Source organism: Camelus dromedarius, chromosome 12 (genome assembly GCF_036321535.1).
Source record: "Camelus dromedarius isolate mCamDro1 chromosome 12, mCamDro1.pat, whole genome shotgun sequence".
NCBI lineage: Eukaryota > Metazoa > Chordata > Mammalia > Artiodactyla > Camelidae > Camelus > Camelus dromedarius.
Window position 1 is genome coordinate 51,270,667 of NC_087447.1, and position 413,731 is coordinate 51,684,397.

At 37.4% G+C, this 413,731-nt stretch overlaps 8 protein-coding genes across 12 annotated transcripts; 3 read left to right on the forward strand and 5 right to left on the reverse strand.

Moving 5' to 3' along the window:
* Nucleotides 1-74,695: 74,695 nt before the first annotated feature.
* AQP11 (aquaporin 11) lies at nucleotides 74,696-90,560 on the forward strand. Its single transcript, XM_010990022.3, has 3 exons — nucleotides 74,696-75,664; nucleotides 83,158-83,274; nucleotides 86,544-90,560. The coding sequence occupies exons 1-3, from the start codon at nucleotides 75,046-75,048 to the stop codon at nucleotides 86,621-86,623; spliced, it is 816 nt and encodes a 271-aa protein (XP_010988324.1). The 5' UTR covers nucleotides 74,696-75,045; the 3' UTR covers nucleotides 86,624-90,560.
* Nucleotides 90,561-95,575: 5,015 nt separating this feature from the next.
* Nucleotides 95,576-113,020, reverse strand: CLNS1A (chloride nucleotide-sensitive channel 1A). The gene is made up of 7 exons (XM_010990034.3): nucleotides 112,805-113,020; nucleotides 107,536-107,672; nucleotides 104,348-104,449; nucleotides 103,581-103,688; nucleotides 102,332-102,505; nucleotides 98,834-98,923; nucleotides 95,576-96,329 (listed from the first exon to the last, which is right to left on the reverse strand). Exons 1-6 carry the CDS (start codon nucleotides 112,927-112,929, stop codon nucleotides 98,856-98,858), a joined length of 714 nt encoding a protein of 237 aa, XP_010988336.2. The 5' UTR covers nucleotides 112,930-113,020; the 3' UTR covers nucleotides 95,576-96,329; nucleotides 98,834-98,855.
* Nucleotides 113,021-120,266: 7,246 nt separating this feature from the next.
* RSF1 (remodeling and spacing factor 1) lies at nucleotides 120,267-244,860 on the reverse strand. Of its 2 annotated transcripts, none has more exons than XM_064492742.1 (16): nucleotides 244,455-244,860; nucleotides 206,002-206,093; nucleotides 172,223-172,315; nucleotides 170,779-170,984; nucleotides 158,822-158,976; nucleotides 153,196-154,961; nucleotides 151,232-151,438; nucleotides 147,303-147,407; nucleotides 146,129-146,208; nucleotides 140,919-140,973; nucleotides 139,903-140,012; nucleotides 136,157-136,224; nucleotides 134,676-134,883; nucleotides 132,844-133,064; nucleotides 130,665-130,814; nucleotides 120,267-127,896 (listed from the first exon to the last, which is right to left on the reverse strand). In XM_064492742.1, the coding sequence occupies exons 1-16, from the start codon at nucleotides 244,639-244,641 to the stop codon at nucleotides 127,325-127,327; spliced, it is 4,275 nt and encodes a 1,424-aa protein (XP_064348812.1). In that variant the 5' UTR covers nucleotides 244,642-244,860; the 3' UTR covers nucleotides 120,267-127,324. The 2 variants fall into 2 exon arrangements, with proteins under 2 accessions (XP_064348812.1, XP_010988348.3); XM_010990046.3 differs by having other exon boundaries at nucleotides 130,665-130,853; nucleotides 244,455-244,859.
* A 207-nt stretch (nucleotides 244,861-245,067) lies between these two features.
* On the forward strand, nucleotides 245,068-271,562 carry AAMDC (adipogenesis associated Mth938 domain containing). Its single transcript, XM_010990053.3, has 4 exons — nucleotides 245,068-245,176; nucleotides 252,506-252,655; nucleotides 269,313-269,408; nucleotides 271,388-271,562. The coding sequence occupies exons 2-4, from the start codon at nucleotides 252,524-252,526 to the stop codon at nucleotides 271,526-271,528; spliced, it is 369 nt and encodes a 122-aa protein (XP_010988355.1). The 5' UTR covers nucleotides 245,068-245,176; nucleotides 252,506-252,523; the 3' UTR covers nucleotides 271,529-271,562.
* Nucleotides 269,937-356,318, reverse strand: INTS4 (integrator complex subunit 4). 3 transcript variants are annotated; one of them, XM_010990059.3, is made up of 23 exons: nucleotides 356,156-356,308; nucleotides 352,494-352,688; nucleotides 349,175-349,292; nucleotides 343,410-343,516; nucleotides 332,991-333,176; nucleotides 332,313-332,363; nucleotides 329,112-329,200; nucleotides 328,015-328,135; nucleotides 323,012-323,083; nucleotides 321,021-321,195; nucleotides 316,279-316,484; nucleotides 308,081-308,223; nucleotides 305,682-305,797; nucleotides 302,748-302,881; nucleotides 301,567-301,724; nucleotides 292,537-292,630; nucleotides 290,099-290,179; nucleotides 288,126-288,256; nucleotides 285,596-285,655; nucleotides 283,800-283,959; nucleotides 283,434-283,577; nucleotides 281,249-281,369; nucleotides 269,937-277,123 (listed from the first exon to the last, which is right to left on the reverse strand). In XM_010990059.3, the coding sequence occupies exons 1-23, from the start codon at nucleotides 356,207-356,209 to the stop codon at nucleotides 276,945-276,947; spliced, it is 2,895 nt and encodes a 964-aa protein (XP_010988361.2). In that variant the 5' UTR covers nucleotides 356,210-356,308; the 3' UTR covers nucleotides 269,937-276,944. The 3 variants fall into 3 exon arrangements, with proteins under 3 accessions (XP_010988361.2, XP_064348814.1, XP_064348813.1); XM_064492744.1 differs by lacking the exon at nucleotides 356,156-356,308 and adding an exon at nucleotides 354,103-354,120; XM_064492743.1 differs by lacking the exon at nucleotides 269,937-277,123 and adding an exon at nucleotides 277,147-281,087 and having other exon boundaries at nucleotides 356,156-356,318.
* Nucleotides 356,319-358,666: 2,348 nt separating this feature from the next.
* Nucleotides 358,667-370,660, reverse strand: KCTD14 (potassium channel tetramerization domain containing 14). Its single transcript, XM_031460426.2, has 2 exons — nucleotides 370,547-370,660; nucleotides 358,667-365,552 (listed from the first exon to the last, which is right to left on the reverse strand). Exons 1-2 carry the CDS (start codon nucleotides 370,613-370,615, stop codon nucleotides 364,890-364,892), a joined length of 732 nt encoding a protein of 243 aa, XP_031316286.1. The 5' UTR covers nucleotides 370,616-370,660; the 3' UTR covers nucleotides 358,667-364,889.
* Nucleotides 370,661-395,392: 24,732 nt separating this feature from the next.
* THRSP (thyroid hormone responsive) lies at nucleotides 395,393-400,171 on the forward strand. Of its 2 annotated transcripts, none has more exons than XM_010990079.3 (2): nucleotides 395,393-396,242; nucleotides 398,630-400,171. In XM_010990079.3, the coding sequence occupies exon 1, from the start codon at nucleotides 395,754-395,756 to the stop codon at nucleotides 396,222-396,224; it is 471 nt and encodes a 156-aa protein (XP_010988381.1). In that variant the 5' UTR covers nucleotides 395,393-395,753; the 3' UTR covers nucleotides 396,225-396,242; nucleotides 398,630-400,171. The 2 variants fall into 2 exon arrangements, with proteins under 2 accessions (XP_010988381.1, XP_010988387.1); XM_010990085.3 differs by lacking the exon at nucleotides 398,630-400,171 and adding an exon at nucleotides 398,042-398,463 and having other exon boundaries at nucleotides 395,394-396,242.
* Nucleotides 400,172-400,206: 35 nt separating this feature from the next.
* NDUFC2 (NADH:ubiquinone oxidoreductase subunit C2) lies at nucleotides 400,207-407,425 on the reverse strand. Its single transcript, XM_031460429.2, has 3 exons — nucleotides 407,105-407,425; nucleotides 402,165-402,308; nucleotides 400,207-400,389 (listed from the first exon to the last, which is right to left on the reverse strand). The coding sequence occupies exons 1-3, from the start codon at nucleotides 407,271-407,273 to the stop codon at nucleotides 400,340-400,342; spliced, it is 363 nt and encodes a 120-aa protein (XP_031316289.1). The 5' UTR covers nucleotides 407,274-407,425; the 3' UTR covers nucleotides 400,207-400,339.
* Nucleotides 407,426-413,731: the final 6,306 nt, after the last annotated feature.

The window sequence follows — 413,731 nt, forward strand, 5'->3', positions numbered from 1 at the left end:
AACGTGTTTCCCAATGGAATGCTTGCATACTCCACCGGTACCTCAAATTCCACATGCCCAAAACTGAAACAACACGAGAGACTAAGGGTTTGGAATCAGATTACTTTGCGTCAAATCCCAGCTGTACAAATGTTAGTGATAGGTCCGTAACATTTCTAAGCCACAATTTCTCCCTAAGTAGTACCTGTATACCCTTAACTTGATCTCTCTAACATAAGGATAGTAAGTACAATTTAGCATGTATTATGCCCTTTGGAATGTTGGTTATTCCTATTACCATTTTACCCCAAACTTGCGTCTCTTGTTACTTCCTGGTCTTTGAATGGACCACCATCAAGCAGTCCACTAAGCCAGAAACGTGACTATAGCCCCCATTCTTCCTCTCACCACACTTAGCTAATGGGTCACCAGTTCAAGCCCTTGCCCTTCTCTTCACTCACTACCATCAACTAGACAACTGGAGCAGCTTTCAGCCTCTCCAGGTTCAACCCATTCATTCTTCCTGGTAACCAGAGTTGCCTTTTAAAACTACAAATCTGATGCCTTCCCCTGATTAAATACTCTGAAACACTACTGTTGCTTTAAGGATGAAATCCAAATTTTTTAACTTGACCCTGTACAACCTTGGTGACTTTCTAACTTCGTCTCACATGGTATATCTTTTGTTCCAGCCACACTGAAATGCTACTTAATGTTCTTTGAACACATGTTTCTTCATGTCTCTGAGCCCTTCTCTCTTTATCTCACTGGCCAACATCTATTCATTCTACAAAGCCCAACGCAAACGTCCTGTTCATTTGTTCATTCAACTAATACTTTTTAAATTTCCATGTGCCTTCACAATGCTGTAATCTTACATTACTTCCATGCCTTTTATGGCATGTAGCACATAGTGTAGCAACTGTATTTGTGTGTTTGATGCCCTGAGCTCCTTGAGAGCAAGTCATATTCCTACCCATGCTATCCGTATCCCCGGCATCTAGAATAGTGCCTGACACACAGTAAGAATCGGTGTTATAAAAATGTATTTAATAAATGCTCGTGTAATGCTTATCATGTGCCAGATACTGTTCTAAGCACTATCTCTTCTAAGTATCTAACAACCCTTTGAGATAGACTCCTGTTCCCCCTCCCATTTTATTGGTAAGGAAACGGAGGTGCAGAGGGGTTAAGTAACTTAACCCAAGATCATAACCCAGTAAATTAATTCTAATCTAAACTGTTATTGCATGGTCTCGGTAGTGGGTAGAATAATGGCTCCCTAAAAATGTTCACATCCTAATCCTCAGAACCAATGAATATGTTACTTTCCATGACAAAAGGAACTTTGCAGGTGTAATTAAATTAAAGATCTTGAGATAGGTAGGTTATTCTGGATTATACAGGTGGATTCAGTGTAATTACATGGATCCTTAAACAGAAAAGGAAGCAGAAGAGTGAGGAAGAGGTAAATTAGATTACAGATGTCAGGTGTGATTAATGTGAAAAGCACTCCACCCACCTTTTGAAGACAGAGGAAGAGAGCTACCAGCTAAGGAATAAAAACAACTCCAAAAGCTGGAAAAGGCAAGAAAACAGATTGTTCCTTGGAGTCTCCAGAAAGGAACAGAGCCATTCTGACACCTTAAATGTGTGTTGTATCAAGCCACTACATTTACATCTGTGATAGTGACAGCAGCAATAGGAAACTAATACAGTCTCAAATCAAGGATGACTGCTCTATGCTAACAAGTAGGAGGAGTTACTTGCTAGAGGTGCAAGGTTCATAGTTGCATCCACCCAAATGTCTCCATCCCAGGCCTCAGGGTCCCACTCCCTACCTGCAGGAACCCTGGCTTTAGCATGAGAGAATAGTCAAGGGATCTCTGACACCCCAACTATTACATTCTGGGCCTGATTTTCAGTATATTCTGTCCTCCAGTGCAGGAAAAGAGGGTTTTAAAAAAGTCTTCCATGGAGGTCTTCTGCATCTCATACATGTCCTAAATTGATATGTGGATGACCTGAGCCTGAAATTTTTTGTCTTCAGGGCTTTTAAGATAGTTAACAAAATCCAGCCAATTCCATGAATTCTAATTAACATTACCCTCATGCCAGTATATTCAAGTGCTAGAGCATGCATTCTCATTGAGGACGATATCCTCTTCCCATTCCCCCAAGAAAGTGAAAATTTGTTCTTAGGTGGGCAGAAAACATCTTAGATTTTACAGTGGTTTGTGGCCTCCAAAGCTCAACCCTGTTTGACAAAATCTTATTCCTTAGTGTTTCATTTCTCTGGCTAGGGACAATTTATTGACTTATAATTTGTATATAACATTGTATTCATTTTGGGTGTACAACAAAATGATTTGATACATATATATACTGCAAAGTGACTGCCACCATAAGTTCAGTTAACATCCATCTGTATAGTTACAATTTTTGTCTCTTGTGATGAGAATTTTTTAAGTATTTTATTTATTTTTATTTATTATTGCATTATTTCATTATTTTTTGGCCAGAGAGGAGGTAACTAGATTTATTTGTTTTCAGTGGAGGTACTGGGGATTGAATGCAGGACCTCATGCATGCTAAGCATGTGCCCTATCCACTTGAGCTATACCTTCCCCCCGATGAGAACTTTTAAGTCTACTCTCTTAGCAACTTTCAAATATACAAAAACAATATAGTCACTATGCTGTATATTATATCCCCAGGATTTATTTGTCTTATAACTTGTACCTTTGGACCACCTTCACCTCTTTTGCCCACCTCCCCACCCAAGATACATTAAATTAATTTTTCTCTTAGAGGGGGCAGTATTTTTTTAAATAGTTAAGAATCCCTGTGCTAGAGCTACTACACAATCTGATGTACCCCTTATTCTTGTACTTCCAGTCTTCCACACGTGAAGACCTTAGCTGTTGTGACAGCACAGCATATCAGGGGCTATCACTGTTCAACTTACCACCAATAGAGTCCTTGTCGCCATTGTTCAGTGAGTGATTTGGTTCCAGAATCCCATCCTGAGGGTGTACACCTAGGGTCACTCCTGGTACCAAACACCAAGTTTAGGTTTCCCACAAAGCAGAGCCTGAGATAAATACTTGGGTTCAGGTAGTTTATTTGGGAGGTGATCCTAGGAAACAGAAACGAGACAAGGGAAAGGTGTTCTGTTCTGGGAGGCATTCTGTTATTGAGCGTCTCACTTCTGCCAGAACCTCAGAGAAACATACAGAATGCCTCCCAGAACAGAACACCTGAAAGATGAGAGCTTTTATCCACTGGTTTGCATCCTTCACTGGATGACAGTTGTCCCCAGGGCTGTTGATTCCCATGGACCTAGTGGCTTTGCTTGCAGGTCTACAGATGTCAGAGGAGGTCCTGAGGCAGAATAAGGAAAGATGTGAAGTGTATACTGGAGGTGACACACTAGCACCAAGAGGAGAGTTGGAACTGTTTACTGCAACTTCATCTGAAATCAGAAGTGGGCTAAAGGAATGTGACAAGTACCAAAGCTATCTGCCACAGACTAAGCAGATTTCTTTTATAGTTTCACATTATAAAACCAACTTTAGCAGATAATGCCAAACCAATGTTCCAAAATAATTGAACCAATTCACACTCCCACCAGCAATGTACTAGAGTTCCAGTTGTTCCACATCACCACTGATACTTGCTATTATCGGCCTTTATTATTTTAATCATTCAGGTGGGTATGTTGGATTATCTCCTTATTATGTTAATCTGCATTCCTTTGACTACTAATGAGGTTGAAAACCTGTTCAGAAGTTTGTTGGTCATTTGGATATCCTCTTTTGTAAAGTGTCTGTTCAGAACTTTTGCTCAAGTTTTTAAGATCAACTTTATTGAGATAAATTACATGGAGTAAAAATACACCTATTTTAAGTATTTATTTTAGCTTGATGAGTTATGACAAACGTATATCCCTTGTAACCACTACTACACCCCTTCTGACCCAGCAAGTTCCCTTGTGCCCTTTTACTCTCAATCCTCTACCTACACCCACCCCCCCCAAAATCAATGACCTGCTTACTGTCACTATAAATTAATTTTGCCTGTTCTAGAATTTCATGTAAATGGAACCGTATGTACTTCTTTGTGCCTGTTTTCTCTCATGCAGCATAATGTTTTTGAGATCATCCATGTTGTTCATGTGTCAGTCAGTACTTCTTTTTAATTGCTGAGTAGTATTCCATTGTATGTACATACTACCATTAGTTTATCCATTTAACTGTTGATAGACATTTCAAGTTTTTAGCTATTGTGAATATAGCTACTATGATCATTCATGCACAAGTCTTTGTGTGGATATATTTTTTCATTTCTCTTGGGTGTGAAATGGACAGGTTGTACGGTAAATGCATATTTAACTCTGTAAGAATTGCTAAACCATCTTCCAAAATGGAATGAAAGTTTGGGAAGGCAGAAGTGAGGCAGAGATCATCTTCCTGCTACTTTGGCTACTGCTTTGCTGGGGAGAACAGTTATGGAGACTTTGGGTTTTTCTGTAACAGTATCTTGGTGGCCAGTCACTAACTTTGTGAGTGTCTAAAGGTATTTGTCAGAGCAGCAGCAGCAGCAGCCGCCGCCGCCGCAGCAGCAGCAGCAGAAGCAGCCCCAGCAGCAGCAGCAGCAGCAGCCCCAGCAGCAGCAGCCCCAGCCCCAGCAGCAGCAGCAGCAGCCGCAGCAGCAGCAGCAGCAGCCTGACCCTTCAGTTGCAGCTATGTTGTGTATTCCTAAACATCAGTATTTCCATTGGTAGGCTTTATACAAGAGGTGGCAGTTCCACTGGCAAGTCAGTTTGGCAGTGTTGTTCTGAGAGTTATTCCTGGAGGTCCAGCCTACAACTCACTCCTCCTAAATTTGCAACAATCTTGTAAGTACCTCATTCCTCTTTAAATCTTTTTCCATTTACAATAGCTAAAGTGATTTCTGTTTCCTGCACCTGAAGCTTAACTGATATATTAGTCTTTGCTTGGGCTAGTTTAGAAGTTTAGAAGGCTTCCTGTTCATTGCAGCCAAGTGATCTCGGTCTAAGATACCAATGGGGGCATTAAGAGTTGATGATAGTTGACAAGGGGTGGGAAACTAAGGAGTCCAGAGATACAGGGCGAGGGCTAATTCATTCAACCAACACATTTCACTCATCGTTTACTCTATGTCAGGGCCTGGAAATAGAGATGGATCAAGAACACCCCTGCCCTCAAAGAGCTCAAAAGCTAGTTGGGGAAACAAACACATATATGAATAAATCATAGTACAATATGTTATGAACTGTAAAGGAATTAGTTAAATTCAGTGAGACCCCAGAGAAGACAGCAATAATTCTACCTACCCGGGGGTATTAAGAAATGGCATTTGAGCTGGATCTTACAGGATAAGTGAGTTTAAAAAGAAGGAAGAGAAAAAAGACCTACCACTCACAAGCCTTGTTGAACCCAGCCCAGAGTGAGTCAGTCACTTTGAATTCATCGTTCCATATAACCCTCTTTTTTATAAATAAGGAAGCTGTGACTCAAAGAGGTTAATAATGTGACAATGTCACACAATTTCATACAATAGGAAACAATCCACAGGATCCACTGTAGACAGTGTAAGCATAAAAATATTTATTTCAGGGTATGAAATCACATGAAGGATCACTGGGAATTCTAAAGATAAAAACTTCAGGCTGAGCTTTCAGGAGTGACCCCTAAGTCCTACTGGTGGGAGCCACCAAGGGAACTGCAGCCCTCCCACAATTAGGAAGCCTCTCTCAAGGCTGCTGACTCCAGAACCCTGCCATCTTCTGCAGTTCTTACCAGCACAAATGGTTACATTCTGCACTGCCCCTCGCCCCACTAACTCAGTTCCAAACTCAGGTCTTGCAAGAGTATATCTGACTTGTGGACCCTCACTGGAAACAAGTCTGGGAAATGTGATTTGGTTTTCCAGGCTCCAGTACAGGAAGACATACCAAAAGGCAGTTGCACTGGATGTTAAGTAACACCGTACAACACTTCTGCCACATTCAGTTTGATGGGCTTAAGAACATTGATTAAAAAACACTAAAATGATTGATAATGCCAATTGTATGGACACTCTCATACACTAGTGGTGGAAGTCTAAACTGATATACACTTATTGGAAAGTACTTTGACAGCATCTACTAATATTAAAAGCATATTTCCACTATGACCCAGCAATACCACTTTTACGAGTCTATTCTATCAAGAAAAAAAAATAGCACAAATGCATGAAGTTCAACAATGTTTACTGCAGTCCTGTGGCTACACAAATCTGGAAGCAGACTAATGTCCATCCATAGGTGACTAATTAAATAAACAAATGATACGCCTATATAGCAGAATACTATGCAGGTGTTAAAAGGAAGTAAGTGGATCTCTATGTACTGTCCTAAAAAGATGTCTTTCATATGTTGTTGAGCACAAACAAAACAAAACACAAGTTGCAAGTTTGTATAATATGATCTCATTTTTTGTTTTTTAAAATGGAGGCAAATATGTCAACATAAATATACGAAAATTTGTTGAGAGTGCTTATTTCTTGGGAACTGGAAGGATGAAGATAGCAGGACTTTTGTAGACTTTATATAATTTTTTAAAGCTGGGGATTATAGGTAAGATTTGCTTTTCTTGGTTGTGATTTTCAGTATTTTACTTATACATGTATGTGTGTGTATCTGTGTGTTTTGAACTTTTTTTAAAGGATAATCTAATAAATTTTAAATTTTTTATTGAAGTATAGTTGATATATAATACTATGTTAGTTTCAAGGGTATTACATAGTGATCTGACAATCAAATACATTACAAAATGATCTCCACAACAAGTCTAGTAACCACCTGCCACAATACAAAATTACTACAGTATTACTGACTGTAGTCCCCATGGTGTATATTACATCCCCATGACTTATTTATTTTATAACTGGAAGTTTGTATCTCTTAATCCCCTTCACTTATTTCACTGCACTTCCCCACCTCTAGCAACCACCAGTTTGCTCTCTGTATCTATGTCTGCTTCTGTTTTGTTTTGTTTGTTCATTTGTTTTGTTTTTTAGATTCTACATATAAGTGAGATCATACAATGTTTTTAGATTCTACATATAAGTGAGATCATACAATAGGTCTTTGTCTGACCTATTTCATTTAGTTTAATACCCTCTAGGTCCATTCATATTGTCATAAATGGCAAGATTTCATTCTTTTTTATGGCTGAGTAATATTGCATTGTATGTATATACCACATCTTCTTTATCCATTCATCTATCAATGGAAACTTCCTAGAAATAAAAATAAAAACTGAAGTGGGTGGCTCTCCAGTAGGTAAGGTAGAAGGTCCATGCTGAGATCCAAATCTGCAGGACCAGTCAGAGCTGATGTACCTCGACCCTGCCCCGCTGGGTGGAGGACCAAGACCAAGGTGGGATGCCTTTGAGATGCGTGAATATCTGCAAGTTCATGGAGGGGAAGGTGTGGCCAGGTCCTATCTCTCCATAGAGATGAGTCTGCCACGAGAGCCTACTGTGGGCTGAGCATGGTAATAGGTACTAGGGTTATAAATATAATCCTTGTTGTGAAAATGTTTACTGTCCAAAGAACAATAATAGCAATGAAAATTTATATCTGAAATCATAATTTTTACATAGATCTGTATAGTCCTTAACAACTTACAAAAACACTTTTCTTCTTTTTACTTGATTCTCTCAACAGCCCTGTGAGGAAGCCAGGGCAAGAGTCATGTTCGCATTTTACAGATTAGGAAACTGAGCCCCAGAAGAGAAAGTGCGTATAAAAACAGCATTTTACCAACCACTTCATAACTATTAATTAGTTCACTAGGGACAAAGCTGGGCCTAGGAGAAGGGCCCGGGGAGAGCAGTACAGGGCTCGGGCATTGTGTGGGGGGAGTTCCTATGATGCGTTCAGCTGCTTGATCCAAGAATTCCATGTAACTCAACAACATGAAGGGGGCCAGTGTGTTCTATTCCAAAGGACAAGGCTGTTCAGTACATCAGTATGAGAAGAATGAAAGGATGTCTACCTTGCTATGCCCTCTGACACTTAGTCCTACTGTCCTGTGTCATTTTGCATTTTTTGACTTTGAACTAGTGTTCACATTGTTGTATTTAAGTGTTTTGTTTTGCTTTTCACTCGAATATTTATCTCTATGATGGCAAGAATACTTAATCCTTTGGTGTCTTCTAAGACTATGTCTCTTTTATTTTTTTTAACTGCCACCTTCAGTAAGACTACAACTTATGTATACAGTGGAAACAAGTCTTATACAACAGTGCTTATCCTTAATCTGTGCAATGTACCTTGATATTTTCTATTGTATTCTATATAATTTCACTTTTTACTAGTCTCTTAAAAGCAATCCAGGATTGGATCCTAGAACAGAAAAAACATATTAGTGAAAAAACAGGAGAAAGCCAAATAAAATCTATAGTTTAGTTAATAATCTTGTGCCAATATTAATCTCTTGGTTTTGACAAATGTACCAGGTTATGTAAGATGTTAACATTAGAGGAAGCATGGGTGAAAATAGGTAGGAACTTTCTGAGGTATCTTTGCAACTTATCTGTAAATCTGAAGTTATTCCAAAAGAAAAAGTTTTTAAAAAAAAACAACCAAATGCAGGGTGTAGGAGATGGTGAAATGCGTGAAGGGGGTCAAAAGGTACAAACTTTCAGTCATAAAATAAATAAATCATGAGGATGTAATGTACAGCATGGCAACTATGGTTAATAACACTGTATTGTATATTTGAAAATTGCTAAGAGAGTAAATCTTAAAAATCCTCAACACAAGAAAAAAAATGTGTAGCTATGTATGGGGACGGATGTTAATTAGACTTATTGTGGTGATCATTTCACAATATATACAAATATTAAACCATGATGTTGTACACCTGAAACCAATACAATGCTATATATCAATAATACCTCAATAACAAATGAATAATTAAATAAGTAACCTACATAAACATGAAAAAAAAAGTTCTAGCCTTGATGATTTAAACTGATTTCATGAAACACTACTCAGGGGTTGCAGTTCACACTGACAGTTGCAGGTGTTGGCTCTCGTTTTGGATAATGCTGATGGGAACAGTCGTGCTGATGCATGAAAGCCCAGGATGGCTCTTTCTCTACTTCTCATCCCTCCCATGAGCCATAGCCGACCTCTCTCCGAGCCCTTGGCCATTTCTGTCTTGTCTTCTGCTCATTTTTATCTATATGGCCTGTCTTTGAAGGGCTCTTCTTGCCTGAATCATCGTAGACCTTTAAAGGGATACATGATATATATGTGTTAAGTAAATGTCGGAAGGAATGGCTGTTTTAACACCCTTGCCTGTTAATTTTTCTGCCTCTTCAAATTGTAAGAAATTTTGGACTATACATAGAAATCTAATATAAAGGCTTTTCTAAAAGTCTTAGGTGAAATAAAAATTTTCAAACTTGGCAGACAGTCTTCCTTGATAAAAGCCTTCGCGATCATCTTTGGGACTTTCAATAACAAAAGAACAACTCCTATGAAAAAGGTTTAAAATTTTTTTAAACTTAAAACTTTTATTATTATTTTATTTCATAAGTGACACTCATTCACTACTGGAAAAAAATTTAAAAATGGATGAAAATAAAAAATCTAAAAGGTCACCTATAATCCTACCATAAATAACTATTATTAAAATTTTAATACATAACCCTTTTCATTATCTACACACACTTAAATAAATAAAACTATTTTAAAATAAATGGTCATATTATTCATACAATTTTAGAGGTGTCTTTCCTGAGGCTGTTCCCTCATCCTGCAATGCATTTCCTCCTCTTGGTCATCACCTGAATATGTCCTGCTCATCTTTCTAGACTCAACACATGATCCCCACTCTGGAAACCTTTTCTGCCCTTTCTGCCTTCCTCTACCCTAGATAGATTAGGTACTACCTTGGCTTTCCAATGAGTCTTTAGTTACCTTTTTATTACACTTTGTGTCTTAATTAGTTGTTTACATGTCTGTCTGTCTCAACAGTCAGGGAGCTCCTCAATAGCAGGGATAATGGCCACAGCAGGTTTTGTTGAATGGTATAGGGATGGATGGAGGGATGGAGGAACAGTGCACAGTGAGAGACACGTGACTTTTCATCTGCTGTGAAGAACATCCTTAGCCTTTTAGCCCTGCAGCCTCAGCCTCAGCTACGTTGCCATGGAAGAGTGACTGGGAGAGGGAATAAGGACGATGCCATCGCCTCATTACTGGAGGCTACAAAGATAACTCAAATGCCGGTCATCTCCACAAGGAAATTTTCCAAGTCCCATCAAAGTTTTGTGCCAAGTCCTGGACTCTGGCCCCTCATTCATGGGAGAGGCAGCAGACTGGCCCAACTATTCTGAAAACTAAGCATCAGGGGACCCAATTTTCAGCCTGTTATGTGATAAACTTGCTATGCATGGCTTTGCACATGCTACTCCCCTGCCATGGGTCTTGTTTCCTCACTTTACAATACAAGGATTAGAATGGGTGGTCTCTCATTCTCCTTTCAGCACTCACCTTCTGTGGTCTCATGATTTACTCACCATTGATCTCACTCAGAGAAGACATGGGACAGAGTTCATAGGCAGTGAACATTAACCACCTTACCTAAACTGGGCTCACTGCCACTATCTCACCAGAAGCCCTTGGGCAAATCTTACGTCCCAGGGCCTCAGTTTCCTCATCTAGAATGGAAAGATTGGGCCAGGTTTTACACGATGAATTCACACCCAGGGGACTATAAATGCAACCTATACCAGCTCCCTAATACAAAGAGAGTATTCTACTTAAAGGTGAGCATTCAGAGTCTCTGAAACTATACTAAGGCTGCATTAGTTGATGTTCTTTGCTCAATGTATTCTCAGAGGCCACCATTTTGCACTGAAATGTTTTAGTTTTTACAAAAATCACTCTGACTTTGGGCAAAGCAGTTCCCAAACTCATTCCATAGGTTACTACCAGATCACAGTGATTTTCAGAGATGCCAAAAAATAAGAAAACTATTAACATCAATACTGCAACTGCTGCTAAATTCTCAATTGCTTCAGAACTTTTCACCTTTACTCATAAAATGACACAGTTTAGAGTTATCTAATGGTTGGAACTCACTATAAATATTACTGTACCATCAAGCTTGAACCTAATTTTCCATTAGAAAAACACTATAGCTATTGCATTAGTTATAGTGGAATTATTAGCCACCAATATGAAATTTCAGTAATGAGCAAAAGTTTGGGAAAGCATTTTTCCCATAACAAAGGGTTAATATATATACATATAAAGAACAGGGAGAAGACAGGAAGGAAATGCATAAAAACATTAATAATATATGAAAAGTTGCTCAATATCATTAGCCATTAGGGAAATACAAGTTAAAACCATTATGAAATATCACTACATACTTGTTAGAATGTAAAATACTAAAAAGACCAAGCCACATGTTAGCAAGAATTTAGAAGAACTGAAATCTCATATACTACAAATTGTAATGTAAAATGTACACTAGATTGGAGAATGGTTTCTTAAAAGACAGTTTGGAAGTGTCTTAAAAAGTTAAATATATCATATACTTACAATATGATCTAGTCATTCCAATTCAAGATATTTGCTAAAGAGAAAATATATGAAAGCTATACATCCATAGAAAGTCTCATACATGAACATTCATAGCAGCTTTATTTGTAACAGCCAAACACTAAAGATAAACTTTTGGGAGTGATGTGTATCTTGGTTGGGGCAATGGCTCCATGTGTGTATGTATATGTATGTCAAAACTTATCCAATTGTACAAATTCTCATCAATGAGTGAATGGATGAACAATGGATAAATACTGAGGTATAGCCATACAGTGGGATACTAGTCAGCAATAAAAAGGAATGAACAATTTACGAATCTCAACATAATTATGCTGAGTGAAAGAAGCCAGACAAAAAAGAATACATAGTGTATGATTCCACTGATAAAAAAAATTCTAGAAAATGTGAACTAATCTGCAGTGACAGAAAGGAGGTCAGTTGTTGCCTGGGGATGGGAAAGTGGGAGGGAGAGATCACAAAGGGCACTGAGCAGCTTCAAGGTGGTGAAACAGAAGAATGCAGAGCTCATCCTCTCCCACAAAATACATCTACATGTGGAACAGTTCTCACAGAATACCTACTGACCTCTGGCAGAAGATCTCATACAAGTGGAAAGGAATGAAAATCATCACGAAATCAGATAAACAAGGTCTTAATGCCTATAATGAAAAAGAATATGAAAAGGAATATATATATGTATAACTGAATCATTATGCTGTACATGAGAAATTAACACAACATTGTAAACCGACTATACTTCAATAAAAGAAATTTCTAGTTAATTTAAGAAAAAACAAAGGGCACTGAAAACTTTGGGAGTGATGGATATGTTTATAGTCCTGATTATGACAATGGCTTCACCTATATATACATATATATATGCCAACACTTATCAAATTGTACACTTTATGTAAGTCTATTTAAAATAAACTATGTATTAATAAAATTATAAAAAACATATGATTATAAATATCAATGCATAAGCATATTATACATTATATTTATTATGTATGTATATCAACATCAATACATATATAAATAAAAATATAATAATAAATATAATAAAATATTAAATAGGCTTATTTAAACTAAACTGAAGTTTATTTTATTATTAACCCTGGTTTAAAAACAAAAGACAGAGGGAATAAGAGCTCAACCATTCTCAGTGCTTATCTGTGAGGAAAATACAATAATGCAATTTACATATTCTTGCAGAGGGGCTGCTCCATGGGACAACTCACACATTGACTTATGAAACAGGAGTATTCATCAAAACAGCCAGGTAAATGGGAATGTTAATTTATGTTAGCTGATACGGTCCTGAGTCTATACTGCTGCCTAAGACATTAAGTTGATATATACTGGCACCACACACACACACGCATGCATGCATGCACACACAGCACTGGGCTTTCAGGCATTTTTGTCTTCTACAGACAAAAGAGACACATCCTGGTTAATGTATCTTGCCCCCTTGACTTTTTCTTGCACTTGCTTTGCAAATCCACCGCTCTGCATCAACCAACACTTCCAGTCTCTGTTTCTACACCTGGGTCTGAGAGTGACTGGAAAACCATTAAACACACCTATATTAGATAAGCAAGCTCTGACCATAAATGAGTGAAAGAAGTTTGTTCATTTAGAAAAACTAGTTGTAATCAGTTCATAAAAGTGAAAACCTGTGAACAGAGATTCATATAGCAATGTGAATGTAGGTAACTCAGATTACATACATCTGGGGACCCTCCTCCTCTGAAAGGTTGAGATAAAATTGGCTTGGACTCCTCTCCAACTCTGTATCTTGTGCAAATCCAAAACCCACTCAAGATTGCAGTTCTTTTCTAGTGACCTTCTGTTACCATAATCACCTGGCCTCTGGGCTCCTGGCTCCACATCCTTCCCTCTGTTCTGTGTGCATGGATCCAAATCAAACCTATTTTGTTTCAACCCCAACTGTTCCAACATCCTCTGGTGTGCTGCAATTCTAACACTAAGCACAGAGGTATTGTCAGATTCCACAGCTTTAAAGGCAGGGTCCCCAACAAGACTTCCCCCACTTCAGACACCAGTAGCAAATGGGGTCCCTGGTCACCCATACTTCTGACTATAACTGGCTACAAAACCAAGGGGTTCCTAGAGCCCTCCTCAGGTTCTATAACTCACTAGACTGACAAAAAACTGAAGACAGCACTATGCTTACAACTACAAAGGATACAAATCAGCCCAGCCAACTGAAGAGACACAGAGCAAGGTCAGGGAGAGTCCTGAATACAGATGGAATGAGGGCACCTCATCTTCCCAACATGTATTTACCAACCAGGAGCTCCACTGACTTTTGCTGTCCAAAGTTTTATTGCAATTTCCTTGATTAAATCATGGACCATGTGCATGAACTCAATCTCCAATCTGTCTCACTTCCCTGGAGGTTGAGCTGGCTCCAGATCCCAACCTTCTAATCAGTGGCTGGTCTTTCTGGTGACCAGTCTCTGTCCTGAAGCTAGGTAGGGTCCCACCATGAGTCCTCTTATTAGCATAAACTCAGGAGTGATCCAAGGGACTCATGAATAAAAAAGGCACTTTTGTTTCTCAGGAAACTCCAAAGGTTTTAGAAGCTTCATGCCAGAAACCCTGCAAATTACTTTTGGAACTTCTCAATGACTTGAGCAGGGCTGACCCCATCCTATTACAGTGATCCAAACAAGTGACTAAACACAGATAATCCCTGCATTCCATCTCCCTGGCCAGACTGCTACTTGGGGACAGGCTTGTGGGAACTCTCAGTGAGTGAAGGACGCTTGCCCCTGGGGTCACTGAGCTGACAGAAAGGTCAGCCTAGCATTGCTAGTGCCCATCTTTGCCACTACAAGTGAAGAGCCTGCTTCAGAGTGAATCAAGACAAAGGAAAACATAATCAAGAGATGGTGAGAGAACTAACGTGGATGCCGAAGGCTGAGTCCCTGAATCCAACCATGTCTAACTAGATAGCTGGGTTTTTCCCTTAAACCAGATTGAGCTAAATTTCTGTCATTTGCAGTTGCAAGAGCGCTGACCAATACCTTCTTTCTTCCTGCTCCTTTTCACAAGGAATAAACCACATTCCTCTCTTTGCTTCTCCAAAGCAGCTTCCCCTTGTCTAAGCTGGGCATCTGCTGACATCTGTGCCTGCAGGGCATTTCAAAGACTTTTCAGAAAGACAGCTTCCTCCATATGACATAGATTGCTGCCAACCATTATGAAAACCTTTTTCACTTTGTAACAAAAATATTTATATAATTGAGACTGTACTGTATGTACCATTTCTTATCTGCTTTTTTCAAATTTCAATCGACAAATATTTTTAAAACTGTATGCTAGTCATATACTAGGCAACTAGCATTCTATGTTAAGAATTTTCCCATGTCATTGAAAAGATTTTACAAATGTCATTTATTATTTTTAACCAGCACAAAATATACAAGCATATATACTTTTTTTTTTTTTTAAGATTTCATTCTTTTAGAGCAGTTTTAGGTTCACAGCAAAATGGAGGGAAAGGTACAGAGATTTCTCATATACTCCCTGTCCTCTTACAGATAGTTTTTAAACTAAACCTTATTATAGAACATTTAGCTTGTTTCCAAGTTTTATGAATAATGAAAGACACATAATGCCATTTAAATCTCTCATCATTTCCTTAGTATAGATTCTCAGAAGTAGAACTTCTGTGAAAACTTCATGCTTTACCCCCCATAAAAAATGCAGAAAAAAATTGACCAATCACTGCTGTAGTAGAGCATCTGACCCCACAGAGCCTGGAGAGATCTGGCCTAAAGTGCCTTCAGATAGCACAAGAATCATGCTGCTCGAGAGCTTCCTGTTTCCTCTGAGTGCCCCTCCTCAGCTGTCCTTAAGAGGCTAGGGACTGACCAACAGCCTCCAACCTCTACCATGCAGCAGGCAGCCTATCAACCCAAGATACCTCTGGCAGCCTAGTGCACATATCTGCTTGTAGGAAATGTTTGAAAAAAATGGTGTTCAGGGCAAGCCTGAAAGGGAATAGATGCCAAAACATGATTAGTTGGGCTAATCAGGATCCAGTTTTCATTTTAAAGTCTTTTTTCCCCTACTTTTCTTTATTCTCCTTAATAAGCATGTGTGATTTATAATGAAAAAAATAATTTATTGGAGAAAACAACAATAAAATGAGTTTTTCAAATTCAGTATGAGACTGGAGGTAATCTTCTGGTTCCTGGAAAAGCAGCTGTGAGCTATCTGGCTTGGCAATGCTTCCTACAAATCACTGGCTGACTCAGAAAAATACATATGCACTTTAGTCACCCAAAGGACAGGCTGATTCCCCTGGGGCCACCACAAAGGGGAATTGATGACTGTCTTCCAGACCTAGAAGATGGCTCCAAACTGCAACATGTGAAAATAAGGGGTGGGTCTAACACCAGATAGTGGGAGACTCTGAAACAAAGATTTTTGACTTATTGCCAGAACTTCCTAGCAGTCAGAGTAGCCCAAAGATAAAACCAGCTGTTCCAGGAGGTGATGACCTCCCCATCCTGTGAAGTGTTAAAGCACACGCTGGAGGCCAGTTGTCCTGGGTGGTGTGGCAGGGATCCAAGTGCAAGACAGGACAGTGGTTCTCAATCTTCTTGGTCTCAGGACTCTTTTACACTCTTAAAAATTACTGAGGATCCCAAAGAGCACTGTTTATACAAGTTCTATCTATCAATATGTACTATATTAGAAATTAAAACTGAGAAAAATCTAAACACTAACTTATTTTAAGATAACCTTAGTAATTCCTTTGCACGTTAACATAAAGGACAGATTTCTATGGAAAATAGCTATATTTACTCAAACAAAAAATTAGCAAGAAGAGAAGCATTGCTTATTCTCTTACCTCTTTACTATCTTGATTAATAGAACACATCTGGATGCTTATATCTACTTCTCCACTTAATCCGTTGCAGTGTGTGCTTTGGGCTTTAGTATAATGAAGAAAATACATCCTCCTATATGTAATTGGAAAAGGGAGGTTTTAACTGCTTTTTCAGAGAAGTATGGATATTTTCCTTTGATGTTACACCCAACATTTGTCTAGTGTGAGTTTCTTCAAGGTTGGTTGCAATGTGGAACCACATCAATGAACCTTTCATGCTCTGTACACTTAAGTGATGATGAGACTGACAGAAGCAAATAACATCTTGGTATTATTATGAAAATAGTTTTGACTTCAGAGACATCCTGAAGGAGTCCTAGGGACCTCTATGGGTTCCTGGGTCATATTTGAGAATTGCTGAAGTAGGGACTTGAAATAGGAGACTGTTGAGCTGTTTATTCATTGCATACCCATGCACTGAGCACCTGTATTAAGCACATGGGATTCAACTATAACAGAGATACAGACCCAGTGCCCAAAGAGATCACAATTGAACCATAAAAAAGAAAAAACTCTTACTGAGTGCTTGCCATTTTCCAAGTTATATATCAAGTATTTTACATACATTACTTCAAAAAACTTTTATAAAGTTACCTATTTTTTCAGATGAAGAAACTGAAACTTAGAGAAGTTATATACCTTACACCAGGTCACACAGCCTGGTAAAGCCAGGATTTAGAGTCAAAATTAGAACAATTAGGTTAAGTTCCTTCTCTTTATATTTAAAAAAGTTTCTTTCATGGTAAAATATAAATAACTTAGAATTTACCATTTAAACCATTTTTAAGTGTACAGTTTAATGATATGAAGCACATTCACAGTAGTTATCTTTTAGTATCTGTCAGGATTGGTTCCAGGAACCCCTTCCCCAGGATACGAAAATCAAATCCCTTATATAAAATGGCATTATATTCACATACAACCTATGCACATAGTCCCCTATGCTTTAAATCACCTCTAAATTACTTATAATACCTAGTACAATGTAAATGCCATGTATATAGTTGTAAGTACAATGTAAATGCTATGTAAATAGTTGCTGGGGTCGACATATTTATGGTTTGCTTTTTGGAACTTTCTGGAATTTTTTTTCCAAATACTTTCTATCCACAGTTGATTGAATCCATGGATGCAGAATCCATGGATGTGAAACACACAGATACAGAGGGCAACTGTATTATACGAACATCATCTCTATCCATCTCCAGAACTTCTTCCATCATCCCAAACAAAAACTCTGTACCCATCTCCCTTTCCCTTAGCACCTGGTAACTAGTATTCTACCTTGTCTCTGAATTTGCCTATTCTAGGTACTTCACATAAATGGAATCACACAACATTTGCCTTTTGGTGTCTGGCTTATTATACGTAGCATAATGTTTTCAAGGTTCCTCCACAAAGTACTTCATTTTCTTTTAAGGTTGAATAATATCCTATTGTATGTGTATATCATATCACATTTTGCTTATTCATTCATCTGTTGATTCAAGATGCTTCTCAGTACATCTTAAATAAACAATTACAATGCTCTGTGATAGAGGTAAGTATAGGTTCTAAAAGGGAGTGACAGAGGAGAAGCAAAAATACAGCTTGGGCTGGGGCAGTCAGAAACTGGTGCCTGAGCAGAGGTTTGAAGGATGGTTGGGAGACATCCAGGAAAAAGGTAGGAAAGGGAGGAACCAAGGCCTGGAGGCATAAGAAAGAGAACTACAGCCAGCCACACGGGGCTGAGTCAGGTGTGTGTGGAAGAGGGGCAAGAAGTGAGGCTAAAAAGGCAATAGTATTGATGTCACAGGCTGGGTGCTGTGCAAAGCCTCTTAGATGTTTTAACTTATTTAAACATTACAGCAACCCTATGAGAGGAAACCAGCACTTCTTAAGTATATACCAAGTGCCAAGCACTGTTCTTAGTGCCTTGTGTGCAATGACAAATTTAATCCCCATAACAACTCTATGAGGTCAGTACTATCCCCATTCCCACTGGATAGATGGGAAAGTAAGGCATGGAAAGGATTTTTTAAAATTGCCCAGGGTTACACTAGTAAACTGGGATGTGAACTCAGGTTTCAGCAGCTATGCTCATGACCTGACAGCTGAGAACATGAAAACAAAGTAAGGAATTTAGACTTTCATCTGGCAGTGCCACTGGACAAGTTTAGGCAGAAAGCAACTTGTTCTGATTTGCACTGTATAGTCATTGTAGTGGCCGTATGGATAGTGACAGGCTGGAAGAAGCCTGGAGGCAGAGAGACCAGTTAGTAAGCCAGATGAGAAAGAATAACAACAGGGCAGGGCAGTGAAAATACAGAAAGGAGAGGGCTTTGAGAGGCATTCAGGACACAGAATAGTCAGCCTATGGTGTTTTATTGAAGAGGGGTCAAGTTTGACTCTGAGTTTCTGAGAGGATGACAGTGCAATCACAGAGATGGGGGATGCAAGGGAAGACAGGCTGGGGTTTGGGAGAATCAAGGGGCGAAGATAATGAGATCATTTGGGACATACTGAGTCTTCGTACACACAGGGAGAGTGACCTGGCCACATAAGCTCCACAAAGGCAAAGGACCTTGCTGTTTCATTCACTGACATGGCCTAGTGCCAAAAACAGCACTTGGCATAAGATGACACCCAGTAAAGACAACACAGTAAATAGTTGTTGAATGAATACGAGTTTTGAGTTAGAAGAGCAAAAAGCTGTGACTTGGAAATTAGGAAACTGTGTTGGGAGCTGGAGCTACAGAGAGTGTCAATAGCACATAGAGAGAGGAGAGTTATAAGGACAGAATTCTGGGGACATAACACTTACAAGACAGGCAGAAAAGCTAACCGAACCCTAGAGAGACTGAGGAGTGGCCAGAAAGAGGGAGAAACTAGCCAAGGGCAGGTTGTCAAAGGCATCTCAGATTTCTAAGGTAAAAGAGACTCTGCAGCTCTGTGTTGTTTAAGCTTGGTGCATAAGAGCAACCGAGTTTTGAACAGTGCTCTCCAGTGTATAAAACATACCTTCTCAGATTCTTCTTTTTCTTTTAATTTCAACCCAATATACCTTTTATGAAATTTTTTATTGAGGTAAAAAGTACTTTTATTATAAGGTACAATCATCTTAAGTGTAATGCATTTTTGCATCTGTAGGCATCTGTGCAACCCCTATCCAGATCACATCCAGCTCACAAGACAGAAACACTCCAGCACTCAAATGTTTCCTCCATACCCCTTCTCAGTCACCACTACCCTCCCCAACAGAGATAAGCATTCTGCCTTCTATAATCTTCCATCAGTTCTTGAACTTCTATCAGTTCTTAAATTTCGTATAAATGGAATAACACAGTATGCATTATTTTGTGTCTAGCTTCTTTCACTCAATTTAATAACAGTGAGATTCATCTGTAATGTTTTGAGTTTCAGTGGTTTGTTCTTAGGTATTTCCAAAACCATAATTATCCTTGAGGGTAAAAATATCTACCTCTAAAGGCTGCTATGGGAATTCACTGTGACCATGTCTAGTAGCCACCCTACAAAATGAATGTTTATTGACTACCTGGCTTAGGTTCAATATTAAAACAATTTAATCCTCATAGTGGAATCATTATTCCCTTTTCACAGAATTTAGTGGTATTTTGGAAGGAGTGAGGAATAAAAGAATGGTATGCTGCTAAACCAGTTTTCTGGAGGGAAAAACCCCTGACTTGGAGAATCTAAACAGACATTCTTCCAAAGAAAACAGACAGATGGCCAATAGGTACATGAAAAGATGTTCAACATCACTAATTATCAGGGAAACTTAAATCAAAACCATAATAAGATATCACCTCACACCTGTTAGAATGGTCTATTATCAAAAAGACAAGAAATAACAAGTGATGGGAGAAGATGTGGAGAAAAGGGAACCCTTATGCACTGCTGAAGGGAAAGTAAATTGGTGCAGCCACTATGAAAAACAGTGTGGAATTTCCTCAAAAAATTAAAAACAGAATTACCATATCATCCAGCAATTCCACTTTCAGGTATATATCTGAAGAAAACAAAAACATTAATTCAGAAAGATACATGTGCTCCCATGCTCACTGCAGCATTATTTACAACAGCCAAGATATGAAAGTACCCTAAATGTCCATCAACAGACGAACGGATTAAGAAGATGTGGTACATATGTGATGGAGTACTACTCAGCCATAAAAAAGGAAAAAATCTTGCCATTTTTGACAACACAGATGGACCTTCAGGATATCCTAAGTGGAATAAGTCAGACAGAGAAGAACAAATACTACATGATTCCAATTGGAATCTAAAAACCAAAACACATAAAAGAAAACAACATTCATAGATACAGAGAACAGATTAGTGGTTAACAGAGGTGAAGGGGGTTACAGGGGTGGAAAAAAATGAATAAAAGCAGTTAACTGTATGGTGACAGACAGTAATTAGACTTATTTTGGTGATCACTTTGTAGTATATATAAATACTGAATTAAAATGTTTTACACCTGAAACTTATATAATGTTACATACCAATTATACCACAATAAAAAAAAAAACAACTTTAAACCACCTAAAAAATATCACTGATTTGTAGTGTTTGCTGATTTTGTGGTATAATACTCTCATTGTGGCTGGTATCAAACTACCAAAGGTTTAACAATTAGCCTGCAAAATTCCTGGAAATTTAACAATTGGCTTTCCAACACTGATATGAGCCAGTTCCAGCACACCACTGAGTGATCTTCAGACTCTGAAGCTCAGTCTGGCTAAGATTCTTACTCAAGGTCTCACATCTGGAAAGGCCAGCCTTTTAAGACCAGCATTTTCTGACCCTAATTCTTTGTGCTTTTTCTCCCTATATAAGGGATCCTTTTAAAATGAGCTGGCATATACTGATAGGCCTGAGTCTTACTGATGGGGCTCAAAGTGCCCCCAAAGTTCATAATTGTCTAAACTTTCCTTTCTAGTAGTCACCTACTAAGTGAATTATCAACTAATAAAACATTATATTCAGAAACCACAATTGGGCTGCTACTAGAATTTATTAAAGATTAATTCTAAATTCACTATTCCACTAAGAAGTCTGGCTGCCAGGTCAATCCTCACAGTCCCAATTTGCCTTCTACTGTTCATTTTCTCACCCAGATAGATGGAATGCACTTAATTTGGGGAATGGACTGTCTGTTGTCAGAGTATTAAATCCTCATACTAGCATGGTCTTTGGTTTGTTGTGATTTTCAATTGCTGATGATCTTTCTCTTTAATTTAAAATTACTGTTAGTTTTACTTCCCCTTCTTTGTTAGTTAAGGTTGTTAAGTGTTATAGAACATGCAGTGGCACATGTTTACACCAGCAGCATTTTTGTTCTATAATTTTCTAATAACTAGACTTTAAGATATGCATACATGTGGTTCAGTTATGACTCATTCATACCCCTACTGCTGAAGCTGATCTAAGTATTATCTCTCTAAATTTTATTTTTGCACTCACACTTCTGTGGTGATGTGTGGCTGCCTCTGAAGTGGTGCTGCTTAAACAACTTGCAACATGCTCTCAATACAAGTGCATTTAAATTACTGGGTTATTATTAATTTACAAGGTATTGTTTATAATATAAAATGATTTGAAAGTACATGTTCCCTCATACGGAAATAATAAATGTAAATCCAATTATACACATGCCTGTATTCTTATATGTGGGATCAAGAGACTTGGGGAAGTTTATTGAGATTTAGAAACAATTTCCACACACCATACCAGAAGGTAACATGACACAGGTGAAGACACAGGTTTTGGAATCAAAATGATTTGAACAAATTCTAGATGTGTGACCTAGGGTGAAACATTTCTCTCTGTCTCAGTTTTCTTATATTTAAATGAAGCAAATGCCAACTATCACAGAAAGATATTTTAAAGAATAAATGCATAAAAACAGGCTCATAGACCAATGGAACAGAACCAAGCACCCAGAAATAAACCCATGCATGTATGGTCAACTAATATTTGACAAGAGAGCCAAGAATATTAAATGGGGAAAGGATAGTCTTTACAATAAATGGTGCTGGAGAAACTGGTTATTCACATGTAAAGAATGAAATTGGACCTCTATCTTCACATCATTGACAAAAATTAACTAGAAATGGATTAAAAACATAAATTAAAAAAAAGAAAAGAAAGAAAAAATTTTGGGGGGTGGGTACAGTTCAGTGGTAGAGTGCATGCCTAGCATTCATGAGGTCCTGGGTTCAATCCCCAGTACCTCCATTAAAAAGGAGGCAGGGGGGAGAAAACTTAAATGTTTAAGACCTTAAACCGTAAAACTGCTAGGAAAAAAAACATGTGTACAAAGCTCCTTGGCATAGGTCTTGAGAACAATTTTTTGGATATAACACTAAAAGCACACAATCAACAAAAACAAGAACAAAGTGGAACTAAAAAGCTTCTGCAGTAAAAGAAATGATCAACAAAATAAAAAGGCAACCAGTGAAATGAGAGAAAACATTTGCAAACCATATATCAGACAAAGGTTTAATATATAAAATATATAAGGAAATCATATAACTCAACAGTAAAAAGACCCATAATTTGATTTAAAATGGGCAGAGATCTGAACATTTTTCCAGAGAAGACACACAGATGGCCAACAGGTATATGAAAACGTGCTCAACATCACTAATCATCAGGGAAATGCAAATCAAAACCACAATGAGATATCACCTCACACCTGTTAGAATGGTCTATTATCAAAAAGACAAGAAATAACAAGTGATGGGAGAAGATGTGGAGAAAAGGGAACCCTTATGCACTGTTGGTGGGAAATGTAAACTGGTAAAGCCACTACGGAAAGCAGCATGGAGGTTCCTCAAAAAATTAAAACTAGAACCTTTGTATGATCCAGCGATCCTACTTCTGGTGATATACCTGAGGAAACAAAGTCACTATCTTGAAGCGATATCTGCACCTTAATGTTCATTGCACCATTATTTACAATAGCCAAGACATGGAAATAACCTGAGCGTCTGTCAATAGATGAATGGATAAAGTGTTTATATATATATAAATTCAACCATAAAAAGAAAGAAATTCTGCCATTTGCAACATGATGGACCTTGAAGGTATATGCTAAGTGAGATAAGTCAGACAGAGAAAGACAAATACTGCAGGATCCAACTTATATGTGGAATCTTTAAAAAAAAGCCAAAGTCATAGAGACAGAGTAGAATGGTGGTTTCCAGGGGCTTAGGGTGGGGAGGAAATGAGGAGATGTTGGTCAAAGGGTAAAAAATAAATTTTTTAAAAAATTAAATGAGATGATCAGATGCCCAAAACAAAGTAAGTGGCGTCTATTATTATTTTTCCCTACATGGCTTCTTATCAAGTAAAATCATGGACTTCCTTTCCCTATTGCTTCTCTAAGATTTTACCAGATATACAAATATTGTATTAGCATATTGACAATACAATCTGTCATGCAACCAAGATATATCTTTTCTAGAAAATCTGAGAATTCATTCTATTTTAATAACTGGACACTCTTATGGACTCAAATTATTTTCTTACCCCAAATCCAGAACTTAAAGATCCCACTTTTTTTCAGATGGAAGATGCATCATACACTACAAATAATTGGCAGAGAGTTAACTCTCCAAAGGAGTATGTTTGAAGAGAAAGTCGTAGCTTCAGAAAAAAAAAAAAAAGATTGAGAATTGGATATAAGAAATGATGTTGAATAGGAAGAGAATAACTTTGTTGAGCACTGTAATATGGTGATTGAGAGTGAGGATCATGGAGAGAAAAGTGGTGGTTACCAGGGGTTGGGATGGGAGTAACGGGAAAATATTGCTCAAAGGGTACAAAGTTCTAGAGATAAAATTAACAAGTTTGAGGATCTAATGCACAGCATGGTGATTATAGCTAATAATACTATTTCATACACTTGAATGTTGCTAAGAGAGTGGATCTCAAATGTTCTCACCAGAAAAAAGAAATGGTATGTGACTAGAAGGAGGTGGTAGTTAATACTATGGTGGTAATCATTTTACAATTTATAAATGTATCAAATCAACATGTTTTATACTTTAAACTTATACAATGTTATATATCAGTTATATTTCAATAAAGCTGGGGGGAAATTTTTTTTCTTTTTAAAGAGTGAGGGTCATACTGCCAAATAACCTGGGTTAGAGTCCAGATCTGTAAAATCTAGCCTTGTCTATGCCTGTTTCATCATCTAGAAAATGGTGATAGTAATATTTAATAATAATAATACCTAAAACAGTTGACATGAAGACTAAATAATTTAATACATGTAAAGCTCACAGAAATGCCCAGAATATAATAAAAATCCAGTGAATGTTAGTTATTACTATTATCCCTCAGGTCTGTTCTAGGTGCTAGGGCACAATGAGGTATAAGATAGACAAGGTTATTGCATTAAAGAACATACCTTCTAGGCAAGGGGTGTGCCAGATTTGTTTGTTCCCCAAATCCACTTTCCACACTTCTCCACCCTGCTCTGTGCCTCCAGAGCTGACTAAAAGACCACATCAATGGGCTCTCTTGTCTTCTGGTTCTGTCTCCCTTCTTGCCTATATCCCTGTATCAAAACTACAAAACCACAACCACAATTCTGTCAGGCAGTCCACTCTGGGTTCAGGCGACGAAACCCCCTTCTCCCTTTCAAGCTTGTGGGTAGTAATGCTTACCCCTATTATTAGGACAAGATACTGCACTATCCCTTTTTGGTTTCCTAAAACCTCACCCACATTTGTCCTCAAATTATCCAATCTGAATGTGTCTTTTGTGCAAGGATCCAGACCAATACAAGGAAAGACAGACAATAGGTAAACAAACAAATAAACAAGATAAGTTTAAATCAAAACAAAGTGAGGTAATATGATAATAGAAAAATTTTAATTATGTTTAATTATGGTAAATATACATGACATAAAATTTACCACCTTAACCGTTTTTAAGTGTCCAATTCAGTATTAAGTACCTTCACTCTGTTGTGCATCTAATCTCCAAAACTTTTTTCATCTTGCAAAACTGAAACTCTATACCCATTACACAGTAACTCCCTTCAGCCCCTGGAAACCATGATCCTACTTTCTCTATGAATTTGACTGCTCTAAGTACATCATATAAGCAGAATCATACAGTATTTGTCTTTTTGTGACTGGCTTATTTCACTGAGCATAATATCTTCAAGGTTCGTCAATGTAGCATGTGTCAGGATTTCCTTCATTTTTAAGGCTGAAAAATATTCCCTTATATGTATATACCACTTTTTGTTTATCAATTTATTCATAAATGGACACTGGGTTACTTCACATTTTAGCTATAGTGAATAATACTTCCATGAACTTGGTTGTACAAATATCTTTTCAAGACCCTGCTTTTAGTTCTTTAGGGTATACACCCAAAAGTGGAATTGCTGGATCATATGGTAACTCTATTTTTAGTTTTTTGAGTAATCTCCATACTTTTTTTCCTTAGTGGCTACACCATATTACATGTCCACCAACAGTGCACAAGGATTCCAAGACTACTTATTTCTTAATATATATTAAAAATTATAGTACACACTACTAATTTCCAAAAAGTAGTAAAGTGAGGGGAGTGGGCAAAATGGGTAGAGGGGGTTAAAAGGGACAAACTTTCAGTTTTAAAATAAATAAGTCACAGGGAGGTAGAAGACAGCATGGTGACTATAGTTAATAACACTGTATTGCATATTTGAAAGTTGCTAAGAGAGTAAACCTTAAAAGTCTTCATCACAAGAAAAAAATTGTTACTAGGTATGGTGACAGATGTCAACTAAACCTATGGTGATGATCATCTTGCAATATATACAAATACCAACTCATATGTTATACACTTGAAACTAACATAATGTTATAGTCAGTTATATCTCAATTTAAAAAAAGAGAGTAAAGGATAAATAAGAAGACATTGTTAGTTTCTTGAAGATTCTTCAGAGGTAAACTAGACACAGGCACATGTTTTCAATTTTGGAGTCATTAGCATATAGACAGTATTCAAAACCATGAGACTGGATAAGCTCCCCTAAGAAGAAAATGTTAATTAAGTGCTTACTATGTGGGGCACTGTTCTAAGTGCTTTACAAGTATTATCTCATGTAGTCCTTATAATAACCCTACAACATAATTATTATCTTAACCCTCATTTTAGAGTAATTTACCTAAAGTCCAGCAGTTTTTAAGTGCTGGAGCTATGCTTGGAACCAAAGCAATCTGACTTCAATGCCTGCATTTGATTTGCTGTGAAGCTTACGGAGCTGAAGCTTCATGGCTCCTCACTTGCACAGGCCCCTTCCTAGAGTAGGAGAGCTGAAGCAATGTGGTTGCTTCATCACATACTTTTGAAATTTTGCAAAGGCAAAATAGTTTCATCACTATTAGACCACTTTTCCTTTCCACTGCAACTATTCATCTTGTAGAGTACTGGTAGAATGGCCATAGACATTTTCGAGATTCTAAGGAGAAGATGAGGATATCTTTAGTTTGGACTTAAGTGGATATATTTATGTGGCTCATAGTCACTTTCATGTATACATTTTTTCTTTATATATACATTTAATTTTTTCTTTATATATACATTTAATTGAAGTATAATCAGTTTACAATGTTGTGTGAATTTCTGGTGTACAGCATAATGTTTCAGTCATACATATACACATATATTTGTTTTCACATTCTTTTCCATTATAGGTTACTACAACATATTGAATATAGATCCCTGTGCTATCCAGAAGAAATTTGTTGTTTATCTATTTTATATACAGTAGTTAGTATCTGTAAATCTCAAACTCCCAAACTTTCACGTATAATTATTATCAACATTCTGGCGTAGAAATGGCTTCCAAAGAGAATTCTACTATCCACTGTACCAACAGTACCAGCATTGCGACATGGTGGTGCAGTCATCAATACTCATCAATATTCAATATGAATGCATCTTACCGTGCCCAGCACAGCAAGTATGTGGCGGGGTGGAGGAGAAACAAGGGCTGCTGATGAGGATCCTGAGGTTAGTCTATGGAAAATTCTTTCAATCATCAGATGTATAAAATTAGAAGAGGATTTAGTTCTCATTGACAGCTAATCAAAATAGAAGTTCTCTCATGTCAGGACTATACTCATCATATATATATTTTTTCTTTTTTGACTGAAGATGTGTAAAATAGAATTCATTAAAATTTTTGTTTGTAGAGCACATAACTGCAAATAGCAAATGAGTCTATGGTATCTTCTGACTCAAGATATGTGCCATTTTTCCACACCAATTTTCCTACAACTGGGTGTCTAACAATTCAATTCAATCCTGACACTAAGTCACAGAGTTAGCACTGACCCCACAAGACTGCTTCCACTTCAGAAGCCAGCCACAAACAGGGTGCCCAGGCTACCCACACGTTCTCCCAGCAGACTACAAATGTGGGGGTTCCCACAATACCCTTCTCAGGTTTGATAATTCACTAGAATGACTCATAGAATTCAGAAAAGTGCTATACTTACTATTATAGTTAATTATACAGGATACAAATGAAGATGAGGAGGGACATAGTTTGAGGTCTAGAAGGGTCCTGAGCATAATAAGAGCCTCTGTGCCCAGGGAGTCAGAGTTTGCCACCCTCTGGAAACACAGCTGTGTTCACCAACTCAGCAGCTCTCTGAATCTTGTAGTTCAAGACTTTTAATAACCCAATCTCCAGTCCCTACCACATTCCAGGACGTCAGAGGGTAAGGATGAAAGTGACTATGAAAGTATTTGCTCTTTCTGGTACCAGCCCCTATTCTGAAGCTATTTAGGGGCCCCATTCTGAGTCATCTCATTACTATAAACTCACCTGTGGTTGAAAGGGGCTTCTAATAAACAGCAAAAGACAATCCCATCACTCAGGACAGTCAAACGATTTTAGAAGCTCTGTGCCAGGAACTGGTGACAAAGAACAAATACATACTATACCACAGTCTGTATGAAGTTGCATACACATCCAATCAGGACTCTTAATTTTTTACTTATTTTATTAAAACTTCAAAAATTTTTTTTCCAAATTTCAGTTAAAATGATAAGTTAGAGGTTCATCAACCTTTTGAATAAACTTTCTCCAATTTTGCGTTCAAGTTTCCCTTCCAAGTTTTAAAACTATATTTTAGAATTCTGAAATGTTTCCATAAATACATTGCAAGATTTGAACAACTTTATAATGGGTAGACTTTCTCATTATACTTTGACTCTTTAAAGAAAAATCCACATTAGTATGTGTGCTGAAACTACCCGGTCTACAAACAACACACACAGAATCAACTGCTATAATTCAAACCATTTAATTAGTATTCTCATAGAAGGCAGAGCATCTACAAAATAAAAACAGGATGTTATGAAAAAGCAGGAAAAATCTGGGAAATTAAAAATACAAATGCTAAAATTTTTAACAGAAGGATTGGAAGATGGAAATCTCCCACAAAATAGAAAAAGAAAAACCCCGCATAAAAGGTAAGACAAAAATAGGAAGTCTAACATTGGACTAACTGGAGATTCAGAGAGAGAACAGAAATGCGAGGACATAATCGACAGAGAACTAACAGAAAAACACTTGGAGCTGAAGGACATCAGTCTTCAAGTGAGAAAGTTCACAAAAATCTAGGATGATGAAGGACTCAAAGTCCACATTCAGATAGATTGTTGTGAAACAGTAGGACCGCAAGGGAAAAGAGGGGGAAAGCAGGTCACCTGCAACAAATGGCATCAGACTGGCATACGATCTGTCATGAGAAATACTAGATGCCAGAAGACTGTCAACAATACCTTCCAAATTCTGAGGGAATCTGACTTTACAACTGTACAATTTAAATTGAAAACAGAAAATCACCAAGAATAAAATAATGCCCATGTGTCTACTATTCAAAATAAAAATGTTACATTAAAAAAAAGAAATTAAAATAAACAAATAATTGTGTTAACATTTTTTTTCATTTTTGCTTCAGAAAATAAGTAAAAAATAGAGTACTCTATACTCCAAAGCAACTATTCTCATGAACTGGGTATGTATCTCCTAGTCTATGTTTTCACACTTTCACTACCTATATATGTAGCTATAAACAATAGATAGTAAAGGTCATGTATTTGAAAAGTATAAGAATTGAAATCTTATAGTATAAATCCTTCTGCAGATTGCTTGTCATCTTCTCTGTTCTATCTGCAAGCTATGTAGGGGGCACTCACTACCAAGGGCATATCCAGGCTTTGTGGGGTCTGAAACTTAGACAATTGAGGGGGACTTTTTTAGTAAAAAGAATATTAAATTACAAATAAAAAACTATATGTGAAAGTAAATTTTTATTTAGAGTGAGAAAAGAAATTACAACTTTTAAAAAGCTCTATATACGTTTTTCCCTACAGCTTCTAGCTACTTATTTTTTGATAAGCTCTTCATAGGACAGTGATTTTGTAATGTCATTTCCAATAGAGAGAAAAGATAATTCAATCTTATCTCTGTAGTTGATCAAAATTCACTTTTTTGTAGTTGACAGTTTGTAAGTTTTCTTTCTGCCCCACACATCATTATTGGTAAGGTCACATAAATTATCAGGATTATTGTCGACTGTGGGAAAGCCTCTATTTTGCACGCTTACTTTTTCTTTTTCATAGCAACCTATTCTTACTTTGTGGATGCACGATCTCCTGTGAGGATACTAACTATATGATTCTTTTAAATTTGTTTGTTTGGTTTTTTGGTTGGTTCCCCTGAGCCATCTCTGCCTCCTCCAGTATTATTATTTCATCTGCTGGTTTATTTTGTCCTTTATGTCTAGTCATCTTTGATTGTTTATAGATGCTTGAGAATGAGGAGAGAGGAGAGCTTCCTCTGACTTCTGTGTGAGAGGGTGGTTGGGAGGCTGAAAGCTTTGTTTCATAATGAGCAGGCAGAGAACCAGCCATTATATTTGGAAAGCCTAACAGCCAGACACAGAGGATAGTCCTAATTCATTCTGTTTCTTTAGAATAAATCACTCACTTTCTTCCAAGGTTTGAGGGAGGATCCTGGCACCCAGACCCTCTGCACAGTGTTGGGATGGGATTAAGGTTTCAGCTCTATAGCTCACTTCTGTCATAAGGGCAGTGGTGGCAAAAACACTGAGAGCACAACATGAACAACCTCCATAACTACTTGCTCCTAAGCTCATCTATTTGAAGAGATCTATCTTGCCATTTTCCTTTCAGCATGTGAAGGTAAATATCAGTGAGAGCTACACCTCTGGAAATTTGCTCGAGGGCTGGTCAGTGCCCTGGGCCTCAAGGCCCTTCCTCCTCCATATGCTCACAGCTTAGAAAACACTTCTCATCGTTCATCTTACAAAAGTGTGTGAGCAAGGCGCAAAGACTTGACAAATACCAATGCCATATTTTTAATTTTTAAAAACTGGGTCAGTCACAGATCTGAATAGCACCAAAACACAGCTGCTTTCAAGTTTTTTTTTCCCCCTGACAACAAGGTCTAATTATAAGCTGCAAGAACAACTAAATCAGAAGTGTGCATGTGATTACAATATGAGCATCAACTTTGGCAGATGAATTTTGCATTGACTATATGGGTCCCAGTTCAGAGCCTCCAATTTGACTTTGAAACACAGAGTCCTAAATCCATAGAGTTTGCAATTTGCAACATGCATAACAAGGTGGGGTGTTCCACCATCATCCCAACACAGAGGCCAGGTCAAACTGGTTCTGTCCAGTCTCACTTTGACAAGGGTGTAAGGTTATTCCTTCAGGATTTTATAACCCCTCCAGGACTTTATAACCCCTCCAGGAGGCCATATCCCCTCACCTTATGTTTTGGGGCTGACAAGAGTCAATGTTGCTAATATGTGAAAGGTCAGATGGAGAAGGAAAGCTTGCCAAGACCTCCAGGGCAAAAGAACTCATTCCAACAAATCAGATGCTCAGGGACAGCCCAATTCTGCAGGTAGAACATGGTCCACTCCAGGCAGCAGCACGAAGGACAGCTGATCACCGAAGCGGTTCCCACATCATGGTTCCTTCTCCCTCCAACCCTTCCTAACCACCTCCACCCATTTCAGGTTTCTCCACCTCTTCCTCTTCTGTGGTCCATGCTGAGGGCCACCCCCACTTTCTTCTCCTCCTACTCTGGCCTGTGGTCATTTATCTGGTCTCAGCAGGAAAAGCTGCAAGGTTGCCAACCAAACCTTATGTGTGGAGCAGTATTTCTAGCCTTTGTAGGTGGTGATTCATGTCTATCAGACAGGCCAGGAGCAGAACTAACAGGTTTGATACCTCAGTGGTACTGGTAGGGCATGGTTAGGGAAGGGAAGACTGCATCTTCTTTTTTTTTAAAGATTCCCTGCTTTAATAAACTTTCTAAATTAATTGACCAACTTCTAGTTCAGACAAAGGCCTCCTACTATACTATAACTAGCCACAGTTCACGGAGCACTGGTGAGTATCCATACTGTCTTACTTGCTTTTCATTATTTCTATTCCTTTCATCATTCGTGCAAGGTAGGCACTTGTATCTGCATGTTATAAATAAACTGAGGCTCCCAGAGGCTGATTACCTCACTCAGGACAACCTTGCAAGTTAAATAATGGATTAAGAATTTGAGTATTAGTCATTCCCACTGGCAGACTAAGAAGAGACTGTGTGTAGGGTCAGACAGACGGGCTATCACGACTAGAGTCTGTGATAGTAACACAAAGAAAGCGTTGAAGAAAGGCCTGCCTGCAATTCCTTGGCTCATAGGTTAGCTGTGTGCCCATCACATTCCTACTTACTCATATTTTCACCTACTAGAAACTAACATTTATTAGGTAGTAACTATACACCAAGTACTGTGCTGGACACTTGACACTTCATCTCATCTGCTTCTTATTACCTTCTATGAAATGAGAATCATTACCCCTGCTCTCCTGATGAGGAAATTGATACTCAGAGTTATTATGTAACTTTCCTGGGGTCAAAGAGCCATGATTTGAACCCAACCTGGAGAAATTCCAGAGCCTGCTCCATGTGGCCTCCATGATTTGCAATCTGGTCCTCCTGAAGCCATTCCAATGACTCCTTTAGGCTTCAGGACAAATCATTTAGTGACTATATATAAGAAAGATGTAGCTGGAAAGATTCTGTGCTGATGCAATCCAGGCCCTCAGGATGAGTTATTAAAATGCTGAGAACTTAGATGACATAATGGTGCCAGTGTCTGAAAACATCTAGAAGAGTTTCCATTTACATTTGTGAAAATCTGCTTCCCCTCACCACTGGCAAGTGCAGCCAAAAGCAGGCAGTCAGTCTGTGCCAGGCTTTGGCTTCTGGAGGCAGGGACTATCTCGTTCATCTGTTTCCATAGCCCCCAGCGTAAGAACAAGCACACTGTAATTTTTGCGGTTTGTTGAGTACTTACCACAGGCCAGATAACCTCATTTAATTTCTAAGACAATGCTGCAAGGTGAATATTATTATCTCCATCTCACAGATACAGACTCTAAGGCTCAGAGAGATTAAGCAACCTGCCATGAGTCCCAGAACCAGTAACATTCAGACTACCTAAGCAGGCTTCCCAGAGGAGATCAATCTGAAGGATGAGTTTGAAGGAGGAAAACATGAGAAAAAGTCTTCTAATTAGCAGCTGCAGGCCCAGTCAGAGAGACACAAAAGAGCATGGTCTTGCTCATACCTAATTCAATAGCAATCAAGGTTTTCCAAAACGTTCAATTCAGTTTTCATAGAAATGATAGCTCAATCTCTCTTTACACTCATATTTCATAGGTTTACAATTTAATTAAATTATACCATGTGTGCCTGGCAAAAACTGGTTAGCAAACATTAACTCCTGGCAAGCATCTAACTCAAGAGGTGCTGAGTTATTTAACTTCTTCATGCCACATTTTTCTCACCTGTAAAATGGCGCTGTTATAAGAATTTGATAAATTACATAAAAAGCTAAAAAAGATAAAAAGCTTGGCAAGCATTCGATAAATGTTTGGGTGCAGGAACACAGAATTACGTCTTCTTTGACAAGTTTTCCAGAAGGAATGGAAAGCACTGGTTAATTCCTTAATCCCATGAGTTGGTTACATGGAGGTACTTTAAGAGCTTCTCCTGCATTGGGGTGGTTTTATCAGATAAAAACGCCTGTTAGGGATAATAGAAAATCTCCCCCACCTCCAAATACTGCCTTCCCTTCCCTGGTTTTCTAATTAAATGTGCACTGTGTCCTAAGGAAACCTGACACATACCTTATCTAAGAGCCTTGTTGTCCACAGGTCTGGTCTGAAGGCAGGAAACAGAACAAAAGAAAGTCGCTCCTTCTTCAACATTTGAATGGCTGCCACAAAAATAAATAACATCCTTTTTATTCTCCCAAAGGGACACTTACTTACAATGAGTTTCTTAATCTCTCCCCTACTACAGCAGATATATTTTCAAAAGTATCAGGTTGCAAAGCAGATACAAATTCCAAGACCTCTGCTGTGAATAAAATGTGCCACACTCTGGTGATAGAGGACTCCCACTGTTGGCTCCATTTCCCAGTCACCAGCTGCCAGTCATGAGCATCTCAGACAGGCTGCACCTCTAGGAGAAAAGCTGGAAGGTAAGGTCCTTGAGAGAAATATGAAAGAAAGAGCCAAGGCTTTGGAAGCAGACAAGATTGGATACAAATTCGTGCTCTGCCACTTGCTAGCTGTGTGAACTGGGCAAGTCACTTAACCTCTCCGAGCCTCAGTTCCTTCAACTATACAAGAAATAATCTTTGCTACATTAAATCCTCAAAAATATTTAGTATGTTAAAGCAGGAATGTACCTAGCACAGGGCTGGGCACACAGTAAGCAGTCAGTGAATGGCCATTATTATTGATTATTCTCCAGGATAACTCCAACATTGACCTTTCATATAATGAAGCTCTAGAATATGGTGGTTAATAGCCAAGCTAGCTGGGTTTTAATCCCAGATCTTCTACTTCTGAACTGGGTAAACTGTGGCAGTTCCATTAACTTTTCTGTGCCTCATTTTCCCTATTCTAAAATGGAAAAAGTAAGACTTAAACGTAAGACAAGATACAATAAACCTCCTAGAAGAAAACATAGGCAAAACATTATCTGACATACATTTCAAAAATTTTCTCCTAGAAGAAATAAAAGCAAGAATAAACAAATGGGACCTAATGAAACTTACAAGCTTCTGCACAGCAAAGGAAACCAGAAGTAAAACAAGAAGAAAACCTACGGAATGGGAGAAAATCTTTGCAAGTGAAACCGACAAAGGCTTGATCTCCAGAATATATAAGCAGCTCATACGACTCAATAAGAAAAAAATAAACAACCCAATCCAAAAATGGGCAGAAGACCTAAACAAGCAATTCTCCAAGGAAGACATACAAATGATCAAAAAGCACATGAAAAAATGCTCAATATCACTAATTATCAGAGAAATGCAAGTCAAAACTACAATGAGGTGTCACCTCACACCAGCCAGAATGGCCGTCATTCAAAAATCCACAAATGACAAATGCTGGAGAGGCTGTGGGGAAAGGGGAACCCTCCTACACTGCTGGTGGGAATGCAGTATGGTGTAGCCACTATGGAAAACAGTGTGGAGATTCCTCAAAAGACTAGGAATAGACTTACCATATGACCCAGGAATCCCACTCCTGAGCTTGTATCCAGAAGGAAATCTACTTCAGGATGACACCTGCACCCCAATGTTCATAGCAGCACTATTTACAATAGCCAAAACATGGAAACAGCCTAAATGTCCATCAACAGGTGACTGGATAAAGAAGAGGTGGTATATTTATACAATGGAATACTACTCAGCCATAAAAACCGACAACATAATGCCATTTGCAGCAACATGGATGCTCCTGGAGACTGTCATTCTAAGTGAAGTAAACCAGAAAGAGAAAGAAAAATACCATATGAGATCACTCATATGTGGAATCTAAAAAACAAAAACAAACAAACAAACAAAAACAAAGCGTAAATACAGGACAGAAATAGACTCACAGACAGAGAATACAGACTTGTGGTTGCCAGGGGGGTGGAGGGTGGGAAGGGATAGACTGGGATTTCAAAATTGTAGAATAGATATACAAGATTACACTGTATAGCACAGGGAAATATACACAAAATGTTATGATAACTCACAGAGAAAAAAATGTGACAATGAGTGTGTATATGTCCATGAATGACTGAAAAATTGTGCGGAACACTGGAATTTGACACAACATTGTAAAATGATTATAAATCAATAAAAAATAAATAAATAAATAAAATGGAAAAAGTAAAGAACCTATCTCAAAGAGTTGTAGTAAGAATTAAATAAGTCAGCACATGTCAAATGTTTAGAATAGTGCTTGGAACATATTAAGCACTATGTAAGCATCACCTGTTAGTATTGTATCATAACTGCCTCTAACGGTAGACACACTGAAACAAGGATTATCTTTCTTTCTTCTATCTCCAGGGTGTCAAAGTGACTGCAACAGCTTAATAAATGTTAATGGAATGAATGAAGCAATTCACATGCCATGCTAATCAAGACTTTCCCTGGAAATGCACTAACCCAATTCAAACTAACTAAGGAAGAGAAAAAGGCAATTTATTGTTGCTTATATTTAAATTATCCAGGGGTTACTGTTGTTTCGAGCACACTTAGAACCAAAGGCTCAAGTAAGGAGGGCTTTCTTTTCAACTGTCTCCAGTGCTTCTGTTTTGTTGGCTCTCTCCATGTGAAGGGCACTGTAGCCACCAGCAACCCAAGCTGCACAGCCAGCCATTTTATCATCTCAATGCTTTTTCTTCAAAAGACCTGGGTGAAAAATTATGGGTGTATTTTAATGTCGGTGAAAAATTATGGGTATATTTTAAGCTATGTATTAAAGTCTGTGGTCAAAGAAGTGGGGTAATCCGATTGGCTAGGTCTGTTCATCCCATGCAGAAGAATCTGTCCATGCAAACAGATTTCCTCAAAGTAAAAAATATTCTAAGGAGAAGGGGAAATGGATGCTGGGCAGGCAAAAACACCAGTTGCCCTGACATAGGCCAAAAAATGGCTGTCCTCATTAGTCCTTAACCATTCCAGGCAATAAGAATCTGCTCAGTTTTAATAGGTCTTTAAAGAAAAATATGTTAATCTTTATAAGTAATTATTTGCAGATTTCAGCCTCCTCACATGAGACTCTTCCTCAAATCCAATCTAACCTAAATTCCTTTTGTTTCTATTCAAGGTATGTTTCTTTTTATTTGTCTTCTTCTTTGTAGAAATTAAAAAATACAGCTAGGCAAGGACTTTTCTCTATAATCCAGTCTGAAGATGTTTTGAGTAGGAATTATTTTGTAACTGAGCAGGACCCTGTGGAGCCCTCCTGGGACAGCCCCTCCCGTGCCTTCTGCCTGCCACTTGTCTGTAGAAAAACTTTAGCTTCCTAGGTCTTCCCCAAATTCCAAAGAATAAATTTAACCAGAGAGGTGAGAAAATACAGAAAGAAAGGAAAACAGTCAATCAAGACAAAACAATAATAGTTTAGCCATTAAACAAAGTCAAGGAACTTCAGTTCCTCCCCAAGGGCTATAGATAATATTCTGAGCCATATTGTTTGAGCTGTTTTGCAGATACTGAAACCCCCAGGAGGTGGAAGAAGGTAACTGTATGCTGCCCGTAAGCAAATTGACCCAGACTGTTGGAACCAGAAGGTTGATGATGTTGCTCTCAATTACCTCACCACCAACCAATCAGAAGAATGTCCATGAGCTGATCACACACCTCACAGACCCCTCTCTCATCCTGTCTTTAAAAATCTTTCCCTGAAAGCCATCAGAGAGTTCAGGACTTTTAAAGCACTAGCTGCCTGGTTTCCTTGCTTGATGCCCTGCAATAAATTCTGCACTTTCCTTCACCAAAACCCAGTGTCAGTAGGTTGGCTTCACTGTGCAAGGGCAAGCCGACCAAGTTTGGTTCCGTAACAACTTCATCAATACGGTGATACCTGGAGTAGTACAGCAAGAAGAGTCCGGAGGGAAACAAAACTGTGATCAATTAGTGTGATCTGCCTGCCCCGGGTTCTGGAATGGAGAGTGGTCACACACTTAGCTGCATTCACATCCTTGATTTTTTTAATCCTTCATCTGAAAAAAAAAAAAAAAGAAAGAAAGAAAGAGTCTTCTTTCACCCAGCACCCTTACTCAAACAGGGCAGGCAAGGAGGAACTGTCAGGAGAAGTGGGATAAGGGTAACATGCTTGTTAAATTCTTCCAAGTTCCCCTTTAAATCTTGAGATCCACTGACAGGACCAAAAATTATTCCTCAGTGAATCAGCAAGGACACTGAGTGTGATTAGCAGTTTTTGGATGCAAAAGAACATTGCAAACCACTCTACCCTGCTTGAATGTGCTGAGGTGCCACCCCAGGTGTTAGCAAAAAAGAGATGTGTGAGAGAAAGAACTGTTACACCCACCAACAGCCCTTCCTTCCACCACGATCACATCATCCAAGGTGTGATCACTGACACTGGAGGTGCTTTTACTGCATAGTGTGAACTGACAAATAAAAAACAGCAAGTTAGTCTCTTTTGCAAAACCTTTTTCTATTTATTTGTTCCATTGGCATTCAAGAGCTAGGCTGAATTGTCATCCAGAAGATTTCTATTTTGCCTTTCTGTGAAAGTATTTTAAAGCAAACCCCAGAACTCATGTTATTTCTTCTCTATATACTTCATTTTGCATCTCTAAAATACGAGTACTTTCTTATATAACCACATTGCCAGTAACACACCTAACAAAAGTAGTAACTCCTTGATACCACCCCAATCTTAGGACATTTTCAAAATTCCCTAATATCTAAAGAAATATATATTTTTTACAGTTGGCTCATTAGCATCAGGATCCAGGTGAAGTCCATGCATTGCATTTGGTGGCTATGTCTTTTGAGTCTTTTAAAATTCTAGAACAGTCTCTCCCCACCTTGCCCCAGCTTGTTTTTCATATTATTGACTTCTTGATGAAACTAGTTTAATTGTTGTATAGACTGTCCTATATTCTGGATGTATCCATTTATGTCCTTCTGGCATGACTTAAACTTCAGCCTCTACCTCCGCTAACCTTCATGTAAACTAGAGGTTAGTTCCAAAAGGTTTGTTAGATTCAGGTTCTGTTTTCCATAAGAGGGCATCTCAAGAAGCACATATTGTCTGATGGTCCCGCTCTTAGTGAAGTTAAGATTGATCAGCAGATTCAGATGGTGTCAGCTAGATTTCCTCACTGCAAAGTTCTCCATAAGCTGTTTTGTCTAGGGAAGGCCCAAGATGGCCAAGTGGGAAGACCCTGAGCTCACCTCCTCCCATAGGCATACCAAAACTGCAACTATTTACAGAGCAATTGTTGATGAGAACTACTTGAAGACTAGAAGAAAAGATCTTCTACAATTAAAGATATAAAGAAGGAACCACAATGAGACAGGTAGAGGGGATGGAATCACAGTATACTCAAGCTCCACACCCCAGGTAGGCAACCCACAAATGGGAGGTTAACTACAACTGCAGAGAATGGGTCTGAGCCTCCGCCCAAGGATCCTGCAACAAAAAGACAGGACCCCAGAACATTTGGCTTTGAAGGCCAGAGAGGCTTACTTTCAGGAGAGCCAGAGGGCTGTAGGAAATGGAGACTCTGCTCTTAAAGGGTGTGCACAAAACTTCACATGCTGCAAAATGCAGAGACTCTACCCCCAGCAGGCCAGCTGCGTGGTTAGCTGCTTGGCCTAGGAAATCCCAAGACCAAGTGGTAGGCAGGTCCAGGTCCTGAGGTGATAAACTAGAGGGAAGACTCCAAAATGGCACTTGCCAGCACTGGTGGCCTCATGATAGAATGAGCTCCCAAAAAAGTGATGGAAGGGAAAAACCTACAACCTCTACACTATCTGGCAAGGCTATCATTCAGATTTCAAGGAGAGATCAAGAGCTTTACAGATAAGCAAGAGCTAAGAGTCAGCACCACAGAACCAGCTGTAAAGTTCTCCATAAGCCGTTTATCTGATGTTTTCATTCTTTATCGATCTTTGCCTTAATCAGTTATATCATTAGGATTGGAAAATGGTGATGTTTCTAATTCTGTCATTCTATCCACAATTATTAGCTGGGAACTGTCTGAAAAGAAGAATTTTTCCTCACTAATTAGGGGTATTTGGTCACCCTGAAATGCAGATTGAATTGGAAAAGCAGGGAAACAGTTACTTATTTCCCTTAAATTCCCAATTTTCAGAACAAGGTGTGTTACCTATTTACCATTAATGTTATCCAATGACTTTGTTAATTTTTTGTTAGGACACTCCTTCATCCCACCTATCCACGCACTCATTAGGTTTTTAAATATGTATTTTAATCAAATTCCATCACTACTTTTTTGCATACTTAATATATCTCATCTTTGGCCAACTGGAGCCCCTTCATGTTGGCACTTGAGTCCTTTTGATTAAACCCACCCATCTTTGATAACATCATAGGTTTTGGTTCAGCAAGTTGTACAAGCCTTTTCTTGTACACATATTGCCCCAGACTTGAAATCAGCCATCCATGATCCTAGTGCCTTTAAAAGGGGAATGTCATTTAGAGACCACAGTCTGGGCACTAGAGGCTGTCCATTGCCCTTGGGGGTTTAATTCTTCTAAGCCTTTCTGAAAAGTACAGAAATAGGACATAATTTTGAAAAGAAAAAAAATCATAAGCATATACTGATATTTCTAATTCAAATTAATATTAAGATGTACTTACATTAATGCCTTTAATTTTATATTTCTCTTCTCTTACAGTGAAAATCTTGGCTCCAACATTAACATAATTATTACTTAATGGTATATACATATATATATATGGTGTATATATATATATATATACACCACTATATAAAAAACTAGTTTCAAATTACTAAAGTAAATATTAGTTTCAAAATACTAATATAAAGACTTCTACTAGCAATATAACTATTGAATGAAGTGATCTCTTTGCAGCTCTCTTCACCCTTAAATATTCCACTATGTATGTACAGCAAATGTACCATGTTGGAGAATCACTTGAAATCCCTGTCTTCTCTGTGCAGCAACATTAACTCAATATACAGTTAGATTCATTGTTTTCACTTGCCCTAAGAGCAAAAGTGGCAATTTCTGTGCCTGAACTATATATATATACATATATATATATGTATATATATATATCTCCACCCTTTCTTATAGAAAGGATAGCTACTATATATATTTTTCTCCACTTTGCTTTTTTCACTTATATATTCTAGAGATCATTCCTTCTCCTTCATTCAGGTGCATGAATGCATGTATTGATGTACCAAGATTTTTATTCAACCAAACCTCATTACAAAACATCTGGATAGTTTCCAATCTTCTGCTATTAAAAATAATACCTCCACGAATAACCTTTTGAGTATGTCATTTCATATTTTATCCTAGTCCATATTTTAATTAGTAGGTATAAAGCCACCCTATCTATAAGAGACCACTCCATGCCACACCTAGCCCAAGTTATTCAGTCTGGTGGACATTTGTCCTGGTCTTTGGGTACTTAGGGTCTGTGGTCTAACAAAAATAACTGGGTCCCTAGGGGCCCAGGAGCTCTTTTGCAGGAAACCCCTTTGAAAACACTCTGTCATAAGCAGTAGAGAATGTTTTCCCAACTGCTAGAGAAGAAGAAGAAAGACAGATGCTGGTGGTGGGGAGTAGGTCAGCAGTGGCCCAGCAGAGCTCTTGGGGTCAACAGAGCAGAAGGATGGTGAGGCCAACAGACAGAATGGAGAGACTAAATGTCACCCTCACTCCGAAGGCTTCTCAACTGAATAATTGGGGCATGAGATCTTGAGGAAAAAAAAACCAATTTCTAGATAATCAAGTAGATGGGTCTACCAATGATCACAGCAGCACTATTTATAATAGCCAAGACATGGAAACAACCTAAATTTCCATCAACAGAGGACTGGATAAAGAAGATGTGATATATATAGACAATGGAATACTACTCAGCCATAAAAAGAATAAAATAATGCCATTTGCAGCAACATGGAAGGACCTGGAGATCATCATTCTAAGTGAAGTAAGTCAAAAAGAGAAAGAAAAATACCGTATGATACCACTCATATGTGGGATAGAAAAAAAGAAAAAAGAAGACACTAATGAACTCATTTACAAAGCAGAAACAGACTCATAGACATAGTAAATAATCTTATGGTTACCAGGGGGGAAAGGGGGTGAGAAAGGATAAATTGGGAATTTGAGATTTACAAATATTAATTAGTATATATAAAATAGATAAACAACAAGTTTCTTCTGTATAACACAGAGAACCATATTCAATATCTTGTAGTAACCTATAATGAAAACAAACATGTATGTACACATATGACTGAAACATTGTGCTGTATGCTAGAAATTGACACAACATTATAAACGGACTATACATCAATGAAAAAAAAAGAGATGGGATCTAAAGAAAAGGATTTGGGGTCATCTTGTGAATGGAACCATCTGGACCCGGAGACAGACTAGACCAGGCCACATGTTTTAAAGCTACAAACTCATTGTCTCTCACTGATGGCAACTATTTCTGCTCTGCTCCTACCCAGTTTATCATTTGTCCTTCCATTTTGTGTTTGTTAACCAGAAGTTTTAACTTAGCATATTATCAATTCTATTGATAATCTTTTTTTGTGATATCTTCCATTGCTTTTCTCTTTAGATAACATTTTCCCTTTCCAAAAATATGTCCAATATTATATATTACTTTAGTCTTTTATGGCTTTATTTACTTACATTTAACTCCTTATTCCAACCAGAATTCAATTTGGTATATAGTGTGATCACCACTTGTCTCAACGCTTAGATAAAGCTGACAGGCTAAAAACAACAAGGCAACATTAGACGTGCTTCACAAATTAAAACAATGTTTTGCAATAATGAAATGTAATTTTTTACCTTAAAATTTACCAAAGGTTTTTAAAAAAACCTACTAAAGGTGAGCATGAAGGAAAATGGCACCCTTCAAGTGCTATTTTCAACTTACCTATTCTGTTTAAGAGCCTATAGTTAAATAAATAGCAAACAAGGAAAGAAAAAGGAAATGAAAAAGAGGAAACCTATTGTTTAAAGGAAACTTATATAACCTAATACAAATGTGGACCTTCTTTAAATCATGATTCACATAAGCTAACTTAAAAAAAAAGTGAGACAATTGGAAATTAAATACTGACTGTATATTTGATGACAGTGAAGAATAATTTTTTATTTTGTTAGGTATAATTGTGGATATTTTTTAAACAAGTTCTTCTCTTTTAGAGATACATACAAAAAGATCTGATGTCTTGGACTTATTTTAAAATAACACAGTGGTGAGGGAGAGGATAGGATATAAACGAGACAGGATTGGCTGTGAGTTGTTAATTGTTCAAGTTGGGTGATGGGTACATGAGGGTTTATCATACTGTCCTTTCTATTTTCACATACATTAATATTTGGATTTTTTCCATAATAAAATATGAAAAAAATGGGGCTAAAAAAATATAGTGTCAATGACATGGCAAGGAGAATTATTAAATATTTCCAGTTAGGTAATGAAGCTCCCGTTTCTCAGAATGGCACATCTGGGCCAGATAACGGCTTCACCTAAACTGACTGCACCTTACCAGTGTCCATGGAATTTCAAACAGCAAATCTTTTCTGAGAGCCTTCTGTATGTCACGTCCAATGAGAGAGAGAGGTCCTTCCACTGTGAGGCAGAAAGAGAAACACAAAGTATCAGTTACAGAAAGAGCATAATGAATCACTGCTCCCATAAAAAGTCCCTAGAGATTCATCTAAAATAAACATATCACTTGTATAATTTTTAAAATACACTTTTATTAAGAAAAGAATAAAACAATCAGACCATGTCACGTTGCTGTTTAAAACGATCCATGAATTTTCTAATTATCATCAGGACAAAGCTTCTTAGCCAGACTTACCTCACACCCGCCCCTACCTCCTTTCCCTACCCCATTTCCTGCTCATCCCCACACACTTTAAACTTTATCATAGGAAAGAACTTGCAGTTCCCAGAACACTACCTTATGGAGTTTATGTTCTCCTGGGGAAGTTTCATTCATTCATTCATCCATCAACAGCACTCACTGATCCCCTCATCTGGCCCAGCCCTACGCCATGGTCTGTCTCATCAGTACCACCACTGCCTTTCTCTCCCATCAGTCCATTCTTCCAGCCTCATCCTACTTGTCATCTTCTCTGAGAAACTTTCTTTGAACCACTCAAGCTGAACAAGGTGCCCCTCTTCTGCACTCTCTATAAATGGGGGGCAGCAGGGGAGGAATGGGGACATGCCTAATTTCTCCCAGTAGACTCTGAGGGCAGGGATAAAACCCTGTTTAGGCACAGTGTGTGGCTTAATGCCTGAGTCATATTAGATCAATAAATGCTTGTTGAATAAATGAGTGAGTGAATGAATGAATGAAGCTTCCCCACCAGCATGTAAACACACAAAGGCAAGGATTTTTGTTGTTTTGTTCTGCTTTAACCTTAGCACCTAAGACAGTACCTGGCATATTAAATATATAGCGAAATAATTAAAGTTATCTGTTCAAGGGAAACAAACAAGGAGATGTACGTTAAGGCTCACATGCAAACTGACCATTTGCTGTGGTCGATCTATTTGTGGATTTGTGGATTAGCAGACGATGTATCCAGGACTAAAAAGGAATTAAAGACAAAAAGTGTTTGGGAGGTCAAATGCAATGATATGTTTTCCATATTTTATTGATCTGGGAACCCAGATTTAAAACCTATCTTTAAGTCCAAGAAAGACCAGGAAATTTATTTATTTAGTTGTTTTTATGTGCATTGTTTTAGAAGTCACCAGACAAAATGTTGGTTTTACTTCCCCTAATAAAAAGGCCACATTTTGGGGACTTTAGTAGATTTTCTATGTGCCATATTGCCTGTGGATCTAGAGAAATACATGCAGCAATGGGGTAGCACATTTTCTCCAATAGCTGGAACAGCCAGAGCCCAAGGAAAGCCATACATCATGAATGACATCACCCTTACTGATCTAACTTCTAAAAGACAATGGAATAATTTTCTCTTGCCCAGACCTTACTACAGTGCTTTGGACCAGCAACTCCACAGCGTGATGATGGGAGGGAAGCATGGACAAAGGACGATTGTTGACCTCCCACAGCAGAAGGATGGCTTACAAAGCGATCTTTTCTTAGGAGTTCTGCCTAGGACTGTTGTACACCACGTGGCAGGTGCTCTTACATAAGTCAGGCCAAATTGGATTCCACTTGCATTTCTTTTCTTTTTGAAACCATCCTTCTCTGGAGTTGTCCACTCCAAAAGTCACCAGAACAACAGAAGGGAAAAGTGAGATCCTGACTCCCCAGGGATGCGGCAGAATTTCCTTCCCCTTTCTTTACTCATCCACCTTTCCACGGCTGCCATCCACCAGGACCTCTTTTGAGAGGAGGTTTTATTTCCCCGATTTCTTTCAGGATCCTGCCTCAAATAATTGTCACTGGCTTTTTACAAAGAAAACTAGGACTCCCATTTATTTTATCTAATTCAACCCTGGCAACAGCACGCAGTGCATGATCCTCTAACAGGAACACTAGCAGAATGGAGCCTGACTGTTTTCCATGAGGCTGATTTTTGCTAATCAAACACATTTATTCTCTGAAACACCTTCAGTGCCTGTTGAGAAATAAGTGGTCCAGAAAGGCAGTATCTCCCAATATGTAACTTTAAAATGTATAGAAAATAGGTAACATTAAGGTCTTCACATGAAAACAATTCAACAACTTGCAGAGGGGCAGTAGGACCATTTTGTAGTAGTACCCAGATATAAACTACACACACCCTTCCACCTAAAACTTCTGTTGTAGGATTCTATTTCACAGACATACTCACACCTGGGAGCAAAGGCATATGAATGGCATTACTTACTGAATCACATGTAAGAGCCATATGAACTGACAAAAAGAGACGCGCTATATATTGTGATGAGATAAAAGTAAATTGCCAAACAATATGTAATATAAGATTCCATTTTTGTTAAAAAAAAAAAAAATAACCCACACTATATGTGTGTAGATGCATATACCTATATAAACATTCAGAGATATAAAGAAAAAGTCCGGAAAGATACCAACGCTAAACTGTTAACAGTAGATCCTTCCTCTAGAGAGTAAAATTGGGGGAATTTCATTTTTCACTTTATAAATATTAGCATTATTTAAATTTATTTAAAAAAACTATAAGGGAAATAACTGGATTAAAATAAGGTAGCTAACATTTACAGAGTATTTGTTCTGTGCTGGGTATGTGATGGACACTTTGTATAGCACCTCACTTATTCTGTAAACCTTCTGCAGTAGATAATATTATCTCTGTTCACAGGTGAGAAAACAGATTCTGAGAAGTGAGTAATTTGCCCAAGGTAATAGGATTAGTAAGTAGCGGAGCTGGAATTCAAACCCAGAATTTCCTAACTTCAAGGCCCAAGATCTTCCCATGGGTCCCAACAATGCCATCCCCTGTGACATAGTCTTGGCTCAGTAGATGGCCTTACTAACACTGCCACATGGCTGCTGGAATGCTAGGATTATTCTTTAAAACTTTTTATTATGGAAATTTTCAAACATACACAAAAGGGGAAGGAACACTATAATGAATTCATGTAACTGTTATCATTGAGTCAACAATTATTAATATTCTGCATCACTGTTTCATTTACCTCAAGTCCCACTTTTAGGAGGCATTTTAATGCAAATGTAATACATCATATCATTTCACCATAAGCATTTCGATCTCTAAAAATAAGGACTCAAAAAAAAAAAAAGCCATAATAGTGTGCTATAAATCAACTATACTTCAATAACTAATATAAAGTAAAATAAAATAAACTTTAGGAAAAAAAACTTAATGGTGTGATAAATACCATTATCACACATAATACAGTTAACACCAATTCCTTAATATCAATACCCAATCCATGTAAATTTCCCTAGATTGTTTCAAAAATATCTTTTTTTATTTATTCAAATTTTTGTCTCCTTGAATTCTAATTGTCCCCCTCCTTATTTCTTCATACTACTTATTTATTGAAGAAATTGAGTCATTTGTCTTATAGAATTCCCCATCTTCCTGACTTGATTTCTCATACCCCAGTGGGGTCATTTAACAGGCTTCTCTTTCCTTTATATTTCTCACAACATGGTGGTTAGAGGCTTGTTAAACTCAGGTTCAGTTCTTTTGGTGAGATTATTTCTCAAGTGGTGATATGATTTCCTACTGCATCTTATCAGGAGGCATTAATGTCCAACTGTCCCATTTTTAATAAATGCTAAGGGTAAACAGGGGGCTCAGGGGTTGCCAGCCTGATACATCTGTTATGAAGTTCCTCACCAACATTTTACCTAATGGTTTTAGCAGCCATTGATGATTTTTTGCCTAGATCCATTATTTCATTATGAGCTTAGATTCATTTAAAATCCTATAAGACTTAGGTATTTTTAAAAACCACCCTAAGATCGCAATACTGTATCTTAGCTTTGAAGCAAGGTATCCAAAAAATCTCCTTTTATCTATTATCTATCATACTTTTGTTTGTTTGTTTGTTTTTGGATTTTTGTTTACAAGAGTAATTGAGTTTTTAGCCTTATTTTCCTAAGACCATCAGTATTCCACAACCCTCTATGCCCCATGTAGGACCATTTTGCTACTTAGATTGACATTTTTACTAACCAGTTATTTGGAATTTTTATCTATGCTTCAATTCCCAAATAATTCATTAAAAGTAAGAAGAAAAAGAAAAGATCTCCTGTTTCTCTATGATAAATGCCACAGTAAGCCAGTTAAACATCTCAATCATTTTCAATTTCACACCCAGGGTAACTACCTTTCACATTACAAAAGGCTGTTAATTTTAGTGATTTTAAGTCTGTTCTTATTCATTCTACATTCATTGTGGTGTCTTTCCTGAGCCCAGTTTTGAGGCTAAAGAGAAGGCCCAGGCCCTGCCTTCCAAAGACTCACAATCATCTACATTGATAAAATAAATGTCTAGAAAGTTCCTGGGGTATAGGAAAGAGGCACCCCAGACTCTGAAATCAGGGAAAGCTTCTCAAAGGAGATCTTTAACTGAGTTTTGAAGGACAAATGGAAAGTAACTAGGGGAAGGGCATTCCAGAAAAAGAAAAGCCATACAAAGGCACAGAGGCAGGAAAGAATGGGCCCTTTCAGAGCACTGCACATGGTCTTGTATGGCTGGAGAGCAAGTTTTATGAGGAGGGGTAGCTGTGGTGAAGCAGCAGCAGGGCAGGACGGGAAGAGCCTTGTCTGCCATGCTGAAGAATAAGGAAGTCCCTGACGGACTGTACACAGAAGGGTGACAGAGTCTGATTGCTGCTGTATGTTTTTTCCCTCGGTAGATTTTTTTTTTCTTTTTTCTCTCTAGAGGTGAAAATCACATAACATAAAATTAATCATTTAAAATGAACAACTCAGTTGTCTTTAGCACATTCACAGTGCCATATAACCGCTACCTTTACTAGTTCTGAAACATTTTCATCTCCCCAAAAAGAAACCCGTACCCATTAAGCAGTCAGTCCTCATTTCCCCCTTCCTCCAGCCCTTGGCAACCACCAGTCAGCTTTCTACCTCTGTGGACTTACCTATTCCCTCAGTACATTTTTATTTCTAAAAGTTATAAGGAATATGGATTCACTACAGAAGAATCAAAATACAGGTAAGCAAAAGAGGAAGATAAATATTGCTCATAATCTTAGCATCATAAGTAACTTCTGAATGCTATGTATCCTTCTAAACAGTTTTCTCTGAGTTTCCTCACCCCATATACTTTACAGGGTCCTGCAACCTTCTGAAGTCTTGCTAATCTTTGAGATACAAAAGAAATCTGTTCAAATCTCTGTCCTGTGAACAGAATGAAACCCAAGTCCCTACCTGTACCTCTGAGGGTTCTTGGGGGTTTTGTGGAGGTAGGGGTGGGGATATGTTTCTTTTGATTACCACTAGCTCTGATTTTCTGCCTTGATCTCCACTGCCCATTACACCTCCTGGGCACATTGTTCCTTCTCCATTTCCCCAATCCCTCCTCTCCCCAAAATATGACCTAAACAAGGTGGTGTGTAGGCAAAATTTTAGGAAAGATTTGCAAGAGAAGATGACTTATTCTGAAGCACAGCTCAGAGAATGACTTGAAACTGAATATTAGAGAGCAGTTTTTTTAAGACTTCATTGGTCATTCTAATCACTGGAAAATTCTCATTGCCCATCCCTCCAAGTGGCCCTATAGTAGCACCAGCTACCCAGCTTCTCTCCCTGAGAAGACAATGAATATTTTTCATTTTCCAAATTCAATTCCCTCTAGTTTTAAACTCCAAAGCAATCATTTCCAATTCCCATTCTCTTTTGCACAAGGTAACTCAATGCCCCTTTTGCTTTACTCCAAACCATAAAGAGATGTTACGCTGTTAAATCAATAGTCCCTCCCTATCAGAACGCTAATGTCAGCTTGTCAAACTAACAACTTCTTTTCCCCTACTGGCTACATTTCCATTATTGTTTTGTTATTTTAAATATCTTTCCCTAAATATCCTCTGACATCTTTTGGAATGAATGGCTGCATACATCTCCTGTTTTGGAACACTTAGGTTATTTACAATTCTTTATTATTATAAACAGTACCATGTTATATATTGAGGAAATATATATATATATATATACACACACACACACATATATATATAATCTCCTTAATTATTTCTTTGCTATACATTCCTAGTAGTAGCATTCCTAAACTAGACAGTAAATCCTGTCTTATGGCTTTTATGGCTACTAGAAGGACTATGTAAGTTTATATACCCAATAAGGCTTGAAAGTGCTTGAATCTTCAAACTGTTGTTAATAGTGCATATATTTATCCTTATTTTTTTTCTTTATGGTTTAAATTTGCATTTCTTGTCTAATAGGGAAGTTGAACTTTCATGCTTATTGACCATTTGAGGTTTTTTTCTCATGTAAAATACCTTTCCTGGTCAGTTGTGTATCTTCATTTTTCTTTTAGTGATGATTTGAAGTTCTTTGTTAAGGATATAAACAGTTGGTTAAGGATACTCTCTTCCAAAGTCATTTGTCTTTTAACTTTGTTTCCAGTGAATTTTGCTATATAAAAGTCTTATATTTTTATATAGCCACATCTATCATCCTTTATGCTTTCAGCTTTTAGTTTCATGTTTAGAAAGTCATTCCTTACTCCAAAGTTTTGTAAGTATTCAGGTGTGTTTTCTTTTACTAACATTAAAATTTTTGGAATTTATCTTCTGGAATTTATCTCAGCGTACTGTGTAAGCTTGCATTTGTTTTAACGGTTAGATAATTACCTTAATACTTTCTCCACAGATATGAGCACTAGCTTATTATATACCAAATTCTTACACGTACCTGGATATATTTGTGAACTTTCTATTTTTTACCTAGAACTTTATTTTAATTACTATATCTTGCTGGCTTATTTTAATATCCTATAGGAAAAGGTCTTTTCAGTACTATTCTTCCTAAAGATGTGCCTGACCTTCCTCATTTGTTCATTTTTCTAAACAAACTTTAAAGCAGATTTCACATTCTAAAAAAAATTTCCCAGGTATTTTTATGGGGGTTTTGTTAAAACTGTTAGGCTTAACTTGAGAAAAATTAATACCTTTATAATATTAAATCTTCCAATATATTAATGTAGAATGTCTCTCCCTTTATTCAAATCTCCTTTTAGATTTCTTGGTAAAGTTTTGTAGATTTGCATATTTATCATTAAGTTTATCACTAGAGGCTTTAATTTTTTTATTGCCATAATATATGGGTTATTTTTTCATTATCTTCTTAACTAATTATTATTGATACATGAGGAAGCTATTAATTTTTAAATATTTCTGTCATAATTGCCAATCTTTCTGATGTCTCTCATTAGTTCTAATAGTTTTTTAAGTAATGTTATAGCCTCAAATAATGATAATTTTGTCTCTTCTTATCAAATATTTATACTTCCATCATTTTTTTCTCATTATTGTATTGATTAGCACTTACAGAAAATTTTAATAATGGTAATGACACTCAAATTATTAACTTTCAAAGAATGATTCCAATGTAGTGTTTTATTGCTAAGTATAATACTGGCTGTTGGTTTAAGATCAATATTCCTTAATACAGTAACATATTAATTAAGTTTTTTTTTAGGGGGGGTGGTAATTGGGTTTATTCATTTATTTTTACCGGAGGTACTGGGGATTGAACCCAGGACCTCATGAATGCTAAGCAGCTTCTCAAGCACTGAGCTATACCATCCCCCCTTAATTAAGATTTTCTTAAATCAAAAATGTGTGCTGATTTTTATCAAAATATTTTGGCATTCTGTTAAAATGATTATATGATTTATCTCCTTTAATACACTGATGTAATAAATTATATAAAAAGGTACTCTGAACTTTTCTTATATCTGTAGGGTAACCCTGTTTGGTCATGGTGATTTGTCTTTTAAAGTTATAACTACAGGTTTAGTTTGAAAACTGGATTGAAAGGAAGCAAGGTCAAAGGCAGAGAGAACAGTTAGGAAGAAATAAAACAATGGCAGTGGAAACAGATGAGGTCTGGATCTAAAAGCTATTTAGGATGAAAGATCAAGAGTGACTCATTGGATATGAAATTCGAAGGAAAGAAAGGAATTCAGGAGAACCACCAGGTTCTTGGTTTGGTGACACTTACCAAGACAGGGCTACAGAAGGAAAAGCAGATTTGGTGGGGATTGGAGGAGAGGGTAGAGGATGAGCTCAATTCGGGAACTATTAAGTTTGATGTCCTGAGCCGGACACCCAGGTAGAGACAGGTGAGCCATCACATGGATCTGGAGCAGAGAGGTTTGGTCTGCAGATATTGATTTGGTAATTATCATAGAAGACAGCTAAGTATGGAGAGTGAGAATACAAGAAGAAGGTTGAAAATGGAACCACAAAGACTATCTAATTTTAAGAGAAGGAAGAAGGAAGATGTCTCTAAGAAGACATAGCCAGAGAAGTAGGAACAGAACTTATTCTATTAACCAGGAATACAAGAGGAGGATAGAATATCAGGGAGACAGTGGTCAACAGTGTCAAGTGGAGCAAAGCTTTCCAGTAAGATCAGGGCTAGAAAGTATCTTCAGGACTTGCCAAGCCCTCACTTGAGACCTCCACCAAAGCAACTGCAGGAGAAAGGTGAGGGTGAAATCTGATTGTGCTGTATATGGTGCACAACCTCACTCCCTTTGACTACTTTCTTTTTTCCAAAGGCACCACTCACCTCCTGGACTGCTGCTGCCTCTGCTAAATTCCCTGGAGTCAGAACTGAAGCTCCAGACCTGCATGGCCTGCATGCCCTCCCATCTTCACTGGTTTGCTCCTCCACTCTCAGGACACAAAATGCCATGCCACAGAGCCGCAATGCCACCACAGGGCGTGAAATCTTGCTTCTGGAGCTGGTGTCAATGGACCAGATGACGCATACAGAAGTCACACAGTAAAAGTACAGGAGCGTTATCTCATGGGTCAAACCTTGACAAATGGGAAACAGGAGACAGGAGAGAGGTAGACAGATGCACTTTTCTCGTTTTCCCCTTTCATAGACTCTTTCAAGGTTATGATTCCTACCTATAGCCATGACAGAGAAGCACTGTAGCTCAAAGATCTACTTGATAAATCACCTGGTGTTTCTCATCATGGCTTGCTAGAAGCAGTGCCAGCATGGTAACACATCGTGCTGCATTGGTTGATTTGCTTTTTCTTCACTTTTACCTTTCTAAATTTGTACCTACCTCCCCCTCCAAAAAATAATCAGCTCTTTAATCTTGATCCCAGGCTCTATGATCTAGAGAATTTGGGTTAAGACACAGTTGCTAAATCGGTAAATTAAATAGGAGAAAAGACTATTTAATCAACTCTCCATTTGGGATACTTGAGTCAATAGGATCTTTAGAGCATGTGTTCTATTTTATGAGATTTCAACACGATGAAATGAGAAAGGGAATAAAAATGAGGGCACTGTAACAACATGAATAACAATTAGATTTGAGAAAGGCAGAGCCAGACCAGGTAGGAAACTGTCCAATGAGAAGATGAAAAGGATATTAAACATTAGTATTAGAGCAGCTGTTGAGCTCATATATTTCCCCAGGTCAGGCCATCCAAAGAACACAGCAATCTGGTTTTACCTACAGGTGATCTTCCACAAAACATCTATTTACTTTGCTACAACAGAGCCAGCCTTTAACCCAATTCAACTCAACAAATAACTACTGATCCCTGTCCTGTGGCAGGCAGTGTCCTGGGCTTTATGGAAGTATGGGAGTTGCTGGGGGAGGCTTCTCAGATGAATAAGACCCAGATGTATATTGAATATGATATAATCTCAGAGACAGAAATATGACAAAGTACACAAAGAGTATTAATATATAAAGTCACATAAGATTTTCAAAGTACAAATTTTATTTGTGCCAAATAAAGATACAAATTAAATTCTAAGAAGGTCAAAGCAAGGAAAAATTGTTAGTGGGAAATAATCAGGAAAAATTTCGTTGATAGAGGCAATACACTTGTTAAACGTAAGTTTAATAGTTGGCTATGGGGGAAGGATAGGCAGATTATAAGAGTAAAACCAAATTCACAGAGGCAGGAAATAGCTGAGTTTAACTGTAGAATGACAGACCTTGACAGTTTTGAGGGACAGATCCAAGAACTCTGAGAACCCCCACGTAGTCATAGACCACTATATCATATATTTTCCCCATTTCCATTATGTATGCATAAAATGTAGCTACAAAACCATCAAGTGACTGGAAGGATGGACCATCAGCTGGGCTCACACATCACCTAAGTGACCTGCTTCATGTCCATATCCTAGTGCATAAGATCCAAATTTAGGTCTCAGCACAATGATACATGACTGCCTTTTACTCAGTCACAGTCAAACCTCTGCATGTTAAATCCATAAATATCAGCCCACTGAAGTTCCATTTGGCTGAAGTGTTGAGCATGAATCAGCCCAGAGAAGAATTCTGCTTGTTTTAAGATAAAAAGAAACACTTGATAAAGCATGTTTGCACGATCATGTCTAAAGTTTTGTCTTTTTCTCTCCTATCTAAACTCCTAGCTAAAACCAAGAGAAAAATTCATCTGCAGATCAAGAAGGAGAACTGGACAGGCCCAGCCCTTAACCAGGCCTTGCAGACCTCTGGGGACCATCAGTAAAGTGGCCCATAGTAGCTTCCCCATCCGTCCTGGGTCTGGGAATGCTGCCAAGTACAAACAAGCCTTAGAGATAATCAAGACCCTAAAGTATTGGCTGGAAAAAATTCTACCTTTGATCACATCTCAGTTTCTCTCTCCAGATGGCCCTGACAGCCTTTAAGATAAAGAAAAGGAGACTGCAGGAAGAAATAGAATTAAAATTGCACATATGCATTTGCACGCACATACACACACAAACCAAAAACAACCAGTAGTCTCCACTGCTTGACGTGCTGCTAGAAGTAGTAGGCACTGAAAGAACAAGAAGCAGCAGTTAGCAAGAAGAACCTGAGTCCACAAAGCAAAGCCCCAAAGAGTAACCAGCCAAGTAAGGCTATACTTTTTTTTTTTTTTTTTTTTTTTCAGAAGCTCCTACAGAGGGCTTCGGGCAGCAGGAGCATGGATTAGAGCGCTAAGGATTTGAAAAGAAAGAAACAACAATTAAACTCAGGGCTGCTCTCCTGTGATACCAATATTGCAAATCTGATATTGATTAAAAAAAAAATCTCTAAAAGCAAAAAGAAAATGTCCTGCTTACTAGAAAAATATTTTCCTGTCCTCTGGAGTGTGTAACACATTGAATAATAGATACTACAAAAAAGAGTTAGAGCCATGTTTAAGCAGACTGTTTAAATACTGAATTAAAGAGAGAACATTTCTTCTCAGTAATCCCTGCACATCATTTCTAAAGGCCCTAAAATATACTGAAAACTCATAGACTATTAGATAGCTATTAAATGTGATCATTAGGAAAACTACATAGAAACATGGGTAAATAAATGATCCCTAAATAAGGTTGAATGAGAAAAATCAAAATATAAAGCAGCTGGAATTATAATAATGGCCTACATTCATTAAGGATTAAAATTGTAAAATATATATACATATGGGTATGAATTAGAATGGAAATAGTTGTATTAGGATATGAGACTTGGAGTGATCTTTATTTTCTTAAAAATTTTCTTTGATATTATCATAGCAATTTATCAATTAAAATAGATATTGTCAAAGAGCTAATCCTAGAGGAAAAACGAACTGATGAATACCCAAATTATAGCTATTGATTTTCATATGCTTTGTCATGTGTCCAAGTTTACAATGGAAAAGCACTGGGAGGAAATTTGACTTCCACAGAAAACAACAAAGAAATCACTCTCAAAACTTGAAATTTAAAAAAAACAACAGAGAAAATGAGGGGTTTGGGTTTGAAAGCTTGAAAAGAAAACTTAATTTAAAGCAGTGTTCACTTCTGACACATGACTTGAAGGGACCATGATGTCCCTTCAGCTGTCCTAGGGATTTCCATGTGACACCCACAGTGCGGCAGGGAGCTCTGTATCCAGGGTCCAGCTATGCTGTGTACTAGCTACGAGTCTTTGGTCAAGTTATTTAGGTTCCCTAAGCCTCAGCTTCTTCCTTTTTAAAATGGAGATATAGATAACTCACTTTATAAGATGGTGGTAAGACTTAACATAGAGCAAGTAAAACAAGCACCCAACACCTTGCCTAGTAGGCAGTCCAGGTTCAGTAAATGCTAGTTCCACTTACCTCTCCATTCCCTACTCAGAAATCCACCATACAAAAGTGGACCTACCTGTCCACTTTTGACCCAGTCATCAGGTCATTAATAACACCATTTGCCTACTAGGAGACTCAGTGTCTGGCTCCCAATAAAGACATGTTCAATGGCTGGCTGGATGGATGGAGGGATCGATGGCTTAATCTCCATCTTCAGATTCCTAGAGGAAGAGATATTGGGTTTGTTCTATCTAGTTCTAAAGAATACAACTGGAACCAGAAAGCACAGTAGTACTCCCTCTTTATTTTGGGGGGAGACAAAAATATGTTTGGCTAAGAAAGGATCTGGCTATTGGAGAGGAGCCCTTGAGAAAACCAGAGTGAAATGGAGGCTTCTCTGAGCAAGACACATCCTCTCCAGATCTCTGGATTCTGCTGTAAAGAGTCACCCACTTCAACCCTGGGTCTGAGAGGACAGCACTTTGCCAGAGGTGTGTTGTTCACTTCTTTCCTTCCTGGATGCTCTAAGAGCAGACAGAGCTTAGGCCAGAAGGGAAGCACTGAGGGCAGGACAGGCCAGAGCAGCGGGGTGCCCGCTGGTGCCAGCAACATCCTAGACTAACCAATCTTGCAGGAAGAGCCCGCCTCAGCCGAAGCAGGCCTCTCCCATGCCCAGGCCCAGATGCACTGCATAGACGGTTTTCACTTAGTTTCTTTGCACTAAAAGCTAGAAGGAGGCAGAGATTCACATAAAACCAAGAGGCACATTCCTGTACAGCTGTCCAAACACAGAAGAGGCTGCCTGAGAAACAGTGGGCTCCTCCTCACAGTCCTGGGGCTGGGAGGAACGCTGCTTTGATTGTTGTTATGCTGGAGAGGGAGTTCTAGCTTAAGGCTGATGCTTAAGATGAGAAAAACTTCTAGCAGCCTGAGATTCGGACTTCATCTGAGACTCATGCTCTCAAAATTAGGCTTTGTACTGACACCTAGGGGCTTCCTTGTAATTATTACTACAAATCTGCGTCCAAGGAGAGATCTATTCCTTCTCAGTTCAAATTTTCAACTCCACTTGGGCTTATTCTCCAAATATTCCCAGGGGAGGAGTTTCAGAAAAGACTAAATATTACGATCTTGCAACATCATCATATCTTGAAGCAGCTGCAAGACCAGGACAGAAACATAGTTAAAGGAAGGTTCTTCTTTGTCCCAGCCCCAAGGAGAAGGAAACGGGTCATACACATGATAAAATAAGTTACCATGTGATGTGGACCCTGCTAAATAAATAGCTAATGTGGGCGATTAGTGCCATGAAAGTTGAGTAAATAAAAAGATCATTGTGGTCCAGGGTGGAAAGGCTTTTGGGGAGGGTGTGAAAACTAGAGCTGGTTCTTAAGGGAGAAGTAAGCCAGGAAGGTAAGGGTGGGGTGAGAACACATGGCCATGAGTGTAGCCAAAGAGCCTGGGCTTTGGAGTCCAACAGACCTGCATCAAATTCTGGCTTCTCCTCACCAGCCATGACTTCAGCTAGTCTCGTAAAGTCTCTGAATGTCAGCTTCTTTCTCTTACAATGGGGATACTCATGACTTCCCTGAAAGTTCGTTGTAGAGATTAGAGATAACGTGTAATTTGGCTTGTTTGGTTTTGGCACATAATAAGCACTCCAAGGGCAGCTTGGATTGCTGTGGATTTGACACAGGGGTGGACCTGCCGTGTCCAGGGAATATAATGTGAGACAATTTGACTGGGGTGGAGTGTGTGTGTGGAAACATAGGAAGTGAGCCTGAGGCAGTGTTGTGTGCCAGAGAGTACCCAGGACCAGGTGTCAGGAGACCTCAGTTTGACTTCTTGATCTCATTTCACCAGACAAATCACTCCCACTTTCTCTGGGCCTCTCTTTCCCATCTATGAAGTGAGGATGTTAGTCTAGAGAAGTATTTCTCTCTCTGGATGCATACTGGAATCATTTAGAGTACTTTAAAAAATTCTAATGACTATGCTAAATCAGGATTTCTGGGGCTGCGACTTCAGGCAGCAGACTTAAAAAAAAAAAAAAACAGGCTTATTGAAGTATAATTGATATTCCAAAAAAGGCACATATTTAATGTATTCAATTTGAAGAGTTTGGATAGATGCATATACCCATGATATTATCACCACAATAATGGTGATAAACATATACATCACCTCCTAAAATTTCCTTGTGTCCTATTGTTTTGTGTGTGCATGGTAAGAATGTTTAACATGAGATCAACCCTCCTAACATTTTAAAATGCCCCAAACCGTGCTGTTAACTATAGGCACTAAGTTGTACAACAGATCTCTAAAATTTATTCATTTAGCATAACAAACTTTTACCCACTGACCAGCAACTCCCCATTTCCTACTCCCTGCAGACCCTGGCGACCACCATTCTATTCTCTGCTTCTATGAGTTTGACTATTTTAGATACCTCACATAAGGGGAATCATACAGTGATTGTCCTTATAAGACTAGCTTGTTTCACTTAGCATAATGTCCTCCATGTTTATCCATGTTGTTACAAATGGTAGGCCTTTCCTTTTTTAAGGCTGAATAATATTCCATTGTATGTGTACATCACTTTTTCTTTGCCCATTCATCTGTTGATAAACTTCTGGGTTGTTTTCATATCTTGGCTACTGTGACTAATGCTGTAATGAACATGGGAGTGCAAATATCTTTCGAGATCTTGGTTTTAATTTTTTTGGATATATAATCCAGAAGTTGAATTGCTGGATAAAATGGCAGCTTTATTTTTAACTTTTTGAGAACTCTCCAAAGTATTTTTCATAATAGCTGAATCATTTTACATTCCCAGCAACAGTGTACAAGGGTTGCAGTTTCTCCACATTCCCACCAACACTTATCTTTTGTTTGTTTTTTAATAGCCATCTTAATACATGTAAGGTGATAACTCATTGTGGTTTTGATTTGCATTTCCCTGATGGTTAGTCATGTTGAGTACCTTTTCATATACCTGATGGCCACATATATGTCTTCTTTGAAGAAATATCTTTTCAAGTCTTTTGCCCAGTTTTAAATTGAGTTATTTATTTATTTATTTATTTGCTATCAACTTGTAGCACTTTCTTGTGCATTTGGTATACTAACCCCTTCTCAGATAAATGGTTTGCAAATATTTTCTCATGTTCCCTAGATTGCCTTTTCACTCTTATGATTGTTCTCTTTACCATGAAGAAGCTTTTAAATCTGATGTAGTCCCTACTTTCTCATATCATGCATAAAAATAAATTCAAAATTGTTTAAAAACTTAAATATAATACTTGAAACCATAAAACTTGTAGAAGAAAACATAGGAAGTACTCTCTGTGACACCACTCTTAGTAATGTCTTTTTGGATATGTCTCCTCAGGGAAGGGAAGCAAAAATAAACAAATGGGATTACATCAAAAGAAAAAGCTTTTGCACAGCCAAGGAAACTATGAGTAAAACAAAAGGTGGTTTACTGAATGGGAAAACATGTCTGCAAATGACTTATTTGGTAAGGAAGTAATATCCAAAATATGCAAAAAACTCATACCACTCAACATCAAAAACACAAACAACCTGATTAAAAAAAATGGACCTAGGACCTGAATAGGTATTTTTCCAAATAACATACAGAAATGGCCAAAAGATATGTGAAAACATCTCTCCTCAGAGAAATGCAAATCAAAACCATGATGAAATATCACCTCATACCTGCCAGAATGGCAATGTCTATTATCAAAAAGACAACAAATAATAAGTGTTGGTGAAGATGTGGAGAAAAGGGAATGCTGTGCCTGTTGGTGGGAATGTAAATTTGTGTAGCCACTCTGGAAAACAGTATGGAGATTCTCCAAAAAACTAAAAATTTACTACCAAGTAATCCAGGAATTCCACCCCTGGCATTTATCCAAAGAAAAAGAAAACACTATTTGGAAAAAATATATGCACCTGTATGTTCACTGCAACATTATTTACAATAGCCAAGATATGAAAGCAAATCTAAGTGCCCATCAAGAGATGAATGGATAAAGATGTGGTACATACATACAATGGAAAACTACTTAGCCATAAAAAATAATGAAATCTTACCATTTGTGACATCATAGATGGACCTAGAAGGTATTATGCTGAATGAAATAAGTCAGAGCAAGACAAATGCTGTACAAGTTCACTTATATGTAGAATCTAAAAAACAAAACAAATGAACAAACAATAAAACAGAAACAGAGTCATAGATACAAAAAAGGAACAGGTTATTGCCAAAAGGGAGGAGGGAGAGGAAAGGAAAGAAATAGGTGAGGAAAATTAAGAGGTACAACTTCCACTTGCAAAATAAATGAGTCAAGAGTATGAAATGTACAGTGTGCAGAATATAGTCAATAATTATGTAATATCTTTGTATGGTGACAGATTGTAACTCGATTTATTATGGTGATCATTTTGAAATGGACAGAAATATCAAATCACTATATTGTGTGCCAGAAACTAACATGATGTTGTAGTTCAACTATACTTCAAAAACAAACAAACAAACTCATGGAAAAAGAGATCAGATATGTGGTAACCAGAGGCAAGGGGTGGCAAGAGGAGAACTGGATGAAGGTGGTCAAAAGGTCCAAATTTCCAGTTATAAGAAAGGTCCAAATTTCCAGTCATAAGTAAATAGATACTAAGGATGTAATGTATAACATGATTAACATAATTAACAGTGCTGTATGTTAGACATCAAAGTTATTAAGACAGTAAATTCTAAGAGTTCTCATCACAAAGTAAAGATATATTTGTGTTTTTCTTTCATTTTGAAACTATATGAGATGATGGATATTCACTAAACTTACTGTGGTAATCATTTCAAGATGTATGTAAATCAAATCATTATGCTGTAAATCTTAAACATATATAGTGCTATATGTTAATTATATCAATGAAATGAAAAAAATAAAAAGAAATTGAAGGCAACACAAACAAATGGAAAGATATACTGTGCTCATGGATTGGAAGAATTAATATTGTTAAAATGACCATACTCCCTATAGCATTCCACAGATTCAATGCAATCCCTATCAAAATACCAATGATATTTCTCACAGAACTAGAACAAAGAGTTCTAAAATTTGTATGGAAACACAAAAGACTCTGAATAACCAAAATAGAAAGAACAAAGCTGGAGGTGTCACACTCCCTGATTTCAAACTATATTAAAGCTACAGTAATCAAAATAGTATGGTACTGGCACAAAAACAGATGCATAAATCAATGGAACAGAATAGAGAGCCCAGAAATGAACACACACTTATATGGTCAATTAATCTACAGCAAAGGAGGCAAGAATACACAATACGGAAAAGACAGCCTCTTTAATAAATGGTGTTGGAAAAACAGCTGCATGCAAAAGAATCAAATTGGACTACTTTCTCATACCACACACAAAAATTAACCCAAAATGGATTAAAGACTTAAATTTAATACCTGAAATAATAAAACTCCTAGAAGAAAACATAGGTAGTATGTTCTTGAAATTGATCTTAGAAATATTTTTTGGCTAGGTCTCCTCAGGGAAAGGGAACAAAAGAAAAAATTAACAAATGAGACTACTTAAAAGCTTTTGCATAGCAAAAGAAACTATCAACAAAACCAAAAGGCAAACTATTGAATGGGAGAAGACATTTGCAAATGATATATCTGACAAGAGAGTAATATCCAAAATATACAAATAACTCATACAACTCAACACCAAAAAAGCAAACAACCTGATTTAAAATAGGGACATGGGACCTGAATAGAATTTCACCAAAGAAGATACTCCATATCACAAATCATCAGGGAAATGCAAATCAAAACAACACTGAAATATCACCTCACACTTGTCAAAATGGCAATTATCAAAAAAAAAAAAAAAAAACAACAAATAACAAGTGTTGGTGAAGATGTGGAGAAACAGGAATACTTGTGCACTGTTGGTGAGAATGTAAATCAGTGTAACCACTATGGAAAACAGTATGGAGATTCCTCAAAGAATTAAAAGCAGAACTACCATATGATCCAGCAATCCCACTTCTGGGTATTTATCCAAAGAATACAGAAATACTAACTTGAAAAGATATATGCACTCATATGTTCATTACTGCATAATTTAAAGTAGCCAAGTATGGAAGCAACCTAAGTGTCTGATGATGGATAAGTGAATAAAGAGAATATGGTATGTATATGTGATGGAATATTACTCAGCCACAAAAAAGAATGGAATCTTACCATTTTTGACAACACAGATGGACCTAGAGAGTATTATGCTAAGTGAAATAAGTCAGACAGAGAAAAACAAATACTCTATGATTTTAATTATATGTGGAATATAAAAACCAAAACAAAGGGGAACCATAAATAAAACAAAAAGACAACCAACAGAATGGGAGAAAATATTTGCAAATGTGACTGACAAAGCTTTAATTTCCAGAACATATAAACAGCTCGTACAACTTACTAACAAAAAACCAAATAACCCAATCCAAAAATGGGCAGAAGATCTAAACAAGCAATTCTCCAATGAAGACATACAAATGGCTAATAGGCACATAAAAAATACTCAATATGGCTAATTATTAGACAAACACAAATCAAAACTACAATGAGGTATCACCTCACACTAGACAGAATGGCAATCATTCAAAAGTCCACAAACAATAAATGCTGGAGAGGGTGTGGAGAACAGGGAACCCTCCTACAATGCTGGTGGGAATGTAGTTTGGTGCAGCCATTATGGAAAACAGTATGGAGATTCTTCAAAAACTGAAAATAGATTTACCATATGATCCAGCAATCCCACTCCTGGCCATATATCCAGAGGAAACTCTAATTCCAAAAGATATAGGCACCCCCTCCTCCTCCAATGTTCATAGCACCACTACACACAACAGCCAAGACATGGAATGTCTATCAACAGATGACTGGATAAAGAAGTTGTGGTATACTTATACAATGGAATACTATTCAGCCATAAAAAAGAATAAAATAATGCCATTTGCAGCAACATGGATGGACCTGGAGACTGTCATTCTAAGTGAAGTAACCCAGAAAGAGAAAGAAAAATACCATATGATATCACTCATATGTGGAATCTAAAAAAATTTAAAAAACAAAAAGGAAAAAGAGGACACCAACGAAGTCATCTACAAAACAGAAACAGACTCTCAGACATAGTAAGCAATTTTATGGTTACCAGGGTGAAAGGGGGTAGGAAGGGATAAACTTGGGAATTTGAGATTTGCAAAGGGTAACCAGTATATACATATAAATAGATAAAAACAAATTTCTTCTGTATAGCATAGGCAACTATATTCAATATCTTGTAATAACCTTTACTGAAAAAGCATATGAAAAACAATATATGACGTATATCCATGACTGGAACACTGTGCTGTACACCAGAAATTGACACATTGTAACTGACTATACTTCCAATTTTTAAAAATTAAAAAACAAAACAAAACAAAAACAAATGAGTAAACATAACACAATAGATACAGATTCACAGATACAGAGAAAAAAACAGGTGGTTGCCAGAGGAGAAGGAGGTAGGGAGACAGCGAAAGAGGTGAAGGAGATTAAGATTACAAAATGAAGTATGAGGATGAAATGTACATTGTGGGGAATATAATCAATAATTATGTATTGTCTTTGTACGGTGACAGATTGTAACTAGACTTATCATGATGGTCATTTTGTAATGTATAGAAATATGAGGGGGAGGGTATGCTTTTGTTTTTTTTAGCATGCACAAGGGCCTCAATCCCCAGTACCTCCATTAAAAACTAAATCAATAAACAAGCCTAATTATCCCCCCAAAAAATAAACAAAAGAAAAAATGTTTTTAATTTTAAAAATAAGAAAAAAAGAAATGCTTTTAAAAAAAGAAATATGAAATTACTCCATTGCATGCCAGGAACTAACATAGTAATGTAGTTCAATCATACTTCAAAAACAAACAAATGAGGGGAGGATATAGCTCAGTGGTAGAACGTACGCTTAGCATGCACTAGGTTCAATTCCCAGTACCTTCATTAAATTAAATAAACGTAATTACCTCCCTCCACCAAAAACAAACAAACTCTTAGAAAAAGGTCAGACTTGTGGTTACCCAATGTGGGGGGTGAGGGGAAGGGAAACTGGATGAAAGTGGTCAAAAGGTCTAAACTTCCAGTTATGGGATAAATACTAGGTATGTAATGTACAACATGAGTCATGTAATTAACACTGCTGTATGTTGTACATGAGAGTGGTTAAGAGAGTAAATCCTAAGAATTCTCATCACAAGGAAAAACTATTTTTTTTCTTTTATTTTGTATCCAAATGAGATGATGGATGTTCACTAAGTTTATTGTGGTAATCGTTTCATGATGTATGGAAGTCAAATCATTAAACTTAAACTTATACAGTCAATTATATCCCAATAAAACTAGAAGAAAAAACATTTTTAATTATGTGCAATTATAGATAAATGTATTATAGCCATGTAGCAATGATTGTATTAGGGTAATGCTGGTTCTGTGATAGATAGATAGATAGGAAGGAAGGAAGGAAGGAAGGAAGGAAGGAAGGAAGGAAGGAAGAGAGGAAGGAAGGAAGAAAGAAAGAAAATTATATAATGGCTACTATTTACTGAATGGTAAGTGTCAGGTACTTCACCAAAAGCTCATTATGTGCTATTTAATACAATGAATCTAAGGTGTAGGAATTTTACAGATGAAGAAATAAGTTTAGAAAGATGTTCGAAAAAAAAAAAAAAGAAAGAAAGATTTAACATTTGTCCAATACCATGTAGCTAAGGGTCAGAACTAGAATTTTACCACAGATCTCTCTAATATCCCAGTGGAAACGACCACCACATTCTACCATTTCGCATAACTCCCACACAGCATTGGAAATGGTTCCTTTTATCCTGCTTACTTGGAGGCAAACGTCAAGATCCCAGTGCCTATGAATGGCTGTATTTCTGGGAACGTGAGGGCTTTTACTCTATTTGTTGACAACTATTTCTGGTTAAGATGGGTCAGTTTCAAAATATGTACTATAACTGATATATTACTTTTTATTCAATATTTTTATATGAAACAGCTGGCCATGGAAGCAGGCGTCGCCCTCAAACCGATGAGTAAGATGTTGCCATCTTGTGGCCTATTTTGTAAGGCCAGGTGTGTAATCCAACAGTGAGGGGAGCCCAGCGGACAAAATTCTAACCATGCTGACGACTTTGCAACCTTCTGTCTTCCTATCGGTAACATCATCGTCTTTCTCCAAATGTAGTATTAGGAAAAAATCGACACAGCAGCATAAGAAAATAATAAGAACTGAAGACAAAATAATAAAGTTATCCTCTCCTACCATATACTAGTATCGTATCACTTTTTATCAAGTTAAATTTCTGGATCTGAAATTTCCTTATCTATAAAATCAGGACAATAACACACATCTTGTAGTATTGCTTTAAAACAAAAGTAAAATATAAATGTAAAGAACCTGGCAGATTGTGGCCATGTGACAAATATTAGTTCCTTAGTCCCTTCCCCTCTTTCCTAATCCTTCTACCTTTCTTTGATCTCTAAGCCGTTCCCACTTAAGATAGCCTAGTCTTTGGTTTTCTATTCACTTTCCTAAGTATTTTCCCCATTGCTCTTTGTTTCTGCCGCCACCCTATTCCCACCCCCTCACACACACAGAAGTGTCCATTTGTTGACCCTTACCTGGATAAGGTAAGGCCTGGTAAGCCTCTCTATGTTACCCAGATATGGCTAACCATCCCTCCTCTTGAGCATTTGTGCTGTCATGGGTACTGCAACGCAAAACACCCCCAACTGGGTTTCACTGAGCAGTTTTCCCATTACTAACAGCATTTTACAATTCTGAATCTGGTACCCTCAGATTCTGCTTATCCCTTGTCTCTGACTCTTTGATTCCAACCCTGGGAGACTTGACATACACACCTCAACTCCCTCCTGACCTCACTACCCACCACTCTCCTACTTACGCACTCTGCTCTGCCCACTGGCCTCCTCCCTTTTGCTGTCTCTTTGGTTGAAAGGCTGTCCCAGATAGTCACATGGTTTGATTCCCTACTTCTACAAATTTCTGCTCAAATATCACCTTATCAGAGAAGACTTTAAAATAGCACAAACACACAAAATCCCAGTAACTTTCCATCCCCCTTACCCTGCTTTGTTTTAATTTACAGCACCTCTTACCACCCATCATATTGGAACTGCACTAGATCAAAACTGAGTGAGTTGTTACCTCCTTAAAGTGTTCTTCTGTGGGTGGCCAAGGTTCACTGAGTGGGGCACTGTGTCCTCAGTAATGGATTATTCCTGGAAACATTAATTATTATGTATGTAGCTGGTGATAACACATGTAAGATAAAGCTAAAGAAACTAGTTTTTCATTCTTGCTGCTGTCACTTCTAAGCATTTAGTCTATTTTCCCCTCCATTTATCTTAGAATTTCTGCTGCTTCTGGTTTCATCCTATTTTGGTGCTTATCATTCAGGGTAGAAATTCTAAACCCAGAGGTCATGCAAGGGCTACAAAGGATCCATGAACACCTTGAAATTACTGGCCAGCTTTTGGGGGTATGTTTGTTTTCTGGGGCAAGTGTCTACAACACTGATCAAATTCAAAGGATCTATGACTCTCCCTCCCAAAAAGATAAAAAAAAAACAGTCTTAGGAATGTTTGCACAATATTCTCCTAACTTAATATGCATATTTAATCATTCTTTAACATTAACAATAGCCAAACACCTAGAGCAAAGGGATAGTATTTATTCATTGTTAGCACACCAGCTGGCACCTAGTTAGATGTATTGAGTATTCTCAGTAAATACTCCTTGAATGAATGAAGACTCCATGGTGATAAGAGCCTATTAATTAGTCATTCTGTCCATAATCTTGATTGAGCAAGACTTATTCTGGGGGAGGGTGTGTCTTGATAGATCCAGTTAGATTCTGTTCACCATCTAGAGATAAGGGAAGAATTAATCCTACTGAAAAACACAAATCTCAACTTTTAACATAGAAGAGCCAGTCACATACTGTTAAGAGAAGCTGAGTAAAGATGAAACAGCTAGATGAGCATCAGAAAGGGAACAGAAAAAGGAAAGGTGGAGTGAAATTTAGGAAGAGGTAGCTCCTAAAACTAGAATTCAAAGAGTTGATAATCCTGGCAAGAATCAGGTTTGTCCAGTTAAATCCAATACTAGAAATTTAGGCATGTGTTCAAACCACCAGTCCCAACGTTAGAGGAAAACGGAAGTTGAAAAACCAGTTGACCGAGGTTTGTATTTCTAATAGATTAGGTACAATGAAAGGGATTTCTGTATCTGTGTACTTAGTTTTAAGCTTTATTTAAAAAAAAAATACACTCTGACTCAGGTCATTAAATTGCATTTACTGTGTGTGTGTGTTTTATAGATTTTTATATCTTGCATTTTATATGTAACAGATTTTAAAGAGATCTATAGGTACCATAGTAATAAGTACCCTCATTTGTAGACACCTGTTTTCCAGGAAATGGCACCCTTCACGGTAAATAAAGGGCTGCAACAACAGCTACAAACAGTAATCCTCTGGCCCTGCTTCCATTCATCCTGCCAGACTCCCTTATTTCCTCCCAAATTGTTTTGTGAATCTCCAAATGTACCTGCAGAGCACTTGTCTTCACCACCATTTCCTTCCAAATTGCTCTAGTTCTTGTTCTCTGTAGAAACCCCACCGCTTCTATCCAGGCTTAAAGGGCAGATCGGCCTCTGGTACCTGCCCAGTGCTCTCTGCCGTTGCTAGTGCCCACAGGTGCCTACCCTAGGGCTATTGCTGAGGACGTCACCTTCTCTTACCATTGCCAAAATCACCAGAGCCAACTCCAGGCTGTGCTGAAACTTCCTGGTGGTCCAATTTTGCTAAAAAATAATTAAAAGCAACTTCTATTTTGTGTGTGTGATATTACTTTATTTACTATTTTTAATAAACTCTTTACTTAAAATATAGATTTTAAAAAACAAAAAAAATAGATTTATGGAAAAATTACAAATATAGTACAGAGCATTCCTATATACTCCAAACCCAGTTTTCTCTATTATTAACATCTTACACTAGTATGGAACATTTGTCATAACTAATGAACCAATATTAATGTTAGTATTAGCTAAAGTCTGTATTTTATTCATATTTCCTTAATTTGTACCTAACATCCTTTAGCTGTTCCAAGATCCCTTCCAAGCTACTACATTACATTTGGTCATCATATGTCCTAAGACTCCTCTTGGCTATGACAGTTTCTCAGACTCCCCTTATTTTTTATGACCTTGACAGTTTTGAGGAGTATACTAGTCAGGCATTTTGTAGAATGTCCTTCAGTTGGGATCTGTGTTGTTTTCCCCATGATTAGATTGGGGTTATATATTTTGGGAAAGAAAATCACAGAAGTAAAGTGCCATTCTTATTACATCACCTCAAGGGTACATACTATCAACATAACATCACTTGATCATCTGGCTAAGGTAGTGATTGTCAGGGTTCTCCACTGCAAATTTACTCTTACCTGTCCTCCCCCTCTCCTTGTCTGCCAAACTATTGTTTGAAAGGAACTCAACATGCACAACCAGCACTTAACAAGTAAGGAGCTGTGTCCAAACTCCTTGAAGGCAGAGTATCTACATAAATTGTCTGCAATTCTTCTACACTGGAGAATTTTATATACTCCCCCATTTGTTTACTTATTCAATTATTTGTGTGTATTATAATGGCTTTATGGAAATTTAATTTATACTTTGAGTTATAATCCAGTACTACTTTATTTTATTGCTTCAATGGTCTAACTTTGGCCAGCTCTTTCAGTTGGCTACTGTGTCCCTTTGACATAACTCCATTTTTTGTCTTTCAGGACTCTCTTACTTCCTGGCACTATAAAATGCTGCAGGCTCACCTTGTACATTTCCTGCCCCAGTCCTTGAATCAGCCATTTCTTCAAGTAGTCCTGGTTCCTTTTATTGGAGTACAGTGTTAGAAACCAAGATCTGGGCACTAGGTGCACTCATTGCTTTTGGGCTAATCTACCTTCCTGACTGACAGAGTAAGGAAATATATGTGTGTATACCAACCCACATACATACACATATCTACAAGTATTTCTGTATGTAACTATCTATGTATTAAGCTACACATGAGTTCATACTGATATCTCCAACTCTAGTTCATTACCACATGGATCTTTCTACCCTCCTCCCCTTGATTATCTGTAAACTACTACTCTAGCAATGAGAAACCTGACTCCCACAATCTGCCCTTCATTTACTTAATTGTTCAATTCCAGTATATACAGAGAGAGAATTCAAAATTGTTACTGCATATCCCATGGGTACACAACTTTTTCAACTAGAGTACAGTGTGATGTAGAATTTCTTTTGCATTTAATTTCACAGACTCCACTCATTTCCAAAGTTACTTAGAACAGTACCTTTTCTCCCATCCCCTTCAGTGAGGTTGTTTTATACATTTATAATATAGTTAAATTATTTTGTCCCATTCTTTATTTCATCTTGGAACCCTTTGATCCCCTAAATTATTTTTAAATTTTGCATATTAAGGTTCCATGGGTTTTGACAAATGCATAGTATTATATATCCATCATTACAGTATTATATCAAATGGTTTCATCACTGTAAAATATCCTCTGTGCTTTATTTTTCAACTCTCTTCCCCCACTGAATCCCTACTGATCCCTACTAATCTATTTTCTGTCTCTCTAGTTTTGCCTTTTCTAGAATGTCCTACAAAAAGAATCATATAGTTTATAGCCTTTCAGGCTTTATTCTTTCATTTAGCAATATACATTCAAGATACATCCATGTCTTTGCTTAGTTTGATAGCTTATCTCTTTAAAAAATTTTTTTTAATTGTAGTAGAATACATATAACATAAAATTTACCATCTTAGCCATTTTAAGTATACAGTTTAATGGTATTAAGTATATTCATACTGTTGTGCAATCCACCATCCATCTCCAGAACTCTCTTGTAAAACTGAAACTCTACACCTGTTAAACATTAACTCCCCCTTCCTCCTTCCCCTAGTCCCTGGCAAACACCATTCTGTTTTCCGTCTCTATGAATTTGACTACTTTAGGTCCTTCATATAAGTAGAATCATACAGTATTTTTATTTTTGTGACTAGCGTATTTCATTTAATGTAATATCCTCAAGTTTCATTCAACTTGTAACATGTCAGAATTCCCTTCTTTTAAGGCTGAATAATACTCCATTGTATGTTTATACCACATTTTGCTTATCCATTCATGTGTCAATGGACACCTGGGTTGCTTCTACCTTTTGGCTATTATGAATAGCTGATCCCTTTTTGTCACTGAACAGTATTTCACTGTTCAGGTGTTTCTATGTAGGTTGACTTCTTTTTTTTTTTTTTCAATTACAGCTCTTTTACCATATGACAGAGGCATGAATCCATCGAGGCTGAGCTGGAGGCTGACCTAAATGACAGAAGTCAGGACTTCAGGACTCCATATGTAGCTCCTGGAACATCTTAGGAAAGAAGCCATCCTAAGAGAGAGCTGGGTCCCTAAGCCCGGTTCAAGGATGTGAGCCATTGTCAGAAGGGAGAAGAAACGGTGAAAAAATCATCAACAGGTCTCTGTTGTTTAGATCAGCCTCCAGCTCAGCCTCCATGGATTCATGCCTCTGTCATAACATAAAGAGCTACACAATTAATGGACACTGAAAAATGGAAGACTGGAAGACTGGTAAATTTACAAAATCTTTGATCAATCTTAGTATCACCAAAAGTGGAACAATTATACATTATATACCTCAAGTACACAGCAACACTTATGAAGTATTCTGCCTTAAAAAATAGAAAAGAAAAATAAGAAACTAAATTTAATCAAAGATTTAAATGTAGCTACCAGTTTAAAGGAAATGCAAGAGATAGAAGAACAAGTTAAATGACACCGCGTAGAAGCTATCAGCTAAATCCAGAACGTGGGACATTTTACAGAACAAGTAACTTGGTTTCTCCAATAAATCAACAACATACATTTTCTAAATGGGGGGTGCAGAGATTGTTATAAACTAAAGAAAACTAAGAGGCACAATAATTTTTAAAACATGGATTTTGTTTGGATCTTTGGGTTTTTTGTTTGTTTGTTTCGAGGAGAGTAATTAGGTTTATCTTATATATTTATTTATTTTATTTTAATGGAGGTACTGCGGACTGAACCCAGGACTTCATGCATGCTAAGCATGCACTCTACCACCAACTTACACCTCCCCCTGCCCCCCCACCCCAGATCTTAAACCAATTACCAAAAGATTTTTTTTAGCCAATTGGAGAAATCTGAATTTGGACTGGGTATTAAATGATACTTAGGAATTACTGTTAATTTGTTTTATGTGATAATGACATGGTGGTTATTTTTTCTTTAGTATCTATATTAATTAGGGACACAGACTGATGTGTTTATGGGTAAAATGATGTTTCAGTCAGATTTTAGCAGAAAATAATAGCATAATCAAATCAAGTAATTTAAAGAGAATTTAATAAAAGGACCCTTTTTGAAGATGTAGGAAGAGTGTAGGGAATCTAGAAGGGCTAACACAGTACCCCTGGACTAGTAACAACTGTTACCACTTCGAGGCCTAGGGTGAGGAAAAGGTTTGGTCATCAGAACCTAGACAGGGAACTCTGGGAAGAGAAGTTGTGACATTTGGTTGACACCTGGCTGCAACAAACCCTCAGAAAGAGAGCCAGAAAAATAGTACCTCAGAGTATTAAGCTCCTCCATTCCTCCAATCACCTGGTGATGCTCTCCACTGCCAGAACCCAACTACATGCTATTGGGTAAGGGAGTTCTTTACCTGCATTCTATACAGGTAAGCCTCAGGGAATCCGAGCAGGGATGAGAGGTAGAGAAAGAGTGGACTGGGAGAGGGAAACAGGAGATACCCAGCAAAAACGACAAGATATGTAGAATTTGCTTTAAAATACTCCAGCCTCTTTCCCACCAAAACTTTGGAGAATAAATTAAACAAAACTGGCGAAGTATCAATAATCATTGAAGAGTTGAGTGAAAACTACCTAGGAATTCACTATACTATTCCCTCTACTTTGTGTATGTTAGGAAATTTCCATAACTGAGAGTTTAAAAAAATGGTTTAGTCCCTTAAGCATGAACTGGAATATCATTTAATTATTTAATGTAAATCATATTCCTTGTAGTAGTAGAAATTCTTGTATCCTCTATCCAAGGCCTCTCTTTTCGGGTATTAAAAAACATGGGAAGGGGGGGAGGGTAGAGCTCAAGTGGTAGAGTGCACAAGGTCCTGGGTTTGATCCCCAGTACCTCCTCTAAAAAAATAATAAATAAACCTAATTACCTACCCCCCCAAAAAGAAACATGGGAAGTCATATTAGTAAATAGCACAGAATCAGAGCAGAAGGAGAAGGATATTCTAGAGGGCTTTTTCAAATAAGCCAACTTCTGTAAAAATCTATTCTTAGCCATATAGTCCAAAATAGTCCAAATTTAAAGTATTGGCGGTGCCTTACAATAATTTTAACTTGCCGGCATTCTTCTTCTTCCACCATATTAGACGATATCTTCTCTAATTTTGGGGGGAGGGGAGTTAATTAGTTTTATTTATTTTTTAACAGAGGTACTGGGGATTGAACCCAGGACCTCGTGCATGCTAAGCATGCACTCTACCACTGCACTATACACTCCCCTGCTCTTCTCTAATTTTTTTAATCCTCTCTGGGCTTATGTAAAGGGAGGCTAATAATATCCAATGTTTGGTACAAAATAGTGCTCAATAAATATCACATATTATTATAATATTGTGTTATTAATGTCTGTTGCTCAACAAATTTTTTTAAACTAAAACTAGAAATAACAGATAGACTACTTTTGACAGTGTATCACTGAGGTAGGAGCAAAAAGACCTCACAAAAATTTAATTGATTATACATGATAAAGCACTAGAGACAAGTACCTTCTATTTTAGGATCCATCCACTGCTATCTTAAGACCTCTCTAGAGTTATGTTTTGGGTTTCCTCTCCACATAGGAAGCAGTGTATGTAATAAGAAGACATAACTGTTTCATATTATCATATTTAAATAATTCATGCCAAAGATTATAGAGACAGTCACATTATAAATTTAGGACTTCATTTCTAAGAATCACCACTCAGAATAATACCTAATTTATGATGGTTACACAACTTTGTAAATTTAATAAAACCACTAAATTGCACTCTTCAAAAGGTGAATTTTATGGTAGATGGATTATATTTCAATTTAAAAACATTTATAATAGCTCTTTACAAAGCACTTCATCTGTATCATCTTATTCAATCTTCACAACAAAACCCTAAGTTAGTTATTTACTATATGATTATGATGAGGAAACTGAAGCTCAGAGAAGTTTAATGATTTCCTCAAGATCTCATAGTGAGAAAATGCAGAGTAAGATGCAAACCCTCATTTTCAAGTGCTAAATCCAGTGTTTTCAACAAACCTAGTATTACGTACCTCCTGCCTCTCAGAAACAGGATATCTCTGTAATGGCTAGAAGCTTAGTAGTTAAAATGGGGCCAAACTTGCAGGGGAAGCCAGACTCTTCTAAATCTTCCCAACCTACCTAAGAGTCATTCTTCTTCATGAAGACACTGGTCTTGGAAGTGGAATTTTGTAAGCTGGGTTTGCAAGATGCAGCTCTGACACCCATACCAACAAACATTTATGCTGAAGAAATGGGATGGATTTCTTGTTTCTGAAAAGAGATTAATTTATGTAATATGAAACAATCACAAGTAATTAATTGGGTTTATTTTGGTTTTGTTCTTTAATTGAAACAATGTCCAAAGTCCTTTTAATGACAATGTATATTATGTCATTAAAATTCCTAATCCAAGTCCAAAGACTAGTTTTTTGCATGGTGCTTGCTAGTAGAAGTGAATTATCAGTAGATCAGTAAACAAAATATATTCACATTAACTAATCCTCAAGTGACTTCTAGTAAAAGTGAATGATGAAAGAGTTACTCACAGGATTGATTTAAAAGCAACCTCCTTCAACAGAAGTGACTAAAAAGTAGTTTTAATTTACTCTAAATTCTTTTCTGATCAGGCACCAACACAGGAGAGAGGAAAGAACTTCATTTTTCTACATGGTTTCTGTGTTTTCTGAAAGAAATTATTTTTTTAATTCAGAGAATGTCTATTGGCACCACAGAAAACTTGGGAATTCTAAAGCGAACTTTCATTACTTGTAAAAGGAGAGGAAAGCTGGGGAGAATGAGCAAGAGTATCTTCCAAGTGCTCTACCATTTGAAGCTCGGACTAAACCTCTCCTCTCATTTTGTTCCTGCCTCCCTTCTCGCCAGCCCTGAGAAACGTGGACAGTGGTCAGCAAAGCCCGGTGGAGGCAGGACTGAGGCAGGAGAGCGCTGAGGCATCTGGACCCCTCTCCCCAAAATAAACCATGGCACCTATTCCATTAGCACAAAACCACGCTAGGTGAGGAATCCCAGTCTCTCCCAGCCGCACCCACTGGGCCGCCCCAGGTGGGCGAGCTGTTGGGAGTAGGGTGTGGTGGCAAGACCTGCTCTTTCAACATTAAGCTAGCACTTACTCAATACTTCCTGTCTGCTAGGCTCCGCGCTAAGTGCCTTTCATGCTTTTTAAAACTAATCGATGAGGAAACCCGTAATTCTATGAGGCAAACGTTACAGGCAAGTGAAGAAAACTAAGGCTGAAGGAGACACAGTTGCATGCCCTTCTTCAAACAGTTAAAACCCTGGTTCCCTCTGAAGTCTGTCTACTGCCGCTAAACCACCCCACCCCGCCCCACCCCTCGGCCTCTACGCAGCACCTCCATTTCCCGTCTTCTCAGCCGCCCCGTAAGTTAAAAACGAGGTGGTTGGCCGAGATGGTCTTTAGGGGTCTTTCTAGCTTGGCGCCTTCACAGTTTTAGGAGCGGGGAGGGACAGCCCTCAAAGTTCTTGCTTCAAAGCACCTGTCAAAGCGCAGCTGGGCGCGCGCCTTCCTGCTTTGCGCTAGGGGAACTTGCGCCCCACCACGCCGGAGGTCCCGGGATCCCAAGTCAAGCCTCTCGCAAAGGCGCACGGGCCGCCGAGCGCATGCGCAATGGCATCCGGGCGCGCAGCGTCCCTCCATTCCCTGCCCCACCCGGGCCTGCTTCCAGTCCGAGGGAAGCGGCGAGGGTGTGTGCCTCCCTGCCCGGTTCCGGCTGACCGTTGGCCCCTCAGCCGGCGCCCTCACAGAGCTTTCCTAGCCGTCCCTCGCCTCCCCTCCTCCGCGACTCTGGTAACACCACCATAGCGCCGAGCCGGGGAGGAGGGGAGGAGCCCTTCAGCGTGACGCCCCCGGGGCCTCAGGCTAGTCTGGACTCGGCCCGCCCCGAGGGGCGTGAGGAAGGGGCGGGGCTGCGGACTTCGGACTCTAGCCCGTACGCCTCCTCCTGCCGAGACAGAGCAGGCAGCCTAGTCTAGCGGTGAGCGAGCCATGACGGCGCTATGGGGGCCCTGGCCCGAGATGCAGGACACCTGCACCTCGCTGGGGCTGATGCTGTTGATCGTGCTGTTCGTGGGACTGGCCCGCGTGGTCACCCGGCAGCAACTGAACAGGCCCACGGTCCACGCCTTCATCTTGGAGTTTCTGGCCACCTTCCAGCTCTGCTTCTGCACCCATGAGCTGCAACTGCTGAGCGAGCAGGAACCCCTGCACCCCACCTGGCCGCTGACGCTAATCTACTTCTTCTCGTTGGTGCATGGACTGACTCTGGTGGGCACCTCCAGCAACCCGTGCGGCGTGATGATGCAGATGATGCTGGGGGGAATGTCCGCCGAGACCGGCGCGCTGAGGCTGTTGGCTCAGGTGATCGGTGCCCTGTGCAGCAGGCACTGCATAAGCGCCCTGTGGAACCTGGGGCTGACCAAGTATCACGTCAGTGAGAGGAGCTTCGCTTGTAGGAATCCCATCCAAGTCGACCTGCCCAAAGCGGTAGTCATAGAGGCCGTCTGCTCCTTTATCTTCCACAGCGCTTTGGTGCACTTCCAGGAGGTCCGAACCAAGCTTCGTATCCACCTGCTGTCAGCACTCATCACCTTTTTGGTCTATGCAGGTTTGTTATTCCCACAAAACACTTGGCACGTCCGGAGCCTCTATGACTTGAGGCTCTAAGTTCTTTGCCAAGATACATTTCAACGTACCCCCCTACGCCTGTGTGATGTCAGTATTGCTATCTCCATTGTTCTAATCGTTTCGCAGCCCGTTCTTTATCGATAGGGTAGAAATACAGATCCTCCATTCAGTGTTTTTGAGCCCCTAGAAAAAGCCACTTCTGTGCTGAAACTGAGATCATGTGAGATACTGTCAAAGTTTCAGATATCCTACAAAGGGATAGTTTTAATGGTGGAGAGGAAAGATAACATCGGTTACTTCCTGCCAACTTGGTATAGATCCTTTCTGACACCCTCACTGAAAAATGATCCTGGGTTTTAAAAGTTCCTTCCAATTAAAAGAAAAAAAAGCGCCTTCCAGTTTAAAGCACAAGCTACTTGACTGGTTTAGTAGGAAGAGTGGGCAGTAGAATTTCTATGTTCTATTTCTTAGTTCTTCTTCTACGAAATTACTTAAAATCATTTATTTCCTTAGTAATCCATGTTGAGTTATAAATGAACTTTTATGGCCTATCAAGAAAGATGTGTTTTGAAATTAAAACTTGCTTGAAATTAAAGATGCTTTTTAAAAACAAATAACTCTTGAGAAATCTGTTGATTTCTTATAAATATTTTGTTTACCTAGACAGACCTTCAGATGCAGTAATCTGGATATTCTAATGAGACAAGGAAATCCAAAAAACAAAAGTTTAATTATGAGATGTGTCATTTTAAATGACTATAACAAAATATTTTCATTGGGACTGAATCTGAATTATAAAATGTTTTGGAAATAGGAATATAATAAAAGTAAATTGGTACTAAGAGTCTATCTTCTGCCCACTGAAAGTGAAACTATAAGTAGAAGCAAACCTTAAGACAAGGACTTGTAAAACATATGCTTAACTTCCTAGGTAAAAATGAAAGAGTATCCAATCCATTTTCCCTTCTTTAGATCTAGTACCATTCTTCTTGTAGATGCAGATGGAAATAAATTGTATAGGAGAGAAGGAAGGATATGCATATTTGAGGGGTTGGTGAATAGTTGCTAAGGTTTTGGCTAAAGCAGAAACATCCCCCATATATGAATAGAATCATCCCTAGCAAAAAGTTATGCCACGGTTTAGCTCTGTGCTTATATAATTAAAAGCAGTAAACATTTATAAGATGTTTTAAATTAATGTTATACACAGTTCCTTCTCCCTCTCTTGATTCTAAAGTTGGTATTCTTCCTGCTTTTGTACTTTAATAATGCATTTGTGATTTCATAAATACTACTGTATATAATATTAACCAATACCTATTTTATAAGTGACAAAGATTTTGAGAGAAGAGAAACAAGGTAACATTTGAAGTTATACATAAATATAGGGAGAGTTATTGGGAAAAAAAACCATACAATAATCAATTTAAGGTATCCAAAAACACTGCTCTTTTTCTTCCCCTCACATTATAGACACTGACATTGCTGAAATGAGGGTATTAATCGATGGGGGAGGAGAAGAGAGTGGAGGGATCACTAGAGCAGTGATTCTCAACATTTTCTCTGCACTACAATCACCTGGGGAGCATTTTAAACATACCCATATCTGGGCGCAGAGATTAAGATTTAATTCCTGTGGGAAGGGGCCTAGGCAATGATATATTTTAAAGTTTTCCAGGTGATCCCAATATGAAACCATGACTGTGAACCACTGCTCCAGTCTAGACTTTGCTGGCCAGTTCAGTAGCCACTCTTCACATGTGGTTATTTGGTTACAAATCAGCTAACATTAAATACTCAGTTCCTCAGTCACTGTAGCCACATTTCAAGTACTCAGTAGCCAACTGTGGCTAGTGGGTCCAGTAATGGACAGCACTGGAGACTGTTTGCAGGGACAGGACCTAACAGACAATTGTCAATTACTAGTGTTACAGAAATTGATAATCTTTTATGATCTTCCTTTTCTGCCACTGTAAGGGAGATAAGAATATTCATTGGGCAACATGCCACGCATGCAGGGAATTTATATGAGTTATCTTAGTTAATCCTTACAACAACCCACTGATGAATACATTATTCCCACTTTAAGTGAAGTAAGCGGGCTCAGGAAAGTGAAATGACTTGTCCAAGGTCACACAGCTAGAATCCGCTGGAACCATGGTTCTAACTGACACTAAAGCTCATGCTTATTTCATTATCAGCATTTCTAGAGCATGCTTCTCAAAAGTAACAAAACTATATACAATTGAGTACTGTTCAGCAATTAAAAGGAAGTTCTGATACATGCTATGTCACGGATGAACCTTAAAAATATGTGAAGCAAAATAAGCCAAACTCAAAGGGACAAATGTTACAGGACTCCACCTATATGAAGTATCCAGAATAGGCATATTCATAGAGTCAGAAAGTAGAATAGAGGTTATCATGGACTGGGTGGCAGGGAGGAATTGTTTAATAGATACAGAGATTCTGTTTGACGTTTTAGAATAGTGGTGACAGTTGAACATTATGAATATAACTAAAGCCACTGAATATACACTTTAAAATGGTTAAAATGGCATATTTTATGTTATATATATATATATATTTACCATAATTTTTTAAAATTCTAAGTTTTAAAAGGATTCTTTTGCCAAATAAATTTGGCAAACACTGGATTAAACAGATTTTCTAATTTAAGACTTCTTGGAGCCTTTACTGTTCTACTGTTTATTATAAAACTCCAAGAGAAGGATGTGGAACACAGTTTTTCGAACTTATAGAATCTCTTTGTCTAGGAGTGTGTAGCAGAAGAGAACATACTTCGGGAAGTGCTGCACTAAGCCATGTCACTCCCCATTATTTTTTATGGATATAAGTCATAAATTTAGAACAGAGTTTTCTAAAATAGAATGAAGTTTTGGGACTAGTTGAGTTTGTGTCTTATCAGGCAGAGGTGAGGATTTGTAGGAAGGAGGTAAGAAAGGCAGGGGAAGTCAGGAAGCTAAGTCAGGCATTGTTACAAATTACTTTGATGTGTCCTTTTTTTCAACTTCGAAGATACTATTAGTACTGGTTGGGAAAAGCTGCATGCCTGGATATTTCTTTAATCACTTGCACTTTGAGGACACCCAGAAGTCACTAATATAGGTCACATCAAAGTAACTGATTTTGTGTTTTAAGATTACAGGACATAACTGTCCAGCAGTGTAGCCATGGGTTCCTTGGATAGCCAGTGATCAAGTGTACTTATTGATTTAGTACCCTGCACTTTGATGTGCAGATGGAGGCCACTGATGTCATTACCACTTACCATGTATTTATTGGCTTCCCAAATAAAGTGGAAAAAAAAAAAAGCTTTGTGATTTATTAACGTATTAAAGATATAAAACTATTAATGCAAATTTCAAGCAAATCTTCCTTAATTTAGGTTTTGGGAGAATTTGGTTCAATGAGCAGGACAAAGAACTGCATTCATTTTTTAATTAATTAGATATTGAGGGGGAAATCTGTTATTTTACACATCTAAGTAGATTGTTTTTATTACTATACCCTGTTCATTTACTTTTTATTATTTTTAATTATATACTTGTTTAGTAAAGGAATGCCTGGTCTTCCTTCACCAGACAGTAAGCTTTATAAGTATACAGACTAAAATTGTTCTACTCATTATAATGTTTAACCAGGATTTAGCATGGTGTCACCTGTTAACAGTAAACACTCAGTATTTTTAGAATGAGTGAATAATTAGCAAATACCTATTCACTTAAAAAATCACACATAAAGAAATAATACATATCTGGGTATTCATATTTTATGTCTAAGAGCTTTCAAAATAAGTCTAATAAATTGAAGTAACTGTATTTTTACTTCATTTCATTACTCCATTCAGGAGTTTCTGATTTACTTCTAAGTCACAAAGAATTTGGGTAAGATTACTTGTCAAAGGAGAAGGGAACTAAGCCCTTTATGTATGTTCACATTTTTTTTGTTTTTGTTTTTGTTTTGTTTTGTTTTATCATGCCAGTATAATACAGTGGTTAAGAACACAGGCTTGGAGTTGAATGGTACCCTTAGGAGAGATAATTTAGGCCTCAGTTTCCTCATCTTTAAAATGGAGAATAATACTACCCATTTCTTCAAACTATTATGAAGAATAATGTATTCCAAGTTCTTAGCATAGTACCTGGCACAAATATTCTGGTCACTGGAAAGGCCTAGCTTCCACTATAAATTAGTTAATTGACATTCTAGCTTTTACAGGAGTCTTACATGATTTTAACTAGTGTCATTCTATCGAGAGAATTTGATTCCCTTTAAGAGTATTGAGAAACATTAGCACATAGAATTGCCAGATTTGAGATTCACTCTTTGACTATGGTAATTTCATCAAGTTCACACTGTCCTCTAAGACTCTTGGCAACCAGACAGCTGGATATCCCTGTTGGTACCTCTTCTTTAACATGTTATTATGTCTTCTCCACTCCAGATATCAGTAAATAGTAATTTATGTTTCAAAGCAACTTTCTATTATTCTGTGCCTGATTGATGATTCTTACTTTTTAAATCATTCATATTTAATTACACAATGCGTAAATGTGGTTTGTTTTTTAAATTGAAACACTACCAGTAAAACTAAAAGTACCTTTCGACTGCCATCCTCCATGCCTGTCCCCTCTCCTTCCCTGCCTTCTCTTCCCACCAGGGTAGTCCTCTCTGTGTGCATGTGTGTGTCCTTGCAAACTCTTTTTATGTGCATTTATTATACATATAGATAGGCCCATATAGAAGCTACTATTTTATATGTGTTCATGTTAGCATGAAAGGTATTATACCATTCTTTCTGCAGTTTGCTTTTTTTAGTGGTGGTGGTTCAGTGATATATTTTGGAGATCTACCTGTGTTTTAGCAGAGATTTCTCATTATTCTAATACTGAACAGTATTCCAAATTAATAATAAACTTTTTTCTTTATGAGTAGATATTTCTTATGAGTAGACATTTAAGTTCTTCCCAGTTCACTGTTACTATAGATAAACAACCTGTGTGTGTCTACTAGTATACAAGTACCAGTAGTTCTTCAGGACAGTAGTTTTCAACAGGGGACAGTTTTGCCCCCCAGGGGATGTTTGACAATGTCTGGAGACTTTTTTGGTTGTTATATGGGGGGAGATGGTTGTGAACTGGCAACTAGTAGGTAAAGGCTAGAGATGCTGCTGAAAACAACACCCAACAAAGAATTACCCAGTCTAAAACATCAAAGCCAATGCCCCATGTTTTGGGCCTTTGTTGACACAGAACTCGTTCCTGATACAGATTTCTGTATCAGTTAACTCTTACTTGAAATAACAATAATTTATCATTTTTCATGATCCTGTGGGTTAGATAGGAAACTCCTCTGAGATTATATAGCTGGACAGTTGGTAGGTCTGGAAGAGCGAAGGTAACCTCACTCATGTGTCCAGCAGTTGGTACCAACAGCCATCTAAGATGCCTCTCATCCTCCAGCAGCCTAGACCAGCCCACTTACATAGTCAGGACATTGTTTCAAGAGAGCAAAATTGGAAGCCAGTGATGGCTTTATTAAGTCCTGAACCTAGAATTCACTGTGTCACTCCTCACATTCAGAATTCACATAGCATCACTTCTGCTGCATTCTGTTTATCAATGCAAGTTGCAAAGCCAACCCATATTCAAGACAGGGGAACAGACCTTACCTCTTGGTAGGAAGACAGCTTCCATCAAATCGCACGGAGCAGAATTGGTGATGGGAGGATTAGAAGGTAAAGAGGGTGAAGTAGTTGAGTTCTAGAATGGTGTAAAACTGACTTAGCGTTCTTAGGCCTAATGGAAATACCAAAGACCTAATGAGAATACTGAAGCAAATTAATTATGAGTGTAATGGCTTAGTCTATTTTTATTCATAAATGTCTAAAAAAAACCTCACAGGTCACTTATTATCAGTGTGTATTAAATTATATTTTACTGTAAAGATCTGTATGAGTCCTACCTCTTGTCCATGGTATCTAGTATCTCAATATCTAGAACTCAATAATTTTTTTGTGGAATTGAGCTGAAATGACCACATGCCAACCAAACAATTTTGTTGGCTCTTGGCAGTTGCAAGTTTAACATGCCAGGATTTGACTCGTCACGAGTGGTTCTAAAGGTCCATGATGTGATGTCATTTCTAAGTGCTAAGGCATGAATATGAATCATGCTGAGAGGCTGGTATGCCAGAAAAGACTCTTAGCCATAGAGTGAACTCAGCTCATGGCTCAGCATCTTCATCTCAACACAGATCCAGTGTCTGCAGTTTATCATGTGTGAAATGTCATTAGTGAAGTCTTATGAAAGGGTCACTTAATTTCCAGTTTTACTTCACTGCATTTTATGAAGACAATTTACATGCTGTAGTGGCATATGTCCATATAAAATTGTGAAGATCTCCAGATCTATCTCTGTGGCTAAGTCAGAGGCAGATGTGTGTGCCCAAGCTTCCATATGTAAGAACCACCAGAAACGCCTCTCTCAGGAGTACTCTCAGGGTGTGTTCTCAAAAGCTGAGCCACGGCTCTGGTGAGTACCACTGGATAGGCAGTCCAGCCTCCTTTGCCTTTCCTTACTTGCTGTGTAGCCACAACTGTAAATTCCTGGGCCCCATCTCAGAGATATCCTGGGTGCACGGCTGGACCATAAATCCCACGTAGTAAGTCAACTAATCAGAATTTGTGCTTATCTATCTTGACTACTGAGTCACGTCTTTTATTATTATATTAAAACAATTTATAACCACTCTATTGAGATAAAATTCACATACCATTCACAGTCACTTCTTCAGGGCTCTGTTGACAAGTAAAAATGGAGTCCACGATCATGCTTTGGTCCATTTTACTTTTTGTTTTCAACACAAAAGGTTGCTTCTGCCCAAGAGGATCCTAGGGTATTGTGTCCATTTTAATTGTATTTTCATTTTATTTTTATTATTATTCATTCATTTAAATTGATGAATGTTAAGAAAGGCAGCCAAATCTCCGTATAAAACTGTAGGATCAGGTTAACTTTCAATGTGCATTTTAGAATATACTATAGGAAAAGCATTGTATTAAAACTCTTAATGTCCTTTGTCCTTCCCACCCCTTATTTCTACACCTGGCATATTATAATCTATAATCTATTTTTATACTCTTTAATATGCCAGGTGATTCTGCAAAGAAAGGTTATGGAATAAGGATACTTAAATATCTAAAACAAAATAGTCACATTTAGTATTTCCAGTTATAAGAAAATGTTAAGATATACGGTTTGGTATCATTCTTTTTTAAATATTTTATTTATTTATTGTATTATTTTATTATTTTTGGGGGGGATTGCTTATTCCTTTTTAATGGAGGTACTAGGGATTGAACCCAGGACCTCCTGCATGCTAAGAATGTGTTCTACCACTTGAGCTATACCCTCCCGCTGGTATCATTCTGCTTAAAATATATTACAGGAGGAAGTCTAACAGGAGCTGTATTTAATCCAGCTTTGGCACTTTCACTACATTTCAAGTGCTTTGATGAAGACTTCCTTCAATTTTTTATTGTATATTGGCTGGCTCCTTCTTTAGGTAAGCATATTTTTATTTAATATGATTTAAAGATTAGAATATTTTAAAATATAATGTGGTATGTCACTGTAACATATCAATTTCCAAAGTCAGAGTACGAACAAAAAAGAAAATGAAAAAGCTGTGAAATGTTAATGCCTGAAATAACATTTTACTTTGTGCAGTATCCTTTAAAACTGCTTTTATCCTCAAAGAAACAAGATTACCTAGTTAAGGATAGTCAGTTTGAGGTATGATATCATTTTAACAAGCCCTCAGATACAAGGGCAAAAAAGTGAAGAGTGATTACTTCCATTAAAAAATAATCTTTTTTTTTGCTAAAGGAATTTGATTTTACAAGTTTGTGTGTTCCAGATAAAATACTATTTAGTTCATTTGACTCATTTTGCAGAAAGGCATCTCATGAAACAATGTAGAACTGTAATAATGTAGTTTTAAATTTTTCCATAAATTGCATTCCTGTTATTTCTATCTGGGTCAGCTACATAAAACTCCTCTTTTCATATAGGTCAAACACCACAAAAGTATAAAATAACTATAGTCATGATATTCATTTCTTTATATAAGTTATCAGGGTTTGTTTAGTCATATGTCAAGCCTGAATATAATTCATAAGTATAAATGGATGAGGATGGCTGGCCTTCTATTAGTGCATCCTTTTTATCCAGTTAGCCATTTTGTTTCTTAATGCTCATTTCTGTCAAAAAAAAAGGGGGGGGAGGGCGGGGGCAGAACATACAGAAGGGAATATTGGCATAACAGGTTTCAATAGCCATCACACTTTACTCCTCCCATTTCATCCTGTATCTCACATTTAGTGTCTGTTATGCTCAGTAATATCTATAGGCCTAAACATGAAGATTATCAGAGAAAACCTGTATTTTTAAAATGCTAATAATGGAAGCTTTTTTTCAGTTCTATAGATTACTAGTGTTTTCCAATAACTTTAAAGATAAATTTTCTCTATTCTTGATTTTTAAGAAGTTAAAAAGATCGCTGAAGTCCGTGAAGAAGTTAAAAAGGTCACTAATTAGACAGGTCTACTGAGAATTTTTACATAGACACTTCTCTTAATATGTCTTATTTGAAGTGAACACATATTATTAACATTACACATTTTTTAATGTGCTCCAACTATAATTTTAAAAGTAGGCCCATGATACTAAGGAATTATGTCATTCATTACTTGAAAGAACACTAAAACGTAAGCCTTTCCAAAATAATTTTAAAAGAAAAAAAATCAGAAGTAATTGACATTCTCTGTAAAAGGACCATGATTTTTTTTAAAAACACTCGATAACTTTTTCCTAGAAGAACATATTGGAAAAAAGTCTCATAACAGATAAAGAAGGAACAATCATTTCTGCCCCTTTAGGAAATGTTAGTGCAGTGCAAACAGGATGGCAACAGTACTTGTTGCCATTACCAAAACATTTAAAATAACCACTTACTCAAAAAACAATCCAACACCCCAACAACAAAAAAAAATATACTTTTATTTCTTTGCTTCCTATTCAAGGGATCTTTTAAAAATGGAACTGGGATCAAATTTTTTTGTGATTATGTGTGGCTCTAGTTAGCTTGTTGAAAATACGCATGCAAAAATTCTTTCTCTGTTGGTTTAAGAATCTCCTAGTTTTTTCTAAATAGACCCAAAGAAAATTTCTCTTGTAGGTTTTCATTTAAAGAGGCATGTCCCTATACTTCTTTAAGAGGTTTATGAATGAGAAGCAATACAGGAATGTTTCAACAGATGTGGATAGAAGACGTGACTAAATGGCAGCTTTTAGAATACCGAATTCCAGCTTGCCATTGACTTTTGTCGTAAATTTAAATTACATTCCATTGGGGAAAAATGGCCTGAAATGAAATAAGGTCACTATTAAACCCTAAGAAGGATGGGGAAAATGAATTATATTTTAACAAGAGTCATTCAGAGAGCTAAGGGATGAGGAGTCAAAGCAAAGAAATGTAAAGTAACGTCACAGAGTGAGACCAAGGAGAGTAATCCCAAGATACCCATCTTCCCTCTCTTCTTGACCAAGCAGGGAACAAACTATTTTTAGAAGCCATGCAGAGATAATTATAAATCCTCTAAGGGCCCCTGCCATCTCCCCCAAATTAATAAATGTTAGAAATGTGACTGTAAGAATGTATATAGAATTCTTTGCTTATACATTTCATACAAGGAAAATTAGCAAATTCTATTTGCTTCTATGAAACGGTAACTCTAGTTTTTAGAAAAAGTTTTAAACGTAATGTCTTAGTTTCTAGTTCTGACTTTATAAAGGTCAAATTTTGTGGATTGCTTAACATAGATTGTTTCTGACTTTTCTTTCATCTAAAGCCTTTGGTTACAAAACGACTCATCTTTCAAAAATATGTTAAGCTATCCAAAAGCTCATCAAACCTTATGGTTTCTTCTTGTTAGCCAACAGCAGTAAACTATCAAATGTGCATGTGACAAAAACTCATTCCTAATCTGAGTTTAAACTGATTCAGAGCCTTAGCCTACATACTTTAAGATAATAACTACTGCAGACTTCCCCTTTAAGACAGTGGTTTGAGCCATGTGGTTAAGTCTTCTCTGTCCCTATGTCCCACTGAAAAAATTAACCAGTAGCTACATGATAGATTTGTCTGGTGTGACCTCAAAAATGATTTACCAATATGTGATTTTTCAAACATATTTATTTTAACATTTAAAAATTCAACTGAAATTTTAGATATTTTGCTTACTACAGTTCTCAGAGCTACTAATGGTTGAGATTGCTGGAAAAAATTAGAAAGGAGAAAGTAATCTAACATATTTTTATTTGAGCATTCCAAGTAAAAACTCAAGAGTGCTTTCAGTTGCTTTATTCTCCTGGTACATCCCTGGGGCATGGAGGGATACGGCTGCCATTTTAGAAATGAGCAAGTGGAGACCCAAGGCCAGTTTCTCACCCAGCAAGTCACTAAATGGAGCCAGAACTAGAATTCTAGATCTTTCTATTTTACTTATCCTTTGAGTTCATTGTTTAGATTCAACCGGTTTTCCACATATATACTGCTTTTAAGGATTCATGGTTAAAGAAAAATAATGTGAGAATATTAGATTTTAAAATGTCTTCATGCTTCGTGTAGAACTGATGTAGCGAATTCTTTTAAACATAGCTCTACAAATCTCTAGGTATATAGTTGTATATAACCCAAATTATAACCACCAAGTGGTTATTAACTTCCTTAGAGATTGTTTTGTTCTTATTTTACTGTATTTTGTCTTTCAGGTATATTGTTGATGATTTTGATGTTCAGCTTTTTCCTTCCATGGCTGCATAACAACTATACAATTAATAAAAAGGAGTAATTACTCTAGAAGACTCAGACTAAGTTACAGGACAGTCAAGCTGGATGTGATTAAGATTTCATTACCTCATATTTCAGCATACCGGCTGCACTGGATTCGTCAATGTTATCTTCCTTTGAGGAAGCTGCCTTAGAGTTTCCAGTGCTGGGACTTCAAAAAAAATTTACTGTGAAAACGAGGAATCCTGTGTTTCTGAGTTAAGACTTGTTCTTTTAAGTGTGTATTAAATGCTGCTAGAAAAGACTTACTACACTAAATATAAATCTCAAGTGATAATTGTTAATTTTGATGACAAAGAAACTGAATACAGGGTCAGAAAGAAAGGGAAGGTAATAGTAGGACCAAGAAAGAGTGTGTTATCAAGTGTTAACATCAATGAACAAGATTTTTCACCAGAGTACAACCAGTCATGCTTGCAGAACTGGGGACAGGATACTTTTCAGCCACTACCTCACACACTGATATCATCAGCAGCAGCATCTTTCAATAGGAAAGTTGCTTTTAGAAGTAGATTGTATATCTACTCATACTCAAGGGGTTTCCTAAATTTTAAATATATTCTAATCTATTTTCTCTAAATAGACAATCTCACTAGCTTTAGGCAAGTTGTCATTATTTAATAGAATGTAATAAAACAAAGCACCCATACAAAGTCGAAGTGGAAGCCTTTCACATTCTCATTTTACCGTATCAGCTACCTCATGAAGTAGGTAGGGTATGTATTTTTAATTTCCATTTTACAGATAAGGAAACTAAGGTGTACCTCCCTGCCCAAGGTCAGATACAGCCAAACACCATCTTTAGAATTCTACTTCAGTACAAAAAATGTTCTCAGTCATCATTAAGACTAAAGGAAAACTGAAGATTTTGAAGAAACACTAAATACTTTATGTTAAAGTCTGTTTAGGAATTAACTAGCTTTTTTTTTTTTTCAGGCTTAAAGAACCTTCAGTTTTTTGTTTTCATTTTTTTAATTGTACAAGGTCTACTTTTCATTAAAAGTTCAGGTCATAAAAAGTTAAGTTTATTTCTTTTCAATTCTAATTAAATAGAAAAATTGAATTGAAAAAAAAATGGGACAAGATAAGATCTGAGTAATAACTAAGCAACAGATACACTGCCAGGTAATTTAAGTTCTGCCTGGTGATCAGCTTGTGGCTAGTCACTCTCTTTACACCTACAGGCTGAGCTAGACTGCTGCAGGCTACCCAGCAAGGCAGCCAGTTTGATGGTCATGACAACTCATGCACTTACAAATACATACCTGTGGTAGTTCCTATTTTTAAAAGCAAAGTTCATAAAATTGCAACAATGGCTAAATGCAGTCTCTGACATGTTTTGTTTGGCCTGCACAGTAATTTTTTTTAAGATAACAAGCTAGTATTGTTAAGTCTTTTTCACACAAAAATCCAGTTTCAGCCTTTCTCAGAAAAAAAAAAAAAAAATCTAAAGATCTGTCAATACTAGGCCTGAATTCTGCCATGACAACCACACAAAATGATTAGTCCCCTTAAGTGGTCTCTTTGCCACTCCCTATGTCTTCCAGACATGAAGCTGAGTTTCCCTTACTGTTTCACTTCATGGCTGTTTTTCTTACAGGTTTTTTTTTTTTTTAATTCATGTCTCTGTTATCATGAGACTGTGGTTTAAGAACAAGGAGCAGTTGCAGGGAGGGTATAGCATAGTGGTAGAGCGCATGCTTAGCATGCATGAGGTCCTGAGGTTCAATCCCCAGCACCTCCTCTAAAAATAAGTAAACCGAATTACCTCTCCCACAAATAAAATGATTAAATAATACAATAATAAATAAAATATTAGGGAAAAAAGAACAATGAGCAGTGATTTGTGTAAATACTCAGCCCTCAAACTTCACTTGTCAGAATTAGAAGTTGTGACTTCCGATGACGCTGCTTTCCCCGCAGCCCTCTCAAGTGGTAGCTTAGTCTCTACCTCATCTCTTGACACCACTGGGCCTGGAGGTAGAATAGGTTCTTTTCCTCATCTGTTCTCCACTCCCTCCATTAAAAACGTCATCAGACCATGCCTGGGCACTTCTTACTGCAGTTATCCACCGTGCAGTCCCCTCAATTCCCTCCTGATCCTTTAGGAACTTCATTCCTGTCTCAATCTCACTCTCTACAATACTATACCAGTTATATTTGTTAGTGATTTCAAAACTTAGAGATGATCCTTCCAGTGTCCTGGTCTCCCAGTTCATTGGCTAAACTTGAAAGGCTCTTCAATAACTTTCCTTCTCTTCTGCCTCAGCTACAACTTGGGACATAACCTTGAGCTTGTCATTACCAGTAACTCAAACTCTTCTCTAATCTCAAACACCCATTCCCCAACCACTAACTCCTCTCTCTAGCTCACTCACTCAGTATCCCATCTCCAATGATCATTTGAACCGCCAGAGGGAACTTCTGTCCATTGATACCAACATCTTTTCACATCCGTCTCCCCTTTCACTTACTCTTTTCTCGTTAAGCAGCTTAAATTACACTCTTACAACTCCCTTGTTCCTCTATCTCATCACACTCACATGGCTTAACCACAATTTGAGTAAATCCAAATGTCTACTTATTCCATGCCTGCACCCAAACGTGAAACAGAAGAAAAATTGGAGACAGCAGGACAGTTCTTTCAAAGATGTTGCTGTAAACAAAGAAAATATGGGTGGTAGCTGAAGGGGGAAATTGGGTTAAGAAAGATTTTTTGTTTAAGGTGGGAAAGATACTGGCATGTTTATATGCTGAAAGGTACGATGTAGTAGAGAAAATGATGTAGGAGAGGAAGAGATTTCCCAGGTCTGTATATTTTTAATAGGTTATTGAAGATAGAATTAAGTGCACAACTGAAGAGATTGGCCTTAGCTAGAAGCACAGACAGAGCATTCACAGTAACAGGAGAAAAGGTAAGAATACATGTGCACAAGAAGAGTTAGGTAAGCAGATGTGATGTTGGGAGACTAAAGACGTTTTCAATTTTCCTCTTCCCATTTTTCTCTTGAAGTATTCTAGTCAGGCCTCAACTCCACCATTCCACTGAAATTCTTGCCAAAGCATCAGTGACTTTCATGTTGTCAAATCAAGTTCTCATACTTCTTACCTATTAACAGCATTTGATATAATTTATTGCTTCCTCCTCCTGAATCACTTCACTTCCAGAAAATCATTGCCTTCTTATTAGTTCTTTCTCCTTTCCACAAATTAAATGATAGCTTCCCAGGGGTCAGTACTCTGAGCTTCCTATTTCTTACTCTCTTGGCAATTTTATCCATTCTTGTGGCTTTATAGCGACTATAACCTAGTAACTGCCAAATTTATACCTCCACCTTGTACAACTGTCCTGAACTCCAGACTCATATCCATCTGTATATTTAACATCTATATTTGATTGTTTAATACAGAACTCTAGTTGATATATGCAGCCCTAGTTAATTCAAATCGCATGGTTTATCCATTCTATTCATGGCATTTGTAGTTATTCACTATTAAATCAATGCTCTGATAAAATTCTTGTGCATGTCTTCTTGTATGCATGTGTTTTTCTAGGGAGTAGGTGTTCATACTTCTCATTATGGCCTAACAGCATAAAATAAATATTTGTGGGTCCTGATGGGAAACGTACTTATTGTGGGTATAATGGAATGTATGAAAGCTACTGTGACAGAGAAACACATGCATGCACATAAGACATGCATAAGAACATCTGCAGCAGCATGGCTTCAATAATGAGTAGCTGGAACCTTAAATGCCCAGGAAGAGAATGGATGAACTGTGCTATAAAGCTGCCCGTATCATCTTGGGTAAAACTTTTAAAGTGCTGAGCTGAAAAGCAGCAGAAGGATTTAAGAAATAAAAGTTAAAAAATAAGAACCCAGTACTATGTTTACAGGATACATACATATGTAGCAAAAAAAAAAAAAAAAAACCCACATACACAGTTACGATAAATACCAAAATTTGGGACAGTGGTTACCTCTGAAGAGGAGGAAAGGGACTGGGATCTGGGATCTACAAAGGGAACCTCAAATGTATTTGTACAATTTTATTTCTTAGTTGCATGTGAATATATGGGTACGTGTTACATTAGTCTTTTTTTTAAATTGAAGTATAGCTGAGTTACAATATATTATTTTCAGGTATACAGTATTTCTGCAGATTATTCTCTATTATACGTTATTACAAGATAATGGCTATAATTCCCTGTGCTATACAGTATATCCTTGTTGCTTATCTACTTTATACATAGTAGTTTGTATCTGTTAATCTCATACCCCTAATTCGTCTCTCTCCTCTTCCCACACCACTTTGGTAACCACACATCAATCAATCAATCTGTATTTTTTTTTCTATTTTGCGCATACATTCATTTGTATTATATCTTAGATTCCACATATAAGCGATATACAGTATGTGTCTTCCTCTGACTTCACTAAGCATAGTATACTCTAGGTTACATTAGTCTTTTTAATATGTCAAAAATATTGCAGAACACAAATTATTTATAAAATTAGGTAGCAGTAATCAACTTTTCCTGTACCTGCAGAGTTCTGCATTTAAACAATGAATGATAATTAGAAATTAAACTGTAAACTATAGTATACAGCCCAGATCACTATTCCTCAGGTAAAACAAAATGACCACACAGCGGATGTGTTAGTTTTCTAGTTACCTCCATAACAAAGTACCATAATCTAGGTGGTTTAGAATAACAGAAATTTATTCTCTTACAGTTCTGGAGGCCAGAAGTCCAAGATCAAAGTATCAGCCAGGCCATGATCCCTCTAAAGGCACTAGGAAAGGGTATGCTCGGGACCTCTCTCCTAGCTCTGGTAGCCTCAGGAGTTCCTCTAATTGTATATACATCATTACAGTCCTCCATCTTCACATGGCTTTCCCTCTGCCCATGTCTGTCTCTGTGTCCAGATTCTCCCTTCTGATAAGGACACCAGTAATATTGGATTAGGGCCCATCCTGATGACTTCATCTTAACTTGATTACCTCTGTAAAGACCATATTTTCAAATAAGGTCACATTCTAAGATGCTGGGGGTCAGGACCTCAACATTATGTATTTGGTGGGGACACAATTCAACCCATTAACAGGGGAAAAACTCAAGTCTCCCTCCTATCCTCATCCCCTACTTCTCTCAAAACAACTTTCTTATGTATCATGTGTAGGCACATGATAAACATAATCCCCACCGTAACCTCCAGCCCCTTTTCTCCTATATAAATATCTACATCTTGGTTTTTTTTTTTTCATTTAATGTATCTAGGTGCTTAATTCAGTATTGGTATGTAAGGTTCTTCTCAGTTCTTTTGAAGCAGATAGTTTTCCACTGCACAGGCATACTGTAAATAATTGACACAGGCTTAATTATAAACACTGAGGTTGTTTTAGTCTTTCACAAATAAATTTGCAATTAATATCCTTGAGCTTATGACTTTTCCTAATGTGTAATTTTATAAGATAAATTCCTTTAAGTGAAGTCTCTGGGTCAAAGAACACGTATGTCTTTAATTTTGACAAATAGTGTCCCTCAATTTTTACAAAAATCTCTTCTTAATTATATACAACCCCAATTTATTTAAGGTTTCTGTTTGTTTGTTTGTTTGTTTTTTAACAAGTTTGTTTGTTTGTTTTTAAGATTTGGATTTGCAGCAGACAGCTGTAAATTTTTGCAAGCCAGCATCCAAGCATCCTTTCTATCTGGGGTAATCCACCACTGTGAGAATCTGGGCAGGGGCAGTGCCTTCCCACTACAGAAGCTGAAAGGGTCAGATACTCCTGTCTTCTGGCAACACACACAGTGTCAACCAGGACTCTGTGGTGACTCAAAGACACAGAAGCAATTAAATCAGTCTAACACCCAGAGGAAACACAACATCTTATATAAAACAATTCTACTTCCTAACCTTTTTCTGAGCCTGATTTATTTCAGCTTTCCTGTCCATTTTGTGAACTACCAGAAAGCCTTCTAATATTTTTTTCTTCTTAAATTAGCTACATTTGGATTTATTTATAACCAGAGTTTAGGCCGGTAATTCTAGTCATACTTTTATGAACATAAATTGCTACACTATCTTCATATTTGCATTACATACTGTAAAGGCTTAGACTTCTTTATTTTGGGTAATATACATTTGCTTTTCTTCATAATTCTGTCAGCTATTTAATGCTACTATCGATATGCCTGATCCAACCACCCCTTTCTCCTTTCCCAACCTGTGGTAAATGCCTACAAACTAGATGCTTAAGCAAATTGGACCTGTTTGTAGAGCAAGAGTAGAGACCTGCAGTGAAGGCCTGAAGGTGTTATGAGAAAAATGCATAATTTCATCACATCTGTTTTAATTGCTCAGTGGATTTTTAAGTATCAGGCATCTCAGATGTATTCTAAAGTGAGTTAACATTACATTTGTAGCTGCTTCTTTCTGTATGGAAAGAATTAACTACTATTGGTAATAGTTAAATTTACTGAGTCATCCTCTAGGCACTATTATTAGTGATTCATATAATCTTCAAAATAATCCAAAAATAAAATCCAAAGAATTAGGCTGTATACACTTTTATTTAGCCGCCTTATTCCCAGGTTATATATTTCTATTTTTATCTTCTTAAAATTATGTTAAAAACAAAAATTCTCACTAAGTTCACTGGTCTCCCAAAAGATTTTCCTGATTTCTCATCTGAAATTATGAAGGCCCCTACATTAGATATTGGTTTTATTTATGAATATATGAGCAGAGCAAGATGCTAGTGAAAATATTTTTCAGTTAGAGATTCTCTGTCAAGGGATGGCAGTAATTCAATTAGAATCCTCATGAGGGATTTTCTTAGAATTACTATATATTAGCCACAGAAGGTGGGTACCAGATGCAGAGTCATCCAGTCTAGAAAGACTTTAAAAATATGATTTCCATGAGAATTAGCTATGTAGTGATTTTATCTGAAATCCTGAAGATAATTCAAATTTGATCTAAATATCTAAAATCTCTTTGAATAATGAGTAATCACACTTGTCTTCTAAAAGTAAAAGGCTACATACTATCATCATCTGTGCATAATCTCTCATCTTTAACAATACTGGCAAAGATCCTAACAAGATCTCAAAATGCATAATCAAAGAATTAAACAAGCTTATTTGAACAGTATCAATATCTGACAAAGTGACCTGAGGGAGAAGGAAACCCACTGGGATATTTTAATGAATACATTTTTTAAACAACAGAATCTAGAACAGATGACCACTAACCTTAGTCTTTAAGGATATTTTTAGATGCCTCATATTATGAAGGGAAAAATGTGTCTTTTCTTTAAATTTTCTCTACATTAAGAAACAGGAAACAAAATTCCAGCAACCCTAAAATTAAGCTCAAATAGAATCAAGAAATGTTGGCTTGCTGATCATTATGAATTTCATTTTTAAAAAGTCTGACCTGGGGGGAGGGGACAGCTCAAGTGGTAGAGTGCATACTTAGCACACACAGGTCCTGGGTTCAATCCCCAGTACTTCCCCCAAATGTAAATAAATAAATAGACTTAATTACCTCCCCCTACACCCCTACCAAAAAAGTAAAAAAAAAAAAAAAAAAAGTCTGACCCGATCTTTTTTCTCACTTTCTTTTGCTCAAAGCTATGGGTACAATCGCCTAGTATTACAGAATGTTACAGCTGAATCTTTTAAAGACATTTAGACTTTTAAAGTCTAATCATTTCATTTTACAGAAATGAGGAAATAGGTCCAGAGAGGCTAAATACCTTGTCTGCCAAGTCAGAACTAGATGCATGGTCTCCTGCATCTTAGCCAATTGCATTATCCACAGTACCAGGCTGACCACAGAAGTGCCTACAGGAAGCAGTACACAGAGTCTTCTCAACACTTTGTTGACGTGTTATCAAAGCACTTTATGCTTGCTTCACTGAAAGGCATGATTTCAAATATGTAAGCATGACTTTAAAAAAGGATTCAAATAGAACTTCTAAGGTTAGCCCATGAAAATACCTGAACTGCTTTCTGAAAAATGGATAAATGTCTAGGATAGAATTATGAGCGCTACTGAGATTGGTAGCAGAGAAATTTGGGAACTTCCTGTGCTATTCATTGAAATTTTAACATTAAAAACCCTGCAGTAAAAAGAAAGTTTGCTTTCTTTCAGCTGCTGGTAGATGGTAAAACTATGGTATTTGGGAGTATAGGCTTAAAAATCACAGTTCACGACCTATATGACCTTAAGCATTACTTTACTCTCTGTAACTCAGTTTCCTCATCACTAAAGTGGGATCAGAAAAGCACCTAAACGTCAGAAGGAGTAAAGAATATCATACACATAATGCTTGTAAAGGACTCAAGACAGTGGCTGGTACAGAGAAGGTCTCAGTAAATTTCAGTAAATTTCCAAGTGGCCCTTTTACTTGCTTGTTGTAACAAATTCAGTATTTCTGAGACTCTGGTCAGAAAAAGGATTAGCAAAAAGTTTACTTTTCAGTCTACCATGCAAGATGAAGGAAACCAAGTAAAACTGCTAAAAAAGAACACTAGGCTTAGTGGTGACAAACTAGTTTAGTCACCAATTAGCCAAGTAATTCTGAATAGCTTTTCTAACCTTATTTTTAAGGTCATAAAAGTCCAAGTATCAACCTGTAATTACAAATCAGCCTTAGAAATACCCAGGTGTCTCTACTGAAGACAGAGAGTTGTAAAGTATGCTATGAAAAATCACTACTAATCCAGTGGAAGAAGTAGAAATCCTTCTGAAATGTTGAGTCTCTGTCCTACTACTTATCTGCCGGAAGCTCCAACTATACATTTTCTTACTTACTTAATGTTCACATTCTCAACAAAAATCAAACAAAAATACAACAAAAAAGATTCTCATTTTTTGCCAGCATTAATTTTTTACAAAACACTTATTAATGGTTTTAGTCAAGAATGAGAGCACAATAATATAAAAAACCTAGATTTATTTGTTAAGCTGCTATAAAGACAAAACAATTATCTGAAGTACTTCGAGGACTTCATCCCAATCTCACTTGTTCGTTTACAGAAAGTGACCTAAGAGGCTGGAAATTAAAGGATGTAACCTAAGAGGTTATAACAGAACAGACTGGTGAAACATGGCTGAAAGGAGCAAAGGCTAGGCAGAAGCACTTGTGTTAGTGGTAGTATGTGTGGTGGGATGCTCCTGAAGAGGCTTCGCAGAGTTAATTAATCTGGGTCCCCAATTAGTAAAAAGACCCTTATCCCTGTGGACACTGAGCAGAGGCCAGGATTTCTCTGAGATCTCTGTGTCTTTCTTTTTTAAGGAGTAAGGGCATCCCTAGGTTCTAAGGTGTGTATCCTAGATTCTGCCTCTCTTTCCCACGCAGTCTGCCTAAACCTTAAGCGCCAGTGCATTTCCATTACGCAGTCCTGCTAGGTTATGAGGATGCATACAGTAAAAGCCTACTCAGAAGGTACACCTAGATACAAAGTTCTGGGGGTAAATAATAAACTACAAAATATCCTTGGTTAAATTAATTCACCTTTGTTAATAAAGGTTATAGTTCTTCTGCTGGTAACAACTTGTTGTCTCAGTATAGTCTGTCTCAAGAAAGAACTGGTTCAGGTAAGTTTTGGAGAAGGAAAAAGACTTTCATCAACACCCACTCCACAGTGGAAGAGGCACCAAGTTCTCTCCTACAGTAATGAGCAGAATCTGAAAAACAAAAGGTTCACCATGTTTATAATAATAGCTATTATTTACTGAATTCCTAGTCAAAAGTGCCAGTGGACTCACATATATTGTATCTCAGTCTTTGCAACGATCCTGCCGGGTCATTACTCTCATCCTCATTTTTCAGATGAGGAAACCAAGGATTAGAGAAGTTACACATCTTGTCCAAAAGCACAGAGCTAGTATGTGGCAGAGTTGTGATTCTATCATTCACGTGCCGTCCCCTTCATCCTATCTCATGCATTGAGAGGTACTAGTTCCATTATCCTGAAATTTTTAATAGTTGCATACATACTCTAATTATTCCTTGTTCATTCCTCAAAGGCAAATACAATTTTAAATTATTAAAAATTTACAAACATTGTTTGGAATTCAGGTCAATATTATCCAGATGAAGAACTGGTATAAACTTTATGAATAAAATTTCTCTTCACTGCAGCTGTAGCATAAAATTATAAGAAAACAAGTCATCAGCTCATTAGAAAGTTTGTGGCTATTTTATGGTTATTTCACCATAAAATTACATTACAACAAATCCTAAGAATTCTTGCCAAGAAACTGCTGTAACATCTCATTTGTGTAACCATTAGTGACACATCAAATGAGTTTCTCATAATCCTTATTAGTAAAGTAGTTGGTATTCTCTGAATAGTCTGTTTTCAAGAAGAAATATGTTAAAGCCAGAAGATCAAAAAATCTGTTTTCCAGTCTCATAGAAGTTACTAAATAAGTATTACTGAACTGAAAAAACCAATATGAGGGGGGTAGGTATAGCTCAAGTGGTAGAATGCATGCTTAGCATGCACAAGGTCCCGGGTTCAATCCCGAGTATCTTCTCTAAAAATAATAAAGCAAGCAAGCAAGCTAATTACCTAGCCCCACCATAAAAAAAAAAAAAAAAAAAAGAACCAAAAAATAAAGTTCTTAAAAAAAAAAAAAAAAAAAAAAAACCAATATGCTATAAAAAAGGTGACAGATAAGAACCTGGGAAATAAGGGAACAAGATGAGAGTTGGTACTGAAAGATTTCCCATGAAGCAGAGTAGTCAAGTACTGACATCTGAACTGTGAGATCTGAAGATTAAAGTTAACAAAGCTCCTGCAATATTAACATACAATTTTAGCTCACTGCAGAAGAGACATTGCTGATTTCAGACTATATGGCTACCAATGACAGAAGTAAATGTTACGGAAATAAATATTTAAAGAAAGAGATGTAAATCACAGAACTCTAAGATTATTTTCTAATAGTTCCACTGGCAGCACCTGAGAGGAAAGAAGAGATTCATTATCACAATTCATGATTAGTGTAAGAAAGTGACATTATATTCACAATGGCAATAATTTGGAAGGTAAATGGAACTTGAAATAACAAGAGATCTCACAGCCTAACTGGATGCCTGATAATGGCTCAAGAGTAAAGGCAAAATATATAAATCTTGCCATGATATTACTTACACTTTAAATAAAATAAAGGACCTGGGTATAAGTACTATCTTAAAGAATGGAAACAGCTAGTATTCAAGAAAATGCTGTCAGGTCAGTGGTAGGAGGTCACTGTAAATAGGAAAGTGGGACAAAAGCACAGAGTGTAAATGTAAAAATCTTAGTTTTTAAAGGAAGAATTGCTAATGACTAATCCTAGCTCTGTATGATATAAACTAGCTACATGACCTTCAGTTATTATCTACCATATAGCTGAAATACTCAACCTGGCAAAGGCCAATTTATTTCTCAGAATAGCATGTAACAAACTTCAGGCAAAGCCCATGAGAATGTGTCAGAGGAGAGAAAATTGGCAGTGAAATCTTATGTCAATCAAGAAAAGCAGGTATGAAGCAACTTGGGAAATCACAGCTTTTACGTAGCCGTACATGGACTTGTCATGGTTTGAACACTCAGGTGCCTGAGACCTAGGTCCTCCATTATCTTCAGAAGGAGGGAAACCAATCAAGATTATGATTCAAGGCTTACCCTCAGATTAGAATTACTTCTACTTCTTCCCTAAATTGAACAGCAGTGAGTTGCAGCAAATCTCTGCTTTGTGTTTTGATGAGTATGTTAAGGTTTCAAACATCGTAAGTGGGGAAGTGGGGAAAGGTGACTCAAGAGCAGAGCACAACATGACCTCAGGCCCTGTTGCTTCCACCTGAGCCACCCAAGGAGATTTCTGTTTCTGAACAAAGGGCTAATGTCATTCTTCTATTCACTGAAGATGGGTATATCTTATTCTTCCAGGTACTCTCAATGCCTAGCCTAGTACAGTGCCTGGCATGTAGTAAATGCTCAGTAAATGTTAACCAGAATGTCACCATGTCTGCAAATCTTGATTTCTTAGGGGAAAAAACTACGTAATTTTCAGTAATTTCACAAATGGATAACTTTTTTCCAAACTGATAATTTTATAGAGTTCTCCTAATTATGAAAATAAAAATTATTTCATGTGATTTTCACGTTCAGTGACAAGGAAGAAAACAAACTACTCACCCCAAAGCAGCAGCAAACATTTTCAGTGATCAACATCCGCATCCTCAAACTGTCCTGCAACTGTTGGTGTAGTATCTACCTCCATTCCATCTGAAGACAAAATTAACTGTTGAGCAACAGTCTACTAGGCACTTCAAATAGGTAAAGACCCAAATTACATTTTGGCCAGAAGGAAGCTAGTGCCCTCTGCCGGTAAGAGGTGTTATTTCTTTCTCTTTTGAAAATTAAAGTACCAAGGAACAAATTGAGAAAGAAAAAAGCCACCTGTGGATTTACGCCAAGTTAAAACTAGTCTATATATTTAAGACTTACTTTGTAATTCTCAACCTCAACACTGAAAGAACACCAAGCAGGAATTTTCAAGCGCAGTAAGCATCAACTGTTCACTCTTCACAGAACTGTGCAAGGTGTTTACTGTGCAAATTTTTTTTGAAGGTAAAAAGTCCTATCCTCATAAGCTTACAACATAATTCAGGAGAAAAAACAAAATAAGTAGAGTGAGGTTCTTGCTCATCTCTATTTTTACCTCATTTTTTAAAAAGGGAGAGAGGGCGGACAAGGAAAAAAAGCCCTCTGTAAAGCGTTTTCTACAGCTGCGTTCTCCACTTCCTCACCTCCCATTCACCCAGCTCTTTAGTCCACCACAAACTGGCTTCTGCCTGCAGCCCCTAGGCACCCATCACCAGGACATCCAGCAGGGTATACAAATCTAACATTTATCTAAAATTAACTCATTATTCATCTTTCCACATACAAAATGCTTCCCTTGCCAAACAATCTTGCAAAAGGATACCTCTTACCTTCCCAACCCAGAAACCCCTACCTACCATGTCTTTAACTTCTGTTGCTTCTCTTAAATATTTCTCAAATCTGTTCAGTCTTTTGACACTGACTGCCACTACTCAATTTAAGCCACTATCTCTCACCTAATTTAAAACATAAGCTACTTAACAGGGTTTCTCTTCTTGCCTTCAGTATTTCCCTCTGTAATTAACTTTTCTTATCATAGTCAGAGTCATCTTTTGAAACACTAATCAAACTAAAATTCTTCAACAGCTTCCCACTGACCTAAGTGTAAAGGTGAAATTCTTTAACACAGCTTTCAAGTTCCTGTGAGATACAGCCCAGTTCACTACTCCACCTTTATCTGGTGCTACAGTAACTACCCTTCACACTGGGAGTCCAGACATAATGAAGTTTCAGTTCCCCAAAGCTGCATGGTCTCTTGAACTTTTGCACATGTCTGATCCCTCTACCTGCTTCTCTCCCCAACCTGTATGCAGTCCCCCTTCACCCTGTTCACTTTTATGCATCTTTAGATTTTGGCTTAGATGTCACTTACTCCATGAAGCTTGAACCTCTCCCTGACTACCCAAGCTGGGTGACAGGCCGAGCTTCCAAGATCACAGTTTCTCGAGCTTCTCCTATATCTCAATGCTGTATCACAATGTCCTGTAACTACCTAATTAATTCATTTTTCTCTCCACTAGCATGCCACTGATATAACCTCATCTTCTTGAGCACTCCTTTAGTCTCTGTACCTGGCACAGTAGCTCAATAAACACCTCTTACACAAATAAACACATGCACTAATTATGTATCAAAACATCATGTTGCACACTTTGAATATATACAATTTTTATTTTAAAAATAAATTTAAAAAATAAACAGGTCAAACTAATTTAATAAATGGCAGAGAGAGTGATATGGGTATCCAGGACTTTAGAAGATGGGGAATGGTAAAGGCTGAAAAAGTTTTATATGTAGGCAAATCTCAATACGCTAATGAGGCTTAGGAATACAAGTCCAAAAATCTCACTTTAGCAAAGTGTTTGTGACCTTAAAATCAGTTGCTATAAAGGAATTTTACAATTAAAAACAATGACAACAACAAAAACCCTTCAGTGATAAAAGATTTTTCAAAGTCCAAAGGTACTCTTCAGTCAATGTCTGTAATAAAAAAGGTAACATCTTGAATTCTTTCAGCTAAGAGTTTGGTAGGGAACTACAAGTCATCTAAAGCCTATGTTAGAGCTCACCATCTAGGACTTAAAATGGAGAGAAGACATAAGGAATAACTGCATGACCCAAAGCCTGATTTTTTGCAAATTAAATATCCCATAACTTCAGGACCCCCAGGTCAACATGCTATGTGTATAGTGATACTGATCACAGCAGTTTGATAGAAACTTATATGAACCAACAAAAGAAATTACAAACATTCCGCATCACTAAAAATTAGAAGTATTAAGACTCTGTAGCAACATAAAACACTAATGTATATTGAATACATATAAGATGCAAGAAATGCTCATAACAGTGCCTGGCAGATTATTTTTGCATATTAGCTGATTTAAGCTTCTTGCCACTTATTAGCTATTTGACCTCAAGCAAGTTATGTGACCTTTCTGTGCCTCAGTTTCTTTATCTGTAAAATGGGGATCATAAACAGCATCTACTAGAGGGTTCTTAGAAGGAGTAAATGAGTAAATACATCTAAATCAGGACCTGGTACATACAAGAATTATTTAAATGTTTTATTGAGGGCAGCAGGAACATGATCAGAGGTAAGTGGAGCAGAGACAGAGTTGTCTCTTCAGAATGAAAAGTTAGAACTTTATACAGTGAGTACCAGACAATCACTGAGGGGATATCCTTATATAGGAATGACACAGAGTGTTCTCAAAAGATTAATACCGCACAGTGAGCTGGAGAAGGGATGACTGTGGCAAAAAACTTACTATTGTAAATCCAGTGTGAGAAGGGCCTAGGTTTAGAAGACAGCAGTAGTTATAGGAAGAAGATCTGAAAAGTCATTTAAGAGAAAAATGCAGACCTCAGTATTGGACTGGATAAGGGAAAAATGGTAAAGGCTGAGTCAAAAGAATACTTCAAGATTCTAATTGAAATAGGATACTGAGAAAAAGAGAACCAGTCTTATAGGCAAAGTATTTACAAAGCTTACAAATATGAGACAAATGAAACAAAAGTTAAACCTACTTATTTAAAGTCCAGACGTCTGTCACAAAAAGAGAACCCAAGTTTCTTGAATGCTGCATAGCCCTTTAAATCGACTATCCTAGTTTTGCATATAATCATGTAGGAATTCATTTAAAAAATAAAAACAGCAGCATCAATGTGTGCACATACACATAAGCAAACAAACAAAAAGACTGGAAAGATATGCAGAAAATTAATAGATGTCTCTCAGTTAGAATTATACCTGATTCTTCATCTCTTGTCTGTACCCAATTAAGAAATTTTTTTTGATTGTGAACAAAGACTATTTTTATAGTTACGGCAAAAAGTTAAAAAAAAAATCACATGAGAATTTCCATTCTTTATAACTCTACACTTGCTTCCTACACTATAAAGAGTTAACTCTTGAGACTTTCCTGTCTTAGATATTCCAAAAGAACCTGTATGTCCCTCTCCAGAACTTTCCTTGTTGCCCAAGTGACCATCTGACTATTCACACCGAAAAAAATGGATACTCACCTTCATAATCTCTTACTGAATCTTCTGTCCGTACTCCAGCCATGTTATACTGGCTGCTCACAGACTGAGAAAGCATTCCTTCCAATCTCTCCAATGTTGCTTGGCCTTCTGGTGTTAAATGGGACAATCCTTCTTCATAGGTGTAAAATGTAGGAATGTCCCCCTGCCCTTGTTCTAAATAAATAAAAAGCTTTTAAGTTATTATAAAACAATTTTTTAAAAAGAAAGATAATCAATAATGCATTTACTGCAGTACAGTGAAAAAAAGGCTTCAATGAAAACACTCAACATTCATTTAACATATATTTATCAGCCATCTGCTAAAGACAGATATATAAAAATGTTTCTACTCTCTAGGACGAGAAGGGATTCCAAGAGAGAATGAGCCAGTAAACAAGAATTCCCAAAGAATTAAATGTCCAGGGACTAGAAGGAAAAGTGGGTGTTCCTAAGGTCAGGGAGTCTTATATTATTCCAAGGTGTGAATTATACACTTTTTTTCCTTATTAAAATACATACTCCTTCTAAAAAATCAGAAATTCTGGAAAATACAAACAGAACTTAAAAAATTAAAATTACCCAAAAATCTCAGCAAAGATGAGCATGTATTTAGATATATGGAGAATCCCAGAAATGAGAGTGTCTCAGGCCAGAAAGTAGGTACACATGGAGGAAAAGGTTTTGGAGACCCAACCTGGTATGTACTGTATAAACTGGTCAGCGGGAAAAAGAAAAGAGAATAGCAGGCACATCAGGTTACAAGACTATAGCAAGCTAGTGACTGTATTCTGCTCTGGGGAGGTAAAGGGAAAAGTTCTTAGATAAATGAAGCAGGGTTCTGAGAAAAAGAAATTACTTTGGAAATGAGGTGTTTGATGGAATATGTTAAAAGATGCAGACGATACAGGTTCCAATAAGTGGTGAGAAGCGATTTGTTTTCCAGGAGCAGCTGCACCAACTTAAAAGATTCTCCTGACTATCCACTTTCCTATTATCATTTTCTTTCCTTCCATTTATCTCTACCCATTTTCTCTCCTCAGTAATCTCTCTTTTTTTGCCCTCAAACTTGGAAAGTCCATTAATTTTTCCAATTTGGCTTAGACACAAATTGTGCCATTCACTTTCATTTAAAAACATAGCTAATATGGGTACTTACAGATATAAAGAACTATAATCCCATCCCCTTATATAAACAGATGCTTAAAATGAAAGACACATACACACACTGTAAAAAATCCACTTCACTAACCATGTGCTTCCACATCATATTCTTCTCCATCGTAATCATCTGAATCTTCATCCTCAGGATCTGGATGCAAAGCCTGGCATTCACACATTGCAGTGAACATTGCCTCCACTGAACAAGGGAAGTAAGCTGTAATTAATTTTCTTTCTGGACAATGTACAATAAAAGTTTAATAAAATAACCATCAGTACAAATTAATTTAATGAGTAGACAAGAGGTATACTAAGGTCACAATATTTACAAAACCTGCCAAATTCAAAGGAAAATCAATCTTGAAAAGTGCTTGATCACAATGGACAAGTCATAAAACAGTAAGAGTTCATTTCAAAATACTGAGATTTCTTCATGCCTGGTTGGATTTTCTCATTAAAAGTGTCAGAGTCCTGGTCAGACTGTTGGCATCAGGGTGAAGCCTCTCAGCTCACAGGGCTTTTTTGAGCTATCCTGGCATCCTCCACTTTGGAACTGCCATGAGTCCTCTCTCCTCTATCCAGTGACATTCACAGTCAACAGCACCAAGTTCCTAACAATAACCAGATTCCTCCATTCACAAAACACACCAAGCAACATAGTGTCTACTGTACTCTCACTTCATTCACAATCTTTTATTAATAGATATCTGGTCCTCAACCATATTAGAGATGTTAAAATGAAGAAAAAGCAATAGAAAAGAGGTAATGAGGGTAAAGGTAAGTGTGTGTGTGGATGGGGGATGGAGGGGGAACACTTAGAACATAAAGGGAAAAGAATCAACTCTATATAACACTCACATGCTGATTTATCACTAGGCACAAATCTAAATTCAGCAATAGGTTCAACATCATCATCACTGTCTTCCTCTTCTTCATCAGCAACAGATTCTTTTGATTCTTCTAGAAAGGGAATAAAAAAATAACTTTTTAATGATGTTGTTTATTTGTTTTTAAAAATAAAAGCCTAAAAGTTTTTCTTAAAGGATGCTACTGACATCTAAATACTGCAATTTATACTTCTTTCACCTTGAAACAAAGGGTTTGGCAGCAGTTTGTAAACCACTGATATGATTCACTACCAACAATTTACAAACTAGAAAACTAAGGCCCATAAAAGTTAAAAGACTGAAAAGATACATAAAACTGTTAGCAAGAAAAAATATAAATGTTCAATAAAGAGAACTAGCTGGTGGAAGTGGAAACTGCTAAAACCACTCGGAGATTTGTATATCCTATTATCTAGCAACTCCTCATCTAAATACATTTAATGTACACAAGCAGTTTGTACGTGAATGTTTACTGAAGAGCTATATGTACTATAGAAAACATTAAAAACAAATGTTGACAAAAAATAGATGTAACCTTGTTATACTTTTATAGATATACAGATAGCAGTTAAAAATGAACAAATGTGATTTATATGTATCAAAATGAATAGATTTTAAAACATAATTGAGTGAAAAAGCTACTTGCAGTATGTGTGTATATATATATATATATAATACCACTTACATCAAAATTTTAAACACAAAACAAAACTATTATATTGCTTAAATTGCTCAGTAAAAACCTAAAAGAACAGACAGGAAGGACACACACCATCTTTAGTATAATGTTTAACTCCAGAGACAGAGTAGGCATGAAATGGGGAGGGGATCAAAAAAGATCTCCACAGTATTGATATAGTTTTATTTCCTTAAAAGACTACAGTCACTATGAAAAAAATATTAGAATTTACACTAAGTATTGAGTGATGAAACTTTATTAGTCTGCACTTTTCAATTTCTTTTATTACTTCATAAAAATTCAAAAAAAAAAAACCCAAGTCAACAAAATCCTTAAACAGACCCCCCAAAACATCAAAGTATGTTCAAAATCAATCATCTTAAAAATAGAAAATTGTGTTTAGCATATTAAAGTAACCATTTTTAAAAAAATGTTAATTCTCCATACAGATGAAGATAGCATGGAAAGGTATTTTTATATACTACTGTTGAAAGTGTAAACTGATCTAAACCTTCTGGAAAGCAATTTGACAATGTATGTTAAGAGCTTTAAAAATGTTTACCTTTTATATAGCAATTCTACTCATAGGAATCAGTTATAAGAGGGTATCCACTAAATCTTTTTTTAATTTTTATTTTTATAAATCATACAAGTTCACCGCAGAATAATGAAAAATACAGATAAGCAAAAAAGGAAAAAATTTTCAATGGCCATTAGCAGTTTTAAATAACAGATTTAATAGGACTTTCTCTGTTCTATTTCTAATGTTATTGTAAGGTTAGATGGAATATACATGTCCTCTGTAAAACAGCAAAATACAAAAATACTGGAGAGTTCTAAATAATTCTAAGTAGTTGACCACATTATGGTACTACCAAATTTTTTCAATGTTTAAAAAAAGTGGTATTATACTGTAATTATCACTGCAAAACTGAATGAACATCACTTTTCACATTATAAAAGTAATTCATGCTGGTATAAAAATAAGTAAAAAAGACCAGACGGATTCATAGGAAATAGTCCCTACCACTCTAGTCCTCTCCTTAGAAATAACCACTATCAACAGTTAATTCAACAGTTTGTTTTCTATCTGCAGGAATCCACCTTAAGGCAATAAATAGAAATGTAATTTACTATTTTTACACCAGTATTTGGAATTGACTGACAAGGGTATCTCTAAAATTTGCATTTCTATTAATGAATGAATGTTTTAAACTAAACACAACACATAAACTGTTGGTTATACAATCAGACTTACACTTACTTAGATGGAAAGTGAGCTTTGTGCCCAAGGCCTCCTCCTTTGGAAGCCTTACAACAAAACAAGGTTAACAGCTTTTACTTTTCCTTATCCTCTCTCAAGCTTCACTAGATTTTTATCTATCTTTGGACCCTTCCCAATGGCAAGAGCTCTAAATCTTAGAACAAAGATATTTCCAGACAGCTGATTCAGTCATTACCACTTAATGAGGCAGGGTTTGCCAAAAGCCCTAAAAATTACTAAATGACTAGTGTCACATTGAATGTAAGTGTTCATCTTATATCTAAAACCATATTAAAATCCCAAATTCAAGGAGCAATAGCTCAACAGGAAACTCATGGGATTGTCTCTTATGTTATTTCAAAGAAAAGCAACCCACTATTTTAAAAGCAAAAATTTACTAAAGATGTGAATGTCCTTTCAACGCAAAGTTCTGCATTTCTACAAAGATGAACATATTAAAATAACACAATATAGTACATAAGCTTATTTTAGTTTTATCTACAAAAAATCAAGCACAAGTTTTTATTTTGTGCCTAATTTGTTTCTCATTCAGAATTCTTACAACCCATGGGGACAGCCTAAAAAATGGATCTTTTAGCTTTCTTACTCCTCTCATCAACTTTACTAGATTTTTATGAATCTTTGTAGTTTCCTCCAACAGCAAAACCAGAGAATCTAGGTTTCTCAACCTTGGCACTAATGACATTTGGGCTGGTTAATTTGTTGTGGGCACCTGTCCTGTGCATTGTAAAATGTTTAGTAGCAACCCTGGCCTCCACCTAGATGCCAGGAACCCTCTTTCCCACCTCCAGTCATGGCAATTAAAATGCCACCACCCAAGGTTCTGGGGGAAGGCAACATGTCCCCCACTGAGAACCATTTTATAACAAAACAGGTTCTATACTAAACTCTAGAAGTATACTGATCCAAGCCTCGAACGGTGCTAAACATGAATGCCTTTACAAAGAGAAAGAATAAACAGTTAAACTCAAGAGGGAAAATCAAAATTTAATTCCACAGTAACTAAATAATTCTAAGTGCAAGTATATAGAAAATAAAAGGCAGTGTCCAAATAATGTTACTGTGCTGAAATTTTCCTTAAGAAAGTATTAACCAAAATAAGTCAATGGCTTAAATATTATATTGCTCAAAGACTGCTTCTTGAAATATAATATGACACAGAAGGAAGCTCAAGATTAAATTATACCATACATACCTCCAAATTTGGCATTCACCATAACATACAAATGCTCTCGTGGATAGGCATTTAGGTCCCTGGACACCGCATGCAAACTAATGGTGGGGTATTCCAGTGAGAACCCTAATCCAGAGCCATCTAACCAAGACAGGCGGCTGAAAAAAATGTTTTAAGTAGATTACTTTAAGAAATCACATTCTAATTTAATATCCTAAAGTTTATCACTTTTATACATGTGAATAAATTCATGCATACTGTTTAGATTCCTAAATGAGATTCCTAAAATGAGAAAACTCAGCAGCAAGGAACTGAATTTCTTTAAGACCAATTCTGTTTTCCTCTAGCTAAATATTCAACTAGATTTGAAATGCAATTTTTCTTAAGTCAGATGTGTGCTTCTCTGCCTTTTTACGCTTGTTCTCATTTGAAATGTCTTCAGGACCTTCTTTGCTTTTTGCAAATTCTCCTCATCGGGTTAAGTCCCAGCTCCTCCACGAGCCCTCCCTCCAATTACTCAAGTCCATAATGATCTCTTCTCTTTCTAAACTGCACTTATGCTCCGTAATAAACCATTTAGCACTTTATGGTAACAAATCTTACATGTACTGACAGAATATGAACTACTTGACAAAAACTGTTAATATTCCTTTATTTAACGTCCTTCAAAACCACTAGCAGAGTGCTCAGCATGTAAGTATGCAATAAGTACCCATGAATCACTCATTTCTCCACTTAGTCCTACATTAAATGCCATACAGATGAAATGGCTGTAATCATACCACAAGTTGGAAAATAATCACACTGAAAGACAAGACTTTATGAACCCTTTCATTTATTCTGCAGCTTTACGAGAAAGCCACAAATAAGTAAGGTCAAGTTTTCCCTCAGAAGTGGTCAAATGCAAATATTTTATTGGTATAGCAAAGGAAACATCACGAAAATCAGTATGTTGAGTTCTGAGTAAGGGATGGCTTTTTTTTTTTTTTTTTTTTTTTTTTTGGTAATACTTCACCCATTTGGAATTGCACTAACTACTAGGAAAAAATGTAAAAAAAAAAAGATCCTTAAGAAACCACAAAAAATGTTAATGCAATAAAAGTTAATGCAATATAGTGGTTGCACAGTGCTGGAGGGAAATAGAAAGCGACTGCTAATGGGTGTCGGTTTCTTCTGTGGGGGAGTGAAGAGAATATTCTAAAATTGATCATGCCGATGACTGCACAACTCTGTAAATAGACTAAAAATCATTGACTTTACACTTTAAATAGGTGAACTGCATGCTATGTAAATTATCTCAATAAAGCTGTTATTTTTAAAAGAAGTTAATGCAATAAAACCCCCATTCTACTTTCTATACCACTGTAACAAGCCTGGCTGCCTGGTCTCTAACCAAGCAAAAACAAATACAATAGTAGAACCTAGGACCACCTTGTGCAGGGATGACAGTGAAGTAGTCTTAGACCGTTCATATCTAATGTGAGGCGAGGCTGAACTTTACACCTCAGTCCCCATAAAGGAAATCAATGTCTAACAGCACAATACAACTGTGTAACACATGACCCTCACTTATCAAAAGCAAAGGCAGAATTAGATTGTAGTAAAAATTGTCCAAGTCGGTAAATACACTAAAACGTAAGGAGTCATACACTTAAAAAAAGCAAAAGCAAGAAAATATGCAGTCATTTAGAAAGATTTCCATTCAACATGCTTATTAAGAAAAGAAACCTGGGAAGCTTAAAGTGACAAATCCTAAGAAGCTTAAAGTGGTAAAAGGTCTAGGAATGATTTTCCAAAATGACTCATCCCATTGGGTCCAAAGAAATCGATTTTACTATTGTAATTAGAGGGTGTGTGCTGTGCGTGCCTTTGCTGTCCACTGCTTTCCTCTTAACAGGGAGATGAAACAGTGCTCAGGTATCACATAAGTAATGCCAGTGCCTTACTAAAACTGCATTATTTTAAGCAAAGAAACTCCTTTTTCTCACCCCTCAAAATCCTCTGGCATTATTACAGTTCAGAAAAGAGTACTCCAAATTTGGGTGTCCAAAATGATTTCAAACACTCAGAGCCATAAAACTTTAATGACTCAACTAGGAGATGCAAAAATTGAAACATAAACACAGACTCAGTACCTATCAAATTATGGCTTTCACTTTAAAAAGCACACAATAACTGCTCAGTAGTTCCTTACTGCTAGCAGAACACGAATGCTACCTCACTACAGCATTTCCTATGGAGCACTCATAATCTTATACATGAACATGGATTCTGTACTCTACAGAAGAAAGTTCCTCTTAAAAGCAACATTACTCTGATGATTAAATTCTAGTTTTATTTATTCTCTTTTCATATATTCTGGAAGAAAAGCCCTTCAAAACCAAACCGTCTAATTAATTATACCCAGTTCCAAATAAACCATGAGTCACAAAAGGGAAAAACAAGAATCAGAAAGCCAGTAGAGATGCAGAGGAATGTTTTGCTAACTTCCAATGCTTTTGCACAAGTACCACTAGTGTGCTTTATTCCTGGTATAGGGTAAAAAAACAGGACAGGAAGGTAAGAGATGCCTTGAATTTGGGTTGGTTTAATTGTTTAGTCTAAAATTAATTTTGAAATAAGATATAAAAAAGCATTACTTATAAGTTTGTTACCTATTTTTAATTTACCTATTTTATTTCTGCTTCAATGATCTATTTTGAATGATTCGTGCCTCTGTCCCCTTCCTTATTTGGATAAAAAGGCAACTTCCTATGAAAACTAAACTTTGAAGTTCTAAATCTCTCAATACACATCTGAGAAACCACCTAAAACCAAATCAGATCCTGTCTCTCTTTGCCTAAAATCCTGAAACAGTTTCCCCAAAACCTTTGGGCTATAAACCAAGCTTGTGAACATGGCTCTCTCCTTCTCCAGCTTTATTATGTTTCCACTCTTCCCCTTGTCCCTTAGATGAAGAACTGCTGGATGGTGTGTGTACACATCATACCCTTGCACACACAATACTGTTTCTCACCCTTGTTTCTGAGCATCCTGTTTCTTCAAATCAGAACATTTCCTCTTAGCCTCATCTCATTTAAACCTGGCTGGGTTTTTTTGTTAGTTTGTTTGTTTTTGGTGTGGGGGGTTAAGTTTACTTACTTGTTTATTTTTAGAGGAGGTACTGGGGATTGAACCTAGGATCTTGCATATGCTAAGCATGTGCTCTACCCTCCTCCCCTCACCTGGCTGTTAATTCTCACTTGTCACATCCTTAGGAAGCTTTCCCAGCTTAAGACCTTGATTCTACAAAGACCTGGAAATGCTAGGTGGGAAAGAACAGAAAGGGGAAAGAGACCAAGGAGGTAAGGCTAACAATGAGTGAAGAGTGATGAACAAAGGTGTCCAAGGTACTGGCAATATTCTATTCTTAACCTGGAGGCGTTACGCGGATGTTAGTTTAATGTAAAGCATAGGTACATATAATTAACCCCCCAAAAATTAGGTACACAATTTATATTCTTTTTTGTATGTATACATTACAAAAATATTTTCTTAAGGAAGATGAAAGATTTGTTAGTGAAAAGTTGAAAAAAAGAAATTTTTTTAAACAGAAAAAGTGCTTCAAAAAAGTTTGTACTTCCTCAGTGTGGTAAATGTATTGTGGCTATATAAGAGGATATCCTTATTTTTAGGACTTTTGCTAGTATTTACTGGTGAAGTAAAATGTCAGAAAGCTCAGAAAAGAGAAAGATAAATGTGGCAAATGTTAACGAATGAATCTTTGTGAAGAGGCTATGGGTATTAATTAACACTTGAAACTTTTCTTTAGGTTTGAAATTTTTCAAAATGAAAAAACAAGTACAGAACCTTCTCAAAACAGTAGTTCTATTATAGAAGGGGCAACATACAGAGAAGCCATGGGGACAAAAGGGATTGTGTAAGGGCTAGAAATACATGGGTTCCACTTTTCACCCCTTAAAAGAAATTGCTCTCCCAAGGTCACTAAAGATCTCCTTGTCGGTACCTAACAGGTGCTTTTCAGATCTGATTTTATTTAACTGCTCCTCCCTCTTTTCTCAAATCTCTTCTTCCATAGCCTACCTCTTAATGTAGATGTGTCCCCAAGGTTCTATCCTTGGTCTTCTTCCCTTCTGCGCTATCAAACCCATCCATTTTTAATACCACTCTCCCAAAAAACACGCTCACATGTACAACTAATCCACACATATCCAGACCAAACTAACTATATGCACGTTGCCACAAACTTGCTTTTCCACCCGTCCTATCTCAGTGACTGGCCAAAAGCCTAAGCTTTGCTCAATGACTAGACTTCCCTTTAAACCAAAGGTTCTTTTTTTGTGCCCTCTGTGGTAGGCAGAATTTTGGCCCCTATGACTTTCATATCCCCTGATGTCAAGTCTACCAATGTATTATGTTACATAACAAAACAGACTGTGCGTAATTAAGATTATTTATCAGTTAACAATAAAATAGGGAAATCATCCTGGATTATCTATGTGGGTCTAATATAATCAGGTGAGCGCTAAGAAGCTGAGAATTTTCTCTGGCTGTAGACCAAAGTGATGCAGCAGAAGTCAGGTGTGAAGGGCAGAAAGGATTTTCAATGTGTCACTGTTGGCTTGAAAATGAATGGAACCATATGTCATGGAAACAGGGACCTCAGCTCTACAACCTCAATTTTTAAAACATGTCTGTCTGACTGAAAGTACAAAGTGCTCCGGATGGCCAAACAAATGGGCAATTCCTTTCAACAACGGAAATGAGAGTCAGGTCCCCCTGGATATAATCCCAGAGTGCACAGGGTTGAGGGTGTTCCTCTCCCTACCCACATTTACAGAAGAAAATCTATACTCCCTAACCAAACTTTAAATATCCTCTAGAGTCTACCTGAAACCTATATATCCTGCCCAGGGCAACACCTCCGGCACCTGTTCATTGGAGAAGATAGGCACATCCATAACGCTAACTCTGGGCCTAGAAACTCAAAACCTTAGGAGACCTTGCGTAAAGAGCAACACTCGCATCAGACCTCCAATAAACAGGCGGGTGAAAAGCACACCCAATGAGGAGAACTCCGTCTGAAGAAAGAGAAAAGAAAGCGCCTGAGAGAACCCTGGAACAATCGAGTCTTCCTCCCAGAAGAGGCACCCCCAGGCAGCGCGGAGCACGCGCTCCCCCGCCCAGCAGCCCCCAAGGTCGCGGCCTCGCCCCCGCTCCTCCGCATCCCCCGCACCTGCAGGAGGAAGGCGGCACGCAGGAGGCCACCACAGGGGAACAAGGACCCTACCTCTCAGCGATGTAAAGCGTGCCTGTGCCGAGGCTCTTCCCGTTCAGCACAGCCTCGGTGTCTGGCTGCTGCTGCCGGAGCCCCTCAGCCGACCCTGGCGGCGGGAAACTCTTGAGGAAGCTCATTGCAGGAGGGAGCGCGGAGACACAGGCCGGAACCAGCTGAAGCACAGCAAGCCGCGCTCGCCGCGCTTGCCGCGCCGCGCCCCGGAAGTGGTAGCAACTACCCCGGAAGAGCAACTTAGTCTGCCCCCGGAATTGGAGCGCCATCACCATAGAGACGGGACGTTCTAGGGCAAGCTCTCGGAGGCCTGAGAGAACGTGTTTGTCACGTGACTCCCTTTCTCCTCTCCCTCCGATTTCTGAGGCTCCAGGCTTGGAATAACGGAGCGTTCTTCCCGACATCCTGCTTCAGGGTCATTACAGCAACCCTGTGAGAAAGTAAGCACAAGAAATAATAAATTCCTTTTCCTACAAATGGGGAAACGGAGCCGTGAGACAGGGAGTCCCTTGTCTCAGGATGCACGGGAAATAGAGACCACACTGATTTACAGGTCGGAGGTTTCCTAACTGGGTTTCGCTCTTTTCACCAGCGCCCACCTCATCCCGGCCTGTTCAAGTCTAAACTTAACAGCCACGCCTCAGACTTAAGTCTAGGTCCTGACACCGTCCTAGTGCACGAACAACGTATTCCCCCGGTCTCAGGCAAACGAGCGCAAGAGGTAATTAACTTTGAGTGAAGAGCTGGATATGTCAGTGAGCAGAAGGGGCACTGAAGGGAAAATAATTAATCACCAAATTTGGAATTCTTTATTTCTTCGTTAGGCACTGAAGAGCGAAGTATTTAGAGCAATAAAAACTTTAAAAATAATCGTTAGAGTAGCCATAGATAACCGGGTGTTATGTGCCAGGCACTGTTCTAGGCACTTTACCCTTGTTATTCATTTCTTCTTTATGACAATTATATGGCGAAGTTATTACTGATCCAGTTTTACAGATGAGAGGCTTATGGCATTAAACTCAAAAAGAAGAATTAAGCCATGAGAGACCTACTAGTGGAATCCAAGTCAGCTTTTGGGCACCACTTTTCTTGCCTGTAAAATGAGTAATCATACCTGCACTGTAGGATTGTTGAGACTGGACAAGGAACATGTGGAGTAGTTCTACTTCTATCTTCTGAATAGTTAAGAGGAGGGTTAGACAGAATCAGAGGAGGCATTTAAGCAAATGTAAAAGCAAACTGAGGCTTATCACCAAGAACCTAAAGAAGGCAAGATTTATTTCTTCTGCTTCTTATCCCTATAAGTAACAAGTGGTAGGCAGTTAATACATCTCACATTTGTATAGTATTCTACTTTGGAGGGGGTGTAATTAGGTTTATTTAATTATTAATGGAAGTACTGGAGATTGAACCAAGACCCTCGTGCATGCTAAACTTGCACTGTACCACTGACCTATAACCTCCCCCTGTATAGTGTTTTACTTTTTAAAAGAATGCTTTTCTTACCCATTTTCTCCATTAATCTTTACAGTAATTCTGTAATGTAGGCAGGGTGGCTGTTACTATGCCCGCTTTACAGATAAGAAAACTGAAGATCAGAGAAATTAAGTGATTTGCTGCAGGCTACATTACTAGTACTCAGCTAGAAATTAAATCCCTGCCTTTTACTGCCAAGTTCAGTGTTTTCACTATAAACTACCACCTTTAGAACTAGTAGACAAAGGATTATAAAGATATTCCTGCCTTTGGTAATAGAATTAGGCTTCTTATAAATCCATTCTTACTAGATCATGCTCTTGCTCTGCACTCTTAAGGCCACACCCTGAGGATGAGAGATGGAGTTGAAAGGAGAACAAGTGGAGAGGATGTACCAGGAATAAATTGATCATGAGATCCGAAGGCTTCCTTACTGACACACTTGACATACGGTGGCTGTCATATGGGACCTGTGTGGGAACTATCAGCTGGAACACCTTTACATAGCATCTGAGTGTGGCCTGAGCTTCCTCACAGTATGGTGTCTGGGTTTAGTTGAGTACGAACATCTCACAAAAGAGAATGATAGAAGTTGCACAGCCTCTTCTAACCTAGCCGTGGAAGTTAGAGTGTAGCCACAAGTAGGATGTGCTGATTTTTCATCTTATTGTTATTTGTTAATGAACTTTGTAGTACTATATGCCTTGAAATGCCTGCAGCCCTGGCTGGCACCTTGACTGCAGGTCTGGGAGAGACTTTGAGGCAGAGGCACCTGGCTAAACAGTGCCCAGATTCGTGACCCACAGAAACTGTGAGATAGTAGTTGTTGTTTTAAGTCATTAAGTTTTGGGATAAACACAGCAACAGGAAACTAATACATTAAGTAAAGAGAAGAGAGGGAAAGAACCTTGAACAGTATTAGTCACTGTGCTTCTCCTTCTACACTTGCCTTGGCCAGCTTGTCCATGCTCATGGTTTGAATTACCCTGTACAGATGATTCCCAAATCTATATCCGTCCCAGAACTCTTCTATGAAATATAAACTTTTACATCCTGCAGCCTGCTACACATCTCCACTTGGGATTCCACAGGCACCTCTTATGCAACCTATCATAAATTCAACTTATAACTATGGACTTTGCCCACTTCAGGCCATGTCATCTCTTAATTAAACTAAGCCTCCAAACTGGCCTTGGTTTGGTGAATCGAGAGACCTCATAGTCTTTAGGGAAAGAGACCCATTGTTTTAGGGATGACAAGGGATATTACAGTAAGTCTGCAGGCTGATGGCAGTGATTTAGGTGAGAGAAAAAGATGGAAGACATAGAACTCAGTAGGTTAAGGGTCTAACTTCATTCTTTTGCATGTGGATATCTAGTTATCCCAGCACTATTTTTGAAAAGATTGTATTTCCCCATCAAATGGCCTTGGCAGCCTTGTGAAAAGCATTTGACCATATATGTGAGGGTTTATTTCTGGACTCGGTATTTTATTCCACTGGTCTATATGTCTGATTTTATGCCACATGTCTTTTTACTACACTGTTCTGATTATTGTAGCTTTGTAGTAAGTTTTGAAACCAAAAGGTGTGAGTCCTCCAACTTTTGTCCTTTTAAGATTGTTTAGGCTATTCAGGATCCCTTGAGATTTCATATGAGTTTTAGGATTAACTTTTTTATTTCTGCCAAAAATACACCTTAGTGTATAGTATTGACATTTTAACAATAAATCTTTCAATCCATGAACTTGGGATGTCTTACTGTTTTTGTCTTCTTTAATTACTTTCAGCAACATTTTGTAGTTTTCTGTGTACAGGTCTTTCACCTGTTTGGTTAAGTTTATTCCTAAATAAAAAAAAATAGTTGCATTTCTATACACTAGCAATGAACAACCTAAAAACGAAATTAAGAAAACAATTACACTTATAATACCATCAAAATGTATAAAATACATAGAAATATATTTAACAAAAAAACTACATAGAAAGCTACAAAATATTGTTGAAAAAATTAAAGACCTAAAATAAAAGGAAAGATATCTCATGTTCATTGATTAAAAGACAATTGTTAAGAAGCCAATATTCCCTCAAAAACCTGCAGATTAAATGTAATCCCTATCAAAATTCCAATTGCTTTTTTGACAGAAATTGGCATACTAAACCTAAAATTCACATGAAAATTCATCGTAACTAGAATAGTCAAAATAATCTTAAAAAAAACAAAAGAGCCAAATTGGAGGACTAACTTTCTGATTTCAAAACTTATCACAAAGTTACAATAATCAAGACTGTGTAGTACTGGAATAAGAATAAACACATAGATCAGCAGAATCAAGAGTCCAGATGTAAACTCATACATTTTTGATCAAATGCATTTTGACAAGGATTCCAATATAATTCAATGGGGCAAAGAATAGTCTTTTCAGTAAATGGTGCTGATACAACTGGATAGCCACAAGCAAGAGAATGAATTTTGATTTTTACCTCACATCATATATAAAAATTCAGACTGAATCAAAGATCTAAACTTAAGAGAAAAACTTATAAAACTCTTAGATGAAAATATAAAACATAAATCTTTGTAACATTGCATTAGGCAACAGTTTCTTAGATAAGACATCTAAAGCATGAGCAAACAAAAATAAAGAAAAGTTGGATGTCATCAAAATTAAAAACCTTTGTGTGTCACAGGACACCATCAAGAAAGTAAAAAAAATAACCTGCAGAATCGGAGAAAATATGTGCAAATCATGTATTTGGTAAGGGTCTCATATCCAGAATATATAAAGAACATTTAAAACTCAACAATTAAAAGACAAATAACCCAACTTAAAACTGGGCAAGGGATTTAAATAGATGTTTTTGAAAAGAAGATATACTACTGGTCAATATGCACATGAAAAGATGTTCAACATCATTAATCAGCAGGGAAATGCAAATCAAAACCACAGTAAGAAAACTCTTCACAGTCCACTAGGATAGTGATAGTTACAATAAAAAAGGCTAACAATAAGTGTTACTGATGTGGAGAAATTGGAAACTTCATGCATTGCTAGTGGGAATGTAAAAAGATGCTGATGCTGTGTAAAACAGTTCAGCAGTTCCTTAAAACTTGAAACACAGAGTTACCATGTGATTTAGGAATTCCATTCCTAGGTATGTCCTTAAGAGAATTGAAAACCTATGTCCACACAAAAATTTGTACACAAAAGTTTATTATTCATAATAGCCCAAGAGTGGGGGCAATCCGAATATCTATCAGCTGATGAATGGATAAACAAGATGTTGTATATCCATAGAGTAGAATATTATTCATCCATAAAAGGGAATGATTTATGCTAAAACATGGGTGAGATCATGAAAACATGCTAAATAAAAGAAGCCAGACACAAAAGGCCATATATTGTATGATTCCATTTATATGAAATGCTCAGAACAGGCAAATCCTTACAGACAGAAAGTAGATTAGTGGTTGCCAAGGACTCGGGAGAGGGGAGGGATGGTAAGTGACTACTAATAATATGCGGTTATTTTGGGAGGTGATGACAACCTTGTGAATATACTAAGGACCATTGAATTGCACACTTAAAGATGGTGACTTTTATAGCATGTGAATTACATCTCAATCTAAGAACTAAGAAGAAAGATTGTAAAATAAAATTTACAAGTACTTTTATTTTGGAAACCAGTACGTAAGCACATCCAGATTATTAGAAGTAGCTGTGTCACAGAGAGGACAGTCATCCTAAAGACTGTTTCCTAACCTTCTCTTCCCTTCTGAGATGCCTTTTCTGGTTGTGGGTCCCTGCCTTTCATCCTTGCCTCTTTGGCACTGTCCTGATTCTGCCTGTAGTATCTCTCAGTAAATTCCAGCACAGCCTCCTTGATCAGTCTGAATCTGAAGCCAGCGTTTTGATTTCCTAGAATTGAATTAGCTTGCTTCTCTTTGATGTTGGTAAGCCCTAGTTACCCTCAAAATTCATCCTTACTTTTTTTTTTTTTAAAGCTAGACTTAAAATACAAAAAATCAACTTTCATTGTTCAAACTAGAGACAGCACATATTCTAATCAGGTTCTATCCTTGTTGGTAAGTCTTTTCTCTAATTTTTGGGCTCCAAATGTTAAAAGTAAGAGTTATCTGGTTGCATGAGTTTATGCTGCAATTACTGGTATCCCACCAGCAAGCAATAATGCCAAAGAGAAAAGAAAATGGACATTTCAACAGAAAAACACGAAACAAGTGCGGAGAAAAGGGAGGACCATTTCCCCTATTGTAAGTTTCAGTTTTCTGTAACAGTTGTTCTTAATGATGGAGTTCAAGTATGCTGCCAAGAAGCCTGCTAGTTTCCTAGAGTTTCTCCTAGGAACGTCTGACATTTCAGTGAGAATTTTCAAATATAGTTTAACATGGCTATGATGTATTTATTTGAAAGACTGGTGGGCAAGTAAGAAATAATTGGGAGGCAGATTGAATGGGAGACAGGATGATACTTGTCTTCCATGATAGGGAGAACTTTATATAGAGAGTATAAAGGGATGGAGATCAGAGAAAAATCACTAGATGGGAAGACCCAAAGGAGGCAGCAGGAAAGGGCCAGATCAAGGACATAGGCAGAGCGGATGTGGCAAAAACAGAGTCATGTCTCTTCCTTGGAGGCTGGAGAGAAGAACAGATGCTTGAGTGTGAATAAAGTGACTCTGAAATGAGCAATAGGAACAATAAGGTAGCGATAGGTGGCCTACACCATGAACTAGTAAGTTCCTAGTTAACTTTGCTTTTGGGATATGACTTTATGTGCAAAACTAATGTTGCAAACATCAAGTCACATTTCCTTAGTGTTCTTCCTCTTTTTCATTTTAGACTTTTAGGATCATAAAGAGCTCATGCAAAGTGATTAAAGAATCCCAATGACACAAGCATTCATCTCACCCAACATTTAATTTAGTTTCAGTAGAGTATTTTCATTACTTTTTATAATTCTATCACTACTAAATGATCACAGTATAGTGAACCAATTGGCAGTTTTTGAAAGAAAGTAACTATTTTACATCCTCTGGTCTCAATCTGAAAGGGATGTGGGCTGACAGTCATGTTCTGGACCCCACTCGCAGCTCCAGAAAAGCCTCCTTTGAACTCTCTCAAGGCTGCCATAGCACTGTCACCCTTAGCTTCTAAAACAGCATCTCACCTCCCTTTGACCAATTCTGTTTAAGTGAACATTTCAAATAAATCACTAAGAAGCATTGTAGCTGGTCATTTCTTGCCAGCATGGATCAGTTTTCACTCCATTAAGTGAAATTCTGATCACCAAAGTTCTTTACCTAAGTGGTTTATTGATATTTTAAATCAGAATTGCATATAGTGATGAACTAGTTTGTTGGGGAAAAAAATGACTTCTCGATGAATCCTACTGTATTCCAAGAGTAAGGAAAATCTATCAAATCAACATTTGTAGATGAGAATTATATTCAGGATTGAAAGGGCCCCTTAAAAGTCATCTGGTCTCACCCCTTTTTAAATTTGTTGATTATACTCCTGCCAAATGGCAGTTCCATCTACACCCAAACATCCCCTAGTGGTGAGAATTCACACCTACGGTTATTATTAGAGAATTCTGTAAAAAAGAATTTCCATAGAATAAAAGGAAAGCTTTTGCCTTATGGCTTCTGCCCTCTGGTCTAGTTCTGTGCTCCCACAGGGTGACACAGAACAAGTCCAAGGCCTCTTTAATATGTCAATTCTCCAGAGGCCAAAGATAGACCTCAAGAATAGCTTTCTAATATCTGTAATTCACATCCATGGCAAACAGCCTTAAAAATTATTTTTGGGGAAAGTGACGCACTTGCAAATCTACTTTCTAGGTAGTATCTATTTCTGGGGTGGTAAAAATTTTCAACTTTCATCAGCTGTCATAGAAAATTCTTAACTTTCTGTGTGCCACAGAGTTGAAAATAAACTAAGTTTGCAAACACATCATGCTAAATACATCAGATTATTTAATTTTTTTATTATGACAATTGACATATATTACGTGAAAGAAATGACATAAGTATTATAATAAAACATTTTGAAAGAAAAAAGTTACACAGTTAGGCCAACAGCCATAAAACAGCTTTAGGCCGGTCTTATAACACCAAGAGTTCTGATCAGACTGTAGTGAGACACTGAACATTTCATTAACAAAAATATTGGCACGAGCCACAACATATTTTGGTCATCACTCACAAGGAATATTTTATTTAAACAACTATGCACTGCAATTCTAACACACTAGGTGTTCATACACTGCAGTTAACCCCTGAAGCTTTAAACTACCAGGAATTCCCATATTTTTTATGCACAAAATTTACTTTGTGCACTATTGGAATCACATTTCCAGTTTTCAAATCTCTTCCCCCCCCTCACACATGCGGTACATTATATGTGGCAGAGAGCATGCCAGCTTCTCCTGTTTGACTAACATCACATTCCTTATTACCTCGAGTTTTATGCTAATCTTGGAGCTTCTGCTTTAGCTCTCATCTCCTAGAAACAAAATAAAGCATTCTGAGAACCTATTCCAGGAATAATTTTTTCTATGCATAGGAAAATAAAGCATTTCATATAAGCATGTATGAAAATCCAAGAGGCATTCTGATCAAACACTCCCTGGATCCCAGCCTACTATTACTGTAAAATTAAAATGAAAGTCTAACATATACCATCTACAAATTCTTACCTGGAATTTGTACTCTTTGCCTGGAAATTCGTGATTCCCAGGCTTCACCTCTGAATGGATGAGGACAGAAAGAAACTGACATCCCACATTAACTGACAATAGATAAAGGTAACTTAGGTACAAGTTATGAATTTACTTCTTTACAAGAATATACTTGTGCTACAAAGGTAAGAAATTAGAATGTAAATTATCAGATAACAGAAAGTACTGGCATTTAAACAAAGGTGTCAGTATAACATGGTAAAATGTGCTATGTAAAGAGACTGCTAGAACAGGCGACTCTACAAGACTGCAAAATACTTTTTATCAATTAAGAAGGGAATTGGAATTTGAATCAGAAATCCCTTCCTGCCATGCCTCCAGCAAATAATCCTGTGGAATTAAGTCTACTGAATGAAGTCTACAAGAACCAAACTGAACAATTCTAGCTTTTCCTTCTTTTATAGATTAAAAAGAAACTAAGCTTTGTCCCACCCCAGCCCCTATCCTAGCACACAACACTCCCTTCAGGGGTATACAAAACCTCCTAGCAGGTTTGGGCAAGCTACAATGCAGATCAAGAAACTACTTTGATAAGAGAACAAAAACCAGACCAATACTGAGAATACCCTAGTTAGGCATCGTGAAAATCACACTCTAAGAATATGCTGCTAACTGCCAAATTTAGGCTATTATAGCTGTTCCAAAGTCGAAAATCCATTTACACTAATTTAATTAGATCTGTGTGTGTATGTGTGCCTACATGTTTGTATATACGTGTTGTGTGTGTGTGTTTGTGTGTGTATGTGTGTGTAATTTTCATGCAATGATCTTAAAGCTCTGGAGACAGGGTGGTTAGCCTAATTTCAAGGCTTCTCCATATAGCAGTATTGACATGCACCAACTCTGTTAAGGGGCAGGAGAATGAAAAAGACCATGGCACAAAATTTTTAACAATTTTAGGTTTAATTACATAATGCACCTGTAGATGTTCTAGCATAAACACAATTGTAAAAATCTACATCCTATTTTAGGGTACTTTTCCACCTCCCATCCCTTAAAAGCTGTACAGTTATAAAAAATGTGACTCTCAAGCAAAATAAACTTTTTTTTTTGCAACATACAAAATAAGTTAAATGATTCAGAAGGTCTTGAGCCATTAAGTTTCCCAATGACTGTGTTCTGGCCATCCATAAGCATAACATGCAGCTAGCTCCTGGTCTATGATCAGAACTCAATAAATACAGGTCAAACAAACCCCAAACACTTAAATTAGATTTCTTTAGAAACTGATGAAAGTCAAGAAAATATATAGTTAGGGTTAACAATTCCATTCTTAACTTACATCATCCAGTGGCAAAATGAACAAGGCAGATCACTCAGTCCTTAGTGCATTTTCTAGCTTGTACCGGTTTGGCAAAAAACACAAATGTAGTTCCTTTAAAAATGTCTTTTCTCATAATGTCTAAGGAGCTTAATTAATAGATTTCTACTTGTCTAATAACTTGTTATGCCCTCTCATATAACTTATGCATAGGATAGACACCTTAGTTATTAAAATAAAAATCTTTATTAACTGAAATCACTACAGTGTGCCAGAATTGGGTTTGCAGCATTTCCCAGAGCGAAATGGTATAAATATAAAATGAGAAAAAAATTGAGCTTATGTGACCAAATTGAAAAAAATTCACTATGGAATCATATTCTAACCAATTTCTGAGAGGGTTTATATGAATAAAAAAAGCAATGTTCAGTGTACCTTTTAGAGTAGTTACATACTGAGCACACTGCATTTTGGCTTATGACTGCTTGCTTGCTAGGGAGTGACTATCTTCAATATGTGTCACATAGTTAATTAGCAATTCTTGGCACTCAAAAATGTTAATGATAATTTAAGAGTGAAGTATTTTGAAAACAAATTATTAAGTATACACATAACACGATAACTCAGTTTAAATACACTGATAGCAAAGGGTCTTGTCTTTCAGGACTGGTATAAAAACAATGTAAATCAGCAGTTAGCTTGCCACTTTCAAGGTAGGTTTAAAGGTACACATAGGGTACCTTTGTGTGGATAAAATAAGAATGGATTTTATTCTAAGTTAAGTTTAATAACAGATATTAAGCAGAGGACTAGGTAGATACAGAAGGTATACAGTCTTGGCATTCTTGCTTCTTGGGAGAACCAGAAAATATATTTTTAGGATGTCAAACCAAGAAGAGGAACTTCACTATTTTTCTCTAGGCTTTCTGTAATTAAATAATGTTCATAATTTCTTATCAGTTACAATTATGTCTTTCTTTTTTATAATGTCAAATGATAATTTCAAAGGGTTCATTTTTATTTCTTCTAACATCTAAAGTATGTATATATATATTAATTTTTGTATATATACATACACATATATGTTCATTCCATCTAAAAAAAGATCAGGGTCTTTAAAAAGTTGTACTCTATCTGTGAGGAAATGCTATGAATCAGGTACCTGCTCCACTGTGTTGGTGAAGGGCAGAGTTCATAACTTTTTCTGAATATCAAACTTGTAGCTTCATTAGGTTCCTTTCAATTGTACAGTAGAACAAACTAGTGAATGGTTAACATCTCTTGTCCCCACAAACATAAGCTAAAAAGGCATTCCTTGTAACAAAGGAAATTCCATCAATCCCACGTAAAAATAGCTAACATTTCCACACCATTTTAAACTCTAAGTAAGTAAATGCCTGTATTTTTCTTAATATATATGTTCTTTGCCCAAATGCATGTTACAGGATGGCTTCTATCAACTGAAAAGTAAAAATTGGAGTTTGTAATATCTTGTTAAAATTAATTTGTTTAAAAATCTTTCAATGTCTTAGAATTTGAAGTCCTTGGTTCTTTGGTAGGTTGTTTTAAAAAATTATCAGTAGAAATAAATTTATTCTAAATGAAATTCCTATTTATTCTCGAAATCTGCAACCTTGACCAACTGGAAAAAGATATGCCGAGGAAAACCAACCTCAATATATCAACTATATTCTTGAAAATATCTCTGCCATCATTTCCTAGAAATGTGCCAACAACAGAAAACATTTACACGAAACACTATTTCATTAGCACAAATATACAAAACCAAAATGTGTATTTTCAGTTTGAGTTCTTTTCACGTATCTTAATTCAAAGTTTCTGCTTTGTGAAAATTTGGCTAGTCTTCAAACCTTTACAGAAACTGCAAACTAAATATTTTGAGTACTAAACTACATCTCCCCTTAATACATCTGCTATAGACTGTGGTGTTGGATATTGGGAATCCAATTTGTATTTCCAAAAAGGGGATTTAAAGTATTAAAGGGCTCTGTTATATAGCAGGTACAGTGAGCCTGAATCCAAGGTGAGTGCTCTAACAGCTAGGATCTGTGTTCTGAACTCTAGATGAATCGCTGCTTTCCTATACTCTGTCCAGTTCCTAGTGACTGAATTATGTCTTTGGATAAAGAACATTCACTTTTCCCTAATTTTTGTTCCTTTTCAACTTCTTCAAAGCATGATCAGAATTAGTATTTCAGCAAACACAAACTCTTTCAGGGACTGAATCTAAACAGCAAGCAGTAGAGCTGCTTTGGAACTGTTTTATCAGCCATAATTAATCTATCTGCATAATAATAATTTATTAAGTATCAGGTGCTTGGACTGCACTCTTTGTAGATGAAACATAGTTAACTGGTTTAATGACAATGTAAAAGAATGAGAGGGGAGACACTATCAAGTTCATACTCACAGTTCAAGTTTGGTAAATAACAGGCAGCAAAAGTGGTATCATAACCCATGTCAGTGGGACATTTGCTAAATGGAATATTCAGTCTTTACTGTGATAAAAATTACCTTTTGTTCTCTATAGCGGAAGGGTAAAAAGAACTCCTTATTTCACATTAGGCATCCTGTAAAAGAAATAATCTATCGATTTAATATTTCTTGTCACTTACTTAACTGAAGAGAAGTAATACACTGAAGCAGAAGCTGGTGTGTCCAGAGGTAGAGACAGGGTACATGGGTGTTTCTACATGGTAGTGGCTTTACCCAGTTGCAGGACTAAAATGGTAGAGGGAGACTGGGGCAGGATAGGCCACCCGCACATTCTAACCACTTACCTTGCATTATTAATAGAATCCTTCTATAGCCTGCCTGTTTTAGATACTTAGAAAGGCTAACATTCCAAATTCTTTCAAATAAATGAAAGAAACCTAGCCAGAAAGCAGGCCTGGCAAATGAATGTGGCTCCTTACATAGCCCTGCTTACTGTCTGTGAATATAAGCCCTTCCCCTCCCTTCCAGTGGAACATTGTCTCAAAATAAAAATCACAACTTGCTTGGAACCGCATGCTATTGGTGCATCCTCTTTTTAGGCTGCTTTCATTATTTTATTTTTTTATACAGATACATATACATTGCTAGAATCAAAGCAAAAATATTAATGGGCAGGTACTACAGAACTAAAGTGAAACAAAACAAAACAAACAAGAACCAACAGCTGAAAAACAACAGCTATAAACTTTCAAGGCAAAAGATAAGATTTAAGGGCAACACCTGTTGAGGAAGGAAAAGAGGAGTATAAAGTTTCTGGAGAGGTATTTATAATGCAAGTCTAATGCCAGCTTTTTAATAATAAAAAAGAGAAGTGCTTTACTATACACTGACTAGCACATACAATGCTTAATTTGGAAAGGAAAATTAATGAAGTTCCTTGGGCCAGCAGCAGATATGGTGTGTCCATTGCCGGCAACAGACACAACACTGGAACAGAAAACCCAATCCCAGGGCAAAAGTATTCACAGAAGTAACGGCTGAAGGTTTCAGAATTTGACAGGCAAGGTTTAATCACAAGTGCTACACTTTATACAATGTTATTTATGGCTCTGCCTGAAATTTTACAGCTGTAACAGAAACTAAATAAGACAAAGTTCATATTTTAGTGTCAATTACATGTTAGATATTTAGTTAGTTACAAACCCCTTTTTCTTGAAACAAAGGGTTAATCTTCAAAGTGTTGAGATGTTTGAAATGGATGTCATGCCTATTAAGTATATTGGTGGTTTTCAATCAACTCTATGTTGGTCATGTGACTATTAATGAATTTTAATAGAAGTCTAATGGCCAAAGGCCAAAACTACATTCAAACCCTGCTAATATATCCAGGCAGATAGGAAATTCCAGCACACACACATACACACACACATACACACACACACATGCTAAAACTCAAACTGAAAACCTCCCAAAGGAACTGCTTTGTTTGTAGACTTCAATTTGAAGTAGATACTAAGGGCAAGAATAGACCAGTTAAAATTCACCTGAAAATCCTTTCCCCTTCTTCAAATGTGCTAAAATACCGCTGTCAGCTTCACATCCATCTCTTCACATGTTTTGTACAGATGTACTTCTTTTTAAATGGTATTTCAGATATTTAAATATTAAGTGGCCAGAAGACAAGAGTTACACTATCTGCAAAGTTTATAGTCCACCTGGGCCTTAAGAAAGACCACACTCATTTCACGAATAACTCTCCATGATAACATATTAAATAAAGGCCACCTCATCACCACTGCATAAAGCTGTTTTAAAAAATTTGTTGCTAGCACAATCTGGTTGTCAAAGCTTCATTATACATTTTACTCTACAAATGCTTTTCAGATGATTTTCTTTTTTTAAAACAAGAAACTCTGCTATAACAGAAACTTAGGTTAGAGTTTTTTATGATGGAATTTTCTTGGTCTCTTCTTTATTAAGTGTGGTTATCTCCAGTAGTAAACAAGTTGATTTCATAAATGCTGTTACTAAATGACTTATGTATGATGTTATCTACAGTTCTCAATATGCAACAATACAGACTTGAACTTTTAAACAGTCTGTTAATCATCATCTATGCCATGAATGTTTAAATATAATATATATTTAATATGAAAAAGCTAAAGCACAAGTGCTTTCTCCCACCCCTAATTCTGTTTTGGGCCCTCACAGATTCGGAATGCATTCTTATCCACCCTTTCCACAAAGTCAGGAGAGCTCAGGAAATATAAAGTCAAAAATATACAAATCTTTGTTGTTATAATAAGATTTTTTTTTTCCCATGAATGAAATTACCAAGGACCATGAACTTGGAAAAAGAAAATCAAAAGGAATTTACAGCAATTATTTATCTTCAAAGTTCAAAACTGGTCACTTCACAGAAAGACTTCAGGGTTTGTTGAAATTTTTCTTCTAAAAAGTCATTCTGTAGTGGAGTTTTCTAGGAAAAATAAAACAGCTTTTAATAACTGGCCCGCTGGTGTGAGAGCTACCGTGGAATAAATTAGCACAAAAATGGAAAAAAAGTCTTACAACTGTTCACTGTTACAGACATAATCAACAAGGTCAGTCACTCTCAAAAGCTCATCCTCCTCCTCTTCTGGTGCCCCTGCCTCCTGCCCACCGCTTGTCCCATTGGGGGCCAGGCTTGCACTGGCTGTGCTGTTGTCCTTGGGGGTCTGAGGCTTCTCAGTCGGCTTGCCAATCAAGTTCTCAATAGCTTTGCCAGGACTCTGTCCATTGGTGGAAGGTAAGTCCACTAAGCTATAGTCCAAGGGGCTCCCCACCTTGCCTACATTTTCAAAGTCTTCTTCCTCATCACTGTCTATCCGATAGGGCTTCTTCGTGCTCTCCTGTACTGAAGGCAGGACCCTGGGCTGGCTGTCATGGGCAGGCTGATCTGCATCTCCATGAGCATTGTCACAACTCTCCTCTTCATCTGTCTCGATCCGGTGTAGCCGTTTTCGGGATGGTTTACCTTCCTCTTCCTCCTCCTCATCTGCTTCTGAATACTCATCTGTGCTTCGACCCCGCTTTCGAACTGACCGCTTTGATTCTTTAGCTAGCTCATCATCTTCAGAGTTCTTGGACATATAGCTCTCTAGAATAAACAGCACATTTAAGCCATTGGCACAGTTAACCACTGACAGATTTAAGTAATTCTCCTTTTCCTCCCATATTCACCCCATGTCCTGCTTTCAGACTTGCTTGTATATACATATTTTCCTTCAATGACTGGCCTGATTTCTCTCTCCTCTCAGTCCCACAACAATGCCCAATATGATTCACAGTGTACTTCACCTACGATTTTAAGAAAGAGCAGAATCTTGAATTAAATGATTATAGGATGGTCACAAACTAAGACACTCCTTCCCTTTAGCTCTCAAATTAGACAGTCGTGCAGACATACTGATAAGGAAAGATTCAAACTGGGCACCCAACTCCAGATATGTGAAATACTGCACTAACTCTCACCCCGTATTGTTAAATGACCTTGGTAGTCCTTAAATGTCTCCTCTTCTTTGTCTATACTTACATCTAGGTGATCTCACCTAGTCTCATGGTTTTGCATACCACCTGCATGCTGATGACTCTCTCATTTGTTTTAGGCAACCAATCTCTAAGTTCCAGACTCATGTATCAAACTGTCTACTCAACATCTATGCCTGGATTTCTAAAGAGGTAACTCAACCCCAATGAGCTCCTAAACTTCCTACTGAAACCTGTGCTGTTCTGGTCTCTACCAGCTTAGCTACTGGCAACTCTCTTCTTCCAACTGCTCAGTCATCCCTGATTCCCTTCTTTCTTTCTTTTTTTAAAAAATTGTTTTAAATTTTGCTTCCCTTAACAGAGGCCCTGGGAATTGAATCCAGGACCTTGTGAATGCCAAACACATCCTCTATCACTCAGCTATACAGCCCACCCCTGTGATTCCCTTCTTTCTCACATCTAACCCGGCAGTAAATCCTTTGGGTCTACCTTCAAAATATATCCATAATTTGACTGCTTTTCACTCCTCTTCTGCTACTGCTCTAGTCTCACCATCATTGCTCACCTCGCCTATTCCAATAGCCTCCCAACTAGTCTCCTAGACTCTCTCCCTGTCCGCTTCAAGTTACTCATTACACAGCTCCCATAGCAAATAAAACATGTCAGATCATATCATTCAAAATCCTTCAAATATTTCTCATCTCACACAGAATAAAATCCAAAGTCTATTCAATGGCCTACTGCACTACCCAATATGGTAGCTACTAATCCCGTGTGGTTATGTTAAATTTAAATTAACTAAAATTAAATAAAAATTAAAAATTCTGTTCCTGTCACACTAGCCATATTTCAAGTGCTCAACAGTCATATGCAGGTAGCCACTTTATTGAACAGCACAGATAGAGAACATTTCCATCACTGCAGAAGTTCAGCTGGACAACGCTGCTCCTCATCAGAGGCTGGACATTTCTTTTGGTAAAGGGCGGGCCCTGCAGTCTCTGTTATAACTACTCAACTCCGTGTGAAAGCAGCCCAGATAATATGTAAAATAGTGGGTGTGGCTGTGTTCCAATAAAACTCGATTCACAAAATCCTTATTTACACAAACAGCTTGCTGACAACCGCTCTACATGACCCGGCCCTGTTGACCTTTCCACTTCATCCTGTACTATTCTTCCCCTCACTCATTCCCCTCCAACGACCCTGGTTTCCCTTCTGTCCCCTGAACATGTCAGGCACAAACTTTCCTCAAGGCCTTCACATGTGTTGTTCCATCTGCCTGTATCCATCCTTCTTTCAGATAAATGTATGATGTACTCAACACTTTTTTTTCAGGTCTTTACTCAAATGTTGTCTTCTTAGTAAGACATTCCTTTGGTACCCTACCTGAAATTCCAACTACTCTCTCAACCCTCCTTTCTACTTTATTTTTCTCCACAACTTTTATCTCCACCTAAAATATCAGATATTCTACTTATCATGTTTATTATCTCTCTTCCCCAAACTAAAGTAAGAGTTACATGAGGGAGTTATATGTTTTTGGCTATTTTGCTCAATGTTCTATTTCCAGTGCCTAGGACAGTGACAAGTTCAGTAAGTATTTGTTTTTAATAGGTGAATTAACAAATTTATGTCTGTCTTTAATGACACATGAAGAGAAATACAAATTCAACCAGATGCTCACCTCCCGTCTTTAGCCTCCCACATCCAAACATTTTTTTCCCCTTTCTCTCCTGGCTTGGGCTCAAACTTAATTGACAAGGATCTATGAATGCAAATAATCTTCAAAACAGGTCATAAACAATGGAGAATTAAATATATAAAAAAGAAAGAGGGGAAGGTGAGGGTTAGAATCATTTAAAATGAAATTGGAAAGAATTCTGGAATAACTACAAAGACTAAATGAATATCACAAATTCACACTTTAGAGCTTTTCCTGCACTTCTGGTTTGGGACACAGTTAAAGCTATTAGGAAATAAAACAGTTAACCAACAGAAGCTCACTGTCAAGGTGGAGAGAGACAATAGGCACCTTTGGTATGAAACTGTTCGGCTATTCAAGGCACAGGACATTATTTCAAAATGAGGCCACCAATAACAAGAAAGTGAAAGAAATCTTGTTCAGATCACAACTTTCTGACATTATTCTAGTTTCAATGAAGAATTATTACAATGAAGACCTTAAAAATTAGTATCTTCTCAAGTATCAGTTATTTAAACTGTAATAGTGATCAGGCATAAAATAATGAGTTTTATCTCAAAGATATTATGGTTATTAAATTCCTAAGAAATGGTACAGAATCACAATCTGGAGCTCACTTTACAACTTCCACTTTTGCCTTGTCCAAACTTCTACTCAATTGGAGAGCTAGTCCTTACCTTCACTCTCTGAGCTGGAAAGCCTACGTTTGTGAACTCGTCTGATTTCTTTACCACGCCGTAAGCTCTTCTGGGAACCATCACTTTCTGAATCTTCTTTGTAGTTAATTTGTCTTTTCTGGTTCCTCCTTGACCGCCTTCGTCGAGTTTCTACAAAATCATCACTAAAATCATCACTAAAGTCACTTTCTGTTAAAAAAAAAAAAAAAGGGTGAGGGGAGGAAAAAGAAGTCAAGTACAAATTTTAATTCCACTAAATAGAAATGTAGTTAACCTAGATTAAAAAAATGTAAAGCTACTAAGCAGAGTTCAATCATAATAACTTTTAAGTGAATAGTAACTTTCATAAATCTTTAATTGTTCAATAATATGAGTAAATCTGGGGCTTTAATGCCAAACCTCACAATGCATCCTGTTAGCAGTCAATCCCCAAGATTAAAAGATGTTTAACATAATCCTTTATCTCATTCAACCTAGAGCTCCCCAGTCGGCTGCATGGCTGCCACCACTGCTCTTCCTGGGAAGAGCCTCATGATAATCTGCTGTTCTGCCTCATGATAATCTGCTGCTCTATGTACGTGGCTGTTCGGTTATGGTCATCGCTTCACAATGTACCACAGAGGTTAAACTCTCTAACCACAGAAATTTGATGAACCTGTTTCAGATAAGTATAGAACTGGAGTTGTATTTTTGGCTTTTTTCCATATGGAATTAAAATCTGCTCATTGTGGCACACAGGGCTACTGTAACTCTCGAAGTGCTGCTAACAGTGCTGTTCTTGTCATGTCATCTCCGATCAATAAACCAGAGTCAGACTATGGCATTGTGTCAGAGCAGCTTTTCAGGAGTGCTGACAAATTCTAATGAATCATCATATCCTACTTTGTTTTCTAGTGGATTTCAAGTATTACAAAACAGCTAGCCAAAAGTTTATGGGGGTTCCCACTGGCCAAATATGGGACAAATTGAGTCTAACTGAAATAAGAATCCGTAAGTCCATACTGATACAAAGAAATAAATACACAGATAGGGGAGAAGAGAAAGTGCTTCCTCACAGAACACCATGTAATAAGTGTAAGTATAAAAGGAATGATGGAGTTAGAACATCATCAATGAATGCTAAAACTAGTGGGAGAAACATCCGATAAGGAATAGGATATTTACAGTCTCAAAATAACTTCCCACGAATTACTTATTAATTACAAAGGGAAAATAAGAAGGAGAGACCTAGAGGACATACATTAGCTCTGGGATATTCCTGCCAAAAACCTCAATCTAATAACCATAAGGAAAAAGAAAAACCCAAATTGAGGTACATTTTTACAAAATAAGGAGTATGTATTCTTCAAAAATGCTAAGGTCAAAAAAGACAAAGTTTGAGGAATATTCCAGATTAAAGGAGACTAAAGAGACATGAATAAATGCAATGTGTAATCCTAAACTGGATGCTGGACTAGGGAAAATAATTATATGAAAGATAAAATTGGGATACCTGATGAAATTTGAATGTATACTGCTGATTAGATAGTAGTATTTTTTCAGTGTTAAAATTTCTGATTTTGATATTGGACTATGGTTATGTAAGAAAATGTCCTTGTTCTTAGGAAATAATCACTGATGAAGGGGCATGATGTCTCTACTTACTCAAAAGGTTTAGGAAAAAAGCTAAATAAACAAAGCAAAAAAACTCTGTAAGCCTGGCCTGAGTTAAGGATGTAATACTCCTCAGCAAGACGACAGCTGCCTGCCTGCCAGTTCCACGGAGCACCGGTATCTGTGCCTCTCACTACTGATTTCGTTACAGTAACATCAACCACTGCTAATTTATGAAAACTAACAAATCACTGATCGTGATAGAAATAACTGGTGACATCTGAGAAAAATGTTCTCAGCTTATTAAGAATGATTCCCAAAAAACACTGTGAAGGTAAAATCTAGGCATGGAAACACCTGGCATCAAAAGGATTCATCACAATCCTTAATGAACTTGGTATGAAGTTAACATATCCATTTACATATCTTACATGAAAGATTTAGTCGGTGGTGAACTGTAAGAATAGAACTCAATATTTTTATCAGAAAGCTTGTATTACAACTGAATGGAAATTTAAGAAATCTTAACTCCGGAAATCATAAAAATTTATTGACTTGGTGAGATGTGGACACAAATTATTTTTACCAGAGTCTCTACTATTCTCCTCAGACTCCTCCTCTTCGTCATCATCAGAGTACTTTTTCTTTGGGGTCTTTCTCCGCAAACGCCTGCTCTGCCTCATCGGCCGGGAGGGATGTCGCCTTAGTCTCCGGCTACAGAAATCAGTGTCGCTGTCATCATTAGATGGCGGGTCTTCTTCACTTTCATCTGGGTTCTCATCGGATACAACAAACTCATCTTGAGATCTGTCCAAGAGAAACCAGATGAATTATAATAGTACACTTAAAACCATAAACCCATGTTTGAGTTCTGAGTTCAATTTTGAACAAGTCCAGTGAATCATTACACAATGTCTGATGTAAAATATCTAAATAATTGTATCAATTTCCCTGTTAATAAAATGAAGAGATGTTTTGCTACCTATCCTTTTTTAAGAAGTTATGAAGATGAACTGATGTTTATTTTTGTATATAAATTGCTTTGGCCTCTTGAGATATTCCCCATGTACTTTAAATTCAACATGCCCCAACGCAAACTCATTATTTCCTAACCTACCTCTCTTCTTTTCCCTAAGCTGGTATTTGGTACCAACACCGATCCAGTAACTCAAAGGAGAAACTTGGTATTTATCCTGATTTCTCTCTCTCTTTCTCACATCTGATCAATTACTAATTCCTCCTAAGTCTACTTCTTACAGACAATGTCTCAAACCCGTCCCTCTTCTCTGTTCAGGCTCTCATCTCCCATCTCAACTACTACAGCAATTCCTTGAAGTCTCTCTAATCTCTAGACTCATTTCCCCTCAACATATCCTCCCAATGAATGCCAGGATGAACCCTTCTGAAACATAAAACTCCTATTAGTCTGGTGTTTAAAAACCCTTTAGTGGGTTTTCATCATCTTCAGGATAGAGTCCAAATTCCTATGCATGACAAACAAAACACTCCATCATCTGGTTCCTTTTTATGTCCTGGCCACATCTCCAGCAGGGCACTCTCTGCTTTCTCCTCCATTCTTGCTATCGTGACACACCAGGAGTTTCCTAAATATCCCATAATATTTTTATGCCTTGCTGCCTTGGATACATGACTTTTCAGCTTAGAATACTTTCTTTCCTCATACTGCTTCTAATCCCAAATTCATCAATCTGTTCAATTCATTCTTCAAATTGCAGATCAAGCTTTATTTCCACTCTGAGGCTTTCCTTGACCTTCCTAGATTGATCTGACTCTCCTCCATACAGACTTTTTTTTTAAATTTATATGTACTTATTTATATATATTTAAAAGTTAGTATGTATTTATTTATACATACTCTGACTTATGCTTTACCTGTATTTTAGTAGCAATAATGCAGAATGATTTTTTGTGGTTTAAATGTTTCCTCCATTAACAATGTGAGAGGAGAAACTCTGCAGTATTGTTTCGATAGCTGCTCTGCAGGGAAGACTTTTCTGATCATCCATACTGAATTACCTGCCCCAACGCAAACCCCCTGTGGTCACCAGAGAACAGTTTCTAGTTACTTGTTCTTCTCCATTTTTCATATTTGACTGGGAACCTCTCATGGTCATGGTGGCAGAAGGGGGCACAGAGGGCACAGAGGTACACAACAAATGAATGCTCAATTACAGTTCATGAAATTTAAATACAATCTTGAATATTAAATAAACAACCTACTTTGTTTTAATCTAAAAAGAACAAAAATCAGCATCCTTGAATCTGTTTTAATATCTGGACAATAAAGAGATTGCCTATGTGCAATCACAAGAGCCCCATCACAGCAGGGCCAAGCTTCTCTACCAGCCCTGTTCAAGCCTGGATCTAGGGAACAGGTTCTACTGACAGACCACATACCCATCACTGATCTTGAATTCATCCTCACTCTCTTCTTCATCCAGGTTACTGTCACTGTCCAGGTCATTTAGTCGCCGGCGTTTCTTCCGGCGAGCAGCAGCTGCCCTCTGGGGTCGTTTATTTTCTTTCCTCTCTTCATCCAAAATAGTAGAGATGTCTTTTCCACGGTGGCCTGTAATGGTGGAGATATCTTTTCCTCGGCCAACACCTGAGTTTAGGGGCAGGAGGGTGGGGGTGACGGAAAGAGAGGGAAGGAGAGAGAAAGACAACTGTGTATTTATTAAAAGCTTCCCTTTAATATTTACATATTGTACTTAATCATGCTTAATAGCTTTTCTTTGGATTTCTTCATTTTCTTCCTACAAATATGCAATTTTCTCACAACTTTAGCTGACAGAGTTCCCAAGTAGAGGTTTACCCTACTAAATAGAAGTTCACTGTGAGGAGAACTTCTTTTAAAAAATATTTTAATACAATTCACATACCATGATATTCACCCTTCTAAAGTATATAATTCAGAGGTTTTTAGTATAGTCACAAAGTTGTGCAACCGTCACCACCAATTCCAGAGCCCTTTCATCACCCCAAAAAGGAACCTCATACCTATTAGCAGTCACTCAAGAATCTCTTCTTGAAAGCTGTCTTTTGGAGACGGCTTTAGAAAGAGGCCAATCCATTTTTTTTTTTTTAAACTATGTTTGCAGGATAGAAAAAGTGAGAATTCAGCAGTAAAGATGTAAATAAGGCATACATGTCTGGAAAAGCTAGTGACCTCTTCAGTTCCACTACAATAGCCTACTTATTACGAATCCTTTCTAGAGCTTTCGTAATAACTACACAGAAATCACAATGCTCCACACTGCAGCACTGGTAATTGCCCACACAGCTCTTTAATTAAATTACCTTCAAATTCTATTTTAATGTTGCCTGTTAGAGACTATGAAATTAATAAATGATTTTTAAAAGGTTAACTGAAAACAATCATTTATATTCTGATCATCCATAATTTTTGAGACTTTGTAGCAGTAGTAATCTAAAAATGGAAAGACAAAAGCAAAGTTTCACTCAGTTTTCTGTTTGGAAACAGAAGTAAATTTGAAGGAGGGGGTAATTTGACTGATTGATTGATTATTTAATAGAGGTGCTGGGGAATGAACCCAGGACTCTGTGCATGCTAAGCATGCACTCTACGACTGAGCTGTACCCTCCCAACCCGCCTCAGAAGTACATTTTTTAATCTGAAGAGGAACATTTATGTTTTATATCAGATCATAAAACAAACTACTTTTTAAAAAATTAGTAAGATCTCAGTCTACACACTGACACTGTGTCCACAGATGATTTTGAATTTCAGCCATTTAAGATCAGTAGTGACTGTGATACATACCAAGGGGAATATGAAAATATGCTTGCTCACTGCTCTAACCAGGGCACTTTAGTTGACATACTGACCAAGTTGAAGAAGAATGATAAACACATACCTCCTCCATCAGCCTCTTTGATATCATCTTCTATAGCTTCATCAATTGCTTCATCAAACTCATCAAATCTAAAATATATACAACAATCACATTAGAGCCTGTCCTGGCATAAGGGTTAGGAGATTTGTCTCTGAAGTAAAAAGGGCCTGAATGTGAAACTTCTCTACTGCTTTGGAGCTGTGGGGCTTGGGCCACATCACCTGGCTCCTTATAACCTCAATTTCTTTGGTAAGATAGGGTTTTGTAAGTCAGTATCTAAGTTGTTGTTTTTCATTTTCAAAGATCATCTATACCGGGCATCAGGAAACATTTTTGTAAAGGGCCAGACAGTAAATACTCTAGGCTTTGCAAACTGTACAGTCTCTTGTAACTACCCAGCTCTGCCACTGTGGTGCCAAGTCAGCCAGACAATATAATGAATGAACTCAGCTGTGTTCCACGGTAACTGTATTTAAAAGACACTGTGGTTTGAATTTCATGTAATTTTCTCCTTCTGGTTCTTTTTTTCAACCACTTATAAATGTAAAAACCACTCCTAGGTCACATGCTATACATAAACTGGCAGTGAGTTGGACTGGCCCACAGGCCATAGTTTGCCAACCCCTGATTACACAAATCACAGGACAAAGTAAGCTGAACAAAATTAGTGTTCTAGAATAGAAATAATACTAAGTGTGAGGAATATATTATTATTATTAGAGATTATATTATTACTACTGAAACTCACACAGATGGCCAGAATTATAGAAGTAGGTAAACGTACTTTTTCTTACAAGAGATATTTCCTCCAACTTAACAGAAAAGATCAAGACTCGATAATCCCTAAGATTTCTTCACTTACAAAAGTCCTTTCACTTTAGGACTGAGGTAATCAAAGGATAACCTCAAAGTGACTTGTGGAAGACAATGCTAAATATGGTAATTACTAGCTACATGTGGGTATTTATATTTAAATTAATTAAAATGAAAAATTCTGTTCCTCACTAGCCATATTTCAGGTGCTCAACAGTGACACATGGCTACTGACTCCCATACTGGACAGCAAAGAAACAGAACATTTTCATAACCAGTAAATTCTATTGGATGGATAGCGTTAGCAGGGCATAAAGAAATGAATCACACAACACATTTTATGGCAAAGAACACAGTTTATAGTAAATTCTTATACTACTGTTATATAATTTTAAGGCTAAAGGGATCATCTGGGTTAGTCCACCATCATAGGTGTGGCAACCAAGACCCAGGGCAATGGACTGACCACTCAAATCAGTGGCATGGTGAGGACTATAATCTTAAGTCTTCTGGTCCCCAATACAATGCTCTTTCTAGTCAACTCTGATGTCATCCTCTTTTAGGTGCAGTAAGAAAGTGATAAACAATTATTAAATGATAGTAATGATAAAATCTTGGGGGAGTTGGTCCTTTTTCTGTGTTGATACTTTATTAAGTGCTTTACACTTTATACTCGTAACAGTTCTGCTGCACCCCACCTACAAAGTGAACTCTAGGTGTATTTAGAGCTTAAATCTGAACAATCAAACTTTAAAAAAATTAGAGAAAGCATATGAAGGATCCCATGAAATTTCTTTAAAAAGTACTAAGAAGCAGAAGGAATTAATGAAAAGTGACGAGAGACATACAAATGCCCAACAAGCATATGAAAAGATACTCAACATCATCAGCCATCAAGGAAATGCAAATCAAAACCATAAGACATCACCTCACATCTGCTAGGATGGCCACCATGAAAAAGACAAAAGCAAACAAGTGTTGGCAAGGATGTGGAGAACCCAGCAACTCTGTACCACTGTTGGTGGGAATGCAAAATGGTGCAGCTGTCAGGGACAAAGTATGGAGGTTCCTCGAAAAAACCCAAAATACAACTACCGTATGATCCAGTAATCCCACTTCTGGGTATATATCCAAGATGAAATGCTAATAAAACAAATCTCTGCTTCCTTTAATAACCACAATTACATCAGGATTGAAAGACAATGCAGTTCTATAATCCTTGTTCTGATAATGTAAATTTGTTCCAACATGACTGATATTTAGGAAGTAATTCAAGCATAACATGCATTTCATACTTGCTCATATTTAATTCCATTTGTGAGAAATACTAGGTAAATGTAGAAAACTACACTTAGCTGCTTAGGAATATTCAAAATGCAGAATGAACACACCTTATAAACATCTACTGGCTCCTAAGCCCATCTCATGTGTGTTATTAGCCATAGCCTTCTGCATCTGGTGTTATTATCTTTCTGGCTGATTTCAAATAGGCCCCCTTTTACCACTACACAATAAATTACAAAATGCAACTATTCTCACAAACACTTCTACAGACAAACTCCAGGGCTGTTTTCAACATAAAATGTCCTATTTATTGTAGTATTGATGTTATTTCTTTTAACGTGTCAAATAGTACCACCATTCTGATTAGATTCTTTTTTTTTTTAAACATGTGACTAATGAAGTTTTTGAATATGTGGCCGTAACTCCCTATTCCCCATAATCCCTATGGTTTTTATTATGTGACTTTGTACAGCATGGCAATTTTTAGGAATACATTCATTGTGTTAGAGTAGAATTAACACTTAGACTTCCTGTCAGTAGGTTTTGACTTCATTAGTTATAATGCTTTTATATAAAATGGTACTTTTCCTTTTTCAAGGATTTTTTTTCTTCTTAAAGAATAAAATGGACACCATTCCTACATGTATTAAGGATTTTCCTCTTACTGATCCTGCTGCATTTTATAAAATTTTAACAGTAACAACAGCAAACTACATAAGGGGAACTCTTCCCTGATCACTGATGAAAGTTTATAAATAGGAAGCAAGCTCAGTCTTATAAAATCAACTTTGTTTTTCATCTCCACTTATTCAAGTTAAAAGATTTTGAAGTTGTCTAACAATGGTCTAAAATAATTAAAATATCAATTATTTATTATTTGAGTGAGACAGGCTGATTTAGTGGAAAGAACACTAGACTAGCAAACAATCAGAAGATAAGGTTAGAGTCTAGGTTTAATTACTAACAGAGTGACCATGGAAGAATTTTTCTCTCTCTCTGGCATTTCTGGTGGCAGACGGTACTGTATTTATATTTATTGATTCTTTCAGTAGGCAATGATGAAGCACTATGCTAGCTGTCAAGAACAGAGGGATGCATAACACAGATATGGTACTTACCTTCATGGTAACAGTACAGTGGGGGAGAGAAATATTAATCAAATAATTAAAATCACAATCATTACAACTGTGGTAAGTACTTTCAAGAGAAGAACTCGTTGCTATGAGGGGATATAACAGAGTGATCTGATCAAGAGAAGGTTGTTAACAATGTAAAAAATGGGAGAGAAATTCTAGGCAGAAGAAACAGCATGTGCAAAGGGACTGAAAGAAGACAGTGTGGCTACGCTAGGAGTAAGGGAAAATGTGGATGAGATGGAGCTGAAAAGCTGAGTACAGGGCAGGCTATGCAGTGCCAGTGGGCCTTCTTAAAAGCACACGTCCTTGCTCCAAGAAACTGGGCAAAGTATGTTAAACAGAAGAGGATAACATGAAGAAATTTACATTTGGGAAGGATGAGGCTGGCTGCTCTACAATTCTAAAGAAGGTAAATAAGAAATATATGTACAACTTCTAATAATCACTGTGATGGAAAAGAATATACATCAGAGTTAGCTTGTTTTAAAAACATTTTCCACTCTTTTATTGTAGCCATTTCTACAGATTCCATACCTATAACTTATACATTTCCGTGTTCTTGTTGACCTTCTTTCAAGTAAGTTTGCTTTGGATTTTTTGGAATCTTTTTTCTTTTCTTCATGATCTTCAGAAAAATCTGGCTCCTGGTTTAAAAATATGATAATAAATATACAGGTTTTTACTCATAACAGAACAAAGTTCCTTGGCTTTCTAATGTCCGCCTAGGTAGTACATGTAAATGGTTTAAAAAAGTGAGAAGATCCCCCTCAAACTGAATAAACAGGGCAACACTAAGTACAGAGATTAAAAAGAATACTGGTAATCGAAGGATGAAACACTCTGTATTAACTTACGCTTCTGTGAGTTTATAATTACCCCCTTTAAAAACAATCACAATGAAGTTTATCCACTGATAATATGCTGAGTAAATGAAATAATGGATTTAGAGGAAGAAAGTGGCAGGAGGCTGGAAAAAATAACTAATCAAGACAGGCTATTTCAGTGTGTGATTTAAATAGGCCTGAATGAAACTATGTATAAAACTAAGAAAATTTCAAGTGGAAATCATGTTACATATACTTTCACTCATGATATAGATTTCTTAATTACAAATTAGACTAATAAATGCAAAACAATGACACCTCTTCAAAGAAACCAAGCTGTAAGAACACAAATTGAAGTTTCTGATAACCCCAGAAGCAGGGAATTAAAAAACAAATCTCTCTGAACTATTCTTTAATCACTTTACATAAACAGCACATAAAGAAGCTAAAAACAAATTACCCAACTTAGGGTAAAAACACAAAAGAACATAAACCTCATAGGGGTGAGCTATAAACTTGGTTCAGATGTGGTATTACATTTTGGGGCTATCTGCATACACATAACTTTAATCATGGGGGATTAGGGTAACTTCTTTAAGGTACTAAGTTTTCATTTTTAATCAAACAGGTACACTATACACTTAAAATAACTTACATAAAATGAGTTAAATTTTAGAACAATTTTGGCAGTCTCTTCTTTAAAAACACAACAAACCAGAAACTTACTTGTGGAGGAATGATGTTTTCAATGCTGATACCCACATACACCAAGCGTTCTTTCCTTTAAGTGAAAAACAAGCACATAAAGAAATGAGATTTACTGAAAGTAAAATTGTTACAAAAACATTACTAACACAGATAATACTAAAATTATGATTTCATGGTAACAGCAGAGCCTAGATCACAGACATGTTAGTTATTATCTATAAAATTTATAGTATTGGTATCAGTTGGTGGCAGGCACACAACTTCCCTAAGATATGAAAATTGCAGCTTTAGAAGTGACTTATACCAGTGAAATAAAACCTGTAAGTGAATTAGGAAAAGAAATACGATGAAAAGAGTCATGCTGCAAGTCACTGACAAAGCGATTAGATGGAAAGCCAACTCTGGGTAACTTAGATCTTTGTTATGCTGAAAGTTCTTCTAATACTGTGTGTGAATGACTCTGAGACCATTCACTTCTTGTTTGCAGAAAAAAAAAAACAGCAATGCAGCCATTCAGCTCTGCACTCTAGGATGCTTACAACAAAGATAATCTTCAGAGCCAGTTAATAATTCTCCAGGAAATGTGGATTTATGAGCACTAATGACATCTCCAGAGTTTCATTTCAAAGAAACAAACCTTTGCTGATTTTAATTCAACAAATTTTATACAACAGCAGCTTTCTCTGGTTCTCCCAAAGTTAATTTAATTCACCAAGGACAGCTGAGCTCTTATATACATGCCAGTGTATGTTCAACTGAACAGAAATAATAACCACCACTCCTCCCTTTATTTGTGATGCCCCACACAGGACATTAATGACCAAGGTGAATGGTCCTATAGAATACAGCCTTAACCGCTTTAAAAACCTGGGGCCCTGCTAAGAATAATCTAATGGTCTTTTCAGAGAAGGGTTATGACGCTGTCAAGTAAAAGCTGGTGTGTAAGAAAATGGCAGTTATTTAAATCAAAACCTGATTAAAAAATGGTACAGTTAATGAACTACAAACTAGGAAAGGCAAGAACAGTACCAGTGGTAATTAACAAGGAAGGCTTCATGGATAAGTCAGAACTTGAGCTCTTTGTTATTAAATATGTTTGACATGTCTCTCTTTACCTTCACCAAGTTTACTGTGATATCAGTTTCCTTTTTTACCTCAAAATCTTTCACTTGACCATTACTTCTCTTCTCAGCTCAGCTCAAAAAATAGTCATGTTTCATATTAGGTCATAATTTTTGTCAGGCTTGGAAATCCAAAGGTAAATAAGACATGGTTCTTGCCCTCACAATTATTTAACAACTGACTGTAGCCTATTATGAACAAGTATAATGTAGACATGAAAATGGAATAGATTTTGTCTGAAAAGCTGGGAAATTTGGGAAGGCTTTAAATAGGTGGTGATATCTGAGTAAGATCTTGAAAGTAAGTATGATCCCTCATCAAAGCATTCTCTTGCTCAGTAATCTTATGGAAAGTCACATCTTCCATTCCATCTCATTACTTAGCTCAATGATCATACTGGGCCCAGACCTTATTATTACCAACAACCACATCCCTTCTAAAATTTCTATTTCAAGGATCCTATTCTCTGACTTCTACTTCCAGCTCACTCCCTCTGGTACACTTACTTTAACAATTCTCTGACTCCAGTGGGACCTCTACCCACTGACCCTACCCTCTTTTCACTGTCCGTCACTCCCTTCATGTCCTTACTTTCCCCCTTACCTGGCTTAGACTCTATGGGCCATCATTATTAAATACTCCTTTGCATACACTCTCAAATTCCTTGTCTCCTTCTCTCCATCCTCTGTTATATTCCAACCCTGATTAAATCCAACTCTGCTAACAAAGCACTAGTAATAGTACTCTGGAAGTACAGTACAAGTCCTGGAAGGGGTGTTTATAAATTAAATGTTGAATGGACCTCTGAATCATCGGATTTCACAGAGCATCACAGTTCTAGCTCTATAGATAGTTGCTGGCTAATTTACAATTATTCACTGACACATCCTTCTTTTCCACCATACCAGAGCCCACCCACATATTATATACTTCATGTTGATTATAGTGCCTGGCATAAAGTAGGTGCTCAATAAATGTTCATTAAATCTTGAATAAATGCACAAACAAAGGGGAAAATGATAAGCAAGCCTCTAAATTGCTAGGATGAGTGAGGGCCAGAAAAATTATTTTACAGATTTAAAACAGGATAAATAAAAATGCTCATTTTTAAAGAGATGAAGTCATCTGGAATTTACAGTAAATATTTACTTTAGAAACATACACCTATATTAGGAGTCATAAATAAATGAAACCTTTGTTAACCAGATATAGGAGAGAATTAACAAGCAACAGTAACAATTAAGTTAACTGGCCTTGTCCCAGAATGGTCTCTCATATAGGATTTAGTGTGTGATCTAAACCTATAATTACAGATGTCTTCTTTTTAACTTTTTAATTTTTAAAAACTGAAGTCAGCTACAGTGTGCCAATTTCTGGTGTACATCACCATGTCCCAGTCATGCATACACACACACATATATTTGTTCTCATATTACAGATGTCCTCCTAAAGGAAGACATTTAGTAAAGAGGATTATGCCAAGCAGAGAAGAGAAAGTGAATGAACTAGTATATGGGAGACTAATAGTGTAAACAAATGTTGTGGCACATTTTAACATAAATTTCTGAAATTTAAAGCATTTCTTAATTGCAGCAGCATATCCTACAGTGTGTGAAGCAAGAGTAAAATAAATGTTCACCAACTTTTCCACATATAAAAGGTATAAGCATCATAAGCCTCCAAAGAACAAACAGATAGGGGGCAGGGGGTGGGAAGGTACAGACTGGGAGTTCAAAATTTGTAGATACTGACAGGCATATGCAGAACAGATAAACAAGACTATACTGTATAGCACAGGGAAATATATACAAGATCTTGTGATAGCTCACAGTGAAAAAGAATGTGACAATGAATATATGTATGTTCATATATAACTGAAAAATTGTGCTCTACACTGGAATCTAACATGACATTGTAAAATGACTATAACTCAATAAAAAATGTTTAAAAAATTTAAAAAAATAAAGGAGAACAATATTGAAGGACTGACACGACCCCCCGCCCCTCAAAAAAAGAAAGAACAAACAGATATAATGTGAGTTGAAGACAAATTCTTAGTGGTTTACATTCTTGGCATTTAGAAAAATCCATTTTCTTCCAAGACTTTAAAGGATAAGCCTATTAGCTGTCTACACTGCTAAGTCAGATCAGCTTCAGAACATAAGAAAAACTACTCATTTCCCAGAAGCGCAGCAAAATTTCATGAAAACTGAGTCTAATTTTTAATTATGATTTAATTTAAAGTATCTTTAGTTAGATCTTTTCCAGCATCAAAAAATAACACAGGAGCAATTCACACATCAAAATAGTCTAATAATTATACACAGGGCTATTAGAGTTCTTAAATATAAAGGTATTTAGACAGCTAATTAAAGAAAAACCCAAAGTACTACTTTTATCTCCTAGTGAACTTTAGAGATAAACTCTGCCTTTAAACTAAGCAGTATCCATTATAAGCCAGAGAGAGCTCAAGCTGAGTAATAATGGATGAACAGGACCCAGAGGCTGAACCCATTTTTAAGGCTCACCTTTGCACAGAGTAAAGGGTGTGGATCATGGTATGAGTTGACTGCCTTAAGATGAACTAAATTTTGGGGGGAAATACTATGTGACAGCAGGCAAATGCTAAAAGTAGGAGCAAATGAAGACAAATCAGGGGATATTGCTTGGATTTTTTTCATACTATGTACACGCAGGCATTAAGTCCTGTTGATTAAACCTCTGAAAACTCTCCCCAACCTCTCCTCTTTACTATCATGATGACTGCCCTAGTTCAGGCATCACTGGATTTCATGGATGCTATTCCAATAGCCTCAATTCTAATTTCTTCTTCTTACTTTTACCAGTTAATTTTTCCTGAAATAAAAGTCTGACTATGCATATCCCTCCTTTGATGGCTCCCCCACTGCCTCTAGAGAATAATTAAAATCTCCTAGCCAGTTATGCAAAGCTGTTCACAATTCTGCCTCAGTTTACTTCTATAGCTTCATCCCCCACCACTCTTCTACTCTCACATTTACACTGTCTTTGCTCGCATTGTGCTCTTTGCCTGAAAAATCCTTTTTCTGCATGTCCACATATATAACCCCTAGTTAGCTTCCAAGGACCTCTCTGATAAGCCCAACCCCTAGGAGAACCAAAGTGCTCCTCCACAACGTTCTTGTAACGCTCTGGATACACCTTCATTTGCCTGCTTTACTGAATTACTGGTTCACTCGTCTGCATTCTCTGGTAGAAGGTGAGCTCCAGTTAAGTGAGAGCTTTGCCTTACTCATCTTTTCTCTTTAGTTTGGAACACAGGAGGAATGAATGAATATTTAGTAATAATAGACCAAAGAGGTACATATAAATAAACACAAATTTACTGCCTTGATTTTGAGCCCCCCTTTAAAGATTAGGCTCAACGCCAATCTTACCTCATCCAAGAAGCCTTCTCCAACTGCTTTATACCACAATGCAGTGGCATATTGAAAAGGGAGGCATCTCTTATAGTCAGTAGGACACAGTTTAGCATTTAAATGCTCTTTATTTCACCAGTGTTAACTCTGCCCCCCCAAAGAGAGCACATGAGTAACTAAACCACAGACCAGTTCTTACAGTTTTCTTGTACTCACTACATACTTAGTTAGGTACATATCCTCCACAATACTTAGGCCAATATTTATTCAGAGTAGGGTTCTGATAAATATTTTAGATCAGGGGTTGGCAAACATTTCCTGTAAAAGGACAGATAGTAAATTAAGCTTGCGTCGTAAGGTCTTTGTTGCAACTACTGAACTCTGCTGCTGTAGAGCAAAAGCAGCCACAGAAAACATAGAAACAAATAAGCCTCGCTACATTCCAACTAAACTTTTTTTACAGATAGTGAAATAAAAATATATCATTTTCATGTGCCATGAAATGATTTTTGCTTTTACTGTTTTCTAATCATTTAAAAACCTAAAAAAGCCCATTCTTAGCTGGCAATACAGAAACAAGAAGTGAGTCAGATCTGGCCCACAGGTCAGTTTGCCAATCCCTGCTTTAGACAGACCATTAAATCTATACCGGAAGACAATTCTGATGTCACAGTCCCAAGTAAAACAATAACACACATATCACAATACCTGCGTTCAGCACGCTCCTTCTTCTTTAAGGCAACATCCAAATCCTGCAATTGTTCCTCTAATTTTTCACATAGTAGTTTCTGAAAAAGTGTAACAGATGAGTGTCATTTTTAACACCTTTCCACAATCATTGTCACTTGCCTTTTAGCTGGTAGATAAGGTGCTATGAGAGCTGATAAGGGTTCTTGTATTTAAATGTTCTTGTATTTAATTAAAGAAGTGCCTCAGCATCCACTGAATTGAAGATGAGGAGAGGTATCTTTGAAATAACACACATGTTAAAGAAACTTACATCTTTGCCAAGGAACACATGCTGTGCCTATCTTGCTGACAGTAATCAATGTTTAAAATAGCATTTGGTTCAATGCATATACATGACAGTGATTAAAGTTTTTTTTAAAATCCCAAGACATTTTTAAGGAAGAAGGTTACACATACAAGAAAAATATAATGGTGCCAATCACTATTTTTAAAAAAGAGAATGGAAAAAAATTTATAAAACCATGCCACATGGTTACTGGGTCAGAACAGAGCGGAAGAATGTAACTGCTAAAGTAATGCAAAGCCAAAGAACTCCATTTCACTAAGACATGCAATAAAGGCTATCATTTTTAAAGTGAAATGAGACTGGGTCTGTGAGAGAAAGAACCCCTTGGGTGCAAAAAAAAATCCTGTTCTTCAGGTTTCAAAAGAAATCCACCTGATACAAGATATGAGAGAAATAGAATTCATGTTTCTATTCAGAGTACCATCATAATGGTGCATAACAATACCATCTACAAAACTGACAAGAAGGTAGGCAGAAATGAAAAAGAAGATGAAAGAAAGGATAGACAACAGGAAGAAACTTATTTCTTCCCTTGTATATTATCTTAATTTGGGATTCACTGTGCCTTCAATAAATGTGAGAAAAAAAATAAACCACAGATTATAATTTTACAAAAACCAGAGGTCCTCTGAGAATTGTTTTAGGAAAAAATAAAGGGAAGATCTAAAAGGTAATAATAAAAGGTAGTTTTTTCAACAGTCTCTAATTTCACAGAAATTTAAGAAAGAGATAAACAGTATTTACAAATTGTTTTGAAGATTAAAAATATTCGGTGGCTGTCAAAAAAAATTATTGCTTTGGATATAAAATCAAAGACTGGAAAAACAGAACTGTGCTGGGTCGTACATGTTGGCAAGGGGGGCAGAACCATTCTCCATCTGGGATGATCATCAGAGGAGGGCGAAGGCAGGCAGTGTGGTACCCACTGTCACAGGAGTCACATAGAAGAATCTGAAATAAACCACAGATTAATGTCAACCTAACTCAATGGCTAATATTCAATGACAAGTTAAAATAAAGACATTTCTATATTTGTCAGTATACTACATTCTATCTGCATGAAGCATAATAATAAACAAGCTGTGATAATTAGGGATCTAACTTGTCATTTAAAAACATTTTTAAAAACAAAAAAAAAAAAACCTAAGAAAGTGTTAAGCTACAAAGTTTAGTGAAAAATAAGTTTTTTCTGAACTAGAGTTTCAATCCTTTTTTAGTGTGCCACAAGGACTATGACAATATATTCTTGATAACAGAGTTTTATAGTTCAAGTATCATAAACTTCCCTACCACACAAAGAATTTTAAAAATACAAGTAATTTCCAAGTTAAGTAGCATTTCCATTACCTACCTGTAAGAAATATTCATGGTTCCTTTCATCATGTAAATTCAAATACGGAAGGGACTGAGGTATGAGAGGAATGGAACTATACTCAGGACAATATAAAAGCAACCAATAATTAGTCCTGAGTTGACTATTTGCTGATTAAGTTTAAGATGACCAATTCTCTAAAACTTAAAATGGTGCACTCATGAATTAAACTAAAAAAACAAAACAAACAAAAACTTTATTTCAAAATAATTTTAAGAAATTAACACATTATAAACTAATTTCAATCTAAAAAAGGGAGGAAGGAAGAATAGTTTTAGATTTATAAAAGAGTTGCAAAAATAAAATTCTTTGAGTTATATATAAAACTATTATTTAATTTATTGTTCAAATTGTTCTAGCCATTGATATGCTAGGAGTTTACAGGTTGGCCCCTGTGTCCTTAGGACTCAACTGCATGGTTTTATTTTTTTTGAAAAGCACTTCCTACTTTCTGGCAATAGCAGATATTCCAAGGTACATCTTACATGCTCCCTGATTAAGCCTCAGATCAGCCATTTTTCTCAGAAGCACTGGTTCCTTTATTGGAGATTGGTATTTAGAAACCCTAATCTAGATGCTAAGTGCTCACTGCTACTGGGTATCCCTGCTTCTAAGCTCTCATGGGGCCAGGAAATGCATGTATGTACAGCAACCCATGTATATACATACTATATTAAAGTAAGCATGAGTTCATACTAATAACTCTACCTCTAATCCAGCACCACAGGTTTCATTTTAGCCTTCGGTCTTATTTGTAACTTCTTTTTTGACAGTGAGAAGGTTGGCTCCTATCATTTATTTATATGTAGGTTTATTTGCATATAGCTATACAGTTTCTGAATTGCTAACGTACCATGAGGAGAGTTGAGGGTGGGAGGCAGAATGTGCACACACGTGCAGTGATTTAAAAGTGGAAAACTCCCTTCTCCATACGATGCATCAACATTTGCTACCAATACTCAGAAATCAATACTAAGTTATATTAATATAATACTCCAGCCACGTGACTGATTGATTACACAGCCATATGTGGACTAACCTGGGCAGCAGCTGATTCTATTTATCCCATTGTTTCTGATAAAACATAATCTGAATTTCAAGTAACAAACTTAAAAGTAAACTTTTAGAACTCAATTTACTTCTAAAATGATGAGTATCTCTATTCTTCATTAAAGGTTAAATGCCATTAAAATAAATACTACTACATGAGATTTCCAAGCTTCAGGCAATGATCCACTTAGCATCTGGAAAATCCCACAGAGTTCTATACTCATCTATCAATTTATTGCTTTTCTGCTGTAAGCTCAATGAGAACAAGGACCACAACTAATTCGGTATCATTTCCCTACCACTTAAGACGTACCAGTTGCTTGACATTTTGATTTGACAATTATTAAATATCTGGAATAAGATGTTCAATATATTTGGGATTTTCAGCTTCCAATGCAATCCTTTGGCACGTAACCAGTAATGGGATTTTCAGAGCAGTTATTATGATAATCAAACAAACTAATTCAACAAGATACATGCATCCCAGTGTTCACAGCAACACTATTTACAATAGCCAAGACGTGGAAGGAAACTAAATGTCCATCGACGGTTAACTGGATAAAGAACACACAAACATTAACACAATGGAATACTACTCAGTTATAAAACAGAATGAAATAATGCCATTTTCAGCAACATGGGTGGACCTAGAGATTATCATACTAAGTGAAGTAAGCCAAAAGGCAAATATCATATGATATCACTTATATGTGGAATCTAAAAGAATGACAAAAATGAATTTATTTACAAAACAGAAACAGATTCACAGACTAAGAAAACAAACTTACGGTTACCGGGGGTTGGGGGAAGGAGAAGGAATAAACTGGGAGTTTTGGATTTACAGATACTATTATATATAAAATGGATAAACAACAAGGTCCTACTTTTTAGCACAGGGAACTATATTCAGTATCTTGTAATAACCTATAAAGAAAAAGAATATGAAAAAGAATATATATATACGTGTGTGTATAATGGAATCACCATGCTGTACATCAGAGACCAACACAACACTGTAAATCAACTATACTTCAATTAACAACCACCACCACCACCACCAAACGAAAATCCTACGTGCATTCCAAGGAAGATACAACTTTCTCCACCTCCTGGACGTCATTTCTGCTCACCTCATTTTATTTCTATTTCTTCACACCGCTTTGTCACTGATACGCATTTCTGCCTCAGTCAAAATGCACAGCTTAATAAAGTATTAGGGAACAGTAGGGAAAAAACACAAGTGTTGATTTTTACTTGATTTAGAGGGCAGAAAAGACCAGTATCTCAAATCTCTTTGCTTTCTCTACACAAAAATCTTCACCTAACTTTTACAGCTTGATGATCCTAAAAATGCTTAGAAGGGTCTTCTCAGTGTAATTCTGACATCTATTCTCGAAGCTAAAGTCATTCTCTGGTTCTAAGTTATATGTTTTACTTGAATTCTCTGAAACTACTGGGACATGATAAACTTCACTAATGAATTTACTTTCCACTAATGATTTTAACACTTAGGAAGAAAACTGCAAATAAACCACAAACAGCTTTAACCCAGCACACAACAGATGTCAGGAACTGTGCTAGGCAACTTTACATAACTTGCTTCTGTTCTACACAACTCTACATATGTGGGAGCATCTTTCTTCATGTCTCTTTCTACTTAATAGGTAGAGCTTGTCTTTAAAGTCAAACTTATTCAAAAGAACAGATAGTTGCAGAGAATTGGGCATAACAAGAGTATTTCTTTAATAGGTTCTTTAGAAAGCACTTACAAACTGCAAAAATACATATACAGGTTAGGAACTGGTTTCCCTGATTTAGGCCATCTTTGAAGAACTTACTTCCTAGATAAGAAAGTCTCATGCAAATCTGTCACTATTCATAGAGTATATCTGGCCTATAATTTATCCTCTTAATTTTTTTTCTAAACTGCCCATCTTAGCCCTACTAGGCTACTCCTTGACTTACATGTTTTAATAGAAAGGCAACAAGGCCTTCAGGCTTTAACTTATTTAAAGCTGCCACTTCAGAAATATCATTATAAAGTAACTTAAAAGGGAAGAAGAAAAATTGCTAAAAAGGTACAGAATAAAAATATTTGAATAAATTAACTGATTTCTGAGAAGAGATTAGGAGCGTATGCTTAAGTAGAGGAAATGTCAATATAAAAACCAGGTTGAATGAAAGCAAGATCCTAATCCTCCCTAGAACTGGGCTGTTATTTGAGAAATAGAAATAAAGGTTATTTTGCACACATAAAATGGAAATTAAGATCGAACCCAAAAGAGTTAGGCTGTGTCAGGCAACCAAAGTATGCCTGTAATACAAACACGGTTCATTTAGCTCAGGTACATACTAGCTCAGGGTGGTTTGGAAGGCCACATTTTTTGCATGGTTCATCATCATCTGCTAAGATGACTTCTTCACTTTCCTTTTCTTCTTCCTCTTCTGAAGCTGCAGATGATTTTTCAATGTCAGACCCTTCACTTTCATCATTGCTGGAATATTTCCACCTGCCACGTGTTCGAGAACCAGTCCATCGAACTTTGCCTTTGGGTTTTACCTTGTAAAAAATATAAAGTAGGATAATTTAATATAGTAAGAATATTTAAAAAACAGTTCTGATTACATGTCCCTTGTAGAATATTTAGTGAATATACAAAGAAGAAAAGGAAAATAGCTTTATCAACAGATCTTCCAACTATCAAATTTTAGCATGTATTTCCCTTATTTCTATTTTTAAAAAATTTTGGGGAGAACTATAATGAACATTCTGTCTTATATTTTCCCTAGTCATAATAACATATTCTCCTAACATCATGTAAATACATATATGTATAATATGCCATCACATAGCTGTATTTATCTAGTCCACTACTAGACGGACATTTAGGTAGTTTTCCATTTTTTCACTTTCATAAACAACGTATCCTTGCAATTATAAACTTTCACATACACCTCTGTGGTTAGGATAAATTCCTCGAAGAGGATTCTGGGTCAAAGGTCATGTACTTTGTAAAGGCTCTATAACAGAGCACTGACTATATTCTCACATACCATTATCTAAAATTTTTAATTCTGATATTAGAGGTGAATTAAAAAATTTTAATGGGTCAGAAATGCATATTAAAATCCTGACAAACTTAAAAAATATGTCATTCAGAGAATAAGTTTATAATGCTGTGAAATGCTTTTTACTGCTTGGCTTCACTATATTTTAATTCATATTTCAGTTTCCTCCTATAGTGTAAGTTCCTATCAAAGACCAAAATAATTCTAACAACAGAAGGGGAAATTTTTTTAAAACAAGAATTTAAAAATTCAGTATTTCAGGGAATTGTAATGATCAGTTACAATGAAGAACAAGCCGATCACATAAATGAACAAAACAGAACTAGCACTTTTAGTTATACAAACTCCTACAGGCTAGCCCAAGACTTGTACAGATTTTGCTTAAAATAAGAGTCACAGGGGAAAAAAATTCTGGCTTCTAAGACTACTGATTAAAATGGGGGAACACAGGAATTCTCAAACACTGGTAATGAAAGGGCACATTAACGGGGCCTTCTTTGGAGTGGCAATAGCTATCAAAACTTAAAACACACATGCCTTTGACCCAGCAATTCCAATTCTAGGAGTCTATTCTAAAGAAATACTCACTCAAGTCCAAAAGGATCTTCAATGCAGCATTGCCTGTAATAGTGAAAAATTGGAAATAACCTAAATGTCAATCAATAAGGGAGTGGTTAAATAAACTGAGGTACATCCATATTATGCAATACTATGTGGCCATCAATAACTAAAAAGTAGACTATATCTACTGATATGGAAAGAGTTCAGACACATAATGTTAAGTGAAAAACTCCTAGAAAAATGAATTTATTTGACTCTATTTTCTAAGTGAATAGGTAAATATTTATGAACATACACAAGAACGTATAGAAAAAGGACTGGAAAGAGGTGCACCACAAACTGTTAATAGCGTTTATGAGGAGTTCTCATTTTTGAATCCTACAAGTTAGGTCTTTTTTTTCCCGCCAAGTTAGGCATTACTTAAATAGTTTTCAAAGAGAATATATTCTTATACTGCCTATAATAGAGAAGAAACTTAAAAGATGATTAAGATATAAAGTTTGAAATTTAATGTCTGGGAATAACCACTGAGAAAAGACACCTTATATATAGGAAGAAAGGCTTTTTTGTTGTTGTTGCCTTTAGTTATCTTTGAATGACTTGTTTTAGCCAAAAGCAAAGAGCTACAAACACTTAGAGCTAAATATTTCTAACAGAAATTAAAACGCAGAGTAGGAGAAATTTTACCTTGGTTACTTTAGAATTTGTATCCTTATCTGTTTTTTTCAAATTTTCTTTTTTGTCTGTTTTTTGCAAAGCTGCTGACTCTTCTTCCACTTCATCTTCTCCTTCCCCTCTTTTTTTATCAGCTTTTTGATCTCTGATTTCAGCCACTTTCGCTGTGGGTCTAGATATTCTTGGAGACCTCCTTAAAGTACGACCTACATTTGTTTTCTCTTCTTCCTTTTCTGTCTTCTCTTGCTTGGTTTCCTGCTCTAGAATTTTGGGAGGAGAATCTGGCTTCTTCTTCCGACTGGATATCCTAATTGTTAATTTGATGCCCTCCTTCTGCCTTTCAGAGGTTATCTCTGTGTTTTCCGAGGCAGTGGTGTCTTCTTCAGGAATCAACTTATATTTAAATTTACTTTTTTGTATAGAACCCTTTGTCTCAGAAGGATCATCTGTGCCAGAGGTCTGAGCATTGTTCAGATTATATGTATCTACCTTTGTGGACTCAGAATCCTCTTTTAGAATTTCTGGGTCTATTTTCTCCAGGGACTGACCTTCAGTGGAACTTGTGCTCTGACACTCTACCACTTCTTTTTCTGAGGCTCGTTTCTCACAGGGGCCAGTCATGTTAGATGATGGAGAAGCTTCAGCTGCTTCAGGAGACCCTGCCTGTACTGATTCTACAGTACTCTTTGGACCCTCCTCTGGTATCGGACTCAATCTCTGTGTGTCCTTATCAAGAAAAGTCTTTTTGGACTTCTCTAACTTGTCAAGACATTCTAGGACTGGTGGGCGCTTATCTTTCTTACTTTTGGGAGACTTCTCATCAATTTTCATGGTACAGGATTCAGTGGTAGATAAGGTAGTTTTAAAAGAGAGGTCCTTTGCTATTTCAGAAGTCGAAAGAGACATTTCCATTTCTGGAGGACCAGTTTCCTCTATGTGTCCTTTTTGACTCTGGGTCTCTAAGACTGATACTGAACGATCTACATCTTTCCCTAAAGGGACCACTTCCTTCTCAATATCACCTACCTTCATACTTGTTATTACAGAATTTAAGGACTCTGCTCCATTTCCCTCCATGATGACACTTCTGTCCTTTGAGGGGCTACAGCTATCTTCCTTTGTATCATAAAACTTTGTCTCCATTTGTTCTGTCTTAAAATTTGGAGTTACCTTTTCATCACTAACTTCTCCATTTACCAGCTGTTTCCCTTCGTGACCCAAAGTAGTGATTGTACAGATCCTTTTACAAGTCTCTTCCTCTTGCTTTATTTCATCTTTCAAAAATTCTTTTGTTGGAGTGACTGATTTACACAAAGGTCCTTTGATTGGACTGTCAAAATCATCACTCAGTTTAATTTCTCGTTTTTTCAGTGGTATCTTGGCCTGCTGGTCATTTTTAAGCTTCTCGGTTTCTTCAGTAGACTTCTCAGTAATTTCCTGAGAAGATTTAACATTGCCACCACAATCGAGCCTCTCAGGCTCTAGCTTCTCTGCGCTACCTCTGATATCTTTAGGATCTGCTCTACAGTCCTTCATTTCAGCTTTTACAGGTTTGACATTTTCCTTGAAGGAGTCACTTTCTTCTTTGATAAGCTTTTTTTCCTCACTTTCTGGCAAAGGTTTTTCTAGCTTCACTATGACTGGCAGTTTTACAAGTTCCTTTTCATCTTCTTTTTCTATTTTCACAGTAGTCTCTCCTAGAGCATTGGGTGTAGAACAGTTTTCTGAATCTAATGGCTGCTCTTCACTCTTCATCTTTTCATTTTCCTTCTGTTCTTCTAAAAAATTAGATAAAGTTTATATGAATCTAAGCATTCAAGATTACGAAATACATAAGGCTGAACATAAAATACATTTCCATTTGAAGTTTCTCTTTTAAAAGAGGTCGCTTTTGTCACTGGACACTTGACAATAAAAGATAAAATTGGACAGTAAAGAAAATTACCAAACTCTGAAGTATAACTTCTAGATATTAAAAAAATGTTATTTAGAAAGATTCAGGTTTCTGCTTTAAACTTTAGCTTCAGTGTTCTTAATGAAATGCAAATAATTATACAGCTCAACTAATTTATTCAAGCTCAAGAAATGGCTCAAAAATATGAAAAGAAGAATAGTACATAAAACATTTCCAAAAGACCATATTTGTTTTAAAAACTGACAACTGTTATTCCTTGCAAATCACTGAGCACTTCATTCCCCTGAGGTAACTTGAGCATGGCAGTGGGAAAATGTTTTATGTTTTATTCAGATTATAAAAGTAACAAGACTCCATACAGAAAATGAAAAAAGGGGAAAAATGCCCATAATTCTAATACCTGGAGGCAATCACTATTAATATTTTAGGTTACTTCCTTCTAGTCTTATATGTATTTCTGACAAAGATGGGATCATGTTGCCCCATTTTTTTCACTGAAACACTAGCACTTTCTTATATTAAACACCTTTACAGAAATTGGACTTAATTATAGAACACTCCTCAATGCACTTAATTAAAATTTACTTTATCAAAATGCCATTATTGAATACTTCAGAAGTTAATATTTACAAAGAAACTATTTAGCTTTATTTGCCAACTCCTCTTTTACCTTATTTGCTAGGTATTCCCAACTTTTTGGAGTACCTAATAGTGCAAATTTAAATAAATAACAAAAGATATATTTAGTAAATACCATAGTCTTTGGTATTACACAGAATGCATATATGCTTTAAACTTGTGCTCAGGAATCTGAGCAGTGTTTTCAGAATTCATTAAGTACTAATTTTACCTACGTTTTCCTCACCCCATCCTAGCAACCGAAAAACCTCAATTTTAAACAAAGTTTTATAAGATAGGAATTTAAAAAAATTTTTTTGAACAGATTCTTGCCAAGTTCATAAACCAGACAGAGTTTTATGTATTTCATGGGAATAAAATGGAATGGACAGAAGTGAGATGAACCAGGACATAGTTTATAAAATTAGAACTCAATATTTTTTTAAGAAGTAAATATATTTTTATTACAAACCACCATTTATTTTGTTTGATCATACTGCAAGTAAAAAATTCATCTCACTTGCTTTAAGTGATCTCATCGGCTGCAGCATGGCGAACAGATGAAAGAGGACCAAGGACAGAAATGAGAACAGTAAGATTATTTTGAGAGAATAAATGATGAAAGCTCTTCAAGGTCATCTCATTTTATTCAGATTAAAACCCAACATTCTCAATAAACTACAAAGCCCTTTACAATCTCCACACCCCTTTCCCCATCTCCTGAAGCCTTACCTCTCTGACCTCATTTCCTTCAGTGTTCAAAACTGGTCATTCATTCTGCTTCAGCTACATTGCTCACCTTGCTCTTTCTATAAAAAGGGGACCAGCAAACTAATTCTGTAAAGGGTCAGATAGTAAATATTTTAGGTTTTGCAGCCAGACTGTCTCTCTATCTTTATAGTGTGACAGTTGTTAAGGACAATGACATACTCAACGAATGAATAAAATTTCATTAAGAAAATAGTGGCAGGCCATATTAAGCCTGCAGGCCCTAGACCGACACATTAAGTAGGCATGCTCCCACCTCAGGGTCTTGCATTAACTAATGCTTACGACACTTTGTTCCTCATGTATCTGCATGGTTTGCTCTCTCAAGTCCTTAAGTTTTATTCAAATATCACCTTTTCAGTGACTCCTTTTCTAGTTCCCTGATCTAAAATTATATCCTCTCTCTTTCCCCAAATTATTTTACCTCCATTGCTCCTTACCATCATCTCATAGACCATATATTTTATTCACTAATCTTTATTGTTTATCTCCCCATAGTACTATGTTAGTTCCAAGAAGGCCAAAATTTGATTGGTTTTGTTCAGTTTTACTCCTAGTATCAAAAACAGTGCATGATATACAACATGTACTCAACAGGTATTTGTTGACTGAAATTTCAGAATGAATGAAATATTAGAGGTGAAATATCACCCATGTCTAAAAAAGGAATATTTCCTTGCAATTAAAACTTTTCTTGGCAAAGAAATTTCACCATTTTGAAGATGCTAACAGACTTCAGTTTCTAAAAGGGGCTCAAAATATTGAAATCATCATTTGATAGTATCAACATGCATCTAATGGAAATATAATAGGAGCTGCCTACACTAAAACATCAGTACTATCATTTTACTGCACGCTAAAGGGATACACATTGGTGCCAATTCTTTTTTAACCTATTTAAAAATTACATGGTAGATATTTGACAGATATCAAGCATTTACTATGTACTCAGTATTATAAGTAATCTGTAGATGACCTCAATAAGGCATACAGGAGGATGTCTGCATAGGTTATATGCAAATACTATTATTCTATTTTCTGTAAGGGACTTGACAATCCTTAGATTTTGGTATCAGCAGGGGTCCTGGGACCAATCCCCCAGAGATACCAAAGGATGACTGTATCTGTTTCCAAGGTTAGGAGAAGACTGCCTTTATAACCTCAATGCTCAAAGTGCTGTCCTCCGACCAGCAGCATCAGCATCTACTAGGTTCTTGTTAAAATGGAGAATCGGGTAAATCACCAGGTAAACAGCATGCATATTAAAATTCGAGAAGCACAGCTCTAGATTACTCTAGTTAAAGAGCATAGGCTTTACAAGGATCAGAGTTCAAATCTAGACTCTGATACTTTATACGACTTCAGGCAAGTTTATAAACTTCTCAATTCCCTCATCTGTAAAATTGGAATAATAATAGCAGTTACCTCAAAGAGCTGCTATGAGGATTAAATAAAAATGTAAAAAATGGTATGGCGGACCCTCAGAAACTTAAAAACAGAACTACCATCTGATCCAGTAATTCTGTTTCAAGTATTTACCTGAAAGTAGTGAAAGCAGTGACTGGAACAGATTATTTGTTCACCCACATTCATAGCAACATTATTCTCAACAGAGAAAAGGCAGGAGAAACCCAAGCATCGAGCGACAGATGAATGGATAAAATGTGGTATAAACATACAATGGAATATTAATCAGCCTTTAAAAGGAAAAATTCTGATACATGCTACAGTATGGATGAACACTGAAGACATGCTCTGTGAAATAAGCTGTTCACAAAAGGACAAATATTGTATGATTCTTCTCTGCTATAAGGTTCCTAGAGTTAGTTAAATTCATAGAGACAGCAAGTAGAATGATGGATGCCAGGGGCTAAGGGCAGGGGGAAATGGGGAGTTAGTGTTAATGGGTACAGAGTTTCAGTGTAGGAAGATAAGTCTGCAGATGAACAGTGGTGATGGTTGCACAACAACGTGAATGGACTTAATGTCACAGAGTTGTACACTTAAAAATGGTTAAAACGATAAAATTGTGTTGTGTATTTTACCACAATAATAATAAAAAAGTTCAGTATCTTTGTATTCTTAAATCAGTAAGATATTTTGATGATATGAAAATTTTTATTTTAATTTTTTAAATGTTCAATATAAAAGACCAAAGTACCTAATGGTTTTTTGCTTCTTCCCCCCCCCCCCACTAAATAAAAGAAAAATCTACCTCCTTTTACAGGAAGGTTTCAAATTTTTCAAACTGAGGGAATTTCAATTCATATAGTTTGGAAGATGAGTAGAAAAGAGAAGAAATTACGAAACAAAGCAAAACAAAACACACAAAAAAACCTTGTTTAGTTGTTTCTTCCTCCTTTTTAGTCTCCTCATCCTCTAAGCTGGGACTTTCCCGGGAAGAGGTGTCCTGTTGGCTAGAGTTTTTCAAAAGTACAGGATCGATTTGTGCTTTCAGGAGCGCAAGAGTCTCAGCCAACTCATTTCGATTTCTAAACAAGAGAAAAAATAAGACAGCATAGAAATCTTTCTTCTGTTCAAGAGATTTCAGAATAGTACCTATTAGAAATTAAAATTTTAAAAAGAAAAACACATTAAGAACATCCAAAACACTAGTATAGCTAACCCTAATTAACTTTGAATTTTAAAATTAAGCATTAGAAATGAATATGTGTTAAAATATACTATTCCCCAAAGAGGAATTTCAGACTATTCTCTCTGTTGACTAGAAAAACAATGCATATCTCTTTGGCTAAAAAGAATGGAAGGAGCAAAATTAAACAAAAATCGAAGTTTGATAATTTTTTAAAGTACTATGCAATCTCTCAGGAGTACAAAATCAATGTAAAATTTTAAGTTTTTTTTTTTTTAAACAAAAGTTCTTGATTCATTTGGAAATAAGAACTCTTTTCCACCTACAGAGATTAACATTTGATGTTGCTATAAAATTATGATCCAGGTCTTTCTAAGTAATTATGGCAAAAAGTCAGCTCAATGACACAGTTTAAAAACCCAAGGTTTTAGGTTATAGATGCTCTTTGTCAATTAGAGTTTACAACTACAGGAAGGAAATTCAATTTAAATAAAAAATAGAAGAAAACCCCAAATAAATAAGATTGTAATATATAAATTCTCAACTTTTACTACCAAATTCAGAGGTGTAGTATGGTCAATTTAAATGCCACTTAAAAACAAGAAAACTAATTTAAATATTTTTCCTGCTCACATAAGCAGTGTGTAACAGTGAAAATAAAAAGGAAACCCTGAGAGGGAGGGTATAGCCCAAGTGGTAGAGTGCATGCTTAGCATGCACGAGGTCCTGGGTTCAATTCCCGGCACCTCCTCCAAACACAAATAAATAAACCCATTACCCACCCCTCATCAAAAAAAAAAAGAAAGAAAGAAAGAAAGAAAACCCTGCACTAAGAGTTGGGGAAATAGCTCCAGGCCTACTACCAAGTTAATTAATCTGCACCTCTGATCTTCCATCTGTGTCCTCAAAGCACTGTGTATGTACCTCTAATTCTACACAGTCAGTATTAAGATGAAATTACTTGCTGTCATGCCGCACGTCCTTTATCCTCCTATACATTTCCACCTACAACCTAGTTAAATTAAACTCTACCACTTGAGAGCAAGAACATTGCCATATGAAGTAGGTTCTAAAAAATGTTAAATGAATCAACAGAATCCCTGTTCCTAAACTAAATGGCTATGTGCCCTGGAAAGATCATTCATCTTCAGTAGGCATGAATTTCCTTATCTTTAAAAGACTGTATTCTCTCAAGTATTATTAAATTGCCCTCCTAAGGAAAACAGTAAAATTGCCACTGATGGACATCTTTCAGAAATTAAAATGACAACCATTTTGTCATTGTGTTTGGGAATGAATACACAGGTTTATACATATTATAAATATTGTGCACAGGAATGAACGCATGTTTATACATACCATAGCTATCACATGAGCATACACAATAAGGTGAATAGTTTTAGAATTTTAATTACATAATAGTAGATGGTCAGATTAGATACTCTTTCAAAATAATGTCTGATACTACTTTTACTTTACAAAAAAGGAAAATTAAAACCAAGAAATATTAAATAAATTAATTTTGGGCAAAGTTCCTACATCCTAACTTCATTATACCAACTACTTCTAACCTAAGGCTCTATCGACCTAATGTTACTATTCTCATACTTCACTGAGAATTCCAAATGTAGTAAGTGCTTCAACCTTTGTTGTTATTTTTTGAGGTCATGCTGAGAACTGAAAACTATATTGAAGTTTCTCACAATACTTATTTTTAAAACTTCTAAACATTAGAAGAGGGCCAATACTGCTAGAAAAATTCATGTCAATTATTGCCACTACTCTAAGCAACAAAAGAATTTAGCAGAAAAATCTATTAAAGAAGAACTCCCTTAAAGAAAAACAGAAAACTACTCATCATTGGATTTCTCCTGTTTTGATCTAACAATTAAGTTGGGTATGCTAAATAATTTTTTAAAACCCTAAATTGGAGCTTGAGGGAATTTTTATAAATATACACATATTCAAATTACATTCAAATTTCTTACCACTTTCTACAGGAACTTTTTAAGTACTCTATGGACTCTAACAACAGTTCAGATGTTTTGCCCTCCCTCCATTGTCTTCTTTTCTTTAAAACATTTCCTCACTCAGGCATATTAAATCAGAAATATTCCTCCAAAATACCATGCTCTCTTATGAACTTGGGTGTTTGCATTTCTGTTCTCTTCAGCCCAGAATGTGCTTCGAATGGCTAACTTCAATTATTATTTCAAAGACAAGCACAGAATAGATAAATGTGGTATATCAATACAAGGGAATATTATCTAGCCATAAAAAGGAATATAGTACTGGTTCTTACTACATAGATGAACCTTGAAAACATGCTATCTGGAAGAAGCCAGTCACAATGGCCACATGTTGCAAGATTCTACATATATAAAATGTCTGGATTAGGCAAGTTATAGAAACATAAAGTAGACTGGCGGTTGCCATTAGCTAGGGAAAGGCAGAATGGTGAGAAATTACTAACGTATAGGGTACAGGGTTTCTTTGTGAGGTGAGGAAAATGCCTTTGAGTTAAACAATGATGATGGCCACACAATACTGAATATACTAAAAAACCATTGAACTATGTATTTTTTTAAATGATGGTGGCTTAGATGAGAATACAGCCATGAAGGGGATGACGGATGGTCCGACACTGGATACATTTTGCATAGAGAGCTAACTGGACGTGCTGATAGAATGGTTGTGAAGTCAGAGAAAAAGGAATGTCACTGATGTGCCTCCAAGTTGGATGCAGGCAACCGAAGGCATGTGGTTGGTTTCAACTGAGATGGGACAAACATATTGAAGTGGAAAGGTTAGAAGCTCAAGTTTTGGGCAGATTGACTGATTCTGACTTTAAACTCTTGTGTTTTCCTATCTGTACCTAAAGTTAATCTAGACTTTGGTGAAACAGAACATATCATGCTCATTATTATAATGTGGAATATGATTTTTCTTAGTCTAAGGGATGTTCAAATTTAGAATTATTGATAGGGATAAACCTTTCAGAAGCAATTGGGCTGACAGACCAATTCAATTGAAAAAAAAAAAAAACACAACAGACAAAATAAAAACAAACAAAAAAAGCCAAGCATAAGCATCATCTTCTGCCAAGTATGGGTTAGGTATATGGTTCCTCCACAGGACACTGTGGTGATCTCTACCACAGATTACATTGATAACACTGCATTATCATTTACAATTTCTCTATATCTCTCACAATATGGAGGGCTCAGAAATGGCATCATGTCTTTAAACCTCCAGAGCACAGCACAGTGTGAATATAGCAAGTCTTTAGCAAATGTCTATAATGTATGATCCCAAGGCTCACCAGTAATATTCCATCTTTTTCATATAATTCCAAATTACTAAGTGGACAAAAAAGGAAAATAATTGAGCATGATAGTATTTCTTATGTGGGCCAAGAAACTGAAGGGAGGTATTAATGAGTAATAGTAAGAGCAGCAGTAGTAATTGCACTACTCCAAAAACTTTACATGAATTAGTTCATATAATTCCAATATAACCTGATTAAATAGGTACTATTATTACCCTCATTTTATAGATGAAGAAAGTGAGAACATACAGAGAGGTACAGTAATTTGCCTATGATTAGCCAGTACATATTAAAGGCAGAACTGAATTATAGACAGTCTGACTTCAGAGACCACCTTCTCAATCATTGTTTCATTAGCAGCATATTAGAAATGCAGCAGCAGCAAGACACTAGAAATGTCTTGACAGAGTTTCTAATTATGGGTATTTAAAAACTGTAGTTTAGAATTCAGCTTTTTGAAAATGAGTGTCAAACCACTATCAACACTTAAAATATTTTTATTGAAGTATAACTTACATACTTTGAAATGAACAGATGTTAAGTGTTCAGTTAATCAGTTTTGACAAATTCATACACCTGTATAATCCACCCTCTATGAGAATAAAGAATATTACTATCACCACAGAAAACTCCCTCATGCCCTGTCCTACTCAGTCCTTCTCCACCAAAAGCAAGAAGGAATCAGTTTTGAACACTGTAACCATAGATCAGTTAAGTTAATTCCAGAACTTACAATAAATGGAAAAAAACACTATGTATATTTTGGCTTCTTTCATCCACATAATGTTTTTGAGACAAATCTATAAAGTTGCATCATAGGCCATTTCTTTTTATTGCTTAGACCATACGTGAGGGCTAATATGAACAAAGATGCTATGAACATTATTACACAAGGCGTTTTGTAGACATGTGTTTTCATTCCTCTAAGATAATACCTAGGAACGAAGTTGCTGGGCTATATAGTGTAACAGTTTAAAGTTCGAAGAAATGGGCAAAGTGTTTCCCAAAGTGGTTACTCCCACCAGCAAAGTGTTAAAGAGTTCCAGTTGGTCCACAGCCTTGCTAACATTTGGTATTGTAAATCATTTTCATTTTAGTCATTCTAGCGGAGGTAAAGTAGTATCTCATTATGGTTTAAATTGGGAATTCTCTGATGAAGAGTCAAACACTCTTTCATGTGAATATGGGCCTTATGTATGTATTCTTTATCAATTAACTGTATGACAGTCTGCGTAAAACTATCTTCCTTAGCAGACCTGGTATAAAAGCACTTTTAGGAATCCCTTTCTGATCCTGAAGAATCACCTAATGGAGTCTGGTCTAAGACTTGCTAAAGTTCACTCATCATTAATAACCAAACAACTACCATTTCGTGGTATACATTTTTTCTGCTTATCTTTTACATTCCTAAAGAAATCTGCTTGACATAGCCCCTAAAATAAATTAATATCACTTATGTTATTTGATCAAATAGAAAAAATATTTTTCTCTACTTTCATCTCTTTCATTGAGGTCTAACATAGCAATGAAATAACTATAACAAATACTATTCTTTTATGGCAATTGTGTTCTGAATATTAATTGAAACAAGTGGGACACTGGTTAGAGCGTAAGCATTTTTGGTCTTGAAACATCCCACAATACTCGTTTAAGCCATACATAACTGCAGGTTTTGTAGCTTAAAATGTTCATACGTTGGTAATTTCATATGGTTCAATGAAATTTAACTACCTTTTACTATCTTGTAAGTAACTTACTAAGTCTTGCTGCTTCAACTTAAAACATAATTCTTTATACATCATTCAACTACTTCCTATCTATCTATCTCAACATCATTCAACTACTTCCTATCTATTTATCTCATATATATATTTATACTATGAATATTACAACAAATGGAAATGGAAATAGCTATTTAACAGAAGTTTTAGGACTGTGGTGATATCATGGCATTAAATTTTTAAAAAAAACTTAATTTTTAAAGAGACATTTTAGGGTCTCAGCAAAATTAAGAGGAATGTATAGAGATTTCCTGTATATGTCCTTCCACTATGCAGCTTCCCTCATTATCAACATGCCTTACTAAAGTAGTATGTTTGTTACAATTGATGAACCTACCTTGACATATAATTACCACCCAGAGTACATACTTCACATTAGGGTTCACTCTTAGTGTGGTACACTCCATGGGTTGGAATAAATATATACCAACAGGCTTCTATCATTATAATAGAGTCATACAAAGTAGTTTTATTGCTCTAAAAATCGTATGCTTCACTGATTCATCCCTTCCTCCCTCCCACCTAAACCCTGACAACCATTGTTCTTTTTACTTTCTCTAGTTTTGCCTTTTTCAGAATGTCATATACTTGAAATCATAGTTAATTTCAGATTGCCTTCTTTCCCTTATTAACATGATTTAAATTTCCTCCATGTCTTATTATGGCTTGATAGCTCATTTGTTTTAGAAAATATTCCATCATCTGGATATACCACAGTTTATCCATTCACCCAATGAAAGACATCTTGGCTGCTTTCAAGCTTTAGTAAGTATGAATAAGACTGCTATCAACATTCATGTGCAGGTTTCTGTATAGACGTAAGTCTTCAACAGCTTCAGGCAAATTCCAAGGAGTATGATTGGTGGATCATACGGTAATGTTTAATCTTGTAAGAAGCTACCAAACTGTCTTCCAAAGTGTCTGTGCCACTTTGCACTCCCACCAGCAATGGATCGAAGTTCCTATTACTCCACAGCTTCACCAGCATTTCGAGGTGTCAATGTCAATTAGCTTTTAGCCATTCTAACAAGTTTCAAGGAATACTGTGCTGTTTTAATTTACATTTCCCTGATGACACATGATGTGGTGTATCTTTTCATGTGCTTACTCACTCATGTCTGTTAAGGTTTTTGACTCATTTTAAAATAAGGTTGTTTGTTTTCTTACCTGTTGAGCTTTAAGAGTTTCTTTTTATATGTTGAATAAGCCTCTACCAGATATGGCTTTTGTAAATGTTTTCTCCTATTCTGCGGCTTCTCTTTAAATTTGGCTGACATTATCTTTCACAGAGCAGAAAATTTTAATTTTAATGAAGTCCAGCATATTAATTCTTTCTTTAATGGACTGTGCCTTTGGTACTGTATCAAAAAGTTATTGCCAAACCTGAGGTCTTCTAGATTTTCTTCTATGTTATCTTCTTTGATTTTGCAGTTTTGTGTTTTACATGTAGGCCTGTGATTCATTTTGAGTTAATTTTTATAAACGGGGTAAAGGTCTGTGTCTATTTTTTTTTTTTTGCATGTTGATGTGCAGTTGTTCCAGCACTATCTTTCCTCCACTGCCTTGGCTTTGCTCTTTTGTCAAAGATCAGTTGACTGTATGTGTGTGGGTCTATTTCAGGACTCCCTATTCTGTCTCATTGATCTACTTGTCTATTCTCTTGCCAGTTTCACACTGTCTTAATTACTGTAGCTCTATAGTAAGCCATGGACTCAGGTAGTGTCAGTTCTTCAACTTTGTTCTTTTTCAACAATGTGTTGGCTATTTTGTTTTTTGCCACAACATATACATTTTGGGGTCAGTTTGTTGATATTCACAAAATAGCTTGCTGGGATTTTGACTGGAATTGCATTGAACCTACATATTAAATTGAGAAGAACTGACATCTTGACAATATTAAGTATTCCTGCCCATGAACATGGAATATCTCTCCATCTCTAATTTTTCTTTGATTTCTTTCATCAGAGTTCTCTCTCTTTTTTTTTTATATCATTTTCTTCATATAGATTTGTCTATATTTTCTTAGACTTACACCTAAGTAGTTTTAGGGGAGCTAATGTAAATGGTACTGTTTTTAATTTCATATTCCACCTGTTCACTGATAGCATGTAAGAAAATGACTGACATTTGTATATTAATCTTTTATCCTGCAACCCTGTTATAGTCACATATTAGTTCTAGGAGTTTTTTTGGTTGATTCAGATTGTCTAGATAGAAGATTGTATCATTTGCAAACAAAGAGTTTTATTTCTTCCTTCCCAATCTATGTATCTCTTATTTCCTTTTCTTGTCTTATTGTATTAGCTACAACTTCAGTATGATGTTGAAAAGGAATGGTAAAAGGAGATATCCTGGACTTGTTCCTGATCGTAGCGGGAAAACTGCAAGTTTCTCCCCATTAAATACGATGTTAGGTATAGGATTTTGGTTGATGTTCCTTCAAGTTAAGGAAGTTTCCTTCTCTTCCTAGTTAGCTGAGAGGTTTTATTTTTAATTATAAAAAGGGTATTGGATTTTATCGATTTTTTTCATCTACTGACATGATCATGTAGTATTTTCTTCTTTAGCTTGCTGATGTGTAAAAAGTGATTTTCGAATACTGAACCAGCCTTGTATGCCCAGAATAAATCCTACTTAGTCCTGGTGTATTATTCTTTTTATACATTGTTGGATTTAATTTGCTAATATTTTTTGAGAATTTCTGCATTTATGTTTATGAGAAATACTGGTCTATAATTTTTTTTCCTGTAATGTCTTTGTCTAATTTTGATACTATGGTAATACTGGCCTCATAGGAATTATTCTCTCTTCTTCTACCTTCCGAAAAAGAGTGAAGAGAAATGGTATAATTTCTTCCTTAAATGTTTGGTAGAATTTACTACTGAACCCATCTGGGCCTGATGCTCCCCATTTTAGAAGGTTAATTTTTGATCCAATTTCTTTAAAAGAGAGAGACTTGTTCGTACTGTCTATTTCTTCTGTTGTAAGTTTTAGCAGACTGTGTCTTTCATTTTCTTAGCTTGGCTAGAAGCTTATACATTTTACTGATCTGTTCAAAGAACCATCCTTTGCTTTGTATACTTTCAATGCTATAAATTTCCCTTTAGGCACTGTTTTAACTGCAAATTAACAACTGCAAATTTTGATAAGTTGCATATTCATTTTCATTTACTTCAAAATATTTTAAAATTTCCTTGAGATTTCTTTTTTGACCTATGTGTTATTTAAAAGTATACTGTTTAATCTACAATTATCTGGGGATTTTACAGTTATCTTTGTTATTGATTTTTAGTTTAACTTCATTGTGGACTAAGAACATACACTTTATGTTTCCAGGTATTCAATTTCCAGAAGATCAAATATGTAAAATCCTCTCTATTTTGGTGGATTCCCACTTTCAGAAAAAAATATTCCTTTTGATTTTTACACTGCAAAGTTCAGTGACATTTATAAATTTACCAATCACTAAGAAGGCTGACTTATGGCTTAAAAAAAAAATCCAGAATTCTAAAGAGGAGATCATTTTTGTTACATAATCTTCTTTTAAAAGTTAGGCAGAAACATGTTTCCAACACTAAAAGTTTCCAAGAAAATAAGTTTTATTTTAAAGAAATACTTTTAAACAAGAAAAGCAGCCGTTTCATTTTACTAGTTAAAAAAATATATTCAGCAGTAAACAAAAACACCCAAGTGTAATCTATTAAATGAAAAGTCAAAATTCTATTTGCTCTACTTGCTCTTACCTACCTCAGCTTCTAAAGGTATTTCTTGCTAAAAAAGATTACTGCCTCCTTAAAAACTCTACTTAACACAAATCTGCAAGTTTAGAAAATGTTTCTGACAATATCTATCAGTCTTAAGACAATTATTTATTTCTCTGCAGTATAAAAAAGCAATGTTCTCAGTTCTGTAAGCTCAGTTCTACTTCCCCCGTAATTTGTATCCACGGATGCTAACTCAGTGGGTAACTTAGAAAGAAACACTCTTATATAAATTCATCCTTTAAATGTATAAAAATGGTTATACTTCCTTAAATTTCTGCTAGATCAAATATTTTGTTCATTCAGTATATTCTTTGCAGTTCTCCCTATAAAGAACTTACTATATTCATATTTTTCTTAAAGTCTGACATCCAAATCTAAATACTGTACTCCAGGAAGGATCTCATCTAGGCCAAGTGAGACAATGCCCTACATTATTTTGGGTACCCAATATACTTTAATGACAACTGAGATCTCAATTTGGGGGGAGAGGAAAGAATAACAACACAATATTTGTCACATGCAACCTTCACAAAAATGTGAGACCTATATGGAAAAAATAGTTAACTACATTTGTCAAAAGTAGTACTACTATGTCAAGTTAAAGATAACTGAAATGTCACGTCACAGAACATGTTACTTATAAGAAGCATAAGGATACTAAATTGAAAATCTGTTGAAACTATGGTACTTCCTCAGAAAATACATGTGTTACACACAACTAAGGGACTCCTTGGGTCCTGAAGCTCACCTAGAGATCCCAGAGCTATACTATTCACTACCATACACCCCACAGCTCAGCACAGTACCTATTACACAAGGAAGTATGTAATGCAAATCTATTAGTTTAATGAAATAAGGACACTTAATGTGACAATCAGGTGTTTAGAATTTGGGTTTAATTACCTGAAATCAGAACCAATAAACCCAATGTTTCATTAATGATCCCAAATATCACTACATATTTGGGAAAAGCTGCCTGGCAAATCTGTGGATAGGAACATACATATTCACAGATGTTCTCTGAAAAGACAGAAAATAACCTGGCATCAACTCTCTAAAGAAATTTGTACTTGTTAATATGAGAATACTGTGCTTAAGTATTTTATATAATCATTTGCTTCTGAACATATGATTTTATGTTTATCATAAACAGAGTTTTATACACAGAAACAAGATTTTTTTTAAAAGGCAGAAGCACAGGAAATAAAACTTGGAAGAATAGTCAATGATGAGAAGGGGTAAAAGTAACATCAATGGAATTCTGTCCTTTTCTCTTTCTGCTGATAAATATTTCTTTTACGAAGACACTAAGTTTCTATCTTTGGGATTAGAAATGTTATAAAAAAAAGCAAATAGTTAAAAAACCTGGGAGAAAAGGAACAAATTTTTATCAAGCATGTACTATGGTCCTCTGTATGATTTCTCTTGCAGTCCTCAGAACAACTTTACAAGAGAAGTACTATCATCCTCATTTTAGCAAAGAATATCAGAGAAAACAAGTAATCTGCCTACAAATAGTAAGCAAAGGATCCCAGATTCAAATAGTTATTAACTCTAAAATCTATGCTCTTTCTTTCACTTTGGGGTATAATCTACTTAACAGTGTACATTAGAAGTTTTTTAAGAGTATTATCACTGATCAATAGAACAATCATAATAATTATTTTCTGCCATACTTTCTTCATCTACAAAGCAGGAGAGAGTATGTCTTAAACAACTACAACCACAAAACAAAGAAGTGGTGGTAAAACATGAACAGAACCTCATTCAATGTATGTATTCACAGGGAGAGATGATGAGTATATTTTATTTCAGGACTACTTTGTTTATCTTCATTTAGTAAATGAACTACATGGAAAACCATATTATATTACAACTAAAGGATGCTTATAAAACAATCTTCCATGAGCTCATTCAATGTTTATTCTTAGGGAATGAAAGTTGAGCTTCCTTGACCCAAACAAGATATTCTAAATTCCTACAGATTATCTCTTCAAAACATTAATAAATGACCACTAAAAAAAATCTAAAATTCAAAATGAGCAAAAACAAAGATGAATTAAAGTAAAGAGTTTTTCTTAAGCCAGTGGTTATATATCCATTCGTTCTCCCTACTCTAGTTATAGATCCCATTATTTTCAAAATTAATATAAATTGCAGGAATTAAGGAAATAAATCTAAATAATTAATTTGCAAAAATAGAAAACTAAGACACAAATAATCTGAATAACAGTTCCAGAGTCACTTATCAATTAAAAAAAGTTTTATTTCAACGTTTTACATTAAATATTTCTGTTCAAATACATTTATCAATACAAATATAAGAAAACAAGATTTTCCAAAAAAGACTAGGGGAAAAAAGCACAATGTTCCTCAGATTTCTTCAGAACCTCAGTGAAGAAATGTATTCATAGGAAAAATCTGAAATATATTGAACTATCAGATGAATCAGCCAGATTAATTAGGAATAAACAGATAGTGTCTAATAGAAAACTATAGTTAAATAAAAATTAAATAATGCTTTTCTTATATCTCTTTCTAATGATGAGTTTCTCTGTGTGTATCACTCATGCATTATTATTTTTCAGATCCAGCTTTCCAAAGTACAAGGTATATGTTCTGATATGGATAATATTGCTAAATATATTTATCTGACAAATAATTGGGTGCCTACTATGGGTATTGTGCTGGGTATCAGCGTAGGTCCTATAAATTCCCCAACCCCACAAAAATAAAAGGATCACCAAGCCTCAGAGATTGTATTTAGTAGAGAAGTGATCAAAGTAAGAAACATGCAAATAAACATTAAAAATTCCAATAAAAGATACCTGACAATGCATTTCCATGAAGAGCCATCTTGATCATCTTGTTCTTCTATGTACATTCTGACATTGTGATCTTGATCCAACTGGTACCAGTACATGAGGCCGTCTTTGTCTCGGCCAATAGGCTGGAGACGCATGGTATCAGCATCCTCCTCATTGATAATATTCTTGAATTTGAGATTGTCATCAAACTGACATTCGCAGAGGTACTGTAAAATAATAAAAACATAGCTTAAAACACGCCCTGAATGTTTCTCCATCACAATGAATGTGACATGTTCAACCATGTAACTGATTCAGGGACAGAAGGAGAAAGAACACATGTGGTTTAACCATCTATCCATCTTTTACTTTCCTCCCCACCTTTTATGCAACTTATTTACAATAACCAATTTTAAAAGATAAACTTTGAAGTTAACATTTAATTTTACGATTACATAAATTTACAGGTTTAACATAACCAATGATACAAAAATAAATTTATATTTCAAAAGCACTGAGTCTATTTGTATTAAAGTCTCCCAAATTGCCTCATTGTACAAAATTTTCAATGATCTTTTTCTCTTAAAGCTTTTAGATGAAATTTATTCTTCAAATGGCTATCTGTTTTTGAAATCTTGAGACAAAAGCAGTTTTTAAGGAAGGCAGTCTCACTGATAACTGCTTCTGGAAAATTCTCTTAAAAAAGATACTCACATGACTAAGTTGGAAGAACTGAGTAACATTTTGTTAATCATTTTTGTATCTGACTAGGGTATAAAGTCAGATTTCTTCCCTGAACCTCTCTACCCAGTAGATAATACATGAAGTTTCAACCATAGCCTCTTCACCTTTGCCTGTTGTTTCTAGCCTGGTAGATTCTTTTCTATATAAAGGTATTTTTCCCTTCATTATGCTGACTCTCTTGCTAATAATTAGGGTCAACACCCTGAAGTGGGCAGGGAGAGACAGGGAAACTCAGAACTTGAAAATAAATTAAGTCTACTTTGAGATGACCTAAATATTTTAATTAAGCAGGTCAGGTTATGTGAGACTTTGATTAAAAACATAATGGCATGTCTCTAGTTATCTGGAAAACTAATGATCAAATTACTAATTTAGTAAATCAGTAAAAGATTAACCACAGTTTACAGTATTTGTTAGAAATGATTGTGAAGGCTGCAAGCAATGAATAAAATTAATTTGGTGTAATTGTTTCCCATTCTACTATTGTCCCTACAAGCAAGTTCAATAACCTAGATACACTTATGTATTGAAAAACAACCCAAAACAGTAATTTAAAGAACAGTTTTGCCATCAAAACAGAAAAACAAAACAAAAAAGACAAAGAAAATCTATTGTTCTTTTCTACTAACAATAAAAATTTCTACTTTCCAATTCCCAACCAGAAGGAATCAAAAGTGAAATTTTTAATTAAAACAGCTGTAAAAATAATAAATTTTTTTACCTTTAAGAGTGCTAGCTTGCATTCAACACTCATTTCAAGATAGCCTTTCTTCTCCATCTCCCATGCCCAGGTGCTATTAAACTCTTGACATATCTGTCAGAGAAAGTTAAAGTCTTAATATTTACCAGCATATTTTTAATCAAGTAACTCTCCAACTCAATATCCTCCTAATTAGGGGTAAAGGTTCCACGGCTTAGCATTTGAGACCTTTTATAATATGGCATTAACTTAAATTTCTATGCTTCTCTCCCTAAAAACATTTCAGGCAAACTAGAGATACTTTAGCAGGCTGAGGAAAAAAGATCTGGGTAACCACTCTACTCAATAATGAAGGTCAAAAAGAGGGTGGTGGCCCAATTCCTGGGAATCCCCACCTGCTCCCCAAAGTAGGTAGAATAATCCTCCCACTTGCTGGCATATAAAAAAATTAACAACTCCATACCTTGAAGTTGCTCTCTCTTTTGCCTTCTCAGAGGGCCTATACTCTGTCTGGAGTGTGCATCTACTTTTACTTTAACCACTCCCCTTCCCCCATGCCTCGTGGCTTCTCTGGCCTTCTGAGATGGCCTACCCACTGTCTATGGAGTGTGCATCTCTCTGAATAAATCTGCTTTTACTCAACTATGGCTCACTCTTGAATTCTTTCCTGTGTGAAGCCAAGGACCTTCACTTGGCAGGGTTGCCTCCCAGGGACTCAACAGAGACCTGGGACACGGCCCTCCTCATGCCCCACGTTCATTTTTTTTCCTGTATTATAAGGATCCACACTTTGGTGGGCTTCCCAATTTAGGGCTCCCTCCATTCACTAACAGAAGCTGGCTAGACTTGGCCCATGGGCCATAATTTGCCTAGAGGACCAGAAACTGGTTGTGTTTATCAGAGACTTTCTATGATAGTTATTCTTGGGCCCTTAAAGCAAGGAGATCCTTAGAAGATTGGTAATTCATTGATTCTAACCAAGCAGCCTTATATAATTATAATTTAGTTTTGCATGCAATTCCTCTTTAGAGAATGTCCCAATAACCAAAACATTCATATTTATCACCATAAATTATAATCCCATAATACTGGTTTTATGTTTGATTCTCTTTAAATCTGATTAATGACAGGCTATGTCTTTTTGCGTCCCCCTGCATGGTTCCTAAGGTCAGCCTTTCTGATATATACACAAAATTAATGTTCTGTGCCTGCAAGGCTGAATGTCATTTAGGTTGGGAGTGAGACAGGATGGAAGAGGGCAGGGCAGAGCCATTCAAGGAATGACAGCAGTTAACACCAAAATGGTGGAAGATTCAACTCCCAGCTGGCTAGTAGACCCTGAGCTTCAGTATATGTTCATTGTAACATTAGCATGATAAGTAACATGCCTGCAGGTGCCATGACAGTCCCAAGCTAACCACAAAAGAGGAGGCTGTAGCCCTATTCCTGGGAATCCCAACCCTTCCCCAGGGTAGCTGGAATGGTCTCACCTGTAGGCCTGTGAAGCTACTGAGCCCATAAAAACTGGCAACAAGGCGTCTCTCACTCTCTCCTCTTTGGAGACGGCCTGCACTCCTGCACTCTGTCTAAGAAGTGTGTATCTACTTTAATCTGAGCACCAAATCCCCACACCTTGTGGCCTTTCTCTTGTCTTCTGAAACAGCCTACACTCTATGCAGAATGTATCTTTCTAAACAAATCTGCCTTTACTCAACTGTGGCTCGCTCTTGGATTCTTTCCTGTGCAAAGCCAAGGACCCACACTTCGCAGGGCATGTCCCAGGGGCTCAACTGAGGTGTGGGACATGGCCCTCCTCATGCCCTACACCAGATTTTCCTGCATCAGGAGGACTCTTGGCTACCTGCCTGCTGCCATTTCAATAATCCCTGTCTCTTCTTCCTAACTTCTACACACAGGAAAACAAGGTTGAATGTGGAAAATGTTGGGGGAGTGCATTTAAAAGTTTAAATCAACTCAATATTTATAAGAAAGGTGGTTTCACATGCCTAAACAGCAAATACATGGAATTTACCTCAGTGAGATCATTAACCTATTAATCTTAGACTCACAGACAATGAAAGTAGCAATAATCCTCTTTTCGGCAAGTCAGAATATGAGATATTAAAAAGGAAGGAGGGTGGAGAAGAACTGTGAAAACTTACCATGAACATCCAAATGCCTGCACTAAAAGACTAGAACAAACTCTAGCATGGCTTTTGTCAGTCTAAGGGCATGTCCCTGGGACAAGCCTACTCCCCTACCACCTGCCCCCTTGCTGTCTAGAAAACTCAAGTTTGCCAAAAGACTTTGTTCCAGCCAATACCTAATCTACATCCCTGACCTCCCATTCCCATTTATTTTTAAAACAAACAAACAAAAAACCCCTTACAATTGTAAATCTTTTTTCTGTCCCTTTGAGATGTATATGTACCTCCTGCAAAACAGGAGTGTCCTTCTCAAGGACCTGAAAGCCATCTCTTTTACATGTAATCATCACGCCTCCCAGATTGTGGGAGGATAGAAGTCTAATAACTTCCATAGTTAGCAGGCACAGAAGGCCTAATCAAGTTGACTATGACCAACTCTCATACCTGCTTTTTGTAATGTTTCATTTCCCTAACACTGCTCAATCCCCATCCCCCCCCAATACTCTCCCCCAACTCCTCCATTGTCCCTTTAAAACATCAGTCACCTCTGGGCAAATTAAAATGGAGCTCAAGCTCCATCGACTACCACAGCAGTTACTAAATAAAATCTGTCTTTAACTTTAAAATCTGTGCTTCAACTACCATCTGGCTTTGTCTGTCTTTGATGGGGGAGTCCCTGAATATCACTTAGATGGAAATCTTTACTCTAAAACAGAGAAATGTGAATTTTTAAAAAATTCATTTATCCAGTGACTCTACAGATTCATTTATGCAGGGATTCCACAGTACCTGTTCTATGGCAGGAACTAGTCAAGGAGCTGGAATACCATGAAGAAAGCAAATGACCTACCATCATGGAGCTTATAGTCTAGGAGGTAGTCAAACAGGTAAAAATAAGAAAATCAAGTGAAGACAAAGGCTCTGTTGAAAATAAAACAGCACTGTGATAGAGAAAAGTTTGAGTGCTACTCTGGATTGGGTGCTCAGGAGAAGCTTCATTAAAAGGTTGACATTTGACATAAAGTTGAGACATAACTGATAAAACAGAAATCAGCCACAAGAAGACGTGCAGTAGGAATGTTCCAGGCAGAAAAACAAGCCAGCACAAAGGCCTTACGATGCGGCATATTATAAAAACAGAAAACAGATCAGTGTAAATAAAGTAGGATAAGGGAGAAAGTAGCAGAAGATGAAGAGGTAATAACCAACGGCCAAATTATGTAGGCCAGAGTAAGAAATTAAGATTTAATTTCAAATATGATGGGAGGATTTTAAATGGCGGAATAACTAGATCTGATTTACATTTCAAAGATGGTTGCCGTGTGGAAAATAAATTGCAGAGAGGAAAGAATGGAAACTAAGAAATCAAATTTATGGCAAGAGATGATGATGACATGCAGGGACTATGGTGGTAGTAGTGGGAACAAAAATAAATAGCTGTATTTTGGAGGTAGAATCAAGACTTTTGAAAGAACAGATGTGAAAGGAAGAAAAAAGGTGGAAAGAAAGACTAAAGGTGACATCTAAGTTCCTTGGTTTGAACAAATCGAAGGAGAAAAGTTCTTCCAATGGAAGTATAAAGGAATACTCGAGATAAGGAAGATCTGTTTTGTACCTAATGAGTTTGAGGTATGTATTAGACATCTAAGAAATGTCTTGGTCAAAGTTAGTCCCTGAGCTGAATCTTGAAGCTTTTGAATCCTGATTCAGAGTGTGAAGGAAAAGCCGGGCTGGTCCAACAAGATAACTCACAAGTCTAGGAATATGAAGGAGAGGCTGGGCTGGGCTAACAAGATAACTCACAAATCTAAGTATCGGAATACTGATCTGAGTTCTGCTGGACTAACTCGTAAAACTAAGTTAATTAGTGTTGGTTTGCTGTTCATGTTTTTTGCTAGCCAGCTAGACTTTCAAAGAGATATATCTGGCTTTGGAATGTTGGTTTGCTGCCTTCCCGCCTCCACTTTTGTGATAATGATGCTGCTAAAGCTGTTCCATGCCTATTGGCCGAATACCCCAAGCTTGTACTTTACCCTATAAAACCTCATGCGCATGTCTTGGAGGTGCTCAGAGCTTCGGAGCAGAAGCCCCTCTGAGCCTGCCGGCGTAATACATCTGAGTACTCCAACCCTCCGAGTGGCGCTTATTTCTTGGTTGGCCTGTCGTTTCCGTAACAAGAGATCATTCCACTGGATCATATGCAGTCTTAAACTTTTTCAAATCTGAGTCAGGAAGAATTTTGTGGCTGATCTCTGAGAGGTCAAGGGCTATATCTACTCATCTTCGTATGCCTAGCTTGTGACAAAGTATAAGACACACAGCAGGTACAAAACAAATTATCTGATGAATAAATAAAAGATACAAAAATAGTATTTCTAGCCTAATTTTAAAAATTATTATTTTAAGTTAACCACCAATAATGTCTGTAGCCAACACAACACATCTTAAAAGAACATTACGGGGGGAGGGCATAATTCAGTCATATAGTATAGTACATAGCTAGCATGCATGAGGTCCTGGGTTCAAGTCCCAGTACCTCCATTTAAACAAACAAACAAACAAACAAACCTAGTTACCTACCCCAAGGGAAAAAGTGGTAATAAGATTTTTAAAATAAAGGAAAAAAGAAGAACATTACAAATTCTTACTAGAATAGTAACAGCTAACATTTATTGCGTATTTACCACATGCCAAAGTACTATACTCATCGCTTTAAAACATTAACTCAATTCATTCTGACAAGCCTTAGGTGGGTATGCTATTAACTTCAGGAGGTTAATGTGTTAGCCAAGAAATGAGAGAAAAAGGAATTAGTACCTCTAGTGATTTATGGTGAAATCAGTATATATTTAAGACACCAACTAAGCTATGGACAAAGGCTACACTGAGAATTCCAAATTATCTAGCTCCATTATTTACATGCAAATTACACCTTACAAAGTCTCCCAGACCTAATATTTAAATATGTCCAACTGTTTCATATATAGTATTCTTTCTGAAGGATTAAACCAAACAGTTACGGAGCACATTAAGTACTGGGAAGAAAAGATGAATTAACAGACAGTCTCTGCTCTAACAAGTTCAGAATTCAGAGAGACAGTCATGTAAACAATTACAGGGGGGAGAAAGCAGTCATTGAGTCATCTACAAACTGAGTAATTGATATATCTATGAACTACAATGAAAATACAGAGGAGAGAAACCCTAATTCAGCCAATGTTGAAGGGAGATCACAGAAGTTATTATTCAAGTTGTGACACTTAGCTAGGACCTAAAGGATAAATGAGGTTTTACCAGACAAGGAGGTAAATAAAGAGCATTTCAAGAATCAGAACAGAACATGAAAACCAATGGAGATGTGAGTATGATGGTATATTCTGTCAACATGAAGGCGAAAAGAGGAGCTCTTTATGCTGAATCCCTAGAGACTGAAATCATGAGTGCAGGGGGTTGGGAGTGGGCAGGCAAGGCTGGGAAAGTAGGCCATGGCTTGTAAATATGAGAACTCAACAAGCATTCAAAAGTACTGATTAAAAATAGTTCTGTTGCACTGTGCAAGACAGACAGGAGGATAGATTCTGAGGTCAAGGAGACCCACTGAAGCCTGTTTTGCAATAATTCAAGGGAAAGGTAATGAAGCTTGAACTAAGCTTGGCAGAAGATACTCAAGAGAGGGCAGATTCCGATTGCTCGTGCACATAACTTACAAAAGCAGTAACAAGCTTTATGTTTAATATATGGTTTTACTATTTACAATGGAATTTTCACATATATTATTTCACTTGGTGTGGATGTTCTCCATCCACCATCCAGTGAAACTAAGGTTTTTGAAAGCATAAACAAAGTCTGACTCATCTTTCTATTTCCTATAGGAAATAACAAGTACAGGGCCTTGCTGATAGTGGACACTCAATATTTACTGTATCAATGTTCTTTGGTACAACTACTGAGTTAACTATTATGACAAGCTATCTGGGAACACTGTCTATAAGAATGCATTAAGAGTTATATAGAATGGTGGGGGAGGATATAGATCAGTAGTAGAATGCATGCTTAGCAAGCACAAGGTCCTAGGTTCAATCCCCACTACCTCTGTTAAAAAAATAAAAATAGACAGTTATATACAGAAAATATTTCAATGGCAAGATTTCTCAAGCAACATAGTTTTGAAAATTAAAAGAATACCAAAACCCCAACAACTGACCCGAGCACAGGCATGTATTAATTAATTAGTTCATTTCACACACACTTTATCAGGACTTTCTTGTATGCCAGACACCGTCCTTGACACTACAATTCCTGCTAAAAGAGCTCTTAGTGGGAAAGGCAGCTGGAATCTCAGTTAACCTATACATTTTTACTTATGTCAAAAACGTAAGAAGCTACTCTCAAAAGTAGCCTATTCTGAAGTTCTACTTAAGGAAAAGGTGCCTTGCAAGTATCTGACATAAGTTCAACAAGAAAAATAAAATCTCTATCATAGCAATTTTCTAGTCATAGGTAAGAGTAACCATATACCTGAAATATACCTAAATGGAAAGAGTAATTAGTAAGTACCTCTTTCTAAGAAATCTACTTTATATTGGTAATTTAAATAGAAAGGGAAATAAGGCTTTAGTATCAAATAGATTGAGATTCAAATGCAGGCTCTAACAGCAGGGTCATCTTGTTGAGGTCAATCACCTTTCTGAATTTCAGGATCTTCATTCGTAAAATGGAGGTTTTCGCTGCTAATAAAAGAGATGAGATAAGGAAGATGCCTATCAGATACTCTCTGTGCCATAGCTAACTTAATATAAATGGAAACCTGAAAATAGTTCTAAAAAGTCACCGCCAGAACCAATTGGAACACAAGTAGAAAATACAAGGAATTAAGAGCTGCTAGGCTAAGAAGGAGGTATGTGTTCTTCAAGTTATACATAAATATTGTTTCATGACACTTTCGTTTCAGATATATAAAAAAGTCTAAGATTTAAATAAAATTGTTAGTGATGAATTTGTTTTAATTTTCCATTATTACTTTCTAGGTAATTAACCCTATATTATACCAAATGGCTTGCTTTGTTGTACTCTGTATCCAATATGATAGTGAATACAATGGTTACTGCCAGATCTAGAGAAAATTCCCTGACTGTTGGATTTAAAAAAATTTTATTGTGGATTTATATCTATAGACACAGGTTTATATATAAATAAACATAAAATTTGCCATTTTAACCATTAAGTAAATAATTCAGTGGCATTAATCACATTCACAGTGTTGTAAACCTATTACCACTTTTTTATTTTCGTAAGTTTTTGTTTCTTGTTTTTTTTTCAGTCCAAACAGAAACTCTTTAACCTTTAAGCAGTAACTCCCCATTCTTCTCCCACCCTGCAGCACCTGGTAACCTCTAATCTACTTTCTGTCTCTATGAATTTGCCTATTCTAGATAGTTCATATAAGTGGAATCATCCAGTATTTGTCTGGCTCCTTTTACCTTGCATAATGTTTTCAAGGATGGCCCATGTTGTAGCACATACAAAAAACTTTCCTTTTAGGGATGAAAAATATTCCATTGTATAAATATATCATATTTTGTTTATCTATTCATCTACTGATGAACACTTGTGTAGTTTCAACCTTTTGGTTATTATGAATTATGCTGTAATAAACATTGGCATACAAGTATCTGTTTGAGTCTGTTCTCAATTCTTTTGACTACATAGCTAGGAGTAGAATTGATGGGTCATATGGCAATTCTAAATTTAGCTTTTTGAGGAAATGCCAAACTGTTTTCCACAACAGCTGTACCATTTTGTATTCCCATCAGAGTTTCACTATTTCCACAACCTCACCAATACTTACTACTGTCCTTTTTTTTTTTTTAAGTCATCCTAGTAGGATAAAGTGATATCTCACTCTGGTTCTGATTTGCATTTCCCCAATGAGTTAAAGATGTTGAGCATCTCTTCATGTGCTAATTATAAATCTTTGTATATCTTTGGAGAAATGTCTACTCAAATCTTTTGCTCATTTTTAAACTGGGTTGGTCTTTTTGTTGAGTTTTAGGAGTCCCTTATACAGTTGAGGTATCAAGTTTTTATGTCATATAATTTGCAAATATTTTCTTCCATTCTGAAGGTTATCTTTTCACTTTCTTTATAATGCCATTTGATGCACAAGTTTTTAATTTACGTATTTTTTTTCATGTTGCTCACATGCTTTTGGTGTCAGATCTACTGCTAATTCTAAAGTCATAAAGATTCATCTCTATGTTTTATTCTATGAGGTTTATAGTTTCAACTTTTATTTACGTTGTTAATCCCTTTTGACTTAATTTTTGCATATGGTTTCGCATAGGGTGTCTACTGCATTTTGCAAGTTGTTAAATCTCAACAAATATCTATTTCATACTATAGGCAATAGTCAAAAGAAGTTTCAAAAATACTACAGTAAGTGTTTGAGGGGAGGGAAATAGCTCAGTGGTAGAGTGCATACTTAGAATGCACAAGGTTTTGGGTTCAATCCCCAGCACTTCTCTTAAAAAAAGGTCACAATAAGTTCTCAATAAATCTTATATACGCCATTCTTCTCTCATTTTCAGCTCAGACAAGAATCAAGACACATACACATCATTAACATAATTATATTTTTAATGGATTCCTGAAGCTTTTTATACTTAGGAAACTGTAGAATTTATTTTTACTCCCCAGGTTTATCTCCTTAGTAGCTAAAGCAATAAGAAATAACTTTAAATGGCTATTTTTATGTAACTTCTTTCAAAACACACTGATATTGGGGGGGAGGGTATCGCTCAGTGGTAGAGTGCGTGCCTAGCATGCTTGCGGTCCTGGGTTCAATCCCCAGTACCGCCATTAAAATAATAATAAATAAATAAACCTGATTCTCCCCCAAATAAAAACCACACTGATACTAGAGTTACATGTATGCTTACATGTATGGCTATGAAGAAACAGTACTCCTGAGCATATAACTGAGAAGTTTTGACAAACACAAGTATGTACACTTGGAAAAAAAAAAACCTGTAGAGAAGCGGGTTTCTGAAATCTACTCAAGGGCACTCTTGCCACAGGAGATCTCCCAGCCATAATTAAGGCATTACTATTTCCTTCTATCTGGAAAAGCCTTCAGGTGTATTATCATCATAAAACATTCACTGGATCACCTAAAGTTCAGTAGAAAAGTCAAGAAAATGCATCCCAACATTTCTACAACCACAAATACAAAAATTCGGCCCAAGTTGCTGTCAGTTTCCAAAGGAATGCCAGCCACAGAAAAGAAAAAAAGTAAAATTTCTGTCATTTCTCTGATAATTTATTATTAACATTTAAACATTTCCTGAGTTTCAACTATTTGATAAATACTATGTTGACAGCATTCACATATAATCCCATGATCAAAAAAGAGGATTAAAGAATTTAAGTAACTAAACTGGCACACCTAGTATTTAGCAGAGTTCAGGTTTTTTTCCATTAGAAATCCAGTGCTCTTTCTACACCACCACATGCAATTCATTTATAAGGGTAAATTACGGCTGCTTACACATTACTACAGGTAAATAGTACTCTTTAAGGAACATTTTACAAAGTTAAAAGTACGTGAAAATGCTTCCCAATATATAAAATATTAAGTATTCATTCTGTGGCATCAGACAACCTATGTTCAAGCCCTGCTTCAGCACCTACTATTGATGTGACCTTGGGAGTTATTTAATTCTCCATGATCTGGGTTGTATTGTACATTAAATGATAATGTATGTAAAATAGCATAGGATCCAGAATATAGTAAGTTCTCAAATATTAGCTCTTACTATTATTATTACATAAGTTTTGGAGCAACTGAAACCTTCATAAACTGCTGATGGAAAAGTTTAAAACAGTACAAGCAGCTATGGAAAACAGCTTGGCAGTTCCTCAAAAAATTACCATATGACCCAGTAATTACACTCCTACATATATACAGAAGACAAATGAAAATATATAGCCAAACAAAAACCTGTATACCAACAGTCATAGCAGCATTATTGCTAATAGCCAAAAAGTGAAAAAAATCTAAATATTATCAATTGATGATGGATAACTAAAATGTAGTATTGTCCCTACAGTAGGACAGTGTTTGGCTATAAAAAGGAATGGAATACTGATACATGTTATAATACCTTGAAATCATTACGGTAAGTGAAAGAAGTCAAACACAAAAGGCCACATATTTTACGAGTTCATTTATAAGAAATGTTCAGAAAAGGCAAATCCATAGAGGCAGAAAGTAGGTTGGTGGCTGCCTGGGGATTTGGACAGGGAGGGGTTGTGACTGGGACTGATTGCTAATGGCTACAGTTTCTTTTTGGGGTGATGGAAATGCTCTGGAATTAGATAGTGGCTATGGTTGTACGACATAGTGAATATACTAAAATTCAATTAATACATTTTAATACAGCAAATTTTATGTTGTATGAATTATATCTCAATTAAAAAAGAGAAATTAGTATTAATAAGGCAAATAAAAATGAAAGATAACCATCTTAGTTTACTTTTGAAAAATAAACACAGCAATAGAGAAGTATCTAACCCTTGTCAAAATATGTCCAAAGTAACAAACGACAAAAGATGAGCCCTTTGACTTGCTAACAGATGACAAGCATTCTAAAGAGTAAAAGCAATGGGCCACACTGATATTGCCATTTAGATTAAGGGGAACTAGTGCCAAACTTATTCACTTTCCAAAGAGTTTTAAACTTGTTACTAGGGGCCAAGGGAGAGAGAGAGTACCCTTTATCTTCCTTTTACTTAAAAAAAAAATTATTTTTTAAGCTTTTTTTTTTTGGAGTGGGCGGGATAATTAGGTTTAACTTTTTTTTTTTTAATGGAGGTACTGGGGATTGAACCCAGGACCTCATGCATACTAAGCATGCACTCTACCACTGTGCTATACCCTCCCCACTTCCTTTTACTTCTGAGGGATGAATGAGGTCATTTTCCGTTGAGTGGTGGAGAAACAACCCTAAAGAGATACATTATTTTCTACTGAATGTCATTATACAAGTATTTAGCACCAGAAAATACTCTTTGCTTATTCTAAGAAGCGTATTTACTTCTGTATTTTAACATTTCTTAAAATAAAGAGCATTTTAAAATCAATGAATATATTCAGTGTGATAGTATTTTTTTTGTTGTTTGAAAAACTATCTCTAAATCATTGGTATGGCATGCTAGGAAGAAATCACAAAATCAAAGAAAACCGTAATAATAAATTACCATCTGTCTCCTAGAAGTAATTCTGAGGTTAAAGGAAATCAATTCGTTTAAAGAATAATTTATTAAAAACTAGCTTTCTCGTTATTTTTCAATGCATTTATATTGTTGCCTTAGGGCAGTAGGCAGGGCAGTAGGAAAACAGGCAGATTTGTTGAAGGCAGATATCTGTTTATTGACATGGCAGTACTCAGTGCCCAAGGTAAGGTGTCTGAAATTGTTCACATGTTATCTAAAGTCATTAACAACCACAGGAAATAATGGAATTTCATGGAAGCATGAGAGTTAACTGGCAGAGAAATTCGTGACTCATCAAACTAAAGGAATGTGAAGCTCAATAAAGCCAAGGCCTACCCAACTAAACAAGGAGTTATTAACAGGTCTTTGCAGAACTGATAGTTTAAATTTCCACTCATTGGGGTTTTTTATTTGTACAAGGGTAATTCCACCTTAAAATTAGAGGCTCCGGATCAAGACGGCAGAATAGAAGGACAGGGAGCTCATTTCCTCCCACAAATACATCAAAAATACATCTACAAATGAAACAATTCTCACCGAATACCTGCTGAATACTGGAAGAAGAGCTCATACAACCAAAGATTTAAAAAAGATCAGCACGTTGTAACCGGGTAAGACTAAAGAAAGAAAAAAAAAGGAATCGGGATGGGACCTGCGCCCCTGGGAAAGGTTCCCTCACCCTGGGAACCCCTTTCAAAGGCAGAGATCAGCTGGGACAGAAAAGGAGCTCCACAGGCTTAGAGGTAAGTGCAGGAAGCAGACTGTGGCAAGGAGGACAGAGAAAGACCCGCACAGAGGGTCCTGGCCACATCCCTGCATTCCCCAGCCGGAGACAGGTGTCGACTGGTGTGTGCTGGATGGCTGCTGAAACCTGAGCTTTAGTGGACAGATCCAGGGAAAGTACTGGGGTTGGCTGTGCAGAGACAGCCTGAAGGGGCTGAAGTGTGGTCCTAGCCACAACCAGAGGTATGTACAGGAAGGAGTCTGGGTCCGCGCCACTGAAGCTTCACTTCACAGTTCACTTGCACAGGAAGGAAGCAGCCTCATTCTCCATGGCCTCATACAGGGTGCAGCCCCAACTCTACGAGCTCTGGGAGTGTTCAAGAACCCGAGGGTTACCCACATAGGCAGGCAGAGCTGAAATGCGAGCCCATCCACAGGGGTCACGTGACTTGGGAAGCACAGCTGAAATATGAGCAGTGTCTCAGAGGCTATTTGATCTGCAGATTTCAGCCACTGCCAGCGGCTCAGTGCCTGCAGGATATCCGAGCAGATTATTGGTGCTCCTGTGGCTGGGACAGGTCCTGAGGGTTTTGTGAGCACATGCATGCAGAGGTGGGGCCAGGATCTGGGCTGATTCCTTAGCCCCCACAGCGGGTCCAGGTGCACGACTATGGTGTTCCTGGTGTATAGCACCTGAGGGACACATGGGCTCATTGCCTGCATTTCCTTGGTTAATGTGGGGCCAAGGGCAGTGCAAACAACAGTTTACTTTGTGAACCCACACAATGGGTGACAAGCAACACAACAGAGCATACAGTTTCTTTTTGGGGTGATGGAAATGTTCTGGAATTAGACAGTGGTTATGGTTGTACAACATACTGAATAAACTAAAATAGCTCCTGCAGAGGAATGAATACTCAGTGGCTCCTCTCCCAGCAGAAACACTATTTCTGTCTACCTCACACTGCAGTTCAAACATGGATCTGGTGACATCTACCCAAACAAACAGCAGCAGACCCTGCTCCTGAAAGGACTATAACTACCACAGAACAAAGAGGAGACCCCACTCAACATCCAGTGCAGGCTCTGGTCACTACAACAGAAAACACACCCTTATCAAGGCCAACACACACCGAGGAAAGACTTAGCAGATATCCATTCTAAAAACAGCCCTCTCAATGAAAATATTAGACTCACACAGGTTACACAAGTACACTCCCACGTAAAAACAACCCTTCAAGAACACAGGAGGTAACTGTTTCTCCTAAACTCAGAGTCAGAGAAATGAAAGTAAAATGAAGCAGAGGAATCACTCTGAAGATCAAGAGAATTCCCTGGAAAGAACAAGCAATCAAACAGACCTCTCCAGTCTACTAGAACCCAAGTTCAAAAAGGAAGTAATAAAAATACTGAAGGAATTAAGAAAGTTTATTGATAGAAATGCAGATTATTGTAAAAAGGAACTAGAAACTATAAAAAGGAGTAAATTAAAATTTAAAAACTCATTTGCCAAAACAAAAGATGAGGTAAAGGCAATAAACAGCAAACTGGATTATGCAGAAGAATGAATAAGTTATCTGGGAGATAGAATAATGGAAATCACGAAGGAAGGAAGGAAAAGGAAGGAAGGATCTACACAAGATCTATGGGATAATATAAAGCACCCTAATCTACATATAATAAGGATCCTAGAAGAAGAGAAAAGGGGATTGGAAATGTATTTAAAGAAATTATGGCTGAAAACTTTCCAACCCTAAAAAAGGAAAGATATCTAGGTACAGAAAGCACAGAGGTCTCTAACAAGATGAACAGACCCATACCAAGACATATTATAATTAAAATGGCAAAAGTTAAATATAAAGAGAGGATTCTAAAGGCAGCAAGAGAAAAACAAAGAGTTAATTACAAGGGAACCCCCATAAAGGTTACCAGCCGATGAGAGAAATACTGCAGACCAGGAGGGATTGGCAAGATATAGCCAAAGTCCTGAAAGGGAAAACCTGCAATCTAGGATACTCTATCCAGCAAGATTATCATTTAGAATACAAGGAGAGAGAAAGAATTTTTCCAACAAGCAGAACTGAAAGAATACCACAATACTAAATCTATCCTAAAATACTGAAAGGTCTTCCCTATATAGAAAAGAAGCAAGAATCTATAGGAAAGAGAACCACAACTGGAAAGTAAATCACTTAAATAAGCCAGTACACAGATTAAAAAAAAATCAAATAAAAATTTTGGTGAAAGTGATGATAACTACAATGAACACCAAAAGAGTAAGTATGAAGAGACCCACTTTAGGTATAGACTGAACACATATAGATTGAAAGTGAAGGGATGGAAAAAGATTTTTCATGCAAATGGAAATGAAAAAGTGGGGTAGTGATACTCCTATTAGACAAAATAGACTTTAAAACAAAGGTCATAAAAAAGATGGAGATCACTGTATAATGATAAAATGATCTATACAAGAAAAGGATGTTACACTCATCAACATATATGCATCCAATACAGAAACACCAAAATACATAAAACAAATAATAACAAACATAAAGGGATAAATTGATGGAAATACAATAATTGTATATTTTAACACCCCATTAACATCAATGGACAGATCTTCCAGACAGAAAATCAATAAGGAATTAGAAATCCTAAATGACACAATGGAACAGTTTGACTTAATTGATATTTTCAGGACATTACATTAAAAAAAAAAACCCCGATAACCATTCTTTTCACGTGCACATGGAATATTCTCTAGGATAAACTACATATTAGGACACAAAACAAGTCTCAATAAATATATGAGGACAAATTATTTCAAGCATCTTTTCTGATCACAACGGCATTAAACTAGAAACCACAGGAAGAGAAATAGAAAATGAATGATTACATGGAGACTAAACAACATGCCTCTAAAAAAATCAAAGGGTCACTGAAGAAGTTAAGCAGGAAATTAAAAAATATATTGATACCTATGACAATGAGAATAACCATACAAAATCTGTAAGATGCAGCAAAAGCAGTCCTTAAAGGGAAGTTCATGGTAAAATAGGACTTCCTCAAAAAACAAGAAAAATTGCAAACACTCAACCTACTACCTAAAAGAATTAGAAAAAGAAGAACAAACAAAACCTAATGTCCTCAGAGATTAAAATAACAATAGAAAAAACCCCAATAAAACCAAGAGGTGGTTCTTTGAAAGGGTAAACAAAATCTACAAACCTCTGGCTCGAGAAGAAAGGAGAGAGGACCCAAATAAACAAATTAGGAAATGAAAGAGGAGAAATAACAACCGATACCATAGGTGAAAAAAAAACCAAACCCCATAAGAGAATACCATGAACAATCATATGTCAACAAACTGGACAATCTAGAAGAAATGGACAGGTTTCTAGAAACACACAGCCCACCAAAACTGAACCAAGAAATGGATAATCTGAACAGACCAATCACTAGAAGTAAAGTAGAGAGGAATCTGTAATTAAAAAAAGGTAGGTAGGTAGGTAGGTAGGTAGGTAGGTAGGTAGGTAGGAAGGAAGGAAGGAAGGAAGGAAGGAAGGAAGGAAGGAAGGAAGGAAAGAAAGAAAGAAAGAAAGAAAGAAAGAAAGAAAGAAAGAAAGAAAGAAAGAAAGAAAGAAAGAAAGAAAGAAAGAAAGAAAGAAAGAAAGAAAGAAAGAAAGAAAGAAAGAAAGAAAGAAAGAAAGAAAGAAAGAAAGAAAGAAAGAAAGAAAGAAAAAGAAAGAAAGAAAGAAAGAAAAGAAAAGAAAAGAAAAGAAGAAAGGAAGGAAGGAAGAAAGAAAAGAAAGAAAGAAAGGAAGGAAGGAAGAAAGGAAGGAAGGAAGGAAGAAAGAAAAGAAAAGAAAGAAAGAAAGGAAGGAAGGAAGAAAGAAAGGAAGGAAGGAAGGAAGGGAGGGAGGAAGGGAGGAAGGGAGGGAGGAAGGAAGGAAGAAAGAAAGAGAAAGAAAGAAAAAAGAGAAGAGAAGAGAAGAGAAGAGAAGAGGGAAAAGAAAAGAAAAGAAAAGAAAAGAAAAGAAAAGAAAAGAAAAGAAAAGAGAAAACTCCCTGCAAACAAAAGTTTAGGACCAAATGGCTTCACTGGGAAACTTAACCAAACACACAAAGAATTCATACCAATCCTTCTCAAAAGCTTCCAAGAGATTGAAAAGGAGGGAACACACCTAAAATCATTCACCATTACCCTGATACCAAAAACAGACAAAGACAACACCAAAAAAGAAAACTACAGCTAATATTTTGATAAAAATAGATGCAAAAACTCTCAAACAAAATATTAGCAAACTGAATCCAATAACAAATAAGAAAGATCATAGATCATGATAAAGCTGGATTCATCCCAGGGTCACAAGAATGGTTCAACATATGCAAACCAATCAAGACATATATTCTGAGGAATATAAAATATTAATAAATGAAATGGAAGATGATTCAAAGAAACAGAAAGATATCCCACACACTTGGATAGAAAGAATTCATCTTATTAAAATGGCCACAGTACCCAAAGCAATCTATGCATTTAATGTAATCCCTATCAAATTAGCCAGGACATTTTTCACATAACTAGTACAAATAATCCCAAAATTTATATGGAACCATAGAAGGCCCCAAATTGCCAAAGCAATCTTGAGGAAGAAGAACAAAGCTGGAGGCACAACCTTCTCAGTCTTCAGATAATACTACAAAGCTACATACTACATTCTACAAAATGCATGGTACTGACACAAAATCTGACATATAGATCAATGGAAAAGAATAGAGAGCCCAGAAACAAACCCACAGACCTATGGTCAATTAATCTTTGACAAAAGAGGCAAGAAAGTACAATGGAGAAATAAGTCTCTTTAGCAAGTGGTGTTAGGAAAGCTGGACAGTTGCATGTAAATCAATGAAGTTAGAACACACCCTCACACTGTACACAAAAACAAATTCAAAATGGTTTAAAGGCCTAAATATAAGACATGACACCATAAAACCCTTAGAAGTGAACACAGGCAAAACATTCTGTGACATAAATTGGAACAATGTTCTCCTAGGTCAGTTTCCTAAGGCAATACAAATAAAAGCAAAAATAAACAAATGGGACCTCACCAAACTTACAAGCTTTTGCACAGCAAACCATGAATAAAATGAAAAGGCAAGCTAGAAAACTGGAGAAAATATTCGCAAATGATGCAACAGACAACAGCTTAACTTCCAAAAATACAAATAGCTCATACAATTAGAAAAAAACAATCCAATCAAAAAATGGGCAGAAAGACCTAAATAGACATTTCTCCAAAGATACACAAATGGCCAAAAGGCACATGAAAAGATGCTCAACATCAGTAATTACCACAGCAATGCAAATCAAAACTACAGTGAGGTATCATCTCACATTGGCCAGAATGGCCATCATTTAATTTTGTTTGTTTGTTTGTTTTGGTGGGGGAGGTAATTGTTGTTCTTTTAATGGAGGTACCGAGGATTGAATCCAGGACCTCATGCATGCTAAGCACACACTCTACCTCTGAGCTATATCTGCCCCTCAGAATGGCCATCATTTAAAAGTCTACAAATAACAAATGTCGACGAGGGTATGGAGAAGAGGGAACCCTCCTATACTGTTGTTGGGAATGTAAACTGGTGCATCCACAATGAAAAACAGTATAGAGGTTCCTTAAAAAACTAAAAATAGACTTGTCATATGATCCAGTAATTCCACTCCTGGGCATATTTCTGGAGAAAACTCTAACTGGAAAAGATACATGCATCCCAATGTTCATAGCAGCACTATTTACAATAACCAAGACATGGAAGCAACCTTAATATCCATTGACAGATGACTGGATAAAGAAGTTGTGGTACACACACACACACACACACACACACACACACACAATGGAATACTATTCATCCACTTAAAAAAGATGAAATAATGCCATTTGTAGCAACATAGATGGACCTAGAGATTATCATATTAAGTCAGCCACAGAAAGACAAGTATCATATGATATCACTTATATGTGGAATCTAAAAAAATGGTACAATGAACTCATTTACAAAACAGAAATAGACTCACAGACATAGAAAATAAATTTATGGTTACCAAAGGGGGCGGGGGTGGCATGGAGGGAGGGGAATAAATTAGGAGTTCACAATTAACATATACACACTATTATATATAAAAGATAACCAACAAGGGCCTATTGTATAGCACAGGGAACTATATTCAGTATCTTGTAGTAACTTATAATGGAAAAGAATCTGAAAAAGCATACATACATATATACATATATAACTGAATCACTTTGCTGTACATCTGAAACACAACACTGTAAATCAACTATACTTCAGTTAAAAAGTAAATTAAAAATTATGCAATAATGCCATTTGCAGCAAAATGACCTAGAGATTATCATACTAAGTGAAGTCAGAAAAAGAAAGACAAATACGATGATATCACTTCTATGTGGAATGTAAAATATGACACTAACTTATTTACCAAAAAGAAGCAGACTCACAGACATAGAAAACAAACTCATGGTTACCAACGGGAAAAGGGACAGGGGAGGGTAAATTAGGTGTTTGGGATTAGCAGACACAAACTACTATATATAAAATAAACAAGGTCCTACTGTATAGCACAGGGAACTATATTCAATATCACATAATAAACCATAATAGGAAAGAGTAAGAAAGATGTATGTGTGTATGTGTGTGTGTAATTAACTGAATAACTCTGCTTTATACCAGAAACTAACACAACATTGTAAATCAATTACAGTTCAATAAAAATTTTTTCTTAAAATGTAAAAAAAATCACCAGCTAGATTTTCGGGTTCCTTTACATCCTAGATGATACTGGAAAATATATGTAAGTAAGTGCAAGATAGAGCAGAACAATGAATGACCTTCCTGAGTTGAGCTGCTAGACCACTCTCTTTCCTTCTCTATCGTTTACCAAGACTTAATAGATTCTACCTTCCAAAGAGCTCTCACATCCACTCTCTTCTTTCCATACATACTGCCAAAACCTTAATTTAGGCCTCTTTATCGTTCCATTGGATTACACCTTTCTTTCACATAATCCATAGGCCTCCACTCACTGCCATTCTTTCTAGGTACTTAATGTTACAGTGAGGCTAAGCTATTAGTAATTTCCTTACAAGTGTCTGCTCATTCTGCAGGTCTCAGACCAACTGTTTTAGGTTGACAGTAACAAGAGGTCACAAACAGATGCCCATGCTGACTGATCTGTAGTAGCAGTGTAGTCTGCTAAATCTAGGCTTCGCAGGAAAAGCTGAGACTGATGTCTGCTATAAGCCAAGGAACAAGGCCTAACAGATGCTGGATATTTGCTCTGGATTTAAACAGAATTTTATATTAATTATTTTTCACTGACTTCAAGAGAAAAAGAAAAAGCTCTCTGTAATACATATACACAACGGTGCCACTAACAGAGATAAAAGATCAAGAGCCATGTTAGAAGGAAGATAAAAATTCCATCAGAAAACTAGCTAATGTAACCAATGAATGGAATTAAGAAGTAGGTGGAGAGTTAAGCTTATTAGCAGCCAAGTGAAATAACACTGAAACTGTTTAAGTGATTCATTCATTTAATACTGATGCATAAAAAAATGGGGAAAAAAGCATTCAAGATGATTACAATCTACACAAAGACAAATAGGAGTAGCAATATTACTGGTATTTCAAAGCACTGAATTTACAAAGCCCTAGGTTTGAATGCTGGCTCTGCCATTTCTACCAATGTGAGACTGGTCCAGTTATTTAGTTTCTCAAAAATCAATTTTTGTGTGCATAAAGTTAAGACTAATGCCTATTTCAAAAGTGAGCTCTATAAGGAAAGTATTAAACACAATGCCTGGTATATAGTGAACATTCAATATAAAAACCATACAAAACCGTAGTTTCTATAGTGGAGTTACATAGAAATTCACAAAGGATCATCTTCCTGAGAGGACGGCCTCAGGAAGAAAGCTAATACTTGAGGTGAGATCTAAAGGATAAATGTTCACCAGGAAAATAATTTGGTGGGAAGGCACTGTAGGCAGAAGAGACAGTATATGCAAAAACTCTGAGGAATGAAAGAAAACATGTTCTGTGAATGACACAGAATATGAGTCAAGTAGTACCGTACACAGTAGAGAATGCCATTAGATGTGGCTGAAGTGGCTAAAGCCTTAAGAGCACTGAATGCTATGTCAGAGTTCAGATTTTTAAGTGAAAGAGAAACACTAAATAACTCTTAAAGTTACTTTTTGTATGTTACTTTTAAATCTTTGTCTTCAAAAGGTCACTCCTGTCCCAGTGAGAAGGTACAAGAAGGGTGCAAGACTAAAAGCTTCCGAGCCTAGTTTCCTGACCAATCAGAAGGTGAAGGTTCAGGCGAGAAATGATAAAGGCCCATATCAGGCCATGGCAATAGGGGTGAACAGAAGACAAATCTGACAAACAAATAGGAGGAAAAACCAACAGAACCTGGCTATTGTTTGGATACGAGGAAGAGAAGGGCTTTAGGACAATGCCAGAATCATGGCTTGGGTTCACAATGTTGGTGGTAATGTGAATACATCATGGATTCAGATATGTATAAGAGGACTGAGGAAAGAAGAAAATTAATTTGGCTTTTGACATGCTGAGTTTAATTTGCTTATGAGATGCCAGTTCAGTAGGCAGTCAGTTGTATATTAAGGGAGACATCTGTAATCTGGTGTAAAAGCTACAGCTAGAGCTTTGGGAGTCAACATTTGTAAAACTTTTTCTAGTAATAAACTCTCAAGGAAACTTTCTGCTTAGACTCCATACAAATACATTTGTTCAATCACCCAATGTGCTTGGAACTGGGAAAATGTTGGTCAAAAGGGAGACATAGTTCCAATCTGCTTATGAACCAGTAGACAACTAATATGAGAGATGATTAAAAACAGACAAAAGCAGTTCTATAGCTGGTACAGATGTATTCTTTGCTCACCCTTGTCCTTTTTATCCACCCAGCAGACGAACATAAAGTAGCTTTCTGGTATTTTCATTTCATAAAGGACAAAACTAAGAGAAATAGACAGTTATCGAGTTTTCTAGATCAGTTGTCAAACTTTTTCTATAGAGTCGATAGTAATTTAGGCTTTGTGGGCCATCTGGTACTGACTACTCAACTTGCCATTGTAGCATGAAAGCAGCCACAGATCATATATAAACAAATAGATGCAGCTCTATTCAAATACAACTTTATTTATAAAAATAGGCAGCTAGCTGGATTTGGCTGTAGTGCGCCAACTCCTTCTCTAGACTGTAACAGCACTCTTAACAATGCAGAGAGAAGAATGGCTAGAGAAGAAAAAAATTCCTAATACAGCAATGTATTTTACCTAATACAGAGTAAACCTTATGCTTTGATTTTTAAACTACATTTTTAGAAAAGCTGTAACTATTAACTTTATATAAAGAGGTTACCATCAAATATTTATCAATTATACCCAGTATCCATACTATTATCACTCCTGGTGATTTATGAAGAAACTAATATATGTAAATAACTATAATGTTCTTTTTTAAAACAACTTAAGGATTTCTTTCCTATTGCCATCAAGAGAATTTCATTGTTTTTAGGGCTAAAAAGTCAGAAAGACCTGGATTAGTAACCTGGCTTTGTGTTCTTTGCACAGTTATTTAATCATAATTCATTTATTCATTCGACAAACAATTATTATTAACCACCTACGTGTCAAGCACTATGCTAGGCATGATGTATATTAAGGGTCAGCAAACTTTTTCTGTAAAGGGCCTGACAATAAATATTTAGGCTTTGCAGACCAAGAGGCTAAATCAAGGATATTACACAGGCACTTACAAATGAAAGGAAAAACATTTCCACAATACTTTTTATGAAATTTAAACTATAGTAATATGTTATATATGATATACTCTGTAATATAATATGTTATGTGTAATATATAATAATTGAGTACAATTTTTTGTAATATAGGTGTTCTAATGAGAAGAATGAAATTATCTGGGGGGTAGATAATAGTTCGCTTAATTGTAATTCAAAGTAAGTACCCCCTTTTTCAATAAATTTATTGCAAATGTTCTTTGTAAAAAGGTATTCTTGGCTCACAAGCCTTATAAAAATAGACAGGGGGCCATAACTTGAGAACTTCTGATGTATATAACAGTGAATAAGACACACAGTGCTTAGCTCTCATGACTTTTGGTGAAGGACAGAGATTTTCAGAAAGGCAATTACAGTTTCTTCACCTATAAAATCAGGATTATCAATATGCAGATTTATCCTGCAGGGTCAGGGTGAGAATTCACATAAGCATACAGAAGGTACTTTCTCCTCCTTTCTTTAAAAAGACTGCTAAGGTTATATTAAGGACATAACAATGTGAAGACTAAAGTAGCATAGGTACCCAACTAACAGAACACAGCTTTGATTCCCTACAGTCATTAGGGAAAAGATACTTTCATGCTGAGCATATCTTGATTTATCCTCCGGTTTCATATAAAGTTATCTATTTTTACCTTCAGAATTTAATAACAACCAACCATCCCAGTAAATACTTTAAGAGTTTTTGTGGTGTGGTCACTTCTATTAACTAAATTATCTTAATATTATCTTTTATATACCTTAAAAATTAGGTAATAATGTAAGCTTCAATAGTATCATCAACGTTATATTATCTTCAGTAATACTTTTCTTCTTGAAGCCAATATGTCAGACACCAGTTGAGGGCATTTCACACATTATTTCATTAAATTCTTACAATTCTGCAAGATAAATGTTAGTTTCTCCATTTAATAAGACTGTCTTTTCCCAGTTTTATAGACCAATCAGCTTATATTCAGACAAGTGAGAAAGTTTCCTAACATCAACAATGCTGAGAAGCCAAGAATGGAGCCCAGGTTTTCTAACACTTTTTCCAGCTAACCCACCTCATTTAACACCAATAAGTAAATCTGTTTGATGTTTAGCATCAGGTCAGGTTTGGAGTACATAACTAAATGCACTAATCTGAGAATTTCACAATTCTACTAATGGCTTTTACAGGAAAAGAGCACATTTTTGATGAAAATGAAAGAGGCAAAAAAACTTTCCAAGGAATTTTTTAAAATTTCCAATCATTGGTGAGTTTTCTCATCAAATTATAAATCCTTCATTCATAGCATAAATCCATATTAGATTTCTATTGATGCATAATAAAATATCACAATCTTAGCATCTTAAAATAACACCTATTTATTATCTAATAATTTCTATGGGTCAGAAGTCCTGAATAGTACAGTTTGGGTTCTCTGCTTAGTCTCAATAAGCTGGTATCAAGGTGTTAGCAGGGCTGCATTACTTTCTGGGGATTCGGTGGGGGGGGGGGGGGGAAGCACCACTCCAAGCTCATTCAGGTTGTTGGCAGAATTCATTTCCTCCTCATGCTTTCTACGTAACCTTCCACCTGACAAAAGTGTGCTGAGTCCTCACATTTTATCTCTGACTTCTGTCTACCTCTTTTGCTTGTAAGAGCTCGTGTAATTTACACTGGGCCCATTTGGATAATTCAGGGTAATTACCCTATCTTAAGGTCAATAGATCAATAATACAATCCCACCCATAAAGCTCCCTTTGCCATGTAACATATTAAAGAATGTAACACCAAAGAGCGAAGGCCATAAGGGTCAAACTTTTGCCTACAATATAACCCATATCTGCTCTTCTAAATGCCTTCCATAAAAAAATCACTGAGTGACCACTTTTCTAAGTATGCTTTCATGTCCAACACTTCCTACCTTTGGTCTACTTATATCTTTCATATTATTTTCCGAAGTATCACTCTTTAGAAAGAAGGAAAGCAATCAAAGCTTATCTATTTTTAATCAGTCATAATCTTTACCAAAACACTGAAAAGATGAGAAAATTTTGATTATATCTGCATGCCCCATAAGACTTCATTCCTGATACCTGTACTTAAAGCATTTATATTCTCCTTGGCATTTTATTTATTTGCGTGCCTACTTTACTTTTCTTCCTTTACTACACTCCAGACTCAAGAACATCAGTGTCTCATACATCCCACACTGTACCTTACTGAGTCCCTTACAGAGTAGGCCATCAAAAACTGTTGACTGAACAGATGGGTGAAAATCTGCTAGCTTTAACACCTGTAGACTCTTAGTGAACCACATTTATGGTTAGAGCCTATGTTTAAACAAATTATTTTAAGGAATCTTCCAGCTTGTCTATTAGATTATTCTGTCCTGTGTGCTAATCATGAAACGTACAGGGGTCAAAGAGAAGAGCCAGCAAAAGAAAAGAATGCACAACTGGGGCTGCAGAGGGTGGCAGGAATAAATTTGGAATTTAAGATTAACAGAAACACACTTTATACATAAAATAGATAAACAACAAGGACCTACTATATAGCACAGAGAACTTGATTCAATATCTTGCAATAATCTATAATGGAAAAGACTCTGAAAAAGAATACATAAAACATGTATAATTGAATCACTTTGATGTATACCTGAAACACTGTAAATTAACTATGCTTCAATTTAAAAAAAAATCCAACCTTGGCATAACTGACAGCATTCCTCTAAGCAAACAAAAAAGGAAGCACTACTGGAGGCAGGATGAAATCAAGAAAAATCTGAGCGAGGTTATAAGAGGTTCAACTGTGGAAGACAAAAATTTTTAGTAAAGAAAAACTAAACAATGTCCACTGGATTTGACCACACAACAAGGCTCATTTCAACAAGGCTTGTTTTTGGCGGCACAGTGGGGGCAGAAACCAGATGGGGAAGATTCAGTAGAAGCGAAAATTGAATACAGCGTATGTGGGCAATTCTTAAGAAGTTTGACTATGATATATAATGAAGCTATAATTGTGGTTCAATACTACTATTTTTAAACAAAACGCTACTCAAAAGTTTTCGAAGTGGCATTCTATGTTTTAAAAGATTTCAAAAAACTAGCATGGAAGTAGATATTATTACCACAAAAATCATGATAGAGTGGAATTTCATATATTATGTTAGAATCTAAGCTATCCCATCAATTGGGAAAGCACAAGAAAAGAAAAATTATAGCATGGTTTCTCCTAATACTGTTATTTTGGAGCTAAACACTTACTGAAAGCTAGGCAATAACATGAGTAAATGGGGTAATTTTCTCCGCCAACAGAGTTTTAAGATACATTCAAAATAAAATAAATCTTTCATTTACTTGAGAAATTCAAGCAAATTATTGGTGAAACTGGCAATTTGCATTTCCATAACTTTTACTTTCTAAAGTGCTTTCACAACTATCATTACTACCTGATGATTCCCAATATTGAGATTTGGGGCGTTCTTCTTTCTCAGCATTCTTTTATACTCTAATTGAAAGGAAGTACTAAGACACAGAAATGTAAAACTTATTTACCCAGCAGAGCTAGAACTCTTTGATTCTTAATGCAACAGTTTTTAACGTTAGTCTAGAAATCAATACAATCAGATTCCACAATAATTTGCAAAAGCATACGATACCATAACCAAAGTTTTGATGATCTTCAAGCCAATGGTAATACCTTAAGTGTTTGCATTAAGTTGACAAACATACCAGTGACTAAGTAGATGAGTGTACTTGATGATCAGTAAGACACAGATGTTATATAGTCTATAACAGCTAATCGCTTAGTATTGCAAAATAAAACTAATTGACTTTTAGGTAAAATGTATGAAAGTGCTCTATAAATTAAGAGACTATATATATATGTCCACTATTATAATTAAAATCTGAAATATTTGCCCCAAAATGATAATGTTAGGACAGATTTTACATTTCACGATAAGTACTATCCAGCTGAAGTTAGTAAAAATGTGAAAGGAACTAATAAAATAGAAAAGAATTAATTCTGAGCAGCAGGAATATGGGCATTATATTATTCTTCATTTTTATCTATGCACTTTACATTTTTTTAAATCTTGAAAATAAAGAGAGACTGTGGGAAACTTTTTTCTAACCTCTTTTCTTTGGGAATACCACAAAGTCCTCCAAGCTGAGGAAATCCAAGAGCCGTATCTGACTCTCACATGACTACAAGTTAGTCCAAGGAGGCATGTGAGACATAATTATATGCAGTGTAATAGCTGTCAACTTTAGCTTTTCTAACTTAGACCTTAGGGCCAGGGCCACCTAAATTAGGAACAATGGTATTCTTTAAGATAAATGTTTTAAAGTTTTGCTGGCATCAAAGAAAACTGAAAGTATTCTTAGAAGAACCTAAAATAATTGATATCTGATAAAAGTGTGCATTTAACACGCTTGAGTACCTACCATGAGCAAGGCATACATAGTATTAGATGAAAACACTGGAAAACATGCATACCCCTCTGATCCCAGAGAACTTGCATTTTAGTGTGGAGATGTGTGGAGTGGGAGCAGGGGAACAGGGGAGGAGGCACAGGTACATGCACATATACATACATGGCTTCTACGAGGAAGCTTTCATTCATTCATCTAATTATTGATTCAACAAATACTGACTGAGCAACTGAGCAAAAGCTATGAGTTAGGCACTGACTCAGGTGCTAAAAATGTAATAGAGATTGACAAAAATCCCTACCCTCACTGAGATTTGACTCTTGTGGAGGAGACAGACTTAAAAAAATAAACTTGAGATTTTTCATTCTATGAACAAGATAAAACAAGGTGATATATTAAGAGAAAGGTGGAAGACTGAAGGGCAAGGCCTACTTTAGTCATATACAAAGAATCAAGAAGCCAGAACAGTGTGACCATTCTGGAAACCAAAAGTTGTTCTATATAGTAGAATACAGTATATATTAGTACTATACTAGAGGTATACATACAGGTAATATACTAGATGTGAAGTCCAGAACAACCAGTAGGTCTGAACAGATAGTACCATTTACCAAGTCAAGAAACAATAAACTGTAGACTATAAAAACAAAAAATGACAACTCCCCAAATTATAAGAGTAACAGATCTATCCAAGTTCTGGTTCTCTTTTGTTAACTTGTATACATGGCCAGTAATAAGTATGTCTCTTTGGGTCTTACTATCTTCATCTGTTAAATGAGCAACTCAGAGAGGTCAAGATTTACTTTGGGAAATGAAATTCCCAAAGCTCATTAGCTTGGAAATTAAAAGGAATCAAGAATGATATTTAGATTTTTGGTTTGAGAAAATAGGTGGTGTTGATGCTATTTAACCAAAGGTATCAGTCAGGATAGTGGGGTTATGCTGCAGTAACAAATGACCTTCAAATCTCAATGGCAGTAACTGGCAAACTCTGGCCCACAGCCAGAGTTTGTTTTTGTAAATAAAATTTTACTGGAATATAGCCAGATCAATTCATTTAGAAACTGGAGTTGTGACAGAGAATATAAAGACTGCAAGCCTAAAATATTTACTACCTGACCCTTTAAGAAATAGTTTGCTGGACACACTTTTGGGAAGAAGATTAAAGAGCCATGTAACAATCACTTTTCCTTGCATTTCATGACCAAAGCCAAATCATATAGCTGTACCTCAATTCACCAACAGGGGAATGTATACTCTTCCCAAAGGAAAGGGAACCAAATATTTTGCAGTTGTCTCCACAAATCTTGCTACCTTGTCCCATTTTCCTGAGCTTGTGGCCCCTCAAGAGTTGACATTTTCTAACCTCTTTTACCAAGAAGTATTATGTTCTTCCCAATGGAATAACCAAAGTTACATATGCAACTTCTTCCTCATTTATTAAAAGAAAATTGCTTGCCCTGGACTTTATTTCTCCTTTCTGAAGCTGAAGTACACTGTACAACAGAGAAAAGTAAAACGTCCTAGGGTGGAACAATAAAATAAAAGGAACCTGGATCCCTGAATAACCTCACAAAACACAGTTGCCCCTAGAGTCCCGGCCAGATTGTTGTGATAAAGAAATAAAGTTATTGCTTATTAAAACAATGATATTTTGGAATCATTTTGTTACAGAAGTATAGTCTCTACCGTAATACAGATTCACTTTATTTTTTGAGTAAAGATGTTCAATATGTAATTGAGTATACTGGCCTTGGAACTAAGAAGATTCAGGAGGAAAATATGACACATCAGCATATGGGGTTTAAAGTCATGGGAACAAACAAGATCACCCAGGAAGAGTATATAAAATGACACTAGGGGAGGGTCTGGAATAAAGCTCTGTAGTACAAAAACCTTCAGGAGCTTAGACAAAAAGAAAAATCTGGCAAAGGAGACTACTATGGATAGAAAGAAAACCAGGAAAGTATTGATAGAAAGAAGCCAAAAGAGAAGTGTTTCAAGAGAAGAACTAGAGAAATTAAGGAGATATGGAATAAACAGTATGACTTGAATTTAATAATAAGGACACTGTTCAAACCTTTGAACTGTAAAAGAAATTTTACTGGAATGTAATTATTCAGAGAAGGAAAATCTCAATGGACTTAGGAGTGAATGAGAGGTAAAGAAACAGAATAGCAAAAAAGAAAATTATTTCAAGATGTCTGGCTATCAAAGTAACATAGATAGCTTCTAGGTGGCCCATAATGATCTTCACTTCCTGGTATTCACTGCCCTTACATGACTCCCTTCCTCTTGTTCCTCCAACCCATCGTCCTTAGTTTATGAGCCAAGTCTAGTGATTTCATTCTAACAAACAGAATATGGCAAAAGTGACAGTACATTTCCAAGATCTGGCTACAAAAAAACCATGACTTCTGTCTCAGGCACTTTCTCACTCACTGGTTCTGCTGCATTGCTTTAAGCTGTCCTATGGAGAAGTCCAGACAAGGAACTGAATCCTGTCAACGGCAATATGATTAGGACTGGAAGTGGATCCTTCCACAGTTGAGTCCTCACATGAAACTGCAAGCCAGGCTGACAGCTTGACTACATATAGCCTAATGACAGATGCTAAGCAAGATTCCTAACACACAAAAATTGTGGAATAAGAAGTTGCCACTGAAGCAATAGGTAACTAATACAAAGGGGAAGAGCAGATGGTTGGCAGCTAAAAGGAAATAGAAGGGTTAAGGGATAGTTTAAGTTCTTTAATAATATAATAAAGACTTTAGCATATCAAAAAGATAAGGCAAAAATATACATTTATACATAAGAGTGTATGTGTATAAACTTATAGGGCAGCAAAAGTCTGAAAAATCAGAAAAAAGGACAGTAAATGTAAACATATAAGCAAATCTCAATAAATATCTAAGTAGAAAAGTTATTTTTTAATGTTGAAGAGGGACCTAATATATGCTAAGTTAGGCCATAAAACAAGTATAACAAAATTAATGGATCAAAATTATGCAATGTATGTTCTCCTACATGATGAAATGAGATTAGAAATCAATAACAGGAAAAAAATTGGGAAAAATTCACAAACATGTGGAAACAACATAGTACTAAATAACTAATGGGTCAAAAAAGAAATCACAAGGGAAAAGAAAAAATATTTTGAGATTAATGAAAACCAAATACAACATACCAATTTATGACATGAAGTTAAGTAGGGATTAGACAGAATAGCTGAAAATACCTATATTGAAAAAGAGGAATATCTCAAATTAATAACCTAAGCTTCCACATTAAGAAGAACAAATTAACACAAAGCAAGTGGAAGGAAGAAAATAATCAAATAAAGAAATAATAGAGAATTCAATTAAACTAAAAGTTGGTTCTTAAAAAGATACATAAAATTTACAAACCTCTAATGAGAATGACCAGAAAAAAATGAGAACACTACATCAGTAAAATGAGGAAAGAAAGAGGGGACATTACTACTGACTTGACATAAGTAAAAAGAATTATAAGTGAATACTATGAACAACCACATGCCGATAAACTAGGTAAGCTAATAAAATGGGCAATTTCCTAGAAAGGCACAAACTGTTGAAATTGACTCAAGAAGAAATACAAATCTGAATAAACCTATGACAAAGAGATTGAGTAAACAAACAAAAAAATTTTCAACAAAGAGCCCAAGCCCACATGGCTTCACTGCTAAATCCTAATATAATACCTCACAAACACTTGCTAAAAAATAAAAGCAGAGGAAACACTTTCTTAGCTCATTGCATGAGGCCAGAATTTCCCAAGTACCAAAATCAGACAAACATATCTCACGGAAAAAAAAATCCAACAGACTAATATCCTTTATGAGCATAAATTCTCAAAAAAAAATTAACAAACCAAATCTAGCAACATATAAAAAGGATTATGGACTATGACCAAGTGGGACTGACTGCAAGAATGTTAAGGTTTCAACATACGAAAACTAATCAATATAACACACCACATAGAATAAAGGACAAAATTCACGCGGTTATCTCAATAGATGCAGAAAAAAACTGATAAAAATCCAACAGCTTTCATGATAAAAAATACTCAACAAACTAGGAAAAGAATTTCCTCAACCTGGTATTGGACACCATACTAAACATGGTATCATGAATAACATCATACTAAAAGTTAAAAAGGTGAAAACTTTCCCACCTAGGATCATGAACACAACAAGGCTGCCTACTCTCACCATTTCTATTCAACAGTGTACCAGAGGTTGCAGTAGAGCAATTATACAAGAAAAATAAATAAAAGGCATCCAGACTGAAAAGGGGGGAAGCAAACCTGTTTATGCTTGCAGGTGACATATAATCTTGTATACAGAAAATCTTAAGAATTCACAAAAAAGCTATTTGAGCTAATAAATGAGTTCAGCAAAGTTGCAAGATACAAGATTAATACACAAAAATTAGTTATATTTCTTTTTTAAAAATAGAGATATTGGGGATTGAACCCAGGATCTTGCACATGCTAAGTACGCACTCTACCACTGAAATATACCTTCCCCCCAATTAGTTGTATTTCTACACACTAGAAAGATCTAGTCTAGATTCACTGATTTCACACAGTGAATGATCTGAAAATGAAAACAATTCCAGTTACAATACCATCAAAAACAGCAAAATACTAAGAAATAAACTGAATAAAAGTATAAGACCTGGAGTCAGAAATTCACAAAACATTTTTGAAAGGAATTAAAAGACCTAATTATTTTAAGAGACATCCTGTTTTCACGGATCAGAAAACTTACTTTTGTTAAGAAGTGAATTCTCTGTAAATTTATCTACAGATTATATACTATCCCTATCCACATCCTAACTGGCATTTTTGCAGATATTGACAAGCTGATCCTCAAACTCATAACGAAATGAGAGTGATGAAGCATGGCCAAAACAATCTTGGAAAAGGTGAACAATTTCAAAATTTACCACAAAGCTATGGTAATAAAGACAATGTTGTACTAGCATAAATAACAACATGTATGTCAACAGACCAAAAACATCAGAAATAAACCCTCGTATTTATGGTCAACTGACTTTCTATAAGAATGTCAAGGCAATCTAGTGGGGAAAAGAACAATGTTTTCAGCAAATGGTAATGGAACAAATGGATATCTATGTACAAAAGAATGGAGATGGACTCTCACCTGAGAGCATATATAAAAATTAACTTTAAATGGGTTATAGATCTAAATATAAGAGCTATGACTATAAAAAAAAACTCTTAGGACAAAATATAGGAATAAATCTTCACAACCTTGAGTTGGGCAATGATTTCTTATATATGACAGACACCAAAGCACTAGTCACAAAAGAAAAAAACTAATTGGACTTAATCAAAACTAAAACTTCCAAGCATCAAAAGACATCAAATAGAAACTGAAAATACAACATATACAATGGCAGAAAATGTATGCAAATCATATGTCTGGTAAGGGTCCAGTATCCAGAAGACATAAAGAACTCCTAAAACTCAAAACCAAAAAGACAAACAACCATTTGAAAAATGGACAAGGACATGAATAGACATTCTTTCAAAGAAGATATACACAAAGGTGAACAAGCACATGAAAAGAATGCTCCACATCATTTAGTCATAAGGGAAATGCAAATCAAAACTACGAGATAACACATCATCCCCACTAGGATGGCTAAAATTAATCAATAAATCAACCAATAATATGTAAAAAATTTGGAACCCTCATACATTCCTAATGGAAATGTAAAATGGTGCAACTGCTTTGGAAAATAGTCTGGCAGTTCTACAAAAAGTAAGTTAAGCACAGAATCACCATATGACCCAGCAATTCCTCCCTAGATATATAAAATTAAACCACATGTCTACCCAAAACCTGTACACGAATGTTCACAGCAGTACTATTCATAATAGCTAAAAGGTGGAAACAAGCCAAATATCATAAACTGATAAATGGATAAATAAGATGTAGTATTATCCATACAATGAAATGTTATTCAGGCATAAAAAGGAGTAAGTTCTGATACATGCTACAACATGGATGAACCTTGAAAATATTATGCTAAGTGAAAGAAGGCAGACACAAAGGCTACAAATTGTATGATTCTATTTATATGAAAAACTCAAAATAGGCAAATCTTTAGAGTCAGAAAACAGATTAGTGGTTGTTAAGGACTGGGGGAAGAGGGAAGTAATCGCTAATGGGTATTGGGTTTCTTTTTGGGGTGATGAAGATGTTCTGGTTTTGATACAGATGATTGTTGCACCTTGTGCATATACTAAAAAACACTGAATTGTGTACTTCCAGAGGGCAAATTTTATGTTATATGAATATATCTCCACTCAAAAAAGCTGAGCTAGAACCTGTGGTTATGACCATAAAACTGAAGGGGTTTACAAAATCATCTCATCCCATTTCTCACATTTTATGAAAAAAGTGAGATTCAAGGGGGTAAAAGCAGATTATCCATGGACTCAAAATCTGTTAACAGTAGAGCTGAGATTAGTATACAAGATATTTCCACCTCAGTTCTTAGGACATATGAAAAATAAACAAACCCACTTTAATAAACAGATTTACAAGCGACTATACTCTTTAAAATATTATGTTAAAGCTAGTGTCCTAAAATTCCACTACCTTTTTTTAAGGTCCAGACCTTGATTCTTAATCATTAATAAATATTGTGTTAAAGTCAAAACAGCAACTTCACTGGTATTTTAGAAAGTACTTTAAATAGTTAAAAATCAAGGCTTTCAGAAAATCCTACAGCATCAGATTTTTGAAATGCTGAGCCAACTTTCCAGGGCTTTAAACTTGTATAAAAATATTGAAATATCTCACATTGAGTTTTTCAAAAGTTAAGAAACTCCTACCATTGAGAGTTAACTTTAGAAGCCTTCCATACTCACCTAAAGGTCTTTGGACATTTTACCTTTTAAGTAAAAGACAAATTCTGGCTCTGTCTCATGCATACTATGTGATCTCAAGGAAAAATGACAATTTGCTTGGCCCTTATCTGTATCTTAATTGATTTGATCAGGATGATTTTAAAGATCAAATGAGAGAAGATAAGTCCTGAGCACAGTAATAGGCACAAAATATACATAACACCTCTGAAATCCAACTTTAGGATTCTAGACTATTGCTTGAAAGCTACAAAAGAGAATCATGTATCAATAGTAATCATACGGATATGAGTCATATTTTGCAACTTTTAGGAGACCATTTTAAAAGTTAAGGCATCTTATGAAATATAACATCAATTTATGCTAGATAAAGAATATTTCAGTAAAAGAGAAAGTGATTTACAAATATTTACCTTGATCAAATATTTTTCCCATCTGTCTGCTGTAACAGATTTGCCAATCTTCCTCATCAACTTCAAATGGAGCTCCACCAATTCTTTTGGTACTTAAAAGGAAGAAAAAATACTGTTAGCCAGCAAAATAAAACATCTGTAAATATTTACGATTATAGAAAAAGAACTTTCCCCAATGCTGAATACTTTTTCAAAATAGATGTTGATTTAGTTATTTTTTAGACCTCTGAATCAGAAAAGAATAAACTAAGGCAAGAAATAACTGAAAACCACTTTCTTGAAAATGAGAAGGAATATTCATGTTTTCTTTCAAAACATCATCAAATAAGAGTGAACTCTAATGTAAACTTTGTACTTCTGGCTGATAATGATGTGTCAATGTAGGTTCATCAATTGTAACAAATGCACCACAGTGGTGTGGGATGTGGATAGTAAGCAAGATTGTGCATGTGTAGGGGAAGAGGATATTTGTGAACTCTCTATACTTTGTGCTCAATTTTTCTGTGAATCTAAAACTAATCTAAAAAATAAAGTCCATTTAAAAAACACCATCAAGTAAAGGCACTTAATTATACAACTAAAATTTCTACTCTACGTTTCTCTTAATACATATCTAGTTTCTCTATTGAGATTGCAGACCAAGACACGGATTCACAGAATTAGAAAGGAATCAAGGAATAAGATTTCAAGTTGACAGATATCTCAGAAACAGGCTGACGGTTTTCAACTGTTGCAGAAAACAGCTTGTCTGATCTATCCATTATCTAATATGCTGAATTTCTCTTTAGTATCCCTATAAGTCTTTGCTTGACAACCTTCAGGGACAGAAAATTTACTTAACCTACCAAAATTCTAATTACTAGAAAGTTACCCTTACACAAAGCAAAAAATCTGCCTCCTTACACCTTCCTCCTCTAGTTCTTCCTCTTACTCTCTAGTTTCAAAGAAAATACTTTCAATTCCTCTTTTATTGGAACCTTCAAATATCTGAAGATTGTTTTATCTTCTCTCAGATTTTCTCTCCCAACTGTAAACAACCAGAATTCCTCCAAATATCCCTTGAGCAAGATCTGATTATGTGGTATAATTTTATTAATTAGACCTGAGGGAAATAAAGGACACACACATTTAGCATTTTCTAAATAACAAATATTGCTAGTAACCTAAAAGAAATTACAGGTATACTATCTAAAAAGTTTCCATAATCAAATACATTAGGAAAATGCTGGATCAAAAAAAAAAATTGTTTTTACCGCAGAGCTTCTTGAAGACTTAACTGATTAGTCTTACATGCACTACAAGTATCCAAGACAGGGAAATCATCTGCAGCATTCCCTAATGTATTTGATCGTGGAATCTTTTTTTGTGAAACACACAATATCTTGGAGTATACAAGCGCTCTGAATTACAGGTTAGGAAGTAATGTACTAATATTTTTCAGTCATTCTTCCAGACTCTCTATTCTCCACTAAAGCTACTCTTAACTTGAAATGACCTTGACATATAAAAATATTTTCTCATTCAACAAATTTCTATGGGTCCACTATTAGTAAGCAAGAAATAGTATCTCCCTTTAATGAGCCTCCTTAAAGAAGTCTTCTCAGAGGGGTAGATGGTGGGTGAGCTGAAGGTAAGCAAGAAAAGCACAGGAGGGGTGGCAAGTAAATAAGACAATTAAACTAAGCCAAAACCACAACGTATGGGATTGAGGGTGGAACAGAAAAAAACTGGGGAAAGACACTGCTTACAAAAGTAACAGCAGATGCAAAAGGCTGAAAAACAAAGTAAGCATGGAACTGGAAGCACCCAGAAAAAGGGTGTGAAAATGAAGAATCTCATAAGGTCAAGCTACAACGTTTACATTTTATTTAAAAAGTTTAAGCAAGAGAGTGCTCTATAATTTAGAAAGATCTCAAAAATTGAACTGTAGGAAAACAGATTGCTTTCATTTGTTTATTTGTTTTAGGAGGTTAGAGTGCAGGGTACAGATTAGATACAAATTCAGGAAAATATCAATCCAGAAGGATGGGAAAAACCTGAAGTAAGGCAGAGGTAGTACCAAGAAAAGTGGGCAGATTTGAGAAATGTTTGGGAAACAAATAATAAAACTTATGGACTGACTGTGCAAACTGAAAGAGTCAAGAAAAACCAAGGCACTGGCTTACACAACTGAGTAGATGCCAATGACAATACATCAGGAAGAAAAAGAGCTGGGCTCAATTCTCAGTTCTATCACTTAAGGCAAGGAGACCATGATTCTGGTCTAGTTCTCTCAACACTGACTTTGAAATTCCTCATAGCTGCATTGGCTCTCTTACAGTTTAAAAAATGCAAAATATTACACAAAGCTAAAACACCATTATTTTTATTTCTGTCATGATATCTGGGGAACCAAGGTCAGTTTCAATTTCTCCTTTTCCCCTTTTCCCCCAAACACAGTAGTTTTGTTGATTCTGCCTTCCTACATCTCAAACCTGCTCCTGATTCCCCCCAATTTCTCTAGAATATCACTGTTATCTTCTCATTTCAGTAAAACAGGTATAGATAGTTTCCTGTAACTGTAACCAAACCAATCTTTCTAAAAATACTGCTTTCGTTTCACTTCCCTGTTCCTAAATATCTTTTATGGCTCCTAAATACCTATATAAACTCACCCATATTTCTCACCCTAGTCTCAGAGTCCCAATACTCAATCTCAACCTAACTCTCCAATCCTCTCTTACTTCTGCACCAGAATCCTTGATTTAAATCATTCTGGCCTGTTAACTGAGTATACCCCGTTCCCTACCTATCGGGCTTTATTCAAGCCCTCCAGCTTACTGTTTTCCATCACTCAAATAATAGCCATCTTTCAATGTCTGGCCAGTAGGAGTCCCAAAGTCTCTGAGATAGCTTTCTAATGTTTCTAACATCCTTGTCCTTGGAATGCCCATGGTATTCATGTTATCTGTATCATTCATTTAACAGTTGGGAAAAAAACTTGGCACTCATTTTTTATGCATATCCTCCATATCACAGATAAATGAAATCACAAAAATTTTGATACAATTGGTACTACTTTTAAAAATCCAAGAGGACAAAAATAAATATATGCAATAATTATGCTTTTCATCCCACTTTGCAAAAGCAGTCGTCGTTCATTTAGGCATGTAGAAACGGACTATATGTTACTTGATTTCCTTATTAGAGCCTTTGCTCTTGCACAGCACCGTCCAAAAGAATATAAAAAGAACCACAAAATTTCAAACTCTCTAGCAGATCATTCACAAAAGTAAAAAAAGGTCAAAATCAATTTTAACAACATATTTTATTTAACACTACATATCCCAGTGTTATTTCAACATATAATCGGCATTTAAAATTTTAGATTTTTACATTTTTACTTGCTATTTTTCTTATTCTATTTTAAAACTGAAATATAATTGACATCACATAATATTAGCCTCGGGTGTACAACATAGTGATTTAATATTGTATACACTGCAAAACGATCATAGTAAGTCTAGTTAACATCCATCACCAAACGGTTACAATTTTTTATGAGAACTTTTAAGATCTACTCTCTTAGCAACTTGCAAATATGCAGTACAGTATTATTAACTGTAGTCACCATGCTGTGTATTACATCCTCATGACTTTTTATTTTATAAGTGGAGTTTGTACCTTTTGCCCCCTTTCATCTATTTTACACTTTTTGGGGGGTACTTAGTATTCAAAACATATTTTACACTTACAGTACATCTCAATTCACACTAGCTGAATTTCAAGTGTTCAAGGACCATGTATGGCTAGTGGCTACTGTATTGGATCACACAAGCTAGCATATTTAAAACTAAAATTTATAACCCATAATTTACTAACAATTTACTTAATTTTTTTTGGTAATACAATTGACATGTAACATTGTATTAGTTTCAGGTGTACAACACAATGATATGATATTAGTATATACTGCAAATGGTCACCACAGTTAAGTCTAGTTAATATCCAATTTACTTATATTTTTTGTTACAAATAGAATTGACAGGCTAATAGCCTTACAGATACTTGTAGCTCTTAATATTTTGTCCATCAATAAGAAATAGGCAAAAACGTCAATAGGAAAATTAATGAAAAAATTACATTTCCCACACTTTGTATTCTCTAAAATAGTGCGTATTCAATAGACCATTTTATGATGATGGAAATATTCTATATCTGCACTTAGCAAAATAGCAGCCATTAGCTACACGTGACTAGCACTTGATGTGTGGCTAATAAAACCGAGGAACTAAACTTTTAATTTTGCTTATTTTTAATTAATTTAAATAGCTACATGTGGGAAAGGGCTATGGTTTAGAGCAGTGCAGTTGTAAATTATCAGTCAAATTTTTAAAACACATGATCATTTTCTAAAACATGCACTGACAATCTGTAAATTCACTTATTTATCACTTGGAACATTTCCTAAATCTCATTTCCAGAACATTAGGTAATTGCTAACTTCCTTCTAAGAATTATCTATTAACCAACTACATGCCATTCTGAAAAATGTAGGTTTTGTCCCAAGTGAACCAAGATCTCTACCTTTTCACATAATAGATTTGATACATAACCTTTAACAGACCTGTTTCTTTCACAAGGCCTCAGGAAGGTGAAAGATTCTGAAGCAGAAGAAAAGGTCAGGCACTGTGTGAATTCATGCAGGGTCTGCTGAGATGATGCAGGTACAAAGACTGTATACCCCAAACTATATAGCGAAGACTATATACCCCAGACTATATTACCGATCCAATCACCCAAAGATGTTCTACAGTTTGACATTTTCCTAGGCATCTGTCCAGCACCAAGCCTTAAGAATGCTGCTACTTAATTCTAGTTTTGTTACTTATAATTTGCTTTTTTAATGGTAGAAATTTACAGCAGCTCATAATAACTAAATGACATAATTTTTCTCATTTTTCAATAGTTTTTTACTTATACTTCCTCTATGCTTATAAACAAAGATACACTTAGACTCACAAAACAGTTGATTTTATGTAGGCCACTGATAAAAGAACATTGATTTCAGATGCAGTGATTGAAACATAAGCTTACAATAAGCTTTTACTTACTGCCCAGTTTTTAAAACTCTGGGGAGCACAGTTTTAGCTATAATGACACTGGTTCCACAGTCCACTTGATCCTTGAAATAGCTATTATATATTTATGTACCTTACCTTCAAAGAGTTCATTTAATCAATCATCCTAAAGTTTTCTAAAAAGGAAAAAAAAAAAAAAGGTTCAAGACTGTAAACTGTAATTTAGGCCACTATCTGAAAAGCTATAGTTTAAAATGCCAGGTAAGTATAATATAAATCACTAAGCTCAGATTATTACCATTAAGAAAAAAGTAACTCAGAATAGCTGTTGTGTAGGCAGGTCCATTTGGGTTTTGACTTTCCTTTAGAATCATATTGCTGTTCCCATATAGGTAGAGAAACACACCGAACATGGCTCAGTTTATTTCAGAACCAAAACTGTGAGCACATCTCTGCTACAAAGAAAGTAATCAGTGTACTATAAACATCAGCATGACTGGAGGCTGTGATAACCAGCATTCAGCACTCCTTCCTGAAGGAGAAGGTAAATGTTTGTAGAGAGGAAAGGCCTCTAAGTAAGACGATGTGAGCTACTTTCAAGAGGGTTACTCAAGTTTCCTTGTACGTACTTAACAGTGTCCAGCAGAGGGAATCTGAGGTACTTGAGGCAACAACTTCCAATACCACATGCCTCCAACTCTAATCAGATGATCCTATTTCCCTACTCTCTTTTCTTTCTACTCAATTTAGTAATCATTGGAGGGATATTAGGGGGATGGGTAGGGAAGGATAGAGAGAAAAGCTCAAAACAAATTAAAAAAAAAAAAAGAAAGAAATAGTGATATCACAGTAGCTAAGGAAGAGGAGTGATTTTCCCTCAACATTTTTTTTTCTCCAATAATTTCAAATCTAAGGAAAAGATGAAGACTAGCACATCCTTCACCTAAATGAACCAACTGCTAACATTTTAGGTAAACATTTTTACATAGGGTAAAACCAGGGTCAAAAGGCTGTCTAATAAGGAAAAGACCACAAAGAAGCAGCCAAACAAGCCAAGGAAGGGAAGGACATGCCAGGCAGAAGGAAATACCTGTAGAGAAGTCCTGAGGCAGCTAAAAGCTTCCAGTGTGGCAGGAAAAAGAAAGTGGTGAAAGATGCTGCTGAGGAGGTGGGCAAAGGTCAAACCTTATAAAGCCACGTGGACTATTTAAAGAGTTTCCATTTTATTTTATGTGTAATGAGAAATCAAGGGAGGAATTTGGGAAAGTTTCCTGCTCTAAGTTTTTTAAAGATCATCCTGTGTCTAGGATCTGCTTCATAATAATCTAAGCGGCAGGGGGCAGATAGGAGTTATAGACCAAACAAAATTATGAAACTGCACTGTATCTGGGTGATGAGCGCTTGAAACCACTATACAACTTTCTAATTTTGTGTAAGTTTTACATTTTCATAATTTAAACAGTTACAGGGGCCGTGGAGATCTCCTTGGCTGCTCTCTGAGAAATGAACTGGAGGGAGGGAAACACGACTAATTAGGAGGCTAGTCATACATCAGGCAAGAGATAATGATGGTTCAGACTAATGTGGCAGTAGAGATGCAGAGAAGTATGCACAAGGAAAATTGTAAAATCTAAAACATTTCAAAATTTCTAAAGAATTTTCTAACAAGCATCTTTGCCAATCTTTGAAGTAACTATTATATATCTATCTTGCATGATTTCTGTTTGCTCATTTTTAAAAGCAGAAACTATGGCTTTTCATTTGATTACATCATGGTTTAGAAAGGCAACATATACACATCGACACTTAATAGTAAAGTCAAATAAATTATGTGTATCATAACTTATTTCTCATATTCCTCATCATTTCAAATGTTCACATTGCACTTAAAAGCCTGCACTTAATATTGCAACTAAGTATTTTTTAAAATTGTGATTTGTATATAATGAAAAGCACTAGAAAAAATCAGGAGAAAGAGGTGCAAACCTCAATTTTCTCATCCATAAAAGGAGTTGTACAAGATGATCTAAAGTCCTCCAGCTCTAATACTCGATGCCCATGTCTAAATAACAAACACAGCAGCAGTCAGTCATGGGATTTAGAATTTTTGAACTGAAAGCATACTGATAAACTAGAAAACTTAGCAACTAAGATGTGATGTGAAATGTCCAAGATCAAAGAGAGACCAAGCAAGATTCCAGAACTCTGGCCTTCCAATCCAAGGCTCTACCTAATGTTTCTTAAAGTATCAAATGGATGAACAGTTCAGAAGACCTAACTTAAGAACCAAGCCACCGTTTCTGCACAGCTACATATCTGGGTTTTGATCCCAGGTTGCTCCTGACTTTGCACTCTGAGGCATTATCCATTTCTAAAGCTAAATAGTTGCTGTGACAACAGAAAGACTATTAATACTCCTCCCGATCCATTCTTTCTTTTTTCAACAGCTTTACTGAGATGTAATTTACATACACACACTTCATCCATTTAAAGTATACAAATCGATGGGTTTTATATTACATGATTATTTTTTAAACCGTGGTAAAATATAAATAACATAAAATTTGTCATTTTAACCATTTTTAGTGTACATTTCAGTGGTATTAATTACATTCCAATGTCGTGCAACCATCATTGCTATTTTCCAATCTATTTTTATTTTAAACAGTCACTTCACTTCCAAATTGCTCTCTGGAAAATCTAAAATGATAAAAGCAAAGTCCACTACAGTATATATTCTCAAAGAAGACAATACTGCCCTCAAGGGAGCAAAAACTGGTCCTTGAAGAGGACAAAAAAATCTCAGATAATGGTTTATGGTTCTTGACAACTTAACTCTGACAAAATCTTATTCCTTAGTATTTAATTTCTCTTGCTAGAGAGAAATTAAAATTAAATTAAAATTTTCTCTTGGGGGTGTGATCATGAAAAAAAAGGTTGAGAAACACTGTGCTTTAGAATTCAAAAGCGAGCATTGTTAGTCAAAATGTAAAGCACTACCTTAAAAAATACTCAACCTGCAAAAGATCTTGCATTCCACTGAAACCCAAGCCAAGTTGTAAATCACCTTGCTACCCTACAAGAACTAATTTTATCCATAACGTTAAACAAAATAATGGATAAAATGTCACAATTTTAATATTTAAATATAGCAGAAAATCAAGCACCCCAGCTAAAAAATTGTTTTAAGTTACACCAAATGCGGAGAATTAACAGAGAATAAGAACTAAGTATAAATAGGAAAAGAAAAAAGAAAGAAAAGATAGGCTCTTTGACATCATATAGTCTTAATTATCTTTACAGTCTCACTTTGTAATTATCTATCACCTATCTCCTCTTCTTCCTCTCTCCCATTCTTAGACCTAAACTAGATGAAGAGCCAGAACCATCTGCTTTTATCATTGCTGTCTACCCAGCAGAGTTCCTGGTTCACTCATATTTGATAAACTATAACAGGGATAAGAAAATAAAGGAGAAGGAAACCAACAAGAGAGAGGGAATGAGGAAATTTTAAAAGTTCTGCAGACAGCCAAAAAAAAAAGAGTCCTTTTAAGGTGTGAAAGCAAAAATTATCTGAACAGTATGCAGACAAATGATGAGGAAGATGAGATGAAAAAGACAGCAAAAGTGGCTTTAGATTTTAGTTTATTGTGTGAGCCATCTGGTGATATCAATAGCCCAAGACAACTTATTTGCAGGGTTTTATTTCTCTTTTTCTCTCCCTTTTGAAGGGAGGGATGGAAGGTGAATGCTCCCATAGGCATTTGTATACAGGAGTAAATAATGAAGTCTACACATAACTAAAGAAATACCTATATGGTGATCTCCTAACACCAGACCTCTATAAAGTGCCAGACTTCTCTATTTTCATCGTATATGTTTCATAGTATTTAAAAACTTATAAGCACACTAGAAGATGCCTTTATGATTCAACACCATGATTTCAGGTGTTATAAAATCAGTTTGATGTTTTTTTAAAGACAATTCTTCAAATCTGTGAACTTAAATTAAAAGAACTCCGTTTCTTTATAAAATGTAGGTTGTCTTTACTCCTTGCTTACAAGTGATTGGTTCATACTTTTCTTTCAACCCACATTCACATCACAAGCAGAGACAACTAGATGAGTAACATACTATGTCATGTTATGGTTTCCCGAAATCTTGGCAGAAAGGATAAAAAAATGGGTTTGTTGTAATTTCTACATTTATTTCAATAAATGAGAAAATGTATGTGAAAACATTTTATAGACTATAAAGCAATATACAAACCAAAGTTACTGTTATTCACCACCAGATGGTGATCATGTCTTACTTAAAGCAAATGCTGACATCTTATTTGGGGGCCAGCTGCTGAATGCTAACACTGATCAATAAGCAAACCAGTTTGTCTAAACAAAATATTCGTGATTTTTAAGCATGTTCTATTGAAACATCAGCAAAACATCAGCAATTGCACAAGCAATAAAAAACATGTTCTGCCTCAAGACTTCAAAGGAATTGATACGAACATTTGATAACTCTTGAATTTAAGGAAAAAGACAACAGGATATGTGTTTCTGTCAGTCTTATATGGGTTATGTAACCATTTATCCATTCATATCACCTCGACCCATCTCAATGTGTTCTTTTAAAGCAAATTCCAGATATCACAGTTTCATACATAAATATTTCACTGTGTATCTCCAAAGGATAAGGACTCTTAAAATAAGTGTAATGCCATTATACCACCTAAAATTAGTAATTCTTTAATGTCACAGAATTGCCAATTAAACAATTTTAAAACACCTTCAATTAATCAATAAATAAAATTGCATTTTACTTTTACTTCTGTAGCAGATGATGGCAGCATCTCATCTTTATCCCCTCAACACTTATATTCCAATACAGGCCAACCTGTAAGCATGTCCAAGTCTTTACATGACGGTTTCTTCTGACTACAGGGCAGGGGAGTTAACCATTCCTGGGAGCATCCCTAAGCCAGTAACTGACAGAAGCTCCTTCACCCCTTTGCAGGAATAAATCTGAGATATGATCTATGCTATCTTTCAGCTCAAATGAAGGATTCAGTCCCAGTTGCCTATAAAGTAACTTACTTAAAAACACAACCTGTATTGGCTTTTTCCCCCTCCCGATCTCACTTCCCCTGCCCTTGTCAGTGTTTCCTGGCATCGATTTCCAAATAAACTATTTACACTTACATTTTCGTCTCAAGGTCTGCTGCCCGGGGAATCCAACATAAGACAACCCCTTAACTTTGAAGGAAAGCTATGGACATCATAAGAAAATGTAAACATAAAAATTTCTGCAAATATGTTCAATGAGTTTAGAGATGGGGGAGGGTATAGCTCAGCAGTAGAGTGTGTGCTTAGCATGCGTGAGTTCCTGGGTTCAATCCCCAGTACCTCTGTAAAAATATATATATATATATAAATAAACCTAATTATGGACCCCTCCCACAAATAAATATAATAAACTGTACAAAAAACAAATCTTTTTTTGAGTTTAGACACAACCCAAAAGACATAGATATATTCCAGTTTAAAGAACCCTTCTTCATACAGGTTCAAAATAGCTGGTATCTTAATTATGCGTTTGAAACTGTTCCATTGAGATTGTTCAGTTATGTTGAAATACTAATATCTCCACCCCTCATTCTTCATTGTTGGCAAGGAAGCATCACTATCTCAATATGGGTTCTTACATGTATAAAATCTAATCCAACAAAAGTACAGCAACTGTTGGCTTAAGTGTCTACACTTTAAAGAAAAACAAATGTTCCTAGAAGAAGTTTACTAAGACTGGGTCCCTTGGAAAGCCAGAAAAATGTGAAATTTACAATTATTCTCTCATTTATATATGACTTTCAATGGATTTTTAAAAATTTAATTTAATTTAATTTTAAGTTTTTTGGCAGAGGGGAAGTAATTAAGTTTTATTAATTTTATTTTTAGAGGACGTACTGGGGACTGAACCTAGGACCTTGTACTTGCTAAGCATGTAGTCTGCCACTTGAGCTAACCCTCTCCTTCTCAATGGATTTTTTTAACTGCCGCCAGCCTGAAACAATTCAATTAAGAGTAAGGGACTTGTGGAGATTTCTTCTGAAAATGAACTTGGGGCTATCATCCTAGTAGTATGATAAAGTTCCCTCAAGCTAACACATACTCCTCCCCTACCCTTTTACAAAGAGTTCTATGCACTCAGTTTCCATTTTCTTACCTGTCCCATTTGCTCCAAATCCATCATTATCTGATTTTTATTAGTTAAATTAAATGGATGCTTTAGTCTTTGTTTAATTTGGCAGCAAATGACACGAGTGACCACATCTTCCTTCCTGAAACCTGGCCATCCTGTGACATCGTTTTTTTTATTTCTCCTCTTATTTCTTTGCCCTGTTTTGGATTCATTTGCAGATCCACTTCTGCCCTTTCCTTGAAAATTGGTTCTATTTTAGAATATCACTTCTTCTGAACCTAAGTTATTTTATCCATCCCTTTGCTTCAATTTAAGTACACTGTCTCACTGTGCTGGTTACAGATATGCTCAAGTAAGAGAAAACATTAATAAGGGGTCACTGTTTTCTAACAGAAACTCTAGACTAACGAGTTACTAGTTTTGGTTTAATGGCTCAACAAATCCACCATACTGAACTTCGTGGAATTCCCAAACATTCCCTGCTGTTTCTAGCTTCCTGACCTTACCATATGCAATTCCCTCTATCATCAACCCAGCTCTCTTCACCTTCAGAGCTGTTCGGTTGTTGCTCTTTAAGAAACCATTCTCTTATCCATTCTCTAATTATTCTTTTACCTCATTGGGATTAAGTGCCCCTGCTGAAAGTCCCAAAATGATTCTACTTATGCCTCACACTTTATCATAAATGTCTGTTTGATCACCTCTATCCCACGTTAAACAGGCTTGTATCTTCAGCACCTAGGACAGTGCCTAGCACACATAAACTCAATAGACTAGTTCAATGAACAGATGATGTGGACTTTAAAAAAAAGCTTATTCATAAACATGAACGTATCGTAATCCAAGTAACTGACTGATTAGCAAAGGAATAAATGATAATAAACATTTGTTGCTCATACTTAAAGAAGCAGACAGAAAAACAGGTAACAAGTACATAAAAACCACTACAGCAAACATGTAAAACAGAATGTCCATTTTGGCAATGTGCATTTATGCCAACTAATCAGCTATACCCATGCTACCAATTTATAAAGGGCCAACCATAAATTGGCCTTTATGAATAAGTTTCCTAATATGACAAGAGAACAAACTAAGATAAGCAAAAAAATCAACCAAAAAACAAAAAACAAATGACTAAATAAATGGTTCTCTTCTGACCTCATTACTAGTCCACCCTACTCCCAGCCTCAGGCAACCACTGATCTGCTTTCTGTCACTACAGATTTGTCTTTTCCAGAGTTCCATAAAAATGGAATCGTACAGTTGGTGCTCATTTTCTCTGGCTTTTTTTTGCTCAGCACAGTATTTTTGAAATTCACTCATGTTTTGCATATATCAGAAGCCCACTCCTTTTTAACATAAGTAGTGTCCCACTGTATGACTATATTTGTTTATCCAATTATCTGATAAATGTTCAGGTTATTTCTAATTTGGGGCTATTATAAGCAAAATATCTATAAACATTTGTGCACAAGTCTTTGTACGGGCATACATTTTTACTTCACTTAGGTAGATTAGAACAGTGGGAAGTAAATGAGCTGTACAGTAGATGTAAGTTTAACTTAATAAGAAATCCCCAAAAGTTTTGCCAAAGTAGTTGCACCATTTAATCTTTTCACCATAACTGTTTGAGTTCCAGCTGATTCACATCCTCACCAACATCTGAGGTATTGTCAGTCATTCTAAAAGAACATATATTCTGCCTTGTTGGGTAGTATTCTAGAAGCATCAATAATATCCAGTATGTTGACAATATTGTTCACATCTTCTATACTCTGATTTTCTGTCTAGTTGCACTATCAGGATTACGGGGAGAGGAGTGTTTTAAGTTTCCAATTATAACTTCAGATTGTATATGTGTTTTTCAGTTCTGTCAAATTTTTGCTTCACATAATTTGAAGCTGTTATTGGGAGAAAAGACAGTATCAGAATTACTGTATCTTCCAGATAAGTTAACTCTTGTCCCATTATATTCCTTGTCCTGAAGTCTCCATTTTCTGATATTAGTATAGGTGTTCCAGCTTTCATATGATTAGTATATCATTTTCTATCCTTTTTGTAGCATACAGTTGGGTCTTGCTGTTTTAAACATTCTGACAACCTCTGTCTTTTATTTAATTTTAATTAATTGTAACTTAAATACCACAGGTGGCTAGTGGTGACCAGACTGGAGAGAGCAGGTTTACGCCAAGTGTTACCAAACTACAACAGCCCAGAGGGCAAATGAAACCTGTCACGAGTTTTTGTACAGCCCATGAAATAAGAATGGTTTTACCTTGGGGGTGTGTAAGTTAAGAGTTGGTGGTTTAAAAAAAAATTCAAGGAAAAACAGTATTTTGTAACACATGACAATTACAAGAAATTCAAATTTCAGTGTCTATATAAATAAAGTTTTAATGGAACACAGTCTTACTTATTCATTTATGTAATGTCTATGTTTACTTTCATTCACACTACACTGGCGAAACTGAACAGTTTCAACAGATACTGTACTGACCACGAAGTTTAAAATACTCTTTAATATTTGGCTTTTTAAAGAAATGTACAAAACCCTGATAAAAACCATTTATATTTAATGTAATTATTGGTATAACTGAATTTAAATCTAAAAATCCTACCATTTATCGTCTATCCCAACATTTCTTTGTTCCCTTCTTCTGTTTTGTCTTCTTTTGGATTAAGTGGGCAAAATTTAGCATTTCATTTCATACCTACTATTAGCAACTTAAGCAGACTTCCTTGTTTTAATATTTAGTGGTTGCTCTAGGTTTTACAACGTGATTCTTTAAATCAACACAATGTACCATCAAATGCTTTTCTCTCTCATCATACAAAACGTGAACACGTCTTACCCTTACAGCACCAAAGTAATGCCATTTCCTGGCTCTCATCCTTAATACTATGGTTGTCATATATTTTACTTCTATATACGTTGTAAGACTTACAATATATTATGACTTTGGCTTTAAACAATTACCTTTTAAAAAGATGTTTAAAATTAAGGAAAATGTTATTTTATATTGACATATTCATCATTTCTTGCACTGATCTACTCCTTGTCTACACCTAACCTTTCATCCGACATTTACCCTCCATCTGAAGCTGTTTCGTATAGTATATGTCAAATAGCTAGCAACAAATTCTTGGATTTTGTCTGAAAAGGTTTTTACTTCACCCCGTTTCAAAGGATATTTTCTTGAATACGTAATTTTTTCATTCAGTATATTTTAAATGTTTCAATATCTCCTAATTTGCATAGATTCTGAACAAGAAAAACAAACTGTTTCTCTGTATATAATATGTCTTTTTCTTTAGTTCAGTTCAAAATATTCTCTGGTTTTTAGGAATTGATTATGTGTAGGTATTTTTATGTGTGTCTGCCCTGCTTTGAATCTGTTGAGATTATTGGTCCCTGTGAGTTTATAATTCTAATCAAATTAGGAAACTTTTTTCTGTTGAAGTATAGTTGATTTAGAATGTTGGGTTAGTTTCCATTGAACATCAAAGTGATTCAGTTATATATGTATCTTGTGTACTGTATCTTTTTGAATTAGAGTTTTCTCTGGATATGTGCCCAGGAATGGGATTACTGGATCGTAGGTAACTCTATTAATAGTTTTTTAAAGAACCTCCATACTGTTCTCCACATTGGCTGCACCAATTTACATTCCCACCAACATTGTAGGAGGGTTCTTTTTCCCACACATTCTCTCCAGTATTTCTTACTTGTAGACTTTTTCACAACGGCCATTCGGACTGCTGTGAGGTGATACCTCACTGTAGTTTCGATTTGCATTTCTCTAATAATTAGTGATGTTGAGCATCTTTTCATGTGCCTTTCTTCTTTGGAGAAATGTCAATTTAGATCTTCTGCCCGTCTTTGCATTGTGTTGTTTTGTTTTTGTTTTCTGTTATTGAGTTGCATGAGCTATTTGTATATTTTGGAAATTTATTCCTTGCCAGTTTAATTGTTTGCAAATATTTCCCATTTTGTAGGTGGTTTTCTCGTTTTGTTTATAATTTCTTTGCTATGCAAAAGCTTTTAAGTTTAATTCGGTTGTTTTTTTTTTTTCTATTACTCCAAGAGACAGATCCAAAAAGTATTGCTGTTATTTATGTCAAACGTGTTCTATGTTTTCCTCTAAGAGTTTTATAGTATCCAGTCTTACATTTAAGCCTTTAATCCATCTGGAGTATATTTTGGTATACAGTGTTAGAGAATGTTCTGATTTCATTCCTTTACATGTAGCTGTCCAGTTTTCCCAGCACCATTTATTGAAAAGACTGTCTTTTCTCCATTGTATATTCTTGCCTCCTTTGTCATAGATTAATTGGCCATAAATGCATGGATTTCTTTCTGGGCTTTCTATCCTGTTCCGCTAATCTATATGTCTGTTTTTGTTCCAGTAACATGCTGTTTTGATTACTGTGGCTTTGTAATATCGTCTGAAGTCAGGGGACATGAAACCTCCAACTCAAAAATTCTTCTTTCTTAAGATTGCTTTGGCTATTCAAGGTCTTTTGTGTTTCCACACAAATTTCAAAAATGCCATTGTTAATTTGACTGGGACTGCACTGAATCAGTAGACTGACTTGGGCAGTTTGGTTATTTTACCAATATTGATTCTTCTAATCCAAGGACATGGTATATTTTTCAAACTGTTTTTGATATCTTCAAATTCTTTCATCAGTTACTTATAACAGTCTTCAGAGTACAGTCTTTTACTTCCTTAGGTACATTTATTCCTAGGTAGTTCATTCTTTTTGTCGTGATAGTAAATGGATTTCTTTCCTTAATTTCTCTCTCTGGTATTTCATTGTTAGCGTACAGAAATGCAACAGATTTTTGTGTATTAATTTTATATTCTGCAACTTTACCAAATCCACTGAGCTCTAGTAGTTTTCTGATCACTTCTTTAGGATTTCTATGTATCTTGGCATCTGCAAACAGTCGCAGTTTTACTACTTCTTTTCCAATTTGGATTCCATTTATTTATTTATTTATTTATTTATTTATTTATTTATTTATTTATTTATTTATTTATTTATTTATTTATTTATTTTCTAATGTATGGAGGTACTGGGGATTGAACCCAGGACCTCGTACATCCTAAGCATGCACCATTGAGCTATACCTACCCCTGGATTCCTTTTATTTCTGTTTCTTCTATAATTGTTGTGGCTAGGACTAACAAAAACATGTTGAATAAAGTAGTAAGAGTGGGCAACCTTGCCTTGTTCTTGATCTTAAAGAAAATGCTTTCAGCTTTCCATTGAGGTATGTTCCCTCTATGCCTACTTCCTGGAGAGTTTTTTATCATAAATGGATGTTAAATTTTATCAAAACCTTTTTCTCCATCTACTGAGATGATCACAAGGTTCTGATTCTTCAACTCGTTCATGTTGTGTATCAATCACACTGATTTGCAGATACTGAAAAATCCTTGCATCTCTGGGATAAATCCCACTTGATTATGGTGTACGATCCTTTTAACGGACTGTTGGGAGTTGATTTGCTAGTATTTTGTTGAGGATTTTTTCCACCTGTATTCATAAGTGATATTGGCCTGTAATTATCTTTTTTGTGCTATCTTTGTCTGGTTTTGGTATTGCCAGGGTTATGGTGGCCTCCTAGAATGAATTCAGAAGTGTTTCTTCCTCTGCAAATTTTTGCAATAGTTTGAGAAGAATAGCTGTTAACTCTTCTCTAAATGTTTGGTAGAACTCACCTGTGAAGCCATCTGGTCCTGGACTTTTGTTTGGGAATTTTTAAATTACAGATTCAATTTTATTACTGGTAATTGGTCTGTTCATATTTTCTAGCTCTTTCTGGTACAGTCTTGGAAGACTGAACCTTTCTAAGAACTTGTCCATTTCTTCTAGGATGTCCATTTGACTGCTGTATAGTTTCTTATGGTCCTTTGTATTTCTCTGGTGTTGGCTGTAATTTCTCATTTTCCATTTCTGATTTTACTGATTTAGGCCATCTCCCTTTTTTTCTTGATGAGTTTGGCTAAAGGCTTTATTTATCTTTTCAAAAAATCAGCTTTTAGATTCACTGATCTTTTCTATTGTTTTTCTAGTCTCTATAGCATTTTTGCTCTTGTGATTTCTTTCCTTCTACTAACTGTGGGTTTTGTTTATTCTTCTTTCTGTAGTTGCTTTAGGTGTAAAGTTAGGTTGTTTGAGATTTTTCTTATTTCTTGAGGTAAGCTTGTATAGCTAGCTTTAAACTTCACTCTTAGAACTGGTTTTGCTGTGTCCTATGGATTGTGGATCATCATGCTTTCATTTTCATTTGTCTCTAGGTATTTTTAAATTTCCTCTTTGATTTCTTCAGTGATCCACTGTTTAGTAGCATATTGTTTAGTCTCCACATGTTTCTGTTCCTTTGCAGTTTTTTTCTCTTGTAGTTGACTTCTAATTTCATAATGTTGTGGTCAAAAAAGATGCTTGATCTGATTTCAATTTTCTTAAATTTACGGAGGCTTGCTTTGTGGCCGAGCAGGTGATCTCTCCTGAAGAATGTTCCATGTACACTTGGAAAGAATGTGAACTCCACTGCTTTCGAATGGAAGGCTCCATAAAAATCAATTAAGTCCATTTGGACTAATGTATCATTTAAGGCTGTGTTTCCTGTCTGGATTATCTGTCCACGGATGTAAGTGAGGTTTTAAAGTCCCCCATTATTACAGTGCTGTCAATTTCTCCTTTTATGTCTATTAACATTTGTCTTACACATTGAGGTGTTCCTATGTTGGGTGCATATATACTTACAATTATTATGTTTTTCTTGGACTGATTCCTCGATAATTATGTGGTGTCCTTCTTTGTCTCTTGTAAGTCTTTATTTTAAAATCTCTTGTCTAAATGTAAGTATTGCTACTCTAGATTTCTTTTGTTTTCCAGTTGTGTGGAGTAACCTTTTCCATCCTCTCACTTTCAGTCTGTATGCCTCTAGATCTGAAGGAGGTCTCTTGTAGACAGCAGATATATGGACCTTGTTTTTGTATCCATTCAGCCAGTCCATGTCTTTTGGTTGGAGCATTTAATGCATTTACAGCTAAGGTAATTATCAATATGGATGTTCTTACTGTCATTTTCTTAATCGTTTTGGACTTTTTTGTTTGTTTTTTCATTTTTAATAGACTTTATTCTTTTAGAGCAGTTTTTGGTTCACAGTAGAATTGAGCAGAAAATACACAGAGTTCACACATAGCACTCCCCACACACACATATATAATCTACCTTCAACATCCCTCATCAGTGTGGCATATTTGGTACAATCGATGAACCAACATGGGCACATTATTATCAACCAAACTCCATAGTTTACACTAGTATTCACTCTTGATGTTGTACATTCTGTGGGTTTTGACAAATGCATAATGACACATAGCCACCACTATAGTATCATACAGAATAATTTCATCGCCCTAAGAATCCCTTCTGTTCCATCTATTCATTCCTCCTTCCCTCCCTCTCCTCAAACCCCTGGAAACCACAATCTTTTTATTGTTTCTGTAGCTGTGCCTCTTCCAGATGTCATTTGGTTGGAATCATAGTTTGTAGCCTTTTCAGACTGGCTTCTTTCATTTAGTAATATGTCTTTTGAGTTTCTTTCATATCTTTCATGGCCTGAAAAATCTTTTTCTTTTTTTTTTTACTGCACATGTATTTTAATATCTACATATATGTACTGTTGATTGTTTCTAAGAACATTTAGAGCTTTAGCTTTTTAAACTTACATAGTTATCAAAGGAATAAAGCCAACCACAAAATAAGAATTAATTCAAAAAGATATATACATCCTGCTATTAACAGCATAGAGAATGAAGATGCAGCATATATATAAATATGCAATGGAATACAACTCACCCATAAAAAAGGATATTTTGCTATTTGCGGCCCTTCATTCACTTTTTTTTTTCACTTCAAAAATGAGAATTTTATAACTGGCAGAGACATTTCCATTACATCAAAAACAACAAAATACCAAGAAATAGGCAACCAAGGAAGTTACCTATTCTCCAAAAACTGAAATGACACAAAGAAATGGAAAGATTTCTTGTGCTCTTGGATTGGAAGAACCAACACTATCAAAATGGCCACAGTACACAAAGCAATCCACAGATACAACACAACCCTCATCAAAATACTCACAACATTCCTCACAGAACTAGGACAAACAATTCCAAAATTTATAAGAAATCACAAAAGACCCTGAACAGCCAAAGAAATCTTCTGTAGGTCTCTCTTTTTTTCTCTCCCTTTCTTTTTGTTCTCTTTTCTTTTCTCTCTGTTCTCTTTTGATGACTCGAGAAGGTTCTTTAACATTTGTTATAAACCTTGTTTGGTGGTGCTGAAATCTTTTAGCTTTTGTTTATCTGTGAAGCTTCTGATTTCTCCATCAAGTCTGAATGAGAGCCTTGCTGGATAGAGTATTCTTGGTTGTAAGTTTTCCCCTTTCATCACTTTAAATATATCGAGCCACTCCCTTCTGGCCTGTAGTTTCTGCTAAAAAATCAGCTGATAACCTTACGGGAGTTCCCTCGTATGTTATATATATGTTGCTTTTATCTTGCTAATTTCAATATTTTCTCCTTATCCTTAATTGTTGTCATTTTGATGACTATGTGCCTTGGTGTGGTACTCTACAATTCCTGGACTTGGGTAACTGTTTCCTTTCTCAAGTTGGGGAATTTTTCAGTGATTATCTCTCCAAAAATTTTCTCAGGTCCTTTCTCTTTTTCTTCTCTTTCTGGGACCCTATAATGTGAATATTAGTGCCTTCATGTTGTCCCATAGTTCTCTTAAACTATCCTTATTCTTTTCATTCCTTTTTTTTTTTTCTGTTCTGCAGTAATGATTTCCACTAATCTGTCTTCAAGCTCACTGATCCATTCTGCCTCATTTAGTCTATTCCTGGTTCCTTCTAGTGTATTGTTCATTTCAGTGACCTTATTCTTCAACTCTGTTTTTGGTGTTCTTTATATTTTCCAACTCTTTGCTAATAACTTTGCACTGTGCATCTATATTCCTCTTGAGTTCTCTGAATACCTTGGCCATCATTACTCTCAACTCTTTCTCAGATAAACTGCCTATCTCCTCATCACTTATTTCTTCTTCTGGGATTTTATCTTGTGCCTTGGCCTGGAAGATATCCTTTTGCCACCTCATTATCGTCTATCTTTCTGTGTTTGTGGATTCCTTCTACAGGCTTTGGGATTACTGTTATCTTATTTCTAGTATCTGCCCTGGTGGATGAGGCTGAACTAGAGGCTTACACAGGTTTCCTGGCAGGAGGAGCCGGTGCCTGCCCACTGCTGGTGAAGCTTGGCCTGGATCTCTGGTGGGTAGGGCTGTGTCTAGAGGCCTTTGTGGCTTAGGAAGTCTGCTGATGGGTGCGGCTGTGTCCCCACCCTGTATGTTGTTTGGCCTGAGGCTTCCCTACAGGCTGTTGGGTGGGGCTAGGTCTTGGTGCTAATGATCCAATCAAGATGTCAGCCTCCAGGAAAGCTCATGTAGGTTAGCACTCCCAGAATGTCCGCCACCAGCTTTTATGTCCCCGGAGTGAGTTGCAGCCATCACCCCCATCCCCAGGATACCCTCCAAATCCAGTAGGCAGGTCTATCTCAGGTTCCTATGAAATCACCACCTCTGCCCTTGGACCTGGTGCATGTGTGAGTTTCCGTGAATGCTTCCCAAGTGAATGAAGTCTCCGTTTCCCCTAGTCCTGTGAGGCTCCCAGAGCCAAGTCTACCTGGCCTTCAAAACCAGATGTCGTTTGAGGTCTCCTTCTCTTCCCAATGCCAGAACCTAAGCTGGGTAGCCTGATGTGGGGCTTAGAGCTCTCTCACTCCTGTGGGAGGGCCTCTGCAACTAACAAATCTTCAGCTTTTTGATTGCCCACCCAAGGGGCATGGGGCTCAATTATATCACGAGCACGCCCCTCCTACCATCCTGCTGTGGTTCCCTCTTTATGTTTCCAGCTGCAGAAGATCCTTTTTGCCAGGTTCGTCTTTTTTCGATGGTTGTCTAGCATTCAGTTGTGGTTTCGTTGTAGTCGTGAAGAGAGGCAAACTCGTGTTCCTACCACTCTGCTATTTTGACCAGAAATCTTTTGAATTTGTTTTTTTAGGTTCCCCCCAACACCACTCTTCTTTTGCTGTCTTCTTTTACGATATGACTACTTCTAGTGGTATGTTTGAATTCGTGTGTGTGTGTGTGTGTGTGTGTATGTGTATGTGTATTACAGATTTTTGGTTTGCGATTACCATGAGGTTTTGACGTAGCAGTCTGTAATATATACAAGATTGTTTTAAGTTGCTGATCTATTCATTTCTAATGCCTTATTGTGGATACAGAAGATTTTTATTACTTTTGTCTTTTAACCTCTCAACTAGTTTGTGTGTGGATGATTTCCTATCTTTACTGTATTTTGCCTTTACCTGTGAGCTTCTTCATTATGTAATTTTGTTTCTAGTTGTGGCTTTTCCTTTTCTGCCTAGAGAAGTTCCTTATAGCATTTGTTGTAAAGCTGGTTTGGTGGTGAATTCTTTTAGCTTTTATTTGTCTATAAATCTTTTGACTTCTCCATCAAGTCTGAATGAGAGCCTTGCTGGGCAGAGCATTCTTAGTTCTAGGTTTTCCCCTTTCACCACTTTAAATATATCATGCCACCCACTTCTGGCCTGTAGAGTTCCTACTGAAAAATCACCTGATAGCCTAATGGAAGTCCCTTTTTATGTCATTTGTTGCTTTTACTTTGTTGCTTTTTAAATTTTCTCTTTATCTTTAATTTTTATCAATTTGATTACTATGTATCTTGGTGTGTTCCTGTTTGGGTTAATCCTATATGATACTCTGTGCTTCCTGGATTGGGTGACTGTTTCCTTTTCCAGGTTAGAGTATTTGTCAGCTATTGTCTCTTCAAATATTTTCTCAGGTCCTTTCTCTCTCTCGTCTCTTTCTGGGATCCCTATAATGCAAATGTTAGTGCACTTGGTATATCCCAGTGGTCTCTTAAACTGTCCTCATTTATTTTCATTCTTTTTTATTTTGTTCTGCAGCAGTGATTTCCACTACTGTGTCTTCCAGCTCACTGGTCTGTCTTTCTGCCTCATTTATTCTACTACTGATTCCTTCCAGTGTATTTTTCATTTCAGTTATTGTATTCTTAAATTCCATTTGGTTGTTCTGTTATTTTTTAGCTCTTTGTTAAAAACTTCTAACTTCTTGATCTGTGCATTCATTCTTCTCCCAAGTTTTTGGACCATCTTTATGATCATTACTCTGAACCCTTTCTTGTGTAGACTGCCTGTCTCTACTTCACTTAGCTGTTCTTCTGAGGTTTTATCTTATTCCTTCAACTGGAACATATTCTGCTGCCACCTCATTTGTCTACATTTCTATTTGTATTTCTATGTCTGTGATAGTTAAGTTACATTTCTTGACCTCTGAGAAGTGGCCCTCCGTAGGGGATGTTCTGTGTGTCCGAGGAGAACACTTCCTCTCATTACCAAGGGCCAGAAGCCAGCTGGTCCCAGGGTAGATGTGTGGCTTGCACTTGCGGACTTGGTTCTGCAGGCTATAGGATCATAGTTTTCTTGCTTCTGGTGTCTGGCCCCTGGTGGGTGAGGCTGGTCTAAGAGGCCTGTGCAGGCTTACTGGCAGGAGGGTCTGGTATCTGCCCACTGGTGGGTGAGCTGGGTCTTGGCCCTCTGGTAGGCAGGGCCATATTTAGAGGTGAGTCTAGAAGCATCTTTGGGCTTAGGAAGTCTTTAGGTTGCTGACTTGCAGATGGGTGGGGCTGTGTTTTCGTCCAATTAGTTGTTTGCCATGAGGCATCCCAGCACTGGAGCCTATAGGCTATTAGTGTACCCAGTCTTGGTGCTAAGGACCCAAGCAAGATGTCAGGCTCAAGGTGAGTTCATGCTAATGAATATTCTGATACATCCTCCACCAGTTTTTATGTCCCCTACTAGTTTTTATGTCCCTAGGGTAAGAAGCCACAGCTGCCCCTGCCTCCCCAGGAAACCTTCCAACACCAGCAGGTAGGTATGGCCCAGGCTCCTATGAAGTTGCTGCTTTTCACCTTGGTCCCAGTGCATGTGAGATTTTGTGTGTGCCCTTTAAGAGTGAAGTGTCGGTGGGGAGGATATTAGCTCAGTGGAAGTGTGTGCCCTTAGCATGCACAAAGTCCTAGGTTCAATCTCTAGTACCTGTGTTAAAACAAGTAAGTAAATAAACCTAATTACCCCCTCCCAAAAAAAAGAGTGAAGTTTTTATTTCCCCCAGTCCTGTGGAGCTCCTGTAATTAATCCCCACTGGCCTTCAAAGCCAAATGTTCTGGGGTCTCCTCTTCCCAATTTCAAGCCTCTGGGTTGGGGAACCTGATGTGGAGCTCAGAACTCTCAGTCCTGTGGAAGAACCTCTGTAATATTCTCGTTTGTGGGTCCACCACCCAGGGAGTAATGGGATTTGATTATATCATGCGTGTGCCTCTCTTCGTTGTGGATCCTTCTTTATAACTTTAGTTGCAGAAGATTTTTTTGGGTAGGTCTCAGTCTTTCTTATCTACGGCTCTTCAGCAGGTTGTTGCAGTTTTGGTGTGCTCATGAGTTGAGGTAAGCTCAAGGTGCTTCTAATCTGCTATCTTGGCCTAACCTCCAAATGCTCCTTCTTTATAGCCAAGGGGATAGAAATGAGACGTTGTGATGAGGGCTGATTTGGGATTTCAGCTGTGTCATCCTTCCATTCCTGGCTATTGAGCTTCAGAGAAGGCAAGAGCTGCTCAAATTTGGAAACTTTGGAGCCATTATTTCTTACAATATTCCTGGCTCCATTCTTTGTCTAGGATGTCAAATACACTCTGTTGAGCCTGCTGGGTATTGTTCCATGGACCAATGAGCCACTGATTGTTTTCAGTTCTCCTTCTCCATTTCATTTTAAGATAAAATGCATTGCTGTATCTTCAAGTTTACTGGTCTGTTCTTCTGCATTGTCCAACCTGCTGTTAATTTTGTTAACTTCTAATTTCAGATACTGCTTTTTTCATTCCTAGAAGTTCCATGTGGTTCTTTTTTATACCTTTTATTTCTTTACCCATTATGTTCAGATTTTTCTTTAAATACGTTTATTAGTTATAAAAGCTATTTTAGCATCCTTGTCTGCTAACTCTATCACCTCTGTCATTTCTTAATCTATTTTTTGGACTGATTTTTCTCCTAGTTATAGGTTACACTGGATATGCTTCTTGGAATGACCAATAATTTCCACTTAGATGCTGGAAAATATCAAAGTCACACTATTGTTGTTGAGTGTTTGCAATCATTCCATAGAGAGTTCGGCTTCGTTTTGGCAGGTATTTATTTATAGATCCACCTGATCCTTCTGAGAACTTTCCTGTCTTTACTACATAACGATTCAAGTGTGTTCTCCACTGCATGCCTTGGGTGCTCCAAAGGACCCTTCACTCTGTCAGAGTCAGATGTCTCCTGTGTAAATTTTGGAAATGTTTTGATAGTAATTTCCTGGATGTTCACTGCCTGGCTTTATAGAGTTCTACTTTATACACTCATGACCTAGTATTCAGCAAAGACTCAAGGTGCCCCCTATGAAGATCTCTGGAGTTCTTCTGTCTGCATAATTCCTGTCTTTTCAGAAACTGGCCATGTATCTCCTAGCTACCTAAGCCTCTCCAAAATCCAATCTTTGCCTCCTCAACTGAGTGAGGCTTGCAGGCTCTTACTATGCTCCCTCTCCCTGCTTCTTCAGGAAGCCACGGTAGTTGTCGAGCTCATATCTTTTATTTCCCCAGTCTCAGGGATCACAGCCCTACTCTGCCTATGGTATAATACCTAATAAAAGATAGTTCATATACTTTGGTCCAGTTTACTAAGCATTTGTGACAAGGGAGTAAAGACTCCTTATTTCTCCATCACAGCCAGAGGTGAAATTGCTAATTTTTAAAAATGAAATGAAAGACATACATATTTGAGCAGAGTATGCGAATGTGAAGAATGAATTATAAATGGATCTACTTTTCACATGTAAAGTATCTAAAAAGAAGTAACAGGGATATTACACTTTAAAAAAAAAATTTCCAAAAAAGTAAAACGGAATATTAGATCCTTAGAGCTACGTTAGAGGTTGATGTTATTGTCTCCATTATGAAGAGGCTCACAAATCAGTAACTTGCCCAGGTCACACAAATACCAAGCGGCAAAGCTAAGTCTAACCCAGCAACACTAAAGATCATGGTTTTTCACTCTATACCACATTGCTTCTCATTACTTGTCACCATAAATAATACATTTTAAGAGAACTAGTTTCCCAAGTTGAATTTATTAAAATCTCTGTGTCTTACTTAGCAAAAGTTGTTATTAACTACCAATCATAACCTTCAGCAACCACCACCCTGACCAATCAGCAGCCATCAACATCAAGGCAAGACCCTCCCACCAGCAAAAGGATTACAACTTGCTGAAGGCTCAGATGATGTTTAGTATTTTTTTAGCAATAAAGTTATATTTTTAAACTAAGGTATGTACATTGGGGGTTTTTTTTGTAGCTATTTGCAACTTAATGGACTACAATATAGTATAAACACAACTTTTATATGCACTGGTAAACCAAAAACTTTACATAACTCACTTTGTTGCAGTGGTCTGGGATCCAGTATTAGAATAAAATTCAAAGATTTTGTGAAATTTGACATGCCAAATCTAAAAATTCAGGTGAAACTATAAAGGGCTGAAAATAACCAATAGCATTTCAAAGAAGAACAAGGTGGGAGACCGTGCCTTATCAGACAGAAGCACTTACTTTAAAGCTATAGCAAGTAAAACCACATGATGAAGGATACACCAATGTAACAAATAGCCCAGAAAAGACCAACATATATATGGAAACTGGTATACAAGAGACAGCATTACAAATTAGGAAGGGGAAAGAACTCACATATTATACAAAAATAAATTCCAGTAAGTTTAAGCCTACAATTTGAAAATCAAAACTTTTAGAAGAAAATACAGATGAAAATCCTATGCCTCAAAATCATAAAGAGAATGGTTTCTTAAATGAGATATGAAAAGTGTAAATGTGAAAAAAAAACTGACAGTTATACTACACTAAAATTTTAAAGTTTGGATTAACAAGATACTATAAAAACAGTAAAAAAAAAAAAAAAGAAGGTAAGCAGCATTAAGATACTTAAATTGCAAATAAAAGACAAAGGACTGACATCTAAAATATATACAAACTTGCTACAAATCAATAAAAACAACAAAGAGAAATGGGGAAATGCTATACAAAGGTAATTCACAGAAGGGAAAACTAAATGGCCATAAACATTAAAAAATGCTCAACCTTATCAGAGCAATAATGAGAAACTAATTCCCAAGCACATTATCAAAAACTTGAAAAGTCTGACAATGCCAGGTTTTGATTATCTGGATAAATGGGAACCCTCATATACTTCTAGTAGTGTAAAAATTGATAGAGCTAATCTGGAAAGCAATTGGGCTACATAGCAAAGCTAAAAGAAAGGCAATGGATGTTCCCTATCCACGGATGTGGAATCTGCAGATATAGCAGGTGGACTGCATGCACTAAGACATTTCATTTAATGGACCTGAGCATCCTTGGATTTTGGTATCCAAGGGGGTCCTGGAAACAATTTCCCTCTGATACCAAGGGATGATTTCAGCCCAGCAATTCCACCACTAAGCAAAGCTGCTAGAATGTTCATTACAGCATTACACTTAATAACACAAAAACAAACCTCAATATCCACCAATTTAAAAAAATAAATTACAGTATTTTCATGTAATAGGATATTATACAACAGTTAAAGCAAATAAAACAGCAATGCATCAACATGGATATTATTCCAAAAACAGTGTGGGGGGAAGGAAGTTGTAGAGGAATACATACAGTGTTACATTGTTTACATATAAAGCTTTAAAGCATGTAAACCCACACCATGTATTGTTTATGGGTACATAAATATATACTCTTAGTATAAAAGTGTTCATGGGAACAACAAACTCCAAAATTCAGGACAGTGGTTGCCTATGAGAATGGAGGAAAGACAGTAAGAACAGAAGTAATATACAGAGGGCTTCAAATAAATTTGTAATTTTAATGTCTTAAAAAGTAAAGCAAAAGCAAGGAAATTAAAATAAAAAGCACATCCTAGAAAATTTCAGATCTCTAGGGATTAAGAAAAAAAAATCATAAAAATCTTTCAGGAAGGAAAAGAAACTCACTTACAAAGGAACAAGAATCAGACTGACAGATTTCTCATCAGCAACAGTGGATGCTAGAAGATAAAAGAGCAATATTGTCAAAGTTCTGGGGGGAAATTATTTTAACACTGGAATTCTGTATTCAATTTAACTGGGCAGTCAGAACAGAGGACAAAATAAACATATTTTTAGACATGCAAAAACTCAAAGTTCACTACTTAGAGACCCTGTTTGAAAAAGAGTATACCAGAGCAAAAGAACAAATCTAACAGGAAAAATATGGGAATCAAAAACAGTGGTGAGTGAATAAACAACTAAAACATATAGTTTAATTTAAATAATTGTGGAGAAACATAAAAGTAAATGAATGACAATACGGAACTAAAATAAAATCCCAGGTAATTAAAACATGGTAGGCTGGGTGTGGGACTTCTCAGTCAGGGAGGAAGCCTGTTAAGATTCTTATATTGCCTGAGTATGTTATAGTCATTAAAGCAATTTACTATGCTCTAGAATCAACCTTAGAGAAAATGCAAAAAATCTCCCAATATTAATTTCCTAATAGATATAATTATTTACATTATTGATAATTTTGCTTAAGAATTATATATAATTTCCTCAAGCGGTTAACATTTTGTTTTTCAAGATGGAGCGATCCTGCACTAAGTAAATGGCCTGAGACCAGACTTTAATTATAACTCAAGTAATAATACAGGGTTAGTTACCACATGGTGTCTAATAGCACGTGTAATAGTTGGAGAGTCACTCCTAATATGGCATTCTACTCAAAAGCTCTGTCAAACAATCTTTCAAGATTAATCAAGAATTACTTATCAACTATCAACCCACACAAATGACATACAGTTACTTATGTACTTCTCATCTGTATAATGGACTTAATCCACACTACATATTTAATATATCTATTTATTTAGAGTGGTATTTCAATTTGAAGTTCCATCTGTTTCTTTGCAGGGAGGGGAGAACAGAAAAACTGTCTAACAACTATCAAATCTTTACCTAGCAGAACATAGCATAAAATTACAACAAATGGTTTTTCCAAAAGAAAATTACAGACTATCTCAGTTAAACAAAGCTTTACTTATAAGAGAATACAACTGGGCACCAGTGCCAAGATAGTTTTAACTATACGATATGAGGCTGGTTGACTCTGACAATGTGGACTGCATACAAGGACAATGGACCTTAAAGTTACGTGTGGATTTTGTACTGCACCGAGGATGGGCATCCCTAATGCCCCTTCTGTTCAAGGGTCAACTGTACATATCTGTACAAGCAATACCCAAAATGAAAAAGAGTTATACCCTGACAGATCTCTAGCAAGCAAAGAAAAGAAAAACTAAAAACACATCAAAATAGTTATTATTACTAATTTGAAATATATGACATTTATTCATTCAACTAACACTTTTAGCACTTAGTACAAGAAACAAAGTAAATAAAGCAAAATAAATTTCTTGTGGAAGCTACAGTCAGTCATGTCATGCTGCCTTTATTTCATTTTTTTTTCTTTTTTTACTTTAAAGAAAAAAAAAAAAAACCTTCTCAGAAGTTTATAACTCTTGTGTCCCAATCTAACTTTCTCACATGGTCTGAAATTCCTCAACCACAAATCTTTTAGAAACCTAATGCCTAAAGGTAGGTTGTAATTTCCTAGACACACTTTATTATTTCATGCTTCTGTGCTTTTTCTCATGCTGTTCTCTACCTGGAATGCTTTTCCATCTTCTATTCAACCATCTAAATTTCCATAATGACGATAGTGATGCTATGATATTCCCTGGGAATAGTTAGGTACTTGTTCTTTCATATTCCCAAAGCACCCTCTCTCTTACAGCAATTATGCTTCTATATATATGTAATTGTTTGCATTAATAGATTCATGCAAGCATGACCATGAAAACATGACAAAAATACGTGCTGTCTACAAGAGATATACTTTAGAACCAAAGATACAAGGAGGTTAAAAGGATGTAAAAAGACATACTGTGCAAAACAGTAACCAAAAGACAACTAGAGAGGCAATATTAGTATCAGACAAAATAGACTTTAAGACAAAAGTTGAAGAAAAGTACCAGGTCAAACAGGTGAGGACAGACATTCCTGGTTACACATTAGAATCACTGATGCTAGGACCCCAATCCCCAAAGATTCTGATTTTACTGGCTTCTGGCAGGGCCAAGGCATCAGTATTTTTCAAAAGGATTCTCCAGGTGATCCTAACGTGCAGTCAGAAATAATTAACTAAATCACTAGATTATAATAAAGGTTGAAAACCACTGAGCTGGAAGTGAAAAAAGTAAGATCACTTTTTTAATTAGGGTAAATGGAAATTTTAACAGTAGGGAAACCCACCCTGGAGGATTCTGATGACACACTGCACAAAGCTTTACAGCTATAAGAAGCAGACCCTTTTTTAAGATTAAAGAAGAGAATTGCAGATGACCCTTAAACAATATAGGGGCTAGGGGCATCCATCCTCCACACAGTCAAAAATTCAAGTGTAAATTATAGTGAACCCTCCATATCCATGATTCTTCCATATTTGCAGTTCTGTACCCACAGATTCATCCAGCACTGGATCATGTAGTACTGTATAGTATTTACTATTGAAAAAAATCACTGTATAAGTTCATGTTGCTCAAGAGTGAACTGTATTTCTAAGGTTAAGGAAGACTAGGGTTGTCCCAAGCAAAGATGAATAGGTAACAACGAAGTTCAAGGCATTCAACTGTATCTAAAAACTTCTATTTATTTACTGTTAATAAATGTCACTATCCCATTAAAGTATTATACCTTTTATATCATAATGTTCATACTAATGAATTGGAAACTTTTAAAAGTAAAAAAGTATAAATGAGTAGAAAAGCATGCTATCATCTGACTCAGAGGCCTAAGTGTGAACACTCAGACCAAGACCACAACACTGAGGATCACATTACAATCATAAGATCATATCTGAGGAGACAGTACAGTGGTTAAAAACTAGGGCTGTGAAGCAAGATTTACCCAGTTTTAAATTCCCACAGCATTATAATCATCTTTGTACCAAATTTCCCCCCGACTCTTTAATGCTGTGTGACTTCAGGCAAGTTACTTTACTGCTTTTAAGACTCAGTTTCTTTATCTATAAAAGTAAAAAATAGTAACAGCAATATAGAGTGGTTGTAAGGGTTAAATAAAGTAATCTTGCTAGAAGACTTTAGTATAGTGCCTGACTCAACAGTAAAGTTCTAATAACTATAACATTAGATTAAAGGCATTTTACTTGTAAAATTATGAAAAAGCATACATACTCCAAAGCTCCTCATTTCTGCATTTTTACAATTTAGTTTTGTTTCTATATAAGACAAGAATGGAGTAATTAAGGTTGAAAAGGGAGGTCCAAAATATAGGGAAATAGGAAAGAAAAAGAATGAGACATAGTTATCACGATGACTCACACTAGGTAAGTGTAGAAGAGAAAATAGAGTATAAAATGAAAAGGCCATGAAGGCAAAGAAAAAGGACAAACCAGCTGATCACAGTCAAAATTTATAGGACAAAAAAAAAATCCTCCAAAATGAATATTATAGAATGTCTGGATTCAGGTGCCAGCCCAAGTTAGCATTAATGGAGATGGCTCCTTTAAGGTTAAAGTAAAGCTTAGCAAGCAAGACTTGAGCTGGAATATAAACTAAGCTCCATTATATTTCTGATCAGACAAAGTCCTTCGGTGTGTTACAATATCCCCAAACTCCAAGCACCAAAACTAAGTTACAATTTGGAAGAACTCACTCTAATTTTATTTTTCCCTAAAAGACTTTATAATGTTTAAATATTGAGGAAATGGCAAATTATGTTTATTTGCAAATCCAACTGTGAGGATGCTTGGGGCAAAAGCAACAGGAAAAATATAAAAATAAATTCCCTAAAATATCGAGCATTTCAAGTGTCAAAGCTTTATAGCCAATACTCTAATTTCTCTGTAAAACACTGACTGATTCTCAGATACGTAAACCGCCCACTACTAAGTATGCTGTTCTCTAGTAGGTTCTCCTCAACCCTCTGTTCTCCCTGAGTAACTCAAGCATATCTTTTAATTTCTACCTTCAATCAATACATCCTTTCCCATCTAAGTGCATGGCATCACCGTTCATCTAACCTTATTCTCACCGAGTCCCTCCAAATCATCTTAAATCAACCCACTTGGGTGAGACTTTAAGGCCAGTGTAACAGTAATATTACAATTCTTACCCTTACTGCCAATCAGTATGTTACTCAGCCCCCATCCCAGTCTTGCCTTATGACAGGCAGAGGAAGCCACCGCTGTCTTTGAGTGAATGAATTTGATTCAATGTAATGTCTTCATCTCCCTGTTATCAGAAAAGCTTTTAGATTCACTTAACCTAAGAAAGAAGAGTAGTAAAACAGGTGTGTGTAAAATTATATAAATATTGAGAAAACTACTGCTCTATTATTTTCATTCACAGGACAGTCTAGGTACTTGATTAGTATCATTCTGGCTCTAAAAGCATTCTCAAACACAAAGATAATCATTTGATAGTTATCTTTCTTCACTAGAATAGGGATGAACAAATTCTTTTTTTCTGTAAAGGCCAGATAGTAAATATTTTAGGTTCTGTAGGCTATACTTCTTCGTCACAATCAGTCAACTCTGCCATGTTAGTGTTAAAGCAACCACAGACAATACGTAAACATGGCATGGCCATGTGCCAATAAAACTTTGTTGACAAAAACAGCCAATGGGCCAGATTTGGCCTACAGGCTGTACTTTGCCCTTCCCTGCATTAGACTACCACAGACTAGGATTTAACCTCCAATTATATGCATTTATTTTAAATACAATATTATATCTAATTAAAAGGGACACAAAATCTGTTTAATTCAAGTGCTAGCACTAACCAACATACCATTCATTTCCCAACTACCAAAGGAAACAGAGTCATTCTTATATAGTGTGCAAATGTTTATTTAATAGCTTATTTTATATAAGACTTAAATCTAAAAGGAAGTTTTAGAACAGAACATGGTCCTATAATAAACTGAGGAAAAACTACTCATCTCATAAACATTAATCCCTGCCCTCCAGGAGCTTACAGTATCATAGGTTAGACAGTAAGTACAAAAAGTGCTCTGAGTACTGTGATATAAAAACTACATATGGCATGTGTGGGTAAGAAGGCAGAAATGGTTCATTTGACTTGAGAGACAGAGGAAGCAGGAAATTTTTCACATAAGCACTTGATGCTTAAAGAGCAGATAAATGATGCGCAGGAGTACAGCGAGCAAGCAAGAGAAGGAAGATGGTAAAAGAATATTCAACTCAGGCAGGAGGATGAAGCAAAGGCACAAAGATGTGAAAAAAACTTTCATTCCTTCAGAGATGTGCAAACAGTTCAGCTTGACTAAAATAGAGTAGCAATGACAATAGAAAAGTGAGGTTAAATATAAAACTGGATAAAGAAACAGACTCAAGACATGGAACAAAGTAGAAAGTATGTCAGAGGTTGAGGTCTAGGATGGCTCCTTGGTGTCTGCTCTGGGTGACTTGGGTGGATGACGGTAATATTCATCATGAGAGGCAATTCAAGATTAAAAATAAATAAAGTGGCAACTTAAATTTTCTTTTATAGAGCCTCTTAGAAAGCTACCTTTTGAGACATAACTGACATATAACATACTCATTTCAGGTGGACATGATTCATATTTGTATATATTGTGAAATGATCACCACAGTAAGTCTAGTTAACATCCAACACCACATATAGTTATAAATTTTTTTCTTTCATTAAGAACTTTTGAGATTTACTCTTAGCAACTTTCAAATATATAATATAGTATTATTAACTACAGTCACCATGCTGTACATTATATTCCCATGATTTATTTATTTTATAACTGGAAGTATATACCTTTTGACCACCTTCACCCATTTCATTTCTTGGTAGACTACTTTATATAATTTTTTTGGTGTGATTACCAAAGAAATACACAATTAGTATAGAAGACAAAATGTGAAAAAATATAAGAAAAATCAAAGGAAAAAAACCCCTGTAATCATACCATCCAGAAAATGATTAAGATAAACTTGTACAAATAAAGGGCAAAAAGGCAAACAGATGGGATAAATACAAAACTAAACAAATTATAAAACAAAGCTCACTAAAATATACATCATTACAGAGTATACAGTAAACTTGTCCATATAATAACATTAAAAAAAAAATCATTGTTTCATTGTCTATCTTTGCTGGTAAGCTGTGAGCTCAGAAGGGGCAGGACTTTATCTACCTTGCTCCTTAATATGTCTCCAAAGTATAAGTGTACCTGGCACACAGTAGGTAGTCACTTAACATCTGAAAGAACAAATTTGTTTTAATGAAGCCCTGGATTGCTCTATCAAACAGTATCTGATCCTCTAAAAACTCTAACATGAAAAGAAAATAGAAAACACTCTAATAGCCTTTGCAATGGGATCTACCATACAGTAAAAAAAAAACAAAAAAAAACAAAAAAAAAACACTCAGGCATAATATATTAAAACTATATCCATCAGGCAGAAAGCCAAAGAAATTTTCTTGAATCCAAAAACACACATACTTTTCTTAAACACATGATTCAGGTTAAAATGTACTGAATCTGAATTGTTCTTACTTTGCCACACTGCATGAGGCTGTACATCACACCATAAAATTGTCATAGATAAATTTAGTCTATTAATTTACAAACTAGAATTCACAGAACATTAGTTCCACTTGAAAAAAATCACGGCGGAAAAAAAATAAGTCTTTGAATGGTAGTAGTAACTCAAGCTCAGCTTTGCTACTTCTTACTAGATTAGAAAATCCTTAAAAGAAGGGCCCATGTTTAATTTGTTTTTAAAAAGAATCTCCACAATGTTTACTGTACTTAGCATATAACAAATATTCAATATACATATTAACTAAATTAAGTAGCTAATAAGTGCTTGCCTTCCTTTCTAGCTGAGAACTTCACAACATAGATAAATTTTAAGGCAAACTTAGTAATTAAAAAACAAGAAAGTCAGTTATCATAAACAGGCCCAATTTAGCCAGAGAACTCCTTCTGTCCCTATTATCTCCAGTCCTGGGATGATGCCAGCAACCTCCCTCCAAGCCTCCATAAATTTTGGTTACCTCAACTCTATGATATACCAAAAATGATGGAGAAGAAGTACCTTTCTCTTTCTCCCTCAAACAGATGTCTAAGGAATATTTCTTTTTTCAAAGGTGGAAGAGCCAAAACTGGACATATTCGACCAAATGAGGCTCTGGTTCCAGCAATGCTACCACCAACAGTCTACCGCTGTAGACCCCAAGCAACTCCTGGCACACAGAGCTGGTAAGATCTTCAGCTCAAAGCAACTGAAGGTAATGTCACCATTCTACTTTATGAATGCACCTAAAAACTACCGTCACACAATTCAATTAGCATCAGTAGGAGAGAGCATATTAAGTCACAGTCATTACTCCAGTTAAAAATAAAAGGCATATCCTTTTATATTTGACATTTTGACTATAAGAGTTAAATTTCAAATTATTAAAAAATGAAAAAAAACAAACCAAAAACTGCTCTAAAAATTTAAAATTAAAAAAAGAAACCAAAAAATACCCTAATGATTCAACTTATTTAATACTATATAATAACTCAGTCAACCATTATCTACACACCTCAACAGACTGTTCTTAAATTTATGTAACTTCTCAATCAATACCCACACAAAAACTATCCTTAAAGAATGAAAAAGGAAATTTCCCACTTGAAACATTATGTTCTCTATAAGAGAGGGGAGATACCTGGGAGCCTTGGATGTTAGTTATCTACAAAGGCAATGTCCACTTTCATTTATATTCATACCTCCTGATCATCCACCTCCTGTCAAGAGGAAGCTGGAAAGTCCATACAGAGCACAGAACTAGGAGGGCTACAGTAGACGTTGAGGGAGCGGGGATAAAATGACACCTTTAGTTGGCACGTCTTTTCCTATTCAGAATAATCCTTTTCCACTAGCCTCCAAACTTGATGATGACAAAGACTTTATCCCCAGAGCAGAAGAGCTCAATATTATACCTGTGCTTAAATCCCTTTCTCACTACATGCTAAAAATTTAACAATTTAATTTTAAATGCACTTGTGTGTCTTCTAGCTAATAAGCATCTTTAATAAAATTTCTAATACAAGAATATAGCCATATTCAATATCTTGTAGTAATAAATGGTGAAGAATATGAGAATGAATTTATGTATGTTCCTATTTGACTGAAGTATTGTGCTGTACACCAGAAATTGACACAACACTGTAAACCGACTGTATTTCAATAAAAATATATTTAAAAAAAATCAAATAAAGTTAACTTCAGACCAAAAAAAAGAATATTTATAAGTGCTTGGTTTATAAAAGGATTTTGGAAACATTTCATTTGATCCTGAGGTATTATCTCTATTCACTCAAGAAACTGAGGTCCATAGAAATTAAGTAATTTGCCCCACAACCTACATATTAATATTACACCATTCATCACAACTCCTTCCCCAAAAAACTGAGTTCAAATCTTAGTTGGACCAGTAGTTTCATCAGCTACAAGTAGTTAATCATCACCAAAGGCCTGAAAATCTTTTCCCTGCACAGTAACAACACCTCTTCTGCAGAGACTTTTCATTTGCCAAGTTTCTTGAACTGTGTAACATTAATTAATAATTATTATTAGATCACCTTATAACAAGATTTATTATTATAGCCACAATCATAGCAACAGTAATGCAGTGGGTGAACCCACTGGTATAATTCCTCAGCCCATATTGTTTCCCATTTTTCACTTAGCTGGTAGCCTACTGTTCAACTCTAGAAAGAAAGGTAACATGAAGTAATAACTGACCCTGATATTTTTTCTTGTTATTAACAGAAGCCAAATGCAGTGGCCTAAATACTTAAAAGGAATGGAGAGGCAAGTAATCTTGTATACCACCCAAAATATAATGCCATGACAGAAAGTTTATACCTGCCTTCCAACCTGGTCCAAGTAAAATCCGGAAACAATTTATGGGGGTTGTATAGCTAATTTCTTTTTAATGAAATTAAAAAAAAAATTTACCAGCAATCCTTTTCCCCAAATTCCCAAATTTCTTTCTTATAGATACATTACATTAATTTCCAAGTAAGTTACAACTCATTCTTCACAATGACCATTTCCTTAAAAATTGAACGTAAATGCAATTTGGTAACAAATTGTAATTGAAATTACTATACTGCGGAGCTTAACTTTTCAAGGAATTCTACAGGAAATCTTTATATAATGTATAATGTAACCTTTTATATGCCAGAGTTTAATTAATGGTAGAGGAGATTTGGGCAGGTAAGAAGAGATATGTGCTTGTACCACGACTGCTGTATTAATTTGAGTCTTTGGTTAGCTGTAACATCATTTTCTCTATAGGTAATACTTAGAAGAACTTCACACTTGGGCTCTTCTTAGCTAAGTAAACACATCCTGTTAACAGAAACTTCATTTCCATGGAGAATTGATGAGCGACCCTGCTTTCTTAGAATGGAAATAGCTATCTGTTTGTACCATACCCAGTCCACCCTGGCCACCTAATACGGACAAAGTGTGGACCGGGGGAGATCTATTTGGAAAATGTTTCTTCTCCAGCCAAGGGCTGTTCCCAGATAAATGCAATGCTCAGGGTACAACAAAAAACCTTTCTCTGAGGGAAGAAATGTGCCAGGAAAGGAGAGGCATGGATCAGGAATAAATAGGGGGTGAGTGTATGCGCTCAGTGAGGGCTGGAGGCAGCAAGCGCAGCGCGGAGATGCTCCAGCTAAAGAGCCAGGAGCAGCAGCAGCAGCAGCAGCAGCAGGAAGTTTCAATGGGGCCGGGCAGAGCATGCGCCCTGCACCCGCGCGGTGGCCTTATGTGGAAGGAGCACCACTTGCGAACACCAATAATAGACCAGCGGCACCAGAGAGAGAAACATGAGCAACAAGCACCTTCTTCAACTGTTTCCCCCTCCGTCTGAGCCCCTCCTCCAGCCTACATACTAACCACCCCACCCTACCCTACATATGGGAGGGCGACTTCTTCTTCCCCTAAGACCTACTGCCAAGATGAAGGGGGAAGGGACTGGAAAAGTGGGGAGATGGTTTTCCATTATTTGGGGGGAGGTGGAGAGGAGGAGGAAAACTATGGGGGAGGAGAAATTAACCCTCTACCCTCCAAAGTGAAGAAGCCAAACCGACTTCGTCCCCCAAAGCAAGAATGGAAGAGACCCCCTCCTATGGGGGAGGAGCAAACCTCTCGACTCAGAGGAAGGAGTTTTGGGGGTTAAATCGGCCCTGGAGAGGAAGGGAAGAGAGACCAGAGCCGACTCTCTCGGGGGAGTTCCCACTAGAGGGAGGGAGAGATGAAGTGTCCGCTGGCCCCCGCCCACCCAGGTGGAGGGAGAGAAAGGGGCGCCCTGAGATGAGCCTAGCCTCCCCCGAGATGGTCGGGAGGATGGAGGGAGGAGGGGAGAGAGTGGGGGGGGAGAGAAAAGCGCAAAGCTGGCCGGAACCTGCGCTCCCCTTCCCCCGCCACCGAGAGGGAGAAGGGGTGGGGTACCGACCCCCGCCTCGGGATAGCAATCTCAGGGGTGGCCGACCCGCACAATGACCCCTCCCCACCCTCAGCCCGGACCTAGGCGCGACGCCCCCACCTCCGCCGGGGGTCCGGCGGAGTGGCCCTCGGGGGCCTCCGCCCCGCCTCCCCACTGCTCAAGACCCCGAGGCTAGGCGGAGAAGACGCGTTGGGCGGAACTGCGCCCCAGGAGGAGGACAGAGCCGCGGAGGCCCGGGTTGTGTGAAGAGCAGAGAGAAGGAGCGTGCCAGGGCCGCTTCCCGCCGGGCGTTCGGGCCCCTCGCTTACCTTCTCCGTTGCCGACGTCCGGCGGCGGAGCTTGCAGCACCCGCTCCAGCTCGGGGAACGGCAATTCAGGCAGGTCGAGCAGCGGCCCGTAGCGCTCCAAGAAGGAGCACACTACGGCGAAGTTGGGGCACGAACCTGGGCAGCCCGGAGGAGCCATCGCCGCCGCCGCTGCCGCCGCCGCCGCCATTTTGAACTGGAGGATGGAGGAGGAGGCGATGGGGGGGTGGAGGGAGTTGGGGTGCCGAGGAATGGCAGAGCAACCGTACCAACAACAGGAGGCGCTAGCAAATGAGCGCCCCTGCGGATCCGAGCGTCTCAGGCACGGCGCCGCGATCCCACAATACAACGGCGGCCCGGAGCAGTCGAGAACAGTCAGACGGAGGAAAGAGAGGCACTCCGTGCCTTTCACTTTCCGCCCTCTTTCCGCCCCACCCCCTCTACTTCGCTCCTCCCACTTCGGGTTTGCCACTGCCTCGTGTGACAGGGGGAATGAAAACAAGGGATGCGGGGCGAGGAGGCGGGCTGGAAGCTGGGAAGGCGGGACTTTTCAGGAAAGGTGACCAATAGGCTTGGAGGGGGCGGGGTTTCGCTCGATGACTGGCCGAAAGGCTTATTCGGGGCGGGGCGAGTGGGGGGAGCGCCTAGTGAGACCGCCGGAACAAAGGTGAGAGGTAAAGCACGGAGACGTTTGAGATCGCGGCTCCTCGGAGAGAGCGCGTTGGGTAAGTTTTGGGGAGACTCCCGTTACTGAAACTGGGCCACCAGATGGTGGAGGAAGTTGAGAGTGAATAAGAATCAGAAAAAGAGAATAGAGAGAAAAGCAAGATTCTGAGAGAAAACTGGAAAGGAGAAAGGTAGAGAGGTACCGTTACTTAGGGGTTGGGATAGGACCGTTGTACGGAGAAGTCTCTGGAAAAGTTTGCTGAGGGATGCTGCTGAAGAATCGCACCTGTGCTGGAAAAGCAGCGTCTGAGGACTCGCGGAGACGAGGGCCTGATGGAACGGGTCTCTGTCGGAATCACCAGTCTGAGGAGTTGGGGCCCTACTAGGAAATCACGGTCTGAAGGGACCAGGATCCTCACAGGGACCGAGATGTGAGAGGACAGGGCCCTGCTGTGGTTGCCAGGGTGTGAGGAGGAGGGGGTAGGACTGCACTGAGGGCGAACGTGTTAGGAAACTTGGTGCAAGGGCAAAAAGCTTGTTAGAAGACAGGGTTCTGCTTCGTTGGGGAAAACGGAGTGTTCACCCGCAAAGAATCTCAGGAAAACCGTAAGTAATGCGAAGTAGAGTGTGCAGCTTGAGAAAAACCATCAGTAATGCAAAGTAGAGTGTGCAGCTTGAGATACAATGTGCATTATGGTTAAAGAGCCTGAGCTTCGGAGTTCAGCCAGGCTTGAATCCTAACAACTGCTTCAGGACATTGTGAAAGATTTTTTCATTTCTTTGAACTTACGTGAAGTGGGGGTGATAATAGTACCTGCATCGTAGGATTTTACTAGATAATTCACAGTAAATTAATTGTCCTGGCACATTGTAAATACTTTAAAAATGTTAGTTGCTACTACTGAAGAAAGGAGTTCCTAATATTTAGATTTAATTTACACTATATGTAATTTAAAGTTTACTACTTAGATCCAAAAATTTCAGTGTACATTTAAAACTTGTATGTACTTATTAAAAGGTATAATGTGAACCATGTAAAATAGGACAATTTACAATTAAAGGAAAATTTTAAAATATATGGGCAAGTAATTATATTGGGAACAGAGAAAATGATTACAATTAAAAATTGAATTCTGTTCTGCATTTCTAGGTAAAAAAGGGAAAAACTAGTAGTCTATCATACTCATTATCCAAAGAAAGAATATTTATTTATCAGGAGAAAAACATCTATATTGTAAGAGAAATTTATAACCTAGAATACTGAGTCCTAATCTCAAGTAATATACAAACCCTTTATAAAAGGGAAAAAATATTCTTTTGAAATTTACAAATATTGAAAATTCCAGTTTAAGAAATACTGATGTAATTAAAGTCTATACAGCAATGTGAATGTACTTTGTGCCACTGAACTATACACTTAAAAAATAGTTAAAGTGGTAAATTTTGTGTTTTGTATATTTTACCACAATAAGCAGGTAAAAAAAAAGAAAAGTCTTCTTTAGGAAAATACCTACAGTGATGAGTTATCATACCAAAAGAGAAGTTCTAATTTAATGTGTGATAAAATATCATTTTAAGCAACACTGAAATGAAATGCAAAACTAAACTAAAACATATATTATATAACACAGGGAATATAGCCAGTATTTTATAATAATAGCTATAGATGTAGTATAATCTTTAAAAATTGTGAATCTCTGTGTTGTACACCTGAAACTTTTATAATGTTATACATCAAGTATACCACGTTTAAATTAAAAGAAAAAAAAAGACTAAAACATTGGTAGAACTTTCAAACTGCCAAGTATATATCGCTTGACCTGGGGACCTGAAGACCTCAGTTTAAGAAAAATCTGATCCAGGATACATCTTTTTTTTTTTTTTTAACATTTTATTGAGTAATAGTCATTTTACAATGTTGTGTCAAATTCTAGTGTAAAGCACAATGTTTCAGTTATATATGAACATATATATATATTCATTGTCACATTTTTTTTTCACTATGAGCTACCACAAGATCTTGTTTATATTTCCCTGTGGTATACAGTATAATCTTGTTTATCTATTCTGCATTTTAAAATCCCACTCAGGATACATCTTAAACAACAGTTTTGCAGGAAGATACAAAAATTCTTCCTAAGATCATAGCTTAATTGACCTTAAACAAAAGGTAGGTACACAGTATTAAATAAAATCATATCTTTGTGAATGAATTTTGATGGAAAGAACCTTCAAACCAAAAGAAAGATGTAATTATATCATTTTGTGAATGTCACCCCCCACCCCTTTCCTTTCTATCTCTTTGCTTTCAGCTTTTCAAGCACCTCACCTGTTCTCCCGTGGGGTTGTAAAAATAACTTTCTAAAAAAAAGCTTTATACAATTTTCTCTTTTCTTTTGTCAATGCTCACACTGTTATTCAATGGGAGACTGATAAATAAGGTTACAGTTTCTGCCTTTTCTAATCAAGATTGTCATTAGAACAAAGTCCTTGGGCATCAAAAGTTATATCCAACCAAAAGATAAGAGATGGTTTACTGCAAAGCAAGGTTTAGGTCATATCTTCACTAAGTCTGTTCTTGGAAAGAAAATAAATGATAAGCACCCATAATACCACCATCTCTTCTTTCCTTGCTTTGGCTAAGAAAATTTGTGGCTTACAAGAATCTAATCCCAGGTTGTGTACTTAAGTAATTGAGTTATGTATATTAGATTAGAAGGTAAAGATAGAAAAAGAGTGGCTTTTAAAAAATAATGTTATTGATTTATTGGTACTGCCACAAAGAAGCCTTTAAATAAGCATTAAATTACCTACACTCAGTCTTTATGACTAAGAAAATTTTAAAGATAATTGAAATTCTTTTAGAGAGAAAAACTTTAATTTTTCACTCACAATTATTGACTAGTTTATTCAAAATACCAAAAAGAAACAACCCAAATGTTCATCAACAGAAGAATGGAAAAATAAATTGTGATACAGTCTTTCAACAGACTACTACTCAGACTGATACACACTTCATACATATTACAACTTGGGTGAATCTCAAAAGTATTTTGAGTGAAAGAAGAAAGACATAAAAGAGGAGGTATTATACAAATCCATCAATATGAAGGTCTAACTAATCTATGGGAATAGAAATCAAAATAATGGTTTCTTTTGAGCCTGGAAGGGTGTTGACTAGAAAAGTGCACAAGGAAATTTTCTAGATATATGCTGTCTCATACTTGGCAAGTTTATACACTTGTGAAAATTCACTGAACACTAAATAATATCTGTGCATTTAATTGAATATAATTATGCTTTTTAAATTTTTTTATTGATTTATAATCATTTTACAATGTTTGTCAAATTCCAGTGTAGAGCACAATTTTTCAGTCATACGTGAACATAAATATATTCATTGAGACATTTTTTCTCTGTGAGCTACCATAAGATCTTGTGTATATTTCCCTGTGCTATACAGTATAATCTTGTTTATCTATTCTACAAGAATATAATTATGCTTTGATTTTAAAATTTAATGGCTTAGCTTTCAGTTTTTCCAAATTGCATTATAACAGTCTGCCTTATAACAGAATAATTTATACATATTTCTGTTTCCCCTGTATATTATCTTTGTATTGTTACACAGTTTTTTTTTTTTAACAGATATTGTAAGACTGGCAAATATATATTGAGGTGAATTGGATTCAGCTGTGGGGCCAATTTGGGAATTCCTAATCAGTGATAACCAAATTTACTTAGGTTTGTTTAAAACTCACTTTTGCAAGAATACATCTAGAAGTATATGGATATGTTATATGCAGTGAGAAAGCTATTAAGTGTCAACAGAAATAGGAATCTATGCTCTTCAAGGTAGTTTCGTAGGAAAATATATGAAAGTAAAAAGAAGTAATATAAACAAGATTTAAGCCAGCCATTTTCTGGCTCTTTCTCTTAATGATAACTGAATTCTGTGTTGCAGTAGAATTCTGTTCATTAAAGAAAGCACTTTTAGAAGTGTCTAGCCATCTTTTTTGTTGAGAGTTATGCATTGATCTATTCTTATTTCTTAAGAGCTTGGTTGAGACCAGTTTCCCTGATGAAATAATTATTTTTACTGAAAGAAAAATTATGTTGTCTTTTTTGTAGAATAGACATGTACAAGTTCATCCTAATAATATGGAAATTCAAGGGACCCAGAATATCCTAAACATTTTTTAAATGATAAACAATGTTGAGGGTCTGACATTTCCTGGTTTCAAAAGTGCCTACAAAGCTACAGTAATCAAGACTGTTTAGTATTGCCATAAGATAGCAACTATGGACTGAATTGTGTCTCCCCAAAATCTGTATGTTGAAGCCCTAATCCCCAGGGTGACTATATTTGGAGACAGATCCTTTAGGGAGTTAATTAAGGTTAAATGAGGCCATGGGGTAGGGCCCTTATCCCATAGGACTGGTATCCTTACAAGAAAAGGAAAAGACACCAAGAGTGCTCATCAACAGAGCAAAGGCCTTGCAAGGATAAAGCAAGAAGGAATCTATCTGTAAGCCAGGAAGTGAGGTCTTACCAGAAACCAACCCTGCTGGGACTTTGCTCTTGGATTTACAGCCTCCAGACTATGAGAAAATAAATTTCTGTTGTTTAAGCTACCCAGCCTGTGTTATTTCACTATGGAAATTCTAGCAGGCTAAAGCAGAAGTCCTTCTCAATACTCACAGCAATTCATTATACTTCCCTTATACCACTTTTCAAAACTTACTTTGTAGTTTTTAAGTTACCTTTTAAATTTTTTTATACTTATTTGCATATGTCTTCTCTCCTCTAGTGCAATATTAACTCCTTAACAGGAATCATGTTTTATAAATTTGTGTCTTCCTCCCATAGCACCAAAACCAATGTGTTTATGTCCTTTGTTACATAATACATTTAAAAGATGGATGTTCAGAGGTTGAAGCTGCAAAAATTGATTAGTAGTTATTAATATTAGGCAGAAGTATCACTGATATTGTCTTTATTTGGAGAGTAAATTCAGTTTAAGGACATGTCTATAAGTGCCAAATTGTCAAGGGGTGGACTGTGATGGTTAATTTTATGTGTCAACTTGGCTGGGTTATAGTACTCAGTTATTCAATCAAATGCTAATCTAGATGCTACTATGAAGGTGTTTGGAAGATGTAGTCAACATCTACAATCAGTTGACTTTTAAATAAAGGAGATTATCTTCAATACTCTTAGTTGAAAGGCCTGAAAAGCAAAACAGAGATTTACTTTAGGAAGAAGAAATAATACATTAGTACTGCAACAACAGCGTCTGCCTAGAGTTAGCAGCCTGCCGGCCTGCCCAAAATGAACTGGCCAATTCACAATTGCATGAGCCGCTTCCTTGAAATAAATCTCTTAACTGTGTGTAGTCTGCTATTTCTGTTCCTCTGGAGAACCCTGACTGATAAAAGCACCTTTTAGTAATTGTACTTATCAATGCTAGAATTTCCATTTAATTCTGTTTGAAATGTCTAACCTCTTTATTGAGATTCTATAATCATTGAGTCACTGCCATCATAATTTTTTAATTGAAGTATAGTTGGTTTACAATATTATATTAGTTTTAGGTGCACAGCATAGTGATTAAGTATTTTTATAGATTATACTCCATTAAAAGCTATTACAAGATAATGGCTGTAATTCCCTGTGCCATATAGTATATCCTTGTTGCTTGTCTGTTTTATACATAGTATAAAATGCCACCCCCTCTAATTTGCCCTTCCCCTGTCTCTTCATAATTTTGATTAATTCTTTATAAATGGTTTCCCTTACTTTTTTGAATATATTTATAATAGCTCCTTTGAAGTCTTCGCTAAACAAACATATGGGAATGCTCAGATAGTTTCAGATGAGGTATAAGGGTCACTTTTTTTTGTTTCTTCACATGTCTTGTAATTTTTTATTGAAAACTAGGCATTTAATTTTTTTATTTTGGGGGGAAGCTAATTAGGTTTCTTTATTTAATTTTAAAGGAGGTACTGGGGATTGAACTCAGGACCTCATGTATGCTAGGCATGCGCTCTACCACTGAGCTATACCCTCCCCCAAAACTAGGCACTTTAGATAATATATTATAGAAAGTCTGGATTTGGATATCCCCCCCAACATTGTTGTTCTTAGTTTGTTTGTGTTTAGTCACTTGCCTAAACTAAATCTGTGAATTCTGTCTCCCATGCAATGTGTGGCCCCTGAAATCTGTATTCAAGATTTTTTTTTCTTGGTTTGATTTTTAAGCTTGGTTTCCTAGAGGTCTCCTCTGTGCCTGCATAGCTTAGTGTCCAGCCAAAGATTAATCAAAGACTGTTTAAACACTCAAGCCAGTTAGACTTACCTTCTCTCCTGATGGATCAGCGTATGCACTGGGGAGTATATTCAATGTTCAGGCTGTTTTCATTTCTTCCCTGCCTCTTACATTCTTTGGAGTCCTCTTGAGCCATCTTACTTCTTCACTTTACATGTTCTGTAGGCTCCACTGGCCCAGAACATTTGCATGACTTAGGCCTACTCCTGTCTTTGTTGGTATGCTCACAGTCTTTGTTTCACTCTGGATATATAGAGAGCTTATCAAGCCCCCTATGGCTGTGTCACCTCTTGGGGGCTCCTTTCAGATCCCTGCCTACTCTGACAATCCATCTCTTGCCTCATACAGGCTCACAATATCAAGGAAGCTGAGCCACCTGCCATGCACATTTACTTGCCACTGAGTCACCAGTTTAACTGATAATGCTCTAAATCAAGTGAGCCTCCTCTGATTATAGCAGCAAGACTTGGTTTTTATGTCCTGCCCCAACCAAGTTGAACTTCTGTGCCAACGGAACTGATGTAGGAGCATGGGAGTAATCCCAGGCAAGAACAACAAAACATCTTACTTTTTTTTGGTGAAAATCAGTGGTTTTCATGAATAAGTACTTCTTAGAAGGTAGTGTGCCTTTCATATTTTTTCCATAGTGCCAAATGTTTATTTTGACAGTTTTGTCCAGCTTTATAGTTGCTTTTTGAGAAATGATTTGTCACCCTCCTCACTCCATCGTGCTGAATTAAATATCCACCTTTTAATTTTACCTCACAAAAAATATCCAAAGAATTCCCTCCAGAGTCTGAGAAGTAATTGTAGTATCTAATTTCCATGGTTGGATGATTTAGGATCCCAAGAATAACATTTTACTTTTTAGACCTCTGGAGGAGAAATGACAACCACATAAATGAGAAAGATGCTTCTTAACTCGTAGAGGACCAGGGCTTACTATATTTTGTATATAGTGTTATATTTCAAAATATATTTTATATGTAGTATAGTTTCTATATTTTGGAGCTATTTCAACTTTATAACTGATTTAGTATATTTTTCTTTTAATTTCAGAGTTGAGTTAAGTTCCTTATGACTTCCCCTGAAATTGCTTCCCTCTCATGGGGGCAAATGAAAGTACAAGGCTCTACTAAAATCTATAAGGACTGCAAAGTGTGGCCAGGGGGAAGCCGGGCTTGGGATTGGAGAGAAACAGGAACTGAGGTAAGCTATTAGTGTATGGTTGACACTGCATAAAGCAGACCAAGGATTTCCAAACTCCTAAGCCATAATGACCAACTTTCAAGTGAAAAGCAACTGTCTCTTTCATATTCTCCCCCCACCTCGATATAATTTACATACCATTAAACTCACCATTAAACTTTTAAAGTATGCAATTCAATGGACTTTTTGGTCATAACCTTGTATAATAGTTTCCATTACTAATTCCAGAATATATTACCCCACAGGAAACCACATGACCATTAGTAGTCACTGCCTGTTCTTCCCTCCCTCCAGCTCCTGGCAACTACTACTTTCTGTTCCTATAGATGTGCCTATTCTAGACATTTCATATAAACAGAATCATTCACTTCTCTTAAGTACATACCTAGGATTGAAAATTTTGGGTCATATGGTAACTCTATGTTTCACCTTTTGAGGAACTGCCAGACTGTTTTCCAAAGTAATTGCACCATTTTACAGGCAGACAGGTTTCGTTGTCTTTTCCCTTTTCCAGTTGGTGGATTTTTTTTGGGGGGGGGGGGGAGGTCATGCCTTTCACTGAAGATGGGTTTCAGACAGGTACTTTGCATAATTAGGAGGGGGTGTCACGATTCTAATGTCCTACCTTGCTCAAGCCTTGTCTCCTAGTCTCAGAATGCCTCATAAAAGACTATGAGAATGGCAAGTGTACCTGCGGTACTTCGCTATCAGTTCACATTCTGAGTTTCAACTCTGTCTTCACTTTTAGCCTCTGGGAATTTCCATTTCCTTTTTGCAAGCTCAGCTATACATTTCAAGGGATGTTTATTTTTATCCAGCATTTGTAGGGATTTTGTTTAAGGAAACTTTCCAGATGTTATAGTTTATCCCCTTGTTCTGCACAGTAAGGAGTCATACCTACGTAGTCAGGCCCCATATAAAGAGTCTCAACACACACTCTCTGTTTATGCCTTGGTTTTGAACTGCATGCACTCATTGTTTTGATCCAGACTCCTAGTTGCTTGTTAGCTACCAACCTGGATCTTAACAAAAGGAATATACCTGGATTGGTAAAAGGAGTAGGAGGCTTTGAAGTGACAGAATGAGAGAAGGCTGAGAAATAAGAAGCCATAATGCTTGTGAAGCAAATGTCTCCATTGGATTGTTTCATAAAGTAAAGCTGGAGAGGTGCAAGAGTAGGCAGTGGTAGAGCTGACAGAGTGTTGGCAGAGCTAAGGTTACATTTTATTCGGTGGACAAGGCATAGCCATTTCAGATACTTAAGCAGGAGACTGATGTGACTGGCAAAGATTATCCAGACTATGGGTTTAAGATATATTGTAGTACCAACTTATGAGTGTGCCACATTGGAGAGATTTTTTTTCTTCAAAAATGGACTTAACACTATATATTATATTTTTCCCATATAAGACTATATTAGTTAATATTACCATTAAGCTCATTTTGTAATCAAGGAAACTTAAGTACAGAGAAGTTATACAGTTGTTCAAGCACAGAGCTTAGAAAAATCTGAAGTCAAATAGTCAATCCAGGTCATATTCTAACCTTCTTTCCCGTTCCTTTCTACTACATCATGATTTCTCTTATAAACTATAACATTAAAAAATACAAAACTGTAAATGATACTATGTTTCATTTGTTTATAATTTTTTGACATAGTGGGTTTACAATGTTGTGTCAATTTCTGGTGTACAGCATAATGTCTGTCATACATATACATACATGCATTCCTTTTCATATTCTTTTTCATTATAGTTTAAAATAATTGAAATACTTAGGTATAAATCTAACATAATATGCAAAGGGTCTGCATTACTAAAACTATAAAACTGATGTGAGAAATCTCAGTAAATGGAGAAATTTTATGCTCATTGATAAAAAATTATACAAAACTGTGAAGGTACCATTGATGATAATTTGAAAATAAGAAATGTTTGCTGTAATGTTTTTATCTTGTTAAGTTTCATTTGTCAGCAGAATACACAAGAAGAAATGTTCTAGAACTAGTTGGAGAAAGAAGAACTGGGAAAGATGAGAGGAAGCTGAAGTGTTGAACTAGAACTCATCTGCGTTGAGGCTAAAGGACATCAGATTAAAGCTATTAAGCCTCAGAGTCCTCATCTGCAAATGGAATAATAACATTACCCACCTTATAGAGCTGATCTTAGGATTAATGTACCGTGCTCAATATGGTGTAGGCACTCAATAAGAGAAGCTGTTATTGTTAAGTTGGTAGTAGTGTAGGTGGAGATCAAACAGCAAATTTGAAAACTATTGAAGTGAAATTGGCAGGATAAGGTGGTTTCTTAGATTTCGCAAGTAAAGGAGAATTCGAATGTAGATAAGTGGGTATATGGTGGTGCCATTTATTGAGATTGGGTATATCAAGAGGAGGAACAGATATGTTTGTGTTTGGGGCACAGGTTGGGTAGAGAAAATGATTAATTCTTTTGGAATATGTTGAGCTGAACTTACATTAGGGCAGCTAGATAGAGATACTTAGTATATATTCAGACTCATAGGTCCAGGCACTGTCATATTTTAGCTAGATAATCTTCCAAGTTATTTAGCCTCTCTGTACCTCAGTTTCACCATCATAAAAGGAGAATAATAATATCTGTTTGTCATCAGTTGATACAAGAGTAATACATGGGTTGGGAAGAAAAACTTTAAAAAATGCATGCCACTTGCTATCATGCAAATTCATTCTTTCCTTTTTCTCTATCAGTATTTCTCAGTGTGATTCATGGATCTCTTGCATCAGAATCACCTAGAGACTTGTTTAAAATGCATATTCTGTATCTCTCTCACTCCTCCCAACTACTGAATCAGAATCTCTTGTGGGTGGGGCCTGGAAAACAGTGTATTTCATGTGGTTTCTTTGAATACTAAGTATGTTCATCTTTGTAAAGCATCCACCACAGTGCCTGTCACATAGTAGGTACTTCATTTTTTTAAAGTTAATTTTCTTCTCCTCCTGAGTTATGTAGCACAATGCCTAGCACATAATACTGCTCTACACTATTCTGCTATAGACTATTAGTCTTTCCCAATGTAACTATAGAAATAACCAAATTACTTTTCTATCTACTATTAAAATGACCAAATTACTTCTTTTAAAAGAGGCTTGGTGGGGAAGGTATAGCTCAAGTGGTAGAGTGCATGCTTAGCATGCACGATGTCCTGGGTTCAATCCCTAGTACCTCCTCCAAAAATAAACAAACCTAATTACCTCCCCACCCCCTGCCAAAATAAAATAATAATACAATAATAAATAAATTAAATAACTTTAAAAAAAGAGTCTTAGACATGACACACTCTGATTTGTACATCAAATCCTGCTTAATAGGCAATCCTTGAGGGGATTAAATGCATAAGAGTATTTAGGGGATTTCTTATTACTTTGGACTACTACGTTTGTTTATTACATCACCTGATGGAGGTATTATCTCTGGTTATTCTTTATGCTCTAAGTATACATTAGTATCATTCAGATATTCTTTTTAATGAACTACCCAAAACTTACTGATGTATAATAAGAATTTATTATCATGCTTGTAGATCTAGCTAGAGCAGCTCCACTCCAAGCTGCACTTGGCAAGTTGGCTGGGTGGCTCTGCTCTATATGTCTCTTATCCTCCATGGACCAACGAGCTAGCCAGGACCTGATCTTCTCATGGTGCTAGCTGATGTTCACAAACAGAAGCTCCACTGAGCAAGTACATTTCAAAGCTTTGCTTGCCCTGGGTTCACCAACATCAGTGTTCCACGTCAGCAGGGCATATAAGTATATTTTGCCCACATTAAGAGGGGAAGAGGAGTAAATATTTGCTGAACAGTCATCCAACTATAAAAATATTCAATCACATGTTGTCCATCTGCATATGAGTTGTTCCTTGGGCAACTTAAACTGAACACATCCAAAGCTGACTTCATTTTCTTGTCCCTGCCTTCCCACCCCTCAAATATCCAGGTATCTTCTTGTGTCCCCCATCTCCATTAATGCTGCCACTATCCACATGGTCACCAGAAGAGAACCATCAAAAACAATTTTTATTTCTCCAATATTCTCCACCATATCCAGCAAAGTCCAATTGTTGATTTAGCCTCAGCAAGGTCTTTCGCGTTTACTCCCTCCTGGTGCCCAGTTCTCTCGCCTGGACTATGGCATCAATCACGTACCTGGTCTTCCTGTCTCTTATTCTATCTTTTTCAGGCCTGTCTTCTGTTATAATTTCTAAAAGATAGAACTGGTCATGTCACTGCTCTGCTTAGAAAACTTTGAAGGCTTTCCATAGACCTCAAAATTAAGCAAAAACTCCTTAGGATAGTGTTCAGGACCTTTTTTTAAAAAATGATACAGTTCCAAATTTTCTTTTCAGTGTCATCACCTATATTTCATAACACACATCTGAAGACCTAGCTATTCCATACCAAATGCTTACTCCCTTACAAACCTACCATGATCCTTCATTCTCTATACCTTTGCTAAAACCATTTCCTTTACTGGAAATGACCTGCTCCCCTTTGTACCTGTTGAAATCTCATATATCCTTCAGTTCCTAGCTTTTGTTTTATCTTCTCTATGAAGCACTTCCTGATAGTCCATGTGATAATGAATTGCTTACTCCCTTCTCAGTGTTTCTGTAATACTTTGTGCCTCTATTTCAGCACTTAGTGCCGCTCACCTGTATTATTCTGAGTGTGTATTTATGTGTTTCCCTCACTAAGTGGTGAACTCCCCAAGGGCAAGAACTGTGCATTAACACAGTGCCTATAAAGTAGGAACTCAATAAATGTTGGCTGCACTGAATTTTTCATTATAAATGTCGTTAAAAATATTTTTATTTTCTTTGTGACATTCCCTCTGAGGTAGGTTAATGTTGTGATTCCTTTTTTTATTAGTTTAAAGGATGGAGAGGCAGAATATATAAGTGATTGCAGAATGGAAATATCAAGAAAATTTATTATCTTCAACCAGTGTCCTTGAAATAATAATTACTACCACCTACTCCCAAACCTCTACCAATCATTAAACAACTACCGTGTGCCTGATTAAATATAGCTTTTCCAAGGTCACACCATTAATAAGCTTTGGAACCAAGATTTGAGCCTGAGTCTTACTATAAAGCCCATAGTTTTCTGCTGTTACATACTGTCCTCATTCATTTCTGTCCTAAAGCAGTAACTGTCTTATTGGATAAGAGTTTTCTATGTGGAAACATGTATAGGTCTTTCATTTATATATCCCTTTGTTGGGCTGAAAGGAGACAAGGAGGGAGATATGGCAAAAAGTGTAAAATTAAAAGAAAGCCAAACCAATTAGCAGGTTTGGGTAAAGAGAACCAAAGTAAATGTGGAAACTTTACTCCAACGTTTAATTTTAAGCTATGTTAAACCTACAAAACAACTGTATGAATATGATAAATACCCATATACCCTTCCTTAAAATCCTCAAGTTGTTAATACTTTACCATGTTTTCTCTCTGTAAACACAACACGCACACTTTTCTCCCAATCATTTAAGCATAAATGACAAATATTTTAGCATTTCTTTCCTAAGAACATGAACATTCTCCTACATAGCCATAATATCATTATCACAAAAAAAATTATCCTTGATATAATAATATTACCTGTCTTTCAAAATGCCATATCCCCCCAAATGCCCTCTACCTGTCACTGGTTTTGTGGTTATATTTTAATATATAATACAGGCAATAGGTCTAAAGTGTAACATAATTCTCAGAGACTTGTCCATTTGACCAGACTAAAGGATCTTGTGCTCAGGACACTGCTACCTAAGGAAAGATAGATGAGCTGAACTGTCCTGAACCCTTTCTGCTTTTGTATTTGTTTGCTTTTGCTGTGTTTACCAATTCACCTTCTAAACCTGGTTGACATGGAAAGCCTATGTTGAACCTCTCCCTCCCTTTTAAAATTTTGAACCTATATAACAAATTGGAAAACATAATAATGAACACGTGTATACCATCAGCCTAGATTCACCAGTTTTAAATATTCTACCACATTTGCTTTATTTGTCTCTCTGTGGCTTTCTCCTTCCCTCTCTCTCACTTAGAATAATACCCTTTAGGTACATCCATGTTGTTGCAAATGGCAAGATTTCATTCTTTTAGTGTTTTCATTTTCTTTGGAAAAATACCCAGAAGTGGTATTGCTGGATTGTATGGTAGTTCTATTTTTTTTTATTTTTGAGGAACATCCATACTATTTTCCATAGTGGCTGTACCAGTTTTTATTCCCACTGACAGTGCACAAGAGTTTCCTTTTCTCTACATCCTCGCCAACACTTGTTATTTGTTGTCTTTTTGATAATAGCCATTGTGACAGGTGTGAGTGATATCTCACTGTGGTTTTGATTTGCATTTCCCTGATGGTTAGCGATGGTGAGCATCTTTTTGGCCATCTCTGTGTCTTTGGAAAAATGTCTATTCAGATTCTCTGCCCAATTTTCAATTGAGTTATTGTATTTTTGATGTTGAGTTGTATGAGTTCTTTGTATATTTTAGATATAACCTCTTAATAGATATATCATTTTCAAATATTCTCTCCCATTCAGTAGGCTGCCTTTTGGTTTTGTTGTTATTTCCTTCATTGTGCAAAAGCTTTTTAGTTTGATGTAGCTATGTTTGTTTATTTTTGCTTGTTTCCCTTGCCTGAGGAAACATACGAAAAACTGTTGCTATGACTAATGTAATAGAGCATACTGCCTATGTTTTCGCCTAGGGTTTTTATGGTTTCAGGTCTTAAATTTAAGTCCTTAATCCATTTTGAATTTATTTTTGTGCATAGTGTGAGAAAGTAGGGACTACATCAAATTCAAAAGCTTCTTCACAGTAAAGAGAACAATCACAATAATGAAAAAGCAATCTAGGGAACATGAGAAAATATTTGCAAACCATTTATCTGAGAAGGGGTTAGTATCCTTGCACAAGGAACTCCTACAACTTGATAGCAGAAAAACAAGACAAAACGAAACAAACAAAAAACCCCAATTAAGAATGGGCAAAAGACTTGAAAAATTATTTCTCCAAAGAAGACATATATGTGGTCACCAGGAATATGAAAAGGTGCTCAACATCACTAACCATCAGGGAAATGCAAATCAAATCCACAGTGAAATATGTCACATCTGTCGAGATGGGCTATTAAAAAACAAACAAACAAAAAGATAGGTGTTGGTGAGGATGTGGAGAAATTGGAACCCTTGTACACTGTTGCTGGGAATGTAAAATGATTCCACTACTATGGAAAATAGTTTGGGGATGCTTCAAAAAATTGAAATCACCATATTATCCAGCAATTGTACTTCTGGGGTGGATATATGCAAAAGAATTAAAACCAAGGTCTTGAGGAGGTATTTATATTCCTCTATTCATTACAGCATTATTTACAGTTGCCAATATATGGAAGCAACGTAAGTGTCCATCAACAGATGAATGGATAAAGAAGATGTGTATATGCACGCATGCGCGCGCACACACACACACACACACACACACACAGTAATACTATGCAGCATAAAAAAATGAAATTTTGTCATTTGCATCAATGTAGATGGACTTGGAGGGTATTATGCTAAGTGAAATAAGACAGAGAAAGACAAATACTATATGATATCACATACATGTGAAATCTAAAAAATAAAACAAACTAGCAAATGTAACAAAAAAGAAACAAGACTGACAGATATAGAGGACAAGCTAGTGGTTACCAGCAGTGAGACAGGTAGGGGATTAAGAGGTACAAGATGCATAAGCTACAAGGATATACAATACAACACAGGGAATATAGTCAATATTTTATAAAAACTATAAATAGAACATAACCTTTAAAAATTGTGAATCACTATGTTGTACACCTGAAACTTATCTTTATAGACATTTTATATTTAGAACATATTCCCACTTAGGTATACAATCAGAATATTATGTTAAAAAATTTACTTCAGTTATCTTTGTTGTTGTTGTTGTTAACATGTTTTTTATTGAGTTATAGTCATTTTACAATGTTGTGTCAAATTTCAGTTATCTTTATATTATCAGTTTGATACACAGTTGGGTTCATTTGTTTTCTGTTGGCATATAGTTTTAAGTGTCTCCCTCTTTCTCTTATTGTTGATATACTTTTTTAATATATAAAACATTTACATAGTTCAGAAGTCAGAACTATTTAACAAGGTACATTTAGAAAAGCCTCACTCCCTTCCCTAATTTTTCCATCCCATACCTACTTCACTCTAATAAGTAACTATTTTTATTAGTTTTTGGTTCATTCTCTCTTTTTTTTTAAATAAACAAATACACACACATACATATGCACACATCCACAAACATATTTTTTTCTTATAGCCCCCTTTTCTTTACATAGAAGGTAGCATAACTTTCTCCTTTTTTTCTTTTTCATTTAACAATATATACTTAAAATCAAAATGTCCATTCATAAGAGACATTCCTTTTTATTTTATACAGCTACTGAGTAATCCACTGTGTGAGTGTAATGTTGTTTATTCGGTGTATCCTTTGGATAAGCACTTAAATTGCTTCCAATATTTTGCTCTTTAAAAAAATACTACAATGAATAACTTTGTGCGTTTATATTTTTTGTATTTTTAGATGTATCTTTGCAGTAAATTGTTAGAATGAGGATTGCTGGTTAACGTATAGGTGTAAAAATGTAGATCTTTTAGATATTACTAAATTCCCCTTTTATAGCACTTATACTATGTTTTAGTATTACTAACAATTTATGAGAAGGTCAATTTTGGAATGTAGAAATGATTAAATTTGTTAGTAAAAAAGGAATAGCATTCCTTACTGCTTTCTTTATTCAAGTCAATATTGAAAAACAGAATAGAAGATGGGAGCTCCCAAGAATGAAAGGACTTTAGTGATTTTTCAGACTCTTTCAGAAACCTCTCTTGAAGCTCAATCTAACATCCAAAAATCATTTTAGTATGTACCATTATCATTCAGTATTTTAAAATATAGAGCTGACCTTAAACAACGTAGGGGTTGGAGTGCTGACCTTTCCTGCAGTTGAAAGTCTGCTTATAACTTCTGACTACACAGTTTCTCCACATCTTCAATTCTGTGTCTGAGGAGTCAACCAAATGCAGATCATGGAGTACTGTAGTATTTACTATTCAAAAAAGTCCACATGTAAATGGACTGGTGCAGTTCAAAGTTGTGTTGTTCAAGGGTCAACTATGTAAGGATTACTTACTGGGTGCCAGGCATTGTCCTAAAGATAAATTACCTGTCTTTGACTTCAAGGAGTTTTATGGGAGAATTAGGCAAAGAGACAACTGTGATAAGTGCTATTATATGTGAACCAAAACAGGTACAAAAGGAACGGACTGCCTGGGTGAGTTAAGAGGAGTATTCTCAGAAGGTGTGATCTTTGACCTGATTCTTAAAAGGAATGTTTCCCAGGTAAACTAGAGAACTAGCTTACAGGCCAGGAAAATAAATGCATAGACAGAAGGGTGGGGGAAATGCTAGAGCAGATTCACAGGGAGGGCTCTTCAATTGGTCATCAATACCTACAAAACATTTATTTCTATAGAGGACTCCGATATCACATTGGTGGTTGAGGTTAGATGGACATGTAAGGCCCTTCCATGCCTTAGATTCAATCACTTTGATTATTGAGGCTAGTATGGTAGACTTGTGTCTTTTTTCGGGGATTAAATGTTAAAGTCAGCACTTAAGATTAAAATTGCTTATAGTCCAAATACTTTAAGAAGATCCTTACATATTAGAACACACCAGTTATCTTCAAATAGAGGACCAGAAAAGTAGTTGCCTTGCATTTGGGGGTCCATGTTGTATGAAAAATGCATTTTGTAGTTTTGAACACTAGAAACACAGAGAGACAAAAGGTTCACACTGGCAGCAGCAACAATGAAATTGAGATGGAAGTAATAGTAGATGCATGTCTGCTGTCTCATGCTCAGCCCAGGGCATATGCTCTTTGAGTAGAATGGCTGAATTATCCTCACTATTCCAGCAGTTCTCTCTCTTTTCTGAAAACATAGTTGAATTCCCATAGGTAAGTATCCCTATATTACAGCTCCTCTGTATATGTTCTGCACATAAGACATGGTCCCTTATACTGATGTAGTACAGTTATCTCCCTGGTATCCATTCTACCCCAAATGATTTGTCTAACCAAATAGCTCAGGAACAGGTATGTGGATTATTTAGGGTAAAGGCCAAGCTGCTATTGAGGAAATCCCCAAATCCAGAAGATAGAAATGTATTTCTCTCTCTCTCTCATATACTAGTGTGGCCAGTCTAAGCTGGGGGCAGGAGGGACAGCAGGGGACCCAGGTTTTTCCTGTGTTGGTCTACAATCTTCTAGAGCATTTGAATGATGGGAACTGATTGTAGCCTTGCCTGAGTTCTAACCACGAAATGAAGGGGAATGAGAAGAAAAGTTCACGCCCGTTGTTTTAGGGCCCAAACCCAGCTGTCGGATCATTCCCTCTGTTCACATTTCATTGTGTTTTATTCTGTTGATAGCATAGTTATGTGGCCACACCCTGCTTGCAACAGAGAAAACATTCTCTAGCTGGGCAGCCACATGCACCTGAAAAGGGGCAGAATGGATGCTGAAAGAACAGCTAGCAGTCTGCCACTATGAGATGTGAGGGCAAGTCTAATAATGGACTTTTGGATAGATTTCCACTCCTCTCAAGTAATAAAAAGCACATTACTAGACCACACATGTTTTTAATATTTTGATTATTTTATTTACATAAAATCTGTTGCTTTTGCAATCTGGTATATTTTATATTATACATTTTAAAACTTTATTCTGAGAAGGGGGCCATAAGCTTCACCAGATTACCAGAGCAACCTGTGGCATAAAAAAGAAGCCTCTGCCCTGGGAGCAGTAGGAAGATCACTTAAGGGACTATTAATTCAGGCAAGTGATAATAAGTATGTGACCCAGGCAGCATCCACAGGGGACAGAGTCCAGAGATCCTTTAACCTTCACTCAGAATCTGCTTTTATCAGCAACACAGCCAGATAACAGCATTGCTAGTAACATTTATGCTCATTTCATTTCAGCAGAAGGAAATGCTTCCTTGAAAGTATAATTTAGGAACGTCTTATTTTCGAATTTAACATAAGATAGGGGGAAATGTCCAAGCCATATAGGATGCCAACTTGTTGTTTAGCCATTAGCTGGACATTTTCCCACAATTAATAGCTTTCCTCCGAGAGAAAACAATAAACTTTTACGACCTCACATCGACATGTTATGGAAAGCTCTTAAAGAAGATGAACAGAATCAGACACTCACTAAGGACAGAGAGCCTTAGAGGTTTGCCCTGAGGGACTGGAAGAAGCAGAGGAGGAGCTGGTGGCAGGCTGAGGACATGTCAGAGGGCCACTGCTCCAATCATAGGCCTCTGCACAAGGCAGTGAGCAGTCGCCCACCAAGGCCCGGATCCACAGGCTGCAGTAATCTTTCAGTGCTCTGTATGTGACACCTAGGGCCTGCAGTTAGCACACAGCAGCCAAATTCATCACTTCAGTTCCACTGATCCGGCAACCCTGATGGGCTGTGGCTGTCTCCAGTCTCTGAATCTCCAGAGGATTATGGTTTTGCACTCTAGTGTGAACTTTCCCTTCATTTTGAGCAGTGTCCTTGTTTCCTTATACTAGAATGTGAGCTCTTAACAGTCTAGGGATCATGGTGCTTTTCAAAGTAGATACTATTCTTTGTTAAAAGAAGGAATCATTCAGTATTTCAGATAAATGCATTTACTTAAAGCAGAGGAAGCTCTCCAACTCTGATTTGTGATTCAGTTAAATATTTACCTTGGTCATTGCCCCAGAAAAAAAAAGTTAAGTTCTTATATCATAACTGTTCAGCTCAGGGTGGTTCTAGGATTGGTCATAGAGCTGTGGAACTAAAAAGGGTATCTAATCCGATCCTCTTAGATTCTTTAAGAACCAATTATTGCAATCAAGTGAAAAAAAATCCTACTTTGTTTTGCCTTTTAAAAATGTAAGAACCTAAATTACTTTAGAGATAAAGAATCTAATCTCCCCCAATCTCTTCTGATTTTTGTGGAGAACAGGGAAAGGTAGAAGCAGAGATACTCTTCAGAGCCACCCTGGCACTAGCTCTGCATCCTCTCCCACAATGAAAATGCACTATTGCTGCCGATCAGTTTTGTTCACTCTTGGACATTCCCTTCAGTGTAAGCTCATATAACTTAGTGTAAATTCCTTAGGAAGATGCTGGTGAGGTAAGTTAGAATATAAAAAGATGTGAGCAATTGGGTTTGCTATCAGCTGTGGAACACTCACTGAGTGAAGAGTGTCAGCAGTAGTTGCACACCCCACAGGGAATCAAGGGACATGGAGAAAGCCAGCAGAGAAGTGCTGCATCTGCTCCTGCGTTATGTAGCCACCTGGCTTCTACTAAGCCTTGTTCCTTTGGCTAAATAAATCAGGAAGCAGTGAGTACATATGTGTGCCTATACTGGTCTCTTCCTGCTAATTTATAACCTGCCTCTACTATACTTTTTTTTTTAAAAAACTTTATTTTAAAATTTCAGACTTACAGAAAAGTTACAAGAATGTTAGAAAGAATTCTCATTCCCCCCAGATTCAAATGTTAAGTTTATCATATTTTATCATCCTCTTCTTTGATACTTTTTTCTGAACTATTGTAGATATTCTACCCTTTACGCCTAAATACCTGTGTGTATTTCCCAAAACAGCAAGGACATTCCCTTACAACACAGTGATGAAAATCAGGAAATTAACATTGATACGATACTATTATCTAACATACAGGCCTTATTAATACTTTTCAAATTGACCTAATACACGTTATATTTACTTGTCATATTAATAGAATCATACAGTATATAGTCTTTTGAGACTTGCTTTTTACACTCAGCATAATACATTTTACATTCATCCAGGATGTGTATCAGTAATTTGTCCCTTTTTATTGCTATGTAGTATTCCATTGTTAGGTTATATCACAATCTGTTTACCCGTTTGCCAGCTGATGAACATATGGGTTGTTTCCAGTTTCAGACTACTACAAATAAAGCTGCTATAGATGATTATTTAACATTGCTATATGAATATGTACAAAAGTTGTTAAAAGACTAAATCTTAGGAGTTCTCACCACAAGGAAAAAATGGTTTATTTTCTTTTATATCTATATGAGATGATGCATGTTAACTACTTATTGTGGTAATCATTTCATGGTATATGTAAGTCAAATCATATGCTGTACACCTTAAGCTTATACAGTGCTATATGTCAATTATATCCATAAGCCTGGAGGAAGGTCTAGAGTAGGAGATGCTGCTTCTGAGTTTAGGAAACAAGAGTAAATAAAAAGCTGCTGTGAACATTCATGTGCAGATTTTTGTGTGAATGTGAGTTTTTGTTTCTTTAGGAAAAACTTAGGATGTGATTGCTGAATCACATAAATACATGTTTATAAGAAAATGCCAAACTGTTTTCCAGATAGAACATGAAGAAAGTGATACGCAGTGAGACTCGTGAGGAGCTGGGAACTTACAGACCATCTTAAGGAGTCTAGCAGTTATTATAAAGGCATGAGAAGCCACTGAATGCTGTTAAGCAGAGGCTGAATTTAATGGATTTGTGTTTTGCAAAGATCCCTCTAGCTACAATTTGAAGAATGGATAATTGGAAAGGCCTAAAGTGGTTTTATGGAGGCCACTTAGAAAGTTACTGTAATAGGCTAGGTAAGTAATAGCAGCTTAGACCAGGGTAGTGGCAGTAGAGATGGAGAGAAATGGACAGGTCCAAGAGATAACAAGGAAGTAAACATCTGGCTAATACTCATGTCCAATCTTTTGGGGAAAATGTTAACTATTTCAACATTACACTTGATGTTTAGCTGTAGATTTTTAATGTCCTTTATCTAAAGAAGGTTCCCTTAAGTTTATTTTTAAATTTTATTTATTTATACTGAAGTATAATTGACCTACAATGCTATGTTAGTTCCAGGTGCACAACATAGTGATTCACTATTTCTATACATTATAAAATGATCACCACAATAAGTCTAGTTACCACCTGTCACCATATATTATTGACTATATTCTTCATGCTGTACATTTCATCCCTGTGACTCATTTATATTGTAACTGGAAGTTTGTACCTCTTAATCTCCCTCACCTATTTAACTCATCTCCCCTACTCGCTTCCCCTCTGGCAACTACATATTTGTTCTCTGTATCTATGAATCTGTTTTTTTTTTGTTTGCTCACTTGTTCTGTATTTTAGACTCCACATATAAGAGAAATCATACAGTACCTGTCTTTCTCTGTCTGACTTATTTCACTTAGCATAATACCATCTAAGTCCATCCGTATTGTCACAAATGGCAAGATTTCATCCTTTTTATGACTGAGTAATATTCCATCATATATTTATACCACATCTTCTTTATCCATTCATCTCTTGATGCACATTTAGGCTGCTTCCGTATCTTGGCTATTCTAGTTGAGTTTTCTGAGACTTCTGATTTTTTTTTTTTTTAATGGAGGTACTGGGGATTGAACCCAGGACCTCATGCTGAGAGCTTTTATTTTTTTAATCATACATAGTGAACTTTGTTAAATGCTTTTTATGCATCATTTGAGATGATTACATAGTTTTTCTTCTTTACTCTGTGGTGAAATACATTGATTTTTAAAATATTAAACAAACTTTGGATTTGCTAATGTTTTGTTGAAGATTTTCATTAAATGTTTAAAATAGAATTGGCCAATAAATTATATGTGCCTAGAATTTTCTGTGTGGAAAATTTTTAAATTCAATTTCTAACATCTATAGGACTATTCAGATTTTGTTTCTTTTTGTATTTTTAATAAGTTGTGTCTTTCAAGAAATTTGTCCATTTCATCTAAGTTGCTACAGGGAAGATTCATGTCACACTTAAAATAACAATTACTGTGTACCTACAATGGGCCAGGCACTGGGCTTAAGCATGACAACTCTATGTGGTCATCAGGGTTTGTTCTTTTAAGCTTCAAGAACGTTGCTCCCTAGGTTATAGTATTATAATAAAGTGCATTAAATCAGAAGTTAAACATGTTTCTGTTCAAATCCCAACTTTACTACTTAGAAATTGTGTCATCTTGGCCAAAGTGTATTTAGTGAGCTTTAGTTTCCTTATCTATAAAACAAGGAGAATGGATGCTTTTGTGTTACTGTTATGCAGATCACCTGGAATAACTTCTACAGATGTATTATGAAAAATACAACTATAAACATGTAAGATATTCCAGGATTTAATAAAGAAACTCATATTTGCTCTATCTCCTCTAAACCATCAGCTTCTAGTCTGAAAAGCCCTCTTTAGTACATTTGTTGTCTTCTTGGTATATTCAGAAGCCCTTATCCTAGACCATCTCTAACTATGATTAGAATGTACCCCTTCCACAACCATTGCATCAAGGCATACTCCTACTCATACTTCAAGCTGCAGTTAAAACAGCATGTCATCCAATGACAATTTCCCACTCATGTTTATTCACTCCAAGATCCTCAACCGTATTTTATCTCACCCTATTGTACCTATTTCCACACGTTCACTAACCTTACCTGACTAAAACTCCTTCAGGGACTACTTGGTTCATCTCAGTATTTCCGGTGCTTAGTATAGGGCACAGTGTAGAGTCAGGGCTCGTTAAATGCCTGTTGACTGAGTAAAGGATAGAGATAGACAAGTCAGGGGAGATAGGCTTTGTCTCTGAGCTTCAGTGCTGAGTGAGACCCTTGTGCAGACACATAATAGGTGAAGCCCAGTGGTTAGACTGGTATTTACCAAACTCTAACTCCTGTATTCCCTTTGCTGAAGTGGAAGCAGTTCAGAAGCCACCATCCTTTCATGTTGGATTAATGTTCATTAAACATCTTACCTTAAATATCCCTGGGAGAATCTGGGAAGACTTTACAGAGTGATAGGTAGGTTTTAAAGCATCAAAATTTTCCTGGAGTTAAGTGGGAAAGGGGCTCAGAAAAAGGAAACTGTGGAGATTTCCACATTTTGGCATGGTGTGCCTGTGCTTTCTTCTCCCACCTCATCTCCTTCCACTCCCTCACCTATCACTTACACTCCAGTCATACTGAACTACTTGCAGTTCACTGGGTTCTTCTCTCCTCTAAGCCTGAGTTCATGCTGTTCTGCACTTGGTATATAACTTGCTCCCTTGATTTCCTTTAAGCTGGCTAACTCCTATTTGTCCTTTAGGTCTGTTTAAATATCACCTCCTCTGGGATGCCTTCCCTAATCGCCTGCCCTGGCTCCCTAGGTCTGAATTAGGTGCTTTTTTTCTGTGTTCTCACAACACCCTGAACTTACTTCCTTGTAGCACTTGTAAAACTACTGAAATTTCATTTTAGTCTTCTGTATTTTTCACTAGACTTAGAGCTCCACTAGGGCAGCACTGTATCTTCTGTTACTCCTAGGGCCCAAAGAATGCTTGGCACAGAGTAAACCTCAATTTCTTCAATGAATGAACAGGTGAATGAATGAATCTCAGACGAATGCTGATTGCAAAGAAAGATTAAAAGAGCAGGTTGCTGGTGTACTTTCTCTTTCCATGCCCAGCATTCTCCTGGTGTGCAGCCTGCAGATGTGGAGGAAGTTGTTGAGAAGGGTGTGCAGACCCTTGTGATTGGCCGAGGGATGAGTGAGGCCTTGAAGGTAAGTAGTGGTGAGCAGAGCATTCCTGAGGATATGTGGTGAGCTCCTGGATCTTTACCTTAGAGATATATCCTTCCTTGGAGGTCATCTCTATATATCATGCACCCTCACTTGGCTGAGCCAGTGGATGGCCCAGGATAAAACAGTGACTCTTCCTTATGATAAGGGTTGGAATCTCCAGTCTCTATCTAACCATAGGCCTGTGTTGTTTCAACTATTTTTCAGAAATTCCTCAATCCTGGAATTTCTCAATTCTACAGCTATCAATATTTGGCTCTTTACATATTTATAGTATTTTCCATTTTTACAGTACTTTTAATTTTTTTTTCCTTGGGCACATTCAAGTTAAGCTTTTTTTTTCCCCTTTCAGGAAAAAAAAAAAAAAAAAAGATTGGGGGAAAGGTATAGCTCAAATGGTAGAGTGCATGCTTAGCATGCACGATGTCTTATGTTCAATCCCCAGTACCTCCTCTAAAATAAAACCTAATTACCTTTCCCACCCCCACCAAAATAAAATAATAATGATAATTAAATAATAAAAAGATTATTTTATTTACTTATAGAAATAATACATGCTTATTGTAAAAGAGTCAAAGTAGAAATCTAGAATTTAAAAGGTATAAGATTTCCCTCTCCCAGTCTCCACATTTTATCTGTAACTGCTCCAGTTCTGTGCATCTGCAAATGTATATACACTTAACACATACTGATATATATGTTTTTACATAAATATTTTACATAAATAGGCTCACACTATACATATTGCTCTGTAACTTTTTATTCAGTTACATTATTGCATTGTGGACAGCCCTTCACATAAGTATATAGAGGTCTACATCCTTCTTCCCTTTATATAGATGTCCTAAAATCCAGTTCCCTACTGATGAAGGTGCCCTTATTTATTTATATTTTTTTAGTTTAACCTAGTTTTTTCCTCCATTAAAATAATTTCTATCTGTAAGGCTACTGTTACATTACAAAATTGTTCAAACATATAAAAAAGTAATATAGGGCATTCTGAAAAACACTTCACTCAGAGTTCTTTCTGACGAGGCAGAGTCTAATTAAAATCTATTTAAAATAATATTCAGGACAAGCCAGAGTTGAGAAAATATCCAATAATAGCTGCCACTATTGAGAATCTTTTATACAAATTCATTTACAAATATTTACTCAAGCACCTTCTATAGATCAGACATTATTCTAGGCTCTGGAGACAAGATAAACAAGACAAACAAGGGGTTCGAGGCCCTCATGGATAATAAAAACAGAAAATTTCAGATTGTAATAAATGCTGTGAAGAAAATGGTGACTTAAGAGGAGCTTCTCTAAAATGGGGTGGTCAAGAAAGGCCTTTCTGAGAAGACATTTGAGCTACAGTATACATACATTCATTAGTTTCATCCTCAAACCAACCCTGTGATTTTAAGCATTATTATCTCCATTTTATAGGGGTGGAAATTCTGGTTGAGAGACTTTAAATAGCTGTCCTAAGGTCTGTGGGTTAGTACATGGCAAAGTTAGAATTTAGACTCAGGTTGGACTGACTCAAAACATTGAACACTTACATGCTAGAGATTTTACATACCTTAGCTGAATTAGTACTACCAATCCTGTGAGCTAGGTATTATTATCCCTATGTATAGACATGAAAACAACGGCTCAGAAAATTTAGGTCACTTACCCAAAGTCACACTGCTAGTAAAGACTTAAATTCACCACTGACTCCAAAATCCATGCTCTTTACAGTTTCCATTTCACCTGAGCTGTATGCACACATTTTATGATACTCTGTCAACTTCTTATAAGCCTTTTTAACTTCTTGGGGCTCACTGCCAAATTCTGGACTGGTGACACACTGGGTGATTGAGGAGACAGTTGTCACTGTCCAATTCTCTAGAATAGATCTGCCCTATGGCAGGAAAGGAAACCCTGGCAGCCTTTCCCCTTAACTTACTCATCTTTTTCCTTCTTTCCAGGTACCCCCATCAACTGTGGAGTACCTCAAGAAAAAAGGCATTGATGTGCGGGTCCTCCAGACAGAGCAGGCAGTAAAGGAGTATAACGCCTTGGCTACCCAAGGCGTCAGGGTGGGAGGGGTGTTCCATTCCACCTGCTGATGGAGACTTAAGAGAATAAATCACTAAGCAGTGATGCCTGTGACTATCACTCTTACCGCGTCCATACCAGCCTCCACAAGCATTTCTGAACAGGTCCTGTGCTAGGCTTTGGGATACATGGATGACTTAGGCAAGGTGCCTGTCCTAGGGCGGATGTGGGGAAATGGCTCAAAATCAGGGGAGGAGACAGATGTTTACCAAAGTTTAATATTGTGGTAAATGGTAGGCCAGAAGTAAGCACAAATAAAGGCAAAAATGAAGACAGCCTTCTGCTTTGAAGTTTGAAGGCCAAAGAAAAGTTTCAGTGCATTAAAATCACATTACAATTGATTCTTAGGAATGTTTAACCAACAATTCAACCAATTTTTATTAAGTACCTTATATGCCAGGCACTGCTACAGGCTCCAGAGAAGCAGCAGTAAAAGTCTTGTCCTCTTGAAGCGTATATTGTAGTGGGTAAAATAAACAAGTAAACAAATAAATACATAATGTAAGTAGAATCTGTTATGAAGAAAAATAAAGAAGAAGAGTGATGGGGGCTACTTCAGATATGTGGTCAGGGAAAGTCTGTGCAATGACATACAAGCAGCGCCCTGAATGAACTGAGGGAGCACTTCAGTAACAGTCAAAGGAGCTATGCCTTGATATGTGGGATCTAGGCAGGCCGTCCTGCTAACTAAACCTGAGCCTTGCTAGACAGTTCTCTCTGGGCCTCAGATTCCCTCATGATAAAATGATGGGGCTAGACTAGATGCCTCTGAAGGGTTCCTACTGGCAGAGATAGTCTTTGTTCTATTAAACCAGGTGGCTTTTATGAAGCCTCACAATAGACTGATGGAACTTTAACAGTTATCAGTATTACCTTATTTTTTCCTCTTTAAAGAGTTATGAATATGGGCTTTGACGTCAAATAGCCTTGACTTTGAACTACAGCTTTCTGCCACTCACTGATTGGGCATTTAATCTCTCAGTTTCACTGTTCTCATTGGTCAGATTGGGATAGTATTAGTACCTGGAGTTATCACAGGTATTAAACAGGGTAATTCATAGAAAGTCTTACTAGCACACTACCTGCCATGTAGTAAGTCGATAAATTGAAACCATTGTCATTATCTTTCTACTAATGGGGCTGCTGTGTAAAGCCAACTAGTTTCATTTTATGGTTCTTAATATAGCAGCTTATTATTTCACAGATTCATAGGATGTTGGAACCCAAAGGAACTATCTATTCTCTCACTCATTATTCAGTAATTCTCTTTCATACTCATTTACTGAGAGTCTCTTACTAATATTCTTAATGACCAGTTATTGCTGGGCCCTGGGGGTACAGAAATGAATGTTATAGTTCCTGCCCTCAGAAGTTATGTGAGTGGGAGAGAGACAAATAAACAAGAAAATAATGATACAGTGTGTTAACATTCTAATAGTTATATCAGGTCTAGTGGCGGCACAAAGGGTGAACTAACTTATCCTACCAGAATGGAAGGAAAATTAGGGAAGACATCCCTAAGGACATGACACAAGTCTTAAAGAATGAGATGAGATTCATTTATTCACCAAATATTTGGCAACTCTTTACCTAGACATTTATTAGGCATACTATCTATCATGGCCATAGCTAAAGTTGCTCCACTCCAGTCCTGTTGAAGCCACAGACAGAAAGCTGATTTTTGCTCCACGTGATCCCATCACCTGATTGGCCCCACGTAGGATCTGACCTAATTGCAGGCAATCCACAGACTGAACAGCAACTTAAGATGTGGATTGACAAGAAAAATTAAGCTAAGGCCATCAGAATGGAAAGTGATCTTTCCAGGTTTACCCAGCAAGAATGCGGAAAATGCAGGATTAGAACCTAGGATTAGATGTTGTGTCTTGATCTCTTTCTACCACTTCCTTAGGAGGCCCATAGGCGAAAAATCCTCACAGACCTGACACTCAACCTAGAGGTCTGAGAAGGCCCTGCTCAGTGCCCTTTCTGCAACCAGCCACTTGTCAGATGATAGGATCTTTCTAGATCTCAGTTCCCTCATAAAGCCAGACACTTATAGCCAGGAGGGATGTTCGATAAAATTCAGACTGTTTCTCTGATGCAATAAAAAAAATTTTGTCAAATATAAGATAAGACAGCTCCAGTGGGTGTTGAATTAGGTGTGGGTATAATCAGTGTTCCTAAGTGAGCTGTCTCTACATTAAAGAGAACTTAGTGCAAACTTCTTAGAGACCAAATTGACAGTGAAGTTACTAAACTTTGTATAGAACCTGCTAATAAATACCCCTACTTCTGAATCTGTTGTACCTGGCCAGTGCTAGAAATATGCAGCCTTGGGAGAAGGTATTTTTCTGTGACACTAGTCCCATGCCTTAATCATTAAACATTGATTCAATTTGTAAGTTGCTTGCCCAGCCCTCACTCTGCCCATACTTAATTTCTTCTAGCTTAAGCGGTTCCTAAGACAAGAAGTCTGCCAACTGCTAGGTGTGTACCTTCTCCATAATTCTGTTTCCTGAGGTCAATCATGTCAAAGCCAAATACAAAGTCCTTTCAGAAACTTGACTCTCAGGGCTGGCTTTTGCAGGCAAGCCACAGTACTGCTAAATTTGCTCTAGATTCATGGACTCATTCACTCTTTCCTTGCCTGGTATGTGCCAGGAGCTGTGCTGTGGAAACAACACAGATATTCTTACTGTCCAGCTATTCACAGATTGGTTGGAAGAAACAGACATGTAAACACACGGTGATGGTGCAGAAGTTGCAAACGGGCACAAATCTACCTGAAGACACGTTTTGTCTCAGAATTTACTTTTACTTTAGTTACCAAAATTTTTAAAGTGTGTATTTTTTACATGAAAATGCAGATTTCTGGCTTTTCTGGAAGAATCAGCTTTAACATTACCAGGCTCATACTTAATACAACTTAAGTGGAGCTGAATAGCAACTGTCTTCTGAGAGAGACTACACTGATTTTTCAGTCTCTATTATTGTCCTCCAGACCACTTGACCCCTTTTTTTTCCTGCCTACCTGCTTCAGGGGATTACATTTGTAAACCTGTAGAAAATACAATGCTTGAGGGATGTAAAGGAGGCTGTGGGAACATAGAGGCAATGCACCAAGCCCATAGGAGACACAGGTTCCAGAATGAGGCTCAGTCCTAAAGTATGAAAAGAAAGGAACCACAGGAGACAATCTGAAGAGCATATTCCAGAAGGTGCAAAGGTGTGAGGCAAGTGAGAGCATGGTGAGAACTGGGAATAACTACAGATAATCCTCTACAGCCAGAGCAGCACAGAGACTGTTTGGGACAGGGAGTATGAGGATGGAGAGGACAGCAGGGACATGAAAAAACCCTGCTTGGGGCCAGAAGTGACCCACTTAAAGAGGTGAAAGCAGGGGAATGGAGGGATCAGATCTGAGTTTTAGAAAGATGACTCTGTCAGCTGTGTGAGGAGTGAACTAAAAGGGGCAAGATTTCAGGCAAGGAGCTCATTAGGAAGCTAATCCCATACTTTAGAAGAGATGATGATGGCTGCATCAAGCCAGAAGCAGTGAGTATACCGAGGAGAGGACTGAGTCAAGAAACACTTAAGGAAGTGGAATCTAAAGGACTTGATGACTGGTTTTACATAAGGGGTAAGGATAGAGTCAAATGGGACACAGTTTCTGGCTTTGATGAGGTACACGGTGGACCACTGAAAAAGACATGAAAACCATTTTAGACTAAGAATCAAGAGGCCTGGGTTCCAGACTTGGCTTCCACTAACTCAGTCTTTTTGGGCTTGCACATTCACTTGTAAAATGAGGGTGCAACACTGAAGCCATCTTTATGCTCCCTTCCAGGTCTCTGTAATATAGTCATTTTTTTCACTTCAGTGAAAAAGTGTGAAACCAGGTGCAGAAAACTCAATTCTTATATTTCACAGAGAATTTAAAATTTGAGTCCATCCCCTCATATGATACTTGAATTCCTTTACAACAAACTTGTCAGGAGCATGTTCAACTTCTGCTTGAACACATCCAGCATGGACAATTCCTTGTCTCCTAATGTAGCCTATTCAATTATGCAGTTTTAAAAAACTCATCTTGATACTAAGGCAAAGTCTGTCATCTTTGGGGGAAAAGTACTGTATTTTAGGTTTTAAGACCTAGGATCAAATCCTGGCCTTGCCCCTTAGGAGGAAGACATTATCTCAAAGCCTCAGTTTCCCTACGTGTAAAATGGGGAATAACCAAGAAGGATTTTTATTAAAGAGGTAGTGTATCTGAAAAGGATCCAGCATATTCTTCCCTTGGAAGGCATTCTATAGCTATGGCATGAAGGGCTCAATTAGCAGCCATGCGTCTTGATGTTTTCATTTGTGCTCCAACCCAGCAGTCATTAGGTGCTTGTATCTGGGCCATGGTATGATTCAGCCTGGCTTCAAGCTTCATTTTATCTACAAGCAGATTTTTTTAGGGCACCTTGTTGACACACAAGAACCCACTGATGGCACATCTTGAGATATTCAAAATATGTGAGCACACTTGAAAAGCAAGCTCCCTGCAAGTAATCTTCTTCCCTTAGTCCTTCTAGAGCAGTTATGATCTCCTTGAGGCAGACTGCCTGGGTTCACCTCCCACCTCTGTCATTTACTAGTTGTGTGACCCAGGCCAGCGAAGTAGCTCCAACACTGGAGTCATCAGAGAAGTAGTGGGAAATGACTATTTCTTACACCGGATCCCTCTTTCCCATAATCTTGTTTTTTAGGGTTTTTTCCCCCTAAAATATGGCCCTTCTCTATTATTTTGGTTCTAAGGATAATGATAGGCAAGATCAAGAATTTCCCTCAGGGATGAAAATGATTCATTCTTCAGCTATTCATTCAGTCCTTGGCCCAGCTATTGTCTGAGCTGGGGAAGGAGACGCTCGGTAAGATAACAAGTATCTAGGGCCATTCAGGAACTCTGGATGGTGGAAAAGTACAGCTGTGAAAATTGCTTTGGAGTTGGCCCTGGCAAACAGACTACTGCTTTAAGAAGTGAGATTATGGCTCCAATAACTGGTTCTTTGGAAGTGGCCAGAAAATTGGATCTTTGTTTCACACCTGAAGAATGTAAGCATGTGGTATAAATGTTGAATCTATAGCCACACAAATTTGTTTAAGGTCAGGAACTAGAATAGCCTGGTCTTCTCTCAACTTTATTGGAGGCAGAGCTGGTGGGGTAGATGGTGGGGTAGGGGTGGGATTGACCTGAAGGTTTTTGTTTTCTTAATGCAAAATAATTTACCCAATGTTTGATACCAGATGAGACTATAAGGGTCACATGTTCCTCCTTATGCCTGTATTACCATTTCCAGGTGAAATGCTCTAGGCTTCCGGCTCACTCTGATCCCAAGAAGGGCCTTCTCGCACACGGCTGTAAAGACTGCTTGTGACTCAGCGCCTTGCGGGCTTGGGCATTATGTACACTTTTACGGACTTGCTTAAGGGAATGGTGCCCTCAATGCTGGTTTCCACCTGGGGTGCCATCTCTCCACCCTCAATCCAAAGGGATTTTGGAATGCGTGAACTGGAGTTGTAGGCCAGCAGCAGTCTCACTTCGACCTGGCATGGTTCTAGGAAAAAAAAAAATCCTCTATGACTGGGTAATGCCTGGTAATTGGGATGAAATGTCAAATTAAGCAACATCAAAGATGGAAGCAGTAGGGTTTCAGGAACATTTCTTCGTCTGTCTGCATCCCTCCTCTCCCCACTTAGCAAACAAAACCACTTTCCCAGCCTGAATCCTATGAGGCTGTTCCTAGGCCTGCAGATGTGCTGCTGCTTCTCTGCCACCACTGATTCCTCCTCGGGTCTCTTGGGCTCCCTGCAGCCAGAGCCATGGCTGCTGAAATGGTCAGAGAGCAAGCTAAAAGACCTCCTTCAACAGAGGCCTTCCAGCCTCAAGACAGAGGTCCATGCGTGTGGCTGATTCTTGTGCCCAGATAATCATGCTCTTTTTGTCCAGCTGATCTCAGGCCTCAGGGCTGTATGCACAGAGGACTCAACTGCATTAGTGGAAAAGAACCCTTTCATTAGGAAAAATTCTGACAAAAAACTCTCACTACAAACAGGAACATGTTTCAGGGATCTAAAATCACGTCCCCGGACCTTCCATTCTCTCATGACATGAAATTACTAAACTGATCTGGTGTCTGCAGGTAGCAGGCCCCAGCAAAAATAAAAAAGACCTCCCTCAAGTTGCTGACTGGTTGAGGAGGTAGAGACAGTTGCAGTGGAGACTTAAGTGCACACTTGAGTCTGGAAGAAGTATTAAGGAGGGAGCCCAGGAAAGCTTTGGAATAGAACACCCACTCTGTGCTAAGCATACAACCCTAAGAGTTCGTACCCCACCATACCATGAAAGGAAGACTGTCATAATCCCAAAAAAGTCCCAAGGCTCTGAGAAAGTCTAAGTGACTGCCCAAATCCACACCAGTGACAGAATTTGAGTTCAGTTCAGAAACTGAAGCAATTAATCTTTCTATTAACCATGTGGCTTCAAAGAAAAGGGAGAGGATTTCAGAAAAACCTAAGGGCAATTGCAAAGGCAAAGAACAATGCAAGCTTGGCTGTCGTTGATTTCGTGTGACTGGGTAATCCCCTTAATTTCGTGAAGGGGGCAAGCATTAAAGATGAGCTCAAGGCTAAGAAGTTTAAAAGCCAGGAAAGAGGACTGGATGGATCAAAATCAATAAGGGCAGAGGTCCCAGGACTTAGCAATGAGTCCCCAGACATCTTCCTGGTTACTTTCAGACTTCCCCCTAGGGATCAGAACAGAGAGTAGATTGTTGTCCTCCAGAGAAAGAGAAAGGTGTGCAGGCAGCCACAGTAACCCAGCCAACCGCAGAGGGCAGTGCCAGCATCACCATTTAATATGGGGCCTTATACCAACCTTGAGTGTGTCTGTGATGAAATTAGCAATGCCCTCTGGTACCAGGCTCCAGTATCAGCTCTCCCACTATGCTCTCTTCTTTTGCCCTAGATGGCTATTGCAAATCCCCAACCACAACTCAGCCCTGGCTCTCACAGCACTTTCAGTAACCAATCCCTGGTAAGGTCAGAGGACTAAATCCCACATGGTCATCATGGTCATTATCTTCCCTCACCAGCATGTGGGAAGAATGGCAATTCAAGCCACTGCCATTAGAGGAAGGGAGCAGGGAGAGAAAACAAGAGGAAGGGGACAGTAGGAGAAAGAGACGAAAGATCATCTGGGACAAATCATGCAACCTACTTATCATGCCTGGAAGAATACATCTTTATGAGGTATATATTCTTTTTTTTTTAATACCCTCTCCCATTTTAAAGGTAAGGAAAATGAGACAGGGAGGTAAAATAACTCTCTCAGGATCACACAGCAAGCCAGGGAGAATTTGGAAACTCATCTATGTGACTCAAAAACTCTGACTTGATAGCATCCTGTCTTCCAGAGGAGAGGCTCTTGGTAGGGAGCTGAGGGACTAGTTGGAGAAGCCCCTTACCAATATCAGGCCCCATCTCCTGGATCAGGAGAAAGAAGGTGCCGGCACATTCAGAATAAGAACACATCTCACTTTAGTGTCCCAAGTCAGACAGGAGAATGGTATAGTGAAAAAACAAGGGATTTAGGAGTTAGGAAAACTGAGTGCCAGCTTCAGTGCCCTCACTGATCAGCTACATGGACCACTTATGCAACTATAAAATGAAGATCAGAAAACTAACTCCCACCACAAAGCTGTCTACAGATTTTTTTTTTTTTTTGAGGTTGTGACCTGTCTGGTTGATTTTTTTTAACATTTTTTATTGATTTATAATCATTTTAAAATGTTGTGTCAAATGTCTACAGATTAAATGAATTTTAATTGCAAATTTTAAACCCTATATTCAATTTTCATTATTTGTTGAGCACCTACTATATATCAGGCACTAGGGACACAGGATATAGTGGTACTGGGGACACAGAGGTAAAGATTCCCTCTCTCATGAAGCCTACTTTCTAATTGGAGACAAAGTCAGTAAACAAATGAGAAAGCATCTGACACTAGCAAGTATTGCATGGAAAATTAAAATAGAGATTTGTGATAGTGACTGGGTAGCAACCTCTCAGAGATGATTCTGGATGAATTACAATTCTTCAGGCTCAGGAAAGCCCAGATTATAGGCCTGGTTCAGGCAATGAACTGCTGTGTAACCAAGGGCAAATCAATATGCCCCTCAAGACCTTTCAAGCTTTTCTGAGCTCTAACATGCTGTTCTGCCTCCCTCAGCCTTGGCCCTTGCAAAACAGTGCTGACCCACAGCATTTCTTGCCCCGTTTTTAGGATCCCTTCATCAGAAGAGACTAGAATAAGGAACTCTACCTTCCTGTGGAGTTGCACTATGATAAACAGTGTAGGACGTTCCAGGCAGCAAGAATATGGACCGAGGGATGCTCAGGGAGTCAGATTCTGGGCAAAAGCAACACTGGATGCTCTCTCCATTGTGCCAGGCCCATTGGACCCCCCGAAGGGGCCGCCCTGACATTGAACAGCACGACTTCCTCTTTGTGAGAACTTTATAAAGTCATCCATACCCACTTAACACCCCTGAGACAAGAAAACCATTAATAATGGCAATAAATAGTTACTCATGGGGAAGGGTATAGCTCAGTGGTTAGAGCACACGCTTAGAATGCACAAGGTTCTGGGTTCAATCTCCAGTACCTCCATTAAATAAGTAAATAAACTTAATTACCACTCCCCTAAGAAAAAAGCACAGCACAAGTGGAGTATTAAAAAAAAAAACTGTGAGATCTCTAAAAAAGAGAAAAAAAATAGTTACTCATGTATTCAAAAACACAATGAAGGAAAATTCCAGAAGGCATCCACCTATTTCTAAACTAAACCAAATTTGGTGATATTAACCACCTTCTCCAATAACAACCATGCCTCTGAATCATCTTCAATGATTTAGGCAACACCACTAAGGCCAACTCTCCCCCACATTTTAGGTTCTGCAGACTGAATCTGTTTTTAAAGTTTCCAAAGCAGCCTTATAGGTTTGAAATGTAATGTCATTTGCACTTGTATTCTCCCATTTTACTCTTACGAATTTAAGAAAAATACTTATGTAACCTCCATATCTTTTCTCAAATTATTGAGGTTCTACTCAGTTGCTGTACAGGAAGGGAAAAGTATGAATAGGTCGTCTTTGCATTACCCCACAAACCAGCCCATGTGGGAAGGCAGGGCAGTAACAGTTGTCATTTTACTTGTTTTGGGGGAATGAACCGAACTGTTCATACACAAAGAGAGTGATTTTAAATTTTGGTAAGAAATATAAAACTGATTAATTTCTAGACATAGTAGTCCTCAGAACTAAATAGCAGATTGAGAATTATCTTCATTTTCAAAGTGAGTAAACAGTTCCAGAAGGAAGTGTGGCTTGTCCAAGATTATGCAGCAAGTCAATGGCAGAGTTAGGATAAGAACATAGTCTCCTGGTGTTCATCCCAGGGTTCTTTCCATGAGACTCCATTCTATCATAATTTCCTTTTAATCTTCTGAAAAAATCTTGTGCCTTGTGCAATCAAAGCAATACAGCAAATTAGTCTAAATGTATCTAGCTTGCACTTCTAAGTTCCTTAAGAAATTAAGTTCAACCCTAAGTAGGCCTGGTTCAATCATGTATTATTTCTCAAACCACAAAAAAACAAATGCCTTGGCCCACTGACTCCTTACCTGTCCAGGCAGTGTGGGAGAGGTACACCTGAGTGATAAGCCGGTGACGCCCTGGGCCAGGATTCCGGAAGTCTGCCGGCTTAGGGTGGATCATCTGAGCCTGACCATCTGGATATAAGACCTAAGAGGTGACAGATACAAGAAAGAGGCAGAAGAGCCATGAGCTTTTAACAAAATTGCTGGTGACACCTGCTGTGAATCCCAAAACAGGAGGAAAAGAAAAGAAGACACTAGCCTTCACAAGAAACTGCTCCTGGAGGAGAGGACAATACTGTCAACATCTCTCTACCCACTCCCCAGCACAAGGCGGTGTGTGGTAAATGTTTCCTGAATTCATGGACTGAGTGACAGGAATAAAGTACCTCTATTAAATACACGGAGAGGTTAAAATATTAATCCTGACATGAAAAGCCTTCCCAGGCACCCCCATCAGGATGACTCTCCCTCCCTGGCTCTGAATCATATCATGGCCCAGCATCCATCACCAATCATCAAGTATTAAGAGTAAGTTTGTAACTCTCCACTCGATCATAAGCAGCTAGGAAGCTGTTTATCTCTTTCTACAGAAACAGTGTTCAATGAAGGGTCTGCTCAAATCACTGGCCAGTTCTTCAAGTCTCACAACTGCCAAAGAGCCCTCTCTCAGCACCCAGAGGAGCCTCACAGCTATCAGTGTAGAGGGCCTATTACACTGCATAGTGTATAAATGAGCTAAATGAATGAATGAAGCATATCCTAGAAACACACCAGACCTGGGCTATGGGAATACACTGATAAGGGTAAAGTAGGAACTTCACAGGTTTCTCAACTTTGAAACTCTAGGGAGGTATGTCTCAGCCCAGCTGCACCATAACTCCTTTCATCTGCCCAGAACAAAAGTGTTTGAGGCAGGGTAGGTAAAGTGGACGGTACTTTCCTACCATCAGAGCTGTCCCGCAATTGGGCAGCGAGTTCCCCATCTCCCCACCTGTAAAGGCATTGAAACAGTTTGGCCATGCATGTAGTAGAGCTACTTTGAAGGTGATTTTTCAGTAGAGTCTAGCAGATGATCCTAACATAACCTATCTGCAATCTCATTTATGCTCAGTCAGTCAGCAAACTTTTTTTCCAGGGACAATGTGAAACAGTGGTTCTCAACCCTGGCTATGCATTATTAGAATCACCTATGAGCTTTCTAATAAAAAAATGCTGGAACCCATGGGCCCTGCTCTCAGGATTATGATTTAACTGATACAAGCTGAGTTCTGTGCATCAGTACTTTGTAACACTTTCTGAATAATTCTAAAATGTAGCTAGGATGGAGAACCATTAATGTTGGGGGGAAACAAAAACAAACAGGCAAAAAAAACTGCAGCACAAACTCACAGCCAGCTCAGAATTAGTTCCCTGTAGGTCTCAAGATTGTGAGCAATCAAGGATTTACTAAGAGGTCATTATATTCTTAACTTATCCTGTGCCTGTCTGAACTGATGACTAAACTTTTGTTTTACAGCTGCCTGTCCATTTGTCTGTCTCTCATTGAAACTAAGCATCCTGAGGACAGGAATTCTGACATATTTGCTTAGCCCTTAACATGTACAGCAGAGCAAGCATCACTGCATGAATGAAAGGAAGGAAGGAAAAATGGGCAAACGGGTAGTACTCTTTTGGGGGCTTAACTGCAGACTGTTAAATTGATTAGTGTCTATACTGCATCTCTTACATGTCTCTAGTACATCAATCCAACTTAGGGAAAAATACTCTCCAGTGACTGCTGCTTCCCACGCATAAATTTTATTCACCAAGCCGACCTACCCACAGCCTGAAAAGTTTATTATAGCTTGCTTGTAACCCTGGAAATACCAAGTTTTAACCTCACATTGTATGAACAGAAAGGGCCCTGTTTTTCAGTGAACCCTTACCAGATCCAAGGGTTTTATAAACATCAACTCATTTCAATATCAACCATTCCTATTTGTTAGTTATCTAACAAATCTGAATCTGAGGTTCAGAGTTTAAAGTAACTTGCTCCAGACCATACCCAGCAGTACTGCTGGCATTCATGCCCAGGCTCTTTTTTATAAAACCTCATCTCTTCTCTCTCCCCAGTTTCTGTCCTTCAGGCAGAAATTACAGGGGTGATAAAGTAAAAAGATTCAACACAAAGTCAGTTTAGAAGCTCCAGGGACACCAAAACCTGACAGACCTGGACCTTGACAATGTTCTGAGGATCCTGCACATGTTCCAGGGTTGCATCGACATCCAGGGCCACCACCAACCCAGATGTAAACCGCAAAGGGTTGTCTGACTCGCCTGCTGGCTCAATAATGGTAGCTGAGGCTTTGTGGATCTGTAAGCAAGAAGAAAATATGTTTCTCAAGCCAGATCATCTCTGAGCAACAAAACATGATCCTTGCTTTTCTCTCTCCTTATCTAATGAGTGTCCATATGATAGCCGACGAGAGGAAAAGCTGTAACCTAGCTGCTCCATTGGTCAAAGAAGATCACCAAGGTGAGCAGTTTTATTTCTCTAGATGGATTTGGCCTGAAGGGGTATGACACAGACCCTGACCTGCTCTGGAAGGGGAAGGTGTAGAAAGGTACTCTGCCGCAGCATGGTCTGTAGAATTTTGACCACTTCTGCAGGTTTGGCTGTCATGAGTCGGGGCATGAGGTCAAGAAGTTTGTCCACAAAGCTGTCTTGCAGGTGGGGCAAATCGGCAATGAAACACCTGGAGGAATAAACAGAAGCAAACGACTATGCATTCACTCACCACAGGCTGAGCCTCAAACATCTTCCAAGCCCTGAGGCAGGAAAAGTGATAAACTGGTTCCCGAGGAAAGCCATACTAGATAATTATGCTGTAGTAACTTGATCATCATAACAGCCTTGTTTATTAAATACCCATATGCTCTAGGCATCCTCTTAAGTGTTTTACACTATCTTGTTTAATCCTCCCAGTAATTCTGTGCATTGTTAGAATTACTTTCATATTACAATTTCACTAATTAATTTAATAAATGTCTTTAGGAATTACCAAGTACTGAGTACTATTCTAGACACTGGGGACATAACAGTGAGTGAAAGAGAAGAAAATGCCTGTCTTAATGGAGCTTATAATCATTAATAGGAAAAGATACCAGAGACTCAGAGAGGATAATGCTGCACTGAGGCCTAAAAAAGTTAAGTAACTTACTCCCAGCTCTGACTGATTCCACAGTACTTCTGCTTTGTGGAAATGGATAGTCAAAAAATGTATCACTGAGGGGGTGATATCACTACACTCAGAGGGTAAATTAAGAAAGAATGTGCAGCTCGAAACAACAGATGAGGAGCTGTGGTAAATCAGGGCTGTTACCTTTCCAAAAATATCTTCAACACAACTGTGCAAAAACAGATCCTCCACTTTAAAGAATCTAAAACTAAAAGTAAGACATGGACTTCATTGAGATTTGAAGTCAGGATCTTAGGGTCAAGCTAGATTGTATCATTTGCTAGAGAGCAGGCCCTACTGGTGAAGGGCAGTATTGCAACCTAGCCCTATAGGGAGCTATTCTCATTCAAACGGAAAAGCCTGAGAAGTGCAGAGTCATATAAACCTCAGGTTTGGTAAAGTTCATGCGGGTGGGAACAAGGAGTGGAAGCAAAAAATACGGGACTTAATAAATATTAGATTTCAAAATCCTACAAAAGCCTTCTTCCCAGTATTGTATCTCCAGCACACCACAGGTCTGGTTACTACCTTGACTCCCACTGCTTCACAAGCCTTCCACTCAACTATTGCATTTATTTTAGCTGATTTGTTTCAAAAAAATCCTGAGAAAACATATTTATGCTACAAAATAAAAGCTACCTGCAGAACTTGGAACAATTTTTTGTAGATTACAGAGAAATATGTAAGTTTAAGAACCACGGTGAAAAAAGGTAAGCTGTGATTTTTCAACAAGAGTTAGAGTTTTTTCACATAATATTTGTCTTTTTCTGGCCCAGTTGAGTAAATCATCAAAATGATTTCTGATATTTTTACTATTCTGTTGTACTTTTAGCTAACTTAACTGTATATACCAGTAAAGAAAATAGTTATCTCTCAGTATCTGTAGGGGACTGGTGCCAGGACTGCTTGCAGATTCCAAAATCCAGATGCTCAAACCCTTTATATAAAATGGAAGTAAAGTCAGGTTCTCCATATCCACAAATGCAGAACCCACAAATACTGAGGGTCAACTATATACAAATTAGGCACCCTGCACATATAATAATAGCTTGGCTGCATGGGCTAAACCAAAGATTCTGGCTTGTGATCAGTTTGTAAGTGCTACTCTTTCCATAACCAAGATTTAATAAGCTAGAAGGGATGAAGTACTTACCTCTGAAAAAAGTCCACTTCTTGTAAAAATTTTTCACACATTCCAAATAAGGGGTCAACTCTGTAGAGAAGTAAAAACAAACAAAAATAAAACATGTAATTTGCTTGTAATTTCTGAGAACTGAGGGGTAAAGACAAAATTCCCAGAAACCTGAATTTTAAAAGGCAATTATGGTACAAAAAGAACAGTGGTGGGCAAGTTAGGGCTAAATAATTTTGATTATGTACTTATAAAGGTTAATGCATATTCTAAGAAAGGATTCTTAAAATAAGATACATTAAAAACCATAACCCAATATATTATATAGCAGAAGAAATTATAGCCTTTAGCTTGTAATAACTCTTAATGGAGTATAATCTGTAAAAATACTGAATCACTATGTTGAACACCTAAAACAAATATAATATTGTAAATCAACTATACGTCAATAAAAAAGTCTGAAACTAAATTCCAAATTACTTAACAGTATGAGACAATCAAATAAAAATACACTAAAACTTTCATCTTGATTAGATATGATCTTGATAGAGACGTTCATAAATTCTATTTCATTTTTTAATTCTGATAAGTTCAACCAGTTTATTAAAAATATAAGAATAAAAATACTATTTATACAATATGAGCTAACATGTGTCAAGTGTTTACTCTGAATGTGTCGGGCAGTATTTTAAGGGCTTTACAAACAATCATTCAAAAATCCTTAAAATAACCCTATGACAGAGAGGCAGGTACTATTATTATCCCAGTTTAACTTATGGGAAAGAAACTGAGGCAGAGAAGTCTTAAGCAACTTGTCCAAGGTCACTAAGTTTGCAAACGGTGGAGTCAAGATCTGAATCTAAGCTGTGAGGCACCACAGTCCTCTTAACCATTGTGTTCTCTTGCTTCTCACTTGAATAGGTTAAAATTAGGGTACAGAACTTTCAAAGCTCTGGAAGAAAAAGAAACAGAACAATCAACCCAGCAAAAATCAAGGGGGAAAAAAGAAGCAGGAATGCATACAAATGGAATATAATACAGCATAAGTAAAGACCAAATATATTAGAATCTTTATATAACATAGAAATATGAAATAGTATATTGTTGGATGAAATAAAAATGAGGAAGAACAGTGAAGCATATTATGATTCAATTTATGTTAATGCACACACATTTATAATCTATATGTTTGGACAGTTGTTTTAGAAAAGGTGGATTATCAGAGAGCATAGCCTTCACGTAACCTGCAATATTTAAATTTTTATAATAATCACATATAACTAAAAAAGATCTCTATTTTCTTTAAATAAAAAAGTGTAGATGCCATCACAAGCACCTGTCTTTTCTCAAATGTGACTGGGACATAGCAGAGATTAAACATTTGTTAAATGAATGTATGGCTATATCTAAGATTAAATCACCACCTGAATTTATCAGGTTACCATCAAGACAAATGAAAAAATAAAATAATACTCAGAATGTTCTTTCTGATGTAGTATTTTTCAGTGCTTATTTAAACACTCGTATTTATTTCTCTACACCATTTTTTTGGCTGACACAACTGGTGGACTGACCATCAAATGTGTCTTCTGTCTGGTAATGAGATCCTTAAGTACACTATTAAATCCATGGTGCCATCATTCTTAAGACGAACCTTTATTTTATGAAATACCAAGAAAAAAATACTTTTAATCAAACTACGGTACACCATCAAAATATCTAATTTCAGAAAAGTTAAAAATTTTTAACATGCATTTTAGAATCAATGAAATATAGCAATTTTCATTACCAGAAAGTCTAACAGCTACCATTATAAGATTTTACCATGTATCAAGTGCCATGCTAACTGCTCTGACACATATTATCTTAGTCATTCTTTTTTTTTTTTTTTGTAACTTCTTTTGGGGGGGGCTGGGGGAGGTAATTAGGTTTATTCATTTTTAGAGAAGGTACTGGGGATTGAACCCAGGACCTCATGCATGCTAAGCATAAGCTCTACCACTTCAGCTATATCATCCCCCTTATCCTATTCTTTCTTTGTGAAACACCATGAGATACATGCTGTCGTTATTCTCATTTTACATACAGGGAAACAAAGCACAGAGAAGCTAAAGAACCTATCTGTAATCTAACAACTAGTAAGGAGAGATTTGAACAAAGTAGTCTCACAGCACAACACGTTGTCTTAATTTGTCTTTACTGCCTACAGTAAAGCAGTAAATAAATACTCCCTTCAGAAGAGAAAACAATAGCTCCCGGCACTAAATTCTAAAAGAAATCTACAAAGGACCATACAGAATGCTTTGTTGCCAAATGAGTCCTACATTGTATTACAGGCAATGGAGAGCCACTGGAATGTTTTCCCAAGGATCTAATCTGATCCAAGAATGGAACTTGGAATATCTGAAAAAAATGAAAAGCTCACGTATCCCTTAGGTAGTCTTTTGTATATATCATTTCATGCATCATTCACTTTGGTGAGATCTCTGAACACATTTGGAAGTGTCTTTGAAAGAATAGGGCCACCCTTTCGGCCAACCACACATCTTACCCTCGAGTAGTCCGTGCTGTTACTATAAGTTGCAAGGCTTTGGCCTGTAGCCTCATGTGATGGATAATCACCACCTGCTTGTTCTCCACTCCACTATACATGAATTCCATTTTGTAGGTCTCTTCCATGATCTATAAAGAAAAGGTAAGAAATATCAGTGAAAACATCATAATAGTCTTGGGAGCAGCAAAGAATTCTAAATGAAACACAATCTGAACAGTTTTTTTTTAATGCCTATGCCTTAATTCTGAACTGAGATTTTTAAGTGTTCTCTCATGTTGAGAGAAATTAGTATAATCTTAAGAGAAATTAATATATGTGTTGAGAAAAATTAGTACAGAATGTCTTGTGAGAAGAGAATAAATTACTCTGTCAATTAAAAAAAAACTTTCACCTGGTAATATCTTAGATGATGATATAAAGATATGAAAGTTTAAACTGATAAAATTGCAAAGCACTGCTTGTAACTCTAGAGCAAATTCACTGTGCTGCAGCAGCAAATGAATATATGCTATGTATGGAAACATAAACCCAGGAAAGTCCTCAAGAATTAAGCACTGGGAACCGCTAACCACTTGTTAGTCATCCAGACAGACTGTTCTATCGGCATGACTGTCAGAGGGAGTGTAGGGAAGGAATCAGTGCAGAAAACAATGTCAGTGACCTTCAGCTCAAACCTACTGCATCTTAAGTTCCTGCTCTATTCTATCCAAGTTAGCCACTCCCATCCAAATGATGCTTCTTTTTCTCTCTGTGCTTGCCTCCCTTTGAAGACTTTGGAGTCAGAGAAATGATTCCAGGTTCCCCTACAACTGACAGTAAAATAAGTTGCTTAATTATAATGGTGTCTCAGTCTCCCTATCTGTAAATGCAGAAGAAACAGTACCAACATCATAAAATTTAAAGGATTAAATGGGGCATGGAAAGTGTTTAGTACATTAACTGGTATATAGCAATGGTAATTCCATTCTTTCTTCCAGACTACAGCTCTTGGGTCCCACCCCTCCCAACATGGCCCATTTGGGGCTCTAGTCATTAAGTTCTACTCCCTACAATAAGCCACAAAGCAGGTCTGAGAGGGAGTCTAAATTAGATGAGAGATCAAGCAGTGTAGTGGAAAGAGAACAGACTCTGCGTATCAGAGGATCTGGGTTCAAGTCACCTCTTGAATATAACCTTGCTGAGCCTTAACTGTTTGATCTGTACTTAAAATTTACTTAATACTTAATACTTACTCCTTAAGACTTAATACTTACTCCTACTTAATGCGATTATTATGAGGGTCAATTAAAACAGACTTGAAATCATTTAGTGACCTGTCACATAACAATCACAGTCACAATCATTATTTCCCACTGGGTCATAATCAGTCATCAATCATATAAAGATTCACTATTGGGAAGATACGACCCAGAAGAGTTCACCAAATCCCAATACCCAAGAATGAAGGGAAAGTGCTCAAAGCTAGAAAGAAACTTAAAGCAAACAAAATTAAATGGTACTTAATGAACTAAGGAGAAACATAAGGGCCTTTTAAAATTAAGAAATGGTAAAAAAATAAATAAAAAAGAAGAGAGAGAGAGAGAGAGAAATGGTACAAGCTAAAAATACAATCTCAAAATGAATTCAGCTACATTTTCATATGAAAGATTCATGATAGTATTTAATGGATTTTAATACATCTGAAATATAAACTAATAATATTTTAGAACACAAAACAATCTTAGAAATCAGAGATTTCAATATCACCCAGCAAATTAGAAGCTGACATGGGAATAGAACCCAGGTCCCCTGACTCTAAAGCCAGTGCTGTGTCCCCTAATTATGCTGCTTCTCTTATCACTAATTTCTGTCACAAGCTAAAACTGAGGAGGCCACAGCTGAGGAATGGAGCCTTGTGAAAGCCTCTGACTCTGACTTAGACGACACAATTCCTGAACAGAAATCTGAGGACAAGATCTCAATAAGCTTACCTGTTTTGCTGCTGCCAAGGCCAAATCGCTCTGCTTCAAATACAAAGGGGCGGCCACATTCCACAGCTTTTCCTGCAACGCCTACAGAGACAAATCAGGAGAGGAGAGAACACAAAGGTTAAAAAGACTGCCAAATCATTTGAGACTTGTATTTGTTTTGCTTTGAAAATTGACCATGATCAGGACTTTCTTCCAATTTTATTCTTTTAAGTCAATAAGCTGTACTTGTTATGGACAGAGAGACCAATGGATTGGGTCAAATGAACTCCTCCCCATTCAATTCTTAGCCCTAAGACCCTTTATCCTAGACTACAACTTGCAAGTAGAGTGCAGGAGCCATGAAGGCCTCAGCACAATGTCCAGGCAAGCCAGGCCTCTAAGGACTACTCTGACTGCCTCGACCCTTCTTCCCTGACTCAGTTCTTTTTTCTTTGCTTCATGCTCACTGTCCTTTGAACAGCCCCATCACCTTACCAACATATTCACACAAGAAATCAAGGAGCTTTCCTAGATTCCTCCCTCTTTCAACCTCTCTACATTCAAAACTATCACTGAGAGCCACAGATCTTACATTCCATCTTTCTCCCCTCCTATCCATCCATTTAGCTCCATCTCTCAAATAAACTACTTTTATTTTCACAGTCCTTCTTAATTATGGACATAATCTAATGTCTAAACCTAGAATAAAACTGTCCAATAGAAACAGCACAAACCATGTATGTAATTTTACATTTTCTAGTAGCCACATTTTTAAAAGTAAAAAGAAATAGGTGAAATTAATTTTAATGATATAATTTAACCCAGTATATCCAAGATATTATCACTTCACTATACAGTCAGTATCTTTTAAATTATTAATGAGGTAGTTTACATTTTTTTCATACTAAGTCTTAGAACTTCGGTGTGTATTTTGCTTTTATAGCACATCTCAATTTGAACATTTCAAGTGCCCAAAAGTCACATGTACCTAGTGACTATCATGTTACACAGTGGCAGGTCTAGACGATAGACATAGAAATTTTTAAATTACCTAAATCATACTATCACTAACAGAGTTATTGTTTTTGAATATATGTTTCCAAATATTTTTCATATGCATTTTTATATAGTCATAGTCAGAAAGCAGAAGTAATTTTGTATGCTTTTTTGGCTATATAACATTATATCATATTTTGTCATGCTGTTATATAATTCTTCACAAAGATCATTACTGCTACAGAATATACTGATAAATAGATGTGCCTTTAGCTTTTCTCCTATTATCAAACCCTGGCCTGCCTTAGGTTCTAAGTCTAGGTCCCTTACCCCTGCTCTGCTCCATGATGTTGAGTAAAAAACATAGTTCTATGTTCTTTTCAGGAGTAATCTCTTCTCTTTTCCTATGCAGAAGACAGCAAGTCAAGGAAGAAGACCAAAACTGACATGGCACTCATATGTACCAGACACTAGACCAAGGGTTTTCACATACACTGCTTGCTACCAATCCTCACCTGGGTAGAGTTATTATTAGCTCTGTTTCATAGAAACTTGGAAAAGCCAAACAATCTTGCAAAAGGACATGAAGGAACTCTTTTGGGGTAATGTAAATGTTCTATATATCTTAACTGTGGTGGTGGTTACACAGGTATATACATTTGAAAGAATCTATCTAGGCGAATAAGGGCTATTTAAATCCCAATCTACTTCAATGTACACCCCCACCATCACATGCATACACACACCTGTACAACCCTAAGCCCATACCTTAACAGCGGAAAATAAATTTCTGACCTCTCCATTTACTCTCTATTGGTCAAATATCATTAATAACTTTGAAGAATAACAACATTCAGAAGTAAAGCCAAGATAAAAGTCTTAACAAGTGAGAAAGGCTCCCCTAAACTCTAAGCCTAAATTTATAGTAGAACTCTGATGCAGAAGCTGAAAGCTACTGAGCTAGTTTAATTGGTTTTCAGCTCAGCTAACTGAAACAGCTCCTTGGGTACAATTTTGTGTGTTATATATATAATCTAACTATCTAGTATGAAATGCCAGCAAGTTGGCCCTTTGAAGAGCAATGAAATCAACCTTTGATTAATGTGACTTTGACAAAGTGAAATTAGCATTAAAAATAATAATATAAAAGTTTATACAATATTTTTGCTAACCAAATTATTTTTAAAAAATCCTTGGGATTCTAATGAAAATGGTTACTCAATCTACTCTAATTATATAATGATGAAAGAATTTTCCTAAATTAAAATACTTCAAGTTTCTCTATGAGTTAGCAATTCTTTAATTAGAGATAAATATAATTATACTGCAGGGTACATAATTTCTCCATTGCTAAGCGACTGCATAAGACCATATACTTTTCCACTTATGGCCTCAAACACTGCTGGATTCATTAAACTGCCTTTTTTGGATCACACTTGTGAACATAACGGCTCCAAACCAACCTTGATGAGAAGAAGCTGACACCTAAGATAGGTAGCAGAGAAGTCAGCTACTCCTGCCAATTCACACTGAAGCTCTCCAAGTCTCTGCAGATCCCTGTAGCAAAAAAAAAAACAAAAACAAAAACCCGAGTCAAACAGAATAAAGATAATGACAACCATTAAAGATCATGTCAAAAGCATTTTACCATTTTATACCTAGTAAATTGGTCAAAAAATTTTTAAATGACAACACCCAATGCTAAAGTGGTTATAATGAAACTGGTTTACTTGCACTTTGACAGCAGTTTAAGCTGATAAAATTCTTCTGGAAAGTAAAACTGTATTGTTATAAAAGTCACACATATGGTCAAATATTTTGATCAGTAGCTTATGCTGAGAAGGAAAATATTCAACAGAAAAGAACCGCTTTTTGCCACACAATATTCACTGTTGTATGGACTATTTTAGTAATACTTAAATACTCAGTGGTAGAGGAATTATTAAATAAATTACTGTACAACCAATCAATGACATATTCTACAACCATTAAAATATAATATGGTAGTAATGATCCCAACTATGTAAAAAGTATACATATATAGATAGACAGACAGACAGATACATACATACATACATACATACGAGAAAAATGGAGCAAACTTTTCTGGATAGAGTATTAGGGTGCTTCTTAGTGCCTTCTCCCAACCATGCTTTATTTTTTAAATGTTTTATACAATGGATAAGTATGCTTTATATCAAAAAAAAATTTTTTAAGGTATTGTACTCCATTCGCTGCCTACCCAGTTAGCCATTCTCCACTTCTTCCCTACTAACCCTGATTTTCTTCTTATCCCCAAACCTAGTTCCAGGTAGAGTGCGACTGGATTAAGCCAATTAACACATGTCATCTCCCTGGTTATGGACCTAAGTTGGCCTTATCAGTCCTAATGGAAGGACTTACATTCCATGCTTGAAGCAGGTCTTATGGTGGTCTCTGAGTCTCTCTTTCTCACTAGACTGAACAAGAATGTTTTATAGCCCTGATTATCACTGGCAGCCATAGTATAAGTACAAAACGAAAAAGTCTTGGGATAAAGCAAATGCTGAGATCAGGAAAAATCCAAAGAAACAGAAAAACTGGGTCCTTAATGATATAAATGAACCACTTAACCGTAGCATACTTAGAAATGCCTCTGATTACTGTTCATATGAGGAAATAAGTAACCATTATGAGCTAATTTGAGATAAGGCTCTCTGATTCCTGCAGTTGAAGCTCCTAACTGGATACAGGTATAGACAAAGTGATTGGAACCATATAAAACCTATCTGCCTGTGGATAAAAAAATAGAAAGTGACACACACAGATAAAATAGTTGTACTGGGGGCTATGATCACTAATTTGAAATTTTTAATTTTTCAATAGTACCTAGCTATAGAATTACACCAATAAGGAACAGAATTCAAAAGATACTAAAAGATACACAAGTAAGTTAATCTACTTTCCTATACCTGTGTGCTGCTAACCAGTGCACTCTTTCCAGAGGCAACCACCACTACCAGTTTCTTTTAAATTCTTCTGGAAATACCCTATACATCTACAAAAAGTAACATTTTTCTTTTCTTCTTCTTTTTTCGATAGGAGTGTTTATATGTGTGTGTGTGACCTAACAATCCATCTCAGAAAGAATTTGTAGAAAGTTGCCCTTTTTTTAATGGCAGCATCAAAATGTCACTCAGAAACAATAACTGTGGGAAACCTAAAGATATGGCTCATGAGGAAAATTAACTGTTCCAGGGCTGGCATAATATATCAAGTTTTGTAGCAGCCTGCACAGAACTGTCCATTGGACTAAGCTCCTGCCTCTAATCTCAGGCAACTTTCTGATAGCCAATACTGCTTCCTGAGGACCTTGATGCCAGAAAGAAGATGGCCTGGAAAGGGGCAAAAAGTGAATTACTCCAAAAGTGACTGAAGAAATTGGGGTCTGTGGCTTATATACCATCTCTTGTGAATTTTGGCGGTTTGAGCTGATCCTGGAGAGCTTGCTCTTGTTTGGTAATCCAGCCCAATAAAAAGCAAGACCCTGTACTACCTAACTATACCTTGAAAATGCTATTTTGGTGGTCAGCTGGTCTCTCTCTTTTGCACCTCTGATGTCTCTCTTGCAAAAAAAAAAAAAAAAATCATTCTACTTCTGAACCATTTCATCTCCAGAAACAATCTGCTTTCTGTCACAATTACAGACAACACTGACTAGCTGACTATATGTTAGCTGACTGCCCCAGGTGTTGTCATTCTACCACCCTTGCACTGTAGCAATTGTTCTGAACTGTACAGAACAAGACACAACCCAACTAGCCATGGGAAACCTGAAGTACTGTACAAACAAAAACAGAAACTTGCTAGCCCTACACAAAGCACTCAGTGTCCCAGTGAGCCAAATCTCTCTGTGCCTCTTTATGCCCACAATCCTCAGGAAGCTTCAGTTTATACACCCATCAGGAGACTATGGACACTTCATAAAAAAGGTACAGAAAGCACCTTTTATGCACACTGTACTAGGTATGCTAGGTGTTTCCTTACTCAAGCTTATTTAATCCTTAACATGTGAACTGCAATTACAGGCATACCTTGGAAAACTGTGGGTTCAGTTCCAGACCACCAGGATAAAGTGAATATCATAATAAAACAGGTCATGAATTTTTTGATTTCCCAATGCATATAAAAGTTATGCTTACACTATACTGTAGTAAGTGTGCAATACCATTATGTCTAAAAAAACAACATACATGCCTTAATTAAAAAATACTTTATTGTTGCTCCCTGACTTCAGACTACACTACAAAGCTACAGTAATCAAAACAGTATGGTAATGGCACAAAAACAGACACATAGATCAATGGAACAGGACAGAAAGTCCAGAAATAAACCCATGCACTTTATGGTCAATTAACTTATAACAAAGGAGGCAAGAATATACAATGGAGAGAAGACAGTCTCTTCGATAAGCGCTGCTGGTAAAACTGGACAGCCACCTGTAAAAGACTGAAATTAGAACATTCCCTAACACCATATACAAAAATAAGTTCAAAATGGATTAAAGACCTAAAGTAAAACCAGATACTATAAAACTCCTAGAGGAAAACATGGGCAGAACACTCTTGGACATAAATCACAGCAACAGATTTTTTCAACCAGCTCCTAGAATAATGGAAATAAAAGCAAAAATAAACAAATGAAGTCTAATTAAACTTAAAAGCTTTTGCACAGCTAAAAAGACCATCAACAAAACGAAAAGTCAACCAACAGAATAGGACAAAATATTTGCAAATGATGTGACTGACAAGGGACTAATTTCCAAAAGATATAAACAGCTTATATACCTTAATATAAAAAAAAAAGCAGCCCAATCAAAAAATGGGCAGAATACCTAAATAGACATTTCTCCAAAGACATATAAAGAACCAACAAGCACATGAAAAGATGCTCAACATCATTAACTGTTAGAGAAAAGCAAATCAAAACTACAATGAGCTATCACCTCACACTAGTTAGAATGGCTATCATTAAAAAGTCTACAAATGATAAATGCTGGAGATGGTGTGCAGAAAAAGGAACCCTCCTACACTGTTGGTTGGAGTATAGTTTGGTGCAGCCATTATGGAGGACAGTATGGAGGTTCCTCAAAAAACTAAAACTAGACATCATATGATCCAGCAATCCCCTTCCTGGGCATATATCTGGAGAAAAGTTAATTCAGTATAATTCACATACACTCCACTGTTCAAAAAGACACATGTACCCCAGCAGCACTATTTACAATAGCCAAGACATGGAAACAACACAAATGTCCAGGTGACTGGATAAAGAAGATGTAGTATATACATACACACAATGGAATACTACTCAGCCATAAGAAAGAATAAAGTAATGTCATTTGCAGCACAGTGGATAGACTTGGAGATCATCATTCTAAGTGAAGAAAGCCAGAAACAGAAAGAAAAATCCGTATGATATCACTTATATGTGGAATAGAAAAAAAAGGACACAAATGAACCTATTACAAAACAGAAACAGAATTACAGACATAGAGCACAAATTTATGGTTACCAGGGGGTAAAGGGTATGGGAAGGGATAAATTGGGAATTTGAAAATTAAACCTCTTGGGGAGTGATGGAAATGTTAGCTATCTTGATTGTGTTGGTGGTTTCATGGGTGTATACATCTATCAAAATTCATCAAAATGTACATCTGAAATATGTGTAGTTCACTGTATAGGAACCATACCACAATAAAGGTGTTAAAAAAAACTTTATTGCTAAAAATGCTAACCATCATCTGCGCCATCAGCAAGTTATAATCTTTTTGCAATAGTAACACAGATCACCATGACAAATACCATAATAATGAAAAAGTCTTCCAATATTTCAAGAATTAACAAAATGTGACACAGAGACACAAAATGAGCAAATAATGTTGGAAAAATGGCACTGACAGACTTACTGAATGGCAGAATTGCCACAAACATTCAATTTGTAAAACCACAGTATCTGCGAAGCGCAATAAAGCAAAGCACGATGAAACAAAGTATGTCTGTAATCCCATTTCACTGAGAATGAAACTGAAGATCAGAATTTAAGTGGTTTATCCAAGGTCAAAGAATTAATAAGTGGTAAAAACAGGTCATGAACTCAGGGCTGTCTGTCTCTAATAAAAGTCTTTTTAAACAATATCATACTGGATTTCATTTATTTATCTGCTATTAAACTCTTTTCATTTATTTATTAACTATATCAAATACAGATGAGACTAAAACTGATTTAAAATCAGATACATATTAAGCCACATTTCCACAGATGTGATCTGGCAAGGCAAAATGGCCCTCCCATCAATACACACTTTAGTAATCAATCCTTAGTCTGCATGATGTTTATAAGTAGCATTTTTAAAATATTATAAGAAACAAGTTTACGTATATTATGATATTTCAAAAGAAAGTTTACACCACAAGATGAATTAATTAATTATAAAAGCTTTGTTTAAAGACAGTCAAAAAGACCCTGCATGTGTAAATCAATGCCGTTTGTAACTAAAAGACACATGTATTTCTTTCAATCTCTTATATCTCTGAACATCAAATTTACAACTAACATCTCTTAGTTTGTAAGAATAACAAGGGATGTTAGATAAAGCAAAATGAATAAAAAATCCTAACGTGTTTTCAAAAGCTATCTTCATCCTTGAACCCAAATGATTACAAATTACAAACATTTTATTTCCACTCTTTAGTTACTGGACTAGTTCCTAGACTACAAAACAGGAACTAGAGACAGCTTAGAGACATTGAAGGTTGCACAGCAAAAGGAGGATTCTAAAGAACTTAACCAAGAAATCTCATGTTCTTTAGGGTTGGTGTTTAAAAGAATTCTCGTAAGAAAAGAAGTGTATTTCTATTGATTCCAGATAAATGTAGCCCCATCTGTTTCAAATTTAAACAGGCTGTTTCAGTCCAAAAGAATAATTCTCTATTATGGAACACTTCTAAAGTGATATGGTTTCTAAAACAATGTTGTATTCCCAGTAACAGCACCTTAAAAGACTTACTTTACACAAATCATAATTCAAGAGAGTACCCAAGTGACTGTAGCATTCCTTGAAAGACAATTCCACCCCAACCAGTGAGTTTAAACATAATTACATTTATAAAGTTTGCATTGAATTTACTTACAACGTATCAAGAGCATATGTCTACTGTGTCAAGCGAGCCACAACTGGATTTAAGTTTGAAAGAAAAATTTCATAAATGTTCAACTATTATCTATGTAAATGCTATTCTTAAAATGGTTTCCACATATCATTGTAATACTCCTCACGACAGTCCTGTAAGCTACACAGTACCCTCAACTCACAGATGAAGGAGTTGAGGCCCAAGATCCTATAACTAGGAAGTGATGAAACTAAGACTTGAAACAAGCCTTTGGATTTTAAATCTCATTATACTAGATACTTCATGTCATACAAACTGTTTAGCCAGAAACACAGAAGTGTGACCAGATGGAAGGGCTAGAAAGACCTCTGTTCCAGTCCAGGACTTCACTGTTCCTTATCTTTGATGGTCTTCTCCATTTTTCACTTGACTAATTTCTATTCATTCTTCAAGTCACTGCCTAAATAAACTATGAAACGAAGGTTAAGTGCCCCCTTCCGTTCTCCCAGAAAACCCTGTACTTACTGTATTGCTCTGTGGAAAGCACAGTACTGCATTTCCTATTTACCTAGCTATTTCTCTAACCAGGCTGTAAGACCCCTTGCAGCACAGACTTAGTCTTGTTTACTACTGTGTCCCTTCAGCCTAGCACAATGCTTGGCATACAATGGATACTAAAAAACCATATAATGAATGAACCCCAGCTCCCTCATTCGTTGTAAAAATGGGGTAATTCTCATGGGACTGGTTTCAAATTCAGTGAAATAACATACATAAATCACTCAGAAGACTGGGTACATAGTGAGCACTTAATAGACAGCAGTTCTTGTTATGATCAAGGATAGCAGAGCCTTATCAAAGATCAAATACAATGAAGGTGAGGTATGGCCAGAAGAAAATGCCACCTATGAAAATCATAAAAGTCTTCATTCTTGGTTAAGTTATTATAATTAGAGTTTTCAACAAATATTTACTAAGCTTCTATAAGGCACCCAAGGTACTAGTGGTGAAGGCAAAGTAGTTATGACAAGTTCTAAAAACAAACCAAAAAATCATCCCCCATGGCTCTCGCTGAATTACAGCAGTGAGGGGAAATCTTAGTTGGGTTATATGGCTGCTTAGATTACAACAAAAGGCAACGCGTATGACGGTGAAGTTTGTTTGTTTGTTTGTTTGTTTGAAACTAGTACTAACAAGTAAATGGCCAGAGTCCTAATCAGAGAACCCTGTGAATGAAACTTAACATTCCACTTTTCAACAATTAAGGGAAATATAAATCCTGAAGAACCCCAGGGTCATCAGATCTAATCTCCATTGTTAGAGGAATCCTCTTCACTGCTGCATATAACAGACAATCAATTTTAGAGTCAAACAAAGCTAGACTTAAATCCCGGTTTTGCACTTCCCAGCAAATTGCTTCACTTTCCCAAATTTCTATTTTTTCTTTGTGAAATAGTTAACAACATCTAACTGCAATGACATAGTAGGTCATTAATAACTATTGCATCATCTGCTTTCCTTTTAGGATTTTTCACTATTCTGGCCACCTCCTCAGAATGTACTTAACTAGAAACACAGTACCCAGGACTGACCGCAGCACTAGAACAGTGGTCTGACCAGCCCAAAGCCCAGCAGGACTATCACCTCATAAAAGCCAGATCATGAGGGTGACTCAAACCAGAGTGTTTACTGAGCACATACTAATAGCCAGCACTGCAGGTGATGACCAAATTGGCTTGTGTTCGTGCATTTTCCATTTGTTTAGTGCCAATTGGATAGAAAATTGTCAAAGACGAAACTTAAATGTTTATTTAGGTGGGGCTGAGTCAGGAAGGAGAGCTTGTATTCCTGGGCTCAGGGCCAACAACTTCAATAGTGGCTTCTAAAACTAATCACCTTGGTGAGGGAGCAGATGAGGAAAAAAATTTGATTGAGACATCACTTCAGGGTCAGCAAACTTCTTCTGTCAAGGGTCAGATAGTAAATAACTTTTAGGCTTTGCAGTTCACACAGTCTCTGTGGTAACCACTCAAATCTGCCACTGCAGCATGAAAGCAGCCACAGACAGTACCTAAATGAATGAGTGTGGTTGTGTTTCAATCAAACCTTCTTTACAAAAGCAGATATTGCCTTTGCTAAAGGCAAATAGGTTTCGTATCTTTTCATATCATTCAGGACATTCTAATAGGGTCTGGCAGAGCCTGCTGACTGTTATCCATATCCTTCCCTTCTTCCTTAGTAACAGAATCACCAAGTATTAACTAAGCACTGGTCACCCAGAACAAAAACTATGTTTCCTAGTTCCGTGAAGCAAGAAATAGCCATGTAACTTAAGTTCTCGTCAATGAGACACAAGTAAAATTAGAACATGTAACTTTGTGGAAGTGTCTTTAAAAGGGACTAGGGGTAAAAATGATGCTCCTCTGCTCTTTCCTTTTCCCTGCAGGCTAGATTACAAAGGGGATAGTTAGAGCTTGGATCTTCAGGCAAAGATCACTTGATGCAGAAGAGGGAGAAACAAGAAAGAATTGTTACGGAAATGACAGGCCAACCAAGAAACAAGCACCCCTCGGAGGGTTGGAGTATTCAGATTTATTACTCGGCGGGCTCAGAGGGGCTTCTGATCCAAAGCTCTGAGCACCTCCAAGACATGTGCATGAGGTTTTATAGGGTTAATTACAAGCTTGCGGTATTTGGCCAATAGGCATGAAACAGCTTTAGCAGCATCATTAACACAAAAGTAGAGGCAGGGAGGCAGGAAACCAGCATTTCAAGGCCAGATACGTCTCTTTGAAAATCCAGCTGGCTAGCAAAAAAAACATGAACAGGGAATCAGCAAACCAACACTAATTAACTTAGACTTATGAGTTAGCCCAGCAGAACTCAGATCAGTAATCTGACACTTGTTACAGTTAGATTTGTGAGTTAGCTTGTTAGCCCAGCCTGGCTTTTCCTTTACAGAATGAGTCTAGGTCATCAAACATCTCAGCTCTGTCTGCCTACAAAAAAGAATTAAACTTTCCTCTTTTTAAGTCACTATTACTTTGCATTTTCTGTTACCCAATCTAACTAATACATGAGGTAAGAGAAATTTAAAACAGCTTTTTTGTAACTCTTTCTAATTTTCCACTAATCATCAATCAGACCATGAACACAAAGCTTTTCTTTGTAATACACTTAAACCACGTAATCCAAATAAAAATATTATAAAACCATATGTGAGTGTAGGTCAACAGAGTTAGAAAAACCAACCTACAGCCAACACTGGAAATCAAAACAGTCAAGCCAAGCATAACAACAATGTAAACTCTGTCAAAGGAAAAGGATGATCAATCACCTTACCTGATGGTGAACTCTAGCAGCTCCTGGGTTCCCTGAGGGTCCAGATGCTGAAGACTATATACCCTTTCAAGGCTCTGCTGCAGGAACTGATGGGAGGGATCCTCTTGGGGTGTGATATTGGGAGACACAGCTGATGACACTAATTTTCTACCTGGTAACTAAGCAAACATAGTGGGGTTACAGTGCCATCAAATTTTGTGGTAACACAAAGAAACTAGGGAGAAAAAAAAGTCAGCCAAACAAAGGAATAGAAAAAAAGACTAGGTAATTCTGTAAATAATCTTTTTCTCCTTCACCAGCTTCAGTGGGAAAAAGGGAGGGAGAAAATGAACATGATCTACCAATACAGTCAAAAGCTCCAAGGAGAAAAAGAAGAATGGTATATTTTCTATTGCTAACTGAAACAAATGGGCTAACCATAGAAATGGGACTAAAAATTAATCTATTCTCATACTTATTTTTAAATTTTATTTGATCATTCACTTCATAGAAGAGTGATGATTTATTCCCAAATAATTTTATGTAACATGCTATAAAAATATCTTATACGATAATTGATAATTATAATTCTTGTTCTTACTGTTAAAGGTGGCTGCCTTTCAAGAAATAGATGAGGAAAGGATTTCGCTTTTAACTTTGTAATCTTCTATAGTTTTTATTTTATAACCATGTACCTATATTACTCTAAACAGTCATTTAGACTACGTAAGCAGGGGTGAGTAAATACAAATAAAGAGCTTAGAAAAGTACCTGTACACAGCATTCAGTAAGTGTTTGCTATTATTATCACTGTGGGTCATTAAAATCTTTTTTCTTTCTTTATCTCTAAGTCTTAAAAATAATCAAGATTTTATTATTTAAAAGTAAATTTGTTGAGAAATGTTTATGTAATTATTAAAATACAACACGATTTAATCCTTGATTTAAAATACATTTGTTCCTGATTCCTTCTTCTTGCTCAATGTAACAGAATCAATAACTAACAGACATTTAAAAAATGAATCTTATTAAGAGGTAAAGGCTACAGAAACAAAAGTACAAAACAATGGGAGACAGACCAAGAGAGAAAGAGGATAAATGTCTATTCAGAGAATAGATTGTCTGCTTTCTGCTATTTAACAGTCACAAAGGACCAAAAATCAAAATACCAAAAACAAGGACAAAAGATGTTTTCAACATACCCTCAAGGCAGGAACAAGATGAGAAAGACTGTCACGGAGGTAGGCATAGTGCCTGAAGGTATGATCTGAAAATAATGCGGGCATTGTTGGACAGGTTTTAGCAGCGTTGAAAATAAGAACCAAAACTGCAATGTCTGATGGATGAGTTAAGTAAACTTGGAGGTATAAAAGGCTAAGCTTGGCCAGAAACTGGTGGCTCTACTTCCCACCCCCCAAATTCCCATTAAATAACTACAATGTTCTAACAAAGAAATGCAAATTCAAAGAGATACATTACCCCACTCCAAATTACCCCAATTACTCCTCCAATTACCAAAGGAAGGTTTTTAAAATAATGCCTGCTGCTGAGAATATGAACAAATAGAAACTTTCCATATATTGCCTATTAAAGTATATACTGGCACAAGCCCTTTGGATAATAATTTGGTACTAAACAATTAGAGTCTTACGAATGTTGAGTAATTCCACATCTCAAACTCAAACAGTACAGAATCATTTATAATAGCAAATAATCAGAAACAACCTAAATGTCCAAAACCAGAATAATTATACCACTTGTGTTTCATCTACTTGATGGAGTATTATACAATCATTAAAAATTATATTTATAAAGGATTTATACTGTATCATAAGCATTTGTTATAAGTGAAAAAAGCAGGCTCTAAAATACATAGAGGATATGATAGTATCTTTTTATCATCAAATATTTGTTGATGAAATAAACTATGTTAAAAAATAAAATAACAGCAAAATCCCAAATTCAAGCTTTTAAAAAGGAAGAAGGAAATACACCAAAATATTAACAGTCAATTACTTTGAGAGTAGAACTCTGGGTGTTAAATATGAAATTTCTTCTTTCTACTTTTGAAATTTTTCTTCCCATGTATATTAATTTTATAAGAGAGGGGAAATTAGAGATTAAAAGTAAACATACCTTCTAATCTGTATGCATCCCTAGGACAGAGCCTGCTATTTGCCTATCCAATATCCATTGTTTCCTTTTTCCTTACCAGTAGTGAGACAGGAAGGGGGCAGGGCACAGCCATTCAAGGAATGCTACAGCAATTAACATCAAAATGGTGAAAAACTCAACCTCCAGTAGGCCTTCAGGCTCAAGATGGTAGGAGATTTGACTTCTAATAGATCTCAAGCTTCATTATATGCTTATTGTAATATATTAGGATGGTGAATAACATGCCTACAGGCGACATGACAGTCTCAAGGCTAGCCACAAAAGGTCAAAGAGTAAGAAATGGCCAAACTCCTGGGAATTCCAGCCCCTTCCTCAGGCTAGTTAGACTGGTCCTTCCACTTTTTTGCATATGAAGCTACCAAGGCCCATAAAAATGGGCAACACTGCCCCTTACACCCCCCAACTCTGTCTATGGAGTGTCTACCTACTTTTACTCTAATCTGAGCACCCAACCCCCACACCTCATGGCCTTTCTCTTGCCTTTCGATGTATCTCTCTGAATAAATTTACCTGTACTCAACTTTGGCTCGCTCTTGAATTCTTTCCTGCACAAAGCCAAGGACCCACACTTGGCGGGGCACGTCCCAGGGGCTCAACTGAAGCCTAGGACATAGCCCTCCTCACGCCCCACATCTGTTTTTCCTGCATCAGTAGAATACTGACTTTATTCCAAATAAACTCTAAATTCCTGTCTATAAGCTGGACCCGACGACCAGAGCTCTAGCAACAATTTTGGACAACTGAACATGGCAGAACAGAAAAACAGAAGGAGCCTGGATCACCAAGGATAATGTGGAGTTGCTATATAAGCACCAGATTTCTTTCACATTAGGAGAAAAAAATTGTGAGTAATATTTAAGCTATATTTTGGGGCAATTTATGTTACTCAGAGCCAAACACGTTTCTTAAATAACACAATCCTCTACCCAGAAAAATATCTTAATAGGCTTCAAAAAATGTTTATTTTATTTTATTTTAATGTGAAAGGGGCTTCAGATTTCAGAGCACTTTAATATGTTCTGTATGATCTGTATTAACACCAAGCCCACAACCACCCTTCTGATGAGCTGAATTCCAAATAACTATAGCAGTGCACCTTTAAAGGTAAGGTGGGGGATGTATCTTTCTTAGAGGTAAACAGAGTCAGACACTGGTTAGCACAACAATTACACTGATCTTTCAAAAACTTCTTCAAATGCACTGAGGAAATAAACAGAATTAAGAGAAAAATACAGTGGTCATCTTACAATAGCCAGTTATTTGGCTGATTCCTGTATCTCAATAAATATCCCCCAAAACCTCACCAAGGATCTGCAATAGTGAAAAGAACTATGGGAAAGTATGGATGTACTGATATAAATCTATTCCCATTACTGGAAAACAACCCAACTGCATGGCATGCTGCCCAAAGCTATCACAAACCCCCTCAACTTGTATCAGAGGCAGAGTAATCATGCAGCCTAGCTCAGCCCATCCCCTCCTTCAGGCTGCAGATCAAATTAAACATGAAATAAGAAAGACGGAAAAGTCCAAGGACTTTAAAACCAAAGATCTCTGGCTTTGAAGCCCAGATTTGCTACTTGGAGAGTTATTTAGCCTCTCTAAGCTTCATTTCCTCACCTGTAAACTAGGAATAATACCTTCTTCCAGGGTTGTTTGGAAGACTAGTGTAAAATGTTCATACATTTAAACAGTATGTGGAATATTGTAGGTGCTCAATAAATGGTTAAAAAAAGTAGTAGTAGTATTAAATGACAAAGCTGAATTGCTGTGAAAACAAGAATGAAAGCCGAGAATAATAACCACCAGGCTCCTTCAGGATATACTCTTAACTAAGAAAAATGAGAAGAAAAACAAAACACAAAACAAAAAAACCTTCAAACCACCCAAGTTGCACTGCAGAAAAAGATGCCGAAATTCCCTGCTAAGTCAGCAGGGTCTGTTCTAAGCAAAGAGGATACAAGCCGGATCATCCATGTCTGGTTCAGCAGTGTCAAAAAACGGATGGGTACTCAGGAGCTCCGGCACCAAGGGGAGCACCAGGGTTGGATGTCGACTTCCCAGAAACTTCAAACATCTGAAACAAACAAAATGAGGGCCCACTTTAGAAAGTTAATAAATGCTTTAAAAAGTACTGGGAACTGGAATCAGAAAACCTGATTCAGAATCACAAATTTACAACCATCTAATTTTTAAACCTCTACGACTTCAGATAAGTCATTTAGTTATTCTAGAATTCAGTTAATTCATCTAAAAAATTGGTTACTATGAAGATGAAAGAGCTAATGTAGCAGATATTACTACAGGTTGTTTAACTAACAACCATTTCCTCCAGCTTCCTTACCAAAAGAACCCTGATTTTTACTCTGGCATCAGGTAGGTAGGCAGCAAAGGGCTCAAAGAAGGCAGGCCCAGTCAAAGAGCTCAACCACACCTGGTCTAAACCCATCATGGCAATCCCATTCCCATTTTCCAGTGATTGGTTTGGAGGCAGTCAAGTAACCCAATTCTGGTCAATGGAACAAGAAAGAGGTCTGCTGGGGAGCATATGAGGAATGTTTTCCTAAGCAAATAAAAAGAGAAGTGCATGAGAGGAAATGCCCTCTTCTTTACATTTTAAGATAATGTCTTATGAGCCAGCCATCCTGCAACCATGAGGAGAAAGCCAAGAGAATTGCAGAGAAATCAACGCGTACTAACCCTGTTAAGCTGTTGAATGACCAATCCTGAAATCAACTTTCTGAGGTCTTATTGTGCAAAACATTAGACCTTATTGTTTAAGCCACTTTTAAGCAGATTTTCTGTTACTTATAGGCAAAGGCATTCTAACTGGGTGAAGTTCTAAAATTAGAAGAAACCTGATCTGCAACAGGAAATTTAATAACTGTGTGGCCTTAAGGGGATATATTTCCTACCCACAAAATAGGATTAAATATCATTACCTCACAGAGTTGCTATTACAGATGAAATGAGATACTGAATGAAAATTACTTAGCAAGGTATCTGTCATATAATAAGAACTCGATTAGCTATTAGTTAGCTATTATTAATTGGCTATTAGTTAACTATTATGACTACATGAAAGCCCTATATAAGCTATAAAGAACTACACATCTGCTGGTAATTCTGCATTTTTATTTTTTATTTGTTAAGTTTGGTTTAGAAGGTGTGCTAAATTGAAAAGAAATAAAAATCTTAATTTAATGTTCTCATTGAGTTTATAAATTCAGCTGAAGCAGAGATGACTAACACTATAAGTGAAATCAAATGAAAGATACTCTGCTACTTGTCAAAAGTAGAAGAGATCAGAGAAAGTTTCACAAAGGAGATGGGATTCCACCAAGGACTGGAGAATAGGTAGACCAGCAAAAGAGAAAACAAGCCCCATGAAAAAATTCACGGATATCTGAGGTATGAAAGGCATCATATTGAAAACACTTGACACTGTTAGGAAAGTAGTATACTTTTCCCCAGTCCTGTTTTTCCTTCTATGTAGAAAGAACTTAACTCACTCATTTTCTGATTTCTCTCAGGCCTTTTACTCACTGTGCCTCAGAAGACATTATAACCCCACATCCCAAATGACTGAGTGCCCCTTGAAGACAATAAATGTACCATGAATTGAGCTTAACTGGACTGAACAAACATGAAGAAATGGCAAAACAGAAAACCAGATATCAGAAATTTTACCTAGAGCAAGATTCTCCTCCTTTTTTAGTTTTAAATACATCTTCCAAATACCTGATCTGACCCATAGTTTTTCTTTTAGTAACAAATTACAAAAATAAACAAACCTTACATTTGGAGTTATCGCATCACATAAGATCATTTAAATATGTGGAACACAACACTACACACTTTATATTAAATGTATGCAAGTAGCTCTTCAAAAGCAATTCATGAACAGTTCTAAGTTTGACTCTAGTCAGTAAACCTAGAGGTAATCAGAGGAAAATATGATCACAATTTTCTATTTGAAGACCAAATACCCACCCTGCTTCTAATCTCTACAATGATGGAAATAGACAAAGGAGTGATTAACATTATATAGGAGAAAAAGGAAATCTAATCGACTCGTTTCTGTACCTGCAACACTTACTGCAGGGCTTGGTACACAGTAAGCACATAGCAGGCACATAATATTTGCTAAGTGGATGGACGGACAAACGAATAATATAAATGTGATATTCAACTTAGGAACCGAACTTTTGAGAGTCCAGTTAAGTTGAATCAAGTTTCTAAATTGAAGGCAAAATTGAGGGCCATACCCTCAATCTGTGATGATCCACTGAATAATGTCAATATTGTACATTTACATTATCAGACTCAGCAACTGAGCAAAAAAAAAAAAAATCCTTACTTCCATATGGAGTCCCTATCAGTAGGGTACTTGGTTAAATTTTTCAGCAGCTCCACCAGTGCAAGATGAATCCCTTCTTTGGTTGAAACATTAGTACAGCATAAAAGTTCATGAAGAGCCTCTCTAATATCTCTGGATGAATCCTTAAAAAAAAAAAAGTAATAATAATAATAGCAGTCATTGTGGATTAGCTATAATGGTGGAATGTACAAGTTAAAATGAGAGTATAGGGTAATAAGAGTCTCAATTTTCAGAAAGAGGAGGGGCTGGTAGTTGAGAAGGCTTCACACAGGAGGTAAAATTTGAAATGATATTTAAGGAATTCATTCATTTGTTCATTCATTCATTTATACACTTAACATCTACCACTTATTAAACAGTCAGACATTTATCAGCATCTATTATGTACCAAGTGTTAGGGGTACAGTAGTAATTAAAATCAAATCCTTGCTCTCAGGAGCTTCCTTCTAGTGAAAAGACAAAAATAAATAAGTATGTGAGCCAGATATGATAAGTTCTATGGAGAAACTATAAAGCAGGTTAAGGATAAGAGTGCTGGAACAGGTGGGCTATTTTACATGGGATTATAAAACAGAACAGCGAACATAAATGCCACAAAATGAAAGCATGCTGAAAAACAGCAGTGTGGCTACAGGAGAGAGTAGGTACCAGAGATGTCAGAGTGGCCCCTTCTCTCCCAACACCTTCTGCTCAACCTCACTAAAATGATTAGAAAGGCTCACCAACAACTTCTTAATGCTAAAGTAAATGGAAACGTATCAGTTTTACTCTTATTTGATATCTCCATAGCTTTTTTTTTTTTGACAGTTCTTTAAAACTTATAACATAGACAATTTGAAGCACGTATAAAGGTAGAGATAATAAATCCCCCAATTTCAACAATTAACTCATTGCCAATCATTTTCATCTATACCTTTACCCACTCCTCTCAGATTATTCTGAAGCCAGAGATATTATAGCATTTTGTTGGTAAATATTTCCATAAATACGTCTTTTAAAAAGATTATTTTCTTAAAGTCCATAAAATCAATATCCTGCCTAAAATCTTAATAACTACTTCATGTTAAGTATCTATTCCATACTCAAATTTCCGACTCAAAAAGTTTTTACTTGTTCTAATCAGGCTTCAACAACGTCCACATATTACAACTGGTGTCTATCTTAAGTATCTTTCAATATGTAAAATTCCTTTACATCTCACTTATTTTTTTCCCCTTGTAATTTTTCCCCTGAATATCCTGCGATGGTAGTTTGATTTAGCAGCTTGATCAGATTCAGGTTCAAATTTTTTATAAGACCACTTCATAGGTGGTACTATGTACTTTCCTCAGGAACTGTATGATGTCATTTCTTTTTTGTGATATCGGGAACCACTGAAGGGTACTGCCTAGAACCAGCAATTCATTAAAGTAGCAAAAAAATGATAAACAAATTCTATCATTCCTCTTCACTTATTAACTGGAATATTTCTATAAAGAGAAACTTCTCCTTACCAACTAGTTGGTTGTCTTTAAGTTTCATTTGTATAAGAAAAGGAAAAATGATAAATGCTTAACTCCCTAATTTACCAGTTTTCAAAATACTTAGTTGATTACTAAGCACCTTCCAAAGGTGATTAATGCAGTTTTTTAATAATTATAAAATCATGAGTATCAGCTTATTTGCAGCTGTAATCCTTAATGATGTGTTCCACCTTCAGCCAGTGAGAGTCTATTTAAGTTGCCTCCTAGGTCTTTTAGATATGATGATAGAGGTTTTTGATAGTTAACATTTGCTTTCTGTGTGACAAAGTGGTACAAGTTCATCTTGTTACAATTTCTGCACTAGACCCGGAATCAGACATTTCTCTTTGTAATTTGGGTTCCTTTTAGTGGGAAATGTGATCATCAAAGCATTTTTTAAAATCAGATTTACTGACATATAATTTACATTCTGTAAAATTCATCCTTTTTAATGCACACTTTCGTGAGTTTAACAAATAACATATAGTTATATAACCACCATCACAATCAAGATATAAAACATTGTATCACCCAAACTTCTCTAGTGTCCCCTTGTGGTCTCCTCTTTACTTCAGCCTCTGGCCAACCACTGATGTATTTTCTGCTAGTTTTGTCTTTTCCAAACTGCTATCTAAATGAAATTAGAGCATGCTGCTTCTTGTTTCTGGCTACTCTCACTTAGCATAATGCCTCTGAGATTCATTCATATGATGTCATATATATCAGCAGTTCCTTCCTTTTGATGACTGAGTAGTATTCCACTGTATAGATGTACCACTTTAATTTATCCATTCACCAACTGAAGGGTTTTGTGTTGTTTCCAGTTTGGGACTATTACAGATAAAGCTACAGTAAACATTTGCATAGTGGTCTTTGTTTTCAGTTCTCTTCAGTAAATACTCCAGAGTGGGACTATGGGGTTATATGGTAAGTGTATGTTTAATTTTATAAGAAACTGTCACAGTGGTTTCCCAAGGGATTCTGCCATTTTGCACTCCCATCAGCAATGTATGAAAGTGCTAGCTGCTCCCCATCCTCACAGCACTTGATATCGTCAAGGTTTCTTTTGTTTGTTCTTTAACCATTCTAATAGGTATGCTGTCATAATATCCCACTGTGGTTTTAATTTGCATCCCCCTAATGATTAATGATGTTAAGCACTGTTTTCACATGCTTGTTTATTATTTGCCACTTTTTATCTTTTTTGCCTAAGTGTCTTTTCAAATCTTTCACTCATTTTTTTAATTGGGTGGTTTGCTTTCTTATTACTGAATTTTGAGAATTCTTTACATATTTTTTATCAGATGTGTATTTTGCGAATATTTTCTCCCAGGCTATAGTATGTCTTTTCAAACCCACCCCCCCACCTTTTTTTTTTTTTACTTAGAAAACAGAAATTTATTTTCTGAGTTCTGAAGGCTCAAAGTCCAAAATCAAGATACAAGCAGAGATGGTTCCTTCTGACGGCTGTGATGGAGAATCTATTCTACGCCTCTCCTAGTTTCTGATAACCTTGCATTCCTTAGCTTGTAGATGGCATTCTCTCTGTGTCTTCACAATGTCTTTCCTCTAGTTGTATTTCTGTGTTCAGAACACCCTTTTTGGGTATGGTTTACATATCAAAGGCATTATATGTGTTTGATTTGGTCCCATTATCTCTTTATTGTGATAAAATATACATAACATAAAATTTACTATTTTAAGTAAATACACATTTTAAGTGTATAGTTCTATGGCATTAAGTACTTTCACACTGTTGTGTTATTTTTATATTTTTTAAAAGTGTCTTTTTGAAGAATGTTTTAATATCGATGAAGTTCAGTTTATCTAGTTATTTCTTTTATAGATTAAGTTTTTAGTGTCATATTTAAGAAATCTTTGTCTAAGTCAAGGTCATAAATATTTCTCCTAAAAGTTTTACAGTTTTAAGTTTTACTTACATGAAAAAAATCAAACTAAAAATTTTTAAACACACATCCATATTCACATAACAAAATCAAAGAATTACAGGACTCACCTTGGTTGAAGACATGCCTCCTTTATTCTCCAGGCATTCTCTTTTATCCTGCAATTCTCTCATTTCTTTACCCTATATACAATTAGCAGGGCCAACTTCTTAATAAAAGCATCTGACAATGTCATTCCCTGTTTAGGAATCTCATTTGGTTTCCCACCACCTCTAGGATAAAGCTCAGGCTCCTCAGCATGACACACAGGCCTTTTACATTTGGTTCCCTACTCACTTCTCCTGTTTCACCTCCCACCCCTTCTCCCTCAGAGCCACATGAACTTCTCAATGTTCCCTGTCCATGCGGTGCCATTTCACACTTCCCCAGCTTTTAACTGTGGTCATATGCTATCGCTCTGGTGAAAATGGCATTCCTTACCTTACTTTTGATACTATCCTGTAATTACTGGTTTATATTGCCACTTTCTCTATAAAACTGAGCAGCTTGGAGGCAAGAACTAGCACTGTCCACTTTGATACCCTCAGGACCTACCTGGCTCAGCAAAAAAATTAGTAAATGTTTCTTGAATGACTTTTTGAGATACTACAGGTTCATTTCCAGACCACCATGATAAAGTGAATATCATAATACAGGAATTCATGAGTTTTTTAGTTTCCCAATGCATAGAAGAGTCATGTTTACACTATACTGTAGTTTATTAAGTGTGCAATACCATTATGTCTAAACAAACAATATATGTACCTTAATTAACAAATACTTTATCACTAAAAATGCTAATCATCACCTGAATCTTCAGCAAGTCATAATCTTCTTGCAATAATAACATCAAAGATCACTGATCACAGATTACCATTACAAATATAATAATAATGAAAAAGTTTCAAGTATTGTGAAGATTACCATAATGTAACACCGAGACAGGAAGTGAACAAATGCTACTGGCAAAAAGGCACCAATAAACTTGCTCCATGCAGTGTTGCCAAAAACCTTCAGTTTGTAAAAAACACAACATCTTCAACACACAATAAGATGAGGTGTATCTGTATAATGAACTACTACTATATGAATGCTTTCTATGAATGCTTTATATGGTGCTACATGAATTCTCACTTAATTCTTATAAGAAACATATGAATATGTGAAATTATCCTCACTTTAGAGATGAGAAAACCAAGAACTAGAAAGATTAAATAATTTGCCCAAAGTTCCAAGGAGGATAAAACACTGCGAAAATCTTTTAATAGCTTTTAGTTTCTCTTCCCTTAATATGGCTTTCAAGGCTCTGCATGAGCTGGTCCCACCCACCCCTGCAGCCTAATTTCATTTCATGCACTAGCTCTGTCACTGCCAGGCCCTCTTTTGGTCCCTCAACTGTGCCATGTTTCCACTCAACACAGTTTTTCTACACTTCGTGCTCCTCTGCCTGAAACATCCTCACATCTCACACTCCCAACTCTTCCTGCCAACTCAGTGCCTTACTCCTTCTTTATAGCTCAGCTTCAGAAGCCTGTTCTGACTGCTGTACCCCTCAACTCCTAAAGACCAAGTGCCTCTATGATACACCCTTATGGGACCTAACTTCTTTCTGTCATGAAAGCTAACATTACATCTTCACTTGTGTCTTATTTGTCTGTCTCCCTCATACCTAAATTGTAAGGTCCATAAAAGCAGAGCCATGGTAAATAAATATAAAAACAAACAAACAAAGGGAAAAGGGGATTAAGGAGAAGGGCTGACAGGTTAATTCAGATCTGTCTGGCTCTGTATGTTGCAGAGTTAGGTAAGACATAATGCTTCCTATATGAACAAACCTCCACCACTAATAGGAGGTAGTGTTATCAATGTACTGGAGAAACAATTTTCAAAGTAATAAGAAAACAATTTTGACTTGTGTGTTTCTTAAGAACTTCCCAGTTATATGGCTGATCTGTGTAGACTTGTTTTAGGAAATGTTTACTAAACATCCTCTATGCGTAAGTCACCACCTTAAACCCTGAAAGGAATACAATACAGAGTACAACATGGTCACTCTCCTTTAGGAGCTTACAATCTCATCAGGGAGATAAGACAAATATACTAAATCTGTCACAAATGGTAAAATATGAAAACTACAGTAAGAGACACACGGGCTTGGTACGCAACAATTACATCTTAAATGAAGCAATGAGGGAAAAAGTCAATTTACCTGAACTGAATTTCAAGAAAACTTCAAGGATGAGATATGTTGAAAGAGGGGCAAATTGTTTTATCCTTCTGTATAGAATCCTCCAATGCTAGGTATCCCATAATACTTAGAATAAAATCCAAACATCTTACCATAGCCTTAAGGCACTCCACCTGCCCCGACCCACCTCTCAGGCCTCATCTCATACCACCTTCCTACTTTCTACGTTCCACCTCTACTGGCCTTTTTACTCCCTGTACCGGAAACACGCCAAAGCTCACTGAGCCTTTCTACCAGCTGTTGCCTCTATCTGAAGGTCTTTCCTCCAACCTTCACATGGCTGGCTCTTTTTTGTCATTTAAGACTCAGCACAAACATTGTCTCCTCAGAAAGGCTTTTACTAATCATTTAATTTACAGTGAAATTCCCATTCCTCTATCACTGTTTAACTTCTGCATAAGACATCACTCTCTGAAATCATTTTGTTTGTTTACTCTCTCTGTAGAATATACGTCCCATGAGAACAAGGAACCTGTTTTTGATACCATGACACCTCTAGTACATAGACAGTGCTTGCTGAATTCAGCTAGTAGCTCAACATAACAAGAAAAAGAAGGGAAGGGAAAGGGAGGGGAGGGAGGGAAGGAAGGAAAGGAGGGGCAAATTAAAGCTGGACGAGTCAGCTAGCTAGATTTCAAAGCGGTGAGGTACAGTGACACAATAAATATAAGAAGCAGTGAACAACTGCTTAGGTGGAAGAACAGAAAATGAATTTATATAAATCTAAGCTTAGTGGAGAGAACTCCAAGTCAAGGAGTTTAGACCTAAACAAATTCTGTGAGTTTATACAAAAGTGCTTATGAATCAGCATACCTGTGGCCCTATGAACAATTCAGTACATCAATTATAGCTTGGACATAGCTCAGCTACTTAACGTTTACGGAGCATCTACTTGTGCCTGACACTACAAAGCACTGGGAATTAAAGAACAAAAAGCCAAGACCCTGGCCCCTTGAGAAGTTCACGGTTTTGTGGAATAAAGAATTTAATAAACAACACGTATTGATAAATGCTATACTAATGTACACAGGGTGTTACAGAAATACAGAGGAGTGCTATTTAGCCCACTCAGCGGTGCAGTCAGTTAAGGAAGGCCTCCTGGATATATTACCTAATACAGACACTAGGAATAAGTGGAAGTCAACTACGTGAAAAGGGGCAGTTTTGCAGGCAGAGGGGGAAAAATTACAGTGAAGGCAAAATGGTGAAGAAAAGCAGGATGATTAGGGGAGTGAGTACAGCATAAAGTTCTAGGTGAGGAATGATGGAAAAGAAAGCTAAAAAAAGAAAGGAGAGGCTAGGTTATAGAGACCAACCATAGAGAACAATATGTGAAATGCAAACTTATCTTCTTAGGAAAAAATATTTGAAAAATTATAAATAAAGATTTATAATTCAAGAAAGATCTTAAAAGATGTGCTAAGCAATTGAGAGAATCAAGAATTAAGAACTCTGAAATCAAAGCACCTAATGTAGTTTCTTAAGTGTGTAGTAAAAATCCATAACAAGTATTAATATGTAAACATCAAATTGCTATCCCTTTCGCAATATTGAAAAAAACAAAACAAAAGGGGGGGGAGGGACCAAAGGCCAAATTTCATTTATTAATATTTCAAAAACCTTCAGTACTCACAAATAAAATCCAGACACTTCAGAAAAATAATTCAAGAACCACACAGAACTTGGCTTTACAGCCTGGAAGGCAAATTTGTTTTCATAACCTGGCAAAGACACTTATTACCTGTATGAACTCAAACAAATTACTTTTTTTCTGTGTAAAACTCCAGGGTTGAACAAATTGATCCCTAAGATCCCTTCCTGCTGTAATATCCTATGACTCACTAGAAGAATTAAGGAATTAAATTAAATCACAGGCTGAAAAGAATTCTTCACTAGTTAGTCCCTGCCTTATCTATAGCCACTTCCCTTTCCTCTTCCATCTCTCAACTGTAAGTTGTATTACAATGAATTCCTCCCAATTTCTTGAATATATCATATTCAGTTTTACCTCTGGATCCTTAGACATTGCTCCCTCTGTTTTGTACCCTTCCACCTGACCGTCAATGCCACTCCTTCCTAAGAAAATGCCTCATGCACCTGAATCTAATATAATGTTGTAAGTCAACTATACTCTCATCATTAAAAAAAAAAGATAAGAAAAAAAAAAGGGAAATGTTTCATTCAGTCCTACTTCTCCAAGAGTCCACTATAGCATTCCTTCTTTCTTCTCTATCTCCCCAACCATACCTCAGATAATTCAGGTTAGATACTCTCTGTACTCCCAGGGCATCCTGTCCTTTCCTGATAGTGGCAATACTAAGCTTTATTCAAATTTCCTGTTTAACAGTCAGTCTCCTCCATCTTGGGGGAGTTGTATGATGGGAAGGTAGAACTAGGCTTCCTGTACACTATTTTATTATCAGTACCTGGTGGTACTCAGTATGTGTTGATGAAGAAATGAGTAACAAACTGATCACTCACCTCTAACACAGCAAGGACAGTGTCAAGCTGATCCTCTCGAAGAGTGATATTGTTAGAGATTTTTCTCATCGTGTGTATGGACTGCAGACGTACTTCCTCAATTTCATCATTAAACATGTCAACCAAGAAGTCAAGGCACTTCTCAGCAAAAGAGGGTGAAGACTGGGCCAGCATGCAGAGAGCCTCTACAGCAGCAATGCGGACCTCTGGAGAAAAGGAGACAAGTAAAACTGAACATCAGGTTAAGACTCATGGGAAAAATTCAGGGATGATTTCTTCTCACTAACGTTTGTCTTTCCCTCTCTCCTCCTCTTACCTACAAACTCTCTGGGAGATCTCCTTCATGCCTGCAGATTGCACAATCATCTTCACATGGACTTACAAACAAGGGCTTTGGTATCACAGGGATGAAGGTTAAGATCCTGACTCCACAGACATGTGATCAAGTCACATGCCTATCTCCATTAATAGAATTTCTTGAAAACTATGTTGTCTTATTTATCTCAGTATTCCAGCCATAGTAAAGTACTATTTTAAAATGCAGCTTGTAAATATTAGTATTATTATTAAGATTAAAATAGGCTTAATATCATTATTCTTATTTTAGAGATAAGATTCAGCAAAGTGAAGAAACTTTCCTCAAAGTGAGTGAGAGCAGAGATAAGTACTCAGGTCTGCTAATTCTAGGCTAGAATTAAAGGTTAAGGGTGTCTGCTGTGGAATGATAGAGGTCTCACAATGAATTGTGAAAAGTAATCCATCCAATAACTTGGAGGGTGATCTTGTATAAGTAACTTAACTTTCTAGTACCTTAATTTTCTCACCTATTAAATGGAGATCATACCCATTTTCTTACATAGTTAGGAGGAATAAATGACATAGTGTAGGTAAAGCACATTGCACACTGCCTGGCATATGTTGAAAGCTCAATAAATACTAGCTATGATATAGGTATGGGTCTTGTAAGCACCTTGGAAACAGAGGCATGTCCTCTACCTCCTGCATGTGCAGAACATGTAACAGTAAAGACACTGAATCCAGGAAGCCCTTCATTCATTCACTAACTATGTTTCCTGAATGTGCACGACATGCCCGGCCCTGTGCTAAGTGTTGGGATACAGAGATGAGAGATGGGTAAGCTACAGACAATGCTCACAAGCCTTCCACACATGCTTGTTTTGTTCCAGTAGTTCCCACATGGTTCTGCAACAAAATGTACAGTTTAAAAAAAAAAAGAAAAGAAAGGAAAAACATTCAAATTGGGGTTAAAACTCATAAATATAGCTTGCTTTTAAGAAAGGTTTTATAGACACTTTAAAAGCAGAGTTAGTACATTAAAGGGAGACAACTCAGATTATTCTTAGTAGTTATGAATTCCTCCATTTCACCAGAATGGAAGAATTTGCTCTACCTCACAGTAATATAATTTAAATATGAAATTGCTAATAATTACAAAGCCAGCCAGAGATGGACCCGAATGTGTTAACCGGATCTTCTTCCTAGGGCTTTATCCATTACACAGCACTAACTCACGTGTAACTCTTCCAAGTCTATCAAGGGAATTAGAGAAACTTCTGATTAGCACAAGATAATCAGTATGACCTGTGCTGATGCAATTCCAAGCAGAGGCAAAGAAACTTGGTATTTTACTGTGCAGGTACAGCCTGGCTACAGGTAGACAAATTAACAATTTCTACTGGACTTTTTGGAATGCTGCAATCAGATCCTAGTTTTGCCACTTATTGGCTTTATCCTTAGCACTGAAGATAGACAGATGAACAAGAACAAGCCTGTCTCTCAGCAACTAGACTAGAACAGTTAATTGCATGACATAGTGATGAATGGTACAATGAAAAAGCACAGGGAATACTAGAAAATGCAGAAGCAGCACATAGCCCACTCAACAGGATCAGAGGCAGCTCTGCAGAACAAGTGACCCCAAAAATAATACCTGAAGGAGTTGTTAGGCCAAAATAAAAAGGCCTCTCTAGGCAGAGAAACAAAATGTAAAGCCCCAGAAGGGAGGGAGAACACAGGACAAGAGGAGTAAAATTATGTGTGATACTACATTAGAGTCTATAGCCAATAAAATAAGGCTCCATTTCACTTTCAGCAAATGTGTCCCTAAACCCCTGATTTACCCAGAATTATGTGACTGATTAAATTAGAAAGCTGCCATACCTGATGCTGGTTATGATTTACTCACTTTCTAAAGTTAAGTTCCTTTAATTAAACTCCAGTAACAAACTAAAACCTGTAGAATTAAACCACATAAACATTAACGCCAATGAAATTCAATTGTAGAAACTAAACAAAGCAAAACTGCTAATAAAAACAAAATAAAATAGGTTCCAGTTACTTGTTTTAGAATAAAGTGAGTTTTAATAACTGGACTTCCTTATTATCTAATACTATTTATAGTTTTAATTCATGTATCAAGTTTATAGAGAACAAAAAAGCAGAGGTAGCTCTAATTTCTACATATACAGAAAATCTTACAGCAAATTGGATAGAGTTACCCAATTCTTACATTTACTACTAGAAAACTGTCTTTCAAAAGTAATTCTCATGCCCTTCTAAGAAGTTCTATTCTAAGGTGTCATTTTTTTATAGGAATTTTAAGGACCTGAGTTCTAATCCTCTGACATAAATTTACTATAAAATTTGGACAATCAAAATTATCTCCCCAGGTCTGTTATCCTCCGTGAAAATGAAAAGGTTGGAAAGGTTGTCAAAGCATTGACAGTCTGTGATCTAAGTGAGATAGATAGCATCATGTTGTGGAGATCATAAAAGCTTTGCAAGGACTTCTATCACTAGCTAAAATGGAGTAACAAGGGCCAGGTTTATCTTTCTGTCAGAAACAAGTAAAGACAGAGACAAAATACATGAAACAAAAATACTCAACACACTACACATCAAGCAATAAAAGGTAGTGATCCCTGAGCAACAGGAAATAAATGAGATAGGCTCTATGATTATATAAGTTTATTGTGTGTAGAGTTTCCAGGTTGCAGGTCTCCCTGAGTTGAGAAGACAGAGCTGGGGGCCTAGAAAGGCCAACATGGCTAGAGTTCACAGGGCAAAGTACCAGAAAGAAGAGAAGTGCACAGAGAGAGCAAGCTTGGAAGATCTGCAGGGGGTCCTCCTCAAGTTTTTAGCTAAGCTCTGATCTGTAAAGAAATTACCCAAGGTCTGAGAAAGGACCCCTCAACAAGATTTGGGGGAATAATCTCTAAAGCTCACACATGGTCTACCATAGTTGTTTCAGCAGTGGAGAAAAATAATCCCTAGCCTAATGTGCCACCTAACAAAGCTTAAAAATAAAATGTGAACTAACTGTATCCTAGAACAAAGCTCAAGAACATTTATAGGAATATAACAATGCTCATCACTCAAGGAAGTAAAATTCACAGTTCTGGCATCCTATCAAAAATGACCAGGCATGCATAAAAGCAGGAAAGCAGAACTCATAATGAAGAGGAAAATCTATCAATCAAAACCAAGAAATCACATAAATAAAAGAGCCAGAAGACCAGGACATTAGGACTGTTATTAGGACTGCTGACAAAACTAGAGAAAAGATGAAGCATATTAAGCAGAGACATGGAAGATACTAAACAAACCGAAATTCTAATCAAACTTCTAGGAACGAAAACTACAATGTCTGAGATGAAAAATACACTGGATGGGATTACCATCAAATGAGACACTGCAGAAGAAAAGAAAAAGATTAGAGAACTCCAAGGCAAAGCAATAATTATTATTCAAAATGAAACAAAGAGAAAAAAAAGACTAGTAACCAAAAGAAAAAAAAAAAGAGTGGAGCACCTGTGAGCTGTCAGACAACCTCAGCAGCCTGATTTATGTGTAATTGTAATATCCAAAGGAGCATGGGGCCAGAAAAATATTTAAAGAAATAGTGGCCAAAGATTTTCCAAATTTGATGAAAACTATAAACCTATAGCTTCAAGAAGCTCAACAAACTCCAAGTATAAGAAATATGAAGAAAATTACCCAAAGACATGTTATAATTAAAGCACTTAAAAATCAGTGATAAAGAGAAAATCTTAAAAGCAGCTAGAGAAAAAGACGTATCATGCACAGAAGAATAAAGATTTTAAATGATAGCAGACTTCTCAACAGAAAAATGTAAACTGGAAAACTGTGGAACAAAACCTTTAAAGAAAAAAACAACAAGAAAAGATTAATCTAGAATTTGATTCCCAGTGAAAATATCTTTCAAAAATGAAGGTTAAAGAAAGTCTTTATTAGTCATACAAATGCTTTAAAAGTCAGACTAATCTGGATTTACATCTTGCATCTGTCTCTCATTAGATGGATGACTAATAACAAGGTATTACTGTTATCAGTATCAATAATATCAATTTTTACTACCACTTATTAAGTGCTTACCATAAGTGGGTCACCTACTATGACAGTGTTCCATGTACACATAATCCCATTTAATTCTCACAATACAAAAACATTATTAACCTTGTTTTACAGAAATGCTAGAATTAGAACCTAAATTGACTAAACTCAAAGTCTATATGCTCTTTACCCTGTATCATACCACATGAGCCTCAGCCTTTTCTGTTCATAAAATTAAAATAATAGTAGGTACATTACAGACTATGAAGATCAAACGAGACAATGTGTGTATATCACCCAGTACAACACCAGACACATAGCAGTCACTCAGTAAATGGGCACTGATATTATCACTCAGCCATACTTACCATACATCTCATCTTCCAATCCATGAACAAAGGCTCCGCAAGCTCCTGACTCTATCAAGTTCACAGCCCCCGTATCTATTTCTTCCTTGGGAGCATCATCTCCCCACTTCCTGCCACTGGAAAACTCCCCTGAGCTGTAAAGTTCCTTGGCGCGCTCATGTGCAGTGCGTTTCCTCTGTGAAAGACAACAAATACCATTTGCTGAAGGTTCAGAGGGAGCAGTTAAGTTTCACTCCAAGAACATGAGAAGGCAGAAATAAGACTGCTGAGAGTCATATTAAAAATAAATAGATAAAAACCTCAATAGGTCAGAGCAGAGAAATGCAAACTCAACTTAAAGTAAGACCAAGGTTCTCGGGTCTATCATAGCTGATAGTAACCGTGTAAAAGATGGTAACTTTATTAAAGATAGCACAAAAATGTTATCAGACAAGTAGTTACGTTTGCCATGGCAACACAGCAAAGGGAGAATCACAGAGATAAATAATGGCAATGTCCCTCCAAGCACCATCCTGGGTAGACAACATATTGGCCCTAGAAAAAAACTGTTTTCAGTCCCATAGAAGTAAGTCTCTAAGTGACAACACTGAGCTCACTATTTGAGGAACACTGCTCACCAAGCAACGTTCCAGTAAACTCACTTTCTGCACAGACTACCTAAAGGAGAATATACTAGTCATCTAAAGTAAATATTGAGTTCCCTTGACAGTTAACAGTTCCCTTCATAAATGAATAAACTGGCATTCTGCTTTAGACATTAGCCTCTATGAACCTTCCTGGTGTGACTCCACTTCCTCATGACTGATCATCTCAAAGGCACTGATGAAATACAGCACCTGAGTTTACAAGGACATGGGTCAGATCAGACCCAGCAGTAAAGTTTGTACCTTGCAATGTGTCTTAGAAACCCTTGCATTACCTATCCCTCACCATTCACTATAAGCGTGTCATTTTTCACACTTCCACCCCAGTATACACAAAGAACACAAGCAATCACCAGCCTCAAATAGCGGCAATGGCCTTCAAGAAAGCAATATGGCAATGTTTCATGATGCACAGATAGCAACTCCTCAACCATTCTTAAGAATTTATCTTATGGAATAACTCAAAAGAAGAAAAGATCTAATATCCATGAAGATGATACATTTGATGTCATTTATAATGGTGGAAAAATTAAGGAGAATCTAAATGTATAATAAAGGACTAAAAAATGATGGCACACCTACTTAACAGAATATTATGCTATCAGTAAAAATGGTTAAGTATGAACTTAACAATATGAAAAAAAAGCATATGATGTAGCAGTAAATGTAAAAAGTGTAAACTACAAAATTATCTGTATATAATGATTCAATGTTTAAAACATGCATAGGAAAAAGAGCTGGAGAGAAATATACCAAAATGATGAAAGTCACTGTGTTAGAGTAATGGGAATACGGGTGAACTGTTTCCCTTTTTGTCTACTTATCAAAGATTCTGTGACTCTTTATTAAAACTTTTATAATTTAAAATTAAGGTACTGACAATGAATGTTCCTATCACATTCTCAGACTCATATATGTTCCCCACAACTATGTCAGAGAACTATCACAGTCAAAGCTTAAGGGCATTCTGTAAGAGGCATTTTGTTACTGTTCAGAGAAAGGATTTACTCACTCCTCCATGGGAACTGCTATTGAAAAGGAGTCCTAAGATGTCATACAACCTCACAAAATAAGACCAAACCTTTATAGTTTCTAACAAATAGAATGTTAATCTTGCCTCTTCTTGTAAAACACAACCTGTGCAAAGTATTTCACTGTAATAACTTAAAATTTAATGAAGTAACTTGCAATTTGATTCAAGTTACTAAGATTTTAAATTAAAATAAAATCTAGTCACCCTACATTAACTTAACAAATTCATGGGCTGTAAAATTAAATCAACACGACTTGGCATACAGCAACATTGATTTTGGTTACAGAAACCCAGTTTAAACAAATTTAAGTTACCCTCAGATCTGACATCAGCTTCTTGTCAAGTGTCTGCTCCAAGAAATGAGAACTGACTTGCTCCATAGAGCCCTACAAAAAGAAACAATCCAGAGCAAATTAAACAACTTTTAAGACCTGAGGATCATCTTAAAATTCATAGTTTTAAGCCAACTGAGTTACATAAAGATAACATTATTCTTGATAATAAAGATGCCCATGGCTTCCGAATCATGAGGAAAATAATAAAAACATTAGTAGCAGTAGCTAGCACCTAAATAGAGCTTACTATGTGTCGTGCATTGTTCTGAGTGTCTTACACATATATTAACTCATTTAACCCTCACTACAATCCTACAAAGTAAATACTATTATTAGTCCCATTTCATTTAAGGGGAAAAGAAGACACACAAAAAAAGCAACAATTCATTCAAGGTGACAAAGAGTGTAAATTATAGAGCTGGGCTATACCAAGGCTTCAGAATCCTCTGCCTTAACACTACTGTCCTCTGTCTCTCTATTCCTTTTCATTTTAATCTTTCTATTCTTTGTCTATTCATTCAATAAAACAAGTATTTATTTAGCAACCCTTCAATTATATGCCTACCGTTACCAGGAACAGAAATACAAAAAAATAGACATCAATTCTATACCCAACAGTCTCACAGACTAGTGAGAGAAACTGACAATTAAAGAGACAACTGCATTATGGTATGAAATTTTATAATACACATTTATAAAGGCTGCTATGGGAACTTACAGAAAAGTAGTATGGGGTGGAAGCAGCGAGAGGTATATCTGGGGAACTGGAGATCACAATGACAAATGCATAAATACAAAATGTTACGTGGGAAACATCAAGTGGTTCTATGAATGAAACACAGGATGGGGATACCAAAAATGAGGCAAGACAGATAGGCAGAGATCAGATCATAAAGAACTTTGTTTGCTATGGTAAGGGGTTTGCCTATGAATAACAACTAGATAATCGCTATTAAATATTTAATGAGCTCAACAATGTATAAAATATTTGTATTTTAAAAATTTATTCCCCCCAATAACCCTATGAAGAATGCAAATTATCCTCTTTTTTTGGATGAGAAATTGAGGCTGAGAGATTTGATAACTTGCTCATTTCAAATAAGGGAGAAACAGTCAGATTTACACCTCACAAACATCATTGTGACAGCAATGTGGCTAATGGACCAGAAGGAATCAAAATGAAGGAGAGAACAGTTAGGAGACTGAAGCAGGTCCCAGACATTCTTATGGAATATACTAGAAACCTGAAGCCTCTACTTCCCAAGTTTATACAGGCTCAGACTTTTTCTTCCATCACATATTCCAGAGAAAATTTCATGTTCTTTGGTAATATTCTTACCCAAGTTAACATCTTTCTTACAATTCTAGGAGAGTAATTGTACTGTTCTACCTTAAGTAGTTTCAAAACCACTTTTTCTTATCTCTACACAGTACAGTTTGTTACATACGGTCTGAGCCAATATCAAATGTAACATTCATTTTTTAATGCAAAACATCGATTTTATGAATAAGAAGTATATATTTTTAACAGGCACTTCTTTTTTCTACAAAGAAGGAAAGTTTTAATGACTTCATAGTAAGTTACTCTAACCCAGTCTTAATGTCCTCCTCCCATGCCTTGAGGTGACACTCTCCCAGGACAGTAGCAAAGGAGGGGTACTATTCAAATCCCAGCCTCAAAAAAATTACATATAATTATTTGTAACATGTTTACAGTGTTACATAGAAATAGCTGAAGCTTTCCATTTTAAATCTGCAAATACCAAAAACCATATAGCATAGTAATCCACTTGAAAAACAGTGAGATCTGAAGTAGTACAGGCCCAGTGGAAATAGAGAAGGGATAGAGTCAAGGTATGTCAAGAAGGCAGTCTTGGTAAGAGTTGATGACTCAGTGGATATGGGACACAGAGAAAATTCTCAAATGTCTCTGGGTTCATGACAGAGTAAACGATGGCACAGGAGGGACAGATATGGACCAAAAAGATAATGAGTTCATCATAAAGTACATCTCATCAATCAGAAAAACACCTACATTCTTGTTTACTTTAACCAAGACAAACATATTCAGGTAAGATCTCTCCAACTGTACTACTACCACTACTTAACAATCTATGTTTATAATACTAAGAAAACTGATATTTAATAAACAAGTGCATCAAACCTGCTCTTAGAGCAAAAACTGCTCAATTAGTATAACAATGTAAGTCTATGTAATCTTTGTCTATTCCAATTTTAAGGCTCCTAGCCTCTATCCAATTACATGATAAAAAGAGAAGCAGACAAAAAAAAAAAAAAAAAGATGGATTATTCTGTGAGACATAAAACTGCCACTGACTAGGACATCTTCATTTGCCCTGGGAAAGACTAGTCTTGGGCAGACTTACAGATATAAAACCTACAATCTAACTGTCTGAAAATGTTATAATTTTTAAGGCCAAAGACTTATGGGGGCTTACAAGTAAGGTTTAACTCTTTTTGAATAAGATAAATAACTTAACATCTTAAAAAGAAATCACTGAACTAAGGACTCTATTCCAGACAGGCTGCGAATCACCATAATTAATTTCAAAGTAGTAACTGTATTCTAAATAGTCCAATGGAACTATGTTCTTGAAAGTCAAGTTTCTTTGCCCCATTAGGGAAGTTATAGATAACCAAAAACCAATCTTTTACATGGTTTTGAATTTTCTGATATAGCTCATATCTGAAATTTTTCATCCTGCTATAAGCCAAGGAGAATGGGGACTATTCATTTTTTGTACTAGACTGAAGTCTAAAGCTTTATCATTTCAAGTTCTTGAAAACCTGGCTTCTGCTTTCCTCTCGAGCTTTATCTTGTCACACATCACCCACACTGAGCATTATCTCCCACACCAGTAAGTACTAAATTGCTTGTAGTTTAATATGACAGTATAGTTTACTTTGATGTTAGTATGCATGGTAGTATATGCCTATATCTCTGCTCATATTTTCTCCTTCCCTACCTCTTTACCTACCTAACCCATTTTCAAAATCAGCTAAGAAATCACTTCTTACATGAAGTCTTCTGTGGCTATGTTTTGCACTCTTTCCTAGGAGTACCAGGTATTGTAACTGACTGCCTATGTCAAACTACCTATCAACTCTTTTGAAGACACAGACTATACTCAGGGTTTGTTGACTTGATGAACATGTGGTCAAAAGACCATATGCAGTTCACCTGATCATAGGTCTGTCTCCTGAAGAGTTGGAGCAGGGGAGTTCACCTCAGCTTACACAAAGGAACTAGTAAACCAGCAGGATCTTAACCACACAACCACAGCTCCCAGTGTATAACTGGACCTTCACCAGGAAGGAATTCTACATGGGTTTTAGATTATGAAGTGTCATTTACCATCTTTGGCAAATGACACCACTTTTTCTAAACCTTAGTTTTATTATTTATAAGATGAATAATATAATACCTACCTCAAGAAGTTTAAATGAATTAAAAATTATTCACAAAAAGTGAGTATGTATATGAGTGTATATATGTAGGCATACATACATGTGTGCCTGGGTATAAGGAAGTGGGTGTGTATGCATGTATGACTAAAAGTTCCTGGCTTAGCAGGCTAGGAACTCTATAAACAGTTAACAAGTATTATTACTAGCAAGATCAGATTATTAATTACTTTTGAAATATATACATAATAATTTATATAATTTGGAGTTGTTTGGATTTGAAATCACTGAAATTACAAAACAAAGCACTTGACTCAAGACAGAGTCATCTAAGTAAAAACCCTTTCAATTCACCACTGTAATTCATTATTCATATAGCTTTACATAAATCACTATTACATTCTATGGGGTACAAAATTGAAAAATTTGAATGACTCTGCCTTAAGGACTACTTTTCTAAACTGCCTACTCAGATGACAATATATTATTGAATTATTCCTCTAAGACATCCCCTCACACACATATACATACACAGCACACTGCAGATGCTCAGTACATGTTGAATAAAAGAATCTGATGAATGATTGAATTGTTCTGAATTTTAAAATATCCACAAACCAAAACAAAGCTTTAAAATGTGAATTCAAAAAAAAAAAATCACTAATAACTGGCTTGTTTTACTCTGTATTTTATTATGGGCAAGCAATATAATTTATAGGCAGGAAACAGAATCTCCTATTTTCTTGCTGTGACATTAATACAAATTTTTATAGACACTTGTATGTATTTATATATTATAGCCACCCACCACCTTGCACAGTGTAGTACTTTACAATTTATACACATTTCCATAGACAGACTCTCATTTGAGCATCATGACAATCCCATGAGGTAAACATGAGATATTACAATCCATTTAACAGATAAGGAAAGGAAACTAAGACTAAGTGACATGTCCAATATAACACAGCTATAAAATAAGGCTGAGTATTAGGCCAACACTCCTTCTATAAAACAGTTCTATCTCTGAAAAGTTAAAAATTTTTTACAAATGTACTATAAGTCCCCAAAAGCAAAACACTAGGAAAGGACCAGGCTAAAAGTAGGGGAATTAGGTTCTGAATCTCATTTTACAACTTCCTATCTGTGTAAGTTAAATAATTAACTTCTCAGAGCCTCAGTTTTCTCACCTGGAAAATGGGAATAACAGCATCTACTTTGCTGGGTTACAATAAGAGTAAATGAAATAATAAAAGTGGTCTCATAGGAAAGTATCTAGGCCATAACAGGTGCTTAGCAATGGTAACAATTATTTTTATTATTATTTTCCTTTTTCTCTAGACTTTGGCTGTCTAATATACTAACAGGATTAAACAGGATTATTTTTTAAATTCTTTCTAGTTCTAAAAAGACTACTTCTCCACAGGAAAGTGAGCCATTTCTATCTTAAGAAATACTAGGGTTTCTAAAAGTGAGTTACACCTGTCCCTACCTAGTCTCTCAAAATGTTTGTACAAATGTAACAGGCAATGAGTTCATTAAAGAAACTAACTTACCAACAGCTTTGCAGCTTGAACACGAACTACCCAGGAGCCATCACTAACCATGTGACAAATTTTTCCAAAAGCATCATCAACTAAGCGAATTTCTTCATTAGAAGAAGGGATTGGGACAATGCTAAATTAAAAGAAAAGGAAGCACAAATGACAAAACATGAACCTAAAGCTGTAGGTTCAATACACTAAGAATGACCAAAGAAACTGGCACAAAGAGAAATGACGGTTGAATTATTCAAATCCTAGAATGATGAAATACATTTCATACTAAACAAATCACTCTGGAATTTATTTATTTTTAGTTGAACTGCAAATTTGTGTCTTAAATAAAATTGTTTAATGCCAAAGATTCAAAAGATAACAAAAACTAACTACCACAGAGTATTTTATAGCCTTAAGTTTATTCTCTTCTATAATTGCTTTGCTGCCAATACAGTAAATCTTAGAATAAACCAATATAAAACATACTTGCAAATATGGTCCTAAAAGAAGAGACAATTAGTCTTTTTTTGGGGGGGTGTCTATAGGTTTATTAACTCATTCTGGTTTTTCAATTTCAGAAGGTAGTTTAATGAAGAGGAAAAAATACTTTATCTTCTCTATAAAAGTAGTTCTTCTATAAAATAGAAAAAATAGTATCTGTCTCTTCACCTCAAAGAATCAATGTGAAAATAAATTATTTAATTATTGTGAAAATATTTTTAACCAGGAAAACAATACATAAGGGATCATTATTCTCAAACTCACCTGGTACTTAATCTAGCATTTGTATTTACTAAAATGGGCTCCAAACCGTTTTAAACATTTTATAAGGGGTGGGCAAAGGTGGGGTGGAAAGTATTTGAGATAGACCGTCCAATCTCTTTATTTATAGATGAGGAGGTTGGGACCCCAGGGCACACAGAAAGTTCACGGCAGAGCGGAAAAACAAGGATCAGGCATTCTGATTTTCAGGGTCTGTGCTTTTCCCCTATTCCACACCGCCTTTCAAAAGTCTAAACCAACATTCTTTTTCTGGAGGTGAGCTTTTTGCATGGTGGGAGGAAAGAAAAATTTGGCTTTAGCAATGAACAAAAACTGCTTACACCCACACTGACCTTTCAGGATATAGCTGACTGACAACCCAGATAAGCTGGACTGCAGCACTGCGCACTTGTTCATAGTCATCAGAGAGCAATTTACAGGCCTGCAAACAAGGATTCCAAAAGTCTGTTAGTTCTGTGTCCTCCCAGGTGATGTTCAAACTATTTTCAAAAGGAAGATAAGGGGGCTGGATAAGGATCCCAATCAAAATACATATGGGTGGTTTTAACTTCTTGAACCTTGGCCCAACAAAGAATTCTTGGCCTCTGTCAGCTGCTCCGGCTGTGCTCTGTGTACCCTCCCACTTCATGTCTGAAAGGAGAATCACAGATTCACAGACAGCAGAAAAGCCATTTAGAATAGCATCAATTGTAGCAAAGCCTGCAGGGAGCCCACAGTGCTGCCCTCACAAGCTCAAACACCAAAGGTAGGTTTTTTCCCTGTCTGTAAAATCAAAGCACAAATTTCTGACAGTCCATCAGAAAATTCAAGCACTTAAAATGTACAATTTTAAAGATAAGTTGCCAAAAGAGGCCAAATTTTTGTTTTACTTTGGTCTGAAATGGAATATCCCTACTCCACCCACAGTCATGGCAACACCCCAGACTTCAACAACATTCAGAACTACTCTGTTTTTGAAATTTTTAAATCTTACATTTCATGTTCTGACCATAACATACTATTCTACTGGTTCCTTAATCTCCATGACTTAACTCATCCCACTGCTCCTCAATCCCATTTAACCTATCTGTTGAACCAGGGTTTGTCAACCTTGGCACTATGATGACATTTTGGACTGGGTAACTCTTTGCTGTGAGGAGCTGTCCTGTAAAATGTAAGATGTTTAGCATCATCCCTAGTCTCAGTCCACTAGATGGTTGCGCAGCACTGCATCCGCTCCCTCTCCCCAGCAAGTGCATAGTGAAAAATATCTCCAGACATTGACAAATGTTCCCAGGAGGGGGGGGGGGTCATCCCGGTTGACAACCACTGCTTTAATTCCATCCTTCCTCTCCAAATAAACCACCTTCTCCTTTTTCCATTCCCTTTCCTGTACTTCAGTATCCCAACAGCACTGTCTGCATCATCATACACAACCCCCTAAGTATCTCTGCCACAGCTGTTCCACAAACCCAAGACTTTCGCTACTCCTCACAAAAGAGCACTGGCAAAGAAGACCACACTCTCTAGGGGACTAGTGACTCGTGATCTCAAACCTCATTAGCCCTATTTGGAAATCTTTTATGCCCTTGCTTTCCACTTCCATTTCCCAAGGCAGCTTTCTTAACCTTCTCCCCTGGACCTCTGCTTACCTGAGAAAAATCAAGGTTCTCAGGCACAAATTATTCTCAATTATTCCATACTAGTTACAAATGCTTTTCTTCCTGTATTCTCCTGCACCTTGTTTTCTCAATAACTGAGGAAGAAGTGTCCTTTCTAGTTCTTAGTCCTTTTACTCTTGCTATGGATACCATCATTTCCTCACAAAGCCATCCCTTACCATCCTCCAAAATAGATCCTCTTTGTGATTCTCTATTACAGCATCCTATTTATTTACCTCACGGTAATATTCATATACTATAATTACTGTGTTTGTTTATTTGCTAATTGCCTATCTTACCCATGAAAATGCAAAGGGCATGGATCCTATCTAACATGCTCAGCATTGCAGCCAGCACTAGGTGCCCAGTAATATTTGTTGGATAAATCCGATTTTCTGCCTCAAGGAACTTCCTCCACCATTTATTTCCCTTTTTCTCTTCTATCATCAGCTTCTCCCAAAACACTAGCTCTCTCTTCAACACATAAACATGCTTAGCAACTATCTTTAAAATACAAAAACAAACCCTTAATCCTATGGCCCATTCTGCCATCTTTCAACCTGCTTTCCTATCAAAGTCAAGTTTAAACTTGGATAAATTACACTGCCTCACCTCAATGGTGGGACTGAAATTGCTCTCTTCAGACTCACTAGTGACCACTTTATTACTAACTCCAGATTTCAGCCCTACCCTAAATGACCTTTCACCAGCATTGGACACTGCTGACCATGAGACTATCTTCCTGTCTTTTTTAGAATGTATTTTTCCTCTGCCTCCATCAAGCTGCTCCTTAGTTCCATTCTAAGGTTCCTTTCTTAAATGAAGGACCTTATCCATGGCTCCATCCTTCATCTCTCCCAAGATATGGATGGCTCCAAATATCCATCTCCAGCTCTGATCTTTCCTGAGCTCCAGACCTGGAATTCTCCTCATGAGTATCCCATCAACCCTTCAAACTCAACAAAATCAGAACTGAACTCATTATAGTACCTAATTCTACCTCACATCTCAAATCCTCCACCATCATTTCATCTTCACTCCCTTCAGGCCCACAGCACTGCTAGCCTAATCAACTGAGTAGCATAGTCTTATGCCACTAAACATCTGAATTACCAGACTAACTCTTCTTCTTCTGAGTCTTCACAAGTTTCCTTTAATTATTTGACTTCCCACAGAGTTATCCTATAGGTCACACCAACAGAACCATTCTGAACTCATTCTACTTCATTTTGTAAAAGAATATACTTGTTTTACACATCAGTCACAGAGGCTTGGCTAATTATCATCTTCCTCTAAAAGATAAAACCACTCTTGGTAGGCTAACAAAATCTGGTCTCTGTGCATGGATTTAGGTTGTTTGTCTCTAGATTCATCCAATTATTGTACATGAATAACTGAAGGCCTTTTGGTTAGGCACTCAATCAGCTTCTCCTAACGATACTATAACTACATTGTGCCTTTCTTTACCAATGCTACAACAATCATGAGATATCTTTTCATATGATTCCGTGATCTTGGTCTTCAGAAACACTCCAATTTCTCAAGTGAGGTGCCCCGAATTGACTTCAGGTTGAAAGTCAATTCAATCAACCAGAGATCAGGAAGAGTTCCTTATTCTGAACACTACACTTCTCTTTGTGTATTCTGGTATTCATACTGAGCTACCTAAATCCTCCTAAACATCCTTCTCGCATGCACTAGTGCTATTCATTACATATCCCCCATTCTCTTCTTAGAATGTATGTTTTGGATACAACTTCACATTCATCACAATTAATGTTGCCACTGTTAGCCAGTTGAAGCTCTATGTTTTCAATTTCTGACAACCAGTGTGCCACTCTCCTAGTTTCATGATCCCTCCCTCCTCCTCCAGACAGCAGTCATTTAAGGTACCTGATTATAAATTGTTTGGTGTAATTTCAGTCCTCTTTCATGGAGCTGCAACTAGATAATAAAGATAGAGTTAAACTTTTGGGGAAAAAAAAATCATTGTTTCCAATGTCTCCCCACAATCTCACATATTTTTCTCTATCATATCACGTTAACATGGTTCCCTTTAGCCAAAATCAGTGCTATATAAGTAAGAAACCAGGTCAAAGACTTTTCAGTAGAAGCACTCAAACACTTACTAAATCTCCCCAGGGGATATCAGAAAAAATATGAAATAACTATAAAGAGGCTGAGGAAGAAATGATTAATACCATCCCCCCTAAAGAGGACTCCTCCCCATATAACTTTCCTCTATTATTTTGAAAATGGAAAGTATAACTTGTAACTACTAAACTATAATACCAAGTGACATCCCTCCCATGGACCTGGGATACAAGTTGTACCTTCCATGTTTCAGAAATGCAGGTAAAAGCTACCAGAGAAACCCAAAGATAAGCACCTGTTATAAAGGAATATGTGCCTTTGAGTTCTGTCATGCCACCAACACCTTCCTGAAAGTGTATCCTTCGTGGACTCAGAATGTATCCAAGGTGGCATTAACCATGAACTTAAAAAAATAAATGAAAAAAGAAACAAACAAACAAAAAAACCTCTCCATTTAGTTTCCAAGATCATATTTACCATTGCTTTAATAGCTGCTGTTCTGACACGTGGGTCTTGGTCACTGAAGTAATCCCCTATAATCTTCTGGACATCTCTGACGGCTAGGCCTTCTGTATCTTTTGCGGCACTTTTCTCCAAAGAACCAAGATTACCAAGTAATTGCAGGCACTTGTTTCTTACACCATGTGAGGTATCTGTCAGGTGCTATGAAAAGAAAAGACAGAACAAAAGGACATGATTTAAGACATCTTAAAAATAAACAAAAAATCAGAAACAAAAGCACTGTATCAACTTTAGGAATGACTTCAAACACTACATTCTCACCAGTCTGTCTGCCTGATCTCATGTTTTTTGAGTATGAGTCTTTCCAAAAAAATCATGAGTCTTAGAAAATAAGACTCCCATTTGCTCATCATTATGTTCCCAACAGCTAGCATTTGGCCTTGTAGAGTGTAGGTACTTTAAAAATGGCCACTTAAATTGCATTTGCTATCAAATCTAAAAACAGAACAAAAATTTATAAATTTTAGAACTTTTAATATTCCTACAGAAATATACAAAAATCTTAATGCACAGGTCAATGAATTTTCACAAAATAAACATATATAACAAGCACCCAGATACAGAAATAAAACATGACCAGCATTTGTACCCCTTACCAGTAACTACTCTGCCACCATCACCAAAGCAATCTTGAGAAAAAAGAACAAAGCTGGAGTTCTCATGCTCCCTGCCTTCAGACTATGACAAAGCTACTGTAATCAAAATAGTATGTTAATGGCACAAAAACAGACACACAGATCAATGGAACACAGCAGAGGGCCAAGAAATGAACCCACACACTTATGGTCAATTAATTTACAACCAAGGAGGAAAGAATATACAATGGGGAAAAGACAGTCTTGTCAGTAAGTGGTGCTGGGAAAACTGAACAGTTATATGGAGAAGAATGAAATTAGAACATTTTCTCACACCATATACAATAGTAAACTTAAAATGGATTAAAGACCTAAAACCACAAAACTCCCAGAAGAAAACATTGGCAGAATACTCTTTGACGTAAATTGTAGCAATATTTTTTTGGATCTCTCTCCTAAGGCAAAGGAAACAAAAGCAAAAATAAACAAATGGGACATAATTGAACTTAAAAGTTTTTGCACAGCAAAGGAAACCACCAACAAAATGAAAAGACAACGTACTAAATGGGAGACAACATTTGAAAACGATACGATCAATAATGGGTTAATATCCCAAATATATAAACAGCTCATATACCTCAATATCAAAAACACAAACAACCTGATTACAAAATGGGCAGAAGACCTGAATAGATATTTTTCCAAAGAAGACATACAGATGGTCAAAGGCACAGGAAAAGAGGCTCAACATTGCCAATCATCAGAGAAATGCAAATCAAAACCACGATGAGATATTAGTCACACCTGTCAGAATGGCTAACATCAAAAAGAACACAAACAACAAATGCTGGCAAGGATGTGGAGAAAGGGGCATCCTTGTACACTATTGGTGGGAATGAATTGGTGCAGCCACTATGCAAAACAGTATGAAGGGTCCTCAAAAAATTAAACATAGAACTACCATACAATCCAGCAATTCCATTCCTCAGTATATATTCGAAGAAAACAAAAACACTAATTGGAAAAGATATATGCACCCCAATGTTCACAGCAGCATTATTGACAAAAGCCAAAATATGGAAGCAACCCAAATGTTCATCAACAGATAAACGGATAAAGAAGATGTGGTATCAATACACACACACACACACACACACACACACACACACACACACACACACACACACAGAGGAATATCACTCAGCCATAAAAAAGAATGAAATTTTGCTATCTGCAACAACATGGATAGACTTGGAGGGTATCAGGCTCAGTGAAATAAGTCACACAGAGAAAGACTGGGTGTTGTCATTTATATGTGGAATCTAAAAAAATAAAACAAACAAATAAAAAACAGATTTCATAGATTTAGAGAGCAAATTAGTGATTACTGGTGCAAAGAGGAAAGGGAGGAGGGATAAGATAGGAGTAGGGGGTTAAGAGGCACAAACTACTGCATATAAAATAAATAAGCTACAAGGATATATTATACAGCACAGTGATTATAGCAAATATTTCATAACAATTTTAAATGGAGTAAAATCTATAAAAATATTAAATCATTATATATCTGAAATTAATACAGTATTGTAAATCAACTATACTTCAACAACAACAAAAAATAGCCACTGGCTTAACTTCTAACACATAGATTTATTTTGCCTATTTTTGTACTTTATAAAATCAAACAGTGCCTGACTTCCTTTGCTTAATATTATGCTTACAAAAATCATCCACAGTATGGCAATATAGCAATGGTTTATTCATTCTCACTACTGCATAGTATTCCATTTGTGAACACACGTGATCCATATACCCTTTCTACTGCTGATAGACTTTCTGGTTATTTCCATTTTCTGGTTACTCTGAATTATGCTACTGTGATTATTCTTGAATGGGGCTTTTTGTGTACATGCTCACATTTCTGTTGAATATACAGTTAGAAGTAAAATTGCTGGGCCAGAGGATATGTATATGTTCAGCTTAAGAAGACACAGCTAAATAGTTTTCCAAAGTGGTTGTACTAATTTAACTAATTTACACTTCCACCATGATACGTGTTTCAGATTTGCTACATCCTTGTCAGCACTTAGTACTGTCAATCTTTTTCGTTTGAGCACTTGTCATCATCATTTTAAACGAATTTTAGTTATCTCCCTCTCAAACCTAGTGCACTGCTACTGAAATAAGCTATTTACCTAATCCAGTAACAGGAACTGAAAATACTTCAAAGAAATGACTAGTTTCAGGATTGAGCAAGAAATATTAAGAAGAACCTGGGACACCCTGCGCCAAAAAGTAACAAAATGTCAAAGACTAATTGAGTCCAGATCAAAAGGACACAGAAACCAATCCACAGGAATTTCCACTGTCAACATTTACATGACACCAAAAAGAAGCAATCAAACAAATCCAGAATGTAGGCCATTCTACAGGACCAACAATCTGGTTTCTTTAATAACTCTACAGCATTTAAAGAAAAAACAAAAAGGGGCACTGTTACTGATTAAAGGAAATTAAAGAAACTATCCAAATGTAAAATACGGGTCTTCTGAGATACTAATCCAAAACAAACCAACAACATAAAGATATTTAATGCAATTAAGAAAAATTTAATATGAACTGGTATGAGATGATACAGAGTAAACTGTTAATAATTGCATCATGGCTATATTAAAAAATATCAGTTATTAACAGTTAGAGATATATACTGAAGCATTTATGATTTAACATGTCAAGGATTTACTCTAAAATATTACAACAGACTATAACAAAAAGCGAGAGGAAAAAACAAATGAAAAAGATTGCAAAGCATAATTGTCAAATTTACACTCAAAACTGGAAAGAATAGTAAATTTGAAAATTTCCATAATATAAAGTATATATAGATTTTTAAGAAGACCTAGCTTCAAATTTCAGTTCTGAATCTATGTATATAATGTTGATCAAGTCACTGAACCTCTCAGAGCATCAGTTTCCTCATCTATAAATAAGAAACAGTAATACCAGCCTTAACCTAACTTACAGGTTTATCACGAGGCTCAAATAGTAATACAAATGTAAAAACATTTTTATATATTATAAAGCATAATATGACTACTTACTATTGTTACTATAATCTAAAATAATAAGGAAGGTATATGGTCACATATAAAGTATACACATGGTTTCATCAGGCGATAACTACATGTGTAATTGTCAATACAAAACAGTACCTTTAGATATTCCCTTCAAGTACACATTTTCCACGATTTTCTACCTATAAATGAAATCCCTTATTTGAAATCACATGAGTCTCTTTCTTGCTCACACTAACATTAGGACATACAGTCGTTAGAAGTACCCTCAGTAATCACCCATCTCTCTCCTCCTGCCTTAATTCACAAATTCCCTATTTTACAGGATAACGATTAAGTGCTGTTGTCTAATAACACAAAGATAACTTAGTGGAAGAGCTGATACTAGAATCCAAGTCTCCTGACACTCACTCAATCTAGAACTCTTTACCCACCTAGCTTCATAAATAATGTCATGGTTTTGAAAACTCTGCTTACTATGTTCAGAGTTGGGCATTTGAACCTTAAATACTTACAAAGCTCTAAAATACCTGTTTTCTTTACATGTATTTATACTGCTACTCCCAAGCACCACTATTTTTTAAGCCATGAAGAATTAAGGTTTCTAATTACTGCCTGATAAACACAGTTATACTAAATTAATAATCAATTCTTGATTAGCTAACTAGGTTGCCAACAAAGCACCTTGTGTAAGTCATACACACAAACACACATGTGAAATTGAACAAATAGAAAGATATATCAAATAAGTAAGTATATTAAGGATAATATTTCTAAGAAGGAAGTTATGAATAACAAAAAAATTAGAATAAACACTGTAGTGATGCATTTGAATTACAAGAAGAGATGATAACATGATTTTTATTACATATAGATGAAAAAATACAGATATAAATGTGTGTATATAATAGATACAGATATTATATTAGAGGATATATATACACACACACATACACATACACACACCATATTTAGCCTACAGAAACGTGAATCATATACCTTTAAGTGCTCACAATGCCTATGGGCTCAAAATTATTCATCAAAAAACACACTGAAACTGAGAAGTTAAGAGAAACTTCCAGATCTAAAGCTGACAACGACTCTGCTTACTGCAGTTAATATAGCAGGTTTTTTTTTTAATGAACTGTTTTTAGTATGGAAGCATCATTTGTCATAACTAAACTGTTAACTGAACCATCAGCCCCTGGAAGGTTGCTACGACTGTTACAAACACTTTATTTGATTTTCAAACAACAAACTAAAATCTTCTAGTTTCTATTAAGGTAACCAAGGCAACACTGATGCATAACCAGCCTATTACTGCACACTGAATGTTAGCCAAAAGAGATCTTTAGTCTAAATCACACCCTCCGGGCAGCAATTACAGTTTTATGATGTCCTCCTGCTACAGGTCACTACTTACATCACGACCATCACTACTATCACTACTGGTGTCTGCTCTGTAGATGATGCTATTTTGGCATTATACCCAGACCATTAAGGTGCCATCATCTCTATATTAATGCAGTGAGTAGGCAAACCACATCCCCAGTAACAAAAGCAAGCTATGTCAAAAATAAGCTAAAGCAACCAGTTTAAAACTATTGCTATAGAAAAAAAAAAATCAATGATTAAGTATATCCAAAAAATCTGAGAATAAATAAGACAAAAATAACTTATTGACTCATCAGCTTCAATATGGATTGTTTTTAAGCACAGATAAAAATTCAGTGTACTTAGCATGGAAATAACCTCTTAACAAACAACATATAATATCTGTTTGGGTAATATTTGATAAATGTTAGAATGCTGTATGTTTCTATCTGTTGCATTAAGAACCTCATGTACTTCTGCCACAGAATTAAAGGAAAAGAAAAGAAACAGAGACTGGAAGAGAAGGTGAGATGGGGACAGAAATAAAGAATTAAACTAGGCTCTAAGGGAGCCATACAAACAAAAAGGACGAAATATTTATTTTCCTAGAAAAATCTTTACAAGTAGGAAAGAAAGCAGAAGATCTCAAAATTCAGTTGTACGGATTCTACACAAGAAAATTCTACTGATTTCCTAGCCAAATCTGTGAACTAAATCTCTTCATCTCTCAAATAAGGATTAACTGCACAATGTACCTCAAAAGATTATTGACAGGATAAAATGAGATGAATTTTGAATACCTGAAAGCATGACTTTCTAATGTGAAACAAAAAATATGAAAGATTCACATCCTGAATTTAAAAAGTATATAAAGGAACAAAAAAGGATAAGAGTAGATTATAATATTTTGAACAAAATAAGACAGGTAGGAAAGGAAGGAGGGAGGGTAAGAGGGGGATTTCTTTACAACCGAATGCCAACTAATAAACATAGAAGGAACAACAGAGTTAGGATATTACCATTTTGCAATGATCAGATTAATAACTGACTCAGCAATATTTATTAATATTTGCTAAAATAGTAAAAGTTTGGTGGGGAAGAGGACATATACATAATCTCAAAGTAGGTTCCCACAAATTACTTATTAATCACAAGGGGAAACAGCAAATCTACAATGAAAAATCTGGCAGATACCACCTTAACCAAGTATCAAAGTTAACATCAATAATGAGTCAAATCTCATCTGTGCCTCACGATACAATGCACTGAGAAGGACACAGCATTATTTATGTGGTTTTCCCACCAAAATCCATAACCTGAATTTAAACAGAGGAAGTATCAGATAAATCCAGACTGAAAGACATTTTATAAAGTAAATAGCCTATCTCTTCAAGTCAAAGTCATGAAAGACCATGCAAGACAGGCTGAGGGATCTGCTTAAAGAAGGCAAGAGACGTGAAAACTAAATACAATATGTGATCCCAAGCCAGAAAAGAAAAATTTACAGAAAAGATAATATTCAAGTTCTAGAACTTGAATAAAGTCTACAGATTAGTATTAGTATTATATCAAAGTTAACTTTTCTGATTTTGAGAACTGGGCTTATAAAAATAAGATCCTCCTTCTTAAGGAATACACACTTAAGTATTTAATGGAAAAGGGGCATAACATCAACAATTTACTCTTAAATGGGTCAGAAAAAATATGTATACATAGAGCAATAAAGCAAATGTGGGAAAATGTTAACTATTGGTGAGAAAGAAGTGTATATGGAAATTTTTTATACTATTTTTATATTTTTTGGTAAGTTTGAAATTGCAAAGGTGTTTGGATTTTGTCCCACACCCAACCAAATACGTTCCCAGAATTCTCTTTCTGAGTGAAAGGCACCATCATCTAATCTGGCACATAAGCTAGATACCTAGGAAGTATCCTCAACAATTTGTTCATCCTTATCCATGTTCAACCAATCACTAAGTCCTATCAATCTTGCTTCCTAAATATTTCCAAATCTATCCATATTGTTCCATTCTTCCATCATTTTAATCCAAAATACTACAATCTCTCATGTAGGCTACTACAATAACATCCTAACTAGCCTCTTCTCCAATCTGTTCTCTAGAACATCAGAATAATCTTTATGAAATGCAAATCTGATGTCACCTCTCTGTCATCTACCCAAAACACTTCAATGGCTTCTCAACAAGCCCTACAAGACCCTGCAACTAGCTTAATGATTGTTAAACAGTCTTTGATCTCAGGCTCTCCTTACATTTTTAAAAACTATTAAGGACCAACCCACTCCAAAGAGCTTTTGTTTATGTGGGTTATGTCTATAGATATTAAATGTATAAGAAATTAAGACAGACATTTAAAAATATTTCTTTATTAATTCCTTTACAATAATTACTTATATCTACTTCTATAACCTGTAACAAAACAATATGTTATTTTGTCAGCAATATATGAAGAAAATCTAGTCTCTTAGAGAGATATACTTTAAAAGGGAGGACCACACAAACCCCCTCAAAGAGTCCCTAAGAACCTAGGGGTCCTCAGACTACACTTTGAGAACCACAGCTCTAGCCTTACTGACATCTTTAAATTCTTCTAACAGTGTGCTCCTTTCTAACCTCGGATCTTTGCATATGCTGTTCCCTTTGCCTAGAATACCTTTCCCAGCCACTAGATCCATTCCCCTTGCTTAGTTAACTCTTACCATACTTTAAGATCTTAAAGTCTCAGCTTAATTATCAGTTCGTTTAGAAAACCTTCTCTGAATTCCCTAATTAGGCTAAGCCCCACCCTCCCATACACACATTATATTCCTCTTTTGGAGCAATTAAAACAATTTTCATTAAGAAACCTTGCCCAAAAAAAGAAAAGAGAAAGAAAAACAGAAAATTTAAAAATTTTTAAAGTTAAAAAATATATTTAAAAATTGAAAAAAAAAAGGAAACCCTGCCCTAACAATCTCTAATTATCTATAAATGTAAGATCAGATACTCTAAAACTCCTAGAGGAAAACATAAGCAGAACACTCTATGACATAAATCACAGCAATGTATTTTTGGATCTGTCCCCTAGAGTAATGGAAATAAAAGCAAAAATAAACAAATGAGACCTAATTAAACTTAAAATCTTTTGCACAGCAAAGGAAATCATAAATAAAATGAAAAGATGACTATGGAATGGGAGAAAATATTTGCAAATCATGCTACTGACAAGGGATTAATTTCCAAAATACACAAACAGCTCATTGAGCTTACTATCAAAAAAAAATAAAAATAAAAAAATGGGCAGAGACCTAAATAGACATTTCTCCAAAGAAGACATACAGATGGCCACTAAGCACATTTTGAAAAGATGCTCAACATCACTAATTATTAGAGAAATGCAAATCAAAACTACAATGAAGTATCACCTTACATCAGTCAGAATACCCATTATTAAAAAGTCTACAAATTATAAATGCTGGAGAGGGTGTGGAAAAGGAACTCTCCTACACTGTTAGTGGGAATGTAACTTGGTGCAGCCACTACGGAAAACAGTATGAACGTTCCTCAAAAAATAAAAAACAGAACTATCATACAATCCAGCAATCCCACTCCTGGGCATATATCCAGAGAAAACTCTAATTTGGGGATGACACATGCACCCCAATGTTCACAGCAGCACTATTTACAATAGCCAGGACATGAAAGCAACCTAAATGTCCACCGACAGATGAATTGGATAAAAATGATGTGGTATGTGTGTGTGTTTATATATACTGGAATATTACTCAGCCATAAAAAAGAATGAAATAATGCCATTTGTGGCAACATGGATGGACCTACATGTTATCATATTAAGTGAAATAAGTCAGAGAAAAACAAATATATGATATCACTTATATGTGGAATCTAAAAAAAAAGACACAAACTTACAAATGAGAAATACACTCACAGACATAGAAAACAAACATATGGTTACCATATCATATGGGAAAAAGGTGGGGAAGGGATAAATTAAAAGTCTGGGTTTAACACACACACATAATTATATATAAAACAGATAAACAACAGGACCTACTGTATAGCACAGGGAATTATATTCAGTATCCATTAAAAATGTTTACAAAACATTTACAATATAAGGAAAATATTTTCATCATGTTAGTGAAAAAGCAAAACTGAACTTAGATTATGATTACAGCTATATGCATAAAAAGAAAAGAAAAAAATCAGAAAGCATACGTCAAAAGGCTAATAATAATGGTTGCATTTAGGTAGTGAATGAGTATAGTCCTTTCTTTATACTTTTTAGTATCTTTCCAAATTTCCATAAGAATAAATTTTTAAAAGAAAAGGTTTATTTAAAACAAATTTAAGAAACTGTTACTTCAAGCAGAACAATATCCACTTAGTACAACACCTCTCTCACAAACACGACCTCACAGATACATATATTCTCTCACGTGGGAAATATACTTACTCTCTCAAACACCTAATCCCTAGTTTTTTTCACTTAGGTTTTTAATACTGTCAAAGTATTTTGGGTTTGTTAGTTGTTGCCATTATTTATTAAGATAAATGTAATACTCTTTCCTGGGGTTCAGAATAGCTTTCTAATTCCATGTATATAACTCTTCCATAACTCAAACATACATGTCTTCTTATACTCTCAAAATAAATGTATCAAAAAGATTAAAAGTAAAACCAATCCTACAAGGTTTAGGAACTGGTATTATGCACAAAAGCCAGCTAATTAAAAGCACTAAATTAAATCAAAAGACAACTAATGTACATGCATTTTCTTTCATAATCAGAAAAAATAAAAAAATTTCTCAAACACTTGTCTGTGTCTAGTTTCCCAAACACTTGTGTTTAGTTGATCAGTTTACAGAGGCAACAAAGAATAATAAAAAGAATATGGGCTTTGAAATCAGAAAAAAACAGTTTATGCCATGGTCCTGCAACTTCCTAGCTGTGAAAACTTGGGTAAATCTAATTCCTTCATCCTCAATTCAAGGACTAAAATGAACAAATTAAAAACTGGGTACAAAATACCATTAACAAGCAGAGTCTGTATATTAGGCACAGTATACATGGTAGCTTCTATAATTATTTTCACTTCCTTTGGGAGGATGAAGACGTTCATTTTATAACAAGTTACTCAACTTTATTCCTAACCCACTATCAGGAAACGAAAAAATTAAGCAGCTCTTAAAACCATTAAGAGTCCCTGGCAATTCTCACTTATAGATTTAGGATGGAAGTAAGCAGATCTTACAGCTCATATCACCTATCCAGATAATGCAAAACTGTTCAAGAAAGAAGCAACCCTGTGTCTAACATTTATACTCTTACCTTGCAGGCTACATCAACTAATCGCATCTGGATAGCTTGATTCTCTGGGAGTTTAGTGCCAATTGCAAGCAAAGTGTCCAACAGCTGAGCTAGGACTTGATGAGACTCTAGAAAGGAAGATGGAAAGTTGGGTTGTAGATTTTCAAAAAGAGATCACTATAGAAACTAAATGTACTTCAGTAAAAAAGTAGATTTTTGTCAGCTGGGTCCTATTTGATCCCTGATTCCTCTCGACCAAAAGCTAATTTCCTAAAGGGATCATGTCTTAAAATTTGAGTGCTCCACAGGATGGGGCATAGTACTCCAAATATGTTTAGTGCCGGACTAATTCAAAGGCTTTTCATTGCCTTCAAGACAAAGTCTAGATTCCTTAGCGGGGTGTATGTACATACATACGTACATATGTACATACCAGATCCTCCATGATGTTTGGCCCTCCCTATTTTTCTGGCCTCATCTCTTTCAAGTCTCCTCTAGCACCCTTTTCCCCAACTACTTATGATTTCATACCCCTCTACTGTTGCTTAGGCCAACCTCCCTTCAGAGAATGCCTTTGCCTACACCCAACTCCATTCCACAGGGAGTACCTACTAACCCTGAAGTGTCATCTCTTATATGGTGTTTTTCCATTTTCCCCTAGAAGAACTGACCATTTCCTCCCTCATATTTCCACTGCCCCTCTACACCAGCTATAATGCTTGACTATATTTATTTTCATAGCAAACTAAACTAGCAGACTGAAAGATCCTTGAAGGCAAGGACTGTGTTTTATTCATCTTAGTATTCTCAGAATCTAGCACAACTCATTATATGCTCACTAAATGCTTAATAAATGGGCACAGAGTCAATTTCAATACCAATCATTTTAGCCAGATTCTCTTCTTTGAATTCTCTTCGTTGTTCCAGAACATGGTTTGTTTTTTTTTTTTTTTTTTTTGAAGTACAGTTGACTCACAATGTTGTGTTAGCTTCAAAAGAATTCAGGTGGCATTCGGATAATCACTTTTATATTAATAACTGTGTACAGGCATACCTTGTTTTATTGTACTTTATTGCATTTTGCAGATACTGTGGGTTTTGTTTTGTTTTGTTTTTTAACAAATAGAAGGTTTGTTGCAACCCTGTGTGAAGCAAGTCTATTGGTGCCATTTTTCAACAGCATTTTCTCAGTTCATGTCTCTGTGTCATGTTATGGTAATTCTCGTAATATTTCAAATTTTCATTATTTTATTTGTTACTTACTTTTAATTTTACTTTTTTTTATTGAAGTATATATAGTCAGTTTACAATGCTATATCAATTTCTGGTCTACAGCATAATAGTTCAGTCTTACATATACATTATTAATATATTTGTTATGGTGATTTGTGATCAGTGATCTTTGATATTACTATTATAAAAAGATTATGACATGCTAAAGGCTCAGATTATAGTCAGCATTTTTTAGCAATAAAGAATTTTTTAATTAAGGTAGTACATTCTTTTTAGACATAATGCTATTGCACGCTTAACAGATTACAGTATAGTGTAGACATTACTTTTATATGCACTGGGAAGCCAAAAAACTCATGTGACTCACTTTATTAAGATACTTACTTTACTGTGGTAAACCTGCAGTATCTCTGAGGTATGCCTGCACATATTTTAATGAATGTAATAAAAATTGCACTTACTATGTTGATGTCATATGACATTAATTTCCTTTTACCATTGCCAATATAGTCTCTTTAATTTCAATTAAAAAAAGTTGTCCCCTTAAGAAAAACATTAGGTAAACCATAATATACAAGTGAAACAAACATGTCAAAAATGGCATGATATATAAATGACTAAAGTTCAGAAAACACTGGTTAAATCACCTCTTAGTAAGACTTTCAGTTAAACACAGTAGATTCAATACAACTGTTTATCACTCTTCTTTCCTAAAACTTCATTAATATATAAGCATAAAAAATTTGAAAGGTACTAAGCCTACAAGGACAAAGAAAATGGAAGAAGAAAGGTAAGTAATGAGAAAAGTCAACAAATTTTTCAGAGATAGAAAGCAGATGAAAAACTCTATGGTAAAACTGAGACATCTAATTCTAAATGCCTACTGAGGAAGGTGTCACTACAGAGCAAATAAATTCTAGCCATACATCCAGAAAGATTCAGGAATTGGAGATTAAAAAAACAACCAAAAAATGCCCCAAAACAGGGATGAGGCAGGGATTTGTTTGAAGTTTCTATAAGAAATAGTTGGACTCCTGCCTCCTTCCCTGTCCTACACAACCAAGTGACCATTGAAATAGGAGGTTTGTTCTACACAGAAACTGAAACAGAAAAGATCTAATTTGGGGAATAACTGGTGAGGATAGGGAGGAGATACAATGAAGAAGAGGAGATTAAGAGACAATTAACGTACTGAAAACGAGACTCCCTCCCTCTCCCTAGCCCCCTTAAGCTGCTTTAGCTAAAAAAAACATGGCAGCCAGGGATTTCTCTGTCTTCCTAGCAGGAGAGCCACGAAGTAACTGGAAAAGCTGATGGGCTCCATGAAAAAACAGCAGAAGATACTAATATTTAAAAGTCTTTCAAAGACAAAGATCATCCAACAGTGGAGGCTACCAGTTGACAGGCCCCATCTATTCACACAGAACTACCAATCAGCTTTTTAGTGCCTCATCTTAAACTTAAATGCAAAGCCAAGGATCAACAAGAAAAGTCTCCAATATGAAAGAGATGACAAAGAGAAAAGAAGATACCAAGAGAAAACAGAAGAGAGGTGAAGAAATCTCCAAGACCACAACACTGCCCCTATAATCTATTCTTCAAAAAGATGATTCGGCGTAACAACCACGAAAAGCAAGGTAAACCTTTTTGAACTTAACTCTTGCCTCCCATAAATCACAAATCTAATCTAAATCTTAAACTCTAGTCTCTTTCCTGAGTTCCAGACATATATTACAACTCCAGGTTGGATGAACACCAACACATGAATAAATGAATCCTCAACATCTCTTCTCTAAACCACCCAGCTCATCAAAGCAAATTCCACAGAACCACCAAATTATCTTTCTGAAACTAGACTTGATCATTTCATGCCTTGTTCAAAAAGACTTTATTTACTTGGTTCCCACTACCTACAAAATAACATTTAAAATCTTCAGCACTCAATACTACCTACCTTCTGGCTTCAAAACATTTTACCAAGGTTTTTCTTCCAAAATCCCTTTACTCCCTCCTGATCTCTCATGAAACAATTCAGTTCTTTAAAAATCTCTTTTACTTTTCCAGTTCTCTACCTTTTAGTATAATGTTCCTTCTTCTTGGCACTACTCTTCCCCAAATTTGGGGGATTTGGACTTTCCAAATCTACCTCTTCACTAAGCCTTTCTAGATCCCCCCAGTCAGCACTGATCCCATTCTCTCCTCTGCTCCCACAGTATTTTAATTATACCTCTTCTAAAACAAATTTTGTGTTATCATTAGTGGTGTAATATATACTAGAGGAGCAGATATACACAACACCCTGAAAGCGCCCAGCCCAGTGCTTGCCAAGGAGTTACAAGACTCATACATATGATGAACTGAAGTGAAAAACTTCTGGTCCAGAGTGTGGACCACACTCTTGGATTTGAAAGTACATACTAGACTGATAATTGGGAAGCTCTTAATTTTAAGCCACAAATACAGAATGACTTCAGCTGTTACTTTACTTCCCTGGAGTTCATGTTCCTTACTCTGAAATAAAGAGTTTGAGCTAGATGACATTATGGTCCCTTCCAAATCTATCTTCTATGATCCTAGGTAGGACAAGAACAGGAAAACAGGAAGAGACCTAGATCAAATCTCTTAGAGATAATTATGAGAGAAACGTTAGAATACTTAACAAAAAGTGAAACAGCTATTTTCATGAATACTGTATAATTTTGCTGGGATGAGGTTTGAATCAAACTTAACTCTCTCTTTTAATGTTTCTATTTTAGAGGTTAAGTGTTTTTAGTTAAACCACGGTCTATAAGAAAGAGCACCACACTAAGTTTTCAGTTCTGCTATTACTTAGCTAAATGAACTCACTTCAACTCACTTCGTCTCTTTGGGAGTTAGTTTTTGTCATATGCAAAATTAAGGAATTAGACAATATGATCTCTAGAAGGCCATTTTTAGCTCAAAAAGTCTACAGCCCTATGAAATAACCAATCTTTTTCATTTTCCCTTTTCTTTTTGGGGGGGGGGATTAGATTGATTTATTTATTTAATATTTTATTATTTTTTTTTTAAAAGAGGTAGTGGGGATTGAACCCAGTATCTTGTGCATACTAAGTACACATTACCACTGAACTACACCCTCCCCTGTGAGATCTCCAATCTTAAAGTATGAAATTCTTCCAGGTATAGCTCCTATAAGAACTTTCCATGGGAAAAAAGGATACTTCTATCCTGAGGTAATGTAACTGTTTTGGTGCTTTTAAAAGAAAATTGTTTTTGCCATTATCTACAAGAGCAAAAAAGTTAGAAACATGTTACTGCACCTACTGGTATTTAATATATTATCAACACCATATTTTTTATGAAGGTAATGTAGAAAAATGGAAAAACTCTTTGTAATGTTAAATGAATATAGCAAAACATAAAATAATACTCACTATAAGTGCAACCACATAAAACTTCTGAAAGTAAAAGGTAATATTTAAAACAAACTGTTTTATGGAAGTAGTAGGAATATTTTTTAAATTTCTCTTTAATGTCATTACATTGACATTTCAATAAAAGATTCCCCTCTCAAAAAAAAATTAAGGTATTTTGATTATTTCCTGTGAATTAAGTCTTGGGTCAAAATTCAATACAAGTAAAATTTTAATATGAAGTTGTTTCTAACAAAATTAAAAATTCTCAACTTCAACCAATGGACCACATATATAGGATATTTGTTATCATTAAACAGTTGTACAATAAGTGAACTGAGATTGTCTCTTGAGTTCACTCGCCCTTTATTGCTCTCATTCCCTCTTAAGTTTATAGACTAAATGTTGTTCAATATTTAAATAATCATTTATTTAAATATGTATACCCCAAAATGAAATAAAACCATTTTTAGAAACTACAACCAATTCAAATAAAATTACAGTATTTTCAGAAACAGCAACAAAGGGTTTCTTATTTAATTTTAGAATAAATATTAAAGCAACTGAGGCACTAACTCTATTAATAGAATCTTATACATAAATAAAACAATCAAAAATTTTTTTAAAGATAAAGTAGTTTTCCTTCTCACCTAAACACTGAGATTGGTTTTAGTGGGCATCAACAAGGAACAAACAGAAAAGGCAACAACATGCAAGACCTTGGAGATGCTACCTTTATAGGAACTAAATTGCGAGGAACCACGTGACCTGAGCAGCACCTCTTAGTAAGCACAGTTAACAAAACATCAACTCTGTCACACACTGTGTAACCTTGAACAAGTTAGTAAACTTCAGTTTAGTTAGTAACTCAGTGAGCTTCAGTTTCCTAATCTACAAAATAGGGACAATAGTATCTATCTTATGCCATATGTAAACTACCTTTAGTATATGGCACTTAAGTGGAGGTCAATAAATGATAACTATTAAGAGACAAACCTGTATTTTAACTATAATGTAAATACATATACATGGTTTTATTGAATCATCCTCAAATTCCTTTCCAATAACCACTAACACAACAAAATTTTGTTCTAAATTCTACACAAAAGGAATTAGAGATTTCTGCTCTGATTATACAGCTTTTAAATTGCAACTTACTTTCATTCTGCAAGATGTTAATGGCATCATCCATAATGCAGTCTGGTGAAAATCCTGCAGTCTTTGACAGTAAACCCAACAATGATGCAATTTTCAGTCTCACAGATGGATCATTTTCCTGAAACAGAAGAAGCTATTGTCACCTTGAAGCTCTACACTCAGCTAACCAACAAACAGAAACATGGGAAACTAACATCTCAAAAAAGAGTCAATGATCCAAATATTTTAAAGCTTTATTTCTGAAGAATTAACTTTATATACTTCACAGTAGAGTTTTTCTCAATCTGTATGTTACAATCAAATACTGCAAAGTGAATGGGAATATTCTTACGCTTTCTTGATGTCATTAACTTCTAACCAGATGTGTGCTTTTGGGATTTAAAGTAACTTTTCTCCACTATGCAGTCACATTCGACATGAGCTGCAGCAACCTGCAACACCAACACTGCCAGCCCTGGGCTCCCAACACTGCTGTCCGCACCATTGCTTTTGGAGTCCCTGGAAACTGGGTGCTACAGCTACAGCTGCTGTCACCAGAAACAAGTTTTCACTCTATTTGCTTTTTGGATCACCAGATCCTGATTAGAAGTCTGGGACAGGGTGAATCTAATTGCCTGGGCCTGCACCCCAGGTACAATGCAGAGTAAGAAATGAGTTAGTCTGACCCTTTTAGCTTCAATATTGGGAGATGGCCTTTAATTGGCACAAAGATTCCTATGGCAAGAAATTTCCCCCAAAGACAAAAAGGAACATGTCCTTTCATTCGTCACCTTATCTAAAGTAATTAGCACAACATCAGCACTAAGCAGATAGAGGTCCTATAAATATTTAGAAATATTTGGAAATTGGAAAAATTGGGAGGAAATAGTACCTTGCCAATGTTAAGATTAGGTAAGCATTTTACAGCAAGGACACAATTACTTAAACGTATGCTCAAAGTTGAATAGCCTTCTAGATGTGACCAATTCCCCACCTCCCACCTACAGCTTCTAAGGAGGTAACTGGGGACAAGAAGGCCTGACAATAGATATGGAATTGGAAGACCCTGAATCCTGGCACACCACTTACCATATATGTAAACTTGGGAAAGTCACTTTCTTGGGACCTTAACCTTAAGCTAGGGGTGCAGCAGAGAGAGAAAGGGCTTTAAATTAGCCAGGTCTAGGTATGAAGCCTGGACTCACCATGCAATAGCTATATGTCTTGAGCAGGCTAATTAACCTCTTAAGCCTCATCAGTGAAATGGGGCTAATAACCTCAGGGGCAACTGAAAAGAAAACTATTCGCACAGAAATGGGCACACAGAAGGTAATCAAATATTAGTGTCCTTCTTCCTTCCTCTCTCTGATCATCAGTCCTTCCATGTGGAAAGTAATGAAACCTGAAGTGAATCCCTGTGAACATGGTACTCAGAGGGTTACTATAAAGAGCAAATAAAAAACACATGAAAAATAAGGATGCAACCACCAAGCCCAGAATATAGAAAATCCCACAGGGTAAATGCCCTGATTTTTTAACAATTAGGAGCATGGGAAAGAAAAGAGGGTTGGGGAGGAAATGCTATAGATAAGAAGAAACATAAAGGGACAGCTAAATTAACCAAACACAATGTATAAATCCTCCTTCAAACAAACCATCTGTAAAAAGACTTTAACACAATCAGTGAAAACTGAACATGGACTAGGCATTATACACTATTAAGGATTATTGTTAAGTATCATTTTTTAAGTCCTAAAAAAAGCCCTAATTTGTTAAACATAGATAATTAAGTGTTCATAGGTAAAATGATATGTTGATTGTGATTTGCCTCACCCGAACAGAAGTAGGGGAATGCAATAAATAAGAATGGCAAAACATTGATAATTGTTGAAATTGGATGAGGAACACTGAAAGGCTCACATTTTTTCTCCTTTTGTGTATGTTTGTAAATTTACAAAATAAAAAGTTAACTTTTTGGAAAAATTACATGAAAGTACTTTATTTTGTCTAAAATGCAAATTAATTTATGCATCCAACAAACATGTAAGGAGTGCCTACTATGTTGCAAGCACAGTTCTAGATAAGAAGCAAGGTGGGACTTCAAGACATATGCATACTGACAATGCAATGTGAAATACAAATCATAATCTATAAAGAATGCTCAAAATTCTCAAAGATACGCTTACCCAGGATCTAACAGAGCCTACAGATCTAACTTCCACTTCATAGTAAATACAGGAGATAAAGAAGAAAGTTAGCCAAAGGAGCACACAAATTCAGAAAATAAAAGACATTTTACAAAACAAATGAACAAGCTTCTTCAACAGGTCAATGTCACCAAAATAAAAATTGTTCTACATTTCAAAAATGCCATGTGTGGACACTGTTTGCATTTTGATTTGAACAAATGAACTGCATAACAAGATATTTTGGGAATGATTAGAGAAATTTGAATATGGACTATTTGTTAAATGACATTAAGGAATAATTTAATTTTATTTGATATAGTTAGAGTTATATATTTTTTAAATGCCCCATTTTAAGAGGTATTTACTGAACTATTTAGTGGAAAATATTATGATACTTAAAAAAAAAAAAACTTCAGGAAAACAAATAGAGCAAATTTGACAAAATATTAGTATCTATTTAACCCTAGAAATGAGTATTTGGTAGTTCACTATATTATTGTCTCTACTTTTCTATAAGCTTAACAATTTTCATACTAAAGTTTAAAATTCTAATTAATCTGTGATTCAAATACTTGAAAATCATTTCTTCTTTTACTTCAGATCTCACTTATGCAGAAAAACTGAAAAATAAATGCATTTGTGAATTTCATTTTTTGTTTAAACTATTTCCTGTATTTAATCATGCATAAATTGATGTTTTTTTCTAACCCATTAGAATACATACAGAAATAAAATGTCACTTAGCTTAAACAAAACAAAACAAAACAAGGCTATTGCAGTTAGATATGAGGGTCCTTAATTAAAGCAGCAGGATGAGAGGACTATATGCCAGAACAAATCTGGTGACAGAGGATCGTGGTTGAGATTAACTCCTCCTTTGTGCTCCACAACACTCTCAGTACCCTCAGCAATTTGATGCACATTATCATTCACATGTTTCCATCTCAGTACTGTAAGTTTCTGAGAACAGGATTTGGATCTCTTTTTATCTATGTATCCACAGTGCCCAGCACATGAAAAACATTCAGTAAAAGACTGCTGAATGAACATGTTCTTATTTACTTTGCAATATTAACCAATTCTGCAGACATGATACAACTCTTACACCTACTCCCAAACATACCCCCATCAGGTCCTCAAGAACTTCTTACCTTGTAGTAATGTTCCAAGAGAATCCTGACTACTCCCTCCACACTTTCTGCCTCAACAGGCTTCCTGGCAAACTGAAGCAGGTACTGCAAAGCATCTGCCGGGGAGGTAGCCTTACACAGATCTATATGGAGTGCTGCAGATTTACTTGGTTTTGTCAGTCGAAGTTTCTTAGTAGCAATTTCCTCCTGTTGTTGCTGCAAGGGGGTAAAGAAGATAAGACATGAAAATCTGACTAAAAACACAGACTCTGCAAATTTATCTTTGCCTTGTTTGATGGAAATAATCTTCCCTATAACAAATAATGTATTTAGGTGACAGACCTAGCATGAACAAAAAGCAGTGTTACGGACTGGGAAAAGTGCCAAATGGAGACAAAGCTGTAAGTCCCATTTTTGCTTCTCACTTGCTCCTATGGCTTTGGCAAGTCATTTAATTTCTACAAGTCTCAGTTTCTTTCTCTCTAAAGTAGGTCCACTAACATTTTGTTCTGCTTATCTCTTGGGATTGTTGTACCTTTAGGGTTAAAAGGACACACAAAGGATCTTCCCTACTCTATATTAGGAAAGAAACATCAGTTCGACAAATACATTCACACTGTGCTGAGGCACCCACCAGGCTCAGCTTCCCTCCTGAGAAAACTAGAACTGATGGGAACTGTCTGTAGCTTACACTGAGGACAAAAATCTTGCCCTCACAACAGATGACTATTTTCACCCAATTCATTCTCCCTTTATTAGATGGATGGTCAGTATAAGAAGAAAAAAAAAATACACTGCCATATGCCTAGCAAACTGCAGCTACTTAGTAAATGTTTACTGAATGACTGATCTGGAATTAGGAGTTGTCTCTGAGTTCCAACTCCACTGCTCTGTTCTAAGCATGTCATGATTCTCAATTTTACTACCTGTAAAATAGGAATGATGACACCTACCACCAATTTTTCTTAACCAGGGATCCTCATCTAAACCACAGAACACACAAAATTAGTTGAATGACTATTTCCTCAATTCTCCCAAGGATGGTGCATAACTAGAACCATTCTAGATACATTTATTACATACAATGAGTGCCAAAAAGCTCATGTAAAAGGAAATCTGTTACTCCAGGGCTTGAGTAAGGTCCTGGTGGGTAGATACAGAGAGGATCACAATATAAGATAAATGCTGCAATCAATAATTTTCCTTAACACTTGACACATCATAATGACATCTTGAGCAATCACCTCTTTACAGATTTACACTCCTACAGAGAAGAGACTAGGAGTATTCTAGACAGGAACACAGCATGGCAAGATAAAAGACCAAAGGCTCTGAAGTCCTTCAAAGTCCAAGAGGAATTTGAGTTCAATAACCATTTACCAGCTAGAGGCCTTCTTCTTCTGCAAAAGGGAACACAATACTTACATCATAGGGATATCTGAGAATTCTAAAGTATAATGTCTTAATTGTACAAACATATAATAAGCACTAGATATATATCACTTCTCTCTCCCTCTTCATTTTCATAGAAGGGAAAAAAAACTAGCACTAAGATCTCATTTCATCGCTCTATAGTAATCATTCATGAACCATGAAGTGAAGAAATGAGCTCTTCTCTTAAAATCCTCACCCATTTCTATCCTTTTCCACATAAATTCAGTCTTCAGTGTTATCTGGGATGCAGCTAGGTCAAAAGCTTGCGAAGATTTCTTTCCCTAGGGAGCATGTAAGGAGGAGGACAAACCAATATTTGCTGTCATTCAACCATCAATACCATTTTAATGAGCCAGGCCCTATGGTCTACCCAGAGGTCACACAGATGAACCAGGCATTACCGCTGCCCTCAAGGAGCACAAACTGGGGGGAGGTATGTATATTGGCAATTACAGTAGCAGTGAGTGATAAGTACAAGTAGATGACTGCTATAGAAGGAGGGGAGGAGGAACTAAAGCAACAATATAAGTCCATTGAGTGAAGAACAAAAAGAAAGGGAAGAATGACATCCATTCTATGTAAAAGAGACAACAGGTCGAAAAGTTTGGAGAGGTGCAAACACATGGCATGCTGGAGAAAGGGTGAGTAGTTTTGGTAAATGAGAACAACAGAACGTTGGGGAGAAGGGAAGTAACACTGTACAACATAGTGAATGCACATAATGCCACCAAACTGTACACTTAAAAAATGGTTAAAGTGGTTAAATTTTATGTTATGTTATAGTTTGACACAATTTTTTAAAAAAGTGAACAAGGGAAACAGAGCCAGGAAATCCCAAAAAACAAGCCACAGCAGAAGGAACTCTGTGAAGTTGCAAAACTTTCCTGAACCTTGAACCTTGAGTCGTCTAGAAGTTCAGAAACATTAATTTCACATAAAAGGGGGCAATAAAATTGTCAAGGTAAATATCAAAGTAATTTTAAGAAAAATGAGAATAAGAAGCAGACCAACTTCCCTACACACAATGGAAATATGCTACAAAGAAGTATCCACAAAACAAAACCGAAAGGCAGTAATACAACTGGAACTGGAAGGTATACTGTCAAATCACAAAAAGCCAGGAAGTTTTTACCAAAAAAAAAAAAAAAAAAAAGTACTTGCAAAAGAAGGAAGACTTCATTTACCCATACAATTACCTCTCTGTACTATAATCACAGATACGCTGTTTCATATCTCCCCCTAGCCTGTGAGCTAAAGGTCAGGGACCCTAATGTGTATTCGACTTTGTAGTTCAGCACTTTTCACCATACCTAATATACGGTAATCACTTTTTTACTCGATAAAATCTTATTGAAAGAACAAAGGAAATGTTTAAGGATCAGTGTCCTGCTGGATGGTCTAAATCTTGCAATTCTAGAAGTCTATGTATCTAAGAATGCTTTTGACTGGCATCAATTAGAAGCTTGTCAGAAGTATAGATTATTGCCCCCCCCACACACACACTCCACTTACTTACTCACTGAGTAGAATCTACATTTTAACAAGATCCCCAGGTGATCTGTATACACAAAGTCTTAGAAACACGACACAAAGTAAGACTTAGGATCAACTTCTACTCTAGCAGCATCTATGAGGAAACACATGGAGAATCACTGACTGCTGACAGGGGCTTGGCCCACCAATCCTTAAACAACTCCAAAGGAGTAAGGTATTGCCCTCCTTCCTAGTGAGCTGTTCCACCAACAGAAAGTTCTACTGGTCTGTGACCCTCGCCTGCTCTGACTGGGTCTATGAGGATTTCTATAGACTCCTTTCCCAACTCCTTGGAGCTCTGCAAGCAGCCAACTTGCCCTTGGGCGCTTTTTTTGTAACGGGAGTTGGGAAGGGGTCTGCCACTAACGGATTCTGTGTCCTCGTACCTACTCCAGAAGCCGCAAAGTCCTTGTCTGTAAAATAAGGATGCTCATGTAATACGAATAAAATGAGATAACGGATATTTTCGTAAACTGTAAAGCGCTATTTGTTCCTTCTAATTATTTTTTCTAGTGTCAGACTGCACATATTAGTTAATAATAACAACAGCAGCGGCAAACGAACACGCCCACTACAGAGTAGCCTCAGAGAGGCTGCCTATCAAAGTAGTCAGCACTCAACCCAGCTCTGTGGCGCCCGTTCCGGCAAAGTGCCTGGGGCATGAATAACCTTCCCCTACCCCAGGCAGGTATGGGACCTTTCCTTCCAGAACCTACCTGAACCACCTTAGTGAATTCCTCGTACACCCGCTTTTTGAGGTGCGCCGCCATGGCTGCCAGCGGACCCTCTCAGCTTCCGGACGCGACGAGGGAGGCGTGGCGGAGGAATTCGGAAAAATCAGCGGGGCGGGAGGAACCAGCCTCGGTCCCACAAGGCACTGGGGTTCCGGAAAGAGAGGCCGCTTCCTGCTGCTCGACTGCCCTTCCTGTGTGCGGCAGGATTTGGCCTCCTACGCCTCCTGCGCCGGTGGAACGAAAAGGAGCGAGAGAGTAGCACAGGGGGCGGGGCCTCTGGTGGGAGGACCCGGGCCTGGAAGGTTGGACGAGCCAATGGGAGCTTTCCTGGGCTTGAAGTTGGTCTGAGTGACGGAGAAGGGGGCGCGGAACTGAGCCGAGGGAGGGAGAAGGCACTGCAGCGTAAGGGGCAGAGGCGGGACCATCCAGAGTTGGAGGGAAAACCTGGAGCTGGGTAAGTTTGTTTTTTTTTTTTGCCTCCAAGATAATGGAAACAGGTCTAGTTGATGGTTCCATCATCCCTTGCTGTTCAGAGTGTTTGCTATTTGTATGTTCCCTGCACTCCTTTTGGTCAAGCTGTTGCTCAGAAACTGGGTTCACCTCTTGGCGAGTGGAGCCAAAAGAAACAACAAAGCCAAAGATCAGTAGAAAGAAGGATTTGTTGCTTGCAGCAAGTCAGGCGAACACTAGTGATATTTCCCAAAGCAGTGTCTCTCTTAACAGCAAAATTGGGGACATTTTAAGCTAAGGGTGCATGCATACTTATGAAGGGGCTTGAGCAGAGGAGAATTCAGCATAGAATTGGGGTGAAGACCAACTGAGTCCAAGTTTTAGTTGGTTGAAGTCTGGAGGGTGTACATCATCATTCCATCCTCCACCTGGGTGAGGGGCTTTAGTTCCTGCAGAACTCAAAAACCTGTATCAGATTGTTATGTATCTGTCCCACGAGGAGGAACTACGACTGTTTAATCGCTGAACTGTTTTCTTGACTACTTTTCCTTTGTTCCCACATTCCCCTCACTTCTCTTTAGATCACTAATTACCAAGACCTATTCAAGGACAATCATCGGGGCCAGGCTTAGATCAGAAAATGGTTTAGGCCAAAAATGGCTTCTCTTATGTCAAGAAAGCCATGCCTGATTCTTTCTGCAGGGACCCTGTATACTAAGTGCTTATAAAGCCATACACCACCCTTCCCCTAGGGTACTTTTTCCTGCTTCCTCACCCCAGTTGTTCAAAAGCTACCTATCCTTTAAGGAATCAACCCCTCCTCTGACAGCTACAGGAGAGTGGAAAGAATTCTGAGGCCAAGGGTCAAGCAACAAACCTTCAGACTATGACTGGCACTTAATGAACAAGTAACCTCAACTGCACTAACACCTAACCTGACAAAGATGTAATGACAATGGAATGAGCACAGAAACATTTTTTGCATTGTAAAGTGTAGTTCACTTGCTAGTGTTAATAAATCCAAGGTCAAGTTTTACATCCTGTATTAAACTTTAGCTGTTTCTTGTTTTGATCTTTGAAATAAGTTAATGTAGGATGCTTAGAAAAGGGGGCAGACTGTGCTAAGTACAGAAGACCCTAAAACATGTAAAAGATGGTCTTTACCCTCAAGGTCCTACATTCTAACTAGGAACAGAGACACCCAAACTGATCATTAAGGGGCAAAGTGTGCTGTAAAGCAGAGCTATGTGATTCAAACAGACCTAACTTTATGATGCCTTGGGGAGGATTTACAGAGGAAACAATTTTTAATCTGGCTTTAACATAGTGAATTTTCCAGAAAGGAAGAAAGGTATCCCAGACCAAAGAGACTACCACATATAAATGTGTCCAGTGAAATGAAAGTCACTTAGCAAACAGTGCCTTTAATAAATGTTAGCAGCTGTTATTGTTACCATATTTTATCAAAACTAAGCTGCCAGCAATTATAAAACAAGCCATTATTTTATGCAAAACATTAGGGGAAAAATGCTGAAATTAAAACCAATGGTTTCTTATTGCTTAGATTTATGTATACTTACTAAAAAGAGCTCATTTAAACTTATTTAGACAAAGATTTTATCCTGTGTCATATTGCTGTTTTCCCATACCTTTCTATGCATGTAAAAACTTTTTGTTTCAATGCAAATTATAGGGAAATCTCTTTGAAGATACCTTAAATGACAAAGACAACACATACACAAAACTCAATTGAAGTGATGACAACATGAATTGCTATGACCCAGTCATATGAACAATTGGCCAAAAGCATCTTAAGATGTGTCCTGATTTCAGAGGTGTTAAATGTGCATTTAAGCATCAATGATACAAAATATTATCATTATTATTAGACACAAGGTACAGGAAGGAGTTTGGTGCACTCAGGAAAAAAAAATTCAGTTAATATTGAGGGTAAAGTGCATACACAGAACAGAGAAGAATGAAAGAAATAAAGTTAAGAAGTTGAGGTCAGACTGGTATAGAAACAAGAATATTCCACATTCGTTAATTTTGAAATGAAAAACTATCTTTATTGAAGGGATGACATTTTCCTTTGACCTTCATTATTGTACATGGGAATACAATGAGGTGCCCCAGTGAATCCCTTGGGTTGCAAATAAAGTCTTCCTTGTCCCTCTTGTATAACATCAACCCAATTTCCCCCTTGGAAATTGGAGTCAACCACTCAGACTGGTGTGGTAGCCCCTTCTCTGCCTGTTGGTTCAGTGAGAAGAGCCCCAAATGTCCAGGGACAGTCTCACTACATGTTCCAATGTAATGGAAAATTGACTGGGTTCTTTAGTGGAACTAATCCTCCCTTGGGAACCAAGTACTCCAAATCCACATGAATATGAAATGAGTTATGTGTAAAAGTGACAAGAACCACTCCTACCTCTTAGTTCCCAGAATCATGTACTCTAACAGTGGGAGAAACAGTACACATTTTAGCTGTTGATATGAGGCATACACCACAAACCCATAAGACAGCATCCCCACACTTCCATAGATACAACAGGTAAGGAGACAACAAGCCCAAACGGATTTAGACAGCTTATTATTCACAGCATAGCAGGCAGCATGAACTTAATGTTTGTATTCGTTCTCCTTGTCCTCTAAGTACCATGGGGGTGATGCAGGTGAATGCCATACACAGTAGATCTGAAGCAGATGAAGAATGCTAAGCTTAGGAAACCCGCAATCTTAAAAGAGGAATGCTAGAAAACCTGCCCTCTGGAGAGAGACAATACCTTTTTTTTGTATATATATATTTTTATTGAAGTATAGTCAGTTTACAATGTTGTATCAATTTCTGGTGTACAGTATAATGCTTCAGTCATACATGAACATACATATATTCGTTTTCATATTCTTTTTCACCATAAGTTACAAGATATTGAATATTGTTCCCTGTGCTGTACAGTATAATCTTGTTGTTTATCTATTTTATATATATATTAGTATATGCAAATCTCAAGTTCCCAATTTATCCCTTCCAGCCCCCTTCCCCTACATTATTATACTGGTCAGGAAACAATCTGCCTTCCAATCCAGGGGGAGACGTGTTTTATCACACTGAAATGTCTCCAGGATTGGAGGGTGATACTAAGTTTATTACCCTGTAAAGAAGTAAATCTGCCCCCTACCTCTAAGCAGCTTTGCAAACGTCCTCAAAGCTATCAATGCCATTTGCTGAGAAATGCCAGCATTTCTCCCAACAGTTTGTTACTGAGCAGTACAGTTAACTGATTTGCAGCACAATCAACCTATCACCAAGAAGTGTCTAGTCTCCCTATGGAATAATAGCATATCAGGGACTCTGTTGGTCTCTGCTGTTGGACATCCGCCACTGACCAGATTAGCTTTGATGAGCAAAAGTCTGTATCGTAGAGCTCATGCACCAACTCCATCCCTGCCATCATGGCCACCTTTCTCATGACTCCGTTGAGCTGGGGTACCAGGGAGCTGGGGAAAGTAGTTGACTGGCATCCACAGGTTGGATTATTATGTCCATTTATTTTTTTTGAAAGCCTCTTCTAGAATGGGTGCCCTCTGGTGGGCATTCATAGGAAACACAGATATTTCCGCCATTCCAAGACGTTTCATCCACATAGTAACTCACAGGCTTTCTTGTCCCCAATCTTCCACTTTTATACTTTCCAAGTCTTTGGCCAACCAGGAAGGGGCCTGGGTATGCAGTATCTAGGGATCAGCCTTCCAGGACACTGAGCACAGCAGAAAAGGGGGGAAAAATGGATGGGGGGTGGGGTGGGGCAGGGAGAATAGGGAAAATAAGTAGAAGGGAAAAAAAAATAAAGAGGTACTCTAAGCAAATAGTGAGATCTGAAAATCTGCCACAGTGCTATGAATTAGGGTGTCTCCATGATGGCAATCTCAAAGGTTTTACTTGTTTTTTGTATTTTTTCCTTTGGATTATAATAACAGTTATATTTAGAATTCAGTTTTAAGTTTTCCTCCTATGACTATAATTTTCTTTAGTTAATCCCAACAGATCTGGAAAGTCTCATATATGCCCACAAGTGAACAGAGTTGGTATTTGTTTAATTGAAGTATAGACAATTTACAATATTACATTAGTTTCAGGTGTACAGCATAATGATACAATACCTTTATAGATTAAACTCCATTTAAAGTTGTCACAAAACAATGGCTATATTTCTCTGTGTTGATTATTTATTTTATATAAAATAATTTGTATCTCTTAATCTCATACCCCTGTTTACTTCTCTCTTTCCCCTGCCCACTGTTAATCACTAGCTTGTTCTCTGTATTTGTAAGTCTGTTTGTTTTATTACATACATTTATGTGTATGTGTGTGTGTGTGTGTATATAGGTACCTACACACACACACACACATACACACACACACACATCTCCTATATCTATTGATCTGTTGATGGACACTTAGGTTGCTTCCATGTCTTGGCTATTGTAGATTATGCTGCTATGAATAATGGGGTGCATCTTTTTTGTTTTCTTCAGATACACACCTAGGAGTGGAATTGCTGGGTTATATGCTAGTTCTATTTTCATTTTTTTAAGGAACTTCGGTACTGTTTTCCATAGTGGCTGCACCAATTTACATTCTTACCAGTAGTGTTCTAGGATTCTCTTTTTGCTACATCCTTGCCAACATTTGTTATTTGTGGTCTTTTTGATGACAGCCATTCTGACATGTGTGAGGTGATATCTCATTGTGGTTTTGATTTGCATTTATCTGATAATTAGCAGTGTTGAGCATCTTTTCATGTGCCTGTTGGCCATCTATTTATCTTATTTGAGAAAATGTCTGTTCAGGTCTTCTGCCCATTCTTTAATGGAGTTGTTCAGAAATGGTATTTTGAACATTATTAATGTGCCTTATTCACACTGCTTTTTCAGAAGAAGGGAGGAGACAGTACTATTGGGTAGGCAACCAAGAGTGTCCACTTAATTTATATATTTATAATTTATTTATTTTTTTATTTTTATTTATTTTTGAAGGGGAGAGGTAATTAGGTTTATTTATTTATTTATTTATTTATTTAGTGGAGGTACTGGGGATTGAACCCAGAACCTCGTGCATGCTAGGCATGCACTCTACTACTGAGCTATAACTTCCCCCCTCTAATTTATTTATTTTTGTGTATTTTTTTCATAGCCTTTAAGCCCCACCACCTTAAATCCTTCTTAGAGCAACGATTTAATTAGGTTGTACTGAATTAAATTAAATTAATCTCCTTCCCAATAATGTAAATTTTTTTTTACTGAAGTAGAGTTCATTTATAATGCTGTTACTTTTAGGTATACAGCAAAGTGATTCGTATATATATATTATTTTCCATTATAGGTTATTATAAGATATTGAATATAGTCCCCTGTGCTATACAGTAAGTCCTTGTTATCTATTTTAGATATAGTAGTGTGTATCTGTTAATCCCATACTCCTAATTTATCCTTCCCCTACCCGTTCCCCTTTGGTGACGATTAGTTTGTCTTCTGTGAGTCTGCTTCTGTTTTTTAAATAAGTTCATTTGTATTCTTTTTTTAGATTGCACGTATATGTGATGGATAATATTTGTTTTTCTCTGACTTACTTCACTTAGTATGATAATCCATCCATGCTGCTGCAGATGGCAATATTTCACTCCTTTTTATGGCTGAGTACTAGTCCATTATTATATATGTGTGTGTATACACACACACACACACACACACACACACACCACATCTTGTTTATCCATTCATCTATCAATGGAAATTTAGGTTGCTTCCATGTCTTGGCTATTGTAAATAGTGCTGCTATGAACATTGATTGGGGTGCATGTGTCTTTCTGAATTAGTTTTCATCTTTTTTGGATATATGCCCAAGAGTGAGATTGCTGGATCATGTGGTAACTCTATTTTCAGTTTTTTAAGTATAAATGTAATTTTAATTGCTAAATAATATTGCATTATATAAATGTAAGTTGGCTTATTTCCAATTGTTTTGCTATTGTAAGTTAAGTGCAATAAAAATAGTATGTCATCTTAATTGTGTTATGGATTGGGAGTTGGGGGGTTATTGAAATTGCCTTTGCTTAATAAAATAGTTTGGTAAATTGCTGAGGCAGAGAGTCAGACCCTAAGGGATGCAGAGCCAGAGCTTATTGAGGTAGTAGCTAAACTGGAACATGGTCTTCTGCAAATGACAAGAATACAAGGTGGCTAGTGGAAACTTGGCATGCCTCTAAAGCCTCAGTCTGGAACTGGCAACACTGTTACTTCCACACATATTCCATTGGCCAGATTAAGTCAGGAGGCCAAGCACGAAGTCAGCGGGGTGGGCAAGATTACTCCCACCAACAGAGAAGTATAGAAGGAATAGGGAGGGAAGAAAGAACAGGAAATAAATACAATCTACTAGTGAAACGCCCCCAGTGATGGGGGTGACTTGACTAACACACTTTTAAGGATATGTCCAAAATTCAATTTGAAGTTGTTTGCATTTCTGTGTTGTAAACTCCCTCCCCTTTATTTGCCTGTATTTGCCACAGTCGGCTACGTGCACAAACAGCTGATGGGAGTAGCATTTGTAAAAAATTGTTTTAAAAGATCTGAGTGTTAAACCTGGGTAAGCATTGTGTAGAACAGCAACAACAGGCTTAAGAATCTAGATGATCCCTGTGCTAAATGAATCCAGAAGGCGTGGAGAACCAGAGCTGACCATAAGAAGACAAGCCCTCTGGAAATGTACAGAAATATTGGGGAGGATATTGACCTTTCCATAATTCATGAAATTGAGATTTTTTAAGCAACCTTATTTAGATCTTATGGAGCAAGTTATCTCCTTGGAATCTAATCTCAGAAGTATTAACTACTGATCAAAAGGTATGAACTTTTTTTCAGGCTCTTGATGAGTAATGTTGAATTGCTTCATGTTATAAAGTTCAAACAGACATTCAGGATTTTTCCACTTTAAATCATCAGCCATGTTAAATACCAAAAAAGGAAAACAGAACACGTTTGAAAATATGAAAAAATATACAAGCAGATGCAGTTACCAAATTAAAACGCTTACTGAAAATGACTATGTTCTGAGCAATTTTATGTTTGAATTTGAAATTCCCTGATTCAGTATTAATTTCTTAAAGCTTGATAGTTAAACTTGACCTTCATTCCTAGGGAACCAGGATAGCCGGTCATCCTACTAGGTGGGGAAGGTGGCCATCTATCCCAGACCTGGACTTGGAGAAGGATGAGTGGCTACATGTGTCCTGTTAAGAGTTACTTAATGTCTCTGGTTGAGAAGCAGAACCTGAGAATCTCTTGTGCAAGTGGTTTATTGAGGATGTGCTCTCAGGTGGAGGGGAGTGAGGGAAGCAGGATAGAACAGAGGAAGACTGCTAAGCCAGAATGTGGTGGCAGATGAAGACTGACTTCAGCCTGATCTCCTGAGGAGCTCTAGAACAGAAACTGCACCAGAGTTGGTTCCTCCCTGAGGTAAGGGATCCATCTTCTGTACCTCTACACAAGCAAGATGGCAATTCTTTTCTTGAGCAGGCCTCAAAATTAAGAATGCCTCAGAATTACTTGGAAGGCTTGTTAAAACAGACCACTGGGCTAACTCCCAGAGTTTCTGTTTCAGTAAGCCTGAGGTAGGGGGCCTAGAGAATTTGTATTTCTAACAGTTCCCGGGTGTTGCTGATTCTGCTGGTATAGGGACCACACTCTGAGAACCACTGCTCTAGGTAAGAGGACAGCTGTAAGGCTCTAGCTGCCAACACAGCATCTGGGAAAGATCTGAGTGGCATATACTACCGCTACTAACTTGGCATCTTCCTCATGAAGGCACACACCAGGGCTGGAAGATTGGATCACAAGCTGAGGCTGGATAGGTTACATTTTTAGGTCTGACTGTCTAGACTCATGGCATCGTATTATTTTCCCATTGTCATCCCGCATTTCCAGCCAAAGCATTGTTAAATCGTTCCAGTTCATCTCCGCCTTGCTACTGGACTTCAAGGGAAAGGTCTGAGAGGTATGGACAGCTTTAAAGAGGGAGCAGCTTCACCTCACTAGGCAAGTACAGTGGAGTCACTTGCAAAGAATGGAAAATCCTCAAGAGGAAATTAAATATTTGGAAGTAAGACTCAAGTAGACCACATTGGAAGTTTTTGATGTTTGTGAAATTAAAGGATGATGGCTTTCGAAGGCAACTGGAGCCCATAACAGCCTCTGTCCCCAAGGATCACCACCAGCTGAAGCAGAATGTATGGAAGTAACCGGAGACCTTAGCCGGCAGTGTACTGTTGGGTGAACAGTGTACCTGGTACCCTTGTGCCTGAATGTCCATCTTGACGCAGTCCAGTAGATCGTCGATGGTCGGGGATGCCTTCCAAGGCCCAAACTTGACCACCGACCTCTTGTTCGCCTCCAGGAGGCGCAGGGTGTCTGCGCAGTTCGCATCATCCTTTTCGTTGCGCACGACGCACACCAGCACTTCGGAGTAGCGCGCAGCCACGGCCTCCGCACGCGCCAGGCGCACCATGAGCTCCAGGTTCTCGCTGTAGCCTGGCACCCGGAGCAAGAACTGCTTCCGAGCCACCTGCTCACCAAAGATCTGTGGCATGTCCTCCAGGAGTTTGATCAAAGGCTTGATTTCGTAGTACTGAGCCTCACGGTACACCTCGGGGATGTGCTGCATGGGCGGCTGCCCACTGCGCAGGTATTCTAGGATGGGTCCAAAATAGGTGCCACAGCGATCGACGAAGAAGCGTCCCTCTGCATCCGTGCACGCCTTGGCTGAGCTGGAGAACATCTCTGCCAGCTTCGAGCCTGGTAATTTTCTCAAGGTGGCCAAGGTAGTGGTATAGAACTCACCCCCAACGTTCAGCTCCACGACAGGAGATTCCTGGGGGCACAAGAGGCAGAGTGAACCGATGGCGCCACCTCCAGGGAGCGCATGATTTATTTTCATCAAAAGAATAATACCTACAGAATTTAGGGGAGCCCTGATTGGCTTTAGCTGTTGGAATTTACATCTTACTGAAGGGGATTACATTTATGCTGTATAGCTGCAGAGAGTGGGCATTTTAAGGAAGAAAAATATTTCAGTTTGATATAAGAATACCCATTCAAGGGTGGGGGGTGGGAAGAGAGAGACTGGGATTTCAAAATTGTAGAATAGATAAACAAGATTATACTGTATAGCACAGGGAAATATATGCAAGATCTTATGGTAGCTCACAGAGAAAGGAATGTGACAATGAATATATATATGTTCATGTATAATTGAAAAATTGTGCTCTACGCTGGAATTTGATACAACATTGTAAAATGATTATAAATCAATAAAAAATGTTAAAAAAATAATTAAATAAAAATAAAATAAAATACAAAAAAAAAAAAAACCCATTCAAGCATTTGAATTTTCTCATTTAGGTCACAGACTATTAGAGAGCAGGCTGCTGAGGAAGCAAGTCCCAGGGACAACACATGTAAATTGTGGCCTGTGGCAAGGCCTTTTCCCTTCCTAGGCCTCAGTTTCCTTGTTTATAAAATGGGGATATGGAGCTATTGTGAGGTCAAGAGTTCCTGACAGGGATGCTCAGATCTAACATACAGTTTAAAAAGGGGGGGGGGGGGTATTGGGGAAAAAACATTTTCAACCTTTCAAATAGGCTAAAGAAATCACACATGTATTCATTCAGGAATCATTTCTTGGGTACTTACTGTGTGTCCAAATCCTGTGCTGGGAGTGGGGGTAAAAATTCCTATTTCATATAGATCAGAAGTTCTGATTATCAATTGGCATGACTTTGTCTAACAAATGGCATTTGTCTGATGGATTTTTTTTTTTATTTTTTTTTTTTTTACAAAATATGGGCCCATAGAATTAAATCACAGGAACATCCTTTGTGGTGACAAGGCCAGTAACACCAAATACAGCAGATGAAAAACTGCCTCATAAACTGTAAGGCACAGTGCAAATGTAAGTTAGGTTTAGCTGTTCATCAGAATTTTTAGAGGCCTCTTCTCTAGACCAGGGCTGAGCACTAAGGATGTGGGTCAGACCCAGGTGGAAATGCCCACAGGCCAGTGCAGAGAGGCCCTTGGGAAAAGACTGAAAATTGAGCTGCATTCGAGAAATACTAAGTGCTGCCACACAGACCTAACAAAAATATGAGACTACTGTATAGTGATTATTACATATGAGATGATACACCAGTTGCTGTCCTTAACAAACCAGCTTCCTGAACAAATTTCATCATTTAAAATTCACCCACAGTGGAAAGGTATAGCTCAGTGGTAGAGTGCATGCCTAGCATACACGAGGTCCTGGGTTCAACCCCCAGTACCGCCATTAAATAAATAAATACATAAAACTAATAACCCCACCACAAAAAATAATAAAATAAAATAAATCTTACTCACTCATTCAAAAAAACATGTACCTGCCTACTTTGTGCCAGGTACCTGGGACACAGTGAGAAACAAGGGGGACACAGCCCCGCCCCTCACAGTCCGGTAACTGCAGAATGCTTCACCTGCGCTAACTCAATCCTCATAGCAGTCCTATGAAAGATGTATTAAATCCCCATTTTCCAGATGAATAAACTAAGGCTTAAGGAGGTGAAGTTCCTTAAGATCAACCAGCTAGTAAGTGATAGTGTCGGGATTTGAACTCAGGTCTGATTTACCCCGAAGCTTGCACTAAGTCGTTACATAAATTAATTTTCCACCTTCAAATACCTCCACTCTTCATTCCCTATTTATCCAACAAAATGTAAGGAGGACCTATTCCATTCCAGCCTCCTCTTAAGCAGATGAATAGGACATAGTTCCTGCCTTTGAGGAGCTCACAGGGGAGAGAGGGAAACAGATGGCTCAAATGTGTAGGTGCTGAGGGGGAAGACTCAAAGGTAGGAGGGACTGGCTCTTTTTGTGGATGTGTGTTGGAGCTTGTCGGGGAAGGTTTCCTAGGGGATGTGATGGCTGCTGCTGCAGAAAAGATCTCTGCAGTGTTAGGGGGAAGCCTGGATTTCCAACCTAGAGACTCTACCACTGGTCACTGCAGAGCCAGGGAGAGGGAGAGGGCTCAGGAATGTCCTTCAGTCTAATTTAGGTGTGACCTCCTTTTCAACTTGTCTGTGGGCTCTAAGATTAAAGTACTGGAATTAAGAGAGCTAAAGGCAGCCAAACTGCTGAGGAGAACTGAGTTGCCATGGCAACTGCTCCTACCAAGGGACAGTTCTGCTAGCTAGAGTGGAGAAGGGAGAGGAGAGGATGCGTTCTGACAGCAGCCAAGCAATACAGCCATGAGAAGAAGCAATAAGCCCAGAACCTGTGACTCCCTCTTTCTCCCATAAACCTCAAGGCCTATTGTTTGGCAAGGCTGTTTGGTTAACCCTGAGGTGGCTCTGTACAGCAGGCAGTCAAATATGAAGTTGCAGGCTTCAACCACTGAATGGCTCTATGGGCTCTTCTCACTACCGTACCACTGAAAGCTCACAGGCCCTCTTACTGTCCCCACATTACAGGCGAGGAAAGTTCAGAAAGAAGGGTCATAGAGCTACGAAGTGAGGAAGTCAGAGCTGGGATCAAACCCATACCAGTCTGACTCCAGCACAGCATGGGTGCCCTACCCCACCCTCCCAACATCCAGTTCCCCTGCTGCCAGTAATTAGCTATGTGCCTGGGGCTTCTCACTTCTTTCTCTGGCCTAAGCTTAGCAATTTACGAAATTAGGAGGCAAAATGGACAAAGAAAACTCTGTCTCTCCAGCTCTGAAGGTTTAATAAATCCAATCACTTAAATGTTGTTTCTGAAGCTCCTTTCCAGATGCTAAACAAAGCAGTTCACTGCCCTAACATCCTCATCCTCATTTCTTTATCAACTAAGACCTGGGCCTTGTTCCCAAGCTTCTTAATTCTATCCCATCTCTCCTTGTTTTCCCAAAACTCCCAATCTCTTTGGAAATCCCAGACCTCCTACCTCATCCATAAGTACTACAGTACTTGTTTCTAGCAGATAAAGACTTCTTTTCCATCCCTCTTCCAGATGACCTGTCCTTCCTCATGGCCCCTCTTCCCAACCTTTTCTACCAGTCACCCTGCTGAAGCATTCCTGGGTAGGCAAGCCTGACCCAGGCCCTTGTGTGCACACACTGGGGAAATGTAGTCTTTAGGATCCTCTGCTAGGTGCTAAGCTAGTGCTGGCCATGAGGACATAGGAATGAATCAGACAGACCCAGCTCTCACCCCACCAAACATTCGTACATTTCCTTAGGTCATCCTTAGTCTAGTCAGCGGAGGGACAGGTCCACTCATATGTCACCCAAGCCCAAGCCCGTATGTCTCCCCGTACCACAACCCTGACCTTTCTCCATTGTACCCTATCTCAGTTATCTGAGCCAGAAACCTAGACTGTAATCTTGTACTCTGCTCCCCTTCTTGACCTCTTCCCACACAGGTAATCAGTCACCAAGTCCTAGGGATTCTAAATGTCTGTTCGGTTCCATGGCTCCCTGCTCCCTCCAGGGTTCTCCCTCAATTCAGTCGCAACTCTGAAACCAAAGTAGTTTCTCTGAAGTGCAGGTCTGATCTGGCCACCACCTACATTAAATACTTCAGTGATCCCACATTCCCTTACAGAGAAACTCCAGACTCCTTAACAAGGTTTACAAGGCCCTATGCAATCCTGGCAATCAACTCCAACAGAGCCACCGACTGCTCTGCCACCCCCACCCAGCCACAGCAGGCTGGGCCCCACTGCCTCCAGGGCTTCACTCATTTGCTGCCTATGCTCCCTTCACTTGGCCCACTCATCTTTCTAGTTAACTCCCACAGGAATCTTTCTGGAGAGGTTGTCTCTTTGTGATCCCAGAGGGCCCTGTACTTCCCTTGTCTTGGTAGTTACCTCTCTTGTAATTCTGTTTGTTCATCTGCATCCCCCATCAGACTGGGACATTCCTAAGGGAGGACTAGCCTAGAGTCATCTTTCTGTTACCAGTCCCCACTACAGGGCTCAGCACATCAGGAATGCTCAGTAAGGGTCTGTTTAATGGAATGGCATTTACCCTCAGCACTAACTTACAGGAGCCCCTGGTAATCTGATAAAGGTAATCTTGCCCTACTTGGCATCAAGTACTGTGCTGGCTTCCTCCCTTGCCTGGTAATTAATTCAGACATTTATTGAGCACCTTGGGCCACCCGGCTTCCAAGCAAGTGACTTTGTCAATAGCCAACAACAATGGTTATCATCAGCCTATTGGAAAGAACTACGGTCAACCCACTGCTGGATCTGCTTTCCCTTCTACAAGTCTTTAGGATGGCACCTAACCCAGAAGGGATTTAGAATGTTCTGATCCTAGAGTGAACTGGGCCTTCTCCTGATTCTCACCCCCCGTAAGGCGGCAGAGAAGCAGGACTTGGGACCCAGCCAGAAGGTAGGAGCAGGCTGGAGAGGGTGGGGGGCTGGGGGCTGAGGGAGTGACACTCTGGACAGCCTTCAATTGGCTCTGCCTCTCCCGCCAGCAGGAGGGGTGGGGACAGCGGAAGAGCGATGGTCTGGGTTAAGCCAAGGTACTGAGAGAAGAGACACGGAGAGCAGCTAAAACAAATAAGAGAGGGAGGAGACAAACAAAGGCAACCAATCTGGGAAGAAGGCAAAGAGAAGAGGCTGGACTGAGCCGGAACCCAAACGAGACCGTGGCGCGGAAGGAGACATCTAAGAGGCAGGAACTGCCAAACAGAAAGGAGAGCGCCCAGCCGCAGGCGGAAAGGCCGCGCCAGAAGCTGGGGACTCAAACCCGGGGGGAGGGAAGAACGAGAGAATGAAAGAAGGGAGAGGCGCGGGACCCGAGCCAACCTGGCCCGCTCTTCCCGCCCTGGGCTGCTCACTCACCGTTCGCGGGCCCGCGTGGGGCGCCGCCCGGCTGAGCCGACGGGCGCCGGGCGCCGAGGTCAGGCTCATCCCGGCCCCGCGGGCGCTGGCACTGCGCAGCCCGGCTGCGAGGTACTTGTGGCTGGCGGAAGTGCACCTAGCTCCCTCTGGGGTGTGGGAATCCGTACCCAGGGTGTGGTTAGAAGCCTGATTGGCCTGGAATTAGCAGGCTTGTGAAACCCTAAGCTAGTCACTGCCCCTCTTGTGCACGGTGTTCCCTGACAGCCAAATTAGGGGAGGCATTCGCGACCTTGAGACTTTACACTCACTACAGTCCTAGGGGGTAAAGAAGCAGCAACATCCATTTTACAAGTAAGAAAAGTGAGGCTGCAGGAGATAGGGTGGCCAATGGGGACTATTTATCCACTTCAGATCAACTACTTAAAGTGCAAAGCATGACCACTGACGACAAGAGCTAGGTACCCGTCAGTACCTGTCAGTTATTTTGCTTAATGACATAATCCTTAAGAAAGGAGAACATAACTCCTCAAGTACGGGCTGTGCATAGTGACCTTGTAAAGAGGACGGTATGGAAAGGGATGGGGGGGTTGTTGGGAGGAAGAGTAATTGTACAGTGGAGAAACTGACAAATACTACCTCAGCCACATAATCAAGACAACATCAAAAGTCGTAAGTCATGATGATACCATGTATCCTTGATATGATGTGATGGAAATGGCACTTTATCTCTGTGGTCTTTCTCCCCAGTACACATAACCTTAGTCTAATCATGAGAAAAGCATTAAATTCCAACAGAGGGCATCCAACAGTATACCTGACAGCAATCCTCAAAACTCAAGATCATCAAAAACAAGGAAAATCTGAGAAAGAATATCAGCCAAGAGTAGCCTAAGGACACATGACAACGTAATGTAATGTGATTTCCTGGATGAGATCCTGGAACAGAAAAGAGACATTAGGTAAAAACTAAGGAAATATGAATAAACTGTTTACTTTAATCGTATATCAATATTGGTTCCTTAATTGTAACAAATGTTCCATACTAATGTGATATGTTAAAGATAGGTGAAACTTAGCGTAGGGTATGTGGGAACTCTGTACTATCTTCACAATTTCTCTGTGAATCTAAAACTGTTCTAAAAAATAAAGTCTAAAAAAATTGACTTAATAACAGTATAACAGCTATGGAAAATAATATGAAGGTCACCATTATATGATCCAGCAATTCCACTTCTGGTTATATACCCAAAAGAATTACGAGCAGAGTCTCAGAGACATATTTATACATCTGTTTTCATAGCAGCACTATTCATAGTACCCAAGAAGTGGAAGCAACTCAACTATCCATCCATGGATGAATGCATAAACGAAAGTGAGATATATGTACAGTGGAATGTAATTCAGCCTTAAAAAGGAAGGAAATCCTGTTGCATGCTACAGCATGGATGAATCTTGAGGGACATTAAGTGAAATAAGCCAATAACTAAAAGACAAATACTGATGATTCCACTTATGTGAGATCTAAAGTAGTCAAATTAATAGAAACAGAAAGGAGAATGGTGGTTACCGGGGCTGGGAGGCGGGGAAAGGGGGACTTGTTTAACAGGTATAGGGTTTCAGTTTTGCATGATGAAAAAGTTCTAGAGATCTGTTTCACAGCAATGTAAAAATATTTAGCACTACTGAACTGTACATTTAAAAACTATTAAGATATAAGTTTAATGTTATGTGTTTTTTTACCACAATAAAAAAAGAGATGACTTTTGGTCATAAACTAATAAACTAATGGTGCAGAAATTTGGAAAAAAATAAAAACAATAATAACCAGCCAGTATCTGGTGAAAAAAAGCTTTGGAGAGTGACAACTGGGAATGAAACCTCAAACCTGTCATTTACCAGCTGTGTGATTATCCATCACTTCCTCTCTCAAAAGAGCCCAAATTGCCTCTTTTGTAAAATACATGCAAGTACTTACTTTGCTGGGTTGTTGGGAGAATTAAACTGAAAAAAATCTACCGTATTCCCAAACTTCCCTAATGCTAAGACTCTCTCAGAATGCTTGTTCAACATCATTCCAGAGCCCCACCTGAAACCAAATTACCAAGGAAGGGCCTGACAGCCTGCATTTTTTGGAGATGAAAAAGTATTTGAATTTCTACTTACTTATTTTTATTGAAGTATGGTTGACTTACAATGTTGTATTAGTTTCAGGTGTACAGCAAAGTGATTCCATTATACATATACATATATACATTTTCAGATTCTTTTCCATTGTAGGTTACTAAAAAATATTGAATATAGTTCCTTGTGCTATACAGTAAATCCTTGTTGTTTAGCTATTTTATGTAAAATAGTGTGTGTCTTATTCCCAAGCTCCTGATTTATCCCTTTCCTCCACCCCTTTCCCCTTTGGTAGCCATAGTTTATTTTCTATGTCTGTGAGTCTATTTCTAGTTTGTAAATAAGTTCATTTGTATAATTTTTTTAAATTCCACATATAAGCAATATCATGTGATATTTGGCTTTCTCTGACTTACTTCACTTAATATGATTATCTCTAGGTCCAGCCATGTTGCTGCAAATGGCATTATTTCATTCTGTTTTATGGCTGAGTATATATATACACACACTACGTCTTCTTTATCTGTTCATCTGTCAGTGGACATTTAGGTTGCTTCCGAGTCTTGGCTATTGTAAATAGTGCAGCTTTGAACATTGGGATGCATGTATCTTTTCAAATTAGAGTTTTCTCTGGATATATGCCCAGGAGTGGGATTGCTGGATCTCATGGTAACTCTGTTTTTAGTTTTTTAAGGAACCTCCGTGCTGTTCTCCATAATGGCTGCACCAAACTACATTCCTACCAACAGTGTAGGAGGGTTCCTTTTCTCCACATCCTCTCCAGCATTTATTATTTATAGACTTTTTAGTGATGGCCATTCTGACTGGTATGAAGTGATACCTTATTGTAGTTTTGATTTGCATTTATCTAATAATTATTGACATTGAGCATCTTTTCCTACGCCTGTTAGCCATTTGTATGTCTTCTTCGGAAAAATGTCTGCTTAGGTCTTCTGCCCATTGGTTGATTTGTTTGATTGTTTGTTTCATTTTAAGCTGTATGTGCTGTTTGTGTAAAATGAATCCCTTGTTGGTCTCATCATTTGCAGATATTTTCTGGTATTCCGTAGATTGTCTTTTCATTTTGTCTGTGGTTTCCTTTACTATGCAAAAACTTTTAAGTTTAATTAGTTTCCATTTGCTCATTTTTGCTTTTATTTCCATTACTCTAGGAGATGGGTCAAAAAGAAATATTGCTGCGATTTATGTCAAAGAGTGTTCTGCTTAGTTTTTCTCTAGGAGTTTTAGAGTATCCTGTCTTACTTTAGGTCTTTAATCCATTTTGAGTTCATTTTTGTATACAGTGTTAGAGACTGTTCTAATTTCACTCTTTTATATGTAGCTGTCCAGTTTTCCCAGCACCACTTATTGAGGAGACTGTCTTTTCTCCATTGTATATTCTTGCCTCCTTTGTCGTAGATTAATTGACCATAAGTGCATAGCCTTATTTCTGGATTTTCTATCCTGTTCCACTGATATATGTGTCTGTTTTTGTGCCTGTACCATATTGTTTTGATTTTTGAAGCTTTGTAGTATAGTTTGAAGTCAGCGAGTGTGACTCCCTAGCTCTGTTCTTTTTTCTCAAGATTGTTTTGAGGGGTGGGAATGGATGAATTGGGAGTTCGAGATTTGCAGATACTAACAACTATATATAAAATAGATAAAAACCAAGTTTCTTCTGTATAGCACAGGGGACTATATTCGATATCTTATAGTAACCTATAATGAAAAAGAATATGAAAACAAATATATGTATGTATATGTATGACTAAAACATTATGCTCTACACCAGAAACAGACACATTATAACTGACTATACTTTAGTTAGGAAGAAGGAAGGAAGGAAGGAAGGAAGGAAGGAAGGAAGGAAGGAAGGAAGGAAGGAAGGAAAGAAAGAAAGAAAGATTGTTTTGGCTACTCAGGGTCTTTTGTGTTTCCATACAAATTTTAACATTTTTTGTTCCAGTTCTGTGAAAAATGTCATTGGTAATTTGCTAAGGATTGCATTGAATCTGTGTATTGCCTTGGATAGTATGGCTATTTTAACAATATTGGTATATCTTTCCATTTGTTTATGTCATCTTCAATTTCCTTCATCAGTGTCTTATAGTTTTTAGAGTATAGGTCTTTTGCCTCCTGAGGTAGATTTACTCCTAAGTATTTTATTCTTTTTGATGTGATGGTAAATGGGATTGTTTTCATAATTTCTTTTTCTGATAACTCATTGTTAGTATATAGAAATGCAACAGATTTCTGTATATTAACTTTGTATCCTGCAAATTTACCTAATTAATTGATGAGCTGTGGTAGTTTTCTAGTAGCATCTTTAGGATTTTCTATGTATAGTATCATGTCATCTGCAAACAGTGACAATTTTACTTCTTATTTTCCAATTTGTATCCCTTTTATTTCCTTTGCTTCTCTGATTGTTGTGGCTAGGACTTCCAAAACTATGTTGAATAGAAGTGGCAAGAGTAGTCTTCCTTGTCTTGTTCCTAATCCTAGAGGAAATGCTTTCAGCTTTTCATCATTGAGTATGATGTTAGTTGTGAGTTTGTCATAGATGGCCTTTATTATGTTGAGGTATGTCTTCTCTATGCCTACTTTTGGAGAGTTTCTATCGTAAATGGATGTTGAATTTTATCAAATGCACACAAGATGTGTACCTTGAACGTTATGACTTGCAAATGGGATTGAGCCATGGGGAGGTAGCTGTGACCTCCTCAAAGCATGCTTCCCTGCCCCCGTGTCTGGATTAGGGAGCCTCCCATGGGCTCTGCACAGCACATGTGCCCCTTCCCCTTGCACTGTCTGACTCCTCCCAGAGGGCTTGGACTGGGATGATTCCATAGGGAGGCTGTGCTCTGAAGGGTCCTCACCCCAGAAAGGACTGGACACTTGGAAGGACAGTGGGCACTTCTGACAGCACCAAGAAGTCTGGGCTTTTAGCTTCATTTCCTGTTTCTCCCAAGGCTCCGGCTGTCCCAAAACAACCTGTACTCCTATGCCTTCTTGCGTTTGTTTCTGCTGTTCCTTGTGTTCATAATACCTTTCCCCACTAGCTCATTCTTTCTGGAAAACTCCTACATAGCTTTCAAGGCCCAAGTCAAATGGCCCTCCTCTTCCTTTTAGATCCATGAGCACATTTGACCCTCACCATTCAAACAGGAATTAGCACCTCCATTTTATGGATGAGGACCCCAAAGCTCCCAGAGATAATGTGCCTCTTTCAGAGTCCTTCAGCACTGGGAGACAAGAGTAGTTCTGGCTCTGCCATTCATGTGTAACCTTGGCCAAGTCCCTGCCCCTCTCTGGGCCTCAGTTCTCCATCTGTAATATGGTGGGGGTTGGGATATGGCTTGAGATGGTATCTGGGATCCTGTCTTGCTTGATGCCATGGCAACAAAAGAATTCAGACAGCCCTTTGGTGTTGCCTGTGACTGGATCTTGTTTCCCTTTGGCCTGAATCCAAGAGCAAGCACTGCTTTCCTCTGCCCTCCTCCCACTCACTCCATTCTTTGTTCTTTCTTCCTGAGACAAAGCTGCCAGCCCCTCTCCTCTCCAGGCAGCTGGGCTTTGGGCCAGCCAGCCAAGTGGCAGCTGGGATTCAGATGAAAGGGCCCTCAGAGGGCTGCCTGTGGCGAAGTGCCCAGCCCAGCCCAGCCCAGGCCTGGCAGCCCCGGGCCCAGCTGTCCCACGAAGCATCCTGCCACCACTCCCACACAAGGCTCCTTTTGTGAGTCCAGCAGTGGGGGAGACCCCTGCCAACCCACAAGGACCCTCTTCCCTTCCCTCTGATACATACCCACTTGAGAAATACCCAGGTCTTTAGAGAATGGTCCAGGACTGGACCAGACTGGTTTGACTTTGGACCAGATGCTTTGGAGAGCTTCATTCCTTTTTATCTTCAGAACAAACAGCAGGTAGTGCTATTCCTCTTTAGAGAAGTGGCACACAGATGCCTGAGGCCCTACTAAGTATCAATCATGACGTCAGGAAGAGTTGACCAAGGTCATATGTTTCTTCCTCCCTCGCTCTCTTTCTTTCTCCCTCCCTTCCTCTCTTCCTTCCTTCTTTCCTTTCTTTCTTTTCCAAACACTCTCTAGGGGTGTTTCTTATTTCTTTTTAAATATAGAAGTTATGTGTGGACAACAGATTGTGTGACTTGGGTTCAAGTCCTTGGCATTAACTGCATGCTCTTATGCTAAGCCTTTCTTCTCTTTGGGCCTCAGTTTTTCTACCTGTCAAATGGGATCACTAGCCTAGGTAATCTTTAGGTCCCTTTAGTGCAGAGGAATGGGTGGCCCAGAGTTATCCACATTCCCCCGACAGGCCACCCACACTCAAACAGAGGAGCCTACTCACCCTGGCCTCTGTACCAATCTCTGTCACCTGAGTTTATCAACCATGAGCAACCCAACTTAAACTGCAGTGGATGTGGGTAATGTTTCCACCTGGCTTCTACTCTCCCTCTTTCTTTGCACAGAACCACAGTTTTCCTCTGGGGACCAGCCCTCCTTTACTCTCTACTGCTATCATCTTGCCACCACATACAGCTTGAGAATGAAATTGATAAATGAAGGCAAATAGAACTGAGAGATGAGATCCCAGTTCCTGGCTATCATTGGAGCATTGACTAAGCAATGGTGAAGGCCCTACCTCTGGAGTTTCCAGTTAGGTGACCTGAGGTTATTCCTTTTTGACATAAGCCATTTTACATTGGCTATATCTGTCACTTACATTCTAAAGAAGACCAGTGTGGGGTGGATTCTATCCTGGGTCTCTGCTGGTTGTCCTTCCAGATCCTCTCTACCTTTCCCCCCTGTTCTCCACCCTGGGCGGCTGATCCTTAAGGGCTACAGGCATAGACTCCCATTCCCTCCAGCTTCCATGAATTTAGCCAGTGGGAGTCCAAGTAGGAGGTCAGAGGCTGAGATGAGTCATCATTCCCAGCTCCCTCCCTGCCCAGTTCCTCTAAGTCAGCTGCGTCCCTCAAGCACCCTCTCCACCCAGCTAACCTCTCTGGTACCTGCTGTCTTCCTCGCCCCTTCAGGCCCCCACAGTTAGCAGCCCTGGGGGACTGCACTATTCCTTGTTTCTCTCGCCAACCTTCATATCTTGGAAAGGATCCAAGTCCCTTCACTAACCTCTCCCCGAATCCCCAGCTTGAGGAATCACCTGTGTCCTGGCTGAATGGAGCGTGTGTGTGCTGCGCATCCTCTCTCAATTGCCAGTTGCTCGAGAATTAATCAAGAGTCTGTACAGGAGGGTATGAATGAAAAATACTGCAAGCCATGTCAGTAAACAAAGAATGCTGTGGCCATCAAGTCATCAGCTGCTACTGCCATCCTAACAGTGAGCTCAGGATGCAGACAAGCAAGCAGCCTGGCCTCTGGGCCACCCTCAATGGTGCACCCTGAGGGAACTCAGGATGGAAGGCACAGGAGATTGGCCCTGGATAGCTAAGGTGCACATCAAAGGAATGATTTCAGTGAGCCCAGAACTTTGTGCCTTCCCATACAAAGAAGAGGGCTAAATTCCTTGAGATATCTGGTTTTCCTTAATTAACAAACAGCAATCCTTTGATGGTTCCACTACCCAGTCTTTGTTGTAAAACTCCTATCTGTCCCGGCTCCTCCCCTACCTCTTTGGAGCAGTCCGTCAGAGCCTTAGAGCGAGCTGAGAGGCTGTCATCTTGGGCTCGAGGGTTTCGAGTCCTCAGAAATGTCCACCAAATAAAGCATAACTCTCAACTTTTAGATTGTGCATTTTATTTCGGTCCACAAAGGGAACTAATTTTTACTGAGTATGCACCATGTGCTAGACTTCAGGCAGGGCACTTCATGTACACGGTTAGATTTCATCTTCACATTCTATAAAGTAAGTGTTTTTTTTTACAGAAGGTATTTTACAGAAGATAAAACTGAGGCCCCCAAATGGTAAAAGGACTCACTAAAGTCTCATAGCTGAGTAAGTAGTGGACTCAAGATTTGAAACCCATCCACATCTGGCTCCAAAACCTGTGCCTTTTTGCCACTCTGGGTCCTGCTTTCCAAAATGCCTGGTTCCTTCTCATCCTTTAGGTCTTAGCTTAAATGTCACCTCTCCCAAGAGGCCTTCCCTGACCACTCTATTGGAAGGAAGTCATCAGTGATATTCTTTTTCATAGCACATTGTGCTTCTCCTTCACAATGTGTATTTGTTTGTTTATTTAATGTCTGTTCCACTCATTAGACTAAGCTCTCCGAAGGCAGTCACTCTCCATACTGGTTTTGTTCACCACTCTCTTCCCGATGCAAGCACAGTTGCCTGCTCTACACCAGGACCCAGATAAATACTTGTTAAATGAAAAATAAGGCAAAGAAAAGCATTAAGTGCCTGCCTAACATCAGGCATTTCATATGATTTCTGACCTTATTTTCTCTTCACAACTATCTTGCTAGGTACAGGTTGTTGTCCCATTTTGCTGGCAGAGGTCAGAGAGGGAATGTGACTCTTCCAAAGTCACACAGCCTAGAGCTGGGGTTCAAATGCAAGTCTGCCTGATATTACAGCTGTGCTTGTTCCCCAGTGCTCCTCTGTCCCCGACGTAGGAGCTCGCAGAGGGGAAAGAGCTGATCAGTGGAACTCATGTGAATCATTCCTGGACAAACAGAAACTGCAGGGAGCAAATAGTAGCTGCTGTGGCCCCCACCCTGGGACCAGCCACTCCCAGACCCTCCCAACCCAGCCAGGAAGCAATCTTCTTGTTTGTTCTCAAGCTCTCAGTCCAGCCCTACCTGATCTGGGATCTTCTCCAAACACCTGTTCCTTGCCTTTCTTTGCAGGGCTGTCTGTGTCAAATAACCTGCTCACCAAGTTTCCAAGGGTCATCCTTGAATCCTGGGTGTGTGGTGCGTCCCTGAGCTCTACATGCAGGCCAGGTCACCAGCTGGTGCTTATAAAGATGGGGAGTCTCAAGGACCACAAATCAGTCAGCTGGCACCTGGGAGGATCTTTTTCCTCCTTCCTCCTTTGCTCTCAGACCCTGTCCACTTTCCTCTTTAAAATCATTGCCATTCAATGGGGGACTTCTGAGATGCTAAATAATGTTCTTTGTCTTGGGACAGGTAATGGTTACACAGGTGAGTTTACTTTTTGTCAAAATCACTTAGGTGCATTCCTCTGTGTGTAAGTTATACTTCAATAGAAAGTTTAAAAAGATTATTGTTACCCACTTCTGCCCCTCGGTCCCTGCTATCAGACCAGCAATGATCCCTCAATACTTCTCAGTACTCCCCAAAACATGCCCAACTGTCCTCCCTCAGTACCTCCCAAAACATGCCCAGAGACCCTTTTCATCTAAGGGTTTCTGACCAAATCCTGCCCAGCAAAGACAATGTAGGTTAATGTAGCCAACATGGATTGTACCCCAAGTCCTGAGACCTTCAAGGTCCGTAGGCCCCTGCTCCTGGTGGGTATCTCCTCCCCTCCACTCTGAGCCACCACTTGAAGCCCAAAAGGCCTCTCTCTGGTCCAGGCTGAGGACTTGGATTCCCTCCCAGCTCCTCAGACCCATTTTTTCAGGACATCTGGCAGGCACTGGCTTGCAAGGCCAGTTTTTAGGTGCCTAGGCACCACTTGGGGGCTAGTTGCTGTTCACCCACTGTCACTGAGAAGGGCACGTGTCGTGGCCTGTACTCAGGACATCTGCCGCTCATCCTCCTTTGGTTCCTGGAAAGGACTTGACTGCATCCAGTCCAGCTCCTCTTTCACTGGCTGCCAGCCCCAGTGTGCAGGCCTCAGCTGATTACTCCAGATGGACAGCTTCTCATACAGCCCCAGGACACCCTAACCCAAGGAAGGGAGGGGCTCTGCCCACCTAGCAGGTGGTAGCAGCAGAACTCCCTACAGCTGGACACAGTAGGGGTGTCGGACAGGGCTTCTGGTGGCCAGCAACAGAGGCCAAGGCCAGCTCCTTAAACCAAAAGGAGATTTCTTAGCAGACTATCAGTGTTCGCAGAGGATGGGCACCAGGAGCTCAGGGAGCCCACCAGCAGGGGCCTGACTGGGATCGCTCTGCAGTACTGCATGGTTTCTGCTGCTGTGGCCACAGGCAGGCCCTTGAATCTAATCACCTGGGCTTCTGTAGTGGGAACAGAGACTAGGAATTACCAACCTAGCAAGATTTTAGTGGGAATTTCCCCAAAAAAGATAGCATGGGGCTAGCTTGGAAGGGGTGGAGTCTAGACATAAGATTGCCAAAAAACCACAACTCACCCCCAAAATACAACCCCCCCAACACACACACACACAAAATACCCACTAAAACCAAAACCAAAACCGTCGTCTCTTAGCACAGTGTTGAACTGAACTGAACTTTCGGAAGACCCAGGGTCGGGGCAGACTCCCATTACACACATATTCACCAACAAAATTTGAATCATCCATTTAAAAGATTGATTTAAACATATATGTACTTTTTTTTCCATCTAGTATTGTGAGGATTTCCCTTATTTTATTAAGGACTCTTCTATATCACCATTTGTAACAGCTATATCACAGTGTGTTGTACAAATATATCATAAATCTATTAAGCCATATTTCATTCCTAACTTCTTTCTTTCTTTTTTTTCCTGTACTATAAATAGCACTGCAAAGACTGTCCTTTATACCTGCTAAGACACTGTGCAAGAAGTATGCATCTTTTCTTTTAATAAAGGTACTTGGAGTTGAACTCAGGACCTCATGCATGCTAAGCATGCGCTCTACCACTGAGCTATTACCCTTCTCCACCACATGCATCTTTTTTGAGGACCTTTTCTTTGTTGCCAAATGACTCGGAAGGCTGTACCCACCATCCAGTCATACAGGGTATTACTGCCCCGAGTATGCTTTTGCTCCTGTTTGCAGTCTGACCCCCCAGAGTGAAGGAGAAATAATAAAATGGCCATGCTTAGGCTAACTATTTCTCGGCCTTATACTTACTGCTTGCTTTTAGAGCGGTCAGCAAATCTGAGTGACCGGACACTTCTCCCAGCCCCAGGCCCATCGTTAGAGTTAGAGCTGTTGATTTCCCTGCTTGTTTTACCTTACGCCAGTAATTGAAATTTACAATCGTGTTTGGATTTTGAGTCATTCCCCTAGGAGGGGAGTCACGGGATGATAATCCCAAGAGAATGAGCATTTTTTCTGGACTGATCCAAGATCCCACCTAAGGAACTCACCCCACCTCCCATTTCCATGTTCTCTTTTCTTTCTCCTGTCTTCTCTTCATTCTTGCTCCCCCTCCTTTTTCTCTCTCTTTCCTTTCTGTGTCTCCCCTTTAACTCTGGTCTTCTATCTCTCTGTGTGTCTCTCTGCTTTCTCCTTCCTCTTTGCTCTTTTTCTTTCACTTTTTAATTTTTCCCCCCTTGGAATTCAGCCTTGTTTCTGTCTTCTGTTTCTTTTCTCTTTCTCCTCAGTGGCTCTCTGTCCTCCACCCACCACTCCTGTTGTGTGAGTCATAATTTCCCCAGGGAGACAAGGCAGCCTTTTCCCTGGTGGGCCTTGATTTGAAAGAGGGGTGATTTTTGCCTCCCACGAAGGGCAAAGCTATCAGAACACAGAACTGGGAGCTGCCTGGTACACCAGGGTGACTCAGGGCTTCTAGGTTATGAACGCACAAGCCATCAAGATTCTCTTAGAGGCTTTGTCAGCCTCCTGTGACCGATGACTCACCAGCGTTGCCTTGGCTTGCGAAAGGAGCACTGAAGTTTATGGTGTTGCTCCTGGGAAGAAACCTGCTCTCTGATGGCAACACTGGGGACCCAGGAACACAGCAGATCCAGGCCCCACATGTTTCTCATTGTGTGTTCCCACATCATAATGATCAGGTAGGATGTTTATAAAAGTTCAGGTTGCTGGGCCCCAAAGCATCTTTATTAAACTAGAATATCTGGGAAAGGGGGTCAGAAACCTCATTCAAAATGTGATGCACAGGCTGGTAAGTATCTGTTAGATTTTTGAATGCATATACCCTAGGTCTTAGCAGCCCCACTCCTCAACTTTATGCATGAGTATGTTGGTTGCAGCATAGTTTATTCATCAAAAACTTGGAAACACCTTCAAAGTCTAGTAGTAGAGCATGGTTAAACAGGTGATGATGTCTCTTACTGTGGAATGATATTTTCATTTTCAAAAAATGAGGCATTCATATAGATATGGAAAGTAGATTAGAGGTTACCAGGGATTATGTGGGATGGGGCAGAGCATGGGGAATTATTGCTTAATGGGTACAGAGTTTGAGGTGTTGAAAAAACTTTGGAAATAAACAGCACTGATGGTTGCACAATATTGTGAATGTAACTCATACCACTAAACTGTATACTTAAAAATGGTTAAAAAGGCAAAATTTGTTATATATACACAAACACACATACACAATTTTTTAAAAAGAATGAGGTAGAATTATATGCACTAATACAGAAAAATAGCCAAGATAGACTGTTACATAAAATTGGAAATTGTAGATGGAAATGATAGTAAGAATTATAAAATTGTGTGTGTACACACACACACACCAGGAAAAGGCAGTGAAGAATCATAGCACCCTCTTAAAAGTGTTTGTCAGTGGAAATAAGGTTGGTGGGACACACAGAAGAAGTGAGATTCTTTGTCTTTTCTATGGTATCAAAAATAACTGGTTGGTGGGGGAGGGTATAACTCAGAGTGCATGCTTATCATGCAGGAGGTCCTGGGTTCAGTCTCCAATACCTCCATTAATAAATAAATAAATAAATAAATAAATAAATAAATAAATAAATAAATAAATCCTAATTACCTCCCCCACTTTAAAAAAGTAGTGGGGTTATGGGTGACTTTTACTTTCTTTTTGGTGTTTTTCATAGAAAAAACTTAAACACACTCAACAAAACAAATACCATCCTTGCCCTCAAAGAGCTCAGAATACAGTATGGAGACAGGTACAGAACATGGTGATTGTAACAAAACACGATTTGTAACAAGGCTTGTGGAAGCAAAGTGGAGGGAGTGTCATGGAAGGCTTCCTGGAGGAGGTGACATTGTGACTCTGGTCTTCAAATGCCTCAAGGAATCAGCCAAGTGGAGAAATGGAGCTAGAACTCTTCTACTGGAAGGAAAGGCAAAGTTGTGAGAGGAAGCATGATGTCTGGGAAGCATCTGTAAAACCCAGGAGCTGAAATGCTGAGTGGCTGGAGAGTGAAGGGTTTTACTAGGGCAGTGACAGATTTGTGTTGGGGGTGGATCCTCTGGTGAAGTCTTTACTGGGCTGAGGTTAGAGACACTGCCCTAAGGCAAAGGCTGGACACTAAAATATAAACAAAGACTCTTCCAAACACCTTGGAATTTCAGCTGAGGTCCCAAAAGCAGAAACAATGCCAGGGTTGCTGAACTTAAAATGAGAGGCTGAACCAACCATGCAGAACTCTGGAGGAAGAGGGAGGGCAGGGCTAAAACCCAGTTCCTCAGCTGCCTGCTGGCCACGGAGAGAGCCAACATCCCCTAGGAACCGGAGAGAAGAATCTCTTCCGAGAAAGTGATCACCGCATTCACGCTGCCTGACCCCAACCCACACCTCACCAGGGAGGGGAGGGAGCTCTCTCCCTCACCTCGAACCAGGGAGAAAAACATTAGAACTATTTGGAGAGCCTTGGAAGGGGAGGCTGTGCCGCCTGGAACCTTGTGAGAACTGTCAAGTGCCAGGGCTCCTGGGCAGGGGATTGCTCTTCCTGCTGTGTGCGCTTCTCTCAGAGCACGTGTAGACCCCACAGAAAGGGGATGAATGAAGTCTTAGAAAGGACCCCCATGGGGGGGGAGGGTATAGCTTAAGTGGTAGAGCGCATGCTTACACGCACAAGGTCCTGGGTTCAATTCCAAGTACGCCTCTAAAAATAAATAAATAAATAAATAAACCTGATCCCCCCCAATAAAAACAACAACAAAAACAGTAAAATTTCATTGAAAGAAAGAAAGAACGAACGAACCACATGGAAGACGGTTTCCATTTTAGGGATGAGGCGACTCCCGTAGAATGAGGCTGGAAGTTGTGAGAAGGAATGCATAAACCGAGATGGCCGAGGCCATAAGCAGCCCAGAGGAGGAGGCACCCCCTCTCTTTCGAGATTCTGCATCTGAATGGTGTTGTGGGTCCCCAAGGAGCCCATCAAAAGTGCTCCTGAGAGAAAGAGGGCTCTAGCGTTAAGTAGACCTTCCTGGCTGTGACTTCTCCCTCACCCTAGTCCTGGAGAGACAGAGGCAGCCGGGCAGGTGGGTAGGAAGAGCTGAAGAGCAAGCGGAGGAAGGAGAGAAGTTGCCCAGTCCTGTCCCCCACCAGCAGGTGTCCTAGCCACAGATGGCCTGAACCAGGGCAGTTTTGTTCTAGCACTGGCCTGCTCGTTGATTACCTGACAATAAACGGAAGACTCTCAGAAAAGCAAGGGGACCCGCGAGATTTCACCCGGGAACGGTAAAACATTAGTCCGCAGAATCAAACAGAGCAGTAGCAGGAAAGAAAGAAATCGGCTCCAAGCTTTCCACCTGCTGAGTCAAACCCCTTTAATAAACATCCACGAAACATTTGATGACGCCTATCTGGTGAGTGGGGTTTTGGAACGACAAGAGTATTTTTCTCCCATTCTCCCCAATCGGCCAGCCCTTTTCGATCAAAACGAGGCGGACAATTACCGCTTGGAACCTCGTAGGTTTCCGCTGGCAACGTGTCTCATGGCGCAGGTCGGGGCTCGAGGTCTGGTCCCTGCCTGCCCCGCAGCGCCCCCTGCTGGCCGGCGCCCAGCTCCAGGACCCAGCTCTGGGACTGGAACCCGCCCGGCCTTCTTGGAGTCGGCAGTCCTGGGGCGACGCATGCATTCATGAATTGAACGATCCGACGGAGGTGTACACTTGCTAACTGGCACGAGAGCCTATCCTGTAGGGGAAGGGGCTGATCTGGTTTGAAAGGCCAGCAGCAGAGGGTGACGCTGAGCAAAAGGGGGTGAGGTGAGTTAGAAAGAAGGGGAGTGAAGATTTGGAGAAGTTACTGTGGGGTTTGGGAGAGTGGGCCATGTTGAGGAGTGGTCAGTATTCTTGCCAGTTCGTATCTCTGGGCATTTGCTCAAGCTGGTATTTCTACCTGAAAAACAGTTCCCTCTTTTCCTTTTTGTTGTTGTTCTAACCACTTAATGTGTTCCAAAATATGAGAGAATGAATATATGAATATCCATGTACCCATCACTCAGCTTGAGAAATAAGACCTAACAAATATCCATCGTGAAATCTCTTATTGGTGCAGCAAGAACCAAAACATGTGCAACAACATTCTGTGATGAATCCTGTAGAGAAAACAATGGAACTTAAATCTACTATTATTTCATTTACAAATATGATTTCAGTAGATGAGAGACTTATACACAAATCACATCCTCAAGATCCAGAAAAAACTGTTTGGACTCAAGAAGCTATAATTACCATGAGAGGAGTCAGTCTCAGCAGTTACCTTGAAGGACCAATGGCAAGTAATATCTTCAAATGCAAATAAAGGCCGAGAAGCAATGGAATGGGTAATACATAAATTAAAGGCTGAAACTGAAGAACTGATGGTTTGGGCAAGAGAGAGCATAAGGACACTGGAGGCAGCAACAGCATTTGTAGAGAAATGACAATGAAAGCTGATGTACAAAAAAAAAAAAAAAAAGAATGTTGATGTACAACATCCAGTCCCCTAGTCTCTACAAGCTGGCAATATATTTATTTGTTGTTTAAAAAATACAACTATATTTTAAGTAGAATTTTCAAAAATAAGCTGAAGAAAGGCTATGTGACTTGATCAAAACAAAGAAATGCAGGGTTTCTAAATAGAAAGGATTGACTGAAAAACAAAAAAAGACCTAACAAATAGAAAGTACCAGTGTACTCCTTCCTTTCGCCCTCCCCTTCCCAGAGATAGCTTTTTTTTTAAATTGAATTGTAATTGATTTACAATGTTGTGTTAATTTCTGGTGAACAGATAGTACATATTCTTTTTCAAATTCTTTGTCATTTTGGTTATTACAAACTATTGAATGTAGTTCCTTGTGCTATACAGTAGGACCTTGTTGTTTATCTATTTTATACTTAGTATTTTGTGTCTGTTAATTCCAAACTCCTAATTTATCCCTCCCCTCCGCTTTCCCTTTTGGTAACCATAAGTTTGTTTTCTATGTTTGTGAATCTGTTTCTTTTTTGTAAATAAGTTCATGTGTGCCATTTTTTAGATTCCATATATAAATAATATCATAAGATGTTTATCTTAGAGATGGCTCTTTAAATTCATGTTGTCATTCCCATGTAAGTTTTTATTTACTGTATGCATATGTACTCATAAATAATACATACATGCATGAAGTCAGGAAAATTGTAATTTATTATATTTACATATATAGAATATATATGCTATATATGTATATTTTAATATATTTTATACTATAGTGTTGTGCTGTATATTTACATATATAGTGTACAGTGTACGTACTGGTTTTTTTTTCATTGAGTTATAGTCAGTTTACAATTTTTTGAGTTTTATAGTGAATATATGCATATAAGGAGAGAGAGACATTTTTCCTCTTACCATCCTGCATTTAAGATTATTCCCACCTTTCTCTGCCTTGCTAACTCCACAAAGTTGCCACTCCTTCAAGAAGCTTCGCCAGGCACCTCTTGTCTCTGCTCCCTGTGCTCTTGTGATAATTACCCAGCTAAGCTGAAGCAGCCTGCTTAGTTGTCTGTCCTTCTCCCCCAGCAGGCCCTGAGCTTCCTGGGGTCCAGGACTGTGCAACATGGTGTCTCTCTCCAGCTCAGCCCCGAACCTGGCTCAGAGGTGGGGCACAGGTTTGTTGACCTGAAACAGAGTCAGAAAGGCTTGAATGCCAGGATAAGGCTTTGGACCTCATCTTGGCTGGTGGTTTTCCAGCTGTGCTCTGTGGAGTCTCTGGATCCTCTGGAAGTGACCTGAGGGCTAATGAAAAGTGGTCAGGAGAATGCAGATATAGCCCACCTCATTCTACTTCAGCCAACTCAATTTCTTCTCAATCTGTTTTATTCATTGGGCTTCTGTGCAAAATTTCATTTAAAGAAATATCAACTGACAGAGGACTTAGTTTCCAGAATATACAAACAGCTCATACAGCTTGATAACAAAAAAACAGAACAACCCAATCAAAAAAATAGGCAGAAGACCTAAATAGACATTTCTCCAAAGAAGATGTACAGTTGGGCAATATGCACATAAAAATATGCTCAGTATCACTAATTATCAGAGAAATGCAAATCAAAATCACAATGAGAAATCACCGCACGCTTGTCAGAATGGCCATCATCAAAACCCACAAAATAACAAATGCTGATGAGGATATGGAGAAAGGGGAGCCCTAGTACACTGTTGGTAAGAATGTAAATTGGTGCAGCCACTGTGCAAAACAGTATGGAGATTCCTGAAAAAACTAAAAATAGAGACACTGTATGACCCAGCAGTTCCACTTCTGGGTATATATCTGAAGAAAACACAAACAGTCGTTAGAAAAGATATATGCATCCCAATGTTCATAGTAGCATTATTCACAACAGCAAATATATGGAAGCAACCTAAGTGTCCATTAATAGATGAATCGATAAAGAAGATGTCACACACACACACACAAACACACACACACACACACACACACACACAATGGAATGCTACTCAGACACAAAAAAGAATGAAAATTTGCCATTTCCAATAACAAAGGTGGATTTGGAGGTTATTACAGACTTGGAAGGTATACTTAGTGAAATAAGTCAAACAGAGAAAGACAAATATTGTACATTAGCATTTTTATGTGGAATCTAACAAATTAAAACATACAAATGAATATAACAAAACAGAAACAGACTCAGATGTAGAGAACAAACCAGTGTTTACTGGTGGGGAGAGGGAAGAGGGAGGGGCAAGATGGGGTAGGAGATTAAGAGGTACAAACTACTAGGTATAAAATAAATAAGCTGTAAGGATATATTGTACAGCACAGGGAATATAGCCAATGTTTTATAATAACTTTAAATGGAGTGTAATCTATAAAAATATTAAGTCACTATGTTGTACACCTGAAAATTAATTATACAACAATTTTTTAAAAAAGGAGGCAAAGAGAAATGGTACTGATATACTTGCTCAACATGGGGTTGTCATAACCTTCAATTTGTTAAAAATGCAATGTTCAGTTTGTAAGAAGCACAATAAAGTGAAGCACAATAAAAACGAGTTATGCCTGTAATTTGTCACAGCAGCCAAAGGAAGCTAATATAGGAACTATTGGAGGCATTTGGGCTGGGGAGGGGGAGCGCATCCTTCTTGTACTGCAGGAAGACCGTGAAGGGAAGAATCATGAAGACACCAGAGCAGGAGTCACTATGAAGCCCAAGCTGGAAAGGGAGGAAGGCACCAAAAGATGGCTGAAGGTGTGGACTGGGGTCTGGGAGGCCTGAGAGGACCTGGAAGACGGGTGTTCATGGGCTGAGTTTTGTGTGTAGGCTCCTGGCTCTTGACCAGTGTCTCCTCCTTCCCCAACTAAGCTCCCTCCCAGCACCTGCCCAGAGTAGGGAGCGAGTCCTCGGTCACTTCCTGGACGCTGGCCTGGGTTCCAGCCTGGGGGCCAGCACTGTGAGCAGACTGAGATGACCCTTGGAATTCGTCGGGCAGGGGCTGGCCATCTCAGAAGGAGGCAGCTGAGCCAAGGCCCCAACACCACTGAGCTCTCTGGAGTCCTGGGCTGGTGGCGGTGGCGGGGGCCTCCCCTGGCTCCCTCTATGGCCAACGCTTCCCCTGGGGGGACCCCAGTAAAAGTGTACTGAATGAGAACAATGGAGGAAGGAGTGAAGGATACCTGGGAGGCACACCAAGGGTAGACAGACCCCATAGCTTTCATTCATTCATCCCTTCAGTCAACAAATCCAGGGAACTTCCTGAGCTCCTGTGGTCAGAGGGACGATGTACACCTGTCTCTCTCCCAGGTAGAGGAGAAACAGACATGTTTTCTGTATGAGTGACTAGTCTTATCTGGTCACAGAATTTTACAATGTCATAGCCTTGGAGGGGAGGGCACAGCTCAGTGGTAGAGCGCATGCCTAACATGCACAATATCCTGGGTTCAATCCCCAGTACCTCCATTAAAAAAAAAAAAAAGTAAACAAAACCTAATGTCATAGCCTTATAATAAGTGAGGCATCTGGCAGGTGAAGTCCTTCTAGGGGAGTGAACAAAACATGGCATAAGCTGGATCCCTAGTTTCCTCATCAACAAGGTTGCAGGATGGCTATATCCGGCTCTGACAACCCAGACCTCTGTGACTGACTGACTAGGGAGCACCTTGTTGTCATGGCAGCCCCTCTCTTTACTACTCAGCAAGCCCAGAAGCCCTCAGGCTGCCCAGGAGCTACTTGCATCAGCTGGAGGAAGGACTGGGTCTTCCCAGAACTGGGGGACGGGTGTGACAGGGATGGAGGCTGGAAGACCTGCCAGCTTCCTGGATCGACTCCTGTCAGCCATTTATATGGAGCCTTTGTAACAGTAGAGTTTGCAGTGAATTCCCTGAACCACAAAGATACCTGTATTCTCAAGGAACAGCAAAGGCCTGAGCTTCTTGGGGAAACCTGTGGACTCCAGGGCCCTGCTGCTCCCTCAAATAGCTCTTTCTTAGCTGGTCATTTGAATCTTTTTTTTTTTTAATTATTTGGGGTTTTTTTTAAGAACAATATTTTTCTCTTTTCTGGAGGGGGGGGGAATAATTACATTTAAAATTTTTGTTTTAGTGGAGGTACTGGGGATTGAACCCAGGACCTCGTGCATGCTAAGCACTCACTCTGCCACTGAGCTGTACTCTCCTCCCCTGTCATTTGACTCTTGATGCCTCCAAATCTTCCAGTCATAGGATTGTGGATTTTTAGTTTGAAAGAGTTTCTGTTTAGTACAACTCCTCAATTTCCTAGGTGGGAAACTGAGGCCCAGAGAGGTGGGGTGACTTGCTTGAGGTTCCCAGCGAGTTAGTTGTGGCTTTAAGGAGAATATTTTATGATCAGTAGCACTGGCCATTCCCTCCGCCTGGAAGACAGAGCTTCCAGAAGTTGAGAATATTCAGGTCTCAACACAGATATTTCTTTTTCCCTGAGGGTAATAACTGGCCTGAATTCCTGACCCCCAGGCCATAGGCATCCCCTGGGGATCTTGTTGAAATCCAGCTTCAGGAAGGCGTGGGCAGGGCCTGTGAATCTGCATTTCTGATGAGCTCCCCAGTGATTAGATGCTGCTGGTCTGCAGACCACACTTATAGTAACAAGGCTCTTGTTCATCATTTCATTCTCTTCCTAGTAACTGTCACAATATGATATTATCATATTTATCTGTGCTTTGTCTATAGTGGCTTTCCTTCAACTTCATATGAACTGCCTGGCCCGCCTTGGGCCCTGATATATCCCCAGGCCCAGCACAGTGCAGACACACAGTAGGCTGTCAATACACATGATCCCCCTGTTGACAGAGGGAGTCGGGTTCTGGAGGGCAGGGACCTTGTTTGGTTTTCTCCTTCCTCCTCATGGCACAGCCTGGGGTAGGAGCACACAGCAGGGACTCAGTGACTGGGGTTAGAGGTTGGAGTGGCTCCTGGTGCTTGACCCCATATGTTCCCCAGTAGGTCAGGACTAGAGTGACAAACAGCCTAGGCCCATGAATGTCAGATGATGTGTGTGTGTATATGTAAATCATTTTTAAAACTAGAAAACTTATCACAACCTTGGTCTGAGTTCACTCTGTAGCTGCTTGGGTCTAAGCCCAGGCAGGGTTACTTGGAGTCTGGCAGCCTCAGGGCACAACTTGATCAGCTTACCTCTTGCACCACATACGCGTGGTATTCTTGGCCTGGCCCTTGGGGACACTGACCCCAGGTCATCTGGGGCCAGTTCAGTTTGCCCAGCATGGGGGCATTCAGATACCTGGAGGGGGAGGCCACAGGCAGCTCTGCCGAGGTCACTCCAGTAAAGTGCCTCATTCAGCCTGTTTCCCCACCTGAGGGCAGGAGGGAAGACTGGGGACACTGAATGATGTTTAAGGGCTAGCCCAGCTTCTACTACTTCCATCCCCTCCCCACCTGCAGTGGCCCAGCTAGACAAGATAACCTCCCACCCTGGGACGTGGCATCTTGAGAGCAGGGACACCTGAGTCCACTGGGCCCTTCTGAGCCAAGGGCCACCTCACCCGACCCACCACACCCCCTGAGAAGACCCCACATCCTTTCTTACCTGCCTTCCTTCTCTCCCAACTCCTAGTACTTGTCTCAGTCCAGCTTGTCCCCTTAGATCCCTGATAATTGGCTGACAGCTGCTGATTCAGAACATTTTATCCAGGGCCCTTCATCTGCCAGGTGGATCTGGAGGAGTCTCTTTCATAGCCTGCAGGCTGGATGCCCCTGGCCATGCCGACCCTCCTGTCCCTCCTTCCCAGGGCTCCCCTTCTGCTCTGCACTCACTCACAGGCTCTTTATTCCCCCAGTCACCAATTCGCTCACTCACTCACTCATTCACGTGGCACTTGCTCAGTCCCTCAGGGCCAGCGCCAGGAGTGTGACCGGGAACAAATTGGCCCGAGGTGGGGTTAATGCACACATAGAGGCAGAATGACACAGCGGGGCCCTGGGGCCATGTGCTCAGGTGGAGTCCCCCAAAGTCTGAGCTGGAGAGGATCAGCCCCCTCATTGAAGAAATGCGGAAAGGGAGGGTCAGGGTGGCCCCAGGCCACTGGGTAGAAGAGGAAGGAGGCCGTTTCTTAAGGGGCTCTCCTGACCTCCCACCACACTGAGTCAGCTCGCCCAGCCCTGCCTGTAGGCAGAACATCATGTTTTCCAGTTCTGAGGCAGTGACCTTGGTGCCGATTTGAAAATGTGAGAACTAAAGCAGGGTAACACCCTTAGGTACCCTGAAGTAGACTCAGAAAAGCTGGAAGGGCTTTCCCTCAGAGGTCTTCAAACCCTCCACTTTACAGCTGTGGACCCTGGAGCTCAGGAAGTCTGGTCACAAGGGGGCCTAGAAGGAGCTCCAGAACCCAAACCACGATGTCCAGCCTTGTAGTCTCTGGCTGTACCCGCTGCTCAGCCATCCTCGGTGTTTGAATACAAAGGGGAAGCCTCATCTTCCTGAGGAGGAAACATCTTAAGAACATTTTCCCTAATAAAAATATAAAACAAACAAAACAAACAATATTTTAGGGCTGGAAATGAATTAATCAAGCGGTTATTGAAGTAATCTATGAAAATTAAATTCTTTCACTTAACCTATTAATTTAGGAAATTTGCTCTTTTCCACTCATAGTTTATGAAACACTTTTACGCAAATTCTTTACCCAGCTGTCTGGTGGAGGGACTGCTGGGCTAACGCATCTTGCCAACAGCTGTGTTTGCATTCACGTACTGGGAACGCACCATGTATGATGAAGGCTCTCAGGACAGGAGTATGGCATCTGCCTCCTTTCCCGAGGAGGAATTCTGGAAAAGAGCCTCCCCTTGCAATCAGGACCATGAGGCAGTTTCGAGCACCTGCTTTGCTGTGGCCACATGTGGCTCCCTCGTGGTGTCAAAACCCCGCCCAAGTCAGGTGACTATTTTTCAAGATGACTGGACATTATAACCAAAGACCCTAGAGTGTATCAAGAAGAAACTGATGGTCATCATTCAGCTGTATTTGCAGTGCTGGGCACCAGGACAGGTACACAAGGAACTGAAATTTTTGTAGCAAGTCCTAGGATGGAGGAATTAATGAGGAATTGCAGCATGACCTAGGAAAGGAGAAGTGGCCAGGAGGCAGTGCATGTTTACTGCGGTCTTGCAATATACCAGATACTTCACAAACGTCATCTCTAATCCTCCTAACTACTGATAGGTAGCAGTTACCTCTCATCCCAACTCCTACTTGCCTAAGAACTAATAGTGTGTGTTTTAAGGCTAATTACTTGATCATCCTAAGCCTCAATTTCCTCCTCTGAGATTGAGGACTACCGACCCCATAGGATTGTTCAAAGGACTGAGTTCTGTTCCAAATACTTTGCATATATCACCTTAGCTTAGAATAGCGAGCCCTCAATCGATGTTTGCTCCTATCATTATTACAACATAGGAGGAAGCTAAGGTTCAGAGAGGAGCAGTGACAAGCCCAGGGCCACACAGCCAGAGGGAGAATGAGCTGGCTGTGTTCTCTGTTCCACTTCACAACCTGCAGTGCAGAAAGGGTTGAGATGGAAGCTTTGCCCTCATAGCAGGCCCATGGCTGGACTTGGCTACCCTCTGTGCTCTAGAGATGCAAGGCCAACTATCCAGTGCAGGATGACCCCAGGTCACCTGTGGCTACATGCCTGGCCAGCCCTTGAAGGGGACTTGGAGAGAGGGACGACTGTCACTTTCCTCTGAGGACTGGAGAACTGGGCTGAGCCTCCTCCTGTCACATCTGAGACCTTGGGCAAGTACCCCCACCACTTCCTCAGTCTCAGTTTCCTCATCTGAAAAGGGGGATACTAATGTTTTTCTGCCTCATAAGGCTGTTATGTGACTGAGCAAGGTAAAGTCTGGGAGACGGTTTTTTATACTACCCTGTTGTGCTAATATAGCAGAGGTAAGGCCCATGACTTTGGGGTGAGGTGAGTATTTTCATTTAATGGGGAAGGTCTACAGGGAGTTAGAATCTAGTTTAACACAAAGATGAACTTTCTCATAGCTCTGGCCATAGGAGTGGAAGGGAGTGGGCCAGTGGATGACTACCAGTCAGGAGGAGGCAGAGGAGGTTCCTGCCCTGAGTGGGGGTGACGGTGGCTTAGGTGAGACAAGATCTGCTCCCATGTGCTCCTTCACCTCTCCTCCCCATGCAAGGGCAGAAGGCACTTAGCAAATCTTTCCAACCCATAGAGTGTTGCAAACAAGTGCCTGAACCAGAACTCAGGAGGTTGTATGCACTTGACTCTGCCACTAACTTGTATAACTTTGAGTGTCTCACTGGCCTCATTTTCCTAGCTATCTCATAAATAAATATAGCAAATGCAATTTGTCAGCTGTGATAATTTGCAATACAAAGGATTATTACCTTCCAAGACTGTTGACCAAAGGACTAGGTCAATGGTAAAGAGGAAGCATTATAACTCATGGAATCACAGGGTAGAGTTGAGAGGGACCTCAGCATTAATCTAGAATCTGCAAGGATAATATATCTGGGAACTATACTTCGTGATTTACAAAGTATTTTCTTTAGCTTTATCTTCTTCCACCCTCACAACTCCTCAAATTTACATATAAGGATATGGATCCCATTAACTTGTATAACTTTTGCAACCTCACACATCATTCTAGAGCCCTGACTGAAGGTGGAAGAGAGGTGGTTCCAGACTGGAATCCCAGTTCCAATGGCACTGGGAAAGTTACTTTTGACTGTCTTACCTCAGTTTCCTCAATGGTAAAACAGGAATATGAAAACATTCATCATAGCGTTGTGGTGAAAAGCTTACTATAGAACTTGATGGGAAGTGGGTGCTTAGTAAATGTTAGCCAGCAAATCATTAAACACACAGCCAGGAAATGCAGAACTGGGCTTCTGGCTCCCACATGAGTGCTCTTTGCCACACACTAAGCTGTCTCATTGCATCACACTCCGCCTTTGCTCATTTCACAGCCGGGGCACCCAGGTTGAAGAACGGAGCTGCACACTAGGACACAGGCAGCCAAGAGGCAGCTTGGTCTCAGATGATCTGAGAAAATTAATGATTACCCTGGGGTCAAGTGCATCAGTTGCCAAAGGGAAAGGCTTCCTTCTAACTGGCCCAGCGAGCTCATGAAGGAGGAGTTGAGGCAGTCATGGAGCGCTGAAGTCTGGCAGTTCTGTCCCTGAGCAGGTGAATCACCTGATACCAACGCTGGGACCCAAGCCCTGGGATTGGCCTAAAAGAGGGCTGTGTACCTACTGGTTGGGCCTTGGCATCCTGTCAAACTGCTGTGCATCCAGACATAAAAATAACAGCCTGGAAATAGTTCTGGGGCAGTCTGCTGGACTCAGCATGGGAGAGAAAGCCACCATGCAGATGCTGACCAAGTGCTACCCCAAGAACAGCCTGCTGACTGTCATGGACCGGTACTCGGCCGTGGTGCGCAACATGGAGCAGGTGGTGATGATCCCCAGTCTTCTGCGGGACGTGCAACTGAGTGCGCATGGCTGCCAGGTCCAGGCGGGGGCCCCCGATCTCTACAACTGCTTCACCATGCTCAAGGCCATCCGTGTGGACGTGGACAATGGGCTGCTGCCCCGGGATGAGTGGCAGGCCAAGGTGGCAGCTGGCAAACCTGACGAGGCTGAGAATGAAGCTGCAGAGACAGAGGAGGCCGGGGAGGAGAGGGTCTCGGGGAAGCTGGACCTGGAATCTCAGTTCTACCTGCACTTCTCCAGCCTTCATCACATCCTCACCCACCTGACCCTGAAAGCTGAGGAAGTGACGAGGAAATACCAGGAGATAATGGGACAGGCCATGTAGGCCTGGACTCCAGACAAGGTAATTGTGGCCATGCCAGTGGGTGTCAGAGTCCACTGAAGCACCTTCCAGGGGAGGAAAGGGATCAGGGGTGAACCTAGTGGGAGAGGGAGAGCCCGGCTCTCAGACAAAGCCGCCCTCCCTTTGGGGTATAGACCACTACCTGGGGCAGCCCAAGGTCGGGCCTTCCTTACTCGCCTTCTGATCCAGAATTGGTGAATAATGGTGGCAAACTGTTAAGGAAACAGAGGGAAAAGTGGCTTATGAGTGTGTACCTTATGTGCACATATATATGTTTGTACTTGTGAGTGTTTATTAGTAAGTATGTGAATATTTGGAACCATATGAACTAGATATGTGTGTTCCCACCACTGACTTCTTTAAGAATCTGAGTAAAGCCAAGGACTCTCTCCCCAGAGTCCAGGCATTTAGACAGATAACTGTACCTGCAATTTCAGGGGATATGCCATCTACCAAGGCCCATCCATGAATTCTAAAATAAGAACCCCTGATGCCATATATGAGTAATACATGATATCTATTTGGACACATAGTAAATGCTAGCACAGCCCCTAAATGCTTGACATAGGAATAATTCCTTTAATCTTCACAATAATTCTATTAAGATAGGTTTTATTATTTCTATTTTACAAATGAAGAAACTTACCCAAGGCACTCAGGTGTCCAATGTGAATTCTATGTGTGTGTGGCACTGCTTCCAACATTTTTTCAAGTAATGGACTATGGAAAATTATATTTATATGGTACATGGTGGTACATCGTTAAGGCTGCTCATGGTAGTCCTGCAACGAGCAGGAGTACTCTGGCCATCCCAAATGCAGCCAGCCAAATGGAAATCTAAGGGACCACTATGTTGGCACTCTAATCCATTCCAGGCACATCAACACAGAGGAATGCCCATTGGGAAACCCACTTGTGAAGACATACGCATATGTGTTGGAATCTGAGCACAGAATGCCTGGGGTTGTGAGGTGTAGATGAGCAGGAAGCTAGACTAGCAGGTAGTGGCACAGGGTAGGAGATGGGAAGGGGACCTGGGACAGTCATGGGTGTGTCAGTCCTGGGTAAAGATGGAGAGAAGGTTGGTCACAGCACATGTCAGTTTTGATTCTGCCAGCCCTGCTCCCATAAACTGGCTTTATCAGTGATAAACCATGCCATGTCCACAGGAATCTCAAAACCTACCCGATGTAGATATGTGGGGCAGAATTTTTATCCCCATTTTACTTGTAAGGAAATTAAATCCAGAGAGATGAAATGACTCACCCAAACTCACATAGTTAGTAAGGGGACAAAAAAAGCAAGACTGGCCCCAATTTTGAGCTGGGGGTACTTTCCATCAGACTCACTCTCTGTCATGTTGTGTTAGCGTCATGATATTCCTGAGGCTGTAGTGATGGGAATACACATGGACCCTGAACACATGGCCTATAGAGAGTTCTGCTCTAGGTGTTTTCTCAGCCATTTTTCCTTCCCCTACTTCAAACCCAGACCCAAACTTCCAACTTCAGCTTTGCTTCCCTCTCCTGTTGAGGCTCCTGGGTGTCTTTCAGAGGTTCTTGAATGTAACTGGGCTGGGTCAAGAGCTCTGCCTTTAGTCCTGATTCCAGCACTATGAGCTGTGAGGACTTGTATTTGCTCACTTCTCTGGGTTTCAGTTTATTCCCCATAATAGTATTAGTAAAAACAAAAACAAAAACAAAACAACAACAAAAACCAATCGGCACTTGAATAGTTCTATAGTTTAAGATCACTTTCGTATGAATTGTCTAATGGAATTATATAATCTCCTTCTACAGATGAAAAAACTGGAGGTCTGAGAAGTAAGAGTCCAAGGTTACTCAGGAAATGGCAGAACCAAGATGAGAATCAACCCTGGCCTAACTCACATTTAATTCCTTTCCTCTACACAACTGGATTTCCTTAGCACCTTAGAAGTCTGCAGCTGGAGGTGGGAACTTGGGATGGCAGAGTGGATAGAAACCCCATTACTTGACCAGCTAAACTGCTTCAAAGACATGAGCAGCCAATTCTACATTGCAATGCTTCAACACACCCTAAACTGTTTTTTTTTGTGGCATCTGTAGAGAAGTTAAAAAATATCTGGGCTCTTGTCCTGGCTCTGCATTGACCTCTGTCTGCCCCCGGACAACTTATTTCACCTTTCTGTATGGTTTCCCTGTTAATAAAATGCAGAAATGAAACTAGATGAGATATTGCAGCTCTGACAACTGGATTCTTACGGCAATAGAACACCGCTGGGGTTTTCCTACAGCAGCACCACTGAGCTTTTTCAGTGGTTTTCCTAATTTAACAGGAATGTGGCAGTATCTAGGTGGTGTGAATTTACACTGACTTTTTTTTTTTTAAATTTCTGCACTCGACAGCTTACTCTGCATGATAGAAAGCAGACTCTGTGATGAGGACACGGAACAGTTTACTAGCCCTGATTACAGGACCAGAAAGACCTGGACCTGCAGCTGGAAGTGAAGGCGCCTGCGATGCCTGGGATGCTTCTCCTCTTTCCTCTGAGAACCAATTCGTGGACTCATCACTGAGTCACCTTTAGGATGCTTGTTGCTATTCACAACTCTCCTCACTCCTCTAACCAGCTGGGGGTGGTAGCCAGTAGTTCAACAGGGACCAGATGTCACCTGGTTAGTGTGGTACAGGAGAAAGAGAAGTTTTAGCATCTGACTAACCGAAGTTCACATCCCTCCTCTTGGCAGTCATTCACTGTGATCTTGGGCAAGTTATTTAATCCAGTGGAGCCTAAATTTCCTCATCTATAAAATGGCTATAGTATTACCTACCTCATAAAGTTATGAAAATTTAACAAGAGAATGACTCAAAAGCATCTGGCATACGAGAGCTATTATTACAGGTGGATTTCCTCCCCCCACCCTCACCACGTATTTGTTCTAGCCCTCCCTTACTGTTCTCTAGAACTAGCAGAGTCCCTGGAATCTGAGTGAGTGGCTCACACCCTTATACTTGCCAAGCACAGGTGAACTATAAGCCTATATTGCAGTAGCAGTTAAAAAACACTTTGTATTTATACGTATTTTAATCAACTTCTACTTTCTCAGACATGACTTCATTTTTAACAAATGGGACTCAAGAGAAAAGGAACTCATTTGATTTTGCCCAGAAACCATCTGCTTATATTCATACTGCCACCTAATTTAAAACCACACTTAAATAAACAATTTTATTAATCTCCAAATATCAATCTGATTATAGAATCCGAGCTTGGAAACAAGAATGTTTTGGACAAGCATTTTAACTTGATAAGCCATTAAGAGTATACTCCTCCTAGTCAGGTGGGACCTTTTACTTCTAACTGCACCAAGCCCCACCGTAGACTGCGTTAGCCACCCAGCCCACTTTTCCCAGGACGATCAGTCTGAGAGTGGAGACCCCTTTACAGTATCAGTCTTCTAGCTGCTCTCCTGGTCTTGAGTCTCCTCCTCCTAAACCACCCTCTGTGTTATTGCGGAGAGCTTAGCAATACAAACCTGACCATGTTATTCCTATTTAAAACCCTTCAGTGACTTCCCACTACCTACAGGATCAAGTCAAAATTATTCTGCACAACTCACAAAACCCTCCATAATCTGGCTTGCTTTGTTTCATTTTGCAATAGAACTGGAGCAGGCAAAATTCTTCTGTGAAGGACCATATGTTAAGTATTTCACGTTTTGCAGGCCACAGGGTCTGTCACGACCACTCAACTCCACTGCTGTGGCGTGGAAGCAGCCACACACACATACACCAGTAAGCCTGGCTGTGTTCCAGGAAAACTGTAGGCGTGAGCTGGATATGGCCCACGAGGTAGTCTGCCAACTCCGAACCACAGCTAAACCCCATTTTAAAATCTGCTAGATGTCTTCTTAAAACTCAATAAATGGAAACTGACCATTCTCCAATGAACTATTTTTCTTATGACAAAAAGGAGTCAGAGTGCTTATGATGACCATTTTAATCACAAGGTGTTAACATGTATATTAACATAAACTTCAGATGTCATAGAAACAGTTCCATAAAATTCAGAGATAACCAGTACTGGTGAAACTGGAACAAGCATTTTGGAGATTTCAATGCACTGGATGGAATTCTTCAAGAATTTCACTATAAGTTTTCTTATCTATAAAAAGAAAGATCACAAAAAATTTATTTTAAAATTGTTTTAAAAATCATATTTCCTAAAAATTAACACTTAATATTCTTATAGAAAGAAACCCCTAATAATTGCCTTATTTTCTAGTTCTCAACCATGGCTTGGCAATCACTAAGACATTTTGTTCCACTGAATGAAGATAACCTCGGAAAAATCTGTGGTGACATCCAGGTGGTTGGAGGGGCCAACGGCTGCCAGAGGGGTCCTGGCTGGTGAAAGAAGGAATGGGTAGGGAGGGGCAGGAGCTCAGATGGTCAAGCTCTCCATGCCTGCACTGTTGGTGCAAGAGGTTCCTGGCACACCTGCCAGTAATCTGCTGCTCAGAGAGAATAAGCCCGTGAGGCTATATACGCTCCTGCTGCCGGAGGGAGCTGGTGGAAACATGGAGGCAAAGAGCCAAAGGTCTGGGACTGAGGACTGCTCTGGCACTGGGTCTCCCTCTTAGGAATCAATATTCCCAAGATTCCTTCCAGCTCTCACATCCAGCAGTCCTGGGTACTCCCCAACACTGATACATCCACTATTTTTGGCTTTGTACTAGTCTTTGAGCTCTTCAATGGCAAAAAAACCCTATACCTTTCTGATCCTCTATAAACATGACATATGTGACTAAAGGCTATGAAAATATTAGAGCAATAAAATTTCAGAGCTAAATAGAACCTTCCAGATAACTAGTCTGATGAAATGTAAATGCTTACTATTACACATTTACATAAATAGGAAAATCTATTTAAAAATATATATATTTACAAGTTCAAAAATTTCCTAAACTCATTCCTTCATGTATGTGTATATCTGAATTGTCTATGTGTGTAAAATACAAACAAGAAAACAGCTGAAATACAATTATATTCACAGCTGCACAAACATAAGTAGAGTGGGCTGAGGAAACTCCTGTCTGTAGCTGGATAAAGGCTTCAGAGATGAGTTGAGCAAGAATTTGCTAGGTGCACAGGGGAAAGAGGGCAAGAGGAGGGTCAAGGAGGTACAGCGTGTACAGAATGATACAGGGTAGGTTCAGGACACAGCATTTCATGGGGCAGGAGATGAGGCAGGGCTCTGTGTAGTTGAGATCAGGCATTACTGATTAAGTGCCTACTATGTGTAGGTTCTGTGCTGCAGGCTGGGGAAACAAAGATGAAGTCCAGTGAGGCACACAGCCTGTATATGTAATGGGGTGGATACAAGGTATGGGTTAAGTGTTTCTACCAGGCAATTAGCTCAGCCTGGGAAAATAAGCCATCCGAGGGAGTCTGGATTTAATCCTAAAGGGAATGGATAGCTATTTTAAGCATATTCGTATTTATCCAGAGAGATTATCAGTGCCTGAACCAGAGTAGTGGCAGTGGCAGAGAGGAGAATTCAGAGCTGAGAATCATTTAGGGAGCAGAACGGTAAGACTTGATGACTAATGGGAAGTGAAAAGAGAAGGACTTGAAGATGATTCCCAGGCTTCTGGCTGGAGTACCCAGGTGGACAGTAATGCCATTCACTGAAGCAGGACACAAAAGCACAGGAGGTCTGGGCAAGCAGAGGGGACCTGAGTTCTGTTTGCTGTCTGAGGGACACAGAGGTACTCAGCCAGAAATTGGATATATGAATTGAAGAGAATTCTGTTTTATAGACACAGATGTGGGAGTCAACAGAACATAGAAGGCACTGAAGTCACAGGCATGAATAAGATTAACCAGAGAAAATGATACAGAGTAAGAAAGAAGTTTTCTACAATTAACTTGAAATACCTTTATCAGGAAAATCCTCTGGATGTGACTTCATGTATGCAAACATATCATGGTCCCTCGCAGCGTACATGTAGTCTTGACGTTTTAAAAGGTAATATCCAATAAAAACAAAGGAAGTAATATATAGTAGCTGGCGATGCAAACCTGAAATTCAACAAATCCCAAAGAAAGCAAAAATCAGTCATGTGTACTAAAAAAAAATTAAAATTACACTTTCACATTTCAGATATATAATTTGTTATTTCTCCCAAAATTCTTTTTTAAAAAAAGGCTTTTGTATATGGGTATTCTGACAGCCTTGACCTTGGGACATCTTCCTAAGGGGTATCTGGCAATTATGAGAGCAACATTAAATCTACAAAATAACTATTCAACAGAACCCAAGATTTTTAAAATTCAAGTTTTATAAGTTTCTTCAAGAAAAACGGTAGATAAGTACAAAACCTGAATGGTAGACTGAGAACAGGGGGAAAAAGTTTTTCTTTTTCAATAAGTTAACTTTAGACCTAGACAAACTTGTATTCCAAGAAGTGTTCTGGATATGATGAGTAGAGGTAAAGTCCTCTGCAAATGGTCTAAAAGCAATTTGGTTTGTCTGCATATATTGATTCATATTTGATATTTAGTGGTTACTGAAACAGTACACTATACTACATATGGAATCAATGTATGTCAGTTCTCTTTTGTACCTTCTACAGCTTGTAATTTTGCATGTACTACCTATTCAAAAACTATCTTAAAAAAAATCATCCTATTGTAATGAGGATTACGTCTGAAGGGGAGATCCAAAGATATGAACTTTATATAGAAAAAAAAATTTTTTTTTTTTTTAACAAAAGGCGAACTGCAGATTTTCTAGCTATGCCCCAGAATTCTATCCCCAGGCCTCTTCTTATCCTATACATCTTCCTTTGGAGAACTTGTTTATTCCTATAGTTTTATCCATTATCCATGTGCTGGTGACCCGTAAGTACATCAAACTCAGACACCCATGCTGAACAACAGCCATATTCAAATGTTTGACACATTCAACTGAATGCCCTTAAACAAACTCAGTTTCTTTATATTCATACCTTTTTTCCTAAGTCAGAGAGTGAGACCATTTACCCAGGAATCCAAGTCCTGCATATTAAATACAGTAAAATCCCTTCTTTTCCACCCTCTTTCCCCACATCCAGTCACTGAGTCCTGTTATTTCTACCTTAGGAATATTTCCTTTCCTTACTTCAGGGAACTTATGCTCACTTATACTAACTGGTCTCCCTTTCATCTCAATTTCCACTCCATATTCATCACAGCTTTCACCCTGTCACTAGAGGAATTTTTACTAAAATACAAACCTAGCTTGTCAATGCCTTCTTCAGTACACCCAACAGGACCCAAACTCCTGCATATGACCTCCCAGACCCCTCACAAGCTTACTCTTCCTCCTTCATTTTCTGACACTCCCTGATATGCACACTGTGCTCAGCAATACTGAACTGCTTTTAATTCCTCATACATTCTAGGCTCCTTCAAGCTTCTATATACTAAGCACTGATTACTTCTCTGCCCAGCAACTTCCTGATCCTTCAAGACTCAACTTGGACATCACTTCTGCTAAGAAGTCTTCCCAGAACTTTCCTGGATTTAAAAGGGTGAACTCATGTCTATTAACATGTAAGTTGCTTTGGTAATTATTTCTCTACTACCAGGCAAAGCCAATGTTTGGTTCATCTTTGTACACCAGCACACAGAGAGCACTTAATACATATATAATAAATGGATAGATGGCCTTGGGCAAATCAATTTACTACCTTTAAAACAAAAATAATACCTAACCTATCTTTCTCACAGTAGTTATTACAGTGTTTTAGAAAAATTATAAAACAATAAAAATGTAAAATATTACTATGATCTGGGGCAGAACAGGGTCCAGGCTCTTTTGCATTCTCCCTTACCCCCAACAGCCTCTGCTTCCCCTAATGGGCCACCTGTAATACAGTAAACCAAAATGTGCTGGGTTCTCCCAGGTGCCATTGGACTACACAGATACAAAGACCCAGACTCTCTGTGCTTACTCATATCCTCACAGAGGAAAACTCGATAAATAATTTTGATAATATCAGTGTTCTCGCCCCCAAGGCATGGCTTGGCCTCTTCCCAGGTCCCCATTTCCCTAGCCTCTTCTCTCTCAGCAGTGGTCTCCCTCTCATCACAAACACAACCCCTCCACAATCATTTCTCTCTTTGTTCCTTTACTGAGTGAATCTAAACCTGGATGTCATGGTGCTCTCTGCAGAACACCATAAATTACTGATATATTAAACTAGAAATTCAATAAATATTTAATTCTGTGGACTACATTTAGATACCAACTAACTCTATATTTAGAGCAGGTAAATGGTAACCAGCAACAAAGGTTTAAAAATAGGTGATGGGAGAAAAGCTTAAGAACAAATTCTATTTAATATTTTCTGCTAACTTGAAAAAGAGCTGCACAATTTTATTTCACTGATAGAATATTCCAACACTACCTACAGAATGCTCGGTACTCCCCATGGCCATAGTTGGACACTCCACCATGTGTCTCTTTCCCTACTCTTCCAACTTTATGTGCATAAATTCGTACCACAATTCATCTTTTTAATAGATATCCTCATCTGATTTGTAAATCTTTGGAGGATTGGAACCATGTTTTGTATTTCCTTGTAATCTACACATTCATTCAATAAGTACTTATTGAGCATTACTATATGCCAGATATTGAACTAGGTAAACAAAATATCCATTTAATAAATGCTGCTGAGGATAACTATTTCAATAAAGTCCTCAAACCTAAATTTTCCAAAGTAACTAAGGGAAACCCAGGTAACTTAGGAACTGACCCCCAGCCCTTGACTAAGTGCTTTACATCCATCATCTCATCTAGTTCTCACAACCACACAAAGGTAGATATTATCCCTATTTCATAGACGAGGAAACTAAAGCTCACAGAGATAAGTAACTTCCTCGGAATCAAGTGGCTAGTCACAGGGAGGTGGTGTCAAAACCAAAGCATGTGCTCTTAACTACTATGCTCTTCTGTCTCCCAGGAAAGACACAAAACATTGTTTGGCAACAATGAGGTGAGGTTAAGTGGTATATCTGTCACATTTCAGCCAATCTTCACTTCCTCTGGAACAGTATCCCTCTGAGCTGAACCTCCTTCCTGCTCCCAAAGCACTCTCTGCTCACCCACCTCTATCAAAACATGTATCTGTCACACCAAGACCCATACCTGTCCCTCCCCTCCAGCTCCCAACTAGACCAGTTCCTCAAGGGCAGGGCAGTATTCCTCCCCCTATATACCAGATGAGTAACACTGCCTGGCACAGAGAAAGAGCTCAGTTAAGGGTGAACAAACATGATAAACTGTGTAACAAGAGCTAAGGAAAGGGAAACTGTTCAGCACCTTCTGTGTGCCAGGCATTTACCTATAGAATCTCACTTAATTCTCACAAAAAAGTATGCAAAAGTGAATTATGTAAAAACAAATTATTCAAGTAACTTGCCCAAGGTGACATGGTTAGGCAGCAATGGAGCAAGGCTATTTAGTGCCAAAGTGGAGCTCTTTCCTTCATACCAAACAACAGGCCTGGGCAAATGTGGAGTAGTGATAAAAAGAGAGGACACTCCATGTCCCCAGTGGCAGAAATGGACAAAGATCACTCCTTTCTGTGGAGTGGGATCATATCCAAGGCAGATGAGATTTCAAGTCTAATTGAGCACTAGAAGTGATAAGATTTGGTGGGCTGGGAGTCGACCTGCAGGCCTGACATACAGCTGGAAGAAGGCAGAAGAGGCACACGTATGGTGATTCCTGGTTGCCTGAACCACTGTATTAGCTTTCTTCCTAACTGGGCTCCTTAGCGCCAATCAGTTTCACATTGTTGACAAAGATGACCTTTTAAAATACAGGTCTGATCACTGCATTTCCCCTGACAATTCTGAAAAACATGTGAGATTCCTGTCTGCTTACAGAATAAATTACCATGATCTACCTAGATCTTTTGTTGCCTTATCGCCCTACTCTGCACTCACTCAGCAACTGCCCCCGATTCAGGCGCTTTTGCCCCCATTCAGTCCCACTAGCCTCCCATGGGCCTGGAAGGCTCTCTTCAAGTACCTGACAGATCAAAACTAAGTTCAAACACAACTTTTATAAAGTTTTTCTCTTTTCCCTTTGTACATCCATAGCCCTTAGCGCAGTTACTGTGTCACCTATTATCAGTGTTGGTCTCTGACAGATGGGCCACTGACTTTCTAGGAAATACAGCCCAGTGGTTTAGAGCCTCCTACTCAATGTGAGGTCCCCAGACCAGCAGCATCTGGGAGTTGGTTAACATCAGGCATCCAGATCTAACGAATCAGAATCCGCATTTAACAAGATCTCCAAGCTATTACTATGCACATTAAATCTGAGAAGTGCAGGTTTTGAATACAGACAGGTTTAAAAACAGACGGTGCTACTTACTATCCATATGACCTTGGGCAAGCTGCTTTAACCTCTCTAAGGCTCTGTTTCCTCACTGTGAATAATACCTCCCCACAAAAGGTGTTTGAAGATTAAATGCTATAATGCACACAGTGTTAAGCAGTGCATTGCATCGATTGATCATTCATTCTTACACATCCCACAGAGCGAACTGGGGGGCGGGGGGAGCAGGCAAATTCAGTCTCGGGTCCTTCAGAGACTCACTGTGAGGTCGTGGGTTGCACTGCACCTCAGTTTCCTTAAGTACCAAATAATAACTCTGGCCCGGCCCCGTTCTGAGAAGCTCACGGGGGAGGGGAGGCGGGGCCTGTTGGGCGAAAAGGCCCTGAAAAGCCGAGGCACCTCAGGCAGCCTAAGGCGGAGCCGGCCCTCAGTCCTGCGACCCCCTCTTTCTCTCAGCAGATCCCGCCTGCGCAGCCCTCACCCGCCGACACCACCGGCCTCCGCCGGATCGCGTTATCAATCAGGCCGGAGCAGTAGCCCAAGAAGCCGACGTAGGCGAGCCGCGGGTCAGTCAGCTTGGGCGGCGGCAGGCTCCGAGCCTCATCCGGCAGGAGCTGTAAGGGCATTCGGCTCGGCCGTCCGCTCATCATGGTGATGCCGTTCCCACTTGAGGCCTGGCCTCAGACCGCCAACTACAAAGAAAACCACCACGACCACTGCCGGGGCACAAGCCACGAGCTTTCTCCTCCGAGCGCGGGTCTGAAGGGCATGACACAGGGCGGTGCAGCGCCCAAATGCTTCCCCTAGCGCGCTCCTGCCGGAACCGCGCGCGGGAGGTTCCGGGTCACTAAATGGCCAACATGGCTCTCCTGCCGGCCGGCGCTAACTCTACCGGAGGGATTTCGGGTGCTTGGTACCTGGGGTGGAAGAGTCCAGGAAGCGAGCCAAACGGAGAGACTGCGTGACGCTTTTTTGGGGGGTTAACCTTCTCTACTTGCAATTACCTCTCCTTCCCCCGCCCTGGAATGTTCCTTCAGCAGGAATTTAATTTTTCATCCAACACCCATAAGTGGACTTGATGGATAGTTTTAAAAAATGTAATTGAGATCTCATAAAAGCTAAATTTTCTGGGTTTCCCGTGGTTCATTCACACAGGCATAGCCTCCACAAAGCCTAAAATTAAGCTCCAGCCAGCCATAAAAAATTCGGAGAACCCCAGGACTCGAACATTTATCCAAACTCTCCAGATTCATCCTGAGTCTTCAGGTCCTTGTACGGGGCTGAGGGACGAGGTGTTTCCTAAAGTTTCGAGGAATGAAAAAAAGAAGGAATCTATAACGTTCTGTCAAGTAATTGTCCAGTCTCTGCTCACCTGCCTCCAATACTAAGGAGCTCGGATCTTTGAACCCTCTGTTTAGAATGCCCTTCCTGATAAGGAACTAAAATGTCTTCTTTTCGTGTCCATTCATTAGTGGAATCAACATTTTATCTAAAGGAGTGCCTATTAAGCCAGAGGTTAATGCAAAGTTATATGCATCAAAAGTATTGATCTCCAAAGCGGAAGAATTAAGTATCAGTTAATAAAGATGGACCTTTTATGCCTGCAAAGAGCACTTCCAGATCTGTAGTATTTTCAAGTTAGGATTTTCCAAAGGAATATATATTGGAACAATTTCCTGGAAGGCAGCAAATGTTTCAGAGGTTCACACTCTTTGACCCAGTAATTATGTATCTGAGAATGTGTCCTATGTAAATACTAGTATGATATATGAAAAAGCTTATTTGCAGTCTTTTTTTTAAACTATAGTGTTTCCTTTAAAATTATATCAAAGCAGGGAAAAATCACTAATAATCTACCATAGGATTATATAAAATTTGAATACTAGATGAACTATTAGGCAAATACTTAAATATATAAATGATGTGAACATATTCCCTACATTCTTCTGGGTCCAATCTCTCTCTTTTTTTTAAGAAAAAACATACCCAAAACCAAACAACAGTATACCCATGTTCTACCACCCAGAATCAATCATTGTTAATATTTTGTCATATTTATTTTATTTTTTATTGAAGTATAGTTGATTTACAATGTTGTTAGTTTGCAGTGTACAGCAGTGATTCCATTTTATATATATATGAAGCCAAATCATATATATATGTATATACATATACTTTTTCAGATTCTTTTCCATTATAGCTTATTACAAGATATTGACTATTGTTCCCTGTGCTATACAGTAAATATTTGCTGTTTATCTGTTTTACATATAGTAGTGTGTACCTGTTAATCCCGTACTTTTAATTATCCCTTCCCCTCTTACCCTTTGGTAACCATAAGTTTGTTTTCTATGTCTGTGAGTCTGTTTCTTTTTATAAATAAGTTCATTTGCATTACTTTTTAGATTCCACATATACGTAATATCATATAGTTGTCTTTGATTTACTTCATTTAGTATGATAATCACTAGGTCCATCTATGTTGCTACAAATAGCAACATTTCATTCCTTTATGTCTTAGTAATATTATATTATATATATTTAATGGATATATATATTTATCATACATACATCCAATAATATATACATCCTATATATATGCCACATCTTTACCTTTTAATGGATATATATGTATATACCTTTTTATGCATATATATATATACACACACACACCGTATCTTTATCCATTCATTTGTTGAAGGACAGTTAGGTTGCTTCCCTGTCTTGGCTATTGTAAGTAGTACTGCTATGAATTAAGAGTTTTCATCTTTTCTGGTTATGTGCCCAGGAGTGGGATTACTGGATCAGGTCATAACTATTATTTTTAGTTTTTTAAGGAACCTCCATCTGTTTTCTATAGAGGCTGCACCAATTTACATTCTCACCAACATTGTAGGAGGGTTCCCTCTTCTCCACATCCTCTCCAGCATTTATTATTTGTAGACTTTTGGATGATGGCCATTCTGACCAGTGTGAGGTGGTACCTCATTGTAATTTTGATTTGTATTTCTCTAATGATTAGGGATATTGAGTTGTCATATTTATTTTAAAGGGGAAAAAACACTAAAAGATAAAGACCCCTTTCCGGTCTTCCCCAGAGACAATCACTATCAACAGATTAGAATATACACTTCCAGTACACTTTTTATATTTTTAAATATATTTAGTATTGTGTTTCGTGTGCTTAAAAAGCTTTTTTTAACCTAAATAGTATGATTCATTGTTCCTGTTTTTTGCTGACTTTCATAATTCCTTATAGTGTTTTTGAGATATATTTATTTTATCTTTTTGATGGGGGGAGGTAATTAGCTTTATTTATTTATTTATTTAATGGAAGTCCTGGGGATTGAACCCAGGATCTTGTGCATGCTAAGCACACACTCTACCACTGAGCTATATCCTTCCCCCTTCAGATTTATTTTTGATGATACAGAAAGATCAGGTCCATTCCTTTTGATTACTGTATGCTATTTCAATATATAAATATGTCACATTTTATTCATCCATTACCCTTTTGATGATATTTAGGTTGTTTTCAATTTCTTTTTCATCTACATAAGTCTATACTCCAGAATCTAGGGCCAAGACAAACTTTTGCACATGTGTACCTGGACTAAGAGATGTATAAAAATATACATAGGAATAATATCCATTTGTAATAGCCCAAAACTGCAAACATCCATTAAGAACTGAATAGATGACTAACACTAAGTTGTGGTGTTTTCATACAAAGGAATATCTATGCATCAGTATGATGAATCTCAAAAAAGAGGTTCATGTTAAAGAAGAGAATAAGAGATCAGAGAAAAAGGATAAGTTACAGGAGAATAAATGATTCCATTTATATAAAGTTTCATATTGGGCAAAAATATATTGTTTAGAGACACACATATTACTGTGTAGCATAATGTCCTTGAAGTTTATCCATGTAGTTGAATGTGACAGAATTTCCTTCCTTTTAAAACTTACATAATATTCCACTGTGAAATGTATATAATAAATTTTATCTATCCATCCATCTGTTGATGTCCATTTGGGTTGCTTCCACCTCTTAGCTATTGTGAAATGATGCTACAATGAAAATAGATACGCAAATATCTCTTCAAGATCCTGCTTTGAATTCTTTTGGATATACACCCAGAAGTAGGATTGATGGATCATATGATCATTCTATTTTTGATGTTTTGAGGAAATAAAAAATAATTTTCTCCAGCTTTATTGTGATATTACTGACATAATACATATGTAAGTTTAAGGTGTACAGTGTGATGATTTGATACACATATATACTGCAAAATGATTACTACAATAAAGTTAGTTAACAGCCATGGTCTATTTCTGAACTCTGTTTTGTTCCACAGATCTCTCTGCCAAATGCAGTACCTATAATACTAATAACTATAGTTTTGTAATATTCTTTTGTATCGGTAGGGTGTGTCAACTACATTTTTTTTCAAAAACTAGCTGAAAACAAATATTAGCTATTATTATTACTATTTGTACACCTCTACTCATCCTCATGATTTTAAAATCACCTTGTCAATTTCCCTGAAAAATCTCAGAGATTGGGGTGTTGGTTGGAACTGCACTGAATTTATAGACTAAAATGTGGAGACTCAATTTATTTAAAATGCTGAACTTTCTCATGCATTAAAACGATATATATTTCTCCATTTATTTAAGTTTTCTTTTTTTAACCCTCATTAAAACATTATAATTTTTCCCATAAAATTCTTACACATTTTTATTAGTTCATCTCTAGGCATTTATGGTTTCTGGTACTGTTGTGACTGACATCTTACATTTTATTACCTTTTCTAAGTGGTGAATTAGAATGTTGCTTTTATATCCAGCAATCTCGCTAAACTCTCATTAATTCTAATAGTATTTTCACTTGATTCTGTTGGATTTCCCCACATCCTTGGCAACCCTTGCCCGTTGCCATTGCCAAACTCTAATCTATTAATGGAAATGTTATTTCATTTTTGCTTGCCTTTCCTTGATTATTTGTGAAGTTGAATATCTTTTCATATTTATTGGCTATTTCAGCTTCCTTTTCTGTGAATTAATTGACTATCTTTTAGCCATTTTTCTTTTGGATCATCTTTACTGGATGATTTGTAGAAATTTCACACATATACTTAACACTAATGAAAGTTACTGTTTTTGTGTAGTCAGATTTATTCATTTTCCCCCTTTATGAACTGTGCTTTTTGTGTCTTGTAAAACAAATCTTGTTCATCCATTATAAGGTCTTTCTGTTCTCATCTTCAATTAAATTACCTTCATGGAGAACACCAGTGACCTCCGTATTACCACACCCAATGATGACAATTTTACTCAACATCTCAGCAGCATTTGGCACAGGTGTCCTTTCCATCCTTTCAATTAACATTGTCTTCCTCCAGCCTCCAGGACACCTATACTCCTAATTTTTCTCTTGCTTCACTGGCTTCACTTAATTTCCTCTGATGTCTCCTCTTTTTATTCTCAGATGAACATTCTGCAAATGTTAGGTTTCCTCAAGACCTGTCCTGGGGCCTCGTATCTTTATTATCTATTCTCTTCCCTTAAATGATTTATCTACTCCCTTGGCCTTAATTACCATGAATATAGTGATGACTCAAACATTTATTACTCTAGCGTAAATGCTATTCTGAGTTCAAATGATACATCTACTCACCTACTTGACATCTTCACCAGGATCTCTCACAAACATTTCAAATTAAGTCTGTCCAAAAAGAAAACTTTTTTTTCGCATTGAGAAGATTAAAACATATTTTCAAGTGCAAGGAATAATATAACAAAAACACCACACCCACATTTCCACCACTGTAACACTTTGTTGTGTTTGGTTCAGGTCTTTATGTCCTGATGTCTATATGTAAAATACACACATAGACACGAGACCTATATATAGTCTCTTTTTAAAATACATAAATAAAATAGTACAGAGCAAAAATTACTCTTAAGCTCAACCTTTAGTCCCAGCCTCTTTCCTAACTCTTTAGAGGCAACCATGACCCTAAATTCCATATGCATATTAGTGTCTATTTTAATACATTTACTTTAATAGATTAATCCATAAACAAGGTAAAACTTTTTTTGTATGTTTGGTTTTAAACTTTTACACATTCTGTATATATTATCTCCTTAGGTCCATGTTCACAAATTTCTCTAGGATCTGTATTTAGAATTAGAACTGAGTTTCAGAATACATGGATTTTCAATTTTACTAAATAGCATCAAATTCCTTTTAAAGAGACTCATCCAATTTCCATTCCCATCCACAATACATGTGAAAGTAGCAATATTTTCTATTGCTAAACTTTAGTTTTTTCCAAACTAATGGTGAAAAAATGGGATCTCGTTGTTTGAATTTGCATTTCCCAGTGAAAATGAGTATATCCTTCTATAGTTATTTGCCATTTGGGTTTCCTTCTGTTCGACTGAATATTCATACACTTTGCTTATTTTCCTTAGTGTTGTCTTTTTCTTAATGATTTGTATGAATTTTTTTGTGTGAGGTAATATGAATCCTTTGTCTGTCACGTGTTACAAAATATTCTCCCCCAATCTGTTGTTTATCTTTTAACTTTGTTTATAAGGCCTTCTAATACACAGAAGTTAAAATTCTGATGTAGTAGTATTTATCATTCCACTCTTTTTCTTTACAGTTTGTTTTATGTTTTTAAAAAATCGTTCCAGGCCACCTTTCGCACTCCATCCTCTTCGGAGACAGCCCACACTTTGTCTGTGGAGTGTGTATCTACTTTTACTCTAACCTGAGCACCCAACCCCACACCTTGTGGCCTTTCTCTTGCCTTACACTCTATGCAGTATGTATCTCGCTATATAAATCTACCTTTACTCAAAAAAAAAAAAAAATCATTCCAGATCAATATCCTAAATTTTAGGAATTTTACAATTTCCAAAACAAAGCTCTTGATACCACCCTTCCATCCTCTACTCGTTCTCCTACATTTTTCCCATCTCAGTAAATGATGCCACCATCTATCCAAATGCACCCCTGAAAATATAGGGGTCATGTATGGTTCTTTTCTCACCCACAAGATCTACATCTAATCCATTTCTGACTCCTGACAAT

Coding starts and splice junctions, on each gene's coding strand:
- AQP11 (XM_010990022.3), top strand. CDS start 75,046: ATGACGGCGCTATGGGGGCCCTGGCCCGAGATGCAGGACACCTGCACC. Junction 75,665..83,157: donor CACCTTTTTGGTCTATGCAG/GTTTGTTATTCC, acceptor AATATATTACAG/GAGGAAGTCTAACAGGAGCT. Junction 83,275..86,543: donor TTGGCTGGCTCCTTCTTTAG/GTAAGCATATTT, acceptor TTTGTCTTTCAG/GTATATTGTTGATGATTTTG.
- CLNS1A (XM_010990034.3), bottom strand. CDS start 112,929: ATGAGCTTCCTCAAGAGTTTCCCGCCGCCAGGGTCGGCTGAGGGGCTC. Junction 102,506..103,580: donor ATATGATGTGGAAGCACATG/GTTAGTGAAGTG, acceptor TTATTTATTTAG/AACAAGGGCAGGGGGACATT. Junction 98,924..102,331: donor TTCAGTAAGAGATTATGAAG/GTGAGTATCCAT, acceptor TTTTGTCTTCAG/ATGGAATGGAGGTAGATACT.
- RSF1 (XM_010990046.3), bottom strand. CDS start 244,641: ATGGCGGCGGCGGCGGCAGCGGCGGCGGCGATGGCTCCTCCGGGCTGC. Junction 158,977..170,778: donor TCATGGAAATGCATTGTCAG/GTATCTTTTATT, acceptor TCTCTTGTTTAG/AAATCGAAATGAGTTGGCTG. Junction 133,065..134,675: donor GAATTCAAGATCAGTGATGG/GTATGTGGTCTG, acceptor TCTCTTGGACAG/ATCTCAAGATGAGTTTGTTG.
- AAMDC (XM_010990053.3), top strand. CDS start 252,524: ATGACTTCCCCTGAAATTGCTTCCCTCTCATGGGGGCAAATGAAAGTA. Junction 252,656..269,312: donor GGAGAGAAACAGGAACTGAG/GTAAGCTATTAG, acceptor TTCCATGCCCAG/CATTCTCCTGGTGTGCAGCC. Junction 269,409..271,387: donor GGATGAGTGAGGCCTTGAAG/GTAAGTAGTGGT, acceptor CCTTCTTTCCAG/GTACCCCCATCAACTGTGGA.
- INTS4 (XM_010990059.3), bottom strand. CDS start 356,209: ATGGCGGCGCACCTCAAAAAGCGGGTGTACGAGGAATTCACTAAGGTG. Junction 349,293..352,493: donor TCTTGGAACATTACTACAAG/GTAAGAAGTTCT, acceptor CTTCTGTTTCAG/GAAAATGATCCATCTGTGAG. Junction 281,370..283,433: donor AGAACATTGTCAAGGTCCAG/GTCTGTCAGGTT, acceptor GTCACCTCTTAG/GTCTTATATCCAGATGGTCA.
- KCTD14 (XM_031460426.2), bottom strand. CDS start 370,615: ATGAGCCTGACCTCGGCGCCCGGCGCCCGTCGGCTCAGCCGGGCGGCG. Junction 365,553..370,546: donor CCCACGCGGGCCCGCGAACG/GTGAGTGAGCAG, acceptor TTGTGCCCCCAG/GAATCTCCTGTCGTGGAGCT.
- THRSP (XM_010990079.3), top strand. CDS start 395,754: ATGGGAGAGAAAGCCACCATGCAGATGCTGACCAAGTGCTACCCCAAG.
- NDUFC2 (XM_031460429.2), bottom strand. CDS start 407,273: ATGATGAGCGGACGGCCGAGCCGAATGCCCTTACAGCTCCTGCCGGAT. Junction 402,309..407,104: donor GAGGCCGGTGGTGTCGGCGG/GTGAGGGCTGCG, acceptor GTTGAATTTCAG/GTTTGCATCGCCAGCTACTA. Junction 400,390..402,164: donor AGAGGATTTTCCTGATAAAG/GTATTTCAAGTT, acceptor TTCTTTTTATAG/ATAAGAAAACTTATAGTGAA.